The 576716-nt window shown below is 37.9% G+C and overlaps 3 protein-coding genes and 2 long non-coding RNA genes across 8 annotated transcripts; 2 read left to right on the top strand and 3 right to left on the bottom strand.

The window, feature by feature from the left end:
• Positions 1-15389: 15389 nt before the first annotated feature.
• SSTR1 (somatostatin receptor 1) lies at positions 15390-16983 on the bottom strand. The gene has a single exon (XM_042940627.1). It carries the CDS (start codon positions 16981-16983, stop codon positions 15808-15810), a length of 1176 nt encoding a protein of 391 aa, XP_042796561.1. The 3' UTR covers positions 15390-15807.
• A 259809-nt stretch (positions 16984-276792) lies between these two features.
• Positions 276793-280125, top strand: LOC122221305. Its single transcript, XR_006203151.1, has 3 exons — positions 276793-276861; positions 277365-277596; positions 279911-280125. It is a non-coding gene; the product is annotated as an uncharacterized LOC122221305 (long non-coding RNA).
• A 45682-nt stretch (positions 280126-325807) lies between these two features.
• Positions 325808-529167, bottom strand: TTC6 (tetratricopeptide repeat domain 6). Of its 4 annotated transcripts, none has more exons than XM_042943017.1 (32): positions 529044-529167; positions 516955-517904; positions 463469-463561; positions 457411-457614; positions 451335-451468; positions 446008-446202; positions 430678-430819; positions 414671-414775; positions 404546-404635; positions 402156-402230; positions 392636-393009; positions 386832-387291; positions 386360-386489; positions 385336-385508; positions 383481-383617; positions 379044-379213; positions 375933-376053; positions 374388-374538; positions 372607-372689; positions 368484-368560; positions 367893-368053; positions 358101-358235; positions 356697-356846; positions 355761-355901; positions 354325-354438; positions 351063-351182; positions 345617-345690; positions 338819-339029; positions 335872-336024; positions 334829-334999; positions 326983-327208; positions 325808-326530 (listed from the first exon to the last, which is right to left on the bottom strand). In XM_042943017.1, the coding sequence occupies exons 2-32, from the start codon at positions 517888-517890 to the stop codon at positions 326394-326396; spliced, it is 5643 nt and encodes a 1880-aa protein (XP_042798951.1). In that variant the 5' UTR covers positions 517891-517904; positions 529044-529167; the 3' UTR covers positions 325808-326393. The 4 variants fall into 4 exon arrangements, with proteins under 4 accessions (XP_042798951.1, XP_042798952.1, XP_042798953.1 ...); XM_042943018.1 differs by having other exon boundaries at positions 392636-392910; XM_042943019.1 differs by lacking the exons at positions 325808-326530; positions 326983-327208; positions 334829-334999; positions 335872-336024 and having other exon boundaries at positions 338943-339029; positions 345583-345690.
• A 15469-nt stretch (positions 529168-544636) lies between these two features.
• On the top strand, positions 544637-549288 carry FOXA1 (forkhead box A1). The gene is made up of 2 exons (XM_042943007.1): positions 544637-544881; positions 547142-549288. Exons 1-2 carry the CDS (start codon positions 544810-544812, stop codon positions 548495-548497), a joined length of 1428 nt encoding a protein of 475 aa, XP_042798941.1. The 5' UTR covers positions 544637-544809; the 3' UTR covers positions 548498-549288.
• An 11362-nt stretch (positions 549289-560650) lies between these two features.
• On the bottom strand, positions 560651-575540 carry LOC122222478. The gene is made up of 4 exons (XR_006203779.1): positions 575398-575540; positions 574056-574178; positions 569720-569851; positions 560651-561227 (listed from the first exon to the last, which is right to left on the bottom strand). It is a non-coding gene; the product is annotated as an uncharacterized LOC122222478 (long non-coding RNA).
• Between the last annotated feature and the right edge of the window lie 1176 nt (positions 575541-576716).

The raw sequence follows: 576716 nt of genomic DNA, 5'->3' as shown, positions 1-576716 counted from the left end.
ATTCCTTTCTTCTCTCAGTCCATTCCAATTGGCTTTTGCCCCTATTCCTCTGAAACAGTGCTACATTAAGTCAACAACCACCTACATTCTATCACATTTATCTTACTGGATTTCTCATGAGCATTTGGCACAAGTGACCACTTCCCTTTATAGAAACAATTTCCTCTCTTGATTTCCTCTTTCCTCACTGGCCACTTCTATCTTGATCATCCTTTTCTGCTCAATCTTCAGTTGGTTTCTGAAATGCATCATTTCCATATTAGGTCCTCAGCTGGGAATTCCCTTTCCCTCAGTCTTTCTAAAATAATATCCTACATGTCATTCAAGTCTCACCTTAAATAGCTCCCCCTTGGAAGGGCATTTTCTAGCAACTCAATTTTAGTTACCCAGAAAAAGTTTTTTATCTTCACTATAACTTTTAATATATTTATATGTATTTGTTTATTGTCTGTCTCACCCCATTAAAATACGAATTCCATGAAAGTAGGGAACACATCTGTCTTGTTCAAGGTTGTAAGCAATTAAAAATATTTCTTGTGTGAATTAGAAAATTAACATTGATTTGCACAGTGACAACTATTATTTTTTCAGTAACAATTGTACCTTCATTCCATTTCCATGTTTATCGAAACATTTGATGCCATAGAGATGAAAATTTCTCCCCCTATCCACAAAATAAGATTGGTTTTCTTTTAAACTCAAAGAAGGCCTAGAATTCAATAAAGTTTTAGAAACCACTGCATTTACTTTAATTTCTGTTTTCAAATACTAACCTAGGAACTTTAATACTAATCCCTTATAGGTCAAGACCCACTCTTAAAAAAAGAAAAGCTCAGGGGTGCTTGGGTGGCTCAGTGGGTTAAGCATCCAACTTCGGCTCAGGTCATGATCTCACCATTCGTGGGTTTTTGAGCCCCACATCGGGCTCTGTTCTGATAGCTCGGAGCCTGGAGCCTGCTTCAGATCCTATGTCTCTCTCTGTGCTCCTCCCCCACTCATACTCTCTCTCTTTCTCTTGAAAATAAATAATGTTGAAAAAAAAAGAAAGAAAAGCTCCTTCAAAGGCAGTGACAGTAGTTAATTTAAAAAAGTGGGGGGAGGGCTTCTAATCAAATCATAGACAAATATACCACAAGGATGGTTTTGTGTACCTCAGATTAAAATTTAAATAGTAAGATTTAAACTTAAATATATTAAAATTTATTTAAATACAATCCTAGATTATTTTCTATGGCATTGTTTCATACAAATACATCATTATTTGTTTTTTTTCAATAAGTTATGATAATACTTTATTTACAATTTTGATTATTTTTTAAATTCTGAATACTGAAGTGGAAAATAAATTCTGGAAACAGGAATCTCAAAAACTTGGGTAAAATTTTACTTTAGTAATTTTTCAACTAAAGAGTAAATCAACTAAAAAAAATCTGTCAATCATTAGTTACATAATTCATGAAATTTAGAGCACTTTTTTATGGTAACCTAAAGACTCATGTGCCTTTGTAAAAATGAGATTCTATAATTTGTTTCATAAATATAACAATACTAGGTGCTGCCAAATATCTCCCTTCAGTATGTAAAACAAATGTACATTTCTCAACCTCTTTTGATTTTCATGCCAAAAAAATTGTTGGCTGTGAGATTATTTGTTTATACTATGAAATTTATATTTGTATATAAATTTATACTATGAAATTTGTTTATACTATGAAATTTGGGGCAAATGAAATTTTACCCCAAAAACAAATACTGGGCTTTCCTGTCCAATATGAATGATGACTCACTCTGGATTCATAAAAAGGCAAATCCCAGGGAAAAGAAAAACACATTTTTAAGGAACTTTTTCTCATAACCTTTCAGTTGTGCAAAGTATTACTATCCAATGTTACTTGTCTAGGGACGTTAATCCACACATAAGGCATTACTCCAGTGAGGCAATAATATGAATATAATCTTTTCAAGTAAGATATTTTAAGAGTCCACAACTGCAAACTTGCTATATGAAATTTGTCATTTTTGTAAAAGAAATAAATCATTGGGGGGGTGGCAAATGATTGAAACAAAGAAATAGAACTAGGCTATTTACAGGGTTGTGTTATCACAAATCTTTTGTTTTAGAGAATATTTTTAGGGGGTTTTATCTTACTAGACAAACTATTAAAATATGTTTTCCAATTCAAAACTAACCTTCAACCTTCAAGTGGTGATCAAATATGACAGTAAATGGGAGTAAACAGGTGTGACTTTTGTTAAATAAATTATCCTCAGTACTAAAATTTTTCTTATATTTTACTGAAGACTATGAAAAAGAAATTAAATGAAATTGGCCTTTTTAAGCATTGGTTTTTTTCTTTCTCTAATACTTTTGACAAAAATTTTAAGTTTTCCTATTCCTAGAGAATTCTTTGCAAAACATGTTGTCTTTCGTATTATTGGCCAATGTTTATTTTTCTAGTTTTATGCCACTTATGGGAAACAGATGAAACACTACATTTATTTGAATTATTCTTGGATATTGAGCTACCATACTTTTATACCTAGGCTAAATACTGTTCTGATGTAGCAAATGTTAGACCCTACACTCTCCGTTTAGAGTCATATCTGTCATTTGACTTTTTTTTCCAAGTCATTAGTCCTCCATTTCATTCTTTTTATCATGGCCTTAAATATCCAGTGAGACCCTAGGATTCCTATGTTTGCTCATCTGAACGCTAATAACACACTCCTTTGAAGCTGCTTCGACTACCGCTGCACAGCAAGGAGGTCATAACAAGGGTGACGGAGATAATAGCAGTCAGTGTCATCCCCACCATCCCCACTGCTCACGGTCACCATTTCTTCAGACCTCGGCATAGTCTCCATTCCTTATAATGGCTAATGAACTAACATTTCCAAGAAACAAAGTCTGCTTTTGCTCAGTGATCTCAAAGCCCTTTGTAAATGTGACTTTTAAATTGCATATGCTAATCACAGGAGCTAAATAGAAAAAGATGCAGAGTAAGAGGTTAAGGTTAAGCATGTCATGGGGCCCCTGGGTGGCTCAGTTGGTTGGGCGACTGACTTCGGCTAGGGTCATGATCTCACAGATCATGAGTTTGACCCCCGCATCAGGCTCTGTGCTGAGAGCTCAGAGCCTGGAGCCTGCTTCTGATTCTGTGTCTCCCCCTCTCTCTACCCCTCCCCTGCTCATGCTCTGTGTCTCTCTGTCTCTCAATAATAAATAAACGTTAAAAATTTTTTTTAAAAAAAAGGTTAAGCATGTCATATACTCTTGTTTAATTTGAGCAATTGATGGAGCATGAACCAAGACCCCAAAGAGCAGGTAAGGATATAGAAAGGAAGTCTACAGACACTTATGTATGTACAAAGTCTGGTTCCCCTGAAGAGAAGGATCTGCAGGAAGAATATCAAAGAGGAAGAATATCAGAGTGAATATTTTCCATTGTTCTTGAAAATGATACCAGTAAAAGAGGGGTTGGCAACAACACCCTTGTACTTGGGAGATTTACAGAAGGCCTCTGCAGAGCTATTGGGGTTCCAGGCAATTCTGATGATGGTGTTGTGAAATTTGAAGGGCTGAAAAAGATGCCAGACTGAAGAAAAACAAAAACAAAAATGCCACCTCCACTACTGTAGACTAATCACACCCAAAATTCCTCCCTAGAAATGGAGTACTTTCCTTTGTGAAGTCTTTTGAATTTGTGGTGGAGGCTCCCCAAATACGAGTTAGTGAAACCATCTGTGGTAGCATCCTGTGGAAACCTTATTTCCAAATGATGCTTGGGCTTTATTTTCGAGAGTTCTTAAACTGGGCATTAGGAATCTATGTTTTTAAAAGACTTCCCAGATGTGTGTGATGTACAGCCGGGTTAGGGAACCATGTTCTTCTCTCTCATTGAAAAGCCAACACACTGGGGGCACCTGGGTGGCTCAGTGGGTTAAGCATCCAACTTCGGCTCAGGTCATGATCTCTCAGTCTATGAGTTCGAGCCCCACACCAAGCTCTGGCAACTCAGAGCCTGGAGCCTGCTTCAGATTCCGTGTCTCCTCTCTCTCTGTTCCTCCCCTACTCTCTCTCTCTCTCAGGAATAAACATTAAAGTTTAAAAAAAATTTTTTAAAAAGCCAACACACTTATGATTAAGGGATTCATAATTTAAGTCATTAATTGCTTGTACTTTAGAAAAATTAGTTGACATGTGAGAGTGAGATGCTCATGTGGGGAAGATTCCAGAAGATGGCAGGCAGAGAGAGAGAGAGAGATACTTAAGAGCTAAGCAATGGCCCCAATACCAAAATAAGTGATTTAAAAACTTTGCCTGGTCCTAATAAGTCCATCAATTTAAAGTAATGATATTTTGCTGAATGCTTAGAAAACTCATCGTGTGTCAAGTATTGTTTTAAATACTTTACAAATATTAATCGATTTAACCTTCATAACAACCCTATGATGTAGGTACTAGCATTTCCCCCACTTTATAGATGAGGAAATTAAAGCCAAGGTGAAGATATGAAGTCATTTACCTGAGGTCAGGGAGCTATTAAGTCACTGAGTTCCTCAGTTCCTGCTCCTAGCTACTGCGTACTGCTACCTTTCAGATAGTGGGCTAGGCACTGAGAAATCAAAAACAAATGGCCCTTAGGAAATTTTAGATTTGTGGAAAACAACTGGGAAATCGGGTTCCTGCCATCTGTGCTTCAGGAAGAAAGAGCATGCACTGGGTCTTCTCCAAGCAAATCCTGGTTGACCTTCCATCCTGCTCATTGCCGCTCACCATCTTTGCAAGAACCCATCACTTAGCTTGCCCTTCATCTCCTCTGTGTTTTTGTCAGAAAAATGATAAGAAAATTTGAAGATATACTCAATTTAGAGTGGAGTCAGTTTTATTTCATTTCGAAATGGAATGTAACTGGGTATTGGTCGTGATGATTCTAGAGATTCTCACTTGGGAGAAGATTTGCCACAGGAAAAGGATGAACTCTCGGGGGAATCAACGCAGTCATCAATTTCATTCTTACTGATCCATCCTTGGTTTGCAAATGAGACGAGAGATGCAGCTGCAGGTGAGACAGTACTCATTTCAAAGAAGTACTCGGCAGACCCCAGCTTTAAAGTGTCCACAGCTGTTTGAAGCTGTGCTTTGCATATTTACCTCTTTGTTTGGTCCGCTACTCCTTCTGCTCAGATTCAATGAGACAACTTACAAAAAGAATTTATAAGAAAATAAGTTGTTTTATAATTTTCTAATAACAGCTTTCAATCTGTGGGAAGATTTTTTTTTTTTTTAGTTTCTCATCTTAACTAGACTCTATTCACATAAATAATTCAGTGGATTCTATTTAATTATTATCCTGATAAATGATATGACCTGTTAACTGGGAAGAATGCCAGATTTTAAAAAATTAGTTTAATGCTTTTCAATTACTTTACACTATTGTTACAGCATAACACCTTACTAGCTTAAAGTAGAGAGGAAAGGGGCGCCTGGGTGGCTCAGTCGGTTAAGCGTCCAACTTCAGCTCAGGTTATGATCTCATTCATGGCTTATGAGTTTGAGCCCCGTGTTGGGCTCTGTGCTGACAGCTCAGAGCCTGGAGCCTGCTTTGGATTCTGTGTCCCCCCCGACCCTCTCTCTTCCACTCCCCGGCTCATGCTCTATCTCTCTCTCTCAAAAATAAATAAATGTTAAAAAAAATTTAAAGTAGGGAGGAAAAAAGATCTCAACTTGTTACTAATGTCCAAAACTGTTTACAGTAGTTTATAGTACTAAATTAATGTTACTCATCTAGAATTTTGCATTTATGAACTCCAGAGTTTTGTCCTATTCTGGCCATTAAAGTTGTAGTATTTAATGATTACTTTAATATTTCTTAATTATTTAATTTTTAATAATTGGAGCATATTTACTATATCTCCATAAGTGAAAAGAAAACCGTTTCTGCTTTTCAGTGTTCTTGAACTATTGCTATCTCCGATAGTTATGTTAATGAAAAGGATTATTAAAGTGTCTAAAATATACCAAAAGGACTTACATGTCACTTTGCTAACATTATGGAAAAGAAATTATTTTTAGTCTCATTTTTCAGTTAAGAAGCATGAGGCGTAAGTGGATAACTGGCCCATAGTGACATAGCCTGTGGTTTTCAAAGCCAGGATTCTTAACCAGGCATTCTGATTCCTGACATCACCTACTTAACCACTGTTACATCTCCCTCTTTAGAGGAAGAGCATGTATGGGGAGGCCTTAGATGTACTCAGTGGAGTTCTTGACACGGGTACATTTGGCTTAGAGATGAAACGTGTTTTTCATGGGCAATCGAATTGTCTCTGTGGAAAATACTATATAGCTTCTTTAGTATTTGCCAATAATCTATTTGATTATTCTCCTTTAGGTACAGGAGGTACCTAAAGTACTAGTACCTACTAGTACTAGGTACTAGTAGGATGGTACATTTTGACGTTTTGGTTTTGGTCACTGTGATTTGTAAAACTTGAGGCAATAGTCGAACTTTTCCCATTTCTATGTAGTTTATGGAATGGACTCTGTGTGTCATTTAAAAGCACTTTAGCTGATATGATAGAAGGACGATGGTTCTTGGAGTCAATAGGTTTGATTTTTAGTACTGATTCTTCCAACTACCAGTTTTAACATGCTGGACAATTTCTCTCTCTCTCTCTTTCTCTCTCTTTCTCTTTCTCTCTCTCCCTCCCTCCTTCCCCCTTCCCCCCTGCTTGTAAGAGAAATAAAGATTTCTTGTTCATGGGGATCTTGGGGAAGACCAAATAAGATGACATATAAAGCACTTAGCAAATGTGTCACTCACAAAGCGGGTACTGAATACATGTTACTTCTCTCTCCTTCCCTGCCGGCCCTGCTGCTGTATTTTAAACTCTGGTTACTGACAGTTTTATAAAACTGCTATGAAATCTGAGGGGAACTGAAACTGTCATTCTAATTCATGGGAGTTGGTTATCTTCACAATGGTCTCAGGCCCCGAATATGTGACACAAATGTTTTTGTGAGCCCCACTAAAACAGAAGGAAATTTGTCTGGATATTATTTTACTAATCATTCGTACCCATCTTGGCTGTGGTGCACTATCTTATTTCTATTACTCAAAGCTGTATTTAAAGCAAACTTCTCCCAAATTGCTGATGATAAAATGTAGCTTCGGAGCTGGCTCAACCAAGTCTTTGTACATTACTTCATGTTTCATTCATTTATGTTTCTAATCTCAATGCCATTTTCAGTATGTTTAACTGTAAGCTGTGTATAACATTAAAATGCCTCTATCACCTTATTTTAAAATATATATAAACAGTGTCATTCATCTTATAAAAATGTAGTAAGTTGATATTAATCTGCAATGATGTCTAATTATTCTCATTTTAAAGATGCAGAATCTGATGCACAGAGTGACTGATTCTCTTGAAGTCATTTGGAATCTATCAGTAATATCTGTGAGATGTTTTTGAATTTCCCAAATAAATAATATCACTATATTCTTTATCATAGAAAAAATATGTTATATAAATAGAAATATATTTTGCTCAACTTTCACATGTGCTTACATTTAAAGAAATGAAGTGGGGCACCTGGGTGGCTCAGTCAGTTAAGCGCCAGACTTCAGCTCAGGTCATGATCTCATGGTTTGTGGGTTCGAGCCCCATGTTGGGCTCTGTGCTGACAGCTCAGAGCCTAGAGCCTGCTTCAGATTCTGTGTCCCCCTCTCTCTCTGCCCCTCCCCTGCTTGCACTGTCTCTCTCTCTCTCTCAAAAATAAATAAACGTTAAAAAAATTTAAATAAAAAAGTAAAGAAATGAAGCAAAGTTTTGTATATTTAAAATTAATCTGACACCATCCACTTAATTATATGACTAGAAGTAGAAGCATTTTAAAACATGAATCCCTTTAATTTTCTTTCTCTTGCAGATATACCAATAATGATTAATAATAATAATATAATCTGTCACTTATTGAGATAACTGTATCAGTCTGTCTATCTCTTTGGTTCCTGGATCTGTGCTAGGCAGTTGTAGATGGTTCTTATTTAATTTAATTTTTGCCATATAACATACCTTTCATTATCTACTTTGGGTAATTGTATCTCACTTTTTTTTGGGGGGGGGGAATCCCATCCTGCTGTCCCTCCTACTTCTGGGTGGAGTTGACCCTCACAACTCCAAGAGTAGAGTAGAGAGCCCAGGTCCAGCCCAAAACATTCCCCAGACCCTGCTAGTGGGTTCATTGATAGATACTGTCAGTCTGAAATTTGATTTCACTTAAATTATAAGCTAATAAGTTAGTCTATTGCAATTTTATAGATGCTAGCAGAAAACACAAGATTTCTGGGTCAGAGACAAAGAATATTATTACTTTATGGTGCAGCCAGGAAGCAACATGATTTCCATGAGTTCCTTTTGCTTCTGATTCTCATGGAGCTGACTCTATATGAGCCCATCTGGATGATGTGCAGCAGTGGGTTTATGTTACAACTAAGGAACACTGATCTTGGGGAAACCACCACTTCATAGCAAGCAGTAATCAAGTCTTCCCTGTTCTTAAAAGAGACATTACTTGAATGCTCGAGATTCTTGCTACAAGCACGACCTTGAGAAATAACCCAGGAAAAAAGTGGTCAGAGCCTTTATTCTTGGCATACGCAACAAGATACATGGAGCATGAGAGACACATGGAGTGGTGCCTCCTGACAGATGAACTATGTCAAACAGTCCAGTTAGAATCCCTTTTTTTCTCTTTCCTTTGAAATTTGAACCTGGAAAAATATCACGTTTCAGTTTCTGCTGCTGTCTTGTAATTACAAAGGAATAGCTTATCTGAGAATGGAGTCAACGTGGCAAAAGTCGGAGATGAGAAAAGAAAATGAAAAAAAAAAAAAGGTCCACTGAGTTATGGATCAAGTAAACCATGAAGCCATATCTTCCTCAAGAATTTTCAATTATGTGAGATAATTAGGTTTTCATTCATTCACAACTAAAAGGGTTCTGATGGATTTGGCATTTGACACGTTGGGTCACCACAACACCCCTAAAAAGAAAGTATTATTATCTGACGTTATAAATGAGCAAAACACACACCATGAAGATTCACTCACACAGTATCACACAATTAATAATTAGCGCCACATTTGCTGATGGCAAACTCCATGCTTTTAACCCTTAAACCTTTAGTTCTCAAACTTTAGTGTACTTTAGAAACATTGAGATTCACCCCAGATCTAATGAATCAAAATCTCTACAGTGGAGATAGAGCAAAGAGAATATGCACATTTAAGTTCTTGGGTAATTCTGATGCAAGGCTCATGGACCACTTGTTAAGAAATATTTCCTTTAGACAAAGGTATGACTTCAAGGATACTGCTGCCTGATGTTCTGACACTATGTCCTTATTAAAAAGCCTTGCTTCTGGAAGATAACACTTGAAGTCTTGTCAGTGATATAAACTACAAATCAAAGGAAATCTTCTGAGAAGAGCTCTGTTGGGAGTAGATAAAGTAAGAGAAAAAGGCTTCTGAGCAGGGCAACGATGGTGGGAGATTGGGCCCTTAAAAGAGAAGGGGAGACAGAGTCATGAAATTCTATTTCACCCATTATTACCTAAGAAATTCCTTTTTGTTTAAGGTGTGTGTGTACATGCGTGCGTGTGTGTGTGTATATGTGTGTGTGTTTTAGGTTCAGATCCTACATAGAGTTTATATACGTATATATGTATAGAGAGACTAAGGAGTCTCTTGAAAAAAAAAACCATACAGACATCTGCTTGATTTGCTAGTTAGAGTGGCTCATTGGACATGAAGGAGAATGTTTAATTATTGACTTTGAATAGAGATTTTGCCACTGCTAATAATATTAGCTAGATTAATGAATTATTCGAGGGTTATAGAGACAGAAAGACACCGCGAGAGCTATTGTTCATCAATATTTAGATAGCCTTTCCCAGAATAGTCATGTAAACCACATGTGCCATTGTAAAATGTTTTCCTGCTTGCTTATCATGTCTTGGATTTTTTTCTCTCTCCCTATTTAAATGTAAATGGAGTATTAGTTGTCTTTTGATACAGGTATTATTATTGTGAAAGTCAGAACTGTTTTTGTAGGCGATATTCTACAGTGTTTCCACAACATACAGTCTTACAAGTGGGCTCTGATACATAGTAAGTCGTTTTTAATTTTAATTTTTAAAACTTTTAAAAATGTTTATTTTTGAGAGAGAGAGAGCACAAGCGGGGCAGGGGCAGAGAGAGGAGGATAGAGGATCCAAAGTGGGCTCCGTGCTAACAGCAGTAAGCCCAATGTGGGGCTCGATCTAAAAAACTGCAACATCATAACCTGAGCAGAAGTCAGATGCTCAACGGACTGAGCCACCCAGGTGTCCCTTTAATTTTTAAAGCTGGAAGTGCTTGAGATCTTCATCCCTAGCCGGGCTGGGCACGAAGGCAATGAGGAGGGCACAGAGTTGAACTCTACTGTGAGGATAGTATGATAGCTGATACCATTCCCCACCTCTCATTTTTTTAAAATACTTCTTGTCCTTTCAAAATTGAATACTTGAATCAATCTGGCTTAAAGAGATTTTTATTTTTAGAGTCTTAAGCTCACTATTGTTCCAAAGAATTTTAAGACCATTAGTCTCAGTCTTAAATGTGTGTAATATTTCCAACTATTGACTAATAAGATTAAGTTTCATATGTGTTTTGAAAATAATTAGGTTCATTATCAAAGTGAACTTTACCAAAGGGTTTTTATTTTAAATTATATCTCCTTTCTAGATGATGTTCCCCTCCACCCAACAGTTTGACAAGCAGGTATTTTGATAATTTTAGTTTGCACTGGTTGCTTGTGTTCATAGGCCTCCTCAACTTTATCATCATTGTAGAGACACATTCCTTTCCTTTATAGTTGAAATCAGAAACTGGACTATATCTGATCACCCTTAGTACAAATCCTTTCATGAGTACACTACCTAGAATGCTTTTCTCTAGATATTTAACAAAATAGTAAATGATCACTTACAACATTATCTCTGTGCCTGCCTTCCTCCAGGGAAACCATGTAACAATGTTGAACCTCTCTGCCTTCTTTTAAAACCAGCAAACTGAAATGTGCTGAATGAAAAGCAAGATTTCCATCTGAATATATGGAAGAGGTTCTCATTAGCTCAAAGGTGTATGGTGCAATGAGATAGCAGCATAGACTGCAATGCTTTATTTTTTTAAGCACACACCACTGTAACTATTATGTGAACATCTATCAATCATTTCAGTTTTGTGCCTAACCTCTCTGATGTGGTACATTGGAATATAGAAGGTAATGAGCAAGATTTACAAAGCTACCCCACTACCAAGGTGGTTTTTAGAAGATTGATATAAATATGATATCTCTAATATTGGTTTAAAATAAGTTGGAAATATATCACAGATTTTAAAAATGTATCTTCCATAATATTTTCCAGAAGAATGCCTTACCTTTCTTCTCAGGCCAAAATCATGCATACAGACAGCATTTGGTGCAATGATCAGGGTTAAATTACATGAGGCATGAAAGATTTTCAACATGATCCTGTTTTGGGATATTGTGTGAGAAAATGGCCTGAGGAATTCTCCTCTAGGACACAAACGTCACTAGTAAGAGAGATAATAGTTCATAGACATTAGAATGATACATCTTAACATATTTCATGAATCATGTTCAGGGGCCTGGGTGGCTCAGTCTGTCAAGCATCTGACCCTTGCTTTCAGCTCAGGTCATGATCTCACGGTTGGTGAGTTCAAGCCCTATGTCGGGCTCTATGCTGCCAGTAGGGAGCCTGCTTGGGATTCTTTCTCCGTCTCTCTTCCCCTCCCCATGTGTGCATCTCTGTCTCTCTCAAAATAAGTGAACTTAAAAAATAATAATAAAATAAATCATGTTTCATTGCAGTCTCTCATTCTGAGATGAGATTCATCACCTTAGGATAGGAGAGGGCTTGTCTTCAACTTGTAGGCAATGCAAAAAAAACCTTGGAAATCAGGTGAGGCAATGGGGGTAGTGGGTTGCACAGAGATTCACCAAATCCTTTCATCCTGCTTTAGCACATCAAGGGCTAAGACTAAAGGACTCCTCTCCTTTGTACTTTCTCTAGTGGAAAGGAGACGTGGGGTGAGTGGAACGGTTTTGAGAAGTGAGGTTGACAAAGGTAAGGAGAGATGCAAAAGGCCCAAGACAGAGCCACATAAAGAAGATCCCAGACAGGAGATCCAGAGGGTCACCAGTCCACAGCCACCCTAGATTCCCCTAGCCGCTGAGCCAAGAGGCTCACCATGGGGCTGCCTATGGCAGGGCGAGATCATTCCTTCTGTGCAGAGTCAAGGGTAGCCTCCCAGACCAGTGGGCTGGAGGAACACTGTGGAAGACTCTGAAAAGGTCACAGCCCACAGGAGCTGAGTGTGGCCCTCACTAAGCTGAGAGGTTGGATCATAAACTCCAGAAGCTGCAGATTTCAACAAACTATAGAAGGAATCATCTTGAGAGACAAACCACCTGTTTACAGAGGGCAAAGGGCAGAGAGGGCTCAGTTCAATTGGATGTTTGAATATTTATTTAATTTTTTTCTCCCAGCTAGCCAGTTGGAAGGGGCTTGGAATAATGTTCAGGTTAGTTAAAACCAAAATAACAAAATGTTTTCTCTGCATATCTAAGTTATGAGTTCAGTTTGCCACCTTGCTATAGCTTTTAAAAATAGTTTAAAAAGACAAAAGTCCAGCTATCCTTAGTCATACTGAGATCATGTATAGAACTATAAAGCCTAGAGTTACAGCATTTGTAGCTTTTTGACCAACCCCCCCCCCCCCCCCCACCACCACTCTCGCTCTGGAATCACTGCTATTGCCTGCTTGGGAAATATTGCTTTCCACTTATTTTGCTATGAAAAGAAAACTGCCCTGAAAAATAAAGTCTTTTAAAAATTTTCTCTAGTATCTTAAATTCTTCTAGGGATAGAAAGGCCATCGTCGAACTGAGGTCATAAGTGAGGGAAGACAGTAATTTAATCTGGCAAAGACTGAGGTATCATCTAGTTAGTTTGGCGACAAGAACAGACCATAAAGACTACAGGCCACTACACTGCTTCCTATTCATACTGACTCAAAGTTGCTTTTCCTCTTTCTCTGAACTAACAGACTTTTCTTTTTTAAAAAAAAAATAATAATTCAAAGTATAACCCCAATCTTGGTAAAATTCCCAAAGTAATCTGAAACCTTTCTTTTTAAAATCTAAGTGAAACATAAAGCGACCAAGCCCATGTAATGTGTTTTTGAGTAATCCCTTGAAACAGTAAAATTCAAATGGCAAAGTTAGACAACTTGCAACAACATAATACATTTGTTTATTTCATTAATATTACGATGGTAACATGTTAAGAGCACTGGATTTGTATCCTCTAAAGAGGATAATGATCAAGATTTAGCTTTGTAAATTTCATTGTTCTTAACCATTAAAAATCTATTTTCCAAAGTAGTAATAATATATATTATTAAGGGACAGAGCTAAACTTTATGATGTATAACCAAAAGCATATGTTTGTTCATTAGTTTAAACAAAACATTACAGACATTTTAACTCTTGGTTACTGCTTTCAGGAAAGCACAATGTTCTTGAAGCAAATATTACACAAAACATCTTTTTCTATAGTGGTTTCAACCATTGTGTATCATGTCCATGACAGCCCCAGATTTAGTATCACCCAATGGTTGTAATACACTCTGGCTTTCTTAAACAATCAGCCAACAAACATGTATTTAGTGCCTACTATGTACATGCCAGCATACTAAAGCAATACAGGAAATACAAAGAAGTGAAATTATTGGTCCTTGCCCTGCTCAGGCTTCCAATGTAGTTGGTAAGATTAAACACAGACACAAATTACTCTACTTTCAGTGTGTGAAAAAGAAGGGACAATGCTAACCAGAATGTATATTAGAATCACCTATGCTGGAACTTAGAAGAAGCAGGGACCTAACCAGGGACATTCTCAACACTGATTAAAATCTGTCTGAATCAGATTTCTCAGCTCCAGACCTGAGTGCTTGCTTGAACGCCCGCATCTGAAAGTGCTCCCGCAGCCTTGCATCTCTCACTGCTAGTGGCTGTATTTGGCAATTGTCTCGAGGACTCATGACGATGGAGCAAGATAAATATTCATAATATGTAAAAAGCAGAAATAAAGTCATACATAGGGTGATGTTGGAAGGAATTCCGGACATTCCACTCGGCATGGGAGGAGGCTAAGCCACGTTACCTATTTATTTATCATCATGATGATTATTATAAGACAAACAAGAGACTACATAAGAAAAGTATAACAGAATCTCCAAACTTCACTGAACATAAGCAAAAAGAAAAGAGGGCCCAACAAAGAAGACGGGTTTTGAGTGGGGCTTAGGGAGAGAGCTCCCCCCCCCCCCCCCCACTGTCACCTCCATCCCCACCCCCAGTGTCCTGAAGAAAAGGCCCCGGGTTAGGCAAGTAGAGAATAGCAAAGCAGAGACACATTTTCAAATACCACAAATAAATAAAGAAACAAACATGTTAATCAAGAAAATAACTTATTAGGCACCACTTGAAAGGCAGCAACCTTCAGGGGCCAGGCAGGCCGCACTCTTTAGCCTGCGGGCGGCAGCAACGCGGTCGGGATTGGCCAAGGCTCAGAAGGCGCCACGGAGGTCCTAGCCCCGGTGCCTGGTCTTCGACATAAACCGGGGCAGGAACCGAGTCTGTTGTTGCTCTTACATCTGCACCTCCAGAAGCTTAGGTGAGGGAGAAATCCTAGTGTAGCGGCAGCAGCCTCGACTCCCAGGCGGCCCCGCAGAAAGTGCGCCCTGACTCGCCCGGCCTAAGGCAGACCAGCAGTGTCCTGGGAGTGCCCAGCACTTGGTCTTTGAAATCAAAAGCGCCGGTTGTGAGCCGGAAAACAGGGTGGTTTCCGTTACAATCCCTTCCGTTACAATCCGCCAAACCCTGGAATCTTCTAAAAAACTCCTGGTCCTCAGTTCCTTTTTGCTCCAAGTGGGGTTTAGATGGGGACTACAAAATGCCCGGGGTTCGAAGCGCGGGACCGATTTTACTAAGCACCTGGCTCCGCCCTGGGTGGAGAGGGAGTGGCGAGGGGGTTCGGGCAAGGGCACAACCCCACCTGAAAGAAGAAAAAGACCTACTGCCTAGTTCATTCTCCAGTCCTACTTCCCGTCAAACGGGGATGCGCAAACGCAGAGCGGTGATTCTCTAGACTCCGCTAGGGGCGCCAGGCAGTCTCTGGCTAGCGGAGGGGCGCGGCGGGGCGGGGCTGAGGGCGAGCTGGGGACTCATCCCGTGGGAAACCCGTGGCGGTAACTGTGGCTCAGCTCAAACAAAAATAACGGCTGGCCGGGCTGAGGGTCAGGCAGAGTTGGCGACGTTTATGAGTTCATGATCTGCACCTGCAGGACGGGGCGGAAGGAAAGATCCAAGTTACAGAGTGGGGAGCATAGAGGGGCGCAGAAGTGCAAGCGCAGTGTAGGAAGGAGCGAAAGTAGCAGACAGAGGAGAAAGGGGCCCTTAAGCCTTCCCGATTTATAAGCAAAGTGCCCAGTTCCAACTTTGTCGCACGACTCTCCCAGGTCTCTCCACCCCACACGCACACAGTGTCTTAGCCCCACTTTGCCCCACCGCACCCAGACGCCGGGGATACTTTCACCTCTCGCACCCTGCCTCCCTTTCTCCTCCTCATCTTCCTCCTCCCGTGGCGCAGGGCCCTTGCGTGGCCAAGGCTCAGAGAGTCGTGATCCGAGACGTACAGGTGCCATTACGGAACACACCGCCTCCAGACTCCAGGTTCTCCGGCTGGAAGTCCTCCACGCTGTAAGCGCGACTCTTGAGGGCCGTGGCGTAGTAGTCGACAGGCTCCTCGGCGGCGTTGTCCATCCAGCTGAGGCACAGGATGCGCTGGAAAGAGCGCTTGAAGTTGTCCGAAAGGAAGCCATAGAGGATGGGATTGGCGCAGCTGTTGGCGTAGCCGAGGATGACCGACAGCTGGCTAACCGTGGCGTCGTCCTGCTCTGCAAACACGTTGACCAACTGCACTACATAGAAAGGCATCCAGCAGATGACAAACACCATCACCACCATCATCACCATCAGGGTGATCTTGCGCTCCGAGCGCTTGCGCTGCTGCCAGCCGGCCTTGAGGGCCACCATGCGCATTTTGGCGATGATGAGCACATAGCACAGGCAGATGGCCCCGACGGGCAGCAAGAAGCCCATGAGAAACGTGTACAACACGAAGCCCACTAGCCAGCGCTGAGCGGGCTCAGGCATGAGCATGTTGCAGGCCACCGTGCCATCACTGTTGGCCGCCGTGCGCGAAAAGACCACGATGGGCAGAATGACAAGCAGCGATAGCACCCACACGCCCAGATTCACCACCTTGGCCACGGTGGGCCGGCGGTAGCGTGCTGCCTTGATGGGGTGCACCACGGCCACGTACCGGTCCACGCTAAGGACAGTCAGACAGTAGATGCTGGTGAACATGTTGACTGCGTCCACGCTGAGCACGAGGCGGCAGAGCAGCGCGCCGAAGGGCCAGTGGCGAAGCAACGTGGAGGTGACCAGAAATGGCACACTGAGCATGAGCAGCTCATCGGCGATGGCCAGGTTCAGGATGTAGATGTTGGTGGCCGTCTTCATTTTGGCGTAGCGCAGGATCACGTAGATGACCATGGAGTTACCACACAGCCCCACCAGGCACACCACGGAGTAGATAAAAGAGATGAGGATGGCGCTGCCCTGGCCCTCGCTCAAGGTCCCGTTCTGGGACGCATTTCGCCCCGGCTCCTCCATGCCGCCCGCAGCGCCGGCCCCGGGGCCCCTGCTGCCGCCGCCTTCGCCGCAGCTGCCCGGGCTGGGGCTAGGAGAGGAAGGAGAGGAGGCAGTGCCATTGGGGAACATTTCAGCTAATTGGGGCTGCTGGGGCTGCTGGGGCTGCTGGGGCTGGAGCGCTCTCCTTGCGCCCCCGCCGCTTGCGCTCTCACTCGGCACCCTGCCCGCCTGCCCGCAGCTCACTGCTGCCAGGCACCTGGGGTAGCACGCAGCGGCTAAGGGGAGCTTGGCTCTGACCGGCGCCGGCGGGGCGCATTGCCTAGCGGCTGCTTGCGCGCACCCGCAAGCCCGCTCCCAGGCGCCTGGGCACACGCGAGCGTGGAGAGGGGAGACCGAGAGGCTGGAGCCCCGCGCCGCACAGCCATTAAGTGGCGCGGCTCTGGGCTGGTGAATGATTAATAGGCACCACCAGCGCGTCAGCAGCTACGAAAAGGGAGGGGTGATGGAGAAAAGAGGGAGGAAGGCGTTGTAGGTGGTTTACCACCCCTCGCCCATTTTTTTTTTTCTTTCCCAGTCCTGTGCTCAGATCAACTCGAGCAGCTGCTCCAGGGAGTCTCTTGCAATACCCTTTACCCATCCCTCAGCGGGGACTGGCGAGTTTCTCCTCCTGGAGGGGGGGTGGGAACCAAAAGTGTAGAATCTTTCCCACCCCGGCTCCTTTCCAATGAAGCAGACCCCAAGCACAGATGTCCAGAGTTCATCTCAGTTTCCCTGAGTTGCCGCCTGGTCCTGAGAGACCCCGCAACTCCATTCCCGTCCAATCGTCCGGGGCCCTAAACCCCCACCTCCCGCCCCCGCTAGCCCTACCCCTGAAGACCCGCCGCGGAAGCTCTCAGTCCCCCTTACCCAGGGCGCGCTACTTCCAGACCGACGCGTAGATGGCCCGTGCAAAGTGCCTGTGCGGTTTGGTAGCACGATGACGTTCTTCGCGCGGTCCAACTCCTTTCTTTGGGCGGGACCCCCGCACAGGCGCCCACGCAGATACTCTTAGAGTCACTGAAACTGACCCTGAGCGGTGTTAGGAGGAGGAAGCGCAAAAACCTTGCGTTAGGAGCTTCTGCGTTACAACACCGCAGGCTGCTCTTCGCAGGCGGGAGCGGTTTAGGGGCCTGAGTAAACCATTGCGAATCTCTTAATAAGCCTTGTGGTGCCCAGAGCCCCTTGCGTCTCCCAGACGAATATAGACTGCAGAAAGGAGGACGCGCGGCTGGGAGCTCGGAAGGAGCCTGAGGCTCCCTCCCGAACGTGCCCGGCGCGGTATTGGAAATCCATCTAGGTGTTCAGTGGGGAAAGATATGGCTGCGCCGCTTGGAAAGGCTCCGCCTGCGTCCCTGCTGTACTTTGTACCCAGGAGAGTTGGCGGGCCCCGGGGGAGGAGAGTGTAAAGGCCTGGGAGGGCAAGGATGCCAGCTCCTCTAAACCCACGCGGGGGCCGCTGTGCAGGTGACCCGACCTGTCACCAACTCCACAAACTGGCCGGAAGACCTTCGAGTCTTTCTGTGAACAGCTAGGATTTCAGCCTTTTTTGAGGCCCTGGACGTGTGACCCCGTTCTAATTCCGAAACTTTTAAGAGACAGAAATCGATGTAGGCATGCCTAAAGCGCCTTTGCCTCATTTAGGAACTGGATGGTTTCTGTGGAAGAGAATGAATGTTCAATTACCATGATTTTTAACTACCTTTCGGACTTCCCAGCATCCCTAGCCTAGGCTCCTTTTGGCCTTTCACTTGTTGCAGTCCAAGGAAGAACCACTCCTTCCAGCTCTCCTATCCCTTTTCAAAATCCCATCAAGTCTTTCTCCGAAACGCACCTGTTCCCAGGAAGACTGACCTGCAGCAGGTCTTTCAAACTTTAGCTTTGTCTCCAGTTTCTTGTTAGTTTCTCCTTCCTCCCAGCCACGGAGCAGCGGGTCTCAGTTTTCCCTCCCATCAGTACAGTTTACACTCAAGAGAGGCGACCTAAAACAGACTAAACTCCTCACTGAAGCTATTTGTACCAGACAGTTCAGAATGCAGAAATGGATGCAGAAACTGAAAGGAAAAAAAAAAAAAAAAAAAAAAAAAAAAAAAAGCATAATTCCTTTTGCCCCCTTCCTTTATCTGGGCAATCATTTGCATATATGTGTTTTAGTTCTCAAAACGAAATGCTCCTAAAAGGAAAGGAATAACTTCTGTAGTGTGTTGATTATAACAATCAAAGATAAATTATGGCAGACCCTCAGAGGAAGGTGTGCAATGAACACCGAATTATTAATAAGAAATGAGCTAGGAAGGAATTTCAAATTTTACAAGGCCCAAGCTATTTAACCTATTGCTTTATCTAAACAAATTACTTTTTACCTTTTACGAAAACAGGATGTGGAATTGAGGGTTAGTTGTGGTTTTTTTTCCTTAAAAAAATGCTGAACATATGGAGAAAAAAATAGTGTTCATCAAGTTTAAAAAAATGACTTTTTTCCCCCAGAAGAGCTTTTTACAAGCCAAGCCTCATAATGGTTTGGATGCCTCTTTGCCAATCACTGACTAAAGACACCTGGCTATTCTTTAGGGGGCTGACATTTCAACAGTCATCATTTAGATGCCTTGGCATTGATCATGGTTGCTCCAGGGGGAGAGGATGATGGGAGCCAGTAAAGCACAGCTCTGTTGTTCAGACTCTCATATGTTCACTTTGCCACTCACCTTAGGGAAATCTCCTCCCAATTTAGTGGTAGTCTCATATAGGAAAGAAGAAAACCTAAGACCTGACATGAACATGTTTTTTGTTTCTGAAGTGGTTTCTATGATGAATTGTTTATCCACAAAACAAACGGACAAGGAAATATCACTTACACCCACTAGAATGGCTTTAGTAATTTTTGAAAAGGGAAAAAAAACCCCACAAATGTTGGCGAGCATGTGGAGACATTGGAACTCTCATATGATGCAACAGCTTTAGAATGTTTCATGATTCCTCAAAAAGTTAAACACAGAATTGCTGTATGACCAGCTCTCCCGCCCCTAGGAATTTACCCCCCGAAATTGAAAATAGGTACTGAACAAAAACTGGTACAGTAGGTTCACAGTGACACTATTCATAATAGCCACAAAGTCAAACACGAATATCCATTAACTGATGAATGGATATACAAAGTGTGGTATATCCTCACAATAGATTATTCATCCATAGGAAGGAATGAAGTACCAATACATGAGCCCTGAAAACATTAGGCAAAGTGAGGGAAGCAAAACAGAAAAAGTCATGCATTGCATTATTCCATTTATCTGGGATGTCTGGAACAGGCAAATCCATAGAGACAAAATGGGTTAGAGGCTGGCAGGGGTTGAGGGGAGAAGGAATGGGGAATGGCCGCTTAATGGGTATGGGGTTTCTTTTTTGGGTTATGGAAATGTTCTGGAGTTAGATCGTGGTGGTGATTGTACAACATTGTGAATGTACTAAAAGCCACTGAATTGCACATTTTAAAAATGGTTAAAATTATGATTTTTATGTCATGTGAATTTTACTTCACTAAAAGGAGAGTGATTGAGATGGCTATGAGCCATGCGGTGTTATCAAGTCTTTTCAGTCACTTAATCCTTAACATTATATCTGTGAACTAATCCATGATAAATAAAAACAATCAAGCAAAAGACAGCATTTCTGGGCTAAACAACATGAGATGGGGTTGCAGCTGTTTTTAAATTATGTTAGGAACAGGAGCCCACTTAGGAATCTTTCTTCCTCTCAGACCTTAATTTAATGTCTCTTAATGAAACAGGAACACTAATGTAGGCATGGGATTGTTGTAATGTGTAAGGAACATGGCCTTTGAGAAGTCAGGACTCCATAATCTTCATGTCTTGTTTAAAAACTTTTTAGGGGTTTTGGGCACCTGGGTGGCTCAGTCGGTTAAGTGACTTACTCTTGATTTTGGCTCAGATCATGATCCCAGATCCAGGAGATCGAACCCCATATCAGACTCTGTGCTAATAGCTTGGAGCCTGCTTGGGATTCTCTCTCTCCCTCTCTCTCTGCCCCTACCCCAATCTCTCCCTCTCTTTCGTTCTCTCTCTCTCTCAAAATAAGTAAGTAGATAAACTTTAAAAAGTCCCTTTTTTAATTCACATATTTAAAGCCTGGAAAAGCTTAAGATAAGCTTGTTTCATCTGTGAGAGTTAATTCCTGCAGTCCTCCCTCCTTTGGTTACTATCTTTCCTATGCTTCTGAGATACAAACATTTCTAGATATGAGAGAAGAAAGATGATGGCCCACAAGAAGGGAAGAATGAAAAGTCCTAATTTAGGAAGTTGAAGATTCTTAGGTGAACTGATTTTCTTAGCCATCTCAATTCTTCTACAAGCCACACTCCCTTGTGCTCTCATGTCCCAGATGCACACTCGGATTGCTGTATTTATCACACTGTGCTGTGATTTCTTGGTGTACTTATCTGTCCTCCTTTCTAAATCTGTAAGCTTGCTGAGAACAGGGGCTGTATTTTACTTATCTTTATATGCCCAGCACCCAACACAGTACCTGGAAAATTGCCCAACACCTCCTTGTTTTATTTTTCTAAGGTACCCCATAGATAATATCTTCTTTTTGTTCTAACCCATAAGATGTAGATACAAAGAAATGAACTCTTGGCCTCTTGCAAGAGAAGCTTTGATCTCTGTGTAATATCATCTATAATAATTTCTTATACATTTAAATCATTCTGAACAATTTCAATTTGCATGTCCTATATCAACAATTATGCTGATGACTCCTTCATTGATCATTCTTGGTCTTAAATGTCTTGGCAGAGAAAGGGCTCTGGAAAATGGGTGGTACATACTTTAGTAGCTAATGATGGTTATTTAATAGTATCATGCAGTGTGAAAGCCATTATACGTGGAAGATTGTTTCTTTTTAATTGCAGTCCCGAGTCTCAATTGGTTTGGTGGAATAGTAATTATCAGGAGTTCAAACTCTGCTTCTGTCAAAATCATTACTAATGTGGTTTTTCTACCTGGAGCCTGTGGTGGTCCTCAAACGAGCTCCTCTAATCCGAGCTGGTGGTAAAGTGTCAGTTGGGGCCAGGGATTGAAGGGAACACTTTGTGGAGCGTCCTCTGCAGTGGCATCATCACAGTTGTGTTTACAAACACCTGTGTAGGCAGATGGGACCTACCTGGCTCTGAGGGACAAGTGTTACTCAGCAATATGGCCCACAGCAGAGGGATGTGTCACCTGAAGACCATCTGCCACCAAGCAGTTAACAGGATGACAGTCTGATAAGAAGGTCAACCAGAGTGCAAAGTGGCCGTGGGGCTAAGGAACAATCCCAGACCTCATTTTGCAGGGATGCCTCCCTGGCCTCACAGCAGCCCTGGTAGCCTGTGGTTCAGTTCATCACCAATCTCGGCAAACTCGCCATGGCCTGCTGGTTTTCCTATTGCTTCTTCTGTGAAACAGCAATGACCAAGTAACCTTTGTGCTTTCAAACAATACGCACAGGGCAACAACTCACATTTTCACCTAAGGATTCTCTACTACTACATATTACTTCTAAGAACAAGAATTCAGCACCTACAGGAAAATATTCATTATCATCAATGGATAAATAAAAATAGAACAAAAGCAGCTGCATGTTACTCATCTTACTTTGATTAGTCCTTAACAAAAATACATGTTTCTATAGTGTGGTGTCTGTTAAGGATTTCCAGACCAATTTAATTTCAAGCAATTTTATCAAAACATCTTTTGATGTTACTCATTTTACTAGAAACTACAAAACTGCTTTCAAAGTCACAAAACCATACTTTTGTTTCTTTTATTGATGTTTGATTTTAGGCAGAGCATTTTTTTTTTTATTTTTTACTTTCTATAATTTACATCCAAGTTAGTTAGCATATAGTGCAACAACGATTTCAGGAGTAGATTCCTTAAGTCCCTTACCCACTTAGCCCATCCCCCCTCCCACAACCCCTCCAGCAACCCTCTGTTTGTTCTCTATATTTAAGAGCCTCTTATGTTTTGTCCCTGTTTTTATATTATTTTTTAAGCAGAGCATTTAAACAGTCACAGCAAATCACCCATTTCTTGAGACAGGGCTACTCCTTAGGAGTGGGCTGTATGTGTCAATCAGTTTCACTAGCTAAGGAACAGCCCAAAACCAGCAAAAAGCTGGCTGTGGGAAGCAAGGAGAGCTTTGTAGAGGAAACCTATGAAGCTATCTTTTTTTTAAGATCTAAAAAGTAGATCTCTTTATTCAGAGAGAGAGAGAGAGAGAGAGAGAGAGAGAGAGGGAGAGCATGATCAGGGGAAGGACAGAGAGAGAGGGTGAGAGAGAATCCCAAGCAGGTTCCACCCTGTCAGCACAAAGCCTGACCTGGGGCTCAACACATGAACCATGAGATCATGATCTGAGTTGAAATCAAGAATCGGAAGCTTAGCCGACTGAGCCACCCAGGTGCCCCTAAAATATTTTGTTCTTAATCAAAAACAAAAAGGTATGTGATTAGAGAGTGATTTAAATCTATGTGGTTATCATAATGCCTGCCATCATGATACTGCCATTTTGTTCCCATTTTAAGTATGTTGAGGCAGGAGACTAGGCCCATGCTCTGTCAACCAAAATAGTGCTTTATTTAGATGACACAAAGCGACTTCCGTGACTGACCCTTTCTTCTTTTGCACACGTGTGGTGGAACTGCCAATAGTGGGTTTGTGGTGAATGCATCTGTGTCTTTGGTGGGAGGTAGAAGACAGTGTCTGTGAGCTATGGGCTCAGGAGGGAGGCTCAGAACCACTGGGATTGGCCCAGGAAGAGAATGACTAGATGGCCTGCTGACTTCCTCTTCCTGAGGGCAAGCTGTCTTCCCAACACCAGGCCCTGCCTTTGCTCTTCTTTCTCCATGCAACACGGGATGGGAATTTATTTTGTCCTTGAGGAAGCAGCAGCCTGTGTGACAGTCTGACTCTTCTTTCCTTGTCAGAGCAGGGAGGTCAGAAGATAGCACAGTCCAGGTAGGGCCACCTGGCCTAGAATAAGAAGTTACCATTCCTTGTAGACTGCCTGGGTGAACTGAAATTTTACTGCTTATCCAATTAGCCAAAACCTTGGTTTCTAATACTGTATCCTGAGGTTTAAAAAAAAATGTATAGAAGTGAAATTCAGACTACAGAAATGTGTTCACATTGTAAAAAGAGGTGCTAGCAACTCCACTGCTCTCAAGCCATCACCTACCTCCAGTCTATGTGGAAGACTAGAAAGAAAGACTGATAGAGACTGTTTCCTTAGGAAGAGTGCTGAATTTCATAGTTGTATTGACTACAGTCACTTTGTTGCCCCCACTTTTTAAAGGAACTGAAAATTAATATCATAATTCCACTATGTATGAATAATGCTATGTTTTTAATCCAAGCTGAATAATTTGTTCATTAACAAATGAACTCAACAAATTTGTTGAGCATCCACTGGGTGGCAGGCACTGTTCTAGACCCTGGAAATACAATGGCAAAGGTTAACTAGTTTCCTATAGACTTCTAGTGAGACGGAAGGAGAGAGTAAGCAAGTAGACACATGGGGAATGGAATTGTATTTGGTGACAAGTTCTAAGAAGAAAAGTTGGGATGAGGGGCCAGAGGTTGCTGGAGAGGCTGGGTGTATTTGACCTAGGTTAGACCAAAGGGGAAGGGAAGGAGATGCTGCATGAGCATCACCTTGGGTGATGAGGGGGTAAAGGAGCGCACAGCATTGGTGGCAGGGGGGTTGTTCCAGCAACACAAGTGAAGCAGTTCAGGCCCTTGGAGGAAGATGTGAGGAGTTGTGTGTTATGAAACTACAGTTGGACTGTATGACACCTGGGGCCCAAATTCACCAGTGAACAGTGAAAACTGGATGGGGCAAAGGAGGCATTAAATATATTTCTTGTATTTAATACAATAGAATAGTAAGTAAGCACTAAAAATGATGTCGCAGGTGAATTATTATTGACACAGAAAGATAGTCAAGGCATTGCTAAGTGTGACAAGCCTGTTTCAAAACCAGATGGTCCCAATAAACACACACACACACACACACACACACACACACACACACACACACACACACAATGAGCATATGTATCTGTAGGCCTGAAAGGATGGTTACTAAGATATTACAAAAGTGGTTATCACAAAGTAGTTGTGTTATGGATGTTTTCAGCTCCCTTTAATATGGAGAGATTTTCTAATTTTTCAGCCATGAGTATGTATTGCTTTTTAAATAAGATAAAAGTAATAAAAGCTTTTTCTTAATTTAAAAAAGGAAAAGACTCCAGGCCGTAAGTGTCTGCTCTATTTAATGGGGCATTCACTGATTTATTTCCTCCTTAATTATTTTTACTTTCAGAAAAACACTAATAAATTTATTCTAGAAATTAACATATTATAATGCAAATTAAATAGCAAATGAAATGTACCCAGCAGAAGGTGGTAGAAGGAACTGAAACAGGAGCTGGAGTAGTTTACCATCTTCTAGGCAACCTCTACAGCCCCATGGCCAAGTGGTCTCTTGAGTGTGCTTAGTTGGCTATGCCCGCCTCTTGGAATCCTATGATAATATGAATCTGCGATATGCTATTGACATCATATGAAATATGATAATATTTGTGAAAGCATGCTATAATTGCCTAATGTCAAACTCTTTGGTTTACATCACATACTTTCCATGTATTTAAATTTGAGCATGTAATTTGACCTGTCTGTGCCTCAGTTTCCTCTTTCATAAAGTGAAGATCATAGTGCATCTACCTAATATGGTTGTTAGAAGAATAAAATATGTTCAAAGTGTTTAGAACAGTGTCTGGCATGTAGTAAAAATTATGTAAGTATTTAGTGTTTATAAAATAACTTCTAAAGTATGGATTACAGTGTAACATTATTTTTTAATCAGGCAAAAAAACGTAAGAACTTCATTTTTGCCTCTTGCTCAAGAACAATTTAATCCAGTAGGTATAGCATTCACTTATTCAGCTTAAGAAATATTTACTGAGCAGTTGTCCTGTGCATATTACTTACTCTTTCATCTCCCCCGACCCCCGCCCCCCGCCACTGTCTATCTAGGCTTGTAATTCAGCACAGTGAACTATGTTCCACTCACAGGTTTTTAGGACATGTCACACAGTCAGCTAAAGTAATTCTAAAATGTTAATCACTTTGCTCAACATCATACCAAAGTGAATCCAGTCTATCCACATCATAAGAGTTTGAACGAACCGCTGTATTCGCTGACTCAAATAACCTAATTGAATGGTCCACAGGTCTGAGTTTGCTGTAAGTTTCCTTTTCGTCTCTGTTTCCAGTGAGACCCCCAAGTTTCCAGGTTAATAACTATAGTTTAAAAATGTGTTCACATTCTAAAAAGAGGTGCTAGCTACTCCACTGCTCTCAAGCCATCACCTACTTCCAGTCTATGTGGAAGACTAGAAAGAAAGATTGATAGAGACTATTTCCTTAGGAAGAGTTTTCAGAGTGTTGTGGATTTTCCCTCTCATGAAAGATGAAAACTGGCTTCTTACCCAGTCAATGAAGCCTGGGGCCTTCTATGAAATCACTTGGAGAGCTTGTCAGGTGTCCACTGGGGTTGGTAGGACTCAGAGATTGGTGCCTGATTCTTACTTGGAAAATTTAAAAGTAAGCAAGAGACCCACTGGTACTTCCTCGAATGATAAAAGAAAAAAAGCTACAGGAGGAAAAAGCTAGTTCCCACTGAATCCCCACTCTCCCACTCTCAGAGCCTGGAGCCTGCTTCGGATTCAATGTCTCCCGCTCTCTCTGCCCCTTCCCTGCTCATACTGTGTCTCTCTTTCTCTCAAAAATAAACATTAAAAATTTTTTTTAAAAAGAGAGAGAGAGCTTTCCTGTCCATTAAAGCTGTCCCCTCTCAATTGCAGGAGCCAAAGGCAGAGAAAAGAGTGAGGGAGAAGTGGATAAATAATAAATAATAAAGAATCTAATTGCTTTCCTCTTCCTCTCTGTAGGATGCAACCATGGGTCAGCCTGAAGTTAGTACAGGGACGAGGAATTTTAAATTGTTTGAGAAATTGAAGTTTCATTTTAGAAAGAATTGCTTTTTATAATGTCTGAAAATAAGACCTGATATTTGAAAGTGAACAAAAAAGTTATGGGATTCTGTGAACGAAGAATTTCCAATTAGCTTCTAACTGCACTATGAAAATGTTTGTATTTACTACCCTCATTTTGCAAATGAAGAAACCAAAGCACAGAGAGGTTAAATAACTAGCTCAAGTCACACAGCTAAAAAAGTCAGAGATCTCATTTGACTAGCAATCTGGCTGAGGGCCTATGCTCTTAACCACCATGCCACACTTGCTGTGGTCTTCTCTGTCACTGAACTACTCAATTAAAGGTTTTTTTATTTTTTTAATGTTTCAACAGTTTTTTCCCAGTTTTATTGAGAAGTAATTGGCATACATCACTGTATAAGTTTAGGGCATACAGTATGATGGTTCATTTACATATATTGTGAAATGATTGCCATAATGGGTTCAGCTAACATCCATATTCTCATGTAGATAAAATAAAGACAGAGGAAAGAAAAAAGGAAAAACATTTCTTGCTGAGATGAGAACTCTTAGGATCTACTCTCTTAACAGCTTTCCTATATTTCATCGGAAATGAAATAGCTACAGTCCCCATGTTGTACATTACATCCCTAGTCCTTATTTATCTTATAACTGGAAGCTTGTGCATTTTGACCACTTTCTTTCAATTCTCCCTCCTCTGACCCTCCACCTCTGGTAACCCCCAGTTTGATCTCTTTATCTAGGAGTTCAGTTTTTTTTTTTTAATCCCACATATAAATGAGATCATACAGTATTTGTCTTTCTCTGACTTTTTTCACTTAACATAATGCCTCCAAGATCCATCCATGTTGTAGCAAATGACAGAATTTGCTCGTTTATTTTTATGGCTGAATAATATTCCATTGTATGTATACTGCATCTTCCTTATCCATTCATCCATTCATGGACACTTAGGTTGTCTCCATGTTTTGGCTATTGTAAATAATGCCATGAACCTGGGGGTGTAGATAACTCTTTCAGTGTTTTCACTCCCTTTGGATATACTCCAGAATTCCTGGATCAGATTGTAGTTCTATTTTTAATTTTTGAGTGTCTTTCATATTGTTTTCCATTGTGGTTATAAAAACTGACAAACCCATCATTAATTCCTTTCTCACATCCATGCCAACATTTGTTAACTCTTGTCTTTTGATGGTGGCCATTCTAAAAATATGAGGCAATATCCTCATTGTGATTTGCATTTGCATTTTCCTATGACTAGTGATGTGGAGCATCTTTTCATGTACCTGTTGGCCTTCTGTATATCTTTTTTGGAGAAATGTCTATTCAGATACTTTACCCATTTTTAAACTGGATTATTATTATTATTAATTATTTTGCTATTGAGTGATATGAGCTCTTTATTTTGGATATTAACCCCTTATCACATATATGGTTTGCAAATATTTTTCCCATTCTATATATATTGTCTTCTAACTTTGTTGATGGTTTATTTTGCTGTATAAAAACTTTTTAGTTTGATGTAGTCCCACTTGTTTATTTTTTATTTTGTTGCTTGTGCTTGAAGTGTCATATCCAAAACTTCATTGCCAAGACTCATGTCAAGGAGCTTCATTCCTATGTTTTCTTTTAGGAGTTTCATGGTTTCAGGTCTTACATTTAAGTCTTTCATTCATTTTGAGCTAATTTTTGTGAGTGGTGCATGGTAGGGATCCAGTTTCATTCTTTTACATGTGAATAGCCAATTATTCCCTTTCTTTCCCCAAACTCTTATAGTTTTTGGACTAGAGATCTTTCACCTCCTTGGTTAAACTTATTCCTAAGTATTTCATTGTTTCTGATGCTATCGCAAATGGGATTAATTTCTTTATTTCTTTTTCAGAAAATGTGTTGTTAGTGGACAGTAACACTACTCATTTTTCTATGTTAATTTTGTATCTTGCAACTTTAGGGAATTCATTAATTATATAGAACAGATTTTTGGTTAAGTCTATAGGATTTTCTATACATAAAGTTAATCGTTTGCAAACAGAGTTTTATTTCACCCTAAAAAGGGTGATTTTGATGTCATGAAATTACATAAACAGAAAAATCTATCATTTTAGTGATTTATGTTTTTTCAATAAATCCAACAATTACTTCAGTTTTCTTCTTTACCTTTGTTACCTATAATCTAAAAGTATAATTTTGCCCTCAATTAGAAATTTAGAGTAATATGCTTTGAAAAAAATAGCCTTAATAAAGCATATTGTAAGGAGTTTAAGACTGATGAGCCATTGGTATATCTGTGCCAAAGAAAATGTATTTTTTATTAACTGCTAACCACCATTTGTCAGTTCTAAATACGTGATTGTCAGCATTGTAGGCAGCTAAGCATTCCTTCTGCATGACTATTTCTGTGTCGGTTTTTTTCTGCTTTATTCTTGTGTTCTTGCCATGCCTCACTTTTGCCCCGCCTCAGGCAAATGCATACCAAGCAGGTAGGTCAGCAGACTCACTAGACAGGGAAGGACTAAAGAGCTGCTTTGAAATTTGTACCAACTCCACAAAATTACAGCCAAAATGTATTCCCAGGAAAGGAAGAGGTGTTGCTGCTGAAACAAAATCAGTTAGAAAAAATAAATTTCCCTTCCCTAGGGCAAGTGCATACACATTTCAAGTGGTCTAGGGTCTTTGCACTTGGACCTTCATTGATTTGACTGACAGCAATAACAAAAATGAGAATATACAGATGCCAGATTCATTCAGATGGCGGCACATTATTTCCTAATGGAAATTTTATGTTTCTCTTCACTAAACAATTAAGTGGGAAATTAACATTTTTAGTCCATAAAAATGTCTTAACTCAGGAGAGGATAATCACATAACAAAAAAATGGTACAAGTCAATATTCACACTTGTGCGTGAGACTAGAGTAAATCAAAACAATTCTACATTAGAATTGAACTTTTTTTTGATGTTAACAGTTTAAGTAATTGCAATGTTTCCCCCTCTCAATTTAGAGATAAACAGATCTCATTTTCATACCCACAAAATTTTAGCATCTATTTATTTTCTTGGAAAATTCTATCCAATTCTATCTGTGAAAACACATGCTCTTCCAATCCACCAGGGGGAGATTTTGACATTGAAAACTTCAGCAGAGAAAGTTTTAGATTTGATATAGTTGTATTTCAGTTGATAGCTGAAACAACTTAAATTTTGAACTAAGCCTTGATGATAAGGTTTACATCTTGATAAAGCTATCCAAGATATTCCAGCTATATTAAAACCAGGACTGAGTGGCTAGGGAGAACTGATGAAATATTGCTCCGTCTTGTCAGAGAATACACGTGGTGACTGAGCATGTCTGGGGGGAGGGGAGTCGGGTGTGGATAGGATGAGACCTTGTGTCTCTAGATGGAGACTCAGATGACAGGATAATCTCAGACCATTGCCACTATGTACACTGTTGATGATTCCTGGTTTCTACTGATGTATAATGTCTTGATTTGGTTCCCTGTGGCAGGCTTTGAGACTTAGAATAACACTTCAATGCTCTGTAAGAATGATGAAAGAAGAAATAAAAATGTATATTAAGGATTTTTTTTGAGACAACTTGTTTTATTTGGGAAGACATGATATTACTGCAGAAATCTTTGGATAACCAACACCGCAGGCCTATCAAATCTCCTGTTTGTATCAAGCAGTAAGAACCTGATGCTATCAAAATTCCAGCAAATTTTTTAAAAGAGATAATCTCTAAAAAGGGTTCTATAATAGGATTTGAGATGCAATATCTTCCCCAAAGTTTGATTAACCACTACTCATATATGGAAGTATTCCTAATGCTCAGTTTAAATTTTTTTTTTCAACGTTTTTTATTTATTTTTGGGACAGAGAGAGACAGAGCATGAACGGGGGAGGAGCAGAGAGAGAGGGAGACACAGAATCGGAAACAGGCTCCAGGCTCCGAGCCATCAGCCCAGAGCCTGACGCGGGGCTCGAACTCACGGACCGCGAGATCGTGACCTGGCTGAAGTCGGACGCTTAACCGACTGCGCCACCCAGGCGCCCCCCTAATGCTCAGTTTAAAACCAGCCATTTTGTTGATTTTTCCCCCTAGAACTGAAAAAGGATAAAAAGGATAGATCACTGTGTTCGTCCTAGCACAGCCACTTGCCTTTTTGTCATCTTTAAACATGGTTTTCTGCATACAAATGACTCAGTCATTTCTGCCAATAAATGAACTTTCTCATACTTTCAAGTGAATATACATATACAGTATAATAAGCAAAGCATATCTTTTCAGATATTGTGTATTTTTTTCAGATCTGAACAAATGTTTTATCCCTTTAGTTCCCCAACTCAGTAGGCAACAGACTACTTGGTTCTTTCCTCAGTCCCGTGTGTGCCTGACTTTGTGGCTTTTATTTTGTAAGGCCTAAGCCCACAGAGATAATATGGCTTGAGAAAAAATATTTTTCCAGAGTAGAAAAATCTCCCTGGGCACAGGATGGGGTTAGGACAAGAAAGAGGTTTGTGGGCTTCAAGGATAGAGGGTATCTGGGCTTTGCTTCCTGGAAGGAACATGGCAAGACCTTGAAGTTAATGGGCACATACTGCAGCAGGGTGGCTTGAGTGTAGACCAGTGCACCCAGTTTCACCTAAGAGTTCTGTCCCTGAAACAAGGCGTGAAAGCTGGCTCATGAATAATTGAGCTATAGCCAATATAGACAAATGACCAATTCGAGAAGAGTCTCTAGATACTTCAGCACTGGGTGAGAAGTACCCTTGGAGTCTGGCACAAACCGGGAAGAAAGAAAGCACCAGGAGTGGCAGGGTGAGTTTGTCACCAATTTTGAAAAACCTGAAACATAAACATCAGCTTTTCCAAATAGCTCACTTCCCAGTCCTACCACAGATGTTCTTCAGGCATCAGAACCCCCAAACATCAACCGCTCATGACTTCAGTCTTCCCTATTCTGATTAGACCCAGGAGTCATCACTTCAGATGCTTGCCTGCAGTACTGTTGACTCCCCTGCTTCCCTCTTCACCTCCTGCAATTTGCCCAGCAAAATCTCAACCCCCAGCCAATCCCATCCATGTTCTCCAGCTCTACCCAAGCTGTTGAGTGGCAGCTAGAGAAATCTTACAACAGCATGGGATTGTTTCTACTAAAGATTGTTTTTCTTCTCAAATTGGACTCAGGTCCTTGCCCGACAAGCAACTGACCTGTCTTATGCAGTGCCCTTTCCTATTTCCCACAACTGCTGCTTCAAATCAGTGCAACTCTTTTTTAATTTTTTTTAACGTTTTTATTTATTTTTGAGACAGAGAGAGACAGAGCATGAATGGGGGAGGGGCAGAGAGAGAGGGAGACACAGAATCGGAAGCAGGCTCCAGGCTCTGAGCCATCAGCCCAGAGCCGGACGCGGGGCTCGAACTCACGGACCGTGAGATCGTGACCCGAGCTGAAGTCAGACGCTTAACCGACTGAGCCACCCAGGCGCCCCTGCAACTCTTTTTTAAATATACCACTTCATTCTATCTTTCCTTAAATCAGTGGTTGGATTTCTGATCTCACTTCATATAAAAAAATAGAGTTCATCCATGAGGTAGAAACTCCCTCACTTTGATTCGCTCTACTTCCAAAAGCTATTAACATCCAAGTTCATCTTTGCCTCCTTCCTTCTCTTCTTCGTGGAAAACATTCCTTTCCAAGGGAAATTGCCCACTTTGCTGTGGATCTCTTGCCTTCTAGCTCTCACAGGGAACTTTCTTCAAAAGTCATCCCTTTTCCCTCTTCTACAGTTGACTTTGCCTTTCTTTCTACCCTTTCTTCTTAGCATTAGCAAATACCTTGTCAGCTAATATTTATTGTGTTTATATATATGCCATGGTGCCAAGGATCTTATTTAATTTTAATAATTTTTGTTTAATTAAATTAGATATTATTTAATTTTCACAAGTGTATGAGGCCAGGATACTAATCCATTTAACATATGAAGAAACTGAGGCATAAAAAGATTCTGTAACTTGCCCAGCATCTTCCAGCTAGTAAATAACAGATCTCATTCAGTTGTCTTTGTTCCATTAGATGCAATACACAATCTCTCTCTCTCTCTCTCTCTCTCTCTCTCTCACACACACACACACACACACACACATACACACACAAATGTGTGTGCTTTTGTATTTTTCAAATTGTGTGTGTGTGTGTGTATGTGTGTGCTTTTTAAAACAGCTGTGCTTTTCACTTAAATAAAAAACTTCATTGACCCTCTGGAACCCTTTATTGATCACTGTCTCCTTTCTTCCGCTCAAAGCCAACCCTCTAGAAAGAAAAATCAACACTTGTTATCTCATTGTCTGTAATCAAACTTCTCTTGTTAAGGTCATCACTGTTCTCTTTTTCCTAACCGAATGAAAACATTTCTGACCTTACATTACATACTTTCCAATTGCATATGTTAGTGTTGGTATTCTTTCCCCAATGATTCCTCTACCTTTGTCTCCTGGACATTCTATTACCTAATTTTCCTTTTACCTCCTGTACACCACTTGAGTTGGTGTTTCCCAAGGTTCTACTCTCAACTGTCTTCTCACTCCACCCACTCTTCAAGAGCAGTCTCGTGCATTATCATAGCTGCAACTTTACCTCCAGGCTCATGACTCGCACATATGGATCCCTACTCCGGGTCTGTCCTAATTACCAGCTCCCTCCCAGACACCTTCACTTAGATGGTCTATGTGTACGTTTCAACATTTCAAAATTGCATCTCCACCCTCTCCTCAAATCTGCTTATTGCCTATAAATTTATTCAACTAAAATGTACTGATCAGTTAGTATATACCAGGAACTGTCCTAGGGTCACAGCAGTGAGCAAAAAAGATTAAAAAAAAAAAAAGAAATGTGCTTTATGTAATCTACATTCTAGTGGGAAGTGTGGTGTTTCTGTTTGTATCAGCCAAGATTTAACCAGGGCAATAGAACCTCTGTAAGTCTTATGGAGTAAGGAGTTTATTGTAGAAATAATACTTTTCACACACAGTGGTGGGAGAATCTGGGACTATAAGAGTCTGAGAGAGAGAGAGAGAGAGAGAGAGAGAGAGAGAGAGAGAGTTGGAGACAGTTGGAAAGATACAAAGCAGGCCTCCTGAAAACAGGTCCATGTAGATCCAGAGTAGATCTCTGGAAGATCTCTGTAAGAATTGGTGGATCACTGTAGGGACTGCTGTTGTTTCTTTTGTCCTTGCATCTAACCTCTAGGACCTTCAGAAGGTAATGGCTGCTTCTTTATTTCTGCCCATTTTACTCTAAGAATATAGAGCCACAGTCCCAGTTCAGTTAAATTCACATAGTCCCAAACCACCACACTCTCACAAATAACATGTAGCTAATTTTTCCATTGGTATTTTAAATCAACTGTGGAAATTTCTATCTTTTAATAACTGAGAAAGGAGAGAAGATGAAATACCCAGGATACACATTCCAAAGGAGGGTGTATTTTTCATATAAAGATGGAGGAATAACAGAGTAATGGTTAAGAGTGGCAATGGGATTCTTGAAAAAATGAGATGCTCTTGAGAGAGAAATTTGCAGTCCTCAGTGTGGAGCCTAGTTTTAGTTATGGCCAGAATAATGGGTTGAACCAAAATTGATGTTTGCCCAGAACTTCACAATATGACCTTATTTAGAAATAAAGTCTTTGCAGGGGCACCTGGGTGGCTCAGTTACTTAAGCATCCAACTCTTGATTTCAGCTCAGGTCATGATCTCACGGTTTGTGAGTTTGAGCCCCATGTTAGGTCCCACACGGCCAGTGCAGAGCCTGCTTTGGATTCTCTCTCTCCCTCTGTCTCTCTACCCCTCCCCCACCTCTCAAAATAAATAAATAAACTTACAAAAAAAAAAAAAAGAAATATAGTCTTTGCAGATGTAATGTGTTAAGGATCTCAAGAGGAAATCATCCTGGATTTAGTGTGGGTCCTAAACTCAATGACTGGTGTCCTCCTAAGAAGAGGTGAGGACAGAGAGAGATCCACAGTCTAGAAGGCCATGTGAAGACAGAGGCAAAAGTTTGAATGATGCTGCCACAAGCCAGAGAATACCAGGAGCCACCAAAAGTTGGAAGAGGCAAAGAAAGAGTCTCTTCTATAGGCTTTGGAGGCAGCATTGCCCCAAAATACCTCAATTTCAGACTTCTGGCCTCCAGAACTGTGAAAGAATACATTTCTGTATTTTTAAGCCACTAAGTCATAGTAACTTGTTATGGCAGCTCTAAAAAACTAGTAAAATAAGCATATTCTGCAAATGTATTGCATCTCTGTGAAGAGACTGAGATTCTTAGAAGCATTTCTTTGATTTTTAATATTTAGTGTAAAATATCTGCTTGTATTATTCTTAATAAATCCATTTTCTCCTTAGAGAAGATTGTGTTGTCAGTACTCACCACTCTGGTGATACAGAAGAAGAGGCAAGTGACTAGGAGACAGTGAAAAGGACTTGTCTGCAAAAGGCTGTTTAATTCTTTAAATCCCTGCCATGCTAATTAAATAATGTTAGACTATGAACTTAAAACCTACCTACTCTATCTTACTTATGCTGACATTTTCTTCCACTGTACCAAAATAACTCTACATTTTAAATTTGCTGATTGCATATGCTCTGTGTAGATTAGGCAAGAAATGCCACAGAGGAAAAACAAGCAGAAAAGGCCAGGCAAACTCAGTGTGTCACCTCTGGAAAAGCAATATTCCCCACCCTCATTTATTTCCTGGATTGTACCAGATGCGAGAGAGCCAGGCAAGGCACAGGAGTATGGAAAGAAAAGATGCTTTAAAAAACCATCTAGTCCAATCACCAAATGATTATTTGATCCTTTTTGCAACATCTCTGGAAATACATGTCTAACCCTGTGCCTCCCCAGTGACAGAGGGACTCATTACCTCCCAAAGTAGCCATTGCATTTTCTCCAGATGATTGAAAATCTGGTATTTTTGATAATTTCCAAGTTTTGCAATCTGGGGCTACTGAAAACCACATTCATCTTCCTAAATGACAGCACTTCTCACACTTGAACCCAGCTATCTTGTCCATTCCATGTCTTCTTCTCAGCCTTCAGGCTCCATTTTCTTTGACTGCCTTTCCCCCTTTCAGGTTCTTTTCCTCTGGTTGTGCTCTAGTTGGTAGGAGTAAGTGTTCTCTGAAAGTGAAAGCCACACCCTTATACTTTCTTGATTCCCCATAGTGACTCCATGTAGGATTTTGGCTTCCCCAACACCAGTAGGTTCCATCAGCACTCTCTCTTTTGTGCTCCAATAGCTTTAGTCTAGTATGGATCACATCGTGCTACAATGTATAAGTTTCTGCCCCACTGCCCAAATGGACCGTGATCTTACAGCAGGCAGAGGTGATGCCTTTTATCTTTGAACCCAAGTAAGAAACACATTCCTGGGCACATGGCAGGGTTAGGTTTAATAACTATTTCAAGTATAAGCAACAGAATGAATAGATCATAAAGATTTTCCTAGGAATGGTCTTTGACCACTGATATATCTTATGAAATGACTAAAATGTCAAAAAGAATTCAGAGTTATATAAAACCCAAACTTTGGCATGCTATGTGTTCAAAATACCTCAAAGAATTCAATAAAAATCATATTGTAGGAAATGGTCTTAAGTCTATGGAAAGATCAACTCAGTATGGGGAGATCTTGGATTGGACAGGGTTCTGGATTGGTGCAGATTGGAGTCTGAATTTTGTTTAGGATGGTGCTCCTCTAACAAAAGTCACACATTTATGAGTCAGGTAAAGTAATTAATTAGTTACCAGGCCAGATGGCAGTTATGAGGGGAAGGTGATCTGGAGCATGGGGGAGGTGGATGATCACACACAAATTGAAGGGTAGTGGGTAGTAGAAAGTGATTAGGAAATGTGGTTTTATTTGTTCTTTTTGAGGAACACGAGTCTTTCAACTTCTCTTGTTCCTATAATAAATAACAAAAGTTTTTATTTTATCAGTGGGAAACTCTCTGGACGAATACTAATCTAAAGTATCCCAGTTCTATGCCTTGGGTGACAAGGCATTCAAGGATTTATTGGATGTCAGAAGGACATAGTTCTCTAAAGTGAGGGCGTGTTGCCTAAACCAATGCATATTCTACCAGGGGAGAAAATGAATGAATTTGTAAAACATTTCATGGCTTGACAGGCATCTGATTTACCTCAGTACAAAAGAAGATTAAAACTGCTCTCAAAGGCAGATGTCAGCTTATTTGTTTGACTAACAGAATTATTCTAACCACTCATCTCTCTCATTACCACTGGAAAAATAAAAGAGTAGCTGGAAATGAAAACATAAAAGAATGTGAATAAAAGGCCAGAGTTAAATGGATACATCAGAACTTCTTTTGATGTTATAAATTTCCAGGCTTGAATTCTGTCAACAAGCACAGCACTTCAAAAGGTGAACCTTGCTGCTATTACACATAGCTAAAGAATATAAAACACTATTATGCAACCAAAGTATACAATATTTCAACCTGTTGGAAAAACCATTATAGAAAGAGAAAAGATTATCATTTCCCTAATTCTTCATCTAACAATAGTGTTAAATCCATTGCTACCTAGAACATGTATGTCTCCTACAATGGAGGTATGATCCTAGAGGATAATAGAACATTCAGTCTATTATTCAGTCTCTATCTAGAGTCATATGTTTGGTCTTCCCTCAGAACATGACTTAAGGATTAAAGAAATCATTTGTCAATAATTCTTTTTTGTTTTCTTATTTTAAACTGTTTTGGACATAGTTTTAACTCTCAAGAAGCAAGAAGTGAGCAGAAATAGGTAAGAACTATAACCGTTTTTCTATGAAAGAAAGTCATACACAATTTGAGACCAGGAACTCATATCAACTATTGCAGGATAAAGCACTACCATGATGGTACCTGGTTCAACCTGATTACTTCACTGAGGCTGATTTTACCTGCCAGACTATCTTGAGGCAGATTTATTAGATTTGACATATGACTCTTTTTTTTTTCTTAATGTTTATTTATTTATTTTTGAGAGAGAGAGAGAGAGAGAGAGAGAGAGAGAACAAGTGGGGGAGGGGCAGAGAGAGAGGAAGACACAGAATGTGAAGCAGGCTTCAGGCTCTGAGCTGTCAGTGCAGAGCCTGATGCAGGACTTGAACTCATGCAGGAAATGACTCTTAATGAAGCTCTTTGTATTATTGATTTTTATACACTAGAGATTGTGCATTCATAACATGATACAAAGTTCTTACAGCTAATATTATCCCACTTCAGGTAATATGCAGAGTACGAGTTCAATGGTCCACAGTTCTTTGTGCAGTCGTTACCATATATTTCACTTCTTCATACATTATAAACCTGACCAAATAAATATTTTTATTTTAATTTTAAGTAGTTAGTAATCTTTTAAAGGGATTAAGAGAAGACGGAGAGATAACCATTTATATTCATCCACATATTTACCATGTGCATTTCTTCTGCATTTCTTCTTCCTGATTCCTGATTCCATATGGTATCATTTCCCACTAGCCTTAGCATTTCTTATGGTGCAGGTGTGTGGAGTGAATGTTTGTTGTTTTCACTTGTCTGAAAATGTATTTATTTTACTCTCATTGTAAAGGACAAGAATGCTGGTTTCTTTCCCTTTCTCTCTCTCTCTTTCTTTCTTTCTTTCTTTCTTTCTCTTTCTTTCTTTCTTTTTCTTCCCCTTCCTTCCTTCCTTCCTTCCTTCCTTCCTTTCTTTCTTTTCCTTCCTTCCTTTCCTTCCTTCCTTCCTTTGTTTTTAAAAAATATCCTTCTATTTTCTTCTGACCTAATTGTTCTGATGAGAACTCAATCATGATTTATATCTTTGCTTGTCTGTATGTAATGTATATTTTTTCCTATGACTACTTTATAATAATCTCTTTATCAGCAATTTGATTATGGTATATCTGGGTATGGTTAGTTTCATGTTTATCCTGCTTGAAGTTTCCTAAGTTTTTAGGATGTTATTACCAAATTTAGGAAATTTTTGGTCATTATTCATTTATATTTTCTCTTCCATTAAGTTTATCCTTTCCTTCCGGGATTTCAGTTACACATTTGTTGTACTGCTTACTATTATCCACAGGTCCCTAAGTCTATGTTAATTTTCTTGCAAGTCTTCTTTCTCTATGTTTTTCATATTGGGTAATTTCTATTGATCTGTCTTCAAGTTTACTGACCTATTCTTTTTTTTTTTTTAAATGTTTATTTATTTTTGAAAGAGACAGAGACAGAATGCAAGTAGGTTAGAGGCAGAAAGAGAGGGAGACACAGAATCCGAAGCAGGCTTCAGGCTCTGAGCTGTCAGCACAGCTGTGAAATCTCACAAGCTGTGAGAACTCACAAGCTGTGAGATCATGACCTGAGCCAAAGTTGGACACTTAACCAACTGAGCCACCCAGGCACCCCAACCTGACCTATTCTTTATGGTCTCCAATTTGTTGTTAAGCCAACCCGGTGAATTTTTCATTTGAGACATATGCTTATAAGTTCTAGAAATTGAATTCTTTACAGGTTTCATTTCTCTGTTGATTTTTCTTGTTTATTCCTTATGCTTATTTTTCTTTTATGTCCTTGAACATTATTAAAGCTTTTTTAAATTTCTTGTCTGACAATTCCAATATCTGGGTCATTTGGGGATATGGGGATCTGTTTCTATTGACTTCATTTTTCTTTCTTTTTTAAAATTTTTTTAATGTTTATTTATTTTTGAGAGTGAGAGAGAGACAGAGCATGAGTGGGGGAGGAGCAGAGAGAGAGGGAGACACAGAATCCAAAGCAGGCTCCAGGCTCTGAGGTGTCAGCACAGAGCCCGACGTGGGCCCAGTATGAATCATGAACCATGATATCATGACCTGAGCTGAAGTTGGACGCTTAACTGACTGAGCCACCCAGGTGCCCCTGACTTCATTTTTCTTGATTTCAGTTCACATTTTCCTGCTGCTTCATCAATCTAGTAATTATTTTTGTTTTGTAGTTACTGGAATTTATGATCATTATTTTGTCTTTATTCTATTGTCTTCTTTGAAAGAGCATTAAAGTGTGTTATGTCAGAGAGTCAAATTATTGACAAATCCTTTTGCTTCTTTTGGGCGTGGTTTTATTTTATATTAGGGCTGGTCTATTTAGTTTTTTTCTCTTTTTTTTCATTAATCTTAGAGCATGTCCCTTACTCTAGAGTAGTCCTTATTCTGTGGAATTCCAACTAAATGACTGACATACCCAGTGAGGCTGGAATAACATTCAACTATCTCCTGGCATTTTAAGACCTTTTGCATCTCTGCTATGGGACAGCTGTGAGTCCCCTGCAGCTACTGTCCGTTAGGCCCTGTGGTATCTCTCCCTGTGCATGTGCAGCCAGACCCTCTGCCAATGACCTTCTGTGTAGATTTATGGAACACCACTCCATACAGAGCCTTCCTTTCCAGTACTCTATTCCTTGGTTTCCAGAAACTTTTGTAGTTTCAAACTTTAATACTGTCCCCACATTCAGTGAGACCACCAGCCTCTGCATGGGCTCCACCTCCCTGAGCTGTGCTCTGGAAAATGTCCCAGGAAGGAAGCCAGAAAAATATGATGCTCATCTTGTATTATTTGTTTTTGTCAATTATAGAAGTCCTGAGAGGACTTGTGTTTAATGCCTAAAAAATCATTGTCTCATATATTTTGTCCAGTTTTATAGTTTCTTGTGGCAGGAGGGAAAGTCTGGTATCATTTTATTTCATCATGGTATGAGGCAGAATTCTAATTTTCTTTTATGCATGAAGACATGGATGAGGCAAAACTGTCAAGTTCCAAAATATTGACTTTACACCATAGATTACTGGCAACATATTTTGTACATAATCATTTCGCTGTGAATATAAATAAAATGTTTTATGTTAAGTTGAACTGTAGTTCTTTGATACGACTACATTTTCTACTCCTAAGACCTCTAAAATCCTCTATTCTTCCTTGCTAGATATTCAGAGTGTGGTGTTGGGGCTAAAAAATACATTGATCTAATGAAAATAAATGTTATATAGGATTTAGTTAAAAGTGAAACCACATTATCATTATAACAGTTCTTAGGCTAAGTTTTTGTATCATCAACATTTATAAATGAAACATAAAAACTTAATAATTTAAGGAAAGTTCAGTCTGCCCTATGTCCCCATTATCCAACATATCTAATATAACACTTTCTTTCATGGACAGCAACATTTGTACGTAGCCCCATGAAAGTTGTTGAAGCTAGGACACTGCCATGAATAGATCATTCTTAAAATGAATAGTTTTGTTCATAAAGAAGGAGACCCAGGGGAAAGTCTTTCACTTATACAAACACATTTGTTTTCGAACTGAGATGAGCAGTGAGGTCATCATGTTTTTATGTAATCAGAAGACATGAAGCCTTGATAACATTTCCACCAATCTAGTCAGGAGTATTCCAATGAATATTTGAGTTTTATTGAAATTTTACTTTTATAAGCCTTGTAAGGGATGCTTTTGGAATGGTGTTTTGTCTTTATCATAACTTTATTTATTTATTTTTTTAACATTTTTATTTATTTTTGAGGGACAGAGAGTGAGCAGGAAGGTAACACAGAGAAAGAGAGACACAAAATCTGAAGCAGGCTCCAGGCTCTGAGCTGTCAGCACAGAGCCCAACGTGGGGCTTGAACCCATTAACTGGCAGATCATGACCTAAGCCAAAGTCAGATGCTTAACTGAGTGAGCCACCCAGAAGCCCCATGTCTTTATCGTAAGTTTATACCTAAGAGTTGAAGTCTGAATGGAAGAGAGCGAAGACTTATCAAGTCCTAGGGAGAAGAAACTGGCCCTGAAATCTGCTCATTGTAATTGTATTTTGAGTGGTTTTTTTTTATTTAAAAATCAAAGAACACAAGCAGAATTGTGCCCAGAGGTTTGCCAGTATGTTAAAAATTATGTATCTTAGTTACTCATATTTCTTCCTGAGACCAGGAAGTAATACCAAATAATCCTTTTCACCACTATCCCTTAATTTTTGTTCACTTTCCACTTATTTATGTATTTAATTAATTAATTTATTTATTTATTTATTATTACTATGTGAGTTAGGTATGGTTCATTTTGCTTTCTTTATGTTGGCTGTAAAAAGTGATAAAAATCTGCTGTTTGGGGACAGCTCTGCTTTTATAATTAACCTCATTTTCTGAAACATTTCCACTTAGGGGCAAAACTACAAGTTGAGTGATTTTTTTTTACTTCTCTAAAATGAGTTTCCTGCTAGTTAAGATCAATTCTCTGTCACACGCTTTTCCCTCTTCATCTTTTACTTATATTTTTAAGTGTTTGGGTAATTAGCCTGTTTTCTCCTGTAGCCTGTTGCCTACCATCTTTTTCTTTAATTTTTTTGCTCAAAAATATTCATTAAGCACCTACTAAAATCCAATCACTGTTCAAGGTACCTAGTAACAAAACAGATGTCAATGTCTTATCCTCATGGCGCTAATATTTTAGGAGAAAAAAAGCAAATAAAAAATGAATAAGAGAAGTGTATGGTATATCAGAAGGTGACAAATAATGTAGAGAAAAGAGGGATAGGGAGTGTAGAAATGTCAATTCACATAAGGGAGTCAGGTAAGCCATCCTTGACAAGGTGACCTGGAAGAAATGAGGGGCAAAGCCAAGCAGAGGTATGTAAAGAAGACTGTTGTTAGAAGTAGGAACTTAATGTATAAAGATCCTGGGATGGAACTCTGTTGTGTTCTAGGAAGAGCAGAGAGGCCATTGTATTTAGAGTGAAACGAACATGGAAGAAGGTAGTGTGTGAGGTTCCCCAGGGGGTAAGAAATGAGACAGATGGTGTAGGGCATTGTAAGTCATTCTAAGGGCTTTGGCTTTCATTCTGTGAGAGATAAGGAACCACTGGAAGGTTTTTGAAAAGAGAATTAACACAACATTTTAAAAGGGTCATTTTGACTGCTGTGTTGAAAACTATCTGGAAAAGAGAATGGGGCAGAGAGATGAGTTAGGAGGTCACTCTAGTAATCCAGGCAACCTATCATGGAGATTTGAACCAGAGTGGTAGGAGGGGGGGAGGCAAAAAAGTGGCCATGTTCTGGGTATGTTTTCAAAGTAGAGCTGAAAGCATTTGCTGACAAACTGGGAGTAGAGTACCAGAGAAAGAGAAGAGTTGGAATCATGTCAATGTCTTGTGCCCAAGAAATTAGAACAAGAGCCTGTATTAACTGAGATGGAAAAAAACACAGGTTACTGGTTGGAAGGAAGATCAGAAAATCTGTTTGGAATATGTTATTTTTGTGATGTTTGTTAGATACTCACACTGAGATGTCAGTGGGAATTGGATGCAGGGGTTGAATGTTTAGAGAAGAGAGGCAGGGGCTGGAGGTATAAATTTGGATGTCATCAGCATATGAATGGTATTTAAAGCTTTGAGTTTGAAGATCACCAAGGAAATGAGTAATGTTAAAAGTTAGAGATAAAGTGGAACCAGGAAAAGAAGCAGAAAAGGAACAGCCAGTGTTATAGGAGGAAAATCAGGAAAGTACAGGGTCTTGCAAGCCAAGTGAACCACGTTTCAAGGCAAATCAAGGATCAAAGAATATGAGGACTAAGAACTTACTCTGGTAAGTTACCTATGACCTTGACAAGATTATGTTCAGTGGAACGGTAGAGGCAAAAACCTGATTGATGTGGAAGGGGAGGAATTAAATTGGGGATACCAAGTTTGTACTAACATTTTTTTTCTTTTTTTTTCTTTTCTTGTTTTTTTTTTTCCCCTAGAGAAAGAGTGAATGTGAGCATGGGGAGAGGGGGAGAGAGAGAGAGAGAGAGGGGGAGAGAGAGAGAGAGATAGAGAGAGAGAGAGAATCTTAAGCAAGCTCCCTGCTTAGCTCAGTGAGGAGTCAGATGGCAGGGCTCAATCCCACGCCCCTGGGATCATGACCTGAGCCAAAATCAAGAGTCTGAGGCTCACAACTGAGCCACCCAGGTGCCCCAAAGAGGTGTTTCTTTGTTTTTCTTTTTGTCGTGTAAAATGGAGCAGAGAAATGGGGAGGTTGTGGAGAGAAAAGTTGAATCAGGAGAGGGTTATTTTTAAGATGGGGAAACTAGCTTGTTTGCATGCTGATGAGAATGATCCTAAGGAATGAAAAGACAGAATGTGGGATTGAGGAAGTAATTTTCTTGAATAAGTGGTAAGGGGATGCACAAAGTCTGGGCTTTAGCAAGGAGCATGACCAGTTCATCCACAGTAAAAGGAGGAAGAGTAAAAGTCTCAAGCATCGAATGAGGATAGGTGTGCAACAGTTTGTAGAAGTGCTCTTCTGAATGCTTCAGTTTTGTCAGGAAGTTGGTAATATGGCCTCCAGCTGAGAGCAAGGATGGAAAGAACTATTTGGAGTTTTATGAGAGAGGGGAAAGGTGAGAAAGTTCTCCAGGAAAGCAGAAAAACAAGTGCTATGAGGAAGTAGAGAATGGGTGCCAAATAGTGTGAAGAATTCCCTTGAGTTCAATCACGAGAACTTAAAACTACATTAATTTGTCTAATTGTGTGCTTTACACCAACTCCATTCAACTGTGTGAGTGATCATGGAGTGGGCAGGGAGATGGGTTTCACCAAGTTTCTGGTATAATCACAGAAGTAAAAACAAGGAACAGGCAATGGAGTTGAAGGGGTTTGGAAAGATGTGATTATAACCATTGACAATGGAATCCAAGTGTGGCAAAGGGCAATGGTCTTGAAAGAGGTGAAGGAGAATGAAAGGTAGTAGAGTCAGGAGTAAAGTCAGGAGATTGTCTACATTTTTGGCATTTCAGTAGATGTTTCCAGGTTGTTGATCATATGCTCACATGAGCATAGCTATGGCAATATGATCTGGTTTTACAAAAAAAAAAAAAAAATCCACACAAATGGCCAGGCATTCTGAGAATTTACTAAGCCTCAAACAACACTTGTGAAAAAAGAACTGGGTGTCAGACATTTGGAGTAAGTACAGAAGATGTGCAGATGAAAAGACAATTATTACTTAGAAGTAGTTTTAGTGTAGAAGAAATATAGGCATGTAAACAGAAGACTTCGATTATCATAGGACCTCATAGATATATTCAACTGCACAGCTCTGAACCATAATACAGATCTTTCTTGTAGCTCTTCTTACACCCAGGAGGTTCCCACTATGCTAAAGAGAAATATTAATAGAAATCCTCTATAAATATTGGTCCTTTTTCCCTCAAATGCTTCACCATTCCAGCTACATAGTTCTTCCTGGCTATGACAAGCTTTCCTTCCATTTTCCCTTGCTCAGTCCTTTCCTAACTGGAAGTGACTGTCCAGTTCTTTCTTATAATGTAGAAGAAATTGACTTAACTAATTAACCATCATAAAAGAAGATTATAATTGATGAGCTAAATTCCCAATGTAGGAGGTACACAGAATTAAAAGTAAGTACTATATTATATATAAATATAAATATAAATATAAATATAAATATAAATATAAATATAAATATAAATATACTGTTTATCTTCAAAGAAGTTATAATCTAGAAGAAAATATGACAAACACTTACTGCATCTACTAATATTTAATCATTTGCAGTATATCCATAGAATTTATATTACCAATAAAATAATAAAGCATTTTATAAGAAAAATTGTGGTCCTGCAATTTATCATAATCTATAGTTGTCATAATTGTTTTAGATCTTAATTTATTTCAAATGACTAACAGTGGAGAGGAATGTACCTAAGAAGTGAAAGTTTGTTAAGTGAATATTACAGACTGAAAATCCCCCTAAATCCTAGTATCAGTGAGGCAAAAACTCACATGCTGTTAACTATAGGGATTAAGAATGCTATTTTCTCTATATTGGAATGACATAGGCCACTGCTAAATTCTTTCCCTAAGACCCAGTCTTCAAGCCCTGCTCCTTATTCTGAGATCTTGAAAACGCTACGATTGTGCTCTAGGGAATAAATTAGTGCACTAAAAAAACCTAACGAACAGTTGTTGAGAAATAAAAACAACAACAAAAAACAATGCAGCAAATTAAACACAAATGGTATCTCGTAGATAAGAGAATATTTTGGAGCAATATCTAAAACTAATAAAAGTTTTATCACAATTCAAAGAAAGCATAACAAAGGAAATAAGAAAAGCCCATAAAATATTGTATAGACAGTGGTTTATGACCAACTCAATGAGTAGTTGAATTAAATATTCTTATTATCATCCCTCTACTCATCCAGTTCAGGTAAATTGAGGCTACATGTTTGCTACTTAAACATTTCATAGCAGTTACATCCTTTCACTACCAAGTTTTCAAACATTATTTGGTAGTACTAGGAAGAAAATGAATGCAATTAGCAATACTTTTCTTTTGAATAGAAGGGAAAAGTTGCTTGTGCATATAAAATATTTTTAAAACTTTGAATAGAAGAGATTGTTTGAGTCCCTCTTTCTCTTGTCATTTCCTAAAAGGTGCAAGATATGCTGCCATGTAGATTGTGGTAGAGACCAATATCTTTGTGTCTTGGTCTCACAGCTTTGTGGAAAAGATATGGGCCCAGAGGAAAGGGGATGAAACTGTCATGACAACTCACTGAGGGAACCCTGATGAGCCAAAATCTTTCCGTGCCTCAGTTTTTACATTTTTAAAAAGTTACTTGCTAAGCTCTGAATTTATGTTCTTTTTTAATAAACAAAGAATGCAAAAATTAATAAATAAATTTTCGTTCATATATTACAAGCCAGGATCTCAATTACATACCTTCAATCGTCCAAGAACAGATTTATTTGATTTTTCATGGTTCATCACTAAACTTCTTTGAGCCATTAACACATCATTTTATTTCTTATAAGGAATGAATCTTATAGAATGGAATCACAGAATTTTCATGCTTGAGAAAAATTTGCAGGTGGTTTTGTGCAACCCTTTTGTATTATATGGCAAGGTACTACTACTTAGAAAGAATAAGGGATACAATGAGGCTCTACAGCATTGGAAGAGTACAGACCCAGTGCACACCCCCTTTGTTACTTGTTAGCAGGATAACCTTGAACAAATTACCCTCTGAGTGTCTGTTTCCTCAACTATTGTTCTGAAGATGTCTGGCTCATGATTGACACTAAATGTGGTACCTATTTAAATTTATTATTACCTATTTTTACTATTTTAATGGTATTATTAGTGTACAATTTTTGTAAAAAATGTTCCTGTTTAATATTACTGATATGATCAAGAGACATAGTTAGCACCTTTACTGAACAGAAGGTATAAAATTATATCAGTGTGGGCTTTCTCTACATTTTACTACTTTTAAAAAACTGTTTATTTTTTATCATTTACTTCAGTTACTAAATACCTCATTCTTTAAAAATAAAACTAACTTTAGACACTGTTGCTAAACTTGGGAAGCTTAGTACTTTAGGAGAGAGCCAGGATTTTAACATATGAAGCACTTAGTAAATAATATTATGTGTATATATAAAAACATTATTTAGAAACAATAAATGATCAAATCTGGGATTGAATGGTAGTCACTGTAAAGTGACACTAAATACAAAAAAAGTTCAGAGAATGGAGAGGAGTGTGGGCTATATTTTTCAAGACCACATGAAAAAACAGGATTTCATTTATTCAGTAATTCACTTAACTAGTAACCTAGTTATAGGAAATATTAAAAATAATTGACTTAGAAGATTATATGTTTTCTTTGGAACATGGAAGTCAATTCAAGAAGGGCTGTCTAGTGGATAGACTGATATATAGATCTGTAATTCAGAAGAAGGAAGATCTATGTGGAAACTTACACCATATATTTTAACAGTCGAAGCTATGAAAGTCAATGAGTTCACCTAGGGAAAGTGGATAGAATAAGTCATCCAAGAAGTGGATTCCAAAGAACTCTACAATTTTAACTTAGTGGTAAGTTAACTGAGACAAGGATCTAAATATATTCAACAGCATTATCAAGAAAATTACAAAAAACTTTCCTGAAATGGGATAGGCAGAAGCAATATTTTAGATGAGTTGTAGAGTGAATGAGAGTAAGGAAGTAGAAATAGTAAATATGGGCGAATGTTTCCAAGAACTTACTGTGAATGGCAGAACAGATACTGCAGAGGATCTAACCATATTTAAATGCTGACAAGAAGGAACCGGTAGGGATAGAGAAAGTTCCCTAATTAGCACAGGAGCCAGAACATAGATAAAGGCAATAAGTTTGAAGTGTGGCTATGGATTAAAAATACGTTTGTCAGTGGAATGACAAACTTAGTCTCTTGTTAATGACTAATTTTGCACATGAAATTGGAAACAAAAAGTTATGGTAAAACTGAAAAGGAATTGGATATAGAAGATGGCAGCGTAGGAGGATGCTGGGCTCACTGCACGTCCTGCTGATCACTTAGATTCCACCTACACCTGCCTAAATAACCCAGAAAACCACCAGAAGACTAGCAGAATGGAGTCTCCGGAGCCAAGCACAGACGAGAGGCCCACAGAAGAGGGTAGGAAGGGCGGCGAGGCAGTGTGTGCTCCATGGACTGGCGGGAGGGAGCCAGGGCGGAGAGGCTGCCCGCCGGCCAAGCAGAGCCCCTGAGTCTGGCTTGCAAAAGCAGAGGGGCCGGACGGAGTGTGTTCCAACAGCAAGCAGGACTTAGCACCTGGGAGGTCATAAGTTAACAGCTCTGCTCGGAAAGCGGGAAGGCTGGAGGACAAAGGGAGGGAGAGTTGCTGAGCCCTGGACAACAGAGCGCAGCTTGGCGGGGAACAAAGGCGCTCGCCAGCGCCATCTCCCTCGCCCATCCCCCAGCCAAAATCCCAAAGGGAACCAGTTCCTGTCAGGGAACTTGCTCGCTCTGCGCAAACACCCAACGCTGTGCTTCTGCGGAGCACCCCTCCGGCAGCAGGTCTGACTCCCTCCCGCTGCCACAGGGCCCCTCCTGAAGTGGATCACCTAAGGAAAAGCGAGCTAAGCCTGCCCCTCCTGCCCCCGTGCACCTTGCCTACCCACCCCAGCTAATACGCCAGATCCCCAGCACCACAAGCCTGGCAGTGTGCAAGTAGCCCAGATGGGCCACACCACCTACAGTGAATCCCACCCCTAGGAGAGGGGAAGAGAAGGCACACACCAGTCTGACTGTGGCCCCAGCGGTGGGCTGGGGGCAGACATCAGGTCTGACTGCGGCCCCGCCCACCAACTCCAGTTATACACCACAGCACAGGGGAAGTGCCCTGCAGGTCCTCACCACTCCAGGGACTATCCAAAATGACCAAACGGAAGAATTCCCCTCAGAAGAATCTCCAGGAAATAACAACAGCTAATGAACTGATCAAAAAGGATTTAAATAATATAACAGAAAGGGACTTTAGAATAATAGTCATAAAATTAATCGCTGGGCTTGAAAACAGTAGAGAGGACAGCAGAGAATCTCTTGCTACAGAGATCAAGGGACTAAGGAACAGTCAGGAGGAGCTGAAAAACACTTTAAACGAGATGCAAAATAAAATGGAAACGACCACAGCTCGGCTTGAAGAGGCAGAGGAGAGAATAGGTGAACTAGAAGATAAAGTTATGGAAAAAGAGGAAGCTGAGAAAAAGAGAGATAAAAAAATCCAGGAGTATGAGGGGAAAATTAGAGAACTAAGTGATGCAGTAAAGAGAAATAATATATGCATAATTGGTATTCCAGAGGAGGAAGAGAGGGAAAGGTGCTGAAGGTGTAGTTGAAGAAATAATAGGAAATAATAGTAGGAAAAAGGCATTGAAATCCAAGAGGCACAGAGAACTCCCTTCAGACGTAACATGAAGCGATCTTCTGCATGACATATCATAGTGAAACTGGCAAAATACAAGGATAAAGAGAAAATTCTGAAAGCAGCAAGGGATAAACGTGCCCTAACATATAAAGGGAGACCTATAAGACTCGTGGCTGATCTCTCTTTTGAAACTTGGCAGGCCAGAAAGGATTGGCACGAGATCTTCAATGTGTTGAACAGAAAAAATATGCAGCCGAGAATCCTTTATCCAGCAAGTCTGTCATTTAGAATAGAAGGAGAGATAAAGGTCTTCCCAAACAAACAAAAACTGAAGGAATTCGTCACCACTAAACCAGTCCTACAAGAGATCCTAAGGGGGATCCTGTAAGACAAAGTACCAGAGACATCACCACAAGCATAAAACATACAGACATCACAATGACTCTAAACCCGTATCTTTCTATAATAACACTGAATGTAAATGGATTAAATGCGCCAACCAAAAGACATAGGGTATCAGAATGGATAAAAAAACAAGACCCATCTATTTGCTGTCTACAAGAGACTCATTTTAGACCTGAGGACACCTTTAGATTGAGAGTGAGGGGATGGAGAACTATCTATCATGCTACTGGAAGCCAAAAGAAAGCTGGAGTAGCCATACTTATATCAGACAAACTAGACTTTAAATTAAAGGCTGTAACAAGAGATGAAGAAGGGTATTATATAATAATTACAGGGTCTATCCATCAGGAAGAGCTAACAATTCTAAATGTCTGTGTGCCGAATACCAGAGCCCCCAAATATATAAAACAATTACTCATAAACATAAGCAACTTTATTGATAAGAATGTGGTAATTGCAGGGGACTTTAACACTCCACTTACAGAAATGGATAGATCATCTAGACACACGGTCAATAAAGAAACAAGGGCCCTGAATGATACATTGGATCAGATGGACTTGACAGATATATTTAGAACTCTGCATCCCAAAGCAACAGAATATACTTTCTTCTCGAGTACACATGGAACATTCTCCAAGATAGATCATATACTGGGTCACAAAACAGCCCCTCATAAGTATAAGAGAATTGAGATCATACCATGCATACTTTCAGACCACAATGCTATGAAGCTTGAAATCAACCATAGGAAAGAGTCTGGAAAACCTCCAAAAGCATGGAGGTTAAAGAACACCCTACTAAAAAATGAGTGGGTCAACCAGGCAATTAGAGAAGAAATTAAAAAATATATGGAAACAAATGAAAATGAAAATACAACAATCCAAACGCTCTGGGATGCAGCGAAGGCAGTCCTGAGAGGAAAATACATTGCAATCCAGGCCTCTCTCAAGAAACAAGAAAAATCCCATATACAAAATCTAACAGCACACCTAAAGGAAATAGAAGGAGAACAGCAAAGGCAGCTGAAACCCAGCAGAAGAAGAGAAATAATAAAGATCAGAGCAGAAATGAACAATATAGAATCTAAAAAAACTGTAGAGCAGATCAATGAAACCAAGAGTTGGTTTTTTGAAAAAATAAACAAAATTGATAAACCTCTAGCCAGGCTTCTCAAAAAGAAAAGAGAGATGACCCAAATAGATAAAATCATGAATGAAAATGGAATTATTACAACCAATCCCTCAGAGATACAAACAATTATCAGGGAATACTATGAAAAATTATATGCCAACAAATTGGACAACCTGGAAGAAATGGACAAATTCCTAAACACCCACACTCTTCCAAAACTCAATCAGGAGGAAATAGAAAGCTTGAACAGACCCATAACCAGCGAAGAAATTGAATTGGTTATCAAAAATCTCCCAACAAATAAGAGTCCAGGACCAGATGGCTTCCCAGGGGAGTTCTACCAGACGTTTAAAGCAGAGATAATACCTATCCTTCTCAAGCTATTCCAAGAAATAGAAAGGGAAGGAAAACTTTCAGACTCATTCTATGAAGCCAGTATTACTTTGATTCCTAAACCAGACAGAGACCCAGTAAAAAAAGAGAACTACAGGCCAATATCTCTGATGAATATGGATGCAAAAATTCTCAATAATATACCAGCAAATCGAATTCAACAGCATATAAAAAGAATTATTCACCATAATCAAGTGGGATTCATTCCTGGGATGCAGGACTGGTTCAACATTCGCAAATCAATCAACGTGATACATCACATTAATAAAAGAAAAGAGAAGAACCATATGATCCTGTCAATCGATGCAGAAAAGGCCTTTGACAAAATTCAGCACCCTTTCTTAATATAAACCCTTGAGAAAGTCGGGATAGAAGGAACATACTTAAACATCATTAAAGCCATTTATGAAAAGCCCACAGCTAACATCATCTTCAATGGGGAAAAACTGACAGCTTTTTCCCTGAGATCAGGAACATGACAGGGATGCCCACTCTCACCGCTGTTGTTTAACATAGTGTTGGAAGTGCTAGCATCAGCAATCAGACAACAAAAGGAAATCAAAGGCATCAAAATTGGCAAAGATGAAGTCAAGCTTTCACTTTTTGCAGATGACATGATACTATACATGGAAAACTCGATAGACTCCACCAGAAGTCTGCTAGAACTAATACATGAATTTAGCAAAGTTGCAGGATACAAAATCAATGTACAGAAATCAGTTGCATTCTTATACACTAACAATGAAGCAACAGAAAGACAAATAAAGAAACTGATCCCATTCACAATTGCACCAAGAAGCATAAAATACCTAGGAATAAATCTAACCAAAGATGTCAAAGATCTGTATGCTGAAAACTATAGAAAGCTTATGAAGGTAATTGAAGAAGATAGAAAGAAATGGAAAGACATTCCCTGCTCATGGATTGGAAGAATAAATATTGTCAAAATGTCAATACTACCCAAAGCTATCTATGCATTCAATGCAATCCCAATCAAAATTGCACCAGCATTCTTCTCGAAACTAGAACAAGCAATCCTAAAATTCATATGGAACCACAAAAGGCCCTGAATAGCCAAAGTAATTTTGAAGAAGAAGACCAAAGCAGGAGGCATCACAATCCAAGACTTTAGCCTCTACTACAAAGCTGTCATCATCAAGACAGGATGGTATTGGCACAAAAACAGACACATAGACCAATGGAATAGAATAGAAACCCCAGAACTAGACCCACAAACGTATGGCCAACTAATCTTTGACAAAGCAGGAAAGAACATCCAATGGAAAAAAAGACAGTCTCTTTAACAAATGGTGCTGGGAGAACTGGACAGCAACATGCAGAAGGTTGAATCTAGACCACTTTCTCACACCATTCACAAAAATAAACTCAAAATGGATAAAGGACCTGAATGTGAGACAGGAAACCATCAAAACCCTAGAGGAGAAAGCAGGAAAAGACCTCTCTGACCTCAGCCATAGCAATCTCTCACTCGACACATCCCCAAAGGCAAGGGAATTAAAAGCAAAAATGAATTACTGGGACCTTATGAAGATAAAAAGCTTCTGCACAGCAAAGGAAACAACCAACAAAACTAAAAGGCAACCAACGGAATGGGAAAAGATATTTGCAAATGACATATCGGACAAAGGGCTAGTATCCAAAATCTATAAAGAGCTCATCAAACTCCACACCCGAAAAACAAATAACCCAGTGAAGAAATGGGCAGAAAACATGAATAGACACTTGTCTAAAGAAGAAATCCAGATGGCCAACAGGCACATGAAAAGATGCTCAACGTCGCTCCTCATCAGGGAAATACAAATCAAAACCACACTCAGATATCACCTCACACCAGTCAGAGTGGCCAAAATGAACAAATCAGGAGACTATAGATGCTGGAGAGGATGTGGAGAAACGGGAAGCCTCTTGTACTGTTGGTGGGAATGCAAACTGGTGCAACCACTCTGGAAAACGGTGTGGAGGTTCCTCAGAAAATTAAAAATAGACCTCCCCTATGACCCAGCAACAGCACTGCTAAGAATTTACCCAAGGGATACAGGAGTACTGATGCATAGGGGCACTTGTACCCCAATGTTTATAGCAGCACTCTCAACAATAGCCAAATTATGGAAAGAGCCTAAATGTCCATCAACTGATGAATGGATAAAGAAATTGTGGTTTATATACACAATGGAGTACTACGTGGCAATGAGAAAGAACAAAATATGGCCCTTCGTAGCAACGTGGATGGAATTGGAGAGTGTGATGCTAAGTGAAATAAGCCATACAGAGAAAGACAGATATCATATGTTTTCACTCTTATGTGGATCCTGAGAAACTTAACAGAAACCCATGGGGGAGGGGAAGGAAAAAAAAAAAAAAGAGGTTAGAGTGGGAGAGAGCCAAAGCATAAGAGACTCTAAAAAACTGAGAACAAACTGAGGGTTGATGGGGGGTGGGAGGGAGGGGAGAGTGGGTGATGGGTATTGAGGAGGGCACCTTTTGGGATGAGCACTGGGTGTTGTATGGAAACCAATTTGACAATAAATTTCATATATTGAAAAAAAAACTGAAAAGGAATTGTGGGGCAGAAGCATGAGGAGGAAGTCAAAGTTTTATCACAGGTGTTTCAAGTTTAATCAAGCAGGAAACATAATTATGAAGAATTTAACACCAGCCAAATGCTGGAGACCATGAATCTGTGATGTGATCAAGCCACCTTCTTATATGACTTGTTTTCCAGATGTCATCTGCCTAGATATAAAAAAAAGAAAAGAAAAAAAAAGAAAAAGTGGAAATATAAATTGAATCAGAGTTATAGTATCCCTGGATGGAAGAACAGGGAATATGGGATTTGCAAGTGGTAACAACTAAAATATTAAAATTATGCATAATGAAGTCTTGGCTTTATTTTACAGAAAGAGGCAAATATGGCAGGGAATTAACCAATCTAGAGGAAAAGAAGAAGCAAAAAGACAAGAAGTCTCAGTGAGGACAAAGAATATGCGCTGTGTGGGTAAAAACATGAAGGAGTTGGATGACAGAGAAGGAGAGAGAAGGATGTAGGTGTTGAAGAGGTCAGAGTTGGAAGAGGTTTGGAACAGGTAATGTCTGTAGTTGTGGTTGTGGGTGACTGGGGTATAGTAACAGCAGAAATCATTGGCAAGGTTGTAGAGTGGTTCATCCCCATAGTCAGTCAAAGCACAGGGGAGTGACAAAAAGAGGAAGCCTTAGCCACCTGCAGGAGTCTTTAGTGATTGCTAATGAGTGGGTGTGTAAGCCCTTGAGCTAGATCTCAAAGGTGAAGTCTCCATTAAGCTGATCCTTAGGCAGATCAAGAAGGTAGAGGAAAATACTTCTTTTTTTTTTTGATGTTTATTTATTTTTGAGAGAACTTGAGTGGGGGTGGGGGAGGAGCAGAGAGAAAGGGGGACAGAGGAAGGATCCCAATTGGGCTCTGTGCTGACAGCAGACTGCCTGATGTGGGGCTCAAACTCACCACCCATGAGATCATGACCTGAGCTAAAGTCCACCAACTGAGCCACCCAGGTGCCCTAGAGGGAAACACTTCTAGGAATGAGAAATATCAAGGGGCACCAGGAGGGCTCAGTCAGTTGAGCATCCAACTTCGGCTCACGTCATAATCTCACAGCTCTTGAGTTCGAGCCCCACGTCGGGCTCTGTGCTGACAGCTCAGAGCCTAGAGCCTGCTTTGGATTCTGTGTCTCCCTCTCTCTCTGCCCCTCCCCTGCTCACATTCTACCTCTCTCAAAAATAAATAAACATTAAAAAAATTTTAAAAAAAAGAATGAGAAGTATCAAGAACATAGGCACCCTCACTAGAGGAGAAGTATGAGTAGAGAATAAAACTGACATCTCTTAAATTTGCCAACACTGGCTAGTTGTGAAACATCTTGCAGCAGAGAGCTGGAAATCTTGACTGAAACAGTCTGCATTATTGTGTACTGCATGTGTTTGTCCAGTATTAGTCCTATAATGACACAGATAAGAATTAACTTCATATCTGATCTTTTCACACAGTTTTTGGTTTTAAACTTTGACTTCAAATATTAAATTGAAATATTAAAATATTTTTTAAAAGAGGCAATGTGTCGTCACTGGTGAAATATGGTAATAGTACGTTCCCATTTTAATTTAATCACAGGATATATTTTCTTCTCTATAAATTATATACACTTCCTAACTTTATATATATGTGTTTAATTTAGCATTTGGATATGAATAAGAGACCACATGCTTTTAATTCTATTCAAAGAAATTGTAAACCAATTTCTTTCAGGTCAGGCTGATAGAGAGCAGATAAAATATATTTTCTTCTCAGTCATTCCTCTTACATTAAGAGAGGCTTTCATCTGTACAGGTTTCTCTTTTCTTTTTTGCTTTAAGTAAGCATTGCAAATGGCAATTTTTTGTTATTAGTTGCCTACTAAATTACGATCAATTTAGCAATTTGGAGGCCATTAGCAAATTTCAAAGGCCATTTTTCAAAGTGACAGAAATAATGTGCAACGTTGTACATGCTATAAGCATACTGCTGTATTTTCTATGTTCTCTATTTGTTCCCAATTTGTTTCTGATTCACTAACAAACATTCCTTTTTGTTCTTGTATATAGTTCTCATCCCTCTTTTTATTTCATATAATAAAACTTTCAGGTCACTAGAAATAGGTTCTTAAATTCAGAGAAATACTTTTTATCTGAGATTTAAAAACATGAAAGAAAGGGAAATGCCACACGAAGGCCCAGGAAAAAAAAGTGAGAATAAACATTAAGCAAATTTAAACTTGCCGTGACTCTTCATTAACGAGTGTTTTATATAATGAGCTAAAAATACCTGGCACTTTGGTCACCTTCAATCAGCAAACATAAAATATGTGAGATAATGAAATCACAAATCAGCCAGAGGGAAAGTCTGCTCAAACAAAGCACTCAAGCCCAGTCATTGTGGGCATTGTATGTGGATTGTTTTTTAAACATTGTCAAGTGTCCATAATGTGCGCGGAATCAAAAAGAACAAGAAAGGCATGATTCTGCCACTTGAAGTATGACAGTCTTAGTATGACAAAGTGTTACTTAAGGGTCGCATGAAAAATTGTGTTTTTGCCAACTGACTTATTTTAAGTCCACTTGGAAACTTACTATTATATTTGATTAAATACTGTGAAAAATACCTTGTTAAATAAAATCCTATTGTTACTTCACAGCCACTTACTGATGGGAAGGATATGGATTTTGGAGCTTAATTTAGGTTCACAATCCTGACTCTGCCCAGACTTAATAACTAATCTTGGGCATTTTACTTAACATCTGTGTGCCCATCTTGGTAAAACTGGGTTAATGGACCCTCCACAGGTTGTTGTTAAAGTTAAATGAGAAAACATATGTGTTCCTCGTAGACAGGAGATACACAATGGTTGTAATAACTTCCTTCTCTCCCAATAGGTCCCACCCTCTGTTCTATGCTAGTAATTATAGGGCATATATCTTAAAGTTTGGAAAAAAAATTCAAATCTCACACACATCAGAATTCCTTAGTGTAAATTTTGAGTAAAACCTAGAAACATAATACACGTGCATCAAATCAAGTAAGTCACTCATAATTTTTTTTTTTTTTTTTTGAGACAGAGAGAGATAAAGCATGAGCAGGGGAGGGGCAGAGAGAGAGGGAGACACAGAATCTGAAGCAGGCTCCAGGCTCTGAGCTGTCAGCACAGAGCCGGATGTGGGGCTCATACTCACAAAACTGTGAGATCATGACCTGAGCTGAAGTTGGACGCTTAACCAACTGAGCCACCCAGGCGCCCCAGTCACTCATAATTTTTAAGTAACGTGATTTTTCTTGTAAATTTACCTTCCAATTGATTTTGTATAATTGTATGATTCAAGACAATGAAGACTAAGTCAAACTGTCAACTATTATTTCAAAATCTCTCTTGGAAGTCTCTCTTTTTGGCTGGGACTGGCAGATTCTCATAGATACTATTGGCTAATGTATGTCCATTGATTGCTTTTGCATTGTAGACGACATGCGTTACTACCAAATCATTTTAATACCTCTTCATCTAAAGTGGACTCCTTATCAGATGCTCATATAATCACATCCACTCAATGTTACTCTATTTGAAACAATTTCAACATAAATAAATAATTATTTTTAAACATATAATTATAGAAAGAATTAAAATTAGATCTACTATGCATCTATAATGCAACAATATCAATCAAGGCATTCAACTGTTATTTCAAGCTTATATTCTTCCCATGACATCTCATTTCCTCAGAGAACATCTTAGAGACTGTCTGATTCAAATAGGCAGATTATGTCTGTTGGTCTCCTTTGGCATTATCAGGAATATAGGGGATCTAAGTTTCCAAGCAGAAGATTTGGAATCTGATAGAAGGCAAACAGAGAGATCAGAATCTCAGTGGCAGAAACATGCTCTTTTCCCCTACTGAAGAGAGACAGGATTTTCTCAAAATAGGGTCCACTGAATGCTGAATTCCAAAAGATACTTCATGAAAAAAAATTATGTAGTCAATTTGGAAACACATAATACCATATCCCCCTCTTGGAAATAATCAGCATATTGAATGCAAATAGACATATTGAAGGCTATGAGTAACTCTAGAGGAAGAAAAAACCTGTTAGCCTGAAAAGCTCACAATTCCCTGAACCCCTTACTCTCAGAAACACTTTTGCATGTAACTCATATTTTCTGCAGACAAAATAGACCAACTTACCTCTCACAAAATGAAAGGCTTGGTGCTTTCTGTTTCAAATTAACACAAACAAATTGTTTGTGTCATTTACCTCTTGATTGTATGGGTCTAATTAATTGAAACTTTCCAGATATTTTAGAATATGTTTTTGCTAGGTGTCTGTTACAAAAAAATGAGCAAGCATTTAAATAGTTCAGATTCCCCAAACCAAGAAAGTCTTCAGTTATTAGCCTACTTCAGGCAAAAGCTTGAAAAGGTCTTTTATCAAAGTGTCAGAATAAGAGCTATGGTCTGGTCTCTAATGCAGTGGTAGAAATTCTGTTTTTGCCGGAGAGACTGGTGTGGTCAGAGGCAAAAAAACTATCTCAGCACAGATCATGGTAATTATATGTCTTTTGGTTTAAATGTTGGAGCAACACTAAATTACTTGCCACAAACTTAATGAAAACATAACTAACGTCAGATAGTAGTTTCCATGAATGCAGCTGTTCTCCAATGATTTTAAACTCTGTTGCCTGGATTGTTCAACCTCCCTCATCTTCTTACCTAATCTCCCTTGTTTAGTTAACTCAGTGGAACAGAAGAGAGTGGTCAGCACAACATACATTTCCATTTTAACTTTGCTCCTGAAAGGGGATGACAAGCATAATATTCTGTCTACTGCTCAAGATGTCATGGCTTAGAGAAATGGCAGGGGCAATGCTTGGCCTGGTTGTAACTTCCATCTGATACCAACCTAAACAGAAAGAATTGATTGCTACAAAATCAGCCAATCTAACATCTTGGAGGAATTCACCATATATTCATTGGAAGGAAGCCAAATGCTTTTCATAGATCATTTTTCTGGAAAAGTCTTCATAAAGCCAGCATCCTGGGCAGCATAAAAGGCAGTCCCAGAACATGATTGTTAACATGTTCCTTTTTAAGGTGGAGGTAAATTATTTTTAAAAAATGAGAGTAATTTCTTTTTCCTCCTACACTAGTGGTACATCAAGGGTAAGCATCGGTCCATATTGGTTATAGGCACTAAAGGGGTGTATTGACTGTAATAAACTTAAAAATAATAAAGCCAACAAAAGGCTGGTCTGCTTTTATTATCACCATGCACCATCAATGCTAAGCACTGTCAGTGATAAAATATTATGCATTGAAAAAAATACTCTGTTGGCTTATATTCAAACAATTATTATAATTTATAATTATAGTTATAAGTGAGTTTACTAATATATCTGTAAAGTTCAAATTAACACATTTTTATTACTTATCATTTAATATAAGCTATATTGTACATGGAAGTTAATTCAGAAGGTTCCCAATTTTACTTTTCCTCCAATTATATTCCTCCTTTATAAATATATATATATCTGTAATTAACATTTCTTTCGTGGCCATTATATTATTATTATTATTATTATTATTATTATTATTATTATTATTTCCTTCATTTCATAATTATTACTGAGAATCATTTCACCATACAGAAGAGTGTTTGTTTAAAAGTGGTTATTCTCGGGGGCACCTAGGTGGCTCAGTCTGTTAAGCATCTGACTTCAGCTTAGCTCATGATCTCATGGTTCAAGGGTTCTCACCCTGCATAGGGCTCTGTGCTGACAGCTCAGAGCCTGAAGCCTGCTTCAGATTCTGTGTCTCCCTCTCTCTCTCTCTGCCCCTTTCCTGCCCATGCTCTGTCTCTCTCTTAGAAAATAAACATTAAATTTTTTTTTAATAAATAAAAATTAAAATAAACATGGTTATGCTTTGGTTGCCAAATATGCCACATATCTACTCTCCCATTTGGGTAGTTTCATTCATCAAAATGTCTTTTGAGAACATAGGAGTACGTACAGTGCTTCATCTATGATTCATACACCCAGTTTCTTCAGACTGTGTTTCATGGTTCATTCTTACGTTATGAAGAAATGACTCGTTTGTTTGAGTTGCATGTATTCTTCCTTGCAGGAAATTTGACTTTTAATGTGTTCTTGTTTACATCTTTGGTCTGAGACCTTTGTGATAGAGTTCAGGTGGAATTTTAAAGACTGTCAATGGAAGGACTTAGAAGAATATTTCTGGAATGCCAGATGATAGTGCCCCTCAGGTATGCCCCTGACAGAGTTGAAAATACAGGTCTCTCACAAGAACAGAGCTCACAAATAGAAAGCAAAGCTTCAAGAACTAAGACAATACCCAAGGCAGAAAAAGAAAGCTCCTTCAAGATCATCTAAAAGAGTAATGCTCAACTTTTATTGGTGAAAAACCACTGTGCTAGACATTGGTGAAAGTTTTAGGTCCTCTCCTCAGAACATCACTTATATCTGCACAAAGTATACACAAACCTTTACAACCTCTCATATGATACCTGGAGTTTCACAGACTCCATCTTTGTAGTCTGTATCCAGAAACTCTGGTCTAGCTCAGAAATGATGAAAATTACCCACAAAAGTGGAGTGACCCACCCAGCATTCTTGGAAAGGTTTTGTTGATTCCAATGTGCCTTGTACCATACTACTTAACGTTTGCTGAATAACAGGCTCATAAATAAATATCCATTAAGATGAGATTATGCAACACATTTTAAATATAAAAATAATTCACATGTTGCTAATAAATTAGTTGTCATGAATTTCTCTTAACATTTTGCATCCTGTTAACATATTTTGCATTATATAAAGCTTAAGACTGTGTGTAAGTGCTAGATATCTTTAAGCCACAATCTCTTCATCTCTTAATTAGGATATTGATTGCTGCTTAAGAGAATTATTTCAAATAATACAGCAGGTTCTCAATAAATAATAGCTGCTATTATGAGTTATTATTATCCGCATTATTAAGACTGGGAGAAATCTTAAAGGTCACACAGTCTTTTTCCAATAGGAAAACCAGGGGCAGTAACTTTTCCAGGAACGTGCAGCTAATTCATAACAGACTAATGATAAAGAACTCACAGTAATATGTGTAGGATCCTCAGCCTCCTCTTCTCCCCAAACCTTATTTCCACTCCACTTTAAGTTCCCAGGAAGAGAAATAATCCTTGCTTATATATGCATAAGGAATGCTTTCTCCCTTTCCTTGAATGTCTTATATTCTTTGATTTTTTTTTAATTTTGTTATTTTTTATAATGAGCTTACCTGATTGTATGTGTGTGCATCTTTCTATCATGTCCCTGTTTTTTTTTTTTTTTTTTTTAAAGATTCCCTAATCAATTACTGGTAAAAGATCCATAAGCACTAACTGAGTAAGTCCAGACCTCATATCCAAAACGAAGAGCTCAAGATAAATATGGAAGCCAAAACTTCTGTATACTACACTGGCTTAGGTAAACAAAGCTGACTTACTTTCTGCTTGGCCAGAAAAGTTAAAACAAAAAATAAAACAAATGAGGTGAAATCATCACCCTATTGTTGTGATGTGTGCACATCCTCTCCACCCCCTTGGGCCCCCAAGGATGGGGAGGATTTATCATTTTCCAGGAAATTGTGTTAGGAAAGCAACATCTCCTCTCCCTATCCCATCAACATTTTTGTTCAAGTAAAATTATGTTAATAACAACTTCCAGAATGGCCTGGAATGAGGAAAAACATCTCTAACATTTAGTCTCAGAAGCTGTGTATAGAAGCAGATTGGACTGAGGTCACCATCTTTGGATTGACCAATGGTCAAGATGGAAGAGATTGAGAGAAGTTCAGGAAGGATTGTCTAGGTGAGAGTTTCAGGGCCGTTCTGGCAGCAGTGAGAGGAATGAACCTTTTCTCTGCCAGCCCCCTCAGGGCATAGCTGCCCTTCTTGTAACCCCACCAGATAGTCAGGTGATGTGAGTGGATGTAGAATAAAGACCACCCAGCAGAGGCAGCAACCTTAGGATTGACAATTTGGAGAAAGCAAAAGTTAAGAAGACTCTTTTTTTATCTGCTGGAAAATACTTTTTTTTACCAAATGCTTTTATTTTATTCTCCTCCATAAATACTGTCGGCGCTTTTTCATTGAGGTATATACTTTCTTTGACATAACTCAAGAGCTGGGGCAGGGGGTGGACCTTCTGAACTCTCTAATGCTTTCCTCCAAGTAAAATATAAATGCCAGCTGTGCTTTCAAGTTTTTATGTTCTCACAGATGGGCTAAGATTTTTCTATGCTCTGTTAACACTTGAACACAAGTTCCTAGCTCGCTGGCTCATTGTTACTGAAATCAAATGAAATGAATAAATTGAAACCTATTATGAGTGCCTGATATTTAGTAAGTGTTCAATGTATATTTAGTGTATAAATGAATAAATGTAAGATACTCTGGACCAGATACCAAAATTTAAAACTACTGCTAGGAGAGTGATTTAATATTGCATTTTTCAAGTTATCTTTTTCTTTAAAGAGGTTCAGATAGAATGGGTAACACATATGCTTGCACACATGGCAAGATGTTTAAAAATCAAAATTGCACTCTTAAAATTTGTGATTTGTAAGTCCTATTAAGAGAAGAACCATAACAAGAAAATTAAAGAAAAACAAAAGTGTTACTTCTTGCCTTTGAACACCATACAAGCATTATTCCACTGTAGATATGATATTGTAACCCATCAAGTCATATCCTTGTGGATTAGTCCAGTTTTTCATAACAGTCTGGACATTTTAGAGAATGATATATCTTTTTTTTTTTTTTTTTACTTTTACCTAATCCAGCCTTACAGATTTATCCCTTATGTGTGTGTATTGATAATGTTTCAGCATTCCCGCACTGCAGGAGTGGGCACAGTGGACAGAGGCTGTATACTTCTTTCTCATATGATACTTTGCTGATCATCTTTTAAGTCCTATAGTCACACAAAGGCTGTTTAACTGGCTGGATGTTTGGTGCATAAAGCTTGGGGACCACTCCAATTTTCTATGCATAACTCTCTCCACTTTTCATTTTCAAATAGCTGAACAAAATGGTTTTGTGTAAAAAGCAATACTTTAATAATTCTTTCCTGATAATGATGATGGGGCCATTTAATTATTTTTTCCTGTTATAAAAAATTCCATCAAGATTTCAGCCTTCTATTTATCACCAGACAACCAGTTGACACTCATTGGTAATTTAAATTGCTCTTTATTAATTTTATGCATAATTAAAATTTCATTTGAAAGTACCAAATTATGAAGATGAAGAAAGTTGAAGCCAGACAAATTTGAAAGGGATAATAATTACACTACCATTTTCATCTGGAACACATTAGAAAACTAACTACCCTTTTTAAGGTTTCATTAAATCAAGCTATAAATGAAAAGTGAACAAAGCTGAAGAATAATCTACTGTAATAGTCAGTAGTGAGAAAAGAGGAAACCCCAGGAGAGGTTGCCAAATAATTTAGCTGTTTACATGCAAACACCCAGTGGAAAACAAATTGAACTTAAAGCAAATAGATTTAAAGCAAATCTTGCCCCATACTTCTTGGTGTCTTTGTAAATATGGTAATAACAATCAGAGAATTATTCTGTGCTTTTGTTATTTGTACTGCAATATGTAGATTCAATTAATGAATTTTAATATAAAATGGATTATGCAAAAAAGAGATCAATAAAAACTCAATTTTATAATAAAAATATTTACTAACTAACGTCTTTATTGACATTTAGCTTTGAGATAAAGAGTTGGTACAGTACAATTTTTATTGATCAATAATTAGAATAATTTCACTATTTTCGTTTGTGTGTATGGATAGCTCGTAAAAAGGTAAGCTTCATATACTCACACAGAAATATTAGACTTACTGAATCAGGTAATCAGTCTCTGGGAGAGAGTCAGACACTTTTGGAAGCTACATTAACATTTTAAGGTCACTAAGGGGTCATTAGAAAATTACATTAGGTTTTTATGTAGAAAGTTGAAAGGCAAAAGAATAGGTGAGTACCTGGCATTTAGGTAAGCTCATATCCTCAGCTACCTTCGTTTAAGTTGTTAGGAAGGACTTGCCCATTTGTTTTCCATTCTTATACACCAGTGAGAAATTGAAGAGTAATAACTAGCGTCTGACGCTAGTAATAACTAGCGTCGGCTCAGGTCATGATCTGACAGTTTAAGAGCGTGCTTGAGATTCTCTCTCTCCCTCTCCTTGCCCTTTCCCTGCTGTGTTTTCTCTCTCTCGAAATAAATAAATAAACATTTAAAAAGATTAAAATAAAAAGAACTAGCCCTCAAATCCATGATGGCGTTCATTAATCCTCCGAATTTATGCCTGCCCTTATTTTAAATTATACTGGCCTTCTTGTTCTCATATGTGTGGAATAAACTATTGATTTTCCAGACTTACATGAACTCTTTCAGGTCAACAAGGAGATGTTTCCCAAGCTAGAGTGATAATTTATTTAATGGTACTTTGTCTGCCTAAAAAGGTCAACATATATGATTTGTTATTGTTGTTTTTTCTCCCTTTAACAAAATCTGGCCTGAGACTGCTGTGGTTTGGTTCATACTAAAACAAGGAATAGTTGACCATTTGTTACTGTTAACAAGGAAATACTGAAATTAACATGGACATATTCTATTAAAATACATTTTAAAATGTGGGGAAGAAACAATGAGTCTGTGTCTGTGTAATCATAAATAAACTACAATGCTCAGGTCTTGTGTATGTAGTTCAAAATATCACTTGGCAATACCAAATAAAACCAAAACCAAATAATTTAATAATAAATTTACAGGCTATGTCTATAATTATCCAAAAAGTACAAAAAAATCACAGTGGTTGATGAGTATAGAAAAACAGGCCAAAAATTTAAAAAGCAGGAAAATCCCATCAAAATGTGTAACAGAGCTCTGAACGTATACTTTAAAAATTAATTTTAAAAAAATGCGTCTTACTAAAAGTAGTGGAAGAAAATAGAGATGAAGGAAATTGAAAAGGAAATACTCTTTTTCTGTACCTCTTGCGATTTTACAACTGTATCTAGGATCATAGAATTTGGACTGCTCAAATCACTGCAAGTGTTTAGACAATGAAACTAAAATAGAATAGAGGTAAGACCAGAAAACGTGTCTAAGTCAGTGGAGGGTCAATGACTAAGTTCCCTGGCTGGTATTCTTTCCACACTCCACTCCTTCCTTTCTTTGTCTCATCAGCCTGGCTGCGCTTTGTCTCAGTGAAACCTCTTAAAAAATAAGCACTGTCTACCATAAGGAATCCCAAACTGAGGTGGAGGAGTGCATAAAAGTTTAATAGATGGCTTTACCCACAGATCCAGATATTACTTTTTTTAACATTCAAGTGAATATATTTCTATAAGATTTTCCAGTTGATTCTCTTACTGTGAAAACATTGACTTTCATTGTTAGAAATAATTTTTCCCAATTTCCTTCTATATATGAAATGCTATTAAGCTTATTCATAAATGAGCTCATAAAAATGAGAGAAATGCACTGGAAAGCTAGAAGGAGAAGGAGAGAACAAGGACAAGTGCAGTGACATAGTTCTGTGCTACCCAGACCTAAAGTTCTACCCCAGTTGGGTAAGAGACAGCAGCCTTAGTGGATGCTGGCACACACACTTTGAATGACTTGGAATTCTACACAAATATATGGCTCTGGTGAGTCTTCTTTTTGTATGCATGACACTCCCTTAACTTTCCCCAGAATGAGGGATTTCTGTCCAGCTACCACATATGGACATAACTAAATTTATGATTATGGAGACTTTCATTGTAGAAAATAATTACCAAATTTTGCATGTATGTGTATAGTGTGTGTGTGTGTGTGTATGTGTGTGTGTGTGTGTGTGTGTGTGTGTGTGTGTGTGTGTGTGTAGGGTAGTCTAGGCAATGCTATTTCTTTAGGAGGAAATAATACTATTTCCAGATCAACTGGAAAATGGGCCCTTTGTGCCCCACACCCAGAACCTGAACCTCTAATGATGGCAATGAAATATGAAAAACACTTTGGAAATATTTCTAAAAATAATCAAGCAGTTTTGAGAAAAAAAAAAAAAAAACAAAACAAAACTAGAACCTATAGACATGAAAAATACAATCATTAAAATTAAAGACTGAGTGACAGATTAATAGAATAATAGACACACATAGAAAATTAGTAAGCTAGCAAAGACACCTGAAGAAATTACCCAGAATACATCACAGAAAGACAGAGATCAAAAATAAAAGATGTTTAGAGATATAGAGAACAGAGGGAAAAAATCTAATATATGTTTAATCACATTTTCTGAAAAAGAAGAGAGTGAAAGCAGAGACAATACTTGAGAACAGGTGAGTTTCCAGAAGTGATGAAAAATACCAATCCACAGTATCATTTTTCTATTACTGTGTAAATGATTTCCGCAAATTTAGAGGCTTGAGGCAAAACAAATTTGTTATCACACCGTTGCTATGGGTCAGGGATCTAGGCACAACTTAGTTGGGCCCTTTGCTCAGAGACTCATAAGGCTCCAAACAAGCTGCTGTCCAGAACTGGGATCTGATCTAAGGCTCAGGGTTCTCCTTCAGGCCTAGTGGTATTGGCACAATTTCTTTCCTTGCAGCTGCAGGAGTAATAAATAGTTGACCTTGAACAACACAAGTTTGAACTATGCAAGTCCACTTATATGCAGATTTTTATAGTAGAGTATACTGTACAGGGTAAAGTAGTACACTGTAAGTGTATTTTCTCTTCCTTATGATTTTCTTAACATTTTCTTTTCTCTAGGCTATTTTATAGTAAGAATACAGTATACAGTACATATATACATATATATGCTACCATCTCTGTGTTAATTGACCGTTTATGTCATCATTAAGGTTTTTGATCAACAGGAGGCTATTAGTAGTTAATTTTTAGGGAGTCAAAAATTAAATGCAGAGTTATTATATGCCCCTAACCCCCACATTATGAGTACGTAATGTACTTTTAATTCCTCAGGTCCTTGCTTCATGACCCTCCATTGGCAGTTCACATGTGCTTGTTTGCTTCTTCAAGGCCAACAGGAGAATCTTCCTCACTTTGAATCCTTCTTTCTGGGAAGATTTAGACTTCTTTTTAAAGGGCTCATCTGATTAAGTCAGGCCCACCTAGGATAATTTCTTTTTTGATTAGCTCAAAGTCAGTTGAGTAGAGGCTTTCATTACATTTTCAAAATCCTGTCATCTTTTCTATACAGCATAACCTCATTATGGGAGTGAAATTCCACCAGATTCATAAATCAACCAAGTGACTCTCATACCCAAGAGGAGAGGATTATACAAAGCACATCTATCATAGGACAGGAATCTTGAGGACCATCTTAGAATTCTGCCTACTACATGCAGATTGAAGAATCCAAATAAATCTCATGAGGGATAAATAAAAATGAATCTATACACATCAACAAGACTGAAAATCTTTAATGACAAAGGAAAGATCTTAAAAGTGGCCACAGAGAAAAGAGAAATTAACTTCAAAGAGGCAGCAGCTGGACCAAGAGTTGACTTCTCAACAATAGCAATGGAATCCAGAAAAGCATTATGATATAATTGATATGCTGAAATAAATCAGTGTCACTCTGTAATTATATGACCAGTGAAAATATATTTCAAAAATAAAAGTGAAATAAAAGCATTTTCAGACAAACAAAAACCAAGAACACCTCACCAGCAGAACCACACTAAAGGGAATTCTAAAGCAGAAGAAAGTCATGCCAGATGGAAAACTGAGATGCAAAAAGAATGATGAAAAACAAATTAGTAACTTAATAAATCTAAGTAAATATCAACCTTATAAAAATAATGTCTTTGAAGTAAAAAAATTAATCTACATTTGATAGCATAAAATTCATGGAACAAATGCTATAAACATGTTTTAAGGCTTAAGGAGGGTAAAAGTATTTATAACTCTTGCAGTTTGAGAAATTAATTTTGTGTGTTTTAAGTGTAAGGGTAAGCACCAAAATAATAATAATAATAATAATAATAATAATAACAATAATAATAATAATAATAATAATGTATAGTTTCTGAACTAGCAGAGGAAACAAAAAATGTTTATAAGTACTTATTCAGTCTAAAAAGAAAAGGGAGGCAAAAAACAAAAGCCACATTAAGTTATCAGGAAAAGTAAAGCAGAAAAGCAGACATTTTAAAAGCCAAATATGCTAGTAATATTATATTAAATATAAATGAACTGAATGCTCTCGCTAAAAGATAAATAGGGTTAAACTAAGTGGCAAAACAAAACCTAATTATATTTTATTTACAAAAGACATTTAAAAGCAGATAAAAAAGTTGAAAGTAAAAGAATGAAAAAGATGAATCAAGCCCATAATAATCAAAAGAAATTGTGTTGAATATTAATATGAGACAAAATATACTATTTGGCAAAAAAATTACTAGAAATAAAGAAGGTCACCTCATAATTATACAAGGATAAAAGTATGAGAAACATACTACTTTCAATTTGCATACATTTAATTATACATAAAAAATAATAGAAAATTTAAACGTATCTCTTCCAGGGAATGAAAAAGTGAGCAGACAAAAAATCAGCATAGATATATGATTTCAACAATATAATTAACAAGTATGACCTAATATGTTTGGAAAAATGCACTTGGGAATTATGAAACAGTTACACATTCTTTCCAAGTACATGAAGAGTATTTGGAAAACCAGCAATCACTTACTAGGCAAGAAAACCAGTTTTGAAAATTTTAAAGAATTAATCTTTTTCACCTCATTTTTGGACAAGAATGCAATTAAGCTAGAAATGAATACTAATAAAATGATCCAAAAAGGTCTATGGTTTTGAAAATGGAAAAACACACTTCTAATGACTCAGGTTCAAAGAAGTAATCACACAGAAATCACTTAGAAATGAAAAAGCACATAACATCTTTTGGAGTGAAACTAAAGCAGTACTTGGAAAGGTCTAGCTTTAGATATACATATTTGAAAAGAAAAAAAGAGCTGGAGAATAATTAGCTAATTATTTAAATAGTTCTCAAGAAGTCAGAAAAGGAATAGCAAAGTAAATCAAAATGCAGAAGGAAATTCATAACAAATAAAACAGCAGAAATTAATAGAAAAATAGCTACAAACCTAAAAGGACAAAGGTGAAAGCTGATTTTCTGAAAATGCTAATTAAGTTGACAAACCTCTAGGGAGACTAATTTTTTTTTTTAAAACAGCAGCTTAGGAAAAACAATATAAGAAATACAAAAATGTTATAACTATAGATGCTGTAAACCTTATGAGGAAAAGAGAAAGTTTCATGAATAATTTTATGTGAATAAATTTGAAAATTCAGATAAGAATAAATTTCAGAAAATGAAACTAAAATATTTGAAAACTAGAAAACCTGGTTGTTCCCTTAATGATTAGAGAGATTGAAACAGTAATTGAAATCTGCCCACAAAGAACTATAAGCCCATATAGTTTTCCTAGTGAGTTGTGATGCAATTCCAATCTCATAAACTTCCAGAGAAAAAAGAGAACACTCCCCAATTAATTTTATGAGGCAAGTATAATGTTGATATCAAATCCTGTTGAGGACAGCAAATGAAATGAAACTTGCAAGTTAATATCACTTATTAACATATTCAACCAACAAAATATAAAAATAATAATATATAACTTGGGTGTATCTAAATAATATAATTATATTTTAATATCATACAATCAAGTAATTATAACCTATGTTTATAGATTAAAGGAAGAAATTAACCTGATCCACCCCATAGATGCCAGAAAATTATAATTATTTATAGATCCTACAACTGTGTACACAGATGATAAAAAATAACCTAGGATAAATTATTAAAATTAATAGGTGAGTTTATCAAGGTTATTGGATACAAAGTCAATATATAAAAATCATTTGTTTTTCTAGATTCCAGAATCAAGTAGAAAGTAAAATTTGAATATAGCATACATACAAATATGAATAGGAGTTTATGTAAATGCAAGACCTCTACATAGAAAATGATGTTGCAAAAACTCACTGAGAAAAGTTAAAGGAGACCTAAAAAAATAGCCAAGAGGCTCTTGAGTAAAAGCAAAGTAGACTTGTTCTCCCACATCAAATCTTAGTATAAAACTATAGTATTTAAGTTTATATGCTTTTGGTGTAGGGTTGAAAAATAGACAAAAAAAAAAAGTGTTGAAAAAAGTGTTGAGACTAGAAATAGACTCACACATCTATGAACATTTGATGAATGAATGAGATGACATTGCCCACCAGTGGATAAATAATGGATTTTATCACATATTATTTTGGGACAATTGGTGATCCATTTGAGGTAGGGATGGGGGGAAGAAAATGGATCTTTACCACCTTCCCGCTGCCCTAAAGACACACATGGAGAAAAATCAGCTCTAGGTAGATTTAAAACCTAAAGTGAAAGTCAAAAACACAAAACTTTTAGAAGAAAATATAAGAGAAATTGTTAAAGACTTTGGGGTAAGAAATTTTAACAATCCACAAAATGCCCAAACTGTAGGCAAAAAATGGATTAATCAACCACATTAAAGAACTTCTGTTCATCAAAAGACATTGTTAAAAGAGTGAAAATACAAGACATAGAGTAGGAAGAAGACATTTTAAATTAATATAACTGACAAAAGTCAGAGTTCAATAGATAAATAAATTAAGGTATATTCACAGAATGAAACAGCAGTTCAAAGGAATGAACTGTAGCTACATGTACAACACAAACGAATTTCCAAAACAAAAAGTCAAGTCACGGAACAATGTATTCAACAAGTTTCAATTTACATGATGTTCACAAATAAGCAAAGCCAATTTGTGATAAAACTAGAAAACTGAAAAGAACTCAGGAGGATGTTTATTATAAATGGCATGATAGGGCAGATAAGGAGGGAATGTGTTTGGGAAGGAGCACACTTACAGTACTGACAAATACTCTATTTCTTACCCTGGATGTAGAACGTATGGGTGATCTCTACATACACAAATACACATATACAATTAAATGCACTTCTGTACATGGAAAAGGTAAGTCGATTTTATTCAACTTTAGAATTTCTCATTTTCTGCAGGTTTTGGAAAATAAGAAAGCAAACCATTTAATTGAAAGAAGGTAATCTGGAATTCTGGAGGAGGTGGTGTGAGACAAGACTCATACATAAATGACTTTGAATGATCTTTCTAACCAGTCCTTGTAAGTCTTTACAAATAACTCATTCGTAGTAATGCCTGGGTTTGTCCCACGGGGGTGTATTTTCTTAGTTACTTAACTAAGTTCAATTAATGTTACTCAATGGTGAGAGAGGTTATAAAATGTAAAACTTGAAGGAGTATTGAAAAGCTAAGACCAGAACCTAGTTTTCTTGGAATTTCTACCGTTTTTTTTTTTTTTTAAACATATGACAAATGTTTCCTTGGAATGATTTCTAGCTTGATGAGAGGGGGAGGGGAGAGACATTCATAATGCATGTATTCATGGGCTCCTTGAGGGCAAGGGAATATCTTTTTCATCTTTGTATCCATAGAATGCAGCAGAGTCTAATACTTTAAAGAAATAAATATGACCTTTGATAAATATATGTGTGCACAAGTATAAGAAAATCTCTGTGGGTCTATATTTATATACATACATACACACACAATGAAGTATACAAATATAATGTGTAACATTCTTTTGAGTGTTTAATATATGCCACTGACTGTGTTAAATGCTTTAGTTGTATTGATTCCTCTGGACAAAAGATGCTATAAGACAGGTACTATTATTATTGTCTTTCTACAAATGAGGAAACGGAAACAAACAAAATACAAATCTAGTCAGTTCACTCCAGAGCTGGGCTCTTGAGCACTACACTATACTATAATTACTTTAATGTCATAATAAAGGCTAAAATGTAATGCAATTCAACTTAATTCAATTCACCCAACTTTACTACACACCACTATTGGTCAAGTACTGTGTTTAGTTCCAAGAGACAAAAATAAACAGAGATAAGTATTTTCCTAGGACTGGCTACCATACATTCTTTTGGAAACTTGCTATCCCCCCCAATCCCCACACCAGCTTTAGCTCAGACCCCTGTCCCCTGTTCCCTAAGTCCCCTCTTCTGCTTAAAAATCTAAGCAGAACCCCAGCTCTCAAGTGCTGGGGGTATCAGGTGGGCCTTTGTGTTTCAGCTCTTACTTTATACCCATGTCTATGTACACTATACTTTCACCTAAATAATAATAATACAGTTCACTACATCTTAAGAAACAAAGCTCATGTTGCTTAAGACTGACTGTCCTCCCCAAAATATAAAGAACAATGATTTATTTTGCTTCTATCATTTGTTCATTGGGAAATATGTAATAATAAGTACCTCCCTTTTTCCAGATGCATTTGTTTTTTAAGTCTCTTGGGCAAAAAGAAATCTCTGGAAAGACTAAGAGCTGAGATATTCAGCAGAGCAGACTCAGACCCTGGGACCAAAACAAAGACCTGTTTACCAGACCCGGAGAACAAAATCAAATCCAAGATTAGCAAAAGGAAGTCGAGTCATAGACCCAGAGTATTCATTTCCTAGTGCTCTTGTAACAAATTACCATAAGTTTAGTAGATTCAAACAATACAGATTTATTATCTTATAATTCTGGAGATCAAATATTCTAAAATTAAGGAGTTGGCAGGGGTTCCTTTACTTCTGTACACAGTAGGGGAGAGTCTGTCTCATTGACCCTTCTCGCTTATGTTGCAGGGTTTTTTGTTTCTTTTTTACCTCAATACCCAGGTTTCGTTGTCTCCTCGCTTGGAAGAATGCAGAGGTAGACACAAAGTAAAACGAGCAGCAGGAAAAAGTTTATTAGACTATAAGATTAGAAAGTAAGAATAGTATGAAACTCTCTTTACAGAAAGGAGTCGTTTGAAAGTGAATGCCTGTGACAATAGGCAAGGGTTTTTGTTTTATAAGATTCTGGTCAGCTCCCCTTACCCTTCCCCCTCTTTCCTTTTCAGGTTCTATCCTTCCTGGCTGGTTAACTCTAGGTGCTGGGTTGCCCAAAGTCTCAACTCCTTTGTGTGAGGAGTCAGACTATGTCATATTGTCCCTCCTGTAACATAAGATTTTATGGTTTACTTTTTTTAGTTAGGTATTTTGATTGTCAAATTCCTGAGGGGAACCCAAGGGGGAGTAGGTGGTATCTGTTACATTCTTTTTTTAAATTTTTTTTTTAACATTTATTTATTTTTGAGACAGAGAGAGACAAAGCATGAACGGGGGAGGGTCAGAGAGAGGGAGACACAGAATCTGAAACAGGCTCCAGGCTCTGAGCTGTCGGCACAGAGTCCGAGGCGGGGCTCGAACTCACGGACCCTAAGATCACGACCTGAGCCGAAGTGGGCCGCTTAACCGACTGAGCCACCCAGGCGCCCCATCTGTTACATTCTTAAGAGGAATTCCACCAGCCTAAGGGGGTTTCCTGTGAAACCCAGCATTGTTCCAAAGTAAGTGTTTTCCCCCATCCTGGGGCCTCAGGTCATAACCTTTCCCACTCTGCCTACTGAATGCTATCTTTTCCTAGTATATTCATGTACAGACCCCTGTGAATACATTATACCCACCTGGATAAACCAGGATAATCTTCCCATCTCACAATCCTTAATCTCATCTACAATGTCCCTTTTGCCATGTAAAGTGACATATTCACAAGTTCTGGAGATCAAAATTTCGACATCTTTGGGCTAACTCTATCTGCCACACACAGATAGGTAGCTATGTCCCTGAAATCTGTCCCAACTAGTCCTAGGAATGAGTGTGGGCCTGAGCCAGCCTGCATGAGGGGTCAGAGAGCCTAGAGGGGGATGGGAGAGAGAAAAAAGAAGTAGGAGTTGGAGACCAAATAAAATTCAGGGAGTATAGCTGCAAATTCAGTGTTAAATTGCTTATAGTCTCCAGTTTACCAAAAAGAACTTATTTAACTTGCTAAATAAAATTATATGAAATCTTTTTCACCATCTAGTCAATATATACTGATATTCAGTTTGTGGTATAGCAGAAAAAAAATGGACTTTGGGATCATACAGACTTGGTTTGAGTCTCAGTTCTTATATTTCTACCTATCATCTTGAGTATTACATATACTCTGTCAATCTCCATTTTTTCATTTGCAAAATGGTGATAATTTCTACCTCGTAGGATTGTTCCAAGAATTAAATCTAATAATTATGTAAAGTGTTTACTTAGCACACTGCCTGGCATACAACAGGCATATAGTTTAGTTTCTCCCTTTCTTTCTTTGAAGCACATAAGCCTTTTTTTTTTTTTTTTGGCTTTCAGTTGCTATTTATTAAATAAATGAAGTAAAAGTCCATCACATACCACTAAAGACATCTCTTCAGCTTTAGAAGTATATAGATAGTATTTAAAATTGAAAATCAGTAAATTTTTGAAAGAAGTATTTCAGAATATTATCCATTAAAAAATTTAAACCAAAGAATTTAGCTTTCAAGTGTATTATAACCATGAGCTGATTCATGAAACAAATTAAAATATAAAAACCTGTGAACTGATGTTCTAAATACTAAATCTAGCAATCTAGTTTTCTTATTCACATAAATATTATTGTTTCTAATTTTAAACATATATATGATACTGGTTCACTTTTATAACAGGTTTTTGGTTCTTCAAAGAATCTCTTAAGAAATACATTGACAACTTCCCATAGTCCAGTTGTTTGACTTAGTGTAAATGTCTCCCATATTCTCAGGGGTCTGAGAGATCTGTTATTTCCAAAAGCCTTTTGTGTTATGCCCTTGCTTTAACAAACTGAAGGTCTCTCATAAAGAAAACGTATGTTCATGGTAAAGCTCTCAGCAACCTTCTTAAGATTTTATATCTTAAAGAAAAACCTTCTTAAAGATTTTAATCTCTAATATTGGCTCTAGCAACTTGACAACTGATGTTTTGAAAATAAAATTATAAAACCCAACGCAGTCAATAATGGACAGCTAACTTGAGTCTACTTTTGGTTCAGAATTCATAGTCATCAATGAATATTGTTGGAGAATATTAAAGCCTCTTACAGGGATCTACTGCTATTTATTGTAATATAAGTAATACCTGTCATGTCTTGGGCACTGCTGTTCAATCTACTGGATTTTGAATGGTATACTCTCTAAGCATCTGTATCCTCCTTCTTTGACTCTTCAAGGAGAGCACCAACATAATTCTCTATAAAATGGTCAGCGTTTGATATATCTGAATGAACTTTTGCTTTACTGAAATAAATATATCTCTGTTTTGCTTACTCAGATGGTAAGAGTATTGCTATATGTTAAAAATTGCTCCTTTGATTTGAGAAAATTAGCAATACAATTTTTTTTCACTAAATCCTTTTCCTGGATCATTAAAATTATCACATTTAGTTCAGTTGAGAGGCAAATAAGAGTCTTTGATGGAAAACCCCCACCCAGCATAATAGAAGATTACACAGCATATAAAAAATTCCCAAATGTTCCTTGTTGAGACAGATGGTAAAATGATGCAATGTAAGCGATACTGCATCCATTTGTAATATTTAAACATCTGAACAGTGATTGATGGAGCTTCTTTAGTAATCTAATAATTTTATCAAAACTCTTGTTCTTAAGTGTGGTTAAGAGTAGAGAGACACCTTATTCTACCATATGTTTGGGCCCCCTACATACTCAAAACCACCATATTCCAATACACCTTCTCCATTCTATATTGTTTTACTGCAAAATAAAATGAATGTCTCACAGCATGTGAATCCTAAGAAGAGTAATTTAGAACATCAAAATTTTCACTGGGCCCCAAAGCAGCCATTTGAGGTCTGCTCAAGTTTTGTGGTGGAGGTTGAATTCAATTGTTTGCCAAGACTATTTGAAAATGAATTTATACTGCCAGCTGCTGTCCAGCTTTTATTGCCAAATAAAATGCATTACCTTATTATAACTAAAAATTGACATAAATAACTTCTCCCTTTCTCCTGTAGCCTACCCAACAGTGAGGTACCAAAAAAGGAACAAGTGAAAACAAGAAATCAAAGGAAAAAAGAAGCTAAAGATCGTGATGCTGTGCAAAATTTGGGGTGCAGAAATAATAGCATGCAATTCAGAGAATCAGGCCAAATCCAACTTTTGCTTTTGCTGTGAAAAAATGATTCGTAATGGAGATTTTACTAATACAATATTGTCTCTTTTATTTATCTCTGTTTCATTTACATAGAAAATTAAATAAGTTAAAAAGCATAGCCCTCATAATGGCTACTCAGTGATCTGTAAAACCTTTGGGGAAGTTGGTCTGGTTCACCAAGGAAAGGTGAGTTAGCTTAAAAGAAGTCTTATGTGAGTTAGCTTTAAGATTTAAGAAGTCTGACTTCTTAATAGAAGTCTCATAAAAGAAAATTTATGTGCTTTTCTTTTTCTTTCTTTTTCTTTTTTTTTTCCATAGTCCAGTCTGGTCCTCAGTCTTGCAGGATGAGAAACTAAATTTTGTTTACACTAGTACTCAGAGGTGAACTGACAACAGTCAACCTTGCAAGATGATGATGTGAACCCAGAACACTTACATTTGGAAGACCAGCTTTTCTTTCTCCAGAACCAGAATTATATGGAAAATAAAATTATAATCATAATGTTAACTTCTTAGTTAATAATGATTAATAGCTGCTTCAGGGACAAAAATGTTCATTTAAAATGTTAATTCTCTCTCTCTTAGAGGAACATTTGAAGCCAATTAATTATTTGTATTAGTTAAGGTGCAAGTTACTATATTGTGTCACAAAACCTGTCAAAAAACCAGAAACAGCAAAAATTAAGACCAACTCAGTAAAATAGTACTTAGTAAGACTTTACTGTGCACAAAAGAATAGTTTGAGAATTGGGAGTCTTCCAAAGTTGAGGTGAAGTTCAGAGGCATGACATTATAAGATGGCTTAGAAAGTGAGATTGAGGAAGTTATTTAACCTTTACAATGATTGAGTTTACAATGTGGGTTTCCAGATGGCATGGAATTAGTTAAAAGTGATTATCATACACCATTTTAGGAAGATAACTTAAATTTAATTTTATGATTATCAGAGACATTTACAAGAAGTAACCAAAGTTTAGTTTCACTTATGTTCATGAAATCACCAGGGTTTAGTTTTGCTTACATGGCTTAAAGGGCTTTGTCTCCTTGATGGATTTTCAAGTCTTGATCTCCATTTTATTTTATTTTAACAGGCCCCAGAATACCATGGCTTTCACATAACAATCCAGGACAAACAGGCTACCCTGTTCCAGAAGGCCATCTAGGGACCCAAATTCTGCTGTGGTAGCATTCCATTATCCTTGGGGCTGCTTTCATTCACCTGGTTGGAGCTATCTCAAACCATCTACATCCTCCAGTCTCAGGCAAGGGGGTGAGAATAAGGATGTGGGGGAGGGGAAAGGAATACATTTTTATTTTAAAGCAGGCAGAAATTTCACACATTATTCTGCTTACATCCCTTTGCCCTGAAGGTTGTAAAATGACCACCTCTAGTTGCAAGAGGAGCTAGAAAATATACTCTTTAAGGAGGTGGCCATGTGTCCTGCTAAAACTCAGATATAGAACAGAGGTGAGGGTTCTGTTATTAAAAGAACAATTAGCATTCTCTGCCAGAGTATGGTATCTGAACAAAGCCAACTTAGTTGAATTAAATGCTTAGAAAGACTCAGACTATGATAGGCAATTCCAACTATAATAGGTAGAGTACTCAGTCTCCTTCTTCTTTCCTCAGACCTGTGATGCCTCCTTTGGCATGAAACGTGCATTATACAGAAACATCAACAATAATTGTACCTGCCTCTTGAGGTTATCATGGGGATTAATCCTTAGGTCTCAGATTTTCCTCTAGAAAATCTTCCAGGTAACTTCTCCTTCCATAGGTTCCTTATAGGACTTCACATACTTTTTCAATCATAATATCCATCGTGCCCCTTTAAAATTGCTTGCTTGTTTATCCACCTCTACCTTTAGACTATTAAGCCCTGTGAGAATAGGGATTTGTTTTTTCATTTACTCTTATACCCTAGCTCAGTGCTTGACACATTATATAGACTCAAGAATTAGTTAACTGACTGAGTCACTGACTGAATTACTACCCTGGCCCACTGAGGTGTTTGCAGGCCAGGGGAGGCACATTCCGGGACAGCCAGAGGCAGCAGGTGGGCCCTGAGACCTACATGAGAGAGAAGAGGATGCTGACAGGTTTTCAAACACATGCACTTCACAAACCTGATCACAAGCTCCGTGAATGTAGATAAGTCAAAATAAAGAAGAGTATCTTCGAACTGATTCAAATTAGGAAAAATTAGGAAATAGTTGAGCTTGGTAAGCAATCAAAGCTGATTTGCTTAGTTGACCCCAGTTCTTTTCCTGAGAAGAGAGTTAAGGGTAGCTTTATCCCTTCCCTCATCACGGAAGGAGATTCTGGCTCTTGGTGAACTCCACTACTATTCTAGGAAGAGCTTTGCAATCTTTTTCTTGTGTTTATGAATTATGCAAGACAAATCTTAGGATGGGCCTCCGAATGGCTGTGTGTCACTTTGGCACACTGGTTTTGCATCCTCAAGAAGGGAAAATATCACTGTGAACTGTATTCATAAATATTCAGGAGACACATTGCTGTGGAGCCTGGCTGGCATGGCTGTGGCTTGGCATATGGGCCGTCAGGTATAAAACAAGTGATAGGACACCTGTAGCGGGTATCACTGTGTTGTTCAGTATTTTAAAAAGTTCCTTGCCCCCCAGAGATCCTAGAGAGGTGAAAGCTCCCACAGACATAGTTTCCTACCCCCTTCTCCAAAATCAAACAGAACTCCAAGTTTTGAAGAGAAGAGAGCAGTTTTATCCCATCTTCTCAGGAACTTCCCGTGGGAAGAAATTAACAGGGAGGCAGATTTGGGGGAAACATATGGAGATTTTTACCACCCTCAGAGCTGTGTAAAATGAGAGTAAACTAAATGCCTTATAAATACTGAAATCTGTTTCACTTTCAGCCAAAGAGAAGGCATTAGAGCTTAGCTTTCAGCAGTGATTTGGGATGGAGGGGACGTGATGACCTCTCAGTTCTATTCTGATTATAAAATTCTATGATGTAACTTTTTCTTGATGACTCAGAGGAACATGATGAATATGAATGATTGTACTGTACAATGACGCGGTAAGGTATGCAGGGTCTGTGAAGGGAGTTCAGCGGCATTTTCCCATAATGCACTGCCCCAGGCCATGGTGCTTTTGTTCTTGGTTTGTATCCTTCTACCCCCAACCCTGTTACATCCTGAGGCTGGTTAGCTAATACACTGCACATGATGTCCTCATCTGAGCTGAACCCTTCCTAGACAAGAAGCAAATCTACTTTTGATACACAGGACACGGCTTTTGCTTAAGAATTCCATTCAGTCAATATTTGGCAATACTCAATAAATATTTAGTGAATGATGAGTGATTTCTTTGGAGAGAATGCTACCCTTTATTTACTACTGCCTAGAAAGAATCCCTGTCCCCTGCATTCGCCCAAAACTCACGCCACAAAGATTTCTCTTTTTTAAAAAATATTTATTTATTTATTTTGAGAGAGAGAATGAGCATGTGCAAGAGGGAGAGGGGCAGAGAGAGAGAGAGAGAGAGAGAGAGGGGAAGAGAGACGGCAGGCTCCATGCTGTCAGCGCAGAGCCAGACTCAGGGCTTGAACTCTGGAACTATGAAATCATGACCTGAGCTGAAATCAAGAGTTGGACGCTTAGCTGACTGAGCCACACAGGGGCCCCTGACAAACACTTATTGAGTATGTACTATCACCAAGGAATTGTAGGGTCTGTAGGGAATTTCACAATAAGTAATCATTGGTTTGCTTCTTTCAAGTCTTCCTCTTCTCCCCCTTTCCTGAATATGCTGCTAGTATCACAGAGATTTCTTGATCTTTTCTGAGGAAAACACCTGCGCTATATTCTTGATGTGGCTTGAAATTTCTACTGTTTCTTCTCTGTTTTCCAAATGCTTACGTATCAGTTAAACTCCCATTTAAATATCATGTCCTGTGTTAAGCCTTCCTCAGACATGATTAGCTACTTCTCTTACGCTCTCTTACAATTTTATACATACTTTTATTATATAACTTTAATATTTTATCATAATTACTTGATCTTATTTATTTTCCCAGTAAACTCTGAACTTTTTGAGGACAATGTATCTAAGTCCCCAGTGTAATGCCTGGCTTACCACAGGTGCTAGGTAGTAGGCACTGGTAGCTGGATGACTGACTGAGGCAAATTAATGGGTCCTCTTTGAGCAGAGAAAAGCACATGGCTTTAAGGCATTCATCTCAAGAGGCATTTTTGCCTACTTTCTCTTTCCCAATTTTGTTTTAGATCTAAAAATTTGATGTCTTAAATAATGGGTCATATCGTACTACAGTGAGGGTACCGGAGGCACACACACATACCCTCGAGCACTTCTATTGAATTTTAAATCTCTTCTGTTTTGACACATTTTGATAAAACTATCTATTACCACTTTAAGAATCAAATTTCTATGAGATAAATGTGTTGTAACAAAGCCAATTCTATTATTTTCTTTAAAATGACCATAGAATTGTACAAGGTACGGTCTACAGAGAACTTCATGCTCCAAATTTGAAAGAATATGCAACTATAGGAGAGATTCATCCACAGTGTAATAGGTTACTGGAGCCATTTATATGTGGACCACCATGTACACATGTAATCAGAGAGGCAGATACTGATTACTTCAGTATCAAGTCATGTTATCAAGTCACTTCAAATATTATGGCCAGAAGGCAGTTTCAGTCTCAGTTATTGAAAAACAGGTATGAGTTTAATTGTGTATACACCATTATAATGATAAAACAAAATATATAGAACATGAGCTTGAGGGCCAAACCTTAAAAATAATTAGTTCTACTAATGACATCTGCTTCTACATAATAAACGTGACTATGTGACTATCAGATGCAACCATTTTCCGGCCTTACTGATTCACTGCTGAGATCTTTTTGGAAACTTAAAGTATTGCTGGAAGTTCTCTCTCAGTGAGTAGGAGTCGCAGATAGAAATGGTTACTCACCATCATCCAGGCCATCCTGGCTCACGCCTGCATCACCCCTGCAGTTTTCCTGGGCCAAGAAAGTTCTGCCCTGTGGACCCTGTCTTAGTATTTGAGGATACCAGGGACTGAAAAGTGAGTCCATGTCACCTAGACTAATGGAAGAATTTTACAGGAAAACAAGTTTATGTAAGCTACCCATTCCTAACCATGGATTTGCAGCAACACAAGACATTCCCAGTTATGTCAGAGAATGGTTTTCAAAACAAAAATCATTAAAATTCAGTAGTTTTTTTTAAATTAAACTTTTAGATCATAATTTAGAAAAGGGAATAGTGGCTTTTTGGATAAGAACAATATAATTCTAAAGATATTTATTTAAACACCTGTACAACAACAATAAATGTTATATAAGAAAAAAATTTCTTACCAATTGGCCTTTAATAAATTTTTCTCATGGTGATTAACTTTTTTTCCACTTAGGAATAAACAACTAGTTATATATTGTTTCTTTGAGTAATCTCAAGTCATTTGAATTGAAAATATAATATATTTTATAGATTAAAGCTAGTCTTTAACTTTTTAATATGTAAAATGATTCATTAGAAAATTTATACATTGATTCATTGGAGCTCAAAATAAAATTTTCCCAAGTAATGTTTTACATTGGTTTGGCCCACAGGTCTACCCACAGAAAAGTTTTTAAAGTGTGGTATACATAAAATCCCACTAGGTTATATTAAGACATAAGTACTGGGGCACCTGGTGGGGGGGCTCGGTTAAGCATCTGACTCTTGATTTCAGCTCAGGTCATGATCTCACTCTTCCTGAAATTTCTTTTCATTTTGTGCCACAGCTGTGCTGATGCCTTCAGTAGGGGCTTAATCAGCCTATTGCATGATCAAGTGCTAAGCACTCACACCTAACAATGCGTTAGATAAAAATGAATTCTCGGTTGTACATTGGGATGCCTGGTGCATATCTACTTCACAGTGTGAGACAAGGTCTGTTCCAGACTGTGGCCTTGCACATTCCTGAAGGTTCAAGTTACTGGCTGTGTTCCACTGACCTGGAACAGGAGTACTACAGGGAGGGGATCCGAAAGGAGAAGAGAAGAAGCACTGTGGTGGGGGTAGACATTGGGCTGGAAGAATGACAAAGATGAGAGGGATAGGGTGAGATCATTTATTATACACAGAACACCCAGTACCTCCAATGTTCCTTGTTGAGTGTTTTCCGGATACGGCACTTCAGAGAGGTTTCGTCTTTTTTAATCTTTCCCAGTGTCCCTCCACTGTCCACCTCTCAAATCATGTATTTTCCTTGGCCACCAATAGGTAATAAGGTAAGGTAGAGAAGAAGGGACAGTAGATGGAGGAAAGAAGTGAATTGGGAGAAGTCAGACTGAAAGCAGAGTCTATAGCAGGAGGGAAAAGGAATGATTTATGATGATGGAAAATGAAGTTCCTGGATGAGAGAGAATAAGTGAAAGAAGCATGGGATCAAAGTTTATCTCTACGAGTACTGCTGGAGTAACACTCCCTCTACTCTGCAAGGATTAGAGACTAGAGGACCATATTCTCAACACCTAAATTCAGTGATGATCATGCAGGGTTGCATATCTGGGTGGGAGTTGAGGTCCTTTATCCTGGTCACACTAAACAAGAAGCTATGGAATATCTGTGGCAGAATTCATTCAATGGACTAATGATCAAGATACCTGACAGCTAGCCTCAGCCTTGCCCACTAACTATCTGATTTTGAATTAAGTGTCTGGTCTTCATTATCAGTGTATTGGAGGGTCGGACAAAACTGCACCATCTTGAAGAGCCCTTATCACTCTTCCACAAAGCAGGCTTCCTATTTCTGATGGAGCCAACATAGTTTTGCTGGATGATTAAGCAGTCCATAGGCAATGATTCCAAAATAGAGTGGAATGGAGTCCATTAAACAGTAAATCCTATTATGAGTCTTTGAAAGGAGGCAAAATCCTAACCTGTAACTGCAGAGCCACTGCAGATGTTAAATTGCCATTTTCCTATTTAATAATTTTTACATGTAAAGTCTTAACCCTATTCTAAAAATGAGGCAATATTATTCAAAAGGATTTAATCAAATAGTCATAATACTCCTAATTTTCACTAAACTAGTTTGGCAACTGCCTTATACCCATTCCAAAAAAAAAAAAAAAAAAAAAATCCCACTATGGAAATCACTGCATAACTCCAATATTATCAAAGTGACTTTTATCCATGAGAAGGTATATTCTAAAATCTTCCCTACAAACTCACCTTTTATGAATTACAAAACCCTTCTGAAATTTAAACCAAAATGAGACTCGAGAATGGCTTGCTTTTCTGGTGAAATATTATTTCTGTGTTTGATATGGAAGCTGCCATTAATGGAACATTTCTTTTGTATAGGTTCCATGCCAGCCAGAACCTAATGGACCTCGTGAGACAGGCAGGCATTATTTTTACTTCTATTTTATACATGAATATTTGAGTCACTTGTTATAAGTAAGTGACAGAGCTGGGATGTTATCCAAGTCCATGTGATTAAATACAATTATACAACAGAGGGAAGAAATGCTGGTCATTTTCTGTGGTGTAAGATTCTTTGATTCATTTCTTGGTTTGCTTACAGCAAATGAGCTTCTTAGCCCTCAGAATCTTGCAGCCTGACTCAGGGGACCTCAACATGTCCTCTACCTATGAATTTGAGATGTTGTTAAATGACTGGCATTCTTTAACTAATGTGCGCTCCTTAGTGATCTCTCTCTATTCTCTTACCTTTGAGGTACAGAGGTCAGTAAAACTTTTTCTGTCTTTTTCTGCCTTTTCAGAGAGGCTGTGAGAAATTGAGATCCCTTCATTCTTATAGAGCCATAGAAATCCCTGCCATTTGAGGCAGTTCCCACCAGAGTGGAAATCCATGTCTCTTTGGGCACTTCCGGTACACCCTTGATTCTTAGGGCAGGAAAGATCAGTCCGAAGCGCTCACTTTTGTTAGAATTACAAAACGTATGACCTGGTTTTGAGACCAATCTGTGTGACTGACTCCTGATATTGGCACGTTAGCACCCCAGAGGAGACTTCAAATTGGTGAAAATAAACCTGAGGGTAAACACAGCACAGAGACCTCTGGTGCTATCAATAGTCACACTTGAATAATGCCAGAACAGTTGATATATTGTACTTATAATGTTTAATTCAACATACCTAAGTAAACAGATATATAACTAAATTTTAACTCCTCAAATCTTTAGCTTTAGTTATCTTTAAAAATCTAAAAGTATGTTTGCTTATTTAGTGGTGAGACATATGAGTCACCACAGTACAAAATTAGTCATGACTGAAAGACTAGCTTTGAATAATTGTATTCATGACAAAAATAATGATATTACCATAATATAAATCTGCTCAGTAAAGGGCATGTACTCACATAATTTTATAGAGCAAAGAAATCAATGGTGCAGTAGCTGTTTCTCAGCTACTCCCTCAGAAGAGGGATATTATTTTTCTTAAATAACTTTAACATTAAAAGATCCATACCTAATGATAGCCTTTCACTTTTAATTTTGCTCCCAGAGAAAAATCTCTCAACATACATTATTTATTTTACCTTAGACATTCAGCCATATTTTTATTTAACATTAACTATGGTTAATACAAATAGCTGCTAAGCTCAAATTAATGTTAGTGCTTGATATGCTTTTCATCGTCTATGTTAAAGGCTCATACTAATCTTCAGCAAAATTTTGACATTTAGTCACATCATTCTTATTTGCAATGGGATCATGTAATAATGTAGAAGTTACTAATATTAACAGCTTTACCAATTCTCACAGTTTAATTAGAATACCATGGGAGGTACACAGGATATGAAAACACACTAAAGCATACGTACACAATGCTGTGATTTCGAAGTTAGAGAAACCTGTATGGGAATTCCTGTAGATATCACTAATTTGCTGCATGACCTCACGGACACTGGTAGTTGCTATAAAATATGAATCCTTGTCTTTACATCTCTAGAGCAAAAAGTAAGGTTGTCTCTCAGTGAGGTCACCACACATCCTTTTGCTTAAAATGTTTTTCATGACATGAATTTTAGGAGGACACTGTTCCTTCTTTATCAAGTCATTTTTTATTGGTCTTCTAACCTCTTTTTGAGTCCATTTTCTGTACCAACAGTACAGTAATACTGATGAAATACGAAAGAGATTATGCCTCTTTCCTGTTTGAAATCCATCCATCTGTCTATTCACCCACTTATCTATTTTTTCTTTACCATATTGTCTTAGGTCATTTCAAAGGTTTTGGTTTATAATTCAGCTGTCTAGTTTGATATTATTTAATATCTTATATGATTCAAAGGGTTGCACAAGTCATAAAATAAAAAGAGAATTAAAAATTAAAAAGACATTTTCCATTCTTTGTAATTTAAAGAAGAGTTGTATTGGATGATAAGGCCTGTACCTGCATTAATCATTTCATGCCATGTTCAAGTTTTTAGATTTAGATATAATTATCTAAAATTAAATAAACCCATGACTTCATCATAATTTTTAAAAAATTACAACAAGTCATTTCAAAATGGACCTCTTACACATCATGTACAAGTAATTCTGGTTTTATCATATTATAAAAAGTCCAAATATGATGAGATGTTCTCATAGTAATGCAGACATGGGCACAGATGCTTAATGTTTGTTAGCTTGTCCATGCATTTGTTTGTTACTACAAAAGGCTGAGCTGGATTCTCTAGTATGATCTTTATTCTGTCATTCCAGTATTGAGAGGTTTGCTCATATGCCCTAGACCTAAACTAAAGGAAGCCAGGACCCTGGATTGCCAAAATCGCTAAAAGGAAGCGTATGCTTTGGATTTCAATATATAATGCAATGCAAATTTAGAAAACCATACACTAGAAAATCTTTTGCACTCTGATATCATTAAACAACAACAACAACAACAACAACAACAACAACAACAACAACAAAACTAAGAGGTGAGCCTGGGTGGCTCAACTCTTGATTTAGGCTCAGGTCATGATCTCAGGGTCATGGGCTAGAGCCATGCTCAGTGCAGAGCCTGCTTAAGACTCTCTCACTCTCTCCCTCTGTCCCTCTCCCTGGCTAAAATAAATAAAATAATTAATTAATTTTAAAAAACTAAGAAAAAACCATTTTTAGAGTATAACTTACCTGAGCAGTCAGGTTCTCACACCCTCAGTGCATTTAACACATACATAAGAATTAGTTTATTCTCTTATCCTTTTCCAAAAGGAAGCTGTTTCCAAAAAGAAGCTATCTACTTTACTGTAAACTCCAACAAATATGCAGATTTTAAACAACCCAGTAAGTTTTACTTCAGAAAGTAACACAAGGCTCAGTGAGTTCTGGAGAAGGAACTGAAAGCATATTACCCGGAGTAAAGTTTAGTTTCCTCCTACCCTGCTGATATCAAGGGTGGGTCCAAGGCCCACTGCTGGGCATACTATGGAAGTTTGTCTCTCCTCTTTACTTGCTGTTCTTCCTTCCTCAATATTGCTACTCACAGCTCTTGCTTCAGAATCATGCTTGGATAGGATCACTTAGGTTCAGATGCGAACCACTCACCAAAGAGCTAAATTTCTTGATTTGTGAGAGATGTGCCCCTTAATTAGAGAACGGCAATCCTAAATCAAAAAAAGAGAGCTTTTCAAACATGGTAAGCTCTCAGAAACATCTGGAATCCTTGTGAAAAATACACATTCCTAAACCCTCTTTCCAGAAGATTCTGATTCAGCAGAACTCAGGTGGAGTCGAGAACTCAGGCAACTGAAAATTAAACAAACTCTGAAAACACTGACCTAAAGAATGACTTTTTAATTGCAGATTTCGGGCATCAATGAGTAAGTCAGAGTTTTGTTGTTTTTTTTTTTTTCTGACAAGGCTGTCATTAGGTTGTGGAGACGGTTTTAAAATCGTTTCCTCCAGGGAATCAGGAAGCTAGACTAGTGTGTTTTGCAATTTCAATACAAAATAATTACAAGTGATCATCTGGCTTTTAAAAGATCTGGCTTTCAGTTTCCTACTTTAGCCAGTTTTATAATTAACAAACAATAAATGGTGGACCTCTCACCAGAAGCTAGTAGTTTCTGCCCCTTAAAATTGAATGTAGCCAGGAGCATTAAAACAACGTCTATTTAAGATCTTTTTACATATGTTAGAAGCTAGCCCCTAGTGTTTCAGAAGACATTTAAAAAGGAACGTGGGCTGGAATTCGGCATCTTCGTTTTCAAAATGGAAAATAAGGATGGAAATAAAAGGATGATTATGGAAGCAAATTGAGTGTGACATGGAACAATGGAGAGTCTTGGGAAATAATGATTGGGAAAGATTATTACTAGAGAATTTTGGCTTATTTTTCCGTTCTGAAATTTGAGACACTGGATTTAACCTTTTTGTCAGGAACTGCAGGTGACAGAGTTACTCTCCCTTCAACATTCATCAAATATTAAATGAATTTGACCTTGTGTGAGACCCAGGGAGATGTGTATAAGAGGACTATTCCATTTTGCATTCATAGTTTCAGGAACTTTAAAGAAATAGGTGGTAAAGGAAATCCAAAAATGGAGTGTCATTATTTCTTTTGCTTACATATTCCAAGAAATTTAGAATTAGAAAATATGTTCCATTCAACTCTCCCATAAGAGAAATACCCTAGGACGATTGCATGGTTTTATTATTCATCATTGTTGTTGTTTTATGAGCATAAACTTCACTGTGGGAATAAAATAACATTCAGATTGTTCTTTATTTAAAAAATTTTTTTCAATGTTTATTTATTTTTGAAAGAGAGAGAGAGAGAGAGGGAGAATGAGCAGGGGAAGGGCAGAGAGAGAGGGAGACATAGAATCCTAAGCAGGCTCCAGGCTCTGAGCTGTCAGCACAGAGCCCTACATTGGGCTTGAACCCACAAACCGTGAGATCAAGACCTGAGCCAAAGTTGGATGCTTAACCGACTGAGCCACCCAGGTGTCCCACATTGTCTGTTCTTTATATAACCAAGACATATTAGCTCTGAACTGGTTGCCGATGAACTTTGTGGGCTTGGGCAAGTGGCCCCACCTCTCTAGATCATAGCTTTCTTGTCTAAAATAAAACAGTCAGATTATACAATTTTTAATGGCCTTTGTGGCTGTAACATGATGTACAGGAGTGTCTCAACCTGACTCCTGGTACAGTCAGGATGGTCAGCAGTAAGAGTTGTTTATAGAAGTTGTAGGAGGAAGAGTTTGTGCATCAGACACAAACGCACCATATTACCTGGCTGAGTCACATTTTACAACAGCTTTAGTAGGAATGGCAAACACTTCATAGCACTTTACTTACTTAGCTCATTTAAAACTCACAACAAAACTATAAAGTAGATGCTATTAATATTGCCATTTCCGTTTTATAGACAAAGACTTTGAAGCACAGAGTGGTTAAGTAACAAGCCCTGAGTCACCCAGCTAGTAACTGTCAGAGACAAGATTTGGATCCAGACTCCCGGTTTCCAGAGAGTTTGCACGCTTACCCACTATCCTGTATCACTTCTCTGCTAGATTGCATGAAGAACATGTTTAGATCTCATTGCTAACACTGCGTTGTGAATGTGCTGTGGTTGGGACTGGTTGAGACATTGATGTGGGATCAATAACTTTATTGAGAAGATAAACCAAGGTCTCTAATCTCATCTGAAGAAACAGAAGTGCAAAGTCTATTACAGTAAACCAAAATGACAGTTACACCAGGCACAGCCGCATTGCTGCCAAACAGCTGTCAGGGGCCCCGTCAAGGCTGTGCATAGTGAGGCATTGATCCCTACAACCAACTCTGATGATGCCTCCAATTTTGTAACTCTCCACAGGTCCTGAATAAACTGCTGCATTTGTAAAATCCACCAAGACCGTGAAAAATGCTGTCACTCTAACTATGTTATAAACCAAACACAGTATGCCTATGATTATTTTTTTACTTTTTTCAAAGGTTTAAGCTAAGTTATATAACAGCATTGACAGTGGTCAGCCTAGTGTTGGGCTCACGTTAATGGCATTCTTTTCATGTTTTACTATCAAATATATTTGATGTTAATTTTTGAATTGTGTGTGAATTGTGTGTGAACAATTGAATTAAATGTGTTTAATGCTAAGGGTATTTCTTTCTCTTGTATACAGTAATTTTTTATTAGGGATGATTGTTGAATTTTTACTAAATGCTTCTGTGGCAGTTACCAACATTGATATATCTTTTTCTTTATTATTTTGATATTAATATTTAATGGGCATTTCTATTATTGAGCCATACTTAACATTTCACAATAGACCATGTAGGGCTACTTTAAAATACACACTAAAGAGTATTATTACAATTTTGTAAATACAAAAAAAAATTAATTCTACCAAACAAAATTATACTAACCTATAAGACAGCAGAAACCAGTGAGGCAATTTTAGAATCATCTGCGAAAGGAATATCAGTGTATGCCCCTTTATTCTTCTAATCACTAACTATATCTAGATCCACAAACAAAATAAAATGAAGAGTTTCGCTCTTAGGAGACCTTAACTAATGGAACATCAGTTATGGAGATTACCTCTACATAGGAAGATTCAAGATGCGAGAAGGGACAGCTCATAACTATAAAGGCTTGCCCATCATTTTCAAAGAGAGGTTAGATTAAAGGGGAAAACTGAGTCCCCTCAGTTCAGCATTATGTTTTTTTGTGAGATTAATTCCTTTCTTAAAGAACCTTCTTTGCTCCTGGAAAATAGATGAAATACTGAAGCAGTTGGCTCTGGACAAGAATTGAATTCTTATCTTTTCTTTGTCTTTTATGGCTGCCAGAGCCTGGACACAGTAGGCAGCAGAATGTGGGTCCTTGCTTTCTTTATGGAAGATTAAGTGATTTTTAATGATTCATAAGTTGGAAAGCTTCCTCTGAGAACTCTAGACCTGGATGTAAGACAGAGTGTACCTCCTTTATAAAGAGAACAGTAGAGCATTCAGCTTGAAAATACAGGTTTAAGGGGCGCCTGGGTGGCTCAGTCGGTTGAGCGTCCGACTTCAGCTCAGGTCATGATCTCGCGGTCCGTGAGTTCGAGCCCCGCGTCGGGCTCTGGGCTGATGGCTCGGACCCTGGAGCCTGCTTCCGATTCTGTGTCTCCCTTTCTCTCTGCCCCTCCCTCGTTCATGCTCTGTCTCTCTCTGTCTCAAAAATAAATAAACGTTAAAAAAAAAATTAAAAAAAAAAAAAAAAGAAAATACAGGTTTAAGACTTGGAAGACTGGTTCTGCCACTGACCAGCTATGCAACTTTAAGTCACCTAACCTCTCAAAAGCCTCAGTTTCTTCATCCATAAAATGGAAATAATAACACATGCTCCCCAGAACAAAGTAAACAATGTAAAGTACTTCTCTCGGTGCCTACTACATAATGAAGTACTCAGTAAATGTTAGCTAAATACATATACATATTCACACAGTATGAAATATTTGCAAAGCTTTGGTAAACAACCAGAAATGCCTTGATGAGTTATCTTGTTCCGAGGACACAATCAGATAAGTGCCAGGAGACACAAGGTGGATTATAAAATCCAACTAATCCAGCTAATCCAGCCATGTTGGCTGAACCTAAAAGTTTCAAATCTAGAAGAATGACTCTTGTTATGAAAATATACCAAAGGGCATACCCTGCCCAATGAACCTTTACAGTACAAAGGTCTTCCCCATAGGAGGATCTGACTTCTTTCTGGCTTAGAAACTAATTAAAAATCTTTGCTAGGAGAAAGAGCACACACAAAGGGAGTGGAAAATATGCAAATATTCTGCCCCCACCAAAATTCAAAATTCTTATATTTAAAATTAAGAATTAATTATTGATCTAATTATTAATTGATGGAATTAAGTATTATCATCAAATTAAGTACTGATAACATTCAGTATTGATCAAAAATGATTCCAAAAATTAATTTCACTTAAGTATAATAGAATAAGAAGGCAGTCTGGTCTGTGATGAATACTATACTTGCAAGCAGTGGACTTTATTCTTAGTTTCACCTTTCTGAGTCTGTGGAACACTTCAGAGATACTTCTTAATCTAGTTGTGAGACCTCAGGAAAGTCATCTATTTCATTAGCCCTACGTTGTTTGCACCCGTGAGAACCAGGTAAGTGAGGCCGAAAGCTCCCTGGAAGGCTCTGGAATTCTCTGATTCCATGTTGTGCAGGGTGGCCGCACTGAGCAGCTCCAGCTGGGAAGTTCCTCTGAATTTGTGCAAGCCTGCGGACCAGACTCTAGGACAGCCAGAGTCTCAGGACATCAGCCAGCTCTGAGCCCTCCCTATCTGGCTGTGTTCCCCGCACCTTGGTTTGCTCACCCATAAAGGGAAGAGATGACCAAATTCCCTTCCAGGGCTCCTGTGAGTCTTTACAGTTCCATACTGATGGCTCAAAGCTCTTGCCTTAAAAAAATAGAAAAATGCAGTGAGGTTCCATTTGGAACTGCCAGATTAGAATTAAAATGAATATTAAGAACTAGCATCTGTGACTCTTTTCCTAATGGATGTATAACTGGGTTTAAAGTTTCTGGCACATTTAGACTGAGCACTAAGTCACCCGACCAGACCATCTGGCTATAGGAGAGTTATGCAAAGGACTGCTCCCCACCTGGGCACGGAGAGCATTTATATTAACATCCTGCTGGGCAGCCGCATGCATAAACAGAGACTATGACTGGTCCAAGGTCAAGAGCCAAAGAGATTTGAAAAACACTTGGATTGTGAGAACAACAGAATAAAACTTGTTTCCAGTGAAAATTACACTTACAAAGCAGCGAGGTTGAGGTAAAGAAAAGCTAAATGGCTGAAGGAGGAAGGTACATAGAGCAGACTTCAGTAAGAAAGCCTTTAGTGTGGATTTAAAAGCATAACTATGCTGATGATTTAACTGTCCTTTCAAAAATCCATCCCCCTTCAGAACTCTTAGTAAGAGATGACTTTGAAAATGTTCCTGATTCCTGATATGATCCTATGAACACTGCTGGTCACCAACACCTTAATTCTATTTTTTGCCAGTTGCCCTTTTGAAAATGTCTGTTTGCCTGAAAAATGTAACCCTTGATATATATTCCTCATATATTTGTGCTTCAGAGATAAGTCACACACTTAAGTTTGATTACTTTTCCTTAATTAAATACAGATTTCCATGGCTCCTAGGTGTCTGGACTAAATCTGATAAAGACAAGATTCTTGTTCCCTGTGCCAGGCTGAGAGCAGGGCAGTTTGGCATTGCTTTTTGGTAGGACATCAGTTGGAAGGTAGACTACACTACCACACACCCAGTCCATGCACAGTGAAGCCCCCCTTCTCCAGTTTCCTCCACTAGCTCACTGATTCCTTTAACCAGAAACAACTAAAAGTATGACTAAAATTCAGGTATCATTGGGAGAGAAGATGTGTTCAATGGAATTCAAAGGTTCAAAGGGCCAGAGAAGTAATCCTCTCTTCCATGCTTCATAGAAGAGATTTTAATCTTTCTTGGATATTTCTTTTTTTTTTTTTTTAACGTTTATTTATTTTTGAGACGGAGAGAGACAGAGCATGAACGGGGGAGGGGCAGAGAGAGAGGGAGACACAGAATCGGAAACAGGCTCCAGGCTCCGAGCCATCAGCCCAGAGCCTACTCGGGGCTCGAACTCACGAACCGCGAGATCGTGACCCGAGCTGAAGTTGGACGCTCAACCGACTGAGCCACCCAGACGCCCCGTTTCTTGGATATTTCTATATCATCTTGAAAAAGGCTCCTAACTTCCCAGAATACTAGAAACGTGTCAGATGGGCATTTGACTTTTTGATATTTCAGAGCCCATGAGGTAGGTGAGGGAACATGCCCTCTGCCACTATCTCAACTCATACACCTGCTGGGAACACAGATTCACATCAGCTTCTGGGCTGTGACTCAACCCACATGCAGCCTAACAGAACAGCTACTATTTATATGATCACCTGCTAATGTCAGGCATTGTTTTTAGCATTTCTCATACATTGTCTCATTTAATCTTTATAACATCTCTGCAAGGAAGGCATGAAGGAATACTTCCCATTTTAAAAAGGAAGAAAATGAAACTTTGTTTGTCTGGAATCTTCAAGAAGCAGATACCTGGTTGGGATTAAAACTGCAAGGATCTTGGGGCACCTAGGTGGCTCAGTCAGTTGAGCGTCCAGCTGGAGTTCAGGTCATGATCTCATGGTCCATGAGTTTGAGCCACGTTTCGGGCTTTGTGCTGCCGGCTCGGCGCCTGGAGCCTGCTTCAGATTCTGTGTCTCTTTCTCTCTCTGCACCTCTCCTGCTTACACTCTGTCTGTCTCTCTCTCAAAAATAAATAAATGTTAAAATTTTTTTTTTAAAAACTGCAAGGATCTTGTTAGGGAAGATGCCTGCATCAGAGGAAATAGGAGGAGAGCTGGGACATTGGAAGAGCCATCAGACCATGAGCCAAATCTGCCCTTGGGTGAAGGAGAGAGATAGAAAGCATCGCAGAGCATCAGGCAGTCCTTGAGCTAATGATGGTCACCCAGGGAGTTCCTGGACCAAGGTCACCAAGTTGTCCCTTGGCTCGCAGGGATGGGTCTGTGTTAGTAGCCCTGTGGTAGATTTTAGTGGCTAGGACTCTGAGTCCATCATTTTTCCTGAGGTGGTAGGTCTGCAAGGCTCTTTCTCATGACTACTCAACAGATTCAGCTTACTTTGCTCTGTGCTTTGGATCTCACAGCCAGGTAGTGACAAAGGAATAGTACTTGGCAGTCTAGGCTCTATGTCCACACATCCAGACATCCACACATGCTATAAGCCTAGAGGTGCCCCACACCAGACTTAGACCACTTCCATGTTCTTTGTCTCACTTCAGACTCTCCAGCCCTCAAAGGCCAGCCACGTGAGGCAGGAGAGAGCCCCTGCCAAAGGGTGCACTTTGCTACCCGGTGCACTGCTCTCCCACTGCTTCAATAATTTGTTGCTAAACAAACAAAGTCACCGGGGGGAATTGCTGCCAGTGGATAATGGCCTCCTGCTTTGCAATTAAGCGCTGACATTCAGCTTTGCCTCAACAGCCACAGTATATTGCTGCTTCCTGTCCCAATGTTCTCTCCCATGAGTGTTTACTGCTAATCAAATGTATTATCTTATATAGCAGATTTTGACATTCCTTTCCTTTTCAGCCTGGTGGTAAAGGTTTAGAGAACATAATCTTTAAGCTACCTGTTCTCTTTAGTTTGGCATTCGTGTGGCCCACAAAGAAACACAAATAGGTTTAAATATTAAAGCTTAAAAGCTCCAAAAGTTTATATTGATAATAAATGGGATTCAGTCAGTGGGAGTCAGTCACAAGACAATCTTTTCAAGTGGATAAGAAAGGGGAGAGTTGTGAAGGTCCTTTTAATGCCGTGCTGAGATTATTGCCTACTGACCACTTGACTCAGGTTCAAGTCCATAAACCTTGCCTGGGATATGACATTCTGTGGAGGGTGCTTCAGGATCTCTCCATCCAGACCTAACGGCACCTTTTGATTCTGCAATCACGTTTCAATTATTTTCTCAGAAAAGGGCACTTCGTGTACTACCTATATTTCACTGGTAGGTTCAGATCATTAAAATACTAGTTACCCAATAAGAATGGCTACTTTCTCAGCAGCCCAGAGGCTTAGAACCTTGCATTGTTCCAAGCTTCAGAAACCACACACCTGTTCCCCTGAGAAGGGAGAGTGAGTGGCACTTCCCATAGGTAAAAGCAGTGTTTGAAATGCCTGTGCAAGAACCCGGAGGATGAGTTTCTGAGGTCTCAGTTCCCTCAACTGTAACTTGAGGGCAGCACACTAGGTGATATCACAAACCTTTTAGACCATGACACCGTGATGACCAGACGGTCTTAAGAGCAACCATCAGGGACCTTCTATCTTCCTGCATTTCCCCACGTCTGCCTTCTTACTCTTAACAACAATCCTTCCTCAGTATTCCCCCCTTCTCCACTTGTTTTGGGTCCAGCCCCTGGCATCTGCTGCCCCCAGCCTACAATCACCCTTTTTCCTCCTCCATCTTCTCATTGCCTCCCTGTTTTCCTCTTTCTCACTTTTCTACCATGTAAACCAAATTTACCCCCACCCCAGCTTGCCCCAGAGATCCATTTTGCCATTGCTTTCTATCTTCTCTGCCAGAAGAAAACAAAACAAATTTGCTGAACAATTAAATGCAAACAAGTTTCAGAGAGTTAACAGGTTATTTTTAATTCACACTAAATTTTAAAAGACAAAGCAAATTCTTTTCTGAGCAAGAGGAAGTTTTTATCAAAATCTTTCTTTTTTATCAAGAAAAATTTGACCGAGAGCTAGATTTATTATTTCTTTTTCAAGAAGCAAAGAAGCAGAATTTCAGAATAGTAAAGTTGGTCTGCAGTTGGCCATTTAGCTGCTAAACAGAAAATCAAAGATTACACCTCGAGACTGGATGGCATCAAAAATACCCTAGTGTTTCCCAAAGCACAAGATCTCAGAGCTGAGGATGGAGCAGCAGTACCACCCTTAGGAGAATTGGGAAGAGGAAAAGCAATGGAGTTCATTCTCCATAGCACTCAATTTATTCATCACAAGAACTGCCATTTATTGTGAGATTATGTCCTCCCTGTGTTTTTGGCATTAAATTCACTTGCTTTAATGAAATAAGGTGACAGCATATGGTGGACAATACTGTCAAATGAATTTACCTGGAAAAGAAAAACTTCTCAATCTTAGTTTGATTCCCCAAATATACCTATTTTAATGTTCCATGAATCCCTGGAAACACTGGAGTAGAGTATGGTGAGAAATTTCCGCTGGCCTATGCAGCCAATAACCTGAGCTCCACCTGGGCTGTGCCTCTGCCTATCGACCTCAAGACACTTTTCTAGTCTATTAAATGGAGATTATAATACTTCCCAACGCTTTACAGGTAGGATGTTTTTATTCCACCTAAAGTTAAGCTTGTGTCAAACCCTATGGATGACAATGAAATTTGCAAGTTTGGAAGAAAATTGAAGCTGAGTAACATTTGGAGTCAAAGACTAAATAATTCAGATTTTAAATAATAATGTTGAGGGGCACCTGGGTGGCTCAGTCAGTTAAGCGTCCAACTTCACCTCAGGTCATGATCTCATAGTTCGTGGGTTCGAGCCCTGCATTGGGCTCTGTACTGACAGCTCAGAGCCTGGAGCCTACTTCAGATTCTGTGTCTCCCTTTCTATCTGCCCCTCCCCTGCTCATGCTCTGTCTCTGTCTGTCTGTCTGTCTCTCTCTCTCAAAAATAAAATAAAAACATAAAAAGATAATAATGTTGAAAACATTTATTGAGTTTATTTTATTGTCAAATATATATCCCATTTAATATATTTAGAAAACTTTCTGCTTATCTAATCATTTGATTGAGCTAAGTTTTTGTGAACTATATATATTTGAACTTGACTTTCAGTGTTAGATAAAATGTTGACCCTGATGGTATCCCTAAGTTGAAGGAAACATCTAATAATTCTAGAAATCAGAGTCAAACACAAACACACACACACACACACACACACACACACACACACAGATATGCTCACAAAGCTAGAGTATTTGGAATTGAAATGTCAAATAAAAGAAAAGCATAAGAAAAAAACAATTTTTAAGGAACTAGCCTATGATATAAAATAGCCCAATATAATATAAAGTAGCCCAATAAAAAGATTATTTTTCATGTACATGTAATAAAATAATACAGTGCTAAAAGAGAAAGGTCTAGTAATCTATACTTAACTGCTTAATCTCCTACCAGCAGAACAGTTAGATCTCATGTTAATATCGCACCTATTTTAACCAAGTCCATATTAAGAAACTAAGCTGGACTTCCTGCTTCCTGTTTACTTATTCTTTACTACATGGAAAGTGTGGCATCTAAGGATCACACCTTCCATTTGATTTCATCAAATTAATGAGTTTCTCTAGTAAAGAATTGAAGGATGTATTAAAATCTGAAAAAAAAAATACGCCTTGAGAAGAACCAAATGTAAACTCAGAGGAAGCTACAGTGCATACTCATCTGTAAAACCAGGAAAGAAAATATCTAAACAAAGGATGTCTATAAGCAGCCTAGGCCCTGAGATTTATAGTCCTAATGTGCTCTGTCGGGTGGAGTCAGCAACGTGTGCCAGCTCTGCCACTGTCAGACCTGGAGTCATTAAAGAATCAAAATGCTAACTGAAGCAAAAAGGAAGGAATTAATGTTGAAGGCAGTTTTTAAAGGCTCCAGCTGTTGTTATCACTACTGGAAAATTAACACTGCTGTCTTGGAAGTACCTTGATGGCTGAACTTAGCCCATGCACTGCGCAAAAAACAAAATTAAAAAAAAAAGTATTCAAAAAGGAAAAGCCCAAATTTGGCATTTTGCAAACATTTTATAAAGTAAAGGATGTACCAGCTTTGATCTTGTGATTTTTAACATTGGAAAAATAAAATAGTTCTGTTTCTGAAAATACTTTCTAGGTTTTCTTATATTAAGTTTCTCCCATAGGCCTTGTTTGGAAAATGGGAAATAAACTTGCTTTACTGTTTTTTTTTTTAGTGGTTGAGTTTTGTGTACTAACATGTTACTTCTCTTCCTATTATAAATCTGTTATAATAGTGGAAATGCCTGCTGTTCCAAAAATAACCATACTACTTTAAGCGCAAGAGTTGGGGTACAGAGAGAATGAAATTAGAAGCAGATTTAATTCCATATGTGCTTAGGTGGAAACACTATTAGTCTAAAGAAAAAGCTATGTCTTCACAACGGATAACATAGATAAAGTTTAGATCCTATGCTTCCCAATTGCCACAAAAGTCCTAATCAATCTCATGAAAGTCAATATTTTAGATGTTGCCAGAAATTTTCAACCTATTAAAGAAATATTCATAACCAAAAAGTGTCCTCTTAGGCCCATCAAAAAACTCTTAGGATCTGCATAGGAAGTTGCATATGGAAGGTTCTACATATACCACATCATGTAGTAGATTTCTCTGCTACCATTGCAAATAAATAGTTGTATCTGCTTTTTTGTTCTCATTGCTTAATACAGATTATGTGGTCCACAACTTCTTGAGAGAAAATTTTTTTTTTAACGTTTATTTATTTTTGAGACAGAGAGAGGCAGAACATGAACAGGGGAGGGGCAGACAGAGAGGGAGACACAGAATTGGAAGCAGGCTCCAGGCTCCGAGCTGTCAGCACAGAGCCCGACGCGGGGCCGGAACTCATTGACCGAGAGATCATGACCTGAGCCGAAGTCGGACGCTTAACTGACCGAGCCACCCAGGCGCCCCTGTGGTCCACAACTTCTAACTGAAAGCATAAAATGCCGTTATAATTTCTGTAGCTAGTTTCAATAGCTCACTAGTTGGTATTTTTATATATTCATGAAATTTGATTAATACAGGTAATGCTAACTGATGTAAATAAAAACAGTAAGGGCCAGAAAAACTCCTTTCAGCTTTAGAGTGGGAAAATTGCACAACGATGTTAACTACCTATCTTTTAGAAAGTCAAAGACACCCCAAATCTGTAGTTTCAAGGCTTTGGTGTACATCAGAATCTCTTGAGGAATTATTAAATCTATGAATGTCAGGAACCCATAGATGCTGATTCACATTTTGGATGGGGCTAGAATTCCAGCTTTTTTAAGCTTCGTAGGTGTTTCTGATACAAAGATTCTTTAACATTTTAGGCACTTCTCATACATTAAGAAAAACTGAGAAACACTGTTCTTAATAATAGGTAGTGACTTATGTTATGAATTTCTTTTAAGAAAACAAAGAAAAAACTCAAAATTGGAGTATTTTTTTCCTCAGGATCTGACAGTTTAGGGCTCACTATTATTTTTAAAAGCAAAACTTTTCTGGGGCACCTGGGTGGCTCAGTCGGTTGGGCGGCCGACTTCGGCTCAGGTCATGATCTCTCGGTCAGTGAGTTCCGGCCCTGCGTCGGGCTCTGTGCTGACAGCTCAGAGCCTGGGGCCTGTTTCAGATTCTGTGTCTCCCTCTCTCTGACCCTCCCCCATTCATGCTCTGTCTCTGTCTCAAAAATAAATAAACATTAAAAAAATTTAAAAAAAAAATAAAAGCAAAACTTTTCTTCCTCAAAAAATTTTCATAAAAGATCTACGTAATTCCAGTGTCTCTCTCTCTCTATGCCACAGTACCCAGGAATACATGGAGAAAGAAACTTTTCTACCCATCACAGTTTAATTAAAAATAGCTAAGAATAGGGGCGCCTGGGTGGCTCAGTCGGTTAAGCGTCCAACTTCGGCTCAGGTCACGATCTCGCAGTCCGTGAGTTCGAGCCCCGCGTCGGCTCTGGGCTGATGGCTCAGAGCCTGGAGCCTGCTTCCGATTCTGTGTCTCCCTCTCTCTCTCTGCCCCTCCCCCGTTCATGCTCTGTCCCCCAAATAAATAAACGTTAAAAAAAATTTTTTTTAAATAGCTAAGAATATCAAGGAGAAACTAAAGAGCAAGACAAACACATACCCACATAAAATTATACACTTAATTAAAATAAAAATCAAAGGGAAAATAAACCATTTCCTCTCTTAAGATTTATTCTTTTAAAAGTAGCAACAGCAATGGGCGCCTGGGTGTCTCACTCAGCCGGTTAAGCAACTGACTTAGGCTCAGGTCATGATCTGAAGGGTTTAGGAATTCAAACCATCACACTGGGGTCTGTGCTGACAGCGAGAAGCCTGCTTCTGATTCGCTGTCTCCTTCTCTCTGTCCCTCCCCTGTGTACCTTGCGCGCACTCTCTCTCCCAAAGATAAATAAATAAACAACAAAAAAATAAAAATAGTAACAGTGAGATTGCATGTGGGAGAAAAACAGACTTGGATTGAACTATAGAACAATACTGATTTCGTCCAATGGCATGGAATTCCAAGCCTTCTTAGGCAGTCTGTCTCTGTTCTCATTTCAGGCAAAGCTCTTTTTTGCCTTCCAGTTCAATGCTGGGTTGCTAAGAAAAGGTATGTGTGCTAATAGGCAGATCTTTCTACAGTTTCCTTTATACTTTTGCAGAAGTGGGCACTGTTGCAAACGTTTAATAGGATCTAATTTCATAGTGTATGCTACACAAACATTCTATTCTGTTTAATTAAGTCATCTCTAATCTATGGGTTAAGCTAATCAAGAGAACAGGAACCTGTCAAAGTATTAATGATTGAGATTAGTGGTACCCAAAGTTTTCCAACTGTGTTCTGTGCTACATGTACAATTTACTCTTCAATAAGGACCAGTTTCCTTTCCTTAAAAAAAAATCTCTCCTGGTGGCATTTTTTTTTTTTTTTTTTTTTACTTCTCAGCAACAGCTTTGTTCTCTTAAAATAACATGCAAGGAAAGTATAGATGTAAATGCATGAATTCAAAGGCAAATCTCATGAGAATATGTAAGTGCTCTGAAAATTGCATGCAACTAAAATAGGAGAGAAAAAAATAAGCTCTTCTTGATTTCTCTTTTCTTCAGCAACATTATTGTATACACATTAGAATGGGGGCTTTTGTATTTAAATTGACAACCTGGCATTTTAAGCCAAACCTGTGAAATATTGTCTTTCAGTGATGAAACCTCGCTCCTCATTGATAAAATGGTAGAATCTGAACAATGACTTGCCTTTTCAGTTGCTGTTGTGGAGCCCTTTTCTTCTGAGGAGCTCCAGGTGATTTTAAATCTGTATTTCACTCACTAAGCTACAGATGGTTTGTGTGTTTGTTTGTCTGGGTAAAATATAATAACACAAAATTTACCATTTTAACCATACAGTTCAATGGCATTAAGTACATTTACATTCTTGTGCAACCATCACCACCATCCATCTCCAGGACTTTATTTCCTCAAACTGAAATTCTATACCCATTAAACAATAATTCCCATTCTTCCCTCCCTGCAATGGCTGGCAACCACTATTGTGAGCCCTTTGATGGCAGACTCTCTCTCTCACTCTCTGTCTCTCTCTGTGTACACACACACACACACACACACACACACACACACACACCCCTACAGTCTAAACTGAAAAGGAAGTAAGACAGACAGACATTTAGAGTTTTGTTTGTATTTAAAGAATAATGTTTCCATAATAACAACCTGGAACAGCAGGGTGATATCTGTAAGTCAATTTTGTCTTTTTTCACCTTTTTCCTACCTCTATTTGCCTCTACCTCTTATAAATCCTATTTTAAAAAATAAGTCTGTGGTAGTTTTACATTATTACTTAAAAAAAATCTATTAAAAGGCTGCAATTTGGTTTTATAGTTTTTTCTTCTTTTTTTTTTTCCTGAGAGCTGATATTCTCAGAGACTTGGGATTTGTGTCAGCCATTTTGTTGCTACTGTTCCTAGTCTCCAGACTGGAAATGAAAATATATTGTATAAAGGTAGATAGTAGGAGGGCACCTGGGTGGCTTAGTCAGTTACGCATCTGACTCTTGATGTCAGCTCAGGTCATGATCTCACGGTTTGTGAGTCCAATCTCCTCATCAGGCTCTGTGCTGACATTGTGAAGCCTGCTTGGGATTCTCTCTCTCCCTCTCTCTGTCCCTCCCCTGCTCATGCTCCCCTCCCTTCTCCCTCTCCAAATAAAGAAATAAAACTTAAAAAAATTAAAAATAAATAAAATAAAGGTACATAGTATGGTAGTCCTGAACTTCAAAGTAATTGCTTTTAGTTGTCTTTTATAGATTTTTCCCTCCAATATACATGTAAACTAAGTAATTAAAAATTTTAAATGCAGAACTACTTCTAGGAGATCCTTACCACACTTCAAATAGTTTTCTGTTGATTAAAATAGAGGCCATTATTGAGCTATCTTTGGGGGGACTGTTGCCAACTATGCATATTTGCTGCTGGAAGGCCACATTCATGAAGAGCCTGCCATTGTCCATAATTTGACACTTGGAATTGAGTAAAATCCATTACTTATTTATAGTTCATGATATTTTAAAATCATTTTTGATGGCTGAGATTTCAAAAGCCATCTAAAACTAAAGCATATGTCCTTTTAAAATCCTGGCAATCTGTCATTTAATTCAGTGGCTTTTGGTTTTTAAAGCAAATAGCAAAAATGACTAAGATGATTTGAGAGTTTTCTATCGTATATCACATTGTTTTCTAACATTTAACAGACATGAGTTTACAAATATTTGGGGACGGTGTATAACTTTTCTTTTTCTTAGCTTGTGTAATTAAAGTATAGAACTGGTGGACAGTTTAATCATGTTCCTCCCCCCTCGCCCCCATCCCAGAATATCAAATTGAATGACTAAATTCTTTAGCACAGTGAACATTTGGTGTATTCAAGGTGTCTAGAAACCAAATTTTCATGAGACTGTATACAAGTTGATATGTGTTTTATAGGAAATCTGGGTACTATAGCTGGCTTTTTGACGAGATTACAGTCAATTCTCCCAACCTTAAAATCACGGGGAAACTTCAGGAAGATGCCTAATGGGAAACAGCTCTCAAATTCTCTAAATAGCCCACTATGAGAAGCATGAAGATGGGGTCTATGTCTAAACTGCTTTACCCAAACATAAGATTTAGTATAGTGTCTTGAGCCCTGTAAACACTAAAATCATGATATGATGGGCGTTCTTTACATCCTTTAACAAAATTCAATCCATCAAATGTATGAGTGTCTATTATATGTCAGGCAGATGCCCAGCACCAAGATAAGATGGATGGCATAGAGTCTGCTATCAAAGGGCTCATAATTTAGTGAAAGAGACAGGCTCAGAAATAAATTAACTACAAACATGTGTTATGTGCTCTAAGAGAAGGAGGTAGAAAGTGCTTCAGGTATCCTGCTAAAATAGCAATGGATTCTATCATTGCTATCAACATCATCATCATCACCACCACCAACACTATCCATGCTTTATATTTAAGAATAAAAATTATCTGAAATATTGTAAAATCAGAATACAATATTTTAGCTTTTCCAATACTTGTAAATGAAGATGTGCACGTATGTTCAACTACACCAGTGTGTGCACAACTTTATGTGGCACTGAGCACTCTGTCATGCACCTCTTGACTGATGTTGTTTACAGTGATATAGTTATGACAATTGTTGGTTAGTTTAGGTGACTAGAGAACCATTTAATACTGTAACTTCATGATAGTGAACATCATGTACTCAATGCACCATTTCACGGAATATTCATCCTGACAAACTAAAAACATTACGACTGTTCATTTCAGGTTTTCTCTACGAAAGTACTGTGGTAAATATTCACCAATCATCTCCAGATATTACATTTTTAGCAACTGAAGTTTAAAGTACAAGCAATTGCCCTGGAGGAAGTCTGATTACACTTTCACTCAATAATTTTTCAGAGTTCAATTTTGGATTCCTCATTATTTCACTTTTCTTTCAATTCAACCCCCTACCCCCAACAGCAAGCTGCTGCTATACCTCCAAGTCATAGAATTTGATTGGGGATCATTTCAGAGCCTGCCATTATCACTCAGAATTAACTTGGAAGCTTTTACAGTGGTGTGAAATAATATTTCAACTCTCTCCTTGTCACCCTCTATTATCGTGATTCTAACTACTGTAGAAAACGACATTTCTCAATTTGATCAGGGAAGAGAGAATGTAAAACTAGAGACAGATTAAGAGCCATGTAAGTAGATTTAAAACATCGTAAGTGGGTGGCATGCTAGTTAGCATTTATCAAACAGAGAATAGGTGCCAGGCACTGTGGGGAGGTTGTATATAGCACATATCATGCTTAAAAATCTTATGAGGTTAGAGTTTTTATCTATATTTTAATAGAAGATGAAAATTGAATCTCAGAAAGTCACTAAACTATTAAATAGCCAATACAGGATTCAAACCCAATGGGAATATTGAATGAATGACAAGTTCAAAATTGAGGGACATGGGATGTGACAGCATTAGATGTCTGGATCCAAATGTTGGAGGGTACAATGTTGCTTCTTCCCTTGGCCTGAGATTTACACCATCAGCTCCCCTGGTTCTCAGGCCTTTAGAGTTGGACTGGGATTATATCTCTAGCTTTTCCAGGTCACCAATTTATAAACAGCAGATTGTAGAACTTCTCAGGCTCTATAATCATATAAGCTTCTCACAATAAATCTCTCTCTCTCTCTCTCTCTCTCTCTATATATATATATATATATATATCAGATATATATATGTGCATGAATATATATGTCATATATGAAGATAGATAATAGATAGTAGATAGACAGATCCTATTGGCTCCCCATATCTATCTATCTATCTATCTATCTATCTATCTATCTATCATCTTATTAGTTCAATTTCTCTGGAGAGCACTAATACAACAACCTTGGTTATTCTTCTCTTTGAATTCCTGAGGCTGCTCATTTTTAAATGCTGATAATCTCTATCCTACAGTGTTGTGAAGATTAAATATATACAGTAGACTCTCAAATTTTACTTATTTAATTGTTCATTCACTCATGTTTGTGGTTAACAAACATTTATTAAGCACTAATTGTGTGTCAGGTGTTGTGCTCACCACCGCTAAAGGTACAACTATAAGCAAGTATGGGTCTGAACCACCTCGTTATTCCCATCACCACTGTAATTCTTTACCTAAACTCTTAAATGATTATCATCCCTTCTGAACTGGTTTTCCTGCCTTCCATAGCTTTACTTCCTGTCCACCATTTCCAACATTCCGATGGCAAAATGCCATCCATATTATTCCCTAGTTTAAACCCTTTAATGGGTCTCCATACCCACAAAATACAAATTTCTTGATGCAACATTTAAAATTCTCCACAGTCTCTCTCCAATCTCCTTTTCCAATTTTATTTCTTTACTATAATAAAATTGGGACTCCAGTTAAATTACACATGGCTTCTAAATATGTTCCAAGCTTTCTGGCCTCATACCTTATACAATTTTCTCTTCTTGGAATGTCCTCCCCTAGATTTGAATGCCCAAATCCTACCCATCTGTTACATGAAATAGTTCCTAATTTCTCCATCTCTAAATAATTTATTCCTCCCTAAACTATAACATCTCATCTATGTTTCTGTTCTATAGACATGTTTTTGCATGTCTCAATTTCTTTCTTGAACATGTTTCTTTTTTAATTAAACTTCTTATTTTGAGATAATTATAGATTCACACAGGTTTTAAGAAACAATGCAAAATGATTCTGCTGACTTTTTATGCAGTTTTCCCAATGGTAGCATCTTGTAAAACTATAGTGCGATATCACAAAAAGGATATTGACATTGATATACTCAAGATATAGAACATTTCCATTATTGCAAGGATCCTTCATGCTGCTCTTTAATAACCACATTCACTTCCCTCCTGCCCTCACCCCCTCCTTAACCCCTTGAAGCCAACTAATCTATTTTCCATTTCAACAATTTTGTCATTTCAGAAATGTAATCTTTTGTGATTGACTTTTTTGATTCAGTATAATTCTCTGGATATACAACATCCAGCTGTTGTATGTATCAATAGTTCATTCCTTTTTACTGCTGAATAATAGTCCCATGGTATGGATGCATCTTGATTTATTTAATCATTCACTCATTGAAGAATACCTGGGTTGTCTCCCATATTAGTTGGGACTAATATGAATAAAGCTTCTATAAACATTCATGCACAGGTTTTTGTATGACTCTAAACCATTTATTTAGGATAAATGTCCAGAATTGCAATTTCTGGGTTGTAAAATAGTTGGATGTTTAGCTTTTTCAGAAACTGCTACAATGTTTTCCATAGTGACAGTACCATTTTATATTCCTAGCAACAGGTATGAATGATCCAGGTTCTCTACATCCTCACCCGTATTTGTTGTTATTGTTATTTTTTATTTTGGCCATTCTGATAGGTGTGTAGTGATATCATCTTTACAATTTGCATTTCCCTAATGGCTAGTTATGTTGACCATATTTTCATGTGTTTACTTGCTTAAGTTTCTTGAGGAACTTGTAATTACAAACCTTGAGGAGATCAGCATATGTTTTATAATCCATGAAGTTCAATAGGTTGTTGCTTAATCCATAAATGAAATCTCAGAAAACCTTAAAAGGCTATAGGTGAAAAAATGAAGCATAAAGATTTTGGACTGTTTGCCAACTGGTCTGCCTAGTGGTAGAGTTAATAGATCTCAGTTCTTGTGTCTTAAGATCGATGTTCTTTCCTTACACCACCTGCTACTCCCTGTGTATGCTAAATCCAAAATATAGTTGACTATCTTTAATTTTCTTGACTCTCAGCAGCATCCCATGTGGTCAACCATGCACAGCTGCTTGAAAAACTCTTCCTTTGGCCTTTATGACACTATAGTCCCCAGGTTTTCTTCTTATCTCTCTGGTTACTCCTGTTTGTCTCTTTTATAGATGTATATTCTTCTCTACTGGGATTTCTTAAGGTGTGGTCATCAATCTCTTTGTCTTCCTTTTTCACAATTCCTTCTTAAGTGCTCTCATTCATACAATGACTGTGAGTACCTCTTGTTGACTAATATCTACACAGCTCCAGCCAGATCTCCCTATTGATATGTCCAACTCACTTCTTGACATCTCCATCAACATGTCTCAAAGGCATCTTAAACCCAATATGTCCAAAACTTAACTCATTTTCCCCAAGCCTAGTTCTCTTTCAATACTTCTGAAAGCAGTAAATGGAATCACCATCTGTGTTGCACTTAGGAAGAGAAGCCATCCTAGGATTTTAAGAAGCAGAAGGGGGATGTCATATTTAGATTTCAAAAAGATTATTCTAGCTTCAATGTGGCAAACAAATTGCAGAGGTAGCAAGGGTCTTTTTGAGTTTCACTAGTATATCATGCTCTAGACCCTACAGAGCATTTCTACTTATTTTTCTAACTGCCTAGCATACTCTTGTACTTCTCTTTACAGTAATTAACTCTGACTTTGTCTCCAGATCTTGACTTATTTTTCAATTTTTTGAGGAAAACCTGTTGACCTTTCTAAATCAAACCCTCTTATTATCACCCTGGCTGTGATTATAGCATTTGTTATAGTTATTATGTGGTTATCTGTTTAAGTTTTACCTTCAAAAAAAAGTCTACCTTCCATCAAAAGTGCTACCTGAGTTTGTTCATAAATGAGCACCTAGCAATATACACATAGAAAGTTATTCATGAATATTTGTTGGAAAAACTAAAAGATTAATAAGTGAATTCTGTGGAGAAACAGAGGCACACCGTAAGCTTCTAGAACATGTCCTGGGTCAATATATATTTCCACAATGAAAATGCAATATTTATTTGATGGTTGTAATGATTAAACAGATATACAGACAGATTCTAAATGGAAGAGAGATTCAGTATAGCTTCATTTATTTTATAGACCTCAGATTGTTTGTATGTTCCAGGCATTTCTGAGTAAGTGTAGTGCATGAAATATTAATGTATTTTTAAATATTTTCAAAATTGAAATTGAATTAAAGATAGTGTCTGTAATTTTGAACAAATATCGTCAACTTATCTTCAAAATATATCTCAAATTCAACCGCTTTTTCCTTTCTCTTGTGCCACTCTTTTAATCCAAGCCACTATTTACTCTTACCTGGACTTTCAATTGAATTTACTAATCATTCTGTTTTCATTTTTGTTCTTTTGCAAGTCTAGATCCCACTCAGCAGCTAGAGAGATCCCTTTAGAATATAGATAAGGTTTATGTTTTCCTGTCCTTAACTGAACAGTCATTTTCTGTGCGGCCATCTATTGCTGCATTATAGATCATCTTAAATTTAGAGGTATAAAATAACAACCATTTTATTACGTTCATGAATTTGTAGGTCAAGAAATTGTACATGGCACAATGAAGATTGTTCACCTCTGCTTTTCAGTAAGGCTCAGCTGGAGTCATTTGAATGGCTCAGGGTGGCTGGAATAAACTCTAGTAAAGCCATGTGTCTGAGGTTCTTCTCCATGTGATGTCTGCTGAGGCCGGATTGACCCAAATGATTTCCTCACTCATGTGTGGCAGCTAGGATGCAACGGACAGGACAACAGTGGCTGGCTACACATCTCCCTGTGTCTCTCTGCACAACTAGCTTGGACTTCTGCACAGCATGGTAGTCTCAGAGCTGTCAGACTCTTTTCATGGCAGCTGGTAGGTTTCAAGCTGTCTGGGCAGAAGCTACAAGGCTTCGCAATACCTGTCCATGTCCCAGAATATCACGTCTGCTACATTCTATGGGTTAAACAAGTCACCACAGCCAGCCCAGACCCAAAGGGAAGGGAATTAGACCGCCTCTCAATGGAAAGAATAGCAAATAATTTTTGACCATTTTTAATCGACCACATGTCTTGTATTACTCAGCATCATTACTTAGAGAGGCTGTTTGAGGCCCTCCACAACCAGTTTCCTACTTTTTGTTTAATCCCATCATCTTTTAATCTCTTTGTTATCCTCCTTTCTGTTCCTTACATAAATCAATTATGCTGTTAACTGGGGCCTTTTCATTTGCTCTTCTTCTGCCTTCTTTTCCCCTGTTCACACTCTGCTTCATTCAAGTGTCTGCATACATGTTGTCATCTTTAGAGAGGTCATTTCTGACCACTTTAGTCATACTCCATTCCCTTGCTCTTCTTTCTTCATTTTTCTGCATTGCACTTACATATTATATTATACTTACTTTTATGTATATTGTATGTCTCACTGTCTAGAATATCAGTTCCAGAAGCAGGAACATTTTCTTTTTTATCTCTACAGCTCCAGGGCTTAGAATTGTGCCTGGTACTTACCAGGTGCTCAACAAATACTTATCTCATGAAATAAATGAGTAACTCTTAAAACCATCTGGAACCTTGACTAATAAAATCCTACCTCCGTAAGAGTATATACTGAGATATCTTTCAGTTATTATAGATAGGTTGTATCTGAGACTATTAAGGAAGTAAGTAAAGCCTCCTCTCTAAAGAAGCCGACTTGAGCTGACACAGACTCAAAACTGGCCCTGAGAGAGAATACATGTTCTGATCCTTTACTTGGTTCACTGAGTGAATGTAAAATGCAGGCTAATTAAGACAAATGTAGAAGATAAAGAGTCGACACATTTTAGAAGGATTAGATATCCTAAGGCTGGATTACACATGATATTAACCAAGAAAGGGATATCATATGGCAGGAAAGCCACTAATGATATGAGCCATTCTTACAAAAGGCATGGCCATCAGAAGCAAGCTGGGTTATTATTACATTGAAGAGCATTCTTCAGAATGTGATTCCAAAATATAATTAGTGTGCTGATTTTTAGAATGATTTATAATTGTGACTCACCTTATTGGCTATTATTATTGCCTTTTAAAGAACTACTTATATAGACTAGTAATTATTTTGCGCAAGATCTGTGGTAAAGAAATTTGATTCACTTTCATTTATTATTTACTTCTTTGTAAACATTTCTATATTACAAAACCACCTCCAAAAGAATTATTGAGCAATAATTATTTGTGTCTTATATGTAACCCTGTATTAATATTGGGAAGGCAATATTCTGTTTCCACCCAGTTGGAAAAACCTTCTGTCATTAATCTGCATGATATATTTAGACCACATTGAGACTGACCAGTCAGGAAATTGTTTATATAAATTCTCTGGTCTCTTGCCTAAAGAAAGAGATCAAATTGATTATCTGTGTTTTGTATTACATTGCACTAGGGAGAGAGGTCTACCAAAAATATATAGGCTATTAAATTCTGGGGTTACTTGGCAATTGATGGTTTCTAATGCTGATAATATTAATAGAACAGATACATCCAAGTCATTGTACCATGGTTGGAATAAAATCGGAAAGCTTTCCACCACAAACCAATGTTTGCAAAATGTAGCCTTTGGATCATCTGCATCAGAATTAGCTGGAGTGCTTATTTAAAATGTCCAACCCAAATATACTGAATCAGAATTCCTGGAGATGTAACCCATGTATTTGCATTTTGATCACCCCCTGACACACACACATACCACCCAGACAATTAATTATGTACAATAACAGACACTTTAAATTATGCACTTTAAAAATCATTATTATATGCCAGTGTAACCGGGATGGGAAGTTATATTCAAATGATGAGAGTAAAGATGAGCTAAAAAGTCATTAATGTCTACCATCTCTTTTTTCATGAAAAATCTGACTATATTCCTGATCCAAGACCTAACAAAGGCCAGGGTGAGGGTCCCAGAGACAGGGAGAGAATAAGAAAATGGTAGAGTTTATGGCTCTCTGATATCTGGGAAGACAATGCCCCCAGCCAGTTTGCAAATCTATGACAAGGCAGGGGACAGCATCATGTGTAGGTTACAACTCTTGACTTTATAATCACGGTGATTTGAATTATCCTGATTTTGTCACTTGATGGCGGTTGAACTTTGTCTTTTGCACTTTCTAATCCATTTTCTATGCTGGAGTCAACTTGATACTTCTAAAATATAAATAGATAAAATTACTGTTCCTGCTTGTATAATCTTGATGTTTTCTCATTTCTCGTAAAATAAAAACTAAACTCTTTTCTGCATAACAGGACCTACTGCACGATCTGGTTCCTGTTTATTCTTTAATCCCATCCAAACCTTCTTCTCCCATAGCTCGCTATCTTCAGCTCAAACTAACCTATAGTTTATCCCTAGAAAATGCCACACTCTTTCCTGCCTTAGAAACATTACACATCCTATATCTTCTGCCTGAGATGCTCTGCTTTGACTCTCTGTGTAGAGAAGGATCAAATAATTTGGTCTGAAGTGTGGGGGTCTGAAGTGCACATGGGAATAGATAATTGGCTGGCCATCAGTCAACACTGACTGCTATGTCCTCAATTCCATTCACTCCAGACTTCTCTCTTTTCACCATTTTCCTTCTGACTTTAAGTATGACAGGAGCAGTGGAATAGAGGCATTTATCTCTTGCGCTTTTGTCCAAAATTTGTCAATTTACCATAAGGCCTTTCCATTCCCTCAGAATGTAAGCTTCATAGGGGCGCCTGCGTGGCTTAGTCGGTTAAGAACTGGCTTAGGTCATGATCTCGTGGTTCGTGAGTTCGAGCCCCGCATCAGGCTCTGTGCTGACAGCTCAGAGCCTGGATCCTGCTTCGGATTCTGTGCTTCCTTCTCTCTCTGCCCCTCTCCTGCTCATGCTCTGTCTCTCTCTGTCTCTCTCTCTCTCAAAAATAAGTAAACATTAAAAAAATTTTTTTAAACAGAATGTAAGCTTCACAACTCAAAGTCAGGAAAAGAGTCCCCTTTCTACTTTCGTGATTTCTGCTAACATTTTTTTTTAACATAAGGAAATAAGAACAGAGTGATCTGGATGCCTTAATAAACAGCGGAAGGGATCAAAAATTAAAGAAAAAAAAACAAAGGGGGGAATTCGTGAATATTCCATAAGCATTAGCTCTTCAAACACAACTAATGGCTTCAAACACAACTAATGATGAACTAGGAAATATGACACCATGAAAAATAGATTGCCTGCTATGTTGGACCATATTGAAAGAAATTGTACAACTCTGAAGAAAAGATTTAGAAATGGAATGAAGATATGTGCAAAAAAAATAAGCAAATAAAATATAAGGTAATTAGTAACTATAGCAATACAAAAGTTGTATAAGGCAAAATATTTCATTATAATGTACTATATAGCTCAGCCACGAACAATATTTATATAGTAATACTAATATAAACTCTGAATATCAATTAAGCAATAGTTGTGATATACATAAAGTGACAGGTTGGGAAGTACAGGTTATAGGAGGGAGAGGCAGAAAGCAATGAGGGAAGTCTAAATCTTCTGCAGATGACAGGAAATAATGTTTAAGATGACATAATCGACAGATGTTAACATATGCATGTTATTTTATATATATCACAACATATCAGGTGAATCTGCTGAACAAGTGAAATAAGCTTGGCCAGGTGACCAGGAACAGAGAGATGCAAAATACAAACTTCTGTTTTTCATAATAAGCTTTGCAATTGTTTAAACTACGTGCATGTATTCCTCAACAAAAACAAAAATTAATTTCAAAAGTATTTCAAATATGAACTGAGCCTGAGAGCCTGAGTTAGTGAATGTTTGGCTTCTTAATCCTTAAATCTCTTAAATCAGGTGTAAATATGTCCTTAAGATGAAATCCAAAATCAGAGGAAAGTATTACTTGGAAAATGAAAGCCTCCAAGAAGTTTACGCCACTCAGAGAAAGGCAGTGTAGACAGTTTAATGTATAATTCTTCCAAAACATGTGTATTTACCAAAAACCAATCATACTATAGAAACTGTTTTCTAATTTGCACTTCCTTTTCCTTCAACAGGTCTTACACATATTTTTAAATTAGTATTTATAGATTTATAGATTAACCACATTTTTAATGAATGTATAATATTTCATATTATGGGTACATATTAGATGTAAAATATTCTATTGTGCATAAAATACTACAGTGCATTAAATTTTATATATATATATCTATATCTATCTCTGTGCAATTTTAAGAGTGTTTCAGGAGCATACATTTTGAAAGTGCAAATACTGGTTCAAAAGATATGAATTTTACATTTTAATGATATTGCTAAATAGTTCTTCAAAAACATTGTTGCTTTGAGTAGTCCCACCAACATTAGATATGAATGCCGAATATACTTATAGTACTGACATTAGTTGAAAATTATGTGTATACAAAGAATTATTATACATGATGCTATGGATTCAACTGTGTCTCCCCAAAATTCATTTGTTGACACCCTAACCCTCAATGTGACTGTTTGGAGAGAGGGCATATGACAAGTTGATAAAGTTTAAATGAGGTCATAAGTGTGGATTCTGATCTGATAGGGCTGGTGCTCTTATAAGAAGAGAGACACCAGAGTTCTTTCTCTGCCAGGAGGACACAAAGAGAAGCTTCTATCCGCAAGCCAGGAAGAGAGCTCTCACCAGAAACTAACCCTGCTAGACCTTGACCTTGGACTTTCCAGACTCCAGAACTGTGAGAAAATAAATAGCTGATGTTTAAGCAATACTGTCTGTGATGTCTTGTTATGGCAATCTGAGCAGACTACAGATGGTACTTCATTTAAAACTCCTATCAATGCAGTGAGTTACCCCGATCTCTAATTTACAGATGATAAAGCCAAGGCATTAAGAACTTGCCCAGATCTCACAGTTTTTAAGTGGTGCTGCAGGGAGTAAAATGCAGTTTTTCTGACTTACAGTCAGGAGCTCCTTTTCACTACAGAAGAGGAGTCCTGTTTATTACAGTCCAGCTCACTTGTTAGCTTCTACTAAGGTAAACCTAATGAAACCATAAAATGATTGAGCTGGAAAAGTCTTCGGAGATTATCTATTCCAACAAAGGAAGTGAAGCCCTGAAAGATCAAGTGATTTTTGCCCAAGATCACACAGTTGGTTAATGGAAAAGCTGGGGCTGAAATTCAATTTGACTTCAGTTTAGTACTCTTCAATTTTGACACACTCATATTTCAGTTACTTTTTAAAAAATTGTACAAATTATTCCTTCCTGAGGCTAAGTCTATATAGCTTTATGCAGGTCACAAACTTTATCTTATAGAGGTTTCCCTTTAAAATCTCAATGGAATCTATTTTCTGATGCCCTTTGATAAAGCCATGTAGTATATAATGGCCAATGTTTGGTTTGTTTCAATCTTTTTTTTTTTTTAACATGATCAAGCCTAATTCTTTTATATATGACTCTATTATGGGACTTAGTTTGCTCAGGGACCGAAGGCTTCCACATCTCTTGTTTCTATGCTAATTAAGATGTTGGTTTCTTCAGTCTTTGGATATGTGCAACAGGAGATTAGAGTTGTGTCTGCTTCCTATATATCAGTGAGATGGATCACACTGCTGCCAGGAGACTTCCATTAGTGTCATAAATCTTAGGAATACTGTGCATCTTTCTGAGGATGAAGCCTGATACTCAGAAAGCAGTACAGTAATTTTCTGCTGACATATACCCCCACCTGGATAAAAAAGAAAGGTCTCTAGTGGGGAGTTACAGATTACTCTCAACATTAGCATAGTAAGAGATGCTTTTTGAAAATAATTATTCTTCCTCTACAAAGTGGTATAGATGTTTTTTAAATATTATTTTATGTTCATTTTCAAATTTGGTTTTGGCATTTAGTTTTACGGAATATCAGAGTTAAATTGAAAATGACAAAAGAAGAGAACCCTTTTTTCACCTCCCTGCAGCATAGCACATTCAGTAGCTTGGTGATTTCAAATATATATACTTATTAGAAATATTTATTTACTTATTTTTAGAGGGAGAGAGGGAATGTGAGCAGGGGAGGGGCAGAGAGAGAGGGAGAGAGAGAATCCCAAGCAGGGTCCTCACTGTCAGTGCAAAGCTCAACAGGGCTCGATCTCATGAACCATAAGATCATGACTTGAGCCAAGATCAAGAGTTGGATGCCCAATTGACTAAGCCACCCAGGTGCCCCTCAAATACATTTTTTTAAATAGCAAAAGGAATTAAACTCAATAAATAATGTGCTAAAATACATCATGTAAATTCATTATTTTTCAGTGAAACTGTCTATACAGTGGAATACATGATACAAAACTGTGGCATTGGTAAATGAACCAAAAGGTAGTATTTATTCACTGAATGTTGCCAAGACTTAGATGAACCTTTGCCTAGAAACAGCTTGAAGACATCTGGCTCATTTTTTTCTAGTGTCCAGAGTAGAAGTGCGGCTCTTAAAAATCATTTTACAATATCCTGAGTATTTACTCAATCAAGTACAAATTGTGCTTATTTTTTAGTGAAATAATCAAACACAATTATATAATTCCCAGTAACACTACCAACAGGAAGCTGATTATTAAAATATTTCATTATTCAAAATGCAATGTTTTTCTATACTCAGAAGAGAATACAACAGAACAGGAAAGGCAATAGCAAATAGGATAGTAGAGGGAAGAGAGATATGATAACCCTCCTTGCACATCAGAATCAATGGGGGGCTTTTACAAAGCACAGGTGCCCCTCAGTCCACCCCGAGATTCTGATTCATTTGGTCTGGACTGGGGCCAGGCACGAATCTCATGCTCAGCATGGGTCAAAACCACTATGATAAGAAAACGAACAAGCACATGTGAGAATATATGAGGTACCTCAGTGGCCTCGGGAGAATCACAGAGAACAGACATTCCTGTTATCTGAAAGTTGGCGTTGTAGGTACATGGTTTCCTACTCCCAAAACATATGTCCTTGGAGATTTGGAAAAGAAATAATTGGTTCTGCTGTCTGCTTGTTGTGTGAGCTCCTGCAAGTTACTTAATGTTTGGTGCCTCAATTTCCTCATCTGCAGAATGGGAATGATACCAGGTATTCATATTATGATGAAATGAGATAATCCACATAAAAGGTTTGGCTTTGTACCTGGTACACAGCAAATTCTCAGCACATGTTACCTGAAGGCTCCACTGGAAGAAAGTAATGAGATCATTTCTTTTCCTTTTAAGCACCTACTAGCAGAAGTATTTACAAAACAATAACAAAGACAATTCAACCAAACCACTCTATATATTTTGTAGGATAGGGAATGACAAGCAGGTAGAAGCGGTCATCTAGTAGCAACTGCACTCAGACTACAACAGGATCCTTCATGCAGGACAGCACCTCAGCTGCTAGAGTAAAAGGCGTGGAAGGTGCAAAACAGCCTAAGAAAAAGAGAAGCGGGGGGGGGGGGGGGGGGCCAAGATGCCAGAACAGCATGGAAGTTTTTTCTGTCTCGCGTCCATGAAATACAGCCAGACCAACACTAAACCATCCTACACACCTAGAAAATTGATTGGAGGATTAACACAACAATCTGCGCAACCTGAACCACAGAATTCAGCAGGTATGTGGTGGGAGACGTGAATTTGAGGAGCAAGAAGCCGCGAAACATAGGGAACCACTTTTGCGGGCGGAGAGAGGATGCAGACTGGGGAGGGAGGGAGCTTACGGGAAAAGCATCCCTCCCCAAAAGCAGCTAGAGAGAAAGTGGAAAATTGGAAACAGCCGCAGGGACTAAACTAAAAAGGGAGAAAGGAGAAAGGAGAGGGTTTAAATTCCATTAAGACTGTAAACAAGGGGAGCGCAAAGGCTGCAACTCCGCAGCTCCATACCTGGTGGTGCTCTGGTGGGAAGGGCGAATCCTGAGGAGCAGAGTGGGGTCCAGGAGGTTCTCAGGCCACCCGGGTAAAAGCGGTTCCACTTCTGGAAGGACATTTGGTACAGACTGTTGAAGCCACCTGGTCCCAGCAGACCCCAGAAGGCGGCCACATTTGCTGGTGCTGGAACAAAGTCATTAAGGGTGAAGCCTGGTGCCACATGTGTTTTCTGATTTTCCATAATCCCTGAAACGCTGCTGCTCCACTATCTCGCAAACTTTTTCTGGGGCGGGCTGGCACCTGGCCGCAGTCTTGGGGCACCGGCAGCAGCAGGGTCCAGCAAGCGTTCCTGGGTGCAGCCGACATTCGGCCATTGCCCATTCTGTCACTGCTCGGTGAGGGTCCAGCAAGCGTTCCTGGGTGCAGCCGACATTCGGCCATTGCTCATTCTGTCACTGCTCGGTGAGACCCTCCCGTAGAGGGGTGGAGCGGGTCAAAGCCGCAGTCCTTCGGAAGTAAGGGGCCGGGGAAAACAGCCGCATCTGAGACAAAACTCAGAAGAGAGGTATTGCCTGGGGCCTGGTCACGGACTGTGAAGAAGCAGTGGACGATATCTGAAGACAGAGGATGGGTGCGGATTGCTAATCTGGGAGAGCAGACTGGGTAGCTGGCTGCTGCCATTTTCCGCCGCTCCCGCGCATGCGCATATGCACTGACAAGCGCCGCAACACTCCACCCCAGTAGGCTAGCAACGCCATCTAGTGGAGAGCAGAGCTGATACACTGAGCTCCGCCCAACTGGGCCAACCTGGCTCTTCAAGAACACAACTCTCACCGCCGGCTTAATTTATGGACTATAAAGCGCTACATAGACTGACTTCTAGGGGAAAATGAAGCAATTTCAGTCCTACTTCAATCTGTTGGCAGGTTCATCTATTCAATTTTCTTTATTTTTTTTCTTTCTTATTTTCTTTTTTCTTTTTCTCTTTTAAAATTCTTTTGTTTTTCTTGAATACAGAAAGAAAAAATTCATTTTTATTTTCAATTTTTATTAAAAATATTTTTCTTTACATTTTATTACTATATTTTTTACTTTTGTGTAAATTTTTTCAAATTTTACTTTAATTCCATCATTTTTAGTCTACCTCAGTGTATTCACATTTTCAAATTTTCAAACAATTTCCTTTTTTTCTTTCTTTTTCTTTTCTTCTCTTTTTCTTTTTTTTTCTTTTCTTCTCTTTTTCATTTCTTTTCTTTCTCTTGAATACAAAAAGAGAAAAACTTCATTTTTACTTTCAATTTCTATTAAAAATATTTTTATTTAATTTTTATTACTATATTATTTGCTTTTATGTAAATTTTTTCAAATTCTATTCTACTTCCATCAATTTATTTTAGTCTACTACAGTGTATTCACATTTTCAAATTTTCAAATGATTTCTTTTTTTTCTTCTTTTCTTTTTTATCTTTTTTCTCTTTTTCATTTCCTTATTCTTAAATACAGAAAAAGAAAAAATTCATATTTATTTTTAGTTTTTATTAAGAATATTTTTCTTTAATTTTTTTCTTTAATTTTTCTTTAATATTTTTCTTTTAATTTTTCTTTCCACACCCAGACCAAAACACACCTAGCATTTAGCATCATCTATTAGATTTTTTGTGTGTGTGTGTTCTTAATTTTTAATTTTAATATTTTTTGCATTTTAATTTTTTTTAATTTCAATTTTTCTACCTCAGTAATTCCTTTTCTCCCTTCAAAATGACAAAATGAAGGAATTCACCCTAAAAGAAAGAGCACAAAGAAACACAAGCCAGGGATTTAACCAACACAGATACAAGCAAGATGTCTGAACCAGAATTTAGAATCATGATAATAAGAATACTAGCTGGAGTTGAAAATAGATTAGAATCCCTTTCTGCAGAGATAAAAGAAGTAAAATAGCCAGAATGAAATTAAAACTGCTATAACCGAGCTGCAATCACAGATGGATGCTGCAGCAGCAAGGATGGATGAGGCAGAACAGAAAATCAGCGATATAGAGGACAAACTTATAGAGAATAACGACGCAGAAAAAAAGAGAGAAATTAAGGCAAAAGAGCACGATTTAAGAATTAGAGAAATCAGTGACTCATTAAAAAGAAACAACATCAGAATCATAGGGGTATCAGAAGAGGAAGAGAGAGAAATAGGGGTAGAAGGGTTATGTGAGCAAATCATAGTGGAAAACTTTCCTAACCTAGGGAAAGACACAGACCTCAAAATCCAGGAAGCACAGAGGACCCCCATTAGATTCAACAAAAACCAACCATCAATAAGGCATATCATAGTCAGCTTCACAAAATACTCAGGCTAGGGGAGAATCATGAAGCAGCAAGGAAAAAAAAGTCCCTAACCTACAAGGGAAGACAGATCAGGTTTGCAGCAGACCTATCCACAGACTTGGCAGGCCAGAAAGCAGTGGCGGGATATATTCAGTGTGCTGAATCAGAAAAGTATGCAGACAAGAATTCTTTATCCAGCAAGTCTGTCATTCAAAATAGAAGGGAGATAAAAAGTTTACCAGACAAACAAAAATTAAAGGAGTTTGAGACCACTAAGCCAGCCCTGCAAGAAATTTTAAGGGGGACTCTTTGAGGGGAGAAAAGATGAAAAAATACATATATAAATAAATACCAAAAGCAACAAAGACTAGAAAGGACCAGGGAATACCACCAGAAACCCCAACTCTACAAGCATCATAATGGCAATAAAGTCATATCTTTCCATACTTACTCTAAACATCAATGGACTCAATGCTCCAATCAAAAAACATAGGGTAACAGCATGAATAAGAAAACAAGATCCATCTATGTGCTCTTTACAAGAGACACACTTTAGATCTAAAGACACCTTCAGATTGAAAGTAAGGGGATGGAGAACCATCTATCATGATAATGGTCAACAAAAGAAAGCCAGAGTAGCCATACTTATATCAGACAATCTAGACTTTAAAATAAAGACTGTATCAAGAGATGCAGAAGGAGTTTATACATAATCAAGGGGTCTATCCACCAAGAAGACCTAACAATTGTAAACATTTATGTGCCAAATGTGGGAGCACCCAAATATATACATCGATTAATCACAAACATAAGGAAACTCATCGATAGTAATACCATAAGAGTAGGAGACTTCAACACCCCATACACAGCAATGGACAGATCATCTAATCAAAAAATCAACAAGGAAACAATGGCTTTGAATGACACACTGGACCAGATGGACTTAACAGATAGATTCAGAACATTGCATCCGAAAGCAGCAGAAAATACATTCTTCTCCAGTGCACATGGAACATTCTCCAGAATAGACAATATACTGGGACACAAATAAGCCCTAAGTAAGTACAAAAACATCGATATCATACCATGCATATTTTCAGACCACAATGCTATGAAACTCGAAATCAACCACAAGAAAAAATTTGGAAAGGTAACAAATACTTGAAGACTGAAGAACATCCTACTAAAGAATGAATGGGCTAACCAAGCAGTTAAAGAGGAAATTAAAAAGTACATGGAAATCAATGAAAATGATAACATCACAACCCAAAATCTCTGGGGCACAGCAAAGGTGGTCATAAGAGGAAAGTATATAGCAATCCAGGTCTTCCTAAAGAAGGCAGAAAGATCTCAGATACACAACCTAACCTTACACCTTAAGGAGCTGAAAAAAGAACAGCAAATCTAACCCAAAGCCAGCAGAAGACAGGAAATAACAAAGATTAGAGCAGAAATTAATGCTATCAAAACCAAAAAAACACTAGAACAGATCAATGAAACCAGAAGCTTCTTCCTTGAAAGAATTAACAAAATTGATAAACCACTAGCCAGTTTGATCAAAAAGAAAAAGGAAAGGACCCAAATAAATAAAATGCAGAATGAAAGAGGAGAGATCACAACCAACACAGGAGAGATACAAAGAATAATAAGAGAATATTATGAGCAATTATATGCCAATAAGATGGGCAATCTGGAAGAAATGGACAAATTCATAGAAACATATACACTACCAAAACTGAAACAGGAAGAAATATAAATTTGAACAGACCCATAACCAGTAAGGAAATCGAATTAGTAATCAAAAATGTGCCAAAAAAACCAGAGTCCAGGGCCAGATGGCTTTCCAGGGGAATTCTACCAAACATTTAAGGAAGAGTTAACACCTATTCTCTTGAAACTGTTCCAAAAAATAGAAATGGAAGGAAAACTTCCAAACTCTTTCTGTGAAGCCAGCATTACCTTCATTCCAAAACCAGACAGAGACCCCACTAAAAAGGCGAACTATAGACCAATTTCCCTGATGAACATGGATGCAAAAATCCTCAACAAGATATCAGCCAACCAGATCCAACAATACATTAAGAAAATTATTCACCATGACCAAGTGGGATTTGTACCTGGGATGCAGGGCTTGTTCAATATCTGCAAAACAATGTACGTGATTCATCACATCAATAAAAGAAAGGACAAGAACCATATGATCCTCTCAATAGATGTAGAGCAAGCATTTGACAAAATACAGAATCCTTTCTTGATAAAAACCCTCAAGAAAGTAGGGATAGAAGGAGCATACCTCGAGACCATAAAAGCCATATATGAACAACCCAACACTAATTTCATCCTCAATGGGGAAAAACTGAGAGATTTCCCTCTAAGGTCAGGAACAAGACAGGGATGTCCACTCTCACCACTGGTATTCAACATAGTATTGGAAGTCTTAGCTTCTGCAAGCAGACAACACAAAGAAATAAAAGGCATCCAAATTGGCCAGGAGGAGGTCAAACTTTCACTCTTTGCAGATGACATGATACTCTATATGGAAAACCCAAAAGATTCCACAAAAAACTGCTAGAACTGATTTATGAATTCAGCAAATTGGCAGGATATAAAGTCAATGCACAGAAATTGGTTGCATTCCTATACACCAACAATGAAGTGACAGAAAGAGAAATCAAGGAATTGATCCCATTTACAGTTGCACAAAAAACCATAAAATACCTAGGAATAAATCTAACCAAAAAGGTGAAAAATCTATACGCTGAAAACTATAGAAAGCTTATGAAAGAAACTGAAGAAGACGCACACACAAAAAAAGGAAAAAGATCCATGCTCCTGGATAGAAAGAACAAATATTGTTAAAATGTCGATACTACCCAAAGCAATCTACATATTCAATGCAATCCCTATCAAAATAACACCAGTAATCTTCACAGAGCTAGAACAAATAATCCTAAAATTTGTATGGAACCAGAAAAGACCCCGAATAACCAAAGCAATCTTGAAAAAGAAAACCAAAGCAGGAGGCATCACAATCCCAGACTTCAAGCTATACTACAAAGCTGTAATCATCAAGACAGTATGGTACTGGCACAAGAACAGACACTCAGATCAATGGAACAGAAGAGAGAACCCAGAAATGGACCCACAAACGTATGGCCAACTAATCTTTGACAAAGCAGGAAAGAATACCCAATGGAATAAAGACAGTCTCTTCAGCAAGTGGTGCTGGGAAAACTGGACAGCGACATGCACAAGAATGAACCTGGGCCACTTTCTTACACCATACACAAAAATAAACTCAAAATGGATGAAAGACCTCAATGTAAGACAGGAAGCCATCAAAATCCTCAAGGAGAAAGCAGGGAAAAACCTCTTTGATCTTGGCTGCAGCAACTTCTTACTCAATATGTCTCTGCAGGCAAGGGAAACAAAAGCAAAAATGAACTACTGGGACCTCATCAAAATAAAAAGCTTCTGCACAGCAAAGGAAACAATCAGCAAAACTAAAAGGCAACCGGCAGAATGGGAGAAGATTTTTGCAAATGACATATCAGATAAAGGGTTAGTATCCAAAATCTATAAAGAATTTATCAAACTCAACACCCAAAAAACAGATAATCCAGTGAAGACATGGGCAAAAGACATGAATAGACACTTCTCCAAGGAAGACATCCAGATGGCCACTGACACATGAAAAAGTGCTCAACATCACTCATCATCAGGGAAATACAAATCAAAACCACAATGAGATACCACCTTACACCTGTCAGAAGGCTAACATGAACAACTCAGGCAACAACAGATGTTGGTGAGGATGCGGAGAAAGAGGAGCTCTTTTGCATTGTTGGCGGGAATGCAAGCTGGTGCAGCCACTCTGGAAAACAGTATGGAGGTTCCTCAAAAAACTAAAAATAGAACTACCCTATGACCCAGGAATTGCATTACTAGACATTTATCCAAAGGATACAGGTATGCTGTTTCATAGGGACACCTGCTCCCCAATGTTTATAGCAGCTCTATCAACAATAGCCAAAGTATGGAAAGAGCCCAAATTTCCATCGATGGATGAATGGATAAAGAAGATGTGGTGTATACACACACACACACACACACACACACACACACACACACACACACACAATGGAGTATTACTCGGCAATCAAAAAGAATGAAATCTTGCCATCAGCAACTACGTGGATGGAACTGGAGGGTATTATGCTAAGTGAAATTAGTCAGAGAAAGTCAAAAATCATATGACTTCACTCATATGAGGACTTTAAGAGACAAAACAGATGAACATAAGGGAAGGGAAACAAAAATAATATAAAAACAGGAAGGCGGACAAAAGAGAAGAGACTCATAAATATGGAGAACAAACTGAGGGTTGCTGGAGGGGTTGTAGGAGGGGGGGTGGGCTAAATGGGTAAGGGGCATTAAGGAATCTACTCCTGAAATCACTGTTGCACTATATGCTAACTACTTTGGATGTAAATTTTAGAAAAGAAAAAAGAAAATTAAAAAAAAGAAAAAGAGAAAGAGTAGCTGGTGCAAACGTGTGTGTGATATTGCTGTTGTTTCAATTGAAGAAATTTGATTATATATACAAGCTGATAGGAAAGAGCCAAAAGAGAGGCAGTGGGGAAACTGCAGGTGAGGGAGGAGTATTTGATGGAGCCATGACCTGGAAATGGCAGAAACTCATGTGGCAGGATCAGCGTCGAATGCAGTAGGGCACAGTCTCACTGCCATAGAAGGAAAGGGCATTAGGAAGTGTAAAGTGTATTCTGCAAGGCCGAATAGTGAGCTGAGCCAGTTCTCCCTTGTCAGTCCTTATTTTCCTTGTGAAATAACAGCTGAGGTCATCTGCAGAGGTTGGAGAGGGAGGAAGCCAGGAGGGGAGTGGAGAGTTTTCAATAACTTTAGGGATGTCCCAAGAGCTCCGAAGTATCCCTCACTGCAGTAAGTCATTTAGATGGTATTCTTGATTTGTCTTCTTGGCAGATTCTTGAAAATTTGTGGCCATTTTAGAGATAATTAGTTTTCCAAATAGATCCCGCTCTGGGAGAACCAATATTGCATTCTTTTAATGCAGGCTTTATAAATAACAATAAAACATTCTGCCATCTAACCATAAAGAAGAGACCCACATAAAGTCCTCCCTTCATTGAAAAGGGAGATGTTATCTTCTAAAACTGTGCTGCAAATATCATTCCCTCCAATACATTATGCGTTCCTACTAAATATCTGTCTTTTGGCAGGGGAAGCAGGGGTTAAAATTTGCAGTTTTAGAACCAACGTTTTTATTTCTATTTCTAAGCAATTAACCTTGTTTTTCTTTGAGGGGACAGACAAGATTTTTTTTTAATTTGAGAGAGAGAAAGAGAGAGAGAGTGCAAGCAGGGGAGGGGCAGAGAGATGGAGACAGAATCTGAAGCAGGCTGCAGGTTCTGAGCTGTCAGCACAGAGCCCAACGTGGGGCTAGAACTCAGGAGCAGTGAGATCATGACCTGAGCTGAAGTCAGATGCTTAACCAACTGAACCACCCAGGCACCCCAGATAAGATATTTTTAATAAAAAACACTACACAGCATACAGAAAAATATAAGCAAAAAATGTAGATATATATGCTAAAAGCCAACCACCTTTCTTATATTCCTGACTTGACCCTATGGAAAAAAAGTGTTCTACGTTGTCAGAACTATTGAAAAAAAGGTCAAAGAGCTGAGTAGAGATAATGAAAAGATGCATAAAAACAATTGAGAGAGATGAGGAAAGCACTTTGCCCATGGAATTTATGCTGAAGGCCATATGCAGGCCAGACCTGGAAATACGGTTGAAAGCTTAAAAGGTACAGAGATAAGGAAACCTAGCAAAGGCCATGAAACAGCTCTTCAGGGGTCTAATCACAAGTGCTGGAGAGGATTAGAGCCTCAACAAATATAGTGCTACTCTAGAGAAAGGCAAAAACAAAATGGAAGCATTTGCCTCCCAAAGGAATCAGAAACCCTCTTGATCTGGAAAAAAGAGAATTATAATGTAGAGAAAATAATACTTTTTTTTTAATTAATCAGTACTCAGTGTAGCTCTAATTGTCTGTTGCTATATTTTTTCTTCATGTCATTATAGAATTCATTTCATTAAAAATGTTTAAATTATATGAACCTTGGCCATGTAAATATGTAGAAGGTATACATACACACATGTATAGATGTTATCAATTCCTTCTCTTTTTTAATGTTTCATTCAAAGGATCTATAGGTAATAACCTATGGCAGATCAAATTATTGTTCAAAATTGCGGGCTGCCACTCCCTACAGGGAGATGGTATGTTCTTACTGCCCTGCTGTCAGGTTTGGCCATATGACCTGCTCTGTCAAGTGAAAAGTAAGCAGAAGTGATACGTGTCTGTGCAGAAAGAAGTTAACAGCAGGCCTGAGTCTGCTAGACTTAGAAAGACTCACATGCAAGGTTGGCCCTTGAATGGTACTGGGGAGCTTGGTATGGGGAAAGTTGCTGTCATTCTCTGGTAAGAATGACTCACTACATCTAAACTGTGCCAATGATGTGGCTTATGCTGAATACATGCTTTCCCTTGGGGAATCCAGGATTGTGGTACATGCTAGGCAGAGGGTGCCTGCATGACCATCCCCCAGTAAAAACCCTGGGTGCTGCATCTCTAATGAGCTTCCCTGGTAAATAGCACTGCACACGTGGTGTCACAATTTGATGCAGATGGAATTAAATGGACTCTGTGTGACTCCACTGGGAGGGGACTTTTGGAGACTTGCACCTGTTTCCTCCAGATTTTATCCCATGCACCTTTTCCTTTGCTGATGTTGCTTCAGAGCCTTTCTCAGTCGTAAATCAACACTCTGTGACCATGTGCCGTCAGACCTGTGAGTCCTTGTAGTGAATCGCCAAATCTAGGGCTATCTTGAGGATCCAAGACAGTGTTGCTTTTGCAAAGTCCTTAATGAGTTTTTCCTCTCTCATGACAAGTAACACTGCCCTAAGTAGAGGCTGCTCTGTCTTCTGGGTCTCAGAGTGAAGATGATATGACAAAGCCATAGCCAACCTGAAGCTGACTTACGTGAGCAAAAAAAACACAAAAAAACAAAAAAAAGCCCAAAAAACAACAACAACAAAAACAAACTAACAAACAAAACTCAGATATTATAAGCCTGTAAGATTTTGGAGTTTCCATCACCACAGCAAAGCCTAACCTTTTCTGACTGGTATATAATCCCAGTGATACTCTCGTATTATTTACCTTGACCATCCCCAAACCCCATGAAGTGTGGCAGCCAGGTGATGATATCTCTATGCTAGAAATTAGCTGGACCTCATATCTTCCCCCAATTCACATGACATTAGATACATAGATCTTTACTCACTGTGAAGCATAGTTCCGTGCTGTTGCCCATGCAAGAAGCAGAGGAATAGCAAATTAGTCACTGCAACTTAGAACACTCACAGTTACAATCTGAGGTTCTTATTAGTGATTACTGTGTTGTTTTTTTCCATCCACAGCATTTGAATAGGCATAGGTGTCTTTCTAAGTTTCTGGCTATCCATCAGTTTAATCTGTCCTGGCAGATAATAATTTCTTTGAGACAATCTCATCAGACCACAGAATTAGATATGATTCATGCCACATAGCCTATATTTGAAATCATACTGAATTTAACATAAACTTAAAATTTGGTAAAATCCAACTTATTAATTCTCTCTTACTGCATAATCATTTCTGTATTACTTCAAAATACACGGGCTTAGAACAGCAATAATATTTATTATCTCAAACAATTTCCGTCGGCCAGCAATTCTGGAATATCTTAGCTGAGGGTCCTGTCTCAGGACTTCTCATCAGTTTGCAATCAAGATTTGGACCAAGGCTGCAGTCACCTTCAGGCTTACTTAGAGCTGGAGAATCTGCTACATGGTTGCCAAGGTGATGCTGTCTGTTGCAAAGAGGCCTTGGCTCCTCATCACATGTTTTGCTGTTGGGCTGCTTGAGTATCCTCATGACATGACACCTGGCCTCCTCCATGGTAAAGGATCCAAAGAAAGCTCACATCCAAGGGGAGAGAAGTTAGACTCCAAGTTTTGAGGAGTATCGAAGAATCTGTGAACGTATTTTAAGTACACCACATCTATGTAGATAATTATTATTGCTGTTTATCAATATGCTCAGTTCTCCCTGACAGTGGGCACAGTGTAAACATTTGCATTTATTGGTCCTTAGGACAGGTGGGGCCATGTGGCTAGCTCCAGCCAATAAATAGTGAGTGGACTAGTCATTAAATACTTTTGGAAAATTGGCTATTTATATGGGAAAAGAAAAGAAGACATACCTACACGATGTCATTTGCAAAAATAAAACGCAGATGAATTAAAGAAGAAAAGAAGATTTACTCCTGAAATCATTATCGCACTGTATATTAACTAACTTGGATTTAAATAAAATGTTTAAAAATTAAAAAAAATAAATAAAAATAAAGCTCCTAAAAATAAAGAGGTAAAGAAGAAAAATGGCAATGTGAAAATTTTAAAAGTTCTAATAGTTTATCACATTGAGGAAGGTGAGAATTTCTTAAGACACAAAAAATATAAAGGTAACATTTCTCTTAACACGGCATAATCAACAAATTGAAAGGTAAGACACAAATTTGGAGAAGACATACACAACCCATGTAATCAGTAAAAAATCCAGAATATATACAGAAGTCAAAGGAAACCATAAGGAAAAGGATAATAAACCAGTGAAAAATAAATAAATAATGCATATGATAAGACAAGTCACAGAAGAAGAGAGGGATACTGCTCCATGTTACAGATAAACCAGGGAAATGCAAACTAAACTACAAAGAGATACCATTTCCTGTTTGTCAGATGGGCAAAAATGAATAAATCTGAGAGTACTAATTCTTAGCTGGATAGCAGTTGCTGCTGCAAATGCAGATTGGGATAAGTGCTATGGAGAACAGCAGAACAAGAGCCAATAAAATCAAAGATGTGAATAGTCTACGACCTAGAAATTCCACTTCTAATTCCACGTTCTTGACCTTGGAAAAGCACAAGGGCCATATGTAAACATGTGATGCATGTTGATCAAATCTCAAAAAATCAATAATGAGTGAAAAGGTAACTAGCAAAGAGACATGCATAATATCATTTCATTTATATAAATTTTAAAACATATAAAAAATGCCATACAGTGTTAGTGAATAAATACATATGCAGAAAAGGTAAGGAAACTTGTATGCATTTCAAGGTGGAAGTTTCTCCTGGTAAAAAGGATAAGACAAGTGACTGGGGAGTGGAAGAGAGATGGTTTGCTATATGAGGCATGCTTTTTCTATTCTCTTAAAAGAGATCTGAACGGATATAGCAAGATGTTACCATCTACTTAATACTGGTAGTGAATTCTTGTTATTGTTATTTTCCATATTTTTCAATGTGTTTGGAAAATATCAAAGTTGAAACCTAAAATTTCATTACAGGAAAACCACAGATTAGATTATCTCAATCTCTTATTATATAAAATCTATGATTCTAACAGGGAGAAGAGCAACCCCTAAATTATGATAAGTGATTCATAAGATCCTAGCCTACATTAGTGACACCTGTCAAATGGGTTCTGTATATGACACAGCAAAGCTGCAGTCCCTAAAGCAGGACTCACTGATGCCCATAGCCCAGGAAAATTCTCAGACCACCCAAAGTTCTGTCTCCTTACAATAAGATAATACCATTATATCAGTTCTGAAAAATTATCATTCCACTCATCTACCAGTATCCTCTTTTTTTTAATTATTTAAAAATGTTTATTTATTTTTGAGGTAAAGAGAGGCAGACCTCCAGCGGGGGAGGGAGGGAGACACGGAATCTGAAACAGGCTCCAGGCTCTGAGCTGTCAGCACAGAGCTGGACCCAGGGCTCGAACTCACAAACTGCGACATCATGACCTGAGCTGAAGTCAGACACTTAACCAACTGAACCACCCAGGCAACCCATCTATATGTATCTTCTTATAAGAACCAAAATGTTTGCACCTTACTGAATGTTTCTATGTTATCAAACCAGCAATAAAATAAAATGTCTTTTTCAAAAGAGGTATGTTTAAGGAATACCATTCCTTCTTTCCCACAAAACCAAGCCAATTACATTTGAATTTATTAGGAATAAAAATACATATAAATCTCTACCATCTCCTAATTTCCTAAAGAAGGTTTTGGAGAGAGTGGAAAATATGTGTATTATACTTTAACTATAACTATCACTTCCTGGACACAGCTGGATTACAAGGAGCTGTGAAATTGCTCAATTAAAAAAAAATTCAACAGTTCTAGTTTTGCTGACAAGAGAAAGGTCCAACTTTGTCTCTCAGGAAAGAATTTCTAACCACATTTTGGGCTGGATGGGACTGAATAGCATAGCTAAGCATCCAATCTCCCAGATGCTTATTCTGAATAAATCTCCAAACTTTGAAGGGATCGCCTGGGAGCTAATCTTTTCAGCTTTGAGCTTGAGTCAGCCAATAATAACAATAAAATAGAAAGTTGATCCATTTCCCAGTTTTTCTCTCCCTTATCATATAATACCAAGAGCAATACTAATTTAAGCTGCAGTGTTTTTTGCATTGAGTGTGATTGTGCATGTGTGAATAAGTGTGTGCATGTGTGTAAACATGTATACCTTCGTCCAAAAATGCATTCTTTATCAGAAGGCACAGAGGGCTCTCTCAGTAACAAAGGTTTGCAAGTCTCCTCAATAAGGACTGTGTTATGATCTGGGCCACAAAATAAAGGAATAAATTACTAAATTATCCTACTCATAAACTATCCATTACAATGAGCCCAAACTTCATGATTATTTTTTTAAATCACTTTCTTTTATTTGCTTGTCATTCACTTATTCAGTAGTAAATCAATAGTCACTGAGTACATAAACTGAGCAGATTCTATATTAGGTATTTCATAGTCAAGCCTATGGGATTATAAAGCAACATGTCATTTCCTGTTTTCCATATCAAGTAAACTGCAGGAAAATTAAGTCACAGATATCGTAGTGAGAGATATTATTTCGGTCATATATTTTCTGATCCCTGGAAAGGGTGATAACTCTCCATCACTGTAGTCAATGTTCAGCCAGTAACTCAGCAAAATTAGAGAGAATGTGACAACAAGAAGAAATCAAAATGATTTGTAAAGCAACAATTCATCACATTTTCAAGGAAAAGCACACAGTATCCTGAAATGAAAGCCATTAGAGGGAAAATGTATTTCATTAGCTTGGTTTTATAAGGATGGTTAGGTTATAAAACCAGTTTGCCTTGCTTTAATCCTTCTCCTCCACTCTGTTATATATCCTCATGTTATTACAGAAGTTTCATGATTGTCTTGGAATCTTTATGAGAAGGGGAAAAAATGTCCCCAAACATTTTCTGGAATATTGTTTGACAGACAGGATTATATTTGACACTTCACTTCCTCTCCCTCAGAAATTTCAACAGAAATCCAAACCTTCACTTACCTCATAAACACTTTATACAGTTATATACAGTGAGTGTGTAAATTCACATGCAGTACAGTTATACACGTCCATATGCAGTACAATATGATGGCATCAATTCTCAGACTGTCACCACACTCATGACGCAAACAGTGGAAGATTGAAAACTTATGTGTGTGTCTGGGTGAGTATGCACATATGTTAGCATGTGTGTATGCGTGCATGTATAGAGGGACAGAGAGAGAAAGAGAAATTGGAAAACTAAAAGAGAGGGAACAGTTTGAAATGAAATAAAATGACAACAATCCCTCATGGATTAGTATGTAACAAGTTAAATTTTATGGTAGAAATTGTGGGCTGAAAAGAAAACGAGTTGGAAATGACTACTTTTTAAATAAATGAATTGAACTGAGAAAGAATTGGTAGTGCTTCTTAACCAGGGGAATAGGTATAATACTACCAATAAAGTGATAACTCTATGAATAAAATGGCCAGGGAGGTGGTCTTGGCATGTGCTTTGGAATGACAGCACCACCAATGTTGTAGAATGTCTCACTGTGTTCTTCCCTTGGCCAAAGGTACTTTTCAGAGATAACCTAAAGGTATTTTATTTTATCTTATTTTCAGAGATACCTGAAGCCTATAAACTGCTACATTTTCTGACTCTAATATCAGAACACTGAAATAAAAAAACCCTAAATCTGCACATTGAAAGGGCATACATATCCTGGCGGAAAAACTATAGAATAATCAATACTATAACACAATTTGGTAAAACTATTAGCCTTTAAGTTTGAGAAAGCACTGCCATCCAGGCCAAAAATAAAGCTGCCAAAGGCTGAATATAAACAGGCTTGTTTTGTATTACTAATAAGAACTTTCATAATTCAGTTAGCAGGGGAAATATTATCTATGTGAATGTCTATTTCTGTATGTGTGGGAAATATCTAAAGAATAGGCACCATATTCTTTTAGTGGTGTTGTAGTAGTGATCTTTGAGGATCAGAAGTGACCTTGCAATTTTGTTTTTTCTTACTTGTTTTCTAGTTTCAGCAATGTATGTATTGCTTTGTAATAATAAAATGTTATTAAAATAAGAATAAAATCATAAAATCATAAAAAATAGATAAGAAGAAGACAGTGGAACACACTCTAAAAGGCAGGAAACAAGACACAGAAAATATGTAAATAAAATAGTTTGATTTTAATTTTTTAAATATTTATTTTTGAGAGAGACAGAGAGCAAGAGTGCGCACGCACACAAGTGGGGGAGGGGCAGAGAGAGAGAGAGGGAGACACAGAATCTGAAGCAGGCTCCAGGCTCTGAGCTGTCAGCACAGAGCCCGACAGGGGGCTCGAACCCATGAACCTGAGATCATGACCTAAGCCAAAATCAGATGCTCAACTGACTGAGCCACCCAGGTGCCCATAAAATAGGTTGATTTTAAATGCTACAGACATCCATGTATTTTGAGGGAAAAATGGAATTTAAAAATCAAAAAACAAGAAATAATTGGAGAAGCCATTTTAAAATGGATGACAGTAAATATTGAATCATTCTGAAAACAGATATAATAAATGCAGAAATAAATAAATTACAAATACAAAATATAATGATACCAGTATGTGAAGTAAAATATAAAGTTATAATTTAAATATTAAAATTTAGGAAGTGAGTTCCAGAAAATAGAGGAAAAAAGATTGATATTTTTTCATCTTTCATAGTATACAGTCAATAGTGTCTATATATGGGTGGTAAATAAAGTAATAGGGACTTTGGGATATTTAAATGTATAAATACATCCCCAGGAAAAACAAAACAATGAAAATATGGAGAAGCAAGGAAGGGTTGATAATATTCCAAATAATGTAGAAAATTATGATAATTATACCACTACTAATCAGAGTTTTTGAAATATAGCTAAAGCAATACTCAGTGGAAATTTATGCCATGTTATTCAAGAATGAGTACTGAAGATAAGGGAATAAAATGAAAAAAAATGAATACAGAATATAAAAATATCCTAAGAAAAGTATTTTAGTAAAAACTAAGGTAAAGGTAAAAATTATTTCTATGAAGTAAATAAAATAAGTAAATAAAATAATGAACAGAGACAAGAGGTGCTTCTAGGAAATGGAGAAAGCAACACAATAGATAAGCCATCAGCAAATCTGATAAAGAAAAAGGAAGAAAGCACAAATTTGCAAAATTAGAAATAATAAATGGGAGAATAATGGTTAGCAAAAATATTTTGTAACTTTTTTCATGTAAATTTGAATTATCTGGATGAAATAGATGTTTTAGAAAAAAATTACAAAAATTAATTCTAGAAAGCTAAAATCGAGCAATTACATTTAAGAGTGCTCGGATTCTGGTAAGAGTCTGATAAGAACTTGCCCTTTAATGAAAAAAGTCCAGAATGCTTTAAAAATTAAAAAGTTGAATATATCTGTAGATGGAACAGATAATTTCAGTGCCATTTGCATTGTTCCAGAACATAAAAAGTAAAAGAAATTCTCCAAGTAATTTTTCTTAAAGCCTCATAATATTGTCACCCAACCTTGACATAGATAGCCCACAAAAAGAACTACAGACCAATCTCATTTATAATAAATAACAATGAAAATATTCTAAATAAAACAGCAAATGCTCTTCAGTGGTACATTTAAAGATCAATAGATGATAAACAAGTAAGTAGGGTTAATTCACAAATATAAGCATGATTGATGGAAACCAATAAATATAATTCATCATAATAGGCAAAGCTAAAAATGATGTGTCAACTCTGTAGATAACAAAAAGTAGTATTTATAGCAAAATTCAAGTTTCTGACTGAATTTGGAATATACCTCTTAACAATTGGTATACATTTGATAACAGATATTTGTTAGAAGACTGTCAGTAAATATTCTTTGTGGTTAAACATCAACAGCTCACTAATTAAAGTCAAGAACAAGGTGATATTTTTCCTTAAATGTTTTATTCAGTATTGTCCTGAAAGCACCAATCAATTTAGTTACTTAAAAGAAAAAAATGAGTTTTAGAGGAAAGTAGTAACAAAATTATCTACAGATGATATAATTACGTATCTGAAAAATCCTAAAAAAAAAAAACAGAGGAAAGAAGGGAGGAAATCACAAAATATTTGTCAGTTAGCTATTACAAAATTGGTATTCTAAAAATCTAATCGCTTTCCTATACATAGGGAAGATCCTATGTACCAACACCAACACTTACTTGGATCCTAGTGATAAGCAACATGTAACACTTACTTGCATCCTAGTGATAAGCAAGAAATGAGGAAACCTCAAAATTTTCTTTTTAAAAAGTAATTAATTTATTTGGGGGGGGGGGGGGGAGGAACAGAGAGAGAGGGAAAGAGGATTCCAAGTCAGCTTGCACTGTCAGCACAGAGCCAGACACAGGGCTATTACTCAGGAAATGTGAGATCACGACCTGAGCCGAAATCAAGATGCTTAACCAACTGAGCCACCCAGGCGCCCCTCAAAATTTTCTTAAAGACATAAAAATATGAACTAATGGAAATTATATACCATATTCGGGGTTAAGAATATTCCACAGTAAACATTTTTGTTTCCTATAAATTAATCTAAATATTTGGTGTGATATCATTAAGAATAACAACATTTTCTGATAAAGAGACAAAATTTTAAAGTCTAATTACTGGAGAACTTTTTGCTAAGTGAAATAAATCAGACACAAAAGAAAAGTATTGCATGGCCTCACTTATATGTGGAATCTAAAAACACTGGTTCTGAGAAGCAGAGTACAAGGATGGTTACCAGAGACAAGGAGATGAAGGAAATGGGGAGATGCTGGTCAAAGTGCACAAAGTTGCAGTTGTACAGGATGAATAACTTCTAGAGATCGAATGTGCAGAATGGCCACTAGAGTTAAAGATACTGTATTAGAGGGGCACCTGGGTGGCTCAGTCAGTTAAGCATCTGACTTTGGCTCAAGTCATGATCTTGTGGTCTGTGGATTCAAGCCCTGCTTTGGGCTCTGGGCTGACAGCTGAGAGCCTGGAGCCTGCTTGGGATTCTGTGTCTCCCTCTCTCTCTGCCCCTCTCCTGCTCGCACTCTGTCTCTCTCTCTCTCTGAAAAAATAAATAAACATTAAATATTTTTTAAAAATACTGTATTAGATACCAGAAATGTGCTAAAAGAGTAGGTCTCAGGTGCTTTCACTACACACACACACACACACACACACACACACACACACACGGTAACCATGTGAAGGGATGGACATGCTAATTAGCTTGACTACAGTAATCATTTCACTGTGTGTATATATATATATATCATGTTTTCTATCTTACATTTATACAAGCTGTATTTTAAAATTAATTTAAATTTTTAAAAAAGTTCAACTGGAAAAAATAAATATGTGAGAATATCAAGAAAATTCTGAAATAAAATAGTAATGGGGGAGGGGGAGGAGGAAGGCCCAGGTAGCCAGACTATAGAGTGGTTACAAAAAGTCCAGTTATATGTGCAAGTAGATATGACAATTTACTGTATGCAAAAAGTGGAAATGGGAGACATTATCCAATAGATTTTGATGGGACCATCAGCTACTTAAACTAAGAATAAAGCTGAATTTTTCCTTCGCTCTTTGTATCAAAATAATTTCCAACTGAAGTAAACATCAAAGGGAAAATAATGAAATCACGCCCATAATAAAGAAATTATCCCAAAATTTCGAAATCCTGAAGTCGAACAACTTTTTAAATCGAGGCTAGAAAATCCAGAAACCGTTAGAGAACATGCTGGTAAATTACTCTTCATAAAAATTTAAAACTTGTGTGTGGTTAAAACCGAGTAGTGTAAACAAAGACAAAAGCCAAAAAACAAACTGGAGAATATTTGCAATATATTCAAAGGTAAAATGCTATTTTCCTTAAAATATAAAACTCTCCTAAAATCAATAAAGAAAAATACCCCAAATCCTCTTTAAAATATAGATTAATAGGCATTTCTCTCAAAAGTAAACACATATGGCTTACATGCAGATGGAAGGATGCCCAATCCCTCTCACAAATAAATGCAAATTAAAGCAAAATAAAGATAGTAATTTTTAGCTGCCAGATTGGCAATAGTTTGATAGTATACAGTCTTGGCAAGATTGTGAGGAAAAAGGCATTATCCACACTGGCAATGGGTGTACACATTGTCATAACTTCCTTAGAAGGCAATTTGATAGTATCTATAAAAACTAAAAATGTGTATATCTTCCAACTCAGAAATTTGATTTTGAGGAATTTATTCCACAGATAGACTTGCACGTGTGTGCAACTGTGAAGGTGCAAAAAATGTTTTTAAGCATGGTTTTGTGTGTGTGTGTGTGTGTGTGTGTATATATATATATATATATATATATATATATATATATATATCACTGAGAGCAACTTAAGTATCAACATAATTAGGATATTAAGTGAGCACGAGCTCTGAGGCTTTACTGCCTCATCTAATATCTGGATGGTTCTACCACTTATTAGCTCTGTGACCTTGAACAAATTCCTAAACAATCTGTGCCTCAGTTTCCTAACCTGTAAAGTGGTGCTAAAAGGAGTATCTATTTCATAGAGTTGTTAAGATTAAATGAGTTAACACATATAGAGTGCTTATGATACAGTATGTGTCATATGTTCATAAAAATATACATACATATACAATATATATGTACATATATACATGCATGGATACATACACAATTATGATATTTTAAAATTATTTTAAAACAGCATAAGTTCATTGTTGATAGGTAAAAATATCCAGGATATACTGTTACTCTCAAAAAATAAGATAAAGAACACAGTGGGTCCTATGTTCCCATATATGTCCAAAAAGATATGTGTTCACATAAAGCTTCAAAAGGATATGTGAGCATCTAAATGTATCACACGTTTCCTACAGGATGAATAAGAAAGTGCTGATGATTGTTGCCTATTGGGGAAAGGGCTCAAGATGTGAGTCAGAAGCAGATACAGATGTTCCCTGACTTATGATGGTTCAACTTATAATTTCTTGAAGAAGGGATATGCACTCAAACCATACTTTGAATTTTGATCTTTTTCCTGGTTAGTGATTTACAGTATGATATGCTGTCTTGGTGCAGGGCAGCGTCAGAAAGCCTCAACTCCCAGTCTGCCACACAATCACAGATAAATAATCCACACACCTATAACCATTCTGTTTTTCTTTTTTAGTACAGTATTCAATAAGTTAAATGAAATATTCAACATTTCATTATTTTAAAAAAGGCTTTGTGTTGGAGATTTTGACCAACTGTATGTAGGTCAGCATTAAGTGTTCTGAGCACATTTAAAGTAGGCTAGGCTAAGCTCTGCTGTTCAGTAGGCCAGGTATATTAAATGCATTTTTGACAGGATATTTTAAATTTATGATGAATTTATTGGGATGTAACTACATCACAAATCAAGATCTGTATTTTAGTGTATATTTTTGTATGGCTTGAAATTTTTAACTTGGGAATAGATTAATTTCATAAGTTACAAATATAGGTAGTTATATATTTTTTAACGAAACCAACCGCTAATCAAAGAAGTACCCACGTTAAACCATATAGGTCTCAGCATTGTTCAGGAATAATGTCACTGCACAATTTTCCTCTTCCACTTGCTCTATGGGATACCCTTCAATTACATTACCTATGATAATTCCAGAAAACAGAACAATTAGTGTCATGAAAACACTTTTGTGTTTTGTGATTACATTATTTAGCAGCTGCTATTTCCAAAAAAGTCTCAAGCATAAGAATAGAAAGTGGTGATTCCCCACCCAAGTCCTTAGCCCCCTCAAACAGATCCTGCAATTGCTTCCTGTACTCAATCCCAAATTACGGCTCAAGTGACTTGCCCTTCCTTGGCCTTTCATTGTTATATACAGTTAAAGGGCTGACTACTTACAAGTATCCTCTAAGTGAGCTATTAAAGTTTATGAGAAGTTGGAGCTATTTTAAATTATATTAATATTCTACAATTCCATTATCACTCAATTCTTTTCGACAGAAAAATGAAAATGAAAATGAATAGGATAGGATAGGATAGGCAGGCCATAGCACCTGTCTTCATTTCCTATTGCTGAGTAGGAAATGACCACAAACTTAAAACAATACATATTTATCATCTCACAGTTTCCATAGGTCAGGATTCTGGGCACAGCTTAACTGGGTCTTCTGATCAGGACCTCACAAGGCTGCAGTGAAGGTGTCTACTAAATTGTGTTCTCTTCTGGAGCTTGGGTTTCTTTTCCATACTCATTCAGGTTGTTGGGATTTCCTGCAGTTGTATGATTAAGGTCTTGCTAGCAGTTGGCTATAGACTGCTCTCAGATCCCAGAGGACACACTAGTTATTTGCCACAAGTTTGCCTACATTGACTGTCCCACAATATTCAGCTTACTTATTTTAGGCCAGTCAGAGAATCTCTCACTCTGAGCTGCGGAAAAGGAATTTTATGTAACATTGCATAATCACAGGAGTGATATCCCAGCACCTTTGCCATATAGTGTAAGCTAATCAGGGGAATTGCATCCTTTTGCCATATTCTACTGGCCAGAAGTAACCACAGGTGCACCCTGCATTCAAGGGGAAGGATTATACAAGAGCGTGACTCTCTGAAGTCATCTTAGTGTATGTCAGCCACAGCATCCCATCTGAGAAGTCAGTTGGGAATGTTTGAAAATTATTGCTAATTAAAGATGTTGTCAGGATAAATAAAATAAAATAAAATAAAATAAAATAAAATAAAATAAAATAAAATTAAATTAAAATAAAATAAAATAAAATAAAATAATGTGATATACTTATAGATGAGCACAATTCCAACATCTGCCAGAAGCTGCAATGTGGTGATGTTTATTAAAATACTACGTGGTAGTTCAGGAACAGTAAGTAAATATTTTTGTGAATAAAGAAAACTTGGATGACCATGTAATGAATACCATAAACTGTTTTAATTTTTGCCTTCTAACCTATGCCAGCAGGAACATTTTTAACAAACACAAACACACACAAAGGCCATGCTTCCAGAAATTATATTCTACTGCAACTCAAACATGACATTTGGATATAATCCCTCTGGGAAATTCTTGTTGTTGTTTTTTTAAATGTTATTCCTTCAAATGCCAACACTCAAGAAGATGGCAGTCACCTGTTCAGAGACAGGTTGGGAAGATAATATCCAGGGTACTTACAGGTTATGAGGTCTCCTTATCCCTTCCTCCTCTCCTTTCCAGTTATCTCTAGAGATGTCCTCTTCTCCAGTCACTGAATTTATCTGAGAGAGATTAGAATTATCAAATTCAACTGAGCCCTGAAAGATTTAATTAATCATCTTCTGGGAATAAGTATCAACTTTTGGTTAGAAGTTGGTTAAAAAAATAATAATTAAATTCACGGTCTGTAGGAAATTATTATAGGCTGGTTAATAAATTATATTTATTTATAAGTGTAATTTAAATATCAACATAGTTTACCCTTGAGAACTACAGAGGCTGAAACGGGCTTACGCATTTCAATAGAGATATGAAGGAAATACACATTGACTTCAGTGAATGAAAACTCTCCTATACTTGGCTTTTCTTCTTGTAAGTTTCAGAGGAAGGGGGTGTTTAAGGCCTCAGAACATCTAAGGTCAGAATATCCACCTGTACGAATGTGGGTCACTATTTGGTTATTTAGATCTATAACTTATACAAAAAAAGACTGCAATACTTACAAATGAAGTTGACATTTGAGTAAAACTCCAAGATAAAGCTAAGACATTAGCTGTACCCAATTATATTGAAATAATCCTTAAATAGAATTCAAGTGCTAGGATTGCCTATTCCTGGGTCTTAGGTAAATAAATGGAAGCACATAGCCTGCAAATTACTAGTAACAGTGAACTTTCTCCATAGATTCCTCCTCACATTGAGCTTTTTTTAAACCTGAGTTGAAAACTCAATTCTTTCCCATTAGCCTTTTGACCTTAAGCAGGTCACTTAACCTCTCTTGAGTCTCAGTTTACACATCTCTAAAATAGGGGTGATTGTACAACCTGGAAAGTTCCCTAAAGTTAGAGACATTGCATGCAACTGCTTTTAACATCATGTCTCATATGTAGTACGTGCTTGTTAAATGATAGCTATTGTTAATAACACTATATAGAAAAAACGGTTCAGTCAGAATCTTATATGGACAAGCTTCTGCTCGCTCATTAACAAAGTATATATAATCTTTGTGGGTTTTGGTGGGGGATGGGAGTTGAGTTTTGAAATACAAAATAATATAATGTTGATGGGTATGAACATTTTTCTCTATGTTAAAATTATCCTGCTCTTCTTTAAAGGCTACCTGCATCTTATGCAATTGAAAAGAACAAAGTTATATTCTAAAGTTTCTTTTTCATGACCACCACATACCAGAGTCCTAGAAGAAAGACACACACAGCCTTCTCTTCTATTACAGGTTACCAAATGACAGCAGTTTGATTTGGTGATTTCTCAATCCCAGTTTGAATAGTTTGAGTTCCTCTAAAGGCTTGCATATCTTGAGGTCTTTCTTCTTCTCCATGCTCAGGCTCATGCTCACTCATACTCTCTTTCTCCCAGTCCCTTCATCTCTCTGTCTCCCTCTCCCTCTCTCTCTCTTTCTCCTTCTCCCCCCAACCCCACTCTCTCTGTCTGGAGCTAAGTGGCATCAACTCCACACACCCATCTCCCTCAGCCCCTGTGGATTTGATCGTCTCATTATTGAAATACAGTGTCCTTTGTTCACATCTAAGGCAGATATTAACATTTTTATTGGAAACCAAAGTAATTCACTTACTCTGTGAGTTCTCCCCTGCTGTAAATGACACAAGAGACCCTCTTGCCAAGTGCAGTCATTTCAGAGGCTTTATTACTTTCAAGAAGAAAAGGGTCCAGGTTCAAATGAGGTTAACAGATTTGCTGAAGGGCATGATCCTACACACAAGAAAATCTTTCCCTTGCTAACATAACCCATTGTTGAACTCTGTGATCTCACTCCACAGAACAGCCTGTGACAAGGCATTCAGCACACTCACAGCAGCAAAACTTCAGATCTGAACTCCTGGTGCTTGGGAGCAACAGTTTCTGGGGACCAAACCAGAAAGTCCTCCACTGTATGCACAATGCCCAGGGCAATGACCAACACTGTACTTCGTTCAGCTGGATATTTTTTGAGCCTAGGAATAATCAGGGAAACCACATTCTGGGTCCATTGTCAAAATTAAAGGGCCCAAACACAGGGTATCTCCTAGATTCTGGGAGCAAACAAATCTCTGCATGACCCCCTGCCTTCTAGGAGCCTCTACAGAGTTTTCTTGGAGGTTTCCCTGCTCTATTGGTCAGAATTAAATAGCTGCAAAGACAACCTTAATATTATCACTAATTTAAGGGGTGTCATGTTTGGTGAAATTACTCCAGACATCTGGGAGACCCCTGAATATTAGGCCTTTCTCAGGGACCTACATTCCATACCATTTACGGTAATTTAAAACACTTCAAGAAACCTTTCTTATTTTTGTCAGTAGCTTCTCTGATCTAGTGAGAAGAGTCAACTGGAATTCAGAAGACCAGGTTTTAATATTGCCAGATCATTGCGTGGCTTTGAACTTTCCCTCTTCTAAAACTCAAGGCCTTCAATGGGTATCTAATGAGTATTAAGATGCCCAACCAGTCTACTTGAGTTTCACCATATGAATGAAATAAGGCCAGCCCCTTATAGCCATACCAGAGTTTCCTATCCTCTCTCTAAGCCCTACTCAGGATCCATAAGGCTCTTGAAAGCCAGAAGATCAGCTTATACCATCAGGTATACCTGTGTACCCTGGGCAGCACTAGCAGGGGTTCAGAGCCCCACCATATGGAAAGGGGGACCAGTGCCTGGCAAAGTTCTCAGCAGGTGCCTAATCAAAACGTGCCTGGTACTGGTAGTCCAGGAAAAACTTATGGAGAGAGAGAAGGTAGGGTCATGATCAGAAGAGTCTCCTCTTTCTCTTACCTTTCCACTATTCCTGCAGACAAATATAAACCAGCATCCTGGTCTTTGAAGTTACAAAGGCAAGACTTCCCAAGTAATTTCTTTTAAATGTGGGCTCTTGAACTCAGCTAAGGTGAATATACATATGGCTTTTCTATAAGATGGTGGGGTTATCCTAAAAATAAACATGAGGGATCCAGGAAAAAGAAGATTAGACTTCTCCTGAGGGAAATCTACCAGACACACAGAAGATGGAGGCATCAATATAAGAGTTCATTCTTTAGAGATGCTTACTTCTGGAATGAGACTAATCCTCATGAAAGAGTAGCCTTCGAGGGGAAACTACTTCCCTGGCAGCCTAAAGTAACTGTGGCTACTTTATGTGTTTGTTGGTTAATAAACACGTCAGAAAAGCCTACATCTCTTGTTCTAGTTCCTTTCATCAACAGAAGTGTAGATACAATGCCTGATGGGGCATTCTAACTTGGGTGGTCCCCAGAACTATACTCTTCATCTCCCCCATCCCATACCTTTTCCACCTCAACCCCGCAAACCCTATTGAATTCTTTATTAAGGTTATTGATCCCCAACATATACCCTGCTGCCCAAACCAGCACCTCCCCAACTGCTCAAATGAAAAATAAAATAAAATAAAAACAGGAGAAATCATTAACTTTTCCCTCAATCTCATGTTCCCAAATGCAACCAGTCATCAGATCCTGATGATCTGGACTCCAAGATATGTCTTGATTTCACATCCACTGCTCTTCAGCTCTGCTTGAACTACTTTAGTTAAAGCTACAGTCATTCCTGACTTTGTGGACTTGAATCTAAGCTGCCATGGTGTGTAAACTCTACTATTATATTTTTTGTCACTAGGAAGAAAATAAAAGATACCAGTTAATCTAGGACATGCCACTATTGGCAAGATGAACCCGTATTTCAGAGACAATAATATGTGAAAAGCATATGTCTTAAAATTAATGAAATACAGTAGTTTCAGCCCCTTACTAGCTCTCTCTGTATCTATTCCTGCCCAACTCCATTCACTTCACATTCTATCTGGAATGTTTTCTCAATAATAGGATCATGGTAATGGCTTCCTTATTGAAGACACTTCAAATTACTCTCCATACATTGGAGATAAAGTCCAATAGCATTCGTGAAATATACAAGGCTCCGCTGATTTCTCCAGCTCGTGATACTCTTCTTCTCTCACTTTAAGTTCCAGCCATGTAGGTCCTTCCAAATTCTGAAAACAAACAAACATAGTTCTGTCCAAATTTCATGTCTTTGTACATACTCTTCCCTCTGCTGCAATGACTTTCTCACCCTTAAACCCCCCACTCAAACTTCAGGTCTCAACTAGCTCAAATGTCATTTCCTCCAGAAGTTTCTCCTGACTTCCAGAACAGGTCTAGGTGTCTCCCCTGTGTTCCCAGAACACCCTATGCTTAACATACATCGCACCCCATGAAATGGCCTCTTTTTCAGTTTGTCTCTTCTTCCAGACAAGAGAGTCCTTGAGGTCAGAGATCAGGTCTTGTACACTAACACATCCCAAGCGTCTCACGGGGTGCCTGATACTTAAATATTTATGTAAAGTTGACAACACATCAGGAACCAATGAGAGGTCGTCAGGCAAACAATTATACCAGCCATAGGATTTTTGTTAAAAGAATTCACAGTTGGTGAGCTCTCTACTACCTGAATCAAATACCAAATCTCCATCACAAGTTTCTCATCAATGGATTAAATATGTTGTGAATTACAATCATATGCCCCACTAGAGTTAGCTGCTATGGTGTCTTTAGGGAGACCAGCTTCGAGTTGGAGAGAGAAATTAATGCAATTGGGAAGCAAGTTTGAAAACAAAAATAAGAAGAAAGCCATAAAGATAAATCTAGAAGTATCTATATGTAGCAGGTAAAGCTCAATGTTGGCACTCAAAAGAAAGAGAGATCAGGGCAAACTGGGAAAGTCACAGGATTCTTTGAGGGAATTAAATTTGAGTAATCTCTACAAGCTCTTCATGTGTATTATTTCATCCAAATCTTGCAGCTATACCCCCATGGTGGTATTGTCATTACCATTATCATAGAGAAGAGAAAATAAAAGCACAGAGAGGTTCAGGGTCTTGTTCACAATCATGCAAGTTGTAAATAGTGGTACCAGGAATCCAGTCAAGATTTTTTCAACCTGAAGTTCATGTTTCCTCTTGAACATTTTATTTGGGATGAGAACATCCAGCTTTTGAATCGTGGCACTATTCTAAGCCCCTACTTCAAAAGGGAGCATACTCAGAACTTTTGCTTCTACACATGTTAAGGTAACTGGAACAAGACTTTACCAAAAAACAAACAAAACAAAACGCCAGGAGAAAACTGGAAGAAATATGTCAAACAGCTGTTTTCAAACACTGGACATTAGGCAATGTGAGACTGATCCCTGAGAGAGGGAAAACAAATGATTTTTCTTGGTTTTCTACATGAAGTCATTTCTGAGCCACAGGATAGGGGATGGACCCACAGAACATGGTGGTCTCACTGAGTTGAGAAGAAAAATATTAAGGAATTGAGGGAGGCCGAAATGACTGGTATTTACAGGGAAAGTAGCAGAGAAATAACTCAGGAAGTTTTGATTCTGTTGCTGAATACTAAGCCATAAATGATGCTGGAAAAAAAACAAATGGTAAGCTTTAAGCTGAAGCAATTTTCATGTTTATGCCAAGCTGGAAGACATTCGAATTCCAACCAGCCAGAGTAGAGAGTCCTTACTGAACACTTGAAACATTCACTAGAGACCCAAGAAGGTTACTTATAGGTCTAAGCTAGACCCACTCTAGCAAAATGTAAAACAAAAAACCCTCAAAATAATCAAGCTGATTCCCAAGTAACTTAACTACCCGAAAGAAAATGTTTAACATTTTTAAAGAAAGAAAACGAAACGTGGCACTGAACATAAAATTTAAAATGTCTAGCATATAATAATAAATATAATAAATACTAAGAAACAAGAAAATGTCAACCGTTAGCAGGAGAAAATAAGTCACCTACTACAAACAGATACAGAGATAATAAAGATGTAAAATTAGAAGAGTAAGACCTTAAAAGATATAAGACAGATAGACTAAGACTTTAACAGATACATAGGCTTTGAAAGAAAATATGAACATAATGAGAGGGAAATGGAAAAAGACCCAAATGGAAATTGTAGAGATGAAAAATACAGTCATAAATGACAAACTCTCTGGATGGGATTAAAAAAGATTAACACCGCAGGAAAAAAAATCAGTGAACTTGATGACATAGCAATATATATTATATATTATCCAAAGTGAAGCTCAGAAAGCAAAGTGTCTGAAAATAAAAATGAACACGGACCTCAGTGGCAATACGAAGCAGTCTAAAATATGAGCCAATGAGTCCCAGAAGGGGAAGAAAGAGAAGTGAACATAAAAATATTTGAATAAACAAGGGTTTAAGTTTTCCAAACGTGATTAAAATTACAAATTGACAGACTTAATATTCTCTGTGAACTACATGGAGGGTAACACAAAGAGAACAACACTAGAATACCAACATCAAATTGATAATAAACAGTGATGAAGATAATATCCTTAAAGTATTCAGAAGGAAAAACACACACACACATTATATGTAGAAAACCAATAAATTGCTATAGACTTCCCATCACAAATAGTGCAAGCCATAAGACACTAGAAAAACATCTTCAGAGTTTCCAAAGTAAACATCTGGCAAAAAGGTCTTTGGAAAATAAAGATGAAATAAAGACATTTTCAGAGAGACAAAGGTTGAAAGGAATTTGTCACCAACAGACCAGATTGAAAAGAAAGGTAAAAGATTTCTCAGGCAGTGCATGCCAAGAAGTGATTAGAACGATTGGCCATGGAGTTAAGTCAAGTAAGGGAAGAAGCAATGTCATAGGGACAGGGTAAACGTGGATAGTCAATAGATTGGTTATTTAGATGGTGTCAAATGCTGAAACTGAGGCTCTAGAGGGAATGAGGTAAAAAAAAAAAAGGCTATCAAAAAATAGAATGTATGAAATTAATAATATTGAAGGACTGTAGGTAATTATGAGGTTCAAGGGAAGGACCAGGTGAGTGTAATGTCTGTTAAAAATGGCTGTTTTGAGGGGCGCCTGGGTGGCGCAGTCGGTTAAGCGTCCGACTTCAGCCAGGTCACGATCTAGCGGTCTGTGAGTTAGCCCCGCGTCAGGCTCTGGGCTGATGGCTCGGAGCCTGGAGCCTGTTTCCGATTCTGTGTCTCCCTCTCTCTCTGCCCCTCCCCCGTTCATGCTCTGTCTCTCTCTGTCCCAAAAATAAATTTAAAAAAACGTTGAAAAAAAAATAAAAAAAAAAATGGCTGTTTTGAGAAATGATACATAACAGAGATACAGCCACAAAGATGCAATTTTCGTCACCATGATAGAAAAGAGGGTCCCTACATCCTTTTTTGCCTGCAGGTACTTCTTTCTGGCTGTGGTCTCATACATGACTTTTACTTACTATCTCAGGCTCAAGAACAAGGGCTACCTAGGAGTTCTAACTTTATGGTAACTATTTTTAAGTGAGTAGTGTGTTTGATAAAGTAATATAAGAGCAGAATTATGTATCGCTTAACTGAAGAATGTGAAGATAAAGCAAATTCAGAGAGAGGGGGGACCAGACATGGAAGTAGCCTTTCAAAGCTCTTCAGGGGAAAATGCAGTTCCAATTAGACCCATAGGCTGTCACCCCAGCAAACCCTTGGCCAACCATTCAAACATCCTGTCACCAAGGACATGCTTGTCATTTTGACTAAGTGGTTCAGAGTGACTCCTCTTCAACTGTAGGTCACTGTGACTTTTTGTGTGATAAATTGATGGGTTGCTAACGTTGGCTGAAACGGGCAAATGCTGGCCTCCTGTACAGCACTGTGGACTGTTGCTGAAATTCTCCACTTTCAGAATAATATCCTTAGACTGCCTCAGGATTTTTGTATATATTTTTTCTAAGCTGAATAACAATACTATTCAGGAAGAATAATGAAATCAATGGCAGGATAAAAAGAAGGAAGAATGAAGCTACTTGAAAATATAACTAAGAATGGATTTCAAATTAATTGCTTTAATCCATTACTCAAAGATTATGGTTCTAATCCTTCTGAAAAAGATTTTTCTTTTAACCACCAGAGTAAACTGAAAACAATGACAGATGGGCCTCTTTTCATAGCCTATAATTAGTTCCTCCTAAAAGTGACCAAGCTAAATTTTATTCTTTATTCTAGAGATTGCTCATGTTTAGATCCCTCAGTGAATACTATATCTGTTCCAGTTTACCCTGATCTCTCTTTCTTTTGAGTGCCAACATTGAGCTTTACCTGCTACACATAGTTAGGTACTTCTAGATTTATCTTTATGGCTTTCTTCTAACTTTTGTTTTCAAACTTGCTTCCCAATTGCATTAATTTCTCTCTCCAACTCGAAGCTGGTCTCCCTAAGGACACCATAGCAGCTAACTCTAGTGGGGCATATGATTGTAATTCACAACATATTTAATCCATTGATGAGAAACTTGTGATGGAGATTTGGTATTTGATTCAGGTAGTAGAGAGCTCACCAACTGTGAATTCTTTTAACAAAAATCCTATGGCTGGTATAATTGTTTGCCTGACGACCTCTCATTGGTTCCTGATGTGTTGTCAACTTTACATAAATATTTAAGTATCAGGCACCCCGTGAGACGCTTGGGATGTGTTAGTGTACAAGACCTGATCTCTGACCTCAAGGACTCTCTTGTCTGGAAGAAGAGACAAACTGAAAAAGAGGCCATTTCATGGGGTCGATGTATGTTAAGCATAGGGTGTTCTGGGAACACAGGGGAGACACCTAGACCTGTTCTGGAAGTCAGGAGAAGCTTCTGGAGGAAATGACACTTGAGCCAGTTGAGACCTGAAGTTTGAGTAGGGGTTTAAAAGGTAAGAAGGTCACGGGGCACCTGGGTGGCTCAGTTGGTTAAGCTTCTGCCTTGGGCTCAGGTCATGATCTCATGGTTTGTGAGTTCGAGTCCCGCGTTGGGCTCTGTGCTGACAGCTCAGAGCCTGGAGCCCACTTCAAGTTTTTTCCCCTCTCTCTGCCCCTCCTCTGCCCCTGCTCTCTCTCTCTCCTTCTCTCTCTCTCAAAAATAAATAAATATTTTTTAAAAATGTGTTTTACTTTTTCCTATTTCTATGTAAAAGACAGAGTTTCCTAAAACTTGTTAATCAAACAACAGAAGTGTAAGTGAAGCAAATGCTAAGTGCATTCCTCTTTAGCTGATGTCTAAAAAGCATTATTATGAATCTATTTACCACGCTTTTCAAAGCAAAGTGGCTTTTAAACTCCATCTTTTTTTTAAAATTATCATAAAATCCTTCAAGAGTGGTGTCTCAAGAAAGAACTTGGGACGAGGATTCAGAAGACTTGAGTTCTAAGCACAGTTCTGTCTTTAAATAGTTATGATTTGGGTTAAGTCTCTTTACTAGGAGTTTCAGTTTCTTAGTTTTAAAATGAAGGTATGTTCATAGATAACTACTGAGTTCCTTCCAGGGACTAAATTCAATGACAGTCGTTCTATAGGTCCACAATTTACAACTGTAAAGCAAGTCACAAATAGAATTCTTTAAAAGTCAAACTCCAGGTGAAAGACCTCTGGATTCATTATGTCTTTAAGAATTCTGTGCCTTCTCTGTGTAATCAAAAGTGAGAGCAGCCTGAGGGATATAAAAGAACAATGCATCATCATTGCTATGATTAAATAGAGAAAGCCCCAGAGCTGGCTTGCTGCTGTATAAATCACAGATTAAAACTTTGTTGTGGACATTCATATTCCAAGAATAGTCTTCTCCCATAGGATGTTCCTGGGGATTATGGATCACCTCACATAGAAAAAGAGACGTGTCTGTTTTAGTTAACATTAGTTGTATCTGTCAGTTCCTAGCTGCCAGCAAGATAAGTACACTCAGCTATCTAAGCAAACAGATTGGAAGGACACTGGGGGCTCCCAAGGGAAGGTCTGGAGAGCAAGCAGAAACCCAAAGAGGCCCAAAGGTTGTGTAGCTTAGGCCAAAAGGACCTATGTCCTACAGAAAAAAATTTGGTCCTCGAGTCCCCTCTGTGACCAATTTAACCCCCAAATTTTCTTTTCACCTTGAAGCACTCACATAAAAACTCCAGGAGCAAGCGCCTCCCTACTTCTGGCTGAACTAAGGGTTTGGTTCCTCAGATTCGAGGCCAGAGGGGGAACTGAAGTCAGGGAACACCCACCCTTCCTAGACTATATACAATAGAAAAGTCCATGAAAGGGACATGTGGGCCTAACAAGTGTATGTTGGGGAAAGGGGGGAGAGAAATAAGTGCTCAATAGCAAAAACAGAAAAGGAAAAAGAAAAAGAAAAAGAAAAAAAAGCAGATCTCTATATATTGTTCAAAGTATTAATAAAGGAAAGTGAATTATATAGGCATATTTTTTTGTTTAATGGATTAGGTGGGAAGTAATAATCACAGAGTTAAAAGCCATTGTAAATGTTTTAACATGACCTGTGGGTTTTTTAGGTTTTAATTCCATAAGTAATACATGAATAAATTCTTTCACTAAAAATTCAAATGTTACTTAAATATAGAGTAAAGAATTTTAACATCCCTTTTATATTCCTCAGTCTAGCTTTTCCCCAAAGATAACCACCACCCTCCATTTGTTTTTACATTTTCTGGAACTTTTTCTATTCATTTACAAATCTATATAAAATAAAATATAATTTATATGCATGCACACATTTATATACATGCACAAATGTGAAATAATATATTGCATATGTAGGTATGCAACATGTTTTTTTCCACTTAAAATATATATTAAAGCCTTTTCCAGATAAATCCCCACAGGGCTACCCTATTTTTAACTGTTGCCTAGTATTAAATTGTCTGTTATATACCATTTTCAACTCTTTCTGTATTGGTAGATCTTTTAAATGCATTCCAAACTGTTAATTCACATGTTGTTTTAAAGCACTTGGCAGGATGTGTGTGTGTTCCTTCTCCCTAAAATGAACCATTATATGGGGCATGGGTTAAAACAATCCTGTATTTATCCAAGTAATAGTTAACATTTTTCTGAGTTATTTATCTCCTACAGGAAATGGAGGGGAGTGGGGAGACTCATTTTGAAATATGGCTACAGGCTGAACCAGTTAGGATGATCTTAGCTGCAAGTAAGGGATCCAACCAAAAAAAAAAAAGTGGATAAAACAATTAGAAAGCTTATTGCTTCACAACAATAAATTGAGAGGTAGAAGTTTTCAGGAGCAGAGCAATATCAACAGGGACCAGGCGTCTTCCATCTTTCTCAAATCCTTCCTCGGCATGTTGACTTTGTCTTTGTTCTACCATGGGAACGTGTCTGTGGTAGTTCTAAGGTTATCACCCTTGTGCCACATTTACAACAACTTAAAAAGCACAAGTCACTGCTTTATGTTCCTTTTGTAAGATTAAGGAAACATTTCCCAAAAAACTCTCAAATAAATTTTCATTTGTATTTAATTGACCAGGATTGTGTCACATGTGCACACTTGAACCCACCACTGGCAAAGGGAATAGAGCTACCACAACTGACTTAGATTAAAAGACATGGGCCATCCCACTCCTTGGCAGCTAAATAAGAGCTTTTGAAACATGGCCACCCAATACCTGAACAAGTACTGGGTTTCGTTAGCAAGGAAACAGTTGAGGTAGAGGAGAGGACTGTTCTGTAGGCAAACTATAACAATGCCCACAACACCAACAGACCACAAGGAAAATTCACAATGCACACAAGTGAAGGTCTTTGGAAAGCATAAGTCATTAGCATGCCAAGTAATTAACTTCTGTCCTGAATACCACAGTTGCAAAAGTTACAGGAAAGTGAGGAAAATGGGAGTCAAAGATCCAACTCAAACAACAGCCACAGACAAGGGCGCAGAAGTTCCTGTTTTTGCCTATCTCACCCTTTCTCGTTCCTTGTCTATCTCTCCCACCCCAAAACAGTTGTGAGATAGAATCCTGGAGGGTAAGAATACATGTTCCTTCAAAACAGCAGCTCAGACTAAGGGAAATAAGTCCACGTGTTTGCACATGTATACACGTGCTTGTATGCTCATGTATGTGTGTCTGCTTTTACATTACAAGTTAAATGAGTGATGGGTACTAAGGAAGGCATGTGTGATGAGCACTGGGTGTTGTATGTAAGTGATAAATCACTAAATCCTACACCTGAAACCAATACTACACTATATGTTAACTAACTGGAACTTAAATAAAAAACTTGGAAGGAAAAAAAAGAGAAAAAAGGAAAGCATTCAGAAAATAGAGGCAAACAAAAAGGAAGAATTTTAAATTATCGAAAACCCTCAGCCAGGAATAACCACTGTTGATACAGGATGATACCATTTTGTAGTCAAAAACTCCTTCTCACGTCAATGTTTATTCCACCAAAGAAAATTGATTCAAAACAGATTTTTACACTGCCGCAGTCCCAATTTTCAATAATATTTGTAAAATTCACTATTAAGAATGTTAAAAGGTCTCCTTTATCAAAACTTTGGGCAAATTTCATCACAATGCGATGGAAGCAATCAAGCAAAATAAAATGAAACACAAATGGTTCCTCTGTAAATAGCAGTCTTGGCAACGACAGTCCTCCAACACTGCTAGAAGCTTATTACGAAATGCACGATAATATAAGTTCTGACTCACCGAATTTTATCACCCCATCTATAAGGATATGAACCTTCCCCAAAGCAGCTGTATCTCTAACCCAGATGTTCTATTGGCGCTCTTGCTTCCTGGGCCTTTCTAGTATTGACTGGCACCTTCTCTCTACCCCGTTTTTATGCCAGCCCACTACCAACCCAGCAACAATGTGACATTAAGCAGGAATGATACCCAGCAGCACTGTTTGAAAATGGAAATGAGAGTCTTCATTAATTTAGAAAATCCAGGACTGCATATGAACATTTTCTGCAATAATTTCTCTCCCTGATTAAGTCAATAACTAAACTAGTACACAGAGCCATCTTATCCAGACCATTTGCTTTGATCGTTTCCCCTGGTTAAAAGCAAGCATTTGTTCCTCCACACTCAGGCTCTAGAAAGTAAAGAGGCAAGTTTAGATCAAGACAAGTAATGATCAGTCCTCAACAAAATCCAGAAGACAATTCCCTGTGTTTCAGTTGGGTGGCCCTAAGCGGCACATACATGCTAACAATGCTGTGGAAAGACAACAGACAATGCTGCAGAAAGAGGCTTTGGCCAAGTTACAACAATAGATGAAGTGCCATTGTATATGTTCTGTTGACTGCTGACATCTGTTCACAGACCGTGTCCTTGCCATAGCTATACTGTGAGGGAATTTATAATAAGAATATATAAACATGGTACCCTGAACTCAAAATATTCTATCTCCTGTTAAACACAACCTCCCGGATCATTTTGGCAATTAACAAAAAAGATATTTGGGGGTAAAGTTAGGAAAACTCGCTTTATTTAAGTCTTCAAAAGCTAAGTACTTTTTAAAATTCTGTCTGCCACAATCTATTGCCATAGTATTAAGACTAATAAGTGGCAATAAAGTCTAGTGTTGTTGATCATAAAAGCTTTTAAAATACAGCTTGAATAGTAATTATGCACATGTGTTTATGTATATGGAGGCTGCTCTTAGTGTCAGATTTGATATGTGATGTTATAGGGTTGCCTGTAATTCATACCTCACAGAAAGACAGGTCTTTTTATGTCAGAAACCAAATGCAAGATGGCCTGTTCTTAAACATCGACATGCTGCTTGACACTTGAATTTAAATTGTGTATTATTCTTCAGTGGTTTGACAACCTGATAATTTTTTGATAGAAATTTAAAGTAAATGGCATGTGGGTATATTTAGAGTGGCCTGTAGCTAGAGTCCAACTATCACAGATAGCATTCTGGCATTTTCTTGGAGAAGATATAATTTTCAAAAGGCAGGGGTCAGTGGTAGCAAGTCACTAAGAACTGCTCCAAGAAGTCACTGATTCCTGGAAGATATGACGGTGTCTTGACACCCTGGACATTTTCCCAGACTACTTGGCTAAAGCAAATAAAGCTCAGTTTGTGCCATTGCTTATGTGTTTCCTTCTTGATCACGGAAAATGGGAGCAAGGGAGGACAGTACTTTGGATTTTATTTTACAGGGGACACAGCAAGTCTATATTCACTCAGTCATCCAACAGATATCATTAGGCATTTACTATGTATGCAGTATTGTATTAGATGTTGAAGATAGAACAGTGAGGCGAAACCAATATTCCCTTGTGTTCCTCAAGCATAAATCTTAATGGGTAAGATTAACGTTAAGCGAATAATCATACAAATAAATATGAAATTGTCACTTTGATAAACACTGCCAGTGGAAAGTCCGTAGTATTATCAGGGCATAGAAGAAGTATATTTGGCATAACTAAGGAAGTAAGGGAAAGCTTCTCTGGAGAATAAATAGTTGAGATAAAGTACGAAAAATAAGTAGAAATTATTCCACGAAGAGGGAGGGAGATCATTCCACACCCTAGGAACAGTAGATGTGAAGGCCCCAAAGCAGGAGTACACATGCTTGGGGGACTGGCACATGATGGTGGCTGATGCAGAGAGAAGGAAGACAGGCTCTTGTAAGATGAGTCTCAAGAGGCAAGAAGAGACCCACCACCCAAGACCTTGTTTACCATATTAAAGGGTCATATATTCAGCCATATAGACAAAATTAGGGCAAACAAAACTTTCCAAAGGGGTAATGGATGCTTATAAAAGAAATTAAAGTCAACACATGGATTTACTAGTATTATGTGCAAGGAACAACGTTGGAGTCTGAAGAAGATGCCAAAGGGATACAACAATTCCTACCCATAGCACATAAGCAGCCCAAGTAAGAATAGGGAATATGTCCCATGTTATAAGAGAACATCCTCAAGTAATATAAAGGTTTACTGGAGGAAGAGATCATGCAAGATGATGATAGGGAATGGAATCTGGGCAAAATTTCATGGAAAAGGGCTAACAAACAGTGAATACAATTTCTACAAGTAGAAATGGAGGGTTGTGGGTTGGTACTATTGACAGAAATATCAAGGTGAGCAAAACCCAAACTCCAAAAGTGGATGATGCTGGTCACCTTTGAAACAGTAGAAACTTCAGTTAAGTTGTGATACAGGTTATGCATGGAGACGGTACAACACAGTAATGTCTTACGTTTAAATAACATTCTACACTTATATCAAAGTCTTTAACTTAACAATCTCAATAAATCTCCAAAACAATACTATGAGAGAGACAGGGAAATTTTAGCAATTATTTCCACTTTATTTAAATCTAGAAAGGCTAAATAATTTGTCCAAGAACACACAATTAGCAAGTGACTGACCCAGGATTAAAACACAGAAACTTTCCACTCTTTCACTGATTCACAAATTTCAGTCATTCATAATCCATCATTATTTTCTGCTTATCACTTTACTGTTATATGCCAATATCATTTGCCACCAATTTAAAGGTAACCATAAACATAAATACTTTTAAGAAGAAAACAATTTTAGATACTATAGTCTTTAAAAGAGCCTGAGACATAGATTAGCAAGTATTACAAAGGTGTTAAAAAACATGCTGGTAAGGATATGAAGAAATGGAAACATTTCAAATGCTCCTGGTGGGTGGGAATATAAATTGGAACAATCACATTGGAGAGCAATTAGGCAATATTTACTTATTATATCAATCAATCAATCAATAAACACACACATATACTGTAGACATAATACTATAAAGGGTATATATATTTATTTATTTATTCATAGGCATTATTTTGAATACAGAAATTCCACTTCTAGATATATACCCTAGAAGGGTAAGGATCAGTGAACTTTTTTCTGTAAAGGTCCAGATGATAAATATTAAACTTTGCAGGTCATACGTTCTCTAGAGCAACTACTCTTCTCTGCTGTGATCGTGTGAAAATAGCCATCAATCATATGTAAACAAATGCACATGGCTGAATTCCAACAAAACCTTATTTCTGGGCACTAAAATTTGAATTTCATATAATTTTACAGTTTGAATCATTTCCATAAAGCTTTTTTAAAATTATGAAACGTCAAACACACAAAGAAAAATATAAAAATATTCATATGAATACACATAACCACACCCAGATTTTTCATACTTACTGGGTTGGTGTTGTCAAAGGAGTAAACCTCTAGAAGAAGGTGGTGAATCCATTGTACAAAAAAAATAAAAATAAAACCTTAAAAGTATTTTCTATGGAAGCTTTCAAGAGCCAGTGTTTTTAGAAATGTCATTGACTTCTGGTATGCGTATGAAATATGTAAATAACTTTTATAATAAAATAGCTGGGAGGGTTAAAGAAAATAGCCAGCAAAGTTCCTTGAAAAGAGTAAATGCTATACAATAAATGAGTATAATTATTACTAAAAGGCAGTGACATTTTGAAATGTTCACCTTGACGTCAGTTGTTTAATATTTATGGAACTTACTGCCTTGTCTTTTGTCAAAACAAAACAGAATTTCCTTTTTCTCCTTTTATCTCCTCTATCACAATAGTGGAACTTCGGTGTCTGATGAAATTTCATTCATATTTTAATCATTTGGAAGTACCAACAGCTGAAACTTTTTAAAATATTCAATGTTGTTCATGCTTTATCCATAATTATATATGGCAAAGATGATAGTAAAAATATGTCTAACAAATATCAAGTGCTTACAATATGCCAACGACAGTGTGTTAAGTGCTTTAAAATATAATTTCCTATAATCCTTATTCAACCTTGTTATGTAGGTTTATCACTGTCCCTGTTTTTGCAGGTGGGGAGAGTGGAAACAGCTCAGTGTGACTTGCCCCAAAAATGTAAAGTTAGGACATGGGTTAGGTAGGCATTTGAAATGAGTCCTGTTAGTTCAGTAAGAGTCTTTGTCCTTAGTCACTCTGCAAGTACACTATCTCAAAAACGAAAAACATTTGTGAGTCAAATCCCATCGTATAAAGTAAGGCGACATCAAATTTTATTTTCACATTTCTCAAAATAAATTGGCCATTACTGGATTTTGGAAATCTTTTGGGTCATAAACGCTCTATTATAATATATTATATTGTAATAAGACCTAGGTATTTGCCACAATTCAATTTCACAGATCCAAGTGCACACTTGGAACGTTCACACGTTAAATTATACTATGCAGGAGGGCTAAGACAATTTGACACACTCCTGACTGCCATGCACTTGCTAGAACTTAAAATGAGATTCACATTAAGAAAACATTTCCTCCAAATATACATATCAGGAGAGCTAGGATTCCCCGAGTAAGGATCCTGTTGTTTCTGGTATTCACAGAACAACAACTGGGCAGTGTCTAACCACGTGCTATTCCTTGTCCAGCTCAGAAAGTGCCAGCAGTCTCTGTGAGAAGTTTGGCTGTCACCATTACATTACTAACAGGTCAATAGGTGTCAGGCTTACTCAGCACAATTCCATATGATTTAGACCAGCTAGTCCTGAGACTTTTTTTTTTTTTTACATGTTTATTTATTTTTGAGAGAGATACAGAGCGCAAGTGGGGAAAGGCAGAGAGAGAGGGAGATACAGAACCCGAAGGAGGTTCCAGTTTCTGATCTGTCAGCACAGAGCCCAACATGGGGCTCAAACTCAAGAACTGCAAGATCATGACCTGAGCTGAAGTTGGACGCTTAACTGACTGAGCCACCCAGGCGCTCCTAGTCCTGAGCTTTGACTACTGTTCTTGCTTCTCACCTGAGATATGACCCTGAAAGCTGTCTGGTCAGTGATCTAGTAAGAACAAATGGTCTACTGTTTAGTCAATATTTGGTGGTATTACAACCCTAAAAGCACAGTGAATTACAATAACATTTATTCTTTTACATGAAAGATGCAGGTCAGCTGCAGATGTGTTGATGACATAGGTAACCAGGTAGGATCTTACCTAGGCTGAGCTGGGTCCATTGGGCCAGCTCTGTGTGCCCATTCATCTTGGAATCCAGACTGAGGAAGCAGCCAGACATAGGACTTGGTGTTCTCACAGTGAAGGACAGATGGTCAAGGATAGATGGGGACAAATCACACAAGCTCATTAAAAGCTTCTGCTCAGACATGGCTTAACTAATCCACATGTATTCCACTAGCCAAAGCATGTCACAAGACCATGGCCAAAGTTGATGGGGCAGGGAAGGTATACTTCACCTATACAGAAGATACTGAGAAAATTGTGGCGAAGAGAAAGCATGCAAAAACTCTTTAGTGGGAGGAAGGTAACAACTGAGAACAATAGTTCAATTTACCACAGTAGGAAAAGTATCAAAGAAAAAGGATTGAGGATATATATACATACACACACAATATAGGCACATATATTTACATTCACATATAAAATATAGGTATTATAATATTCAACTTTTAACTATTAAAAATCAATTTTCTAAAATTATATCCATCAAATTTATAATACTTTGGAAGAAATCTCAGTGCCCCTTCATCTTAAATTTCCATATGGAGGGACTTCCAGTCTCTCTTAACCTTCTTGTTCCCTCCTTACAGGACAGGCAATAATAGGTACATCTAGAAATGTCTGGGAATTCATGACACAGATCATCTAGGCTCGCTCTTGTAGCAGCCCTGCTTAGTGGGAGAGGATGGTCTGGTGTATCCTTTTTCATGAGGAAAGAAGCCTGTCCCTATACAGCTGTGCCAGTGACTAGAGGGGTAGACTTTATCCAGAGAGAATCTAGCAAGCCTATTGTGACCCATACCTAGTTAGATCTTCAGCCCAGCTGTTATTAGTAATTCAAAGTCCATCTGTATGACTTCTACGTTCATTTCTCAGTTGGTTTCACCCTTAGGCAGGGAAGAAATGTGTTCTTTATTGGCTCCCCCTCAAAATTCTGATAATAATAATGATAATAATAATAATAAATCATTAAATACCTACAGCTTAAATATATGATCTCATTGAATTATCACAATAAGCCTGAAAATTGTTTACTTTATAGTTGAAGAAACCAAGCCTCAAAAGAGCTACATGATCCTCCCAAGGTCACACAGCTAATAAATTGGTAGACTGAATTTCAATGACAGGTTTATTGGAAGCCAACACATCTGAGCTCTCTTCTAGCCCAGACTGCTTCTGTGTGTGATAAGGGTGGAGAAGGAGAGCGGGAAAGGCATGATAACACAGAATGTCTAGGATGTCACGTATTTTTATTTTCTTGGTCTCTTTATCTTTCAGCAAATTGTACTGTTAATAATTTAGACACGTTTTACTGTAGAGCTTCATGTGAATTTCAGTAATTTATTCATATAGCTTAGATTTTGCTAGAAGACGATAGTAGGGTTTAATTCAAAGAAATTTTCATTAGTGCAAATTTTTACAAATGTATCTCTATTCTGATATGAAGATATCAGAGAGGAGTGCAGAGAGGGATAATGACCTCTCTGCAGACTTTTGTTCAAGATCTGGCTCTTACCAAGTTTTCTATAATGTTTAAGCTCTTCAGTGACTGACTATTTTCAAATTGTGGTAATTGGAGGTGTGAGTTCTAGCTATATAATTATACAACTCCTGGATTTAGCTAGTGTCACGGTAAGAAAATTTTCACCAGTGACAGATAATGGGATTTTTGTTCTTTATTTGATATTTTGATATTTACCTGATACTTTAGAAAGGATTTTTATGTATCTTTTTAGGCTTCCTGGTTTTAATTTTGATGACAATATGATATCATGTCTGTTTTCCTTTAAATCCTGAGATTAATAAAATGTATTCCCAGAGACTTCCCATTCACATAAGTGCTATTATCTCAAAATCTTGATACAGGGAAACACCACAAACCTCAATTCCTTCTGCTCTTTTCTCTGTGTTACTTGTCAAACCATTATTGGAAAAGAGCCTCTGACCTTTTTTTCTCCCACACAATTTCTAATAAAGATGCTGCCACACGGCTGTATCCTAGTAACTAGGTTTTACACTGAGAAAGACGATTAAGAAAGAGTCCAAGATAGGGCTGGTTTCGAACATCAGCAAAGGTAATTTGCTAGTCTTGCTCTCTTTTTCAATTTCCTTAATTTAGATGAATAACTCATCTAACCTTAATGTTCTTTCTGATAAAAATACTGTCCTATGGACCCAAATTAGCATATTTGCTTTTGATTACCTTGCAGAACTATTTGCTCTCTTTTCTGAAAAGCTCAATAATTCATATAAGGCTCAGAGGAATAAAATCACTATGTGTGGCTGAAAAATCCCAACTCCCCTGCTGGAGTTAAATGGCAGGCTTCAAAGAATTTCTTAAATAAATAATCAAGAGAGATTCTCCATCTTGCCTCTGAACTGCTGCATAAGCAGTTCCTTAGTTGTCTGACTTTGCAGAGACATGGAAAAGCAACAGTGTCGCAGGCAGATACTCAGACCAAGTAGCTCCCGTCTAACATCAAGAGCAGGTTAGAACTGCTCTATAGCGGGACTTCCTAAGTCAGGAGTCCTCAACTTACAACGCAGTAGCTTGCTTTTATACTCCCATATCAGGGCATGAAATTGGATGAGGGAAAAAAATGTACTCTTCCCAAGCAGATGTGAGGAAAAAAGAGGTAAGAATGTGCAGGCACCCCAGAGAAGAGCCCTCTGCTCTTGGAACTATCTGCTGGGCAGAAGAGGGAAGGCTTGGGAAGAGGTGTGCTTGTTGCTGTGTTATGAAATAACATTTTTGCTGTCCAGGTCACAGAGGAAACCAGGCACCTCGACACAACTGTTGCTTCCTCCCAGCCTGAGCTTGGTGGGCCTCTTTCACCTAGAGTCACAAAAGCTATATTCAGGCAGAATTCCGCTAGCTTTAGGTTGTGAATGCAAAAGCAGATCTCCAAAAACCACTTTTCTCTCCTATCTTCTGCCTCTACCTAATCTAGCAGCTTTCATGATGGCGACTCACTGAGCTGGCAGGCCTGTGGGTCAGATCTGACATGCAGTTGGATTCACTCCTCATGAGAATCACACTTCTCTGGAAGATTCTTTACTGTAATTTATCTAAAGAAATTTCTCAGAAATGTTAAGTCCTTTCTAGAGCTATACTTTTCAGGACTCTCATGGTGGTTGTTCTTCATCTTTCAGTGAAATCAGCCTAACCCACACTAACAGGACTAGGGATTCTGCATTGGCCAGTATTTCAGCTACTGTGGGGTTCCTTACCTAAATGCTTCAGGCATCTGCTTCTTTTCTTTCTTCCTTTACTGCAAAAGGGCTCCATATGTCTTGTTTTAGCACAGTATGCTTGCAGCCACAGCAGATTAAACAATGCCAATTGAGAACCATATGGCAAAATATGAAAATCCAAATCAAATTTATATCTCTCTAATGCAAGATTTCTTGAATTTTAGTTGTTCACATACCATCATTATGTCATATCTGCATTCCACCTGTAGTGTGAATTATTTAATATTTTTCATTAAGTTGACTCACATTTGTACTTCTGAAAATTAACTTCAAAGGAAGCTACCATAAGTGTAACATATCATTCACCATAAATGAAAAGTAAATATAAAATGAATACATAATCATTAGAATACAAAAATTGCCATCCCCCTGAAAATCATCTTGTAAACCAACAGTGGTTGCATACCATATTTTGAAAAATTCTGCTGTGCAGGCTTAAAATGTACAAATTTCTCTAGTAAACATTATTAATTCATTTAATTATTTACAAAACTCAGGTATAACCATTCTTACTTTAGATATGAGAAACAGGCACTGTCTCTAAAAAATAGAATTTTCATGTTGAAAGGAACTTGGACATTGCTTTTATTTGAGACTTGTGTTTTCTAAATTTTCACAGTTGATGTGTGACTTCTCCAGGATCATTTGTGGTCTAAGAGCCTAAAATTCCAGGCTTCAGATCTTTTAGAAAATTGCCTTTTAATTGGCTCCATGCATATCATAAAAAAATCTTTCTTGTGATTATCCACATTTTGATTGCACTAAAACTGTGCCAAAATCATATATTTGAAATAACTGATTATTTAACAATGAAAAGTTTCTCATAACATAAAAATTTTATTTGGTAAAGCAGGTGTTATTTTTCTTTTCCATTTGGTAGATATAAAAAATCAAGTATTTAAATAATTTGTCCCAAATCAAACATTTTTCTATAAAACTAGAAAGAAAAAATTTAAAAAATTTAAAAACTTGGGGCTCCTGGGTGGCTCAGTTGGTTAAGCATCTGACTTCGGCTCAGGTCATGATCTCACTGTTTGTGAGTTCAAGCCCCCCATTGGGCTCTCTGCTGTCAGCGCAGACCCTGCTTGGGATTCTCTGTCCCCTCTCTCTCTGTCTCTCTTGCTCTCCCTCTCAAAAATAAATAAAACATTTAAACATTTTTATAAGACTCAAGTGGGCTTTAAGATAAAACTTTATAAATTCCATTAGAAGACAGCACCATTAAGTGAAATTCTCCCTAGTAAAAATATATTAAAAATATATAAACAATTTAATTGGAATAAAATGCCTTAATGATTTCTTCACCAAATTAATGAAGAGGTAAATTGTAATCATCTAATGCTCATAATGAACCTAAAATTTCAGATAGATATTTAATCATGAGACAGCATTTACTCTATTTACTAGTCAAAAGAAATAAAAGATATCACATAGGCGTTCAACAAAAATATCCATAAGATAAGAAAAAAAAGACTGGCATTATTATTATGCCATTAAACATTACATTAATTCATGCTATACATAAATATGTTCTTAACAAATGCCCATGGCTTCTGTAAACCTAATTTTGTTTCCTTCCAAATATAAACATAATATGAAAATTTATAATTTTTAAGTGATAGAGAAGAATATCAAATAAGTATTTCTCCCTCCCCCCCTCCCCACCCTTCCTCTGCCCACTTATACTTTATATTTCAGTTCCCCAGAAGTAATCACTATTGAGTTCCTTATATACTCTTACCAAAAAATGTGTTGTTATTTGTATTCTTTGTTTTTAGACAAATAGGTTCTGAAAATACTTATATCAACACTATTCTGACTCACTTTTTCTTGATCCCCGATATGTTCTCATATCATATACCTATATTTTGCATTCTTTTAATGGTAAGCAGTGTTCCATTGAATGTATATGCAACCATTTATATCTGTAGTTGGTAATTTTTTTCTGCAAAGGTAAAATAGTAAATATTTCAGCTTTGTGAGTTATATGATCTTTTTCACAGCTACTCAACTCTGCTATAAATAATACATAATTTATGGGTGTGGCTGTATTCTAATAAAATTACAGAAACAGGTTGCAGACTGGATTTGGCCCACAGGTCATAGTTTACAAAATCTTGATTTATGTAGTCAGTCAGGTAATGGTGGAAATGGTTATTTCTTGCTTGTTGTTATTAAGAAAGCGCTGCTATGGAACTCTAAAATGCATACACACTTGCTTGGTCGAAGTAGAATGAATCCACTACTGGGTATTTAAAATATTGCCTTGGGAGCCTGGGTGGCTCAGTTGGTTAAGTGTCAGATTCTTGATATTGATTCAGGTCATGATCTCACAGTTTGACCCCATGTGGGGCTCTGTGCTGACCAAACCTACTTGGGATTCTCTGTCTCCCATTCTCTGTCCTTCCCCTCCTCTCAAAAGTAAATAAACATTTAAAAAATATTGCGTTAAAAGTAAGAAGACAATCCTGTATATTCTGGGCTTCTTTCCATTAAACCCATGTGGGTTGTCTATGGACAAATGGATGTTTTCTGTTTGGGCCCATTTATTTTTTGATCTGGCCCCTTTCCCACCCTCATAATGTCTAAGTGAAAAATCCAGAGACTCAAATCTATTATTGTATCTTTACCCTATGTCTCTTGTCTTGTGTTATCTAGAGATTAGTGACAGAGTGTTATCCTTCTGGGAGAGAATTGTCTAACACAAAGGTTACATGTAAATGGGAACACCTGGAGAAAACCTGAATGGAGAGTAAATGAAATGCCCGTCTTTTTCTTTTCTTTTCTTTTTCTATCTTTTCTTTCTTTCTTTCTTTCTTTTTTTCCCTAAAACTCTCCTTGGCTAGTTCAGCTTATCAGCAGAATAGTACCAGACAATATGAAGTTTCTGGCATTAGTTTTTGGCATTTAATTAAAGACCTCAAAGATACTTTCTATGAGCTACTTCAAAGGATAAAGTTACTGCTCTCAACAGCAGGGAATTTGGAAAAACATCAGAACATCAGATCGTGTGTTATCACAGAGGATAGTGGGCACATTTTCTTCCTCTTCCTTCAGTTCAATGTTTATACACTGTCTGGCAAGACACTTACAGGTAGAGTTAAGCAGGAGCCTCTGTTCCCTCCCCTCTACAAATGATCTCACAATCAGCCCATGCAGATTATATGAATTTTAACTCATTTTTCTTTCTTTATCGCTGAAGTCCCCTTGTGAAATATTATTACTAGCAATAGTATCTTCATTTCCTTTTTTAACTTGTGCTTAAAAAATAAAGTTCAGGAGGATGTCCAAGATGGCAGCGCAGGAAGATCCTGAACCCACCTCCTACCGTGGACACATCAAATCTACAGCTACTCATGAATCACTGCTTTCTGAAAACCAGATGAACTGCTCTCCACAACAAAGGACAAAAAGACCACATCAATCCAGGTAGCAGATGTAGAGCAGGTAGAGACTCAGCCTCACGAAAATAAAAACCCATTCCCTATGCACCAACACACAATAGGGAGGGATCTCACCAGACAGGCACTTCTGGAGAAGCAAAGTGTTGGTGCCTCACATCAGGCACTTTGGCCCCTGGGATCTGCACTGGAGAACCAAGCCCCCAGCGTGTTGGAAACTCAAAGGAGCAAATGTCCAGTGGTCCTGAAGTGCTATTGGAAACTGAGATTCCTCTCCTGGAGGAATCGCTTGTTGTCTCGCTGGCACCAAGACCCAGCCAGAAAACAGTAGACTGAAAAGCACCTAGATTGTATGTAAGAGAGATTCATTTGTTGATTTGGGAACATTGGCTGGAGGGGCAGAGGACAGCTGGGCATTGCCTGGAGTTGGAGGCACTAGCAGACACCACTGTTGCCCTTTCCACATAGCTTGTTAACCCAGGTGGGTGAGCTTGGGATGCACCCTCCTACCGCCTTGCTGGGCCAGGCAGGCATGAATTGTCATAGTACTTGTTAAGGCCAGAGAGTGCAAGTGGTTGCAAAACTCTTCCACCATCTGGCTGGGGCTGGCAAGTGTGAGAAGTCATGGCGTTCTCCTACTCCCAGCCCGAACCCAGAAGGCAGGCACAGAAGCTGCTCTCTCACTGCATTGCTGAAACCCAGCGGGCATAAGCAGTCAAGATATTTTCCCATTGCCTTTCTGAAGCCCACAAACATAGCCCACCCACTATACTCTCAAGTGGCCTTATTGAAGCCGGTGGGCACATACAATCCACACAGGGGACACCTGATTATCTTGCTATGGTGGCCAAGGGACCTGGAGTCCTAGAGCTCCCTGGGACTATAGCAGTCAGAAAGACAGTTGTTGGCAGGCCACTAGCCCCAGGGCACTGCACAGATAGCAGTCAGAAACACAACTTCAAGTTCCTGTGGAAAAGGCCTATTTACTTAGTCTGGAGCTTCAGCCTAAGGGACAGGCTTCAGGATGAGCTCCCAGAAAGTAACCAGGCAAACACCATCCTTGCACATAACCTTGGCCTTCCTACAGCTCAACAAGACTTCCCAGAGGGGGTTTATACATTCATGTAGAGCTCTGACTTTTGCAACCATCACCCAGAGGGCACCTCCAAATCTCCTGGTCTGGAGGCCAGCAGGGATAACAACTGGAGACCCACAGGATTATTTATATTTGCCTGCTTTTAAATTGTGTTTTAACTTTTATTTATTTTTGAGACAGAGAGAGACAGAGCATGAATGGGGGAGGGTCAGAGACAGAGGGAGACATAGAATCTGAAGCAGGCTCCAGACTCCGAGCCGTCAGCACAGAGCCCGACACGGGGCTCGAACTCACAAACTGTGAGATCATGCCCTGAGCTGAAGTCAGATGCCTAACCGACGGAGCCACCCAGGCGCCCCTATTTGCCTGCTTTTAAAGATGCTCCCTGAGGGTCTGGTTTCCAATCAGCCTGAAACTAGGTGATAAATGAAATTTCTCCCTTTGGGTCATTGACAGGTCTTGGCATACCCTTGACAATGAGGATATATCAAAAATAAGTCAGGTGGTTTAGACAATCACAAAGGTTCGAGAGACAACCGAAAGACTAGAACACAATTGAATGAGAAGGATCATCACCTACATAAGGCCACCGAGAGAAAGAGGGTGCTGTTTTGCCTAGTACATAGAAATAAACACAGAGAGTCAAACACAATGAGGCAACATAAATATGTTTCAAATGAAAGACCAAGGGACACCTGAGTGGCTCAGTTGGTTAAGCGTCCAACTTCAGCTCAGGTCATGATCTCACGGTTTGAGAGTTCGAGCCCCACGTCGGGCTCTGTGCTGACAGCTCAGAGCCTGAAGCCTGCTTCAGATTCTCTCTCTCTCTCTCTCTCTCTCTCTCTCTCTGCTCCTCCCCCACTCATGCTCTGTTTCTCTCTCTAAAATAAGTAAACATTAAAAAAAAGATTCAAGACCAAGATAAAACATCAGAAAAAGAACTTAATGATACAGAGATAAGTAATCTACCTTATGAGGAGTTCAAAGCGATGGTCACAAAGACACTAACTGAACACAGATTGACCAGACAAGGACACCACAAAAAAATAATATTACAGGCCAATATCCCTGATGAACATATATACAAGAATCCTCAACAAAATATTATCAAACTAAATACATCAATACATTAAAAGGATCATACACCCATAATTAAGTGGGATTTATTCCAGAGATTCAAAGACATTTAACATTCACAAATCAATCAACATGATATGCCACATTAACAAAATGAAAGATAAAAATCATACAATCATCTCAATAGATGCAGATAATAAATTTGACAAAATTCAACATCTATTTATCATAAAAATTCTCAACGAAGTGAGTGTAGAGGAAATGTACCTCAACATAATAAAGGCCATATATGACAAACCCACAGCTAACATCATACTCAATGGTGAGGAGCTGAAAGCTTTAAGAGCAGGAAAAAGATCAAGAAAAAGACTAGGATGCGTCCCATTCCTACTTTTATTTAACACCATACTGGAAGTCCTAGCCACAAAAATTAGGCAAGAATAAAAACCAAAAGGCATAAAAATTAGAAAGGAAGAAAGAAAGTTATTATTTGCAGATTATATGATGCTGTATATATAGGAAACCATAAAGACTCTACCAAAAAATTGTTAGAAAACTAATAAATGAATTCAGTAAATTTGCAGGATATAAAATTAGTATACAAAAATCTGTTGCATTTCTTTCCACTAATAACAAACTATCAGGGGAAAAAAAAATCAAGGAAATGATTCTATTTACAATTCCATCAAAAAGAATAAAAAAACCCAGGAATAAATTTAACAAAAAAGGTGAAAGCCTTGTACATTGAAAACCATGACACTGATAAAAGAAATTGAAGACGATACAATTAAATGGAAAGATATTTAGTGCTAATTGATTAAAAGAATTAAAATTGCTAAAATGTCCATACTCCCCAATGCAATCTATAGATTCAATGCAATCCCTACAGAAATTCCAATGACATTTTTCATGAACGAACACAAATAATTCTAAAATTTGTATGGAATCACAAAAGGCTCAAAATCATCGAAACAATCTTGACAAAGAAAAACAAAGCCAGGAATATCATGCTCTCTTATTCCAAACTATACTACAGAGCTATAGTAACCAAAACAGTGTGGTGTTGGTACAAAGACAGACACATAGATCAATGGAACAGAATAGAGAGCCCAGAAATAAACCCACGCATAAATGGTCAATTAATTTACAGTAAAGGAGGCAAGAATGTACAGTGAGGAAAGAACTGTATCTTCAATAAATGGTGTTGCGAAAACTAGACAGCTACCTGCAAAAGAATGAAACTAGATTGCTATCTTACATCATATGCAAAAATCAACTCAAAATGGATTAAAGACTTGAATCCATGACCCAAAACCATGAAATTTCTAGAACAAAACATAGGCAGTAAGCTTCTTGATATCTGTCTTAGCAATATTTTTCTCAGTTGAAATATAATTGACACACAATGTTATATTAATTTATGTTTACAACATATCAATTTGACAATTCTATACATTACTGAGTGTTCATCACAATAAGTATAATCACCATCTGTCACCATAGAGTATTACAATATTATTGTAATATATATGCTGTTACTTTTCATCTCCATACTTACTTATTTTATAACTGGAAGTTTGTATTTCTTAATCCTCTTTATCTACTTCACTCATCCCCTCACCCACCTCCCCTCTGGCAACCACCAGTTTGTTTTCTGTATTTAAGAGTTTGTTTGCTTTTTGTTCATCTATTTTGTTTTTTAGATTCCACGTATAAGTTAAATCATATTGTATTTGTCTTTCTCTGTCTGATTTATTTCATTTAGCACAATACCCTCTAGGTTTGTCTGTTGTTGCAAATGGTCAGATTTCATTCTTTTTTATGGCTGAGTAGTATTCCATGATTGTGTGTGTGTGTGTGTGTGTGTGTGTATATATATATATATATATATATATATATATATATATATATATATCACTAAGGAGGGGGTGGTAGGGGGCACTGAAATGTGTGATGTGGATTAGAAGTATAAACTTCCAGTTATAAAATAAATAAGCAATGATATAATGTATAGTGTGAGGAATATAGTCAATAATATTGTTGATTTTATTAATATAAGTCAATAATAGTGTGTCACCTTATAATTTTATAAGGTTAAAGATGGTGACTAGACATTATGGTGACCATTCCTCAATGTATGCAAATTTCAAATCACTATAGTGTACACCAAAACTAATATAATATTCTGTGTCAATTATACCCCAATAAATTAAATAAATAGATAACCAAAAAATAGATCAGTAAAGTCCTATGTCCTTGATTTACCATCATCCCACTAGACAATTAGGCTGAGGTTTTTGAATAAATATATTTATGCTTGAGATTGAGTTTATGACTGAATGTCTTACCTTTAGATGGTAACACTCACCACCTGAACTAGGTCCTGGACTAACAAAGGAGATATAAACACTTGAAGAATTACTGATATGGCAGTTAGTATTAATCTGGGTTTGAAATCTAACTTGACTGAAATCCAATCAGGCTCACTGCATGGTTGTCTCTTCTGTCATGAGCTAGCTTATCTTAACCAATGGTGCCTGGCACATCCCACCTCATAAAAAAGAAAAGGTTATATCCCTTTTAGTATTCATCCACTCTGAGCCCCACCCACTAATCTAAGGAATGTCTTTCTTTCTCTGTAGTGCCTCACCCCCTTTTCATAAAAAGTCCATGAAGCCCAAGGGTATTTATTCAAATTAAGAGTGTCAGTCCTCTTATTAGTGAGTCAGAGAAGAGGCATCAGAGAGTCTCATCAGTTCCCTGAAATGCATCATTCTTAATCATATTTGCTGCTGTTCCTGCCCAAAATTATGGAATCTGGTATTACTTTAGTGATCCAGGAATGAGCCTCACAGAAAATCTCACAGGTTTTCTGGTGGCAGTTTCTCAGACGAGAGCAAAAAAAGATGAAGTTTCTCTCTGGCCTCCCCACAACAAGTGTTATAAGAAACTGGAGAGAGTCTCCCTAGGAGATGAACCCTATATGTTAAAACCTTGCAATTATCACCCAAGAGAAATCAAGCAGATGTAGAAAAAGAAAAAGTGAACTATATCTGTCAGGTTAACATGAACAAAGGAAAGAGTGTATAACCTGGAATAGGACACCCTACTGAGCTTGCACGTCAAATTTTTCCAGCAGTACCTTCTGCTGAAAACCTGATGTGCAAATTCAGAAAATCACAAAAGGACTTTTTTTTATATAAATTTTTTAATGCTTATTTATTTTTGAGAGAGACAGACAGACAGACAGACCTCAAGTAAGGGAGGAGCAGAGAAAGAGGGAAACAGAGAATCCAAAGCAGGCTCCAAGACTCCGAGCAGTCAGTGCACAGCCCGATGCGGGGCTTGAACTCACAAAACATGAGATCATGACCTGAGCTGAAGTCAGATGCTTAACCAACTGAGCCACCCAGGCACCCCACAAAAGGATTTTTTCATAAGTCCCCATATTGATCCAAGAAATTAGTTTTGGGTATGGACTGGAAACATCTAGTTTGACAATGGATACACAAACACATACACATACACACACACAGAAATCAATGTTCATTATGTATAACTTTGCTCCACCCAAGTTGCCACAAAGCAGCTGACCCTGACATCACCTGGAACTAACTGACTGCAGGTGATGAAGCCATCCCTTCCAGTTGCTTTCCACATAGCCTTTCCACTGCCACAGAATAGAAACCTACAATCAAGCTGTTTAACAATAACCTATCACCCATCTCTTCCCCCAGCGACTTATAAAATGGGAACAGGAAATTAAAAGTCCAGAACAGTCAGAAGTCGGATCCTTACCTTACATCTACTTTACTAAATGGAACTACTCAAATTGTCTTCCCCAAACAAAAGGGCCTTCTCCAGAGTATCCTGAGCCCCTGCTCTCTAGAAAATTTTATGGCAGTATCTCTAACTAAATACATACATATTTTTTAAAGGTCCACATCTCCAGGCATCCCATTACACAGTGAAGTTGTGCAGATATTCAGCTGTCTATTTGAGCACATGTATTACGATAAATGCGTTAAACTAACAGAGCAGAAACTAAAATTTTCACTACTGAGTTGGTTCATCATTTATCCTGAGTCAACAGTACACAGCAAACAACTCTAAGATATTTATTTCTTTTGGAAATATCGAGTAAGTAAATATGAGCTTTTTGCTTCCTATGGAAAGTTTAACTAATGGATTTCTGAATTTTCTTCTGACCAGTAATCTCAGTAGTCACCAGGGCCTATTCCCCTCTTGCTCACTCTCATCGAGACCTTGAGTTCCTTTGACAGTATCTCTGACAAGGTACCCTCCAGTGAGAGTCTGGGCCATTTTATGCAGTCATGTTCAAAAGCTTTCCTTACCATGAGCCCAAATATGCCTCTTTTTGATATCTACATCTGTCCTTGTCCTCACTTTTGAGTTCACCCAAAATAAATCTAATCTCACCCATAGCCATTTGAATATTGATAGACAGCTACCAGGTTCTTCATAAGCTTTCCTTCCCCAGGTTGAATATCTCTGATTGTTTCAACTAATCATCTTATTGTATGGTTTCAAGTGACTTCATCATCCCTTTTCGCTCTTTACCACTGTTAAGATAAACTGAGGCATATTAAAAATGTTAAGAGTTTATTCAAGAAAAAATGACTTGGAATCAAGCAACACAAAACCAGGGGTGGTTAGGTAGAGGAGAACTCTACCAACATGAGGCAGGGAAAAGACTTATATAGAAACAGTGCAGAAGCAAAGAAAGGAAATTATTTGATTGGCTATAGCTTAAAGCCTAGTTGGCTGTTTGTGGCTGGTTGTCCTTAGCATTTTGATTTCATAACCTTAAGGTGCTTATTGGCTTAGATTTTGGTTTGCTTAAGTAGGCCACCATGGCATTAGAGCCACATCAATCTAATGGCCTCCTTGTTTAATTAATTTAACACTAGACACACTTCAAGAGAGCACAAACATCCTTAGTTGCAGGAACATTGCATCTAGGCTGTTCCATGTAGGTGATCATAATAATAATGTTAATGATAACAACAGTAATGTGCACCAACTCTATGCAAGGACAGCTCTGAGTGACCTTACTTGCCCTAACTCTCTTACTACCTCAATAATCCTAATGCAAGGTTGGATTCTCTCTCTTCTCACACTGTTTCCTATACAAACAGACTCGAAAGGATGGTCCGTCAAAAAAGTTGAAATTGCACAAATGCTGTGGAAAATTGCCTCCCAAAAAAGTGGGGGGAAGACACCATCATCTCATCCTTCTACCCATCTAAAGAGGAAAACAAAACCAGGATGTAATTATAAGGCACCATGAGAATTTCTATAATGTAACACTAGGAAGCAGCAGGAACATATAAAAGAAGACATCAATTACTGGTTAAGACTATGAGTCCACTCAGGGTGGCAATCATGCCGTCTCATGATTGGTGTCTAGTAAGTTTTCTAAAATTTAGTAAGTTCATAACATTTGCAAGAAATAGGAAGGAAAGAAGGGTAGGATACCTCATGACCATAAAATTTACCAGCATGCAAAGGATATGAACTATTTTGCGCAGTAAAAATTTGAATCCTCAAGATTTTAAACCTTGGCAGGATGATGGTGATGGAAACATTTGCAAAATAGCCTTAAAAAGTCAAATGACCTTTTTTCCCCTCATTTCTTTTATAACAAGTGACAATGTCCGGGCACTGGAATATTTCTACATCAATGCTTGATATTCAGGTTAATATATTTGAATGGTTACCGCATTTAAGAAGAATTTTTATTTTTAGATGAATAGTTGTAAATATACAACATGGATATGCGTTTACTTAATCTGCTGCTTTATCTAAAAGGTCATTAAAGTTCATGTGTAGCCTTAGCACTGACTGTTGCATTTGCTCTATGCAATCTCATTTTACAAGTTTCGAGTTAAATCTGTTGCTATGTCTTAGTTATTCCCATATTCTGTTCTCAAGAACAGAGGTGGAATGAACAGTAACATCTCTGACTTGTTGAGTTTCAGTCTTGGGTGTTCCAGAAAATTTTGAGTAGAGATATTTATGTCAGACTAGAGAAGGACCAGATGCATTCATGATATATAGTAAGATTAAAAAAAAAAACAGAGGAAAATAAAGGACAACAGAGATTAAAAATCTAAGTTCAAAATCTTCTCTACAACCTTTTGAACCCCAAGAGTCCTTTAAGATTCTATCTGTAAAAGAGAACACAAATACTGACAAAACCTGTCTTCTAAATCATTCATTACTTTTTTCTTTGAAATGCTGAAGAACATCCTTTCTTGATAACTGAACATTTTTGACAGAGCACGCACACAAAAGCATCTTCATGTGTGGACCAATGGCATCTACTTCCTGCAGCACTGAAGTTAGTCCATAGCTATACCCCTTCTCTATTCTTTATGTCTCGCTCCCATCAATGATTGAGCCTCTAGTTCGTGAAGCAAACAGAGACCACTGGGCATGAGCCCAATTCCGTTGAACAAATGCTTATTGCAGGCTTATCAACTGCAGCAGGATGTTGACTGTAGACAACTCAAAAACAGATAGGACAGAGTCCGTATTTTCAAGACCTTGCCTTCCAACCCTCATGGCTCCTTCCACCTACACATTTGTCCACATCCATACCCTTCTTTCCTCTTTCAGTCTGAGCTTACTTGAGAATAATCCTTCAGACAGAACTCTTAATTATATCCTTCCCTCCTTCTTCACATCCCTTGCTCATGACTCCATCTGATTTCACCTTATAAACCTCTTACTTTTTACTGGCTAGGGTCAAACGTGGGCAGAGGTACAGACGGAACAAGAATGACAGAATATTGACAAATGTTAAAGCTGTGTGATGAGTTCACAGAGGTTAATTATACCACTTGTTAATACATACCACTTGTATGTATTTGAAATTTTTCATTTTAAAAAGTTCAGAAACGAGATATATACCAACCAGAGAACTGGTTGGGCACTACAGACCTCTTTTTCTTTCAGTGACTCTGGTCATTTTTAACGTAAAGAAACAAATTTTTTTCCACATCTACCCTGCTTCCCTGTTGTACCTGACGCTAATTCTGTGTGTGAAAGAAAATCAGAGGGACCAGAGCAGCTAAATCAACACAGATATAATTATGTCTTGCCCTTGTGAAAAATCCCTTGTTGGCTCTTTGAGGAAAAAGTTTATACTCTTTAAGGTGGCATTTGTGACTTCAGAACTTCCCACCTTAGCTCACTTATTTTCAGCTTCATCTCACTCAGTATTTGCCCATATCTTTCAGTCTTGGCATGCCAACTACTTCCATGTCAGTGAATTTCCTATGAACTCTTACATCTTCTTGACCTTCTACCTACTAATCTCTTCTGCCTGCAGAGACATCCTCCAGGTCTCCTGGCCAGTTCTCATTCATCTTCATCACTGTACTGAAATACTACAGGATGTGCACTGTCTTGCCCATCCTCACACTCTGTCATACCTGTTACTCATATGCCTCCCCTACCAGATTGTGAGCAGCTTGGAGGTTGAGACTGTGACTTATTTACCTTTCTATTCTCAGCACCAGCCTAATGATTACAACTCGGTAGATGCTAACATTTTTGCTGAATTAATCAACCAATAAATATAAACAAATTGCTAAAGACATAGACATATGATATAGAAATATAAAGATAAATCATATCTGATAAAATTAAGAAACACCAGGACAATTTTCTGATGACTAACCTGAGTTTAAAAAAATTTCACAGAGCCTAGTAAGACACTATTTTTAAGGGATGTGGGGATGATTGAAACAGACCACGTCCCTGAGCTCACAGAGCTTACATTCTATTTAAAGTATACAGATAGTTAACAAATACAGAATATAGTGTCAAGTATAACATGATAAGTGTTATGAAAAAAAATGAAGACAAGATCAGGGTTGGCAGGGGTGATAGACTGGATAAGGAGGCGAGTATAAGATTCTCTGGGGAGGTAATGTTTGAATAGAAACCTGAATGAGGAGAAGTAATCAGCCAGTTGATAATCAGGAGGTAAATCAATCAGAACACAAGGACCCAATGGGGTTCCTGGGTGCCTTAGTCTGTTGAGCATCTGACTCTTGATTTAGGCTGAAGTCATGATCTCACAGTTCATGAGTTTGAGCCCCACATTGGGTCTGCACTGTTAGCACAGAGTCTGCTTGAGATTCTCTCTCTCCTTATCACTCTGCCCCTCCCCTACTCGTGCTTTCCTTGTCTCTCAAAATAAATAATTAAAAATAAAAAAAAGAAGAGAAAGAAGAAGAAGAGCACAAGGACCAAAAAGTGAAAAGGCACAGAATTGGGAATTTCAGGAACTAGGAATTCTTGTGCCAAAACCTGAAATTCTACCTCCAGAAAGATGTATCCTTCAGGGTCCTCTCGGGCTTTTCTTCTTCACTATTTTTCTATTAATAAGAAAACACTGCTAAGAGCAGTGATATTTTAAGTAAGGATTAATTAACAACCTGCAGAAAATAAAAAGGAGTAGGAGGGTGAAGTGAATTGCAGAGCACTTCCCTGAAAGGGAGGGACAGAGGGCACTAAGCCATGCCCGGGTCATTTGTACCTACATTGGTCCTAGATAGAGACGATGATGTATTGAGATAACCTGTGCACAAGTGATATGGGAAACAAAGTAGTATTGCTGCTTCCTGTCCCCCCAGTTGTGCCCACCCAGTCTCCTTTACCCACTTTGTCCAATTAGAAAGCATCCTCCAAATAGCACCAGGGTCAGTGACAGGAAGGACTGGTAAACTCTGAGATGCTATCAGTCACTCTAAAGAAAATAGAAGAATCAATTCTATTTGACTTTGAGCAAATGACCCTGCCATGGCAAGACAGAAAAATGTGGTCCTTGGGAGTCCAGGCAGCTATTGAGTTCATAGCAGTGACTTTGCCACTGATACCTCTTAGCAATGGCAGTAACTAACAGGACGGCAGGAATAAACCACTGACCCTGTGAAAGGAAAAAAAAAAACATTCTGCCCTTTCAGAAACGTGGAAAAATCAACAGAGCAGCAAGAGCCAGATAAAGAAGATGACAGCTCTATCCAACAATAGGGACGCCGTTCTATTACTTCTGTGTTCAGTCTGTCACTGCCGCTGCTGACAGTGCCTGGTCCAGCCTTGCCGCCCCCACTACCCTTAAAACTGGGCACTGGGTGGACTTTCAGATGCCCTGTCACTTCCAAAAACACATCATATTAAACTGTTGCAGAGCGGGGAATGGGAGGGCTTTGCGGAGGGTTTACAGAAGTCCAAAAACACAGAGATTTATATAGCAGGTGCCACTTCCTTAGAGGCCAATGATTCTGGAATGCCTCAAGAATAATAATGAGTTCATGCTGAAGCACCCATTCTTACATGACTGCTTGGAAGCAGAAGAAATCTATGCCAGCTAATGTTTCAGGCTAATTAAAAGCATGTTCACCTGCCTTATCCATATCATTCTACTCTGTCCTGCTCACCCAGGCCAGAGATGTAGTTTTCCTTTGATCCAGGCCCCATCTTCTCAGAATACATTTGCCTGCACACAGTTAATCTCTCTCTCAATCTCATTCTCTCTCTCTCTCTGCCCACCCCACCCCTCCCACTGACTGTCCCCATTATAGTGACTTCTACCTTGGGAAAGCTCAACAAAATACTAGCTCAGGGTGGTGATTCCTAGTTGTATAAAGATCCTTGATAATGACAGTGTGCATGGGAATTTCATTTTTTAATTTTTTTAAATTTATTTATTTTGAGAGAGAGCAGAGGAGGGCAGAGAGAGGGAGACAGAGAATCTCAAGCAGGATCCTCACTGTCAGCACAGAGCCCAATGTGGGGCTTGAATTAACAAAACATGACATCATGACCTGAACTGAAAGCAGGAGTCAGACACTTAACCAACTGAGCCATTCAGGGGATTTCAAACCCAAATGGTTTCCAGTGCGAGGAAATAGTAAACACAAGTGAAACAGGCCAGGTAAGAACTGTGACAAGCCAGGCGCTCACACCCCCTCGAAGCGCAGGGTTGCTACTCTGCACCAGCTGATGGCCACTGTGCAGCAACACAAGCTTAAAACTGCCAGATACCCCGTTTTACAAAAGAAGCAGGAAATAGCCTGTAACTGTTGACGACTAATTCAATTATCTAAAACTCTTTGGCCAGAGAAAACAAAACATATCTGTAGGCCCTCACCTTGCAACTTCTTACCACTCAAGCTCTAAGTGCTTGATTTGACACAGGACAAAGTTATTTTTACTTCCATTTCTCTATTAAAAAACAGGGATGGGGTCCCTGGGTAGCTCAGTTGGTTAAGTGTCAGACTTTAGCTCAGGTCACGTTCTCACAGTTCATGAGTTCGAGCCTCACTTCGGGCTCTACGCTGACAGCTCAGAGCCTGGAGCCTGCTTCAGATTCTTTGTCTCCCTCTCTCTGTCCCTCCCCACTTGCTCTTGCTATCACTGTCTGTCAAAAATAAAAAATAAACATTAAAAAAAATTTTTTTAAAGAAAAGAAGAGATAATTATAATACCTTCCTCATAAGATTGTTTGGAGGATTAAATATATGGCCACATGGTAAGAATTTGGACTATATGGCACCCAGTAAGCATTACTATTCAAAATCATATTTTCTACACATGTACCTGGATATATCTGAATGAAATACACAGTCCTATGCAAGTCCTAGGTCCCAAGTTTGATTGCATAATTTCAATAAAGAACCTCACCAGTTGGAAAAGAGGTATCTTCTCACTTTCACAATCTGCAGCTATGAAAACTGAGTCAGAAAGAAGTCAATTAGTTGTTCAGTTTCACACAGTCATCACAGGAACAAGGAGGCCTCCCATCACCTCAGCCTGAGTATCCCGTTCACTGGGATGACCTCTGCTGTTTACTTATGGTCATGCATTTTCCTTATGCTTCGCACTTTCGCCAGGTCAGAAAGACAAGTTTATAAAGGCGGCGAACAACCTCAACCTGTGAGGAAGAAGTCTTTAGTTGTGGGCAGACTATCCATTGGTATTCCGTTTATCTTTCAAGCTAATTTGCAGACCCTCACGTTGGGTGTCCTGCTCAGCATCACTTAAGGACACATTTTCAAATTGGATCTGGCAAAGTAAACATCCTTGAAAAATAGGAATCCATACTCCAGAGGCCGTTCTAAAGCATGAGTGTTCAGGCAGAGCTCCTTATTTCTCAGAGTGCGGTCCTGGGACAGCGGCAGCAGCATTACCTGGGATCCTACCAGAGACAAAGAGTCTTGGGCCTCAGCAAGGCCTGCTGAAATGGTATCTTCACTCCCATGAGATCTATAGGAACATTAAAGTTTGAGAAATACTGTTAACCAAGTTATCCCTATAACTTCCTGGACTTTGTGTGAGATCAGGGGAAGAGAAAGGAAAAAATGTTCATTTTCAAAATTATAGGGAAGGGTTTTACTGTTTAACAATCCACTGAAGGAACAAAAAATATCAAAAGCAAGTCCTCATCATCTGTTCAAGTATACACTTCTAAAGATTCCAAAATTTCCAAAGAAACATAAAAGTTTATCCCGGACTTGGGCCCAGTATGTTTTAAACTGAGACTCTGTCTGGGGTATTGACATCTGTCAGCCTGCCTGCTGGGACTGCTGCTTGGACCTTTCCCTCAAGGAGAGAAAGTGAGTGCATCACTTCACTAGTGTGGCAACAAAATCAGAGCAAGTTACTGAGTCCAGTTTGCCAGGAAATATCTTACCACTGACAGCCTTGCTCACTCCCAAGGGATGACAGAAGCAGGTAGGTAAGCCATACTTTTGCAAAAATGAGGAAAGGAAAGAATGAAAGCAGAGGGGATGAGAAAGAGAGAGATTGAGAGGAAAAAAAGAAGAAAGGAAATAAAATCATTGTCAGGATGTTTCTTGTTTCTCCCATTTCTGTCCTTCTCTCTTCTAGCAGATGAAAACTTGCTGCTTCTCTGAGCTATCCTGAGCTAGTCATAAGCAAGAGAGTCCTCCTGTCAATGAACCCCTTGGTGTAGGTCAGAAGGGACACATGGCTTTCTTTATGAGCTGGAAACCCACTTCACATGTAGGAAAATCTCCAAGTTTACTTCTCCCCAGTATTTAGACCCTGGGAAGGCAGACTCCATTCACTTAGTAAGGTATCTACCTCCTGCCTTATGTTCAAGCAAGGAAGGGGTTGGTGGTGGTCCATTCCCAGAGGATTCCCTACACTGTCCCAACAGCATGGCTGCCTATCAGTGAACATTCCCAACAGGCAATACAGCATGTGACTAGCCATTGGCACAGCCCAGTGGCTCTCGCTATAAGGAAAATGAGGTTATAAAATCAACTTACTATGTTTTAAAATTTTCCTCATATGTTCTGTTTTTGGAGATAAGATGTATTTTTGAAAAACAGTGCTTATGTGCATCCATACTCCCTGTTTGAAGAAATCTCTCAGAGAAGAATTTGTAAAAATGAGTACTAGTATCTCATCCAGTGGTGGTGCACCAGGCTACTGCCTGTTTTTTGTTTTGTTTTGTTTTGTTTTCTTAGTTGTTATTTTGACGTCCTAGCACTCAACAAGCAAATATTTTAAAATATCTTCAATGAGTGTAATACTCTGACAGATCACCAAAACCAAGTTGCTCATAATCCTTCTGGAAAGAAATAATTAATGAGTCATGTTAATTCTATGTTATTATATGATCAGTATAGGAGTGACTCTGTGTAAACTAGTTCAGTATGGAACCCATACAAATAATATTAAAAACTAAAAATATAACACATTCTGGCTGAGAGTCATTTTTCATTTAATAATTGAGCCTTCAAGCACATTTCCACAGAAGGCATTGTCCCTATACCATAAGTCATTTAAATTGAAGAAAAGATTTTGTCAGCTCAACAGAGCCCAGCATGGAGGAAAGCCAAGACTCTGTCTGAGAGTCAGAGAGCAGAATGTCAAGGTCTGCAGAGAACCTTGTTGTGCATGAACCATCATTTCATCCATCATTTTTTAAAGCAATTCTTTTAGATGATTTCCTATCTGAGCATGAGGAGGTGGGCCTTGTTCACAGATCCTCAAGAAGGAAGCACAAGAACAAGTGAGATCCCTCAGTTCTCCCCCTGACAGTTATTCCCTGTCTTGGCCCCTAGGGCTTCTCTTTGACACAGATCCCTGTTTTATCTCCAATGCTGAGAACTATGCTCAGCCCATTTTATTTTTTAATAAAAATATAAACGGATGTTTTGCCAAAGCAACCAATGTTGAGTAGAAGGCAAGGCTGTACCTCCAACCTCACGTAGCCTTTGTCTTATTTCTCCTGCTGGCCAAGACCCACGTTAAGTGTGGGAGTCACTGAAGATTGAGACAGACACTATCTCCACTCCCTAGCAAGACACTGGCTTGTAATCCAGTAAATAGCACTGCATTTAAAGCTGAGAAGCCAAAAATTTTCTAAGAGGAATGACTCCGCAAAGAGATAATATTATTATCAAATGCACTTCTTAAACCTTTCTAGCAAGTGGCACTTACTTGATGGTTTGGGAGGACCCTGAAAAAAAAAAACGTTCTTGGTCATCATTCTAAAATGTCACAACATTCCTTTCCAAGTGGAGCCTGTGTCAGCCATCTAGCAAATGACAGGAGTGCCAAGATCAGATTTCCTGGTAAGCCCTAAAACACTACACTGAAACAAGAAGCCCTGAGCCTTGTTTACTCAGTAGCTCTAGCAGCCACTCCAGCACCTGCCATGTAGGGTTGGCTGGGCAAGTTGACTGCTGGTGAGCAAATTAGGAAGAATTTTCCTAATTCTTGAATACATAAATAATTCATAAATGCCTAGACATGAAATTTTTAAATGCCTTAGACATAATATGGGAAGAAGACACAAATAAATAGAAAGACATTCCATGCTCATTGATTAGAAGGACAAATATTGTTAAAATGTCTATACTATCCAAAGCAATCTACACATTTAATGCAATCTCTACCAAAATACCAACAGCATTTTTCACAGGCCTAGTACAAACAATCCTAAAATTTATATGGAACCACAAAAGATCCCAAAGAAATAGCCAATGCAATTCTGAAAAAGAAAAGCAAAGCTGAAAGCATCACAATTCCAGACTTCAAGTTATATCACAAAGCTGTAGTAATCAAAACAATATGGCACTGGCACAAAACTAAGCACATAGATCAATGGAACAGAATAGGAAATACACAGAAAAAAATCCACAATTTTATGGTTAGTTAATCTTCAACAAAGCAGGAAAGAATATACAATGGGAAAAGGACAGTCTCTTCAATAAACAGTGTTAGGAAAACTGGACAGCTACATGCAAAAGAATGAAACCAGACCACTTTATTAAACCATATACAAAAATAAACTCAAAATGGATTAAAGACCTAAATATGAGACCTGAAACCATAAAAATATTAGAAGAGAGCACAGACAGAAATGTTTCTGACATCGGCTGTAGCAATATTTTTCTAGATATGTCTCCTGAGGCAAGGGAAATAAAAGTAAAAATAAATTACTGGGACTACATCAAAACAAAAAGCTGCACAATCAACAAAACTAAAAGGCAACCTATTGAATGGAAGAAGATATTTGTAAATGACATATCTGATAAAGGTTTTGTATCCAAAATATATAAAGAACTTACACAGCTCAACACCCCAAAAACAAATAATCCAATTAAAAGATGGGCAGAAGACATTTCTCCAAAGAAGACATTCAGGTTGTCATTAGGCACATGAAAAGATGCTCAACATCATTTGTCATCACGGAAATGCAAATCAAAATGACAACGGAACATCACCTCACACCTGTCAGAACAGTTAAAATAAAAAACACAAGAAACAATAAGTGATGGTGAGGATGTAGAGAAAAGGGAACACTCTTGCACTACTGGTGGGAGTGCAAACTGGTGCAGCCACTCTGGAAAACAGTATAGAGTGTCCTCAAAAATTTAAAAATAGAATTACTCTATGATTCAGTAATCACACTACTGAGTATTTACCCTCCCTAAAAAAAAAACTCCAAAAACACTAATTCAAAGGGATACATGCACTCCTCTGTTTACTGCAGCATTATTTACAATAGCCAAATTATGAAAGCAGCCCAAGTGTCCATCGATTGATGAATGGATAAAGAAGATGTGGCATATACACATAATGGAATATTGTTCAGCCATAGAAATAATGAAATCTTGCCATTTGCAACAACATGGATGGAGCTAGAGAGTATAAGGGTAACTGAAATAAGTCAGTTGGAGAAAGACAAATACCATGATTTCACTCATATGTGGAATTTAAGAAACAAAACAAACAAGCTAAGGGTAAAAAAGAAGAGAGAGAGAAACCAATAAACAGACTCTTAACTGTAGAGAACAAACTGATGGTTACCAGAGGGGAGGTGAGTAGGTGGATGGGTAAAACAGGGGATGGGGATTAAGGAGTGCATTTGTTGTGATGAGCACCAGGTGATGTAGAGAGTTGTTGAGTAAGTCTATTGTACAACCTGAAACTAATATAGCACTGTATGTTCAGTATACTGGAAAAAAATAAAAATTTAATAAGTAAATAGCAAAATAAATAGCAAAATTAGGCTATATTTGAGTATGTTTTAAAAGGAAGATGGTTTCAAATATGTTGACTAAGTAGAAATGCTAGAAATCTTTTTTATACAAATAAATTTTAGTAGCATTGTCCCCAAAAAAGTGTCTCCTAAATGCTTTTTATCTTATTTGTAACTATACAGTGTTCTTTGATTACAGTAAACATGACCCTTCACCCAACAAAGAAAATAATATAAGGGAAAGCTATAATTTAATATATGCATCAATACAAAAGATTTGTATTGGTACAAATCTTTAAGATTTGCAAAACGAAAAATATTGAGTTAAAGAATTTGAAGAACACATCCAAAAACTGAATTCAAGGATTCTTTTAAGTCCTATAAGAATTAATGATACATAAGAATATAGCAAAAATTATGTGAAGGTATGTATTATCATACAAACCTTTGAAGTCTTGATTTTTCTTTAAATTAAGTACTAAGCATAATTACTCACACTGAACTGGACTTAGCTTATGTTTCTTTTCTTTGGTTCTAAATGGAAATGAATGCTTCAGGAATCTTTTTTTTTTTTTTTTTTTCCCTGTTCCACCCTGGACCTAGTTCTCTGGTTCTCTTTGGGCCATGTTACTCCTGCAACCAAAAACAAAAACAAAAACAAAAACGTCAACATATTCTATAGAGCAAAGGGTTAAGTATCACAGATAGAACTAGTGGTTGTATTAATTTACTGGATGTAAAAAATATATACGTCTTTTGACAAGACGTTTAAGTGGAACCCAACCAGTGTGCCAAAAGGAGAAATATACTAGATTAACAAAACCATTATTAAGAAGAAAAGAGCAGTAGCGAATGATAGTCCTGACTCCCTCATTTCCAAGCAGAGAATTGGACCAAACATTCCAGTACAAGATCTGATTGACTAAGCCACTGAATTAAGGGAGATACTAATGTACTACAGTCACCCTATTGTGGAGTTTTCGCTCCCGTGACTTCAAGGGCAGATAAGTGCCCTGACATAAAGTTAAAATCTCTTAAACATAGCCACATCCTCCAACACATGACTCTGCTAGAAAAGTGCAACTTGAAACTCATCCAGTTATTCTTGATTTCCTGGATAACAATGATCATTTTTACTAATTTATCTGTGCCTTAGTTTCCTTAGCTATAAATGGAGGGTAATAACACTGATTACCCTACAGTGTTGTCGCAAAAATTAAATGTAAAGCTAATAGAAGTGGGCTGGGCATAGAAAGCATGACATGTATTTGCGATCATGGTGATAGTGATGTTGACAACAACGATGATTGCCTTCCTTACAGGAAAGTACTTTTCTAGCAGTGACATAGAGATAACATGCTGCTTTGTAATGCTAGACCATTGTGTAGATTGCATAACTGACCCCCTTGTCCCTGTGTCCACACCTTACTTACTCATTTTAGCCAGTGGAATGGGGTGTTGGAAGAGACATTGGGCCAGTTCCATGTCTAGGCTTTAAGAAGGCTTGCACGTTTTGTTTGCCCTCTTGCACCTCTAACACTGATACAAGGACATGTTGTTGGGAGTCTGCTGGGCCCAGGAGATTAAGAGATATATGAAGCAGACCAGAAGATCTGGAGTCCAAGCAGAGTGTCTAAGGTCTTCATTGTTATGTGCTCTTAGAGTTGTGTAGTTGTTTGTTATGGAAGAATAATTAATGCAGCTACACTCCATGTCATCCTGAAATTAACATGATAAGCCATGAACATAATATATAATAAAAACATGACTATAAATGCAAGGAAGTTTTGTTTAGCTGAAGGGGTATGTGTGAGAGTGTGTGTATGTGTGTAAACTTAGGGAATTGTTATTTTTATAAGTAAAAAGTGGTCAGATACAGCAATTCTATATGGTTCAACCTAAACATTCTGTAGTATGTACATTGTGATCACTATTTAAATTACATTCATTTATCACCTGTTATGTGAGTTCCCTAAAATCAAATAAGGTAAGGGTTTGCAAAGTGCCTGGCTCATAGTTGAGAGTCAATATATTTTTATTAAAACGCTTATTGAATAAGGACAGGAAAATCAAGAAACTCTTTATGTTTGCATCTTATTAGAAGAAATTCTCTAAGTGCTTCATACATTATTTTATTTACTTACATTTTAGCCACGACCAATTTTATGTATGATTTTTAGCAGTTCAATTTTTAGAAGCAAACTTCTATGGATAAAGGAAAACGGGCAGGTATTTTATGGATCTTGAGCAAGATATGCTAAATAGCAGGTAAACTTCCAGAGGAGTTCTGTTTCCAATGGGTACTAGAAATGTTACTCCTGGTTACAGCAAATTCAAGTACATAAATGTTTTGAGTATTGAGAGGAAAGGGCTTCCCCTTCTTCCAAAAGTAGGTCAAATAATACAAGACAGGCTTCTATATTGTCAAGATGTAGAATGAATAAAAGTATCAGTTTTCTTTTATCAAAATTATTTGCACCGTGTGGATATTCCCCAAATCAAAACTTTGCTAATAGTGGACAGCAACTCAGTGAATAGAACTACAGATTTCTGTTTCCATCAATATCTGAGATTGGCACTATTGTTCCATTATCTACAGCCAAGTTATGCCTGACAAATGCACTACAGGAGTATCTTGTTCCACTTCTCTGAACCATTTGTGCCACACTTTCATCACGTTGCTGCCTCATTCAAACCCGTCTGCGTATTTACTAAATCTTGGCGTCCTTTCATGTTGTTTAGCTTAAGCATCTCATCATGTTGTTTAGTTTAAATGGATAGTCTGAGGCTGAAATAAGTTGCTTACAAACATAGGCTGACTCTTCCATTTTTAGTTGCCATGAAGAGCCTTACTATTGTGAAATGAGCAACTGTTGTCATGCTGCTTTCTCTCACTGAGATAAAGTGCATCCATTTTAGTAACCATGGTTATTACCAAAATTGTACCAGTTTGAATTAGATGCATTTCGCCTTTGTCAAGAAAAAGGACTGATGAGCATTCACTCCCATGCTTGAATTTCATTTTTAACCCAACAATGCCAAATCTAAAAATACGTATTGATATACTTTTCATAATCTGTCACTTGCCTTCTCACCTTAAACCTAAAAAACAAATGGGTTCAAAATTCTGTGTCCTGATAAGGCAGGATTAACAACTGGAAACACACACACATGTGTTTATTTCACTCATGGTTCCATAGTAACAAACCACTTTTCTCCAAGCTCCTACATATCTGGGTACTCCTCATGCATGGTCGCCAACTTCCTGGGAAGTAAGTAGAAAAGAGTGGCAGACTAGAACATGTCTTTGAGATAAATAAGGTGCCATTCTCCCCAAATCAAGGTATGTAACTCTTCCTCCCCTTTGCACCCTGTCCCTCACTGCAGAAGTCAGGGGTCCTTCACCAACTGGCTACAACACAGCAGTGGCTCGGTGAGCTACCGTACTGTGTAGTTGTGGAGCCGACACAGCAACTATGCCAGTCCATGCCGCGGGCAACATCACAAGGAAGCAAAATATAGCAGATGAACAAAGAGGTAGAAGAGCTATATTTTTATTCTAAATAACTAAGAGATATCTTTTGTTTGCTATACCAGTTTCCAAATGTAGACACTAAAACTAAAATCTTTATCCACCTGATTCAAGGGTACCTTCCTTATTAGAATTTAAGTACAAGGCCTTAAATACATATAATCCTTTACTAATTTCAATCACTTTTACAAACCTGATCTTATCTGATCCTTGCAACAACCCTCAGTAGAAATTTCTGCAGATGGTTGGTGCATTTTATAAATAAAGCAGAGGTACCAACATCAAATATTTTCCAAGATCAGCTTCCTAACTCTCAAAGGAGTGTTTTTAAACTCTGCCAGCATTTCCCAAAATTGATTCTGTAGAAAAGCAATCATGTGAGATCCTCCATGAAAAGGGTGTTATATAACATATATTCGCATTGTAAAGACTTGAGAAATCCTTAAATAAATAAACCCTTTAAATGGCTTAACTCAAAAGTTCCTTAACTTATTATGCAAAATAAACAACAAACAAAAAACCATTTGTTGCTTAAAACGTATAATCATCTCCTGGAATTGCTTCATAGCTCATATTTATGAGCTCCTCATGGACAAAAACTATATTTTATTTATAGTGCATTTAGGTGCTATTATGGGTTGAATTGTGTCCACCCACCCCCAATTCGTATGTTGAAATCCTAACCCCCAAATACATCAGGATGTGACCTTTGGAAAGAGGGTCTTTGCACATGTAATCAGTTAAGATGAGGTCACACTGGAGTAGAATGGGCCCCTAATCCAATTGTGTCCTTATGAAAAGAAGAAATATAGACACAAACACGCACACAAGGAGAACACCATATGAAGAGGTGGGCAGAAATCGGGTGATGTAACAGAAGTCAAAGAACACCAAACATGGCCCACAAACCACCAGAAACTAGAAGAGATTCATGGGACAGATTCTCCTTCACAGTCCTCAGGAGGAATCGACACTGTTGACACCTGCATCTCGGACTTCTAGCCTCCAGAACTGTGAGACAAATAGATTTCTGTTGTTTTAAGCCTCCCAGTCTGTCGTACTTAGATACAGCAGCCCTGGGAAACTAATACAGGTGGCAAGTATAGGGTGTAGTCCTTTATTTCACATACTCACCTAATACTTCTGTTTCTCTTTAGTGCTATGAGAAGGGTGGAGGGCAACGTCCCCATTCTCATAGAGATTACATTCTGGTGAGGGAAATAGAAAATAAATAAATAAATGTAAAATAGAATTTTATCTCCATTTATAAGAGGAAATGAGGCTCAGAGAGACTTGCCCAAAATAAAGAGTGTTTTATCCATGAGCACAACAGAGAATCCCAGAAGGCCCATTCCCCTGAAGATATAACCATATGTCCTGCTGAGGCTCAAAGCACCATCTCCAAACTGTATGTAGCTAAGTAACATGAAATTCTCTTTCCTGGCACTTGCTTGCCAGAAAATGTGAGATCTTGGCAGAGGGTAAACACTGAATTAGAAGTCAGGGAACCTGGGCTGAGTTTCTGATTTGCTTTCTGTGAAATCCTGGATACATTAATTTATACATCTGAGTCTCAATGTTCTTATCTGCAAAATAATACTTACTCCACAGGATTATTATAAACAAGAAGAGGTGATAAAGAAAAACAATGGAATTTATTTACTTCCTCTGAATCTTGAGTTGGCCCAATCTCTAGACTTTTCTCACATAAATTTATAGTTTGTTTTGTTTGTTTCTGGTTTTGTTTTTGTTTTTATTTGGCTCTAGAAGCCTAATATATCTACTCAGAGGTTCTGGGCTTACAACCACATTTGGATGTCAAGGCAGGAAGTCGTCATTCTTTATGTTCCAAGAAATGTCTACTAATACCAACTATCTCTATGTTTCCACACCTCTCCCCACCGCACACACATGTAGACAGATAACTGGGGTTAACATGCCTTTTCTCTTGAGCATGACTCACAGTAGGGCTGACAGAAGGTTAGTGGTGTCTAAATAATAAGGGCCTCCACACACGTGTATATATATCCCTGATACCATCTGCTTTTCCCAACTGCTGCTGTTCCCAAATATAGCATTCATCAGCCACTCAGTTGTTCCCAGAAACCTCTCAATACACTCTCCACTTGGTGGCTATCCATTTATCTACTGATGGACACTTGGTTTGCTTCCCTATCTTGGCTAGACTGTGAGAGTTATTTAAGTACTTGAAGTAAAGTTTTGTCAAGATTCTTGTAAAGGAGTAATATTTTTAAATGTTTAGAACAGTTTTAATCTACAAGTCGTAAAAGAAATTGTACAACCTTTTTAAAAGTAACTGCTAGGGGCGCCTGGGTGGCTCAGTCGGTTAAGAGTCCGACTTCAGCTCAGGTCACGATCTCGCAGTCCGCGAGTTCGAGCCCCGCGTCGGGCTCTGGGCTGATGGCTCAGAGCCTGGAGCCTGCTTCCGATTCTGTGTCTCCCTCTCTTTCTGCCCCTCCCCCGTTCATGCTCTGTCTCTCTCTGTCTCAAAAATAAATAAAACGTTAAAAAAAAAATTAAAAAAAAAAAGTAACTGCTAAAATTTCCTAGATTTATATTTAGAATCATAATATTTTCAGTTACATTGAAACATTTAGGAAAAATTAGATTTTGATATTATTACTTTAATAAATCAAAGATTTATTTTAAAATCCAATGTAACCCCTGAATAATCTAATGTGCATAAAAGCTGCCATTAAGGACACCAGAAGAATCTGAATGTTTTATCATTTGTCATGATTCTTAGGTTACCCTACCAGCTACCAATTCTGATTATAGTAAACAGATTTCACACAAGACCCAATGATAATCAACCACTGAGTTAGCCCAGAAGCCATAGTGGGGAGTTGTTTGATTCATGTCTGTTCAGCTATACAGATGGGTATAGAAAGGTAGGACATACCGAAATTATAAGGAACTCTGGAGTCAGATGGCCTGGATTTGAAAGCCATTCTACCACACACTATAACCTGAGACTTCTAGCAAATTACTTAACCTCTTCGTATCCAGTTCCATCACCTATAAGATCTGTACTTAATTCAAAAGGTAGTTGTGAGGTTTACAACATGCAACAGACTTGATGTATTTTGCACAGCATCTGACACATAATTAAGGTTCAATAAATGTTGGCTGTTGTTTGCTCCTATTTATTATTATTGTCATTAGTAAAAAAAAAAAAAAGGTTTATGGATATCAATTTCACTTGGTTTAAATGATTGTCAAAATTTACTTTGAAGACTATTTGGAAGACTTCTAAATATACCTTTCTATGTTTTAATTGCTATGACTTTCCAGCATCCCCAGGGCTGATGATTTAGCCTGAGGAAAATACCTGGCTTAAAAAAAGAAAAGAAAAGAATAAAGGCATTTGGCATTAATCTCTGGTTTCAGATTTAAACCCTAAAGCCCTGAAGAGTTTCTTGTTTCAACGATTTGGGAGATTAGCAGTTAACAGACTAAAGTCTAGCTGGTTTTTGACATTTGTTTGAAGAGCAAAAACAGCTTTAATGGCTTAGCTGGGATTGTAGGTGAGCCTATCTCTTTAACAACTTGGCCCTTGAATGTGAAGACTAATATGGGTAATGAGAAGTATTTCTAATAGTTACGTTTGAACAGCATAATAACATTTCGTTTTTAGACTTGCTATAGGCCAGCACTGTTCTTCCTACATTAACTCTTTTAAGTATTGTTCAGAGCTACTGATTTAGAGGCACTAACTGTATTCATTTGTTAGTATTTTTCCCCTCAGCAAGTATTTCAAAAAATGCAGAGGCTAAATAAAATTCCACAAAGCATACTGGCCTGTATACGAGGCCAGTAAGAAAAAGAGTGCACGAAATGGTCAGCCTGATGATTATCAGAGGTTGACTGTAGCTAGTTAAGAGAATGGAGCTGAAAAACAGACCCTACTTTTATCAATAAGTTGCAAGATGCTAAAGTGGTCACCGTGACTGTGATCCAATTGGCCACAATGAGGCTGAACTCAGACATGCTCTTTCTATTTAGAAGAGCCATTTCTCATTTATTCTTTCCTCTGCCCTTTGGAAAAAGAGAGGGCTCGGGGGAATTTTTGTGTCAGGAAATAAAAAATGCTGTGAAGTTTTTCTAAAGATTGAAAGCATTTATTTAACTAACCTGTGGTTAACATATAGATAGATGGTCAAGCTGGATTATGAAGAAAGTGAGTGACCTCAAATGCTACAGTCATAAACTGTCACAGGTTCAGTGCCCCCTGGTGGAGTATGATGAAAGTCACCCTCCTTTTCCTCCTGTCCTTTAAAAAGTACCTAAGATCCTATGACACGCATGTTATGTATCCATTTCTCCCCTGGCTTCATCTTGTCTTTTTTACTTTCTTTTTCTCTTTAGTCAATTTTTGTTTATTTTTCTAAGTATACGTTTATTTTATCTTTTTGTAATTTTGTAAACAAACTTAATTCTTTCTAGACAAACAATATATCATAGTAAACAAGGCTAATGGTCAGCCTGTGGGGCACTGCCTAGGCTGCCTAGGATGTTTATGGCTAGCATCCATTCTCCCTGTTCCAATCTGCCAGTGACTGGGTCATACCAGCAGTTAAATATTTTTTGTACATATGTATGCTTGGACATAAAATCAACCTGTGCTTTTAAAACCCTTTGTTCTAGAGCGCCTGACAGGCTCAGTTAAGCATCTGACTTCAGCTCAGGTCATGATCTCATGGTTCATGAGTTAAAGCCCTGCATTGGGCTCTCTGCTGTCAGCACAAAGCCTGGAGCCTGCTTCAGATCCTCTGTCTCCCCCTCTCTCTGCCCCTCCCCCACTTATTTTCTCTGTCTGTCTGTCTCTCTCTCTCCGCCCCCCCTTTCTCAAAAATAAATAAACATTAAAAAAATAAAACCCTTTGTTCCTTAGGGTTCTCAAAGGCTAAAGAATTCTAAGGAAATTACCCGAAATTGAAAATAAATATCCCAACTATATTCATACATATCATACAAAGTATCTTTTTTTTTTGAGACAGAGAGAGAGAGAGAGAGAGAGAGAGAGAGAATCTTAAGCAGGCTCCATGCTCAGCATGGACACTGACATGGCCCTTAATCCTACGGACACTGGGATTATGACCAGAGCCAAAATCAAGAGTTGGATGCTCAAACAGCTGAGCCAACCATGTGCTCCCAAAGTACCCTTTTTTTTTTTTAATGACCTCTACTAACAGCCATGATTTTAGATACTCAACAAAGGAATGAAGATCATCAAGACTTTATTGTCACCTCCAAAAACTCTATAGTCACTCAAAGTCAGAAATGCTCAAAATAGGAATCTCTGAATCTCTGATATGACTATACCTCATGATTGCCCTCAGGCACAATCCCATCCAGGATCCATGGATGTGATTTGCCCATGCCTTTTAAAATGGATCTTCTCACTGATTATACCCATGGGGTTATAATACAATACCCACTGTCCCGGTCAGTGTTGATCTGAAGAAAACAGAAATTGTTTTCAAAAGAAAAGATTTTAAAAAATAGAGTGAGACTTGGGTGCTTACAAAATCACTGGTAGAGCTAGAGGAACAAGTTCTAAGTTGGGCTTTGGGGAATGGCTCCCATAAAACCACTTCAGAACTGACCTGCCAAGGGAACAGCTTCCTTTGCCACAATCAGCAAAAAAAAACAATCATGAAGCTGCCACTGGAAATTTTGTCTTCAGGAACACACTACCTTTTCTCTGCTCCAAGTTCTACCTCTTAACACCTACAAAGCTAAAGATTAGACACAAGAATTCAACTGTGGAAAAGCCCAATGTCTCCACTCTGTTTTCAAGAAGAAACAATAGTGGCAGTGGCGGGGGGGGGGGGGGGGGGGGGGAGGAAATGGGGTCTGTCATTGCATGCAAGGGCATTTGTTTGGCCAAAACTAATCACATTTGGACCTTTATCAAAGGAGTCCAGGAAATGAAAATTTTAGCATTCGAGTATAGTTTTACCAGGCAGGAAGGATATTAAAGAGCACTTTTCCAAATTCTATGTTGCAAATTACTTGTGAGTGATAAAATCAATTTATTTAATGGCTGTGAAATCAATTTAATTTTAATGAAATGTAACAGGCTAGAATATACCCTATATAGTAAAGAAGGATTTGTTTGCAATGCCATTTATTTTGGGGAGTGTGTGTGAGTGTGTGTGTATGGGGTTATGATGTAAAATGATTGTATGGTTTGTTGGCTCATAGGACTGGGGCCAAAAAGGTTTGATATTGATATGCAATACAAGGAAGGTAGAATACACTGTGAACACTAAGCACAATATCCAACATAAACTCTATGAATATGAATTTGTATATAAACTAACTGTGTTAGTTTTCTATGGCTGCTATAACACATTACCACAAATGCAGTGGCTTAAAACAAATTCATTAAGCTATAGTTCTGTAGTTAAGAAGTCCAAAGTAGGTGTCACTGGACTAAAATCAAATGTTAGCATGGCTGCATTCCTTTCTGGAGGCTCTAGAGGAGAATCCATTTCCTTCCCCTTTCCAGTTTCTAGATGCTCCCCACATTCCTTAGCGCATGGCCATCTTCTTCCATTTTCAAAGCCAGCAATATCAGGCCAACTTTATCCAGTTACTACCTCTCTGATTGTCTTATGCCTCCATCATCACCTTTTAGGAACCCCTGCAATTACACTGGGTTCACCTAGCTAATCCAGGATAATCTTCCTATTTTAAGGGCAGGTGATGAACAACCTTAATTCCATCTTCAACTTTAATTCCCCCTTGTCATGTAGCCTAACATATTCACAGATACCAGGGATTAGGATATAGACAACTTGAAGGGGAAGGGACATTATTCCTTGTACCACACCAACCAACTAAATTAAGGATCAGGGGAATGTCTATGTGTCCTATAAAATAGAGAGGAAAGATGTAACTGATCTCCCAATGCAGATCTCACTCCTTTCTGCTGCTCTCCGTGTCTAGTTAGGTGAGGAAAACGCAAGGCAATGAATAAAAATATATATAATTTCATTAGTCATTTACGATGCTCTCTGTCGTTTCCCTACTATGAATAATATAGCTAGTTACTTTTTGTCCCTCCTTCCCTCCCTCTCCCCTAGCATTCAATTTGAAATGCCATTTTACTTCATCTTAATATCAACAAGTTCTTCAGTGAGTTGACACTATATTTTATATATGTACCCTGTTCCTTTCCCACAATTTTCTAGAGTTGTGCCATATCTATGTTGCCAGAGTGTCACCATCATATACTATATTGCTTTCCCTTAATGTCATCATCTACTCTCAGTTGTACAAGAAAATGTATTTGATACTCACAGATCAGCTTTTTAGTTCATGCTCACCAGTCACTTTAATTGAGATTTCTCAGGAAAGATGTTGGAAACAATATCCCTTGAGTTCTTACTTGTTTATAAGAGTATCTATGGCATTTTATGCTTGACAGTTTGTTTGGCAGAATATAAAGCTCTTGGCTTACACATTTTTTTCCTCGAGTATAGTAAATGTTCCTATTATGGCATGAAGTATTGCTATAAAAAATGTTGTTTGGGGGCACCTGGGTGGCTCAGTCAGTTAAGGGTCTGACTCTTGATTTCCACTGAGGTCATGATGTCATGGTTGGTGAAATCAAGCCTCCTATCAGGCTCTGTGCTAACAGCACGGAACCTGCTTGGGATTCTCTCTCTGTTCCTCCCCTGCTTGTGCACACATTCTCTCTCTCTCAGAGTAAACAAATATTTAAAAATAAATAAATAAACTTCAAAACATGTTGTTTTAACTATGGCTTTTCCCCTCTCTAAGTGACCTCAAGAAGTATAAAAACTCAAAAAGTTTTGTTCTTACTCTTTTTAGTCCAATAGTTTTACTAGCATATGTTTCCATGTTAGTGATTCTAGGATACTTTTCTCATAAGCACAGTGTCATTTCAAGACTACTTTAATTCCATAAAACTATGCTTGAAACATGTTTTCTAGTATTTTTTGTCACATTGCTTTGCTTTGCTTTTGGAAACTTACATATATTGCATTTTTTGTCTACATTATGTATCTATAACTTTTTTCTGAAATCCTGTTTTGCTTTTCAAATGTTTCATCTTTTTGTTTTCCTCTTTTCCATTATCTATTTGTCTTAAAGTATTATCTGTGCTATTATCTGTAACTCCTTCTAATTTAGTCTTTAATTCTAAAAAGACTTTTTTCTTTTTTTTTCTAGTTAGTTTTTTCATTTGGTTAGTTTCTTTTCAAATTTTTCTTTTATCCAATTATCTCTGAGTTTTCCATTTCTAATTTATGCTGTTCTTTCTACTTTCTAAAAATATTTTAATTTCTTTCAGTTTGTTTGTTTTAGAAAGAGTAATGGTTTTATACATGATTGCCCATAAAAATGTTGTTCTGCTTAGTACTCCCTTTTTTCTCATAAAGAAACTGTATGGGATGTGACTAATGTCTTTTGCTGCTGCTCATGTTTAGGTGAGACAAGTTTGCCTGTCCTTTTAGGTGTCCCTTTGTGCTAGGTCATTGGGGTGGTAGAGTGACTTCCTTATCGTCACAATTTTAGGGCTTCCTTTTGCATTACTATTAAGAAATATTAACAAATATGGTTTCACTCTATACCCTTCATGGTCCCTTTTCCCCACTTTTGTCTGGACTTTTCTTTGCTCATGGAATCCCGGCCCTGCTCCATTTCGTTCCTACTTCTAATAGTAGGATCTTAGTGAAGGTCTTTTTTCTAGAAATGACATATTGATCTGTTAATTTTGAGAGTTCATAGGACCCAAAATGCTCCATCACCATCTAGTCATCCTACAGCTCTCTCTCCCTCACAAGAGCATTGGCACTTGCAAAACCCTCTCCCAATGTTTGCTGCTGTTATCAGAGAAGCCTGTTGAATTTCCCACACTAAAAGAGAACATGCTAATTTCTGGCTTCTCTGGCTCTCTCTTTGCCTGACCATGCAGTCTCCCACACAGTTGCTTATATAGCGTAGTTCTTGCTGCCATTATTGGTTTGCTGTTTGTATTTAGGAGTTCATGGAGTGTCTTGTTATTCATTTTTTGTAGAAGTTTCCATATTTTTTATTGTTGGTAGTAGTAGTGGTTTTTTAATCTACCTTTTTTTGCCAGTTTCTGAGGGGAATTTAGAGAGATTCAAAAGCTATGTTATCACCATTTGTCTTCTCTGTCATTATTTAAATAGCATGTGAAGGACTCAAAAATTCCCTTTTCCTTCACTGGTATCTTTTACAAGATCTCAGATTCCACATATCAAAACATATTCCAGAACCACAATGAGATACCATCTTCCACCATTAGATTGGCTATTATTTAAAGAGAAAAAAAACAAGAAAACAAAGAAAAACAGAAAACAGTAAGAATTGGCAACAATGTTGAGAAATTGGAATCTTCGTGCACCACTGGTGGGAAGGTAAAATAGTGCAGCAACTGTGGAAAATGGTACGGCGGTTACTCAAAAAAAATGAAAAAAGAATGATCATACAATCCAAAAATTTCACTTCTGGGAATTGAAAGCATCTTGTAAAGGTATTTGGAAACCCATGGTCATAGCAGTATTATTCATAATAACCTAAAGCAGAAGCAAGCCAAGTGTCCTGAATGGATAAACAAATCATGGTATACACATGCAATGGAATAATATTCATCCTTAAAAAGGAAGGGAGTTCTATCACATGCTACAGGATGGATGAACCTTGAGGACATTATGCTACATGAAATACACCAGTCACAAAAAGACAAATATTATTTTTTTTTAATTTTTTTTTAACATTTATTTATTTTTGAGACAGAGAGAGACAGAGCATGAATGGGGGAGGGGCAGAGAGAGAGGGAGACACAGAATGGGAAGCAGGCTCCAGGCTCTGAGCTGTCAGCTCGAGGGGCTCGAACTCACGGACCGTGAGATCGTGACCTGAGCTGAAGTCGGACGATTAACCGACTGAGCCACCCAGGCACCCCAAGACAAATATTACTTAATTCCACTTATATGAGGTACCTACATAGAGTTGTCAAATTGATAAAGACAAAAATGGTTATTGCCAGGGGCTGGAGGAAGGAAGAATGAGCAGTTGTTTGATGGGTATAGAATTTTAGATTCCCAAAATGAAAACAGTTCTGCAGATTGGTTGTACAACAATGTGAATGTACTTAACACTATTGCACTATATATTTAAATTAAGATGGTATTTTTTTTAATTAAAAAATTCTTTTAATGTTTATTTATTCTTGAGAGACAAAGCGTGAGTGGGGAAGGGTAAGAGAGAGGGAGACACAGAATCTGAAACATGCTCCAGGCTCTGAGCTGTCAGCACAGAGTGCGATGCGGGGCTGGAACTCCCTAACCATGAGCTCATCATCCGAGCCGAAGTCAGTTTTCTAACCAACTGAGCCACTCAGGCACCCAAGATGGTATTTTTTTTTAATGTTTATTTATTTATTTTGACAGAAAGAAAGAGAGAAGGGAGGGGTGGGGAGAGAGGGAGAGAGAGAATCCCAACCAGGCTCTGAGCTGTCAGTGCAGATCCCGACACAGTACTCTATCCCACAAACTGTGAGATCATGACCTGAGCCAAAATCAAGAGTCTGATGTTAACCGACTGACCCACCCAGGAGCCCCCAAGTGGTAAATTTTGTGTTCCATGTATTTTACAATTTTAAAAAATCATTTAAAATTTTTTTTGGTATCCCAGATATATATGTCCCCCAGTGTTCCCTCTGTCAGTGATCAGCATGTACATCTACCCAGTGCTCAGGCCAAGGAGGGGGTCTAGGAGTCACTCTCATCATCCCACTCTGTTATTCTGGATAGCTCCTGAACCTCCTCACTGCTCTCCATTCCCACTGCTTAAATCTTCATTCTCTTCCTTCTCTTATTCGTCTTCTTCCCACCAATGTACATAACAATCCAATCACCATAGTTCAGCCAGAGTATTCTAAAACAGAGAGTGGATCCCATTACTTCTTCAAGAAAGTTCAAATTCCTTAAACAGGCTTATGGACAGGGACTATGGAATCTCATCACTGGTGATCTCCCCAGCCACATTTCTTTCTTTTTTTTTTTTTAACGTTTATTTATTAATGAGAGACAGAGAGACACAGAGCGTGAGCAGGGGAGGGGTAGAGAGAGAGGAGACATAGGCTCTGAAGTAGGCTCCAGGCTCTGAGCTGTCAGCACAGAGCCTGATGCGGGGCTTGAACTCACAAACTGCAAGATCATGACCTGAACCGAAGTCGGTCACTTAACCAACTGAGCCACCCTGGTGCCCCTCCCCAGCCACATTTCTCACCACTCCACTCAACCTCACTTTTCATTATGGCCTAGTTGTACCACAGATACTTGAGACTGGTCTGGGTTCCAGGTGAATCAGGCACTCGTGGTTTTGAGAGATGTTCATACATCTCAAGGCCATTGCTCTTCTGCCCTCTTAACACAATTCAGCTATAATCTTCATTAAATGCTTTTTGATTTGTGCTGCAAAGACTTCAGCCATGATTCTCCAGACCTAGCAAGTACATTAATATCAAGAAAGAAGCTATAATGGAATTTTAACAATATAATTCCCCAGAACAACAGAACATATTTCAGTCTCTGAAACGTTCTTCTTTTTATAAAATGCAGTAATGAAAAGATAATTTGATCTTCCAGACATTCCAATCACATTTTCCATAACCTGTTTTCTCATGTTCTCTATTGGTCTTACTTTCTCTTCATATATTAGTAATAAAAAAAATAATAATCCCATCCCTCATGTTCAACTACACATTATTCTGACTCAGAAGTATTCTTTTGCAACTTTGTCTTATTTCCTTAGGTGTTGTATTTTTTTCCTTTTTCATCATCTTCCCATTAATCTCCAAGTCCTCCCCTTAATGCTGGTGCCTCAAGGTTAATGTGCATCACTGAACAAGGGAATTGGGCTTTTTGGCCTCTCTTGTCCCTCTCTTGCTTTTGGTTGAGGTGTTATACTTTGCTTTTTGAGAATATAAATAAAGAGAAAAAACATACCAAATAAATTAGGTAATTGCTTAAAATTGCTGAGCAAACAGAAGCTCCTGAAGTCAATGATAAGCTTCTAAACTCAGTGGATTTATATATAGCTGTTTTTTTTTTCAGATAGTACTCTTGTGGGAACTGATGGTTTACAGTCAAACCCTCTATGCTTCTCTCCCTAATTCCCCATTCTCAGAAACTTCATCCAAGCTCAAAACTTCAACCCTAAATTCCATCCTGCAAATTTACAACTTTTGTCATTGGGCCTGACATTTCACCCAAGACCCAGTATTTCCAACCATAGCTAAGGTGTTTCTATATGAGGTTCCTGTTGTTTCCATAATCATAGAATTTCCAAATTTTATTTCTTCCCCATCCAATGCCCCTACTTATTGTTTATAAACTTACCAGATACCTGGGTTCAAGTTACCTTACTAAGCACCTAGTATGTTCCTCTATGACATGTGCTGAGAACAGAGAAATGGAGTGTAATCCTCACCCCCAACATGTTTCCAATCCAGCCAGGAAGAGTGATGAATAAACTGGTGGTGGGGGGGGGGGGGGTCACAGTGGAAAGGGTCACACTGTAATCACAGTTTACTTCTCCTTCCCCTTAATCCCCGATATTCAACTTTTTGTCAAGTGCTGCTGTATTATAAATCAATGTCTATAAAATTCATCACTGACACCAGTCTTCTTTCCAACTTGAAATCTTGAAGTTGTGTTTCTAATATTCTTCTGTATTCAATCTGTCCTGAGTTCAACCTATGCTTCTTTGGTTTTGGGGTCACAGGGCTGCCAGCTCATCACCTCCTGTCTTGGGTACTCTCGCATTCTTCTTTCATTGCTTCCACTTCTTAAAACCTTTCAGGGTATTAGACTGTATTTCCCACAGTCCTACATTCCCTAAGCTATTCCCTCACACTGGAACCTACTGTGGGCTTGATCCTATCGCATTGGGGAAACTTCAAGGCCAACCACAGTTCACTCTAACTTAGCAAGCTCATCTCCCACTAATCTCCAAAACCTTACTCAAGTTCATTTTCAAATCTGCACCTTTAAAGTACCCTTACCCTGCCAGTTCCTGTGAATCTACTCAAATCCTGCCTGGATTTTAAGGACAAGCTGAGGTGTTACTTCTTTCCTGACAACTGTAATCAAACTTAATTCCTCCTTTTCTGACTGCACCCAGAGCTCTTCTCCAGATTCTCCAGATCATCCAAGACACTGGTTAGAAATGGTTCTGTCTCCTAGGTTGTAAAGATATAAAAGCCAATCAGTGGCCCTTTAACTTTTGTGTTGTATAAATTCAGTAAATTTTGGGTTTTCCAAATCGAGTTAAAAAAAGAAGAAAGAGAAACAGCTCAATCTTAAAAGGACAAACATTTTTTAACTCAAAGTATTTGAGAAAACATTAAGTACCTCCCACGTTACAAAGAGGATCAAGAACACACTGCCCTACCATGCTAACCCTCAGAAAAATTATTACAGTAATAATCTCAGCCTTCCCTTCCCATGGAAGGACCTCCTGAGCAGGATATAATAGGAAGTGTTCTGGACTAAGATCTGTGTTCTGGTGCCAGTTCTAACAGACGGAGTCAACATCAGAAGTTACTTCACCTCTATGCCTCATTTTCTTTGTGAAATAAGGAAATTGAACAAGATGATTCTCTGAGGTTCTTCCTAGTTCTCACATTTTTACATACATGGCACTATATACGTGGTGATTAATTAACCAGTGATTAATAAATAAGTCTGAAGTTGTTACTTGTTCTTGGGATAATTTTCTCTTAGCCAAGCTGACACTTTAAGCAAAACAAATGACTCTATAATATTTTCTCCAGCTCTTCTAGAGAAAGAATTTAGGAGAGGAAGAAGGAACAAATGCTGAATCCAACAGATAATTTCTTCTTCATAAGGTTGACATGTTTGCCTGTGATTCAAAGTTGTTTCTGGGTCCAACTGAAATAAATAATACTATTGGTTTAGTAAAGGCATTTTTGTGATTCTTTAAAAAAAAATTTTGAGAGTTTCTTGCCATGTCATGGAGGTTGTAGGAGCTCACTAATTACTGGTCCAATGACTAAGAGGTCAGGAAATTAGGGTGGGAAAATCTGAATAGAAATGTCACAGTCACTTTGCTTTTTTCAAACATAAGAAAAGGCCAGTGGAAGCAGGTGTTTGGCCTCCGAAGAGCAAGTTTCCAGAAAAGTGGTAACCCAAGGGCTGAGTAATACCTCTTGAAAAATGAAAGACTCAGTGACCCACAGGGGAGAAATCAGATCCAACATCCAAGCCTGAAGGTAAAGGGCAAGATGTTATGTATTTTACTGGAATGACAGGTACAGCTACTACCCAGAAAAGCCATCTTGTTGAATCAGATCTTCCTTTATCATCCCTTATGTTACAGGGGTGATAGCATGAGCATAAAACAAAGGAAACTGTGAGAGAATATTTTCAATCAAGAAGTACCCAGTGAAGCATGTAATTAAGTGGAAAACTGTCAGTGATTGCTTATTGTATCTGCACAGGACAGGACATTGGTTTAATGGCTTTATATAAATGGGAAAAGACAACTTGGTAATTGACTTAGTACAACAGTAGACAACGTAGAAAAGATACTTCTGAAGGCAATAGGGTACTGAGTACAATTTTAGGGGTGCTAAACGTTTAGGGGTACTGAACATTGAAAATTGTATGGAGTTGATCAGATATTATTCTTTAGCTAATATACACATTTTAGTCAACATTGATTTTCCAAAGTTTATAAACTTGCTGACCTAATCATAAGCAACTAAGTTCATCTCTTTCATTTATACCACAAAGCCATTTTTCCTTCATTCTAGAAAAGTTTGAATAAAGTTTCTCCAAACAGTCTTGCAACCCCAGATGCAATGTATTAACGGAGAACAGGGAATCAGGAAAGACCTTAAACCTCAGGCAAGTGTTTGTATTCATTCTCTCTTCATAAACAATATAATTGCCACTTTGCCCTACAAATTAAACCCCACTGTAACTTCAAAAGGCAATGTAAAATTTTTATGAAGTTCAGAATTTTGTTGCATCTAAGTCTATCTATAAATAGGTCATAGACCACAGTTTGGAAATACTTCATAATATACAAAAGCTTGGTGTGGTCTGAGGAATTGAAAGCTTTGGCTGCTCTGTAATGTCTCAAACTACAGAGAAGGAAAAGAAATGAATGCAGAGCCTAAAAGTAAGGATATCATAATGATATCATGTTAAAACTTTTCATTCCAACCTAAGAAGCTATAATCAAGCAGTGAAGGAGAATTGGGGAGAAACAGGAATAAGAGATGAAGATGAGCAAGGATTAGAGCTATGCAGCATGGGATCCCTGTCCTATCTCCCTCCCCCTCCTTCAAGACTTCAACTCCTGTTCTTTTACCCCATGCCAAAAATTAAATATTAGTTACATTGAGAATAGACTCATATATGATACAGACTGCTAATGAAGGGAATGTGGTAGGCTCTATTGCTTCACAATATGAACTCATTTTGTAGCAAACAAAAGCAGAGAACTAACCAACCAAAAAACAGAAAAGATCATGTAATATGGAAATAACACTTAAGGTGTTCTTCACCCCTCAATTTCACCACCTCAGTTTCTCCTGTATTTTTTTTTTAATTTGAGTAGAGTTGACACACAATGCTACATTAGTTTCAGGTGTACAATATAGTGATTCAGCTTCTCTATATGTTATGTTATACTCACTTTAAGTGTTCCTACCATCTGTCACTGCACAACATTATTACAATACCATTGACTATATTCCCTATGCTGTTGTGCCTTTTATTCCCATGTCTAATTCATTCCATAACTAGTGCTTTCTTCTATATCATCACAGTGTGATAAAGAGAAATGGTATTCATTCAACTAATGATGATGATGATGATGATGATGATGATGTGTGAAACACCTTGACTATTACAAAGATGAAGCCTGAGCTCCCCTAAAAGAATTTGTACCTTAATTTTTCAAATTAAGACTCCTTCCTAAAAATTGTGTTTTCTGGCTTCCTCATCACCTTCTCATTCTACTGTCACCTGTCTAAGCCCATCATTTTTGTGTCCATTCTAGTACTTTTCACTAGCTTTTTCAAACTTCTTACATCACAGGCTATCTTTAAGGGAATGCCTTTTCTAAAATTTGAACTACCATGTTTTTTTTGCAGTTTACTCACCAATCTAGAGTAGCAGAACCCAACTATTAATGAAATTCCATTTCCTTATTCCCATTGCATTCTGGACCATCTCTTCTTGAATATCCCAAAGGCACTGACTCCTCAAAATGTCTAAAAAGAAATTATTCTCCTGTTCCCTGTATTCTTTTCCCCTTCCCTACTCTCTTAGTTTTATTTCTTCCAGGGAAAACCCCAAGACAAGAATCCCAGCTCAAATAGTTTATTTGGATGGGGATGCAGGAAAACTATTCAAGGATTGGAGGAGTGAGACCAGGAAGGGAAGGCAGCCAAAAAGGCATAGTTGTCAAACAGGTTGCCACTGTGGGAACCCAGAGCTGTGTCCCACTTATGGAACTATGGGAGTAGAATATGAACTTCAGAGTAATACCACCTATGGTGCAAATGTGCCAAGGTATTTACCCAAAACTCCTGTCAAACAATGGTTAAGGGCTGTCACTAGGACATAATTCCCCAGTGTTCCCTTCTCCTTTGACCTTATCACCAGAGAAAGCCCTCAGGTACTGGAAGCACCTTTCAGCTAGAAAGCTATGTGCTGTACTTATGAGTGGGGCACCAGCAAGTTCTGTTGATCCTTTGTTCTGCATCTTGGCCACTGGCACAACGCCACCAGTGACCCTAGCTGGAAACCTTATATTCATCCATGATCTCTCCCTCTTCTTCACCCCTTACACTCACTGAGAAATGAAGTCTTGTTGATTTTACCCCATCTTTGTATTAACTTTGTTTGCCCTCCTCAATCCTTATTCTATTGCTTTATTTTGGTGTCTCTCCTAAAACGTTGTCATAAATGGCTTTCTATCTGGTCTTTGTCCTCCAGACCCTTCCTTTGAGCTGCCAGCAGAGTCATCCCTCCTTTCTACTACTCCTGGAGAGATAATAAGAGTAGTCACAGCCAACACGTACTAAGTGTTCTCTTCGTGCCAGGCACTGAACTAAGTAGGTTACATGCATTATCTCACATGATCCTCACAACAAACCTGTAAGGTAATGTTTTTTATTTCCATTCTACAGATGAGGTCACTGAGGCTTAGAGAAGTTAATGAAGTCAGAGCTAATAAGATCAGAGAAGGAATCCAAACCCAAGCAGTCTGACTCCAGAACTCGAGTGCTTGGCAACCATGCAATATCACCACTGTGCCCAGTCATCTGTTTAAAATGCAAATCCAGTTATCTCATTGCCCCAATTAAAAGCCCAACTCCCATCAGTGGTTTGCTAGCACTTTAATGACATGACGTCAAGCCATATACTGGCCTCATGTTCCCTTTCTGGCTTATCTTTATTCACCTGGGCTCACATATTAGCTCGTAAATTTAAGCCACAAGGAATAGGAAGCAGAGTTGACTAAAACGTGGGGCGCTTTGAGGAGAGCCGTATAAGATAAGCCGGTGTTCATATCACAGAGGCCTTCTATAAATCACTAGATCAAAGAAGCTATATATCTCTCCAAAAGGCATCCACCTGTCTCAGCCATCAACATTCCTGAAAAAGTGGTCAGGACTTTCAACCTCATGCGGTCAGGAATGGCCTGAGCCAGCTGGAAGGCTGACTCACCTACAAACCTGTGGACTGAACCCTTACAGTCACCAACAGGTACTGTTTGGCTCCCTGCTGTTCCCGTCACCTGCCTACCTGAACCCTACCCTTCTCTCCATGGCCATTCCAACTGTTTCTTGTTCTACTAGGTCTTTTCCTGCTGCCCACATTGCTCTTTCTCTGCTCTGAACTCAAAAAAGACTCAATGTCTGTCAACCAGCACTGCCTTGTATCTTATGAGGTCATTTCGTTTTCCCCTGAAAGTAGAGCATGAGTACATAAGGGAATAGAAGCATCTTATATTTAATTGAATGCCCTTTGGCACCTAGAATGTAAATGATTTGCAACAGAAAACTGAATGGATAAGTTAGATGGCCTATCAAGGTTCTTTCCCATCCTGTGTTATTTTAAATCTAATGTTCTCACAGTTTGAATATATGCTAACATGTAATAAACTACACATATCACTGAGGAAAGAATATTAAATTCTGAAGGTCACCTCAGGTCTAATTAATAATGAGCAATAGGCTATATTTCATATATGAAAGTGACCCACTATCAGTAGAGCAAACATTACGAGAGTTAAATATTCACAGGGCTAGCCGTTATCAGACTAAGTGGTGTTATGGTGGTTAATATTGCACAGGACAATTCTGTTATCCTTTTAACAGAATACTAATCATCTACCACACCCCTGTCAGCTTCCCTGATCCACCCCCCCTTTATGATTTTGCAGGTTAGTACTTTGGATAGAGACACAGTGAGGCCTATTTCCCCGACAGGATGTAAAAAATGCCAGTAGGTAAATAAGAAAATTCCATTTCACAGAAGAATTGATTTCCCGATGTTGAAAGCATGAGCAGATTGTTGCCATTTTGTTGTCTCTTCACACTGTTAATCCCTTCAAGTGAAGTGATTAAAACTTTCTCCCCTCAGCAGAGAGATGAAAGTGAAATCATATTTTCAGCATGGAGTCACTATTCTATCATTGAAGTGGGCAGGAGAATTATGTTCAATGGAGAGCATGTATTTGTGCTGTGAAACTTTATGCAGCACTGAGGTGGGAGAAATGAAAATTGACCCTCATTAAAATGATGATGCCAGCCTATGGCTGGAGATAGAAGGCAGCTCCCTACACAGGAGAGAACTTCACTGATGAGTGGGAAGAGGAAGCTCTCGGTGACCAACTCACAGTAGTACATTGCAGCATAATTAAACCAGCTCCAAGTTTCCTTGGTTTGAAATCAGTTTTAGGGAAAATGCTGTTTCAGTGAAGATAACTCTATTCCCCTGGGATGTTGCTGCTAATATAAAATCCATTATCAAAAGACACACTTAGCTAACCAGAATTGGTGATTCTTTTTCAAAGTATGGTTCTTAGAAACAGGATTTTATTTGTTTGTTTTGGCTTACTTATGGTAGTAATACTCTATTATTTCTAATTTTATGCTAATCGCTAATATGAATTTATACATGAAAGAGGTATTTTTTTATATTTAGTAACATAATTTAATAACAATAATCTTGGTCTCAAACTCCATATGATATTCTTGAAGATGGAGAAGTTAGTATAAGAAAAGTTAAAGAGGAGAAAGGCATAAGAATGTCACAAGTAGCTATTTTATAGGCTACTATCAAGCACAGACCGAAAAATTATTTTGAAAACCCCAAGATAGTCGCTAGTAAAATGCTGTATACTTTCCAAATAACTAGAAAGATTGAAGTAAATAAATAATATTTTATACAGAAATTCATTTGGAAAACTATTTAGAAATATTAAATGTTATACATTTAGAAATAAATTACATGCCGTGATCCAGCAACTTAATTTCTAGGAACCCAACTGAAAAAATAATCACTGATACATAATTGTTAGAAAAGATTGGGGGAATATCCATCCTTATGATGGACTATTGCACAACCTTACTATGAGGACCATGACAATGTGCTCCATACACCTGCAGCTACAAGAAATCTAATTGACCAATGGCCCACGTGCTGCTGCATTTTGAACTCCATTATTGAACGTGCACCAAGGCCACACTCTGTGAGGCCTACTCCCAGCTAATGACCAAGGGGACAAGGTACTAAGGCAGACCCACTCCTGGTCAGACTCGCATGGCTGTGTGATGGTTATTCCAGCTTCATCTGACTCCCTCCCTGTTTTTTCTCACATAGGAATTTCGAACAAAATGCTTGCAGGTTTAATCACATCTTGTCATCTGATCCTGTGCAGACCCAGACTGAGACACATTAAAAACATGTTTTGGGCCACCTGGGTGGCTCAGTTAGTTAAGTATCTGGCTTCGGCTCAGGTCATGATCTCACGGTTTGTGAGTTTGAGCCCCGAGTTGGGCTCAGTGCTGACAGCTCAAAGCCTGGAGCCTGCTTCTGATTGTGTGACTCTCTCTCTCTCTGCCCTCCCCCACTCATGCTCTGTCTCCATCTCTCTCAAAAGATAAATAAATGTTAAAATAAATTTTTTAAAAACATGTTTTGAAAAGATAATCTAACTTCATACTCTTAATTTTAAATTAAATGCTCATGAAGTATTACATTTCTAAAAAGCAAGATGCAAACTCTATGCCAAAAAGTAGCCAGATGTTGTGGAAAAATAAAAGAAAAAGACACATTCACATGAAGATAAGTGGGAAGATAATAGATAATAGAATGGATAGAAAGATACCAATGTTAAAAGTGACTCTCTTTGGGTAGTAATTTTATAGATGGTTTCAATTTTCTTTTATGTATATTTCTGAATATTATAAGTTATATAAGATGACTATTTTATTTTTAAATTAAAAAAATTAATGTTTATTTATTTTTGAAAGAGAGAGAGAGAGAGAGGAGGGGAGGGGAGAGGGAGACAGGATCTGAAGCAGGCTCTACACTGACCGCAGCTAGCTCAATGTGGGGCTTGAACTCATGAATTGTGAGACCATGACCTGAGCTGAAGTTAGACACTTAACCAACTGAGCCACCCAGGTGCCCCATTATTTTTAAATTTAAAGTACAAGCATCACAATTTTTTAAAGTGTAGATTTTATAGAAAAGTAAACAAAACACAATTTGGTTGCTATAGACTGAATGATTATACCCCCCCCCCCCAATTCATGTTGAAACCTAATCCTTAATGTGTTTGTATTTGCAGGTGAGACCTTTGGAGGGATTAGCTTATAAGGGAAGAGTCCTCATGAAGGAGATGAATGCCCTTATAAAAGAGACCCCAGAGTGCTCCCTAGTCCCTTCTGCCATGTGAGTATACAGGAAGAAGATGACCATCTATGAAACAGGAAGCAGACCCTCATAGACAATGACTTTGCCTTGATCTTGGAATTCCCTGTCTCCAGAACTGTGAGAAATGTAATTCTGCTGTTTAAGCCCCCCCACCCCAGTCTGTGGTATTTTTGTTATAACAAACCGAATGGACTAAGACATTGGCTAAGCATTAAAAATGGCTAAATTGAGGCATATGATGCTTTCCTAAAATAATTGAAGGTTTTTTTATTGTTTGGTTTATTTAAATTGGAAGTTCAAAGAGAAAGGTAGGCTCTTTGATTCCTCAGTACTTTGATGAATTTGAATATGTGCATTGGAATCATTGCCTTCTTGATATAAAGTACCTACTTCAAGTTAGTGAACAAAGTTAGATGCCACTGTTGGGAGAATCTCTAGAAAAGCAAAAAAAAAAAAAAAAAAAAAAAAAAGACATGGAAACCTTGCTCTTGATTTAATTTACAGCAAAATGGGGACTTCTACCAAGATTCTACTTCATTACGAGTTATATGGGTGACTTGTTTTCGAAAGCTTGGTGTGTGGAGAGAGACTGTGTGTGTATGTGATAGAGAGAGGTACTTTTGGGGGCGGGTTTGGAAAATATAATTTCATTCTCAAGCCAACTCTGATAGATGTAGTGACTACCTTTGTTGAAAAGGATGCTGAGGCAGCAGATGATTGAGCTGAGAAAAGTGGTGTTATCAATGAATCACGTCTGCCTAAGTGTGGAAGGGAAGGTATTTGTCATCTTTGGGGTGATGATAGGCAGTGTACCATTAGTCTAGTAGTTTTTCTGTCAATACATTATGTGACTTCAATGTGAAAACTGTATTTAAGTTCTGCCAGCCTATTATTGATTAAAAGCATTATGCTATTATGTTTTATTGGAAGTATATTGATTTTGAGGTTAGTCTGGAATACAGACCAATGTGGTTGAGGAGTTGATGATATAAAGTAGGAGATTATTGGTTGTAGCCCACACATAATCTCAGAATCATACACATTTAGATACTAATGAGCTATGTTTTGAAAATTGATCATCTTTAGGTGGAGGAGGGAAGTAGTTCATACACTATTCAATTTTAGTAAAAATTAGTTCTACATTTGCACACCACACTAAAATGTTAGTTGTAATATAAATTGTCAGGCTGCAGTTGTACCATCTGAATTTTTTAATATATGTCATGTTTTGTTTTGCTTCCTTTTAAATCAGACATGTTGATGTACTGTGACTTAAAAAGAGTACTACAACTTCCCAGGGAAACAGAATGAGTGTATTTTATATGTTATTTTTACTATACAGAATGTAATCTAGAAGTATTAGCATACACATCAGAGTCAAAACTGGATCTCCAGGATTTCTTAGTATAGAATATGGATTAGCTCATCAGAATCAGATGGGGGACTTCTTGATAATGTGGCTTCCTGGTCCCCGTGCTCTACCTTCTCAACCAAAATCACTGGGAGCTAGCCTCTAGAAATTTACACGTTAATAAGCATACCAAGTAAATCTCATACACACAAATTTGAGAACTGTTGATTATTACCAGGCACTCTCCTACTTTACCACCACCTCTATTACCCTCATCTAAAAACACCAACAGCACCTACATTATTCTCTATTCCAAACCTACTTCTCTAGATCAACTTCTGAGAAACATGTATACTTACTCCTAACCCTGAATATTAATAATTCTCCCTAGAGATGTTGTAATAGGCTCCAAAAAACTTGGAAAAATGTTGCTGGCAGATTTACTCAAAATTAAGGGTTTCTCTATTCTTGTGTTCTAAGTAAGATGACCTATATTCTTTTGGAAATTGAAGTATCTTTCACCATGATGTGAAAATAGGTTCAGAGGCATTTCAATTTTGATGGATAGGAATTATGACAGGTGTTTTTTATAAATCTGGTTTGAAAAGTAGTAGTAGCAGTTGGAGTAGGAGTATTAGTAGATAACAATTGCCTATACCAAATGCTTTCCCTATATTGAGCTCTGTGTGCTTTATATTCAAATATCCTTGGACTTGCATCATATATATCTGGGTTGGTAGTTGTATTTAGAACTTCTTGAGGCTTAAACCACTTCTTTCACATATTTTTCATAGTGCTGTACCTCAGGCAAAGCACTGTTCCTTCATATCTTGCCCCTCACTCTTACACCCAAGCAGCAAAATACAGATTTGAAGGAAGTCTGCCTCCTTGTGGAGTCTCAGCTGAAATATAATGCATTTTAAATGACACCATATCAGCAAATCCAAAGGAAGATCTCTAAAAAGAATGTGTCATTTAAGATGATTTATGGCGTTGATTATTCTTGGGTAAGGTAGGAAAACATATATAACAAGAAATGCCTACCTACTGCCGTTTCCATGGCAGCAGATACATCAGGCTTCTAGACTATGCCAAGACTCTGCTTTCCGTTGTAAACTCTGTGAATTTCCTACTAGTTACTACAGTGGGTTAAGTTTTGGTCCTTTGACACAGGAAAGATTTTATTTAAAGTTTTGAACATATATTAGCTCTGGTAAAAAGGTAGATGACTCCATGAAATATCCAAAAAAGCAGTCTCTAGGGTCTTTTGAAAGTGAAAACATGTGAGAAATCATTATGGTACCATTTGGCCTCTGAGGTTGTGAGTCTGTGAGCATTTCATTTCCTGGCTTCTGCATATTTTTTTCTATTTGGACAACACTAATGTCCTACATCACAGAAAGAAAAAAAAAGCTTTGTCCAGAAAACTGTCTTTTTAAAAATTTATATATTGTATTTATCAGGGGATCACAAAAAGTTTTGTTTTGTCTCATGATAAAATGCTTCTTTTGAAATACTTCTCTTTTTTTGCCTTTAAAATTGTGTCTGTGATGGGATGGCACAATATGAACATATTCTTTTAAATCAGGAAAACACCTCATTAATCCCATATTTATCTATAATACCTCTGGCAAACAGATTCTTAAATCCCTTGAGAAAAAGTGCTTGTTAAAATTTATGTGGAGTTTTCAGTCCAGAAGATAGAACTAGAGATGGAATCAGGGTGTAGAATGAGAACTGAGCCTGTGCTAAGGGCACAGACCTGGGAATCAGGAATTCTGTGTTCTGACTCTACCATTAACAAATTGTGGGATCCTAGGCAAAAGCATGGATCAAGCCAACCAAAATCCCTTCCAGTTCTCTGAGGGTGGGATGCTGCTGTAGAAACACACACTGCCAACTGGCAATATTTCAAAGTGCTGTCTCCATCCTCAGCCAAGCCCTCACTAATGTTCAGTAATATTATACTACCATAGAGAGGGGAAATATTTAAGAGTTAAGATTAAAACAGAAAGAAGGACAGATGGGTTATAAAAGTTAATAAGATGTCAAAGAGGAGCTTGGTTAGAGAACATGGCATTTGCTACTCTGATTCATGAAGCTCACAGTCTTTTGTTGCCATTGATCCTGAGGTCCATTGCATTCTTGGTGAGAGATCCAACATGAGGGGCTCCATGAATATGTGTCAGGTGGCTGGGCATTCCCTGGGACAGTACGGAAAATTAGGCCCTTTTCCTGAAGAGAGGAATCATTACTTCTTTAAGCTTTCCATAGAGGTTCATAACCCAAATTATATACCATATAAAGAAAGAAAGTGACACGTTATCCACAGTAGCCTGGAAGATGGTCTCTTCATCTTTGAATCTACAGTTCTATGCATGATCTATACCTTCCATCTGATATATACTCAAAAAGGGTTTCATGAGAGAACTGAATGGATTAATGAATGAAAGAACAAATGCACAAACCCCATTTGGGGATAAGTTGCTAGGCACCGAAAAACATCGTTCTTGCCTCAAGTAGCACAGCTAATCAGAAGCCTCAGCTCCTCAAATGAACTGTGATCTCTGCTTCCCCACAGCAATTTGTGAACAACATCCCCCTGCTTTCCTTTCTACTAGATACAGTGCTTCATATTATTGCCCATGAACAATTAACTTCAATGGAAAAATGAAATCCATCATAATATTCATTTTTCTAATGGAAAAGTTAGAAGCAATCTTCTCTGAAATAGAGATGCATGATAAAGGACTTACTGGAATAGAGTTGAAAAGGAGAGCACTATTCTTGGACTGCCATATTAGGGTTACAGGACTTACTAGGCAGAGACACTTGTCCATCAGGCCATAAGCCAAAACCCTTGGGTTTCAAGTCTGCACATTTATTTGAGAGGCCATTAAACTCTAACTACTTTGGCCCCTGCTCATAACCCAAAATAGAGGTGTCTTTGGTTTATTTGCTGTACTTGCTGTTCTTAGTCTGGTTCCATTCTAACAAGAAGCTATCTTTTTCATGCTCCCATTGTCGATGCTCTGTTAACCCAACTAGGCAGGTGCCACTAAAAGAGCTCTCAGAGCTGCCCTGGATATATGCCTGCTTCTCCGCATTCGTCAGAGTCTAGATGCATATTATACACAGGAAAGCCAAGGCCCTGCCTTCATCTTTCTACCTGCAGTCTAAAACTACTGTTGAAGTCCCATCCAGGAACCAGGGAAAGTTCCTGCTGATTCTGTGAAAATGTGTGGGAACTTGTGCTGCAGGATGGCTATGTAGAATCTGCAAAGCACTCCAACCTCTCTTGTGCAACTTCTCTGTATATATCAACTTTAAAAGTGTAAAGCTCTGTCTTCAAGAGCAGTTGGTTGTGCCCAGAAGATAAGCCTTGGCCAGGAGTGTTTTCTCACTTCAATGACCTGAAACAGACCTAAAGAATAAAGTTCAATTGTAGTCAAAAATCATAGATTCTAGCTATGGGACTCAAACCAGACTTTGATGGGTCTGATGAAGAGGCACGTTTGCTATCTCTGTGACATTCAGGGAATACTCCCTTTACACAGGCTATTGTATCTGGGCCAGGTATGTGTCTACTGACCCAAGCTCAGTTTAGTCTACTTTACCTTGCCTCAATCATTCTACAACTATCCATTGAGTACCTAGTCTATGCCTATATTCTGTTAGGCATCAAAAATAAAAGTCCCTACCCCAAGGATTTGACAGCTTAACAAGACAATGACATAATTATGGTAAAAAAAAAAAAAAGTCTATTACCATCAAGAGTATTCTATTAGTTAAAATTGTTCTTAAAATGATTGGCTATTGCCATTAGGCAAGAGAAATAAATGAGGCAAAAAATAGGAAGGCAAAATCATCGTTATTTGAAAATGATACGGTTACATAATCATAAACCCAAGAGAGACAGCCGAAAAACTATTAGACAGAATGAGATAATTCAGTCAAATCTCTGTTTTCAAAATTAATTTCCCCAAATCAATTGCTTTCCTATGTACAAATAAAAACTGTTAAGAAAATAAAATGAACAGATTAAGTAGTTAAAATAAATGTAAGAAACATGTTGGATCAATGAGAAAAGAACTTTAAAAATTTCTACCAAGCAATACAATGCAAGATAAATAAATAAAAAGAAATTTGTTTTTAGAGAGGCAAAATAATTATTATATAGACATCAATTATTTTTAAAGTAATTTATACTATGAATGCCTTACTATTTTTAAAATACCATGTTTCTTAGTAACTCACCAAGGTATGAAACATATAAATTGGTACTGAAACAAGAGTAATATGACAGATTAATGAAATAAATTTGAGTCCAGAAATATATCAAATATATTTTTAAATTTAGTATACAAAACAGAAAAGTATTTTTATCAGTGGAGAAAAGATAGACTTATCTAAAAAATGGCCCAGCATTTGGGCAAAAACAGGAAACGATGGATATCTCACTCCTCCCACCAAAGTAAATTCAAGATTTTTCAAAGATTTAATCAAGAAAAATCTGTAAAATTACTAGATAATAAAAGCAAAGAAAAGAAATTCTCATAGATGTCCATAGTGTAGTAGTATACATGTGCACATGTTGTCATGGGGAGCTGGATGTGAGGGGAGAAAGAGAGGGTAAAACATGGTAGAGATGTCATGCCCTACTAAGAAGCAACAGATTAGAGGTTAATAGAATAAAATAAACAGGTAATTTAAAAATGGACTTAAAGTTTCATTTCTTCACTGCATCCTTACAATAAGAAAAAGCTGAACAAACTGAAAACCAGTGACTTTTTTGGATTCATAAAAGAACTGAGTTTACAGGGCAAACAACTACTCCCAACACAAATTCAGAGTCACAGCCAAAATCTCCCCTACCTGGAGCAGAAGCCATTGGAGCTATAAACGTGTAGCAACACTTAAATGGTAATTTTAAGGAATTTGAAAATTCCCTTGTGTCTCTCCAGCATGGGGGAAAGAGGTATAAATCTTTATACACCCGGAGTCTTCTGTATAACAAAATCCTACTTTCCAGAAGAAAGAGCTTGTTTCAGAGCTCTGGGATTCCAGCCATAACTAATCTTCCTGTCTCATCTGAGGGAGGTAAGAAAGAGGGGACAAGGTATTGAAAACAAAAACAAAACCCCTTGTGAAGATCTCAAGCCATACACACAGACCCACTAAATATCACTATACCAATGAGTCTCCAGTATGATAACAGTGGATTACAGCTGAAAGAACTACAAGACACAGATTCTTTCTGAGAAGTACTTAGGGGAACCCAAGTCAAGAGGAGACAAGAAACAAGGGCACCAGAGGAATTAAAATGTTTGGCACCTTTAACAACAAAAAACACAGCTCAGCTCCCTATTGACATAAATCCTCACAGTATAAACCTGTTTCCCTCAGTTTCTATTATCCAATATAGCATGAATAGCTTCCAATAAAAAATTCCAAGGCATACCAAAAGGGGAGAAAAAAAATAGCCTGAGGAGACAAAGCAAGCATCAGAACCAGACTTTAATATGACACTGATCTCCCAAAGAAAATAGAAGCAAAAGGAATATTTCTTAATTCATTCTATGAGGCCAGCATTACTTTAATATGAAAAAGAAGATAAAGATATTACAAGAAACAAAAACTACACACCAATATGGATACAAAAATCTTCAACAAAACATTACCAAATTGAATCTGACAATGTATTAAAAGAACTCTACACCAAGACCAAGTAGTATTTATTCCAAGTGAGTAAGGTTGGTTCAACACTTGAAAATGAATCAATATAGGGGCACCTGGGTGACTCAGTCAGTTGAGTGTTGGACTTTGGTTCAGGTCACGGTGTTGCTGTTTGTGAGTTGGAGCCCCACATCAGGCTCGCTGCTGTGCTTGCTTTCGATCCTCTGTCTCCCTCTCTCTCTGCCCCTCCCCTGCTGGTGTTCCATCAAAAATAAATAAAACATTAAAAAATTTTTTTAAAGAAAATCAATCAATATAATCCACCAAATCAACACACTGCAGAAAGAAAATCATACAATCATGCCAACTGACACAGAAAATGCACTGACAAAATTCAATACCTATTAATGATTTTCAAAAAACATTCATCAAACTATGAATAAAAGAAAACTTCCTCAACTTGATAAGGTGTACAAAGAACATAAGTTAACCTAATATTTAATGATGAATTCAATACTGATCACATGCCTGCCCAAGACTAAGAATGAGGCAAGGATTTCTACCTCACCACTCCAATTCAATGTTGTACTGTAAGTACTAACCAGTGGAATAAAATAAGAGAAGAAAATCAAACATACACAGATTGAAGAGAAAGAAATAAAACTGTCTCTTTTCACAGATAATGAATTTTTTGTAGAAAATATAAAAGAGTGAGGGGCATCTGGGTGGCTCACTTGGTTAAGCTTCCAACTTCAGCTCAGGTCATGATCTCATAGTTTGTGAGTTCAAGCCCCACACCAGTCTCTGTGCTGACAGCTCAGAGCCTGGAGCCTGCTTCAGATTCTGTGTCTCCCTCTCTCTCTGCCCCTCCCCCATTCACTCGCACATATGCACATGCTCTCTCTCTCTCTCAAAAATAAATAAACATTTTTTAAAAACTTAAAAAATCTAAAAGAGTGAACAAAATTACTTCTGGGATTGATAAGCAAGTATAGAAAAGCCACAGGATTTGAAATTAATGTACAAAAGTCAAGTGCTTTCCTGTATGTATGCCAGCAATAATTAATTGAAATTTGAAATTAATAAGACAGTACCATTTACATTAGCATTGCCAACAATTAGATATTTAGGCTTAAATCTAACAAAATATGTGCACTACCTATATATAGACAACTATGAGCCAGTGATTTTAAACAATGAAAGATCTAAATAAATGAAGCAATCGATAATCCATGTTCATGAATTTGAAGATTCGGTGTTACTAAGAAGATGTCAATTCTTCCTAATGTAACCTAAAGATATAATGCAATTCCAACCAAAATTCCAGCAAGCTATTTTATAAATACCAAAAAACTGATTCTAAAGTTTATATGGAAATACAAAAGACCTAGAACAACCAACACAATACTGAAGAATAAGATAAATGTTGAAACATTAATATGACTCTATTTCAAGACACTATAAGGCTACAGTAATCAAAATAACATGATCTTGGCAAAAGGATAAATAGAACCATGGGACAGAATAAAGAGCTGAGACAAGACCCACACAATTACAGTCAATTGAACCTTGACATAGGAGTAAAAGATAACTTAATAGAAAAAGAATAGTCTTTTTAATAAGTGGTGCCAGAATAATTGGATGTACCCTGTGTAAAAAATAAATAAATAAATCTACATATGGATCTTACACTTTATACAAATTTTTTTTAATTTCAGTTATTTAACATACAATGTACTATTAGTTTCAGGAGTAGAATTCAGTGATATATCACTTACATATAACACCCAGTGCTCATCACAAGTGCCCTCCTTAATGCCCTTCATCCATTTAACCCATTGCCCCACCCACCTCCCCTCCAGCAACCCTCAATTTGATCTCTGCAGTTAAGAGTCTGTTTTATGGTTAGTTTCTCTTTCCACCCCACTCTGTTCATCCATTTTGTTTCTTAAATTCCACATATGAGTGAAATCACATGGTATTTGTCTTTCTCTTACTGACTTATTTTGCTTAGCATTATACACTGTAGATCCATCCATGCCATTGCAAATGGCAAGATTTCATTCTCTTTTGTGGCTGACACTTCACAAAAAATTAACTCAAAACATATAATAAACTTAATTGTAAAATGCAAAACTATAAAACTTTTTTTAAAGAGAGTGTTTTTTAAGTCTACTTATTTATTTTGAGAGAGAGAGAGAAAGCACAGTGGGGGAGGCACAGAGAAAGAGAGGGAATCCCAAGCAAGCTCCTCACCGTCAGCACAGAGCCCTGTGTGGGGCTCAGAACCTACAAAATGCAAGATCATGACCTGAGTGGAAGTCAGATGCTCAACTGACCCAGCCACCCAGGTGCCCCAAAACTATAAAACTTTTTGAAGAAAATAAGAGAAACTCTGTGCTATGTTAGGTTCAGTGATGAGTTTTTAAGCACATCAATAATATGATCCACAAAAGAAAAGTTGATAAGCTAGTCTTCATTAAAATTAAAAATTTGTTCCTCTGGGAAAGACACTCTTGGGAGAATGAAAAGACAGGCCACGGGCAAGGAGGAAATATTTGCAAAACACATATTTGATTAAGAACTTGTACCTAAATATAAAAAGAACTCCTAAAAGTCAACAACAAAAAGCAAACACCTCAATGGAAAAAAATGGACAAAAGATCTAAACAGACATCTCTCCAAAAAAGATACACAGATAGCAAACAGCGTATGAATGACTTTCAACATCATCTGCCATTAGGGAATTTTAAATTAAAACAGTAATGTCATACCACTAAACACCTATTAGAATGACTAAAACCAAAAACTGACAATATCAAAATCTGGACTAGGATGTTGAGCAACAGGATCTTTCATTCATTGTTGATAGGAATGCAAAATGGTACAGCCAGTTTGGAAGACAGTTTGGCAGTTTCTTACAAAACTAAATGCAGTCTTACCATACAATTCAACAACAGCACTTCTAGATATTTCCCCAACTGCTTTGAAAGCTTATGTCCATACAAAAACTGACATGAATGTTAACAGCAACTTTATTTATAATCAACAAAGCTTCAAGCAATCAAGATGCCTTCGATTAGAATAGATAAACAAACTGTAGTACACGCATAAAATGGAATGTTATTCCACAATGAAAAGAGCTATCAAAACACAAAAAGACATGAATGAATTTTAAATGCATACTGATAAGTGAAAAAAAGTCTGAAAAAAAAACTATACTGTATGATACCAATTATATGACAGCCTAAAGAAAGCAAAATTTTAGAAACAATAAAGAGATCAGTGGTTGCCAAAGATTTGTGGGGAGGGGTGATTGAATAGGTAAAGCACAGGGGATTATTTTTTAGGGTGGCAGAACTACTCTGTATTGATATTGTAATGGTAAATACAAGACATTAAATACACAAAGACAATAGAACTGTACAGCACAAAGAGCTGAATGTATGCACTTTTAAAAAAATCCATTTAGAAGGTCAATAGATCCCAACAGAGAATACAGGATGGGACAAAAGAATCTAAATATGTTACAAAAATATGAAACAACCTCACTGAATAAGGGGCTGACCTAAATAACTCTGGGAATGAATAGAGTCTGTAAGACTAAAAAACAATAGGAATTGTACACAAGCTCTGGTTGATGAAAAATTTTTTTCCCATTGGAGTATGAGTTAACAATTCTAAAAGCACTGTATATGTATACTGGAATTAAACATCTGGGTAAACGGATGGCAAATGGTGGAAGTGGGACTGAGAAATAAGCAAGAGAAGAAAGCTGGAATGATCCATGCAGTAATGCAGTAGAGTTGGAAACATCAGAATGAACACATTAAATCAACTGTATCATATATAGTTGGCTACCTATATATTTTTAGATAGGTGTATATACATAAGTTAAAATACACACATTTGACTCCTTGCTCTTTCAGTTGAGAGAGCCCAGTACCAAAGAGTATACCCAGCACCCAGAGCTTGGTTTTAAATAACATCCTTCAATAAAACAAACCAGGGCTCCTGGGAGAAATGGCTGATTCTAGGACTGAAGTAAGAAACATGCGAGATGAGCCGGGAGCATCTGTAGCATCAGAAAGATAAGGGGGTGTTTAAAAAAATCATGGAGGTAAGTCAAGGGATCTGGGAGCAATGAAGCCCACGATGGAACTCTGAGCAACAAAGCTGGAATAATTTGAGCAACAAAATTAATAAGGTAATATTGGTTAGGTTTATTCCTAGGTATCTTATGGTTTGTGGTGCAGTTGTAAGTGGGACTGACTCCTTGATTTCTCTTTCTGCTGCTTCATTATTAATGTGTAGAAATGCAACAAATTTCTGTACATTGATTTTGCATCCTACGACTTTACAGAACTCATGTACCAGTTGTAATAATTCTTGGGTGGAGTCTTTCGGGTTTTCTATATATAGTAGCATGTCATCTGCAAATAGTGGAAGTTTGACATTTTCCTTGATGATTTGGATGCCTTTTATTTCTTTGTGTTGTCTGATTGCTGAGGCTAAGACTTCCAGTACTATGTTACGTAACATTGGTGAGAGTGGACATCCCTGTCTTGCTCCTGACCTAGAGGAAGAGCATTCAAATTTTTCCCATTAAGAATAGTATTCTCTGTGGATTTTTCATATATGTCCTTTATGACATTAAGGTATGTGCCCTCTAATCCTACCTTGTTGAGGGTTTTTGTCATGAATGGATGTTGTACTTTGTCGAATGCTTTTTCTGCATCTATTGAAATGATCATATGGCTCCTATCCTTTCTTTTATTAATGTGGTGTATCACGTTGATTGATTTGCAAATATTGAACCGCCTTTGCAGGCCAGGAATAAATCCCACTTGATCGTGGTGAATGATTCTTTTAATGTTCTGTTGGATTTGATTTGCTAGTATTTTTTTTGTACCCATGTTCTTCAGGGATATTGGACTATAGTTCTCTTTTTTACTGGAGTCTTTGGTTTTGGCATCAGGGTAATGCTGGTCTCATAGAATGAATTTGGAAGTTTTCTTTCATTTATATTTTTTGGAATAGTTTGAAAAGAGTAAGTATTAACTCTTCTTTAAATGTTTGGTGGATGGGGAGCCTGGGTGGCTCAGTCAGTTGAGTATCTGACTTCGGCTCAGGTCAGGATCTCACAGTTTATGAGTTCAAGCCCCGCATCGGGCTCTGTGCTTACAGCTCAGAACCTGGACCCTGTTTCAGATCCTGTATCTCCCTCTCTCTGCCCCTCCTTCCCCGCTCATGCTCTGTCTCTCTCTGTCTCTCAAAAATGAGTAAACGTTAAAAAAATTTTTTTTAATGTTTGGTGCCATTCACATGTGAAACCACCTGGCCATTTTGTTTGTCAGGAGATTTTGGATTACTGATTCAATTTCTTTGCTGGTTATGGGTCTGTTCAAGTGTTCAATTTCTTCCTGTTTCAGTTCTGGTAGTTTATATGTTTCTAGGAATTTTTCCATTTCTCCCAGGTCGTCCAATTTGTCAGCATATAGTTTTTCATAATATTCTTGTAATTGCTTGTATTTCTGAGGTATTGAGTTATAACTAAAAATGTAAAATAAATACCAATGAGTACTCATGGATCTGTATTGATATAAGCAAGTAATTGAATAAATAAATAAGTTGGGGAAAACACAAATTTCCCTACCAGACAAATTCCAAATATTTTTGCAGATACTCGGCAAAGAAGTAGATTCTAACACCCCACCCATTGAGTGTGGACTGTGCATATTGATTTCCTTTCTTCCTGCTCCTCTCCACAGTATAGAGTATATGGAAAGGAGGAAAAAGAGTAACTTTAGAGTGGAGAACTCTGGATTTGCAAGCAAATTTCCAAAACTCATTTTAAAAAGCAACCCATAGGGCACCTGGGTGGCTCAGTTGGTTGAATGTCTGACTCTTGATTTTGATTCAGGTCATGATCTCACCGTTTCCTGGAATGAAGCCCCACTGACAGTGCAGAGCCTGCTTAGAATTCTCTCTCTCCCTTTCTCTTCACCCCTCCCCCTCTCATGCTCATACTCTCTCTGTCTCTCTCAAATAAACATTTTTAAAAATAAATAAAATAAAAAGCAACACCTGGTTATGATTTTTCCCAATATGCTTTTCCTGGATATAAAGATTATTTTCATGTCTTTTAAAAGTACAAAACATCTGTGCACTTCTAAAAATGTTTTTCAAATGAAAGAAACAAAATATGTAAAATATAGCAACCTCTCTCACTGCCCCCACATTCTCTTAATACCCAACCACGCCCACAGAACAGTTGTAAAACCTAAAAGAAATGATCAACACCATGTGTCTCTAGATTTACCACTGGGTAGAGAAGTAGAAGGACAAAATTAATTTGGTCAAGCAAGAAGTACAATAAGTATAAATTCCTTCTTTGCCTAAAAGAACACTTTCATTTTAATACTTATCCAACCATTATTTAAGGAAAAAATTAAATTAGATGTATTAGAGTCCATAAGCTTCTCTGTATAGAAAATATATAATCTATTCAGCATTTTATAAAATGAAAATCTTAATGGATTAAAATATTTAGAATTATATATTTATCTTGGGAAACAGAAATCCAAAATATGTTAGCAAATGTGTGTCACTGCTGTGCTTTTCCATTGTTAAATCAGTTATATTCTTAAAATGAAATTTCCCATGAATTTTTATGACTTCCTGTGGACAGACACACTGTTCAGTGTTGAAACTATTGCCCAGGTAGAATTTCAGTGCATTCTGTCTCTTTCCAGGGAATGATTCAAACTGAGCCAGAGCAAGACCCAAGCATAATAAAAGGAAAGATACTGAGAATTAGAAAGGGAGGTCAAGCAAATAATTTTATCTTTGATGTCCTGCATGTTCTGTTTTCATAGCTCTAACTTCCTCCCATTAATTGAGTCCAGTGCCTTCAGATTAAAATATAAAACCCATTCTTAGAAAAGGACAGTATTGCAATAATAATAATAATAATAGTTACTTTAGCTAGTAGTTCTTGAACACTTATATATGCCAAGTAATACTGTAAACTGATTTAAGCTAGCAACAGTCCTATGAGGTACAGATTTTTGTCATCACCATTTACATCTTGGGAATGAAGAAGCAGAAAGATTAAGTGACTGGACAAAGGTCATGCAGCTAGTGAATGAGAGAACCAGGATTTGAGCTTAGGTAGCCTAGCTCCGGAACTCATACTGCTGACCTGTCACTGCATACCTGTCAAGGCATTGTGGTCAGACAGACCCGAACTTGTCTTCTCATTCTGCCACTTTCTATTTGACTAGATAGATCTTCTCTCCCTCTGGCTCTTGAGTGAGTCCACTGCTGCTTACCTCTCAGGCTGTGATGGGAATTCATTGAGATCAGGTAGATCCCCTTCCACAGATCCAGGTCCATGGGAGGCATTTGATTACAGTTAGGCATTAGGGATGTGAAAGTGTTTAAGACAGGATCTCTGTCCTTGAGCTCACCTTTAAGAAGGAAGTATTCCATCACTTGGGACACATGGAATTGTCTCTATCTATTCTACAACTGCGTGCTCCATCACTCCAAGTGACCATTGCTTTGTTCTGTGACTTCTTCAGGAGGCGGGAAGCAGCTCTGGCTCATTGACTTCCAGGCTTGTTCTTCTGCCTCCTGCCAACTGCATGGTCAGTGACAACCTGCTAGTCTGGTGAAAATATATTATTATTATGCAGTGCTTTAGAAGACCAAAAGATACTGAACATAAACTGAATATAGAGACAGCAGGGCTTATCATCTCCAGCTTTTAAGTTTAATTGGTGTTACACGGTGTTAAAACAAAACAAAAAAAACAAGACAGGGGTGCCTGAGTGGCTCAGTCAGTTTAGCATCTGACTTTGGCTCAAGTCATGATCTCACGGTTTGTGGGTTCAAGTCCCGCATCAGGCGACAGCTCAGAGCCTAGAGCCTGCTTTGGATTCTGTGTCCCCCTCTCTCTCTGCTCCTCCCCCACTTGTGCTCTCTCTCTCTCAAAAATAAACATTAAAAAGTTAAAAACAAAAACACAAAGCAAGACAACAGGCCCTAAATGGAGTCACTTATGCTGAGCACCATATCACCAAAGACTTAATTACAGTTTTCGCCCTTCCAGAAATGGAATCTTAAACCAGCCAACCAGGAATTGCCTGATTAGCACTAGTTAGAGAATCTGCCTAATGGATCCCTGCAATTCCCTAAATGGCAGTATGCTTGCAATAACTTTTTTTTTTTTTTTTTTGCTTGGGATAACTTCCTTGTTCCCACTCCCTTCTGCCTATAAAAATCTTTTGTTTTCTAGAGCTCCTGTGAGGTCCTTTCTATCTGCTAGATTTGATGCTGCCTGGTTTGAATCAAATTTTACTCAAATAAGCTCTTAAAAAATTTTAGTATGGCTCAGTTTATCTTTTAACAACAGAAAAATTCATGATGCCACACAATGGGGAATCTATATCCAACAAAGACTCTCAAAGGATTTTAAAAGATCCCTCCCACCATTAGAAAAACTGAACACCAATTGGGACTGAGAGACAGCTGGCTCCCTTAAAAGAACACAAATATGGAACAGTCAGGATACAGAAGAGTTCAACATCAGGAAAACAAGAACCAGCATTGTGCAGAACATACTGAAGCAAATCAAATTTCCTATATAAGTTGTGATCACAAAAAGCAGTCATTCATCTTTGATATCCTATAGATGCTATTCAGAAAGCTAGCCTATTTATTAAGCCCAGTGTCTTCATACTAAAATATAAAACACACTCTTAGAGAAGAGCAGTATAGCAATAATACTAATGATTATTTAACTGATATTTATTAAATACTTGGTATGTGCCAGGCAATATTGTAAACTCATTTAAGTTGATAGCAGTCCTATAAGATAAGTATTAATATCATTCTCATTTTACATTTTAGGAATGGAGACACAGAGAGCTTTTGGGTGAGGCTGCAGTGATATGATATGATTTTATAAGGAAATCCAAGACTTTCAAAGTGAATCATTTGATGAACATTCATGTTTCTTTTGGCTGGATAGCATTGAAGAGAATAGAAACCTGTATTAAAGGATGGATACCAGGGAAGCAATAGTATCACACAGTTGGCAGGATTTTAGGAGGAAACAATGCAATGAAAAGGAGAAGACCCTGAAGCATTTGTGGTCTTGGACTCTTGGGCTGAAAGGAGGTTAAACAATAGCACCACTTCTCGTTCTAACAAATTAAAATTAGAAGATACAAATGCAAATGAAGGGCAGAGCAACAAATGCCACTTTGACAAAAAGACTAGGGCATGATTTAGGAAGGCTTATGCTGAACACAAAGTATAGAAATGTAGGGGGGCTAGTCTAGATGTCCAAACAGGATTGCGCATATTCATAACTTCTTACGTGGTGCAGATTTCTTGTTTCTTTTCTGAATAGGTCAAAATCAGTGTGAATAAATGTGAAATAATATAAAAAATATACATTGGTCTCTATCCCTGGCTCCTGACACTGAGCTCCTAAAACTTTTGTAATTTCTTAAGTATAGGAGCATCTGACACCAAGCTCCTAAATCCCTTGGCATTTCCTTGGTGATAGGAACATCTTTTATTCTAATGGTGGCTCTTCCCAGGTTCCTGGATGGAGGTTGATCACCAGAAAAACCAAGTTAAAAGGTTCAACTTTCAGCCCCACCTTCTCATTCTCCAGAAAGGGGAGATGGGCTAGAAATGGAGTTTATGATCAATCATGCCTACTAAATGATGTTTCTGTAAAAATGCCAGAGGTACAAGGTTTTGGAGAGATGTGTCTGGGTGAGCTCTTCTAGCAAATGGTAAAATCCCAAAAGAGGGTTGTGGGAATTTCTGATTTGTAGCCAAGTTGGGTGTAGGTAATCGGTAACCTGGGGACCTACTACTTGTGATTGGCGTCTGAAGTGGGGACAGTCTTGTGGGACTGAGCCCTTAACCCTGGGGTATGCACTAACTATAGTTAGTATCAGAATTGAATTAAATTGCAAGACACTCAGCTAATGTCAGAGAATTTGTCAGTGTGGAGAAAAAAACCCACACATCTAGAGTCAGAAATAGAGGCAGTATGAGTAGTAGAGAAACACAAGGAGTTTTTCTAGATAATAAACTAAATGTTAATGTTTAATGCGTCAACTTTGCTTCACCTGTCTCTCCCAACTCCAAGGAGGCGGGGAAGGAAACCCTGGAAAGAACAGGCTATGTAACAAGCCTCATGATGACTGCTTTACTCTTAGGAAGACTTGAGATTCAGATTCAAACAAAATAAATGCCCAACATTAACAATTGGTTAAATAAATTATGGTACATCTAAATAATAGAATGCTATAGAGCTATGATAATCATGTTAGGAAAATACATTTAATCAATGGAAAATCATCAGGATATAATGTTAAGTGAAAAAGAAATGTTGAAATCTATAGCGCGACACTGAGGATACAATAATAAATAATGAATAAAGCCAAAACCCTGCCTGAAGCGAGTTCAAATTCTATAATCACAAAAATATGAATATTATAGTCAATATTTGGGTATTGTCTGTCTAGGATCTTTTTGGAAACCAATCCTTCACACTGATTCCAATTTTTTTCAGTTCTTGATATTTATTGGTGGGACTGGTCCTGCCTCTACCCCTCTTCAGGCTTTGAGGTGGTCATATAACACAGCTGTAATCTAGTATCCAACATAGCAATAGCCAATCATAGCACTCAATCCTCTGGCTGGAGTGATTGCTATATGTTAAGCACATGACCTAAACAAGAACAATCAAAATCTTCACTGAGACTTTTGTCAGAGCCAACATCAGGGGATTTTTCTCCTTTTGCTAGAATTGTTAAGTTTGGGGGGGCTGTGGGGGGCTGGTCTCAGGCTACCCATGCTAATAACGCCCACTACTTGAAAATAACAAACTGAAAATTGGAAAGAGGAAATGTCTCTCTTTTTTTTTCTTAAATAACTTAAGGTCATTCTTAAATAACTTAAGGAAACAATGATGTTTCCTTCCACTGAGAAGGAAAAAATGTTCTAGCTAAAACAACGTATCATGGGAATCTCAGCTTGAGCCTAGGTTTGACAGCATATCTGATTGTAGGGTCAGTAGAGGCATCTATTTGCACACATTATTGCACAGCAGAAAACATCCTGCTAGACACAGAGGGGAAGAAACAAAAGGTGGAGAAAAAAGCATGGTGTTGTTCCCCAGGCCCCATATATTTGTGTTTGAGCCCTAAAAATGACAGATGTTGATAAAATGAGATGATTTTGTGAAACAATCTATTAGGCATGAGGGCCAAGCCCTTCTGCATGGGCGCCCCAGAAAGTAGCACAGCAGATGAGGCACGGAATGCAGGGCACTAAGACTCTGTCATGTGAGCAACTCAGGATATTCAGTCCATTCTGGTACCTCAAGGTTTTGCAGTTCAGGGAGGATCTGAAGACAGTGCACTTGGTATTTTATCAAGGAAGATAAAATCATCAAAGCAGCTGAAGCACTGTCATCTGAGTCATTTTGCGGGTGACCTTGGAGTGTGGAAGACATAATTGTTTGAGAAACCATAGGAGTCACTCTTGGTCATGCCCAAAATAACATGGTATGGTATCAAAGAGGACTCAGGCTCTTACATCAGCTGGAAAGAGCACAAGTTAGTGAATTTTAAGATAATTACAGTTGCCTGAAGTTTAGAATGATCATGTCTGGAAATTTTAAACTGTGTTTCAAAGGCTATACCAAAATGCTAACAATGGCTATTTTTGGATGATAGAATTATGAATGACTTATTTTCTTCTTTGACATTTTTTATTTCTTTTAAGTTTATTTATTTATTTTGAGAGAGAGACAGTGTGAGTAGGGGAGGGGCAGAGAGAGAGAGAGAGAGGGAGAGAGAGAATCCCAAGCAGGTTCCACATTGCCAGAGCAGAGCCCAATGTAGGGCTTGAATTCACGGTACCTCGAGAACATGACCTGAGCTGAAACTGAGAGTCGGATGCTTAACCAACTGAGCCACCCAGGCGCCCCCTTCTTTGACCTTTTTTAAATTCCCCCAAATGTTTTATAAATAAATTATACATTATAATTTGATCAACAAATAGACACAATGTTGTATATATATTTTTTTAAATTCTCAAACCTTCATATAGTTCCATTCAAATGCACCCAAGAACTGGTAAACTTTCTCCAGAAAAAATCTCACAACTTTGAGTTTAGAATAGAATGAAGAAAACTTAAGAAGTTGGCTACTCAAGAGTTGGAGGAAAATTCTTCCCAGAAAAATACACTTTTCTTCATTTATCACCAAAATCATTAGCAATATCAGCAAACATCATTTCAGAAAGTCATCTGAAGATCAAAGAAATAGGAATTAATTGTATTGAATTCATGGGGTTTTTTTAATTTTAGGTACATAAAATATAATTCATAAAGTTCATTTAGTGTGATGTCTATTGTTTGAATTACTGTAAATATGTGGCTATACATATGGATATAAATATAAGACATAAACATGTATAAAGTAGACACAGGCTTAGATTTAGGTATATATTTATCAGAGTTTTCAGAACCATACTTAAGACCCTTTCCTATATTCTCCAGCATATACTCTTTAGTTTCTCAACTCTCACTTATCCCATTCTAAAGGTTTTCAGAATCTTAATCCTAATTTTCATGGAGGAATTATTATAGTCCAGTCCCTAGACAATTTTCCATTTCATTTCCTTTTATGTTTGTTATGCATTCATAATATGCAGAGCAGTATGCAGAGTTCAGGAAGATTTAAAAGAAAGGATACAAATTTTATTTAGAACACCAAAGACTTACAGCCAGATAAATAGCTAAAAACAAAAACAAAAAACTATGAAATACACGGCTAATATATTTAGCAATTTAGATAATAAATGTAAGATAATTAGGTAACTTTCCTACTTTGAAAATCTGGAATTTTGGGGGGGTGTCTGGATGGCTCAGTCGGTTGGTTAAGTGTCTGACTTTGGCTCAGGTCATAATCTCATGATTCATGAGTTTTGAGACCCACATCGGGCTCTGTGCTGACAACTCAGAGTCTGGAGCCTGCTTCAGATTCTGTGTCTCTCTCTCTCTCTCTCTGCCCTTCTCCTGCCTTCTCTCTCTCTCTCTCTCTCTCTCTCTCTCAAAAATAAACAAATATTTAAAAAAGCATAGCTTTAAAAAAAAAGGAAAATGGGCAATTTTAAAATATATCAGCAAATGAGATTATATTAGAACTGCATTTGCAAATGAATTTTGTGGACCACACATTACATTTAAAATCATCTTTTATCTTATAGTTTAATATAAAATGAATTATTATTGCTTTCTGTATATATTAATTATATAAGATATATAACTATAGATTAATTCCATAACTCATAAGGAAAAGTAATCCCAATCAGTATCAATAGCCAAGCTTTTGTACAGTTTCTAAAAGATACTATATGTTTTTGAATTATATTACCCATAAATATTTATTTTTTAAAAATGGTATATGCCCAAAATGTGCCAGTCATCTCAAGTTCAAATGCATGTCAACGACAAATAAAGAAATGGATTTTAGATACATGCCTTCTACACAACGATCTTACTATAATCACAAGACAAAGACAAACCTGAACAACTATGTTTCCCAACTCTGGGTCACCAATCACACAGCAACCCTGTACAAGAGCCACATGAAAATTTTTATAGAGATGGTTAGTAATTATTTCCTAAAGGATAGAACAGAATGAGAAACATCCTCTAGTTTAATGTCTGGAGATACTATTTTCCCCTCTTCTCATCACTGACTGCTTATTTTGCGTCTCATTATCTAATTGACCATTTTCTCTGGTCTTTAATAAGATTCTACTCTGTTTCTGGCAAATCATTTGCACTAATAATCTCCGGCTCAAGTTCTCTCTATAGCATCACATGAATGATGACTTCTTGCTTTGCTAAGAGCTCATTTGCTGGACTGTAATTTTGGTTCAAGACGAATTAACATTTTGTGAAACAGATGGTGGATAATAATTCATCACACCTTGAAAGTTTCGATGCTATTGCTGCTGCTGGAATGAAAGCCAGGTTCATTAGACAGGTGTTCCATTGCCACTCGCTATTGTTCGAGGTGATATAAAACTTTTCTCTCCTACATGCTTTGAATTTTTTGCAAAATTTGCAATACCCAAAAGGCTCGCTGAGTGGGGAACAGCATGTTCTTGGAGGGTGAGTCTTTCTGTGTGAATATAAAAAAAATGCTATCCCTGGACACGTTCATCATTTCTTTGGTTAGAGAGAGAATTACATAATTTTTTCTAACTTTTCTATATATATTCTCTTTGCCAAATCAAATTCAAGGTTTAAAACTACATTTCTAAAGCAGCCATTTCTGAGTCAGCAACTAAAAATAAGGTTGAAAATATTATTTTTAAAAAGATCAACTAAATAGGCTTTCCCATTTAAGAAGATGTTTGCACATTCAAATCCTCAAAGGCATTACCCTGCCCTGCTTTACACAGACTCAGAGTATATGGAAATTTGACCTCAAAGCTACCTTTTGAAGATCTATTCTCTTGACCTTCCCAGGTACTATGCACACTTGCCCACATTGTGGACAAAGGCTGCACTACAGGTTCTCATGCAGGGATGTGTGTGGACAGGCAAATCCAGGAGGCAGGCGTCCTCCAGAATGATGCATAAAAAGTGACCGGTTATAAGGTTTCAGCATTATCACAGAAAGAAGAGAATACACATAATTTGATTTGTTTTTATCTGTAAAAATTCCTTCCCATTATGTTTTCGGAATTCAAAAATAAATATTAAGGGGGGGCTCACAGAGGTAAAAAGTAAACTCTAAAAATACAAGCAGTGCACTCAAGGACATATGCATGGACAGAATGCCTGGAGGAAGTCAAGGGGCATCTACGGTGAAAAGACAGGTATTTATCCTTCAACACCCCTCCTCCCTCAAGGAAAATCTATATTATCTCCCAGAGTTCTCCAATGGGATTGTGCCCCAGTTTCCCACAGTGTAAACTGATCAACAACTTGGCCTGTATTTGCTTCCCTCCCATGTCTGCCTCACGTCCCCACGCCTTTATTGGCACTTCCTTGGATCATTTTTCAAAGAAACCACTTGCACACAAATCTTCATCTCAGTGTCTGCTTCTGAGGTGATGCGCATGCTCATGTATCCCTCCAAGCTATAAACAACCCTATTTCTCCATTTTCTACTGTGGTAGGCCATAAAGAATAAGAAGCAGTAGACAATTCAGTCTGAGAATAGAAAAGAACTCTAGTCCTCTTGAAAAAGGCCTCTTATTGGAGATGGAGATCAACCCATATACACTATGTATTAGTTTGCTAAGGCTGCCCTAACAAATAACCACAAACGTGTTGGCTTAAAACAACAGAAATTTATTTTCCTCACAGTTCTGAACCCTCGATGTCCAAATTTAAGGTGTCAGCAGAGCAATGCTTCCTCTGAAGTTTCCAGGGTAGGATTCTTTCTTGTTTCTTCCTGGTTTCTGGTATGGCTGCTGGAAATCCTTGGCATTCCTTAGCCACTGGCTGCCATCACTCCAATGTAGGCCTCTGTTACCATGTGGTGTTCTTCCTTGTGTGTGTCCCTGTATCTTCACATGGCATTCTGGTAAGGATGCCAGTCATTGGATTTAGCCCCCACTCCATCCAGTACGACCTCATCTTAACTTGATTACATCTTGAATGACCCTATTTCCAAATGAGATCGTATTCACAGATACCCGGGGTATGGATCTGAACGTATCTTCTTGGAGACACAACTCAACCCACAACATGCTACATTTACCAGCTTGACAGAAAAATCAAATCACGTGATTTTCCCCACTCACTCATAAATACTAAATATATGATGATGGTGGTAATTTTAAAAATCTACTCTAACCAGGAATGTAGCTTCCTACTTCTGTCTGCTTCTGAGTTTTTTCTAGGCTAGTTATCGTCCATAGTATTTTCGCTCTGAGAATTCAGTGACTGTCTTGGATCTCTATTCCTCTTTCTCCTGAAAATAATAAGAGTAATTTTGACAAGACAGTACCTTCCCTAGATGAGGTGACAGCCAAAAGCAGCAGTTCATCAACCCCTCACAGTCCCTGACCTTAAATGAATCCTGTTTCAGTCGCTCTGAGAAAGAGACAGCCAGGAAGACACTGCTCTGTGACATTTCACCATCAGCCCCTTGCCTTGAGTGTGTCCCTTGTTAAAGGCAATCCCTCTCTCATCTTTATAAGCACACCTGGTTTCCAAGTGTTTCTAAATGCTTGCAGGTTCTTGAGTCATTCACGAACCAGTCATGGCATTTGAGCCATATAAATGTATCTTCAGCTTCTCTGATGCAATATCTCTTTTGATTACTTATGAAAGGCATTGGAAAGGAAAGGGAAGGCTACTTAACAACCAGAGAAAAATGCCCATCGCTAATTATCTTAAAGTTCCAAGATCTAGCATCCTGATTAACACAGGCCTGGAAGAAGCACAGAGTAAAACCAGACATTTATTCTTCAATTAGAGAGCAGAATAATGACTGCATTCCAGATATCCTAGGGAGCAACACTTCAACTCCATCACTCCTTGAGCAGAAAAAGAATTTAAAATGCAAACAAATGCCCATTTAGGGTCTGTGAACATAGCATCAAAATGCTCTACCATGGAAGGCACTCCGGACGTTTTCAGCTTTTATATCTTAATCAAATTAGTCTCCTGGCGAAGCGAAAACAAAAAGAGCCATTCGCAAAATTATATACACAGTGGTGTCTCAACTATTCAAAACTGATCACAACACTTTTAGAAGAAGACACGATAAATTACTAACTGTAGTAATCTTCAAGGATGTGATCATGAGGGTTTTATTATTTTCATTTCAATATTGTTATGTTTTCCAACTTTTCTGCAATGAGTATATATTATTTGTATTATAGCCTTAATGATTTAATATGTTTTGAATGCTTATAATGTACACAACACCATGCCAAGAAAACTGTGCATATTATCTCATTTAATTCTAACCAAATGGAATAAAAAAGAAAAAGAAAAAAAGAACCTAAATAGGAAATATTATCTCCGTAGGTAACTTGCCTAAGTTCACTTAGCTGTCTATGGCAGCGTCAGGAATCAAATGCAAGTCTACATAATTTCATTCTGTCCCACCGTGTGTTGTTTTCATAATCAGAGAAAAGGGGCTAGTCTAAAATTAGTATCCGAGTTAGTAAAAATAGTGGAATCAGCTTGTATAAAACAAGGATCCTAAAATGTGAATAAAAAATAATAATACACCTGGGAAGGTAAAAATCTGTAAAAATAATGTATCTCAGGCTTACTCAATGTCAATTACCGTTAAATAGTCTTTCAGTATGAAAATGCATATTACCACCTGCACATCTGATGTGGTACCTGGAAGTCAGTCAGTGACCTCCACTGACTGACCTCCACTTAATGATACTCTATGAGCTCAGTCAGTTTGCTTGTTCCTCCTGAGATTCCGTTCTCATTTGTTCATTCATCTATCTATTAATTCAACAAATATTTCCTCTGTGCCTAACAGTCCAGGCATTATGGTGACTCCTCATGAGTGCAGTCAATAAGAGAGGCATAATTTGTGTCCTTACAGAGAGGTTTCTCTCCTCCATCCTCGGTGCCTCACCTGTGACTAAAGATAATTCTTGCTTCAACTGGGGTTGTTGCTAGGATGGCATGAAACAAAGTGAAGCACCTGGCACAGCACTTGACATGTGGAAGGCACTCAATAAATTTTACTGCTGGTATAATCTCAGTTTTCCCAGCTATAAAATGGAATTTATCTTATCCCAGCTGGCTGGGTGTGAGAATATTGATCTGTAAAATCCTTTAGCGATTATATCTGCTCTAGTCCAGAAGACACCTTGATTTTTAAAAGACGCTTCAGAGAACAGGAGATCAAAGGACAAGATGAGAATTAAATATTGTATTCTAGGCTTGTAGTAGATTAAACTCCACTTACTTTGCCATATTTAAAACCCCCATGTAAAAACTTGTAATTCACTAGAAAAACTCTAAACATATTTATGTAGGCAAATTATTATGATCTTAGCATTCATGGTATAAGAAAGCTAAGGGGAAAGTTTGATAAGAACTATCAAGAAACTATCTTGATAAGAAAAGCAAGTTCTAACTTTTTAAAGGCTTTCAGATGGGATATCTTGAGACCTAGGTCAAAGTAAGAAGTATATTTCTTCACCAACCAGAAATATATTCATGTACGTGTGTCAAATGACATATACTTCCAGTAATGCTACAATGCACATTCAGTATCTTGCAAGCACAGCATTTGAAATATGTCAAGAGATTTACATAGATTTTCTCTAGTCCTCCAAACACACCTTCTAGTGAAGTTAGATCTCCTCCATCAGCAACTGAAGCTCAGAGATGTTAAGCAGTTTACCAAGTTATTCTGGGAAAAGTCAGTGCCTGAATGTGAACCCCCATTGTCTGACTTCACAACTTAACTTTTCCTGGTAACACCACATCCATGCTTCAGCAACAAGAAATTCATTACTTCCCATAGCAGCTCATCTCTTTTAAAAGCACTTTCAATTCACAGAGTTCCTTCCAACATTAAACTGAAATCTATTCCCTTCTGAACGTCACCACTACCTCTAGTTTCACCCTTCAGTTAAATCAGTTAATTTAATTCCTCTTCTGCATGAAAGCTCTTTAAATATTCAGAAACACCTTTTATTTCACCCCTTCTCCTTCTCTACCAAGTTTTCCTTTCTGATAAAAATTAAATAGCCCCATTTTTCCATTGCTGTTTAGATTACATTGTTTCGAGTCCCTACCCTCTCCCTACTCAGTTCCAACAATCATAGTGTCATTTGTTTATGTCACTTTTAAAATAGGATGTAAAGAACTAAAAACAATACCGCAGGCATAGTCTGAAGAGTAGAGTTGAAGTTCATTATTGCCCTCTTTGTCCCAGATATTGTACTTCTATTTATGTTGCTCAGTAGCAGGTTAGCTATTTTATTCCAGGTACTTCATGCTGCTGACTCACATAGTATTTGCTGTAATTATAATAAAGCTTCTAGGTCTTTTTCACATGTGCATCTATGAATCCACATTTTCAACATCCTATTGCCGTGCTTTGCCTACAAGACTTTTTTTCATGTTGACCTATGCTTCTTATATTGGGAAGGCTGAAATGATGGGTCAAGCCTTTTTTGATTTGTTACTGTCATTCAGTGGATTCCATCTCCTTCCCAGCTCTGTTTCATCATCAACTTGACCTCCCAAATCATTGAGTAAAAATACTGACCACACAGGGAAGAATGTAGGGTTTAAAATTCTTTTCCTCACCCAATATTCTTCTTTCTAGATTGTCATGAATTCACACATTAGCAGCTTGCAGACAGGGTCAATTTATCTACTTGGGGATTCACCTACTGGTACTAGTCTCCAGCCCATGCGTCCCTCCTAGATTTCTCCTCTAGAATCCTAGGAAAGATCAAGACATATTGCTGACATCCAGACACCCCGTGTCTACTATATTCCCTACACCCCCAGGATGATAACTTGGTACTTTGGGCTGTCTTCTGTTAGAGGATGTACAAAGCCATTGATTTTTTTTTTTGTTTGTTTTCTTTCTTTACCCTTAAGGAATCACTCCCACCAAATGCTTGTCTTGGTGCTGCTGAAGTTCTCCACTACTGCTTTCTAGATAAGGCTGGCTTCATGGGCATATTACCATAGGCAGAGCCTCTGACTCGGAGAAGCCTCCCACTGTACTTAATGCTCTCCTGTCACCATATTGAAATTTTTATCAGTTTTATTTACATATTAAACTTTCAATTAATCTAAATGTAGAATGACATTAAATAGCAAGTAAAAGAATATATACCACAAGTCAAGAAGATAGAGACTACAGAGGAAAGGAAAAAGTTTTGTATCTTGACATGTTTAACAGTATTCTTTTCCCGCTTTTTGAACAAGGGGCCCCACATTTCCATTTTCCACTGGGCCCACAAATAATATAGCTGGCCCTGTGTCCAGGGTAGATATTCAAAATATCTTGCCCAGTTGACCAGGTTCCTAACCAATCAGAAATCGGTGCTAATTGGTATGTAGAACTGCAGCATATCAGGTGAATATTGGCCTTGCTGCTTTCTCTTGAGTTGATGTAGTTTCCTGCAGGAGCATGTAACATTATGGAATCCTCTGAAATACAATGAACAACCTCAAACCTGTGCCATCAATTCTGCAACTTCTTCCCACACTTACCAATCTTCAAACTGCCACACTGCAGCAAACCATCCTTGTTCTGGACTTGGAAAGTCAAATAAAAATACAGTATTTCCAAACAAAATTTAAGGTGAAAGTTCGATTCAAAGCTTGTAAAAGTCGTGGAAATCATTAGCTGATTTACCATTTCCCATAAAGACCATACCAACGTCAGACTGCTGCATTTCCATTTCTTAACTTCATGCCTTGAAAGATTTTTGCTTGAAAATTTTGGAACACCAGATGCATTTCTAAAGAGGAGGGAGTAATGGTTATAAACGTATTCATATATCCTCTGATGAAAGCCATGGAGTATTGCCTTCCAAAGGCACTGATCACCATTGGTATTCTTGCTTATATAGATTTAGGGACGTTTAATTGAAAAGCAATTACAACAAGAAAGTTCTCTGATTCTTTGTCTTTCTGAAGTGAGGAAAAATTATTTTTTCCACTGCGTACTTCCAGCAGAGGTTGAGTATAACCTCAGTCTCCAGTGCACTTCCTCACTTACCATTAAGTTCTAACTCACTCCCTAACCCTGACTACCATCCTGGCCCTGCCCAGGTTTCATACTGTAATCACACAGAAAAGTCACATCATCACCTCTATGTGTGCCTCATCAGTGACTTTTCCTCAAACTAATATCCCTCTTCCTACAATCTCTCCCCTCTCTCTTCTTTAAGGTTTTGGTTCAAGTTCCATTTCCCTGTGACATTTTTCTCTTCTCTACTACAAAGTCTCTTGCATTACTGTTTTCAAACTTGCCACTTTAAAACCATTTATCTCGATGTCTTAGTAAGACCCAAGTTACCTGTTTCACCTTTAGACAGCATCCATAGTTCAGATGCAATGAAAGCTGGTTAGAAAATTTCTAGTCACAGGCTCCCGGGTGGCTCAGTCAGTTAAGCATCTGACTCTTGATTTCGGCTCAGGTCATGATCTCATGGTTCATGAGTTTGAGCCCCCGTGTTTGCATGGAGTTCTATGCTTCTCCCAAGCTGAGCTTGCTTGAGATTCTCTTCCACACACACGCTCCCCTCCCCTACTGATGCGCACTGTCTCTCTCAAAATAAATAAACTTTTAGAAAAAAAGAAAATTTCTAGTCATGTACATCTATGAAAGATTTAAATCTATTACGTGTGATAGAAAGAACATTGTCTCTGAGCTCAAATTCTGCATTTCCTACTTTCTAGTATGTGATCTTTGAAAATCCCTTTTCCTTTGTGAATGTGTATGTGGGAAGATAATGCCCACCTGGTAGGGGTGTTATAAGCGTGAAATTCTTTCTTCTATGCCAGTCAACTAGTACAATACTGGCACAGAGCAGGCACTTACTAAATAGTAGCTATCAATATCAGAAAGGACTCCACCACCACTTGCTTGATAATTCATCATTTCAACCCAGATCAGTACTAAAAATAGGTAGCATTTCTACCACCAATTTTTTATATATTTAATATTTAAATAGATATATAGATATGTAGTTTTTGATGCCTAGGAAGGTTGTTGAAGACAATAATTACTAGTGAAACAGAGAACAGGTTGGTGAGAACTAGAACAAAAACAATGGTCAGGAGATCAGGGCAGATGTGTAGGTGTGTTAAGCAAAGTCCAATATGTGGTAGTGTATCAAGAGTGACCTCGCTGGTTCATGGTCCTTATAGCAAGATAGATATAAAATAATCTACATTTCTTCTGGGGATTCCTTGAGGAATATCTTGACAGCCCTGTTCCTGTTGGCCAGACATTTTAAATCCCTACTGACCTGCATCAGGTTAAAAATTATAGGATACAGATGAGATTTATGTGACAGCTTCATACATCATTTTTCTCACCTCAGTGACCTTAGTCCCCGGAATGACATTTTTTGTAAAGTTCATCAACACTAAAGAATTTAACAGGTTTTCTTCATTTTGCTTATTTCTCCAAAATCCTGCTCTACAAACTTTTTGGCCTTTCAGCTACAGAAATTATATCTCAGGGATACATAAAAGTGTCAATGTTACCAGGCGGTCTGATGATGCATGTCCTACTTCTCGCTAGAGCAAAGGCGATAGGAGAAGGTATTGCCTTGAATCAAACACTGACACGGGGCCAAAAATCGCGGCCGGCAGTACATCCTCCAATGGAATTAGGTTACGAATGCGCAGAGAGTTGTGATGATGCATGCATGAAATGACACCACATGCCAGGAGAGCAAGCCGAGCTGTAAGATCAGAACGGAAGAACCTCTCAGAATTGTTCTCATGTCATCTAAATTGGAATTTTGAACTAAAATGCATTGCATAATGTTTGAGGCACTCAGGGGCAAGAATAAGAAAACATGCTGCTCCTTCGTTTGGCTAATTCCTATTAATCCTTCAGAGCTCAACTCAGCAATTCTCTTCTTCAAGAAGCTTCCTGTGGTCGCCACTGCATCCTTAACACCACCACCCACCACTGCCGTTGTTGCTTCCATCACCTGCAGCCACTGCCACCACTGCCACCATGGCAGCCCAGTCTACTTAGGTAACCCTGCCCTTGATTCTGATGAGGCAATAGCATACTCTGTTTAATGTCACTTGCTACTCTCTAGCCTTATTTTTGGGGGTCAGGACTTGCTTTTGTTCATCTTAACTCTCCAGTGCCTAATAAAGAGCCTACCTATGGTAAGAACTCAACAAATGTTTGCTGAATAGATGAAAAAACCTAAAAAAAAGAATTATGGTTCAGAAATGCTTGCAGTATGGAACGTCTTCTTTTTAACAAATTACAGCCAGATTCTCAGAGTACAGAAAGTACCTAGTAACTTCATTAATTCATTCCAGCCACTAAGGAACAGTAAAGAAGCGATTTACTGAATGACACTCTAGTGACCAGAAAGAGGTAATGTGGCTAATTCCAAAAGTAATTTTCCACACAGAGTTTACCCACAGGAAAAATATGGCTAAACACTTCTTAAGACCATAGGTTGGGGAGCAATAAATTAATTCAGCAGGCTATGTCTTTACAGACTCTTTGAGAAATCAGTAGGTAAGCTTGGGTTTTACCTGTTGTAAGCCAGTTTTGAAAATCTGTTTAAAAAAAAAAATCCCACTCTTCCATTACCTTATTTGTGACTTAGATGGATTTCTATATATGGACATTTATGCTGTAACATGGATTGTCAAATAGCTCACCCCCAATCACCCTTGAACAATAAGGGGGGGGGGGTGGAAATCTGAAGTTATTTTGTTCATTTCTAAAGGTTGTTTTTACCTCTGTAAGACTTGCACATATTTTAAAGATGATGGAAGGAAGAGTGTCAGAGAAATAGGAAGAGGAAAATGGAAAAGTTAAAAAAAAAATTTTTAATGTTTATTTATTTTCAAGAGAGAGAGGGGGAGAGAGAGAGAGAGAGAGAGAGAGAGAGAGAGAGAGAGAGAATGAATGAGCGGGGAAGGAACAGAGAGAGAGGGAGACACAAAATTCGAAGCAGGCTCCAGGCTCTAAGCTGTCAGCACAGAGCCTGATGTGGGGCTCAAACCCATGAACCGTGAGATCATGATCTGAGCTGAAGTCGGACTCTTAACCGACTGAGTCACCCAGGTGCCCTGGAAAAGTTTTAAAATATATAAATATAAATATATATATACATATATATATTTACAAAGCCAACATCACATCAGTCATTACTGCCAAAAAACAAGCATAACTTTGGAGTTCATACCTTTTAGTAATATGAAACTCACTTGCTCTACCTGGTTCTACTTCTGCCACTAACTATGTGACATTAAGGATGTGAATTTGATCTTCTGCTCCTTTTCCATAAGTTTGAGGGACTAGTATTGTTTACCCAAAGGTCCTTTAGTGCTCTATGATTTTATAAATTCATAAAAATAAGTACCAAGCATTCCATTATCTTATCTCTCTGCCTCTCTCAGTTAGAAAACCAAAGGTCCATGTAAAGGAGAAAAGCACTACAAATAAGCACCTTCCCAGGGATCGTGGAGGTTGTTTGGTTTTGTTGACTCACACTGTGAAAGAAAGGTTGCCTCATTCTGCTGCCAAGCTCAAGGAGAATTATAAGTACAATAACTATGTTTGAATTTTAAGTGCTTGATCAATCAAATCTCCCCAGGTTGATCTCATTCTAATAACTCAACACCTTACAACCAAAAGAATATAAGAAAGACAAACAGACAGACAGAGTTACATGGCTCTCCTGGCTGTATTGTCACATGTTCCTTGAGTCAGTGTGTTCCCAGAGAAGGGATAAATATAGTCCAGGAAATAAATAAGATATGTGCAATAATAAATAATAAAATATGTGCAAGTCTCACCTATCCATTTATTTACCATCCAGCATGCGATCAAGGAGGGAGAATCTAACCAATTCTCACTGCAGCCTTTTCCCCAAGTTAGAGAACAAACATATAGGAAGGTGAGGGGACATGGGGCAAAGAGGCAAACAAAGGATGATTCCACTTTTCTGTTAAGAATTATGTACAACATATCACCATAATTTTGTAAATATTTTTACTTTGTTTCTGCTTTTCTAATTAATGCTATTAGTAAGGTCTTTCTTTTAAAGTGCCAACCTATTTTAACAGGCAGATCCACTTGCCCTCACTGCACAGCCAAGACCAGCAGTGTATCCCAAAAGTCAGGAGCACATGAGGCAACTCAGGAAGCTGTGCTGAAGACCCGCAGATGGGAGGCAGTGAGCCAAGTCAGCACCAGCCCTGGGACTGACTGTCGTTTCTCACGTGGCGATCCCTTACAGATTTGCTCCTTCAAAGCTGATTTTCTGCAATATATTCAACAACCTAAAATTCCTAAATGTAGAACTTGTTATGCAGTCGGTTCACCCATTTAAAATTTTACCGGGGTGCCTGGATATCTCGGTGGGTTAAGCTTCAGACTTTGGCTCAGGTCATGATCTCACCACTCAGCTGGTGCATTCAAGCCCTGCAGGGGGTTCTGCGCTGACAGCTCAGAGCCTGGAGCCTGCTTCAGATTCTATGTCTCCCTCTTTTTCTGTCCCTCCCCCATTCATACTCTGTCTCTCCCTCATGCTCTAAAAAATGAATATTAAAAAATTTGGGTGTTGTATGGAAACCAATTTGTCAATAAATTATATTAAGAAATATTTTAAATAAACAATAACAAAATTTTATCAAAAGTGAAGTATGGAAATAGGAAAATACCCGAGATGTGAGACTTAATTAATTCTTCTATTGGCACATATATCAATCTCCATAATAATTTTTTGTAATGGGGAGAGGAGCCAAGATGGCGGAACAGCATGGAAGTTTTTTGTGTCACGTGTCCATGAAATACAGCCAGACCAACACTAAACCATCCTGCACACCTAGAAAACTGATTGGAGGATTAACACAACAAACGGCCAACCTGAACCACAGAATTCAGCAGGTATGTGACGCGAAGAAGTGAACTTGGGGAGTGAGAAGCTTCAGAGGGCAGGGAGGTGCTTTTGTGGGTGGAGAGAGGATGGAGATGGGGGGGGGAGAATACGGGAAAAGCGCCCCTCCCCAAAAGCAGCTGGAGAGAAAGTGGAAAATTGGAAATGGCCGCAGGAACTAAACTAAAAAGGGAGAAAGGAGAAAGGAGACGGTTTAAATTCCATTAAGACTGTAAACAAGGGGAGCGCAAAGGCTGCAACTCTGCAGCTCAATACCTGGCAGTGCTCCAGTGGGAAGGGCGAATCCTGAGGAGCAGAGTGGGGTCCGGGAGGTTCTCAGGCCACACGGGGAAAAGCGGTTCCACTGCTGGAAGGACATTTGGTAGAGTCTGTTGAAGCCACCTGGTCCCAGCAGACCCCAGAAAATGTCCACTTTCACTGGTGCTGGGGCAAGTTCATTAAAAGTGAAGCCTGGTGCCAGATGTGTGTTGTGATTTTCCATAATCTCTGAAAAGCTGCTGCTACACTCTCGTGAACTTTTTCTGGGGCAGGCTGGCACCTGGCTGCAGTCTCGGGGCACCAGCAGCAGCAGGGTAGAGCAGGCATTATTGGGTACAGCCGATATTCGACCATTACTCATTCGGCCATTGCTCAGTGAGACCCTCCCGCAGAGGGGCACAGCGGGTCAAAGCCTCAGTCCTTCGGAAGTAAGGGGCTGGGGAAAACAGCCACATCTGAGATAAAACTCGGGAGAGAGGTATTGCCTGGGGCCAGGTCATGGACAGTGAAGAAGCATGGAGTGGACGATATCTGAAGACAGAGGATGGGTGCACGATTGCTGATCAGGGAGTACAGAGTTCCTTCTGATACTAGAGACGGGGTAGCTGCATGACACCATTCTCACCACTCCCATGCATGTGCATACACACCTACAAGTGCCGCAAAAATCCACCCCAGTAGTCTAGCAGCGCCATCTTGTGGAGAGCAGAGCTGTTACACGGAGCCCCGCCCAACTGGCCCAACCTCTCGCTCTTCAAGAACACAAGTCTCACTGACTAGTTTATGGACTATAAAGCACTACATAGTCTGACTTCCAGGGGAAAATGAAGTAATTTCAGTCCTATTTCAATCTGTTAGGAGATCCATCTATTCAATTTTCTTTCTTTTTCTTTTCTTTTTTTTCTCTTTTACACTATTCTTTTTCTTGAATACAGAAAGAGAAAAAATTCATTTTTATTTTCAACTTTTATTAAAAACATTTTTCTTAAATTTTTTTACTATATTCTTTTCTGTAAACTTTTTCAAATCCTATTTACTTCCATCATTTTACTTTAGCCTACTACAGTGCATTCACTTTTTGAAATTTTCAAATGATTTCTTTTTTCTTTTTTCTCTTTTTCATTTTATTTTTCATGAATAAATAAATTCATATTTATTTTTAATTTTTATTAAAAATATTTGTCTTTAATATTTTCCCTTCTATATTCTGTACTTTTGTGTAAATTTTTTCAAATTCTATTTTACTCCTCTCATGGCATTACACACTTCAGTGTATTCATTTTTCAAATTCTCAAATGATTTCCTTCCCCCCCCCCCTTTTTTTTCTCTAATCTGTCAAATCACTTTCAACACCCAGACCAAAATACACCTAGGACATAGCATTATTTATTCGATTTGTGTGTGTGTGTGTGTGTGTGTGTGTTTAATTTTTTAATTTTAATTTTTTTAATTTTAATTTTCTACCTCAATAATTCCTTTTCTCCCTTCAAAATGACAAAATGAAGGAATTCACCCCAAAAGAAAGAGCACAAAGAAACGACAGCCAAGGATTTCACCAACACAGATACAAGCAAGGTGTCTGAACCAGAATTTAGAATCATGATAATAAGAATACTAGCTGGAGTTGAAAATAGATTAGAATCCCTTTCTGCAGAGATAAAAGAAATAAAAAATAGCCAGAATGAAATTAACAATGCTATAACTGAGCTGCAATCATGGATGGATGCCGCGGCGGCAAGGATGGATGAGACAGAACAGAGAATCAGCAATACAGAGGACAAACTTATGGAGAATAATGAAGCAGAAAAAAAAGAGGGAGATTAAGGCAAAAGAGCACGATTTAAGAATTCGAGAAATCAGTGACTCATTAAAATGAAACAGCATCAGAATCATAGGGGTCCCAGAAGAGAAAGAGAGAGAAATAGGGGTAGAAGGGTTATGTGAGCACATCATAGCAAAAAACTTTCCTAATCTGGGGAAAGACACAAACATCAAAATCCAGGAAGGACAGAGGACCCCATTAGATTCAACAAAAACCAACCATCAATAAGGTATATCATAGTCAAATTCACGAACTACTCAGGCTAGGAGAGAATCATGAAGCAGCAAGGGAAAAAAAGTCCCTAACCTACAAGGGAAGACAGATCAGGTTTGCAGCAGACCTATCCACAGAAACTTGAGGTCAGAAAGGAGTGGCGGGATATATTCAGTGTGTTGAATCAGAAAATATGCAGACAAGAATTCTTTATCCAGCAAGACTGTCATTCAAAATAGGAGAGATAAAAAGTTTCCAAGACAAACAAAAATTAAAGGAGTTTGTGACCACTAAGCCAGCCCTGCAAGAAATTTTAAGGGGAACTCTCTGAAGGCAGAAAAGATGAAAAAAAAAAAGACAAAAAGCAACAAAGACTAGGAAGGACTAGGGAACACCACCAGAAACTCGAACTTTACAAGAAACATAATGACAATAAATTCATATCTTTCCATACTCACTCTAAATATCAATGGACTCTATGCTCCAATCAAAAGACATAGGGTAAGAGAATGGATAAGAAAACAAGATCCATCTATGTGCTCTTTACAAGAGACCCACTTTAGACCCAAAGACACCTTCAGATTGAAAGTAAGGGGATGGAGAACCATCTATCATGCTAATGGTCAATAAAAGAAAGCCAGAGTAGCCATACTTATTTCTTTTTATAATTTTTTTCAATATATGAAGTTTATTGTCAAATTAGTTTCCATACAACACCCAGTGCTCATTCCAAAAGGTGCCCTCCTCAATACCCATCACCCACCCTCCCCTCCCTCCCACCCCCCATCAACCCTCAGTTTGTTCTCAGTTTTTAACAGTCTCTTATGCTTTGGCTCTCTTCCATTCTAACCTCTTTTTTTTTTTTTTCCTTCCCCTCCCCCATGGGTTTCTGTTAAGTTTCTCAGGATCCACATAAAAGTGAAACCATATGGTATCTGTCTTTCTCTGTATGGCTTATTTCACTTAGCATCACACTCTCCAGTTCCATCCATGTTGTTACAAAGGGCCATATTTCATTCTTTCTCATTGCCACGTAGTAGTCCATTGTGTATATAAACCACAATTTCTTTATCCATTCATCAGTTAATGGACATTTAGGCTCTTTCCATAATTTGGCTATTGTTGAGAGTGCTGCTATAAACATTTGGGTACAAGTGCCCCTATGCATCAGTACTCCTGTGTCCCTTGGGTAAATTCCTAGCAGTGCTATTGCTGGGTCATAGGGTAGGTCTATTTTTAATTTTTTGAGGAACCTCCACACTGTTTTCCAGAGTGGCTGCACCAATTTGCATTCCCACCAACAGTGCAAGAGAGTTCCCGTTTCTCCACATCCTCTCCAGCATCTATAGTCTCCTGATTTCTTCATTTTGGTCACTCTGACTGGCGTGAGGTAATATCTGAGTGTGGTTTTGATTTGTATTTCCCTGATGAGGAGCGACGTTGAACATCTTTTCATGTGCCTGTTGGCCATCCGGATGTCTTCTTTAGAGAAGTGTCTATTCATGTTTTCTGCCCATTTCTTCACTGGGTTATTTGTTTTTCAGGTGTGGAGTTTGGTGAGCTCTTAATAGACTTTGGATACTAGCTCTTTGTCCGATATGTCATTTGCAAATATCTTTTCCCATTCCGTTGGTTGCCTTTTAGTTTTGTTGGTTGTTTCCTTTGCTGTGCAGAAGCTTTTTATCTTCATAAGGTCCCAGTAATTCACTTTTGCTTTTAATTCCCTTGCCTTTGGGGATGTGTCAAGTAAGAGATTGCTACGGCTGAGGTCAGAGAGGTCTTTTCCTGCTTTCTCCTCTAGGGTTTTGATGGTTTCCTGTCTCACATACAGGTCCTTTATCCATTTTGAGTTTATTTTTGTGAATGGTGTAAGAAAGTGGTCTAGTTTCAATTTTCTGCATGTTGCTGTCCAGTTCTCCCAGCACCATTTGTTAAAGAGACTGTCTTTCTTCCATTGGATATGCTTTCCTGCTTTGTCAAAGATTAGTTGGCCATACGTTTGTGGGTCTAGTTCTGGGGTTTCTATTCTATTCCATTGGTCTGTGTGTCTGTTTTTGTGCCAATACCATGCTGTCTTGATGATTACAGCTTTGTAGTAGAGGCTAAAGTCTTGGATTGTGATGCCTCCTGCTTTGGTCTTCTTCTGCAAAATTACTTTGGATATTTGGGGCCTTTTGTGGTTCCATATGGATTTTAGGATTGCTTGTTCTAGTTTCGAGAAGAATGTTGGTGCAATTTTGATTGGGATTACATTGAATGTGTAGATAGATAGCTTTGGGTAGTATTGACATTTTGACAATATTTATTCTTACAATCCATGAGCATGGAATGTTTTTCCATTTCTTTCTATCTTCTTCAATTACCTTCATAAGCTTTCTATAGTTTTCAGCATACAGATCTTTTACATCTTTGGTTAGATTTATTCCTAGGTATTTTATGCTTCTTGCTTCAATTATGAATGGGATCAGTTTCTTTATTTGTCTTTCTGTTGCTTCATTATTAGTGTATAAGAATGCAACTGATTTCTGTACATTGATTTTGTATCCTGCAACTTTGCTAAATTCATGTATCAGTTCTAGCAGACTTCTGGTGGAGTCTATTGGATTTTCCATGTATAATATCATGCCATCTGCAAAAAGTGAAAGCTTGACTTCATCTTTGCCAATTTTGATGCCTTTGATTTCCTTTTGTTGTCTGATTGCTGATGCTAGCACTTCCAACACTATGTTAAACAACAGCGGTGAGAGTGGGCATCCCTGTCGTGTTCCTGATCTCAGGGAAAAAGCTCTCAGTTTTTCCCCATGGAGGATGATGTTAGCTGTGGGCTTTTCATAAATGGCTTTGATGATGTTTAAGTATGTTCCTTCTATCCCGACTTTCTCAAGGGTTTTTATTAAGAAAGTTTGCTGAATTTTGTCAAAGGCCTTTTCTGCATCGATTGACAGGATCATATGGTTCTTATCTTTTCTTTTATTAATGTGATGTCTCACGTTAATTGATTTGCGAATGTTGAACCAGCCCTGCATCCCAGGAATGAATCCCACTTGATCATGGTGAATAATTCTTTTTATATGCTGTTGAATTTGATTTGCTAGTATCTTATTTAGAATTTTTGCATCCATATTCATCAGGGATATTGGCCTGTAGTTCTCTTTTTACTGGGTCTCTGTCTGGTTTAGGAATCAAAGTAATACTGGCTTCATAGAATGAGTCTGGAAGTTTTCTTTCCCTTTCTATTTTTTGGAATATCGTGAGAAGGATAGGTATTATCTCTGCTTTACACGTCTGGTAGAACTCCCCTGGGAAGCCATCTGGTCCTGGACTCTTATTTGTTGGGAGATTTTTGATGACTGATTCAATTTCTTCGCTGGTTATGGGTCTGTTCAAGCTTTCTATTTCCTCCTGATTGAGTTTTGGAAGAGTGTGGGTGTTTAGGAATTTGTCCATTTCTTCCAGGTTGTCCAGTTTGTTGGCATATAATTTTTCATAGTATTCCCTGATAATTGCTTGTATCTCTGAGGGATTGGTTGTAATAATTCCATTTTCATTCATGATTTTATCTATTTGGGTCATCTCCCTTTTCTTTTTGAGAAGCCTGGCTAGAGGTTTATCCATTTTGTTCATTTTTTCAAAAAACCAACTCTTGGTTTCATTGATCTGCTCTACAGTTTTTTTAGATTCTATATTGTTTATTTCTGCTCTGATCTTTAGTATTTCTCTTCTTCTGCTGGGTTTGGGGTGTCTTTGCTGCTCTGCTTCTATTTCCTTTAGGTGTGATGTTAGATTTTGTATTTGGGATTTTTCTTGTTTCTTGAGGTAGGCCTGGATTGCAATGTATTTTCCTCTCAGGACTGCCTTCGCTGCACCCCAAAGCTTTTGGATTGTTGTATTTTCATTTTCATTTGTTTCCATATATTTTTTAATTTCTTCTCCAATTGCCTGGTTGACCCATTCATTCTTTACTAGGGTGTTGTTTAACCTCCATGCTTTTGGAGGTTTTCCAGACTCTTTCCTGTGGTTGATTTCAAGCTTCATAGCATTGTGGTCTGAAAGTACGCATGGTATGATCTCAATTCTTGTATACTTATGAAGGGCTGTTTTGTGACCCAGTATATGATCTATCTTGGAGAATGTTCCATGTGCACTCGAGAAGAAGGTATATTCTGTTGCTTTGGGATGCAGAGTTCTAAATATATCTGTCAAGTCCATCTGATCCAATGTATCATTCGGGGCTCTTGTTTCCTTATTGACCGTGAGTCTGGATGATCTATCCATTTCTGTAAGTGGAGTGTTAAAGTCCCCTGCAATTACCACATTCTTATCAATAAGGTTGCTTATGTTTGTGAGTAATTGTTTTATATATTTGGGGGCTTCCGTATTTGCTGCATAGACATTTATAATTGTTAGCTCTTCCTGATGGATAGACCCTGTGATTATTATATAATGTCCTTCTTCATCTCTTGTTACAGCCTTTAATTTAAAGTCTAGTTTGTCTGATATAAGTATGGCTACTCCAGCTTTCTTTTGACTTCCAGTGGCATGATAACTAGTTCTCCATCCCCTCACTCTCAATCTGAAGGTGTCCTCAGGTCTAAAATGAGTCTCTTGTAGACAGCAAATAGATGGGTCTTGTTTTTTTATCCATTCTGATATCCTATGTCTTTTGGTTGGCGCATTTAGTCCATTTACATTCAGTGTTATTATAGAAAGATATGGGTTTAGAGTCCTTGTGATGTCCGTAGGTTTCATGCTTGTAGCGATGTCTCCGTTACTTTGTCTCACAGGATCCCCCTTAGGATCTCTTGTAGGGCTGGTTTAGTGGTGACGAATTCCTTCAGTTTTTGTTTGTTTGGGAAGACCTTTATCTCTCCTTCTATTCTAAATGACAGACTTGCTGGATAAAGGATTCTCGGCTGCATATTTTTTTCTGTTCATCACATTGAAGATCTCCTGCCATTCCTTTCTGGCCTGCCAAGTTTCAATAGAGAGATCGGTCACGAGTCTTATAGGTCTCACTTTATATGTTAGAGCACGTTTATCCCTTGCTGCTTTCAGAATTTTCTCTGTATCCTTGTATTTTGCCAGTTTCACTATGATATGTCATGCAGAAGATCATTTCATGTTACGTCTGAAGGGAGTTCTCTGTGCCTCTTGGATTTCAATGCCTTTTTCCTACTATTATTTCCTATTATTTCTTCAACTACACCTTCAGCACCTTTCCCTCTCTTCCTCCTCTGGAATACCAATTATGCATATATTATTTCTCTTTAGTGCATCACTTAGTTCTCTGATTTTCCCCTCATACTCCTGGATTTTTTTGTCTCTCTTTTTCTCAGCTTCTTCTTTTTCCATAATTTTATCTTCTAGTTCACCTATTCTCTCCTCTGCCTCTTCAATCCGGGCCGTAGTTGTCTCCATTTTATTTTGCAACTCATTGACAGCATTTTTTAGCTCCCCCTGGCTGTTCCTTAGTCCCTTGATCTCTGTAGCAAGAGATCTTTATACTGTTTTCAAGCCCAACGATTAATTTTATGACTATTATTCTAAATTCTCTTTCTGTTATATTGTTTAAATCATTTTTGATCAGTTCGTTAGCTGTTGTTATTTCCTGGACGTTTTTCTGAGGGGAATTCTTCCATTTTGTCATTTTGTATAGTCCCTGGAGTGGTGTGGGACTGCTGGGCACTTCCCCTGTGCTGTCTTGAATAACTTGCATTGGTGGGCGGGGCCGCAGTCAGACCTGATGTCTGCCCCCAGCCCACCGCTGGGGCCACAGTCAGACTGGTGTGTGCCTTCTCTTCCCCTCTCCTAGGGGCAGGATTCACTGTGGGGTGGCGTGGCCCGTCTGGGCTACTTGCACACTGCCAGGCTTGTGGTGCTGGGGATATGGCGTAATAGCTGAGGTGGATCGGCAAGGTGCTGCACAGGGGCGGGAGGGGCAGGCTCAGCTCCTTTTCATTCAGAGATCCGCTTTGGGAGGGGCCCTGCGGCACCAAGAGGGAGTCACACCCGCCAGAGGGACAGATCCGCAGAAGCACAGCCTTGGGTGTTTGCGCGGTGCAACAAGTTCCCTGGCAGGAACTGGTTTCCTTTGGGATTTTGGCTGGGGGATGGGCGAGGGAGATGGCACTGGCGAGCACCTTTGTTCCCCGCCAAGCTGAGCTCTGTCGTCCAGGGCCCAACAACTCTCCCTCCCATTGTTCTCCAGCCCTCCCGTTCTCAGAGCACAGCTGTTAGCTTATAACCTTCCAGATGTCAAGTCCCACTTGCTGTCGGAACACACTCCGTCCGGCCCCTCCACTTTTGCAAGCCAGACTCGGGGGCTCTGCTTGGCTGGCGGGCCACCCCTCCACCCCGGCTCCCTCCTGCCGGTCCGTGTAGTGTGCACCGCCTCTCTGCCCTTCTTACCCTCTTCCATGGGCCTCTCGTCTGCGCTTGGCTCCGGAGACTCCATTCTGCTAGTCTTCTGGCAGTTTTCTGGGTTATTTAGGCAGGTGTAGGTGGAATCTAAGTGATCAGCAGGACCCGCAGTGAGCCCAGCATCCTCCTACGCCGCCATCTTCCCCAGCAGCTAGGCCAGAGTAGCCATACATAAGTCAGACAATCTAGACTTTAAAATAAAGACTGTATCAAAAGATGCTGAGGACTTTACATCATAATCAAAGGGTCTATCCACCAAGAAGACCTAACAATTGTAAACATTTATGTGCCAAAAGTGGAAGCACTCAAATGTATACATCGATTAATCACAAACATAAAGAAACTTATCGATAGTAATACCATAAGAGTAGGAGACTTCAACACCCCATTCACAGCAAAGGATATCATCTAATCAAAATATCAACAAGGAAACAATGGCTTTGAATGACACACTGGACCAGATGGACTTAACAGATAGATTCAGAACATTTCATCCGAAAGCAACAGAATATACATTCTTCTCCAGTCACATGGAACGTTCTCCAGAATAGACCATATACTGGGACACAAATCAGCCCTAAGCAAGTACAAAAAGATCGAGATCATACCGTGCATATTTTCAGACCACAATGCTATGAAACTCAAAATCAACCACAAGAAAAAATTTGGAAAGGTAACAAATACTTGAAGACTGAAGAACATCCTACTAAAGAATGAATGGGCTAACCAAGCAGTTAAAGAGGAAATTAAAAAGTATATGGGAACCAATGAAAATGACAACGCCACAACCCAAAACCTCTGGGACACAGCAAAGGCGGTCATAAGAGGAAAGTATATAGCAATCCAGGCCCTCCTAAAGAAGGAAGAAAGATCTCAGATACACAACCTAGCCTTATGCCTTAAGGAGCTGGAAAAAGAACAGCAAATAAAACCCACAACCAGCAGAACACACGAAATAATAAAGATTAGAGCAGAAATTAATGCTATTGAAACCAAAAAACACTAGAACAGATCAATGAAACCAGAAGCTGGTTCTTTGAAAGAATTTACAAAATTCTTTTAAACCATAGCCAGTTTGATCAAAAGCCATAAACCACTAGCCAGTTTGATCAAAAGAAAAAGGAAAGGACCCAAATAAATAAAATCCAGAATGAAAGAGGAGAGATCACAACCAACACAGCAGAAATACAAACAATAATAAGAGAATATGATGAGCAATTATATGTCAATAAGATGGGCAATCTGGAAGGAATGGACAAATTCCTAGAAACATGTACACTACCAAAACTGAAACAGGAAGAAATAGAAATTTGAACAGACCCATAACCAGTAAGGAAATCAAATTAGTAATCAAAAAATGTGCCAAAAAACAAGAGTCCCGGGCCAGACGGCTTTCCAGGGGAATTCTACCAAACATTCAAGGAAGAGTGAACACCTATTCTCTCGAAGCTATTCCAAAAAATAGAAATGGAAGGAAAACTTCCAAACTCTTTATATGAAGCTAGCATTACCTTGATTCCAAAACCAGAGACCCCGCTAAAAGGCAAGCTATAGACCAATTTCCCTGATGAACATGGATGCAAAGATCCTCAACAAGGTATTAGCCAACTGGATCCAACAATGCATTAAAATTTATTCACCATGACCAAGTAGGATTTATACCTGGGATGCAGGGCTGGTTCAATATCCACAAAACAATTAATGTGATTCATCACATCAATAAAAGAGAGGACAAGAATCATGTGATCCTCTCAATAGATGCAGAGAAAGCATCTATTTTTGACAAAATACAGCATCCTTTCTTGATAAAAACCCTCAAGAAAGTAGGGATAGAAGGAGCATACCTCGAGATCATAAAAGCCATATATCAACAACCAACGCTAATGTCATCCTCAATGGGGAAAAACTGAGAGCTTTCCCCCTAAGGTCAGGAACAAGACAGGGATGTCCACTCCCGCCACTGTTATTCAACATAGTATTGGAAGTCTTAGCCTCTGCAATTAGACAACACAAAGACATAAAAAGAATCCAAATCAGCCAGGAGGAGGTCAAACTTTCACTCTTCGCAGATGACATGATACTCTATATGGAAAACCCAAAAGATTCCAGCAAAAAATTGCTACAATTGATTCATGAATTCAGCAAAGTGGCAGGATATAAAATCAACGCACAGAAATAGGTTGCATTCCTATACACCAACAACGAAGCGACAGAAAGAGAAATCAAGGAATCGATCCCATTTACAGTTCCACAAAAAAAAAAACATAAAATACCTAGGAATAAATCTAACCCAAGAGGTGAAAAATCTATATGCTGAAAACTATAGAAAGCTTATGAAAGAAATTGAAGAAGACCCAAAACAATGGAAAAAGATTCCATGCTCCTGCATAGGAAGAACAAATATTGTTAAAATGTCGATACTACTCAAAGCAATCTACATATTCAATGCAATCCCTATCAAAGTAACACCAGCATTCTTCACAGAACTAGAACAAATAATCCTAAAATTTGTATGGAACCAGAAAAGACCCCGAATAGCCAAAGCAATCTTGAAAAAAGAAACCAAAGCAGGAGGCATCAGAATCCTGGACTTCAAACTGTAGTACAATGCTGTAATCATCAAGACAGTATGGTACTGGCACAAGAACAGACACTCAGATCAATGGAACAGAATAGAGAACCCAGATGTGGACCCACAAACTAATGGCCAACTTATCTTTGACAAAGCAGGAAAGAATATCCAATGGAATAAAGACAGTCTCTTCAGCAAATGATGCTGGGAAAACTGGACAACGATATGCAGAAGAATGGACCTGGATAACTTTCTTACACCACACACAAAAACAAACTAAAATGGATGAAAGACCTCAATGTAAGACAGGAAGCCATCAAAATCCTCAAGGAGAAAGCAGGCAAAAACCACTTTGATGTTGGCTGCAGCAACTTCTTACTCAACACGTCTCCGCAGGCAAGGGAAACAAAAGCAAACATGAACTACTGGGACCTCATCAAAATAAAAAGCTTCTGCACAGCAAAGGAAAAAATCAGCTAAACTAAAAGGCAACTGACAGAATGGGAGAAGATATTTTCAAATGACATATCAGATAAAGGGTTAGTATCCAAAATCTATAAAGAACTTCTCAAACTCACCACCCAAAAAACAAATAATCCAGTGAAGACATGGGCAAAAGACATGAAGAGACACTTTTTCAAGGAAGACATTCTGATGGCCAACCGACACATGAAAAAATGCTCATTCATCATCATTCATCATCAGGGAAATACAAATCAAAACCACGATGAGATACCACCTTACACCTGTCAGAATGGCTAACATTAACAACTCAGGCAGCAACAGATGTTGGCAAGGATGTGGAGAAAGAGGATCTCTTTTGCATTGTTGGTGGGAATGCAAGCTGGTGCAGCCACTGTGGAAAACAGTATGGAAGTTCCTCAAAAAAATAAAAATAGAACCACGCTTGGGGCGCCTGGGTGGCTCAGTCGGTTAAGAGTCCGACTTCAGCTCAGGTCACAATCTCGCAGTCCGTGAGTTCGAGCTCCGCATCAGGCTCTGGGCTGATGGCTCACAGCCTGGAGCCTGCTTCTGATTCTGTGTCTCCCTCTCTCTCTGCCCCTCCCCCATTCATGCTCTGTCTCTCTCTGTCTCAAAAATAAATAAACGTTAAAAAAAGTTTAAAAAAAAATAAAACCACCCTACGGCCCAGCAATTGCACTAGTAGCCATTTATCCAAGGGATACAGGTGTGCTATTTCAAAGGGACACATGCTCCCCAATGTTTATAGCAGCACTATCAACAATAGCCAAAGTATGGAAAGAGCCCAATGTGTGTATATATATATATATATATATATATATATATATATATATACACACACACCCAATGGAGTATTACTCAGCAATCAAAAAGAATGAAATCTTGCCATTTGCAACTACATGGATGGCACTGGAGGGTATTATGCTAAGTGAAATTAGTCATAGAAAGACAAAAATCGTATGACTTCACTCATATGAGGACTTTAAGAGACAAAACAGATGAACATAAGGGAAGGGAAACAAAAATATAAAAACAGGGAGGGGGACAAAACAGAAGAGACTCATAAATATGGAGAACAAGCTGAGGGTTGATGGAGAGGTTGTGGGATGGGGGAAGGGCTAAATGGGTAAGGGGCACTAAGGAATCTACTCCTGAAATCATTGTTGCACTATGTGCTAACTAATTTGGATGTAAATTTTAAAATAGAAAAAATAAAACAAGTTAAAATAAAAAAATAAATAAAAATAAAATAATTCTTTGTAATGGAAAAATATACATACATCCCTGAAAGTAATGGGACTTAAATTTTTTATTATCTCATAAGAGGGGGTATTTCTCATTCTAGTTCTCAAAATGAGCAAAGGATCCCTGAGGATCCTGCATGAAAATAATCCAGCAATAAACCAGTAGTGTTCTGTTATACCCCTTTCTGAATAAAAAACTAAAAAAGTCCTGATTTGTAGTATTTGCTGTAGTACTTCTACCATTGATAGCTAATTTAAAGCATCAATATTTTAACAAACAGTTTGCAAATACTTCATTATTTGAAAATCATCTCTGCAAGTCAGTGAAAGCTAATACAAGTCAGCTTCACCATACTAGTTACATAATTAAACACCCTAAATTCTTTACAGAAAGCAAGCCATTTGTTTAAATAACTTGAATAAGTCAATCAGACTTTCAGTTGTCTGAAATTATTTCAAATATTGTCAGACAATTTCTGGGGCGCCTGGGTGGCTCAATCAGTTGAGCAACTGGGGTCATGATCTCATGGTTTGTGGGTTCTGGCCCTTCATTGGGCTCTGTGCTGACAGTGCAGATCCTGCTTGTTATACTCTCTCTCTCTCTCTCTCTCTCTCTCTCTCTCTCTCTCTCTCCGCTCCCCATGCACTCTCTGTCTCTCTCAAAATAAATAAACTTTTTTAAAAATTTAAAAAAGGAAATTGCCAGGCAATTTCTTACTTCCAGATTGTCAAATACTGGTTTCCTGAAATCATCACCAAAACAACCCTCTAAAAGAGCAATGTTGAGTTTATTGCTTACTGCAGTGCAGGAGATCACTTCTTTGAAAGACTTTTCATAGAATTTCAGATGAAGGGGAGCAAAGATAGGCTATTGATACGGTTTTGGGGGTCTGAGTTAGACAGGTTTTTTTATACAGGTAGTCATAGAAGAACTGGATTAGGGTAGGTCAAGTTTTTGACATAATAGTTTAGGATTGGTGAACACAGAAAGATAAGGGTTTCAAAGTGAAACTTGAAGAATAAACAGTCATTTGATGTTACCTATCATCCTGAAAAGGAATTTATATTGGAATGAAGATAAACTGAGTAGTCTAGTGTTCAGATCAATAGATTTGGGGAATGTTCCTGAAACAAACAACAAAGTTATTTGCAACTTTATCTTCCTGGGCAAGAGTTTCCTAGAATCTTAAAAATCATGCTATTGAATTCAATCAAATAGGAAAATGATTTTAATGAACACAGCCAAATAATAAAGTTTGGTGTGGTTGTACCAGGTTTTGATTCCCAGAACCAAAGGTCCATGAACCTGGAGGCTTCTCTGCATTCAACAAGTGATTTTCCTGTCAAGGTTAGGAAGGGGCCATTGGTTCCCTCCAAAGTCATGGAGAGACGCACAGCTGATGAATACTTTGAAGACACCTACAGAGCCTGACAAGTATTCTGGAGCTCCAAAAGGTAAAAAGAACAGCAGAGTATAGGAAGATTAGGTATATGACAGGTTGGTACAGAGGATTTACAGGTAGTCCTTCCATAGATGTGTTTCAAAATATCTACCATTCTTTCTACTCTTTCTGATATAGACCAATCTCCTTTAAAATACAGATTATTTAGGGGCGCCTGGGTGGCTCACTCGGTTAAGCGTCCAACTTCAGCTCAGGTCATGATCTCGCAGTCTATGAGTTCGAGCTGTACTGACAGCTCAGAGCCTGGAGCCTGCTTCAGATTCTGTGCCTCCCTCTCTCTATGCTCCTCCCCTGCTCATGCTCTGTCTCTCTCTCTGCTTCAAAAATAAATTTGAAAACCATTAATAAATAAATAAATAAATAAATAAATAAATAAATAAAATGCAATACAGATTATTCAGCACAGAGTCTTATCTCTAATATTTTAGTGTGAATGAATCATTATTTTACTCATCCACCACTCAGTCAAAAATAAAGTGCCTATTATTAATTTTTAGACTCCAGTAAGCATGCAGCCACCAAGATGGACACAAATTTTTTGAATACCTCAACTAAGAAGGGAAAAGAGGGTATGCAGAATATTATTGTCATTGGTTACAGAATCTCCACTACTCGTGAACTTCCCATTTCAAAACCTTTTTATATGTATGAAAAAGGCAAAAGCATGTCAGCCTCACCTGCTTTTAAGCAGTGGTCCTATCCATTTGTTTCAGAATAGAATGTTACATTATTCATTAACCCACAGTTGCTTCCTTTTGATTTTCTTTTTGATCAATAGGTTTATCTATGAATATGAGTTTTTATGTACACTTTGCTCAAATTTTATTGTATAATTCTTTTTAATTTTATAAGATTATTATCAGAGACCATAACTTCTAAGATGTGTACTAAATCTTCACTTTTTTGAGTTTTTAAATACTTTCTTTATAGCCAAATACATAATCAACTTTTGTAATTATTCCATAGATGAAAAAGTATTTTCTCTGAAATAGGAATGCTATTAATTATTTTCTTTAATTCTCTGTGTCCTTAGTTCTAAAATAGGTGTATTGAAGTCTTCCACCAGTATGGTGTTTGGGTTATTTTCTACTTGAATTTCCAATAGTTTTACTTGCTACGTAAAAGTTTTTGGTAGCTTTATCTTCCACATAAATTGTGCTTTTTATCATAGAATTTTCCTATCTTTTTAAGTTTTTTTTAAATGTTTATTTATTTTTTGAGAGAGAGAGACAGAGAGTTAGTGGGGAAGGGGCAAAGACACAGAATCTGAAGCAGGCTCCAGGCTCTGAGCTGTCAGCACAGAGCCCAATGATGGGCTGGAACTCACGAACCGTGTGATTATGACCTGAGCCAAAGTCGGACGCTCAACTGACTGAGCTGCCCAGGCACCCCTAGAATTTTCTTATTTTTAGGTTTAGTGCCTTTAACATTAAATTCCACCTCTTTTGTTATTAATTTTCCAGTTCTCTCCTTTTTCTTGGCACTTGCCTGATTTTCTTTGTTTATTCTTTTATATTCAACACTTATTTTGTTTTAAGGATATTTCTTATAAGAACCATGTGACTAAGTTTTGGGTTTTAATCCAATCTGATAGTCTTTCTTTCAAGGCTAGAAATACAGTGCATTTGGGGTGCCTGGATGACTCAGTCGGTTAAGCTTCCGACTTTGGCTCAGGTCATGATCTCACAGTTTGTGAGTTCGAGCCCCCGCATCGAGCTCTGTGCTCAATTAAAAAAAAAGAAATACAGTGCATTTATATTTAGTAAAATGACAGATATTTTTATCTTATCTCTTCCAACTTTCTTTAAGCTTGTTAATAATTTTACATTGATGTTGCTTCCTGTTTCCATTTTTTTATGGTAAAATCTAATTACTACTCATTATACTTTTTCCTTGTTAATTTGAGATACCTTCCATTTACCTACTCTCATAATCAGATGCATTTGTCTCTACTGATATTTGAAATCTGATCCAAATGTTTTCCCCTCAAACGTATTCTCCAGATAAAAAGATAGTTTTAGACCACTTCCTGGGCCCTCCCCTTGCCCCTTGAGACATTTAGAATGTTTGTACTTTGTCCCCTCCGACTGAATTATTGCTTTTATTGAGATATTTTGTTACATTTTAGTACATTTTGTTCTAGACAATTATTCAAATTTTTCTTGTAGTAGGCTCCTCCCATTTCAGGATTCCTGGTTTAAGCTCTTAGATGTTTGCAGACAACCTATCCTTTTCTACTTAATGAATAATTTAAATTGATTCTCACTGTTTTCTCTCTTCATCTTCCCTTATTTTACTTTCAGTTATGGTTCATTTCTTGTTTGATTGGAGTCTTTCACCAAGTGATTTTCTGAGAAGGAACACATGGCAGGTAATATAGGCTTTTTAGATGAAATAAAACCTTGTTTATTAAAGGTGGCCATGTTGTACCTGATTAAATGAGATTTATTCTCAGATATGACACTACATGTATAGATTCAGTTACACAATCAATTTACCCAATATTATTTTGGTAAAAAAGAGGATAGATTTTTACTTGAACCTATGCAAAATAATTCTATTGTTATTAAAGTGCATTTAGTGTTGAATATGAAATAGAATTATTTCCGAATTCTGAGGGTCAATGAGAATCAGATACCGTTAAAATATTTATTTCAGCTAAGAAAAAGCAAAGTTTACTAAATTGAGAGCTAGTGACAGTTTACCAACAAAAGGAAAGAAATTCTTCATATATCCATTGAAAATGGAACATTAAAAATAATGTTAATGAGGGGTGCCTGAGTGGCTCAGTTGGTTAAGTGTCCAACTCGATTTTGGCTCAGGACATGATCTCCTGGTTCATGAGATCAAGCCTCAGGTGGGGCTCTGCACTGACAACAGGGAATCTGCTTGGGATTCATTCTCTCTCTCTCTCTCTCTCTCTCTCTCTCTCTCAAAATAAATAAATAAACATTTAAAAAATAATGTTCATTATTTCAAATAAATAATCACCATTTAACTTCCCTTATCAGTTTATTAAGTCCCATGTAATTCACTCTTGTTACAATGGATCTTGGACCACAGTCTGCTTTTATCATGTATATCTGCTTCAGGACTAGAAAGAGTCCTGGAATTCCTAACTCAGTCCATTGTAAACTCTAAAGTTGTCTAAGCCTTGAAAACTCAGAAGTATATATCCAACTGTCTATTCTTTAAAGTATCCACAGAGTACCTGGTACAATCTATCCCATGAGGCTCTGACACTGTTCTTCTTTGTTCTGAATATATTTTAGGAACCTGTAAGTTATAGAAAAGACTTCAGGTAAATATCTAAGGGAAACTGAAACTTGCTCAAATAATGAAGCTGAATGACTATGGTCAACTTATTACATTGACCAATTGTATCAGGATGGAGGGAAATAATATTCTTTAATGGGGTACAATACAAAACTCTTTCATAAGCGTTTGACCAATGTTTTCCTGAGAATAAAAATAATGATCCATCTCAAGCGTCTTCTCACAAAATGTACTATTTCTGAGAATTTTACATTAGTAATATTTTACCTATACAAACTTAACAAGGGAAAATTGAACATGTCTTCTGATTTGACAGTTACTCCCATGTAGTTCTTACAAGAGCATCAAACTAATTGTGAAATATGGAACATACCAAACACTCCTAATTATTTCTACCATTCTTCTTTATAAGGTAAAATCATAAATCTTTTTAATTTTTCAGGGCCCTCTGATATTTTCAAAAGTAGCTTTAGATGCAAAAGACATACTGATTTTATTTTTCTGATTTTGGGGTCTGAACTTGAGATGGCAAAATCAAGTGTTATTAGAAGGGATTTTTATCACTTAAGACAGCATCATGGATGCCGACAACTAGTACTGGGTTATCTATATAATCAAAGTATCAATTCATTAAACAAGGTAACACGATTGTAAGAAATTTTAACTCTTTCAGAAGTAATACAACTTTGTTCTTTATTTTTGCTTTTTAAAAAACAATCAGGACAGGGGCGCCTGGGTGGCTCAGTCGGTTAAGCATCCAACTTTGGCTCAGGTCATGATCTCGCAGTTTGTGAGTTCGAGCCCCGCATCAGGCTCTGTGCTGACAGCTCAGAGCCTAGAGCCTGCTTCGGATTTGTGTCTCCCTCTCTCTCTGCCCCTCCCCTGCTCATGCTCTGTCTCTCTCTGTCTCAAAAAAAATTTTTTTTAATTAAAAAAAAATTAATCAGGACATTATAAAAGTCAGTACAGAGCAGAGAAAATGAGATATGGAGTCTCTACCATGTGAACAGATTTCGCAGAGGGTGAAGAATAATATTTTACTATCCTTCATTAAAAGTTCTAAGACTAATTTATCATTTTAACAGAAAGAGCTAAATTCTAGTTTTTCATTAATATGATATTTGGCAGTAAAAACCTCACAAGCTCATTTTTGTACCTTGAATTATCATGAATAAATTCTTCAAAATAGGAAAAACTGCAAAAAATTTAATATATTTCATAGCTTCTTTTCAGACTTAGTTATTATAATTCAAGGCAAATAAAATTCTCTTTCCTTAAATTGTCTACAACTTGCTATACATACTCAGATTTTGTCCTTCACTATGCTTTTATATTCTGGAACAAACTAACATTTAACTTAGGATAAAATCATTCTTTTTTTCCTTGAAAAACAAAAATACACATACAGTTGTATTTCTCTCTCACTATGGCTTCTACTATAGTCTCAAGTACCCATATTAATTATAACTTCTAACTAAAATAACCCTGTTTTGCAGAGTAAACTAGAAGATAGAAAATTGAAAAATGTATCATACTTAAAGGTTTTATTAGTCTACAAAAATCATGAATACTGGTAACAAAATTTTCTCCAGCTATTTCTCCTTTACACCTTCATAAAGTGGCAAAAATAAAACATTAACATGAAGATCACAAAGGTATAGCCACTTTATAGTGTATCAAAATCAGATGCAAAAGTATGTGAACTTCAAATTATGCTTAGTAATCAATGTTTCGGTAACAATAATACTTCTAAACTGTGTATCAATTACCTTTGAATTAATGTAATTTTTAAATTCCAAGGTTTTAAGTTAACTACAGATCTTGGAAATGATATTTAAACTTACACACTACAAAAATAACTACTGCTATAAAAATGTCTTCAGAGCTATGAAGATAAATTTACATTTTTATAATCTTAGGCACTCTGTGTCTGTAATGTTAGTTTATTTGGTCAGTAAGTCAAAGTAGGAAGTTTAGGAACTTCATATTATTCACAATAAACTAGTCTCCTCATAAGAAGACATACCCAAATCATGCTATATATATAGTAACATGATTTGGGTATATATATATACACATATATATATATATATATATATATACACATATATACCCAATATATACTATATATGTGTGTGTGTGTATATATATATATATATATATATATATATATATATATATATATGCCCAATATATACTATATATATATGTGTGTGTGTGTGTATATAGTGTGTATATATATGTATATGTGTATATATATATATGGTGTGTATATATATGTATATGTGTGTATATATATATGGTATATATATATATGGTGTGTGTGTATATATATATATATATATATATATATATATATGTATATATGTGCTGTATTATAGTGAACACTGATAAATCAAAGAAAATTATTAAACCAGTCTAACTTGTCAAGAGTCACCTTCATTATGTGAAATTGGATTCTTAATGTGTTCCTGAGCTAGCAGTTTCTATAAAAAGGAGATTTTCCTCAAAATCCTAGTACATTTACAATAGTAAAAGGTTAGTTTCAAGGCCTAAAGTCCTTGTTTCATATTGGCCATGGTTCTCAAATCACTGAGAATTCCAAAGTACTTGTTTTTATGTAGATTATTTCTATTGCTATTCACCATATCAGTAATTAAAGCAGCAATTTTAAAAGTTCCAGATCAACATGAATAGCATTTTAAATTTTAAATGACTGTGTTTTTTTATATTTTTTCTAAAACCAAAAATTTGGAAGAGTGGAATTGTTTTATAGTTTAGAAAATATCTTTAATGCCTGGGTTAAAAGAATACAGCTGAATGCTCATACTTGCTTCTACATTCAATGTGTTGAGAAATGTTTGGTTGAAGCATATAAAGGAAATCTGGCCTTATACAGATTAGGAAAGAGAGTACCTCTCAGACCCCCTGAAGGGTCTTCCTCAGACTGCTCTTTGACAACCAGCAGCTTTACAGCAGTGTATCTCAGACATCATAAATGTTCCATCCTAATCTAGTACACACTTCATGTATAAAATCGAAATAAGTATTTCACAAAACAATACTTCCCTAAGGAAAACAAGATTCATTTTTTTCATTTCCTGTGAATTCTGGGAATATTGAATTTGTATTAGCACTTTATATATGTCTAAAATCCAATCAGAACAGAGTTGCTTTAATTTCATAAACATTCTAATCTAATTTATTAGTGCCCTGAAGAAGTAAGAAAATATTTCACATTCACCCACGAGAGGTAAAGGTTTTTTCTGAATCACAAACACACAAACACATCGCTTTTAGCTCAGTTGTATGACTTCAGCTGCAGATCAAAAGTAAACCCAGAAACACACTCACCAGTTTAGATCTGAAAAGCTGTTGCCCTTCCTAATGGCCACAAAATACTTTTCAATTGATTTGAGTTTACAAGTAAGTAAACAGAGAAAGATTAACAAATCAAATTTGGCATATCCACCCTTCAGAGACGAGATTTCCAACACACATTTCACAGAGATCACAAATGGTCAGATCATAAAATCAAATTCCCAGCCATAGCTGCCACCAATGGGAGATGATTTTATTGACCATGTAGGAACCAGAAAAAGCAAAACCACAAAATCAATACAGAGAGAGAAAGAAAAAGCAAAACAAAACAAAACTCGAGAAACAGAGCATCAGCAAAGTTAAACTTCTATTGCTGCTTGGCATTTATTCCTGGGGGCGGGGGGAGGGGGGTGCAAAGAAAAGACATGCGTGAGTGAGCATAAGCAGTTCATCAAGTGACTTCTCCAGCAAAGCAACTCTTTAGGTGAGTATACTTGGGCATTCCAGTGGATGATCTCCAAAACTGTTATAAGGATCATTTTCCAAATAGTAAAACCATGATTTTCCTGCAATATAATATGAATGCTTGTCCGTGATTTTTTAAAATTCATTAAATAATGAGAAAACCACTAAAATATGTTAAGGTTCAATGACAATTTGAGAAGGTAAGTATCTGCAGGAAATTTAATGAAGGAATGTTAAGGTAAAATTGCTGGGTAGATAAAAAAAAAACTGTTTAATGTCTTACAGTACCCTACACTATATCCTTTGGGGTGATCTGTTCCACCACACAGAAATTATTTTCTACCACACAAAAATCTTCATGTTAACCTCAGCCACTACAGCCTTGTAAAAGAGCTTGGTTAAGAGAAAGTCAAGTCCAACACTGCATGGAAAAAACACCCAACAATCTCTTCTACCTGGTTCAACTTTGGGACCATTTGTTTTTTCTAACAGACCACAAGAGTTTTTCCCACGCCACAGTGCATCCTTCTTCAGGCACCCTACTGGAATTTGGCGAGCCCCTTCAGTATGCAGATTTAGCTCCCTTTTTCCTGTTTCTCTTTTTCAAATCAGTGACATTTTGTGCTGTTACTTAATTTTCACCTCCATTTATTCAGTTCCTTTCTCCTTCTGGAACTCCTACAATACACATAATGGATCTTACGGAACCAACCTTATCTTTTCCCTAATGATCTCCATCTCTTGATATTATTTCATAAATCTCCATCTCGAAAGTGATCTTCTTCAGGTTGGCCACGGAATCTATTCATTGGAAAATCATGATTTCTATTTGTAGAAAGTCTTATTTGTGCTATACTTGGATCTCCTTAAATGCTCTGATATTTTTCTTGCTTAAGTTGTCTTCCGTCTCTCCCTACAACTCTATTTGGCTAAGCAAGTGCTCTATTTGCACTGACTACTCACCTGTCTGCTGCCAAGTCCCTTAGATCAGTTGTTATTTTGTTATTATAGCTGTTGTTGATTCATTGGAGCTCATCTGTGACAATCTCCTAGCCTACCCTGGAAAGAGCATGCTCATTCAGTTGATTCTTGACCTGTTGTGTGCTGGAATATCTGGCATATTTATACAAAGCTGATTTTGATCCCCCTTCTCCCACACTGGGCAGGGCATGCTGGACACAGACCTGTGGAAGCCAAGCTTTTCCCAAGAGCCTCTGCTTCCCCCTAGGAGTCTCTTAGTGTTGTTTCCCAAGTTCTTACTTAGCCCACAGACAGGAAAGGCCCCACTCATTCTCCTCACCTTGATTCCCACAGCTCAAGGCCTCATTTGGATCCAGCTACCCATCAACTCCACCAACCATGTGGCTGAGGAGAGGAAGTAGATTGGAGTTGGGAATAGAGGCAAAAGAAATAGGGTTTCACTCACCATCTTTCAGAACTCTTTACCATGTGTAACTTCAAATTCTTCTTCATTGATGTTGCCTGAACCTCCCTAAAACTGCTTCTTCTATTAGTCCGTGATATTGTGTGTGACAGTGGGGTGGTGGGGAGGAGGATGTGAGATTGGAGGCTGTTCTTAAAATCAACAGGAAGCATGTAAAAATTAAACTGTGGTTAACTAGGAAGGCTAAACTATGTCTTCATTTAGCTTGAAAGAAGCAAAGTGGTCATGTCTAGACTCCCTACATTGCCAAATCTGAGGATGGCCTCTCTACCAGTTGTTTATCATTCAATGAAGTTGTTTATCTAGGTTCTTTATACTTAAGAGCATAGGATATTTAAAGAATGGGTCAAGTCTAAAGCCATATTGAGCCAGGCCAGAGCTTTTGGTGAAATGTAGGAAAGATAAAATGTAGGCTTCCACAGAATGAAGAGATTGCTCTGAATTTGTTCTATTGGATTTCTTTCAAATTGCTTCTGTCTATATCATAATGGGAAGGTCTTCATTGTGGGAAGGCCTGGATACAGATGCCTTAGATCAGCACTTCTTCAGGCCTTGGAACAAACCCTTCTTCTCTCTGATTTTAGTACAGTCTTCCTTGAGTGTCTTTCCTTTCCTCTTTTCACCCACTGTGTGCTAAAATCCAGACAGCTGATATTAGTGTGTGAGCTTAGGGGACAACACCAATAAGGTCTTTTGGCTATTTTGTCATGGTTGTGTGGTTTTTATGTTTATTAAGGTTTATCTCAATCACTTAGGTCTGATTGCTGTGGATTAAAAACATCTTATGACATACTGTGGTACACCTCAACTCCCAAGGAAACTAGATTCAAGTTTGGAGTTAAACTTCCAGATATTTATAGGCTATCTGTACTTGAATTTCTCTTACATATCACCTTTGCGCTCTGATGCAGAGTTAAGAGATCACTAATGATGCTCTACTTAAGATAATGAGCCTAGCTTTGTAAAGGTGGAGAATGACATATACTTTAGGATTACATAAGGCAGCTCTAATAGCCCTAAAAAGATTTTGTGGCTCCATAAAGAAAAGACAAACTTGAAGCATTATCAATATGATTAGAACCTTGAAATGGGTTCAGAGACTTTCCTGCCTTGTTCTCATTTGATGTCCGCAATTATTCACAGATGAAGTAAGAAAACAAACCTGGCTGAATATTTGAACAGTACCTTGATTCTGTTTTTTTTTTTCCTTTATGAACAGAAAGCATTGCCTGCTTTTGCTTTGATTTGCAGCTTTAATATATTTTTGCTGTTTATAAAAATGAAAAAAACAAAGAAAGAATATAAAAGTGCTGTATGATCAGGGTGCCCGGGTGGCTCAGTCAGTTAAGCACCTGACTCTTGGTTTCCACTCAGGTCAAGATCTCATGGTTTCATGAGTTCGAGCCTCGTGTCAGGCTCTGCGCAGGCTCTCCCAACTCACACTGTCTCTGTCCCTCTTGAGATAATAACAACAACAAAAAGTCATCCATGATTTCAATAACTAGTTAACCTCTGTTAGCATTTGCAGAACTCACTTTTAGTCTTACATATACATATATCTAAAGAATTCAGTCATATTTATATATTCATTTCATTTAATTATTTGGGCAATGGAAAGCTAGTTTTTCATGAGTATGATCAAAATTTTTTGAAATCATTTGTGAACTTATATTATTTTCTAATTATAAAATTCAATAGTGATATAAATATTAATGTGATATGCTTTTACTTTCCAATCTTTGCCAGTAAACCCAAGAATGTGCACCTAAAGTATCATGGAGTTGTTTTTCATCTTGTCTTCTCTTTTAGTTTATTTCTGTATTTCATTTGAGGACCAATTTAAAACAATTACTTGGGCCTCATTCTACACCTGTGTCTGACATCAGCACCCACATCATGGTCCTTTAGGACAATCTGATTTTTATATCCTTGCAAGTAACTTGTTTATTTTGCTTGCTTGAAAAGTTTAAATTATTTTTATACTGGAAATTCATATTTTCACCAACATATACCTAGGATTCCTCAGCCTACAGTGTCAGATAATTTTTTTCCAATCCAGAAACTTTTCTTTATAGATCTTTGGTTATATACTTAATTACAGTTTTTACTCTTCTCATTTGGTCTCATTCTCAAGGGCACCAATTATTCATAGCTTCATATTCTATCTCCCAAATCTATCATTCTTTCTTATGATTTTCTTTTTTTCTCCATTGCATAAAAGATTCTGAATTAACTAAACCCAATACGGATTTTAATTCTGCAGTGGAGTTTTAATTTCTACAGCTTCTTTTCTTAACTATGGAAGTTCTCTTTTAATCTTTATCAAGTCCCCCTTCAGATACTCTTTCATAGTTTTTTTTTTGTCATTTAATAACTCAAAGCATGTGTATCCTAAACTTTCTTTTACTATTGATCATTCACACATTTTTTATAACAATATAAATATATTATCCTTACAGTTACATGGGTCAGAAGTCCGACTGGCGTCACAGGGCTAAAATCCAGATATCAGCAGGGCTGTGTGTCTCCTGGAGGTTCTAGGCAAGAATTTCCTCGCCCGTTTCCAGCTTCTAGATACTGTCTGCATTCCCTGATTCGTGGCTTTTCCCTTCAACTTCAAAGCCAGCAGTGAAGATCTTCAAACCTCTTTCACTGTTTCACTGATTCACCTACCTCCTTTCTCTGTTTTTTTTTTTTTAAATTTTGAGTATAGTTGACACACAATGTTACACTGGTTTCAGGTGTAAAACATAGTGATTCTACAAGCCTATGTGTTATGTTCACCACAAGCATATAGCTACCATCTGTCCCCATACATCGTTGTGACAGCATCATTGGCTATTCCTTATGCTGTGCCTTTTATTCATTCATAACTGGAAGTCTGTATCTCCCTCTCCCCCTCACCCATCTTGCCCAACCCCTCACCCTCCTCCCCTTTAGCAACCATCAGTTTGTTCTTCTTATTTATAGGTCTGATTCTGCTTTTTGCCTGTGTATTCATTTGTTGTTGTTTTAGATTCCACATACAAGAGAAATTATATGGTATTTGTCTTTCTCAGTCTGACTCAATTTCACTCAGCATAATACCCTCAAGATCCATCCATGTTGCCTCAGATGGTACAGTCTCATTCTTTTTATGGCTGTGTAATATTCCATTGTGTACATATACCACATCTTCTCTATACATTCCTCTACTGATGGATGCTTAGGTTGTATCTATATCTTGGCTGTTGTGAACAATGTTGCAACAAATGTAGGGGTGCATGTATCTTTTAGAATTAATGTTTTCATTTTCTTTGGGTAAATACCCAATAGTGAATTTATTAGATCATATAGTATTTCTATTTTTAATTTTTTGAGGAAACTCCATACTGTTTTCCACAGTGACTGTACCAGTTTGCCTTCTCACCAATAGCGTAGGATCCCTTTTTCTCTAAATACTCACCAACACTTGCTATTTCTTGTCCTTTTTTTTTTAGTCATTCTAACAGATGTAAGGTGATGCCTCAGTGTGGTTCTGACTTTCATTTCCCTGATGATTAGTGATGTTGAGAATCTTTTCATGTACCTGCTGACCATCTGTATGTGTTCTCTGGAAAAATGTCCATTCAGGTCCTCTGCCCATTTTTTTAATTGGACTGTTTGGGTGTATTTTCGGTGTTGAGCTGTAGAAGTTCTTTATATATTTTGTATATTAAGCCCTTATCAGATATATCCTTTGTAAGTATCTTCTCCAATTCACGAGGTTGTCTTTTTGTTTTGTTTATGGTTTGACACATTTTTAAATAGTACTTTGAAGTAGTGGGTCTTCTTATTCACATTATATAGAACTTTTCTAAAGGTTATTTAATGGTTTTTCCCCTTACTCATACATCTTGAAAGAGGAAAAATTTTAACCAGGTCTGGTGATTGCCAATCAACAGGGGCAGTTCTCCCTTTGTTCCCACTAGTGTTCCCAACTCTGACAGTGTCTTCTTCTCAGGCCTTCCTCTGAATGTGGGCGAGCACAGCCTCTACAGATGTTTATCTGAGAGATTCTATGAGACATGAAATCCTCTACATGTTCCTTGTGCCCTCTTCCAATCATTAACCCCACCCAAAGGTAATTACTTCCTTGACTTATATCATCACAGATTAGTTTCACCTATTTTTGAAATTTACATAAATGGAATTGCATAGTATGTGTTCTTTTATACCTAACCTCCTTTGCTCAAGATTTTGTTTTTAAGATTCATCCATGTTGTAACTAGTCAGAATATGTTCATTCCCACTGCTCAAGTACCATATTCCATTGTTTGAATATGCTACTATTTATTTACCCCAACTCCTAATGATACACATTTGAGTTATTTGTAGTTTGGAATTATAAATACGTTTTGGGCAGTACACATGTTAGCCATAAGTTTTCTGTACACATAGTTTTGACAGATTCCGTGAAGAGTTTTATAAGCAATGGGTGGATGTTTCAGTTGCTCCAAATCCTTTCTAACTTTTAGGATTGTCAGTTTATTTTTTATTTTATCTATATTTGGAGGCCTGCAGTGGTATTTCATTGTTTCATTTGCTTATTGACCATTTGAATATCCTCTTTTGTGAAATGGTTATTCAAGGACTTTCTATTTTGAGCCATCTTTTTCTTATCAATGTGTAGATGCCTTTTTATATATTATGGATATAGTTAATAGCCATATATATATATATATATATATATATGTATATATATATATATATACACACACACACACACACACACATATATGTATATATATATACACACACACACAATATATATACATATATTGTAAAATACCTTCTCCTACTCTGTGACTGACTTTTTACTCTCTTACTGGAGATTTAAAAAATATTTTATATTGAGTAATTTCAGTCCTTAAATGAATTGTAAGGGCACCTGGGTGGCTCAGGCAGTTAAGCATCCGACTTCATCTTAGGTCATGATCTCACAGTCTATGGGTTCAAGCCCTACATCAGGCTTACTGCTGTCAGCCTATCAGCACAGAGCCTGGAGCCTGCTTCTGGTTCTGTGTCTCCCTCTCTGCCTCTCCCCTGCTTGTGCTCTCGCTCACTCTCTGTCTCTCAAAGATAAGTAAACATTAAAAAAATTTTTTAAAGAGTTGCAAAAATAGAGAGTTCCTGTATACACTTCGTTCAGCATCCCCTAATGTTAACATTAACATTTGAATAGTTCAGTTATAGAAACCAGAGTTTTAACATTGATATAATACTATTAACTGATTACAGATCTTTAGTAGAAGTTTACCAATGGTCCCACTAATGTTCTTTTCTGCTCTAGGATAAATTGCAGAAACCAACATTTAGCTGTCATATCTCCTTAGTTTCCCCAAATCTGTGACAGTTCCTCAGTCTTCTTTGTCTTTCGTGACTTTGAAACTTTTGGAAGGGAATTTCGCCAGTTGTTGTGTTGAATTTCCCTCAATTCTGGTTTGTCTGATGTGTTCTGATGATTAGATTGAGGATACGCATTTTTGGCAAGAACACCACAGAAATGATGTTGTGTCTTCTCAGTGCATCACCTCAGGAGATATATAATGTTATGTCATCTTGATGACGTTAACTGATCATTTGGATAAGGGAGTGCTTGCCAGATTAATCTGTTATAAAGTTACTGTTTTCCACTTTATAATTAATAAGTATTTCCTGGAGAGAGGCTTTCAAATGATACAAATATCCTGCTCTTCATTACACTTTCACCCATTAATTTTAGCATCCATCAATCATTATTATCTGCAACAATTATTGCTTATTCCTATATCTGTCCAATTTTGTGTGTATACATATATATTACAAACCTTCAGTTCATATTAATATCTCTGTCCACAATTCCTTTAGCTTTCTCATATCAGTGTGTGGGACAGTTGTCTTCATGACTGGTCCTCTTGAAGCTCCCTCTCTAGGCAAACCGCTCTGCCATCCCCAGACTAGGGGAAGAACTTACACCATTCTGACACACCAGTTTAGACAGAACTCCAGTGATCCCTTTGCAAAATCCTGCCTGGAAAGTCCAGGAAATGTGGAAGTTGAAGAGGTTCCATCTCACACTCACTGTTGCTGCCTGGCATATTGGTACTCAACCAAAATTGAGGCACTGAAAACCCCAGAGTAATGGTTCATATACATCCTACAGATTTTCTCAAGGTCCTGAATGGAGACAAAGGAATAGCTTCAGCCACATTACAAAGCAACTGTGGTCCAGGACAGAAGGAAACTCCTAACTGTGACAGTTAAGAGACAATATACCATGTGGGCAGTTGTTTTTTCCTACTACTTCCTTGTTGGTGATACACAGATCAAGGTTCTTATTTGTCCATACAGCAGAGGCAATGTTGCCAAATCAGAATGTTGCCCAGAATGTTGCCAAATCAGAAAATCATTCTTTTTAATTTTTTAATGTTTATTTTTGAGAAAGAGAGACAGACAGACAGACAGACAGACAGAACGCGAGTAGGGGAGGGACAGAGAGAGAGGAAGACACAGAAACCGAAGCAGGCTTCGGGCTCTGAGCTGTCAGCACAGAGCCCAACGCAAGGATCGAACCCATAAACTGTGAGATCATGACCTGAGCTGAAGTCACATGCTTAACCAACTGAGCCACCCAGACACTCCAGATAATCATTTTTATGTTTCCATGACACTCCTCCTCCGCAATGGCACGTACTTTCATAAATATCTAACCATAAAGGTTAGGAGGTAAATCAAATATAACTAGTTGATCACCATCACACATTAGCAATCCTATGTATGTATTTCCCGAAACACATACAACATTTTTTAAAGGTCATTTTAGGTTATTTTTTAGAAACATCTTCATGGTGGTAGAGTATAAAAGGAGATGCAAATAATATCAAAAGCATGCATAAGTAGTTAAATTTTAGACTCTCCTGGGTAAATTCATCAAACAAAATATATAACTACTCCATTTTCTGTAAGTAGCCTCTTATAATTTTTTAAATTAAAATAGTAGCCAGTTCACTCAATACTGTAACACAGTTTAGAGGACAAGTGCCCATGAGCATGGGTAGTCAGCTCTTGAGCACTTGGGGACTCTCCGGATTCATAGAATCTCTGCTTACAGGGACAGTTTACCAACTTTTTTGGCTATGATGGAATAAGCCTTCTTCCATACAAGCAGCAAGATAGGAAGGCAAACAAGTTTACCAGTAATGATCACGAAGGCCAACACTGATAAGAAAAATTGTTGTTGATGAAGTTTGGTCTTCATCTCTTCCTGATGGGCTGAGTTGCTAAAGGATGAACTCAAACTTCTGTCTCCTTAATTTAACTTGGTAGACTTTCTATCCTCTCTTCTAAGCAGTTCCTCTCATTTTCATCATGAATATGGAGGACAGAGGAAAAGCATTTTCTAAATTAAATACCCACAGAGTATATTGTATGTATTTCTAGCTGTATTTTTATGCACAAAAGCATGACTAAAAATCACAAGGTTCTAAATAGAGATGCTAGGGCATTGATGAGCTGTTTACTTTCTCATGTCATCAATTATCATGGCCAATAAATCAATTGTACTGATTGGCTCCCTACAGCACCGTGTTGGATGTATTTCTTCATACATTGATACACTGCCATTTATCATTACTCTTTAATTAGCATTGTATGGCCACTTTCCAATGCCCAGTGAATTGGCAACGCTTCAAAAGTGAGCTAGAATCAAAATTTCCTGTATCTATTTTTCATTATTAATTCATTTACTTAACTAACATCGTTTCCATTTATTAACCTTTATTCTAAGCACCCTTCTAGGCTTTGTGGCAATTATATCTTAGTCCTTGCTTTCATGATAAGACAGAAATAGATATTATTCTAGCTAGTGTTTACAAAATGTTGTACCAGAAGCATGATAAGGTGGCATAGAGATGCAGGAGGAGGAATACATGATTCCATCTGAGATTGAGAAAGGTTCCATAGAGGACTTAACATCTGAGCTTATCTGTAAGAGGAAATCTGTAAGAAGTATTTGAACAGATGATATTGGGAAATGAAAGGATATTGGAAGATAAATGGAAGAGCACAGAAAAATATAAGAATATCAAAGAATGACAAATGGCCCAATTTGACTGAGGGGGGTATACTTAAAGACAAAAGATGTAATTTTGGAAATGTATGCTTGAGCTAAGTCAGGGAAAGCCTTGAGTGCCAGCCAAAAGGCTTGGATTTTGTCTTGCAATCTCTTCAACAAATAAAATCAACTTTCAAATTTTATTTACTTAAACAATTCTGACTGAAGATTTCCCATTTATTATACCTGCAATTAGTTCTTCTTTTCAAGAAAAAAATTGTTTTCAAAATGTACAGAGTTAATGTCCTACAATACCAATTGGATTTTTTAAATAAACTGAAATCTTGAATTTTCACGGAATCTTGTCTAACATTCTATGTTAGACAGCGACACCTAATGGTAATATGTTATTTTACAGCCGATTCTATGATCAGGAAGGACACCAAAAGGCCAAGAATGAAATTAGGAGAATCCTCCCAGCAGGAAGACTGCCCAGGACTACAGTCAGGGGTGTAATGAACTTAGGGCAGTGAGAAGAGATGCAGGGTGATTGGAAAGGGCTCAACATTTCCTGAATTACTAAGTTCCAACACAGCCCCAGTATCAGTCAGTAGTTGGGACACTCCATGACGGTGTTCCCTGAACCTGCCAGCTGATGACACGCGTAAAGCATTTTTGACCAAAGATAGTAAGAGAGTGAAAAATACACCTCTCTCTACTATTTGGTTCTTCCAGGTCCCCGGGTATTAATAAAAGCCTGCCAACAAGATAAACCCCAAGTGTCCAGAATCCGGCTGACACCACACACAACAGAAATTTCTAAGAACTGTCTTACATTCTGTTACTGGTGTCTTTCTGAAAAAAGATATAACACGGAAAAGTGTTATAAAATGCCTTCAGGGGCGCCTGGGTGGCGCAGTCGGTTAAGCGTCCGACTTCAGCCAGGTCACGATCTCGCGGTCTGTGAGTTCGAGCCCCGCGTCAGGCTCTGGGCTGATGGCTCGGAGCCTGGAGCCTGTTTCCGATTCTGTGTCTCCCTCTCTCTCTGCCCCTCCCCCGTTCATGCTCTGTCTCTCTCTGTCCCAAAAATAAATAAAAAACGTTGAAAAAAAATTAAAAAAATAAAATAAAATAAAAAAATAAAATAAAATGCCTTCAGTCCCCTGATGTCACTGTTGTACCACCTCCAGTTCAGAGGCCACTGCAGCATCTGCCTGTCAAATCTTCATGCTGGAGGGTCTTCTCTTCTATGTCATCCGGCAAACAGAGTGGGGAGTGCTCTCAGCTAGGATAAACTCCCCCAAGTACATGTGCATGAGTAATCCAACCTCCTAAAGAGGAAGAAAATGTCACACTCACACATGACAGTGATACCACACGAAGCACATGTTCTCTTGCCCACCCCTAACACTGGCAAACTCAGGAAGAAAATGATCCGTTGTTTAAATGAACAGGAACTTAGTCATCACTTAGTCTCTGCCTGTGTTTAGCATGAAGACCTGTCATCACTCTGGGACTCCAGGCTGCGAATCCCACGCATCCTGGACTGGGGGAGAAAAATAAAAGTTAATGCAAAACACCTAGGTTATTTTAGGTTTTCAGTTTGTCAACATCACAGCCTTCCACTCACATTTTCAAGCACGACAAAAAAAGAAACACAAAATAATCCTATTTGCTTATATGATTCTAATTGGGTACACTGTATTTCAGCTTTTAGCTCGAGTTTTATAATTTTAGCTCACACGACTTTGAATTATCTTTCTAATTAAGATACAAGTTTCTGAAAACAATCCATATCCCTAAATGACATTAATTTAATGCCATGTATTGAATATCTGTTCTGTGTCATCACAGAATTAGGTCCAAGGAAAAGGCTGACAAAAAACAAGCATACTTTGCTTCCCACATCAAGTGTTTGTTTTACTCTGCATTTTCATCCTAAGAAAATACTCTTATGCATACCACATTTACTAAAATGTCTTAGTTGACTTATGGTAGATTTCTATTACATAATGGCTAAGATATACTTCTAAATTTTTCAGTTCCTATTGTTGTCTATATTGTAATCTCTCAAGAACATATTAAAGGTGGGGAAACATCAGAGGAAAAAGATGTTCTAATATACCAGGACTATCCTAAGGTATGTGGCCTGAAAATGGACCGGCAAAAATGCAAATGGAAATTGTGTGCTGGGTCTGAAGGAATCTGATGATAGTGATCAGGGTCGATGGGCCCCAACTGCCTTTCCCAACCCCCAGAGGTAGGCAGCTAGTGTGGGTAGAAAGACCTGCTGTATCCCAAGGTGGTTCTGCCCACTAATGGCCCTGCACAGACAGGCCCCTTGGTGAGGTATGAAGACACTGCCAGTCAGGGTAAATTCTCCCAGGGAAGGAGCCTACCAGCTGCCCCACCACAGGTTCTTTCCAGCTGGTTGGAAGCCTGCCTCCTCCACAAGACATATCTTAAAGAGACTGCTCTCCTGCTTCCCTCACCTCTAGCAGAACAATGTTCCCATAGAGAATCACAGAAAGATAGTGATGTCTTTTGTTCACAAGTTTGTTAATTTCCTTTAGCATGAACCTCAAGCCCAATCTGTATTCTACTCTAAAACCACAGCTTGATAACATCCCTCATAAAATTAGATAATAAACAGCTACATGAAGTCCATACCACATCACTATCCTGCATCTACAAGAACTTTTCAACCTTTCTTGGCCACTTCGTAGTGCATACGCTTCTTACAAACAGCATATAGTATATTTTTTACACTCATTCTGAACTTTTCTGTCTTTCAACCAATGAATTTAGCCTATTCACATCTTACATGAAAGGAAATATGCACACTTTGCCCCTTTTGTCTGATTTTAGGTTTGCTGTTTATGATTATTATTGTGGATCCATCTGTCCACAGTGGCTTCCCAGATACACAATCAAGAGTAGCACCACCCAACAGAACATTCTATGATGACAGAAATGTTCTATATCTGTGCTACCCAATTCAGTAGTCCCTGCCACAAATAGCTATTGAACACCTGAAATGTAGTTAGTGCAGCTGAGAAACTGGAATTTTTATTTTATCTCATGACTGCAAATGGCCAGTAGCTACCCCATGAGATGGTGCAGCCTAGAAGCTTTGGTTAGGCTGGGGTGCTAGGTGAGGGTGGGTCCCCACTTGAGAGGCAGAGGCCTGGAGCATGGGCTGGGTGACTAAATCCAGTCTGCTTCGTTGGCAGCTCTGGAGCAGAGGAGGGTCTCCAGGTAGCAAAAAGGAGAAGAAAACTGCCATCTCAAGTAGGCTCAGGGTCAGTTTTCCAGATGTTCTCTCTGCAGACTCATGGCATCAAAAGCATTGAAATGTTCCATTTCCAGCACTCTGAAGATTTCCACAGCACCAGAAAACTCTCTCAGGCTTTGAGAAATCTCTAACTGTTCTCCTACTACAGATCCAGAGGAGCCAGACCCCTACCTGGTTGCACAATTGGCTTCCTGTTCTGGCTCCTGGCTCTATTCTAGAACCATGGCTCTCAAACTTCAGGAGAAAGTAGGATCAGGCAGTTCAACAGGAACAACACATAACAAGTGGACAGGCCAGCTCCTTTTCAAGAAGATCCACAGGCTTCTACTGGCTAGGCCCGAAAGAAGACACAAAAATCTATCATTTCACTCTAATCTTTGAGAAGACATGGGCCCTCCTCCATTTCTGTCATCATTCAGCTCTTTCCCCACAGGGGACTGGCAATCTCAAGGCTCTTTCAAGTTTCCTCCTTTAGTTGTTATAAACAACTATTCCAAGAGTCTCCCCCAACAAATTTTCTAAAAGTGTTGCATCTTTGCCCTGCGTACCTTCTAGCCAAATGACCAGAAAGTACTAAATGCTAGACCATCCTAGTCTGGGTCCCAGAAGCCTGTTCACTCAACATTGGATGAAACTTTCCTGAAATTTAGCTTTTCTTACATTACGTTTAAAGTAATCTTTCCCACTTTTAACTACAGAACCACAGGTAACCAAACTCTGCCCTCTGTGGCAGCTCCCCACCTGTCCTCCTCCTTTGTTTGATATATGCCCTGTTTATTACGAGCATTTTAAAACTACAAGGACACTAAAGATCTTCTAGTCTAGGTAATCTTACAGGTGAGGAAAAGAGTCACAGGAAGGACAGAGAGAAGGCATGCATGCTGTCACTCTCCCATCCTACACACATGGCAGAAATCACTAATCAGTCAAAGAAATCTCTGCTGAACCCGTACGTGACCTTAAAATCTTTCTCGACAGAATGTTCCAGGCAGCCTCTTCATATTTAATCACAAACATGATTGGCATCACACATTAAGCCCATTTGTGGATGCAGTGTTAAATGATGTCAAAGTAATTTGTGGCAAAACTGAAACCAAGACCTGAACCCATGTCCCCTGTTTCTGGGGCCACTGACCTTTCTACCACATCACAATGCTGTGGTTCTGTTCGAATGTCATGCTTTACATTTTCCCAGCAAATATTCCATTTGGGTTTTCCCAAACACGTCTAATCATGTTATGTCTTTTAGCCTTTTTTTTTTTGTTGTTTTCTTGAATAAGTAATAACATTTACAGGGTTTCAAACTCAAAGCAATATAAAGGTATACCCTGAGAGGGCATGGTCTCACCCCATCACCACTCCAGCCTTCCATTTTTATTAGTTCCTTGTTTATCCTTCCAGGATTTCTTTGTGCAAATACAAGCAAATTGAATATATATTCTCATTTTCTGCCCTGGTTATACACAAAAGGTAGCATATTATATACAATTTTAGCACCTTGCTTTTTTTAACTTAATATATTCTAGAAATGGATCTTCCTGGTTTTATTTTTAGCAGGTACATAATCATGTTACCTTTGACATTTAGACCATTCAAACAAGATCCAATCTGCAGTACATGTCTTCTTAAGCCCTGCTTTTGTTTCCTCTTGGATTTGATGTCTCTATTCAGGCAGTTAACAGCTAAGTGGCCCTTTCTGCATAAGTGTAAAGATCATTCATGATCCTCCTCAGAATGCAGGTGAAGGTTTTCTACCATCCATCACATAACATGGCCAACATTTTTATTTTAAAATAAACTTTATTAAAACCACCCCTCTTCTGAGAAATATTTTTTTTATCACAAAGGCACATATAAAGTATCATAGAGGCGTTGATAAAAGCTCAATATTCTGGAGTTGCCAAGTATAAACCTGGAGGCTTCAAAATTAATTTTAAGGACTGAGCCCTGGTTATTGGCCAACACACGGGTGCTCCTGCAACCTCTGTTTCACTACTAGAAAGCCAGGGACTGCTCTGGCTCCTGGGCCTTGGCAGAGCCCCTCTGGATCTGTGACTGCCCTGGAACTGACCCACTTAGACTGGGCTCTGATTAAATGGACCCCAAAGTGCTAGCCTACACTCTTCTGTCAATCGCCCTAAGTGAGCAGGCCTGATCCGTCAGAGGAGAGTGTGCAGTCTGGTCTGCGCAGCATCCTTGCACTTTCTGATCTTTATTACCTTCCATATAGGTACAAATCACCGGTGTGTTTTCCAGTTCCTTTCAATTGCCTGATAATAAAGAATGATCCCTCTCTCTCAGGAAGCCAACATTTCGATGGGAAAATAAATACTGAGGAAATTATACAAAGCAAAGGAACAGTCTGAAAGATACACATCCTCATTTCCTTCACAATACTTGCCTGGATGACAGATTTCATTCAAAAATTTGGAAAACCAATTTAGGCACAGTGTGAATGGAGACCATAGTAAAGACCTTGAAGCTTGGATTATTGATGCCAGAAAGGCCACTCCCTCCAAAAGGTGGGGACACTACATGGAGATTATTTCTGCCTTTTTCCTACCACTGATCCCCAGAGAGGGACAATCTGGAACTCCTGTAAGGCAGCATGTTGGCAATGTTTCTGTATTTGCATCCTGCAGGGCCCCAGGATGGGGCAGGGACCTGTAAGTCCACCTTATTGCTGGACAAGAATAGTAGCGTTGGGGCTCCTGGGTGGCTCAGTTGGTTAAGCGGCTGACTTCGGCTCAGGTCATTATCTCACGGTTCATGAGTTCTGAGTTCGAGCCCCACATCGAGCTCTGTGCTGACAGCTCAGAGCCTGGAGCCTGCTTCGGATTCTCTCTCCCTCTCTCTCTGCCCCTCCCCCCTTTCTCTCAAAAATAAACATTAAATTTTTTTTAAAAAAAAGAATATTAGCCTTAACAGCACTAATTAGTAATTTATTTCTTCCTCCTATTGCTGAACATTTAATGATCCAAATCTTGGGAGGGGGAAGAGTAGTCATTGTTCATTGCTGGACGATCCACCCTGACTTTAGAAGTTGCTGTTGTTTTTACATTACTCTCAAGTATTATCATTAAGTTGTGAGCAAAACCAATTTTCTTAATCATCCCCAATCTCCCCAACCCTTCTTCACTAGAATAATGTCATCAACAAGCTGTACAAATCGGGCATCTGAGATTTAGTTGAATTAGTAACACCTCAAAGATCATTTATAGCTGCAGCAATCAGCCACCATTTCATCTAATTAGAGAGCAAGATGATTTCCCTAAATCCTCACTAATATTTCGAGTTGACAAACAATGAAGCAATCCCAGTAAAGAGAATAAATGAGTTTCATAAAGCCACTGCTTTTTTTGCTCCCTCAATAACCTGACCACTAGGTCCCACGTGCAAACGTAAGTGTCGAGAACTGAATATGTAAGCATCTGTCACAACAGTCATTAGCCAAGAAACCTCCAAAGAAACCCCCTGAATCATCTGAAGCACTTAAACTCTAAGGTCACCATCTACCAGGAACATTGCTACTGCTTCTATGCGTAAATTCTCAAAACACTCAGGCACAGAGACGACTGTTGCTTGCTCCTGTATCATGAGAATACTTAATAAGTATTTACTAAAGCTAATTTCTGCCAATAACTTATGGCTCATTCCCCAAAGATGTTATTTCTCAAAGATGCTATGAAGCATTTGAAAAGAGTGGTCAATAAAATTTTATAGGGAAATGGTGACCTGACTAAGCCTGCTCTCGCTTAGTAAATGACAATGTTTTTCATCTGAGACAACATCTGTAGATATGTCTATTTCAAACATACATAAGGATATTAAAATAAACATAAAATTATGGACACAGTGTTGGTGAGTGTGCTCCATAGGAACAAGATGGGAACTAACATAGCAAATACATAGAAAAGGAGATGGAGAATGGAGACAAGAGTTGAATGAAGAGAGGGATGTGAATGGAAAGAAGACAAAAATGAAGAGAAAGGTTAAGGGAGAGAGAAACTGCTGAGGTCAGCTTGACAAATAGCATGTGACCACTTACTGCTCCACAAGGGGATCTGATAGGTCAGCCCTTGGGGTGATTGAGTGTCTTGTGAATGCACCTGGCTTTGTCCCAAAGCTCTTTATGCAGTGACTCTGGTAGGTCATAATACACCTCAGCTTACCTGGCAACATTCTGGAGGATAAAGGGAGAAGCTGTATTGAAGAAGCAGTAAGAAAAGGGGTGTGCAGTGGGATGCTGGAAAATTCTGGGTTTCCTCTCCCTAAACCGAAGGTCAGGCAGGGTCCCCTAACCTCTGTCCTCAGCAAAATTAAGTATGTCACCCAATCCTGCCATTTGCAACAAGAAGAACACAACAGGCAGAGTTTGCAAATTGGTTCCTGGAAACTTAAAAATGTCTAGTAATTTATTTTAAAGTTAACTCATTTTGAGGTGTGCAAGCTTACATTTCCTAGAAAGCTAGAACAACAACTAAACCCCTTGATTTTCTGAGGACCAATAATACAGCTTATTAAGGCAAATGTCAGCATAGCAAACAGGACCTGCCTATTGTTTTCTCTCTGTGTGTATGTGCAAATAGCACCCCAGCAGGGGTCTGAAGAGCTGTTTAGTTTTCAACAAACAAAGGTGATGGCTATGAAGTGGGTGGAGCCAGATCTGAGCTCTACCATATGGGACTCTTGGGTTCCACACATGTTCCCTGACCTCTAAACCACGCATCAGTCCATCCTTTGTACTCTGATTAATTACTGAACTATATTTTTCAAACTTCACAGATATTTGAGAAGTGCCAAGATGCTGAAGAGCAAGTCAGGGGGTCCTGCCTTCCTTCTGCTAGAGGGCTGCCTGCCTGTGTGAAGCCTTCTCTAACTTGGTGGAACCGAGGACCTATTTAATAGCTAACATTTATGAAAGACTTAACTATGTGCCACACAGTGTTCTGAACACTGCATGTGAATCAACTCGTTTAGCACAACTACTATGAGAAGTAGTTATCCCTTTTTACAGGTAAGGAAACTGACTCTTAGGCTGGTTAAGTGGCTGAAGGCCTCACCCTCACCACAAATGAGTGGGTGGTGTCTCAGTGTGAACTATGGCTCAGCCTGTGCTTCCCTCTGTGACATCCAGCCACCTTTTGCCTGACTTGCTCTCCTTTCTTAAATCTGCTGATATTTTTCTTTAACTTCATAGTCCCAAATGCTTGGTGAAAATATGTTTCATCATTGCAATTTTCTACTAAATTTGTACTTTTTCCCAAATGTTATTGTGTCTTTCCAGTATTTCATTCTGTTTTTTATTTAAAAAAAATTCTCATAGGGCAGGTTACAGGATCTCCCTCTTTCCTATCACAGCCTTTGCAAACAAACTTAACCCCAGAGATAACCAGGGTTGGAAGTTCGGGGAGGTGGTGTGCACCCTTCTATGTATTTGTTGTATTGTACCTAAGTACTATATATGGCCATTTATTTATTTAAGTGCCCACAAACAACCTTTTTAAAAATTTTATTTATTTATTTTAAGGGGGGAGGAGTGGAGAGAGAGGGACAGAGAGAATCCCAAGGAGGCCCCACAGTGTCAGCACAGAGCCCAATGCAGGGCTTGATCTAACGGACCATGAAATCATGACCTGTGCTGAAATCAAGAGTCGGACGCTTAACTGACTGAGCCACCCAGGCGCCCCACCACATTTTTAACATAAAAGGATTATACCCAAGACACGGTTCTGCAACTCATTATTTTCAGTAAACAATAGGTCTTGAAGCTCTTTTAATTCCTATGTGTATAGATATGTTTTTCTACTAAGAGATGCAAATAGTCAAATGTCAGCTTATCCGAGGGCATCCCTAGCTATCTGATATAAAATAGTGCCCCACTCACCTCTGTCATTCTCATCCCTTACTTTGCTTGATTTTCTTCTCAGCTTTTATTAAACCCAGATGTATATTGGTTTGTTTATTATCTATCTCCTTCCACTATGAGAATAGGACTTTGTGTTTACGGTTATATCCCCAACCCATAGTGTAGCGTTGGCACCTAGGAGGCACTCAAGACATAGTTTTTTAATTAATGCTGTGAGATTACTCTTCAAAAAGAGTATCAAATTACATAATCACAATAGTGTATGCATGCCCATTAGCCCACATACCTACTAACATTATATATTATGAGATCTTTTAATTTTTGTTAATCCAAGAGTTTATTTTAATCTACATTCCCAGGAACTTGAGTAAATTACCTGTTCAAATACTTTTTCCTTTAGTAATTGGATTTGATGTCTTTTTATTTATGTGTAGGAGCTCTTTATACATTGATCTTTTGTATCTTACATGCTGAAAGCATTTTGTCTTAATCCGTCCCTTGTGTGTTTCTGGGTGGCACAAAAAATTTGACTGGCTCCCCAAGAAGCTCTGCTCCTAGGTGGAGACCAGAAACTCTATGGACTTGACACCACCACAAATTGGCTTGTTCCAGATAACCTGGACCTTCCAGAACCATTCACTCAGTGTCTACCATTCACTGAGCCCTACCCTCAATAAGGAAGATTCCCCAGATTGTGCCTCCTCCAAGGCCTTGCCAAAGAGCACAGTGTTGAATTAGCTGCTGTCCAGCTCTCATCAAGTCAAGATAAAACATTTAAAGAATATGGTTGGAGGATACATTGCCCATCCAGGCCTTTATCTACTCTATCCAGCCTAATTATCTGAGAGCTGGATTCTTGGCCTCTGCTCTCTTAGAGTCACACTAGCTGACCTCCACTTATCCAGTTTGCTGATTAACAGATGTTCCCCATTCCCTCTGAAAATGCACTGAGGAAAGCACATGGCCAGCTGAATGCTCGCAGCTAGCAAATCTGGACATTTCCGTCTCCCCAGTTATTCGTTTGGGAATAACTTTGTTTTCTTGTGTTGCGAATAGTTGTGTTAACTTGTGCTGCGAAAAGTTGTGTTTTCTCTCAAATCTATTTATACTAGTTATTTTTGTTATTATAATTTACAATTTGGTTAGATATTATATAAAGTGATCAAGATGCGGATGAAAAGAGATCAGTTGTTTCTGTGAAAACTTAGTGGATTGCTTTCGATACGCTCAGTAAATTAGGTGCTAAAAATTGGTGTCACACTAGATTTATATTAGACAACTGTAAAAAATTGGGAAATTTCCAAAAATGTAGAAATTCAGAATCATTCCTCATTCAGGTTGCATTGTAAAGAAAAATCCCTGGCTCTACATCAAAAAACGGCTAAATGACTACACCTTTAGTTATAATAAAATGAATATCATATGCATCTTTCTGATTCCCTGCTTTTATACATTTCTCTAGTAGCTGACCTACTCAGACTGCACTCTGCAGATGGCAGCAGCAGCAACAGCAGAAGCTTACTAAAAATGCAGGACAGCAAGCCCACCCCAGACCTTCTGATTCAGGATCTGCATTGTAATAAGTTCCTCAGGTGATTGTATGCACACTGCAATCTGAAAAGCACCAATCTACAGAGTATTTTTCCTCTGGTTTTATAAGGGACATTAAAATGAATATGTGGAGTTAAAGAATTCTCTACATACAATTCAGTCCATGTCAAAAATTTCTTTTAAATTTGATGCTAAGAAAAGCTTTTAGAACTGACAGTTTCTTCCTTGCAGACCGTGATAATTATAAAATCAGTCTTACCTCCCTTTTTGCTTTGACCACAAGGAAGCTGATAAACAGAGCTTCTACTCGGCTGTGTCATTTGCTCTCATCTTCCTATTTTAATTTGTAATTCTTTTAGTGTAGCAGTTTCTATTATGTTTTATTATTTCATTGTAGATGTTTCTTCAAATTTATTTACTCTATGCTTTTCCTAGTATCATTTATGGAGAAAGTGGGAAGAGTAAGGAATAGACACTCCTCAGTCTAGCGCTGACGAATTGAATTTAATCTGATCTCTACCTACCTTCCCAACCTCAGCTCCTGTTCCCCACATACACAGACATCATATTCTAGCCGAACTCCTGACCCCTTTCCATTCGCCATTCTCATCCTTTTTTCTTGAACTCTCTTTGATCTTTCGAAGTTCAGTCCAGAATTTACACCTCCCTTTTTAAAGGTTTTCCCTGGTCATCCTGAAGCAGAGATTCTTTTCCCTCTAAACTCTAAAGGGCCCTCTGTTAGTGTTCCCCAATAGAAATTCACATTTAGCCAAATGTTGTGTCTATTTGCATATGCAGCTTACAAATGTACTTTAAGGGGAGGGAACACATATCCCTTGGGTACCCTGAAGTACCTACTACACAATAAATGTTATATCAATGAATGAATAAATAAATGTGTAGTAGAATGAATTAAGTACATATGATGAGAATTTCTTGTGGTTTAAATAAAAAAAAAAAAAAAGGTTTGACAAAGTAGCCAATCTTGTCAGTAAAATAACCCATTATTTTTATTTTCTACTTTACTCATCATCCAAAGGAACACATAACCCAGGATTTGGTTGGGCATCTGAAAAGTTTACTGAATATTTATAAGACAACAAGCATGAATGATGTGAATTTTAAGTCAAGCCAAGTGAGTGTTGAGATGGGCAATAGGGTGAGTCAGATGTCTGCATATAGAATTTGGACAAGTGATGGAAGATATATCCATTTTTCCCAAATCACACTGCTTACTTGCGACTTCTGGAACCATTTTTTTTAAATTTTTTTTAATGTTCATTTATTTATTGTTGAGAGAGAGAGAGAGAGAGAGAGACAGAGCACAAGCAGGGGAGGAGCAGAGAGAGAGGGAGACACAGAATCTGAAACAGGCTCCAGGCTCTGAGCTGTCAGCACAGAGCCCAATGAGGGGCTTGAACTCACAGACCATGAGATCATGACCTGAACCGAAGTCGGAGGCTTAACCGACTGAGCCACCCAGGCGCCCTGGAACCATTTCTAAAGATTCACAGGCCTTTAGCCAAGACTTTTAGGGCCAAAATTTCCCCCACAGACTATCTCACAAGGATCTGCAGCAGAATAAGGTAATGTTGATTTTGGTGGCTGAGAAGCAGAGCAACATAGCAACAGACACACAGTCTGGCACACAGCCAGGCAAGAAAAGGGGACATCTGTGTGCAAGCCAAAACGCCCCACTGACCTTGAGCTGAAGGGATGAGGCTCTGGCAAGGACCATTAAAAGGTTCAGACTCCCTAAGTAGAGAATAAACTATACATACAAGTACAGGGGTGTGGCCCAAGCCACAGTCACCAGTCTGGGGCACAGCAGTGATTAACTAAGTCAGATTTCTTAGGGGACATAGGGAATAATAAAGTTTATCAGTACTCTCTTCTATTGAGATCCGTACAATACTGTCTGACAGAAATATAATGCAGGCTACAAAAGTAATTTTAAAATTTCCAGTAGTCACTTTAAGAAGTTAAAAAGAAACAGATTAACCTAATTTTAATAATATGCTCAAAATAGTAATAAACTACATTTAACCCAATATACCTAAACTATTAGCATTTCAATATTTAATATGTCATGTATTTTTAAAATTATGAATACGATGTTACATCCCTTTTATATTATTAAGTCTTTGAAATCCACATCTCAGTTTGGGCTGGCCACATTTCAAGCACACAATAGGCACCTGTGGCTAGTGGTTACAATATTGGACAGTGCAGACTTTAGGTCCCAAAATACACAAGTGGTGAATGAAGCATCTATAAACAATGGGAGAAGTCCTGGCTTTGTGGACCAAGGCATCTATCTTGCATTGCTACTCTTTGGCTTCTTAGTTAGCTCTTGGCACTCGAAAGGCCATCTAACCTCTCTGAGGCTCTCCTCATCAGGAAAATGTTGATAAGTAACCTCTGCATTTCAAGTTTGTTGAAATGAATGTATGCAGAGTACCAGGTGTCATATAGCCCCCTGTAGGACACTCAGTAGTGACAATGTACTGATAACATATCAAGAAGGACTCTGATGTTAGCTGCAGTGAGAACAAGAGATAGAGCCTTTCATTTTTCCTGATTTAAAATCATAATAATAGAAGAGAGTGTCTCATCCTAATTTTTTCTAACTTTCAAGTATGTTGTTCCAATAGACTGTATACCTTTGATGAAAATACACAGATTGGAGGAATCCATATGTTGTTACATTATCATCTTCAAATCAAAGAGTCAAAACATTTTGAATGTCCCACGAGACAACAATTGGAGAAGTTGGAAAAGAAATACCTTTCACCAAGACATGTTTCACCTCATACCATTACTCACACAAAATGATTTCATAATCAAGAAATTTAAAAGAAAGTGCTATTGTCAGGTGGCTAAATAAAATACCCAAAAGCGTTCAGACTGCTTGGGACCCAAGTCACTACTGAACTTAACATCTCATGTGCTTAATTGTCCTTTTTTCTTTGGCCCTTTGTGGGTGTAGTTGGGGTCTTGGGAATCCAGTGCACATTTTTACTTGTTAAAAAGTAGTATTGGAAAATGTCTCAGAAGAAGGGGAAGTGAGTTTAGGCATTCAGGAAGTAGGAAGTATTCTAGAAGCGGAGAGTTGCTTTATGTAGATTTTAATGAAAAACAAAAAACAGATTGTCAAGAGACAAATTGTGAAGAGACAATTTTCCTGGCCTTAAGCAAAAGGAGAACAGAACCAATTTGGTAGATGGAAGTGGAGCTTGGACAATATAGGAATTTACTGTCCTCCAGAAAACTCTAAGGTCAAAATAATTACTAGAGAGCCTGGGGAAGAATATATGTTATGAAATAAAGACACAGGCTGCAGAAGGGCAATTTCTCAAATCACTGCCAAGGGGAAAAGGGAATAGTTTTCAAAGGCCAAACAGAGCAGGAAAGTAAGAATGTGAAACTAGAGGGGAGATACCAGAACATTTTCCTGGAAGGCAAGAATAATTAGAAAACAACAATAGTTTCTCCCTCCAGAACAGAAACATAACTTCTAGGATGCACCTATAAGAACCTGGGTCAAAATCACTGCAGGCCTTAGAGAGGTCAGATGTGAACTGTGGCTAACCGCTTTGATACATGTGAGAAAGAAGGGCTGGAGTACACTGGAGGCAGAGTGATACACGAAGTTGGAGGATACACAAAATCCTGTCTGGTAAAGCAAAGAGGAATCTCACTTATGAAGCCTTTTAGGACAGGATTCTTGTAGGCTTCCATTGTTCACTGGTAACTGTTAAATATCTGTTGCATTCCCTTCTCCAGCTCTCCACCCTTCAGCTTTTCTTTTTCTTTTCATGGTTGCCATTGACAACAGGTGAAGCACCAGTTCTTGCCTCCTAAGAATGAGGAAATTCTACAGACCCAACATATCAAATGGTTAGATTAAAAGATACTGCTGGGGAGAGGGTAGAGAAGACACCTTGGGAAAAATTTCTTCTATTTAGCAAAATTCAAAATAGTATTTCTGTAAGATTGATGATTTCATACCTGTGTTGTTTTTTTTTTCTCTAGGAAGTTTTGAACTGACACAAATTTTCCAAAAGACTTGTAAAATTTGTTAGCCATGCTTGGAACAAGTTTTACCACATGACTTCTTCAGGTCAAAAGCAGTAAAGTGTGGCTCCTACAAAGGAACTCCTATTCCCTCATGCTGTTTGGCACAGGACACCATATCGTGCCTCTGCAGCCCCACAGGATGAACCCAATATGAACTCTCCACATAGTCTCACTCTGCCATGTTTATAATCTACACTTACCACAGTGTCATGCCTTTCAAAATTGCCCTGGGTCTTTTTGGTAAGTTTTTATCTTTTGAAAAATCTGAAATCAGTAGAGGAATACACCACCTACACCGGTGACTTTTAAACCTATTCTTTGCCTTGACCCACAGTACAAAATGATTTTTATATCTAGACCCTACACACATATTTATAAACTACACAAAAATATTCACAAACTGAATCAACAGCATCATGAAACAACACTTTCTTAGCCCAATACACTCTGAAATTTCAATCCCAGCTCTATTTTATTAAAAAATAAATAAAACAAACTTACTATTGCCTACTCTGTTGATCACTGCCCGTTAGTGAGTCATATACTTGTTTGGAAACCACTGGTGCAAAGGTTGAGATTTTACTTCCAAAGTTGCAAGGTCTTCCACAGTCTGGTCCCATCTCCCTGTTTTATATGAGTTCCCACTCCTCCTAACACAGCTTTAAAAATAATATAATAGCTTCCTTTTATTGGGCACCTACATTATGACAGTTTCTGTACTAGAGACTATGTACATAATATCTAATACTAATAACCCTGTGATGAGAGTATGACTTCCCCTCAAATGACAAATGAAGAAACTGAGGCTCAGGGAAATTGATCAAGAGAGCACCTGAGCTAGAACTTGCACTAAAGTAGATGTAATCCCAGAAGCCCTTCTCCTTCCACTGGAACACAAAGGCCTGTAAGTGGATGTATCTCCCTACTGTCCCTCCACTCATTCTGCCTGGAGCCCACCCATGTTCATGCTGTTCCCCTGTCTAGAAAGCCCTTCCAGCTTCTGCTTCTGGCAGTTCACACCTGCATACTCATATTTCTAGACTCAGCTCAAACTCTGTTTTTTCTAAGAAACCATCCAAATGACATTTTACTCCCTTCTAATTCTGGTAGATAGTAAATCTCAGAGCTTAGAGCTCAAGCCCTGGAAACAGACTGCCCATTACAAATGCTAGTTCAACCACTTAGAGTCTGGTAATGGTATTAACCAACTGTGTCTCCATTTTGACTTCTGCAAATGGAGATAATTATTGCTCCCACCCTTTAGGATTGTTGGCAGGATAAATGAGTTAATAGACATAGAGTGAATAGTAAAGAAGCTGGTCCATAGTAGCTTCATCATAAATGCCATTATTATCCAGTGGTATCACAATGAGACTTCCTATCCCTTAATTATTTACTCAATATGTATGTATCTTACTTACCTGACTAGAATGTAGGCTCTTCTTGGGCAGGACTGCACCACAGGTATATTTATTGCTATATCCCAGAGTTACATAGCACTGGGTATGCCATATGCATTCAACAAGTCAGAATTGGGCATTTCAAAACTGGCCAATGCCAGATGAAGAACGTTTTTTTTTAGCAAAGGGACAGCCAGTGAGGAACTGCTAGCCTTCATATTTCTGAAGGTAAATACTGGTGACCTTTGGAGATAATTTTGCTTTGGGAAGCTCACCAGGATGGTTTTTAAGGACCGCACGTAGAAGTGCTCTTGGGAAAATCTGTGGTGCAGATGCCGCTGTGCTCTGTTTGGTGACTGAACAGAAATAAATTTCATAGATTATGTACTGAGACTGGGAGGTGCAAAAATTTACATCTCTTTATTTTTCCAAAAGCGATGTTATTTTAGCTCTTGAACCTTTGTTTCCACTTGATTAAGTTTACTTGGTCTCTTCAAATTTAAAGCTGCCATTCTAAATGTGATTCTCTTCCCCTCACTTTCTTTTCTCTTCCTCTTCACTAGAATAGTCTAACTGCCTAAGCCCAACTTGCTTAGGAGCCCCTTGCTCTGTCTTGGGGCAAGGACAGAACGAGAAAGAGGCCAATAAATTCTGGACGTTTTTGCACACCCAGGTTTTAATAACCTGTGAACATGGCTCTAAGAGGTCAGTGTGTTATATGGGCCTCTGCAGAAAATAGGACATTTTAAGTTCACTCAATATAGCCATTTCCTTTGCCCATGGTTTTCTTTTAACTTCACCCAGTTTGGTACATTCTGCAAACCCCTGCCCCCCACAATAAGCACCTTTCTATAAGGAAGTGATAGCTACAGCAAAGGGACAGACCTCCAGCCTGGCTGACTTTTGCCACCAGTCATATTGGAAACACTTTTTTTTTTTTTTTTTTTTTTTTTTGGTACACAGAAGCATGAAAGAGCAGACACACAAAAAAAAAATCACAAAGAGAAATCTCATAGGAAAAAGTATCAGGAACATCTAAAGAAAACCACATATTTTACTGTACTTATTAATTTTTCCAAGAAGTGATAGTGTGAAATCCCTTAGCTATCTGCCATACCGAAAACATTTCTGTTCCATTAAAAATGCCCTTATTGATTTTGAGAGCACCCAAACACTGGCCTCCCTTCTAGAATTTCAACTGTTCAACTGTTAAATGCTGATCCACAGAACATGGTTCTGCACTCTTGCTCCCATATTTGCTAGTCTGGTTCAAGGAAGATTGGTGGGTAAAAAGGAAATATGGACAGAAATGACAGCTCCCTGGAAAGCAGCATATTTTTTTTCCTAGAAAGTGACTTGAATAGGCTTCAGCTGAGGGATAAATCATCCTCAAACTCTGCCTGCTCCATTGATGGCTCAGGGAAAGTTCTAAAAGGGCCTAGACAGTCTCTTGTTGCTCAGAATTCTTGGGAGTTATGACCTGTCATCGTCTGATTTCACTCCAGAATCTCTCAGTGTGTTATATGGCAAGTGCTTATGTTAGCACTAGTAGAAATGTGTAAATCAGTATACAATCAGCCAGCTTTAAGATTTTACATCATTCTTTGAAATATTGGTAGCAGACTAAGATTGCAAAATCATATTCCTGGCTTCAACCCAAAGCAGTAGGTACTGGTGTGGTCAGACTAGTGCTAAATAAGTTTGGAGAAATTTATTTTAGGGACTACACACCTACTTTGGTTTTTGTTCTGAGACTGGTTCTCCCTGGCTTCTTGGGACATCTGTGAAGACCAGACTGCTCCCACCAGCCACAAGCTCAAGTGGCCGATCAGTTTGACCCATTGCAAACCAACTTAGCTGTCCATTGGGGCTTATGACAAAAATAGATGTTAAGTACTACATGTCAGTATTACTTATGAAAAATAGTTACATATGTTAAGAAATCTTAAATAATGTATTTCACTAATTAAGCAAGTTTTCAGTAATAACAATACAGAAAACTGGACAAAACTTAATGTCTTTCTGACTCACATGAACTTTATTTTGACTTCTCTTTCTCACAGTCTCTACAATATTATTTTATTTTTTATATATATAATTTGTTGCCAAGTTAACCAATCTACATAATTATTTTAAAAGTAAATTCCATTTCCAATAATAAATTGATGTTATCTTTCCTCTACCCTGTGGAAAGCTATAAAATCAGACATGCCTGCTAGTTAGTTTTCAGAGTTCCTAGGTAATCCACCTGTTCCTTCTAAAATAGTATGGAGTACTTCTTCCTGAAGTAAAATCTTTTTTTTAGCAAAATCATACTTTTTAGATTCTTCTTGTCAAAGCAGAGTTCTCCCTTTGAACTTCCCTTTCCAGTAATTATACCCAGGGATAAACTGGCACCAATGTCTCCTTTAAGCTTAGAGAAAACTACCCTTAACTTTTATACACCAGAGGCTTATTTTCACAGAATAAGCGCCATTTGATACAGAGTCAGAATACATTATGGGGACTATATCAAATTTATCCACTGAAGCTTTGGAGCAGGAGTTGGCTGGGGTGCGTGGGAGAGGACCTATTTCAGGGAGTTGATGAAATATAGGTAGCCACAATCTGTAGTACTGTGCTCATGGAAATGAGGAAGGAGGAGAACTGGGTGTCTTTTTCCATTTTACTGGGTGCGGTGGGATATAGTCTGTTCCCGAACCCCAGCCAAAGCAGTTTAGCTCTGTGGGAGAGGTCACCACATTGCAATGAGAGAAGGAGGGAAGGAAAGTGATGAGCCATTCCAAAGGCTCAGAGAACACACTTAAATCAAAGACAGGTACTCCCCCAAGCTGGTGTCATGGCCGAGAGATTCAGTTCAGCTTCAACCTGTATGAACAACAGCATGTTGGTGTGAATGATAAGTTCATTTCATGTCATTCTCGGGTGTTCAAATCTTCAGTGGCTCCCTTTGTTCTCATGACAAATCACCAAGAAGTTCCAAGTCCTATTGAACCTGCAGATTTAGCCCTGACATAGCTCACAGTCACTCTATCTTTGTGCTGCAGCCACAGTCACCTTCCTGGTGCTCCCCTCAACCCCTGCTCCTCTCAGGACCTCCTCTGACTAAAATGCCCACCCCACCCCCCAACCCTTCACCAGTTCCAATACCATTTAAGTGTCATTTTTACCTAGAAGCCAACCTGATCTTCCATCACCTTATACTTTCTCTTTAGGTACTTGTCACATTTGCTATTATATCATAAGTTGTTTAATAGCTGTCTTCTGCATTAGACTGGAAGATCAATGAAAGCAGAAACTAGATCTGCCCTCAATTCTCAGCATCTAAGAGACTGCCTAGGTCAGAGTGGGTGCTCAGTAAACCTTTGTTGAACAAATGTCTGGGAATGAATGAAGTTGTGTAGGAACACATGGAGGACACCTCAGTTAGCAACATGTTGCATTTCTAGTATTCCCTAAAGCCCCCAGATTAATGTTTCCTAAATACCCATTGTAATTATAGAGATTTTATAAATTATAAACAAAATAGATCCTTACGGAATAATTTTAGTTTATCTTCAAAGCCAAAACGTAGCACTTATATTAATAAATGTGGGAGGTAAAGACAAAAAATATGTAGAATGATTATAGTACTGTCCCACAATTCATGTGCTATGCCTTTCCACCATTTGCCTAATGGATTAGGTTAATTTTAATTTAGTGGATTTTTAAAATTTAGAATTCCATGTGTGCTACCTCTTTCTTTGCTATTGTAGGCAGCCATCCTGGCTGAAATGGAGCAGAAAAAAGCATCTAGGCCAGAATTCATCATTATCAAGTAACAGGACTGGAACAGGTGTCAGAGTGATCAGAAATAATTACCAAGTAGGTAAGATTGATCCTGATTTTTTCTCAAAGTGTAGTTGACTTTGATCAAGAGCAGTGCTTCACAAACTTTTATGTGTATATGAAAGGGAATCTAGTTAAACTGCAGAATCTGATTCAGTAAATGTGGAGGCCCAAGATTCTGCATTTCCAACAAGCTCCCAGGTAATGTCTACACTATTCATTCAATTCATGCAGCAAGCAAGGGCCTATAACAGATAGAAATGGTCACAGATTGGCACAGATCAGAGGGCACAATCATGCCCTGAAGCAAAGGATCTTCTTCACTGAGAGGTAGTGTCAAAAGTGCCAAAAGTAACATATTTTAGTGGCCCCTTAGGCCACAAGAAGGGTGAACAGCAAAGATCACCTGTCACCAGCAGAGGGAAGCAGAGGGCAGGGTAAATAGCACAGGACTCCCCAACAAGCCAAACACCCCAAGGGTAATTCCAATAAAGCTCAAAACAGAGCATAGATGACAGGTGAGTTGGAGATGCAGAACACTGAGAGAGTCAGCAGCATGGAGCAAGGTTCGCATGGATCAGAATACATTCACACTGTACTTTGTAGCAGTGGAAGGAACACCCATCACAGACTCAGGAGACCTAAGATTCAATTCAGGCAGAAGCTGAAATTAATGAGTAGTGTCTTTGGGTGGGTCACTCACTCACCATCAGCTGGATTCCCATATCAGTAAAACAAGAAGTGTGCAGGGTGGTATCTAACGGGGGGTTTCAACCTTCACATTCTGTGATTAGTGCTTCTTGTTCAGACTCTGAGAAACCTGGGAGGGTCCCTATCCTATAGACAAAGGATGTCAGAGGGAGGACAAAATCCACGAAGAGATAGCCAATCAGCAGGAGGCAAAGCCAAAGGGCACGTAGATGGGCAGTGAATAGGTTTGGTCTAAAAGCCAGGCCTCTGTTGAGGCTGTGGGATTGTTATTGTTGGGTTTTTTATTTGTTATCAAAGATTATGTATAAATTGGTTTAAAAAGACAAATAGAGGGGGGAGGAACCAAGATGGCGGAACAGCATGGAAGTTTTTTGTGTGTCTCACGTCCATGAAATACAGCCAGACCAACACTAAACCATCCTGCACACCTAGAAAACTGATTGGAGGATTAACACAACAAACGGCCAACCTGAACCACAGAATTCAGCAGGTATGCAGCGCGGAGAAGTGAACTTGGGGAGTGAGAAGCTTTGGAGGGCAGGGAGGTGCTTTTGTGGGTGAAGAGAGGATGGAGATGGGGGGAGAATATGGGAAAAGCACCCCTCCCCAAAAGCAGCTAGAGAGAAAGTGGAAAATTGGAAACGGCCGCAGGGACTAAACTAAAAAGGGAGAAAGGAGAAAGGAGACGGTTTAAATTCCATTAAGACTGTAAACAAGGGGAGCGCAAAGGCTGCAACTCTGCAGCTCAATACCTGGCAGTGCTCCAGTGGGAAGGGCGAATCCTGAGGAGCAGAGTGGGGTCCGGGAGGTTCTCAGGCCACACGGGGAAAAGCGGTTCCACTGCTGGAAGGACATTTGGTAGAGTCTGTTGAGGCCACCTGGTCCCAGCAGACCCCAGAAAATGGCCACATTCACTGGTGCTGGAACAAAGTCGTTAAGGGTGAAGCCTGGTGCCTGATGTGTGTTGTGATTTTCCGTAATCCCTGAAAAGCTGCTGCTACACTGTCTCCAAAACTTTTTCTGGGGCGCACTGGCACCTGGCCACAGTCTCGGTGCACCGGCAGCAGCAGGGTCCAGCAAGCGTTCCTGGGCGCAGCTGACATTCGGCCATTGTTCTTTCGGCCATTACTCATTCGGCCGTTGCTCGGTGAGACCCTCCCGCAGAGGGGTGGAGCAGGTCAAAGCCGCAGTCCTTCGGAAGTAAGGGATCGGGGAAAACAGCCGCATCTGAGACAACACTCGGGAGAGAGGTATTACTTGGGGCCTGGTCACAGAGAGTGAAAAGGCGGGGAGTGGATGAGAGCGGAAGACAGAGCATGGGTGCATGATTGCTGATCGGAGGGAACAGAGTCCTCATACTAGAGAGTGGGCAGCTGGGTGACGCCATTCTCACCGTTCTGGCGCATGCACATAAGCACCTACAGGTGCTGCAACACTCCACCCCAGTAGGCTAGCAGCGCCATCTAGTGGAGAACGGAGCTGTTACACTGAGCCCCGCCCAACTGGCCCAACCTCTCGCTCTTCAAGAACACAAGTCTCACCGCCTGCTTAGTTTATGGACTATAAAGCACTTCATAGTCTGATTTCTAGGGGAAAACAAAGTAATTTCAGTCCTATTTCAATCTGTTAGCAGGTCCATCTATGCAATTTTCTTTCTTTTTTTTTTCTCTTTTTCACTTTTCTTTTTCTTGAATACAGAAACAGAAAAAATTCATTTTTATTTTCAATTTTTACTAAAAATATTTTTCTTTAATTTTTTTACTATATTTTTTATTTTTGTGTAAACTTTTTCAAATTCTATTTTACTCCCATCATTTTATTTTAGTCTACTTCAGTGTATTCACTTTTCAAGTTTTCAGATGACTTACTTTTTTTTCTTTTTTCTTTTTTCTTTCTTTTATTTTTCTTGAATGCAGAAAGAGAAAAACTTCATTTTTACTTTCAATTTCTATTAAAATGTTTTTCTTTAATTTTTTACTATATTTTTTACTTTTATGTAATTTTTTTTCAAATTCTATTTTACTTCCATCATTTTATTTTAGTCTACTACAGTGTATTCACTTTTTCAAATTTTCAAATTATTTCCTTTTTTTTTCTTTTTTGTTCCTTTTCTTTTTATTGAATACAGAAAGAGAAAAAATTCACTTTCAATTTTTATTAAAAATATTAAAAAAATTTTTTTTCTACTTTCTACTATACTTTTTTTCTACTATACTAATTAAAAATATTAAAAAAATATAAATTTTTTCAAATTCTATTTTACTACCCTCATCTCATTTTAGTCACTTTGGTGTATTCATTTTTTCAAATTCTCAAATGATTTCTTCCCCTCCTCCCTTTTTTTTCTCTAACCTGTCAAACCACTTTCAACACCCAGACCAAAACACACTAGGCTCTAGCATCATTTATTCGATTTGTGTGTGTGTGTGTTTAATTTTTTAATTTTAATATTTTTATTTTAATTTTTTATTTTAATTTTTCTGCCTCAATAATTCCTTTTCTCCCTTCAAAATGACAAAATGAAGGAATTCGCCCCAAAAGAAAGAGCACAAAGAAATAACAGCCAGGGATTTAACTAACATAGATACAAACAAGATGTATGAACCAGAATTTAGAATCGTGATAAGAATACTAGCTGGAGTTGAAAATAGATTAGAATCCCATTCTGCAAGAAGTAAAAACTAGGCAGAATGAAATAAAAACTGCTATAACTGAGCTGCAATCACTGATGGATTCTGCAGCAGCAAGGATGGATGAGGCAGAACAGAGAATCAGCAATATAGAGGACAAACTTATAGAGAATAATGAAGCAGGAAAAAGAAAGGGAGATTAAGGCAAAAGAGCACAATTTAATAATTAGAGATATCAGTGACTCATTAAAAAGAAACAACATCAGAATCATAGGGGTCCCAGGAGAGGAAGAGAGAGAAATAGGGGTAGAAGGGTTATGTGAGCACATCATAGTGGAAAACTTTCCTAACCTGGGGAAAGACACAGACATCAAAATCCAGGATGGAGAACTATCTATCATAGACCATATACTGGGACACAAATCAGCCCTAAGTAAGTATAAAAAGATCGAGATCATACCGTGCATATTTTCAGACCACAACGCTATGAAACTCAAAATCAACCACAAGAAAAAATTTGGTAAAGGTAACAAAAACTTGAAGACTGAAGAACATCCTACTAAAGAATGAATGGTCTAACCAAGCAGTTAAAGAGGAAATTAAAAAGTATATGGGAGCCAATGAAAATGACAACACCACAACCCAAAACCTCTGGGACACAGCAAAGGAGGTCATAAGAGGAAAGTATATAGCAATCCAGGCCCTCCTAAAGAAGGAAGAAAGATCTCAGATACACAACCTAGCATTATGCCTTAAGGAGCTGGAAAAAGAACAGCAAATAAAACCCACAACCAGCAGAACACACGATATAATAAAGATTAGAACAGAAATTAATGCTATCGAAACCAAAAAAACACTAGAACAGATCAATGAAACCAGAAGCTGGTTCTTTGAAAGAATTTACAAAATTGATAAACCACTAGCCAGTTTAATCAAAAAGAAAAAGGAAAGGACCCAAATAAATAAAATCCAGAACGAAAGAGGAGAGATCACAACCAACACAGCAGAAATACAAACAATAATAAGAGAATATCGTGAGAAATTATATGCCAATAAGATGGGCAATCTGGAAGGAATGGACAAATTCCTAGAAACATATACACTACCAAAACTGAAACAGGAAGAAATGGAAAATTTGAACAGACCCATAACCAGTAAGGAAATCAAATTAGTAATCAAAAATGTGCCAAAAAACAAGAGTCCCGGGCCAGACGGCTTTCCAGGGGAATTCTACCAAACATTCAAGGAAGAGTTAACACCCATTCTCTTGAGGCTGTTCCAAAAAATAGAAATGGAAGGAAAACTTCCAAACTCTTTATATGAAGCAGCATTACCTTGATTCCAAAACCAGAGACCCCACTAAAAAGGCGAACTATAGACCAATTTCCCTGATGAACATGGATGCAAAAATCCTCAACAAGGTATTAGCCAACCGGATCCAACAATACATTAAAAAAATTATTCACCATGACCAAGCAGGATTTATACCTGGGATGCAGGGCTGGTTCAATATCCACAAAACAATTAATGTGATTCATCACATCAATAAAAGAAAGGACAAGAATCGTGTGATCCTCTCAATAGATACAGAGAAAGCATTTGACAAAATACAGCATCCTTTCTTGATAAAAACCCTCAAGAAAGTAGGGACAGAAGGAGCATACCTCGAGATCATAAAAGCCATATATCAACAACCCAACGCTAATATCATCCTCAATGGGGAAAAACTGAGAGCTTTCCCCCTAACGTCAAGAACAAGACAGGGATGTCCACTCCCGCCACTGTTATTCAACATAGTATTGGAAGTCTTAGCCTCTGCAATCAGACAACACAAAGACATAAAAAGAATCCAAATCAGCCAGGAGGAGGTCAAACTTTCACTCTTCGCAGATGACATGATACTCTATATGGAAAACCCAAAAGATTCCACCAAAAAACTGCTACAATTGATTCATGAATTCAGCAAAGTGGCAGGATATAAAATCAACGCACAGAAATCGGTTGCATTCCTATACACCAACAACGAAGCGACAGAAAGAGAAATCAAGGAATCGATCCCATTTACAGTTCCACAAAAAAACCATAAAATACCTAGGAATAAATCTAACCCAAGAGGTGAAAAATCTATATGCTGAAAACTATAGAAAGCTTATGAAAGAAATTGAAGAAGACCCAAAAAAACGGAAAAAGATTCCATGCTCCTGCATAGGAAGAACAAATATTGTTAAAATGTCGATACTACCCAAAGCAATCTACATATTCAACGCAATCCCTATCAAAGTAACACCAGCGTTCTTTACAGAGCTAGAACAAATAATCATAAAATTTGTATGGAACCAGAAAAGACCCCGAATAGCCAAAGCAATCTTGAAAAAAAAAAAAAAAACCAAAGCAGGAGGCATCACAATCCCGGACTTCAAGCTGTACTACAAGGCTGTAATCATCAAGACAGTATGGTACTGGCACAAGAACAGACACTCAGATCAATGGAACAGAATAGAGAACCCAGATGTGGACCCACAAACTAATGGCCAACTTATCTTTGACAAAGCAGGAAAGTATATCCAATGGAATAGAGACAGTCTCTTCAGCAAATGATGCTGGGAAAACTGGACAACGATATGCAGAAGAATGAACCTGGACAACTTTCTTACACCATACACAAAAACAAACTAAAATGGATGAAAAACCTAAATGTAAGACAGGAAGCCATCAAAATCCTCAAGGAGAAAGCAGGCAAAAACCACTTTGATGTTGGCTGCAGCAACTTCTTACTCAACACATCTCCGGAGGCAAGGGAAACAAAAGCAAAAATGAACTACTGGGACCTCATCAAAATAAAAAGCTTCTGCACAGCAAAGGAAATAATCAGCTAAACTAAAAGGCAACCGACAGAATGGGAGATTTTTGCAAATGACATATCAGATAAAGGGTTAGTATCCAAAATCTATAAAGAACTTCTCAAACTCACCACCCAAAAAACAAATAATCCAGTGAAGACATGGGCAAAAGACATGAAGAGACACTTTTCCAAAGAAGACATCCAGATGGCCAACCGACACATGAAAAACTGCTCAACATCACTCATCATCAGGGAAATACAAATCAAAACCATGATGAGATACCACCTTACACCTGTCACAATGGCTAACATGAACAACTCAGGCAGCAACAGATGTTGGCAAGGATGTGGAGAAAGAGGATCTCTTTTGCATTGTTGGTGGGAATGCAAGCTGGTGCAGCCACTCTGGAAAACAGTACAGAGGTTCCTCCAAAAACTAAAAATAGAACCACCCTACGACCCAGCAATTGCACTAGTAGCCATTTATCCACAGGATACAGGTATGCTGTTTCGAAGGGACACACGCACCCCAATGTTTATAGCAGAACTATCAACAATAGCCAAAGTATGGAAAGAGCCCAAATGTCCATCGATGGATGAATGGATGAAGAAGATGTGGTATATATATTCAATGGACTATTACTTAGCAATCAAAAAGAATGAAATCTTGCCATTTGCAACTATGTGGATGAAACTGGAGGGTATTATGCTAAGTGAAGTTAGAGAAAGACAAAAATCATATGACTTTACTCATATGAGGACTTTAAGAGATAAAACAGATGAACAAAGAGAAGGGAAGCAAAAATAATATAAAAACAGGGAGGAGGACAAAACAGAAGAGACTCATAAGTATGGAGAACAAACTGAGGGTTGATGGAGGGGTTGTGGGAGGGGGGATGGGCTAAATGGGTAAGGGGCATTAAGTAATCTACTCCTGAAATCATTGTTGCACTGTATACTAGCTAATTTGCGCGTAAATTTAAAAAAAATTAAAAATTAAAAAAAAAGAAAAATAGAACTAAAAGGCTTATAACGAAAATATTCTCTTGTCCCCCTTATCTTCCTCATCCTTTTCTCCAGAAGCAATGTCTTTTAATTATTTCAGTGTTTCTTCCCCTATTCGCCTCCATATTTCCAAATGATATGTATAATATAATCCTGGTACTTGACTTGGTGGCCTTTGACTTGTTAATCTGGTGGATCAGGGTATTAATTCAATCCCATCATCTCTTCCCCTTCATTATCCTCCAACTATAGCGTATCTTATTTTTTAGATCATATCTATGTTCACTGTTTCTATTATAACTATATGACAGTAATATAAATATTATTCAAGTGAACTATTATGTCAGGTAACATACTGTGATTATACTTAATCTGTTGTACAACTATCTGTTTTTCCTGGGATTAATTGTCCTATTTTTCTAATTTACTTCGTTTCCTTTGACCAGTTGACTAAACTCCCCACTCTCTCCAACATCTCTATAAAGTGTCTCATAGACAGTTTTCTACATTGGAGAATTATCAGATTATTCTATTTCACATTTTTTGTGTTGGATACTGTTTCCTGAATCCCATTCTTCCTCCCAGGTTTTTTCCCCTCATTTTAGTGGAGCATATCTTCCTGTAGCAATCAAGAACCCTTATGTCAATGCCTCTCTGGTCATTGTGGTTGTCTAAGGCACATTCTCTGGTAGCTTCCTCAGGAAGAATCAGAGGGCCAATGCCTCTTAAATTATGGTATGGTCATGACAGCAGTTCTCAGCTCTTATGAAGGTAAGTTTACCTGGATATAAATTCCTTAGATTACATTTTCTTTCCTTGAATATTTTAACTATCTTATTCATTGTTGTCTGGCGTAATACATTGTTCTTGAACAGTCTGATGAAAACCAATTTCCTTTCCCTAACACAGGAATTGTCTTTTAGCCTGGATACCCCAAGAATTTTTTTCTTTTGATCTTTCAAGCTCAATATGATTACTAGACTATGTATCAATGTTGGACTTTTTTTTTTTTATCAGTTTTCCCAAGTATTTTCTTTTTTAATCTGAGGCTTGAAGTCATCTTTTACCTCAGGAAAGTTTTCTTGAATTACAGATTTTAGGTTTTGTTGTACCCCATTTATTTAGCTTTCTTCTTTGAGGATTCCTATCATACATGTATTGGGTCTTTTTTACTTATCCTTATATCTGTCACTTTCTATCAAATCTTCTGTCTTCATTTTGATTGATTTTTAATTTTTTTTCCTTTTTCCTCTTCTGTTTCTCTAGAACAGCATCCATTGTGTTTGTTTTTATTTTCCTGCTAGTTTTGTCATTTCTGGAATTTTTCCTTTATTTTTAATTCTTTTGTAAGTTATGTTATTCCTCATTTAATGTTCCTTTTCTCCAATTATCTCACTTCTGAGTTTTTCTTATTCTGATTTATGTTGTTCTCTCATAATTTCTATCAGTGTTCTTTCAGCTTACTTTGAAATGTTGGTTTACAATTGTTATCTGCTCTGTGGGTATATTTTTCCAGAGTCTTGCATGAGTGAGGACGTCATTCTACTTCTTAGCCTCCTTTTTTGAATAGCTTTGCATTAATTCACTCACAACCTTTTTCAGCTGCTCATTTTTCAGACAGATGAATTTTGCTGTACTTTTAGGAAGTAGGGATGAGTTGGTAGCTTTCATAGCCTTAGAATTCCTTCTTCTGTTGTTTTAGAAGAGAAAAATGCACAGCCTTGAGATTTCTGAGATGTTCCTCCTCTGCTCCCCTCTCCCATTTTCATCAAGATTTCTCATTCTCATTTGCCAAATTATTTCTATTCTCGATTTTGACTCTACTCTTATTAGTTTCTCTTCAATGAAAAACTTTGCCTCTAATGCGAGCTTTGGGTTTTTAGTTTCTAGAGTTGGTAGAACGCAAACTACCTTAGACACTCTCCAATTAATTACAGTTTCCAGCTCAAATCACAGATGGAATTCAGACTCTAGATGAGAAGTCTAAACACTGGTCTTTCCACCACATCTCCCTGTAAATCAGAAAGGCATGGTGCTGGTTCCGCTCTTTATCCCGTTCTACTCCCAGTGTTTCTTGAGTATGTGTCACTTTAACAGGTGAAGTCTGAAAGGGAAAGTAACAAAAGCACAATTAATGAATCTCCATAAAGAACCTGACAGAGTGGGGTACCTGGGTAGCTCAGTCAGGTAAGCATCCTCAGCTCAGGTCATGATCTAACGGTTCATGAGATTAAGCCAGGCATCAGGGCTCTGCATTGACAATGCAGAGCCTGCTTGGGATTCTCTCTCTCCCTCTCTCTCTGCCAGCACTCTCTCTCTCTCTCTCTCTCTCTCTCTCAAAATCAATGTCTCAAAAATCAATAAATAAACATTAAAAAAAACTGACAGAGCAACTATTCACCTTGAGGTTTGAAATTCTCACTGGTGTTATTTCAAAATTTTGCAACTCATTGGATCCATGATTTTTGGTTTTCTATACTAGTTGTTCTGAGTACCTGAATTTGAGGTGATCTTAGGCTTATATAATCTGATTTTTAACCATTTGTAAATGATATAAAGAATAACAACAGCCACAGAGTTATTGAAATGGTAAGATGAGGTGATGTGGAAGTTGAAACATATGAAATTGCCTGTGATTTTACCTGATACGTAAAAAATTATTTATAAACTGTAAAACGATACAGTGTTGCCACCTATTTCAAAATGGATTTATGAAATATGTGAAAACCTATACTTTTGTTTAAATGCATTGTTTTCATCTTGCATGCTTTCCCCTTCTGTCTTTTCCCACCAGGATATAAGCTTTGTAAGAGCAAAGATTTTTCTCGAGTTTTGTTCACTACCTAGTACAGTGCCTGGCACATGGTGGGCACTCAAGAAATACTTGATGAATGAGCTAATCACTTTGTGCTAACTTTGCCTTAAATCATATTATGCAAAGGATAAAACAAATGGGCAAAAAGTTACATTATTATCAGGCTGCTGTTGAATCAGGACTGTGTAACACACTCTGCCAACCCATTTCCTTCGCCATTTTAGTTTGCTTTGCATTCTTGACTAAAAATAACACTGGCCCCCTGCTGTGGAGAGGGACTCCACAACACCCAGCGTGCCAGAAAAGGCTACTGCTGAAAATGTGGCAGCATTGGCTTCTTGCCTCCGTCCTCCTGTCCAAGATATAAAAAATTTGAAACAATGTGGAGAATAGCTGGGCAGAGAACAAGGCACAGCATTGTCCTTCTCTCACTGGTGTTTGGAGAAGTCTGGCAGTCTGTTTTTAAGTAAATAGACTTGCTTTAATGGAGCAATCTGTCAAAATAAGCTGGGCTGCTTAGAGGAGACGAGAAGGTGCTGCACCGCTTCTGTCTCCCCTGGGAGCTATTTATTTGCAGAGGATGACAAATGAGAGCGAGGCAGAAGCCTGCGGTAATGACACTCAAAGCAAGAAAAATAATAGCGTGTGGCTTAGGAGGGGCTCATCGTAACTCAATGTATAGACGGTTTTGTGTATTTAAATAGCTAGACTTTCCATCTGCATCTCAAACGCTCCAGAGAAGAAGCAGACAAATGCAGAACCGTCACCAGGTGGCTTCCAGTTAGTGGGTTTTGCAAGAGCAGGGGAGGTACAATGAACAGATTAATGGGAAGAAGCTTAGTCTCGGCCAGTTTTCTCCCTCTTTACTAATGGACGGGGGACAAAACCACCAATTTGCTTTTTCACAGCCCAGTACTTGACAAACCAGTAACATATTTACAATTGTGAGGTATATGCAGCCGGGGGCGGGGTGCAGAGGGGCGTGGGGGGAAAATTACCAAATGTTCACATGAAAACTCATATTTTGGACTTTACCCACAATATTCGCTGCTTGTACAATGACACAGTGAAAAGGCCAGGTGTAGGTTAACCCTTTTAGTTTGTGCCAGAACCTTGAATTCTTTGGAAAGAAGAAAAGGATTTTAATGTAAACTACAAATGCTTTAATCAAGTGGCTTTCTTCACATACCATGAAAGCATTTTGAAACATTCAAATAAAAAAAAAAGATTCCCTTATTTTCTGAAAATATAACCTCTTAAACACCAAAGACGCTGCCAGACCAAGTCCCATCAAGTAACAAGGCACAATAAGAAGCTTAAAAGGGGTACGGATTAAGTTACATTTGTATGAATAAGCTCGTTTTTGTTGTTCAGGTCTCAATCCTTAAATGATCCTATCTCGTGCATGGAAGGTGTCTCCTCATTAAATTATACATTTATATTCTCAGTGTGGGTCCTTATGGGACCCAAAATGTCCCCAGGGCTTACCAACCTTTGGAGAGAAATACCTACATCAATAGTTAGAATTCAAAGTTTGCTTGCCCATTGTCCCCACATGCAGGACACTCCCCTCACCCCAACCAGGTGGTGCTGATATGCCTAGGAACCGAGTGACATGAGCACATGCAAAGCCCGCACCTGCTCCCCACACATGAGCACAGCCACAGCCCTGCTGCAGGCACCTTCTGTGGTGGTGCCATTCTTGCCGTTATGGTGTCCACAGCCTCCCAGATCTGCCAAGCACACCAGCTGCCTAAAGGTGCACATCAGCTTCAGGCCTCACAGGTCAGTGCCATGCTGGCTCTCTAACAAAAAGGTGAGAGGGCCTCTCATTTCAGTGCCATGTCCCACTTTGCTTCTGGGGCCTCGAAACAGCCTGATATGGGCCCACGTCTCATGAAAATCTTTCGTGAAGGTATCGTCATCTGCTTCTGCCTTCTGCTTCTCTCTCTACCTCAGACTGAGACCCAGGCCTTGGGAATGGATAAACACCTCTCCTCCATCACTCAAAGAGGCACGGATGTCCCTGTGCAAATCAACTCCTTGAGGCCTTCCCTCCCATTTTACAGACTTTCCAAGATATATTTGACCCTTAACGTCCTGCTTCACCCTGTCTTTCACACCCAAGCACCAGGTCCCATAAATTTTTCCATTATAAATCTCCACCTTGACCCTTCCTTTCCTTCTCTTCTGCTACCATCTTCATTCAAGTTTTTATCTCTATGCCCCCGGTTTACCTCAAAAATTCACTAACTGGAATTCACTGCTCTTCTAATCCATGCTAAAAGCTGCTCCTAAAATAATAATCTGCAAATGCTGCCTTAAACACATAAACTCTCTGCTGTATTTTCTGACTTCAATTGGCCATACAAATCAAGTATGTTATAGTGGAGAGAATGCTAGCCTTGGAATCAATCACCCTGGGTTCAAATCAGAGCTCTGTGCTTGAATAATTTCCATAACTTTAATTGCTTCAAGCCTAAATTTCATCATCTGTAAAATGTGATATCAACATGTGCTTCATAGGTCTAAAGAAAAATTAAATAATGAACATGAAGTGTTTTTTAAATGTGAACTACAAATGTGAAGAATAATGTTCTAAAAATTCAGGTGTATCCCGTGGAACTAAAGTCCTCCATAAGTTGGCCACCACCCATTTTCCCAACCCTTTCTCTAATTGCTCCCATTTCCAGCCCTCTTTCCTGGACTCATCTATCTGTTTCTTGCCCTTCAAATGTGTCTTTCACTTCTGGATAATGCTAGTTGCTGTAACAGAGAAACAAAAATGTCATTGCCTTAATATGAGAGAAGTTTATTGCTTACTCACTTAAAATCCAAAACAGGTATTCCCACTGGGCATATGGTTCTCCTCCAAGTGATGATTCAGGGATTCAGGATCCTTCTCTCCATGGCTCTGCCATCTTTAACATGTCATTTCCAGGGTTGCTCCAAAAGGAAAGAAAACATGGAGAATCACACGTGGGAGATTACCATGGGTCAAGCCTGGAAGTGGTTCATATCAGAGCTGAGTCATAAAATGTGGTGCAATGGAATGTCCAATAAGAGGAGCACACAGATTTGGTAGACAGCTGGCTACTCTGTGCCATCACCTCAGACACACAACTAGAGAATATTTCCCAGAATGTATTCCCCAGGTGTATCTTTCAAAGACCAGTTTAGACCTCACTTCGTTCATGAAATCCTTTTAGAGTAACCTAGCAGATGACCTTATTCTCTAAACTCAAACTCCTGACACATATTGATTATACTATCTTTTGACTCATTAGCCTCCTTCTTGTTAAATCACAGAGTCGTTTATCAGATCTCTTTCTTCTCAAGCTCTCTGGGACATTTAAATCTCATAGCACCCTCCTTGATGAAACACCTCCCCCCCATTGATGTCCATGATTTTAGACCTTCTCCTGCTTCCTGTGAGCTCTGTTGCTGGTTCAGATCTCTTTTCCACTGAATAACTGTTAGAGTCTCCCAAGCCCGTATTCTTCTGGTGAAAGTGGCTGGGAGGTTTTGGTCAGGCCTCATACCTCAATGTCAAAGCCAGGCAGCATTGACTGGGGAAGAAGCTGACCCTGCCAAGAGATCTTCCAGTGTGTAAAGCCTCTTCAGCTGTTGAGTTGTATAATGTTAACAATTTAGACATAAAACATAATAGAGTAAAATTTATACTTGTTGGTGGCCAACGATCCAGAGTAAGAAGTGGGTAGTATTGGCTATAGAAATAGTAGTAATTAGGGGTGCCTGGGTGGCTCAGTCTTTTGGGCATCCGACTTCAGCTCAGGTCATGATCTCATGGCTGGTGGGTTCGAGCCCCACGTCGGGCTCTGTGCTGACAGCTCAGAGCCTGGAGCCTGCTTCAGATTTTGTATCTCCCTCTCTCTTTCTCTGCCCCTTCCCCACTCACACTCTGTCTCTCCGTCTCTTAAAAAATAAATAAACATTAAAAAAAAGTTTTTTAATGGTAGTAATTAAACATTTAAGGAAGTGAAGTTAGGAAGAGTAGAAGATGTAAAAAAAAATGTTTCTGTTCACGTTTTATAGTGTTCATTAGTCAGACAGTAAAGTTCTTATAATGTTTTCTCCCTATAGATGGCAACATACATACTATTCACTCTCGTCTGTTTTTCATTCCTTTGGAGGAACAAATGAGACTATGAGACAAAAATAAGAGTATGATTTGGAGATGGAAGAAAATTAAGAAATTGGATTCATCAGTAATTGCTTAGAGAAGTTTAAAATATGAAAACAAATTACCAGAATTCCAAAACCCACCTATAATTGTAAAATAGCCTCCAGTTCCCTCTCCTCTCCTTCTCCTGTGAAGTCAGGTGCCCAGACTGCACAGGGCAATTTGGAGACCCCTACTCTGAAATCTCTAGAGAAGTCCCAGAGGGTAGAGATCACTGCTCTCCCACCACTCCGTAGTATGTGGTGAAGGCTCCGAGTTCTCTGGGCAGAAGAGCTGGCTCAGCCCGTCCTTTTGAAGAGACACAAGCCTCACTTGTCGTTCTGCTCTTGACAGCATGGAACGGTGTAAACTAAAGGCTCCTTCACATTTATTCATGCAGCTCAGCTCCTGTCCTGTTGACGTTCCTGAGCAGATGTGCAAGTGCCCAAAGACAATTAAATTATGATTCATACACCAGGACGCCTGCTAAGGCAGGCTGCCTGGCCATGAGTGAAAACATATTTTAGCGGTAGCTGATCTTTCCCTTTGGTTGAGGACCAAGTCGGACTAGGCATGGCTTTGAAGTTATTTCTGTCTCGGTGGATTAGAGGTATCAAAAGCAGCAGCTCCACAAACGTTTTAACAAATATTTACAATTCTGCACTGAACAACCTCCACCGTACCTTAACCTTTACTGTCTTGTGAAATGCTTGCCAACCTTCCTGCCAAACTCACACGCTTGCCAGAGTAGGAGAGAGGGCAGCAGCTCTGAGGAAACGAAGTACAAGATGGTAAAGCATCCACTCCTTTCGCCATGGAGGAGTACAACCTCTGTTTATGCTGCCCTGCAGAGGAGGACTCCCTTCCCCAGGCTCCATCCAACTGGACGGGGGCGCTCCTCCACTCCTGAGTGATATTTTACCTTCTCGCTCAAGGTGTTGGAGGGAGAATTCGATATTCACCTTCGTGAAGTCATGGGAGGGCCCTGAAGCCAAAGTTTCCAAATGTGCCAAAGCGTGGCCACAGCCAGCACAGGAAGGACACAAAATAATACGTTAAACTCCAGAGAAGATGGTTAGGAAGCTCAGGACTCCGGGTTTTAGTCAGTTACAAGCTGCAACACTTTTCATAGTTTATAATAGGCCTCCCTCAGTGGAGGTTTTTAAATGAAACTGCTCATCACAGAATTCTTTAGTTGCTTCTAAAATGCTACAGGGATTAGTTAAATGGATGACTGATGTATTTTTTTCTTTTAATTTTTAAGACTCCTCACTGTGAGCACAAAGACCTCACAAAAATCGATGGAGAATAAAAAGATACAGGAAAGAAGCCAGCAGGCGGGATACCATATTGATGGTGGGAAAAGAACAGTGGTTCAGCCCCTGGCTTATGTCCATCCTGACTTCTCACAGGTCATTGGCACCTACCTGTGGAGTCAGTTAGGCTGAAGACGTTAAAGGAGGCTCACGGCATTGCTGAGGTGCCCCAAGTGGCTTTAGTCAGCAACTCCATCAGAGACCTCCATCAGCGAAGTTACCGAAGACAGAGCTTTAGAGAAGCAGATGGCAGCTGGGGACATAAGAGCCACTGAGGTTTGTTGGTATAGCCCCATGACATGGAACCCAGAGACCTCCAGAACTTACTGTGAGACCCTGAAGAGACCTAGAAGAGGCCCTGCAGCAGTGATAAAGTGATAAAGAGTGTGCTATACTGTTACAGGACCACCAGCTGTTACCTCTGGCTGGAGAAGCCCAGAAAACACAAATTAGAAGCATATAAATTCAGGGATGTCTGGGTGGCTCAAGTCAGTTAAGCATCTGACTTTGGCTCAGGTCATGATCTCGTGGTTCATGGGTTCAAGCCCCACATCAGGCTCTGTGCTGACAGCTTGGAGCCTGCTTCAGATTCTATGTCTCCTCTCTCTCTGTCTCTCCCTCTCTCTCCCTCTGTCTCTCTGCCCCTCCCCAACTTGTGCCCTCTCTCTCAAAAATAAATAAACATTAAAAATTTTTTTTGAAGATTCCTTAGAAAAGAGTGGCTTGATAAGATAGTTACTTTGAGAAAGTGTATCTTCAGTAGCTAAGAAAACTCCTGTATGCAGGACCAGGTTCTCAAACTTTATAGTCACTCCTATTACAATAATACTCAGTTGCATGAACTAGCAAGGAGATCATCAGGTTTTAATCCCCAACTATGTCTTCCTACTGCCCAGAATACTCCCAGGCTACCAAATTTTCTGTGTGCTCTGGAGAGAAAACTCATGTTAAAAAAAAAAAAAAAAAAAAAAACTATGCCAATTATAATTATGAAGGTCTGCCTGCAGGAGGGGGGCCAAAGCAGAACAGAGTAAATAGTTAATTATGATACATAATATGATTCTTACCCATGGTTCCAACAAGGGGCATAAGCTCTGGGAGGGTTTTCTGGATGCCCTACAATCTCTCCTCACCTCAAATGGATTGAGGGGACCTCTTTCGTCATAGCCCACAACCTCCAGGTACATATTCTTAATTTACTCAGATAACTTATAAAGTCATTCATGCACTATCCCATGCTTGAAAATATATTTTTCTACAGGGGTATTTTATTACATAAAAATAATAGTAATAGCACATAATAAAAATAATAGCACAATAGCACGTTGTGAGTCTTTATTTTTAGGCATTAAATATACAATAAACTCAACACGTTATTTCACACACTTTAAGAATATGAAATGGGAACAATGGTCATCACTCCGTAAAATCTAGCCAACACCTATGAGTTACACTCAAATGTGATAATCTTTATTTATAGAAAATGCTTCCACAATTCCTACAGCAGGTATAAATATTTGCTTTTAATTTCAGAATTGCTTTTTAGTTTAAAAAGCAATAAAATAAAATAAAATAAAAATAGGAACTTTAAATGTGAAGTTTTCTCTCTTTTAAGAATGTAGAAAATACATCATTATTAGCAAAATTAGAAAAAAATATATGAGCATAATAAAGAAAAACCCTTAATCCTGTAATCCCACCATTCAAAGACAATGGCTATTAATACAATATTGTATATATTCTTCTACAAGAGCATATATGCACATTAATATTGTAGTTATATACTGAACAATATATTATGAATATCCTATGGAAAATATTTAGCTGTGATATACAGTATTTGTTAATAGAGAAATAATATTTTATTGTATAAATATACCATAATTCATTTAACCTATATGCTTTTGTATGTTTGGATTATTTCCAGTTTTTCTATTTTAAAGGCATACCTTTTATGAGCATGCTGTCTAAATATTTGCTTACATTTGTAATGATTTCTTTAGAACAAATTTGTACGAGTCTAATTTCTGGGTCAAAGGATAGGCATATCTTAAAAGTTTTATGACTATGGATAACTCTTCCAGAAATTTTAGACCAATTTAATTTTCTTCCTGCAATTAATGAAAGTGTCCATTTTCTTGAACACTGGCTATTATGTTATTTATCTGATTTCTGTATTTTTGAATTATGTTCTTTGCCCATTTTAAAATGTGTATTTGAAAGTCTTCATTCTTATGCTTAATAACTTTTCATATTTATGTTGCAAACATATTTATTATGTTTCAGTTTACCATTTTTGTTCTGTTTTTGATATAGAGTAGTTTAAATTTGTACATGGTCAAATCTGTCCACCTTTTCCTTTTAAGATTTCTGAATTGTCAGGTTTAGAAAATCTAGCATGCTCAAGATTATATAATTAGTCATCAAAACTTTTCATACAATTCTTATGAATTTTTGACAGTTAAATTTCTTTAATCCATTTGGAATTTATTTTGACTATTTATTTATTTATTTATTTATTTAGAGGGAGAGAGAGCGAGCGAGCAGGGGAAGGGCAGAGAGAGAGGGAGAACGAGAATCCCAAGCAGACTCCATGCTGTGAGCGCAGAGCCGAAGAGGGGCTCAAACTCACGAACTATGAGATCATGATCTGAGCCGAAATCAAGAGTTGGATGCTTAACCAACTGAGCCACCCAGGCACACCATTTAGAACTTATTTGGGTACATGGTGGCAAAGTAGTGGTTTGTCAGTATGTGTTTTGCAAGTGGCTATCCCAACACTATTTGGTAAAACTTCCATTCCTCTTCACAAGTTTCCCCTTTTAATTACATACAAAATTTTCATAAATAAATGGGCAATTTAAGGATTCTCTATTTTTTTTAATCAGGATTCCATTCCTCAGCCAATACTATGCACCTCAGTTATTTAGCTTTATAATACCTTGTAATATCCAGTATGGTTTTGTTCAAATAGAAATTGAGCTAGTCTCATCTATTGATCATTTAATATTTTTCAATATGTTCTGAAATTTTTCAATCACTTAAAAAGGCACATAGAATAAAAAAATGAGCATCCATGTACCCATCATGCATCTTAAAGTTCTTTTGAATTTATTTATACCCTATGTATGTAAATATATACACTTGTTTAGCATTTTTAACTTTCAATTAAAATCATGCTTTGAATATCCTGTTCCTATTGTTTGTTGATGTTGTTCAATATCGTTTTTGTGAAGTTTCTGCTATATATATATATATATATATATATATATATATATATATGGCTCTAGCTTTCATTTTCATTGCTTCATAATATTCCATTGTATGAATATATCATTTAAATTTTCTATCCATTGCCTTGTAAATGAGGTTTTACGTGCTTTCTTTTGCTGTGAGCATTCTTGTTCCTGCTTCCATATATACATGTAGGAATTTCTTTAGGAGGTATACATACTTATGAGTAGAACTGCTAAGTTGTGGGATGCGTACCTCTTCAGTTTTATACTAGGTATGTCCTAACACTCTCCAGAGGCTGTATTTTTACTTTACTACCATTAGTATGTAAAAGTTTCCATTGTTGTACAGCTTTGCCAGAGTTCAGTGTTTTCAGTCTTTTAAATTTTCATTAATCTGATCAATTTATTCTTCCACGTGAAGTTTGGAATTGTGTTGTCAAGTTCTAAAAACCTAGCTCATTAAGACTTTTCAAAGACTTTGTAATTCATATAATTATTTGGAAAAAGTAGCCCTTTTATATATAATGTGAACTCTTCCCATCTCAGAATATGATTTTTCTTTCCAGTATTTCCTTTTGCCTCTTTCTAAAGTGTTGCACTTTTTCATAGTCATGAACATTGCTTAAGTTAATTTATATGCATTGCATATTTTATTGCTATTATGAATGAACTCTTTTTTAAAGTTGTTTTTTAAGTCAAAATTTATTTTATTCTTTTATTGACTTTGAATTTAAGTAGATTAGTGCCCCAAAAAGATGGAAAATATGTTAAGAACAAATAGCTGAGCACATCCATAGCATTATCTAAAATGTCAAATCAAAGGTCAGCTCTGAAATTAAATTTCAGTACCATTGTAAACATTGCTGGTCCCCTTCCTCTGATCTGCCCTACTCTCCAGAAGCTCTGTTTAAAAATAAATAAATAAATAAAAAGCCACATTCAATGGCTCCTCCTCCTAGCAGGCCCGTAACCTCGAGGTGATCTCGAATTCATCACATGAGAAAGTGAGCAGAGACTAAGCAATTCCTATGGGACCCCCTCCCTAGGACACTTTGCACCATCTTGCAACCCCCTTATCAAGTTTCACTAGCAGTTATAAAGACAGTGTTTAACCCTTAGCTGTTTGCTCAAGGACAACAGGGAAGGTAGGAGTACAAATGGGGGTGTCCTACCTCAGTGCTCCTCTCTACCTCTGTGAGAATCCACCTCTTCATCAACAGGAGTTATCAAGCTCCTTCTCTAGACCAAGGGCTGGGTCTAACGCTGTCAGAGTAAGGGAGACGATTTGAAAAGTGCCTAAGACATAGTTCTTGTCCTCAAGGAGCATACAGTTCAGCTGGAAAGAGGAGTCATGTGCACATAGAATTAGAGAACAATCCAGTACCTCTGAAGAGTCCCTCATTTTTCAATACTACTTTCAGCTGTATTTGGTGACAGAGATAGATGATGATAGATAGATAGATAGATAGATAGATAGATAGATAGATAGATAATATAAAATATTGGAGGTATGTTAGTTTCTGTGTTACTTTGTGAACTGGAACAGTGGAAAATACCACAGCTAGATAGAGGAACTAATTTAATGCTGCTGTGTCTCATGAGTGACAGCCAGGTACAAAGGATGCCATTGTTTCCCTGTGGGCTCTGAGTGTGTCCCACCTGCTATCACCACTCACTGGCCCTCCACCTGCGGGTTGTTCTGGACTATAGCACTTTCCTCCCCAAAGATGTTATGTTGAGTCCCCAGTTCTGTTAAGCAATCTCTGATGTGAAACAGTAAACTAACCTGTTTCTCAGAAGTCTGAAAGGAGTAGGAAAAAGTCCAGAACCCTGTGTACTTGGGATTAATTTTACTTGTTAAAAAAAAAAAAGTTCCTCCCTCTGGCCTATTGCCTTAGAATGACACTTGGAGTAACATCTAGTGAGAGAGAGATTAGTCTTGTCAATTGTCTTGCGTTATGGTGTACATCATTAAAGACCTAAATACAAAAGATATATACACAGTCTTGAAGCTTAAAAGTAAATTGCAAGCTATTTTGGTTCTTCAGAGGGAATTAATGGTATCACATTCCTTAATCTTTGTAGAGGATTTACAAAGTAGTTTCACAAATATGATCTCCTTTGATTCCCACAACAACCCAGTTGGGTAGGTTGAGCAGGTAATATTATTCCCATTAAATCCATGGATCTTCAGGCTAGAAGGGACTTGAAGACCTATCCTGCAGATAAGAAAATGAGGTCAGAGCAGCTGAGCCAGCACAACAAGCAGAGATGGGATGAGAAAATCTCATTCTGACAACCAGGCTCATTCCCTTTCTGTGACATCATGATCCCTCAACTATTCCAAGTAGGGAAAACTAAAAATGATCATTTAGTCGGTAGATGATCACAAGAGAAGGAAAGAGGACAATGTATTCAGGGGTTTCAAGTAGTAGAATGTTTCTGTTTTATGACCACATCAACTGAGACCCCACATTCAAGGTCATGGGAGTGGGGGACGGGTGGTGTATGTGCCAGTGTTACACCTGATGAAGCAGTGAAAAGCCCCACATTCAGCCTCTCCAACTCCAAGGGAACATTGGTTTCCAGTCAATGCATCCCTCCTGGCTTTCTCAGGGGATGCCTCGGTCTGGAATTTTAGAATTTCTGAGAAGGAAAGTCATTTCTAAAACTGACTGGGATGCATAGGGCACAAACTTTAGCACAAAATCTTGAAATTCCATTAGGACAAATTCCATCTACAACGAAATCAAACTGTGCAGTTTCCCCCCAGAATCAAAGCCATGGAATAGTTCTAAAGCGAGGACAACTTTCCAGCCCCTGCCTCACTGGACTAACCCTTGTGTTAGTCCACAGATGTACTGATAAGACTAGATAAGGTGACAACCAAGTTGGGAAGGGGAAGAAGGGCCATTTATTTTAGAAGGAGACCCCTATGTCTACCTTCACATGGGAGACACAAGGTGAGACAGGTTGCCCAAGGAGCATATCGCAACCCCCTTGCCCCTTGTGAGGCAGGGTAATGTGTGGCCGCCAAGCTAAGCTCTTTACTTGGCAAGCTACCAGGCATTTGGGACAGACAACTGGGTCACGATGCCCCTGTGACATCAACACTGTTCAGACACTGGAGCAAGTAAGACAGGAATTTGATCCAAAGATTGGTTTTGGACAACCACACTCAGACTGGAAGGCTGGGCCCCTGAAAAAGATCTGTCTCGCCAGCTGGCCAAAATAAATACGTGCAAAAAGAAAAGAAAAGGGGAGAAAAGCAGATTATGAAAAGTTTTTCCAGACATGCAATTCTAAACCGAAAGTCCAGATATGCACTTTAGAAAAAAAAAATGCCCTAGTCTTTTAAACTATTACATCTCTGGGAACAACCTTATTTTACTTTAAAATTACTTTAATTCAGAAAACTGACATAGAGCGAGTTCAAGAACTTATACGCCTTTATGTAGAAGCTTTATTATTCTGAACATTAAAGCACATTAATACAAGACTGAAATGCATGTCAGTTGATTATTACCAATATAAAACACGCATGACTACCTTCTATATCCTGGTAGTTAGCACTGACTTTTTGTTGTAAATTACTGAAATCCATGTTCACATTTTAAAATGTTTCTTCTTGAGGGGTCAAATTTTCCCCCAATATTGTTTACTTATTTCAATAAACATGCATCAAATACCTACTCTTTGCTGTGCAATTCATTACTGAATTCAAGACATCTTGGCTTTTATGTCGAGGACAAGAAGAGGAGAAAGAAAATGAAGTTCCCAAGGGGAAATAGTTTATGAGACTTGATTGTTCACAATGCTAATCTTCATGTAACTTAGAAAAGTGCATGTCAAATTTGGAAAGGTTTTAATACTCCCATTAAGAAGACATGGGCATAGTTTTGCTTCTGTTCATAATGAATACTGTCATCTTATTGTATTTGCAAATGGTAGCATGCATTGGTTGTTTTCGATCCCACAGTCTCAAATAAAGACAATATCAGTGAAACAAAATTATCCAGAATAATATAGTAATGATTATGTGCTAGAAGTTTAATAGCAGCAATATTAACTAGTAAGTAGACCATTGGAAAGTAAAGTCTTCAGTGATAGAGAAGTAATTCATCAAAATACTGTAATACTATGGAAAATGGAAAATATATTCTTATAATTAACTGCTGTATTCCCCTGTTCTAATACTCCGGGGCCTAAGAGAGCAGAATGTTTACAGCTGGTATTAGCATCCATATCCTAAATAGCTTTTTAATGACACTGTTCTTCTTTGGTTGAATTATGTCACATAAAACCTCCCAGAGGAATTAAAAAAAAAAAAACAAAAAACAGCACAGCAATGAATGAGACACATAAAGTTCCTAAACTCCTTCCAGGGCCTTGCTGATACCTTGCCCATTATTGAACCAGCATACGTTCAAGGCAGCCACTCTCACCTTTCTAATGAGCATCTTTTGGGAATCACAACTGTCATAAAAGAAAAGAGATCTTATTAACCAAGAAAGTCCATAGTCCATGTAAGCCTCACACATTAAATATTGCATAATCCATTCACTAGGGAGCAGTAAAGATCAATATTCTAAGTACGATAATCTCAGATAAGCTTAAATGAATGTTTTTATATTTGTATAATGATGGCACACTTTGAACCCTAAATTATGAGTGAACTTTTAATACAAAGCACATAAACACTATCCCTTATTTTTGACAATTTATTTAAAACTGTTAATTATGCCTTTGATGCCTGACCCATTTATACATGAGTTATACTATAAATGAAAGCCAAAGGGAAGATGCCTTTACTTGGGTACCACATAGCATAACTAATTTTCCATATCAAAGGACACTTATACTTTTTTGTGACAAATTGAGATCGGTTGTTGAGGGGCTCAGGAATATCAATCTTAATGTAACCTGCCCAGGTAACTGTTTATTACCAAATCTCTGTATGCAAATAGCTAAAAATACCTTGTTTTGAAAACTCACAAATCAAAGAAATGTGGATTATAGGGGGTGAATAAAACAAAGACTTTCAAAAACAAATCCATTCATGTTGTATTGATGCTGGATCTATAGGCTTCATAGGTTTACTTATGTCTTAATATCTGCTTACCCACATCAATCATGTCTGGCTTTGTGGTAAAGCTCAGATTCTTTACATTTCTTTAACAGTGTCTAGTACAATATGATACCCATATAATAAGAACCTTTGATGATGGTTACAAATCCCCAGTAAAACTCCCAGTTACCACAAGGGTATCTTACAAATAAAACATTTCTTAACAAACTTGTAGTCACCAGTAAAAAGGATTCTAGCACTGACTTGTCACTATGTTTAAGTACTCTTTCAGTCAGAAGGAAACTCTTCTGAGTAATGTAGTATTTCTCTAACTTGAATGCACAGAGATAGCACCAAGAGATTCTGATTCTGATTCTGATCCTGATTCTGATGACCCTGGGGTGAGGCTCAAGACTCTGAGTTTTTAACATGCTCCCAGGTGAGGCCAGTGCTGCTGGTCCAGGAACTACACTTTGTGTAGCCAAAACAGAATTATTTCTGGAAAACCAGTACAAAACCTCAGCACCCTATTGGAGCATTCCTTGGATTTTCATTTACCTAACTTCTCAGCAAAATTAAAGAACAACTATCATTGCTGTGAAGACTGATCCTTCGAGTGGAAAATATAAAGCATTAACAGTCTAGCTCTAATTTAAAGGAATTAAATATATCTTTGCCTCACTGAAATATTCACTCATTAATCAAACATGTGCTCGGCATTAATGAAGTGCCACTATCAGGCAAGGCAGAATAAAAAATGGTGCAAACCTTGTATTTAAGGAGTCTTCAGTATGGTAGGAAAAATGAAACATCTTCCCCAAACACAATTATCTACACCCCTACATAGAAAGGAATCAGTATCCTCAAACAAGTGGAAAGCTGGGGGGTGGGGAGGAGCCAAGGAGAGAAACAGAGTGAGCTCACCATTGTGTAAATCAAGATTACCTGAAGGGAGTGGGAGTCACCCTCTGAAGGATGAGCTGGGCTGAACATACAGAGATGTAGAGTGAGGAATGGTCCCACACAAAGGTACAGATAGAAATTTGGGTATTTTTGGTAATATTTTTATTTCTATAAACAAAATATTTAACATTTTAGAGCATGTTTTATTAGAGGTTTTTTTTTTCAGGACTTCAAAGATTAGACTAGAACTTAAAGCTCTAGTGTTCACAAAGTGGGGTTTCTGAACCAGCAGCATTAGCAAGTTTTTGGTCCCCACCAGGGACGTATTGAGTCAGAAACTCTGGACCAGCGCCTAGAATTCTAATGAAACAAGCTTTCCACAATAAAGTTGGAAAACTGCTGGGCTAGACCTTCTCTGCTTCAGTCTGGATAGGAATCTTTCAGGAGCTTATTGAAATGCAGAGTCCTCAGCTCCACTCTAGAGAATCAGATTTAGTATAGTTGAGGGAAGGCCTCAAATATGCATTTTTAATAAGCATTCTAGCCAATTCTGAGTGAGCCACAGGCTCCATTTTGAGAAACACTGAGTTAGAGTCTCAGTACAGGGTATAAAGGAAAGAAAAGAGGTGTGAAGAGAGTCAAGAAAAACAGGGAGAAAAGGAAGAAAAAGAAAATAAAACAGTTCTGTGTTTATCAATATGAAACCAGCCAGTAAGCAAAGGGTTTGATTCTGAATGCTCTGGAAAAAAAACAAAAAACAAAAAAACGAAAAAACAAAACTAGATCCAGAAAGCTGATACCTAAGTAACTCACACATTTCATAAAGTTTGATGGACAGTTCTGGGAGGATTTTTCAATAGCCATAAACAATTCCTCTTTTATAACAGAGGTCTCTGAGTAGGACTCCTCTTGACATTACAAGTGTAGAGAAATCACTCAAGTTCTTCCCTGCTTGATGCCCAGGATAAGCCATTGCTGTTTTTAAAAGACTGTCATTTATTGCTTGTGGGTCACAGGAGAGTTGAATGGCAGAAATTATTCTTAAAGCCTCATCCTGTTTAGAAAGCTAGGTCAGCATTAGCCGTTTTTTCTTAGAGAGACTGTTCTTTTTTTTTATAAACTTTAAGGGGTAGATCTCAGAGAGACTTAGTATCTAGAAAATAAAGTTCTAGTTCAGTAGAAGCCACAACCTATAGCATAGTGAGGTTAGTTACTAGGTTTTTAAGGTCGAATTGTACTTTCTAACCTTCTTCATTTTAAGATGAAACTGTATTGCCACTTTGGGTCTATATTATTCCAAACAGAAGACAGGACATGGAATTCCTGAAGTTCTCAAGGAACCATACAATTTCTGGGGTGTCAAGAGACAGTGTTTCCAGGGCACAGATCCCCCTGAGACTTGCAGACCGCTGACAGGCACTTCTCCGTATTAGATGTGGCCTCAGTGTCTGTCCTTCCTTAGGCCCCTTAGACTCAGGTAAAGAGGAAAGGCTTTGCAGTCAGATTGTTTGACCCCTTGGTTGATGTGTGACTTTAAGCAAATTACCTAATCTGCTTCTGCCTCAGTTTTCTCATCTATAAAATGCGATGTTAATTATAAGAACTTCATGGAGTGGTTGTAATAATTAAAGAGATAATACATATAGAGCATTTAGAAAAGGTCTTGACAGTTTGTAAGCACTTAAATGTTATTATTCTACATATTTTATATAGCTTAAAATGGATCTAAGGAGACATGAAGATAGCACTTAAGACATTAAATCAAAATATAGGTACCATGGAAAGTTCTTTGAGAACTGAATTATTCTACTCTAGTTAGTCATAAAGACTTTCAATCAGAATCCTAAAAAAAAAAACAAAAAAACAAAAAACAACTCAAAGAGAGGAGCTTCAGTCTTTTTTATCTGACTTTATTGGTATTTTCATTCCAAAGTATTCCTGAAACAGCATTTCTCAAAGTTATCAGGTTGCCTGGGTTTGTATTATGATTCTTTCCTTAAATGTGGGAACTTAACAATAGCCAAATCATGGAGAGAGCCTAAATGTCCATCCACTGATGAATGGATAAAGAAGATGTGGTTTATATATACAATGGAATACTACTTGGCAGTGAGAAAGAATGAAATCATGCCATTTGCAGCAACATGGATGGAACTGGAAGGTATTATGCTGAGTGAAATAAGTCAGTCAGAGGACAGATATCATATGTTTTCACTCATCTGTGGATCCTGAGAAACTTAACAGAAGACCATGGGGGAAGGGAGGGGGGAAAATAGATACAAACAGAGAGGGAGGGAGGCAAACCACAAGAGACTCATCAATACAGAGAATGAACTGAAGGTGGACAGGAGGGGGTGGGGAAGAGGGACAATGGGTGATGGGCATTGAGGAGGGCACTTGTTGGGATGAGCACTGGGTGTTGTATGTAAGCCAATTTGACAATAAATTATATTTAAAAAATGTGGGACCTTGATGGGCCACTTAATATCTCTGGACCCAAATTTCCTCATCTGTAAAATGGGCTCACGGGCACCCGCTGTGGAGGAAGCCTCAGGAACAACGTTGCTGTGTCGCTGTGGTGGTGGATGTTGCGACTATTTCATGGTCACCAGGAACAGAGAGTGAATGCTGACCCCTACAGATCTGTGGTATATCCCCAAGCAGCCTTTCAAAAGGGAGCAATGTCTCCAAAGTCTCGTGCTTTACTGTTAAGATTTCATGTGAATTTTTAAAGTTCTATTCCATAACGAAGCTGTATCTTTTTATGTGAAAATGCTTAAATTGCTTTCCAGTTAAATTACTTAAATTTCTCTCTCTTCTCTCCCTCTAACATTCCCCAAGTACAATAGATATTCACTGGCTACCCACTTATTCCCTGGTGTAAAGACATCCCAGGTTCAGAACCCTAGAGGAAAGTTCTATTCAAAACTCACATTTTCATAACCACATTGCAATGAGAAGTCTAGTGTATTAAGCTATTTTCTAGATTGCCAAGGATTTTCAGTTCTCCAACATTCTTCCCCCACCTTGACTACTTACTGTCAAAGATCCAATATAGTAAACATACGGCATAGGAATTGAAAGCGGGAGATGCAATACTAGAAGCCAGCATCCTGCGGAGATGAGAACGCGCTACAGAGCTATTATACAACTCATACATTATTCAGCATAAATTGCACCCAGAAAAATTGTGTTGAGATGTTTCCCACATTACAAAGGCACAGAGTTGTACTATAGAATTTGCAAATTTTCTGAACAGGGCTCCAAGACTTTAATAAAATCATTGTTATTTTTAAGGAAAGGAGATCTCGTCTCTAGTTTTTGTGTAATAAATCACCTTAACTTAGACACTAAAATTCTTACCTTGGTCTTCAAATTCAGAAGAGAAATTTGTTCCTAGCTTATAAAGCAAACATACCTAGGGGCGCCTGGGTGGCTGAGTTGGTTGAGTGTCTGGCTTCAGCTCAGGTCATGATCTCACAGCTCGTGAGTTTGAGCCCCGCATCAGGGTCTGTGCTGACAGCTCAGAGCCTGGAGCCTGCTTCAGATTCTGTATCTCCTTCTCTCTGCCCCTCCCCTTGCTCATGCTTTGTCTCTCTCTCTTTCTCTCAAAAATAAATAATTTAAAAAATTTAAAGCAAACATACCTAAATGGCAGTCTTCCAGTCTAATAAATTCTGAATATTTTAATTTATAACAAGCTTTAAAAAAATACTTACTACTGTGTAACAATCATAATGCCATAAATCATGAAGTTAAATTCTCAATTACTTTTTCTTTCTCCAAACAGAAGTCAAGCTAAGTTGATTCATAGATTTACAATGGTCTCCTATGGGAAATTTATAGAAAAAAGAAATATTTCATGCAGTGTAATTAGGGATCTATTCCTTTGGCCTTAGAACCACATAAATAAAAATAATACTTTAAAGTGTTTATATATATGTGTGCGTGTGTGTGTGTGTGTGTGTGTGTGTATACATATATATGCACAATAAATGGAATTGTCTAGCCTACTAACCAACTGAGGTAAGATTAAGGAGAATTTTACTTTTTTTTTTTTCTTTTTTATTTTCTTTTTTCTTTTTTATTTTTTAATATATGAAATTTACTCTCAAATTGGTTTCCATACAACACCCAGTGCTCATCCCAAAAGGTGCCCTCCTCAATACCCATCACCCACCCTGCCCTCCCTCCCACCCCCCATCAACCCTCAGTTTGTTCTCAGTTTTTAACAGTCTCTTATGCTTTGGCTCTCTCCCACTCTAACCTCTTTTTTTTTGTTGTTTTTTCCTTCCCCTCCCTCATGGGTTTCTGTTACGTTTCTCAGGATCCACATAAGAGTGAAACCATATGGTATCTGTCTTTCTCTGTATGGCTTATTTCACTTAGCATCACACTCTCCAGTTCCATCCACGTTGCTACAAAAGGCCAGATTTCATTTTTTCTCATTGCCACGTAGTATTCCATTGTGTATATAAACCACAATTTCTTTATCCATTCATCAGTTAATGGACATTTAGGCTCTTTCCATAATTTGGCTATTGTTGAGAGTGCTGCTATAAACATTGGGGTACAAGTGCCCCTATGCATCAGTACTCCTGTATCCCTTGGATAAATTCCTAGCAGTGCTATTGCTGGGTCATAGGGTAGGTCTATTTTTAATTTTTTGAGGAACCTCCACACTGCTTTCCAGAGCGGCTGCACCAATTTGCATTCCCACCAACAGTGCAAGAGGGTTCAAGGAGAATTTTTCTATCTGGAATGTAAATGATGCTTTTTCCACTTAGTGATTTATTGCTTGTAAGTGATGGTTATAAAATTACAAGTATCATCAGCATAAGCCACTAGTCAGTTAAGCTTCCTTTCTCTATTAAAATTTGTGTCATGAAGTTGATACAGATATGTTGAGGCAAAGTTTTCAGTGATTAATATTTTTTTTTCTTTTCATCGGGGGCTTGGAGATCTTTCTACCTGCAGAGAAGCAAGAGCTCTAAAGTAAAGCAAAATCACCACACAAGTACATGCAAACTAATACCTTATCCTTTTGCAAATAAATTAAAATTGTGGTGCTGGGAAGATAAAAGTCTTCAAACACAGGCTTAAACAGCAAAATTTTATATTTCTTTATAAATTTAAGTGACTACGATCGCCACACTATGTATTTTAGGGGAAAAAAAAATTTTAAGGCTGTTTTTTCAAAGAGATGGTCACAGTACAAACGTGGACTGAGAATTTTGTGGGCAGGAACTGCCTGAGCCAGTTGCACCTGCAAAGGAGGCCTGCCTGCCAGCTCTAGCTGAGTCCATTGTAGGCTCCCAGGGAAAAAGAGCAACATGCATCTTTCATAGTCTTTTCTCTTTTTTTTTAAGTTTAGTTATTTTGAGAGAGAGAGAGAGAGAGAGAGCACACAGTGAGCAAGTGGGGGAGAAGCAGAGAAAGAGAGAGAGAGAGAGGATCTCAAGCAGGCTCTGCATCATCAGCACAGAGCCCTATGCAGGGATCAAACTCACAAACCATAAGATCATGACCTGAGCAGAAATTAACAGTCTGACACTTAACCAGTTGAGCCACTCAGGTGCCCCAGCACAAACTTTCTGAAGGAAGGAAGGAAGTAACTAAAAATTTGTTATAGTCTCTTATTCACTATACTTAATTGGGTTTTAACTTAATTATGTCATAGCATCATCCAATTATAAAAATTACAATGATTAGCCTGAGATGTTGATACATTGTGATTTCATTTTGCCCTCATCACCTTGACACAGAGTTGTTTTTCAGCTGTTATTTTTATAGCAGGCTGACTTCATTCATCACATCTTGAGTTTTTCTAACTTCATTTTCTAAAGTTATTCATCTCATCTTGTGGTTTTCAGGGTGCTGTGTGTATATGTGTAAGTTAGGCATTGGAAAAGCTGTGGTTCTAAAGACCTCTCTACTCACAGGAAAGGTTAAATAAGAATAGCATTGATGTCATTGCTTTGCCTTTTGAAGATTCTGGGCTTGCCTAGAATCTCACAGCATGCTCACTTTATCATAGAAATGAATAGTAAAATGTAGCCATAGTGTGTTGGGTCATATTGTCCTGCAGGACATAATGTTCAGGCTTGTGTTTTGTTTAAGTAAGTTCATCAAATATTTATGAAGCACCTGCTGTGTGCCAGGAACTGTGATAAGCATTGGTGAGGTAGCAGTGAACAGGGTAGACCTAATCCTTGCCCTTGTAGAGTTTCTGAGTAGTGGGGAAGACAGTCATTAAACAAGGATGTATGGATATGAAGCATGTTCCAGAGAGTAGGTGATAGTGCTGTGGAAGGGTAGAGCACAAATATCTAAGCCACCCCCCTGTGTAGGGAAAAGGTCTCTTTCTGAAAATAAATTAGCCATGCAAAAGTAGGTGAGGAGAGGAACAGATGTTGGACATTGGGATCTCATCACAGATAGTCATAAAATGCCTCTTTTTCTTGGAGATCAATGATTCTAAGACATTGACTAACATTTTTTATGCTCTGCTGGAAAACTTCTGGGAGCAAGACCTTGTTATTACAAAATGCTCCGAATACAGACTAACACTATCAAAGCACACAATTATTGCTTCTGGTTCTGATCTGCCTGTCCAGGTACCAGTCAACTTCTGCTTTTTGTTCTTTCTCTTTCCCTCCCCATCTCAATGGGGATTATTTGTTTTCCCCTCTCTCACTCTGATTACTCTTTCAGATGCACTCCAGGCACTAATACTATACAGTGTTTCCCAAATTGTAATATGAGAAACATTGGCATAAGAAGAGATTCTTTTAGGTAGAACAAGGACAAACTTCTCATTATTTACACATTTATTTTTATAAATTCCTTATTTTAAGTAAATTCAATCGATATTAATAAGCCCACTAAAAGAAATATATAGAGTAAATAAAAATGAAACAAAGTTTGGGTAACATCATCATCCTAGAGGTACTCTAAATTGATTATTTAACCTTTTTGTACCTCATATTTTTCTTCTGTAAAGTGGGAATAACAAGACCTCCATAGGTTATAATGGTGAAATGAAAATGTCCTTAAGCCATAACTGAGTTTCTGATACATAGTAGGTCTTTAACAAATGACGATTTCCTTTTTCTTCCCTGTCTTACTGCCTACATACTGAACTTCTACTGCCATTCTTATCTGGATTTTATTTTGTTTTTAGGTTATTTTTTTTTTAACAGTTATTCATTTTTGAGAGACAGAGTGCAAGCAGAGAAGGGGAGAGAGAGGGACACAGCATCTGAAGCAGGCCCCAGGCTCCAAGCTGTCAGTACAGACCCCCAACACGGGGCTCGAACTCACAAACCGTGAGATCATGACCTGAGCTGAAGTCGGATGCTTAACCGACTGAGCCACCAGGTGCACCATCTGGCTTTTAATATTAAAGATAAAATACAAGGTATTGCCCATTGACTATATTTCAAATTAAAAGCTCAAGATAATCTTACTATTATCACACATTTATCTGAGGCTAGATTAGATATACACAGACACATTGACATGGATATAAATATATACATATATACACCAGTACAAAAGAAACATTAAAGACTGAAAATCCTTTTTCTGCACTAACGATCATTAGGCAGAAAGCTTTCATGTCATTACGATAAAGACTAATAGACTATGAATTAATCTTGTTTTATTTCTCTCTAGTGAAAAGGAGCAGAAAGAGCAGTGGCTTTTAGAGTAGAGTAAGCGTTGACTCTCAGCTCCACCACTTACTAGCTATGTATAACTCATCATATAACTCAATCTTCTTGAGTCCTGGTTTCCTCATCTAATGATACCTACTACCTCGCAAGACTGTTGACAAGGTAGAGACAAAGTATCTACGTTGCTTCAAGTAAGTGCTAAAAATCATGATTATTATAGTTATTATTTTCAACTTTGACCCACTTTGACCCAAGACCAAACTATACAAATACCTCATTGCAGAAAAGATGCTATTACTCTGACTCCATTCATGAGAAAAGAAAAGCTCTAAATTGTTTTTTTAAAAAAACTTTGAAACTATGTCAGTCAGAGTTCAGCTGTAGATAACAGAAGCCATTCTTGTAATTTTAAGAAGAAAGAGGTTTCATACAAAGAAATGCATGCTCACATCATTGTCAGAAGGTCCAGCAGGTTCTAGACTGAGCCATCAGAAGAGCAACACAAAAGTGGCCAAACTTGGGGAGTCTGCTCTGCCATAAAGAGAAATGTAGAAAATCAAGAAAAGGTCACAGAAGCTATTGGCTCCAGGAAAAATGTACAATTCATCCAGGGTCAGAAAGCCAGGGCCATGAGGGCTGGCTTCCGAATAAGGTTGCTAGATAAGATGCAGGACACCCATTTAAATTTGAATTTCAGATCAACAACAAAAAGATGTTTGGTGTAAGTGTGTCCCATACAATAGTCAGGACATACTTAGACTAAAAACTTTGTTGTTGATTTGAAATTCAAATGTAACTGGTTGTCATGTGTTCAACTAGGAGTCCTGAATTACCCCTTCTTTATCTGAAATTAAAATTCAACCAGGTGTCCTGTATCTTTATTTGCTAAATCTAGAGCTCTGCTCTAGGGCCACCCATAGCCGACTGTTTTAATATCAGCAGGAAGGTGTTTTGCATGATGCTGCCTCCATTTAGTCTCAAGAGATTGTATCAGATTGGCAGAAACTAAATCACATCGGGAACTCTGGCTGCAAGGACATTTGGGAGACATAATCTTAGCTTTTCAGTCTCGGTATTATGGCAGACATGCAGGAGGTACAATGGAGTGTATGACAAGCAAACAATTCACCACAATATCTACACAGAAATATTGACTTACTGCATTTGTAATTTGTTTTATTTTAACAGATATATCTTGAACATCTCTTATTTTTTAGTCAGTATAAGTATTAGGGATGCAGCACTAAAGAAAATAATAATAATAATAATAATAATAATAATAATAATAATAATATCCTTGTCCTCATAGAGCTTAGACTCTCATGGAGAAAAAAACAACAACAAAACCCTCCTGTAAATTACAAAAATGTGTAAAAAATTGAAAGTAAAGGCTACTTGTAGTCCTACCATTCTTCTTCCATCTTAATGTAACAACAACAACAACAACAAAAGGTAAAACAATCTCCTTATCCTTTTTTCCCTCCAATTTTACTTCCCAGGAATAATCATCAGTAAAAGTTGTGAGTGTATGTGCACGTGCACATGTATTGTGAATAAGTTAAACCTGATCACTAAGTCCCATGATGGTGGGAGATATAGGCTCCATTCATCTGCTGAAGAAGTCAACGTCACTCAAGCTAAAAAGAAAAAGACGGAATCCAGACATGTCCTTCCTCTTCCCTTGGGGTCCTTCATATATGATTTAGCTCTCATGGCTTTCTGGAAGGCACTTTCTCCCTTGGTCTCCATCCTGCCTCTATCCTGCTGTGTCTCCTTCACCTGCCTTTATCTTCAGAGCAGACAGACTCACTCGGAGTCAGAGTGGAGCACATACAGGACAGGGCAAACCTCTCTCTGCAGAGAACTGATCAATTTTCATAAGTCCAGTTTTCATCTGGTGATGACAAAATGTCCTCAGTTCATTAACATGAGGATGCCAGGAGATGAAAGGAATGAAGGGGTGGAACCTCTCTGTCAGTCTCCCCACCCCAGCCCCACCTTATACGCCACACAGAGTTAGGTCTTAACTCCTTCTTCTGGCTCCTTTATCTAGCACCAAAGATTTTTCATGTCTGACCACACGACCAGGTTTTCCTCCCACCATTTCCTCACAAAGACTCTGCTCCAGCCACTCTTCAAACATGCTTTGTTTTCCCACTTCTGTCCCTGTCCTGACATTCAGTCTGTATTGAGGGCCTAACAGTCCAACACCTCTGCCCATGCATGGGCACTTACCCCTGCTCAGGATCCAGCTTCAGTGCCTCTTCCTTGGTGATGCTGCCTTAGATTCATTCCTGCAGAAGCCAAACCTGAGACCAGGATTTGAGGGCCAGGGGGTTATTTAGGAGGAGGTTCCAGGAAGCTGGTGTCAGGAGGAGAGAGTGAGGCAAGGGTGAGGAAAGCCAACAAAGGGTATGCTATTGAGGAGGCTATATGGTGGGCAACTGGTGGAGGTGGGGGGAGAGTTTAAGCCGATTGGAGAAGTCAGGGAGAGGCGCCCACCTAACATCAAGGAGGCTGAAGTGTTTATCCTCCACCTTCCATCTGTCAATGCTGAAGGCTGCTCCTAGTGACATGAACCCCCTTCCAGTTCTGACCTGGCCTATGTGTGATCTGAGAGAAATGCCTCAGGTGGAAAGTGTAGGTGTGTGCAGTAGGACGCTGCCAGTGTGCACAGAAACTGGGTGCCGAGGGGATCTGGACAGGGGGACATGTGGCATTTTGACAAGTTAGACATGATTCCATTATGCTAGGATGGCCTTTGGTTTGTATCATTCCTGCTTCATGTTGTAAGTATTTGTGTGCAATCAGAAAAATATATATATTAAATGACTAATTGCCTTAGCCTGGGTTACCCCAGAAAGCAGATCCAGAGGCAAATGCTCCTGTGGTCTGACTCTATCAAAAAGTGCAAACCCAGAAAAGTAGGAGCAGTGACGAGAGGGAGTGAGGCAGGGAAGACAGAAGCGCCAATACGAGGTATGTTTTAAAGCTGGCTGCCACGAGCGTCCTCCAGGAGGCTGTATACACCACTGAGTGTCTCGAGACATGCCACCAAGAGAAGGAAGGGAGAACAATCTATCGACTAGTTCCTTTCTCCCAGCATCAGAGGTGTATTTGACAGGGACTCAGGCCCCTGCACATCCACGGTACAGCTGGGTGAGCACTGGCCGATCCCATGGCAATCCAACACCTCAGCACTAACAGAGATGTCCCAGGGCAGTGGGCGAAGCAGGAGGCAAGGGGCTCTCTGTGGGTGCAGGAGGTTGGTCTGAACTCATCGAGGGTCTGGGCTGTATGGGACAAAATATCTGGAGACAAATGAAGGCAAGAGATCCAAAGTGGTTTACTAAAATGTGTCTGGTTCACCAACTGAAACAATTCCCTAGGGATGACCCAATCCTCACATGAGCCCACATATCATGCCTAGAAGATTATCCTGAAATAGTGTGAAGCATCCAACCCCACAGTGGCTCACATATTAAAATCAACCTTCTATTGTGAAAATCTGGTACATCAAACTAAAAATAATAATAATAATAATAATAATAATAATAATAATAATAATAAAAACAAAACAAAAACCAGAAACTGAGTAGATGGAGGCATTCTTTCCAACATGCCTGATGTCTCTGAGGAGCTAGAGATGTACAAGAATGAAGTGAAGAAGAAAAACAAGTGACTGAAGCAAATGTGAATGAATCCTTGTTTTTATCAGGAAGGTAAAGGAAAGGGCTTCTCTGGTTCACTCAAGGATCCTTCAAGGACAATCTATACAGAATTTTTACCTGTTTTTTTATATTTTTTTTAATGTTTATTTTTGAGAAAGAGACAGAGTATGAGCAGGGAGAGACAGAGAGAGAGGGAGACACAGAATCTGAAGCAGACTCCAGGCTCTGAACTCTCAGCGCAGAGCCCGACGCAGGGCTTGAACTCATGAACCGCGAGATCATGACCTGAGCCGAAGTTGGACATTCAACTGACTGAGCCATCCAGGCACTCCCTTACCTGTTTTATTTATTCTCATTAACTTCTGTGAGCCGCTAATTATACGTGTATACAAATTTTTTCTATATGTTTATGAAATTTGAATTAAAGAGGCAAAACGAACTATATTAAAGAAACAGGAGGGCCAAAATTTTTATAGGTGCTGTCCTGGCAGGGAGATAACATGTAAAAGAGAAACATGTTTATCTGGTGGAATGATGTAAGTAGCAGGAAAAATACAGGCCTGTATAGACATTATTTAAAGGAAGAGAGAGGAAATGTACTCAATTTCTTTACAGCTATCAGCTCTGTATTTATTTTTTTTAATCTAGATACTGTTGAAAACATTATGAGTAGGTATTGATGAAAAGGTCAATGACCTTCTATAATCACGAAGTGTTATTTCAAAAGGAATTATTTTACTTTAAAAAATATCTTAGATGTTAATATTCCTTAAGAAACATTCTATTTATGTTTCCTCACCTTATGAGGAAATTCAGTTATTATTAGCTTTTCAAATATGCATAAAAATGATCTAGAAGCTTTATAATTAATATATAGTATAAATATATTGTTAAAATGCTTTAAAGGGTTATGTAGATAACAAAACATAATGTATACAATAATGAAGATAGTGCAACCTTTTAAACAAAGAAGTTTCGATTTCTGGAAGAAGAGCTGTGTAGACTCCTGCAGAAAACATGGTCGGTGTAATCACATCATTGGGGCATATTCTTGAAGATCAAGTGCTTGAATATAGTCAGCCACGGCTTCCTCAATCAGACCTATTCTACCACGAACTTCTGCTCTGCGATTATATATGAGAGCATCATCAGGCTTCAAAGACAGGGCTGTAAAAGAAAAAACATTTCAAGCTATGTTTTGTGCTAACATTAGAAAATAGGCTCCTTTTTTAAAAATAAAAAATTTATAAGAACTTTAGTGTTATTTATTTGAAAGCATTTTTCTTCAAATGTAAGTAATTATTTAGTAAGATTAAAAATATTAAATCTTTCTAAGGAAACTAACTTGGGGAACACTGTACAATGTCTTTCTTTGAAAGGCTGCCATTGTTTATGTATGGTTTCCCTAATAATTTTCTGTATCTCAGCTTACCCATGCTTTAAGCTGTTCCATAAAGGAATCAACATTGGTAGCATTAAAGATATAATATATAAAAACATTAATTCTTATGTAAGTTTACCTACACAAATAGACCTGATGACTTTCTCCTTTTGTTGTCAAAAACTAAGCATATCAACAACCCCTGTGATCTTAGCCAAAAATTACAAAACAAAAATACCTTTACTTAGGTCTCCCTCAGCTAGTTCATATTGCTTTAAACAACAGTAGAAGTGTGCTCTGTTAAAATATACTGCAGCCCAAAAGGGACAGCTTTCAACCACATATGCAAAATCTTCTTTTGCTTCTTTGTATTTCTTCAAAATTGTATTTGCAATAGCTCGATTCATGGCAGCACATTCATTTTCTGGATCAAACTTCAAAGCCTTTGAGAAGTAGTCACTGGCCTACAAAATGTGAAGATGATGGTAATTTGAATATATTTCAATTGGAAGCTATACAGTAACTTAAAGCACTTTTGCTCTTAAGTTAAAATAAGGACATTGGCATACCAAGGGGACAGAGGAAGCATTTCATCCCAAATAGGGATGATAAAGAGGTGCATTGTCTGTAGACAATGTAAAAAACAGTAATAAAAACAGCCAAAAGTCACTTTTGTTTTTGTTATCACCATGTGTTGGCAAATCTCGATAATGTCAGTGATAAAACACTACTCCTTGCTGAGGTGAAATGCTCTACTACCAACCCCTGAAATCCCACATCCCTGTACAGCACTAGAAGGGGGCAAAATATAAATTAGAAAAGAAGGTCACAACAAGATAAAATATGTTGGAAAATTAACATTTTTCATATAAAAGCAGAGTATCTAAGAGCTACAGAGGCAAATGAATTTTAAAAATAAGGTTCTAAACCATACCATTAAGGGATAAAAACTTAGTTATACTATGACAGTTGGGAAGAAGAAAGAGAGAGGAAAAAAATCAACTTGTCAAGAAGACCAAAGACTCTAGATTATTCTCTACTCATCATCAAGCTGAAAGGAACACTTCAAAGTGTGGTCTGTAGACTGGTTTTGAGGTCTTAGTTTGAGAATCATTTGCTACAGGTCTGTAAAGAGCTTAAGTACAGAAACTAAGAGTAAACTGTCAGTAACTTCTAAAGCATTTTGACGCAGCTATGACATAAACATATTTCTAGTAACTTGTTTATATTGTCTTAGCAACATATTGATCAATAATAAATTGGAAACTTTTAAAATAGTCCTTCACCACAACTCACTTCAGATGCTGATTAGACCCCCTACTACTCAAGATAGGAGTCTCTTCTCTAATTCCATGATGGATAAAAATTTGGATCCTACTTTAAAACTTACTTCACTTAAAGGAAAAGTCATTTTTAACAATACAGACTGTTCTCCGATTTTTTACCACTCAGTTTTTCCCAACACACCACAATCTTGCTTCTCTCTATCTCCCCCTATTTTGTGAGTTCTGCTCTTGCTGAGGCTGCAGATGTCCTCAAACCCAATGGACATTTTCTAGTTCTTTTCTTTCATGACATTTCTGTGGCATGGACACTTTTGATCTTTGCTTCCTTTGTAAAATTCCCTGTCCTTGAGACAGAATGTCTCCTTGGTTTTTCTCTTACCCCTCTAATGATTTTCTCTGTCTCCTTCACTGAACTATGTTTCTCTGTGTATTACAGGGATTCATGAGTGAAATGAAACACTGGTAGCATGGTGTCCAGGAGCCCAGACCATGGAACCAGATTTCTAGATTCAAATCCTGGCTCTACCACTTGTTGTCACCATGTCTTTGGATGAGTAACTAAAGCTCCTTTTGCCCCCAATTTTCTCATCTGTAAAATGGAAGTAACAAACAGAACTCTACTTCCAGTGCTCAATTAGTATTGTGAGGTTCATATGTAAAGTACTGAGAATGATATTCAAAACACCAATTATTTTCTATTCAATTATTACTGATAAACCATTTTTTTCCCCAGTGTCTACAAATGGAGAGATGACGTAGCCCTAAGGCAATTCTCTGTGAACTTTGCTACCTCTGATGACTTTTAAGAGGCAATTAGATCAAGATTGTGTAACCCATCTTGTTCCTGGATGGAACTATTCTATGTGGCAGATAAGTGCAGTTTAAGGATCTACTAAAATGGTGACAGAAATGACATCCTTCTCTGAAGAGCTTAAAGAGAATTCACTCCTGAACAGAAGGCTGGACTCAACAATCATCAGAAATGAGGCAAGGAAATGACTCTAAGCAGGGCCAAGACTTTCTTCAAAAAGTAATTCAGGCTTCATTTTAGTTAACCAGTAAATAATCAATAAAGCTCACACTATTCTACATCACAAAAGCATGACTTCAATCAAGTAGGAGCAAATGCTTACTTAAGCTACAATAAAATAATTCAGTAACACACAATAATGTACCTGTGAACAATATAACTTTCTATCATAGCTTCCAAAATATATTACTCAGAAAATAAAAGCCCATACATTTAATGAGGTTACTTGCAGTATAGGAGTAATAGTTATGAAGCAATTAAAGGTCAAAGACACCTACTGCAAAGATGGCCTTGATTTTTTAACAATTCATCTAATGCCATAATATCTGCAATTAAAAAGCAGATCTAGTTACTTTTTAAGTTACCCATACTTCATGATGTATGTACGTAGCTCATCCAAATGTGATTTAAAATGATTAAGTCACTAACTAATGATAAAAGAAGCCAAAACATATAATACACACACACACACACACACACACGTGTATATATATATATACATATATACACACATATATGTGTATACATATATATGCACATATATATTAAGTCTCTAGAGATTATTTGATCTGTTGAAGGATCCTTTTTCCTGCCCCTAAATCTTCCTTTCAGTATAGTTAGAAACAAAGTTTGAGGAGGTGGGGAGGAGGAAATAGAAGCCACTTTCTCCACAAAAAGGCTTCAAGCATACTAAAATAGCTGCATAATTACTGTCAAAGTCTGCTTAACTCTGGAGAGGGTGTGCTCTGTGAAGCCTAAGTATCCAGCATATCAGGAAAGAGGACAAAATACATTTTAAATGAAATATTCACTCAGCTAATGAGTCCCTAGTGCCAGGAAAACAGAGCCATACTTAAAAAAAAAAAAAATCAAGGATCAAATACACCTTAAATCTAACTAGTTTCATCCTAGTTATTAAAGGCAAGTTTAAAAGATTGGAATCTCCCTCCCGTGTGGATCTTAAACATTTATGGGAACAGAAAACTGACCTGGTCATTTTATTTATCTTTATCTCACTAACTAACTCCACAATGCAGGGAAACATTGCTAGGACCCAGACAGAGATGGTCTAAGATTGATGAAGTTTAAGGCAACTGACCTTGGCTTATCAACCTGGGAAACATTAGCCTCCCAGCTGTCCATTGAGGTCTGAGCTACAACAATCTCATTCACACCTCATAGAATTATATCTTCAATAATTCTCTGTCCCAGCATTTAGCTTCACTACTGAGGTCAATGAATCTCATCACAGGGCTTGGTGTCCAGGGTCATGATCTAACTTGGGAAAAAATAAGACCTAAATAAACCAAGGCAATGGCAGTAGAACAGAATGGAGGGCACATATCTGAGGGAAAAAAATCAAGAAGCAAAACTGACAGGATTAGATAACTGATGGATGAAAGAAGTTAGGAAGAGAAAGATACGGTTGATGCTGATGTCTCTACTCAGGTGACCTGATGGAAGATGACATCTTGAACTGAGAGAGGATCTATATGAAGAAGAGCTCGACAAGAGGTAGGGGATAGCGAGATCAACCCAGTTTGGGCTCTGATGTACTTGGAAAATATCCAGTTTTAGCAACTGGTGATATATATGAGTTAGGAGATCATGACCTGAGCTGAAATCAAAAATCGGATGCTTCCCTGACTGAGCCACCCTGCCACCCACTTCCACAACCCTTTTATTCAAGGCTCTGTCTCTGCTGCTGTGACAGTGTTCTTGCCAAAATCATCAGTGACTTCCTCCATCCTCCTCTTTCTTGACCTCTCCCAGCAGCATTTGCCACAGGACACTTTTCCCTTCTTAAAGCCCATTATTCTCGAGGTATTATCATAATCTCCTACTTTTCTTCTCATCATCCTAGCCGGGTGCTCCCTTCTCAGTCTACTTTCTGGTATCTCCTCTCTGCTTCGCTCTTAAACACTGGTGCTACCACAGGGCTCGCTCCTCAAACCCCTCTCTCCAGCTATACTACCTGCCCAGGCGATCTCATCTCATATAGTCCCACATATATGCTTATACTGATATAATGCTTATGTGAGACTGTACTAGATGTTTGTCACTACTAATATTTTTCTTGTTTATTTTCTATTTCTCCCTCCAGTAAAAAGTAAGCTACATCAGAAAAGAAGCCTTCCTGATCTTGCTCAGCTCTGTATCCTCAGGGTTATTATTAATGCCTCACACATGGCAGGTACATCATAAGTATACGGAGGTTGAAGGGATGAAGAGCTAGTGGAATCAGAAAATATTTGCTGAACTTTTCCAGCAAAATAAAGAGAAGAACGATAGCTTTTGGTATATAAAGATGCCCCACAGGTCATTTTATTCAGGGATACGGAGGCAGTCTTGGATGTCAGAGGAGAACACTGAGGCTATAGTTCTCAGAAAATACAAGCAATAAAAACAAGTTTTTAAAATGAGTACATCATCTTAGAAGGTAAGGGTTGTGGAAAGTTCTAAGAAACACAGAGCTTGTAGTGGAAGCCTTCCTAGACCAGGTAGGCTTAGAGAGGACATTTTGCAGTCTTTTGCCATAGCATCAAGGCAAGCAGAACTTAGAAAGTTACCATGGCCCATCACCCTGCTTCCCACAAGAGGCTCTGCTGTTAGTCCAGGAAAAAGATGTATCTTGTTCAAATGTGAGTTAACAGAGAAGCAATTTGCCTGCCTTCATTGTAAAAGCCAAGGATGAAAAGTAATAGCTCAATTTTTGGAAAGATTATAAAAACTCAGTAGAAAAAAAAAGTATTGTTACAATGTAGAGAAAAATTATAATGTAACATTTCAAAACGAACTAGAAAAAAATGCTAAGGGAGCAATTGTGTTTAAGAAAAAAATAAACAGGGGCGCCTGGGTGGCGCAGTCGGTTGGGCGTCCGACTTCAGCCAGGTCACGATCTCGCGGTCCGTGAGTTCGAGCCCCGCGTCAGGCTCTGGGCTGATGGCTCGGAGCCTGGAGCCTGTTTCCGATTCTGTGTCTCCCTCTCTCTCTGCCCCTCCCCCGTTCATGCTCTGTCTCTCTCTGTCCCAAAAATAAATAAAAAATGTTGAAAAATAAAAAAAATAAATAAATAAACAAATACTGAAGGATATCAGAAAAGACATGGCTAGGAAGGCATGACATAGAAATCAGATGAAAAAAAAAAAATTTAAAGTCCACGGGGGATAACAGAGATGTCAGAAAACACAGGAAATATTTAGAAGAGAAATGTGAGAAAAGCAAAGAAATGCAACAGAAATTAAGAAATTAAAAAACATAAGAAAAAATAATTGATATATAGAAGTCAGAGGGCATCTTATATATAATTGACATTCATTCCAATGAAGAGAATAATGAAACAAAAAAAGTTTTATACTGAATTCAACAAAACTCTTCTGAAATCTGCATCTTGAAAATGCACACTGCATACTTTGACTCCAAATCATCAACTCTGAGACGTACCTTGGTAGAACCTTTTACTTAAAAACAATAACAAACGAACAAAAAAACTTTGGTTGTCATGACAAAACGAAGTCACCAATAGAAGAACAAAAATCACGTTTGCATCAGGCTTTTTGACAACAACATATAACACCAGAAAATAGTGAAATACTTAAAACATTCAAGGAAAGAACAGTGAGTCAGGACCTTAAACCCAGACATGCTACCTTAAGTTGTAAAAGCTGCAGGCAAACAGCTATGAACATTAAAAAATTCAAGGAATATTGTTCTCATGAGCCCTTTCTCGGGACTCTGCTAGAGGACCAATTTCAGGCAACTAAGAAATTAGCAGTTGGGAGGGAAACTTTGGCAAAAAGCCTGGTAATGACAACTGAGTATGCTTAACTAGAGAACAGAGGCTAAAATCTGAAATAAGGGTAACAAAATAGTGTGCAAATATTAACCCCTCTGGCAGTGGAGGAATAACGAAACTCTCAACAAAATGGGAGAATAGAGAGACACAGTGGAAAACTGGCACAAGCTGATACCATAAGCTTGAACATATTTAAGAATAAAAATAGACACTTTTTTTAAAAAAAGAATACTATTAACTAAAATCAACTAATAGATGAGAGGGAGGATTAAAGGAAGAAGAGATTAAATGGTAATCTTGTTGTTCATAGTAGAGAAACTGGAGAAATAAGAAACTAAGAGTATAGAAATATGTTTATAAAGGTAATCACTAAAGCAAAACTGAAAACCTTCCTAAATATCAGAAAACGTTTCAAAAAATTAAATAAAGCAGACTACAGAATAAAATATTTTAAATGCAGCACACAAAAATATGACATAAAATAACAGAAGATCAAACATACTGACCATGGCAAAATGTAAATGGACTTAACCCATCTATGAAAAGCCACATATTTTCAAATTGCCATCTAAAGCAAAATCTAACTCTATGCTGTATAAAAGAGATGCAAACCTAAAATAAAGGATTCTAAACATTGAAAATAAGAGGAAGGGCAAAGGAATATCGGGCAAAAAGCAAACCAAATGAAATCAGAGGTCACAATCTTCATATCAGATAAAAGCAAATTTATTCCAAAGAGCTAAAAGAAACAGAAGGGCATTTGTAATGCACTCACAATGCATATGTAATGTGTATGACTATCTATACATAAAATAATAATGTAGCAGCAATATTTATAAAGCAGAAATTATAAGAGATGTAAAGAAAACTACAGAGGGCCACACTAATTTTAAGATACTTAAATAAACCTTTCTCGGTCCAACATGAACCAAATGAAAAACAAGTATGGATGTAGGCTAAATTAAAAACGTAATTTATAAGGTATATTTTATATGGATATTTTAAACTATATATCCTTATAGCATAAATTGTTTTTAGAAAAGGCCCCTGGAGTATTTAAGTTGCCATATACTAGACCACATTAAAACTCAATAAACTCTAAAATTAGAAAATATAAAAGTCCTTCTACCTAGACATTTTAACTGCCTTGTTAATTTATTATTCAGTCAAAGGGGAAATAAAATTTCAGGTGTAACATTTTAGGAAAACAAACAAACAAAAACATTGCAGACTGAAATACATAGGAAACTGCTAAAAGCAGTACTAGGGAAATGGCCTCACCTTGACAACTCACCACAATATAAAATAAAGGGTGACAATAGATGAATTGAACTTCTGACTCAAAGACAGACAAAGAACAAAGATAAACTGAAGATAAAGAACAAAAGAGAGAATATAAATAAAAAATTAAAGTTGAGTTTGAATTATGTAAATATCAGAATAATTTGAATTATGTAAATATCATCTAATAACCCAACATTTTCATTTCAGAGACTCTGAATTACAGTCCAAAAAGATTAAGATGTCATAAAACCACAACTAACATCTTTATCTCCTTACTCCCGGTCAAGTGCTCATGTGACTGAAGTTTAGGAAAGGTAGCAATTAAGACAAGTTAGATAATCACGTCATGAAAAAAGAGTCTCAGAGGAAGTCTGAGATTTGGCTAAGTGGAGTCAAAGAGAGGATTCCAGGACAGAAGCTGGCAACAATGGATAGCCAGGCAATGGCCCATGCTTGGGGAAGTCCAGAACAATGTTTACTGGACAAGTATCGAATGGTTGATGATAATGACAAGAATAAACCCATAGAGATGTAAACATTTAATAAATAATTACAAACATTCTTATGAAAGAGAACTTAAAAAAAAAGAGCTAATGAATGATTAGCCTGTTATGTAAGGTTGCATTTTGAAACTATATATAACAAAGCATTTAGTGTCTAAAAGGCAATGTTAAGGAAAACTCCTTACCTGGGAAAACTGCCTGTGGTGAAAATAGATATTTCCTGCATTGAAGTAAGCCAGTGAATACGTAGGATTTAGGGAAATTGCTGCTTGATAGTCTTTCATTGCATTCTGTTGTTGACCCATAAACTCGTGAATCACACCACGATTTGTTAAGAATTCTGCTGTAGTATTGATCTGCAATATAATAGTATGAGTATTTAGCATCTGGGAATAGTGTTTATCTCCAATTTCAAGTCTAAAAATGAATGTTATGAAATCTACTTGTGGGAAACTAGTAATTTTATAGTGCAGGTGAAACCCATTAGAGCAAATATTTTGAGAAACGACAGGGTATGAAGTTGATTCAAAGTCAACCCTTTGGTGATTTGGTTGCAATAAAACAAATAATCTTAGTGCTTTACTCAGTTCCTTTCCAAAAGATAGACACAGTGGTAGTGGGCGGGGGGGGGGGGGGCGAGGGGGATGTTATCTGTTTAGCTCTGTTAAGCTGGAGAAGAAATTAAATAGTTAATATGTTTATTTGTCCTAGGTAGCAGCCATTATCTTTCAGTTCTTTCCTTTTTCTCATCTCAAAGATTACAAAATCTGCCCATTTCTACAGAAACAGAATCCAAACTCCAGAAGAAAAGAGAAAGATTTTTCTGTCACTGTATACAAAACCTAAGATTTTTATTTGCCATTTCACTACAGAAGGATTTTGGAATTTATATTGTTCTTTCTTTAGTTCCTTTGAACCCAGAACCTTATTTTATTTTTTGCATTTATTTTTTATTACAAACTAATATTTATGTCCCATGAAACTATAAATTGCATTTACTGACAAGAGTCAACATTTGTCATGAGTTTGTATTTTGGATTTTAAATGTTATTTACGTTATAAAATTGACAAACCATGATAACTCTTTAGGATTCTTCTGGAAAAAGAAAACACACAAATATCATTTTCCCTATAAGTTACTTTAAAAAGTAACCAAGAAGTTACATAACCCTATTTATTAATGGTGCTAATTTATGCCAATGATAATATAATCTAAGTGCATTTTTACCTTTATGGCAGCATTAATGTCTTGAATTGCAGCAAAATTATCACCCATCTGAAGAGAGACCACAGCTCTTCCTTCATAGGCTAAGTAGCATTTTGGATCAACTTCTATGGCAACGGTAAAGTGATTCCAAGCTTTCTGGAATTTTCCTTGGGCCTAAAATAAGGTTTCATTTACATGAAGTTAGAAATTGTCTATAACATGACAAGTTAGAAATTGTCTATAATGTGACAAATGTTTATGGTTCTAACTTAATCAGTTAAAGCCTTTAGTAAGGGCCAATTTATATTGTGCTAAATCCAAGATATTAAAAAAAAAAAAAAAAGAAGTAGATTGTACTGTGAGTGCACTCAATTGACTAAATTACCTCTGAGTATTCATACTAACTTTTTAATTAATTAAAATAAATCTACTTGTCAGAGTCATCTCTTATGCCAATCTTGGAGAACACTAACGCTTCTGACAATCACCACCATGAGGTTTACTTGAGCTCCATACACACACAGGTAGGGATTGTATTTATTCCTTGGCATTGAATCTCCAGCTATACATAACATATACATAATGAAAATAACAAAATAAATGTGTTGAGAATAAACTAATAGCGTAAAACCTATTTTGACAGATTTTACCAGCATCTAGAATTTTAGAATCACTATACATATTTCATGGAAAAATGCATTCAAATCTACCAAGTATCTGTTCATACAAACCTTAGCACCAACTGGAAAATAAGAACAAAGGTTAGGAGAGGGGTGCTGTTAACTGAAAGATGTCCAAGTATTTCCAAGGGAAGACCAGCTAGCAACTAAATACCTCATCACCGTAAGGCAGTGAGCTGATAAATTCATGGAGGTCCAGAGTCTGTCCTTTATTCTCATAGGTTAAAAACCCACCTTGCCAGAAGCTGCCTCACATACACCAAACTGAGCCCAGTGGCTCTTACATAAAACTAATATTTTAACTATACACTGTTCTTTAACCAGCAAATCTTCTACCTCTGCACAAATTATGTGAAAATCAACACTGTCATGACAAATTCATTTGAGAAACAAGAACAAGAATATTAAGCTGCAGACAGCCTCACAATAGGATATCTGTCATCTGTTTCTGACATCTGTTTTGGCTAACTTCTATATCGCTAGTGCTAGGCACACAGTAGAGAAATCTGTCTTTGTTGAACAAATGGTTACTCTTTCCCCTGAGCAGAAATTGGATGAACCTCTGTAACTCTTCTAAGTCCTTCCTTTCCTGACTCAATCCTTCCTCATACTGATGTTTCTCAATCTTCTTTCAGGTTGATATATACAAAGTGAGATCTTCATAAACAAAACTCTGATGTCTCTGCTTTGGTTAATTATATTAGCATTTTTAACTGGCCTGAAAGGCCTTCACCTCCAGTCATTTTCCAATTCTCTAGCCTTGTCCTACAACACTCTCTTCTTCCCGTAACATTCCATCCACTTGGGCCCTCTGTTTTTTCACAAGACTTTCTAATGGGTTGTTCACTGTGTCTTAGCCCCAATTCTTAACTCTGACTGACTACTAGTCTTTCACACTCCCTTTAATTGTTAATTTCTCAAAAAGCCCTCCCTTACCCCTTCAACAAATCTAAGTTCACTTGTTATAAGTTGTCCTAAAACACATCTTTTTCCTTTGTTGCACTTATCATAAGTATAATTAAATAATTATTCACGATTGCTTGATACTCATCTCTCTAGTAGGCAGTAAACTCTAAAAGAAGAACCAAGTATATTTGGTTTACTGCATATCACTAGGCCTAGAGTAATTCTTATCCTATGTTAGGTGCTCAGTAAAATGCCTTTTGAATGCGATGCATGACAATGTTAACACATTTCATTGGATTGCAATCAGCTCTAGCAGCTTTGGAAGTCATCCTGTCTCTTCAAACTGACTTTGCAAATTTCTACTGTGATCCAATAATGGCTAATTTTATGTTTAAGTCTCAGAGAGCAATCTTATTTTCCTTGTTATAAGTTCTTGGGCACACTTCACTATAGCTGCCAATCTTAACAATCAACTCCAATGTTATTAATATTATTAGATCAGCCAAACTCATTTATTTTCAAATTAAAAAAAAATCAACTGTAATTGCAGATTATTAATAAGAATTTCTGCAAATTACAATATTTTGAACATATTTGTTGTCCATTATCTAAAATTTTGAATATTGAAAAAAGATTTTAAAAAAGAGAAGAAAATTTTAATTACTCAGTTCCTCTTCATGGAATATAAAGCACACTTAGCACTTTATTCCAAGGATGTCGCTACATATTTTATTAGTGCAAATAGGTTCGTGAGTGCATGGGTCAGGTCAGTGTGTTCCAGAAACCACTCAGAGACCTGTGTAGTGACACAGAGAGTAATACTTTCCCACCTTGCTGAAAGGACAAACACCTAGTCTCTTGCCTGCCCAGTAAGTTCTCACTCACTGCCATTTGGAAGATGACCTGAATCCCTGTACAGTGTTTATCTGACCCATTGTATGGCTAAAGTCAACTTCAAAACTCTCACCCATTGCTTATTCTCTCTAACTTTTCATTAATTCAACAGGACAATAGCTCTGGGGTCCAATACAGGTTAGTGAAACAAATGTTAGCCAGGTTTGTTATATGTGAAACCCATCAGGCAAATTTCAAAAGATGTAAGTGTGGGGGTAAGGTAAGGCAGGGCACAGGTGTTAAGGAACCTCAGGTTTGAAGGGTCATCACCTCACTATGCACCAGGCCCCTGGGTGTGGTCCCCAGGCAGCCTCCCTGTGACTAATAAACCCTCGCTTCTCACTGCTGCTCTAACCTTAAGGGAAAGGTAAAATGTACATAACCAAGGAAATAACATGTATCCTAATCACCAGTAAAGGGCCAAATATATTCTTCTCCTTTTTCCAAAAGGAATTTTTATGAACTAATATGTTATTATAGAATACTACCTGTAAATTATAGCCTAAACTAATTCTGGCTTTTGTGTATGTTGGATTAATGCGCAACACTTTAAGAAAGTCCTTCTGTGCTCGTTTGGTAGCTCCATCATGGCCGTATTCCATGTAAGAATTTCCCCGTCCAACATAAGCATCCAGAAAACATGGATCAATTTTAAGAGCCCAGGTGAAGAAATCAACAGCTTCTTCAAACTCCTTATTTCTGAAAATAAATGAAAATATTGATGCTTTCTGATGAATTTTCTAAGTGCTTTTCTGTATATAATTTACCCATGAAGATTTGCATTGACGCTTATAAAAAATTTTTTTCATTTTTATTATCCATCATAGGAAGTGAGTACATGAGTTCATATGACCTAAGGAAGACTGACAGGGTCTTTGAAGTTTTTGGTGAAAGGAAAAAGGCAGAATATGTTGGGATGATATTCTAAAGTTCTTTTTTCAGAACTATACAAGTATGAATGGTATTCCCGAACTTGTTTTTAACAGCTATCAGTGACCAGTACAGAAAAACATGCACTATTAATGATGAAAATACACTATTTAAATCAGATTAAAATAAATGTATTTATGTATTTCACATTTCATTATACAATGAAAGGAACCAAATTTTTATCACATGGCAGGCCTATATCAGATCTTCTATAAAGGGAAATGCTTTCTTTATGACACCAGGAAAGGAGAAAAGAAAAAAAAAGTGAAATGCGTTCAATTTATTAACTTGTGAACACATGTGAATAAATGATAACTCTATCTCTCGTCCCTAATTATTCTCTTGTGGTAGGATGAGAGCTAGTAAAATAATCAAATATTTGTTCGTGGGCAGATATAGTCACTTTTCCATCGTATATGCATATCTAATAATTATATTCAGTCTCTAGAATGAGGGAGCTAACACTGAGTAACTTCTTACCTACCACGTACTGTCCTAATTGCATTACCTATGCTATTTCACTTAATGCCTCCAACAATTCTTAAGCTAGTTATAATTTTCTACATTTTGTAGATGAAAAGAAAATGGCTCAGAAAAGTCTGTGCGCAGTAAATAGCATAGTGACGTTCAACAGTGTACAATATCTAGGATTCAGACTTGGGTAAACCATAACCTCAAACGTCACACTTTTTCATGTGGTCATCTCTGCTCACATTCTTTGCTTTAAATCTACCTGCTGTTGGTGCACAAGATCTGATATCTCAACAGTGTAGTCAGAAGAAAGCTCAGACCTAAACCTGAATGTGTAAATTAATATTAATTTTTCAAAATTGTTCTGAAGAGCAAATGAGCACGTGTGAAAACCACTGAGCAAAGAAACCCTCAATAAAGATGGCCATCTTTCTCCCAGCCTCTTCTTCATTACTTCTCAAAACGGTCTCAAAATTTAACAAGATGCACCACTACTTTACTAATTTTTCCTTCATAAAATACATGGAGCCCAGGGAAACTATTCTAGAGACTGTCATCTCCTAGATATTACTCAGGAATATCTCTTTATAGTGTTCCCCAAACTTCAGCCCCTCCTTTGTGACAGCTGCCCTATGTTCTACCTACGCTATCATTTACTGAACATTTTTCTTTAGGCCAAATCACTGTTTTTTACTTATCTCAATTTATTTTTTTTAATGTTTATTTTTGAGAGAGAGAGAGAGAGACAGCATGAGTGGGGTAGGGGCAGAGAGAGAGGAAGACACAATGTGAAGCAGGCTGTAGGCTCCGAGCTGTCAGCACAGAGCCTGACTCACAAACTCACAAACTCACTCAAACTCACAAACTGTGAGATCATGACCTGAGCCAAAGTCAGACGCTTAACCGACTGAGCCACCCAGGCACCCCTTAACTCAATTTATTTTAAAAGACAACTTAATTTCAATCCCATAAGTAGAAAATTAATATTTCATACCATAAATAGAAAGCAACTGTAAAAATAAATAGCTATTGGAGTTGGATACTATGGTCTGTAGAAAACTGAACCTGAGTTCTATTACAAAGTATTGGAAAGTTGTTAAGACTAGATTTTGGCTGAGACTTTCCCCTTGATGTATTCAAAAGGTTTGAGAAAGAATTCAGTTTGAGGCTGAAAAGCAATTCAGTTTCTCACAACGTGATTCAATATTGTTTAATGCCTAAGCCATGAAGAATAATTGTGGTACTTAGGATATTTGCTGCATGTTTTGGCAAACACTCCCCAAACATGGGGCATCAGGTGTTCTGTCAGAAGATCATACAAGAATCAACAGTGAAATACCAGGAAGCTAGCTAGTCCTTCCTTCTAGTATAGGCAGGCAAAAGTGAACATTCACATACATGAGTCAGTTGGTACCCACTGAGTTCTCTCTGTGGATTGTTACTAAGAAAACACAGGTTCACTTCCCTCAGTAGTTTACAGTGAAATTGTGCTTCTCTCCTGATTACTGGCACTATTGGAAAGGTAAAAGTTCACTGAATATAGGGTAACAATGCCTGAGGCTGCAGTCTCACTGCTTACAGGAATCATTCTAAAAGTGGATAATGCATTCTGTTTTCCTTTGTACCTCTCAATCCCCTTGACCTATTTTGCCCATTCCCCATCCCTGTCCTTTCTGGAAAACACCAATTTCTTTTCTGTAGTTAGGAGTCTGTTTCTGTTTTTGTTTGTTTGCTCATTTGTTTTGTTTTTTAACTTCCACATTTGTCATTCTCTGCCTGATCTATTCGACTTAGCATAATACCCTCTAGGTCCATCTATGTTGTTGCAAATGGCATTCTTTTTAATTTTTTTTTTTTCAACGTTTATTTTATTTTTTGGGACAGAGAGAGACAGAGCATGAACGGGGGAGGGACAGAGAGAGAGGGAGACACAGAATCGGAAACAGGCTCCAGGCTCTGAGCCATCAGCCCAGAGCCTGACGCGGGGCTCGAACTCACGGACCGTGAGATCGTGACCTGGCTGAAGTCGGACGCTTAACCGACTGCGCCACCCAGGCGCCCCAATGGCATTCTTTTTTATGGCTGAGTAATTCCAGTGTGTGTGTGTGTGTGTGTGTGTGTGTGTGTGTGTGTGTACCACATATTCTTTATCCATTCATCTATTGAAGGGCATTTGGGTTACCTCCATATCTTGGTTATTGTAAATATGCTTCAATAAACATAGGGCTGCACAGATCTTTTCAAATTAATGTTTTTGTTTTCTTTGGGTAAAGTAATGGAATCACTGGATCATATGGTATTTCTATTTTTAATTTTTTAAGGAAATTCCTTAATGTTTTCCACACTGGTTGCACCAATTTACATTCTAAACAGTGCACCATGAGGGTTCCCTTTTGTCCACATCCTCGCCAAGACTTGTTATTTCTTGTCTTTTTGGTACTAGCCATTCTGACTGGTGTGAGGTAATCTCTCATTGTGGTTTTGAGTTGCATGTCCCTGATGATAAGTGATGTTGAGCATCTTTTCATGTATCCTTTGGCATCTGTATGTTTTCTTTGGAAAAATATCTATGCAAGTTCCCTATTTTTGATCTAATTATTTGGGGGAGGGAGGGGTTGGCGTTGAGTTGTATAAATTCTTTATATATATTAGATATTAACCCCTTATCAGATATTTCTTTTGAGAGAGAGAGAGAGCATGAGCTGGGGAGGGGCAGAGAGAGAGAGAGAGAGAGAATCTCAAGCAGGCTCTGCACTGTCAGCACAGAGCCTAACATGGGGCTTGAACCCACAAACTGTGAGAGTATACCTGAACAGAAATCAAAAGTCAGATGCCTAACTAACTGAGCTACCCAGGTGTCCCTAAACTAACAAATTTTAAAAGAAAAAATGAGGCAATAAATCAAAGCTATTTTTCTATACCTATCTAGTTACCAGCCCTAAAGTTCAATGAGCACCTAGTCTATTCAGGCTAAGTAAATAATTATTAAAGCTTAAAGCTGGAAAGGAACTTTGAAAGACACCTCGCAAGTTCTTCAAAGCTGACAATGACTAAAAATTAAGTCCAGAGGAGGTGGACAGTGCCAAAACCAGAGACTTCCCAGAGACAGAAAAAGAAATGACACAGATACCACTATAGACATAGCAATTTCATTTTTCTGAAGATGTGAATATCACACAATATCCTAGATTGAAGCTCTTGTTAAATAATCACATGTAGTTAAACAATTGGGAAACAATAGTAAACAACTGGTAGAGTATCTATGTTATATCAGGATACATATTAATCAAGACATAAATTGTTAAGCATCAATTACAAATATATATATAAAAGTATATTAAATTAGTTTTTCTAAAATAAAATGTGCTTTTATAAATTTAAAAATAACGTGATCACTGGGGAAGATGCATGATTTTCATTACAATGTCCATAACTATGGACCATGTGCTGAGTGTGCAGGTGAGGCCACAGACACAAAGGTCCACTGCATTTTCAAATTAATCACATACGTGACCAGATGTGCACTACTGAGTTGTACAAATAAATCATAAATACCTCCCAAAACTAAAGAATGTGGTTTGCAGAGTCCAGGATTCAAAAACATTTTATGCAAATGTAAGAATAGGAAAATAAATGTGCCAGAGTAAAAAGTGGATAGGATATATAATTCTGAGTAAATCAGGCTTTCTCTCTGTGCCATTTTTTTTTTTAATCTGAAGGTGGCTTTCTCAAAGAGATCTAAAAATTAACTCTACCATAACACTCTTAGTGACCAAATTGGACAACAAGTAGGATATTCAGCCTAAGGAATGTTGTCTCCTAGCAACGACAAGAGTGAGAGCCAGAGATATACAAAGGCATACTTCAAAAGTCTGCAACCCCATGAGTTCAAAGATCAAAGTCCTAAAATTTAAAGATTTATTCCTTTTTCTTTTTTTTGAATTTTCCAAATGAAAAAACTTTTACTTTCCCTGCTAGAAGACATCAATAATGAATCTCAATACTTAGAAACCATGCTGCTATGGTAAAAGTATGTTATGGCATACCTTGAAAAGCAAAAATACGTTTCCTGAAATAAATACAACCAATCACTAAACATTCCTTATTGCCAAATTCAGTAAAACTGAAACCACATGGAATTGGGACTGTTGAGTTATCAGGGCTTTACTGTTGATTTAAATTCTACTTTTATTAAAGGACAATAGAGATTCCAGTCGGCTGATGAAAGTTGGGTTATTTGGAATTGCAAAGCAGTATCAGCTTAAGGAGGCTCTACCATATAGACTCAGTGATTACATTTCATAAAAGAGATTGGGGACTGACAGAGAGAGAACTTTACTGTCTCTAATAGTTGCTAAACATAGGAATGAGGTTAGGAAAGATTTTGGAGTCTTTTTTTTTAATTTTAAGAGAATACAATGACCTCAGACATTTTTGGTCTGCACTCACCCACCAAAACAAACACATCAGTCATCACTAGTCCATCTCTCTTTAAGAATGACAATTACCTAAAGAGATGGGTTATGCAAAGGTTGCTGGATTAACACAGACAGTGATGTGACTATGTTTTGCTGTCTATAGAAAAATAAATGCTTTTTAACTCAGTGATGCCTTTCACAAGTACCAGTTATTAGATTACTATATTTGTTAAAAAAAAAAAAAAGTCTTACTCTCACAGGGAAATGTAGCTGTACTACCTATGTCCTAAAGGGAAAAACAGAATGTTGATTTCCTAAATAATTCAAACTGTATTCTATTCTCTAAATTGGATATTTACACAGCTTAGTCTACATAATTTATGAATATCCTAATTTCCCTTCCAATTAATTGCTATTGTTTCATGAAAAATAATGCTGTAAACTATTACTTACTCAAATACATTTTATTCCACATTAAAATCTTCATGTGTGAACCTCTATGCTTTTAAAAGCAAAATGACCAGAAATTAATTTTTAGATGCTAAATGTATATGTAGAAACACTATAGTTAACAAAATATATCTACTCTAATACTATCTAAGTTTTTTTCAGTGTTTATTTATTTTTTAGAGAGAGAAAGACAGAGAGCGTGAGTGGGGTAGGGGCAGAGAGAGAGGGAAACACAGAATCTGAAACAGGCTCCAGGCTCCGAGCTGTTAGCTCAGAGCCCTATGGGGTCTCAAACTCACAAACCGTGAGATCATGACCTGAGCCGAAGTAAGACACTTAACTGAGTAAGCCACCCAGGTACCCCCAATACTATCTAAGTTATTAACTGATCACCATCTGTATTTTAGCCTATGTAACTGCTCTTTTCTCCCCTTCTATAACTTACTTATTTTTATAATATCCCCAGAAACAGGTAACAATGTTTTAGTAATATGGGGTTTTTTTTTGCAGATTTTATTGTATTTTGTGGATATTTACTGGTATTGTTGTAATTGGTTTTAGATTTAGAACTATGTTTTCTAAATGCAAAATATTCTTGAAAATGTATTACTTTTTGAAATCACCCTCTCTTCCAAGAAACATGCTTTTTAAAAGCTAGTTCCATTTTATGAACAAAATTAATTAATTTGATTTTATTTTTAGCTATTTCAAGCTATGCATGATTTTATTACTTGGTTATTACCAAGGTCCTGTCCTGGGGTGTAGCAGGTGGGTACCGCAATGCCATGATACAGGTATTTTCTTGCAGACTTGGCTAAATCACTTATTGGAAGGTAGAAGGGTGCTAATGACACATTCAGGTGTGCCCCCCACTACTTTATAGGGAGTCTTTGTGTCTCTCCCGATTTTTGTACTCTGTTACTTCCACAACATTTTCCTCTGTTTCTTCTATTCTATCATTACTATAAATTTGTTGGTCCTACCTGCTTTCGTGTCAACACACATTGCACTCCGTACCTGTGATGGCACATGGCAGTGGCTTGACAAAGGCTCACATTAGTCTTGCTTATCAGCGCAGCTTGTTTAAAATCCTGAAACAGTTTTACAGGGCTTTGTTAATTTTGCAACATGATCTTCTGTGCTTTCTTAAACTTCTTTCTAACTTTGATTCTACCATGAACATACTTAACACAAGCATTAAAAATATACATCTTCCTAAAACTTTTTTTTTCCTTTTAGTATCACAGCTAGTGAGAATCGATGGAGGAGAGGAAACCCATAACTGAAAACTCACTCGGAATCTTACGCTACTAGTCTCCACTGTCCTTGTGGTTTTGCCCTGATGTGTGTAAGGAGATATTTCATTTGCTTTCTTTTAATTGTTTTTTGTTTTTGTTTTTGTTTTCTGAGTGCACATCACCAGAAACATCCTCATCTAGATAGAAAGAGAAATTCACTTGGAGACAAGCTTTGGCAATACATGTCCATAAGACAAGCAGATACTTGGGCCCAGTTAAAGCATATAACTGGGCCTTTCATGTGGATTAGCTATGGCTACTCCTACCTTTGGAATCCACACTTCTGGGAAGGAGTGTATCATTTTGTCCAGGAATCCTAGAAGCCTCCTGAGAGGGAGCAATGTAAACTCTAACCCCACGATTTTGAGTTAGAGAAGTCAGCTAGGATAGACCTGAATGACCCTGGGGAAGAGGTTGTTAAGAGAATTAAAAGTGCTAAATCTGATGCTGTGGCCCTAACGTCCTCTAGTAGGTGCCGGAGATGGGCTAAGCTTAACAGATCGTCTCCCTGTCCTTCTCTGTTCCCCCTTTTCTATCTCCTTCCCATCTTTCTTCCACAAACCTTCCAGGGCTGTGCCAGAGGGAGGAAGCTGGCTGTCTTTTGAGGATAGAATGAGTTTTCTGCAAATACTGGGGTGAAAGATGGAGTAGTGGGGTCAAATGAGCATTCTGCGATCCTACTGGGGGAGGAAGGTATTAGTCACCGAGACCAACCCGCGAATGTGGACTCCCCACTTAGATTCCTGAAGTAAATTTTGATACCAAATGGAAATATTTGGGAGAAAATAAGAAAGTCATTGTCTAATCAAATATAATCTAATCAAATATGCTGGTAGCTAACTCCTCTAGAAGGATCATTTGGCTAAAATAGAGGCAAATTTGTAAGTGTGAGATTTGTTTAAATGTTCCTATTAATTTGAGGAGTTGTGGGGAGTGATCATAAACCTAAAAGGTTGAGAATACCAATTTCCGTTTTGTAATCAGATAAAATTTATAAATGTCAACCTGACTTTATATATATAACCATTATTACACTATATGGTAATTAGACATTAATGATCAGCAATAGACATAAATGATGACTGTTAGCATTACTCAAAATAAAGCTATCAGCATTTTTATTATTTTTCTCATCTGCATTAATCTTTTCTTTAATATGGAGATCATAAATAACAAACCACAACAACTCATTTTTCACAAAGCAAAGTCCCAACTCTCATTCCCTCCACTGATTCGAGTTTATTTGTAAAGACCTTCACCCACACTGTCTTGCTTTCTGTGTCAGAGGGTGGACTGGGACCTCATTCGTTCCTGTCTCTTCTGGATACCTGCTCCATCATAGTCCTGCTGTTTTCTGTATCTTTAATCTTTGTCTCACTGCCCCACCCTAACGTGCCTTCCCTCAATCCTCCCACTATCAAACTACGCATGCCCTGTCATTCTAGTTCTTGCCCTCGAAAGAACATCTCCTTGAAAGCATGGTCAACACCAATGGCTGCCATGTCTCCACATTCCCTCAACTTCTACTTGTTGTTTAATAAGGCCAATTTTAGGGGTGCCTGTGTGGCTTAGTTGGTTGAGTGTCCAACTTCAGCTCAGGTCATGATCTCATTGTTCGTGAGGTCGAGCCCCGTGTTGGGCTCTGTGCTGACAGCTCAGAGCCTGAAGCCTGCTTCAGATTCTGTGTCTCCCTCTCTCTCTGCCTTACTCTGCTCGTTCTCTGTCTCTCTCTCTTAAATATATATAATAAACATTAAAAAAATTAAGAAAAAAATAAGGCCAATTTTATTTTGTAATTTGTAAACTGCCTCTAAAGACATTTGTTGTTTATTTATTTTTAGTCTTATCAAAGCAACCCGTGTATACAGTGTATAGGGTCTAATAAAACTAAAAAGCTTACAGTGACCTTCTGTTCCCCCTCTCCTTACTTGATTCCCACTCCCCAGAGGCAATTCTTTTTACAACTTGCTGTTTTTTGTTTTGCTATTTACCTTCCAATTTCTAAATAACATGAGTATCCTATCAGGTTTAACTTCCACCAGAGGATAATACTTAGCTACCTTACACCATCGCTCCATGCACCTCACACCTCCTGCCACCATCCCATATACCTATGGCCATGTATTTGCTGGTTTCAGTCTCTGTTTTACTTCACTCAAGTGTAGGAACCTCGGCTACTCATTTATTTTTAAGTTTGAGGTATTAAAATCTTGAGTAGTAGTTTGGGGTGCCATGAACAACTCTTTTCCACTATCTTGAACTTTGTGGAATTATATATTTTTTATTCCTTTACTGTCTTCCTGGTAGGTTTTCAAGAGGACAAAGGGATAAACAAATGTTCTTAATCCAACCAGCTTAACTATTAACTTCCTAAACAATGCCAGTCTAAATGCTGCATTCTACTTCCTGGTCAACGTGTTCTTATGAAGGTCATACAACTTTCAATTAACTAATAAGTTTTCAGTACTCATCCTACTTAACCTCACTATTAATCAATTACTCCCACTAAAAAATTTTCCCTGGGCAGTTTTAAGACTGTTTCTCTTGCTTGTTTTATTTAGCCATCTTAATATTAAAAGTCATATACTTTCACTGGGTTTTTTTCAACTTGCATTTTTTAATTTAGTTTTTAAATTAATTTTTTTACTTTACATGAAGAAAAAACTTTTTTCTTGTTTTTACTTTTAATTAGTGGCTGCAGGGCATGCTTTTTTCCTAGACTTTTACCTATTTATATCATTTAAAGTATATTTCTTATAGCCAGAATATAGTTGGGGCTTTTTAAAAATTCCAATCTGATATTCTCATTATTTTAATTGGCACATTTTGCCCATTTCCATTTAATGTAATATCTGATATGATTAGATTCAGGTCTATGATTTTATTATTTGTTTTCTGCTGGTTTTCTCTGCTTTCTGTCCCTTTGTTTTCCCTTTCTAGACTTATTTTGATTTATTTTAAGTTTTTAAACATTGGATTTTAATTAATCTATGGTCTTTTTTGCTAAGGAGGCCACATTTGGGCAGAAACTGAAATGAAAGCAAGATAGGCACCACAGACAGATCAGTGGGAAGAGTGTTCGTGCTTGCTTAGGGAATAGCTTGTGTGAGGGCTCTGAGGCAGGAAGGGAGCCTGCCATTTCCAAGCAAAAGCAAAAGGCCAGAGTGGAGTGACTTGCGTGAAGAAAAGAAGAGCATTTGACCATGAAGGCAGATCAATGGGCAACAGTCAGACCATGTAGGGTCTTGGCTGGCCATAGTCAAGGATTCATATTTTATGCTCAATGTGATGGGAAGCCATTGGAAGGTTTTGAACAAAGGAATAACTTGATCTTCTTTATGTTTTTAAGAGGTCTCTCTGGCTGCTGTGTGAAGAACAGCATGTAGAGGAACAAGAGCAAAAGCAGAAAGGCAATTAAGAAGCTACTACAGGAGTCCAGGGAAGAGATGGCAAAGGCCTGAATTGGGAGGACAGCAGTGGCAAAAATGAGAAGTGATGAATTCAAAATATGCTTTGACAGTAGAGCTGATTGGACTTGCTCATGAGTTAGATGTGGGGTAAAGAAAGAGAAGGGTCCAGAATGATTCCCCTGAGACCATGAGGTCCTCAAGAACTGGAACTCTGGTCTTCCTGATTCCCAAGGCTTCAATGCCAATGCCAGTACCCTGCTTTTTCAGAGAGAACATAGGATTTGGAATCAAGGATATGTTCAAGAGAACATAGGATTTGGCAAGATCGGAGCTCAAATCTTGCCCCAGTACTTCTTAGTTGAAAGATTTTATTAAGTACTAAATAAATACGTACTTGTTAAATAACACGGGTCCTGTATTAAATTCTCCAGCAGCTGAGGTATTTTGCTCCCAACCCCTACTGTCCTCACTTGCTCCACCCCAACACTGGTGCCCAGAGTTCCAGAGCTTACTTGCCTACTCCAAAGAAGTGATGGAGCTCTACCTACCTGAGAGAATTCTGAATGGTGTATCTCAAAACCAAAACCTGAAGGAGTTCAAATCTTGAAACTGCATTTCATCACAGTATAAATTGCCTAGAATAAGGTTTCTCAGGCACTTCCTTAACAATAAGTAATTCTGGGGGGGGAGGGGGGCAGAATCTCAAAAGATGGCTCCCAGGCATAGGAAAATAATATAAGCCATGTCTGGAGGTGAAAAAATTAGGGACCACTCCACTCCATATTATTCTGTTGTGGTTCTTCAGACACACAAAAGCAAAACTGCCACTATTTAACTACAACCCTCAAATTGCTATTTAATTTTTGCCTCATATCAATTCCAAAATTAATTTAAAACAGAAAATACAAATAAGATAAAAATGATAATAGTGAATTTTGTTTAAATATAACTAATAATTATTTTTTTAATTTTTTAATGTTTATTTTTGAGAGGGAGAGACAGAGAGAGACAGAGAGCCAGACAGAGCACAAGCAGGGGAGGGGCAGAGAGGGAGGGAGACAGAGAACCCGAAGCAAGCTCTGAGCTGTCAGCACAGAGCTCGACGCAGGGCTGGAACTCATGAACCGCGAGATCATGACCTGAGCCGAAGTCGGAGGCTTAACCAACTGAGCCACCCTGGTGCCCCAATAATTAATTATTAAAATACATTTTAAACCACCTGTTTTTCTTCTGATACACTACAGATGCTATCTTCCATTGCAATTCTGAGTGCCTGTTTCCACTAAAAAGTCTATTCCCAGTAGCCTATTTTGAGCACCTATTTTCTGCCCTAAACAAAACAAACAGATTTATTTTGATATATTGTCAATGGGGAATGAGGAAAATTGTGAATGAGAAAGAATTATCACTGAGCAGCAAAATAAATCAATACGTCATTCTATTTGCCAAATAATTGAGTTTTGTGTGTAGCCAAAATATTCCCTGGGGGAAGGTGAGTGTTTTGATACTTCATCAAATCAGAAACATTTTTTTTTTTACATATTAGATGTTTCCCTGTAATCAAAGCAAAGTAAACATACACGATTTCTTGGCAAAGATTCTCTTATTCATTCAAAGTACTTCAATACAATTCTTGCTAAAGTTGTTATTGCTCATTAATATTGCCATTTGATACCAAAAGAAACTTGTTCACTAGTTTTCAGAACAGAACATGCAATATCAAGTAGTTCATTTTTGCAAGGAAACAAGGTTTACCTCCAATGCGAAAGTATACTGCTCTAACTCTACATAGATGAGTCCACGGTTAATGAAGGTGTTTAACATCACAGTTTCTCCAGCATCAAGAAGCAGCACAATGCCATAATCTGTTAATGCCTAAAAATAAAATAACCACTTACAACCTGGATTCAATTCTAGAGTCTCACTACACTGGCTATGAACAAATGTGTTTATGCCCAAACTAGGACCTCACATCAGTTCTTTAATATGACGTACATTTATGGCCAAAAATAGTCATTTAGATTTAAAGGGTCCCCTTAACTAAGTGTTATAGATACTGCTATGCTTTAATAAATGGTCCACACTCTGCTCGCTTTTCACATGTTATCTGTGAAACGCTTCTAAGCATTTTTATTGTGTATGGTTTGGTGGGGGGGCATGCAACACCCTCCCTCACCTCAGTAGTTTCACCAAATGACTGTTGACATGAAAGCAGAGCACTTGCTACCTTTTAAAATTTAATTTCTTTTTAGTGTTTTATTGTTTTCCTCACTGAAACCTAAGCTTTATGGAGGTAGAGCTTATCTATTTTGCTCACCATTGTAAAGCCAGTAACTAGTTCAGTGCCTGTACATAATAGAAATCAGATAAATTTTTGTTGAATAAATCATGAATCAATGTAAATAGATTTTAAAACACAACAAATAAGCACTCTTTTGATAAGCACTTTGATAAGCATATTTGTGTTCTGTAAGACATTATTCTAAACTAAGAATGATCAACTCATAGGACCTTTCTCCATTACTTTAATCTTTTTAAATTATATTATTCACTGACTAAGTATGTTTTTACTGGTCATCTACTCTATGCCAGGTACCAGGAATATGGCAAATTTGGGTTGGAACTAAATCTTTTAACTCATTTTCCTGCTGAATATTTTGTCCATATGGTTTCATCAGAAAAGGGCCAAAACTTACACACTTGTAGTACATACTAACTGAAAATGCAAATAATATTATTTTGCTATTTGCTCATTGGTCCTTCTCTAGTGTTTCATTACTAGGCACTCAAGTGTCTAAAAGAACTGTACAATTAAAGGTCCTATATGTTCATTGTGACATAATTATCAGTGGGCCTATGCCAGGGCTGTAAAAATAATTCATAATACTTATAAAACAAAAACAAAACTAGAATGTTAGCAATTTTCCTTTCACAGAATAACAGAATGTAAAATCTGTAAGACGCCTTAGAGATCCACTAAGCAACTGAATATGTGACACAAGAGGAAACAGAAGCTGGGAAATGAGATTTCATGAAGGTCAATGAGCAGGATTTGGATCGTGCCTCTGCTATTTTTACTTAGCTTTTCAGTCTTGGGAAAATTGCTTAACACTAAGCCTCAGTTTCTTCTTCTGCAAAACTGGGAGGTAATTTATCATATTGTTGTTGTAAAAGTCCACTTAAAAATATTTGACTTTAAAAAAAAAAAAAAATATTTGACTTTATGTTGGTAAAGGATTTAGCCCTGTGTTTGTTACCCAATAAGCCCTAAGTAAGTGGTAACTGTTACTTATATTAATACACGGTGGTAGAAAGCAGAATTCACCTTTTGTTAGTTTTTATGAAAGTATATCTTGGAAGAAAGCCTAAGTACATTTTCTACAGAAAGATACTTGGGTTTCTTCAGTCTAGTGATGGCAGGAATCACTGTTTCTCCCTGAGAAACAGGGAGGTAGACAAAAAGAGAGGAGGTGACACTGTTAAATGACATCCGGTCCACATGCTCGATGTCAGATGGTTTTACAAAGCCACCTAAAGACTGTTAACCAGAAGCAAACAAACCTGTGAATACCAATGCAGGTCTCTACTCTCTCTGGGATTTGGTTGTGTTTCTAACTTCTCCCTACTTTCATTTCCTCCTCTGTAAAATGACTCAATGGGATGAAATGTGTTGGGTACAGAGCAGCTCTAACATAACCAATATGTTATTATTCTAGTTAGGTCTCTAGGTAGTTTTACATTTTTCCCATTCATAGAACACTGACTTTGTTATATATCAGAGATAACAAAAATGGGAGTTCCCTGCCCCTACCCAGTCCATTGTTTGTGGCTTCAGAATTACCCAGAAAAGGCAGGAATGGGGGTGGGGAGGGAGTTGTCAAAGACACCTGCTATGCAGGTTTCTCTGATAAATGATCCTTTAATTAGCTCTTAGAATCTTAACAACTCCTTTGTTAAAAATTAGTTATTCATTTGTCAACATTTCTGGAGGAAACCTGACAGACTGGTTACCAGGAATTCTACAGTCCTTAGGTAGAAAAAATGGTTCTCAACTTTTTCCCTTCCATAGCAAATAAATTTCTAAATCTCCAAATGCTTTAAACAGATTTAACTGTCCAAATTTCAAGGAGATTGGAGGAGTGTATCCACACAGAACAGCAGGAATGTGATGTAGTTTTTTAAAGGAATGTTTCACTGGCTATGGAAGTAGAGAGAAAAAAAGGAAGACAAGCAGGCAACAGAGAAAGGGAAGCAAGAGGATGGGACAGAACACTAACAGACTGAGACCAGCTGGCCAGTGAGGAATCTCCACTGGAAAAGGACCAAACCTACAAGAGTAGGAAAGAGATGGGGAAGATTAGAAAATACAAAAGAGGCCTTGCACTGGTAGAAGGGGGATCATGACAAATTGAGAAAAATGGTTACTGTAGCCTTTAGTTACGGCTTCATAATAAATACACAGGCAATACTGGTCACTGGTCCCAGTCTTGGAAACCATCATTCAAAACTCCCTGCTGTGCCCGTGGTCTGAACAGTGTACAAAAAAAACCAAAAAACAAACCAAAAAACAAAAAACACCCTGACAAACTGTTCTGGCTAATGTTGAGATTTTAAAGCAACAATATTGCTAGTGATCACTGCTTAAAAATTCTGCAAGCAGTGTATCAGTAGAAACATTTACTCAAGTGAGAATTATGCAATAGATTTTAATTTATAAATGCCTTTAAATGCTTATATAAGCATTGTAAAAGTCATTTTCATTTGACATTGCAGAGATTGGTATAAAAATATTTGGTGAGGACCAACAAAAACACTAAATATTCTTTGAAATGGTTCTTTGGTTTCTCAAGTGTGTGTGTGTGTGCGTGTGCGTGTGTGTGTGTGTGTGTGTGTGTGTGTATTTCCATAGGAATTATTTTTCAAAATTGTAACAGAAATAAGAAGAACATGTTTTACACATACTTTAAATGTGTTTACAAATGCATTAACATGTTGTTTACTAAAATGGTCATCTTACCATTCGAAGCTCACTTATCTTGGTATAACATAAGGCTCTGTTATAAAATGCTATGTAACTGTTTTTGTCCATGTTGATAGCTGTAGTTAAATCTGTAATTGCTAGCTTATAAGTCTAAAAAGAAAAAAATAATTAGATAACAAGGGTTAATCATAATGGAATGAAATTTAATTGTAAAATAAGTTCTTGATTCTATCAGAATTTTTTGAACACTCATTCAACCATCCTGCGTATCATTTGAAATTAAGACAAGTAACCTAATTTTTCATAGAGTTAATTAAGAAGATCTTTTGATAGGAATTATTATAATAATGTTTCTCCTACCTTCAAATAAAATTCAATATACAAACAACTTTAACTTAGATAATTATTTTATTGCCAATATTGCTATAAAGCAAAAAGAAAATTATACTTCTTATTAGTAAAAGAGAAATAAGCCATATTCATCCAGCAAATATTCATCAGAGCTTGCTTCTGTCACTCTTACTGTTAGATCACATAATCGCCATGTTACCTACCCATGTTCTCCTTCACTTCCTCTTTGATGCTTTCCTGATACCTTAGATCACTCATTTCTATAGATAGTAATTTTCATGGAATTAACATGTAATACAAGGTCTTACCTTTGCTTTCAGGCATTATTTGCAAAGTATTTCATATGAAATAGTTACAAAGAAAGGTCAGAAAAGAAAAGTAGGGAGAAACAATGTATTCCATGAAGTATCAGATATCAATGGTACTGCTCACACCCTTTGATCCAGTAATTTCCACTTAAGAATCAATCATAAACTCAAGCAATGACTTTGTTTTCAGTGTAACAGTATGAAGATAGTAATATAGTAAAATAGTAAAATATTTAAAACAATCCAAATGTCCAACAATAAAGTGATTAAGAATAAAATATGGTAGAATATTATTCAGTTGTTAAAAATGGTACCCTCAACTATTGTGACAAGCAAGGCACAACAAATTTATAGGTAGCATAATCCCAATTTTGGATTTTATATATATATATGTGTATATATATATATATATATATATACATATATATATATACACATACATACATACATATATATATTCCCCCCCAGGGGAAAAAAGACTAAATGTAAATACACCAAAATGCCCTCTGGAATTTTCATTCGATGGTGGGGATAGTAGGTGATTTTATCTTTCCCTTTATTCCCCTGTGTACTTTCCAAATTCTATAATAAATATACACTATTTTCTTAATCAGATAAATAATAAGTGTTATTCAAAATACAAATGTCAAAAATAAATATCACTATTTTGTGAAAAAAGTATAAAGTGTCTTATGCAGTTCTGTCCTTTATACCTTGGCAGTTCTCCTCTCACAGAGAAAAAAAGGAAGCAAGTCATAACTTGGCACCAGAGCACTCTAAAATCTCAGTTAACAAGGCAGGAAACCGCCCTACCTTGTTGTAGTATTTCAGAACTCCTCTGTAGATATAGGCACGCACACTCTGAGGATAAATTTTGATGGCCTCATTACAATTCAAGATTGCTTTGGAGTATCTTCCTTTTAAACCATAGAAGGCTACTCGGCTTAGATACGCCTTTTCAGAGAAAGAGCAGAGGAAAGCAAGAATGGAAGTTTTAGTAAAAGCATCAATTCCCCCAAAATATGTAATAGTTTGAACAAATCCATGCCACCCAAAGATTATATAAAATATAGTCTTTTTTCCCACTCTCTTTTATTAGAAAATATTTCAAATATATAATAGAAAAAATAGTATAATGAACATCCATATGACTACCATCTTGATTCAATAATTATTATTTTGCAATATTTGTTGTATCTATTTTTTTCTGAATTATTTAAAAATAAGTTGTAGACATGATACTTCACCCCCGAGTTTTCCACTATGTAAACATTCTCTTACATAAGCACCCTATCATTATATATCTAACAAAATTAATAGTATTTCCTTAAAATCATCTAATATTTAGTCCATATTCAAATTTCATAGGCTTTTAAAATCAAGATGCAATCTTGTGTCATCTCTCCAGCCTCTTAAAAGGCAAGAATAAATGTGATAGCAAAGTAAGAAGTAAATGAAATTAATAACAGTATATAAAATTATAATTATTAATAGGTATAGTAAAATATTAACAATACTTATAAACATCACAATTCAGAAAGCACCTTTACATATAACATATCACTGTTGGAAATAACATCTTTAGTTCAAAGGGAAATACAGATATATGGATTATCAAAACACAGTTGGCTAAGAAGTAGGTATAAGTAACTGATTCTTGCTAACTAACAACAACAACGTATAAAGGCTTGAATAGTTTTAGCAAATTTAACACACTCTCCAAATCACTGAAATTGTTCATTTAAATACCTGATAATGTTTTGGATTGAGGGTAATTGCACGATTAAAATCCAGGACCGAGCTATCCATGTTAAGTTTTACTTTACAAAGACCACGTTGATAAAAGCCTTCTGCAAAATCAGGATTTGCTTTCACAGCTTTTGTAAAACAATCAAAAGCCTAGGAGAGTATATTGTTAAAAAGAAAATCATTTAGGGAGTAGAACAGATTAACTTAAAATGTTAATAAATTACATTGTATAACAATTGTTTAAAAGTTTTCACTTATTTTTGGTCATTTTAAATACATTTTCCAGTGAAATTCGTGGAGAAAACAAAAGTAATATAAACAAGTCAGGTTTATTACTATAATTTATAGGTTCCTTTACTCCCAAACTGATATCTATATAATCCATGTTGTTAGATACCAATACTTTTGGAGGTGTAATTTTAATTGTTATTCTTCATAATGTGTTTCTTCAAAGAAATCACAACCAGTACATTTATTTTCTATGAGGGCCCAAGAACCATAGCAGATACATAGTAATGACATTTCTGAACAATGGAACTCTAAAAATTTCCCCAATGTTGTAAAGCAAATGTTGGTTTGCTCTGGTTTTCCAAAAGGACTAAAAACACAGAAAGTATTTATAATTAATTTTATATTTATTGGAATTTCTTAATGGAACAACTCATCAAGTGCAACTCTTCTTCAAGTTTATGGAGATTCAAGTTTCAAACACCCCTAAATACAAAGACTGGAATGGTGTGTGTGTGTGTGTGTGTGTGTGTGTGTGTGTGTGCATCTGTGTCTATGCCTGTGTATAGGGAGATTCAGTTATGGAATATCTAACATTAGCCACTGTAAAATATCAATTGTATTACTTATTTGTCACATCATTGACAATTTTAAAATGGAGAATTATATAAATTAGCCAAATATTGGATCAATACATAATAACTGAGTCAACTGGCTTTCAATGAATCTGACCATCTTAATAACCAGTTTCAATCTGATATGAATTGTTCAGCTGTCAATAAAAGAAATTAGTATCCTACTCATGTTCTATTTATTCTATAGTATTACTCAGAAGCACTCAATTTAAAATGTTTACAATTTAATGAGTAAATTCATGTTAATGTGATGAAAATATTCTGCTATAACAATTTCTTACAGTTAGATTTATTGTTTTGGTGGGAAACACACATTAGTCTTTGGAATACTGTTGGCAAACCAACATCAAATAAAAGGTACTGAGTAAATAAAATGATATAGCAGGCATTGCAGGGTGCAGACTGATTGTATTAAGCCAACCTTTATAAGAAACTTTGGTCTAGTCAATCGCTGTATAGGTAGCCTTCAGAAATAGAACTGAATTCAAGAAATCAATTTCCAAAATCACAAAAAACCTATGCCCCTAAATACACAAAATACCATTTGTATGTTGCCTTCCTCCATGTAACAAAGGCCCAAGTTATACAGACAGTCTGCTGAAGCTGCTATGGCATTTGGTCCTTTATCAGAATGAGAAAAGATATCCAACGCCTTTTTAAACATTTTCATAGCTTCCTAGAATGATTAAAAAAAAAACATGGAAGGGAATGCTTTAACATTTATTTAACATGACAGCCTTAAACGTTAAAAAGAATGCTAAGCATGCAGCCCTACTCTCATTTCACAGTAGGCCACAGTAGGACACAGGCCTTGTCAGTGCACCACCAGCTGAGGACCCAAGCAGGGAGTCTGATGGCAGGGAATCCCAACAAGGTGTATCTCCTAAATCTGCTACTTAAGCAGACTTATAGATATGCACTTTTGATACTATAATTTCTAAATTATTAAGGCTATTTTCTTGTAGTATAAAATCAGCTTAAAGTTATAGACTAGTTTATGACCAGTTTTTCAGTAATTTTCCTGAAAGAAATACTGAACAGCTATTAAATAGTAAAAGATTTCCAATGATAATATCTGATGTGGTTTTAATCAAACTTTATTTTGTCCTACTGTGCTCTTTATAATTTTTTTAACGTTTATTATTTTTGAGACAGAGAGATAGAGCATGAACGGGGGAGGGTCAGAGAGAGGGAAACACAGAATCTGAAACAGGCTCCAGGCTCTGAGCTGTCAGCACAGAGCCCGACGCGAGGCTCGAACTCACAGACCGCGAGATCATGACCTGAGCCAAGGTCAGCCGCTTAACCGACTGAGCCACCCAGGTGCCCCTGTCCTACTGTGCTCTTAATGGAAATCCACTGGCACCAGAAAATAAACTAACATCAAAAATCACCCTCTTAGGGGCACCTGAGCGGCTCAGTCAGATAAGTGTCTGACTCTTGATTTCAGCTCAGGTCATGTTCTCATATTTCATGGGTTTGAACCCCACATCAGGCTCTGCACTGTCAGTACAGATTTTCTCTCTCTCTCTCTCTCTCTCTCTCTCTCTCTCTCTCTCTCTCTGTGTGTGTGTGTGTCTCTCCCCCACTCACTCTCTCCCTCACTCTCTCTCAGAATAAATACATAAATTTTAAAATAAATCACCCATTTAAACTAGTCAAAATAGTTGAAATTTGCTAATGAAAAAAAGTCAATTTTCTAGATAGAAATGACTTTTTTATAATTAGCTAACAGATATATTTATGGAAATATAAATATTTGTGACTCTTTAGACCATTTTCTTAATCATATTAAATTACTAAATAAACAACGAGATTTAGCTTGGATATGCTAAGTGTCCTTTGTGCTTCCACTTAGCATCTATTTCACATATAACTTCAACATCCATCTTTCCATCCTTATTCTCAGCACTTGACCTTGCCATAGAAAAAATACATCACCTTCTTTCTCCATTTTCCTCATTTTTACTTTTCAACACATCTATATCTTCTTCCATTTCCATTTTTTTCTCTCCTGACTTTGAATGGTTTCTATTCTTCTCCTTTTCAGAAGGAGAAATTCCTTCTGAAATTTCTAATTTTAATTCAGAAGGAATTAGATTCCTCAAGCTGTGTCCTTGACCCCTACTCCTTCTGCTCTGCCTGAACACAAGTTATTTCCTTCCTCTTCTGGGTCACTGCCCCTTCACTGTCTCTTTGAGTCCACAAAGTCTTCCATCCCATTTAAATTAAAGTAAATACATCTTCACTTCCTCCTGCTTCCTCTCATAGCTAGCTGATGTCCTACCTGTCTCTTCTTCACTTCTCTGAAAAGACTCCCGGGGAAGATCTAGAGGGGTACCCAAGTAAGGCATATTTATGTTCTAAAAATAATACTGCAGCTGTTATGTGGATAAAGCTTAGAAGAATGCAACAGTGTTGCTATCATTCTAGTAAAATAAAAATATGTTCTGGATTAAGATAAAGACCACAGAAATGGAGAAAGGAAGTAGAACTGAGAGATATTTAGAAAGAATCAAGAGAACATCACTATTGATTGGATAGAACAGGGCAATAAAAGGTAATTCCAGATTTCTATAGAGCAATAAGTGGAGGAGAGGAGGTTAAAGTAAACATAAGAGGGGTGCCTGGGTGGCTCAGTCAGTTGAGCATCTGACTTTGACTAAGGAAAGGATCTCATGGTTCATGAGTTTGAGCCCCGCATTGGGCTCTGTGCTGACAGCTCAGAGCGTGGAGCCTACTTCAGATTCTGTCTCCATCTCTCTCTGCCCCTCTCCCACTTGCACACAATCTTTCACTCTCCCTCCAATATAAATAATTTTTTTGTTTAATTTTTAAGAAAATGTCAGTATATTCCAAAAACAAATTCAATATCATAAAGGTGTCAATTCTCCCTAAAATTATCTAGAGATTGAATACAATTCAAAGAAAATTCTGAATTTTCACCTTTCCCATGCATGTGCATACATGCACACATGCACCACAACGATACACCCCAGTAAGCTAAGCAGCGCCATGCAGTGGAGAAAGGAGCCATTACACCAAGCCCAATCCAATTGCACCAACCAAGCTCAGGTCCTAGAGCACCACCATACGTCTTTCTGCCTGCTTAGTGTAGACTATAAAGTGCTTCATACTTTGACTTCTAGGGAAAATTGAATGTAATTTCAGATTTCATTCTGTTTGCTGGTCCATCTATTTGTTTTTTGATTTTTGTTTTTCTTTTCTTTTTCTTGGATACAAGGAGAAAATTTTATTTTCATTTTCTGTTTTCTTTTTATTTTTTAATTCTTTTTACCATATTTTAATTTTTTATAGACTTTTTATTCTATTTTACTTTCTTCATTTCATTTTATTCTATTTTATGGTATACATTTGTTTTAATTTTTAAACATTTTCTTTTTTTCTTCTTTTCTTTTCTTTCCCTTTTTGCTCTATTCTATCAAGCTTCTTTCAACAACCAAACCAAGACACACCTAGGATCCAGCTTCCTTTATTTGACTTTTTTGTGTTGTTTTTCAATTTTCAACTTAATGTTTTATTTATATTTTTTTCTTCCTCCAGAATGACAAAATGAAGAAATTCACCCCAAAGGGAAGAACAGGAAGAAATGACAGCCAGGGACTTTATCAACACAGACATAAGCAAGATGTCTGACCTAGAATTTAGAATCATGATAAGAATACTAGCTGGGGTTGAAAAAAGCATAGAATCCCTTTCTGCAGAAATAAGAGGTGAAATTCAGTGAGGATGAAATTAAAAATGCTATAACTGAGACACAATCTCAAATGGATGCCACGTGGTAAGGATGGATGAAGCACAGCAGTGAATCTGTGAAATAGAAGACAAAATTATGGAGAATAATCCCGAAAAAAGAGGGAAACTAAGGCAAAAGAGCATGATACAAGAATTAAAGAACTTAGTGACTTATTAAAAAGGAATAACATCCAAATCATAGGCATCCCAGAAGATGAAGAGAGAGAAAAAAGAGGAGAAGGTTTATGGTAGCAAATCATAGCAGAAAACTTTAATTTAATTTTAACTTTAATTTACAAATTTTAAGTTTAACTTTAAAATTTTAATTTTAATTTTTTCAACCTCATTAATTCCTTTTCTCCCTTCAAAATGATGAAACTAAGGAATTTACCCCAAAAGAAAGAGCATAAAGAAACAACAGCCCAGGGACTTAACCAACACAGATACAAGCAAGATGTCTGAACCAGAATTTAGAATCATGATAATAAGAATACTAGCTGGAGTTGAAAATAGATTAGAATCCCATTCTGCAAGAAGTAAAAACTAGGCAGAATGAAATAAAAACTGCTATAACTGAGCTGCAATCACAGATGGATTCTGCGGCGGCAAGGATGGATGAGGCAGAACAGAGAATCAGCAATATAGAGGACAAACTTATAGAGAATAATGAAGCAGGAAAAAAAAAAGGGAGATAAAGGCAAAAGATCACAATTTAATAATTAGAGATATCAGTGACTCATTAAAAAGAAACAACATCAGAATCATAGGGGTCCCAGAAGAGGAAGAGAGAGAAATAGGGGTAGAAGTATTGTGAACACGTCATAGTGGAAAACTTTCCTAACCTGGGGAAAGACACAGACATCAAAATCCAGGAAGCACAGAGGACCCCCATTAGATTCAACAAAAACCGACCATCAACAAGGCATATCATAGTCAAATTCACAAACTACTCAGGCAAGGAGAGAATCATGAAAGCAGCAAGGGAAAAAAAGTCCCTAACCAACAAGGGAAGACAGATTAGGTTTGCAGCAGACCTATCCACAGAAACTTGGCAGGCCAGAAAGGTGTGGCAGGATATATTCAGTGTGGTGAATCAGAAAAATATGCAGCCAAGAATTCTTTATCCAGCAAGACTGTCATTCAAAATAGAAGGAGAGATAAAAAGTTTCCCAGACAAACAAAAATGAAAGGAGTTTGTGACCACTAAGCCAGCCCTGCAAGAAATTTTAAGGGGGACTCTCTGAGGGTAGAAAAGATAAAACAAAACAAAAAAAGACCAAAAGTAATAGAGACTAGAAATGACCAGAGAACACCACTAGAAGAAACTCCAACTCTACAGGCAACACAGTGGCAGTAAATTCATATCTTTCGGTACTCACTCTAAATGTAAATGGACGAAACACTGAATGGATAAGAAAATAAGGTCCACCTATATGCTGTTAACAAGAGACCCATTTTAGACCTAAAGACACCTTCACATTGAAGGTAAGAGGATGGAGAACCATCTATCATGCTAATGGTCAACAAAAGAAAGCCAGAGTAGCCACACTTATATCAGACAATCTGGATTTTAAAATAAATATTGTAACAAGAGATGAAGAAGGGCATTTATCATAATTAAGGGGTCTATCCACCAAGAATATCTAACAATTGTAAACATTTATGCCAACGTGGAAAAACCCAATATAAATTAAACATAAAGAAACTCATTGATAACAATATCATAAAAGTAGGACCTTCAGCACCCCACTCACAGCAATGGACATATCATTTAAGCAGAAAATCAATAAGGAAACAATGGATTTCAATGACACACTGAACGAACGGACTTAATAGATATATTCAGAACATTACATTCTAAAGCAACATAATACACATTGTTCTTGAGTGCACATGGAACACTCTCCAGAATAGAACACATACTGGGACACAAATCAGCCCTCAACAAATACAAAAAGATCGAGATCATACCACGCATATTCTCAGACCACAATGCTATGAAACTTGAAATCAACCACAAGAAAAAATTTGAAAAGACAACGAATACTTGGAGATTAAAGAACACCCTAGTAAGGACTGAATGGGTTAGCCAATAATTTAAAGAAGACATTAAAAAGTACATGGAAACCAATGAAAATGATAACAGCCTAAAACCTCTGGGACGCAGCAAAGGCGGTCATAAGAGGGAGGTATATAGCAATGCAGGCCTTCCTAAAGAAGGAAGACAGGTTTCAGATATGCAATCTAACCTTACACTTTAAAGAGTTGGAAAAAGAACAGCAAATAAAACCCAAAACCAGCAGAAGACAGGAAATAATAAAGATTAGAATTCAATGCTGTCGAAAAAAAAAAAAAAAAAAAAAAAAAAAAAACAACAGTAGACTAGATCAATGAAATCAGGAGCTAGTTCTTTGAAAGAATTAACAAAATTGATAAATCCCTAGCCAGTTTGATTAAAAAGAAAAAATAAAGGACCCAAATAAATAAAATCAAGAATGAAAGAGGGGAGATCTCAACCAACACCCCAAAATGCAAACCATAATAAGAGAATATTATGAGCAACTATATGCCAGTAAGTTGGGCAATCTGGAAGAAATATACAAATTCCTAGAAACATATAAACTAGCAAAACTGAAACAAGAAGAAATAGGAAAGTTGAACAGACCCATAACCAGTAAATAACTGGAATTAGTAATCCAAAATCTCCCAAAAAACAAGAGGCCAGGGCTGGATGGCTTTCCAGGGGACTTTTACCAAATATTTAAAAAAGAGTTACCACCTATTCTTTTGAATCTGTTCCAAAAATTAGAAATGAAAGGAAAACTTCCAAACTCATTCTATGAAGCCAGCATTACCTTGATTACAACACCAGACAAAGACCCCACTAAAAAGGACAACTACCAACCAATTTCCCTGATGAATATGGATGCAAAAATTCTCAAAAAATATTAGCCAACCAGATCCAACAATACATTAAAAAAATTACTCACCATGATCAAGTGGGATTTATACCTGGGATGCAGGGCTGGTTCAATATCTGCAAATCAATCAATGTGACACATCACATTAATAAAAGAAAGGACAAGAATCACATGATCCTCTCAATAGATGCAGAGAAAGTATTTGACAAAATACAGCATCCTTTCTTGATAAAAACCATCAAGAAAGTAGAGACAGAAAGATCATACCTCAAGATCATAAAAGCCATATACAAAAGACCCACTGCTAATATCATCCTCAATGCATAAAAACTGAGATCTTTCCCCCTAAGGTCAGAAACACGACAGAGATATCCACTCTCACCACTGTTATTCAACACAGTACTGGAAGTCTTAGCCACAGCAATCAGACAACAAAAAGAAATGAAAGGCATCCAAATCAGGATGGAGGAAATCAAATTTTCACTCTTCACAGACATGATACTTTATATGGAAAACCCAGAAAGAGTCCACCATAAAACTGATAGAACTGATCCATGAATTCACCAAAGTCACAGGATATAAAATCAATGCTCTGCATTCAGTTACATTTCTATACACCAATAATGAAGCAGCAGAAACAGAAATCAAGGAATTTATCCCATTGGCAGTTGCACAAAAAAACCATAAAATACCTAGGAATAAACCTAACCAAAGAGGTGAAAAATCTAAACACTGAAAACTATAGAAAATTTATGAAATAAATTGAAGAAGGCACAAAAAAATGGAAAAATGTTCCATGTTCATAGATTAGAAGAGCAAATATTGCTAAAATGTTGATATTATCCAAAGCAATCTACATATTCAATGCAATCCCTATCAAAATAACACCAGCATTCTTGATAGACTTAGAACAAACAATCCTAAATTTTGTATGGAATCAGGAAAGACCCTGAAGAGCCAAAGCAATCCTGAAAAAGAAAACCAAAGCTGGAAGCATCACAATCCCGGACTTCAAGCTGTGTTACAAAGCTGTAATCATCAAAACAGTATGGTACTAGCACAAAAACAGACACATAGATCAATGGAACAGAATAGAGAACCCAGAAATGGACCCACAAACCTATGGCCAACTAATCTTTGACAAAGCAGGAAAGAATATCCAGTGGAATGAAGACTGTCTCTTTAGCAAATGGCAGTGGGAAAACTGGACAAGCCACAAGCAGAAGAATGAACCTGGACCACTTTCTTACACCATACACAAAAATAAACTCAAAATGGATTAAAGACCTAAATGTAAGATAGACACCAAAATCCTAGAGAAAAAAGCAGGTAAAAACCTCTTTGACCTCAGCCACAGCAACCTGTTACTCAACATGTCTCCAGAGACAAGGGAAATAAAAGCTAAAATAAATTAACTATTGGGACCTCATCAAGATAAAAAGTTTGTGCATGGCAACAGAAACAATCAGCCAAACCAAAAGGCAACTGACAGAATATGAGAAGATATTTGCAAATGACATATCCAAAATCTATAAAGAACTCAAACTCAACACCCAAAAAACAAATAATCCGTTGAAGAAACAGGCAAAAGACATGAATAGATACTTTTCCAAAGAAAACATCCAGATGGCTAACAGATACATGAAAACATACAACACATCACTTATCATCAGGGAAATACAAATCAAAACCACAATGAGATACCACCTCACACTTGTCAGAATGGCTAAAATTAACAACTCAGGCAATGGCAGATGTTGGTGAGGATGCAGAGAAAGAGGATCCTTTTGGACTGCTGGTGGGAATGTGAACTTGTGTAGCCACACTGGAAAACAGTATGGAGATTCCTCAAAAAATTAAAAATAGAACTACTCTATGACCCAGCAATTACACTACTAGGCATTTATCCACGGGATACAGGTGTGCTGTTTAGAAGGGACACATGCACCCAATATTTATAGCAGTGCTATCAACAATAGCCAAAGTAAGGAAATGTCCATCGATAGATGAATGGATAAAGATGTGGTGTACGTGTGTGTGTGTATACATATATATACACACACAATGGAGTATTACTCTTCAATCAAAAAGAATGAAATCTTGCCATTTCCAACTACATGGATGGAACTAGAGTGTATTATGCTAAGCGAAATTAGTTAATCAGAGGAAGACAAATATCATATGACTTCACTCATATGTGGAATTTAAGATACAAAACAGGTGAACATAAGGGAAGGGAAGCAAAAATAATATAAAAACAGGGAGAGGGACAAAACAAAAGAGACTCTTAAATATAGAGAACTGAGGGTTGCTGGAGAGGTAGTGGGAGGGGGGATGGGCAAGGGACATTAAGGAGGACACTTGGGATGAGCACTGGGTGTTATATGAAGGGGATGAATCACTGGATTCTACTCCTGAAATCATTATTGCACTACATGCTAACTAACGTGGATGTAAATTAAAATAAATAAATAATAAAATAAAATAAAATAAAATAGAAGAAGAATAAAGGCCCAAGAATAACCAGTAGTTTCCTAGAGAAGAATATGGTGTAGGGGCTAGCTTTACCAGATATCAATAATTACAATAAAACTAAAATAATTAAGAGATTGTACTATTGGGCTGGGGATAGAGAAACTGACCAAAAGACAAGAATAGACAGCCCCAAATCAGAGCCACATATGCATGAAAACTTATAATATGACAGCTGTACCACTTCAGATCTTTGGCTTGAGAGAACAGTCCAATAAATGACACTTGAACATTTGAATATCCATATAGGAAAAATTAAAATGTTACCACTATCTCATACTCAAAGAAATCAATTTAAGTTAGAGTAAGATCTTAAATAGAAAAAGCAAAACTTAAACTTTTAGAAGAAAATATGGAAGAATATCTGTATGACCTTGGGAGAGGGAAAAACTTCTTAAACAAGAATTGTTTAAAAGCCACAACAGTAAAACAAAAAAATAGATACATTCTACTATATTAAAATTAAGAACCTCTGTAAAACCAGCCACAAATTACAAGAAGATATGTGGCATGCATGACAACCAAGGATTGATATACAGAATTTATTTTTTAATGCCTAAAATCAATAAGAACAAGACAAACAAAAAATATGTGCAGGAAATTGAGAGAACATGAAATATGAGCAATTAACAAACATATAAGAAGATGCTCAATCTGTGCTCAGAGAAATGTGAATTAAGACCACAATGAGACATCAGTTTTTACCTAATAAATTGACAAAAACAAAGTCTGACAACCAATTACAGTAGAGGATAGACATCAACAGGAACATGCATACATGACAGGTAGGAGCATAAATTGGTACAGCCCTATGTAACAACATGCCATTTTCTTGGAAGTTAAATATTCACATTCTATACATACCAGCAATTCCATTCATAGGAATATATCCTGGAAAGCTACTCCACATGTTAACAGAAAACATGTAAAGGAATATTTATAGCAGCCCTAGTCTTAAGAGGAAAAATAAATAAAAAGAAATAACCCAGATGTTAATTAACACAAGAATCAATAAATAAATGTTATAATCTAGTTCTGCAAAAAAAAAGTATATAAGCTGTCATGCTGAGCACAATATAAAAATTCTATTAATAGGTTTAGTAAATAATACACAAGACTTTCACCTTGATTTTCTTGGCTTTCATTTGGGCTTTTGCTAATAGAGTATACATGGTGAGCTCAGGCCTGTTCAAAGTGATCCGATCCAAGACCTGAATGGCCTTGTCATGGTTTTCACAAAATGAATAAATGAGTGCTTGCTGTATAGGACTCAACTCAATGAGACCTAAAAGGAAAATAAAATTTATCAATTACCTTTGCCAAGTATCTAGGATTTAGAATATGATTATTTTAAGGAAGTCAAGCAATTCAATAATTTATCTTTGTAATATGAATAAATCAATGCAATACTAAAATCTATTTACTACCAACAAACAATAAGCTATTCCAATTACAAACAACAACAAAAACAAAAAAACTAAAATTATAACCCTGGAATCTCCCATAATAATCCCTCAGAAAATTCATTTCATCAATGAAGCATTTACTGGTTGATTTTGTACATGTGAAACTGAAAATTTAAATTTTCAAAATCATCTTTGATGAAGTACACCTTCCATGTTATTCCTACTTGCCTATTGAAAACAGTATAAACATTGTAGGAGATATTTATTTTAAAATTAAGACAATTGTAATTTTGCATTAATTATGTTTACCTTTGTTCATTTCTGCCACTTGATAAATAGTAAACTTTGCAAGATCATAACATTTCATCATAAGAAGATATTGTCCTCTGAAAAAAATAATACCTTTTAATTCTAAGTAGTTAAAAATAATTTTTCTAAAATAAAATTTCTTATAATCAGTTACTTAAAATTTTATAATTATAGTACCTTTATTCATACTTATATGTGTATAATAAAAACAATGTAAAAATTATAAACATTTTATATAGTCTAAATTGACCAATTAGCATACAGATGTGATGAGAAAACAATTTAGGAAAAGTGAAGCTGAAATAAAAATACTCAAATCTTTTTCCAATTATCTATATTTTAAATGTTATACTCTGACCCCACAGCTAACATCATACTCAGTGATGTAAAGCTAAAATTTTCTTCTTCTAAGATCAGAAGTAAGACAAGAATGCCCATTCTTCTTTTCAACATAAAAATCCAAGCCACAGCAATCAGACAAGAAAAAGAAATAAAACACATCTAAATTAGAAAGAAAGAAGTAAAACTCTTACTATTTGCAGATGACATGATACTATATAGAAAACCCAAAAGACTCCCCCCCCCAAAATTATGATAACTAATAAATGAATCCAGTAAAGTTGTACGATACAAAATTAATATACAAAAATCTGTTATATTCCTATACACTAATAATGAACTATCGGAAAGAAATTTTTTAATCCCATTTACAACTGCTTCAAAAAGAATGAAATTACTAAGAATAAATTTAGTCAAGGAGGTGAAAGATCTGTACTCTGAAACTTATAAGGCCTTGATAAAAGAAACAAGATGACACAAATAAATGGAAAGATATTCAGTGATTAAAGATGGAAAAACTAATATTATTAAAATGCCTATACTACCCAAAGGTATAATCCATATCAAAATACCAATGACTTTTTTTCATAAAACTAGAAGAAAAGTCCTAAAATTTGTATGAAAGCACAAAAGACCCCAAACAGCCAAAGCAATCTTGAGAAAGAAGAACAAAGCTGGAAGTATCATGCTCCTTGATTCCAAATTATACTAAAAAGCCATAGTCATCAAAACAGTATGGTACTGGCACAAAAACAGACAACAGACATATAGATGAATGGAAAAGAATATAAAGCTCAGAAATAAACCCACAATTGTGTGGTGTATCAATGTATGAAAAAGGAGGCAAGAATATACAATAGAGAAAAAACCATCTCTTCAATAAGTGGTATTGGGAAAACTAAACAGCTATATGCAAAAGAATGAAATTAGGGCACTTTCTCCCACCATACACAAAAATAAACTCAAAATGGATTAAAGACTTTACCTAATGTAAAACCTGAAACTATAAACTCCTATAAGAAAACATAAGCCAAAAACTCTTTATCATTTGTCTTAGCAATATTATTTTGGGTCTGTCTCCTCAGGCAACAATAGCAAGGAAACAACAGCAAAAATAAACAAATGGGATTACATTGAACTAAAAAGCTTTTCAACAGCAAAGGAAACCATTAACAAAATGAAAACTCAACCTATTGAATGGGAGAAGATAATTGCAAATGTTGTATCTGATAAGGGGTGTATATCCAAAACCTATAAAGAACTCCTACAACTCAACACACACACACACACACACACACACACACACACACACACAAAACAACAAACAAACAAAAACAAAACAAAACAAAAAACAAATTGTCTGGTTATAAATGGGCAGAGGGCCTAAATAGACATTTTTCCAAAGAAGATATGTGGATGGCCAATGGGTCCATGAAAGGTTGTTCAACATCACTAATCATCAGGGATATTCAAATCAAAACCACAATGAGATATTACCTTACACCTGTCAGAATGGCTATTATCAAAAAGACAAGAAATAACAAGTATTGATGAGGATGTGGAGAAAAGGGAACCCTTGTGCACTATTGATGGGAATGTAAATTGGTACAGCCACTATGGAAAACAGTATGGAAGTTCCTCAGAAAATTAAAAATAGAAACACCATATGATCCAGCAGTTCTACTTTTGAGATTTATCCAAAGAAAATGAAAACACTAATTCAAAATAATATATATACCACTATGTTCATTGTAGCATTATATAACATACTCAAGATATGGAAGCAATCTAAGTATCCATCAATAGATGAATAGGTAAAGAAGATGTGTATAAATATACAATGGATTATTACTCAGCCATTAAAAAATGAAATCCTGCTACTTGGGACAATATGGATGGACCAAGAGGATATTATGCTAAATTAAATAAGTCAGACTGGAAAAGATAATTGCCATATGATTTCACTTACATGTGGGATCCAAAAATCAAACGAACAAATAGCAAAAGCAGAAACAGACCCATAAATACAGAGAACAAACAGGTAGTTATCAGACAGGAGGGGGCAGAGGGATAGGCAAAATAGGTGCAGACAAATGGGTGGTACAGGCTTCCAGTTATGAAATGAATAAGTCATGGGGATGAAACAGCATAGAAAATATAGCCAATGGTATTATATGGTGACAGATGGTAGCTACAATTGTGGTAAGCATAGAAGAATGTATAAAGTTATTGAATCACTATGTTGCACATCTGAGGCAAAACGTATCGTTGTGTGTCAACAATATTTCAACTTAAAAAAAGATGTGGTATATGTGTGCAATGGAATATTCCTCAGCTGTAAAAAAAGTACAAAATCTTGCCATTTGTGACAACATGGATAAGACTAAAGATATTGTACTAAGTGAAATAAGTCAGAGAAAGACAAATACTATATGATTTCACTTACATGTAGACTCTAAAAACAAAATGAGGGGTGCCTGGGTGTCTCAGTCGACTAAGCTTCTGACTTTGGCTCAAGTCACGATTTCTCTCTGTGCTGAAAGCTCAGAGCCTGGAGCCTGCTTTGGATTCTGTGTCTCCCTCTGTCTCTGCCCCTCCCCAGCTCACGCTTTCTCTCTCTTCCTCTCAAAAATAAACATTTAACAAACAAACAATAAAAACTAAAATGAATGAGCAAACAAAACAAAAACACAGACTCATAAATACAGAGAACAAACTGGTCACCAGAGGGAAAGGGCTGGGTGGGGAGGGATGATATAGGTGAAGGAAATTAAGAAGTACAAATTTCCAGTTATAAAATCAGTAACTCACAGGGATAAAAAGTACATCATAGGTAATATAGTCAATGATATTATAATAACTTAATATGGTGATAGATGGTAATTAGGAATCATATATATAAAATTAGGAATCTTTACTGTGTACCTGCACTATTGTACACCTGAAGCTAAAATAATATTGTATGCCAGCCATATATTAACAAAAGTAAGTAAGTAAGTAAATAAATAAAATGCCAGTATAGTTAACATACAGTGTCATATTAGTCTCAGGTGTGCAATATAGTGATTCAACACTTCCATACAGTACTCAGAGCTCTTCAAGATAAGTATACTCTTTAATCCCCTTCACCTATTTCCCCCATCCTCCCACCCACCTCCCCTCTGGTTACCCTCTGTTCTCTATAGTTAAGAGTCTGTTTTTTGATTTGTCTCCTTTTTTCCCTTTGTTTGTTTCGTGTCTTCAATTCTACATATGACTGAAATCATATTCTAACTGGCTGGTTTATTTTGCTTTGCATTATACCCTCTAGATTCATCCATGTTATTGCAAACGGCAAGATTACATTCTTTTTTATGGATTAATAATATTCTACTGTGTATCTTCTTTATCCATTCACCCATCGATGGACACTTGGGCTGCTTCCACAGTTTGGCTATTGTAAATAATCCTGCAATAAACATAGAGATGCATATATCCTTTAAAATTAGTGTTTTTTTATTCTTTAGATGAAAACCTAGTAGTGGGATTACTGGATCATGGGGTAGTTTAAACAGTTGGGTTTGATGCAAGGATAGAGAAAAGGGTAAGATATCTGGTTATCTTATAAATAATCTTAAAATTTAACAAATACGATAGCTATATCTGACTTGCTAGTTGAAAGGTGGCCATTGCTGGGAAATTAAATGTAAAAAGAAGAGGACAGAAAGATCAAGACAGAAGTAAAGATCCCAACAGCTAGCTCATGTGCTTAGTTATGCCAAGAACTCCATTTCTATGTTCGTACCTTATTATATATAATTGGATTCCATCTGGCTGAAGGTGGATAGCACGAGATAACTCTCTTACTGCCTTTTTCAATTTATGCAACTGTTGAGTGATAAACAGAAACTTTGCTTATAATAATACTGATTTGTTTCCCTTCTGATGCTTCCCTCCCACCCTTCAATACAGAAATTTTGCAAGAACATCTCCTAATATACATGAGTTCTTTGGGGTTTTGTTTGTTTGTTGCTTTTAAGAATCATCAAACCAAATGGGATACAAAGAAGTTTTTTTTAAACTTTTTAAAAGGTTTTTAAAGTTAAAAAGTTTTTTTTAAAAACTTTTTACTAAGCCTGCCCTGGGTGTTCTACCTCCACCATCAGGAAAGGAAGGGCATTGCATGGGACTCGAGTCACATTGGCTCCTGAGATGTAGACAATGGAGAAGAGAGACTCTAGCTAACTCGCAGTAGACAAGCACTGTGAGCAAGAAATAAACCTTTGTTATTTTAACACAGTGATTTTAAGTGTTCGGGGTGGGGGGAGGGTTTGGTGCGTGTGTGTACGTGTTTAGCCACAGCACAAACTAGACTATCGTGGCTGAAACCAGTGTGACCAAAGAACTTGTAGAAGACGAGGGCAGAATGGTAATAAGGGGCCAATTCCTGTGGTTCTTAGAGGCCTTTGGCTTTTGCAGCATTCAGCTTTTATTCTGAGTGCAAAGGAAGCTATTAAAGGGTTCTGGGCAAAGTGAAATAATCTTATGTTTTAACATGATCACTATGGCGGCTATGTTGAAAATCCTTCCGAAGGGAGTAAAAAACAGAAGCAAGAAGACCAAGAGGTCCCTGCAGCAATCCTGATGAGGAATGACACGTCTTGGACAAGATGATTAGTGGTGGAGTGGTAGACAGGGATATCTATTTTGAAAGGCAGAAACAACAGCTAACAGTGGTTATCTCTGGAAAGTCAAATTTGGTTGGAATCAGGGAAGACTTTTGCTATTTATTGCATCTTTGACTTTGCAACACTAAAGATATGTCACATTTTTTAATTTAAATAACTTGTAAAATTTAAACAAAATCTTGGGGTGCCTGGGTGGCTCAGTTTAAGCGTCCGGCTTCGGCACAGGTCATCTCTCACAGCTCTTGAGTTTGAGCCCCACGTTGGACTCTGTGCTGACAGCTTAGAACCTGGAGCCTGTTTCAGATTCTGTGTCTCCCTCTCTCTCCCCCTCCCTTCTTCTTCTCTCTCTCTCTCTCTCTCTCGTTCTCTCTCTCTCTCAAAATAAATAAACATTAAAAAATATTTTTTAATTTAAACAAAATCTAAAGGTAAGTATGAATGAGTAGGATCCCATTATATACACAGATCCCATTCTACAAACCCACCTGCTCGCTCTCTCTCTCTCTCTCTCTCTCTCTCACACACACACACACACACACCCACTCAAAACCACTGTAAAATGTTAATAGTAGTTGTCTCTAGAGAATAAAATTATGGATTATTTTAACTTACTGTTATTTGCATACATATATTACATGAAATAAATATATATTGTTTTTGTAATAAGGAAAAACGTTTTTTTTAATGAAAGACAAAATTCACACTTCATAAGTAAAGGCTTTATACATAGGTAATTATAATTAATTATATCTACTTTATATTTATTGCTTGGACATGCATTAGCCTCTGTAATTAACTGAAAACAAATATATTAATATACTGAAATTACACTGAACAATAGATATCCAGAAAATTAAAGCATTTTTTTTAAAAATCAAGGTTTTCAAAACTTAAATACCTTATGATAGGTTTCTGCTCTACAAATATAGCTTTGAATATATAAAGGATCAAGTCTAATAGCCTCAGAAAAATGCCAAATGGCTTCAACGTAGTTATCCAAGTATAGCAGATGTATGAGGCCAATATTTACGTAAGCCAAAGTAACAGTTCTAAAAAAAAAAGTGAAAAAGCAAAATCTTGTTAGACATTTTAATTAATCCAAATGTTTTCCAATTTTGAGTGAACCTAGTGAAATACATACATCAATATATATCAGGATGTTTTATTAAATGTTTTACTAAAACAAAGTAAATCAGTTAACTATTCTCTTAAAAATTATAAGCACCTTTATAAAATCCTTAGTTGAGAATCAACATTTATAGAGTCTATGCTAGGAACAGAATTCCTGAACTCCCCGTTCCATCTTTACTCTTCCTTGACTTAATCTTGAGTTATCTTGAATTTCAAGCTTAGTTTTTCTCAATTTAAAAGTTTTCCCCTCAGGCTATGTTGTATTCGCCATGAGTAACAGAGAGAAACAGTAATATTCTCAGAGCCTGGGGTTACAAATCCTCTCCACGTACATATTAACCCAGCTTCTTTTCTTTATAAAATAAATGTATTTTTTCTCTCTTTGAATCAAAACATTTTCAATAGAGAATTGATCTTAGAAATTACTCTATTTGATGCCTCTATTTCAAAATGAGGAAACTACATACCCTACAGCCCAGCTTTGTTAGAAGCCTAGACCCTTTGCCTAAAAGACACCAAAGTTCTTACTGCCCATTTTTTGGCTTTTTTTGGAACTGAAACTCTTTTCTTTCTGGCTCAAAAATATCTAAAAAGGAACTACTTTGGCCATTATGGAGCCATTCTCCATGACTTTCCTAAGTCAAGTTTAAAGTTTACCTTAGATAAAAGTAAACAGTCTGCTGGTTGGCATGGAATTGGCATGTTGTTTTTATTTTTTTTGATGCCTTTCATTTTAACAAATGCTTCTTTGAAAAGAACAGAAATTAATTAATTCTGTGTTTTAGAGCTTAGATTTCTGTACACACTAAAAGTGTGTACAACTTTTAGTCTTTGTTTCTTCCTGAACCTACACTCTAATGGTATTGGTTTTTTCTTTTGCTTTACTATCCAAAATGAAGTCAGATTCTAAATAGTTTCCTACTATTGAGTCATATGTTGTGTGCATAGCAATATATCAAGCAGAATATTTTCTCATTATTGTAAAACTTGATAACATTTTTTCATGAACTTAATTTCAAGAAGCTCTGATCTGTTTATCCCCACACTGCTGTTAGTAACTTTATGTTGTTACCTATGAATTGGACTCATCTCAAAAGCATTCAATATCTAAAATTTGCAAAAGTATCTGAGGTAAACAGATGTTGGGAACCAGATCTTATCTTAGAAGTAGTATTCTAATTCTAGGATGCTTTTACAATTGTTATTTTATAAGGTTATTAATGATGAGGGGAAATGGCTTTTTCTTTCATTTTGTTTTTTTTCTTAACTTTATACAAAAGTGAATTCAGTAAGAATGAAAAGGAAAACATACCTTTCTAGAGAAATAACAGTTTCAAAGTCACAGATTGCCAGCAACCAAAGCTTTAGATCTGCATAGAGTATGCCCCGATGTAGAAAACAACCAAGATTCTCATAGCCATCATTTATGAGAGCTTAAAAATAACAACATACATCTTATTTGGGTTCTGAACAAAAATATCTGAGTTGTGTTTTAGTCTTTACCCTTCCCATTGCTTATTCTTACATTTGAACACTTTATAAAACATATCTATGATGAGCGCATTTATTTGGTAAGAAACAGTATTCACATAAAAATGTATTTGTCTATAAGTAACTATGTGGCTATCAAGGTTCACAAATTCATTAAAACTGGAGAAATCCTGATGGTAATCTAGGATAGTCCACTCACTTCACAGATGAAGAGATTAAGGTGCAAAGGGGCTTAACCACAGTCATGATTAAGTCAATGGCAAAGATGGAATCTAACCTCTGATTCACTTCAGTGGATTGCAGTCAGAAGGGCACCATTGCCCTTGATGGGCTGTTAATTATCAGGAAAGCATTGCTATTGGTCATAACACAGGCTCTGGTACAACTCCAGACACGCAGATGACAGAGATCAGACTGCTACACATAAACCAGGAAGAGCAGCTCAAAGAGACTACTCCAAGGTAAGCTGAACTTGGAGTTAAGGCAGGCAACTTGACTATGCATGTTCTAAACAACAGGAGTGTGGGGCAAAAAGAATCTTCTCAGTACTCCAGGTGTGTGTCTTTCATCTATAAGCAGTCCAGAGGTCATCTCATGTATCCCCACTTACTAATTTTCCCTTCACTTTCCCAAAAACAGGCTAGTGAATGGGAAAACATGGGTTTTCCACAACATTTGATCCATGTCTTCTAAGCTTCTCAGGCCCATTCTGGCTAAGAAGGGAAAGTTCTGCCAAAAATGTACATAGTGCTCACAGTCTGGGACAAAAATATTCACAGTGTTAGATTTGGGGAAGTATATTGAGTTTAAGCAATGATGACACAGATTAAATAAATAATCATGAAGGCAATCTGCTCCATTCACAGTATAATTGGCTAGCAAAGACAAAGTCAGCTGCACTTTTGGTGGTTGCTCTAGGAAAATTAAAAAATTCTACCTAAGGAAAAAATATTAGAATTACTTAACCTCTCTGTGCCTCTGTTTTCTTATCCGGGATGAAAATAATTCCTACCTCATAGCATTATTCTGAATATTAATTGAAACACTCTATACAAAGCATTTAGATTAGTGTTTGGCAATTAGTGAAATGCACAATAAATATTAGATATTATTATTAGCTTGGAAAAAATATCTTAAGGGTCCTTTTTGATTGTGGAAGATAAAACTCCTTAAGCTAGCCTATAGAAAAGAATTAAAGCCAAAATCAAGTTGGTCTGCTCTGAATAATTAAATAACAAAGACTTTGTCTTATTGTGATAGCCTAGAAAAGAGGGAGTGAGGAGCCCACAACTTGGAGAAGAGGGAAGTATGAAAAAGAGGCTTTTAGAGATTACCAAGAAAGGAGTTTGGCCAGATGGCAGATAGACAGAGCTGACAGAGAGAAATAAACTTCAAGAAAAATGGGTGTGCTTGACCTCCAAATTTAAATCGCTTTGGGGCACCTGGGTGGCTCTGTCAGTTGAGCATCAAACTTCGGCTCGGGTCATGATCTCATGGCTCATGAGTTCGAGCCCCACATGGGGCTCTGTGCTGACAGCTCAGAGCCTGGAGCCTGCTTCGGATTCTGTGCCTCTGTCTCTACCCCTTCCCCACTCATGCTCTGTCTCTCTCTGTCTCAAAACTAAATAAACATTAAATTTTTTTTTCTAAAGTTAAATCATTTCTGCTAACTTTATCCTTTGAATCCTAAAATATTCATTTTCTTAATGTTTATTTATTTTTGAGAGAGAGAGAGAGAGAGAGAGAGAGAGAGAGAGAGAAAGATCATGAGCAGGGAAGGGCAGAGAGAGAGGGAGACAACAGAATCTGAAGCAGGCTCCAGGCTCTGAACTATCCACAGAGCCCAAGGTGGGGCTCAAACTCAAGAACTGTGAGATCATGACCTGAGCCAAACTCCAATGCTTAACGTACTGAGTGACCCAAATGCCCCCAACCCCAAGACATTCATTAACAGTAATCACAAGAATTGTGTGGATATGCAAAAATGGAGAATCAACCAGAGAGCAGAAATTAGATGCAAAGATTACAAGAGAGTTAAACAAAATTTAACTTAGTCTTCCCTTCCAAAAATCCTTAGAAATAGAAGGGAGGGTACCAGATTCCTCTCAGCACATAGGATAGACTCTAGGTTATTTTATTTGAATATTCATGGCACAGGTGGCCTCAGAAGGCTATCATCTTATATTGCCTTCCTTCAGGAGCTGTGTAATTCTTTTTGTAAGAGTACAGTTGTCTCTTAGTCTCTAGATACTGATACTGCCTCATCTAGAATGATGGGATTGTAGTACTTTGCACCCAGGGGAACACTGTTGGTCTCTGGCTGGAATTATCCAATCACAATGAGCTAATTTATTCAGCTGGGACTGTTTACTGAGCACTTACTCTATGCACAGAATGGTGCAGGGCATATTTATATACCAAGAATACACTGATACAGGGTAAAGTGGAAATGACTACTGTTAGCTTTTGGCATCCTATTATTACTAAAGATTCTCAAAGTTCATTTTTAGTTTAAGGGTTTAAAAACTCAGAATTTGACTAATCAATGGGCTAGGCCTATGGAGTAGGACACAGCCCACTAGGAAAATTCACTGCTGTTTTATCAAGCTGACTAGAAAATAGACCTGGATTTCCAGAAATAACCTGAGAACTCAATATATAGAAAGAGATTTCTTTGATATGATATTCTCCCTTTGCCAAAGTTATACACATACATGTAAGTACAAACACACTCACATTCACTAAAAGGGCATACTAGGAACACTTAAACCATTGTAGCTTGTAAATATATGTGAATATATATACTATACAAACATATCTTAATATGTAACTACATAAAAATATACATATTATATTAATCATCCCATATTAGTATTCCACTCCATTAACTTCAAATCAAATTCCTATGTATGTGGAGTTGAAGGCAAAGTACCTGAAACACTGTAGTCCTGGAGCGCTCTAAAAGGGCTACTCTTTCTAAACAAGCAGGCTCTATAATACAGTGCTAACCAGTTATTAGGATCTAAGTGAATTGCCACAGAAAGATCTTGAGTTGCTTGCTTATAAAATTGCCGTTTAAAATATGCTCTTCCTCTGTATGTCCTAGAAAAAGAAAAAAATTCAATATGTATTGCAAAACACACATTTTCTCTTTTTTCCTTTAGAACTAATTTTGTATTTGAATAACAATTTCTGATTATTTCCACTTGCTCCCCAAAAAAGGTTAGCAATGATGTTAATAGCAAAAAGGATATGAACTTTTTATAAATAAATATACTTTATTTTATATATAATTATATGCTTATTAATAATATGCTAATTATATGCCTACTAATCTTATTACATTTCTTCTACTTATCAGAGAAATGTATCAATAAAATAAATATGAGTTTATTTGTTTTTATTACTTATTGAGTACCCAAAATGTTAGGCTTTAATTTATGTAAGATTGTTCTCTAGAAAAAACAAATAATCCATTTTGAAGGAAATGGGCCTCAGTGAGTGGAGTTGTTAGAAAATTTTTCTTTGGCACTGAAAATGCACCCAAATAAATAGGAGGCTGCTTCACATGGATGAAAGCTATTGCATCAATTGTGTGATTGGATTTTATCTCCATTAACTTCTGACTCCAATTTCAAAATTATCATTAACCTACATCAATTCCTGAAAATTCCATTTTCAATCATTTAGTAATGTAAAGCAAATCAGCTTTTAGAAATAAAATAAGGCAATTAAGGAAAAACAGGAGGAATAAGCTAATAGGTTATCTGCTGCAAAGAAGTTAACATAAATCTAGTTGGGGGGAGGGAGAGGGGATAAAGAGATATATAAGAAAGTTATATTATGAAATCAATGATAACTTGGGGAAAAGAGTGAAGCCAGTACATTGGCAGACTGGTAACAAAGATCTCTCAAAAGCACTAAGCATCCTGATACTCATGATATTTTATCTTTCACCTAAATGTTTATTGCCCCATCTTTAAGAAATATCTTATTTATTTTCTAATAAATATAAGAATTTTATATTTATTGTTAAGTATTTCTGATTGCTAAGAATACTCCTAGTGATTTTTCAGCATATTATATGACCCCAAACTTAAAATTTACAGGATAAACCTTTAGTAATATTTCTGTAGGATGCCATTAAGTCATGTCAACTCTTCAAACATACTGACTTTTATATCTTTTCCTTATTTTGTTTCCACTGCTTCATACTTCATACCCTCCTCAGCTCACACCTGTACTATTTTACTCCATTCCTAGTTCTAGAGTAATAAGATCTGATCGTCAGATAATAAAGATCTCTTTTCTCAAAAACTTTCAACAAACCCCTATTGGCAATGGAATGAGGTCAAATTCTTCAAAATGGCATATAAGGTCTTCCATAAGCTAGCATCATCTTACAATAGCTTTAATTAATCTTCTTGTTCTCCAACTAATTTGACGCTTTCCTGCAAGTAACACGCCTTTTACTCAAGAAGTAGACAACCAGAATAGAGCAATAACTAGGGCAGAATATTAAAAGACTTTCTAAAAAGATTGTCCTCCTTTCAAATGACTACAAGTTGGGATAATTTTAGGAGCAAGTTATCTCAAACTTTCAAAGGACAAAAATTATCTAATCCTAAAGGATATGTTCCTAAGAAAAGAAAACGATGGAAGGCTTAATTCCTTTTGAAAAAGAAGCCAAATACTGAAAATACAATCTGACTATGAAACTAGAGAACAATCTCACTACAAATGTAGATGAAAAATCTTCAAGAAAGTAAAAACAAAGAGAACTCAGTATAGTTTGATAATATTCCATCCAAAAATATATGAGGTCCAAGAGGCACTTATCTTTCAAAATTAGAAAAACTGTTAATATGAGATTCCTATAAGTAAATGAAAATTCCTATTATTACTAACAGTATTGTTAAGTTAAAGTCAATGCAATGATATAAAGTTGTGAGATTAGAACAGAGAAAAACTGGCAGAATAGGGAACTTCAAAACTTCATCCTTCCATAAAGGTAATGAACATGCTAACACCATCAGAATCAACTTTTTTAGAACTCTGGAATCAATATAATTAAAAACCTCACAACCACCATGAGAATGCTTTATACAGGAAAGAAATCTACACATCAGATGAAGCTCAGGATGCTAGGTAGGATAAATTCAAAGAGATCCACACAGAGACACCTTATGATTAACCTGGTGAAACAGAGACAAAAAACAAAAAAACAAAAAACAAAAACAAAAACAAACAAACAAAACTCTTGAAAGCAGGATGAGCGAAGTAACTTCTCCTTTACAGAGGATTTTCAATAAGACTAACAACTGATATCTCATCCAAAATCATGGAGGCTAGAAGGCAGTGGAATAGCACACAGGCATGCCTTGTTTCATTGCACTTCCCTTTATTGCATTTTGAAGATACATTTTTTATTTATTTTTTAATTTTCTTAATGCTTATTTATTTTTGAGAGAGAGAGACAGACAGACAGACAGAGTGTGCAGGGGGCAGGGGGAGCAGAGGGAGTGGGGAGGTGCAGAGAGAGTGGGAGACACAGAATCCAAAGCAGGCTCCAGGCTCTGAGCTGTCAGCAGAGTCCAATGCGGGGCTGGAACCCATGAACCATGAGATCATGACCTGTGCCAAAATCGGATGCTCAACCAACTGAGCAACCCAGACACCCATTTTTTTTAATTTTCTTAATGCTTATTTATTTTTGAGAGAGAGAGAGAGAGAGAGCGAAGATACTACATTTTTTACAAAGTAAAGGTTTGTGGCAACTGTGCATCAAGCAAGATTATTCACACATTTTTTCCAACAGCATTTACTCACTTCATGTCTCTGTGTCACATACTGGTAATCCTCACAACATTTCAAAGATTATTATTATATTTGTTATGGTGATCTATAATTAGTGCTCTTTGATGTTAGTTACTATTGTCATTGTCTTGGGGCTCCCTAAACCATGTCCATATCAGACAGCGAAGGTAATCAATAAATGTGTGTGTTCTGGCTGCTCTACCAACTGGCCATTCCCTTGTCTCTCTTCCTGTCCTCCAGCCTCCCTATTCCCTGAGACACAACAATATTGAAATGGGGCCAGTTAATAGCCCTACAGTGGCCCCTAAGCATTCAAATGAAAAGAAGAGTTGCATGTTTCTCACTTTAAATCAAAAGCTAGAAATAATTAAGCTTAGTGAGGAAGGCATGTTGGAAGCCAAGACAAGCTAAAAGCTAGAACTCTTGCACCAGTGAGCCAAGTTGTGAATACAAAGGAAAAGTTCTGGAAGGAAATTTAAAGTGCTACTCCAGTGAACACATGAGTTTGATAAGTGAGAGAGCCTTGTTGTTGACATGGACAAAGTTTTGGTGGTCTGGATAAGGATCAAACAAGCCACCACAGTCCCTTAAGCAGAAGCCTAATCCAGGGTAAGGCCCCAACTCTCTTCAATTCTATGAAAGCTGAGAGAGGTGAGGAAGCTTCAGAAGAAAAATCTGAAGCTAACAGAGGTAGGTTCCTGAGGTTTAAGGAAAAGAAGCCATCTCCATAACATCCAAGAGCAAGGTGAAGCAGCAAGTGCTAGACATAAAAAGAATACTACCACATGATTCTATTTATATAAAGTTAAAAAAAAGAAACAGGCAAAACTAAACTAAAAATATTTAAGGACACACACTTATGTGATGAAACTAAAAAGGACTACAAGGAAGTGATTAAAATGGACATCAGGATAGTGGTTGTTAATCTTCTAGGAAGGCAAAGGCACAAAGGGGTCTCTAGGGTGCTGGAAATGTTTCTTGACCTGGTAATAGTTACACAGGCATTTACATTGTGATAAGTCATTAAGTTGCACACTGGTACACTTTTCTGGATGCATCCCTTATTTTACTATAAAAAATTTCAATATTGAACAAATTGCGAGTAAAAAAATGATCAGGTACAACTACATACACATTTAAATCTCTTCAAAACAAAACTTAGATTAAAGGAAAAAGCAACAAAATGAGAACTTTTTATGCACAATAAGGTTGGAAAAAGCAAAGTTCATTATCAAACTTATAATAAGATATTACAGAAATCTATATAAACAGTTCTCTGTACTCAGTGAATAAAAAGGATATGAAAGAAAACTTAAAGAATAAAATATAGGTCAATATTTTCAAAATTGATAATGTATCTAGTATTTAGGAAATGTAAATGAAACAACTCTAAATTGTCATTTTATGCCTATTAAATTACCCACTACTGTTAGGACTGAAAATTGACTTCACTATTTTTAAAAAGCTGTCTGACATATTTCCAGCAATTTTCTTTCCTCAGAATGTATTTTAAAACAATAATTTCAAAAACCGCATCTAAAATAATTCCTACCTGGCTTGAGAATTTTGGGGATCTATATTTAATAAAGCTGTAAAATCTTGTATGGCTGAAATCCAGTTTTCATTTTCATAGTAAAACATCCCACGTTTCAATAATGCATCTGTTCTTTTGGGATCATAAAAAATGCACTACATGGGGTGTGGAGGGGAGGCAGAAAAACATAACACAATAATGAAAAAAGAATAAAACACAAGAAAAGTATATCATCTCATAGCAAATTAACTAGCTGACAACTACGTTTTTAACTTTATATTATATAAATGCAAACTAACTTAAGATGCCTAAACTTTCAAATTTGCATTTAAAGACCAGGTCTTCAGTAAGAACATTTATCAACAAATTCTAAAAAGGGGAGGAGGTTTACTGAGAGAGGGGGGAAAAAAAAACCCCAGCATATATCAGAACCAAAGCTTTTGCCCACCAAAATTTTTACTGATAAAATTTCAGAGGTGCAATGTTCAACTAAAGTGGGGTTGTATTAGATCATAGCATTTATCCCAATTAAAGATGATATATATTAGACTACATCAAGGCTGATTCAATCAAATCAAATATGTATTAATCTAGTCCCTAAAATGGTAAAAAGAAATTAATTGGTATTGGCCTGGTTTATTCATTTCACATTGACATGCAAGGCAAGAGTGAAAAGGCTACATCATTGTATATCAGTTGTAAACTCCTTGCCTATTGATTAGTGGGGGGCTGGAGGGGGGGAATGGGGAAGTGAAGCACAAAGACTACTGAGTATTTTTTAAAACAGTAGAAAAAGAAAAGAAAAGAAAATCCTAAAGATTTTGAAGCTTGTTTGGCCTCAAGTGGCTGCATTAGTCAATGCATGGAGGAAATGAACAGGAATAGATAATCTAATAATTTAATTATCTTAGAAGAGATTTTTGGTCACTTCTAGTTTGCAATCCTCTTGAAACAAAAGAATGTCAAGTATGAGGCTAACCATCATGAATTAAGAAAAAGGGTAGTTGGGAACACAGAAAGCTAAGTTATTTAAATAACTTCTAAATTCTCAATTGTATTAAGAAGTAGAATTTAGAGTTAAGTCAGGAGATCAAGGTTACAATTCTGCTGCAATTAGGGGACTATTTGGCTGACTCAAGCCTCAAAGTACAGTTCAGCTAAAAGTTCACTTCTTCAAGGGAATTCCCTGATATTTCCCAATATAAATATATAATTAAATATATATTTACCCCTCCATTATCTTTATTTCTTTCATAGCACTCATCATAAATTGTATGTATTTATGTACGTATTTATTTCTGTAATATGTCCTTTAACCTATAGGCTCCATGTAAGCAAGAAACAGGTCTGTTTCATTCACCAAAATTTATCCACTACATTATACAGTGATAAATATACAGTTGATAAATATTTGTGAATGAATGAATGAATGAATGAATGAGCCAGCAAGCACAGCTTCTTTAAGAGCAGATGGGTTCTCTGTAGAAGAGAATCAGCCATGTCTCAAGAGTTAAGAGGTGGAAAATAATTTGCTCTCTTGTCTAAAGGGAAGAAGCAATTTTCAAAGGTTTCTTTAAGCACTTTTCATGCTTCAGAAGAGCTAGTAAAGTCATGCCTCCCTCCCGGAGTTGTTTCAATGCACCCATACCCAACTCTTTGATGTAAATCCATTCATTCACTAATAATAAAAAAAATCATTGACATAGCATTAATATCAATTCTACTACTGAGTGCTCTAGGTCCTAACATATAATAAATTCGTTTTTATTGTATAATATATGTGAAAGACACTCAATGACTTGCTCTAATATTAGGAGGAGAACATCATGATCTAAAATACATAAATGTCAGCATTATATATGATAAAGCTTACCTTAGAAAAGTCATCGATGGCCAGAACTTTGTTTGCTATTTCATACATCTCACCCCTCCTGAAATATATATCAGCATCTGTGGGCTTGCACTTAATTGCCTGGGTATAGTTTAGAATTGCTAAAGTAATGTCTTTTCTTCCCCTGAAAATTTCTGCCTTTGACAAATATGCCTCTAAAGAAAATTAAAAAGGTAAAATTTAGTTTCACAGTCCTTTTATTAACTATGAAAATTTTAATCCCTTTCCCTCCAAAAACATAGAATAATGTTTCTATATTATACTTTCTTAACCATTAAGGGTTTTTTTTTTATCTATTTCAACAATGCAGAATTTGTTCTCAAATGCTGGTAAGTATCTATTTGTGGTTATAAGCATTTTCAATTTCAATTTTAAGTAACAAAAATGACCTTTTATCTTTTTGTATATCTGAAGTGTTTCATACTCTTTTAAAGTTTATAGTAAAACAAAAATTTATGGACTTTGGCAGAAATAGGCATAGATCGAAAAACATTTATTAAGCTCAAGTTATATTCTAGGGGTATGTTATTCACGCTGTGGATACAAAGATGAACAGGACATTTTCTCATTCTCAAAAAGTTCCATGTTTAGTCATTCAAGCTGGTTAGAGGACAGTACATAAAGGCAAATGTATAGATTTCATCCAACCAAGAAGTCTTAGAACACTAAAACTCTTCAGAGATTTGTGGTCAAGAAAAGATTTATCAATCACTTCTATAACTAAAATTTTAAGTTCATATCCTTCTTGTGCGATGACCATTAAGGAACCAATTTATTGTAATGTACACAAGGACATTAATGAACATTTAAAACCATGGTGAGTATTTTGAAAACACCATAGGATCATACAAGTCCCATATATACAATATCAAGAGTAAATTTAACTTTAAAGAGCAAGAATCATTTTTGGAGACTTATATCTATTAACTTCTATATCTTTACAACACCACTAAGTGACCAAAGCTTAGGTAAAGATATAAATAATATAACTGGACAGAAAACCCACCTGCATTATTTTTATTATATTTATTTACATAATTCAAATCATCCAAAGCTTCATTAATTTTGTCTTGGAAAAGATAAATAAAATGTCGGTGCCAATAGGCATTGAGGAACAATGGCTCCAAGAGTATAGCCTAGAAAATATATGTATAAATTCAATTAAATTTGGTTTATTGAAGGAAGATATCCCAACAAATGAATTTTTAAAATACTATTGATCCCAATGGCATTCTATGTGTATATTATAAAATGATACCTCCCAATCTGACAGACAAAATGTAGTGTTTTTCATATCAGTCATTTGAAAATGCCAATAATTATAATTTCATAATCCTACACTTATACCACAAAAATTCACTGTTCAAAATTCTAGTAGAAATTATTACATACATTCTTACATAGAGAGGACAATTATATAACAATATTAATATAAGTACAAATTGTTAACATTGTTATTTTGATTAAATAAAACTTACTTCCTGTAGATCTTTCAGGGCACTCTGCAACTTTCCCAGTTTCCTATAAATAGCTCCACGCCTACAATATGCAAATGCAGGATATTTTTTCCTATCATTTATTTCTTTAGTCAAGATCTCCACTTCGGATTCATAATATTTAGTAACTTCTGGAGAAAGACCAGACTTCAAAGAATCACTCAATTCTAGTTTTGGTGGTTCTTTCATTCTTTCAGACATGTCGTTATGGATAGATATTTTAACTCTTTTGTGTGTGGTTGTCTTCTGATGTTTGTGCTTAGAGAACATATCAAGAGCCCATGTTCGAGGGTTAGTATTTTCTGGAATTCCTCCCTTACTTTGGACAAATTCATCAAAATTTAAACACGAAGGTAGACTGGGACACTGAAATTTACGTTCATATAATGGAACTCTGAGTAAATATTTCTTCTGTCCAGGAAGGATTCCATGAGATGTTGATCTAGTTATTAAAAGAGTGATTTTTAAATGACAGAAATACAATTATTTTTATAACCAATAAATCAACTCAGTTTTACACAAAATTAGTTTCTCTATTATTAAAATAAAATTACATGCTATTTTCATTCAAACCAAGTTCTCCTGTTCATTCTTCAAAATTGTAACATATGAAGAATATGTAGAAACTCTATAGAATTTATGAAAGCAGAAGATTGTTATTAAAGATGTAGCTTTCTTAGAATACTGGAAATAAGGGGTCAATGTTCCTTTCAAGTTTAATTTATAACCCTGTCCCCAACCAGAGAAATTACAATGGGGAATTGAGGAGGTAAAACTTGATGTGAGGAAGGCAATGTCATCCAAGAGTTTGGAGAGGACATGAACTTTAGGAAATGGGAAGAAGAAAAGATTTAACTACACAGTATGCTACCAAATTAATATCCCAGACGCCACCCTTCTTTAGTAGACTATCAAATTAGAGAATACCTAATAGGCTTTCAAATGCTACATTTCTAGTATTTTCCTCCTCAAATTCTCCATTTTCTGAAGTTTTCATTCAGTAAAATTTAGCATATGATGGGTATTGTACCAGCCACACAAGTTAGAGTAAGTACATTCTATTGGAAGAAAAAATGTAAACCCCATCATTTCATAAATATTTACTGAGTTTATACTGTGAGAAAGACCTATTGCTAAACATTAGGAGAATTAAAAAGTCAGTATTCTTCTCTTCCCTTACATTGTGTCACTCTCCATTCCTCTCCACACTCTAGTGCAACCTGCCATATCTCTTTTGCCTAGAGTACAATCACTTCTTAATACCAGACTTCTACTCTTACTCTTTGTCTAATCTGTTCTCCACATGGAAGTCAGCATGCTTGCTTATTTTTTTCTTAACAAATGTAAATCAGATCATGTTACTCCCTCCAAGAGCTTCTCCTAATATCTAGAATGCAAATCAAGCTTTTCTTCATGGTCTACAAGACTCTACATGATGAGGCCCAGGCATATATCTCTGATAACACTACTCTCTCGCCTCTCAATTTTCCAGCCATATCATCTGAGAGCAAGCCTCAAGGCTGTTGCACTTTTCAGCACTTCTGAATGGCTGGCTCCTTCTCAATTCATATTTCCTATCAAATGTTACCTTAGAAAGGCCTTCTGTGCCAGATGCATTTTGTTTCTACCTCCATGTTCAACTCTACCCTTGTCTACTTTGCCCTCAGACCCGGGTGACTTAATCTGTTCAGACTATATTCATAAGATCCTTGTTCTCTGTCTTCTAATTGGGTATGTCCAATTAGAAACCCCAAAGAGGAAAGGAGGAGAGTGAAGTCAAGGTATTTATTCCTCTGACACCCTGCTAAAGGGTCGCTTCAAAATGGCTATGATCCTTGACCACGGATCACTAATTTTTTTTTTTTTTTTAAGGAAACCCTTTCTCCAAAATTCCTCTTCTAGGTTCTAGTAATCACTCTTACTTTTTGTCCTCTCAGACTTAGGGGCAGAAAATGCTCTATTATTTTTAGCCACAGCATACTACATTATCATTTGTGGTTTCTTATGCCCTGACATTTTTGTAAATTGTGCCTTTATTATATTTTCATAGAATTATCCTAAATTGAGAGTGCTGTTTAGTACTGGTACCCTGACTGATAAAATAATTGGTACCCGAGGTAGACTCAGGAAATACACACACAGAAGGATCCTAGGATAAACTTCTTCCCAGGATAAAATAGGACACAAATAATCCACGGTGTGTGGTGGCATCAAAGCTCCTCAAATTATCACTAGTGTTAGCAGGGGATGGTGTCCAGGTGGAAGGCAAAGTTGTAGGAGATCAAGTAGCTACCACTTAGTCACTAGGACAACAGTAATGGTTATAAAAATTGTGGAATCACTTTACTTCTTTCAGACCAAAAGAGAAGAACAGTACCTACTAAATGCCCAGATTCCCTAAACTTTGGATACCATGATAATGAAGCTACTGGAAAAGGAGTAGGAAACAAATACAGGATATGAACATTTGAGCAGGCACGAATGAGGCCAAGAAGTTTGAATCTCCAAATTTCACTTATCCTCCCTTGACAGAAGAGACTGCCTGAGGTACTGTCAGATTCTCCAGTCTGAGAGACTCAACCCTCTCCTGTATAAATATCTTTCAATGACTACACTGAGATATTGCTTCATATGTTACATAAAATCTGATTCAAGGACTCCTCAAAATCACTCATCTGGGATCTGCCGAGCCCTCTCATGGAGCTACAATGACTATTGTCCCTCAGTCTCTTACATACCTCCTCCATGGATGGGTGGTTGCTAGCCCTAGCCAGTGAAGCCTTGCTAGAACTTCCTGCCAGTCTCTGAGTGATTCTCAAACTTTAGCATTAGTCACCTGGAAGACTTGTTAAATGCAGATTTCTAGTGTAGATTTCTAGCTAGATTTGGTGGACAGAATTTTAACTCATGGAGATCAGTGGTAAGAACTAAAAGACTGCAGGTCCTCAGAAAGTGAAATATGTGGGCAGCCTGCTAAGGTGTTCTTTGATTTACATAAATGAAAAACCTTTAAGTCTTCTGTGCATAGGTGTAACCAGCTATAGGTGGGGTTTAAAACCTCTCATGCAGCTCTCTGATCTCAGCTAGTTCATATCTAAAACTTCTCACCTGACGGGAAGGCCAGGCCAGGTCCCTCTGAGGAAGGATCTGGCAATGTGGCCCAGGTGGATTTAATGAAATTTCCCCCAAATTTTACAAAGGTCTGGGAGAGAATAAACACCCAAACCTTCTGAGAATTATTAGATACTTAACCCTAAACTTATGTTGATATACAGATACCCATTGTGGATGCCACTGAAGTTCACAATCAAACTGGGGGATTCTGAAGGTCAAGTGATATAAAGAATCTTGGCCTGAAAACACCTAACAGAATCTAATGAGACATGGACCCATCCTGTAATTTCCCTAGTCCCAGAATGTGTAGTAAGAATGAATCAACTTGATAATTGTGTAAACTACACCATAAAGAAGATAATAGTAGTAAGGATCAAGTAGAAATCTTTGGAACTGCCTCCATTCCATCCCATACCACCACCCACCAAGATAGCACACCAAAAACAATACTAGGCCATCAGGGAAATTACAGACTAGTAGCACTAAGGAAAATATGTCACCTACTGTTTGGGGTAGGGGGAAAATAAATTCTGCCTCTCTTGGGGATGTAGTGGCAGCAAGACGGACAAAAAATCAGGACTGAGACTATAGATTCACTGTCAGGAGGTAGTGAAGTTTGGAAGTTTTGATAGTAGAAGTGGGGACCATGGTCAGTTATTCTAAAAAGAGACAGAAGGAGATGCATTTACAGGGATAAGAGGGCCAATAGCAAAAGGCCTGGTCTGAATCTCAGTTCACATCTTCTTGCTGCAACAGTAAGCTTCTGAAGAAGGTCTCTGCTAGTCCCTTACTGGCTGGTCCACCAATATTGGATTCAGAGATCAAAGCCGAGGGAAACTTCCAGAGAAATGGTGAAGCTACAAAGTTATTACAGACACATAGCATCCTGCCATGACCTAGATGAGGGGCTAGGCAACAGGGGTAACCTATAGTAAAGGGACTGGCAGAAAACACATGGGGCTGGGTTTTTAATCAACTCAAATGGACTTCGGCAGGAGTTACTTTCCACAGTCAAGCTTTGACTTGATATATGAGTACATACACTGTCTGCTTCTAACCATTTAAGGGAGCCAGCACGAATGAGTATAACTAAACAAGCTTAAAGGTCAGATATACAGTGGTTAAGAAGGATAATTCTGTGTTAACCAAGTTAAGATTCGTGAAAAAAGATCTCAAGCTATACAAATAAAATTATTTTTAAAGTTTCTCCATAAACTTGTTTTAAAATAACAATTATTTAATAGCTACACTTTTGTGCTAGTTTAAATTAAGATTTTTTAAAAAGAAGAAAGCTGTACTAATGTATTATCCTAGATAAATACTCCTATAGTTTGTTTTACTGCCTCCACCAAAAGGCTCATCCTATTACACCTGTTGGCAGTATATACAAATTTCAAATTCAGTTGTTAAAAGGCAAATAAATCTCTTTAAATGGTGAAACTTTATAATCAAAGTGATAAAGAATCAGTAAGAGGTAAAATACCCTACCAAAATAGTGTTTCATCTGCTTATATTCTTTATAGAGACAGAAGCCACTTAGGTATGGCCAGAATGGTGCAGATATTATCCTTTCTAGGATAGTAACGATTCATATGCTTTGAAATCAGCAAATGTATCAAAAATTTATAAGCAAATTTCTGTTTCTTATCAAAAATATTTGTCAACTTAGAAAAACCTATGTGAAGTCTTCTAAAGATGAGCTAACAAAACCAGTTCCACATATTTGCTGCCGGGAAAACTGAAGCATAAGTAGTGTGCAGAGAACTCGGGACTTGAATGGCATCCTCCACTAGGATTGGTCTCTCTTTCACTCTGTCACTCACATTGACAGTGATTGTTCCCAAGTCTTTTCAGGGACAATAAGTCACTACACCAAAATATCATGAACCCTTTTTCAGAACCACAAGACTTTATAACAATAAACAAAACAATATGACTCACTTCAACAGTAAAGTCTTTAGTTTTCAAAAGGGCATACACTTAATGAATTCCTTATCATCTGGGGTTATCTGAAGAGGAATAAAGCCCAGAGCTTTCTGCAAACTATTTTGCACAACACTTCAGTCTAAGAAAGTTACGTCCTGAACACTTAAAAAATGAGCATACCTGGAACTTCAGCTGTTGTTATCTCAGGTCCTTGCACATTTTAAACATGTTAGATACTATTACTTCCAAATAAGGAGAAAAATTATTTCTATGTGTTGATCCCTGAATAAGGGCTCACACAACATACAAAAAACAGTTTGTCTATCTAGATTTCTCAATCTACTCGTTACAATTTGAAAACAGTTAAATCTCAGCAACCTACTTCAACTTTTGAATGGGTGACACTTATTTGGAGCAGGCATTGCTTTTTGGTGTTAAATCGCTTCAGAAAAATAACTTAGTAGATTTTATTTCTTTCCATTGAAAGATTTCATCAAATCAAACTGACTTAGTTTTACTTCATGTCCTTAATCAGCCCCAACTTTAAATTATAGTTTAAAGCAGTCATACATTTGTACCATTAAATATTCATATATTTAAAAATAAGGGATTGTCCTTTAGTTAAGGATTTAGCATATTTTCAGTGCTGAATAAAATAATAACAACTTCAGTTAGTGAAATTATAAGACTAAGGCCAAAACTACAATACATTTCTTAAACTATAACAATTACTGATTAAATAAGACCTTGTAAGAACTTTTGGTGACTTGGATAATTCATCATACACGTTTGAGAGTTTACTGAGTTTCAATCTTTTCTTCCATTTCGTCTTCTTTTTCTTGGGATAAACAATGTAACTTATGCCAGCTTTTCTAGATGCTTCAATGAGAGAGAGAGACAGATCTCTCACATTGCTTCTGCTCTGGATGTGATCTAAGATAGTGTCTATATTTTCTTTCACAGGGATGGCTTCCTCAGTTTCACTTTGCTGAGTCATCCAGCGCTCCAGCTCCTTTGCTTTCTGAAATAGAATCTGTTTCATATTGCTTTGCATGTCATCCTTAATCTCTAATGGAGTTATGGTCTCCTCTTTCCTCAACTCCACTGCAGATTTTACTCTCTTAATTAGCAAGAAACAAAGATAAAACCATTTAAAATCAATTTAGTTGCTGTGTGTTTTAATTAATTCAGTTACAATTACTATTAACGTAGTTTGGTCACTTGTTGAAAATTTTTAAATCGTATTTTTGATGTTTTTCAAAGTCAACTTATAAAGTTAATAGTAGGTTAGTTAAAGCAAAGTACAATAATTTGGTAATGTGATATTTTGTTAGCTACATAAAAATAACACTATAAAGTATATATGCATTAACTGTGATTTTATATATTCTTAATTAAAAGAGAATGCTCTTTACATATTGAAATAAAGTACAAACTCTACTTTTACTTGTAATGCAAATAAAAAAAAATTGGTAGAATGGGTAAGAAATACTAAAATGACCTATCCTAAAAAATCAATTTGAGTCAATTTTCTTTTCTTTTCTCTTCTTTTTTTAGAGAATGTTCTTTTTTTAAGTTAATTTTATGTATTTTCGGACAGAGGGAGAGCTCCTGTGCATGAGTGGGGGAGGGGAAGAGAGAATAAGACAGGGAGAATCCCAAGCAGACTCTGTGCTGTCAGTGGGGAGCCCAACGTGGGGCTTGAACTGTGAAATCATGACCTGAGCTGAAATCAAGAGTCAGCTGATTAACTGACTGAGCCACCTAGGCACCTCAGTGAGTTAATTTTCAAAAACACTTTAACAACACTGAATTTCTATACAGAAGTATTCAAGTATTCTTTACAATAATTTCAAGTCAATATTTACAAGCTTAAGAAAAAGAATTGCAGCCTAATATTTACTTTATCTAATCATCAGAGAATCCACTTAACTTTTAATAATAATATCAATATTATAATATGCTAATAATTGTAAATAACTTGTAATAATTATGCATTAGTTCTTGAAACTCTAACAATAAACCTAATAAAAGACATTAACTCCAATTCTTTAATATAGAATTTCCAGTTTATTGAGCCATGGTCCATAAATTAACTGCATTTAAGTTTGCTAATAAATTTGTTATGCAAATGTTTTTCTTTATAGTGAAGTTAGGCCCAAATTCCAAACATAACAATTTCACACAAACTAGTTATATACTTTAAGATATACTAAAGTACAGTAGAGATATTGACACTCCATAACTTATCATACTTCCCCTATCTCAAGAAACCATATATAACTCACTATATAATTAGAATAGAGAATAGGGTAATACATAAACTACAGAATATGTGTATGTACAATACACACACACACACACACATATATATATATATCAAGAAAGATAGTCATGTGTATGTATGTGATATATACGTCAATAAAACACCTTCCTGAAAAAAAAGTGGAACATAAGATTTCCTGCTTGCTGACTAGATATGAATTACACAGAGAGGCTCCATGCATCTCTGTCGGACACTCAGGAAGGAATCCTGAGGAATCTATAACTATAAAGTAGAGCTAACAGAATGGGTTTGGGGCTTTTTCATACCCTTATTGAAATATTATAGATATATAACATATGTAAATTTGTTATACAAATTGTATTTGTATACAAAATAATGATATGATACATGCATATACTGTGAAATGATTACTACAGTAAGGTTAGTTAACAACTCCATCCTCTCACAAAATTACCATTGTTTTTGTGTGGCGATAACATTTAAGATCTACACTCTTAACAACTTTCAAATATATACAGTATTGTTAGTTATAGTCACCAGGCTGTACATTAGAACCCCAGAACTTACACATCTTATAACTGACTCTTGTACCCTCTGGCCAACATCTGTTCGATCCTCTTTTCTCCACCCCAGCCCCAGTATTTATTCTATGTTTCTGTAAGTTCAGCTTTTTTAGATTCCTCATATAAGTGAAAACAGACAGTATTTATCTTTCTCTGTCATGTAGCATAATATCCCAAGGTCCATCCATGTTGTCACAAACGGCAAAATTTCCTCATTTTTTGTAGTTGATATTCCATTATTTACATATTGTATGTACACACATACTACAAGAAAAGAAAACTGCTGGCTAATATCCCTGATTAGTATAAATGGAAAATTCTCAAGAAAATACTAGCAGACTGAATTCAACAGCACATTAAAAGGATTATACAACATGATCATGTGGGTTTTATCCATCAGATGCAAAGATGATTCAACATACACAAATCAATAAAAGTGACACATCACATTAACAGAATGAAAGATAAAGGCTATATATGATTGTTTCAATAGATGTAGATAAAGCATTTAACAAAATTCAACTTCTTTTCATGATAAAAACGCGCAACAGATTTGGTATGGAAGGAACACACCTCAACATAGTAAAGGCCATATACGACAAACCCACAGCTAATATCACGATCAATAGTAAAAGACTGAAAACTTTCCTGCTAAGATCAGGAACAAGACAAAGAGTACTCACTCTTGCCACTTTTGCCTAACATAGTACTGGACGTCTTAGCCAAAGAAATTAGGAAAGAAAAATAGGCATCCAAATTAGAGAGAAAGTAGTAAAACTGTCTCTGTTTGCAGATGACAGAATCACATACAGACAAAACTCTAAAGACTCTACCAAAAGACTGTCAGAACTAATTATTGAATTTGGTAAAACTGCAGGTTACAAAGTCTTCTTTTTTTAACGTTTATTTATTTTTGAGACAGAGAGAGACAGAGCATGAATGGGGGAGGGGCAGAGAGAGAGGGAGACACAGAATCTGAAGCAGGCTCCAGGCTCTGGGCTGATGGCCCAGAGCCTGACGCGGGGCTCGAACTCACGGACCATGAGATCGTGACCTGAGCTGAAGTCGGACGCTTAACTGACTGAGCCATCCAGGCGCCCCTGTAGGTTACAAAATCAATACACAGAAATCAGCTGCATTTCTGTGCACTAGCAATGAATTATCGGAAAAATAAATTTAAAAACTCCATTTACAATAGTATCAAAAATAATAAAAATACTTAGGAATAAATATATTCAAAGACGTGAAGGATTTGTATACTGAAAATTATAATACGATGATGAAAGAAATTGAAGAAGACACAAATAAGTGAAGGGTATCGCATAAACCAGAAAAACTAGTATTTTAAAACGTCCATACTACCAACGCCATTAATAGATTCAATATAATCCTTATCAAAATTCCAATGTCACTTTTCAAAGAAATAGAAAAAACAATCCTAAAATTCATATGGAACCAGAAAAGAACCTGAATAGTCAAAGCATTCCTGAAAAAGAACAAAGGTGGAGATTTCACAATTCCAGATTTCAAAATTCATTAAGAAACAATAGTAATCAAAACAGTATGGTACTGGCATAAAAACAAACACATAGACCAATGGAATAGAATCAAGAACCTAGAAAGATCCCATGCATATATAGTCAACTAATATTTGACAAAGAAGCCAAGAATACTCAATGAGGAACTGATAGTCTCTTCAATTGCTCTAAGAAAACTAGATATTCATATGCAAAAGAATGAAATTTCCTATCTCACACTACTCACAAAAATGAACTCTAAACAAATTAAAGATTTCAATTTAAATTCTTAAACTATAAAACTACTAGATGTAAACATAGGGAAAAGCTATTTGATATTGGCCTTGGTAATGCTTTTTTCAATATGATACCAAAAGTACAAGCAACAAAAGCAAAAATAAACAAGTAGTGGGACTACATCAAACTAGAAAGCTTCTGCACAGCAAAATAAACAATCAGTAAAATGAAAAGCCAAACTACAAAATGGGAAAAAATATCTGCAATCCATCTATCTGAAAAGGGGTCGATATCCAAAATATATAATAATCTCTTTTAACTCAATAGCAACAACAACAAAATCCAATTAAAAAATGGTCAGAGCAACCGAATAGAGATTTTTCCAAAGACATGCAAATGGCCAATGGGTTCATAAAAAGATGTTCAACGCCAGTAATCATCAGGGAAATGCAAGTCAAAACTACAATGAGATATCATCTCAAACCTGTTAGAATGGCTATTATAGGGAGGAGTTCCCACGAAGATGGCAATATACCAAGACCCTGAACTCACCTCCTCCACAGAACACACTAAATTACACCTATTTACACAACAATTCCTCCTGAAGAACTGAAGGCCAACTGAACAGCTTCTGAACAACCAAAGATAGAGAATGACAAAAAAGAACAGCAAGACAGACAAAGACATGGAGACAAAGGGAACTCCCACCCCTGATCCTGTACACGGCAGTGGAGAGGGATAGTTCTGAGGAACTGGGAACAGATTTGTCTTTCCTTAGGCACAGAAAAAAAAAGCCACAGTTTAACGTTTTTATTTACTTTTGAGAAAGAGAGAGAGCATGAACGGGGGAGGGTCAGAGAGAGAAGGAGACACAGAATCTGAAACAGGCTCCAGGCTCTGAGCGGTCAGCACAGAGCCAAACGCGGGGCTCGAACTCACAGACCGCGAGATCATGACCTGAGCTGAAGTCGGATGCTTAACCGACTGAGCCACCCAGGAGCCCCAAAAAAAGCCACAGTTTAAAAGAGCAACTAGTATATAAAAGAGACAACACTGGACCAAATGGAGGAGGAGCTTTGGGAAGCTCTCCAGGTCAGAGGAACTAGAGAATAACACAGCTTACAGTCCTTCTCCACCTTAAAAGCCTAGATAGAATCAGGGTCTGGATACCCTAACTGGTGGGTCCAGTCATCACAGCAAGCTTATGACCTCAATAAGCCCAGGGTCTGCAAGCCCATGCCAGCCCCCAGTGTGCCGGGGCACAGAAAAAAGAGCCAAGGTGTAAAAGGGAAGGAACTGCAGGAATGCTCCCTCCCCCTTCACCTTGAAAGCCTAGCCCAGAACAGGGTCCAGCCCAAGGTCAGCTTGCAAGCTTAGCCAATCCCAGGGACTGCAATCCCAAGGTCCACAAGCCCACACCAGTCCCTGTGGTACTAGAGCACAGAAAATAAACCAGAAATTTTCTTTGGTTGTTTTAGTTATTTTGTTTTTATTTTTCAATAATTGTTATTTTTATTGTTTTTTTATTTGTCTTGTTTTTATTTTTGCCCCTTTGGGTTTTTTTCTTTTTTTTAAAACATTTATTTATTTTTGAGAGACAAAGAGAGACAAAGCACGAGCAGGGGAGGGACAGAGAGAGAGGGAGACACAGAATCTGAAGCAGGCTCCAGGCTCAGCTGTCAGCACAGAGCCCCATGCAGGACTCAAAACAACGAACCTTGAACCTTGAGATCATGACCTGAGCCGAAGTTGGATGCTTAACCAGCTGAGCCACCCAGGTGCCCCATTTTGTTTTTTTTTTCTTTTCTTTTTTCTTCTTTTCCTTTCTTCCTTTTTTCCTTTCTTTTCTCTTTTCTTTTTTCCTTTTTTATTTTACTTTTATTTTATTATTATTTTCTTCTCTCTGTAAAAAGCCACGGTTTAAAAGAGCAACTGGCATTTACAGCCACAGCTCCAACCAGACAGCAAAAGTCGCCAAGCACACAGTCTGCACAGGGGACACCATATACAAGAGCGACCATTCCTTCAAGTTTAGGAGGAGTAGCTGTTCCACCTAGAAACAAATCCAGAAAGTCAAGAAAATGGGGAAACAGAAATATGCTCCAGAAGAAAGAACAAGAAAAAAACTCAGAAAAATAACTAAATGAAAAAGAGATAAGCAATATGCCTGATAAAGAATTTAAATTAATAATCATAAAGTACTCACTGGGATGGACCAAAGAGTGAAGAACTCAGTGAAACATTCAATAAAGAGATAGAAAATATATATATAAAAAAAAATAACCAATCAGGACTGAAGACTACAAGAACAGAAATAAAAAACATACTAGAGGGAATCAACAGTAGATGAGAGGATGTCGAAGAACGTCACAGTGACCTGGAAGGCAGGGTAATAAAAAGCACACAAGCTGAACAGTAAAATGAGAAAAGAATTTTTTAAAATGAGGATAGATTAAGGGATCTCTTGGATAACCTCAAGTGGGCAAACATTTGCATTATAGTGGTCCCAGAAGAAAAAGAGAAGGAGAAAAACATAGAAAACTTATTTAAAGAAATAATAACTGAAAAGTCCCCCAACCTAGGGAAAGAAATAGACTTCCAAGTCCAAGAAGCACAGAGTTCCAAACAAGATGAACCCAAGGAGGTCCATACCACAGCACATAATAATTAAAATGTCAAAGGTTAGGGGTGCCTGGGTGGCTCAGTCAGTTAAGCATCTGACTTTGGCTCAGGTCATGATCTCACAGTTCAAGAGTTCAAACCCCAGTCAGGCTCTGTCCTGACAGCTAAGAGCTTAGAGCCTTCTTCAGGTTCTGTGTCTCCCTCACTCTCTGCCCCTCTTCTGCTGTTCTCTTTCTCTCAAAAATAAATAAACATTAAAAAAAATTTTTAAATAATAATAAAATGTCAAAGGTTAGAGATAAAGAGAAGATAAAAGCAGCAAGAAGAAACAAAAAGTTTACCTGTAAGAAAAAAACCTATAAGGCTTTCAGGTGATTATTCAGCAGAAACTTTGCAGGTCTGAAGGGAGTAGCATAATATATTCAAAGTGCTGAAAGTAAAAACCTACAACCAAGAATACTCTACACCGACAAAGTTATCATTCAGATTTAAAGGAAAGATAAAGATTTTCCTAGACATACAAAAGATAAAGGAGTTTGTGACCACTAAACCATCCTTACAAGAAATGTTAAAGGGATTTAAGTGGAAAACAAATGGCCACAGTTAGACATAAGAAAATTATTAATAAAAAGATGTAAACTATGACAACATATGTATAAAATGTGGAGCAGGGAGTAAAAAGGGACAAGTGAAGGGGAAAAGAAAAAGAAAGCAATGTTTTTTCTTTTTTTTTTTTTAATGTGTTTGAACTTAAATGACCATCAAATTTATATAGACTACTATGTACTTTGGATGTTACATATGAACCCCATGGTAACTGCAAACCCAAAACCTATGATAGATACACAAAAAATAAAGAGGTAGAATGGCTATTATAAAAAAAGACAGGAGATATCGAGTGTTGGTAAAGCTATAGGGAAAAGGGAACCCTTGTCCACTATTGATAAGAATGTAAATTTGTTCAGCCACTAGGGAAACAGTATGGAGGTTGCTCAAAAAATTAAAAATAGAACTACCATATGATCCAATCCCACTTCTGGGCATATATCCAAAGGAAATGAAATCAGGACCTTGAAGAGCTATCTTCCTTATTCCTTACAGCATTAGTAACAATAGCCAAGATATAGAAACAACCTAGGGGCCCATCAATGGAATAATGGATAAGAAAATGTGATGTATATATATTTGCATATATATAATGGGATATTATTCAGCCATTAAAAAAGGAACTTCAGGATGCTGGGAAGGCTCAGTCAGCCTGCTTGGGATTCTTTCTCTCGCTCTCTCTCTGTCCCTCCCCCTCCCCCTCTCAAAATAAATAAATAAACTTAAAAAAAAAAAAGGGAAATTCTGCTATTTGCAACAACACGGATGGACCTTGAGGGCATTATGCTAAGTAAACTAAATAAATAAGTCAGACAGAGAAAGATAAATACTATATAATCTCACTTATACATGGAATCTTAAAAACAACAACTCATAGGTACAGAAAAGAGATTGCTGGTTGCCAGAGGCAAGGATTGGGTGATGGATGAAATGGGTGATGATGGTCAAAGGGTATAAAATTCCATTATAAAATAAATAAGTCCTGGGGATGTAATACAGCATAGTCACTGTGGTTAAAATACTGTATTGTATATTTACAAGCTGAAAATTTTTTTAAAAAAAATTGGGAGCACCTGGGTGGCTCAGTCAGTTGAGCATCTGACTTCAGCTCAGGTCATGATCTCACAGTTTGCGGATTCAAGCCCTGCATTGGGCTCTATGCAGACAGCTTAGAGCCTGGAGCCTGCTTTGGATTCTGTGTCTCCCTCTCTCTCTGCCCATCCCCTGCTTGCACTCTGTCTCCCTCTCTCTTTCTCAAAATAATAAATAAACATTAAAAAATGTTTAAGTTGCTAAGAGTAGATCTTAAAAGTTCTCATCACATGCAAAAAATGTATCACTGTGTTAACTAGACTTGATGTGGTGATCATTTTGTAATACATACTGTTATTGAATTACAATGCTATATACTTGAAACTAATATAATGTTATATGTCAATTATATGCCAATAAAGAAATCCTAAGGATAGTGTGATTGTACAGAGATATAAAACAGAGGAATCAAAAGGTCAGTAAGAAAAGAGAATGTCAGAAATGACATAGGAAGCAGGCTAATGTTATGCAAGTTAAAAGCAAGTTACAAGCAAGTAACATGGAGGGTCAAGAAAGATTTCTAAGATTTCAGACAGAAAAACAGAAGCTGAAGCTAGATGTCAATGCCACTGAGGGTAAGCACCAGCCACTCCAGGGGCACCGGGGTGGCTGAGTCAGGTAAGCATCCAATTCTTGGTTTTAGCTCAGGTCATGATCCCCCAGGTTGTGAGATCAAGCTCCGCCATGGGTTCTGCGTGGACAGCATGGAGCCTACTTGGGATTCTCGCTCTCCCTCTCTCTCTGCCCTCCCCCAATTGTGCTTTCTCTCTCTCTCAAAATAAATAAATGAACTAAAAAAAACAAAAAAAACAAAAACCCAGCCACTCCAAAAGGCCTGTGCATTCTTCGTGCAGAGGAAAGTACATTGCATTTAGTAAGAGGCGGTGTGGGTTTAACTTCTAGCTCTGCCATTTATCACTTTCTGACCTTTGTTTTTTTTCACACATAAAATAAGGATAATATCTGTCTCACCTTCCTTCTCTCGGGATATTGTGAAGCTTGAGACCAGACTGGACTAGTGTTCATGAAAATGCTTTAAAACTGTGAGCCCAGTGCAAATGTAGGTCAATATTATAATGGCTTGACTTATAATATATCAAGTAAAGTCAAATTATGAACATGAGATACTTCCAAAAGCTGTTGAAAACCTTAAATTGGCACCACCAACCACAATTTTACAGGGGCTACCAAATACGCACTCAAATCCAAACTTTTAATCAATTCTGAATGAATCAACTCACTATACTATTTCAGGAAAGCAAACAAAAAAAAGCATCAATAGTGATTATTACTAGAAATATAAGCATTTCTTTTGAATAATAAAAACCAAAAATGATCGTACCTTTAATTGAGGAAATGGTGTGCTGAAACATTTTTGGATACTTTCAAATGATGCAGATTTTTTTAGGAAAAGAAACTGAAATAACCAAATGACAAATATGCATTGACTATAGATACTATTTGGTAAAGTACAATATCATATGACAATTGACTATAAATGCTTAGGTAAATTAATTAAATGCAGAAATGCTAATTAAAATACACATTCTGACTGACTTTGAAGTCACTGATTTCACAGAGAGGAACAGAACTGAAAATCCATCAGTTAATTTAGAAAAGTGTATAAATAATGGAAACTCTTATTTTTTTAAATTCAACAATACAACAAATACTTACCAAAGCTTTCTGGTCGGTGCAAGGGGCACAAGTGTGTATAAATGTGCCGTAAATATGCTGAGCCATTGATCCCCTCGGCACTGAGGCTGCACTAGTAGGACCTGAAGCAGCTACTGTCCCCTGAACAGTCACCTCTTATCATGAGCAACCTCAACCTTTTACTCCACAGGAGCATACAAATATCATCACTTCCTTTGAGAGCTATTATACTGTAAGAGTTGGGAAATACTACTATACTAGATAGTGTAGAAAGTACAAAAAAAAAATGACATGTTCCATATCCTCAACCAATGTAATGGTAGAAACAGTAATCCAAAGAAGCTGTGGCCCTGACTTCAGATGGTATGAATGAATCTGGTGTAAAGAGAACACAAGATAGGCAGAGTCAGTTCTGAAGGGGACGGGACCTGGATACACTGGCGGGAAGAGGTAGTGCAGGGCTGGCCTGTGAGAGGTGGCAACATTCCCATAGACTGAGCTGGAGTTGAGAATATCCCAGGCCAAGGGAACACCCTAAACAAGCACAAAGAATGCAGCAGGGGCATGGGGGAGTCACCAAGGACTCTGGTGCAGGCAGAGTACTGGGTACATGCAGACCACATAAAAGCAGAAACATAATGGGAGGTAAGCTAGAAAATCTGGTTGAGGCCAGGTTATGAGCCTTAATGAAGCACTCTGACTTAATTTGTTAGGTGGAGTTACTCAGTTTGAGACATGAGTGACATAATCCTACTTGTTTTAAGAATATAGCAGGTGGAGCACCTGGGTGGCTCAGTCGGTCAAGTGTCCATCTTTAGCTCGGGTCATGATCTCACGGTTCATTGGTTCAAGTCCCGCTGTTGGGCTCTGTGCTGACAGCCTGCTACAGATTCTGTGTCTCCCTTTCTCTCTGCCTTTCCCCTGCTCATGCTCTGTATATCTCCCTCTCAAAAATAAATACACATGTAAAAATTAAAAAAAGAAAGAATAAAGTAGAAGGCAGTAGGAGGATGAAGAAGCAGCTACTAAAACTGGGAATAGCTGACAGGCAGGTATACATAATGCTACTAAAATAGTCTAGAAAGTGCACGTGGCACTCCAAACTAGAAGGTGACGTTCACTGGTTCAATTATTCTTTATGTGATGGTCACTGCTCTAGGTGATATGGATAAAAGAGTGAAGAAGAGTGCTATGACCCCAGGCTGGTGAGGAATAAAATGATCAAACATACATATGGACAAATATTTAGTAAGTGCTATAAGGAAAATAGCAAAAAAGTGATCTATATTAACATTATCCCCTCCAAAAAAAAAAAAAGTATTACCTAACTGTATGGGGGATAAAGGAGGAGTCATAGACATATCTTTAACCTAGTTAACTGACCAGAATAGGATTTGATTTGTCCCAAGGCACCAAGACTTTCCACTATGTGCCATTCAGCATCCCAAGATATCATCAAGGGGAGCAGAGGGCTGAAGGCACTAATGAAAGAAAAATAAAACTGTTTCTTGTTTGTCCCCCATAAAGTGCAGGACATTTATTAAACCAGGTATGTATAGTTTATACCTTTCTTCTTCTCTTAGTTTCTCTCAATCATTGTCTCTTTTCTATCCAATTATGTATATTATTTAATTAGTTTACTTGTATACACTACAGTGATAACAAAGCCATAAGCATGAGTCTAATCACCATTTAGAGAATTCAGTTTTACTGTTTCATGGCCATAACCAATGCCTCCATTTGGTCAAAACATTCACAAACATGTTTCTTTAATCATTTAAGACCTAGGCAAGAAGTGATAAATGAGTGTAAGACTGGAAATTTTCAAAGTTTTAAGAAAATTCATAGCAGACATTCTGCTATTGATCAGTAAATAACATCTTCTGAGTGTCACAAAGACAACACATTTGAAAAAGAAAGTGTGTCCTCAGCAAAGACACCAGTAATGAATGTTCTGAGGCATTTCCCAGACTAAGGAAGCACCAACAAATAATTTCCAGAACTACTAGAAATCATATCTGAGCTGCAGGCAGATAAAGCAACCAACCCACAATTTAAAATAAAAATCACACATACCCTAGAACTTCTGCTATGCCGATTTAAAGCGACACTTTCCTTGCTTTCAGATGAAAATTTCTCAATTAAAATTTTGCTTGCTTGAACACTCTGTTATAAAAAGATAACAGTTTTAAGTTATATAGTGGAGTACTTTAAAAAGCCTTTGATTACTGTTATGTCATAATACAATATTATTACCAAATGTATGGAAAAGGTAGAAGTACAGAAAACGTTTACCAGACATATTAGAAGTCCAGCTACAGCCATAATATTTGGCCAAAACCCACAATTCGGCTTCTGTGTTGGCCATTTGCCAAATAGATTCTTTTACTTTACTTCTGGCAGTACTAATCTCAGGAGCAATCAATGATACTGTGATCCCATAGGTTAGCATTGAATCTATTTAATATGCCAATATCAGAATTGTGAATAAGACATATTATTTGGATTTACTGTCAATGTATGACTATTCTCTGTCAGATATAAGTAAGCATTCTAAATTTTTATTGGAATGGAAAGCTCCTTAAATGCTTTACAATTCAAACTCTTTCCACCAACTAAGTTATATATGTATACTTATTGTTGTAAGGGTAAATTATTATTAAGTGTGTTATTCTTCTATATTATAATCAGTGATTTGGATATATAGAAACAACTAGAAGATCTAAGTTTGACAGCCTGGTGTAGTCATGATGAGTTAAATCATACTGCTACTTTGCTGAAATTTTTAGGTCTCAAACAACTAACATTTCAAAATCAAACGATATGTATTCAATAGGAAATTAAGCTTTTAAGAGTACCAGGAAATTATCACTGAGAATGGAACAGATATGGAGAAGGCTATGGGTAATTTAGGAATTACCAGCATTGATTTTTATTTATTTCTAGTGTATTTTTATAACACAGCTATAGCACAGTATAAGCTAAGAGAATTACTAAACATAGCAGAAGGCTACCTGGGGTCACCATTACTATTCAAAGACAAACTACGTGATATACAAGGAACTATTGGAACTATTGGAACTATTTTGTCATATGCTTACACAAAATATGATGGAATAACAGCTATTATATATTTAAGAAAATTCTTTTAACAATAACAAAAGACAAAAACCATAATACTGTATTTTACAGATATCAAAACAGCAAAACTTACTAATAATAAATGGTTGCTTTTTAAAAAGAGAACATGGTTCATATATTGGAAGCTGACAAGATATTGGCCAAACCAATGTGTCTTGAGAGAGCAAATATTGCTTATATGATACCTGATGTAACTCCAGAGGTTTTGCTCTACTCCAGAGGTATTGCTAAAACTTGTATGCATCCAATAATAGCTGGGATGCAGATAGAAATGGAAACAGTTTTGCTATCTGAAAAGTCAATTATGATTCTGCTTCTAATTATGGCAGGCTAGGTAATTCTGCTGAGGAAAACTAAGAAAGCTACTTGTAGTATGAAAAACACAATCTTCAAAGCATCAAAAAGCTAACATGATGATGAACAGATACTGGGCCAAAATCTAAGAAAAGGCAAGAACCTGGAAAAGTAAGCCCAGTATTCAAGATGCTTTTGTTATGATACTTGCCAAAGCAGCTGCAAGTCTGAGTTACAGATTGACGAATTCTTGGGGCAAGGGTGATAGAAATTGAAGCCCAGAACTTACCTAAGTGTTGGAACTTGATTTATTTATAGATTATTTATTTATTTATACACAAATGTAATACACTGTATAATATTGTACATATACAAAATATACAAGTATCCAAGGCTACAGGAGATGCTACATGCTCAGATTTAAAGTGAAAAGAAGCATGGGTGCCCGGTGGGCTCAGTCAGTAGAGAATGTGACTCTTGATCGCAGGGTCCTGAGTTCAAATCTCACATTGGGCATGGAGCCTACTAAAATAAAATAAAATAAAATAAAATAAAAGTTTTAAACCTCTTTTTTAAAAAAGAATGGTAGTAAGTAACTTTTGTGTAGACTTTCAGCCTCAGTTCCATCACAAGGGTGGTCAAAGAAATTCAAGCCTCAACTTTAGACTAAAACTATTTCTGAGGGCTAACTTCTGACAAGAAGTTTCTCTGGAGAAAAGAAATGGCATTGTTAGTCTCAAACGTTTCCTAAAAATAACGTTTTAAATACAATAATAAACATTTAAAGATAGGTACACAAAGAAATAAAACACTAGAACATAACAGATTTGGGAAAAAAATAAATATTCTAAAAAGAAAAACACAAAACCAAATTTAAAAATACAGTAAACAAGTTTAACAGTATCTCAGACACAACTGAAGAAAGAATTTATGAACTTGAACTATAAGATAGACCAGAAGGGAAATTACCTGGAATCCAGCATCAAGAGAAAAAAAAAAAAAAAAGAAGCTAATACGTATGATTAAAATCCCAGAAAATGAAAGAAAGAATGGCCAGAGGCAACATTTGAAGAAGTCATAACTAAAAATTCTCCATAATTGATGAAAGACATCAAAGTATGCATTCAAAAATCCCAGAGATTCCAAAGCATAAATAAAAAGAAATCTGCCGCTAGACACACCATATTGAAAATAGGAGGAAAAAAAGAGAAAAGTTTAAAAGTAGCCGCTTTGGGAGGAAGCAAGGAGTTGATCATCCTCAAAAAATTCACATTTAAGACCCATTTCTCAACAGCAACAGTGGATGCCAGAAAATAGTAGAACATCATTAGTGTACTAAAAGAATATATCTGCAAAATACATCATACCCAAGTATAATCTCTCTCAAGAATGAGCTAATATAAAGACATTTGAAACAAAGAAAAAACAAGATTTTCACCAACTATGGAACTCCCACTTGCCTTAAAGCAAATTCTAAAGGATATATTTTAGGCAAAAGGTAGAATGATGCCAGACAGAAAGATCTGAGATACTAGAGAGAGAAAAAAAAAAGAAAGGAAGAAAGAAAGAAAAGGAAAGAAAAGAAAGAAAAGAAAAAAGAAAAGAAGAGAGAGATAATTATATTTTATAAAATATTAATAACAGTGTTTTGAGGGTTTTAGAAGATAAATATCTAATAATATATCAAAGTAAAAACATACTAAGTCAAAAGGGGGTAAATGGAATTGAAAGGTTTTAAAGTCACTGAATTTTCCTGGAAGAGTATAAAGAGTATAAAGGTATTGATCAACATCAGATTTTGATAAGTTAAAGATGTCTGTCGAGGGAAATCACCATAAGAATAAGAAACAGTACACATACTTCCAAAATAGGGATGATAAAACACAATTTTTGAAATAGAAAAAGTAAAAATAAAACCAGAATATATTATATCCAGACCACTGACTTTTTAAAAAAAAATTAACAACAAAAAGATAAATTTAGGAAAAGGAATAAAAGAAGAAATAAAGGCAGAGTCAATAAAAAACACAAAGTATATGGTAGGATAAAACAAAAAATATCAGTAATCATAATATATATATAAACATGTTAAATACACCTTTAAAAAGTAGGGCACACAGACCTTTGTATCTAAATACCATTTCCCATTCAAAGGAACAAGGATTCTTTGAACAAAGGTCTGATTCCAGTTGCGATGTATGGAAAGTATCCTAGGCCATCTTTTTGTGTCAGAAAGTCCTCCTGGATCCTTTTTCTTCTAGTCATTGGTGTGAACAACCACCAGCACTGATTTGCTTTTGGACCACCTTTCTAACAGGTTACTCCATCATCACCAGTTGTAACCAGTCCTGGTTACAAACAAATCTTGCTACAATTCTTACTTCTGTTCCAACAATTCTGCCTACTCTCAATACCTTCTATTCACATTTTCTAAATACGAAGACAGAAAAATACATGCCCCTCCTTTATAAACACAGAGTTTGTGTTTGTACTCATTACAGTATATTGCAGTAATATTACATAGTATTCCTATTACCCCCCAGCTGTGTTAGTTCAGTTAGAAGCAGATACGACCAGTGGAAGACACAGAGAGAGGGAGCAGTAAGAAGCCTTCAGACCATGATGCAGTCTGACATCTGTGAAAGAGGAAGAGAGAGGAAGGAGTGAGTAGCAAGAGCCTCAGATCACAGAGCAGTTCTGAGACAGGCAGATGGAAAGTTCTGGAGCCAACGCTTCCTGTGAAAACAACCCTCCATCAAGCAGGAATGGGGTCAACACTAGCAAACCCCTTGTGTTCAGCCACTGGCTAGGAGCAGCCCACAGGAAAAATGGCCTTGGTGCAAATGCCCTGATAGATCTACAGGACAGCAGCTGGAGGCTGGCGGTCATGTATGCTTATGTCAATGGATTCTCTTGAAGGAGATGTAAGCATCACATTTTCATGGATGCCATGCCTATTTTTGCAAATTAATATTTACCAATATTTTACATTAAGGCAATCTTTTGTATCCTTTATGTTATGAACTTTCTTGTTTTAGCTCATCACATATTTCCCCCAAAAATATTATCTTCTGAAATAAATTAAAAGTTCAGACTACACTTAAGGAAATGCAAATATACACATCAATCTTCCAAGATTTAAATTATACATATACTTTGACCGGGAATTCCAAATAGAAAAATTTACAAAGATATATGTGCAAGTGTGGTTTGTAGGGAAGGGGTTGTCTTTGTTTTGGTTTTTGGTTTTTGTGTTTTGTTTTTGTTTTTGCTTTTGTTTTTTTGATGCAGCCTCAGCTGAGATCCTCACTCAAACAACATGACAGATCTTGAGCCAGAACCTTCCAGTTAGGCCAGAAACAGTGGATTCCAGACCCTCAGAAACTGTGTGAGATAGTAATAGTTTGTCGTTTTAAGCTGCTACATTTTGGGATAATTTGATCTGCAGCAATGGATAATTAATATGCCCTTCTAAACTGGGTTAGTAGCTATCAGCACCAGAAAGAGGTAAGGAAAAGGGTAAGGGAACAAATGGGAAAGGAGGGATACTTTTTTGAATGAAGACATAATTAGTACCTTTCTCTTTGGGTTCATAGGAAAGTCAAATGAAATAATACAGGAGAGGTGCCTGGCACAGTGTCTGGCTCATAGTAAATACTCAATAAATGAGAATCAACAGAAGCATGTTTTAAGCAAAATAATCAAGATGAAGAATATAGATTATGTGATTCCACACACGGAAAAACATTAATTTGCATATATTTGCATTACATAAATGAAAATGAACGTGTTTGAAAGGATACACACAATGTAGTTTATAATTGTTAACTTCAAAGAGAAGAGATCCAGGAAAGAACAGCATTCAAGGTGGGGAGTGACATTTTTGCCATACACAGCTGTATCATTTGACTTTTTTCTGCACGAAATTATTCACCCACTATCGTGCAAGTTCTTAAATAATTTTAATTGGCCTTGTTACTCAGAACAGCAAAAAACAATAATATTGCTAAAGGAAACAATGGTGGTTTAACAAAAAAAAACAAGATAGAAGATTTTTAAAAGACAGAAACCACAGAATAACAACAATAATAATACCAGTAAGACCGAATTAACCATGTGCTACTTACGTGGTTCGTCTGAAACAAAGCAAAAAATTTTAAAAATTTTAAAAAACAAGGATTAAAATGAAAATACTCCTGAATACAAACAGAAAAGAACACAGGGATGGCCATATTACAGTAGAATTCCAGCATTAAAAAAGCCAAAGTAGACCATTTAAAATTGATGAGACAGAATTCATAAGAAAGGTAAAACATTGCTAACTTCATAATAAAGATAAAACAGCTTCTAGTTGCAAAAAGTAAATAAGAACTACTGGTAACACATGAAGAAATAGATTAAAACAACTGCACTAAAAAATCCTCAAGAGTGTTTTTTAAATCAAGTAAAAGAAATATGCCACAGAAGAATGGACTAATATAACAATATAACAGCTATATCTATTGTTAACTGAGCACTGATTTTCATTAGGCAATATGCTACAACCTCTCATTAAATTCTCAGAACACCCACTTTACATACAAAAAAAAAACACAAAAAAACCCCAAAAAAACAAAAAAACAAAACGAGACTTGTAGAAACTAAAGATTATCCAGGAAGTGAGTGGGATTCAAATCCAAGATGGATTGGAAAGCCTGTGCTCTGCTTAGTGCTGCCACAAAATGGTCACAACTTAGAATACCATTGAATTAATAGACAATATTGGGATATGTAGGATACCACCAAGCAAATACCAATAAATTCCAAGACACTGATATTCTAAAGAATATATTTTATTGTGTTAATAAGGATAAAGAATAAAATTAAAATAATGCCAAGTCAGAACAGTTCTAAAAACCACTTTCCCACATAAATCATGTATCAAAAACATAATGAAAATGGCAATACAAATTATTTAGAAAATAAATGAACACACTATAAATAAAAATTTATGAAATAAGATCAAAGTCTTACATAGAAGAAAATTCATGAAGTACTTACATTACTTAAAAAGAAGAAAGATAAAGACATTCATTCAATTATAAATCAACACAAGAAATTAGAAAAATGCCCAAATAGAAATGTCAACCTTCTATAGAAAGCAGGAAGCCAACAACCAAAAAATTTTCAAAAATAGAAGTATATGAAGAATATACTTCTGAATATAAAAATTCAGAGCGGCAAATATTGAATTAATCTGGAAGTGTTTTCAGTCAAAGGTGATAGGTTAAACTTATTTTTCTGACTTACAGGCCAGAAAAATCTAACAGCTAGGGGATCCTATACTATAAACCTTGCTAAAAAAAAAAATTAAAGGTATGATTTGATACTGGTGTGAGTATAGTAATTTGAGAAGTAGAGACTAAAGCATTTGTAATTGAAAACAAATGAGAAAAGATAAAATAAACTCATTTTAAAAATATTTTTTATCAAGAAAAAATTCTCAAAAATATGATTAGGAATGGGAAAGAAAGTGATGCAACATTAGAAATAAAGATTAACCATTAGAAATGGTTAAGCATAGGGGTGCCTGGGTGGCTCAGTCGGTTGAGCAACCGACTTCGGCTCAGGTCATGATCTCACAGTCTGTGAGTTCAAGCCCCACATTGGGCTCTGTGCTGACAGCTCAGAGCCTGGAGCCTGCTTCCGATTCTGTGTCTCCTTCTCTCTCTGCCCCTCCCCTGCTCATGCTCTGTCTCTCTCTCTCTGTCAAAAATAAATAAACATTTTAAAAATTTAAAAAAAAAGAAAGAAAGAAACGGTTAAGCGTCCTACTTGATTTGGGCTCAGGTTATGATCTCACAGCCATGAGCTCTGTGCTGGGTGTGAAGCCTTCTTGGGATTCTCTGTCTCTTCCCCCTCTCTGCTCCCTCTCTCCTTGTGTCTCTCAAAATAAATAAACATTTAAAAAAAAAGAAATAAAGATTAACCCTGAAGAGACAGCATATTCATACGCCACATGTAATTTATACATCTCAATCAGATGGCTTTCTGTAAGAACGAAATGACTCAAGAAAAAATACTTATCATTGAACAACCCAAGAACAAGGAACCCTTGTGCACTATTAGAGTGTATGCAAACTGGTGCAATCACTATGGAAAACAGTATGGAGGTTTCTCAAAAAACTAAAAAGAGAGGCATGCCTGGCTGGCTCAGTTGGTATAGCAGAAAATGCTTGATCTTGGCATAGTGAGTTTGAGCCCCCAGTGGGTGTAGACATTACTTTTAAAAAATTGAAAACAGAATTACAATATGATCCAGTAATTCCACTACTGGACTTAAGAATATGAAAACACTAATTCAGAAAAATATATGAACCTCTATGTTTAGTGCAGGATTATCTACAATAGCCAATTTACAGAAAAAGCCCAAGTGCCCATTGACGGATGGATAAAGAAGAGGTGGTATATATATATATATATATATATATATATATATATATATACAATGGAATATTACACAGCCATAAAAAAGAACAAAATCTTGCCACTTGCAACAACAAGAATGGAGCTACAGAGCATAATGCTAAGTGAAATAAGTCAGTCAAAGAAAGACAAATACCATGTTCTTCCACTCATATGTACAATTTAAGAAATAAAACAAACAAAGGGAAAAAGAGAGAGAGAAACCAAGAAACAGACTCTTAGCTATAGAAAACAAACTGATGGTTACCAGAGGGGAGGTACGTGGGGGGATGGGTGAAATAGGTGATGGGGATTAAAGAGTACACTTATCATAATGAGCACTGGGTAATGTACAGAATTGTTGAATCACTATATTTTACACTTGAAACTAATAAAACCCTGTGTGTTAACTATACTGGAATTAAAATAAAAAATAAATTAAAATGAATTACAAAAAGTGAACAACCCAAAAATTAGAAGAGAAAAACTTCTCTGTTTTCAATGACTTAAGCACACATTTATTCCAATATTCTTTTATACATGTTTGTAAACACTTCCATCTTAATTAAGGAAGGTGTTACTTGAAAGCATATTATATTCAGTGTAGTTTCAATGAGATAATAAGCATAGGAATTTTCTTTTTTTTTTAAGTTTTTATTTAAATTCCAGTTAGTTAATATACAGTGTAATATTATAGAAAAGAAAAAAATTCTAATTGTCAAACAATTACTTTCCCAAATGGTTCAGATGTTTCCACTGAGTTCTTCCAAATTTTCTAGATTATTTTATGCTACATCAGTTTCAGAATATTTAAAAAAAAAAATGAAATCCTACCCAATTAACTTCATGAAGCAAGAATAAACCTGATAGGAGAATGCAACAAAGAAAAAAAGACATTCCATACATATTTCACCATGAGTATACATTAAAAATAAAGTATTGCCTTACAGAATTCAACATAATATTTAGGCATAATACACCTTAACCAAGTAATCTAAAACATGTAAAGATGTTTCAATATTAACATTCAGAATAGATCCAATATGAATGTGATTCCATCCCTGTCTTGGTTGCAGGGAAGCTAAGTGGTAAACTCATTATTCTATTTCATGCAACATCATATGTGGACAGAATTTTTTATTTAATTTTACCTCTATTACACAAGAAGGGTAATATACCCTTCTTATGCTCTCCCTATGATTTCTTCAATTTTTTGTTTTATCATGATCTGAGTTTTAGTAAGCTGCCCCAAATACCATGCAAATAAAATAATCCTAAGTACTATTAAAAATTTAAGCACAATAATGTTAATCACAGAATTGTTTTAAAAGGAAAAAAATAAAAAGAAAGGAGAAAAGGGGAGAAAAGTAGAAGAAAAGAAGGAAGATGAAGGATTTTTGAGAATGAAAGAAAATGGACCAAAAAACAGGTAGTAATTGTCTTGAGGGAGAAGAATAATAGTTGCATTGGGCTTTCTTCTCTTGACTTTTCTAATTTTTAAAATAATCAGTATAACATAATGTGAGAGCAAACAAACACTCTTTAAGGGAAGAAGAGAAGAGTCAGAACTGTATTGGGTGATATTAAATTAACTAAAAGTACACTTTAAAAAGTAAATGAAGGGGCGCCTGGGTGGCGCAGTCGGTTAAGCGTCCGACTTCAGCCAGGTCACGATCTCGCGGTCCGTGAGTTCGAGCCCCGCGTCAGGCTCTGGGCTGTTGGCTCGGAGCCTGGAGCCTGTTTCCGATTCTGTGTCTCCCTCTCTCTCTGCCCCTCCCCCGTTCATGCTCTGTCTCTCTCTGTCCCAAAAATAAATTAAAAAAAAAAAAAAAAAAAAAGTAAATGAAAATGACATGAAGATCTTTTAAACAACCCAAGTAGTTCTATATCTTGGAAACTTGGTCGAATAAAATATTTATTCAAAAAGAAAACAGAACAGGGACTCCTGAGTGGCTCAGTCAGTTAAGCCTCTGACTTCGGCTCAGGTCATCTCACGGTTTGAGAGTTTGAGCCCTGCATTGCACTGTCTGCTGTCAGCACAGAACCAGCTTCAGGTCTTCTGTCTCCCCCTCTCTCTGTCCCTCCCCAGCCTGTACTCTCTCAAAAATAAACATTTAAAAAAAAGCAGAATAATCTTATCGACTGGCTAGAGTGACATGGATAAGTACAACACTATAAGACCATCCAATCAGTCTTAATTATGGCAACAGTTGTCTGACAATTTACATAGCAACTGTCCAGTAAAATTTAATGTCATAATCAATTATACAATTTAATTATTAAACAACCAAAAAAAGAGAGAAAAGTCATTCAGTGTGTTACCTCATATTTTGGATATAGAATTTCCTTCATAACAGATACTGGAACAGAGAATTTGGGTGAAGTTGGATTCCAAAACAACTTCGTACATCCTGGATAAGCAGACACCTTTGGAAATAAAATGAAAGGTTATTAAAAACCAGCAAATGATCTCTAGTGTAAAGACCCAAACTTCTGTCAAATGTGTTCCTAGTTGCCCAGATAGTGAGTTGACTGGTTCCATAACCATTGAACATCTGGAAAGGCAACTTTTCACACCCACCAGATTAGCAGAAATGTAGAGTTGGCAATTCCAACAAATGTCAACGATGTGGGGAAACTAGTAGAACCACAATGGAGACAAACCAGCCATTTCTAGTAAAATAAAAAATGTATACTTCCCACTGTATACTCTAAGAAAATTCTTACCCATGTGCATGAAGAGACATGTACAGGGATGTTCATGCAGCATACGAAATAGCAAAAAAGACAACCCAATCTAAATGTCCATTAATAGAAAAACAAATTAATAAAATATGGCATATTCACATAACTAACACTATAAGGCCGTTCAAGCCCAAAAATTATAAACCACAAATGGATCTTAGGAGCACAGTATTGACAGCAAAATAAGCATCTTTTAGAAAGTGTCATTTACGTAAAAGTCTCTAGACCACACATAACTATAGTATTTATTATTTAGTGTCACATATATATCTAATAAAGTATAAAATCATGAACTAGAAAGACTGCAATTATAACAGTAACTGCTGTTGGGTTAGGAGGAAGAGAAATGAAATTAGAAAGAAGTGCAAAATGACTTATTATTTTTTTAATTTCTTTTATTTAAAAAAATCTGAAACACGTATGATAAAAAGTTAAAACAAATTCTTGATAAAGTGTCACCAGTTGTATGTTAGTTTGGTTTCTATATTTGTTTATTCAAACTTTTTCAAAATAAAACTGAATCAGGCATAGGTGAATTTTTAGGGAGGTGAAACTATCCTGCATGATACTGGAAATGTGGCTATATAACATGATGCATTTGTCAAAACCCACTAGACTTTAGAGCACAAACAGTGAACCTTTGTGTACAGAAATTTTAAAAAAATTATTTAGGGGGGAGCATGGGTGGCTCAGTCAATTAAGCACCTGACTCTTGATTTCAGCTCAGGTCATGATCTCATGGTTCGTGGGACTGAGCCCCAATTTGGGCTTTGTGCTAAGTGTAGAACCTGCTTAGGATTCTCTTTCTCTCTCTCTCTCTCAAAAAAAAGAAAAGGTAAGAAAAGAGGAAAGGAAAGGAAAGGAAAGGAAAGGAAAGGAAAGGAAAGGAAAAAGGAAAAGAAAAGAAAAAAAAAGAAAGAAAAGAAAAAAATAATTTAGGAAATCAAGGGGAATCCCAGGATGGAATGCAGAATATAACAAAAAAACAATCTAACTGTATTATAAATGTATGAAACAACCTCATGAAGGGGGTTGGGAAAAAAGTTGCTGACCTTAGTAACTTTGGAAATGAGTATATTTTATAAAAATAAAGACAAAATAAATTGTATATAACACTACTTTAGTTGATGAAGTTGTATCCGCCAGGAATATGGGATAATAATTCTAATATGTCTACACTGAAGTTGAACAGTTAAGTGAATAGATGGAAGATGGTAGCAGCCAGGGTTGTCACTGTTGGTTGGGAGTTTAAAGAAAAGCAAGGGAGGAGGTTAGAATGATCACGTAATAGATTCAAGTTGGAGACATCAGTATGACCCCATGTTTAGCTTAATTTAGACACAGGTTACATATAGACATATTTATAGGAGTTAGTACATATTTCCTTACTGTGTCAGCTAAGAAGGCCTGGAAGCAATAATGCCCCAGTAGCAACAAGCACACCTGATGTCTAGCTGTTGGTTTCTAATTACGTTCTGCAATAAAGGGAATTGGGGCTTCTTGTTGAAATGGCTGTTTCTTGGGGTGCCTGGGTGGCTTAACTGGTTAAGCATCTGACACTTGATTTTGGCTCAGGTCATGATATCGCAGTTTGTGAGATCGAGGCGTACACTGGGCTCTGCACAGATAGCACCAAGCCTGTTTGGGATTCTCTCTTTCCCTCTTTCTCTGCCTCTCCCTCTCTTGTGCTTTCTTGCTTTCTCACTTTCTCTCTCTCTCTCTCTCTCTCTCTCTCTCAAAGATAAATAAATAAACATTAAAAAAATGGCTGATTCTGTGGTCTGGGACAGGAAATATATAAGATGAGCCTTTTTAAAAAGTGTGGGGGCTTTTGGGTGGCTCAGTTGGTTGAGCGTCCGACTTTAGCTCAGGTCATGATCTCGCGGTCTGTGAGTTTGAGCCCCATGTCAGACTCTGTGCTGACAGCTCAGAGCCTGGGGCCTGCTTCAGATTCTGTGTCTCCCTCTCTCTCTGCCCCTCTCCCGTTCATGCTGTGTGTGTCTCTCTCTCTGTCAAAAAAAAAAATAAACACTAAAAACAAATGTTTTTAAGTGTTATAAAAAAAACCCCACGGTAATGGGGGATGGTGTTGAAGGGACATAGGAGCCAACTGAAGGAACTCTCAATAACCAATGCTCAAAATGTTTTAGCAAAATATTAATATTAATAATAATAATAAAGTAGTATTGGAGTATAACTCAAAGTGCAACATAAATATCCATGACTCATACTATATAAATAATTGAATGAATAAATAAATAAATGAGAAGAAAAGGCAAATCTGCACAAATACAAATTAATTTTTTTATTATACTCTGGCCTCCAGGAGATAGAGCACAACTCCACATTCGTAAAGTGTGAGCTGAACATAAGTGACTTCCTCCCAAAGAGTATGGTATGAAAATGGGGGAAAAAAACTATACAATGAAGAAACTTGACAAACACTACCTCAGATGATTAAGACTAACATCAACAGTCATAACACATGTTGATAATACGCACCTTTGATATGATGTAATCAAAATGGAGCTTTCCCTTGGTTGTCTTCCTTCCAAAATCACACCAGGCAAATCCCAATGGGGGGACATTCTACAAAATACCTGACTACTACTCCCCCAAAATCTTAGAAACTGTCACAGCCAAGAGCAAACTAACAAATATGACAACTAAATATATTGAGGTATCCTGGATGGGATCCTGGAACAGAAAATTAACATTACATAAAAACGAAAGAAGTCTGAATAAAATACGGGCCTTAGTTAATAACAATGTATAAATACTAGTTCATGGAACTGTAAGCTGTATTAGTTTGCGGATGCTGCCATAACAAATTACCACTGGTGGTTTAAAGTAACAGAAATGTGTTCTCTCACTGCTCTGGAGACTAGAAGTCCAAAATCAAGGTGTGGGTATTTTCCAGGCTCCCTTGGAAGGCTCTCGGGAAGAATCCTTCCTTGCCTCTTCCGAACTTCTGGTGGTTGCCATCAGTCCCGGGCATTTCTTAGCTTGCAGATACATCCTTCCAATCTCTACCTCTACCGTCAAATGGCCTTCCTGTGTGTCTGTGTGGTCAAAGGCATTTTCTTCTTATAACAACCCTGTCCTATTGGATTTAGGGCCCACCCTAAATCCAGAATTCACCCCAAGATTCTGAATTATATTTGCAAAGATCCTATTTCCAAATAAGGTCACATTCACAGGTATTGTGGGTTAGGCCTTGGACATATTTCTTTGGGGCCACTATTAACCCACTATTATCGTATTAATAATGGGGGAAACAGGATGTATAATATGTGGGAAACCTCCATACCGTCTTTGCAATTTTTCTGTACTCTGAAACAATTCTACAAAATAAAGTTTATTATAAATAAGTAATTAAATATTAAATCAAACAAAAAATTTATCTCAAAAAATAGTTGGAGGCATAAAAATTAATCAGACATTCGTGACAAAACCTTGAAGAAAATGTGGTAAGATTTTTAAAAATAATAGCTGTTTGAATGCATGGTATTATTGGCGATTATGTTTTCTTTAATGTTTCCATTGACTTTTAATAATACTTAATTGGACTATTCATTTTCCCAAACAAGATTTTTCACCAGAAAAATGACCTCAAACAATGTTAGAGCATTAACTTGCAAGCATCACTGTAGCATTGACTATGAAACCTTAATAGTGACATCTCCTAGAGGGTGGGTGTTACACAGACCTTTTAGAATAATATATAAAGACCCAAACACAGTACATAAAGATCCACAATTATAAGGTGACACTGAGTCTTGACCACTTTATTTCCAGTCAGATATACTTCAACTACTACATATACTTGATTGCATTTCCTATACCAACCGAGTAGAGAAAAGCAGATTTTGCAGGTGCCAGGTTAATTTGTCCACCATAGGAATTCAAAATTAAGTTTTATCTCACTCATCCTCGTTTTGCTGGGCACATTATGTCACTTTATGCTGTATAGACCTACAACCAGGAAGTCCTTGCTAAAAGATGAATAAAATCTTCCAAAATCATCTGACAACTCTTCTTCCAAAGATCAACTAGAAATTAAGAAGATTTCAGGCATTCAAATGATAGGATACATACAATACAGTAATTCCTTCTGTGTAGTAGATAGACTTCCAGCAGCTTAAGCATCCAGAATAAAATTATTCCCCTAGACGTAAGCAAGATATGACACTCAAAGAGGGAAGAGAGGAAAATCCATCACCAAGCAACAGCACTTTGCTATTAAGGAAAAGCACAGGTGCACCTTCAAGAGAGAATTTATCAAATTAAACTGGTAAAGAAACACTCATCATGGTAAACTGATTTCCCCTGCAATGCTCAGAACTTTCTAAGAGAAGAACTAGGAAAATAGTTAGAAATGACAGGGTTGGTGGCTGCTAGTACTCAACAGGAAGACAGGGATTGCACAGCAAAGTAAATTACTATTAAGCAACCAGGCTGATTTAGTGTAATAGCACCTGCACAGCCCCTGTGGTTACTATGTATATTACAACCCCATACAATAACTCCTGTTCACACTGAAGAGCCAAGGTCAGAATATTCTGTTCACTAAGGGAGAGAGACATGCAAATTAGTTCCCAGGGATGAGTCAAGCTTCAGAGAAGTGAAACATAAGGATGAGTGAGACTTCAAAATGTGGTCTGAGACTCTGAAGAGCTCAAGATCTTTTCGAGGGTCTTTTCAAGACCTTGTCAATACCTTTCCACACCTGAAAACTATTTCCTCAATAATATTAAGAGGCTACTTGCCTTTTTCTCTGTGTTGAAATTTGCACTTATGGTGCAAAACAAACAAACAAACAAAAAAAACATTGAGTAAAACTGATGGCACCTTACCATGAATCAAGGCAGCAGCACCTTAAAAATGCACACCAGAAGGCAGGAAAAATTGTTAAGAACACATCTTTATTTTGTAAGCACACATCAATGTGACTAAATGAGAATTACACATAAAGTGTTTCGGTGGCCGCAGAATGGTGGATTTGAGGAAAAACACGTGCTATTGTTAGAGTTGTGAACTGAACCTGCCACCATTTTCACTTTGACAAGACACATATCAAACTGGTCATTCAGACTTGGATATGTGGCAAGCATTTTCTTGAAACTAAATGAAGAAATCCTGTCATTTCAAATAAAACCACTTATAGTGTCTGTGCCAATGAAACAATTTAAGCATTTAGCCAAAATTAGAATTTTGGAAAATCTGTGCCCCTCACCATGAGCCTGTCAGGTTCCCAATGTAGAAGACGGCTGACCACACCAACTCCATCTTTGGCCCTGCACCTTGTCCATGCCCGTGCAACGACCTCCCTCAGTTTCACATGGCAGACCCCATGGAGGTTGATGTATACACTGACAGGAATGTGGGAGGGCTCATTCTGATCTTCCTTAAAGTGGTTCACAGAAGGCTCCGCTTTTGGTAACCAGTAGAGCTGACTGGTGCACAGATGCCACCTCTTTTGATAACTACCTTTTAACCTCACCAAAATGCCCCTCACTCTATAAAAGCTAAAGATTAGGGTCCAGATAGGACAGAGAATAGCTGCATAGTACCTGAGTAGTTTGTCTGTCCAATCCCCCTTGTCAATAAGTTACCCTGAATAAAACTATAAATGGTATGGAGTGGTTTGCTTCCTTTTTCAGTCATAAAGTGCCTTCTCAGTCTGGAGGATACTTTGCTGTCCCTCCTCCACCTTCTAACACAATGCTAAAACCCTTTTCTGATGATATTAAAAATACGGTATTTTGATATTATAGTGAAATGTATCAACTTTTGAAGATCTACATAACTTGATGAACAATATTTTCCAAATAACCAAGGTACAATGTTACAAAATAACAAATGGGTAAAAAAAAATACATTGCAAGTACAAAAAACCAATAGATTTTAATGAATCAAGGTATGAAAAAGTCATCGATATGGTTTCTGCTTTCATTCGCAACAAAAATTTTTAGCTGTAGGAATTATCATTTAATACATTCTCTTTCAGCTACACAAATTATCATTCAATATTAATAACTAAGTTTAATTGCTTTGTTGTGGTCTAACAATCACAATTTTTTATTGAACTTCTTTATTTTTGAGATAATTATAGATTCACATGCAGTTTTAAGAAATATTAAATAATGAGAGATCCCGTCTATACTAGTTTCCCTCAAAGGTAACATCTTGCAAGACTATAGTACAATATCACAAATATTAACATTAATACAGTCAAAATACAGAACATTTTCATTACCACAGGATCCCTCATGTTGTCCTTTTATAGACACACTCATCCCACCCCCCATGCTTAAACCCTAGATACCACTAATCTGTCTTCCATTCCTATAATTTTGTCACTTCAAGAATGTTATGTAAGGAAACCATAAGGTATGTAATCTTTTAAAAATGCTTTTTTTAGCAAAATTCTCTGAAGATTCATCCTCATAGTTGCATACATCAAGAGTTCATTCCTTTTTATTGCTGACTGGTAGTTGCATGTTAAAAAAAAAAAAAAGACTGCTGAAATGTTTTCCAGAGGGTTGAGAGGAGATTTTTTTAAATTAAGAATTCAATTTCCTCCATAAAGACTCCACCAAAAAAACTACTAGAATAAATGGATTCAGTAAAGTTGCATGATACAAAATTAACACCCAGAAATTGGTTGAGTTTCTATACATTAATAACAAAGTAGCAGAAAGAGATATTAAGAAAATAATTTCATTTACGATTGTATCAAAAATAATAAAATACTTACCTAGGAATAAACTTAACCAAGGAGGTGAAAGATACGTAGTCTGAAAACTATAAAACACTGATTAAAGATATTGAAGATGACACAAACAAAAAGATATTTCATGCTCATGGATTGGAAGAATTAATATCGTTAAAATGTCCATATTCCCCAAAGCAATAATTCAGTGCAATCCCTACCAAAATACCAACAGCATTTTTCACAGAACTTGAACAAATAATACTAAAATTTGTATGAAACCAGTAAAGAGCCTGAATAGCCAAAGCAATCTTGAGAAAAAAGAACAAAGCTGAAGTTGTCACAATTCCTGATTTCAAAACATACTACAAAGCTGGAGTACTCAAAACAGTATGACACATGGCTCAATAGAACAGAATAGAGAGTCCAGAAATAAACCCACACATACATAGCCAATTAATCTATGGCAAAGGAAGCAGGAATGTACAATGGAGGAAAGTCTCTTCAATAAATGATGCTGGGGAAAACTGGACCACTTTCTAACACCATACACAAAAATAAACTCAAAATGGAAAAAGATCTAAATGTAAGCCCTACAGTAATATTTTCCTAGATATGTCTCCTAAGACAAGGGAAATTAAAGCAAAATAAATTATTAGGGCTATATCAAAATAAAAAGCTTTTGCTCAGCAAAGGAAACCATCAACAAAATGAAAAGGCAGCCTACTGAATGGGAGAAAATATTTGCAAATTATATATTTGATAAGGGGCTAATACCAAAACATATAAAGAACTTATACAATTCAACACACACACAAAAAAAATCTAATTAAAAAAAATTGGGCAGAAGACGCACCTCGGTGGCTCAGTCCATTAAGCGACCAAATCATTATCTCGGCTCAGGTCATGATCTCACTGTTCATGAATTCAAGCCCCACATAAGGGTCTGCACTGACAGCATGGAACCTACTTAAGATTCTCTGTCTCCTTCTCTCTCTGCCCCTCCCTCACTTGTGCGCACTTGTGCACTCTCTCTCTCTCAAAATAAATAAACTTTAAAAAATACTTCAAAAAACTGGGCAGAAGACCTGAGTAGGCATTTTTCCAAAGAAGGCATACAGATGGCCAACAGATACATAAAAAGATGCTCAACATCACCACTCATTAGTGGAAATGAAAATCAAAATCACAAGATATCACCTTACACCTGTCAGAATGGCTAAAATAAAAAAGACTAAAAAATAACAAGTGTTGACGAGGATGTGGAGAGAAAGGAACCCTTTTGCACGGTTGGTGGAAATGTAAACAGGTGCAGCCACTGGAAAACTGTATGGAGGTTCCTCAAAAAATTAAAAATAGAAATTCCATATGATCCAATAATTCCGCTACTGGGTATTCATCTGAAGAAAATGAAACACAAATTTGAAAAGATGTGTGGTACCCCTATGGTTGTTGCAGCATTATTTACTTAGGAAGCAACCTAAGTGTCTATCAGTAGATGAATGGATAAGGAAGATGTAGTATGTAAACACACACACACACACACACACACACACACACACACACACAAACACACACACTGGAATATTACACAGCCATAGAAAAGGATAAGATGGTGCCATTTGTGACATGAATGAGCCTAGAGGGTATTATTCTAAGTGAAATAAGTCAGACCGAGAAAGACAAATACCATATGATTTCACTCACATGTGGAATATAAAAAATGAAATGCATAAACAAAAAGCAGAATCAGACCTATAAATATAGAGAACCAACTGATTGTTGCCAGAGGGAAGGAAGGTGGAGAATGGGCAAAAATGGGTGAAGTGTATTAGGAGATACAGCTTCTTATTATGGAGTGAATAAGTCATGGGAATGAAAAATACAGTGTAGGGAATACAGTCAATGATATTGGAACAGTGTTATATGGTGAGAGAAGGTAGATGCACTTGCAGCTATGCATATATATGTACTATGCATATAGCATAAAGGTTAGAGAAGCTGAACCACTATATTATATACCTGAAAGTAATGTAACATTGTATGTCAACTATACTCAAACAAAAACACATTTTTAATAATTCAATTTCCTTAATAGTTATAAGGCTATTCAAATTATCTACTTCATAATGAGTGAGCTGTGGCAGCTTTGTTTTCTGAGGAACTGCTCCATTTCATCTAAGTTGTCAAATTTATATGTGTAGAGTCACTCATAGTGAGTGACTTATTCTTTTCCCTTATTCTTTTGACATCTGAAAGATCTTTAGGGACATCTCGCATTTCATTTCTAATATCGGTTAACTTGTGTCCTTTCTTTTTTTTCTTGTCAGTCTTGTTACAGATCAATTTTATTGATCTTTTCAAAGAATTAGATTTTGTTGCATTGATTTTCTCTATATTTTCTGTTTTCAATTTTACTGATTTCTGCCCTTTATTATTCCTTCCCTTTGCTTACTTTTTATTTTGCTCCTCTTTTTTTTTTAGGTTTCTGAGGTAGAAGCTTAAATTATTTATTGAGGGGCACCTGAGTAGCTCAGTCACTTGAGCAGATGACTCTTGGTTTTGACTTGGTCATGATCTTGGGGTTCCCGGGTTCAAGCCCCACATAAGGTTCTCTGCTAACCATGTGGAGCCTGCTTGAGATTCTCTCTCCCCTTCTCTCTCTCTGTTCCTCACCTGCTCATGTATGCTTTCTCTCCATCTCCCTCTCAAAATAAACAAATAAAACTCAAAAATGTTTTAAAATTATTTATTGATACTTTGTCTTTTCTCTTTTTTTTAATTTTTTAAAATGTTTTTATTTATTTTTGCGACAGAGAGAGACAGACCATGAGCAGGGGAGGGGCAGAGAGAGAGGGAGACACAGAATCGGAAGCAGGCTCTAGGCTCTGAGCTGTCAGCACAGAGCCCGATGTGGGGCTCGAACCCGCAGACTGTGAGATCATGACCTGAGCTGAAGTCGGACGCTTAACCGACTCAGCCACACAGGCGCCCTGATACTTTGTCTTTTCTACGGTAAGCATTTAGTGCTATAAATTTCCCTTTCAGCAGTGCTTTAACTGTGTGCCACACATTCTGATATGTTATATGTTCATTGTAATTCTGTTCAATTGATTTTCTATATGGTTTTCTATCTGTTGAGACTTTATTGTTAAGCCACAGTTACTTATAACTTTATTGTTTAGCTTCTAAGTATTTGGATATTTTTCTGTTATCTTTGTTATTGATATCTAAGTTGATTCCATTATGGATTTGCTCTGTCTTGGTATATGACCTATGGGAACTTGAAAAAAATGTGTATTCTGTTTTTGTTGGGTGTAATCATATATAATTTCAACTAGATTCTATTGGTTAATGGAGTTTTTGAGTTCTTCTACATCCTTGCAGATTTTCTCTCCAAATGTTTTATTAATTACTTACAGAGGGATGTTGAACTCTCCAACTGTAAATGTGGAATATCCCATTTCTCATTCAGTTTTTGCTGCACATATTTTGTAGGTCTGTTCTTTGGTGCACATACTTCTTAAGACTGCCATGTCTTCCTGGTAGGTTGGCACTTTTATCACAGTATAATGCCCCTCTCTGTCTCTGATAACTTCCTTCGCTTGTAAGTCTACTTTTTCTGATATTAATGATATTAATAATAATATTAATAACCTGCTTTTCTTTGATTTATGTTTGCATGCTATACTTTTACCCTTTTGCTTTCAACCTTCCCATATCATCATAACTGAAGTCAGTTACTCGTAGACACTATATACTGAGTCATGTTCTTTTAATCTACTCTACAATCTCTGTCACATAATCGGTGTATTTAGACAATTTACATATAACTTATGGATATAGTCTGCCATTTCATTTTTTTGTTTTGTTTGCTCTATCTGGTATCCTTTGTTTTTCTGTTTCCTTTTTCCTGCCTTCCTATTGCCTGGATATAGTTTTAAATTCCACTTTTATTTATCTATGGTGTTTTTGAGTGTATCTCTTTCTATAGCTTTTTAGTTTTGTTCTAGGAATCACATTATGTAAAAATAACTTATCAAAGTCTACAAATGTCATCATTTTACCAGTTTGAGTAATATGAAACCTTGCCTCCCTTTTTGTCTCCTTACCCTTCCCCATTTATAATATATTTTAAACATTTCCTCTATATACATTTAATAACATAATTTTTGTTTCAACTGACAAACATAATTTAGAATACTCAAAAGGAGAAGGAAACTAATGCATTTACTCATATTTTTGCTTTAAATGTTTTTGTTCCTTCTAGATACTCCAAGATTCTTCTTTTCATCATTTTTTTCCTATTTAGAGAACTTCCTCTAGTCATTTTTTTAGGGCAAATCTGCCAGCAACAAATTCTCTGTTTCCTTTCGTCTGAAAATGTCTTGATTCCCTTTTATTCCCAAAGGATATTTTCTCCAGACACAGGACTGATTTCTGACTTCAATAGTTTCTGATGAGAAATCCACTGCCATTCAAATTGTTTTTCTCCTATAGGTAACATACTGTCTCTCTCTTGGTTCTTTCAAGGTTTTTTTCTATGTCATTACTTCTCATAAGTTTGAGTATTATGTGACTTAGTACAAATTTCTTTAGATTTTTCCTGCTTGGGGTTTGCTCAGGTTCCTAAATATGTTTGTATTTTTCCAAATTCAGAGTTTTTCAGCCATCATTTCTTCTTACACATTTTCAGCCACCTCTATCTCTTCTTTTTCTTCTCCTTGCAGGACTGCAACAACACAAATGTTAGATCTTTGGTAATATTCCCACAGGTCAAGGGACCTGTTCCCACAAGTCTATTTTTTTCAGTTTATTTCTCTTTGTTGTTCAGACTGGATAAATTCTATTGTTCTATCTTCAACTTCACTGATTCCTGTCTCTGCCACTTTACTTTTGAGCCCATCTACTATGCTTTTTATTTCAGTTATTATGCTTTTAATTCTAAAATGTTTTCTGTTTCTCCCCTCTATTTTCAATTTCTTTCCTAAAACTTCTATTTCCTTTCTCTTTATTTTTATAATTGAGATATAATTGACATATAACATTATATTATTCTCAGGTGTATAATATAATGATTCAATATTTGTATATGTTGCAAAATGATCACCACAATAAGTCAGGTTAACATTCATCACTATATATAGTTACAGAATTTCTTTTCTTATAAAAAGAAACTTTTAAGATCTACTCTCTCAGCAGCTTTCAAATATGCAATACAGTATAATTAACTATAGTCTTCATGCTGTACGTTACATCCCCATGACTTATTTATTTTAAAACTAGTAATTTGTAGCTTTTGATTGCCTTCACCCATTTCACCCACCTCCCCACCCCGCACCTCTGGCAACCACCAATCTGTTCTCTGTATCTATGAGCTTGGTTTTTAGGAGTTTGGCAGGGGGTTAGATTCTATATAGAAGCAAGATCATTTGTCTTTCTCGATATGGTTTATTTCACTTAGCAAAATGCCTTCAAGGTCCATCCACGTTGTCACAAATGGCAAGATTTCATTCTTTTTCATGGTTGAATACTCCTGTGTGTGTGATTGTGTGTGTGTGTGTGTGTGTGTGTGTGTGTGTGTGTGTGTGACATTTTCTTTATCCATTCATCCATCAGTGGACACTTACATTGTTTCCATGTTTTGGCTATTATAAATAGTGTTGCAAGAAACATGGGGGTTGCATGTATCTTTTCAACTTAGTGTTTTAATTTTCTTTGGACAAATGTCTAGAAGTGGGATTGTTGGATCATGTGGTAGTCCTATTTTTAATTTTTTAAGGAACCTGTTTTCCACAGTGGTTATACCTACTTACATTCCCACTAACAGAGTACAAGAATTCCCTATTCTCCACATCTTCATCAACACTTGTTATTTCTTGTCCTTTTGATAACAGCCACTCTAAAAGGTGTGAGGTGATATTTCATTGTGGTTTTGATTTTCATTTCCCTGGTGATTAGCGATCTTGAGCATCTTTTCACGTAACTGTAGGCCATCTGTATCTTTTCTGGAAAAATCTCTATTCAGATCCTCTGCTCATTTTTTAATTGGATTGTTTTTTTGCCTTTGAGTTGTATGAGTTCTTTATATATTTTGGATATTAACACCTTATCATATATATTATTTGCAAATATATTCTCCCAGTCTGTAAGCTGCCTTTTCATTTTGTTGATAGTTTCCTTTGCTTTGCAGAAGCTTTTTAGTTTGATATACTCTTACTTACTCACTTTTGCTTCTGGTGCCTTTGCTTTTGATGCTAAATCCAAGAATCATTGCCAAGACCAAAGTTAAGGAGCTTACCACCTATTTTCTTCGAGGAGTTTTATGGTTTCAGATTTTACACTCAAGTCATTAAACCATTTTTAGTTAAGTTTTGTGTATGGTATAAGATAGTGGTCCAGATAGTTCTTTTGCATGTGGCTGTCCAATTTTCTCAACATCATTTATTGAAGACATTGTCCTTTCCCCACTGTATATTCTTGGCTCCTTTGTCATAAATTAATTGACCATGTATGTGTAGATTTATTTCTAGGCTCTCTATTCTGCTCCATTGATCTATGTGTCTGTTTTTATGGAAACACCATATTGTTTTTTATTTTTGTTTTGTTTTATTTATTATTTTGAGAGAGAGAAAGAGAGAGAGTAGGGGAGAGACAGAGAAAGAGGGAGAAGGAGAGAGAGAGAATCACAAGCAGACTCCACACTGTCAGTGCAGAGCCCTATATGGGGCTCAAATTCATAAACCATGAGATCATGACCTGAGCTGAAGTCCAACGTTTAACCAACTAAGCCATGCAGGCACCCCATTACCATACTGTTTTGATTACTATAACTTTATAATATAGTTTGAAATCAGGAAGCATGCTGTCTCCAGCTTTGTTCTTTCTCAAGATTGCTTTGGCCATTCAGTATCTTTTGTGGTTCCATACATATTTCAGGACTGTTTATTCTATTTCTATGAAAAATGTTATTGACTCTTGATCTTATTTATTTACCCTTTCTGTTTTAGGTGACCCTCCACTGGGCTTCCTCTGATACCATCAAAGTGGGGAAGGGGAGGTGTGGTCATTACTGATACTTGGGGATAGAAGTCCAAGATCCCCATGTGGTTTCAACTGACAACAAGGAGGGGGATCTCTTTAACACTCTGCTAAGATTAAAGTCCCAGCTCCACATGCAGTCTTCTTTGATATGACCCTGGCAGGGGTGGAAGAGTGCCTCATTAACTCTTATCAAGAGTTAAGTTTCAATTTCCCAATAGGCTTTTGATGGTGGGGGGTAGGGCCACTGTTTTTCCTTTGGTGTTTAACTGGAATAGAGCAGTTACTGTCTAAAACTTTTCTGTCTTTCTGGGCTACCCCTTTCCTGGTTCTTTGGCTAAAGAGAGCAGGTTTTTGTTGAGGCTTTTTTTTCCTTTGCCTATCTTTGCTTCTATATTAACAGCTTTTTCAACTCCAAGTCTAGTATATATGAAGCAAAAAAGAAAACCCAAGGAACTAACTCACAGCCATGTCATTTCTTGCATGCCAACATTTCTAATTAATGTGCTTTGTTCTCCATTTTTCTTTTTTTTAATGTTTATTTTTGAGAGAGAGAGAGAGAGAGAGACTGTAAGTGAGGGAGTGAGAGTCAAGAGTTTTCTCCTCTTGACTCACATCTTGCCAAAAGTAGGCTCCAGGCTCCATGCTGTCAGCACTGACACGGGGCTCGATCTCATGAACCATAAGATAATGACCTGAGCAGAAGTCAGATGCTTAACTGACTGAACCCCCCGGGCGCCCCTGTTTTCCACTTTTCAAGACTCTTTTATGTTTGTAACATCCAGCATTTTTAATTGTACTTAGCAGGAAGAATAGGGAAGAGTAAAAATACTTTTTCTCCATCTTCCCCAGAAGTAAAAATCTTGCAACAACTTCCAAGAAACTACCACTTGTTAAGTTTTGGCATATTAACAAAGGAAAATATCCATTATTATGTTAAAAGTATGTTAAAGTAATATTTTCCAACTACCTATCTGTGTGAGACCAGAATTTTCCTCATATATTTCAACCAAAACAACCTACCACAAAATTGAATGCAGAAGCAGTCATGAGAATCCAGCCATCTTCCAGCAAGCTACACATTAAAGATTGCAAAACATGTAAGCCAACCCTAGTTTTCTCATTAAAATTTTGTTTTCAAAAATATAATTATTTTTCATAAAAATGCATTTTATGTTAACATATTACTTTATTAGTGTTATTTTTTTTAATGTTTATTCATTTTTGAGAGACAGAATGCAAGTGGGGGAGGAGCAGAGAAAGAAATACACAGAATCAGAAGCAGGCTCCAGGCTCTGAGCTGTCAGCACAGAGCTGACGTGGGGCTCAAACTCATGAACTGTGAGATCATGACCTGAGCCGAAGTCGGACAGTTAACCAACTGAGCCACCCAAGCGCCCTATTAGTGTTATTTTTAATAAATAAAAAATAAACATTTAGCATTTTCTCAGTTCTAATTCCCAACATTTGTTGTTTGTTTGTTTTTTGTTTTTTAAGTTTATTTATTTTTGAGAGAGAGAGAGTGAGCGAGCAAGGGAGGGGCATGGGAGGGGGCGGACACAGAGGATCCGAAGTGGGCTCTGCACTGACAGCCCAATGTGGGGCTGGAACTCATGAACTGTGGGATCATGGCCTGAGCTGAAGTTGGACACTGAACCGACTGAGCCACCCAGGTGCCCCAATTCCCAACAACTGTAAATATCAATAGATATAACCTACATAAATAATTATTGAGGTCCTCAAAAATTCTTAAGATTACAAAAAGGGTCCTGAAACCAAAAGGTTCAAGAGCTGTGAGGTAGAGAAAAGTATTAAGGTAAGCTCTTACTTCCTCTCCCAAGAGTTGTAGGTGTGGTTTCTGAGCACGCTGTCTAGTTCCTTGTGCCAAATCAGGTAGTATCACTGGTGGTGTTGGAAGGATGGCAACATATTCTTGATTATCACCCACAACAGGATTTCCTTGCAATATTCTACAGTATGATAAAAAACAATACATTGGTTTGTTAAGTCACTGATGAGACTCATTTCATACCTCTGCTGAAATAAACACACCGACATTTGATATCTGTAATAAGCAGAAATTGTGCAGAAGTCAGACAGTCTGAAATGGGAAATAATTCAAAATAATTTTTCTGTGGTTCTGCATACATTTCAATAGTAACCTTCATGATGGTTTTACTATATTAGAATAACAAATTCATCCTGTAAAAGTCTGATTACAAAAGAGGTAAAAAGGTCTCTACCTTCTAATGGCTAACCTGCTCCCCACTCAAAGCCCACAGGAAATGGTCTCATTTCTTAGAGTGAAGTAAAGTGTCAGCCCAAGAAGAACTGCCTTCTCACATTAAAGTTTTCTCCTCTTGACTCACATCTTGCCAAGATGAACAAAAAATCTTTGGCATTTATCTTCCTTTCTAGGCTACAAACTATATATATATATAAATTATATAAAATTATACAAAAAATATAAACAAAAATTATAACACAAAAAATTATAATATAAAAATTATAAACAAAAGTCTTAATTAAGCCAAAGACATAAGCTAAATGAAAATTTGAAGGCAAGATGTGTCATTAATGACTAATTTACGAACTGCTTTAAAATACATTAATTTTGTATTAAATTTGGTATTAATTTGTACTAATTTTTATAATTACTGTAAAAGAATTATAAAAGGAGTATAAAATGAGCCTGCACAGACTATAGCTATATCAATTTCACACGGAAGCCAGTGTTCCACTTTTTGATATACCCTTATGTGAATAGGCAATCACTTTATGAGTCATCAAATGTGAAGACTAAAAGTTCACAAACCACCCAACTCACTTTAGTTACTTAATAATACGCTGAAACCTTCATATTCTATCATACCAGCTCTTAAAAAAAAACAGGTCCACCCAAAGTTAGGCTCATGGAAATAGGGCTTGCCAAAGTAGAGTCATGGAGAAAAGCCTCCTATCCCAACTAGTCAAATATTTGAATTCAAAGAGAAGATAAAGTTCAACTGCCAATATGGTGAATATAGTAGACGGCCACTCAACACCCAATTATCCTCCTTCTAATGTGCTTTCCTGAACTACTGAGGATGAAGAAGTAAAAGTCTCTTGCAGCCAGTGTCCTAGATGTGAGTTAGGATCCACTAATGAGATGCACTCAGCATACAATTTGGAAAGCAGAAGGTTCTGATGTTTTTGTTAGCAAACAGTCATGGCAACATCGAGTTCTACTGTAGCAGTGTTTCAGTTAATAGTAGTCCTTTTGTAGGTTGCTTTTCTTTTTGGGGGGGGGGGGAGGGGCAGTGAGCAGCAAGCATATCAAACAGACATACTGTGGTTTCAGAGTCTAAAGCTGTAACAATAGAAGCCACCAGATCCCTGAATCACAGCTAGGGTGGTATGTTGCCAGTACTGGCTTCCAGATTTACTACCTTCCTGACTATGCTAGAAGCAGCAGCTTCCTTGGCAGCCATTTAAGCATGCTGTGTGTCATCTCTGGAAACCCTCCCTGCCTATAGCCCACTTTCCCAATCTTTCCATTGGTTTCATAAGTATCAAATTCTCATTACTAACTCCCTCTTTGCCTAAAATAGCTAAAAATATTTCTGTTTTCGTCAACTGAATCCTGAATGGTATGTATAGGAAAAACAAAGAACAGGGTGAAGTCTACTGGCTGCAATAGTGAGCCTAGAGACTACATATATCGAAGTCAGTAAAGTATTTCTGAGATCATGAAGGACAGGCATGACATAAGAAGCTACCTTGAGGCACTGCTGTATTTTTATCTAGCTCTAAGCCAAAACCAAGGTAGTAAGAGTAATTCCCAACTTACTGTCTTTTCACATTCCAAATGTGCACTAATGAAGCTGACACTGTGGTTGGTGGGAAGAAAAATGAAAGAAGTCATTGAGTGCATAGTGTTGGTAGACATGTATAGAGGACCTTAGTGAAAGGCTACCCAAGATTAGCAAGTGTTCCTACAGGACAAAGAGTAATCAATTACTTTGAAAATTTTCTCCAGACTTTCCCTTCTTCCTTCTTTATATCCAGAGAGAAGAGCTAATCCTTTCTAGAGTTCATTCTCCTGTTTGGAAAACACCATTTCGGATTGAAAATCTCTTCATACCCAATCTCTCCATCACTCCCAGCAGTAATCACTGGTTCTGCTCCTTCTTCCATGGTGTCTCTCCTGTCCACTGCATTTTCTCTCATCTGAGTCCTACGATATCATCTTTGCTGGTCCCTTACCTCTAGACCTTCCCTCCTCCAATTCATACTATATACCCTGCCAGAGATGTCATCACTCACCCCCTTTCCAAATACTTTAATGACTATATACACTGTATAAACCCAAGCTCCCAGGCTTTGCATTTAGGGTCCTCCACAGTCTGGATACCATCTACTTGCCAATCCTACTGCCCTCCCCTAACTCCTGGCCCAACCTACATTCACTATGTAGAAGGTGCCTGAGGTGCTGAGATTACTTAGGGACAATAGAGAAGAGAGGCAAACCAGATTACAATACAGTATGGCTATGAAAATAATGAAAAGAAGGCTTGCAGATTGCAGCTCCCTCATGAAACGTTTATAAATCCCCCTCTGCCCAGTAAAAATTCATTTTTGCTTCCCTAGTTTTTCTGCTGCATTCGATCGGATCTTTCATTGTAGAATATGCTATTTTTTATTCTATGTATTTTTTTCACAGTAGACATAGACTGGTTTGAAGAGAAAACTGATTCTTATTCATTTCCTATCTTCTGTGATGCAAATGTAGTACATACTGAATACATATTGTATTTTGGCTCAGCAAGAAAAGTCTCACAGCCTCTGTGAGTTCCCTGTCCCAGGCTCTATCCCAGGGAACTGAGAATCACAGGTCAGCATGATGTATTGCAGTGGTTCTCAAAGTGTGTTCCCTAACGCAGCATCATTAAAATCACATACAAACTTGCTAGAAAATGCAAATTCTTGGCTGCCCATTATACCTAATGAATCAGAATCTCAGGGTAGGACTCAGTCATCTGTTTTAACCAGCCCTGCAGATGATTCTGATATACACTGAAAACCAGTGATGTACTACAATCTTTCCTAAAACAGCCTGATTCTAAGAATATCCTGGGAGCTTGTCAAAACTATAGCTTCCCAGATACCTCCTCTAGAGATTCTAATTCACATGTGGGGTAGGTCACTTCTCCTTCCTAGGTCTCAGTTTCTCCATCTATCTATAGCAACAGTGATCAGGTCTTTCAGGGTCTAATGCTTAGAAATAATATATGTGAGAAATGTCACATTGTACATGTTCAATTATTAAGTAATTAGTAAGTGGCTGATATTCAATTATTATTGCTATTATCATTGAGGATATTAAATGAAGGAAACATGCCCACCTCTCTCAGAGTGAGTTAAGTTTCTTTACTTGTCCCCCATGGGCCAGAGATATAACATATATTTCTTATTGTAGGTTGCTATCAAAGAAGTTTAGAAAACATTTGCTCTAACCTGTGAACACTTTTTAAAAATCTCTGCATACATATTCTACGAGTCACATAAAAGAGAACATGAGCTCTATCCTATGAAGCATAAAGAAGGGTTCTCCCTCCAGCACTCTCCCCTCTTCTTGGATGTGACTCTAACAGAGAAGTTCCCCCGTCACATCTTTGCTTTCCCTTCCTTACTGAACTTAAAATCTTGCTTGTTGGGGTACAAAACCTGTTAAAGGCTTCACAGGATGATGCTCACAGTTGCTTTTATACAACTCAAAGAAGAGGTGTACAGGGATATTTTCAGAGTGCTCATGTGCAAAAGTTGTGTCACAAAAATACAGGCAATAGAGTATTATATTCCACACAACATTTTTATTTTTTTTTTATTTTTTTTTATTTTTTAATATATGAAATTTACTGTCAAATTGGTTTCCATACAACACCCAGTGCTCATCCCAAAAGGTGCCCTCCTCAATACCCATCACCCACCCTGCCCTCCCTCCCACCCCCCATCAACCCTCAGTTTGTTCTCAGTTTTTAACAGTCTCTTATGCTTTGGCTCTCTCCCACTCTAACCTCTTTTTTTTTTTTTTTTTTTCCTTCCCCTCCCCCATGGGTTTCTGTTATGTTTCTCAGGATCCACATAAGAGTGAAACCATATGGTATCTGTCTTTCTCTGTATGGCTTATTTCACTTAGCATCACACTCTCCAGTTCCATCCATGTTGCTACAAAAGGCCATATTTCATTTTTTCTCATTGCCACGTAGTATTCCATTGTGTATATAAACCACAATTTCTTTATCCATTCATCAGTTGATGGACATTTAGGCTCTTTCCATAATTTGGCTATTGTTGAGAGTGCCGCTATAAACATTGGGGTACAGGTGCCCCTATGCATCAGTACTCCTGTATCCCTTGGATAAATTCCTAGCAGTGCTATTGCTGGGTCATAGGGTAGGTCTATTTTTAATTTTCTGAGGAACCTCCACACTGCTTTCCAGAGCGGCTGCACCAATTTGCATTCCCACCAACAGTGCAAGAGGGTTCCTGTTTCTCCACATCCTCTCCAGCATCTATAGTCTCCTGATTTCTTCATTTTGGCCACTCTAACTGGCGTGAGGTGATATCTGAGTGTGGTTTTGATTTGTATTTCCCTGATAAGGAGCGACGTTGAACATCTTTTCATGTGCCTGTTGGCCATCCGGATGTCTTCTTTAGAGAAGTGTCTATTCATGTTTTCTGCCCATTTCTTCACTGGGTTATTTGTTTTTCGGGTGTGGAGTTTGATGAGCTCTTTATAGATTTTGGATACTAGCCCTTTGTCCGATGTGTCATTTGCAAATATCTTTTCCCATTCCGTTGGTTGCCTTTTAGTTTTGTTGGTTGTTTCCTTTGCTGTGCAGAAGCTTTTTATCTTCATAAGGTCCCAGTAATTCACTTTTGCTTTTAATTCCCTTGCCTTTGGGGATGTGCCGAGTAAGAGATTGCTACGGCTGAGGTCAGAGAGGTCTTTTCCTGCTTTCTCCTCTAAGGTTTTGATGGTTTCCTGTCTCACATTCAGGTCCTTTATCCATTTTGAGTTTATTTTTGTGAATGGTGTGAGAAAGTGGTCTAGTTTCAACCTTCTGCATGTTGTTGTCCAGTTCTCCCAGCACCATTTGTTAAAGAGACTGTCTTTTTTCCATTGGATGTTCTTTCCTGCTTTGTCAAAGATGAGTTGGCCATACGTTTGTGGGTCTAGTTCTGGGGTTTCTATTCTATTCCATTGGTCTATGTGTCTGTTTTTATGCCAATACCATGCTGACTTGATGATGACAGCTTTGTAGTAGAGGCTAAAGTCTGGGATTGTGATGCCTCCTGCTTTGGTCTTCTTCTTCAAAATTACTTTGGCTATTCGGGGCCTTTTGTGGTTCCATATGAATTTTAGGATTGCTTGTTCTAGTTTCGAGAAGAATGCTGGTGCAATTTTGATTGGGATTGCATTGAATGTGTAGATAGCTTTGGGTAGTATTGACATTTTGACAATATTTATTCTTCCAATCCATGAGCAGGGAATGTCTTTCCATTTCTTTATATCTTCTTCAATTACCTGCATAAGCTTTCTATAGTTTTCAGCATACAGATCTTTTACATCTTTGGTTAGATTTATTCCTAGGTATTTTATGCTTCTTGGTGCAATTGTGAATGGGATCAGTTTCTTCATTTGTCTTTCTGTTGCTTCATTGTTAGTGTATAAGAATGCAACTGATTTCTGCACATTGATTTTGTATCCTGCAACTTTGCTGAATTCATGTATCAGTTCTAGCAGACTTTTGGTGGAGTCTATCGGATTTTCCATGTATAATATCATGTCATCTGCAAAAAGCGAAAGCTTGACTTCATCTTTGCCAATTTTGATGCCTTTGATTTCCTTTTGTTGTCTGATTGCTGATGCTAGAACTTCCAGCACTATATTAAACAACAGCGGTGACAGTGGGCATCCCTGTCGTGTTCCTGATCTCAGGGAAAAAGCTCTCAGTTTTTCCCCGTTGAGGATGATGTTAGCTGTGGGCTTTTCATAAATGGCCTTTATGATCTTTAAGTATGTTCCTTCTATCCCGACTTTCTCAAGGGTTTTTATTAAGAAAGGGTGCTGGATTTTGTCAAAGGCCTTTTCTGCATCGATTGACAGGATCATATGGTTCTTCTCTTTTTTTTTGTTAATGTGATCCACACAACATTTTTAAAGTACTTGTCACAAGCCACTGAATTGATTTCACAACCCCATATTAGGTCACAATCTACAATTTAGAAAATAGTAACTTACAAAGAATGTTATTTGAAAAGCAAACTCCTAGATCTAGAAAAGACTTTAAGAGTTCATCTTCTTGAAGATTACAAATAATTTTCTTTACTATAGTCTTCAAAATATGTAGCAGAGGTAATGAACACTTTGAACACTTTTTAAAAATTGAGGGAACCATAATCTTAATAAAATGATAAATCTAAAGGAGAATAAGAGTATAACTATGTAGATTTTATTTTTTTATAAAATATGATTAGGGAAGTGGGGGATTTTATTTTTAATCATTGTAACTTCATTGTTACATGCAAACAGTGACATCTGGTGGAATGATATTGCTTTGCTTTAAAAAATTTCAGCTTTCACATATTGACAGTTATGAAATCAGCTAAATGTCCAAGTAATTCCTGTTTTTATATATCTATATAAAATAAAAAATACACTAATCTAATAGCTTATTAAACTTTTATAGTGCATAGTAAAATGACTTCTGTCATTCCAATCTGTATTTTTTAAATATGCTGAAGTCTTCCTTAGGTATAAGGGGTATTTGTTAAAAATGGATACAATGGAAATCTAACGGAGGTTACTATTGATTCTACTTCTAACAACTGTGATTTGGACTGCAAAATTTACCCTCAGTTTCCTCATCCATAAATATGAGAAGGTTAGGCTAAAAGAAGGATAAGATCCTCTTATGGCTCTAAAACATGTACTTTTGTGACATATGCCCATCTAGACCTCAGACAGGGATTAAGTCTTATGTGCTTTGGCATAATATCTTGGGTCACTGCCTGGAGTATGTACCAAGGAACAAGCTAAGTAAGGTATGCGGGTAGGGCCAGGATTAGATTTAACCACTGAGGAATGGAAGACAATGCAGGAGATGGGGAAGAGTGGGGGAAAGTCAGTTCCAGATACCCACGGTGGAAAGTAACATACAGCAGAAGATAAAACACAATATTCCAAATGTAGTTTGACAGACCACAGGTGGTGGTGCACTAGAAGTAGTATCAGAAAGTTCTAGCAAGGGATGATGGCTCATTCTGGTGGGGAGAAACCAGTAATGGGGAAAACAAAACCAGGCGGTATTCAGTGCAAGCTACAAGTAAATAAGTAATTAATATCAGGGAAGTCTACCATATTTAGCAAGGTCCCAGCCCTGGCCTAGTGCTCAGAAACAAGATTTCAGTTCTTAAGAGGGAATAAGCACTATAAGAACTTCCACCCCAATAGAAGCAGAAGCCCTGCTTCCAATACTGGGTCACAATGGATCAAATAACAAAACACAACGGTAAATAAAATATGCATATCTCAAATTATTCAACTAGAGCTCCTCAGATTCTTCCTAGCTTACATCAAAATTGGTTCTGAAAACAAGATGAGAACAAGTATCCAGAATGAAGCATGAAAAGAAAAAAACGAGAGGGTCTTCACAAGTTCACAAAACGGTGGAATATAATGGAAACCACATTTAGAATCAAAGAGATCTAGGTCTGAATCTTAGCTTTTACCAGCCCTATACACATGGACTAGTCACTTATACCTACTTTGAACTACATTTTCTTCACTTGGGAAGAAAATACATAATTTTCCATTTTCATATTCAAATATCAGCAAAATATTTAGAAGATTCAGATAAAATCTTTAAAATGCAAGTGCACTTTATATAGCTGATTTGTCAACTATAGGTAGTAGAGATAGTAAGTCAAAATAATTACCCATGTGGGGCGGGGAAAGGGAAAAAAAAAAATAATTACCCATGTGCCTGTATTTCAGTTTCAAAGTAAAAATCTTCAAAGGAATATAAATTACGAAAACAACACCCTTAATGTCATTTTTGTAAAATGTATATGTAAGTGCATGCACAGAAAAAAAAGGCCTGGCCTAGAATAATATTTTTAATTTTTTTTATGTTTATTTATTTTTAAGAGAGAGAGACAGTGCAAGTGGGGGGAAGGGCAGAGAGAACCAGGGAGACACAGAATCCAAAGCAGGCTCCAGGCTCTGAACGGTCAGCACAGAGCCCAACACAGGGCTTGAACTCATGAACCATGAGATCATGACCTGAGCCGAAGTCGGATCCTTAACTGACTGAGCCACCCAGGCGCCCCTAGAATAATCTTTATCATATAGAATAAACACTGGAAAAGGTCTGCTTCTGGTATAATAGTCTTAACAATCACAGAGAAAATGTGTAAAGGCAAAATTCTCATAACCGAATCTACCCCACCCCCAACACCTTTCAGGATTCTGAATGACTAAATTAGTAATATAAACCTGCATCTTCTGGTGCTCCTACTTAAGATCTAAACATAGTATTCTAGGGACACCTGGGTGGTTCAGTCAGTTAAGCATCCAATTCATGATCTCACAGTCATGGAATTCAGCATGGAACACAGAGCCTGCCTGGGATTTTCTCTCTCTCTCTCTCTCTCTCTCTCTCTCTCTCTCTCTCTCTCTCTTTTCTTTCTGCCCCTTCCCTGCTTGGGCTCATGCAAGCACTCTTTCTCTCTCAAAATAAATAAATAAATCTTTAAAAACTTTTAAACTCTATCTTTTTTTTAAAAAAAGCAATCCATTCCCAAACATGTTCTAGTGACATTATTTAAGGCAAAACTTAAAGTCCTAGAAGCATCCAGGAGGAGTAGAGAAGAAACAGATTACTTGCAAATAAAATAAAAACAGGCTGCTTTCAGATTTTTATCTCATAACATCAGATATCAGATGATACAAACAATAAATACATAGATATATGTCGGCAAATATGACAGATTATAGGAAACAGCAAAGAACTAAAACAAGAGAGAATATACAAAGATGACAAAAATAATACCCAGTATAACTGATAATGGCAATAAATGCATATGGGGTGATCCAACCTGTTATAAGAAAAAAATTGATTGGCTTAAAAAGTATTCTAGTCTATGCAATCTACAAGCAACACAACTACTAAAGATTAAAAATAAAAGGGCAAACATACACCATATAAATAAAGCAAAAAATAGGACAAAGTGTAGTTTTACTTTTTATGGAATTAGTGTACAATCTATAATGAAAACAAAAGGACTACAGTTAACAATTTCTTGAATTTTCTTCCACACATACACAAAAATGTGTATATAATCACCTATCTTTTAATTTACTTCTATCTCCTTTCAGTGCATGGAGCACTACCTCGTTCTTAGTCATGATTGCAATGCATCCCATCACTGGATGCACCATAAAAAAATATTCTATTGATAAGCACCTAAGTTATTTCCAGTTTTTAGTTATTATGACAATGAACATCCTTCTGCATGTATTTTAGTAAATTACAGTCATCAGCATATAGATGACATTTAAAGCCATGGTCTTGGATAAGATCACTTTGGTAAGTATGGGAGAAAAGAGGTGCCAGTATAAGTTTGGGCACCCCAATGTTTTGAAATCAAAAGATAAGAAGACACCAGCAAAGGAGACTTGAGAAGGTATAGCCAAGGAGACAGAAAGAGAACCAGAAAAGAGTATAGTCCCAAAGGTCAAGAAATTAAAGGGTTTTAAGGAAGAGTTAATGCAACTGTGCCAAATGCTACTAAAAAGTCAAAATGAGGACTGTGATATCTTACAGCAAATCTGATCATGTCCTTCTTCCTCAAAAAACTCTATCAATGGCTTCCCAATACACTGTGAATAAGAATCTCTTCCCCAAAGCCTCATATACATGCCCTCACACACCTACAGAGAATCTGTAAAATCCTACATGATCTGATTCATGCCTTCACTCAACCTCCACTGCATCACTGCTCCTCCCGTTCTCCAATGCTGGACTTCTTTCCAAATCTTAGATGAGTTCCAACTGTCCACAGCTGACTCTCAAACTTCAATATGCCTTCAAATCATCTGCTTTTTTAACAACTTCCCAAGTGATGTTGATTCACTCTCAGGTTGCAATTTAAGTATCAATTCCTCAAACCTCCCAAGATGATCAGGAAATCTTCCAGTTTCCACAGCACCCTGCACCTCTGCATATTAATTATCCCATTCACGATAAGTAATTTACCACCTTTCTTCTCTGCCAATCTCCATATTCCCTGAGGGCAGGGATTATTTCTCTTGTTAGCAGATGCTTCCCTAGGGCCTAACTCTATGCCTGCCACACAGTAGGTACACAAAAAATATATGCTGATTGATTTAAGTGATTAGTCAGGTCCATATTTCTTGACATGGAAAGATAATTACAACACAGTTAAAAAAAATCAGGTCACAAAACGTACACAGCATTATCCCAGTTTTGTTCTATCTTACTTATTTTCATACAGAAAAGTCTGGAATCATGTATTTAAGAATGTAAATAGTATTATCCCTGGATAGCAAGATTTTGAATAATTGTAGGGTTTTTTGCATTTTCTTGCATATTTTTCACATTTACTAAAGTATTGTCTTTTTATTGTTATTTTATAACAACAATAAATAAGAGGAATTATTTTGTTTAATTATTTTGAAAATAAACATTAAATTCTGACACTTAACCTTTGGTTTTCCAATTATTGCAGTTGCCACTATTTTAACATATGGAGCTAACAGTCTGTCCACATTTTTTCAAAATGCGATTAAGAATTTCTTTTGTAACGTGAAGCCAAGTGGAGAGTTAGGTCTGGGATCTATAGCCTAAGCACTGCTTCCCACCAGGAAGCTGGCTGTAAGGTGAACCTGACTTGAGAAGGTCAGCCAATGTTTGTAAGACAGCATTTTTTGCCAACTCTCTCTTTATTGATGCTGGATCAACAAAATACACAAGCAATTTTACATAGACAAGTCAGTAAAATAGGACATAAGTCCATAAATAGACTCAATAACACATTGGAATTTAAGGTATGAGAAGCTGCCATTTCAAAATAGTGAGGAAAGAGGATTTATTGACAATAATGATATTATGCAATTGACTAGTCACTTGGTGGGGGGAGGAATAATGCTTATTCTTCTCATCAAGTTAATTACAGATGGATCAAAGTAAGCTATAAAATGATAGAAGAAAATATGAGAAAATACATTTAAGTGTAAGTGTAGAAAAGCCGTTTCTAAGAATGAAACCAAGACTAGAACGCATAGAGAATGACTGCTAGTTTTTACTACATAAAAATTAAAACTTCTGGAGAGCATAAAACACCATAACAAAGGTAGAAAGCAAACAACAAAGTAAAAGAAAATGTCTACTATATATAACAAATAATTAAAATCTTTAATATAAAAAGATCACTTATAAACCAATAAGGAAGAGATGAATGATGACCCAACAGAATACGAATTGATAATTCTCAAAAGGAGAATAACCAAAAGACATCACCATCATTTAAAGTGAAAAAATATATACTAATAAAAAGATATGTTTCCTCATCAGATTAGAAAAAAAATGAAGCAGATTGACAATTAGTTATTTGATAAGGGTAAAAGGAAATGGACATGATAAGTTGTTGGTAGAGTATAAGTCTGAATAATTTTTCTGGAAAGAAGTCTGGCAATATGCATCAAAAATTTTAGAGCAAGGGGCATCTGGGTGGCTCAGGTGGTTAAGCATCTGACCAGCTCAAGTCATGATCTCATGGTTCACGAGTTCGAGCCCAGTGTCGGGCTCTGGGCTGACAGTGCGGAGCCTGCTTGGGCTCCTGTCTTGCTCTCTCTCTCTCTGCCCCACAGTGCGGAGCCTGCTTGGGATCCTGTCTTACTCTCTCTCTCTCTCTGCCCCTCCCCCACTTGCGCGGGCTCTCTCTCTCTCTCTCTCTCCCCCAAAAATAAACATTAAAAAAAATTTTTTAAGCAAAAAGTTTAATAACTAATTCCACACTTGAAATCTTCTTACATTGCAGCTTGGTTAAGTTGGTGAATAATATGAAAATATTTAAATGTTCACACACAACCCTGAGTGAAAAATCAGTCTATAGAATGCCGTACATGGTTTAAACACATGCACATACAGGAGATGTTAGAGGGCTATTCACCAAACTGTTAACTTAATCTAAGTGTTTAAACACTTTTAATGATTTACCTTATTTTAAAACACCAAATCTAAAATTCCATGCTAAGAATTCTAACTAAACAACTATAAACTTCTCTTTAAAATACAGAAACTTTAAAAGCAAAATTATAATTCACATGAAACATTTTTATAGTTCTCAACAAAATTACTGTTTAGCAAAATAAACATAAGTTTCAGCAATATATTGCTATTTTAAATAAACTTAAGTATGTACCTATCTAGTCCATTAAAATATTCTTGGTGTTTGCCACAAGTAACAATTACTATATGGAGAATTGGGAAAGCATTAAAATTATATAACCACAAATAGTGTTAGGCTTCATAGTTAACTGTTCATCTCACAGAAAAACCAAAAGCCACCAAATGAAAGGGTATTCATTTTGTGTTTACAATTACCTTTCTTGAGAACACTTATTAGTGCAGAAAAAATTATACATTTCTCTGAACTTGTAGGCTCAGCAGACAGATATATTTTGAAAAGGTTAAGCTATGTTTAGCAAGGTAATCCTCAAGAGATGGATGCCAGAGAATTAAATATTCAGTGCTTAAATTAACTTCTTATTTGGTACTTAGGAACAAATTGCCAAGAATTATCATCCTCAAATAGAACATTTATTGACTCTCTTGGAGAAAGCAAGATCTACTTGAAGAAAAAAAAATTTTAGAATTCGAAAGATCCCAGTATTTTTAACACTTTACATGACTACTAGAAGCTGTGACACCTCAAAATGATGCTTAGCTACAGTGCTAATGGAAATGACTCAAAACAGTGGGTTCATGACTACTAGATTATGGTTATACCTTTATTTTCCACTTTCAGCTTTAGGCTTTCCAAAGACTACACTGCAGAACTGTTATTTTCTACCAGAGAAACTGGAACAGTTTGGTAATTTCCAAAGTTTTTCACATATAATTTGTTTCAAAAATTTCAAAACACTTACCTGATAAAACTAAAAGACAGGTGTTTAAGATTTTGAGTAGCAAATAAATCTCTGAAAAACATTTTTGCCTAACTAGAAAATAAACATGAGAATGGCCCTCTTTTAGGAATTCAAATTGAATTTCATTGTGATTACTGAACACAGGGAAACCAGATGTTTATTTATTTTTAAAAGAGAGAGAGCATGAGCAGGGGAGGGGCAGAGAGAGAGGGAGACAGAGAATTTAAACCAGGCTCTGTGCTTGCTGTCAGCTTAAAACCAGACATGGGGCTGGAACTCATGAACCATGAGATCATGACCTGCGCAGAAGTCGGATGCTCAATGACTGAGCCACCCATGTGCCCTCAGATGATTTTAAAGCTTGAAAGAATGCAGTAAAAGTATTAACAATTATCACTAAAAGTCAAGTTTGAGGAAATGAGCTCAGAATACACCATGAAAAGAGTTGAGAAGTTACTAATAATTCTGTGATAGTTTGTGTAATTAAAATGGTCTTTTAAAATATTCTCACAGGTCTAAAATACTTAAAATATAATACTTAAAATGTCTCTATTTAAATTAACTTAATATTTAATGTTTTGAATATTCTTAAACATGTAGTAGGTGATTTTTCAGGATTCCTACCAGCTCTTATCAAAGGCAAGAGACTTAACAAATATGCATTCTCAATGGGCAGGTGATATCAATCCCAAAGGGGTGAATGTTGGTGCCTGGGGAGGGAGATGATGAAAGCTTACTCTTTTTATGTATATGGCATGTGCGTGTGTGCACACGCGCGCGCGCGCACACACACACACACACACACACACACACACACACACACATGACCATGAGATGCACAGTATATCCAGGGTATTAAAATGTAATGGGGAAAGGCAATTGGGAGAGAAAAAGTGAAAAAGCCTTCCTTAAATGGTTGATCATAAAAAATTTTGAGAAAAACTAAGCCACTTAGACACATCTGGATTCTTATCATTATCTAGAGATAAGATCTTTGGCAAGCAAACGGATATTATGGAGCCTAAGCTTCTTCAATAATAAAATGGAAATGATGACTGCTTACAGTTGAAGATTTAAAAAGGAAAGATGCAAAGTACATCACGCAGTACTAGGAATGTGGTTTCTGCTAAACACATGTGAGCTTCCTTCCCTTTTCTCCTCTCTTTTGAGGATGCTATAAATTACATCCTATCCGCAAAAGAACACTCAGATGCCAAAGGAAAATGAGACACACAGAGAAATGGAAGAAACTCCAGAGGCAATGACTTTTGAACATAATCCCTGGACTCAAGTATTCCCAATGATGGTGTGAAATCTAAAAGACTGACTTTGAATCCAAATCTATGATTTTCTTAACTGTGTAAGCCTGGAAGAGTTGCTTGATTTTTATGAACCTCAATTTTCACATCTGTACTCCACAGAGTTGTTATGAAGAACAAATAATATAATGTATGTGACTCTCTTTGGTAACTAGATGCCACTAAACTAAAGCTACCTTATCATGGGCCACGGTTCATGTTAATAATAGTAGGAAATGAAGACACTGTCCTAGACTGTGTACGTGCTGGGAAGGAATGGAAAAGGACAAAACCTGCTCCTCTCTAGTCTCTAAAAACAGAATCGTGTCATCAAAATCTAAACCTCAAAGGTAGAATTTGACAGTTTAAATCTACTTTAAATTTTTTTTTTCAACGTTTTTATTTATTTTTGGGACAGAGAGAGACAGAGCATGAACGGGGGAGGGGCAGAGAGAGAGGGAGACACAGAATCGGAAATAGGCTCCAGGCTCCGAGCCATCAGCCCAGAGCCTGACGCGGGGCTCGAACTCACGGACCGCGAGATCGTGACCTGGCTGAAGTCGGACGCTTAACCGACTGCGCCACCCAGGCACCCCTGTTTAAATCTACTTTAAAAGAAAATTACCAGTGGAACTCTTACCTGTCTCTGCACTCTTCATCTGTAGTGTGATCATCTAAGAAAGAGGTTCCCAATATCCCAAGCAAAGTACTGTGACCTTTCTTGTCAGCTGTATGGTACACTCGAGAAGCCAAGTGTAAGTTGACAGGCAGCTCCTGGGCTGGGACAGTGGTGCACAGATCATGGAGGGTAGAAGAGGAGTAGTCTTGAGGAATTCTGCAGCAAAGAAAAGAAAGGGGGCTTCTTTGATCATTTTGTGATCTTTTGATATAAAATACATTGACATTGACAGTTTAGGCTCTAAAAAGGGTGTCTAAATGTATAAGATTTAAAACTATAATAATGATTTATAATGAATTTAATATCACAACTGGGGACCCGATCTTCAAAGTTATATACCCAACTTTCTGCTGAAGATCTCAACCTATGGGACTTACAGATACCTCAGAAACATGTTTAAAAGCAAACTCATTACCATCCCACCCAAATGCCTTCTCTCCCGATTTCTGTAACTCCTTTGGTGACACCATATCCAGCCATCATGCATTACTTCTTTGCTACTCTGCTCAAATGCTAATGTCCCTGAAGAGGTAGAACAAGGTAGTACATTATCCATTAACTAGCATCAATAAACCCAAGTTTATGCAGCATCCCCCTTTCCACTATGCTAGAACTTGCCTCTCTCCTGCCTTTCCAAAGCAGAGAAGAAGGCATGAAGATCTTTCTTAATTTCCATTGTCACTTGCCACCCAATGAACAAACACTAATTGAGCAAGTACCACTACTACTCTATGCTAGGTGATTTACACACATTCTCTCCAACTCCCACAATGAACTTATATGGGAGGTATTATTATCCTTATATTAGAGCAGGCTTATTTTGGAGAGCTCATAAAATTAATGAGTAACTGCTAGGATCTAAACACAACGCTGCAGACTATAAGACAACTTTTTTCCTATTACTGCCTGTTAATGACCCCTGAGGTAGATGTAGCCCCTATCCAGTTCTACTCCATCCCCACCCCCCTACTAAAATTATACTCTTACATTAACTAAATGATGACCTTTTCATCAAATCAAACCAAATGAACTTTTTTTTTTAAATTTTTTTTTAATTTTTTTTTAACGTTTATTTATTTTTGAGACAGAGAGAGACAGAGCATGAATGGGGGAGGGTCAGAGAGAGAGGGAGACACAAAATCTGAAACAGGCTCCAGGCTCTGAGCTGTCAGCACAGAGCCCGACGCGGGGCTCGAACTCACGGACCGCAAGATCATGACCTGAGCCGAAGTCGGACGCTTAACCGACTGAGCCACCCAAGCGCCCCCCAAATGAACTTTAGATCATGTTCTCTATGATCTACAAGACACAGTTGACAATATCGATGACTCCTCCTGAAATGGCTCTTTCTTTGTGAGATTTTTAAAACCTGTGTTATCCCAGCTTTCCATCTACCTCCAAAATTCATCATAATTTGATTTAGTCATTCAATTTTCTTTCTCCATCTTCAAAACTGGGTATAGCTTCCAAGGTTGAACTCCTCTTTGAATATTGGAAAAGTAAGCTTCAGTGTTTCAACTATTTCCTCTTGTGCCAAGACCTCCCAAATTTCACCTCCGGTATCACTATCTTACCTAGATTCCTCATCCTTAAGATACAAAAGATTGAGCCATCTTTGAGTCCTCTTCCCTTCACCTGCACATCCTATGAAAGACTGAGCTTCTCTGCTTCCCAGGGCTGCTGCTTCTCCCTCTTCACTTCCAACACACTCCTGTCAAGGTCCTCATCACCTCAGCCTGCATTAGCAAGGGTGGATTGAGTACCACATCCTCTGTCTCTTCCTCTCTTCAATTCCTCCTGCAAAATTCTGCCACATTGGTCTCTAAATACTCCTTTGCCCAGCACAATGGCTCTCTGTTGCTTGCTGCGTTCATCTAATTTCCTCTCTAAGTTTCAAGGCTCTTAGCATGTGGCCCTACTTCTAACACAGTAGTTAGAGTCAGACTGCCTCTGTTGAAATCCTGTTTAAAATTATTACTAGGTCAGGGGTGCCTGAGTAGCTCATTCAGTTAAGCATCTGACTTCAGCTCAAGTCATGATTTCATGATTCATGAGTTTGAGCCCTGCATAGGGCTTGCTGCTGTCAGCACAGAGCCTGCTTTGGATCTTCTGTCCCACTCTCTCTCTGCCTCCCCCCTACTGCCTCTCTCTCTCTCTCTCTCTCTCTCTCTCTCTCTCTCTCTCTCAAAATAAATAAATAAACTTAAAAAAATAAAATAATCACTAGGTCGTACGCAAGTCTATTTATATTTTGGCAAATAGGAAATAACATTAGCACATCCTGGATAAAGTTACTTTAAGGAAGAAAGGAATGGAGAACAAACTGATGGCTACCAGAGGATAGGGGGTGGGGGATGGGCAAAATGGGTGAAGGGGAGTGAGATATATGGCTTCCAGTTATGGAATGAGTAAGTCACGGGAATAAATGGCACAACACGGGGAATATAGTCAAGAGTACTGTCATAGCGTTGTGTGGTGACAGATGGTAGCTATACTTGTAAACATAGTATAACGTATAGAATTGTTGAATCACTATGTTATATACCTGAAACTAATGTAACATTCTGTGTCAACCATACTTCAATAATAAGGACTGAATGCATTTAAAACAGTATCTCTCAGGGGCGCCTGGGTGGCTCGGTCAGTTGAGCCTCTCACTCCTGGTTTTGGCTGGGATCATGATCTCAGCGGTTTGTGAATTCAAGCATGGCCCACATCAGGCTCTGTGTTGACAGCACAAAGCCTGCTAGAGAGTCTCTCTCTGCCCCTCCCCCGCTCATGCTGTCTCTGTCTCTTTCAAAATATAAATAAATAAAATAAAACAGTATCTCTCACATGGCAGATATTAGCTATTATATCAGTCTCCAGGACAATTCACAGGGCCAACAATATCTGTCAGTTCCTTCAGTTGTGGATCAAATGCTGCCTTTTTGTCCGTGCTTACACATCCTTCGAACAAGGCCTCCAAGACAAACTTCTCTGCAAAATTTACTGTTTTTTTTTTAAATATCTCTTTTCATACATTGCCTTCTTCTTGTGCCACCCCTTCTGACCCTTTGTCTAATGGGTTGATGCCAATCTGTCCATCAACTGCTCCATGTGTTCTAGACGGTAGCATACATAGTATGAAGAAGAAAGACTTTAGGGTTGGCTGGGCCTGGATCAGAATCTCAGTTCTAACACTTGCAAGCTATAGCACTGGTCTCCCCGGAGGTCTTCTGTAAGATAAAAATTAAAACCCCTAACTAATGCCTTTGTAAATCGATAATAAGAAGTCCTGGCCTGTGGAACTCTCAAGAAATGCTTGTTTTATTTTTACTGCTGTTGTTATTAATTTGAACTGGACAGCACCTAACCCATTGCTAGGCACAATATGGACATTACTGAATCACTAATAGAGAACAGTTTATATCATTTCCAAAATAGCATAGGGCTCAACAAAAACAGGACATAAAACGTACACGTTTGAATAGGACAAAGCTGCAGGAGCAGGGGGGTGAAGAGAGGTAAAACCAAAGCATTTGGAAAAGCCTGAGACAAAGAGACCTAACTGGAGAAATGAACATGGGTGTCCAGAAAGCCAGGGATCCTGAGAAAGGATTGGGGGGAAAAAAAGGAGGGGAGAAAAAGGTGAGCTCTGATGTCAAGCTCATCCACATCATCGTTCTTTCTGGAACAGGTCCTGGCTAGTGGAATGTACTTGAGATTACATTACCAACTTTTTTTTTTTCCTTAAAAAGCATCACAACCAATCTGAATTCCTATGTTCCATCATACTCTAATAACAGATTTGTAAGTGAATCTCCCTAGGTTATTGAGCTAAATAACATCACGTTCCAAGAGATGGATGAATTCCCAAGAAAACAATTTAATGTGGGGGATAGTCACAGGTGAGAAAAGTTATGTAAAAAAAAGGTCTAAATAAAAAGGAGCAGCGAATAAAGGATTTTCAGAAACATTTTTCCAAAATTCCCTTTCATTATATAAATTTCTTAACTATCAGGTTTTCATTCTTCTGCATCTTATTCTTATTTCTCTCCAATGGAAATTTCTCATTTCAATTTTAATGAATTAACACAGTACTATATATTTCAAAAAGATCTACAAGTATTTTTGGCATGTTCAAGAAAGGCTGAATGTTTTTATAGCACACTCTCCTTAAACAGGACTATTTGTCATTCTTTGAAACACTAAGACATAAAAAAGAAAAGACTCTGACTCTGTGTGTGGCCACACTACTTTGCTTAATGCACTAAATGCAAGGTTTTTTAGGGAAAAAAATCAAGAAGTTTCTGCTTCATTGATAATCTGACAGTAACTATTTATTGAAGGTAAAATACTTGTTGTCTGCTGTCACTATTTGTTTTAATACATAATCTTGCTAACTAAATGAGCTTAAAGCAATGCAGATAAGCAATGGCATGTACAGGGTCACTTAAATGCCAATTTGACTCTTTCATAAACTTTGGAATTCTTTTCCCATGAGTCTACTCTCAGCTACTAAATTGTGAGTAATATCCATTTACAGAGTTTAGGCTGGCCATAAAAAGGTTGTCTTCCATGTCCAGCACACCTTTCAATGCCCTAAGCAACAACAAAAGCTAATAATTAAAGCTTTTTTGAGCCCTAATAAAGAGTTGAATGAAGAAGAGTCTAGAATAAACCAACCCATAAAAATCTAGTGGTAAAATAAGGAAAAAATCAGTTTCAGCAAGGTGATTGGCAAAAGATAAGCCCATAAATCTAACTTGCATTTATACATTATTATTCAAAATTGTGGTTGTATCCCTGTGTATTAAGAATTTCCATTAAAAATGAGGGGGGGGGGGAATAAAACATGATATAATGGTAGAGAAAAATAAGGTCATCTAAATTACCAAATTGGCCTATAAACATTTTATGTTGGGTTAAATTTTATTTCATTTTGCCATAACAAAATTAACCAATATAATAAGCAGTTAATACAAATTATGCATTACCGTGAGCAAAAATATCAGATCTGACATGTTAACATTTAATTTTCCTTTGTCTCAAAAAGAGCTATTTTTATTATAGTTATGTCATTGTTATGTCATTAAACTAAGTGCATTGGTCAAAAGCATTAATAGAAAGAAGTGTGAAGTATAGCATATATATCCTAACCATAATATCTGATACCAACTCTTCCTATGGGAAAGTTTAACTTAGATCTCATATATGAATTTCCTCAATATTTCTTCTTCCTTTAAAAATGCATGTTCAGTTATCAAAGCTACTGACAGTAAAAATTGTAAACATAAGGAAGTTACTTTTTTTTAGGTAGTTTTTGATCCTGTTGGGGTTTTGTACACCTTCCTTGTCTCTGTTGTGGAATTCCTAATTTACTTTTTTGTGTTTGCTTAGCTTCTTTTCCTCTGATTTGCAAAAATTCTGATGATTTCACCTTCAAGAAAATATAAAGTATGCTGTTAAGGAAAGTTGTAACATGAAAATTAGATCTTTCTCTCATATTTAATGGTTTATCTTATATTGAAGCTCCTAATTTTTATATATATTTTATAACAGAATATAAACCCTAAAGGTAAGTTGATACTTTCCTCTAAATCCTTGCCTAGGTTTTCACATATACACCTCAATAGCAATAAAAATACTAGTACCATATTTATCTGTAATATTTTATTTATTGCCTTAAAACTATTAAAGAAGAAATACAAGATATTTTTCCTCCATAAATCTTCTCTTCTTGATTGGTATTTTTTCTTTAAGATTTTATTTTTTTAAGTAATCTCTACACCCAATGTGGGGCTTGAACTGAAAACCCCGAGATCAAGAGTTGAACGCTCCACTGACTGAGCCAGACAGGTGCCCCTTGATTGATATTTTTAATAGAACTTGCCCTTAGTCTCTTTGAAAGTTTGGCATGACTGGTGGTTGCAACCACAAGCCAAAATGAATAACTGTTTTGAGCAATGTTTATCAATTTGTACTTATTATACTATTGTATTGTTTTCTATTTCTACTACTTGAGAAAAATCAAATGCATTTCTGTTTCTTAAATAATTGCCTTTTAATCATTATAGGTATTAGTAGTATTGTTTTTCTAGATTTCCTAGAAAATTTTCAGAATTCGTGATAATAGTTCATCTAAAAATATTTTTTCTCTGTTGGTTGCTTTGTTTGTTTGTTTGTTTTTAAGCTGGATTTAAGGAAGAAAGCAGAGAGAACTTCCTTAGGGAAAGCAGAAAGATATGGTTGAATAAGTAGAAGGAGGCCAAATAAAGAGAGGTTCTCCTAAATTAGGTCCAGGGTTTGGGCTCCCTGCAGTAAATAGGAGAGAGCTATTGCAATTTCATAGGTAAAGAAGTGATGATGAATAAGAAAAGCTCAGAGTACAGACCATTCCATCTCACTACCTAGTTAATGTTTGAATTTCCCTAAAGTTTCTCCATCTAATGGTCATCTATCCTGGCTTGAACACGATGAGGAAAAGAGGACTTGGATATATCCAAAGGCAGCCACTCTCTCTGAAACTCTCCCAGTTTGTTTGTTTGTTTGTTTGTTTGTTTGTTTGTTTGCTTGCTTGTTTGTTTGTTATACAGCCTAACAATTTTTACCCACCAGTCTCATTTCAAACCTCAGGAGCACACAGGTACAATCTAGCTCTTTCCATTTGATTGACAATCAAATATTTGAATACAGCTGACTCTCCTGGACCCATTTTCTCCCAGATAAACATCATCAGTCCCTTCAATTCTTCCTTACATGTTTCTGAAGTACTGTGCTTTTTCATCTTGAATGTTCTCTTCCAAATGGTCTCCAATTTGTCAGTGTCGCTCCTGGGATTGGATACCCAGATCCGAACACAACATTTGAGGTGTGATGTGATCAGATTAACCAGGAGAAAGGTGATCCTCTTTTATGGTATTCGTCAATCAGCACAAACTATGATTGCACTTACCTTCCTATCACAAACCTAAGTGATAGCCTAACATTCTGAGGTCTTTTTCACATTTGCTCTACATCACGTCACCTCATATCTATGCACTTAGCCTATGGACCCAAGGGCAGAACCATTCACACATTTATCCCAATTAAATTTCATCTGAGGTCTGGCCAACCAAATCTTACCAAACTCATTTGGATGTTATCTAAAAATCCAATCAGTAAATCTTCCATATTCTCATCCAAATTACTAGGAAATATGTTGAATTAGACCCAGCCCTGCTGCAGTCCACTAGGGACTCTTATGATGAGCTGTGCATCCTTTGCATAACGAATTACAAATCCATCTAGTAGTTCACCTGATTGCACTCTTGTCTACAAAACTGTCATTTGGAAGCTTACAAAAATGGATTGCTATAATCCAAAGGCTAATAACAATAACTAATGTTGATTGAGCATTGTTGTAGGCCAAGCTCTTCACCATGATAGCCTTGCATTGAACTCCAGGTCTAACACTTTTCTGATGTTCAGTCTAGTAATTCTAGAAAAAGAAATAAGGTTGATCTTCTGTAGCTTGTCCTTAGGAAACTCATGCTGGCTCCAAGTGATGGCTGTTTCCTCTTATAAGCAGTATACAGGGGCTCTTACAAGGTTGTTAAAATTCTTTTAACGAATCATTTAATCATTCCAGAGTTTTGTCCAAGATCAGTGCATACATACAGAAACCATAACCCTTATGCTTAAAAAAATAAAACTCAGATTTTCAGCTGCCAGTCTCCAGGCTTCTAGGTCCTCTCCTACTAACTACAGCACCTCCTCAAAGCTGCTGCTGACAGGGGTGCAACAGGCTTCAACCTATCTACCTGAGCTGACAGGCTCAGATATCGAAGTTAACTCTGAAAATCTTTAACCAATCTTGGGCTTCAAGTTTCTTTTATCACTTCTTTTTCTTTTCGTTCTAAACTAAAGATTATTCTCCTTGTCAGATTTAAGAGAAGCAAAGTACAAGTTTATCAGCTTCCTTTTCTCTATGTCATATTTCTGTTTATTTAAAACTTCAGCCTTTTCCCAAAAATAAATTAAGGTAGCTCTGTCACATGTTGTCATCACATTATTCATTCATAATGACAGGGCTATCCTTCCTTTTTTCTCTCTTTGCTCTTAAACTAATATGAAAAAAAATACTTTTTTTTTTTTATTCTTAGCATGATTCACAGGCCTAAACACATTCTGAATCTTAGGGTTTTTGATATAATTGTTACAGCCACATGCCACTTTTATGTTTATCTATGGATGTGTATTTCTTATTTCATCTTTTGTGTATTTTTAAAACTCTGAATGGAATAGATCACTCATAACTGTTTTCTGAGAACTGGAGGGATTTAGGGCATCCCACATCTCTTAAACTTTCTTCCATTTAGAATCTCAGGACAAGTGGTATCTACATTTTGTACAGACTTTTTACCCTTTTCCTTCCTAAAATGCTCAACAATCCTCTCACAAGCCCTTGTGTCAGTCATTTCTTCATAGTCACCATTATCTAATTTGTCTTTTTTATTTAATTTATCTAAGTCATGTTGGTCATGACTTAGAGCAGAGTCCTAATAACCTTTATTATACTAATGAGCTTCTAAGAATATAAGTGGCCAACAAGGTAAAGACTGATCAAATTCTGTTTTTTGTTTTTTGGGTTTTTTTTCCTGAATGAGACCTTCTGGCATTTTTCTGAGCAGTGCTCTTTTATCACACCTTTTGGGTAGTTCTATTTGCTATGTCAAAAGAGGTCTTCTTGTCCCCAAATCTGGCCTGGCTTGCTGGAGTATATTGTTCCTCATTCCTGTGCTAGAGATGCTAGAGACTAATTTTATGACCTCGAATGTGCAGAGTAAAGTTCATGGATTACAACTGATCTTGAAATGTTAATGCAAATAAATACAAGATACTTGGTGGGATGAGTCACAGGAATACTTCCAGTGCCATTTTCTATGGCATTTTTTATATGTCCCACACTATCCCAAAAACAATAATCCATAAAGGTCTTTTTTGGTCCTCTTTTCCTCCTCTTGAAACACTTCTGGTTCCAGTTTAGAGCTCTCTTAATCCATTCTCCAAGTCTTTCTTGTCCAACTATTTCTCCTAGTTTAATGAGGACACTCCATCCCTAGTCATTTTTGCAAGTGAGAGTCTGTTTTTGTACTTAACCAGACACCTGTTTATTGTTGTTATGAAAAACAGTGTTGCCAAGGGGTAAAGAGTAAAGGTTCCAGAATTAGACCATCTCAGTCCAAGCCCTGCCTTCATGACCTAACATGATATTTATACTTGGACAAGTTATTTATCTTCTTTATGACTCAGTTTTTTCAAATACAGTCTTGTTAAGAAATCAATTATTAGGAAAACATAAGATAACATATGTAAAACACTTAGCAAAGTGTTCAGCATGTGGTAAATACTCAATAAATTTAATTAACTTAGGGAAGGACTGCCTCTTTTGACCAAAAATAAATACATTTCCATAATTTCTTAATAATATTTAACAGCAGTCACAACAATCCAAAAGAATTAATGTGAAACTTTTCTAATGAGGGATTTGAATTGCTTCCAGGCCATGGTGGTTAAATTGCTATCCAGAAAGTCCATGTCATTTTTTAACACATTTAGTAGCTAATCATTTGCCTCTCATGCCCACATTTTATTTCCAAAGTCCCAATGTTCAGGTAGAAGTATAGATGAAAACACTACCTGTGCCCAACAGCCTAACACTTTTTCATTAAGATGCCATAGTCTTTAAAGATACTGTCGGAAAGGAAAGGAAAGGAAAGGAAAGGAAAGGAAAGGAAAGGAAAGGAAAGGAAAGGAGAGAAAAAAGAGAAAGGAAAAGAGTATCTAAGATCTCCACACCTAGAAGGTGTCAGCCTGAAACACAGGATTCACCTGGAGGAGTTAGCAATGAGTGGGTTCACTCAGCCTTGGCAGAATTCATTTCATACCCCAAGTGTAAGCTATAGAAAGATAGCATGACTTCTGATGAAGTCTGTAGCTCATCATAGGATAAGTCCTTTCTCTATAGCAATGGTGGATTTTCTCTGGTCAACTATTATTTGTGCACCTTCCTTATTACCCATTATTCCCAAAAGATCAATATGCTAGCAAGATGAACTTAAGAAAGTAGGGCTTGAGAAATGAAGGAAAAAAAAACAACAGGAGGAAACTGCACTAATCCAAACATAACGTCACCAGGACCCAGACTAGGTTGAGGGCAACTGGAAAAGACAAGGAAAAAAATTACAAGCAATGTTAGGAGGCAGGGTGTCTGGCTGGCTCATCTGGTAGAACATGCAACTCTTGATCTTGGGGCCATGAGTGTGAGCCCCAAATTGGGTGTAGAGATTACTTAAAAATAAAATCTTAAACAAATAATAATGTTAGGAGGTATCTAAGCCTTGGAGACTGATTATGGGTGAAAGCAAGGGAAGATTACAGATAAATCCAAGGTTTCAGAGTTGGGATTTGTGGCACAGGTTGAAGAATAGCCAGTTGAACTGGGGAAAACAGAGCAGGAACATGGTCTTCAGTGGGGAGAGGGGACCCAAAAGGAGAGGGAAGGTTATTACCCAAGAAGTAGTATCCATTTGAGTAAGTCAGAGAGCTATCCATGGTAATAATCAAGACAGTATTTTGTGGTTCAGAAAAAAAAAGTGGCTTTTTTAATCCTAATAATAATGTACCAATTTTTGGGGTCCCTGGGTGTCTCAGTCAATTAAGCATCCGACTCTTGATTTCGGCTCAGGTCATGATCTCACAGTTCATGGGTTTGAGCCCAGCATCAGGCTCTGCTCTGGCAGCACGGAGCCTGCTTGGGGTCTCTCTTTCCCTGTCTCTCTCTTCCCCTCCCCCACCTGCTCTCTCTCTCAGGATAACTAAACATTAAAAAAAATGTACCATTTTAAATAAACTCATTTAAGTCAAAAAGTAACTCAGATTAAAGAAAAGTAATAAGCAAATAGTAGTAAGGCAATACACAAACATGGTAAAAATTATTAAATTACACATATATAAAATGAATTTGGAAAGCATTCTCACAATAGGAAAAGACTCAGGGTTAGGATAAACCTATAAACAGGGCAAAGATGTAAAATATACAAAGTTCACCCAGTCCTGGTCCCTGGGCTATAGTTCCTGACTCCCTCAAGATGGTAATGGGAGGACTCTTGGTCAATTTCTGAAAGCCCTGAGGTTCCTTCACTCCTTAAATATGTGTCTTCTCTCTCCAGAGTTGTAATTAGGTTTGAGACTAAAAGTCTGCAAAACACAATTTGCATATTAGAGAGCACTTTTTTCAGGGGGAACCTACCTCCATGCCTTGGCCCTTACCCAGGCCATTTTTTCACATTTGCACATCCTCAACAATCGTAACTGTTTCCAACACAAATAATGTTTTACCTTTAAAGATTTGGCTGCTTTGGAATCACCTATGGGCTGTTCATCTTTCAAAAGTTTACTTGATTCATCTGCTGGTTGAACTTCCAGAGTTTCCTGAGATTTAAATACTATGCTTTCTGTTTCTGAGACTCCCCACTCCAATACATCCTCTTGTTCAAGCTGGAAAATACTTGATAAAGTTTCAGGAAGTTTCTCAAGCACATTCTGTAGGAAAACATAAATGTATGTTTAAGATCTTCTTATTGGTTCTTCCAAAGTTTTAAGTCACACAATATTTCTTTCTAACCATAAAATGATTATAAAAATGCATGATTGAAATTAAACAAAGATAGTAAGTTTCCTGTGAAGATTTAGAAATAGAAGCTCAAATTGAGTTAAAAATGTAAAGGCTACCGGGGCGCCTGGGTGGCGCAGTCGGTTAAGCGTCCGACTTCAGCCAGGTCACGATCTCGCGGTCCGTGAGTTCGAGCCCCGCGTCAGGCTCTGGGCTGATGGCTCGGAGCCTGGAGCCTGTTTCCGATTCTGTGTCTCCCTCTCTCTCTGCCCCTCCCCTGTTCATGCTCTGTCTCTCTCTGTCCCAAAAATAAAATAAAAAAAAAAAAAAAAAAAAAAAAATGTAAAGGCTACCAAATTATTTCCTCTGGCTCTTGTCTCAGAAAATACAACTACCCCCAGGTTATTATGCACCAATTCTAAGGAAATCATAAGACTTCAGTCTTACCCTGACTTCACCCCACACGCATACAGAATCAAGGCCCACAGAAACAACTGACCTCTGCCCAATCCGAGGTTCTCTGGTCCTAAGAAATGTGGTTCCTACTAGCCAGATGCTCCTCCAGAAGACTGATCTCAGGTCCTCAAAGAAGAGCTGACCCAGAGGTCTCAAGAAGACCACCCAGACATCCCAACTCTATCCCAAGCCCTAATGAAAAATTCTCACAAAATATCACTCTTAAAACTATTTTGTCTTCCTTAAAAATGTCTCAGTGGGGCGCCTGAGTGGCTCAGTTGGTTAAGCATCTGACTCTTGATTTCAGCTCAGGTCATGATCTCATAGTCATGAGATCAAGCCCCGCATCAGGCTCCATGCTGTGTGTAGAGCTTTCTTGGGATTCTCTCTCCCTCTCTCTCTGCCCCACTCCCACTCATGGTGTCTCTCTCTCTCACTCTCCCAAAAGAAAGAAATAAACATTAAAAAAAAAAGTCTCACTGACTTAATCTGTATCTCACCAAGTCTTATGGAAAATATCTTTATAGCCATATTTGGATATTAACCAATTTTAAACCAAGATTATTTGGGATTATGGAGTACTGGCAGTTAAAACTTCACTGCCTCAAATTAACAGATGATAAAACTAGTCTGACTTACCTAAAAATCTGAATTGTAGAGAATGACTTGAAAATGCAATTGTATCACTTTGTTCTTGATACATTCATTTGCTAATAAGTAAAATAAGAGGTAAAGCTGGCAAACAGTACCAAATACTACATAAATGTCTTTATTACGCCAAAAGGGATGGCTAAACCAAGAAATTTCCATTTATAAAATTAAACTTTAATCTGGAGCTCATATTTTTATAAAACTGCTTACTGGACACTACTATAATTTATTGTAACTAGATGGGACATTATTCAAATCCTATATCTGTCAATTAACAGATGTATGATTTTGGTCAAGTTAATTAACCCTTTTTAGTCTCATTTTCCTCACTGATTAAAAAAAAAGAGGTTAACAAAATCTTTTTCATAAAATGGCAGAATAGATACCCTAGAGGGACAGGTGCCATGGGCCCTATGCTGTCTACTTATGACAAACTCATTCGTTTCATGCACCACAGATTTGGCACTGTTTATCACTCTCTTTCTTTTGAATTTCTCTTCTACTGGCTTCAACACACACTCCCAGCATTCTGGTTTGGAGGACTAAACAGATGAAGGCACCACCCTCCAAAATAGAAAATGAGGAAGAAAAGTTTGAGGAGAGGCAAATGACCCTCTTTAGTACTCATCCCAGCCTTATTTCTCCACAAAATGTTTACTGGTCCTATCACTCTGTGCCCTGCCTCTATTTCAGAATGTATCATACTGTATTATAATTGTCTAGGTAATCATTATCACAGTTGTAATCATCAACATATAGAAGCATTATCTCATTTAAATTTAATCTTCCACCACAACTCCATGAAGTAGGAACTGTTTGTAACCCCATTTTGTGGATGAAGAAATGGAGACTTACAGAATTAAGTAACCTGCCCAAGGTCACACTGACAGTAAGTAGCAGTGCTCTGTTTGAACTTAGACAATCTGATTCCAACCTGTACTCTCTTACCCTCCTTCCCCTATACCCAACAGACTAGCACTTCTCAAAGTGTGTTCCACAGACTCCTGGCAATCTTTGAGCCCCTTTCAGATGATCTGCAGTGTTAAAACTATTTTCAAAATAATACTAAACCTTATTTGCTTTTTTCACTGTGTTGACATTTGCAGTGATGATGGAAAAGCAGTAGTAGGTAGAACAATGAACCAATACTTTTCTTTTTTTTTAATTTTTTTAATGTTTATTTATTTTTGAAGGAGAGAGAGAGAGAGAGAGACAGAGCATGAGCAGGGGACGGGCAGAGAGAGAGGGGGACAACAGAATCTGAAGCAGGCTCCAGGCTCTGAGCTGTCAGCACAGAGCACCACGTGGGGCTTGAACCCACAAACCCTGAGATCATGACCTGAGCCAAAGTCAACCAACTGAGCCACCCAGGCACCCCTGAACCAGTACTTTTCAAATTATTAACACATGAGATTACAAAAGTGTACAGGGGTAAAGAGCCATTCAAAGAGCAAGGCAGATCAATGGATTTTAATGTAAGGATATACAATAAGTTAATTTATCTTGTTTCAGGTTCCCCATTGCAACTCATCTTTAAGAAACTACCACTTGTACAGTTTGGATGTATTAATAGAGAATAGTATCCATAATTATGTTAAAAGGCTATTAAAATGTTACTCCCGTTTCAATCTGTATGAGACAAGACCTACTGAATATACTTCAACCAAAAGAACATACACAACAGATTGAATGCAGAAACAGATATGAGACTCTAGCTCTCTATTAAATCAGGTATTATAGAGATTTGCAAAGAAAAAAAAAAAAGTAAAACAATGCTACCATTCTTGCTAAATTATTTTTTGGATACAATTTTTTTCTTAATATGTTTTGTGTTCATATGTAATTGAACATAATAATTGTGTTATTATTTTAAATTAATGAATAAATATTTTATATTTTTCTCAGTTTTAATTTCAATTATGGTATATATTGGTTGAAATAATCCACATAAACAAAAACTCCTTTGGGTCCTTAAAATATTTTCTAAGAGTTTAAAGGCATCCTGAGAACAGAGAGTTTAAGTACATTAAAACTTTAAAGTCTGGGGCCCCTGGGTGGCTCAATCAGTTGAGCATCCAACTTCGGCTCAGGTCATGATCTCATGGTTCATGGGTTTGAGCCTCATGTCGGGCTCTGTGCTGACAGCTCAGAGTCTGGAGCCTGCTTCAGATTCTGTGTCTCCCTCTCTCTCTCTGTCTCCCCACTCTCCCACCCCCCACCTCTCAAAAATAAATAAACATTTTTAAAAAACCTTAAAATTTGAGGATTTCTTAAAAAGGAAATTGTGTCTGGGGCATCTGGGTGGCTCAGTCGGTTGAGTGTCTGACTTCAGCTCAGGTTTTTGATCTCATAGTTCGTGGGTTCAAGCCCCGCGTCAGGCTCTGTGCTGACAGCTCCAAGCCTGGACCTGCTTCAGATTCTGTGTCTCCCTTTCTCTCTGCCCCTCCTTCACTCGCACTCTGTCCCTCTCTCTCTGTCTCAAAAATAAAAAACATTAAAAAAAATTTGTTTTAAAAAGGAAATTGTGTCTTACCTATCTTTTATGTCTCAAGTACTTAGTGCACTGTATATCATCAGCAATTATTTGTAAACGAGTGAATGAATAAATAAAAGAAAATGATATCAGTTTCTTCCTCTGCTATGTATTTAGTCTCTATTTAGAATACTCATTGAACGGTATTGTACTTTGTCTCTTTATCTATTGGTCTACTCCATACAATGAGTTCTTCAAGGTCAAGAACTGTCTTTTCTATCTTTGTATTAACCATGTCTACAATAATATCTATCACATTGTAGAAAAGGAATAAATAAGTTCCTTGATTTTTTTATAATTATGTGAGGAAATCATTCTCCATGATGATTCAAAAACTATTATATTTAAAATGGTGGGTACTTAAAATAAGTTGTATCAAAGAACTGAGAGACCTTTGGCCTGTGGCACTGAGATGTTCACAAGTGAAGCTACATACTCTGAGGATGCCAGGCACAACTTAGAAAGAACAGACCCTCTTCAAATAAGAGCATGTTGCTCTATGCTCCCCCAGAAAAATGTCAGCTCAGGAATCTTCTAGAACTCCAAGGGACAAGTAGGATAGACAGGTAGAGTTCTGCTTTCTAGCAGAGTAGGCACCCCGAAAAATGTATCTAGAAAGATACCACAGAGGAGTCTTTTTACCATGACCAGGTATCAAATTAAAAGGTACTTACTTTATGTCAGGGTACCTGGGTAGCTCAGTTGGTTGAATATCTGACTCTTGATTTTGGCTCAGGTCATGATCTCACACTATGTGAGTTCAAGCTCTGTATCAAGTTCATGCTGAGTATGGAACCTGCTTGGGGTTCTCAATCTCTCTCTCTCTCTCTCTGCTCCTCTTGCTCTCGTTCTATCTCTTTCAAAATAAATAAACTTAAAAAAAAAAAGGTACTTTACCTATTAAAAAGCCAGTGGCCAGAAGAGGTCCAGTGATTGCTTATAAATGTCAAAGCTGAGAGAATGGTTCCCACAAAATTACAAGGAAATCAATATTTTTGTTTAAATCTTTATTTTAAATAGTCAAGATAATGTCTAAGCTAGGCACCTGATAATTGGCCTTTTTCATAGGTTCCTGAAAATGGTATCTTTTCCTATACTTTACATGAACATAATAAATGGTATTAAGTCACTTCATTTATTAATGAAGAACTTCTATTTTTCTGCACCTAACTAATCTTGTATTTTGAATTTACTATACCTATTAGAAGTTCAGACATCAGAGGTTTCAATATCTACCAGAGGGATCTAGGTGATCCCTAGAGGCAACTACCATAGATGTCAGTCTTAAGCCCAAAGCATATGTGGGAAAGCTTCAAAATTGATTTAGCCACATATTAGTGCCACACATCCTGGGTCCTGAGGTAGGAGATGAGAACACAAAGCAGAAAAAGGCATGGTCTCAACCCAGAAGCATTTCAAACTCTAGCAGTTTAACCAGTTGTGGAAAGTAATATCACTGGATCCATGGCTTTTGTGAAAAGATCCCATATATTTTCTAACCATGACATATTATCATAAAAATGAAGTGTGAAGTTTTATGTATGTGGATTCACATTTTCAGGAACTATAGAGCTTGCAATTTAACAATAGTTTACAAATTCTTTATAAAGGAAATGACCATCGTGCCATCATTTGTATTATGTAAATACAGATTTCTATACACATGGAGCTGCGCCCCATTCATAGGGAATATGTTCCAGATTGCTTTGAATCCTGTAAATATTTTGCCAATGATGGATGGAAAGGAAACTTTATTTCTGAAACAAACTTCTGTCATCAACAGTCCATATTTCTCCACAAAATTTTTCCCCCATCAACAATAGAAAAAATAAAATGATGCTTTCTTAGAAGCTAATAACTTTTAATTAACTCTCCAACTACTTTCTAGATCTAAATGCCTAGACTAGAGGAATTGTTAAAATCTTTCCCTTCTGAAAAGAGTTTTGGGCCTTATCTCCAAAGGTCTATGATAGGCAGCAACAGTGACCGAAAAGAGCCAAGACTCTCAAAGTGATATTGGATTAGGGATTTTTACAGTTAAACACACCTCTAAAATAAATTCTTTATTTAGATAAGCATTCTAGCAACAAGACACAGGCTACTACTTCAATATTGGCAGGGAGGATTCTTATTAAAGACTTTACCATTTGAGGTTCCTCAAAACTTATCTGTAATCCTTGCTCCGCTGGCACTTGAGATGGCTTGTGACCGTACTCTTTCCCCATTAAAGATGTATCCTTGAAGAAGAAAAAGAAAACAATTTAAATAATGACAGTTTTTAAAATCATTGAGCTATATTATTCAATGCAGCAAAATTCTACTCATTTAATCAGTGGGGAATAAATACAAGCTAATGAATACTATGCAGTAAATGAGAAATATAAAACAAAAGACACAATAAAAATATTTTGTCTATTATTCTGACTTCTCGGCTTTTTAAATTATTGGCATCTGTAGGTATATCATCAGATTTAATAAGACAATTGAGTAAAGGTAGAGATACTGTAAAACACGGCTATTAAATGGCTGCACAAGAAAGATAAAATCAAAACAAAAATTTAATCTAATCAAAAGCAAGAAGGAGTATGATTATACTTAAAATTTCAATAAGTATAACTGCTAGTATCATTTTTATCACTACTAATGCTAATTGCTATGATATAGTCTCTATTCAGCTGAAGTGGTAAGAAGACAGTCCACCACAACGTCTAACAATGAATAGTAATAAAGAGACCCAGCTCCTGCCCAAAGTGTAAAGTCACAGACCAGGTATCAACAGGCAAGTTATTTTGCTCCCCTTAACCTCAGTTTTATCCTCTTTAAAACAGGCATTTGACCATATGACTTTTGACACCCCCTTTCTCCTCCAGATTTTTAGTACATTCACTATAAACCTCAGAAGGGTCACACATCGGTAGTGGTGCTAAATCAGCTCTAGAGTAATGGCTTCTTAGGACTTTAATAACATTTTAAAATAATGCTGGAAAAGATGAAGCTGATCTTCAAGTAGCTTAATGGACTTTTAGAACAAACTCCATCACTTTTGAAAGGAAAACAACAAAATCTCATATTCTACAATGTAAAATGCACAGTATTCAGCACTCAATCAAATTTGACCAGTCTCATGGAGAAGCATGAATATGTGACACTTAAAAGAAGAAAAATTAGAAAAAGAGTCAGAAATGATAGATATGTTGGAATTAGTGGATAAGGATCTTGAAATTTCCAATATAAATATAAAATGCTCAAATATATAAGAGGAGCATAAGATATAAAAAAAAAAAAAAGAATTGGGCACCTGGGTGGCTCAGTCAATTAAGTATCTAACTCTTGGTTTTGGCTCAGGTCATGATCCCATGGCTCAAGAGGGAGTCCCATGTAGGGCTGTGTGCTGACAGTGTGGAGCCTGCTTGGGATTCTCTCTCTCCCTATTTCAGCCCCTCCCCCACTCTCTCTCTGCCCTTCCCATGCTCACTTGGTCTCTCAAAATAAATAAATAAGCTTTAAAAAAACAGAATCAAATGGAATGTCTAGATAAAACACATTATCTAAAATAAAAATTTCACTGAGTGGCATTAATAGCAGAGAAGACATTGCAGGAAGGTAATATTTGTTAACCTGAAGACATAGAAACAACACAAATGAATCACAGAGAGAAATAAAAACTGAAAGAAAATTAATACCCAGTCTAACATAATCTTTCATTAGAGTCCCAGAAAAGGGAGTGTGAAGGGAGCAGAAAATATTTGTACAGAAAAAAATGGCCAAAAGTTTCCAAATTTGATAACAACTATAAACCCTTGATGCAAAAATTTCCATGAATTTCAAGCAGAAACACACAAAGAATACTATGCCAAGCACATTATAGTCAAAATGAAGAAAACTAGTAATAAAGCAAAAAATCTCATCAGCATCCAGAGAAACATTAAGTACAAAGAAACAAATAATTAGTGGTAACAATTACCACAAACTAACATTGCAGGCTTCCTATCAGAATTATGCAGACTGGAAGACAATGAAGCAACATATTTAGAGTACCTGTACTGAAAGAAAACACTGTCTACATAATATTCTATAACCAGCAAAATTATCTTTCAAAACCAAAGGTGAAATACTTTTTCAGCAAACTAAAGGTGAAAGAATTCATTGCCATCAAACCTGCATTACAAGAAATGTTAAAGGAAATACTTTGAGCAGACGGAAAATGGTATCAGGTCAAACTTTGAATGCACACAATGGAAATAAGTAGTAGAATGATTTAAAATGTGTGTAAAATAAAAAGAGACATTTTTCTCTTTTAAAATTTTTTTAAATATAATGAATGGTTTAAATAAAATTAGTAATGTATTGTTTTATAACATATATAGATATGAAGTATGCATTAATGATAACACAATGATGGGAGAAGGGAAAAGAAGTATTCTTCTGTAAGTTTCTTATACCATATGTGAAACATTATATTATCTATAGGGATAATTTAAATATTCACATTGTAAAATCCATTAGCACCTACAATAAAACAATAAAACAAAGAGGTAAATAAACTAATTAAGTAGTACAAAATACCATAAAATGCTTTAAAAATAATTAAAAGAAGGCAGGTAAAGAGGAGGAAAAAAACAATAAACAAATGTGGCATATAGAAACCAAATAGCAAGATAGTAAACATAAACCCAACCATATCAATAATTCTATGTAAATGGTTCTAAATACTCCAGTTAAAAGACAAAGATTGTCACGGCAGAGAAAAAGAAGACCCTACTATATGATTGCTATAGGAAACCTACTTTAAGTATAAAGATATAAATAAGTTAAAAGTAAAAGGATTAAGGGGGTTATAACACACAAACATTAATCATAAGAAAACTGGAGTGGTTGTATTAATATCAGACAAAGTAGACGTCACTTCAAAACAAGAAATGTTAGCAAGAAAAAGAAGATAATTTCATAATAATACAAGAGTTAAGTTCCTCAGAAAATATGAAATTACGCACTAATGACAATGCTTCAAAGGACATTGAAAAAAACTAACAAAACTGAAAAGAGAACTAGAAAATTTCATTATTATATTTGGGAATTTCAAACCAACACTATCTGGCCCCTGAGATTTAGCTTTTTATAAATATACTAACTAAACAGGAAATGTAAAATGTGAAATCCTACAAAAATTTCTTTACAATATTTTAGGTTTATAAATGTAACATTAAAGTATAAAACCCTGACAATAATGAACACCAAATTCAGGATATCATTCACACCTGAGGAGGAAGAGAATTATTGGAATTGGAAACAGGTACAAAGGGGGCCTCTACTTTACTTGTAATTTCCTATTTATTTAAACAATCTGAAGTGAGTATGACAAAAAGAGTAAATTTTGAAAAATCTGGTGAGTACTTTTTCTACAATTGAAAATATTTTATAATAAAGAAATTTCTAAACACATTTCATGTAGGTAATGTAACAATGTCAAAGATGGATTAAAAATATCTTAATAAAGAAAACTAGGGATGCATGGGTGGCTCAGTCAGGTAAGCATCCAATTTCAGCTCAGGTCACAATCTTGTGGTTCACAAGTTTGACAGTTCTGTTCTCAGTCTTGGGCTGACAGCTCAGAGCCTGGAGCCTGCTTCAGATTCCGTGTCTCCCTCTCTCCCTGCCTCTCCCCTGCTCATGCATTCTCTCACAAAAAATAAAAATAAAAATAAATAAAAAATAAAAAAAGAGAAACCTATAGTTTACCTTACTTGTGAACATAAATGGGAAAAAAATCCCAATTAAAATATTTTCAAATGAAACTAATCATCATATTTAGAAACAATAAATCTTGACTAAGGAAATTCTTCCCAGAACTACATGGAAAATTCATTGCTAGTTCATAAGATTAACAGATTAACATGGAAATTCATATGATTAACTCAGTAACTGCTGAGGATGACCATCAATAAAATTCAACACCTATATCTGAGTAAAAAGTAACTAGAAACAAAAAAACTTAAACCTCACGGGAGATATTTGCAGATTCCTGCACCAAACATATTTCAAAATAAAACATTAGATAGATGAGGCCTAATGCAACAAGAAACACCACATGTATAAATAACATAGAGTAGAAGACCAAAAAGTTACTATTAGTAGATTATGTGACCATATATTTCATGGAAAAAAGAAAATTAACTGAAAAACTAGTAGGCCAAAGCATATCTAATAAATTCAATAAATAAAATTTCATACCAGCAATAACCACTTAAGATCCCATTTTTAAAATAAAAATAAGCAAATAATATAAGCAATAAAATGCATGAATCTCAAAAACATTACGCTTAGCAGAAAAAGCCAGGTTAAAATGGTATCAGAAAAGCCAAAAATAGCATCCATCTCCAAACCACCCAATAAAGTAAATATAAAGACAAAAATATATGAAAACTTAAAAGTATTTGTCAAATTAAAGTCCAATGCCTGGGCTTTTTCTTTTTTTTCTATGGGTCATACTTCCTTGTTTATTTGTATGCCTCATAATTGATTGTTGAAAGGCTTATAGCAACCCAGGGAGCACTTTTTAATGATGACTAATCACAGTAAGAACAGTGAGTATGTTTAGTGTTTTAACTTGCCCTATTCCCATAATCTGGGAATAAGCAGTAGTCTTGAAAAATAAAGATAACAATAAAATAAATATTTTAGTAACTCTCAGCCATAAGAATGTCTATCAGTTGTTTATGGTCAGTCTCAGCCTATCAATAGTGATGCTATTAACTGGAAATACCTGTGGGCAACTACCTGGGCTCATACTATTTGTGGTGAGCCCTCGGAGACATTTCCCCAACCACAGCAAATGTTGTGGCTGGATCAGCATGTGCTGTTCTTATTATCACTACAACACATACCCCAGCAACAACTACCAGGGAACTTTGAAAAGACAAGGTTTATCACTTATGAGTTCTAAAGGGTACATGGCATACCAAGGAGCACACAGTGAGTTTGTTAGGAGAGGGAGGGAGAGGAATGGGACATGGACCTGGGGTTCTGACTTTATTAGAGTTGAAGTGGGATGCCCAGGGTTTACCAGATTCACTATTTATTGGTGAATTTAAAACACAAGTGTGGGAATTAAAGCACAGGAAAGAAAACACAGGCAGGTAGTCAAAGGATTATCCAGGTCAACCAGAACTTTCCAAAAAAGGGAAACTTCATGGTTGGGGCAGCCTGGCTCTTTATCTAGTTGTGTAGTTGACACACATTCAAGATGGATGTCTTTTAAATGAATGCCTTAGCGATCAAAACCTGAATGTCAGGCACTTACATTACAATCAAAAAAGCTAATTGTCAGGTGCCTACACTACATTGATTTGCACACCTTAGGCTGTGCACATTCTCTGAAAAGACTAGAAGTCCTAAGTTTTCACCTCCGACTGACACTGAGGCTCTAGGCAAGCTGAAAGTTAGAACTAACTCAGGGTTGTAAATTGTCTGCCTGAGGACTGAGGTATGTCCCAACACACAAAAGAGCCCCTCCGAAAATCTGAGACACATTGGTTCCAGCCATTCAAGAAAATCTATATTCAATCATTACCTGACCACTAAGCTAATAAAACAGAGACTTCAGTGGCCACACACAACAGAGAATACAAACTTCACAAAGTTAGTTCAAGAAAGTCACTAATTTTTTTTAATTACAACAAGAAAAACAAGAACAACAATAGGAAATAGCACCATTAACAAACCCTGGGGGGAGAAGTAGGATCTTATTTCCACAATTATCACATTATATTATTTTAAATGTCCAGTTTATAACAACAACCAAAAACAAAAACAAAAACAAAAAACAAACAAACAAACAAAAAGAGACATGCAAAAAAAACAAGAAATTATGGCTCAACATAGGAAACAAGATATAGAAACCATCCTTTAGGAAGCTCAGACATTGGACCTATTACATAAACACTTCAAATCATCTTTTTAAATACATTAAAAAGCTAAGGAAACCTTGTCAAAGCAACTGAAGAAAAGTATAACAGTAATGTCTCAACAAATTGATAATACCACTAAAAAAGCAGAAGGAAAAAAAATTAAAAATAAAATAAAAAGACAAATAAACCACTAAAACTGACCCAAGAAAAAGCAGAAAAATTTATCAGACCTATAACAAATAGAGAGATTGAATCAGTAATCAAAAACCTTCCTACAAAGAAAAGTCCAGGACCAGATGGCTTCCCTGGTGAACTCTACCAAACATTTTTTTAATCTTTCTTTTTTCATTTAAATGTTAATTTATTTATTTTTGAGAGAGAGTGAGAGAGAACAAGTTGGGAAGGAGCAGAGAGAGAAAGAGAGCACAAGCCAGGGAGGGGCAGAGAGAGGAGACACAGGATCCAAAGCAGTCTCCAGACCAAGCTGTAAGCACAGAGCCCAATGCTGGGCTCAAATGGTGAGATCAGGACCTTAGCCAAAGTCAGGCACTTAACCTTAACCGACTGAGCCACCCAGGTACCCCTCTACCAAACATTTAAAGAAAAATTAACATCAATCCTTCTCAAACTTTTCCAAAATATAAAAGAGGAAGGAAAACTTTGTAACTAATTCTATAATTCTAATACCAAAACCAGATAAAGACACTGCAAGAAAAGAAAACTATAGACCATTTTCCTTATGAGTGTAGATGCAAAAATCCTGAATAAAGTACTAGCAAACTGAGCCAGGAGCAAACTATGATGACATGGTCAAGTGAGTTTTATCCTAAGAATTCAAGATGGTTAAGGGGCACCTGGGTGGCTCAGTCAGTTAAGCATCCAACTTAGGCTCAGGTCATGATCTCACAGTTCATGAGTTTGAGCCCTGGGTCAGGCTCTGTGCTGACAACTTAGAGCCTGGAACCTGCTTTGGATTCTGTGTCTCCTTCTCTGCAGCTCCCCCACTTGCTCTCTCTCTCTCTCTTTCTCTCTCTCTCTCTCTCAAAAATAAACATTAAAAAATTTTTTAAAAGAATTCAAGATGGTTAAATACATGAAAATCAATCAATATAAAATATCTCTTGAACAGAATGAAGGGAAAATGAATAGACATTTCTCCAAAGAAGACATGCAAATAGCCAAAAGCACTTGAAAAGATATTCAAAATCTTTAATCATTAGGAAAACACAAATCAAAATCACAATACCACTTCACACTCACCAGGATGGCTATAATAGAAAAAAAAGACAATAACATGAGTTGGTGAGAAAGTGCAGAAATTGAAACTTGTACATTGCTGGTGGGGACGCAAATGATGCAGTCACTGTGAAACAGTTTGATGGTTACCTAAAACTTAAACATAGAATTACCATATAATCTAGCATTTCTGCTTTTATGAATATTCCTAAAAGAATTGAAAGCAGGTATTCAAACAGACATCTGTACATCGATTTCATAGTAACACTATTCACAATAGCCAAAAGGTGGCAACAACCTGATATCCATCAACTGATGAATGGATGAAAAAATGTGGCACATACATACAAATGGAATATTATTCAGCCAAAAAATAAAAAATGAAGCACTGATGCATGCTATAGCATGGATGGGCCTCAAAAACAGTATGCTAATTGAAAGAAGCCAAACATAAAGGCCATACATATATTGTATGACAGCATTTATATGAAAAATCCAGACTAGATAAATCCATAGAGTCAAAAAGCCAACTAATGGTTGCCAGGCACTGAAAGCAAAGTGGGGACAGCAGTAGATGGGGGGGTGACTGCTTAATGTGTATGAGTTAACCTTTCAGGTGAGGAAATTGTTTGGGAACCAAATGGAGTTAATGAGTCTATATTGTGAATATACTAGGTTTCCATTGAATTGTTCACTTTAAGATGGGTTAATTTTATGTTATGTGAATTTCACTTCAATGTAAAAAGAAAAGTGATTAGTATGATAAGGACTTGGAGATATTCTCTGCTCATTTGACATTTTTACTAACAGTAAAATGTATACTTGATAGTTATAAGACATTGTCCTATGACAAAAGGACTTATTTTTGTTTGTATTATAATACATTCATAGAATATATTATAGAAAAATTCACATCTGACATTTAAAAAAGACCTGTAATGTAAAAAATAACCATTTATTGACAATAATTTTGCTAGTGTTAGATTAAATTCTAGCAACAGAGACACATAATGGATGTGTAAAGAGTAAAAAGCAGTAAAAAAAAAAATGCTTCCTCTAACCTTAGGAAATATATTAATTAGTAAGTCAAATTTAAAAAATAGTAAAATAGTTGCTTCACTTAATCTCAGGAAATTAATTAATTTATAAGTCAAAAAAAACATAATCATCTTCATGGCAGTCTCAAGTGAAAATTATATGGAAGGCAGTATGATAAGTTGGTTGAACATACATGCTCTGTGATCCAATTGCTTGGATTTAAATCTTGCCTCTGTTACTTTTGGGCAGACATGAACAAAGTACTTAATCTCTCTGGGTCTCAGTTTTATAAAATGGAGATAATAATAGAACATACCTTTCATGTTTATTATAAGGAATAAATGAGATTATACATGAATATAGAAAATATTCTGTACATAATAGCTATTATTATTCACATTAAAATAAAAACAAAATAAGGATGCCTACTGTCACCAAAATCATTTGACATTATACTTACAGATTCTAGATATGAAACATAAATAAAACACACAATTATAGGAAATGATTTAACCAAATTACTGTTTTTTGAAGAGGCTATCACTGTATGCCTAGAAAACTCAAAAGAATCTAATGCAAAAGTATTAGAAATGTTATTTAGCAGTTAAATCCATTAACAAAAACCAAATTTAGAAAATGAGAAAAGGGGGGAGCCTGGCTCACTCAGTGAAGCATGTGATTCTTGATTTCAGGGGTGTGCGTTCAAGCCCCACATTGGGCGTGGAGCCTACTTAAAAAAGAAAAAAGGAAAAAAGGAACAAAATCACAAAAGCAACAAAAATATAAACTATCAAAACAGTGCCTTAAGAGTGTGAGGAAAACTAAAAAACTTTATTGAAGATACAAAAGTTGACTTGAATCAGAAATCTTGGATTTGGGACTAAAAAAAAATTGAAAAATTTTAAGAGAAATACAATTACAGTAGTCCCTTCTTATCCACAGGGGATATGTTCCAACATGCCTGAAACCACAGATAGTACCAAACTCTATGTATACTGTGTTTTTTCCTATAAAGACATACCTATGATAAAGTTTAATTTATAAGTTAGGGACAGTAAGAGATTACTAATAATAACTAATAATAAATAGAACAATTATAACAATATACTACAATAAAAGTCAATGTGTATGTGGTTTCTCTCTCAAAATATCTTACCGTACTGTACTCACCCTTCTTGCGATGATATGGGATGACAAATGTCTATATGACAAGATGAAGTGAGGTGAACGACGGAGGCATTGTGACATAGCGTTAGGCTACTATTGACTTTCTGACAATATGTCAGGAGGAGGATCATCTGGTTCCAGACTGTGGTTGACTGTGGGTAACTGGACCCACAGAAAACAACACCATGGATAAGGGGGAGCTACATGTATTAATGCTATTTTGTCCACCTGGGTCAGAAACTATAATAACTAATATACTTCTACATTTTTCACATGGTCTGTCAGAGTTGAACAAATTTTTTTAACTTTTTTTTAAAGTTTATTTATTTTTGAGAGACAGAGACAGAACATGAGCAGGGGAGGGTCAGAGAGAGAGGGAGACACAGAATCAGAAGCAGGCTCCAGACTCTGAGCTATCAGCACAGAGCCTGACACTGGGCTGGAACCCACAAACTATGAGATCATGACCTGAACCGAAGTTGGATGTTTAATCAACTGAGCCACGCAGGCGTCCCTGAACAAATTTTTAAACACCTGAAAATTTATAAAGCTATGAGCAGCCCAGCTTCACAATCCTGGATACATTTTTCATGTGTTTCACAGAGCAGCTTCGACCTCTCGTGTCTACCTTAGAGTCCAGAATGTCAGAGCCGGAAGGAACTTGAAAGATCAGTGAAGTCTGAAGGAAGCGCAGATTTCAGCCACTGAAACCAGAGCTCGGAGCCCCAAAGTGTGCTGTGTAGTATTCAAAACAAACAGAGCCCACGGTCTTTCCCCTGAACCGCTTCTAGCCGCTGGACTAGCAACAGAAGCAGCAGTGTTCCTCTGGCCTGTTAGGCAGAACCTGTGTTCTTTTCAAATCCTCTTTAAAAGAAGAGAGGTGCTGAGAGCAACTTTCCCCCTACTCTTCCTCATGCAATCCAAGTTCTCCCCAGAGGAGGCTGGCTGCAAAGACATGGGCCAAAAGAATGTTTTTAACGGATACTCTTTTAAGATTTCGTCAGCACTTATTCAAGGTGCGCTATCTTTAAATAACTTACTACGAAGTTTAAGTTTCAGAAAGAAGGAAAGAAAAGACATTTTTATAGCCCTAAACTAATACTTGTCCACACAGGTTATTTTCTTGAGAAACAGCCCTGATTTGCATTGACTTTTTCTTGTTTCCCCGCAGGCAAAACCCTGCTGGCATTGGCCTGCAGAATCCTGCTTACGGGACCAAGAATGTGTCAGGGCTGCTTTGCAAACCTTCCCAACCACATTTGACTTTTTTTTTTTAATTAAACATTTTACATGATTGTTCTGGATGGCTGGATCATATATTCAGTAAACTGTCAGTTGTAAAAAAATATGATTAAAAAAACCAACTTGAATGGCTACCACATAAATTTAAATATCAAAATTGTTACAGACACTATCTATAACTAACTATGTATGGTATCTTTTCCACAAAGTCCTAACAGAATACAGTCCATGATTTCCACTTTTCATATTACTTTTCTGATAGGTGCCCTATCTCATAAAACTATAGAGTACTTTTAGAAAAAAATTATTGAAGCATTCATGAAAAGTTTGTTTAATCCAGGTCATCTAAAACAGATATAATCAGAAAAATATTTCCAGAATATTATCAAGTAATGCACTATCCCTTACTCCTTAACATTCATACCAGGGAAGGCAACACAAATCTAGGCTTTTCCTTTCAAAAACCTACAGATAAATATGAATGAATATGCCTGCTTCTAGGTTATGGTATCTACTATATCAGATATGATATTCCTCTGAATTAAGCAATAATTATTCAGTGATTTAGGACCAGCTATTGACCAACAGTGTGTTACAGTGCTTTAGGGCCAGGGATCCAAGAGAATTAGAAGGCAAGGTTCTTTTCCTCAAGAAGTTTACAATCTAATTAGGGAAATTAAAATAACAGACTAGAAATAATTTTTTTTAATACAAAGCAATGTACTCAAGCAACCTAATTATTATGTACAGGACCCAAGTTCAACAGGGATTCAGTTTATAGGCAGAGATGAGGATAAGAGTACAAATATCAGAATATGCACCAGTTCCAATTATGCCTCTGAAAAAAAAAAAAAAAACGGGCTGGGAGCAGAGGAAGAGGGAAGGGAGAACAGCGGTTCTCATTTCATATCTTAATATAAGACCACCTGATTAATTATATGCCTGTATCAATTCACGTTGAAAGTTTTTATACCTCTTTTATTTATTTAGCCAACAGGAATTTATAATTCTAAAACTTTCAAGACATAAACTGAAAAAGGATGAAAACATTTTTGTTATGGTTTCTCAGATGACATTAAATCTGAACATTTCTATCAGTTTTTGCTGTCCCTAAAATCAAATAACAAGTTCAATTTATTTTCTTAAATGTTTTCTATTATAAAATCATTCAAAAAATTTAAAACTTACTAAGTTAGCACACACCTAACCTATCCTAATATTCAGCAAAAACATTTGTAGTACCATTCCCAGGTCTTATTAACAAAAAGGCTCTGGGAGCTAGTGTCCAAGATGGTCCCTAGTGATTTCCACCTCCCAGCAGTTCCCTCCACAGTGAATAGGGCTAACTTGTGTAATCAATAATCAGTAAGATATAGCAGAAATGATAGTGTATAGCTATGTCGTAAAAGATACAGCAACTTCCACCTACTCTCTCTTAGATCACTCACCCTAGGAGAAACCAGCTGTCATGTTAACACTCAAGCAATCCTATGAAGAGGTCCACATGATAAGGAATTGAGGTCTCCTACAAATTTCCAGCACCAAATTGCCAGTCTTGGAATTGAAACCTTCCAGCCCCAATCAAGTCTTCAAATTATGGCAGCCCCCAACAAGATCTTGATGACATCCCATGAGAAACCTCAAGCCAGAATCATATACAGAAGTTGCCCCTGGATTTGTGACCCACAGACACTATATGAATTCATAAATGTCCATTACTTTAAGCTGCTAAGGTTTGGGGTGATCGGTTACAAAGAAATAAATAACTGAAAAAAACTCAAAAGGTAAAACTCTAGCTCTTCACATATGTCATGACATTTCCTAGAAAACCTATGATCTCAGAATCACATAACAATTATCATTTATTTAGGTAAGTGTGTGTTTTCTTCCTTATTACCTAGTCTCCATAATTTTTGTTAGCCTTTTTGTTTAAGAAAATCTATTAAAAACTGAAGTACTTTGTGCTAGATTATTAATCAAAACAAAAAGTGTGTGCATTAACAATATATACCAGGAGATACTTAATACACCCTTCTTTGTCCCACATAATTATTCCACATACATCACGAAATAGTATCATCTAACATTTCATTACATATATCAGCAACTTTAAAAGACACATCCCTTTCACCTCACACCTGTCAGAATGACTAAAATCTTGTGTTGTTACACAAGAAACAACAAGTGTTGACAAGGATGTGGAGAAAGGAGAACCCTTGTGAATGTTGGTGGAAATGCAAACTGGTGCAGCCACTTTGGAAAATAGTACGGAGGTTCTTCAAAGAGTTAAAAATAGAACTACCCTATGATCCAGCAATCTCACTTCTTGGTATTTGCCCAAAGAATACAAAAACACTAATTCAAAGGGATACCTGCACTCCTATGTTTAAAGCAGCATTATTTACAATAGCCAAGATATGGAAGCAGCCCAAGTGTCCATGATTGGTGAATGGATAAAGAAGAGCTGGTATGGATACATACAATGAACTATTATTCAGCCATTAAAAAGAGTGAAATCTTGCCATTTGCAATGACATGAATGGAGCTAGAGAGTATAATACTGAATTAAATAAGTCAGTCAGAAAAAGACAAATACCATATAACTTCACACATATGTGGAATTTAAGACACAAAACAAATGAGTAAAGGAAAAAATTGAGAGAGAAAGAAACCAAGAAGCAGACTCTTAATTATAGAGAACAATCTGATAGTTACCAGAGGGGAGGTGGGTGGGGGGATAGGTGAAGTAGGTGAGTGCACTTGTTGTGATGAGCACGGGGTGATGTATGGAAATGTTGTATCACTATATTGTACATCTGAAACTAAAATAACACAGTATGTTAACTAACTGGAATTAAAATAAAAATTTGGAAAAAGGACACATCCCATGAACCAAATGTTAACAGCATTTATGAAGGCTACCAAATCACAGAGAAATAAAGAGCTTACTAGAAGCAAAAGGTGTTATAAGCCCACACCAAGAAATGGTTCCTCGTCCTATTATTAAACAAAGCCAATGAAGGAAATTCTGTAAGTCCTATAACACAGATCTATAAATAATAATATCTACACTATGTTTATAATTTAGGCAGTTTATACATATACACTTTCCTTAGTTAAGATGAAAAATGAGGGGCGCCTGGGTGGCTCAGTCGGTTGAGCGGCCGACTTCAGCTCAGGTCATGATCTCGCGGCCTGTGAGTTTGAGCCCTGCGTCGGGCTCTGTGCTGACAGCTCAGAGCCTGGAGCCTGGTTCAGATTCTGTGTCTCCCTCTCTCTGACCCTCCCCCGTTCATGCTCTGTCTCTCTCTGTCTCAAAAATAAATAAACGTTAAAAAAAATTTTTTTTTTAAAAAAAGATGAAAAATGACTAATACCACCCATAAAGGAGCCTTCAGTTATCCCTTCTCCATACTAAATTCCAGCTCCTCCAATTTTTTCTTGTATGGATCTGGGAGTAGAAATGATAAATTTTCAGAAGGACCTATAAGAATGTTCTTGAAACCTCCTAATGTCACACATGATTTAATAACATAAATACTTCAATAATAAAATTCATGTCTCTAAGAGAGAGCATATTTTAATTTATACCATTCAACAAATATTTATTTAAAGAATGACTACTAAGTCCAGGGAATTATGCAGGGTGATGTGAGGGATAAAAAAATCACAAGATAAATAATCTTGCCTCCAGGTTGTTTATGATCTGATAGAACAGATTCAGCATTCATTTGATCCATCCTACTAAAAATAAAAAGACAAGTAAGACTCGATTCTGATCACTTAGGTATTCACAGCCTGGACAAACATATATATTGGTACATACATAAATAACAATAATACATGGCATAAAAGACACAGAAAGTAAATTTGTAACACAGAGTTGGAGTGAGGAGGGGGCAGATTAAATAGATTTAAAATAGAAGGCAGTATTTCCACAAAATAGGCATAAGAGAAAAGTAGGAGTTAAATGTGCCCAGTGGATACAAAGGGCATTTCATGTGGAGAAAGACTCCTTGGTCAAATTTTCAAGTCCTTTCTCCTCCCCCAGGGCAGGCACAAATATGCCACTTACTGCCAATAGGTAAGGTGAGGATGAAAGGTATCTTCATATTGGTCCCCTCACTCCCTATACCCAGTTCTACTTCCAAGGGATGGTGAGGAACCCTATGGTTTGCTTCTCTAAAATAGCTGTACTGACAGCCAGATTCCAATGTAAAGGGGGAAATCACTCTATTCATTTGGGTTTATATGAAGTTGTGAGAACTTGAACGACATTACCTATGACCTTAATTTCCCTCCTCCCACTTTGCTCATTTCTGAAGCAACAAAGTTTATCTCTGGGTAGAAGCAAACAGCTTATTCAAGTCATGAAGTGGTTTGATCACTGTTCTCAGTTGGAAGCATCAGAAACGGACCCTTTTTCATGTAGATGGTATTGAAAGGCTGGCAAGATCACAGAATCAGTGCGAAAGAAACCAAAGGAGTCACAAGATCAAGAAGCAGGAAACATCATAATAGTGTTATAGCAAGAATAGACTTGTCAGGCTTCCTCATGACACAATGGCTCAAAACAAATCCTTACCATTCCTTTCTTAAGCAGATATGGTATGTTCAGGAAGTTTTAAAAGTGTAGTGGATATGGGACACCTGGGTGGCTCAGTTGGTTAAGTGTCCAACTCTTGATTTTGGCTCAGGTCATGATCTCATGGTTGGTGAGTTCAAGTTGACAGCACAGAGCCTGCTTGAGATTCTCTCTCTCTCTCTCTCTCTCTCTCTCTCAATCTCAATCTCTCTCTCTGCCTCTCCCTCTCTCCCCTCTCAAAATAAATAAATAAACATTTTTTAAAAAGTGTAGTGGATGGCTGGTGTGTCAAATCACATTAACGGCTTCAATTCTTCACTTCTCACTCTACCTACACACTTTGCTATGTAACTTTTCAGTTTTTCCATCAAGAAGCAAAGTATATTTTCCTATGTCTTGACTCTTAATTCATCTATGTGATTTGCTTTGGCCAATAAAATGAGGCAGAAGTATTGTGTGCCAATTCTGAATTTAGGGCTCAAGAGTTCTTATATGTTGTTCTCTTGAGCTTCTGCTGTCCCTTTGTGCAGTCATTTTCACTGTTCAAACCAATGGTTCCAGGGTGAAAAAAACATGAAAGTGCCTGGTCTATATGTTGGTCCCAAAAGAGAGACACATGGAACTGAGCTGCCCTAGTTAAAGTCTCCAGCTGACCCAATGATACATGAACAAGCCAACTGACCCACAGACACATGTGCAAGCCCAGTGTAAATCAGCCGATTCCAGTAAATCTACAGATGTAAAAGCTATAGTAATATTGTCTTAAACCACTGGAGTCCAGGTTTTGTTACACAGCATTAGCTGACTGATACATCTGGTAAAGGCCATTAGATGGCAAGAGAAAAGTATGAGGTTAGTAAGGTCAAATCATGAAAAACTCTCTATTCTATACATATTTTGGAGTTGGACTCTACTCTGTGGTTAGTAGGGATTCAACCAAATTTTTAGTGAGAAAATAACATAATATAAGTGTCTGGTGAATAAACTTTAGTGGGGGTAAAAACTGGAAGTTCTTCCTGAAGACAATGAAAGGATCTAAGTGAAGCTGATGAGGGCTTAATTTAAGGCACAGTCAGGAGAAATAAGGAGAAAGTTTAAAAGAATATTCCTTATTAATTCTTATTCTCCATTCCTTAAGGCTATTATTACAGATCAAAAGAAAAGATTAATAAAAATAGCCCTCAAGTTTTTGAAATATCAGTTGTCCCATCTTGAGTCTAAATGGGATTCAGATATGTTTGGACACATCTGGCAAAGTCTAATGAGACAGACTTCCCAAAATCTCTTTTGCATGAATACGGAGTTACTTGGCAGGAAAACCCCAAAGAATGAAAGAGCTAGGCATGATGCACAGGACCTCATAAGAAAGCCTCAGTCTTCTGTGAGAGGTAACAATTCTGCCTCTCAGATTTGTCTTCCAATCCAGCCCAGTGGGACTAATGTCTGATGCATAGTAGGTATGTGATGGGGGCTAGATGGGTGCACCAGAAAATGAAGATGGGTGCTATAAGTAAACAATGAAAGAATAAACTAACTTAACACATCCCACCAAAAAACAGTCCTCCTCCTCCAACTCAGTCTTCTTGCCCTAACCAGGGCTGACTGATCCAGTAGACTCAGCCTGGGGACCATGACATTTTAAGGACCTATAAAGACATTTTCATTTTAGTTTCTTTGAAAATCAGAAGAAAAAAATAAGTTCAATAATGATGAGCATGTAATCATGAATCCAGCCTTTAATATTTTCTGTGGCATAAGCATCCCCAAAGGCAAAAGTACCTAGGGCCTACAAAAGTCATAACACAGCCTGGTGCCACCACAGTATAATTTTGGAACCTGTAGAGCCCTGAACCTGGAGACTACCAGGAAGTGGGGGGGGGGGGGGGGGAGTGTTGGTAATTGTCCTTCCCCTACCTCCCCCCTCAGAAGACAGGAGTAGTAAATCACAAGGCCAGAGGCAGACAGGGAATTTAGCAGATTGACAGCAAAGGAGTTTGGGGTATCTTTTCTTACTTCCTCTCCCCTTCTCTCCTAAGGGAGTCTCTGCCCCATGACAAGGCATCCCAGAGCCACCACCTGAGAGAAGCAAGAAATCTTACCAGTGGCTTGAGCAGGCACTCTACCTGCATTGCTTGAGAAAACTGTTGTGTGGTTATAGGCACTAGAGAATTATGACTATCGGAAATACTCTTTAAATCAGTGGTTTTCAACTTTTTAAAAGCAGGATTCTCTTACCAAACAAATTCATACTTAGAGCTTCAGCACATATAGTAGATAAACAGGGAATGTTGCAGTAAGGGAAGGGCTGCTGAAGAGTAGTGAGAATGCCAATGTCGTGCCCACTCCTTCCTTCTCCTCCCTCCACAGGACCTCAGGACTCTCTGGGACACTGGAAATCACTGCTCTTGCTAAGTTAATCATATAGATAGGCTCATCTAAAAACAAATTTATATTTAGAACTCATTTCATTTGTAAATTGCTTTGTAATCATATGTTCATTTAACTCTCATAGATTCAACTATATACATGGGGAGAAGGGGAAGAAAAAGAAAGTCATCTATTCAAATCAAGGCTTTGGTGGATGCATGAGATAACAATGACTCACAACTGCCTAGGTCAGTCTCTGTTCCTTGTTCAGTGTGGGAGTATGAGCATCTCACCTAAGGAATATGATTCTGGTCTTAAGGTGTTGTACAACCCCAAACATTAACCAGCCAGGTCATCTTGGGCTCAGCCTACCTCCCCTGGGCTTGCTTGGAGACCATTTAGTTGTGTCCCACAGGGTCCCTGTGCCTTAAAGATATTCAAGGTAATTCTGACTGTTCATTTTCAACTTATGTGATGATTTGGGAACCTGACCCTCTCATAAGATAAAGCTTCACATTAACCATGGCAACTCTTTGATTTTCAGATGGTCAAAAGTGACACAAATGCCACTGTTTTCTCAAACCTTTATCTATGTTAATACCATGATCATATCTGAAGTAATTGGCATAATGAATAAAGTAAAAACCCTTCAATTTGATAATGTAAGTTAGAGAATTAAGAATTTAAATTAATACTTGAGGGGAGCCTGGGTGGCTCAATGGGTTAAACATCTGACTTCGGCTCTGGTCATGACCTCACAGTTCATGGGTTTGAGCCCCATGTCAGGCTCTGTGCTGACAGCTCAGAGCCTGGAGCCTGATTCAGATTCTGTGTCTCCCTCTCTCTCTGTCCCTCCTTTGCTCACACTCTGTCTCTCTCTCTCAAAAATAAATAAAAAAACATTTAAAAAATTTAAAAAAGAACTGATTAACACTTGAAATTAACTTGTAAATCTTGGTAATTAATCATCATATAATTTATATTTCAAAGAAAAATAAACTCTGTGCCACACAACGATTACACCTTAGACTAATATCTAAATTTTACAGCAAAAACACAGCTATGATCTTGAAAACTGTTATGAGTTTCCATAACCATTCCATATTACATACATTTCAAAAGTGAAGATGAAATAAAGACTTTTTCAGAAATTTTATTTATCCAGAGCTTTTATAAAAACAGAAAGCCAAAACTAACCAAACCAAAATTACTCCCACCAGAGGCTTCACCACCTCACATGCACTTTCAATTAACAATGCCCAAGGTCCTCATGTTCTCCCTTTTACTCAGAAAAGAAAAGCACGAGTGGGACACCTGGGTGGCTTAGTCAGTTGAGTGTCCGACTCTTGATTTTGGCTCAGGTCATGATCCCATCAGGCTCTTTACTCACAGTGCTGAGCCTGCTTGGGATTCTCTCTCTCCCTCTCTCTCTTTCTCTCTGCCCTCTCTGTGCTCTCTCTCTCTGAAAACAAACTTTTAAAAAAAAAGGAAAACATGATCACATAAAATGACTGACACACTTCCACAACATAATATAAATCAAGAGTTGGCAAATGATGGCCTACCAACCAAATCTGGCCAGCCACCTGTTTTTGTTTGGCCCATGAACAAAGAATGGCTTTACATTTTCCAAAGATTTTTTAAAAATCAAAAGAATAATATTTATAACAAGTTAGAAGTATATAAAGTTCAAATTTTAGCATTCATTAATAATATTTTGGTTTTCATCAATAAATATTTGTGGAAATTTATCTTCTCTCATAATATTAAGTACCTACATACTGTCCTTGATTTTGCCTCTTGGCCGACAAAGCTTAAACTATTTACTATCTAATCCTTTACAGAAAAGTTTGGTAATCCTTCATGTAAATGACAGATAAGTAATAAGAAATCACCATCTTATGGGAAAAAATGCATTGCTAAAGAAGACCAAAGGAATGAATTTTTCACTCTGGAATTTCAGACAAAACAAATACTGCTAAGAGTTGGTACATATCACAAAAAGAAATCAAACTATTTCCTTATGTAGAGTTACATGGGTTACACTGATTTTATCGCCTCATTACATACCATATTGTCTGAAAAAAAAATAAATAAAGCAGGATCTCCTCTCAAAATTAAGTTCCTTAAAAGTTTAGGCCTAAAAATTCAGCAACCACTATACTTTATTCTTCCACTTAAAGTATTTTTATTAATGAAAATAATAGTTTACAAAATTAGTATCTCATGCATTAAATAATTTTCAATTCATGAAGCATACCAATAAACTTTGTATTTTTCTTTATAAATTGTTCAAATCATTCATACTGTAAAAATTTCCCAAATACACTAGGCCCTTTCTTGGCTCAGCAACCTTACTTATGCTTGATCTTCCATCAGGAATTCTCTTCCCAAATACCCTCCTGCTATAGTTTCCTCCAGGTAGCAGAGGTAGGTAAGATATTTGGAGTTTGTGTGAAAAAAGACAAGGTTCTTTTTTTTTTTAACCTAGATAGCTCCCAAACTTTCTAAACCTCTTGAAAACTATTTTTTATTAAAATGCCTCTCCTCCTTTAACATTCATTCAGAATTCATTGTCCCCATAACACGTTACTTGTATTTTCATTTTTCCCTTAGGCCATTCTATCCAGTTAGAATGTGATTTTAGAATCAACCACCTACTTCTTTATAGATTTCAAGAAGCTAGTTATCTTCTGGTATTCCTCATCTGGAATGGCACTGCCACGTGCAAATACCAGAAAAGAGGAGCCATCTTTGACACCTCTCCTCTCCCTCACCTCCCAAATCTAATTCATCACCAAATCCTTAAATTGCTGACCACATATTTCTGGAACCTCCACTATAGCCTCTTAACTACTGTAACCCATAGTAGTTAGCCAATCTAACTACTTCCTACTATAGCTATTCATTCTCCACAAAACAGTCAGGAAATCCTCTCAAATCAACTCTCATCGATACACACATATCCTGACATCCCTGACTAGTTCATCTACCCATAGCCCAAGCAATCATAACACTCCATGGCTTATAAAATAATATTAGAGTTTGAAGCCTGTATCTCCTGGTATAAGTAGATCATAAGTTATGATATGTATACAGCATCTGTTCAAAGATGTTTCATGACCGAATTAATGTTGGGCAATATCTTATTATTCTTGGCATTCTTCAGGTTGCCAACTACTTTAAAGAAATCCATTTTGGAAGTTCTATATTTAATCCTGTAATTTTAATAATATCTTTCAGAATTGCCTTCAGAGACAACTTGCCATCCACATAAGAAAATTTGTCTTTCTGCTTCCTTGCTACACCTGGATTTTTTTACCCAGAGTGGTTTTACTCCAAAAGTGTTCACTCCTTTCATTCAAAAGACATTGCTTTAAATGACATTTGGTTGTTTAAAAAAATCCAACCCATCCCTGAATGCTAGATAGTTGACAAAAGGTAAGCAAAAGAATGTACAATGGACTATGAATGTGAACAATTACCAACTGCTTACCGTGTGCCAGGCATTGAGTATTTTGCAAACATTATTTCACTTAGTTCTCACAACAAACCCATGTGATAATGGTTATTATTGTTCCAACTTTAGATTGGATTAAAAAAACAACAACATTAATTGAGTGAACAGTTAAAAATCTATTCTCCTCAAACTATTCCAAAAAATAGAAGAGGAAGGAAAGCTTTCCAATATACTCTATAAGGCTAATATCACCGTGATACCAAAACCAAAGACACTATAAAAAAAGAAAACTGTAAGTCAATATCTCTGATGAACACAGAAACAAAAATCCTCAACAAAATATTAGCAAACTAAATTCAACAATACATTAAGGCTCACTCATCACAATCAAGTGGGATTTATTCCAGGTACGCAAGGATGGTTCAACTTTTACAAATCAATCAACATGATACACCACATTAACAAAATGAAGGATATAAATCATATAATAATCTCAATAGTTACAGAAAAAGCATTTGACAAAATTCAGTATCTGTTCATACTAAAAACTCAACAAAGTAGGTTTACAGAGAACATACCTCAACATAATAAAGGTCATATATGAAAAACTCATAACTAACATCATATGCAATGGTGAAAAACTGAGAGCTTATCCCCTAACCTCAAGAGCAAAGATGTCTACCCTTACCACTTTCATTCAACATAGTATTGGAAGTCCTAGCCACAGCAATTAGACAAGAAAAATATAAAAGACATCCAAGTTGGTAAGGAAGAAGTTAAACTGTCACTATTTGCAGATGATATACTATACATAGAAAACCTTAAAAACTTCACCAAAAAACTATTAGAAGTAATGTATAAATTCAGTAAAGTTACAAGATACAAAATTAACACAGAGAAATCGGTTGCATTAGTATACACTAATAATGAAATAGCAGAAAGAGAAGTAAACATTCCATTTACAATTGCACCAAAAATAATAAAATATCCAAGAACACACTTAACCAAGGAGGTGAAAGGCATGTACTCTGAAAACACTGATGAAAAAACTGAAGACAACACAAACAAATAGAAAGATATTCCATGCTCATGAATTGGAAGAATATTGTTAAAATGTCTATAATTCCCTAAGAGATCAGATGCTGGGAAGGTGGTGGAGTAGGAGGACCCTAAGCTCACTTTGTCCCATGAATACAACTAGATAACATTCACATCAGCATAAATAACCCACAACAAACTCCACAACTAATGGTAGAGAACAGACCACATTGAAGAAGGTAGGAAGGGCAAAGATGCAGTTTGGGAGTGAAACAGACCATGGCTGCCCATAGTGGAGAGGGAGACAGTGGCATGGAGAAGGGTGAAAAACAGACTTTCACACCAGGGAGGCCACATGGGGAAGATGAATCCCCATAACATTTTGCTTTGAAAGCAAGAAAAGCCAAATTTCATGAGTTCTTACAATGAGTGGGACTTAAAGCCTGAAATTTTATAAATCAGCAGGCTCCACTCTAGAAGAGCCCCAAGGGCATTAGGAAGTGGAGTCCCCACCCTTAAAGACACAGCATGATGAAAGACCTTGCAGACACAACAAAGAACAAGCAGTTTGAAAAATGCTGGGGAAAAGACAGGAGGGAGAGTGATTCACTCATATCAGAGCATGGCCCTGAGAGTCAGGGATCACAGGGAGGCCCCTCCAGGAACACAGGAATTAGCATGCACCATTTCCCTCCTCCAACCCCCAACATAAACACACAGCCACCTGTGGGAGCTAGCCCAGTGTCAACACTCACTACCTAACTTGCTTGCACCAAGCCCTGCCCCCTGCACTTCAGGGAACCCAGCTTTCCTAGTCACACTTGCCTCAGTCCCAGCACTGTGGACCCCCTTCCCCAGAAGACCAGCGCAACACCCACCAGACCTGGTCTCCCCACCCATGTGATTTGCAGAATGTCAGTTCTGGCATTGGTAGTGGCAGCAGGTCTCATTTCCCAAGCAGACCACCTCGTTAAAATGTTCCCCACCTCTTCTGGGGACCAAACGCTACCCACAACAGGTAAAGAAAGCTTCTTCAGAAAATGGGACTGAAGAAAAAAGAGGCCAGGACTCAACAACAGGGCACACAAAACACACACAGGACACACTCTACGAAGTATCAGACCCTAAAAAACTGGGGTCACTGCACTGCAGGGCACTATAAGACCTCTTCTTCATAACACCATTACCATCAAGAACAAAAGATGTAACTTACTTTCCTAACACACAGAAATAGACACAGAGAGACAAAATGAGGAGACAGAAAAATATGTCCCAAATGAAAGAACAGGACCAAACCACAGCAAAAGTCCTAAGCAAAACAACACAAGTAATATGCTTGATAGAGAATTCAAAGTATTGATCATAAAGATACTCAATGGATTTGAGAAAAAAGTGGAGGACACCTTTAACAAAGAGATCAAAAAGAACCAATCAGAGATGAGGAACACAATAAATGAAATTAAAACTATACTTGATGGAATAAATAGCAGGCCAGATGAAACAAATCAATGGCTAGAAGATAGGTAAATTGAGAACAGTCTTAGGGAACTCAGTGACTCCATTAAGCATAATAACATTCGTATTATAGGGATCCTAGAAGACAGAGTAAAGGGGGCAGAAATTTTATTTGAGAAAATAAGAGCTGAAAACTTGCTTAATCTGGGGGAGAAAAACAGATATCCAGATCCAGGGGGCACAGAGATAGAGATCCCCCCCTCAAAAAATCAACCCAAGAAGGTCCACAACAAGACACATAGTAATTAAAATGACAAAAAGTAGGGATAAAGAAAAAAATTTAAAGCAGCAAGAGAAAAGAAGACAGTTACATACAAGAAAAACTCCATAAGGTTATCAGTGGATTTTTCAGAAGAAACTTTACAGTGGCATGATATATTCAAGGTGCTGAATGGGAAATATCTGCAGCCAAGAAATTCTACCCAACAAGGCTATCATTCAGACTAGGAGAGAGAAAGAGTTTCTCAGACAAGTAAAAACTAAGAGTTCATGACCACTAAACCATCCCTACAAGAAATATTAAAGGGGAACTCTTTGAGTGGAAAGGAAAGACTATAAGTGAGAGTAAGTATTTTTGTAAAATCAGTCAAGGGATTCATAAAATAAAAGGATGTAAAATATGACTCCCTAAAACATAGGGAGGAGAGGAGTAAAGAATGGGTTCAAACTTAAGTGACCGTCAAGTTAATGTTGACAGCTATACGCAGAAGATGTTATATACAAACCCAATGGTAACCACAAGTCAAAACCCAGTAAGAGGTATACAAAAAATAAAGACAAAGGAATCCAAGTATACCACTAAAAAAAGTCAACAAACCAAGAAAAACAGCAAGAGAAGGATCAGAGGTAAATTATAAAAACAACTACAAAGTAAATAACAAAATGGCAATAAGTATATATCTATCAATAATTACTTTGGTTTTTTTTAAGTTTATTTATTTATTTTGAAAGAGAGAGAGAGTGGGGGAGAGGCAGAGAGAGAGGGAGAGAGAATCCCAAGCTGACAGTGTGGAAACTTATTCGGGGCTCAATCCCACAAACCATGAGATCCTGATCTGAGCTGAAGTCAAGAGTCAGATGCTCAACTGACTGAGCCACCCAGGTGCCCCTATCAATAATTACTTTGAATATAAATGTATTTTAATCCCCAAAGCAATCTATAGATTTAATGCAATTCCTACCAAAATACCAACAGCATTTTTCACAGAACTAGAACAAGTAACACGAAAATCTGTATGCAACCACAAAAGACCCCAAATAGCCAAAGCAATCTTGAGAAAGAAGAACAAAGCTGAAGGCATCACAACTCCTGATTTCAAGATATACTACAAAGTTGGAGTAATCAAAACAGTATAGTACTGGCACAAAAAAAAAAAAAAAAAAAAAAAAAAGACACATAGCTCATTGGAGCAGAATAGAGAGCCCAGAAACGAGCCCACATTTATACGGTCAATTAATCTATGACAAAGGAGGAAGGAATATACAATGGGGAAAAGACAGTCTCTTTAATAAATGATGCTGGGAAAACTGGACAGCTAGCTACATGCAAAATAATGGAACTGGACCACTTTCTAACACCATACTCAAAAATAAACTCAAAATGACTAAAGACCTAAATGTGAGACCTGAGACCATAAAAATCCTAGGAGAGAACACAGCCAGTAATTTCTCTGACATCGGCCATAGCAACATTTTTCTAGATATGACTCCTAAGGCAAAGAAAACTAAAGCAAAAATAAACTATTGGGAATACATCAAAATAAAAAGCTTTTGCATAGCTAATGAAACCATAAACAAACAAAACAGGCAGTCTACTGAATTGGAGAAGACATTTGAAAATAATATATCTGATAAGGGGTTAATATCCAAAATATATAAAGAACTTATACAGCTAAACACCAAAAAAATCTAATTAAAAAATAAGCATGGCACAAAAACAGACACTCAGATCAACAGAACAAAGAACCCAGAAATGGACCCACAAACATATGGCCAACTAATCTTTGACAAGGCAGGAAAGAATATCCAATGGAATAAAGACAGTCTCTTCAGCAAGTGGTGCTGGGAAAACTGGACAGCGACATGCACAAGAATGAACCTGGACCACTTTCTTACACCAAAAACAAAAATAAACTCAAAATGGATGAAATACCTCAATGTAAGACAGGAAGCCATCAAAATCCTCGAGGAGAAAGCAGGCAAAAACCTCTTTGATCTTGGCTGCAGCAACTTCTTACTTAACACGTCTCCAGAGGCAAGGGAAACAAAAGCAAAAATGAACTACTGGGACCTCATCAAAACACAGTGAAGGAAATAATCAGCAAAACTAAAAGGCAACCAACAGAATGGGAGAAGATATTTGCAAACAACATATCACATAAAGGGTTAGTATCCAAAATCTATAAAGAACTTATCAAACTCAACACCCAAAAACTAATAATCCAGTGAAAAAATGGGCAAAAGACATGAACAGACACTTCTCCAAAGAAAACATCCAAATGGCCAACCGACACATGAAAAACTGCTCAACATCACTCATCATCAGGGAAATACAAATCAAAACCACAATGAGATGACACCTCACACCTGTCAGAATGGTTAACATTAACAACTCAAGCAACAACAGATGTTGGCAAGGATGCAGAGAAAGAGGATCTCTTTTGCACTGCTGGTGGGAATGCAAACTGGTACAGCCACTCTGGAAAACAGTATTAAGGTTCCTCAAAAAACTAAAAACAGAACTACCCTATGACCAAGCAATTGCACTACTAGGTATTTATCCAAGGGATACAGGTATGTTGTTTCAAGGGGCACATGCACCCCAGTGATTATAGCAGCACTATCAATAATAGCCAAAATATGGAAAGAGCCCAAATGTCCATCGATGAATGAATGGATAAAGAAGATGTGGTAAATATATACAATGGAGTATTACTTGGCAATCAAAAAGAATGAAATCTTGACATTTGCAACTACGTGTATGGAACTAGAGGACTTTAAGACACAGAACAGATGAACACAAGGGAAGGGAAGCAAAAATAATATAAAAACAGGGAGGGGGACAAAACATAAGAGACTCTTAAATATGGAGAATAAACAGAGGGTTACTAGAGGGGTTGTGGGAGGGGGGATGGCTAAATGGATAAGGGACATTAAGGAATCTACTCCTGAAATCATTGTTGCACTATATGCTAACTAATTTGAATGTAAATTTAAAAAAATACAATTTAAATTAAAAAAAAAGGCAGAAGACCTGAATCTACATTTCTCCGAAGAAGACATACAGATGGCAAACAGACACATGAAAAGATGTTCAACATCACTCATCATTAGGGAAATGAAAATCAAAACCACAATGAGACCTGACCCCTGTCAGAATGGCTAGAATAAAAAAGACAAGAAATAACAAATGTCAATAAAGATGTGGAGAAAAAGGAACCCCCATACACTGCTGGTAGGAATGTAAATTGGTACAGCTACTGTGGAAAACAGTATAGAGGTTTCTCAAAACACTAAAAATAGAAATACCAGTGGCACCTGGGAGGGCTCAGTCAGTTGAGCATCTGACTTGGGCTCAGGTCATGGATCTCACATTTCATGAGTTTGAGCCCTGTATTGGACTTGCTGCTGTCAGCACAGAGCCCTCTTTGTATCCTCTGCCCCCTTCTCTCTCTGCTCCTCCCCTACTGGAGTGCTCTCTCTCTCTCAAAATTGGATAAACATTTAAAAAAACATAGAAATACGAAATGATTCAGTAATACCATTACTATTTATCCAAAGAAAATGAGAACACAAGTGTGAAAAAATATATGCATCCTTATGTTTGTTGCAACATTATTTACAATAGCCAAGATATGAAAGCAACCCAAGTGTCCATAAACAGATGAATGGATAAGGAAGATGTGATATATATACATATATCCACATACAATGGAATATTACATGGTCATAAAAAAGGAGATCTTGCCATTTGCAACAACATGGATGGACCTAAAAGGTATTATGCTAAGTGAAATAAGTCAGACAGAGAAAGACAAATACCTTATGAGTTCACTTAATATGTGGAATCTAAAAAACCAAACCAAAGCAGAAACAGACCCATAAGTCCAGAGAACAATCTGAACAAACTGATGGCTGCCAGAGGAGAGGGGTATAGGGGATGGGGGAAATGGATGAGGGGAGTGGGAGATACAGGCTTCCAGTTATGGAGTAAGTAAGACATGGGAATAAAAGGCACAGCATGGGGAATACAGTCAATAGTACTGTAATAGTGTTGTGTGGTGACAGACGGTAGCTACAGTCACATAGCATATAGACCTGCTCAATCACTATGTTGTAAACTGAAAACTCACGTAACATTGTGTGTCACCTCTACTTCAATTAAAAAAAGAGAAAGAAACTGAAGTTCAGAGAAGTGAGTAAGAGTCTGAAGACAGGCAGCTTTCAGTTTTAGATTCCAAAGCAGAGTGATTTTGTAGCAAAGTTCTTTATGAATACCCATAAATGGAATATTGGGTGGTGGTAGTATGAGATTAATGTTTGTCTTTGCATTTCCTGAGAATCCATAATCTTATTTCATTATCTTTTGTTGATCCCTTTTCAAAGTATTTGGGGCCCTTCATGATGCTGAGTCATTCTGAATAAGCCTGGCAGGAATTGTCAAAAAATAACAACCTATGACAGGAATATCACATGCCTTCATTACAGATATAGCAAATAGTTCAAGGCAAAGGAAGGTTACTTCAAATTGACACAAAGGTAGTTCTGGAAGGAAAAATCCATCCTGGTTGGTTGTTCATAGTCTATAAATTCAAAATATCATGACTCATAAAAATTTCATGATAGCAAAGTAGCAATATAGAAATTAAAACAGGAGATTTTATTTTAAAACTTCTGGAAATATCTTAAAATACAGAAAGTTAAATGAAAATAGAATTTATATGATAAATTATCCATTCTATACTTAGATGTTTTTTTGTTTGTTTTCTAGTCTTTGCTCTTCTGGGTATCATTCAGTTTCTTTATTTAGATAAACATTATTTGTCAGTTTATGTTTTATCATAAATATTCACCTTTAACAGTATCAAAATTCAAGAGTGGTATTTGGCCATAGTTCTTGCTTTTCCAACCTTTATGTCAAAAACTCTAGGCCTGTTACACTAGACAAGAAGTGGTTTAACAGCTGGGGTGGTGGGCACAGTGGGTCAGTAGCTGTTGCTGTAACGCACACCTTAACAAGCAGACCAAACAACTCAGTCATAGTGTTCACAAACCTATCCACAGACTGAAATGAAATCATATACTTAGTATTTATTTAAAAGTTATTTAAGGAGTAAATTGATAAATGGTAAAGTATAATCTCCAGATTAGCGTTAATAGATTTCAGTCCACCATAAAATCTAGCATCATTCTCTGTGGATTGGAACACAAAATTTTTCAATGACTCAAGTACCTGACTTACCCATATTTCTGGGAGCACTATTATTCCAATTTAACTTTTGTCTAGGTACCAACCATCTTTTCAAAGAAAATTCTTATGTATCTTCTTTCAAAATAAATAAAACAGGAGAAAAATTATTTATCGCTGAGCTGCTTTACTCTCTGACAATTCTATCAGTTCCAACACTCATTTTCTTAAAATGATGTTCGTTATCTTCTCAATAAAAGGAGGATTTCTAAAAACTATCTGTAGAAAAAGTTATATTAAACAAGGTTTAACTATAAGACATTGTTTTATTTTTATTTTTTTAAATTTTTTTTAATGTTTATTTATTTTTGAGAGAAAGAGAGATAGAGGAGAGGGGCAGAGAAGGGGGGTGGTGGGGACACAGAATCTGAAGCAGGCTCCAGGCTCTGAGCTGTCAGCACAGCCAATGCAGGGCCCAAACTCAAGAACCCTGAGATCACAACTTAACCGACTGAGCCACCCAGGCACCCCAAGAAGACATTGTTTTAAATAAACATTTTTCTAACTAGGAATATATTAAAAGAAGTTTACTTTGGGCATGACCTGATAGACCATAAGAACCTATAAGTATATTCTATATGAGTTTTTTTTTTTCATTTTTTAATGCTTATTTAATTTTGAGAGAAAGTGCAAGCAGGGGAGGGGCAGAGAGAGAGAGAGACAGAATCTGAAGCAGGCTCCAGTCTCTGGACTGTCAGCATAGAGCCCCATGCGGGCCTTGAACCCACAAACCATGAGATCATGACCTGAGCCAAAGTCAGATGCTTAACTGACTGAGCCAACCAGACACCCTTTCTTTATTTTTTAAAAAATTTTTAGAGTTATTTATTATTATGTCTTACTATTATAATGCATACAGTAAGTTGCCAGTGTATATGTGTGTATGTGTGTGTGTACATATATATATACATATAACAACAGTAATAGTGATAAATTGACATGAGAATGTCTTGTAAATATTTTATTATTTTATCAAAAACTCTCTAGGAAATGTAACCACATTTTACAAAAATGAAAATGCCTCCCTAGGTCCCCTTCCATACAAACAAATAACTCTCTCTCCCACACCAGAGCAGAAGACAAAAGGGGCTGAAAGTAAAATATGTCAGCAGGAACGTTTACTTCGAATACAAAGGAAGAAGAAAAAAAATTGAAAAAATTCTCCTAGAAGAAAAGAGGAGACAATGAAGAAGAAAATAAGAGAGAAATATAAAAAATTAAGGAAATTACTCCAGAGGAGCAACATTCAAGTAACACAAAATCCAGAAAGAAAGATTTGAGAAAATAGAGGGGAAGATATTTTTTAAAAACTAATAAAAGGAGATTTCCCAGAACTAACTGAAATGAGTCACTAGAATTCAAAGGGCTACTGAGGGGCCACCACGAGTGATAAAAGAACCACATCATGGCACTGTGAAATTCCAGAAAACTTGGGGTGAAAAGCTTTTAGAGAGGGGAACAAAAAGTGACTGAAAAGGAACCAAAATGAGAACATCATTGGATTTCTTACCTGCAACTATGGACGTTAGAAGAAGATGAAACAGTGCTTCCAAAGTTCTGAATAAAATGATTTCCAACCCGGCATCCTGTGACCAGCCAAACTATTATTTTAAGTGAAATTAAAATAATAAAATTTTCAGAGGTGAGATCTTAAAAAAAAAAAAAAGTACCTCCCATGTATCCTTTTCTGATACTAAATCAAAAAAGAGGAAAATATAGGATGCAATCAATGGATAATGAAGGGAAATGTGAAGTCCACAGCTAAGTAGTGGCCCCGAGGGTTATTAATCCTGATTACACCAGGAAATCAAAGAGCTCCAAAAGGAATGTCTCAATAAAAGAAGATGAAGGGTGCCTGGCTCGCTCAGTTGGTAGAGCAGGTGACTCTTGATCTCAGGGTCATGAGTTCAAGCCCCATGTTGGGCATAGAGCCTACCTTAAAAAAAAAAAAAAAAGAGAGAGAGAGAGAGAGAGAGGAGATTATCTGATGTATGTAAACATAGTAAAAGGATATTTGTATCAAAGAGCTTAGGGATAAATTAGTAACGTATACATAGAAAACTAACAAAAAGAAAACCTTTTCAATCATCAACTCTACTAAGAAGCAGTTATTCCATAAAGGAAATTTTATTTGTGATGTCTTCCTAAATATAATATTGCAAATACCAAAAATTATGATTAACTCTATTGAGAAGATACAAAACTGTATGTACCATGATAAGGGGGGGTGGCGTAAGCGGTAGTAAAAGCACTTAACTGTCATGTTCCATAAAGGAAATCGATAAATGCTAATATGAAGAAAAATTAGAAATAGAAGCATTAAAATATGTTTAGAAATACAAAGATATATAGAAGGAGAAACAGTTAAAAGGTTGGATTGTAACGTTCTATGGGGATAGGAACGGGAGGTATGGAAAGGTTTGCAAAGGAACTACTGTTATAAGCCTAGGAACATATGACTTTCCAAACTATATTTAGGTATCACTTTGACAAAACTTAAGTTAAAAATGAAACAAAACAACAACAGCATTAAATCCATTTCTTCTTCTTCTATTTCTAATCTCTTTCTTTCCCCTCAATGCATAAACATCTTTTCAAAGAAAATCTTTATATAACTTCTTATAGATATAGTCCAATTTCTTTTTTTTCCATCACAGCCAATATTACTGCAAATTATTCCCAAATCAGGTCCTCACCATCACTCCTAAATCTTCTGCAATGGGTTGAGCTGAACCATATGAAATGGTTGCTTTGGCCATTTTTTACCTATATAAAGAGCCTTTCAAATGGTTGAACCTAATGGTTTACTGTCATCGCCACCACCAAATTCTGAGTCCCTCGCCTGAATATGTCTTGCTGTGTCATTTATGCCCTGCTCTCCTGCCTTAATTCATTCTTTGTTTCTTTCCGAAGTAAGGCTTCAGCCCCCTCACTCTTGCTTCCCACCAGTCTATGTTGGCACTGCTGTCAGAACAGCCTTTCCAAAACACTCATTGTATCATGTAACTCCCCTGCTTAAAATTCCTCAGTGCCCTCTCAATGCCATCAGAATCAAACCTCAACTCTTTCCCATGATCACAAGCTGACCTCTGCCCGCCTTCCTAGCTTACATCCCTCCAGTCTCTACATCCACCCTTGCTTGACACCCAACTTAATGCAGAATTTACCACAACTCGATACTTCAGTCATACTAAACAACTCACATGCAGAAATGTTCTTTTGATTTTTGTATATTTAAATATATCTGATTATACATCACTAATATTTGGTACTTCTAAGGCACTAGATAAATATACATGAAAGAAAAATTCAGTGTTTTCTTAAATGACCCCAAAATTAATCACAGATGAAAAATATATAAAGGTTCAATTTTTTCTAAGGGCCAAGTGAGTACTGAACAGGCTGATGATGACCAGGGGGAGGTGGGGTGGGGCTGGGTGAAACAGGTGAACGGGATCAAGAACACACGTAATCAAGACCAGCACTAAGTAGGGTCCAGAATTAACGAATCGCTATATTGTACACCTGAAACTAACGTAACACGTTAACTATGCTGGAATTAAAATAAAAATCTTAATAAGAAAAGACTGATGATGTTTTCTTAAATATCCAAATGCATAGTGACAGGGAACTAAGAACAACTTATAAACTGTATTAAATTGGGAAGACGGAGAAGAATGAAAGAAAGAAAAAAAGAGAGGGAAAGGAGAGGAGAGGAGTCTAGAAAAATAAGCGTCACTCCACTTTTACAATGTAACAACTATGTGAAGAAAATCTGTAAACATTACAATTAATCTATATGCAGAAAATTGTTCATTTTCCAAAAAGTGACAAAAGGAAGACTAATGGTTATCCTTAAAGAATATACGTACTAAGTATTAGTACTTCTATGTGTTTTCTGGTAAAAGAACAGCTCATTAAGTTTTAAAAGCTGCCCAACCAGTTCTCAAACTAGCACCCCATCCAACAAAAGTTTAATTAGGTTGGGAGTTTTGTTTAAATTGACAGCTGTGGTTCAAAAAGCCCCCAAGGTCAGGGTATAGTTTGCATCTTAAATAATCTAATTGCCCAAAGGTATTCTGTGGTTCTGTGGTGGTTATTTTTTGTTCTGATTCCTAACGAATCTAGGTAATAGCTCTGTGCTAGGAATATGGTTCGTTCAAATGCAAAATATTCTTACATTATCTCTGAATCAATAAAAAAGAAAAGAAAAAAAAGCAGTTATTCCTCACCTGTTCACCTTGCAGACATCCTGCAACTTTACGGATCTAGGATCTAGCCGAGCCCATAGGAAGCAGGATGTAAGCAAAAAAGGCCTTAGAGCAGGCAAAGGAGATGTCAGCAAAGGCCCACACAGAGGAAGCTCACACACTTTCCCATAGGAAAGCTTTTAAGGCCCTCCCTCAGAGGCTATTTACTCTCACTTTACAAACAATATTACCAAGCTTATTTATCTAGTTTCGAAGCCTAGGGCAGAATAGAAATAAGATATTAGGAAGAAAGCTGTGGGAGAGGGGCTCCTTACAACACACTGAAATACTGACTGCAAAACAGAGACAGCTGTCAGCGTAATGGGAAGGAGGAAACAAAAATTATAAAAAGAAAACAAAGAACTCGAAGCACAGCTGAATATAGGGTGTGGGGGCAAACACTTCACTCACCCAGTAAGACCTTGGGCATCACTGTATTATAGCACAGTGTAAGGAACCAACATCCAAAATGGTATCCCTTGTCCTCAAGAAAGGGATCGGTCAACTTAGCACCTGAGCTGGGTAATTGGAAGGCAAGCAGAACAAGTCACACCTGCTTTTACAAAAGGACAAAGCATAAGACTCTTAAAAACTGAGAACTGAGGATTGATGGGGGGTGGGAGGGAGGGGAGGGTGGGGGATGGGTATTGGGGAGGGCACCTTTTGGGATGAGCACTGGGTGTTGTATGGAAACCAATTTGACAATAAATTTCATATATTGAAAAAAACAAAAAAAAAAAAACAAAAGGACACAGTATAAAAGAATTTAGAGGGGCACCTGGGTGGCTCAGTAGGGTAAGCATCCATCTTTGGCTCAGGTCATGATCCCAGGGTTCAGTTCAGTTTGGTTCCTGGGTTCAAGCCCCACGTCAGGCTCAGATTCTGTGTCTCCCTCTCTCTCTGCCCCTCCCCTATCTGCGCTGTCTCTGTCTCTCAAAATAAACAAAACATCAAAAAAAATTAAAAGAATTTAGAAAATGTTTCTACTGAAAGAGTAAAAATTAAAAAGAGCATATCTGTCCTTAAGGGATTGAACACATAATTATTAAGAAAATGATTCATTTTCTAAGGAACTCTCATGATGGCAGTTATAATGTATTTAAAAACCTAGGTGAAATAACTATTGAGTATTTACCCAATGAAAACAAAAACAGTAATTTGAAAAGATGCATGTACCCCTATGTTTATTGCAGCATTATTTACAATAAGTCAAGATATGGAAGTAACCTAAGTGTCTATCAATGGACAAATGGATAAGGAAGATGTGGGGTGTGTGTGTGTGTGTGTGTGTGTGTGTGTGTGTACGTGTGTGTATATGATGGAATATGACACAGCAATAAAAAAAAAGATGAAATCTTGCCACTTGAGACAACATGATGGACCTAGAGAGTATTACGTTAAGTGAAATAAGTCAGACTGAGAAAGACAAATACCACATGATTTCACTCATAAGTGGAATCAAAACAAAACAAAATGATGAATAAACAAACACAAAGCAGAATCTGACCTATAAATATAGAAAAAAAAAACCTGATAGGTGCCAGAGGGGAGGAGGGGAGGGTGATGGGCAAAATGGATAAAGAGGAATGGGAGATACAGGTTTCCAGTTACAGAATGAGTAAATTGTGAAATAAAAGGCACATTGACTATATACAGAATACAGTCAATGGTATTGTAATAAGCATTGTATGATGACACATGATAGCTATACTTGTGGTAAACATAGCATAATACATAAAATCATCAAATCGCTATGTCGTATACTTAAAATTAATGTAACATTCTGTGTCAACTATACCCAAATAAAAATAAATCTAGGTGAAATATATATTGGGCTATAGAACCTAAACTCCGTATTTGTTTCAAATAACAAGTATATAATACCAAAGAACACAAGAGTAGTAGTTAGAGTATCTGGAGTTTGGTCTCTCTGCTCCACCACTAACTGTACGTGAGCTTGGCAAATCAGTTACTTTTCTGACACTATCTCCTCATCTGTCAAATGAAGGCTCTGGAGAGATAGTTTTGAAGTATCCACTGATGTTTCCCTTCAACCTACACCCCTAATATTCTCCCTTTGCTCAGTTTGGGCATTCTGAGCCCATGGCCTCAGGTAAAAAGTGCCATCCCAGAACATAAAATGATAAAACAAGAGTCTTTCTCTGGCTTTCAGGTTTCAAAAAGCCTAAGAATCTTTTGCAGCAAAAGAACACAGGACCATGACAGTTGATCTGGTAGAAAATAAGATGAGTTTATTTGAGTAATATACCCTCACTATGCAGCTAGAAATGAATTGAATCCCTGGGCCAGAGAAAGCTGGTGGGGAGGTGATAAAAACGTGGAGGCAGCTAGGTCCCTTTGATAGGATCTCATCCCCAGCTCCCCAGGGCTGAGCCCAAAGGAAACAACAGTGGAAAGTGTTAGTGGAAATGGAGAGAAAAAAAAAATATGGGACCATTTCCCATGAAGAATCCAGGATGCAGCAAGATCCCAGAGAAGAAACGGCCATGTGGGAGTGTTGAAGCAGATGGGGGATTATATAACCTTGCACAGTTTACCAGGCCCAAGCAAGTCTTGAGAACAGCAAAATGACTTCCGTATGCCCAAAAGTGGCAAACGCAGATGGGACAGCGGGGGGAACTGAAGGAGCCTTAGAGATGGGAACAGGAGGCAATTCAGCAGGGACCTGTGTTGACTGACAATGGAGGGGAGACCTGTTGAGCAAGTGGCATCGGTTGCCTGTCACCAGGAGTAGAAGTCCAAACACTTTCAACCATGCCTCCTGGTATTACAGACGCCAAGGAAAACAACACAGTCAAGCTCTGGATGGAGCAGTGTTACATAAAGAAGTCACAGAGCAAGATCAGCTTCAGCCGTGGCCATCCATCCATCCCGGCCAACAGGTCCCTCCTGACAGCCAGTGCAGGACCTTTGGCTTTCACACTCGCCTCCTGAGAAGCAGAACTAAGGGCCTCATCCCCTCACTAGAGGAGACAAATACAATACTGGGACTGGCCAGGTGCCATGTGACACACATACTGAGCAAAATAAAGAAGCACACATTGAGTCTGAAATAGGAAAACTGATTTCCACACAAGGCTACCAACGCAGCACAAGCTGTGAGGACTCTAACTCTTGGCAAAGAAGTGTTCTAAGGCCCATTCTTATGGGCTAAGTAGGGGTCAAAAGACTGCACGCACAAGACTTCATTTCCCAATAAGACCTAAATGGACCTCCAGACAGAAGTATGGATGTTTCAGCAGTGGTCAGCATGGCACGTGACCTTTGGGAACCCTGTAACTATCCCAGGAGTGGAGATGGGAATCCCCAAATCGCCTAAGACCAAATTTCTGTGGTCCTGATGGAATGGGAACTCCAAATAAAGACTAAATTGAGTTCTAGAGAAATAAACATATTTCTTCCACATCTGTGTTTGGAGACTGAAATTCAAAGCCACGACACACTGAGACTCCACAGCTATGAAATCAAAAGATTAAGCTACAGAATAAGCCGAAATAATCTGTGAATAACTTCATGCCAATAAATGTGGGAAAACTTGGATAAAAAGAATTATTGTCTAGAAACATGTGTCGCAAAATTGACCTAGGAGTGGAAAGGGGATTGAAAGTCTGAATAAATTAATAATCCTTAAAGAAACTGAGATAATTGTTTAAAAATCTCTCTTCATCCAAGATACCAGCCCAACAACATAACAGATGAAAATTACCAAACTTTCAAAGAACAAATACGAGTTTCTAGAAACTGTTTTTAGGGAACAGAAAAAGAAAGCATCCAATTTAAGTGGTTATTATAACCCTGATAGCAAAAATGGACACGCACATTACAAGAAAAAAAAAAAGTATACACCAATCTCACATACAAACACAAATGCAAAAACCCTAATAGAAATCCTCAATGTATAAAAACATACTGTAACATAACCAAAAACATTTCTCCCAGATTGAAGGGATAGTTCAGATGAATCCACATTATGACAACAGATTTAAGAAGCAGAAGATGTACTGAATGAAATTCAACACATTCATGATTTTAAAATTCTTAGCAAGCTGAAAAAGAAAGTGAATCTAATAAGGAAATCTATCAAAAAGCTAAGGTAAACATCCTACTTAGTGGTGAAATTAAGAACCAAGCCTTTCTTTTAGAGTCAGGAATAAAATAGGGATGCTCACTACCACCATTTTCATCCAACACAAATTTTATTAAGTAAGAAATTCTATAGGCAAACTATTGGAACAGATAGGAGGGTTCAGAGAGATTATGGGATAGTCAACACATTAAAACCAATAGGGTAATAAGCAATTAAAAATGTAAGTAGGAAAAATATCTTATTCACAAAAGCAATAAAATCTATAACACAGGTATATGTGTGTGTAGTTAAATATTATAACACTATGATGAAACCTTACAAGTTCTCATCTTACTTGACTTAGCAGGATTTGACACAGTTACCATATTCTTTTTTTTTAAACATTTATTTATTATTGAGAGACAGAGACAGAGTATGAGCATGGGAGGGACAGAGAGATGAGGAGACACAGAATCCAAAGCAGACTCTAGGCTCCGAGCTGTCAGCACAGAGCCCGATGCAGGGCTCAAACTCATAAACCTTGAGATCATGACCTGAGCCAAAGCTGGACGCTTAATCAACTGAGCCACCCAGAGGACCCCAGTTACCATATTCTTCTAGAAACATTTTCTTCACTTGGTTTCTGAGTCCTCATATACCTTCTCCTAGTTTTACATCTACACCTGGCTGTCCTTCCCAGTTTCTTTTGTTCATTATACCTCTTCTCTCTGCCTCTAAACAATGGTATACCCCCAAGCTCCTGGTCCTTAAGAGATTTATTCTCCTTTCCAGCTATACTTTTCCCCTTGTCATCTCTTTCAGCTTAATTAATTTTAAATACCATTTGGTCACTGATGATTTCCAATATTTCTAGCCCTAACCTCCCCACTGAACCCTAGATTTAAAACTAAATGCCTATTCAATATCTCCACTTGAAAGTGTATCAGGCATCTCAAACTTAATATGTCCAAAATGAACCCCACAACCTGGCTTACCTATGGTCTTCACTACCTCAGAAAAACCTATATTCTACATTAGCTACACCCATTAAAAAACCATGGAGTTATTCTTGATTTCCTTCCCTCTCTCTCTCTCTCTCTCTCTCTCTCTCTCTCTCTGTCCCTCTACACAAACACACACACACACACACACACACACACACACATTCAACCCATAAGCAACCTTCAAATTGTATGCTGAATCAGACTATTTCTCATCTCCTTATCACTATAGTTGGCCCAAGCCACGACCATCTCTCACCTGGATTATCGTAATAGGTGCCTAACTGGTCTTCCTTCTTTCCCCTATAATCAATTGTCCACACAGAAGGTAGATGATAATTTTAAAACAAGGTCAGATCATGTCACGCCTCTGCTCAAAACCCTCCAAAGTCCTCCCACATCACTAGGAGAGAAATCCAAAGTTTTTATCATGGCTTACAAAATGACACATCAGTAATAGTACTCCTCCCTAGGGAACATTTAGAAATTGCCTGGGGTGGGGGAAGGCCAGCATTTTGGGTTGTTATAATGGGAATGTGCTATAGGCATTTAGTCAACAAGAAAGGACAAGGCGTTGATTAGGCATCCAGCAGTTCCCAGGGCAGTCCCACAAAACAAAGAAATAACCCACATCAGCTTGAATGTCAAATGTCCTAAAAGGCTTTTATATCAGTAAAAAAACATTTTTACAAATGTCCGAGACCAGAATCTAACTCCATTTTACATTTAAACACAAAATATTCCCCCTCATTTATTTTCCAGGAAGGCAACTACCATGTAAACAGAGGGAAAACCACACTTCGTTTTCCTGGGAAATCCTTACTATTTTAGAATATCAGGTCAACTGTGCTATCAGCTTTTTCACCAAAAGCTGAAACACACCTGTTTCATTCTGCATTGGTAGCAGTTGCACGCAGACATGAACAGAGGATAAAAGAAATTCATTCCATTAGCTTAGAACCAAACATAATGAAGCAGACACATGTGAAACACAGGAATAATGACTATTTAATTAATAGAGGAAAAGTTTTAAATACATTATGGCTAATCTATATAATTTTTAAATCTTTTAACAAAATAATGATAAATTTGTCATTAAAATTACATATGAAAGTTATTTAGTTTTATTTTGCTCTCAAAGTGTTTACAGAGGCCTATTTCTCCACACCTTCTTAGATTACTCTTTTTTTCAGTAGTCTCATCATCTATCAAAAAAGATGGCTTCCAAGGTCTTTTTAAGTTCCAGAGACTGAATGTATCCTGACGTATGTTGAGATTCCAAGTTGGAAGATATGTGGGAGGGTTTTTTTGATACTTTTTCATTTTGTTCCATGTTGAAACAGGAATTTATTTGGACACTACACCTCTAGAGAGGCCTAGCTCACTTTCTCCGTTTCAAAAGTCCTTAATTGGTCTTCATTGGTCTTAGCACACATCACCATTTCACTTGTTATTTCCTATTTCTTTTTATCATGTACACAAAAGTCTAATCCGTTCTTATTTATACTGAGATGTATTCTAGTGCTACCTGCACTGTGTTTTCATTTTGTGGCCCCTGTTTTCATTTTCTCATCCCTGTTTTATTTATTTTTGAGAGACAGAGAGAGACAGCGTGAGCAGGGAAGGGGCAGAGAGAGAGAGAGAGAGAGAGAGACAGAATCAGAAGCAGGTTCCAGGCTCTGAGCTGTCAGCACAGAGCCTGATGCAGGGCTCAAATCCCTGAACCACGAGATCATGACCTAAGCCAAAGTCGAACACTTAACCAACTGAGCCACCCAGGCGCCGCATTTTCTGGTCCTTCTTTTTTTTTTTTTTAATTTTTTTTCTTTTACATTTAGTTATTTTTGAGAGACAGAGAGAGACAGAGTGTGAGCAGGGGAGGGACAGAGAGAGAGGGAGACACAGAATCAGAAGTAGGCTTCAGGCTCCGAGCTGTCAGCACAGAGCCTGATGCGGGGCTTGAACCCACAAACCGTGAGATCATGTCCTGAGCCGAAGTCGGACACTTAAGCGACTGAGCCACCCAGGAGCCCCTCTGGTCCTTCTTATACATTATAGCTGCATATATACCTACCAAGAACACATAGCAACTTCATCGTATATTCCAGTGAATTATGATTCAATTATAAATTACTCTCATTTATCCTTTATGTTACAAATAGGGCATTATGTTAATTTTTGACATTATGTGGGTTGGGAGATGATAATTATCTATGAATTTTATTTCAAGGTAGTAAAATGGGCAAAATATATGCAAAGTATATATAATAAGAATGGAGCACTGGGTCCGATAGTATTGAAAACCACTGTCCTAACTGACCGTGCTCTGGGCTCTCTCTCTGACTTTCTCTCCTACCAAACCTCCATTCAAAGCCCCACCACTTTGCTGTTCCTCAAACTCCATAAAAACATTCCTGCCTTGGAGATTTGCAATGTTTCTTCCCTCTGCTAGGAATGATCTTTCCCCTTACATGAACTGCATGGCTTGCTCCATTCTTTCAGACCTCTGCTGAAATGTCACATTCTCCCACCATCCTTTCCTGACCATCTGATTTAAATGTCTCTCCACATTTGGGCACCTGCGTGGCTCAGCTGGTTGAGCATCTGACTTTGGCTCTGGTCATGACATCAGGGTTTGCATGTTCAAGCCCCATATTGGGCTCTGTTGTCAATATGGAGCCTCCTTTGGATCCTCTGTCCCCCTCTCTCTCTGCTCCTCCCTCTCTTTCTCAAAAATAAACTTTAAAAAAATAAATATCTCTCCACACTATCAATGTCTATTCTATCCAGCATTTTTCTTTTTTATGTCATGTATTGCCACCTGAGATATTACTGATTTGTTTACTCTCTGCTTCCTTTCTCTAGCACGTAAACTCTAAGAAAGCGGGAACTTCATTTGTTCATTGCTATTTCAGTGTCTTGTATAGGCACCCCAAAAAACTGAGCAGATAGACAAATGACTTAACGGCCATACAGTGTGCTGATGTGAGCCTGGATCCAACAGGTAGGTTCCAGGACCCTCATTCCCACTTGAGACACTGCTGCCATGCTATTAAATGCTTAGGATATTTAACGTTCGTTGAATACTGCATTTGAAGAAAAATTTCCACAACTGAAAAGTATTGGAAAGCCACTGGCCTTTCAAATTCGCAAAGGTTCAGAAACACAATAATGTACAATGTTGGTGAGGCTGTAGGGAAACAGATCAGTGTTCACTACTGGTAGGAATACAGGTGGTTCAACTTCACTGAAAGGCAATGTGAAAGTATATATCAAAAACCTTTAAAAATGCAGTATTTTTTAAAATGTTTACTTATTTTGATAGGGAGACAGAGCACAAGCGGGAGAGGGGCAGAGAGAGAGGGAGACATATAATACCCAGCAGGCTCCACACTGTCAGCACTGAACCCTACATGGGCTTGAACCCACAAATCACGAGATCTTGACCTCAGCTGAGATCAAGAGTCAGACACTTAACCGACTGAGACACCCAGACACCCCTAAAAATCCAGTATATTTAACAAGTATTGTTTTATTTAAGAATATTTTCCTTTCACAGTATAGTAAGGTAAGTATTATAAACTCTAACCACAGGGATGAGAAAAGTCAGATGCCAATAATTTAAGAAACAAATAAATTATAAATCAAGAATCCCTATTGAGGTCATCAAACTGCAATCCCAAGACTTTCTCCACCATTTTTCATGATCAGTTAGTTCCCTTGATATGTTACCTAACTGCTTAAAGCTAAAAATTAGGTCACATATAAAACCTTTCAATTCTTAGTGCTAGTACAGTGTTAAACACTGCAGGTACTCATGCTCTCTGTTTAAAACTTTGCTAGAAAGGTAAAGTCTCCATAGAAGGCACATCATATATAGAGACTATGACAAAAACTGCCCTAGTGTCTCTTCTACCCTCTTCCATTGTAATAGTACATGAACCCAGTATAGTGACTTCATTTTTCATCCTTTTTTGTAGCTAGATGTGGTCATGTGGCTAAGCTCTGGCTATTGAAATATAAGCAGAAGTGGTGGGAAAATTCAGGCAAATGCTTTCTTATTTACACCTTCCTACTGGATGGAATGCAGATGTGATAGCTGAACCAGCCATATTGGACCTTGAGATGACCTTGGGAATGAGGATCACAGTCAGTGAAGCAGTAAGATGGTAGGTAGAATCCCTGAGTCTGCAGGGGCGCCTGGGTGGCTCAGTCGGTTGAGCGGCCGGCTACGGTTCAGGTCATGATCTCGCGGTCCGTGAGTTCAAGCCCCGAGTCAGGCTCTGTGCTGACAGCTCAGAGCCTGGAGCCTGTTTCGGATTCTGTGTCTCCCTCTCTCTGACCCTCCCCCATTCATGCTCTGTCTCTCTCTGTCTCAAAAATAAATAAACGTTAAAAATAAAAAAAAACGTTAAAAAAAATTAAAAAAAAAAAAGAATCCCTGACTCTGCAGAACACCATATCAGTCCTCTATTACCTTTTACGTGACATTTTACAAGAGAGAAATAAACTTTTACCTTATCTAAGTCACTCTTATTTTAGGTTTTCTGATTATCTGCACCCATTAGCTGCCCAGAACAAGTTCTATTAGGACTGCCACTTACTCCCATTTCCTTGTTACTTGATATTTGGCTAAACTGATTTGGCATTGTACTGGTGACAGCCTATATGAATTATGCATTCCATTTAGCATTTTCAAAGATTCCATTGTAAATGGATATTTAATAAGCCTTTTCGCTTAACCCTAAAGAGCAACAGAATAGAGTTATGCATATAAAGCCATAATTCCATGAACTGTTTAATAATCACTTTTCAAAGTAATAATTGATTGTCAAAGACTGTACATCCAGGCAGGTCTCAACAGCATAATGAAGTCAGAACAATGAAAAGTGTCTCAGCTGTCTCAATCTTTCATTTCTTCGGAACCTTATTTCAAATGATTAAGAGATGAAGAGCTTGAGACTGGAGATGTTCTTGAGGGGAAATTTGGCTGAAATGACGAGGTCTAGCTTTATTATAATCTTCTATTGTGTGTCTAATAAATTTGCAGTAAGCCAAGCAAAGAATGGGAATTTTATTTACTGCATTATCTGTGAGATCTACAGAGAAGATGACTTACCAGTTTAAAAGGTGTAGAAGGGGTGGAGGGTGCAGGGGATTTTACTTATTATGAAGACTGGTCAAATTTGATAACCAGTATGCCAATTAATAGTTAGCCACATGATCATGACAATCCTGCATCCTTTCTTAGATAATATCCAAAGCATTATCTTTTGGGAATTCCTGGTAAGGCCACTGACACACTTCATTCTCTCAAGTCGAGACTTCTCAACGAGACCCCAAACCACCACAGATAATAAAATTTCAAGTATGTAAAAGGTTTCCCCCCAAAATGGGGACTCAACCTAACTGGACTAAAAAGAGAAAGTGTTGTGGGTATTCTTTCACTTTGAGAATAGCTAAATGATTTAAAAATAAAATAAATAACCTAAAATAAAGCTAATAAGATGAAGAAGAAGTGGGTCAGTCTGTTACTCTGCCTTTAGTTGACATGAGAGATGACAGATAATGGAGATTTTATCATTTGTTCATATTAACACCAACTTAAGTTGGCAGAATCAGTGGTACTTGGCTGACTGTAACTGACTAGTGACTATATAATCAACTACTAGTGTCATCAATACCTGTAATTCATCCCACCTCCATCTTTTAATGTTATGACTCAGTGTGGATCTTAGGCACCCAACCTGAGTCCCATCTCACACCCGCCATCTCTACCATCACCACAGGGCTCTATGAGCAGCAAATCGTTGCTTCTTGGTCTAAAACTGCTGAGCTCAGAGGTCACCAGGATGGCCATCCCTGAATGGGAGAGTGATGGTCTTCCCACTAATGCAGTCATCACAGAAATCTGAGATGGGAAAAGTCACGGTGAAAAAAGATTCTGGATACCTGGGGTCTAAGTATTAAGATAGTGAAGGAAAAAAGGTAAGAGACGATGGGGGGAAAGAAAGAAAGTGCTATCAACATGATGTAATAAGAATGAAGACAATTCTAGTCTGGCTGTCAGAAGAGCTGAAGGGATCCAGTCTCCACTATGCTAATTAGATGCATGGCCTTGCAACAGTCACTTTCTCTCATTGGGTCTCAGTTTTGTTATGTAAAATACATAGTTAATTAGGTCATCTTCCAGCTCCAGGCACTATTCCAGTGAAAACTGAGAGTAAGGAAAAACTATGGAAAAATTTATCACCAAGACTCTAACAGTTCCTTTCCATATAATAAAAACACAAAGTAAAATATGTAAAAAAAAATTTATTAAATGAGACTATATTTAGTAATTTAGATGTTATATATATATTTTAGTTTCAATACAATAGACTAAAAATTTAACCTTTCTGTACTGTGCTTATAAAAACTCATAGAGATAAGAAATATGACAGATTTTGTCAAGTCATTCTTTTCCGCTATGGTGAGACCCGGATTCAGTGCATTTTGCAGTGGACTAGGGAAACCAGGTACCTGTAAAATAATATGCCCCCAAAATGAAATACATATTCAGTACAACTAGATAATGTGACGCACAGTCTATTAGGCTGCCTGGATTTGGGATGAGAGATGTTCAGACATGATTGTGGTTTGCTGGTTCTTGAGATTTTGATTTTACTGTCAAAACTGTTTATCTACCCATCCTTAAAATTCAATGTTTACCTATTATGCTTTAAAACAAGAATTGTAAAGAATACAGCTGCCTAGCTTCAGGCTGTTTACAGCTACAGAATAAGATACTTAAATCACAATCAAATACTATGCTTTTCAGTAATAAAAATAAATGGTTTCCATGTACAATAAGTCAACATGTAACCCAACTAGGATATTCCGGTATTTCAATTTGCTGTCAAGGCGGCCATATTACTCTAGGCCCTCAATTTCAAAAAACTGTTTTAAATTGTATAAACTCTCTCCTCTCACTTTACACAAAATAGATGAAAATCATGACTTGAAGATATCACAAAAATTACCCCTAAAGTGGACTAAAACTATACAATGTTAAGGTGGCAAATAGTGCTGGATTTTAAGTATGCAACATCTCAGATAATGCCCACTTCATCTCCTACGGAAAGAAAGTCTAAGCCCTTGGACCAGCCCTTTAAATTTTAAAGCATCTAAAAACGTCTAAATCAGGAAATCAAAATTTAAATTGCGCTATATGTTGAAATAACAATCCACAGAGGGGAAATGCTTTTATCATAAATATCCAAATAATTGTACCTGAAACAGTCAGAAAAGGCAATTATTTTGCCAACATGTTTCTTCACTTCTCCTCATAGTACTTAAACCCTGGTATATGTGAAAATGGATCAAGATTAAAATGCATTTGTCCTGTAGAGTTTAAATTGAGGTACGTTATCATACAAACAAGCAAAAGAAAAATTATTACTGTGCAGCATCTGTGCTAAGAATCAGAAAAAAAAACACATCTGAATTCTACACTAAATTAGCATTTCATTTTTCAAATAACTTAGTATTTCAATCTTGAAAGAAAATCCTCATGGAAAATAAACTGCATTTGTATCCAAAAGAATAACTTTATTCTGAAGGAACAACTTCCAACTCGGTTCAAAATCATTGCTACAATCAAACTGACTAAAGAAACAGTAATTTTCCTTCAAAAACTAATATAATATTTTCCATCTTCTAAAAATGAATGTAAATTAAATATATAAGTATTTGGTATTTGTTGAAAGCACCCAAATCTGAGAGATTTAAAACTTCACAGAGGTGTAAATCAAGAAATCATTATATCATTTGTATTAGCCTAAGCCCGTTCTGTCTATGAGGACAACAAAGTAGTGCACAAAGGGAATGTGTAAGAGAAAGATGTAATAAGTGTGTCTCTCATTGTGAATAGAAAAGATCTGTCCAAACTAGTCCCTCCCAATTGTATTATGTCATCCAAACAATATAAATGGTTTTTCTTGGCCCAGATCCAGGTAGGTTCCCTAATTTATACCTCCAATGAACAAAAATTTATTCTTAGGATAGGAAAAGTGAAATTTGAAAAGCAAAGAGCCAAGGAAATGTTTAAATATTATGAAATAATAAGCAGCTATTTAAAGGGAAAAAATAGAAGCTGTACATATTGAAATATGTCAAAAAGTAAGTTGCAGAATAATGTACACCATATGTTCTTATTTTTATGAAGAGAAAACCCTGTTTATGTGTGCATGTATGTGTGCACATTTGTACTAAAATATTAAGACAAGTGTAGAAGAATAAACAACAATAAGCATTGGTTACTATGGGGAGCTAAGGAGGACTTAGAAGAGAATATATTGTTTCCTTGTGTCTCTTCTTATAACTTATAAAAAGAAGCATATAGACTCTGATAACATTTCAGTTTTTATTTTGAGATAACTGTAGACTCATACTCACTTGTACCAAATAATACAGAAATATCCTTTGTACTCTTTACCCCTTTCCCCCAATGGTAATATGTGCAAAACTGTAACACAATATCACAACCAGAACACTGGCACTGCTACAGTCCATACAAACATTCCCATCACCACAAGGATTTCTCATGCTACCTTTCTAAAGCCACACTGACTTCTTCCCACCCTACCTCACCCTAAGCCTGTCCTTAACCCCTTGCAACCACAAATCTGTTCTCCATTCCTATAGTTTTGTCCTTCTAAGAATGTTGTATAAATGTAATTATACAGTCTCTAATGTTTAGAGATTGTTTCTTCTGGGTTGTTGTTGTTGTTGTTGTTTTTTTTGTGTGTGGTTTTTGTTTGTTTGTTGGGAAGTTTGTTATTGTTTCTGTTGTTGTTGCTGTTTTTCAGGGAGTTTGTTATTGTTGCTGTTGTTGCTGTTGCTTGCCTCAGCATAATTTTCTGGAGATCCATCCAAGTTGTTGTAAGTATCTTTCTTTTTATTGCTGATTAATATATCTATTTACCCCATGAAGGACATCTGGGTTCTTTCTAGTTTGGATTATTAAATAATAAAATCTGCTATGAACATTCATCTCAGGTTTTTGTTTGAATGTAAGTTTTCATTTCTGTGGATGAATGTACTGCTTTGCCTGTACCCCACAAATTTTCACATGTATTTTTAAACTTGGTTCAATGTCTTTTTTTCCCTGAGACTTCCTTATTGATCCATGGATTATTTGAAACTGCATTGTTGGGGCACCTGGGTGGCTCAGTTGGTTGAGGTCCAACTTTGGCTCAGGTCATGATCTTGCCCTTCATGAGTTTGAGCCCTGCATCCGGCTCTGTGCCAACAGCTCATAGCCTGGAGCTTGCTTCAGATTCTGTGTCTCCTTCTCTCTCTGTCCCTCCCCTGCTCACACTCTGTCTTTCTCTCCCTCTCAAAAATAAATAAACATTAACAAAAACTGCATTGTTTAGCTTCCAAGCGTTTGGAGATTTTCCTATTATCGTTCTGGTATTAATTGTTAGTTTTACTCCATTATGGTCAGAGAATAACACTCTGTATGATTTCAATTCTTTTAAGTTTATTGAAGTTCACTTCTATGGTCAAGATATGGTCTTAGTATATGTTCCATTGACAATTGACAAGAATATGAATTTTGTTATTGTTGGGTGAAGTGTTATATGAACATCAATTAGATTCTGAAAGTTGATGGTGTTGAGTTCTTCTCGGGGAATTTCTGTCTAATTTTTCTATTAGTTGTTAAAAGAGGGATGTTGAAGTCTTCAACTATAATTGTAGATTTTCCTATTTCTCCTTTCAGTTTTTATCTGTCTTTCAGCTCTGTTATTTGGTGCATACACATTGAGGATTGCTTTGTTTTCCTGGTGAATTGGCCCTTTTACCATATTGGAATCTCCTCTATGTCTCTGGTAATTTTCTCTGTTCTGAAGTCCACTTTATCTGAACTTAATAGAGCCACTCCTGATTTCTTTTAGTTAATGTTTGCATGATATGTTTTTTTCATCTTTTATTTTCAACCTGCCTATATCATTATATCAGAAGTAAGTCTCTTGTAGACAAAATATAGTTTGGCTATGTATTTAATTACTTGCCAATCTCTGTCTTTCAATTGGTGTATTTAATCCATTTATATTTAATGTAGTTATTAATATGTTAGAATTTGAAGCTATCAGTTTATTTTTTGTTTTCTTTTTTCTGTTTTTGTTTCTCTGTTTTTTACCAGCCTTCCTATGAGTTTACAGATTTTATAATTCTATTGTGATTTATCTATAGTGTTTTGAGTGAATCTGCTTGTATGGCTTTTTTAGTCACTATCCTAGGCATTATATTATATATACTTAACTTATATATACCAAGTCTACTGATATTGTCAATTAGAGTGAAGCATAGAAACTTTACCTCTTTTTATGTCTTTTTACCATCTCCTATTTATAATTGTCTTACATTAAATTAAATTTCCTCTACATACATTTAGAATCACATTAGACAGTGTAGAGCCTGTCTAATGTTTAGCATGAAATATCAAACAGAGGAGAAGGCAAGTCTGTTGTATTTAGCCACAGTTTTTGTTTATTGTGTTCTTCCCTCCTGGTGTCCTTTTTTCTAATCATTTCCTTTCTGTTTAGAGAACTTTTTTAGCCATTCTGTAGGGTAGGACAGCCAGTGACAAATTCTCTGAGAATGCCTTGATTTCCCCTTCAATTCCTGAAGAATAATTTCACTGGACATAGAATTCTGGGTACAAAATGCTTTGCTTTCAGCACTTGAAAAATATTGTGCCCATTCCTTCTGGCCTCCATGATTTCTAACAAGTAATCAATTGTCATTCAAGTTGTTTTCCTCTATAGGTAACACTTGTTTCTCTCTCACTGCTTTAAAGGTTTTGTTGGTTTTTTTAATTTTTTTTTTTTTGAAAGAGAGAGAGACAGACAGACAGACAGATCATGAGTCAGGGAGGGGCAGAGAGAGAGGGAGACACAGAATATGAAGCAGGCTCCAGGCTCCGAGCTGTCAGCGCAGAGCCCAACACGGGGCTCAAACTCACGGACAGCGAGATCAGGATCTGAGCCAAAGTTGGACACTCAACCAACTGAGCCACCCAGGTGCCCCTATTGTTTTTTTTCATTTTCAGAAGTTTGACAATTATATTTTGGTGTGGATCCTTTGGGTTTCTTTGGTTTGGGGGTTACTCAGCTTCCAGGACCTTGATGACATAAAGTTAGATCTTTTGTGATAGTCTCATAGGTCCTGAAGTTAGGTACACTTTCTTCTCAGTCTATTGTCTCTCTGTTGTTCAGATTGAGTAAGTTGATTGTTCCACCTTCAAATTCACTGATTCTTTCCTCTGTCCTCTCCATTCAGTTGTTTAGCTATCAACTGGGGCTTTATTTCAGTTATTGTGTTTCCAGTTCTAAAATTTTCCTTTGGTTCCTCTTTACATCTTTGATTTCTTTAATGAGACTTTCTATTTTTCCGTCAACTCTTTCTACTTTTTCATTTTTTCAAATGTGCTCATATTTACTCACTGAAGCCTTCTTTTTGAGGGCCACTTTATTCTAACATCTGTTATTTCAGTGCTGGCATCTGTTATCTTTTTTTCTTTCAAGTTAAGATATTCCTGGTTCTTAGTATGACAAGTGATTTTCTACTGAAACTTGGACATTTGGGTATGTGTTCTGAGACTCTGGATCTCATTTAAACTTCCTATTTTAGCTGGCTTCCTATGGCATTGCTCTAGTAGGTGTTGTTGGGGGAGGGCACAGGTTCCAACTTGGTCTCTGTTGACACCAGGGGTGCAGGCTTCCTTATTATTGCTGGGTGGGAGTAGGAGTTCTGGCTCCCACTAGGCCTCTGCTGATACCATTCTAGTTATAAGGGATAGGGGTATCTCATTACTGTTCCCCACATGGCCCCAGTGATACAGGGAAAGTGGAGAGGGCAGCCTCTTCACTGCAGAGCAGTGTTCAAAGTCCTGACTTTCCACTGACACCACCTCAGTGGGGAGAAAAGTTGGGGTAACTTGTTATAGCTTAGTGAGATTGAAAGGCCAGGATCCCCATTCGGCCTTGGCTGGTATAGGTGGGGATGGGTTCATAGGCTTTTTTTCTGCTGTTTCTGGCTAGAGGAGCACAGTTATTGTCTAAAAGTTATGTCTTTCTAGGCTGCCCCTTTCTTGATCCCTTGGCTAACGAGAGCTGGCTTTTGCTGGAGCTTTTACTGCATCCACTGGCATTCCTATTTTGCCAGCATCCTTATATCCAAGTCTGGAGGATATAAGGCAAAAAGAAAGCCCTAGAAAGCATCACTATGTGATTCCTCAGAACCTGAAGTTCCTAGCCAGTCTGTCTTCCTCTCTCCACCTTTTGGAGTATTCTCATGTTTGTCTTATGCCTAGTGCACTTAGTTGTACAGGAGAAATAGGAGAAAGTACATCTATTTCATCTTCCCTGAAGTGGAAGTAGGCATAGATTTTATGATATAACATTTGTGAGCTACACATAATTTGTTCATAAAAGATCTTGGAACATGAATTCTTTCTTACCTAGGTCACGTGAAGCCATTTTTCTTTGTGCTTTGTGGCAAAAAGCAACTATACATGAAAGAAGCAAGGATGGGCTGGCTCCTTCATTCTCAATTAATGTCCAGAAGGTAGTCTCTGAACTCCAGTCTCATATAATTAGAATGTATGTTGTGAGTGATTGATGCCTCAGTAAAACAAACACAGGGCCATATAACATTGCTATTCCTCCTACAATGGTATATACATACTGTTTAGGCCAGTGGTTCTCAACGTGGGAGGCATGGTGCCTTACTCTCCAGGGTCTCATTTGGCAATATATAGATACTATGACTATCATGACTTGGGCAGGGGATGGGGAAGGGAAGCAAAAGGATTGTGCTACTGGCATCTAGTGGGTAGAAGCCAGGGATAATCCTTAACAACCTACAATTCACAGAACAGCCACCCACAGCAAAGAATTATTTACTCCAAAATGTCACTAGTGCCAAGGATGAGAAAACTTGACAGCTAAGTTAACCTTCAGGTATTCTGTGCAACTTTTGGCCTATGTAATTGTGAAACTCTGAATGCTAGGTCTGGAATGGCCTTGCCCAAGCTCTAAACAGAGACAACACACTCTGCCAAGACTGTCTTTTCCTCTGGCTTTCCCTCTGAGAATTGCTGTGTGACTCCAAATTAAGATGTCTAAAGTGAAGAACCATATTCCTTGCTCATCCTCGAAAGTATGTTATTTACATAAATTACAAATGTTTAAAACAAATGTCCTTATTCTCATCTTATGAATTTTTAAAATCAGAATTTAGACATCACTTTTACATTTGCATTGTTATTACTATCCATCACCTACGTAACCAGCCACAGCCATTTCTCACCCTAATAAAACTTTTGAAAGCACTTTGATTCAAAATAATGCAAGGCTCTGTCTTCTGGAATTGTTTGCGTGGAAAGGCAAAACTTCAAAAGCAAGAATGAAATCGCCAAAGCACTAAAAAAATCACAAAAGCACTAAAAATCAATGTAATGGAAAGCAGGGATGAGACTGGGGCACTTGCTACTGGCTAAGTCCTATAATACAGTGTCAGCACCCCTTGCTCCTAAACTCTGATGCTCCAGGCCACTCTCCTACATTAAACAATTCAGGTAACTGAAAGCACCAAAAAAGGATACACAAGATAAATGGAATACCACAAAGAACAGAACTTACTGTCCCAGTATTCATTCGTCATTTGATACTCTTTCTTCTTATATTTTATTCCATTTGAACCCTTCAAAATGTACTCTATCTTATGGCCTGAAAGTAACTTTTCCCAACTGTACGGGACCTCTGAGCCAGTTTCTAATATGGGCCCCTCTTTATGTCAAGTACCTTGACTAATGTCACGGAGTTACTTCTTATGGGGGCAGACACTGAGAACTTATTTGTCTTTTATTAAGGTTCTCCAGTGCACATCCCTGATTCTTTTTTCTGTGAGACCCACACAAAACCCAATTAGAAATCCCCAAGCAGCTACGCTGATCTTGTTGAGTAACTGTGAGGAGATGTGGGTCTTAGTTGAAAACATTTGTCCTACTCTGCTGACAAATGTTAGGTCAAAGACGACACTGAGGACTCTTGTCCTTACATGTTTTTGTTCCCTAATAGGCTTTATGATCACATTCTTTAAATGACAGCCAGAGTGTATTTTGGTACTGAAACTATTTTAAAGACACAATGTGGCAGCAGTATTCTGTGTACAAATAACAGGTCTGGCACTGCAGCCAAGAACAGTAACGGAATCTTCTTCCCTCTTACAGTCATCCTCATTGCCATTCTCAAAAAAAAAAAAAAAAAAAAAAAGTCTCTTTTTTCTTTTTTTCCTCCCCTCCCCTCCACTCCCCCCCCCCTTTTCCCTCCCTCCCACCCCCCTCTGTCTTTCTGTGGGACTCAGATTCCCTTGTTATTATTTTTGCTTTGAATGTCTCTGCCAGAGTAAAGTCTATATAATGGACAAAATATCTTAACCTATGACCCTATTTGGCTTTGCTCCCTCCTGGGGACATATCACAATCAACAAACGGACAGTTCTGGCATGCTTCGAGTCCAGTGTCTGGGGTGTGACCACCTGGGGTAGAATCCCAGCTCTGCCATTCCTTAGTTTGGGACAACTGAGACAGTCCTTTAACATCACTAAAGCTAGGAAGCCTCTTATGTAAAATAGGGCTCTTATGGGGATCCACCTGATGAGGTTGTCAAGGCAAAATGCACACAAACTCTGTCTCCTTTTGCCTGGCACACAAGAATCACTAATAATCTCTTTAATTGGCTAGTAAATTTTTAAAAATATTTTGAGAGTGATTGTCACTAAAAAAAACAACACAGAACTCTTACTAATTCAACTTCTTAGTAGTAATGCATTGATGTGCTCTGGATAAACATTCACTGCTAATGCTAAGCCGTAACAGAAAAAGCCTGAGTTTTTCATATAAAACATCTGTTATTTCAATACTAAATAATCACAAAGACTTTGAAAGGTTACCAGTGATGTATTACTCAGGTCTACAGCTAATCTTTGAACTAATTTTTGAAATAGCCTCTCAATTTCTCCCACTGAAAAGACTGTACCCTCCCGCAATGAAATATTAAAAAATTCAAATTCGAAATTCAAAGCACTTGCATTAACACCCCAGTGTTTAGTCTAGCTTGTCTTGCTTATACCATACCACACGCACTTAAATCTATAATGAACGTCTCCTGAAGCAGCATTTACCCAGAAGAAATACTACCCTGCGGCTGGTTCACCTACTTCCATTTTCATGTCGTAGTGCTGGCCGAGGACACTCTGTATGAGCTCTTTGATGGTCCGGTCGGAGGCCAGCTGGGCCTCAGACTGCAGTGAGGCGATGACCTCCTCAATGCACGTCGGGATCACTCGCACCTGCTGCAGGGCCTCCAGCGAATGGCTGGGCGCGATCCTCTCCCGCTGGCTTTTGGACACTGGCCGCGCGCCTTCCCGCGGCAGGCTGACGGAGCCCTCGCCCAAGGACGGGGTGCGACTCCTGGCTCTCCACAGCAGGCTGCACGCCTCTGCGTCCTCCTCCTGGCTGGAAATGGAGCTGCCCTTCCTCGGCTTGGCCAAGAGGGCCTCTGCGAGCGGAGCGGTCTCCCGTTTCGCGTCGCCCTCTCGGGCCGGGTGCAGGACGGGCTTGGAGGCCGTGGGCCGCGGGCTCCTTGGACCCCGGCGCGGCCCGGGCCTCTCCCTGGGCGCGGGCGGCGGCATCAGGACCACCGGTCTGGACGTGCCGGCCCTGGAGGCGATGACCGGCGGCTTCTTCTGGGGCCGGTGCCGGAGGAACGCGGAGCTCCGCAAATAGAAGTCCTGGGGGCGAAACGGCCGGGTCTTCCCGGGAGTGGCCGCCTCGCTGGGGCCCCGGGGCCGCGCTGCGCCTCGGGGCGCCTGCTGTGGGAGGGCCGCAGCGGGGGTCGTAGGGCTTTTAGCTCGAAGGGTCCCTGATGGCTTTGGGGGTCCAGCGCAGGAAGCGCTGCCCTTCTCCCCAGGACGCGCAGGGCCGGGGACCTGGAGGCCCAATACTGGGCCTTCATCCACAGCAGGCTTGGAGGCCAACTTCTGCTTGAATCGGAGAAAGTCCTTTTTAGTTTCCTGGCGAATCTTCTCAAGCTCTTTAAAGATGTATGATTCTTCTTTGTATTTCAATCCAAAATGCTTTGAAATTGCAGACATCTTGACTATCTGTCCTGTGAAATAACAATATATTGTATCATATATATATGTATATAGTATGACCCTATTGTATGACCATATATATATGGTATATATATATATATATATATATATATATGGTATATATATATATATATATATATATATATATATATATATATATATAAAACAAAACTCACGTTGATATATGCAAGACCAGCTCAAAAACCCTCTCATGGTAGAATACTTGCTGTGCTCCAGAGGCACAAGTGGGCAGTATTAGTTTATATCATTTTAAATCCAACTATTGGCCTTTTCAAAGGAACCATGAAAAACCTTTAGAGCAGTTAACTTTTTTACAGTGGAATTTCTGAAATGCCTATTGGATTTATTTTAACAATTCTTTAGACTATAATATAATGTCCCAATTCCAGACAAGGGAGACAGGCATCTAAAGAAACCCTGCTAAGAAAGAATAGAGGTCATCAACTGAGGCATGGATCTAGCCCACAAACATATTTTTCAATTGCTCCAAGTTTTTCAAAATTATTAATTTGTACCAACAATTTTAAGTTGAGAGATTTTCATATGAAATTCCAGATTTGCAGTTTGGAGTGAAGGGGTGGGGGGTAGGGAATGAAGACTCTGGCAGCGCAAGGTCCAAATCCCTACTCCTGAGGAAAGATGGCAGTTTCCTCTTCCTTCTCCAACTAACTGGCCCTGAGTGTCTCCATCCCATACCCAGCCCATTTCCCTCAATATGTCTCCTGAACTACAGTGAACTGTATGAAGGAAGAGAGGTGATCAGCCACAAGGTAGGCTGTAGCAGGATCATGAGGCCTTGAATGCCAAGTGTTTGTACTTCTGTTGGCTACTGAAAACCATTCAAAAACTTTTAACAGAAAAGTGGCTTGATAGGATCTGCTGCTTGGGCAATATTGAGTGAGAGAAATAATAAAGGGAGAGAGGCAAATAAGAACCTGCACAGCTTGAGCATAAGGCCTGGCCTTGGTAGCTAGCAGCGTGAAAAGAGAGACATAACAAGGTAAAACTGATGGGATCTAGCCAATGAGAAGGAATGAATAGGAGCAATTAAAGATCCTTCCTAAAATAAGAACTTTGAATCATCTTGATGAAGTCTGGGTCATAGCCAAGTACACAATAAAGCTTCTGCTATTCAGTAACTTGTACACTTAAAGATGGTTAAGATGGTAAATTTTATGTGTATTTATTATCACAATTAAAAAAAAAAAAAACAACCCTGCTATTCAACAGGGCCAGTTCATGTATGATCATAAGTGGATTTTCAGATCCTGAGAGCTCTGAGGTCATTAACAAAAGCCAGGCTAACAAGAAGTGTAAACAGAAAAGGGCCCAACGACAGACTCTGGGGCACACGCATCTGTGGGAGGTGGGATGAGCAGGAGCAACAGAGAGGAAAATGGGGAGAACAAAGTTCACAGAAGCCAACAAGAGGAGAGTTTTAAGAAATAAGGGTAAAATACGAAATGATGAAATAATAATAATAATGAAAACAAAAGCAGAAAAAAATGAATTGAAAAAACTAATTTGTTTTAGTTAATTTGCCTAAGGCCAAGGCTCTTTGGGAAAAAAATACTAAAGCAGAAACATCTCTGGAATATCATCATGATTTGCAAATATGATTGTCTACCTGGAAGATCTAAACATCAAAGAACTATTTAGAATTACAATAGATTTCTGCAAGGCATTTAAACTTTTTTAAATTTTATACAAAACCCAATTAACTTCCTTTATACCAAAATGATCCATTCAAAAACATAGTGATAAAATTCCATTTGTGTTTTTTTTAAAGAGTATCTAGCAATGAACATAACAAGAAATGTGCTGAAACTGCATGAATACATTTTTAAATTTTTACTAAAGGGCACAGAAGAAAGATTCTACTAAATAGACAGTTACTGTCCCTTGGTGAAAAAATCAAATATTATAATTATATCAGATCTTCCCAAAATACTGTATTGGTTTAATGCCATCATAATCAAAATCTAAAAATTATATTTTTGAAATCTGAAAAATAATTCTGGGTTCATTTGAAATAACAAACAGGATAGACAGGCAAAGTTTTGAAAAAGAGAAATGAGGGAGCACTTTTCTAACAAGACAATTAAAACTTATACAGATATAAGAATTAAAACTGAAATACGACTGCTAGAATCATCAAGTAGACTGAGGAAAAGAATTAAAAACAGTAGGAGTTATAGTGTAAAGACAGCATTAAATTGTCAAGAAAAGAGTTATTCAGTGAACTGTGCTGAGGCAATTGGTTGATTATTGGGTGGGGGGGGGGGGGGGGGCGGGGATTATATCTCATTTTAAGCCACGTACCAAAATAAGATGGATTTAAGACTAAATGTAGAAAATATTTTCTTATTTTACTTTGCATTTCTTTTTTTTTAATGTTTTTATTTATTTATTTTTCAGAGAGAGAAAGCACAAGCAGGGAAGGGGCAGAGAGAGAGAGGGAGGGAGAGAGAGAGAGAGAGAGAGAGAGAGAGAGAGAGAGAGAGAGAGAAAGAGAGAGGAGGGAGACACAGACTCCACAGTAGGCTCCGGGCTCTGGGCTGTCAGCACAGAGCCCGACGCAGGGCTTGAACTCACAAACTGTGAGATCATGATCTGAGCCCAAGTTGGCCTCTTAACTGAGCCACCCAGGTGCCCCTGCATTTCTTTGCTTATCATCTTATCCACCTTCTTGATTGGGCTTACATTAATTCATAAAAACATTATCTTTATAATTAGATATCTTCATTTACCATGTATTATGGGCAATATGAACAAAACATCCTATCTAGCAAATATAGTCATGTTGCTTTTAATCTCTAATATCCGCTGTTGATTCTCAATCAGAAGACCCTGTTACATGGCAGAGGGCTCACCTCATCAACAGGCTTTCTTTCTCTACCCGTCTCCACCAATGCCTAGACCTCGAACAGTTCAGCTCTATCCATAACCAGATTTCACGTTAAAAAATGAAAATAGGGGCATCTGGGTGGCTCGGTCAATTAAGTGTCCAGCTCTTGATTTCAGCTCAGATCATGATCCCACAGTTTGTGAGATCCGCCCCACAGACCTGTCAGTGCGGAGCATGCTTGGGATTCTCCCTCTCTCTTTTTCTCTCAAAATAAATTAATAAACTTTTAAAATTTTTTAAAAGAAAGAAAAAGTGAAAATAATATGCTGTTGCCTCTTTCCTGTCCTATAGTATATGAATATTAGAAATGATTTCTAAAACCCTTAAGGAAGTTTCTCTTTTTAAAAAATGCTGCATAATCCTCCTCATAGTGTTTTGGCTATTATTGTTTGCACAGGTGGTAATATGCTCACACTGACACCATCTGCATTTCTTCCTACAAAAGACTGAAAGGCAGTAACTAGAAGAGAGCACAGAACAGAAGCACATTAATACCTGATGAGAATCTGACTTGACTCTCCCAATGCACTTCCCTTTTGTTTCTTAGTTCCTGTTTTGTATTCCCTTCCCAACTTCTCTCAGGCCCTTGGTTTACTATTGAAGTTTATCAAGTGTTCATTGTTTAACATTTCTCAGTACATTTCCTTGAATTCTTCATAGGAAAGTTGCTCTTCAAGTATAAAAATAAACCAATAGGATATAGAACTTCTAATTTGACAGTAACTTCTATTGTATTTTCAAGGTAGGTGGTATCGCAATGCTAAATGGGCCAGTCCATCAAAACTTGATGCCTTTCTTCTTCTCACCCACCCCTCAACATTACAAAATATGTGAAATAACTTTTAAACATCCAATCTCATGGGAAAATAACAGGTTCTCTTTTTCTTGGTAAGCAATTTATTGAAAGAAAGAGACTAGTTCTGGTTTGGAGATTCTCAAGGAAAAATAATGTAGCTGTCCCCAAAAACCAAAGTATTAATTTACATACGGTGCCAAGCCTGCTGCTCACAATCCAGGTTAAATTTACCTTACATTTTAAGATGGACAGAATGTGCTTGAAATCTTTGCAACCTGAGCGGTAATTTTACTCTCTGTTTCTTTCCCAATTATTGGAGCTCTGAGCCTTTTTCTTCTTCCTCTCCCAGGAGGTTCAGTGAGGGAGTCAGAAAGACCAAGAGCCAGCCTTTTTTCCTCAACCAAAGGTATGATCAGACATGAGAAAGCTCTCCAGCCAAAAATGGCTAAAGGCCCAAAGAGAGCTAACTAGTGAATTCTCTAGACTCTGGGACAGGTTGCTATCCAATTCTTGCAGGTATGGCAATTCCTCCGATCAGAACAGAAGATCCATACTCTGCTCTAGACTTCAAATAAGGTAGAAATAAACAGAGAAGACCACCAGATAACTTGGTTCTAAGCTACATGGAACCACCTCACACAGGGAAAGGAATCCTTCATATGTTAGACCTAGTTCATCAGATTATTATATTGAGAATAGAGCCAAAGCACCAGCTGCTTATGCGGAGCCTTGACCTCTTCTACATATGGTCATGGATACATCAGTGGGAGGAGTGACACATTAAGGACAAGATTTAGGTTCTCTTGGGTCCATGGCCAAATATTATCACAATTCACTTCCTAAATTTCATATCAATATCAACTTCCAATGCACAACATTAGAGTTCCAAAAGAAACATCTAAGTCCAAGGATAGTCTATCACATCTGGTAAAATCTTCACATTGCAAGGAAAATAAAAATATTCTGAAAACAATTATTTGATTTTGAAGTATCAGTGGTAGAAGTGAGATCTGTTTATGCATTGATTATAATTTATGAAAAAGCTTAATAGAAAATATACAATTATTGTAACAAATTTGCTAAGAAAATAAGATAATGGTATTTTTTCTATTTTTGAAACTTTCTATAATATTTGTTTTGCTGCCCTGAATCTTAATAATATCAATAATGGTAACTCACACTTATATTGTGCTGGTTAAAAATGATACAGGAAATAGAGACAAGCTCACAAAAAGCTTTTTTTCTAAACTATTCAGAAGCCTATAGAAATTTCAATGTCTCTAAAAAACTTACTCTACTGTTATAACTAGTACCTAGAATATGCCCATAACCTTTGTGATATACATATATACACACAAACATAAATACAGAACAGGCAATGGAGCAACAAAACATTCTCCCTGCCTTTTTCTTCTCCCATGTTCTGTCTTTCTTTCCTGAACTTCCTTCATCAAATTTGCTTAAATAGCCAAAATAGGAAAGCAAAAGAGTTGTATTATTATCATAATGCTTTTGACATATGAAATGTTGCATGGTCTCAATTTCAAAAGCAATTTATTGGAGTTCCACATCTACATCCACAGAAAATCCCCTACTAATAACAGAGTTGATAAACTCTGGGGAAAATATAAAAAACAAGTACCTGAGGATTCTTAGAAATAAACAAAAGTAGGACTGGGGAGCAGAGTAGAAATTTGTGGAAACACTGGCCTAGAGGTAAGTTTCCAAGTTTATTGTGGCCTTTCCCTAAATGCCATCCATCCTGTAAAATGGCATAGTGCAGGTGGCAAAAACTTTGATAGAAAGCCCTTCATCATTATGGCCAGAAGAATCAGAGAAAAGAGCCCTGGCAACAACCACCACTGAAGGGAAAGGGAAAAAAAATCCCAAAGGAGAGAAAGCCAGAGAAGGTAATCCCCTAATTCTGTGTCTAAACCCCATCCAAGTCTAGACTGACCTCTGAACTGTGCATATGTGGAACAAACTCAAAGCAACACAACAAAGGCTTAAAGAGCTGAAGTGAGATTTAGCTGAACTTAACTTCCAATCACAAAGAGTAAGATAGAGCTTACAGTGAGTGCAACCTGGTGAATTGCCTGCCAAATGAAAAACATCAACATTCTTCAAAGGCATAAAACAGAACCCAGAATCCACACAATAAAATATTAACAATATCCAGGATATAATTTAAAAAGTCCTCGGCATAAAAAGATCCAGGAAAATGTGACTCATTCTCAAGGGCACAGATGTTAGTCCAGAGATGACACAGAAGTTGAAATTATTAAATGAGGACTTTAAGGCAAATATTATAACTATGCTCAGTGAAGTAAAGGGAGGTATACTAAAGATGAATAAAAAGACAGAAAATCTTAGAAATGAAAATAAATAGAAATTTTATTTCTGAAAAATATAATTCTTTCAATAAAAATTTGGCTAACAAAATGGAGGTGTCAGTGAATTGCAAGATAAATCAACAGAAATTATCCAGCATTTAAAAGAGAAAGAAAAAAGCTGGGGGAAGTGTCATGGGGAACAGCCTTAGAGCCTTGTGAAGCAGTATCACCAGCTATAACATATAGGTAAGCAGTATCACAAAAGGAGAGGGGAAAATGGGATGGAAAAAATACCTAAAGAAATAATGTCTTGGGGCGCCTGCGTGACTTAGTCAGTTAAGCGTCCTACTTCAGCTCAGGTCATGATCTCCCAGTTTGTGACTTCCAGCCCCGTGTTGGACTCTGTGCTGACAGCTCAGAGCCTGGAGCCTGCTTCGGATTCTGTGTCTCCCTCTCTCTCTGCCCCTCCCCCACTTGTGCTCTGTCTCTCTCCCTCTCTGTCTATCTCAAAAATAAATAAAACATTTAAAACTGTAAAAAAGAAGAAGAAAAAGAAGAAGAAGAAATAATGTCTCAAATATGAAGAGATATATAAATTTATGGAATCATGAAACTCAGCACATTCCAAGCAAGATAGAACCAAAGAAAACCACATGTAAGCTACTGGAAATCAAAGACGAAGATAAAATACTGAGAGCCTACAGAGAAAAACATTGTTTATAGGGAAACAATTCAAATGACCATAAACTTCCCATCAAAAACCACTGAAACTGGGCACCTGGGTGGCTTAGTGGGTTGAACATCCATTTCTTGATATAAGCTCAGGTTATGATCCCAGGGTTGTGGATCCTCACTGAGCGTGGAGACTGCTTGGGATTCTCTCTCTCCCCCTGCCCTTCTCCCATGCTTGCTCTCTCCCTCTCTCTCTCTCTCTCACATATACATATGTGTATATATATATATATATACGTATATATATATACGTATACGTATATATATATACGTATATATATATATACGTATATATATATATAGATATAATTTTAAAAAATTTAAAGGCAAAAAACAAAGAAACCAAAATAGTGAAAAAAGATTTATAATGCTAAAACAAAACAAAGAACTGTCAACACCAGATTATATATCTAGCAAGCATATTATTTAAAAAATGAAGGCAAACTAGGGCACATGGGTGGCTCAGGCATCTGATTTTGGCTCAGGTCATATTCTCACAGTTTGTGAGTTCAAGCCCCGCATCAGGCTCTCTGGTGTCAGCACAGAGCCTGCTTCAGATCCTCTGTCTCCCTCTCTCTCTCTCTGCCCCTCCCCCACTCACTCTCTCTTTCTCAAAAATAAACATTTTTTTAAAAATGAAGGCAAATTGGGGCGCCTGGGTGGCTCAGTCGGTTAAGCGTCCGACTTCGGCTCAGGTCATGATCTCACGGTCCATGAGTTCGAGCCCCGCGTCGGGTTCTGTGCTGACAGCTCAGAGCCTGGAGCCTGTTTCAGATTCTGTGTCTCCCTCTCTCTCTGCCCCTCCCCTGCTCATGCTCTGTCTCTCTCTGTCTCAAAAATAAATAAATGTTAAAAAAATTTTTTTTTAAATAAAAAAAAAATGAAGGCAAATTGAAGACATAATCAGATACAAGAAAACTAAAAGAATTACTTACCAGCAGACTATAAGAAATGCTAAAGAAATTTCTTCAGACTGATGGGAAATTGTACAAGAGGAAAATCTGAATCTTCAGGACTGAATGAAGGTCAGAACTGGCAAATATCTGGGTAAGTTTAAAAGGCCATTTTTTTAGTCTTTTTTTTTATTTAATTGTATGAAAATCCCATGGTATTGTTGGGGGGTTTGTATCTAGATGTAAAACATATAACAAGAACCAAAAAGACTAGGATGGGGTAGGTAAGGTAACTATGTTTGTAAGGGTTCTGCATTTTATGTGAACTAGTTCAGTATTAACTCTAGACTGTTAAATGTTAAGAATGTATATTGTAATTCTTGGAGAAATAGTTTTTTAAAATAATGCAAAGAAATCTAATGAAAAAGTCAATAGTAAAATGGAATACAAAATATATTATTAAATCTTAGAAAATATTTTAGACTAAATAATAGTGAAAATACAACATCAAAATGTATCAGGGGCAGCTAAAGTAGTGATCAAAAGGAAAAGTACAGCTTAAATGCTTAAATCAAAAAGAAGAAAGGGGGGCGCCTGGGTGGCGCAGTCGGTTAAGCGTCCGACTTCAGCCAGGTCACGATCTCGCGGTCCGTGAGTTCGAGCCCCGCGTCGGGCTCTGGGCTGATGGCTCAGAGCCTGGAGCCTGTTTCCGATTCTGTGTCTCCCTCTCTCTGCCCCTCCCCCGTTCATGCTCTGTCTGTCTCTGTCCCAAAAATAAATAAAAAACGTTGAAAAAAAAATTTAAAAAAAAAAAAAAAAAAAGAAGAAAGGTCTAAAATTAATAACCTAAGGTCCTACATTTAGAATCTAGAAAAAGAGGAGTAAAGTATATCCAAAATAAACAGAAGAATATAAGTATAAGGACATAAATCAGAAAAATACTTGAGAAAATTAACAAAACCAAGAGCTGGTTCTTTAATAACATCAACAAAATTCTGAAAACCCCTACCTAAACGGTTTAAGAATACATGAGAGAGAACAAAATCACCAATATCAAGAATAGAAAAGGGCTTTTCACTACAGGTCCTAAAGATAATAAGAAAATATGATAAACAACTTTATATCAACAAATTCAACAACTTAGATAAAATAATCAAATCCTTGAAAATTTCAATTTACCAAAATTAGCATAAGAAACAGAAAATCTTAATATTACTATATGAAATAAACTTATTCATTACCAAAAATCTTACCACAAATAAACCTCCAGGCACAGATGGTTCTCTCAAACACTCAAGAAAGAAACAACAGAAATATTTTCAGAAAACAGAGGATGAAGGAACTTATTTTCTGAGACTTACATAACCTAATACCAAACCTCACAAAAGCATTTATTAAAAGGAAAGTTATGTCACCAATATCCCTCATGAATATAGACACAAAAATCTTTAATAAAATATTAGCACATCATACCAAAAAATATATTTTTAAGTATAATATATTCTGATCATATAGTTTATCCCAAGGTTGAAAAATTTAACATTTGGCAATCAATATAGTTCACAGTATTAACAGAAAATGGAAGAAAAGAAAATATATGATCATTTCAATAGGTAGAGGAAAATTATTTGACAAAATCCAATACTCATGCATGATAATAATAAAGAAATAACTCTGGGCAAATATACTTCATAGGGAACACCTTCTATCTGATTAAGAGAATTTACAAAAACCTTACAGCTTAACATTATATTTTTCCTTTCCTACCGAAATTGAAAAGTAGGCAATAGTGCCTCAACTCTGACCACATCTATTCAACATTATGCTGGAGGTCCTAGCCATTGCAATATGGCGAGGAAAAGAAATTAAAGGAATCGATTAGAAAGGAAAAACAGTTCCTATTTGCAGATGACGTGATTTTTAGGTCAAAAATCCCAAAGAATCTACAAAACGATTACTAGTACTAATGAGTGACTTATCAAGATTATAAAATATGTTAACATACAAAATCAACTGTATTTTAATATGCCAACATCAAACAATGGGAAAATAATTTCCAAAAAGACATAAAATACTTGAGAATTAATCTAACAAAAGATGCCCAAAATCTCTACACTGAACTTTACAAAACATTGCTAAGAGAAATTAAAGACCTACATAAAACTCCAAACCATGTTTGTTAACTAGAAGACTCAACATTGTTTAAACATCTATAGATGTAGATTCATCTATACATCTATAGATGTATAGATTCTATGCAATCTGAATCAAAATTCCAGCAGACCTTTTTTTATAGAATAGCAAGCTGATTCTAAAATGCATGTACAAATTCAAATAACTTTAAGTAGTTAAAATGATATTTAAAAAAACTGGAGGACCTACACTACCCAATCTCAAAACTTACTATAAAGTACAGTAATCAAGGCAAAGGTCCTAGTAAACCATCATGCTGCATAAAGGAAGCCAGACACAAAACAGTATATCTTGTATGCTTCCATTTATATAAAATTCTAGAAAATGCAACTTATTCTGTGGTGTCACATAGTAGACCAGTAGTTGGTTGGGTGATGTAGGTGCAGCTGAGAACAGGGGTGGATACCAAAGGGAGCAGAGGAATGAAAAGATTCAGTTATAAGGAATTTAAGTTCAAATTTGGAAAAAAAAAAAAAGGTTTGGTAATCTTGATTGCAGTAATTGTTTCAGAGGTTATACACATCTGTCAAACTGTGCACCTGTACACTACACTGCAATACATTATACTACTATCTGTACATTCTGTGCAGTTTAGGAAATATAAATTATACCTTTATAAAGCTGTAAATAGGAAAAACCAATTTACTGAACTCTTACATTTGAATGTTGAATAATTAAAAGAACTATTGAACTCCTTTAAACTCCTGCTGTGGCAGTCAGCATAGTTTCACTGTGGATCTGTGGCCTTAGATGCTAGATAATCCTTGCATTAAGCCTACAGTGTCCCACAGCCCACCAGAGTTTTTGGGTCACACTCAAGAAACAGCTTACTATTCCCAAATGAGACGCGTTGACATCAGTGGGGGGGTTCACCTAATGGTGCTTAAGGTTTGTCCAAAACAACCAGCCCTTGTCAAGGGACATAGGAAAGGTCAGGGCGTTGGAAATTAAATTCCTTCCACTGTGACCTTACTCCCTCCCCACAGTCCCTGATTCCTCCCTGTCTTCTGCCTTCCTCACTCCTTTTCCTTTCCCTACAGCCCGGCCGTCACTATCTTTCCCTTCCACCAGGTTTTCACCCTTCCCGACAGCACCCCAACCCTATTCCTGCCCCAATCCCTTCTTCTACACCAGCCTTATTTTCTACCCTGATATTCTCAGAGATTAGTTTGGATTAAAGAGGCGGAAGGGGACACGATAGCTCCGCCCAAAAATCACAGCCTCTACTTCCCAGAGTCCCAGAGTAAGTCACCCGAGCCCGGTCCACCTCTCACCGGCCGGTGAGGACGCCCCTGCTCCCCTGCAGGTGGCGAGAAGTTTGGCACTGCCGCGGTGTATCCAACCGGCCTTCCTGGGGCGGAGCGGCCGGGTGGGCTCCGATAGCCCCTACGGGAAGGGAGACCGCGCTCCGTTGCTCGGCAACAATCCGCGCGTCCTACTCCGCACCGCAGCCCAGGAGCAAGGAAGACTCTTGTGGATCCCTCCGCGCTACCCGTCCCAGCCCGCGCGTTTCTGCCTAGCAGAAGCAGCTGCAAGAGCGCCGTTGGGCTCGAAGACCTAACCCCACACTGAACGATCTTTGTTTTCCCGTGCGTGAAGTGGCTGGTCCCAAAGACCCCCTGGACTGGAGTTTCCCACATCGCCAGTTTTGCCCAATTTAACCAACTGCTTATTTGGCAGTCATGTACATTTAAACCAATAATGCTGAACCGGGAAACTTAAAACTTTTTTTTTTTTTTTTTTTTTTTTTTTTGCTATACTTTTAAACTGTATGCCTGCACTAAATGCCAATTAAGAGTACATTTCAGGGGTATTTCCCATGCCCTGCACCTAGAGCACAACTCATAAAAAGAATCTTGAAATCAAAGGCATGAGATTCAGAATTCTGGAGAGTTCCTACTAAAATCCTGGATTCAGCATATTCAGTTTCTGATGTCCAAGATAAGAAAGGTCATAAGCAGTAGTTGGCATTATCTATTAAAGTTGAATATATCCATACTCTATGGCCCAGCAATCCCACTCCCAATAGAAATGCGTGTGAACAGGCACCAAGAAACATGTACACTAATATTCATAGCAGTTTCATTCATAATAGCTTAAAACCGGTATGGATCCAAATGTCCATGAAAAGTAGTGCACATAAAAGGGTGCCTGGGTGGTTCAGCCAGTTAAGCCTCTGACTCTTGATTTCTGCTTAGGTCATGATCTCATGGTTGGTGAGATTGTGCCCTGTGCTGACGGTGCAGAGCCTGCTTGGGGTTTTCTCTCTCTCCCTCTCTCTCTCTCAAAATAAATAAATTCTTAAAAACTTTTTAAAAGTAGAGTGCTGGGGCGCCTGGGTGGCTCAGTTGGTTGAGCGGCCGGCTTCGGCTCAGGTCATGATCTCACGGTCAGTGAGTTCGAGCCCCGCTTCGGGCTCTGTGCTGACAGCTCAGAGCCTGCTTCCGATTCTGTGTCTCCCTCTCTCTCTGACCCTCCCCCGTTCATGCTCTGTCTCTCTCTGTCTCAAAAACAAATAAACGTTAAAAAAAAAAGTAGAGTGCATAAATTAATTGTGCTATATTCATAAAATGCAGTACTAAACATTAAGGGTGTGAACAACCTTCATGTGTGGGAAACAACATAGATCAATCTCTGTGAGCTAAGAGGCCAAACACAAGGAGTACACACTGTACAATTCCATCCATATAATATTTAAAAACCAAGACAGCAAAACTATAGTGCTGATGGATGCATGCTCAGCTGATGTGTTACAAAGAAATACAAAAAAAAGTAATAACCATAAAAGCCAAAATAGTAGTCAGCTTGGTAGTGAGGAAGGTGATGGTGTTTAGGCGGACACTTACAAGGAGGAGTCCTGAGGTGCTAGCACTGTTCTGTATTTTAACCTTGTTGATGGCTGCTGGAGTTTTCTCTGTGATAAACCACTATTTTCTGTTTTATTTATTTTCTTGTGTTATGTTTCACCATTGTTCAAAGGAGCCCAAAGAGAAACCAATTAAATGCCATCATTTGCTCAGTGCCTGGTACTTAATGGCCCTCAAACGTTTATTTTGTATTTCTCTACTTTCTACCAATGTCTATCCTTCCAAATACTCTGGCAACCAATAAATGAGATGAGGAAAGTGGCAGATAGAATCATCTGGAAGTCCTGTATGATATTGATGCTTCCCAGAAATTCAAGAGAAAAGAACGCTCTGCTGCACAATCCCCTGGTGCTGGGCCTTGGAGCAGCCCTGCTGTGGAGACAGGTGTGCTCAGCTATCGTCAGGCCTCCCTGAGGCAAGCCCCCACTAGAGGCACACAGAGCCAGGTAGGGACCCCAGCCTTGCTAACTGCGCCAGTTACTATGCTCCCCGAGTTTCTGCAACCTGCTCTGTCAAATGGAGATGATAATCTAACCTGGAAGGTTTGTTGCCTTACTCCCCAACATAAGGAATTCAAAATGGCTGCTGAGTGCCCACAGGATGAGAAGCATCCCACAGTAGATCTTTCTCTGTAGATCTCTGTAGATTTCTCTGTAGTCGCCTGAAGTTTCATTGCACCCACCACTGCCTTGTGGATACTTCTTGAGGGCAGCTTCACCCTAAGTGTACAAGTAACCTTGTTGTCTAAAGGACAATAAGAACATTATGTTTATGCTAATTAAGATAATAAGCAAATAACGAAAGTGCTTAGTGCAAATTGTTCTTGGTGCCATCCTGGATGCTGCATAAAAATAACATATAAGCCATGTTCCTAAAATGGAAAAAAATTTTAAATTAATGTAGCTCTGAAATGTGACTACCATATGGTCAGGAAGCAATTTAAATGAATGAATGGAAATAAATATTGTTCATTAATACTTTTTGTAATACAAAATGGTAGCTAACCATTCAGATATCCATGTTATAGGATAATACAATCCATGAGCTAGATGCTATTAGCTTCATTTTATAGATAAGGTACTGATGTTCAGAGAGATTAAGGATTTGCCTTGGGTCCCATAGCTAGTAATCAGTTCTGTGCTAGGAACTCTCTTCAAGGAAAGAAAGAAAGAAAGAAAGAAAGAAAGAAAGAAAGAAAGAAAGAAAGAAAGAAAGAAAAGAGAGAGGGAGGAAGGGAGGGAGGAAGGAAGAAAGAAAAGAGAGAGGGAGGAAGGAAGGAAGGAAGGAAGGAAGGAAGGGGAGAGGAGAGGGAGGGAGGAAGGGAGGAAAGAAGAATGGGGGAGGAGGGAGGAATGGAAAGAAAAAGGAAGAAGAGGAAGAGAAGGAATAATAGTTACTGATCTAAAGGCATTTCAAATTTATTGTTGATATTGTAATGCCTCCATATGAAAATGTTAATACTTTGGGTCCTATCTTCTAGAAAAGGGCATTAGACTCAAAGAGTAGCATAAAATTACTTAAACAATCATTGAAACACTATAATTTCAGGGGTGCCTGGGTGGCTCAGTCGGTTGAGCATTTGACTTCAGCTGAAGTCATGATTTCACGGTTCGTGAGTTCAAGCCCCACATCGGGCTCCATGCTGACAGCTCAGAGGCTGGAGCCTGCTTCAGATTCTGTGCTCTTCTTTCTCTCTCTGCCCCTTCTTACTTCTCTCTCTCTCTCTCTCAAAAATAAATAAACATTAAGGAAAGAAAAGAAAAAAAGAAACACTATGATTTCATCTAGTTTTTGTCACTCTCAAACCACCACCCTATCAGCCCTCTTGTCATCTACTTTCGGAGCCTCCTATTGGATTCACTGCATAGCAAGCAAAGGATGATCCAAAGATTCAGCTTCTATACTTCCAAAGTATCCTCACAGAATAAATTCCAAACAAAGTTCTCCAAAGATAATTCAAGTTCCCTCATAATTAGGGCCTGCCCAAAAGTCTTTTTGGAAAATGAATAATTAAAATTATATCTTGACTTTGTATTATGTATCAAAATAAATTCCAATTGGATGCAAGATTTTGTTATATGTAAGAATAACAGGTGTACATAAGACTTATAAGCATTAAACCCTAAAAGGTAAAAACTCTAATTAAAATATTGGTAGATTTTTTTAAAGCATCTATTCATTGAACATAAACAAAATTAGGGATGCCTGAGTGGCTCAGTTGATTAAGTGTCCAACTGTTGGTTTTGGCTCGGGTCATGATCTCATGGTCTGTGAGTTCCAGCCCCCCATCTGGCTCTGTACTGACAGTGCAGAGCCTGCTCGGGATTCTCTCTCTCCCTCTCTCTCTGTCCTTCCCCTGCTCATTCTCTCTTTCTCTCAAAATAAATAAATAAACTTTAAAATTTTTTAATAAAAAATAAAGATATTAAACAAAACTATAATGCAAATGAAAACCTAGTGAAAAACTCATTTATGACAATGGATCAATATTCTTCTTATGAGAAATAGAAAAGTACTCAAAATTTTAAACTGGCTAATAGAGGTGTGGAAAGGCAGTTCCTAAAAGAAGACATACTTATGGCTAATAGAAATATGAAAATACTCAACTTCGGTAGTAATTCAATAGTAATTTACATTCAGAAGTGTAAATCAAAATAACAGTATGCAGGGGCACCTGGGTGGCTCAGTCGGTTAAGCGTCCAACTTTGACTCAGGTCATGATCTCACGGTTTGTGAGTTCGAGCCCCATGTCGGGCTCTGTTCTGACAGCTCAGAGCCTGGAGCCTGCTTCAGATTCTGTGTTTCATTCTCTCTCTGCCCCTACTCCACTTGTGCTCTGTCTCTCTCTGTCTCTCAAAAATAAACAAATGTAAAAAAAATAAATAAATAACAGTATGCAATTTTTGCCAATCAAATTACCAGGTTAGTCATAGAGTTCCTGCATGGGACTGAGAGAATAGTATCACTCAGATTTCTGTTGCCATTTTGCTGGATGTCATTTGCTAGATGCCCATCATTCCTGAACCATTGCTCCCACATTGACCAAACCCAATCGGAAGCCCAAAGACAAGGAAAACTGCATGACATGTGCAGAAAACAAAGGCAGGGGATAGAGTAGAAGAGAGAGCTTGGGAGAAAAACAGAGAATAACCAACAAAGTCTATTACCCAAAGTTGCCTGTACTGCTTTAATCCACAGACACTAATGCAGTGAGACAGCTTTCCCTTGTCCTAAGGTCCTCCCTTGGCATTGCTTACCCCCAGCCTTCTCCTCACACCCTGCTCACCCTACTTTACCCTTGGTGATCTACTCAACATATGCTAGGCCTCCCTCCAGACCCTGAACTCTGCCATGATTCTGACATCTGAGCTTATGGAGTTCAGAAAGGGCCTGTGGGAAGTCAGCCACCACCCTTCCCTGTGGTGTCTCAAAAGTCTGGCGCCAGGCCTGATCTCAGGGTTTTTAAGGTAAGATAAAAATAGCAAGCACTGAGCAGAAAGAAAACTGTGAGTGAAACTATCCATTTGAAAAGAAACGATACAAATAACACTAATAAGCCTGGTCCAAAGCAGGTGTACCTGGCTGAGAATTAAGGATTTCTTTTGCTAGGACACAGTGGTTGGTATTTAGCATTCCAATTACCCTTTACACTTCCAAAGGGCTTTGCTTAGGTGTTCTTCAAGTATGGTAATGCACTAGAGAGTTTGCTGAGTTTGAGGTCAAAACCATTCCTTTTCTAAAGGTAGGTATGTAAGACTGTTGGATGTGCTTTGTAGCCTAAACATTGAGCTTAGAGAACCAATGCCTGGTTTATGCTTAGAAAAACTAACAGCTCTCCTTAAGGAAGCTGTAAAAACAGAAGCTGCATTTAGCCAGAAATTGCTCAAAGCCTGAGATTTCTGTGTACCAGCCCACTTCTGAATGCACCTCTCCCAGTACCAGGCCAAAAAACTTAATAAGCTTTGAAGATGTGCTATTTTTCTGTTCTTCGGTGAAGGAAATAATTTATTTTATCCACCTAGTTCTGATTACTAAATGAAACAGAATTCAAAAACTCATTAGAATCTTGTACACAGGACCTTCTTAACCCACCCAAGCCCTGTCTGAAATGTGGGTTGCTGTTCATATAAGCCCCAGGGATCCACCCCCCAAACTCCAGCTCTTCCAAGACCCCTGAGCAGGAGGAATGAATCAACTCCTGAATCTTCATTTCAGCAAATGGATCTATATCTGGTGAAAGTCTTTTGTGATTTGGTCTTTTCATATACAACACTGTTTTGTTCTTAATGAAGCCTTGGCACCCCGCTAGGTTTTCTTGCACATGCAAGGTAATATTCAGCATCTTTAATATTTGAAGGACCCATCATAAGCCCAGTGTGTTTGCTTCCTTTCAGGTGGACTCCCAGGAAGTCCCTTTTATTAAGAGTTATGTCAAATAATTCTAAAAGATATCAACAAAAGTTTCCTTACGGTAAAATTGTCTTGGGTTTTGAGGATTTTAGAAAATGTTCTAGGTGATACTCTTCCAAATGGGTCCTAAGTGGTTTCTTCTAACTCTGTCCTTGAGAGAGGAAGCGGAAAAGAGAGAAAGAAGGGTGTGTCCAAGGGACACAAAGGACAAAGGGTCCAAGGGAGAAAGAAGAAAGTGTCTGGGTGAATCAAAGTCCTGCTTTCTTACCTCCAAACTCCCCAAATTCAGGTGCTAAGGGTGGAATGGCCTCCCAAAAGCCCAACTCACTCCCTTCACCTCTCTGACAGGGACGCTTCCTGGGTCCAAGCCCCAGGTCTTGACTGAGCTTGCTATAGGCAGGTCTACCGTCTCAGAGACTCGGGAGAGTCACAGACTGGCTTCTGCAGCCTGACTTCTGCCATCCCTGACTCCCCAGAGAGCGTCCCGAAGGTCAGGTCTGGGAGATTTGAGAAAGGATTCTAGGCAGGGTCGCCATGGAACAAGAGACAAAGCCCGCCAAGGAAGTTCCCTCCCACTCTCCACCAACGGTAGCCAAGAGGGACCACAACATCCGGGGAGCTGGGCTGGTGACTACCAGCAAAAGACCTGTAGGAGGGAGGAGGGAGGGTGCCTAGATTGCAGGGCCGCATTACTTGCCACTACGTGTTCAGCATCCAGAGCCACCGCCAAGACTCCCAGAGCTCTGCAAAGGCTCTTTGTATTGTTACAATTTAGCACACCTACTCTGTGCTCAACTGGAATGAGGTAGGTACTACCCATTTTATATGCCCATTTAACAGTTGAGAAAACAGAGGCTCAGAGAGAGCAAGTCTCTGGCAGAGTACAGAATAGAATCCACATCTCATTCCAAATCCCCTGCTCTTAAACACAAACCCTACTGATCCCATCGGTCACACAAACAAGCTAAGCTGGAGCTTACTTAGGTGATGAGAGACAGTCTCAGAGACCAGCCCTGTCCAGAGGAGTGTGCACAGCACTGTACAGCCTCCTATCCAAGGAGGCTTTGCCTGGGCTTGGGAATTGGAAGACGCTGCTCTCTCTCCTGCCGGGAAGTGAAAAAGGGAGAGGCTTTTGCCCAAAAGTTACCATGAAACATAGACCACAAAACCAGAGCAAAAGGGAGGGACCTCTTCTTCCTAGCTTGTTCTCCCAGCGTCATCCGCCCCTCACCTAGAGGGACGCTTTGCTACTCCCAGAGCTAAGCAGCCCCCCACCCCCTTCACCAGAACGGTTCCCTTCCTGGGTTCACACCAGTACTGGTCCCATCATTGCCCCTCTCCCCGGGGGTGAGGGTGTGGGAGGCATCAGGCTTGACTGCTGTGCCAGCCACTCCAGGCTTCCTTCATACAATTGACGTCTGCCAGAACCCTCCTCAGTCCAAGCTACTCTTTTGGAAAAAGGGGAACCTGAGGCCGGAAGGATCTGACCGGGTTCCCCAGAAACTCAAGTTCGAATGGTTGGACCACAAATTCATGACTGGATCAGGGCCAATCTCCTGACAATGCACCGCTACCCACTCTGAGACCCGGTTCATATCTCCTCATATCCTCTCATCTCTTAGGATGATGGTCTGGTTTATTCCCATTCCAGCACCTGCAGGAGGTTTAGAAGCTTCTGCCCCAATGTAAACTGACCTTCAACCCGACCACTGTGCTTTATTTATTGAAACCACTTCTCTTGGCAGGGTGTGAGAGGAGGGTCATGAGGAGGTCAGAGGAGTCTAGAGATTCACAATAGAAGGTATTTTGGCAGGAGGAGACGAGTCGGGTGAGGAGAGTGGGATCTACGCCACAGACTTCATCATCGAAAGCGTTGAAAGAGAAACCTACTCCGGATCTGCTAGCTCCCTAAGTCTCCAAGGCCAGTGGGGCTCGACCTGACTTCTGAGCCCCTTTCCCAGTAGTCAGGAACCCGGGTCCGGTGGGGTGCGGCCATGGGAAGAAAGTGTGGTCTGAAAGGAGCTTGGGGCACAGATCCCAGGTAGCATCCCAGCCAGGGCTTAGCCCCACACCACCCAGCACGCGTTAGGGGAAGGGGGGCCGCACATCAAGGACTCCAGATGCAGCTGCGCTATCGCCTGCCAGGTAGTTTCCAGGTAGTGACAGGAGCCCAGAAAAGGAGGCAGATGGGCTTCCTCTCTCAAGGATTCCCACGCATGCTCTCATGGCAAATAAAACTTCAGGAGGAGAAGTTGACACGAGAGGCCTCCAGTTAATACCTTGCAACAACACAGCATATTTTGAGAGGTTTAGTGGACCTTTCAGAAAATCATGACATCACACAGAGAAAGCGTGTGGAATAAAATGCTTTGGATCCTAAAGACAGGGAGGCAATTCGGGTAAATGCTTGATAATTTCACTCACGCTGCCACCGCCAAGGCCCACAGAGTGCTAGGCACCCGGAAGGATCATGTCAGTCGCTCTCGACGCGCAGACCCCGCGGACCAAACCACCACCGCCTGCTCCCCAGGCGCCCTCCAGCGCCAGGGTGGGAACGCAGCGCGCCACACGCTTTTAGGCGGGCACACCGCCCCGGACTAAGAGAGAGCCCTGCTGCAAGGCTTTTCCTTCCCAGTGCATGGGCTCCGCTTCGTTTGCTTGCCAATTTAAACGTATTATTCAAACACGGACGTTTCCTTTACAGCCCTGAGAGAAACATTTTGCTTGATGGAAAGTTGATGGGGTTCTTTAACTTTTAATCAATATCTGCTATGGAAAGGCTCGGCTGCTGCCTTTTCACAACGAGGGAAAAGTGAAATGTTTGCCTTTGGTCGCACGTTGAACGCCCTGGATAGGCAAGCACGTGAGTGTGGGGGTGGGTGGTAGTGCCCATGCTGCTTAATTCCAGAAACCAATGAGGTGGGGGCATTCCAATTTGATCATGTCACCCTGACGATTTGGGTTAATATCAAGCATGGATGCCAGGATAAGAGCCACGCCCAGTTGGTCTGGAAGCCCAGGGATTCAGGGCTCTGAGACCCCTGCCTTTCTGCCAGAAGCATTTGTCCATCCATTTCACTGTAAGTCTGTCAGTCCATTTGTTAAATAACCATCCTCCCCACCCCCCGCCACCCTCCCCAGCTAAGAGGATTCCCTAAGGTCCTCTCTCAATTGGAGACTTTGGAGTTCAGTGGATAAGGTTTCTAGGCTCCAGCATCTTTTCTCACCAGATGCCAGCCTGGCCAGCATCTGGATTGGGGCAGTTAGTTTATTGATTGAGTCAACAAATCTTTATTGAAAGTCTACTATGCTCCAGGCTCTGCTTTGGCAGTGGGGACTGTGGACCCCACCCCCAGAGATCTTCTAGTCCAGGGGGGGAGATAAAAAAAAATGAAAATGACACAAATGGAATATGTTGTTCAGAATGATACAACCTTGGTAGGAATGTAGATTAAGATGAGGACCTAAGGAGAGCAGAGCTCAGCTGGTTGGGAAGGTCTGCAACGTCCTCACCACACATCCCTGGAAGCTAGGCTTGACTTACCACCACAGGTAAAGCCCAGTGCTGGCAGCCTCATTTCCTTACTTGGATCCATTTAAAGTAGACATCCAGGAGAGCTGCATTCAGGAAGTTGTCAAAGTTACTGCAAATCTTGCTGGTATCCCAGCAAAAGAGAAAGCTGACAAGGAGGCCTCTTCCCAGTGTTTCTGTTTAGAAACAAACTCACGACAAGGTGAGTTTTACTCTGTGGCCCATAGGACAAGGAAAAGCAACTTCAAACAAATGCACTGCTTTTGCTTCTTCTGATGTTACCTCTGGAATAGCTGCTGGAAGTCCAGAAGCAGCCACTCAACAATGTCTTTCAGTCGAATTTTAGTTTTAAATAATGAATGCAATCTTCCTCTAGCCATGCCAATAAATTAGTCTTTTTGTCAGTCCAATCCACAATTTTAAACTTGGGGGGGGGGGGTGGTGATGAGGAAGACCGTACAATGAAAAAAGCCTGGCTAGAATGCATTTTTACCTTTTTTTTTTTTTTTTTTGCCCCATGTGTAGGATATGATTTATATGATTGTTACAAAAGCATCTGTTAAAAAAAACTATGTAAATTTGAGGCCAATCACATTTGAATAGCCAAAGTTAAACCACCAGGGCCAAGTGAGGGGCCGTGGGAAAGCTCCTGGATATACGTGTGTGGGGGGGGGGGGGGTGTTGGGTGGGGGAGGATGGGTAGGTTGGGGGGTGGAGTTAAGGGACTGAGAAGCTAAATATTCCTCCACCTTAGGGAAGGATTTAGGTTTAAGCTGGCAGCCTCCAGGAGAGAGATAACATTCTAAAGTTTTCTGAGGCTCTTGGTCTCCCCCACTGGCTCCCCATTAGCGCCAGCTTCTGCCAGTGGGGTGGAGTCAATCCTCAGGCTTTCAGGCTCCCAGCTCTTACACACCTGGGGCAGCAGATGGGGCAAATGCCCGGATCTCAAAGCACTCCATCTAGTCCGTGGCACACAGTAGGGCCCCAACCACTCTCTTCCCTCTCTGCTGTCAGACCTAAACTTTGTCACATCACCCCTAATTTTCCAACTCAGTGTCTGAAGCATGCACTTCCCAGTCCTTCTAGGACCCCAACCCTAGCAGTTTTTAAGTAGCCAGAGGAAAGTATGGGCGGCACTGAGCAGAGACAGAGCGGAAGAGGTGCACAGGGGTGAGGAGAGGCTAGCTGGGACCGGGCACTTCCTCTCGCTGGAGGTGACGGTTGGTAACTTGGGGAACACAGCTGCCTAGAGATGCGCGACAGCCTGGGGACCCAGCCTGGGTGGGGGCGCCACGTCGGCTACTCGGGCGTCGAGGAAGGGAAGTTTCCAGTTCTCTGCAGGTACCGATAGGACGCTTACTCCTTCCTTCCAAGGCTAGGGATTGCCCAAGAGAGCAGGTAGCCCTTCCCAACCTTTCTCATTTGAATACATGAAAATGCTAGTTGATTTTGGCAAGGCGACGCTAGCTCTAGGCCAGAAGGACGGTTTTGTCGCCCGAGGGCAAGGCCGGGTAGGGAACAGCTCCGGCTCCGACATCCGGCTGCGGGCCAGCCAGGCCTGAGCCCCAGGCCGCTCAGAAACCCGGCGGCGGCTCCAGGAGCAGTAAGGGAAAGGACAAACCCCGAGATAAAGAATTGGGATTAAAATATTACACTAGAATTTTTTTTTTTTTTCAGTACAAACATTGGGCCAGGGCGCGGCCCGGAACCTGAGATTTCTCCGCCCGAAACTGCCAGACAAGGCTGGTAAGGTGGTCCCGGGGCCCCTACCTCCTTAGGGTCGGACGCCGTGGGAGTTGTGAATCAATTTTCTGATTAATAATGTAACGATCGAAGGAAAGGCAGAGGAAGGAAGATATGAGAAAACAAAGAAAAGTAAAGGAAAAGAAGAAAGGCCGTGAAAGAACGGGAGCTCGACGTTTCTCCTCTCCTGGCCCCCTGGGCGCAGTGCGCCCCGAAGTCTTGGGCTGCGGCGCCTCCCGAGTCGTGGGCTGGAGGCTGAAGGCCAGCGCTGGAGGCCGCTCTCTGCGGCGCCCGGGCCCCTTTCCCGGCTCGGACACACACCTCGGTTCGCGAAGGCCAGTCACACGCAAGTGCAAACAGTTTGCTTTCGGCGTCCCAGGCCACCCTCAGTCCTAAACGGACCCGAGTCCCAGTGCAGGTCTGCTTTGAACCACGTGAAAGACAGCTGGTCTCAGTTTCCTAGCCTCTGATTCTGCCCCGCAGGCGAAGGCTGTAAACTTCTAATCTGGGTGGCAGGTGGGGGTGTGCGGAGAAGGAGGTCGGACCACCCTGCACCGAGGGCTGCTGGGCCCACGTCGGTCAAGACCCGGCCAGAGCCCGCTGTGGGGAGGAAGGTCGGTGGAGATAGGGGACAGACTAGGGAGACCCCCAGAGGGAAGTCCTCGGGAGGCTCCACAGAGCACCACAGAGGCCCGCCGCCACTGCTCCCTGCGCACCCCGCAGTCTGGCTAAATGGGAAGGACCCCGGCGCAGCCACTGACAGAGGGCTGGGCCCAAGGCCTGAGGCGCGAGCCGTCTCTCGCCGTCGTCACCCCCTGCTTCTCCCAGCCCTGGTGAAGATCTGAGGAAGGAGATCCCAGCCAGGTAATACTGGGAAAGGGAAGCGAGGGTGGCCGAGTTTGGCGGGTGAATCTCGTACCGCCCGCCGCCACAGCCGGGACTGCGCTGGGAGCGGACCCCAAAGGCGCAGAAGGCGCATCTTTCGGGAAGGGCGGGGCGGCTTCCTCCGCCCCAGGCCACCTGGACGGTCGTCGCCCCACCTTCCGGACCGCTCCGGCTCACACCGACTGAGGAGCTTGCCTTCCCCTGGGCTGCACTTAGCTGGCGCACACCCATCCTAGCCGAGCGGGATCCGCCCGAGACGCCCCAGCAGCCGCCACGTGGCTGCCCTCGAGTCCACCCAGCCTCCCGAGGAAAGCACAGCACAGCCTCCTGCAAAGCGTAAAGACAGGGCCTATTTGGGAGACGAGGTTTTGTGACGAGTAGACTACAGCAACCAGGCATGGCACCTGGCTACCTACCGGCCAGCAATCCTGAGACTGCAGCTTTATTTTGTTTGTTTGTTGTTTATTTTCTAAATCAAAGACCCGGCATGGCCCTGATGATTCGCTTTTAAAACTCTGGGAAATGACTGGCTGGCATCTGAGTACCCTAGAACTTCACTTCCTAAATTTGTTAGGTGTGTTGGAATATCGCCACTGAGATGAAGAAAGGCTGGGAGCTAACCCAGCCGCCTTCTTGGCCTCAGGCAGTCAGCCCTTGAACTAAAATCTCAGGCTAAGGGAGGAGTGCGGAGTTCCAGACTCCCCTGGCTCTGCTCTCCGGGGGCGCCTGCAGGAGGATTCAGCGCCCCCCACCCTCCCCGCCCCTCCTCGCCCCTCTCCTCCCAACATAACAGGAGCTGCTGTGAGCCGGGTAATTCCTCCAGCGGCGACCCAGGAACTCTAAAGATGGATCAGTGCTCTACAGTTGTCAGAGCCCACTCTTCACCACCAGTCTTGGGCTTTGAAGAAGCCCTGTAAAAACTTTGCTTTGGACATCCCGCTATAGGCTTTTTTTCCTCGACTTTTTTTTTTTTTCTTTTTAAAGATGAGCTCTGGTAGGTTTAGAAAGTGGGCTAAAAGAGGAAGAATATTTGATTTTTTAATTGACCCCCCCCCCATAAAACAACAGCGCCCCACCCCCACTTCTTAAAGCACCAGCTTTTTGTGTACCAAAGCTATTACTAGGTTGTTACTACCCATAGAAAATACCCTAGTCATGCTCGATTTTGTTGAAGAGCCAAGAGGGCGTTGGAGGATCACTGTGGGAAGGAACAAGGAAGCTCCATTAGCACTGAAAGTCCACCCCCCCCCCCCCCACACACACACACACCCATCAGGCCCAGGAAGCTAAGCATCCGTGTACTTTACAAATGAAACCAAGGTCCTGCTGCTGATGAGAACTTTGCACAAAGGAATTAGTTTCTGGCGGTGGCTCTGAGAAGGCTGTGCAGATCCACACATTTACAGATACATTTACACAAACTGATGGTGGCACTTGCAGCCACAGGGGCAGGCTGCAGTTGGAGAAGGCGCCTGCTCTGAGCTCCAGGTGGATTTAATTTCACTCTCATTCCATTCCTTACAATGTGACACCCCCCCTTTTGTTAAAAAAGGAATTGTAATCCGATGCTTTTATCTTTTTTATTTCCTTAACTGCACATCTTCACCCTCTCGTGCTCCCCTGCTGATTTAAGAGATTTGTTTGGTTCAAGGATTTAACGTAATTCTGTTGCCAGATTTCAAGGAAGAAAGATTTGAAAGAACAAAGTACAAGGGGAGAAAGGTATCTGAAAGACAAGTTAAAACACATTTCTTAATATGAGATTAATAACATGGTTAAAACTTTGCCAAAGAAGAATATTTTGCAGATTCTTAAGTCATTTTAGAAAGATTTAATTTTGTCGTCACTTCAAGAAAACTAGTGGGTTCTACCTAGGGTACAGAACACACATGATCACCCCACACACTTAGAAACAGACATGATCACACTCAGTAAGAAGCTCACACATACGCACAGTCATATACTCAGAAATACACGCACCATCCCACAGCCTATCACCAACTCAGTGCTTATCAGTTGGTCGTTCTCCCCAGGACTTGTGGGCAATCCACTATCCAGGACCTTATAGGACCAAGAGGCTTTGCTTGGGGGAAAACTTCCCGCCAATGTCCAAGACCCATTAGGAACCACGCAAGCGCCCAGGGCGCTAGCCTGGCCCCTCTGGGTCTGGGATGGGACCAGGGACCGCCGCACGCCATCCCTGGCTTCAAGCCTGGCACCTCTCTTACGGAGCGGATGCATTCCGGCACCTCGGTTCATGCTCTCCCAGTTAACGCGCGCATTTAGGGAGATGTCCCCTCCCCCTGACCTTTCCCTATCAGAAACCAGACGGTCGCCTCAGCTCAGTCCCCGGGGTTTGCAGAAGGGGGGCAGGAGGAGGAGGAGCTGGGCAGAGGAGGACGGCCCGACTCGGATGCGCCTGCCCTATCACACAGACATCTGTTCTCAGTTTCTTCCTCTTTATGATCGCTACAGATGACAAGGGAAGTAGAGCGGACCGAAGCGGAAAAAAAAAAAAAAAGTTATGTCATAAAGATATAAAACGGTGCTGTGACTCACCTGCTCTTAGCCGCAGGTACGGGTTTCGTGGCAGCGTCTCCACTCTGCTAGCCAGGAGCCCAGATAGGCCTAACGTCACTCGGCTAGGTTGACTCAGATGGCCGAGTTTCTAGTGGAGGGGCAAAAGTGGGGCTTTCTCCTTTTGCAAGTCTGAAATCAGGGGTAGGGGTTGGTCTGTATTCTCCAGTCTCCCAGGGTTGAACTTTGGGTCAGTAATCAGGACGGTGGGGGCTGGAAGCGGGCAGAAGAGCAAGAGGGGCTCGGGACGGGGCTGCAGCCGGCGGCCCCTGGAAGGCGGTGGGTCCCCCTGGGGAGGGACCCTGGGGTCATTTAGCTGGCACTGCCCTGCGAGCCGGGGCTCCAACGCCACCGCCCCCAGCCTTTCTCCGGCTGCGCGGGTCCTATCCAGAACCCTCGTTAGCCTGCCCGGCCCCGCCTATTTTTCTTTTTTCCTCTTTCAAAGGGGGTTACCCCCCCCCCCCCAACCCCATTTCCCTCTTTCCCCAGCCTCCGGGCTTAAACCAATTACGCTGCTTTGCAAACAAAGTGAGGGCCGGGTTTGAGGGAGGGGGCTCGGCGGGCGGGGGCGCAGGGGGCGCGCAGTGGCAGCGCCGCTGGGCGGGAGGCGCGGCGGCTGGACTGGCGGGCGGTCGCCTCGCAGGTGCACCTCGGGCTTTGTAGGTGCGAGCGTCTTTGTGCGGCGGACAAATGGGGAGAGGACGAGGAGGTGGGCACTCGAGCGACGTAAGATCCACATCAGCTCAACTGCACTCGTCTCGCAGAGGCCACCCGCTCACTTCCCGCGGAGGCGCTCCCGGGCGCCGCGCTCCGCGGCCGCCGCCTGCCCCCGCCCGCCGCGCCGCCTCCGCCGCGCACGCCGCGCCCCGCAGCGCCTGGCTTCCTCCTTGCTAGGGTGGCGTTGGGCTGGCGCGGGCGTTCGGGTGACTGCAGCTGCTCGGCTCTCCGCCCCCCGCCCTGCGCCGCGCGGCTGCCCCGTCGCTTCGCACAGGGCTGGATGGTTGCATCGGGCAGGGTGGCTCCAGGATGTTAGGGACTGTGAAGATGGAAGGGCATGAGAGCAGCGACTGGAACAGCTACTACGCGGACACACAGGAGGTGAGAGGCGGGCGGCAGGCGGGACGCTCCCGAAGCCGGTGCGGGGGGACGTCCGGCAGGGTGGGCGGCTGGCGGGCTGTGGGCGCCTTCTCCGTGCCATCGCTGCCTGCCCACCCCCAGATGTGATCCCGACCAGGCCTTGGTCGGGCCTTGGAGCCGGATCCGCTGCCCCGCGAGGGAGGCTGGATCTCGGCGCTTGGAGCGGGCCAGAAGGTTTTAGGAAACTGTGGGCTTTTAAAGCACCCTCTCTGGAAAGCACTTGCCTCTTTGCGGAGAGCGAGAGCCGGAACCAGGCCCGGGGTGCCACGGGTTGGCGGGCGGGCGCCGGCACGAGTTGGAGGTAACTTTAGGAAAGACAGAGCTTGTCTGCAGGGCGACCTCTTCCACCCATGGTTGAATTCGAAGATGTCTTCAGATGAAAGCGCGCCGCCGTTAAGTTGAGCGTCTTAATAATGAAACGATTCCGAAATTTTATGAAACTTCTTTAAAAGCCCTGTTTGGGGAGAAGTGTGCTCATTCTACCGTAGAACCGCTGGGTGGCGCTGGTGCGAACTGACTTTTCCTCCAGCACGGCGAACCGGGAACCTGTTTCTCTTCATTGTCCCCTTGGTGGCACGTTCATGTGGTTTATTTTACAATGTGCACAAAGGGATTGTGAGGCAAACCAGGTACAGGCAGGACCACCATCTACTAGAAATATTTCCCTGGAAACAGCTGGCGATTAACCCCCAAAAGTTCACCATTGTTAAAAACACTTAATGATATTGCCTTGGAATAATCTTGGGGAGAAGAAAAGAAAAACAAAAAAAAAAAACGAAAGTAAAAAATACTTCAAGACATGGACAGAAAAATGTAGAATCAGGAAATATTTTTATGGTAATTGTTTTATTTAGATTTGTATATTTATATATTTACAAACTTAGCTTGAGTTTATTTGCATACCATAGCAGAGTGTTAAATCTGTACAGATTTTATGTTTTCAAATGGAATTGTATTTGCTGATGAAAAAATTTATATTATTTTTATTAAATTATCAGAAGTTCTTATGTTTCTGACTGTATACTTTTAACATATATAGTGCATTCCCAAATTGCTGTTGATAAGGGTTTTCTCCTACTGTTGGCTTAAAAATGAGCTCAGAATTCTTCCTCGGGTTTAATTCAATGCACTCATCTTGACCCACTAGTCAATGAAGTCCCCTATGGAAAGAGCTTCCTTATAGGTTAAAGCTGAGAATTGGGAAATAGAATAGCATTAAGAGAAAGTAAGTCGACTTTGATTTAGAAATTTACAGTGAGATTTTAAAGCCAGTTTTTGAAATGATCCGCAGCAACATAACAGTATGTGAAACAAAATAGATTATACCAACAAACTGTGTCACCAAAATTTTTAAATGTTATGGGGCTGAAAATAGATAACGAAATTGATGCAAGTTTTTGAATCTTAAAGAGATGTACATGTGAAGTCATGCTAAAGTTAAGTGTAGTGCATTGATATCATTAATCACCCCTCCCTGCCCCTTCTCTTCTTGTAGATCTATTTTTAATTTTTCTCCAAACTTATTTAACTTGAGTTTCTTTCCCTTTTAATACTACAGTTGCTACAAGTAGATGGGAAACACTACTCGTAAATATTATAACAAAGTCACCATTTGGGGAAAAAAATGCTAAGGGTGTATAAAGCCAGTTGTTGAGAAATGGATGGGTCATACGGCCATGAATGATTAGTCCTATCAGGGGGAGTTTAATTAACAGCCACCCCGTACAACAGAGTGCTACGCGGTCAGCTCAGGCTTAGGCAAGATACGCACAGAGCTGGTGTTTCTGTTGCACATCCCCAGGCTGCACCGCCTTTTTTCTCTAGTTTGGTTAAAACTCCTTTTAACCAAAAGGGCTTTGCTGAGGCCGGCCTGGGGTGGAGACTGGGATACCAACTGGCGTGGATGGGGTAGGCGATGGAGGGACCCCAGAAGCCGGCCCCTGGGCCTGGCATGAAAGGCGATTACACATCTTCCTGGGGACATATTTTCTGTGAGCGCTTCTCTTTCATGCCTGCCGCGATAGGATTTTTCCCCTGCCGCGCAAGACATTTTTTTGCTCTTTCTAGGGAGGGCGCCTGACGGTTTGCCCCGGGTGGGGGGTCCTATGCTTTGCAGAAATGCTCTCTGCAAATCTCCGGGTTTGCCCCGGGAGGATCGGCCGTCCGCGCCCACCACTAACTCCGCCCTTTGGGGCCTCTTCACTTGCTATCTCTGCTCCAGGCCTACTCCTCGGTCCCCGTCAGCAACATGAACTCGGGCCTGGGCTCTATGAACTCCATGAACACCTACATGACCATGAACACCATGACCACCAGCGGCAACATGACCCCAGCTTCGTTCAACATGTCCTACGCAAACCCGGGCCTGGGCGCCGGCCTGAGTCCGGGCGCGGTGGCTGGCATGCCAGGAGGCTCCGCGGGCGCCATGAACAGCATGACGGCTGCGGGCGTGACGGCCATGGGGACAACGCTGAGCCCCGGCGGCATGGGCGCCATGGGCGCGCAGCCCGCGACCTCCATGAACGGCCTGAGCCCCTACGCCGCTGCCATGAACCCGTGCATGAGCCCCATGGCGTACGCGCCGTCCAACCTGGGCCGCAGCCGAGCGAGTGGCGGCGGCGACGCCAAGACTTTCAAGCGCAGCTACCCGCACGCCAAGCCGCCCTACTCGTACATCTCGCTCATCACCATGGCCATCCAGCAGGCGCCCAGCAAGATGCTCACGCTAAGCGAGATCTACCAGTGGATCATGGACCTCTTCCCTTATTACCGGCAGAACCAGCAACGTTGGCAGAACTCCATCCGGCACTCGCTGTCCTTCAACGACTGCTTCGTCAAAGTGGCGCGATCCCCGGACAAGCCAGGCAAAGGCTCCTACTGGACGCTGCACCCGGACTCCGGCAACATGTTTGAGAACGGTTGTTACTTGCGCCGACAGAAGCGCTTCAAGTGTGAGAAGCAGCCAGGGGCCGGGGGCGGAAGCGGGAGCGGAGGTGGCGGCGGCGGCGGCGGCGGCGCCAAGGGCGGCCCGGAGAGCCGCAAGGACCCCTCGAGCGCCGCCAACCCCAGTGCCAATTCTCCCCTTCATCGGGGCGTGCACGGTAAGGCGGGCCAGCTAGAGGGCGCGCCGGCCCCCGGGCCGGCTGCCAGCCCCCAGACTCTGGACCACAGCGGGGCGACAGCGACAGGGGGCGCCTCGGAGTTGAAGACTCCAGCCTCCTCGGCGGCGCCCCCGATCAGCTCTGGGCCAGGGGCACTGGTTTCTGTGCCTCCCTCCCACCCGGCGCATGGCCTGGCACCCCATGAGTCCCAGCTGCACCTGAAAGGGGACCCCCACTACTCCTTCAACCACCCCTTTTCCATCAACAACCTCATGTCCTCCTCGGAGCAGCAGCACAAGCTGGACTTCAAGGCGTACGAGCAGGCACTACAGTACTCGCCCTATGGCGCTGCGTTGCCCGCCAGCCTGCCGCTCGGCAGCGCCTCGGTGGCCACCAGGAGCCCCATCGAGCCCTCAGCCCTGGAGCCAGCGTACTACCAAGGTGTGTATTCCAGACCCGTCCTAAACACTTCCTAGCTCCCTGGGACTGGGGGTTTGTCTGGCATGGCCATGCTGGTAGCAAGAGAGAGAGACACACAGAGAGAAAATCAACAGCAAACCAAACCACACATATCGAGCCGACAACAGCATAATAAAATCCCAACTATTTTTCTTTTTTTTGTGTGTGTGTGCACAATCTTTTCCCCAGTGCAAAGGACTGTTACTTTGTTATTGTATTCAAAATGCCTTGTGTATATTATTACAAAGAAAACCCATCCCAAACCAACAAAAAATTTTTTCCTGCCAAGTTTAACGATCCACAAATGTATATATAAAATCTTCCTATTTCCTTATTCCTGTCCCTTCCCTCTTTCCCCTCCAGACACATTCCAGTCTGTGCAGGGTTTATTTAAAAAAAAAAGAAGAAAGATGGTCAAACTTGTAAAATATTTGTTTGTGCTTCCCCCCTTCCACCACCTGACCTCTCCACAAGTTTACAGGTCTATGGCAATACTCTTAACCATAAGAACTGAAAGAGTGAAGAAACAAGTAGACACTAGGGACTATTAAAAGTATTTGAAGGACAATACTGCTGTTATGCAGCAAAACATAAACTGATTATAAACATCAGAGCCATTTATTATTCAGCTTACATTTCTGATACATTCAGATATGGAATACATATATATTATGTACGAACTTATTTATGCACATGTTCAGATATGTAGACATCCTCCATATATTTGCATAACATATAGAAGTAATACGTAGGTGTTATACATGCTACATTTTCAAGAGTTGCCTGACCAAGAAGTTACAAAGACACCCCTCTCCCTTGTCCTCTCTACCCACATATAGCCCTGGGAATCAATTCCTCAAGAATTGCAATCCTCAATAACTCTGCTCCTTGCTTTGCAGAGTGCCATTGTCATGCCATTCTGAGGTCACAGAACATGTATAAAATTAGCTTCTCTGTATCTATACCATTTAAATAATATTTTTTTCCAGGAAAAAGGGAATATTACAATGTTGGAGGAGAGATAAGTTATAGGGAGTGGTATTTCAAAATTTGGTCCAAGATCCCAAAATCCAATTGATTGTGGCCATTTTAATTATTGCCATCATGTGCTTGTTTCATTCAGTGTTAATGCACTTTTCACAGCTGGACATGGTGTTAGTATAGCCAGACGGGTTTCATTCTTCTTTGCTTTCTCAATGTTAATTTATTGCATGGTTTATTCCTTTTTTTTTTCTTTATAGTTGAAATTACTTTAAATGATGGTTAAAATTACAAATTAAAAATGTTAATTTTATCAATGTGATTGTAATTAAAATATTTTGATTTAAATAACAAAAATGATAAATTTTAAGCCGTGGAATATGTTCTTGATCATTTGCAGTTAAGGACTTTAAATAAATCAAATGTTAACAAAAAAAAGTATTTCTGTTATTTTCCTTAATTAAGTCCAAAATAGGAATTATGATTATTGTATTTTGCAAAGTCCGGCACTGAATATAAATGGCAAAAAAGAAAATGATCTAAAACAAAATTGTTTTGTTTATGTTTATTACATGAACTTGAGGCTAGTAAAAAGCAGTTACAGTAATTCAATAAAAGTGGGTAGATAAATTGATGTGATATCCCAAGAATTGAGATTTTTAAGATTGTTTATTCCCGGTAATGTTTACTTCAGTTTTTGAGATGAGCTTAAGCCTTCTATGTTTCCTTTGAGCCTGTCCACAATGAAATCAAATTCATTAATATAACTATAGTGCCCCCTTCCTCAATGTATAATTTTCCTTTATCTGAGAAGTATTCTAGGAGAATAAAATATCATATGTGGCTGATAAAATTAAGTTGTCCACAACAAAGAATCCTGAACTCTCTCTCTCTCTTTTTTTTTTCCATTAAAAGAGAAACAAAACTCAACCATCATGGTTGCTTTGGAGGGGGTGAAGGGGAGGCAAGTTAATTCACTCCTGCAGGGGAAGCTTTGTGCCATCAGGACATTTCAGGGTAGCTGCTATTTTGTATTTTGTGAAGATACTTCTAAAAATACGGTTTCTAAAAATATCATTCCTGAGAACTTAAAGCTGATTTGTTAGCCTTCTAAGAAGCTTTTAAATGCAACTTCACACCCCTACAGTTGCTTGAGATCACAAAATCATTAATCTCCTTTGATAGTAGGCTCACTTTCCAGTCCACCTATTTCTTTGTAAGTCTTGTTCGGATTGACATCAACAATAACAACACCAGCCCAAGCAGAGGCTAGCCTGCCTGAGCCCCTGTGTATGAACTCCATCCTCGCCAAGGCTTGAACTTGGACAGCCTTTACTTTGATCGCCCCACTCCACACTGCGGACAAGATAAAAAGAGCTGTGTGAGTCCCTTAATTATCGCGTAATTGCCTCCCCAGATGAGAGAAGGGGTGGCGTGTAGCACTTGAGAAAAATCCAGAAATCCAAGCCCTCCCCCCCCCCCACACACTTCAGCTAATGAAAGGAGGAGAGAGAAATAACTGGTTTGAATAATTTCAAAACCTAATTTAGAGGCCTCTAGGGAGGACATTAAAGTCCCAAAGAGAGGAAAAAGCTTTCAATCTCAATAGTTACTTATATTTATATAGCAGGTAAACAAAAGTTGGTAAATTCGAAGTCCAAATGTGATATGAGGGCGTGAGTTTGGGCCTAGGAATTTTACCAGCCGCACTGAATCTAAATCGTCTACCCCTCGGTGATGTTCCCTTCCTCTCTTTAACAAATTAGCAATATCAATGTTTTGCTTCACCCTCTGGGCTTAAGTCGGCCTTAGCTCTCTGTAACTTGGCAAAGACTTTTTCTAGGCTTGCGGGGGGCGAGGCGCCGTGGGCTGACCATAGAGGCTACTTTGGAAATCTGCCTGAGAAGCTAGCACGGTGGATCTCGGGGAGCTGGTCTCGTGGGGTTCCCAGGCGATTTTCCGCCACCTCTGGGCAGTAAACCGCCCCCTCCCCCCTCCCCGGGCACCTTGCGCGCGCTCTGCAACGTCTGGCCGAGGTGATCTGCGCCCCGCGCGTTAGGTTGTGCGCCGTTTAGGGCAAAGGCAGCCGGTTGCCGGGGAAGAGGGACAGAGCAGGCCCGCAAGCATCTCGGGGTGACAAGTGCAGTTAGTTCTTCATTGTTTGGGCATTTTCCCCTCCTAGCGAATAAATCTTCTGTTGAGCCCGAGACCTAAAAGTCAACAAAGAAGGCCAGGCGTCGCTTTACCGCTACTGTGGCCCAACGCCCGCGTTGCCGCGGCTGCTCCCGCTGCGTAATCCCTTCCTCGGAAACCCGGACACACAAACGCCGGAACGCCCGGGGCTGGGGCGCCGCGCCCCAGGGCCAGGAGGAAAACATCTGTGGTTCCGAGGGAGTGCTGGGACCCTCCTCGAGCGCGGCACCTTCTCGTGACCCCCACCCGCCCCCCCTTTTCGTCGTCGAGTTTCTGTATTTCTTCACCTCGGACACTCCCGTAGATGAGGGCCGGAAAGGGGATGCTGACCGCTCAGCCGCGGGCCACCGGGCTCGCTTTATTTAGGAATTTCCCTCGTGGTGGGGGAGGGGTCTCCGGATGGGGCGGGAGGGAGTGAGAAGAAAAAAAAACCAAAAAACAAAACCCTTCCTACAGACCCTAGAGCAAAGCTGCCGAGGCCCTCCGATGCAGTGACGACGCCACCACTGAGCACTTTTGGAAAAAAACAAAACTGTTTTGGGAGTGAGTGGAGTCCAGGGGAAGAGAACTTTACATGTAACTTTCACCTGGTTCTGGGACTGACGCATTTTTTAAATTGCTATAAAGAGAAGAAGACAACTAAACACAGATAGGGAAGAAGAAAAGCTCACCAGAAACTACACAACTTAGAAGTGTTCCCAAGTAGAAGGCAGCTCGGTCTGTTTCTACATGATGGCTATTACAGTGTGTACGTCACAAATAAAATGTAATTTCCATTGTCCCTTCTTGAACTCTTCATAGCAGAATAAGCTGGTGAGAATTATTAAGGGAGGAGGGATTAAACAAACAATCCTATTAAAGTTCTTAACTTCTGTTTTCATTTTCTGAAGCCTAGAATACTCAACTGATTTCACTGAAAGCATACAAAAAAACATTGTTTTTCTCAGGAGTCTAACAGATTTGAATGATCTACAGCTTAAGAGTTCCTGGAGTGATAAAATGTAAAAATTTTGTTTTGGCACTTTGAAAAATTGATCTCAGTTCCACAAAAATGCTTATTCAGTTTCTTTGCAAAAACTTCTGCGATCAATTCAAATTCCTTTCAATGCAGACCAAAGTAGGAGACCTGTAGCCCAAATTAATTAACCTTTCCTTAAGATCAATTGGTTTTCTGTTGATTTAGCAGTAATAATGTAGAACATTTAGCTATAATGTATTTTAATGTGATACTTCAATATGTCAAGAGGAAATACTCATTGAAAAGATAAAATTGCTTAAATTATTTAATAGATGTTTAATAAATTTGTAGAAATATTTTATTTTCAAAAATTAACTCTTAATCGCTTATTTGAATTGTAGTAAAATGTGTTTTGCAACTAAATGGAGTTAAGATAATGTCTAATTAGTTCGAGATAATTATGTGCAAAAAGTTGACTATTTGTAAACTACCTTGGACAAAATAGGTCAATAAATTATGCAGAGATTTAGAAATAAGATTTTCTCAAATACAAAGAATCATTAACATCAATAGAAACTCATGAGAGTAAGAGTGTAATAAAATGAAACAAGTTGGAAGATTCTACAACCTTTTATGTAGAAACAGAATCTATTTGGGGAGATATAAGGTGTGTTGTTTTTTACAGCAGCCATTTCTGCAAGTTTTATTTTCTACCACTGGTCCTATTTGGTGTATCCAAATAACATTTAACAGATTACTTTAAATGTTCTGGGTTTTTTTCTTCCAAATAGTTACATTTAGGGCCATAATGGTTTCATTGGTGTCTCTCTTTTAGCTCCCAGTCTAGCTGGGTTCACTGAACTTTGGACCCTGCAGACTGCAACCCTCGCCACCCCCGACTCCAGCCATCATTCTGGCAAGCAGTATGGAGTTGGAGAATACCCATGCATTTCAATTTTAACGTGTACAATGCATACATTTTCTTACTATAAACATTTTTTAAAAACCTGACAAGAGGGAAATCCTCACTTGCTACCCTTCTCTAACTTCTTCATTTCTCCAGTTCTGTCAGCTATGACTACAGAGCAAAAAAAGCAGAGCTCATGGTAAGCACAAGCTCTCCTCTGTAGCCCAAGAAAGTGAGAAGCCACCTTCTTTCTAGATGCCACTTCTATATGTTCCACTCAATGTAAAGTATAAAAGCAGAATATTCTCCCTCAAAATCTGGGAAGGAAAAGGCTTAAATGAAATAGGTGCTTGGGGACCTCCAAATCCAGGTGGGATGCTGGTCAAGTCCCATCAAGATCAAGTTCAGAGCGGCCAGTACTAAGGCAGGCCTGACTCCCAGTTCTAAGTGTGAGGTTTCCCTTGGTTGACTTTATATTTCTCTCCTCAAGATTACATCACGGTCTTTTTGAAAAAAAATCCCTGAAACCCAGAAAAACAACCTGGAAATACCCCCCAAAGGACTACTTCGAAATAGGGAACAATGCATTCAACCGGAAATCTCTTTAGTTTCTTTCCTCTCTCCCATGAAATTTTAGTTACTCCTTTGCTTGTCTAATCATGTCCTAGGTCAGTTGTTGTTGTTTTTTCCCTTTCTTTCACACCAAAGAGCTGGTATTTTAAAACACAACCAATATAATGAGAACTGTAAGGGGTTTCGTGGTGGTTTGTTTCGTTTATATATTTAACTTTAAGGACCCATTATGCACGAGGGAGGTAGGAGGCTCCCATTTAGTGCTACACTCTTAGAGAGCTGGTTTTCTTTGCGCGATCCAGTTGACCGATGCATTTTTGGAACGTTCCCCTAGCTCTGGGTCCCACCTGGGAGCCTTGCGCTTCTTCACTCCCATAGCCCAGCCACAACCGCCTAACCCAACGTCTGCTTAGCCGGAGCGCCAACTCCCGCCGCGTCTTTCACCGCTTTTGCCTGGGTGGAGGCCGATTCATCAGCTCAAACTGCAACGAGCCGTGTTGCGGCGCAGGGCAACGTCCAGGTTTCCTCACCTCTCCCCGGAGTCACACTGCCTTCTGCCGACACGCGCTTCCTTTGTGTTATGCCTGGCTAATATATTAATGGGGCGGATAACCCGGATCCTTTGTGGGGGGTAGCGGGGGGAGGGGTGGAGACCGGGAAGGGAACGGAACAGCTCCAGTCGCTGACCCTTGGGCCGGAGTTCAGAGGAGGGAGGTTTGGCGGAGGGGGGCGCGGGATGCGAATGGAGGTGAGGAAAGTTCACGTTAAGGGCACTGAAAGTAAACTTAATTAACTTCGTGCAACAAGTTTTTGGAAAAGGTGGTCTGGTGCTAATGTCCTGTGCTGGGTTCAGAATTGCGAGGCGGGACGCCGCGCACGCTGGAGAAACCGCCCGGCTGGCTGAGCGGGCCGCGCGCCTGCTGCTGGGTGTCCGCCTGCCCTCCCGTGGTCCCCTCACCCCCGCCGGGAGCCCGGTCGCGCTGCGCGGTGCCGAGTCACAGGCGCAGAATCTTAACTGCGTGTGGCACGGCTGGCCCTCTCGGAGGGGAACGCCTTCGCAGACTCATCGAGCTCTAGCTAAGCCGGATACCTTAGTTGCTCGGTTCTGATGGTTGAAAACCAGGCTCGCTGCGCTCCCGAGACCCTTGCCGTCCCCACCCTCACCTAAAAAGGGCCGGCCTCCCGGTCAGAGGTCTTCACTGATCACCCATAGATGATGGGACCCCCGCGTCACGCCACGAAGTGGGCGCGAGAAACGGAGACCTTGCGGCCCCGGGGGGACGCGGCTTCTGGGTGCGGGCCTTGTCCCTGCCTCCCAGGCTGCTGGCGCGGTGGGGCCCCCTCCCCGCCAGGCCTGCCGCCCCGCCCGCCAGACGGTGCCCGGGCGCCCCGAGACATATGCTGCCCGCAGGCCGCGCGGCCCGACGTGGTGCTCATTGCCGAGGCGGTTCTCAGCCCATCAAAAGCCCAGGCTTTCTTCAGCCGTATGGGCCGCGAGGTGAACAACAATGGCCGGGCCCCTTCACTTCAAAAGCGGCGATCAGGGGAAAGGCTCCCCCACAGAATTTTTTTTTTTTTTTTCTCCTCCACAGCCTTTCATTCCTAGTTTAAAAAAAAAAAAAAAAAAAAAAAAGGCATCAGCAACTCCAGGGCCCGGGCGAGCCTAATGCCCTTTGATGGGGATTGAATTCATTATCTCCAATAACACAATTGTGCTTGGCCAACGAAAAGAGCAAAGCAGGGCTCTATCCAGCCCGAGGGGCCCGGCCGGGCGGGGCGGGCGGGCGAAGCGCGCTCCTGGGACCAGCTCCGAGGCGCGGACTCCGCCGGCCCGGCCCGGGCTCGGGCTGCCCCAGGGCGCGGGCCCGCCCCGAGGCTGCAGGACGGGCGGCGCCGCCCGAGGAGACTGCGCCGGGAGGGGGCGGGGCGGCACTCTCGTTTGATTTATTTTTCGTGTCTCCCTTTGCAGTCATTCCCCGAGGGCCGCCTCGAGGGCTGGGTGTTTATTCTCCTTCCTCCGCGACTCCGGTTGCAGAGCCGTCCCTGGCGCCCGAGGCGTGCAGGCCTGAAAGGCCGCCAGGCGCCCCCGGCCGAGCGCAAAGGGCTCCCGGCATCCCGGCCGCGCCGCCCAGTCCCGGTGCCCGTGGTTCGGAGCCAGCTTTACTTTTAACCTAGCACCGATAAACGGGGATTACAATCGCCCCTGCTCTGGAGTCATTTTCTGCTGATGCTCTCCACACCCGCTTTCACGCCAGCCACCCGCACTGATCGCACAACGGCGCCTCGGCGGTCTTGGCCGAGGCCGGGGCACCGCGTCCCGCATCCGGGCGCAGGGTCCCGGTGCCGGTGCCGGGGGTGCTGCACCACCCTATTTGCTTCCGGCTGCGTGGACACTGCGCCCGGGACCGCGACTTGGACGTCAGCGCCTCCTCCCGGGTTCCACTGGCATGCTTGCCCTTTCAGACACCTCTAGCCTCTGCTTCTCTGCTATCCTGAGTGAACGGAGGTGAAAACAGACTAAAACAGGCAGTATCACGTGCCTTGACCCAGGGTGTGTGTGTGTGTGTGTGTGTGTGTGTGTGTGTGTGTGTGTGTGACACAGAGCAGTGAGAGGCAGAGACAGCGGGAAATTCCCTAAGAATCATGATCCAAGAAGACCTCTATAGTTTAGTGTCTAAAATACGACTTTCAGTCATCATTACTGGGTATTCTTCCTACACAATCCTGTTTGCCCCCCTCACCATTACTGAGGAAGGTATGTATTGCAGTTTTATGTCAGTCAGATAAAGAATAATAAAACTTAAAGTGGTTTGGGTTTTTTGTTTTGCAACAACACTTATGGAACGTTGGTAGGAACCATGGATTAGGATTAGTAGTTCCTTGCCAATTTGTCATGAGTATGCCAATCTTCAAGTGATGGATTCCTTGCCTTTCTCTTCAGGGAATTAGACACACACACACACACACACACACACACACACACCCTACAGTATACATGTGCTGGCTCTAATATATAGAGTGTACACATACAATTAAATATCTGATTTAGGGGAGCATCTATGAGACCTTGGCATCTACAAAACTGTCCCCAAAGCATGAAATCAATAAAGTGATCTGCTGATTTGAGTAAAGCAAGAAAAGCATTTCAGATTAATATTTTCAGCTAGGTATTATTCTCATCAGGAGATACAGGAATTTATTTAATTAATTATTTCCCTTCATCATTTATTTATTTGTAACATTTACAAATTTAGCCCTAGAACTCTGACCACTCCAATTTTTAGGTCTAGGCACTTGGAGTAAGGAGAGGAGAGAAAAAAATCCAGTATGATAGGTAAGATTAAAAAGAAGGCTTCAGTTCTTTCTTCCTTCCTTTTTTACCTTTTCTTTTTGTCTTATAGAACAGCATCCTGAATATAACTTATGTTAAAACATATATTTGCTTTTGTGAAATCTTTTTCATTTACATCAAAAAGGGTGTAAAACATTTACCTTGCAGGTATTCTGAGAAGTCCATGGGCAGTGCTATTCTTTAGATAAGTTATTAAACTCCCAATACTTATCTCAAGTTATCAAAGAATACGTGACTTCTCTTCTGGACCCTTACCCCAGCTTTTGTTAATCTATTAAAGAATAGGTTTGAATTTTGGTGACCAGTATATTTCCAGCGTGGTGTTACTTTAGTCACCTTAAAAAGATCTCTTTTGTAACATCAATGGGAGGCTTAATCTTTGTCCTTAATTGTGACACGTTATTCCACATGTGATAGATTGTTGTGCATCCTTCACGTGTTTCAAAATATTGTGGAACTAAGGGCATTTACACAGGGTAAAGAAGGCAGTGGTTTAGATCTTACAGATTAACAACTTGAATAAGACTTTAACATAATATGTATGGCCAGAATAAGTTCTATCTAGATAGAGGTATCTGGGAATTAACTTTTATGATATTTTGAGTACTTCAGAGTAACTACATTGCAGACCCAGTCTAAGAACCATTCTCTGAATAAAAGTTTTAATTCTGACATATATCCACCAGACCCCACAAGCTACAGGACAGTCCTGTGGTTTATCACATAAACAATTTGTCTGGTGCCAGAGCACACATGAGGGATTATGTGACTTCAAGTAAGCAGGGCACCATAGGATGGATGAATTACTAAACACAATATACCATGATTTTCATGTGGATGTCTTTGGCTCTGAAACAAAATTAGGAGGGAAGGAAATGTAAAACATTTCAGTAGAAATGATAATTCTGTATCATCTAAAGTGCAAACCCTAAGTACACTTAGTCTTGAGATTCACTGAATCATGGGGCCATAGAATATGGTGATGGAAAAGACTTATTTTTTGTGTTTTCTAGTCCACTCACTTGCAAGATTATTCCCCTCAGAGTTATTCCAGGCCAGGTCCAGAATAGATTTAAATGTCAAGAATTGAAGGACTCCCATTTTTTTTTTTTTTTTTATCAGTGTAATGGAGAAGCACTATACCCATTGCAAAACATTTTGCCAATGGAATATTTTCTCTGATATTTAGGTAAAATGGACTTACATTTTAAGTATACCTCTTTGAGGATACATTTTTATTAGCTCTAAAACCTGTTTCAGATACCTGAATGCCTGCCTCTATGTATTTAGCTGATCTATACACCTTTACTTCCTTTAATTCTCACCTAAGATTGATCCAAATAAAGTGCCCCAGCTGCGAAAACACCTTTAGGGTGTATAAGCCTTTGATTTTTTACTCTTAATACTGAGAAGGGGATAATAAAGTTAAACCTCAATAATTCATTTGAATTACATCAGGCAATTACAAACAGGAGACTGGGTCCATTTGTGAGATGCCATCCAATACTAGGTCATGCAGCTTCTTCACATTTTGAGTATGACTGTGATAAGAAGTCAAAGGACTTCAACCTCTTAAAATGTGGTAAGTCCTTAAATTATAAGAATAGAATCTAGAAACCAACCCCAAGACTGTTCCTTGTACTAGAGAGTTTAGAGTATTTGTGAACTTGTGTGTGGCCCACAGATTTGCATGTGGCCTGTCAGGAATACATTATGTCAGGGTTTTATATAGTAAAAAGACTGAGGAAGTTCATTATAAAACTTCTAAAAAGAAGTTAAATTTCTAAATTTCAATTCCAGGGATGCCAGAGTCTGGAGCTTCAAAGTTATATTATGATTTGGAATCTCGGATTCATCTGGACTCCCATGGCTCTGAAGGGCTCACTTCACATACAGTGACCACTGGACCATGCTATGTTGAGGATCAACACTCCAGACCACACCCGTCTCTTAAGTTACAACATCTCTACTGAGTTAGGCAATTAGAAAGGAAATGCTTACTGAAGCTGACAAATAATTCACTTTGGAAGTGTAACCACAGTAAGAGGAGACTGTGTTACGTAGAGAGAACAAATGACAAATGAGCGCATTCCACTCACCTATCTTATCTTATAAAACACAATAGGTGAAAGGGAAAATTGGAATTGTAATCAAGATGAAAGTTGTAAGGCTTCTGATGATTCAAAGAGTAACATTAAGAAGTTGTTTAATAATATTATAGTCTATAAATGCACTGACTACAAGATTGTAAAGATACCAGATTCTCTCAAGTTAGGTTCTGTGATGGGCAAGTTCCACCAGATTTTTGTTTCATTATGGTACAGTAAGTGATAGCACTGGGTTTTATTTAAGTCTCTGTATAAAAAGTGCTACTTTAAAAATGTTCAAAGAGCCTTCTTACATAAAGTGAGGTCTGCAATGTTTCAGAGTATTTCAAAGTCTTACGGTCACTTACAATTGTTACCAGTTGATACAAATACCAGTTGTTTGTGGAATAACCTGAGATCTTAATACGCACAAATTAACTTTAAAACAGAGTGAAACATAGTCCTTTTTATCTTCAGCATCAGAAAGAGTGGTGTAGTAGCCAGTCTTAAGCCTGAAAAAAAAAAAAGGGTAGAACATAGTGAGATCCTTCTTGACTCTACTCAAGATCCCTAAAACTGGATTTATCATGAGGGGTAATAAGCAGTAATTACTATGCTGTGACCCCCCTCTCCCATTTAAAAAAAAATTTTTTTTCAACTCGGGGGGTAAACTTGTTTTGAAGAGAAACAAGAAAATAGAGATTGGCAGAGAAATATAAGGCATGAAATGATGAGGGAAAGGGAGTGAGGGAGAGATGCCATACCAGAAAAAGTAGATGGTACTGGGTCTTCCATAGCCTCCCAGACCAAGGGATTGGGGCAGTGAGAGATGGGATGGAGGCAAATTAATGGCTGGACAGAGCTAGACAGAGTGTGCTGGGGAAGGGCCAGGCGTGAAAAGATTTGGTGTCGTCATAGCAACCGGCTCAGCCCTGCTCCCCCTGAAGCCCATTCAGCTCTGAGCTGCCGGAACACGTTTTTAATTAAAGCGTATAAAAGTTGTTTTGTAAGGACTTCTCCTCATCCGATAGATTTCAAAATGGTTAATCAGGCTTCATCTCCTTTTGATGCTCACAAGAGCATGTGCTACTGCGCGCACAAAAACTGCCGCCGCCACCGCCGCCGGGTGAGTTATCTCTCAATCACAGCTAATACCAGGAAGGAGCAGGCCAGCTAGTTATTTAGATACACATACGCAGAATTCAGCGGAAAGCAGGGAGTCCATTTCTGTGACTGCGAGTGGAGACCTTAATTTGCTTTGCTCTAGATACTATGGAATTGAGCCTTCTGGATGGCTATTGTCTCTGGTTGATGTTCTCTTTAGCTTTTGAAAACAGCAAGATTTCTTCCCTCCTCCGGGCGATACAGTATTCAAAAGCCAAAATAAAACTTACAAATGTGTAAAGTAATATTTAATCTAGAAAGTTTGTTTGTACCACTCTTATGTAAAAATATGGCGACGATCCCCCCTACCCCAACCCCGGCTTTTGAGAAGAGAAGGGCTCTTGCTTCTAATCCTCCATAAATTAATAATATACAGCAACAGTTGTATTTTCTTCTTTAATAAAAGAGATGACTTAATAGAAACCAGTATCTTTTGTTGATTTACTAAACAACTTCTTAGCAGATGACTTAAACCTCCTCCAGACTTTTGCATCTCCCTTTCTCCTGTTGATGATCTTAGTTTCTAACTTCCCTGAAAAAGAAAAAGAGAAAAAGCCCATTTTACCTGTCATCCATTCCTTCATCTACCCTGTACCCCAACTCAACATGTCTATTTCTGTACCAGTATGTTCTCTTCTACTAGTCCAGGATGTCAAGGAGTCCTGAAGTTCTTGTCTCAGACCCTTCTCTTGTTTTTTTGTTTTTGTTTTTGTTTTTTACTGCTTTACTACCATCTCCACTGTTGCTGTTTCCAATGGTTCCTTCTCCTCAGCTTCAAACATGTAATGGTTATCTCTATTTTCGTGGGAAAATTTGATTTCACAAAATTTTTCGGTTCATATTATCTTGCTCTTTTCACTGCCAAAATTTTCAAATGAGTGGTCTTCACCCACAGTATCTATTTCTCCATAGCCCTGCAATTTGATCTGTGGCCCCTTGTCTTGAAACAAACAAACAAACAAACAAACAAACACCCAAAAACCTTCTGCCCTGAAGAGCATCAGTGACACCTTGATTCAATGATGTTTTTACTTCATTCCCCCACACCCAGAGTCTCAAACAGTTCTGAATATTCTTAGCCATAGTGACCACGCTCCCACCAAGGACCTCCTGGCACTAGCCTTTCCTCACTCTCCACTTCCCCAGGACTGCTTCTCTATCTCTATAAATATCTTTGTGTCTGTTCCAGCTTCCACTGTAGTTTCCCAAGGCTAAGTCCATTGATCTGAGAGACAAAAACAACCCCTAACATTTGGAAAATGGCTTGACGCTCCCAGCTAGGCTATGGTGTTTTTAGGAGTTGGCCTGGCATTCACAGGTAGGCCTAGGTATTCTCCTGTGAAACAAAAACTATTTTTACTAAACACCAACTTTAGACAAGGACACTCTAATGATAGGAGAGACAAAAAGACCACTTTGTAATTTTGTCCCAGTACAGATAAAAATAAAGTCACTGCAAACCACAAAGGTAGCAAACAATCCTCATGCTTGCTAATACTAGTAACTGTTGCTTCTTTACAAATGATAGCTTTAGCTTTGTTCTAGTCTTCCCTCTTTCTAAATAAGATTTCTTGAGATACCCAATGACAGAATTACCCTTACATCCTGACAGTAGCCAATTCAAAGTCGTACTTTCTTGAGTCTTCCCCCAAAATATCTATCATGAGCCCCAATCTTATAAGTTACTGAAATGCCATGCCATCCCCTATCGTGTGTGGTCTTGTTTGCAAACAAGTAATAAAGCCAGTTTGTTCAATCATACTATGTTCCTGATGGTCTTTGGCTAGAGGACATTGATAGGCCCTTTGTTCCTTTGTCTTATGGCTTGTGCTATCATGTATGAAGCTAAAAGTCCATTCCTGTCCTCCAACAAAATCCCCATCTTATTTCTATACCTCTCTACAAGTATTCAATAAATTTAAATTAGAGCAACACATTTCTTCCTGTAACAAGGCATGCCTCCTGACTTCCATATTTTTCTCATTCTCTTTGCTACTAAGGCTTGAAAAGTCATAGTCATCACTGACTCATTATTGCCCTCTTATTGCCCGTCCACCTAAAATTAGTCTGCCGTATCAATACACCCACTATCCCAATCTTTCCTTCTTTGACATCCCAAAGGTCACAATTTTAGTCCATACTACTGTGCACTATCTGTTAAAATAGCCTCCAGAATCTCGTTGTCCAAGTCTTGTTTGTACACTATTCCTAGCCTAATATTTCTGAGCAATAGCTTTAAGTGAACAAAAATAAATCGTAACCTCTTGAAGCCAGAGCTTTCACAGAAGTAAAATTAGGAATTACATAAGAATAAATAGCATGATTTTCTCCCCTTAAAAAAGATAAATGTCATTGTTGCATACATGGAGTAGGGAAAGCAAGAATGCCTTGGATTACTATTTTAAAGACAGAGTGTGTGAGCGGGGGGAAGGGGCAAAGGGAGAGTGAGAGAGAGGAAAAGGGAGGGGGGGAGAGAGAGAGAGAGAGAGCGAGAGAGAGAGAAAGTGAATATTAAGCAGGCTCCACACTGAGTGGACCGTGTGAGGCTTGGTCCCACAACCCTGGGATCGTGACCTGAGACGAAATCAAGACTTGGGCACTCAACCAACCTAGCCACCCAGGTGCTTCTACAAGACTCTGTTTCATGTGTTGGGATCTATTTAAGAAATATCAAGAAAGTGAGGTACATTTAGAAGATTCTGGGTTAGAGAAGTACTGGACCACATCTTGCAAAGGACGGTTTAAATTGGGGATGTTTGGCTACGGAATAAAACATTTCTGTTACATTGGAGGGTACTATAATATTTCAAGCATATGTGAGAGAAATTAGAATTATTTGTGTGTGATTGTAGAGGGAAGAATTAGGGTCAGGAGGTTGAAATTCAAGAAGATAGATTACTGCTCAATATAACAAAATATTATTTTGAGAGAGAGAGAGAGAGGAGAGAGAGAAGGAGAGAGAGAGAGAATGTAGGCTCCACACTGCAAGTGTGGAACCTGATGCAGGGCTCGAACCCACAAACTGTGAGATCATAACCTGAGCCAAAACCAAGAGTTGGATATTTAAGTGACTGGGTCACCCAGGCACCCCAAAGGATTTCTTTTAGTTGAGCTTTGCTTATGATATTCTCTCATTTATTTTCCCCTGGGCATTTAATTCTAGGTTGTTGATTTTTTACTTTCAGCACTTTGAAGTTTTATTTTTTAAATTTATTTCATTTTTTTTCATTGTATTCTATTTTCTATTATTCTGAGAAGTTAACAATCTTATTGTTACTATTTTTTTTTAATTTTTTTTAACGTTTATTTATTTTTGAGACAGAGAGAGACAGAGCATGAACGGGGGAGGGTCAGAGAGAGAGGGAGACACAGAATCTGAAACAGGCTCCAAGCTCTGAGCAGTCAGCACAGAGCCTGACGCGGGGCTTGAACTCACATACCGCGAGATCGTGACCTGAGCCGAAGTCGGACGCTTAACCGACTGAGCCACCCAGGCGACCCTTATTGTTACTATTTTTAAATTAATATGTCTTTTTATTCTTCTCTTATCAAAGTTTGAGAATTCCAACATCTGGGTCATCTCTGGGTCTGATTCTATTGACTATTTTATCTTTTCACATGGTTCTCTTGGTGTCTTTTCCAATGTGTCTTTTGTTTTTTTTTTCTTTTTTGTAAATTAAATGTCAAATATGATATATAAAAGAGCAATTTAAACTTAGGTACATGCCCAAAATGGGAATATCTCTTTTGTCAGGCCATTAGTGTGGGCATTGGAGTGAATTTAGTAAGCACTTGAGGTAACTTGGGTTTGTGATTGCTATAGTTATCTTTAGTGTACCACAGATTTAAAGTTTTTCCAGGGACGGGCTGGATTGCCACAACTTGTATTCAATGTGAGGCCTAGAGAGCTGGAAGTGTTTTTTTCTTTCTTTTTTTCTTTTCTTTTCTTTTCTTTTCTTTTCTTTTCTTTTCTTTTCTTTTCTTTTCTTTCCTCTTTCCTTCCTTCCTTCCTTCCTTCCTTCCTTCCTTCCTTCCTCCCTTCCTTCCTTTTTTCTTTCTTTCTTTTCTCAGTTTCTCTGTTCCACCCTCAGATTTCAGCAGGCTATCAATGCCTGCAGCATAGACAGAGTCTATTTCTATATTTTTATTCCCCCCAGAAGTACATGGCTATTACCTGCTATTAGATGCAAGGCTCACAGTGGGTCAGGGAGGGTTACTCAGCTCTCCAGCTCCCATCTTGTCTTAGGCAGGCCCCAGACATCTCCTCCAGTGGCAGGCAGCCTCCCATTCAGTGCAGGGTCTAGAGCACAGGCAAATTCCCCGTCCTTCCTCCAAATTCCATCTTGTATTGGTGACTATCTTAGGCGTATGTGAATTTGGGAAGATCACCTTGATATAGTTGAAGCTGTTCTATTTACAATGTATCTTTACTCCTACGGAATAGCTTTCCCTAGGTCTGACCCCAAAGCTGAGTCTCTGCTCTTTGGTGAGAATTGCACTCCAATTTTTGTCTCCCCAGCATCATGGAACTGACAAAGTCTCTTCTTAGTTCTTTATCTTTTTAGTAGAGTATTTTGTCCAAGTTTTATAGTTATTCTTGGTGAGTGAATAATCAGATTTTAGCAACTCTGTTATAGTTGGAAGCAGAAGACTTTTCCTTATTATATTCTAAACCCTAGTCGCTGACCATCAAATCTTGGTAATTCTTGCATTCAAGCCTCACATTCAGTCTCTTACCCATATTTTAGGAACTGGCATATGTTTGAAGTCATGTTATGCTAGCATTAATTTTTCTGTATTTGGTTAATTAGTCAATAAAGATAATTTGATTATATATTGTAATTCTAGCAGAGTTGAGTATCTTGGCACTATTTATTATATTTGTTCTACTTAAAGGGCAGAAAACCACAGATTAACACCATCATGAAAAGCAAAACTTTACATTTAAAATACAGATCAGTGTATGGGATTCATATTGAATATTACACTATTTGGATTAGGTAATGTCTTTAGCAGAGGACTCTTATAGAGAAGGATAAATAAAATTTGTTTCAATTACTTTAGTGATTGAACAATATATAGAAAATATAGTGACACACAAATCTAGGTTAATTTTTAAAAACTTCCTTAAAAACAGGTTTTAAGCTGTGTTAAAGATAGCTGGAGTGATACAGTAAGTAAACTATGCTGATGAGAGTGAAGAGGTAGAATGTTCTAGAAGTGAAGCGCATTTTAAACTAAGATTGTTGCCAAATAGCAAGAAGATGGAAGATTAGGGAAGAAATGGAAGTGTGTTAGTATTAAACAGTTTTTGTAATGGCTACAGAAAGAGGAAAGATTTGAAAAGAAATACAATCTGAGTTTAAATTCAAAGCTAACTTATGTAGGATAGGTCAAAAGAAGGAAACTGGAGTTGAACGACCCTTTTAAGAAGGAAGTTGTAGCATGGTCACCATACCATAAGTGAGGTTGTCATGGAGGTAAAGTGGAGGGACTTGATTAATATTACAACTCTTGGCATCTTTCAGTGGAATATATGGAGCTGAAGATAGGGAAGAGTTTAAGAGAACAAATACAAGGAAGCCAAATACCATCTTGTTAAGTGCCATAAGACAGTTAAACTGAGGAAGTGACAAACTGTATTCTTGCAGACAATGATAGGAGAGAACTTCATGGCAGGGAGGATAAAAGATTTGAGTGCTATCTTTGTTTCACTGAATTTCAGGGGATGGACCTCCATTTGAGATTAATTTATTCATTAATTAATGAAATCAACACACTTATTGTACAATTACTAGTGGAAAGCATTGTAATAGATACTTCCAGAGCTATATTAGATGATTCTTGATCTTAAAGGATTTAGCGTGATAGGAGTGGTGAGATAAAATAGTTACTCAACTGTGGGAAAAAAAAGTAGAAAATGGTCATTTTGGTTTCTGGCATATAGTAGGTACTCAGTAAAGTTTTGCTGAATAAATGAATGGCATAGAGACACATAAAAAACTGAGATGGAGAATAAAAGTAATATTGGGGAGGCATCACAACCCCAGACTTCAAACTATACTACAAAGCTGTAATCATCAAGACAGTATGGTACTGGCACAAGAACAGACACTCAGATCAATGGAACAGAATAGAGAACCCAGATATGGACCCACAAACGTATGGCCAACTAATCTTTGACAAAGCAGGAAAGAATATCCAATGGAATAAAGACAGTCTCTTCAGCAAGTGGTGCTGGGAAAACTGGTCAGCGACATGCAGAAGAATGAACCTGGACAACTTTCTTACACCATACACAAAAACAAACTAAAATGGATGAAAGACCTAAATGTAAGTCAGGAAGCCATCAAAATCCTGGAGGAGAAAGCAGGCAAAAACCTCTTTGATCTTGGCTGCAGCAACTTCTTACTCAACACATCTCTGGAGGCAAGGGAAACAAAAGCAAAAATGAACTACTGGGACCTCATCAAAATAAAAAGCTTCTGCAAGCAAAGGAAACCATCAGCTAAACTAAAAGGCAACCGACAGAATGGGAGAAGATATTTGCAAATGACATATCAGATAAAGGGTTAGTATCCAAAATCTATAAAGAACTTATCAAACTCAACACCCAAAAAACAAATAATTCAGTGAAGAAATGGGCCATGTCTTCATGAATAGACACATCTCCAAAGAAGACATCCAGATGGCCGACACATGAAAAAGTGCTCAACATCACTCATCATCAGGGAAATACAAATCAAAACCACAATGAGATACCACCTTACACCTGTCAGAATGGCTAACATGAACAACTCAGGCAGCAACAGATGTTGCCAAGGATGCGGAGAAAGAGGATCTCTTTTGCATTGTTGGTGGGAATGCAAACTGGTGCAGCCACTCTGGAAAACAGTATGGAGGTTCCTCAAAAAACTAAAAATAGAACTACCCTACGAACCAGCAATTGCACTACTAGGCATTTATCCAAGGGATACAGGTGTGCTGTTTCAAAGGGACACATGCACCCCCATGTTTATAGCAGCACTATCAACAATAGCCAAAGTATGGAAAGAGCCCAAAAATGTCCATCGATGGATGAATGGATATATATATAATATATATATATACATACATACACACACACACACACACACACACACACACACACACACAGAATGGAGTATTACTCGGCAATCAAAAAGAATGAAATCTTGCCATTTGCAACTACGTGGATGGAACTGGAGGGTATTATGCTAAGTGAAATTAGTCAGAGAAAGACAAAAATCATATGACTTCACTCATATGAGGACTTTAAGAGACAAAACAGATGAACATAAGGGAAGGGAAACAAAAATAACATAAAAACAGGGAGGGGGACAAAACAGAAGAGACTCATAAATATGGAGAACAAACTGAGTGTTGCTGGAGGGGGTGTGGGAGGGGGGATGGGCTAAATGGGTAAGGGGCATTAAGGAATCTACTCCTGAAATCATTGTTGCACTATATGCTAACTAATTTGGATGTAAAATTTAAAAAATAAAAGAGAAAAAAAAGTATTATTGGGAAGATCAAAAAAGGAATTTATAGGGAATATGACAAGTGAGTAAGACCATAAATGTCAGACAGGATTTAGACATGAGATTGGAGGGAGGGGGCATTTCCAGGTGGGGGTTAACAGTGTCAGGAAATGGAAGCCAGACAGTTTAGGGTGTATACAGGGGAAGGTGAAGTTGAAGTATGAAAGAGGAGGGTACAGGAAGATAAAGCTGAGAAGGTGTCTGGAACAAAAGTCTGGAGGGCCTTGAATGCTCTAAGAAATTTGGAAGTGTATTCAGTAAGTAATACTTAGCATCAGAAAGATGCTAGTATAGTATAGATACTATATCTATATTACTATGTATATATACTATAGATATACTATACTATATCTATATATTATTATATATATATACACACTATATTATATATATATATACATATATATATATACTATAATATATACTATTACTATAGTAATATAGTATACTATATTACTATCTATAATAGTATAGATACTAAACTATTTGGATCACGTGAGGATATATGGTTAGAGGCACAAAGAGAAATTATGAGAAAGATGGAAGAAGACAGGGAGGAAAGAGAAAGTTTCATCCAGGTATACTTGGCAACTGAGACTGTGAAGGTCCAGAATAGAAAGGGGGAAGAGAAGAATTGGGGATCAAAGACACTGACAATGAAAGGTGTAGCTCTGATCCTCTGTCAAGTGATAAGGCTCTTGCTGGAAGGTTCATGTTACTGAGCTTGTACAAATGGAATATGATTTATTCACTAACACGCAGAAAAAAATCTATTACTAGCAACAGCACTTAATTGTGTTGTGCAATATGTAAATTCTTTATTAAATCTATTCAGAGGCAGCAAGTAAGGAGAGTTAGAAGGCAGTTTCCTGGGAAAAGCAGTCTACACTCACTGTCTCCATTTCTATATGTTTCCTTCACTTCTAATTGCAATTTGGATTTTGTATCTTATTAGAGTAGAAATTGCTCTGGTTAAAATCACCATGCACTCCTTAATTACTAGTCCCAGTGGCACTTAACCCAAACACCATCTCCTCTGGGAAGCCTTCCTTAATCTCATCAGCAAGGCAAGATGCCTTCTCACCTGTTTTGCTAAAGTATTCTGAGCCTGCCTCTATTATGGTATCTCCCACACTGTATTATAGTCATTTACTGCTACATCATTCCCTCTGGACTGTGATTTCCAGTCAACTTCGTATCCTTAGCACTTGGGATGGTGTTGTCTGGATTACTGATAAATACAAACAATAAAACCCTCTCTAGTATCTCTTTCAATCCTCTCATTAGGATATACTTTTAGAAGAATACTGAAGACTTCCAGATATAACTGGCATAGAAACATTTCTTCTGAGAACATTACTTCCGCCTTCACTTGTACTGTAACTTATCTGTTGTCATTAAATGATTAATATATTAATAAGGCTTAGAGGTTTTACAATTGATTCTCTTATCCCCTAACCCTCACCTGTGGCTACAGTCTGTTATCCATACTTCTTGTGGCTCTGTCATATTGTGCTTTCTTTAGGTAAGTAGTATTTTGAATTAAATACTTGTAAGTGTCTTCTATGTTCCATATGTTCTAGTTAGTGTTGGAGTTCTGAAGGTAAATAAAAATTAATAAAAATAAATAATTTCCATGGAATTTATGGTATTTTTAAATTATTTCTAAGTTCATCTAACAAAGTCTTGTCTAGTAATACAGTTCATGGTCAGTAAGGATGCTTCAATTTGTATTTTATTTTATTTTATTCTAGAGAGAGAGAAGACCGCACAAGAGGGCGAGAAGGTCAGAGGAAGAGAGAATCATAAGCAGGCTACATGCTCAATGTGGGGCCTGACTTGTGGCACGACTCTAGGATCATGACCTGAGCTGAAGTCAAGAGTTGGAAGCTCAACCCACTGAGTCTGTGTATGTGTCCATTTTAAAATTGTGTTCTTTTAATAAATAAAAATCTAAGTTTATATTCAAATTTAGTTTGTGATTTTTCCTTAGTGTAACATAAGTCAATGAAGGAAAATCATTTGGATAATTACAAGTTTGTTGGTAGATGTTATTAAATGAAAGAAACTAAGCCTTCACACACACAGTATTTTTTAAATGTCAACTTAAATATTGTTTTTTGGAAATAGTTTCCTTGATGTTTATAAATACGTAGTCTGTTATGATGAGGGTAGCTGCACTGAAGGCTTTGCTTTTGCTTTTATGTTGGAAAATTGGGCCATCTATGGACTGAGATGCAGTGAAAGCATTACAAAGATTTTGCAAACAGACTGAAGGAAATCAGAGGTCTTGAAAATTGGTCTTTCAAATATACCTCATCATCATTCTTAATGTAAACCTTTCTTCTAATTGTTTTTAACTTCTAATCAAGTAGAAACTATGCCTACATGACAATGCCAGTAAGAGAATCTTAGAGAGGATTTTTAGGAAATAAATCTTTTAGGGAATAAAATATTCTTTAAAATTCACCATTTGCTAAAACAACGTATGTGAGTATAAACTGGCTATACGTTTAATTTTAAAGATCAGAATTAACATGTTACATAAAATCACTTATCCTTAAAAGCAAAGCACAACTGTTTGCCACAATTATTTTAATACACTTCTCTACTGAGATAAATTTTCAACTCAGGAAAGCAAGATTTGGAACGAGAAGAGTTAAAAAACACGAAGCAACAGTAACCCCATTTAGATAAGGGATAGATGGGTGGAGCAGGGGAACAATACACTAAAGTGCTTTTCTTTCACAGATCTTGGTTCAAATTAAGGTTAAATTCCAAAGGAGGATGTGTTTTCCCCATATGGAGTCTTAAAGGACATGCCTTTGTTTCCAACTTCCCAGAGAAGATATATGTTAACACAAACAAAGTATTTCATAATAAATTTAACTTTTATAGAGTGACTAATGCCCTGTGAAGATAAGGTAGACTCTCAGTCACCTGTGTTTAATCCAGGCTGAAGAAATTATGCCAAGGGCACACTGACAAAAACTTGATTCCTTTGGAGAGGATGGCAGTAACTTGGTGGGGAGCAGAAAGGGTCTTGATTTTTAAAAGTCTCATTGGAATGACTCTCCCTTCCTCACTGTGAACACAGTTTAGCATTTATGTACTTTGGAAGGACAAAGAGGTGAGGTAAGCCTGCCAAAATCTGAACCTGTGTTTCTGGGAACCTGTTAGTAGGTCAACTGTTACAAATAGAAGAGAAACTGCAAAGGAGCGGTGGGTGCTAGAAACTTGGCAGTTGGACTACATATAGCTTTATTAAAGCCTGCGTACTGTTCCTTCCAGATCTCAAGGGAGGCGCTGTGAAGTTTAAACTGCCACAATGGATCACTATTATTCAATCAAATCAAGCTTTGATGGGGAGTGGGGGTGGGAGGCAGATCAGCATAGAAAGAAACAACTCTTTCCTACTAGAAATATTTACAGTTAAAAGAAAATGATATCTTTAAAAATGTACTTGTTAATAATAATTTATTAATCCATCTCTTCCTGTTAAGAAAGACAAATTCATTACGTAAATATTTTTCTTTCCTTTTCCCTCTCTTTTATCTTGATATTATTCTTTATTAACTAGTTGCTTAATTCTTAAATCCTTATTCTTACAAAATGTCTCTGAATTTGTGACTAGGTAATTTACCCACTGACCCCATATAGCCCTCTTCCATGTGCAAATTCTATTGACTTCAACTGAAGAGGTAAACATTGGTCCTGAGGCATGTGAAGGGATTCCTTTTTGGGAAAGGGAAACAAAAATGTATTCGCGTCAATCATATCAGACATATCTAACTACACAGGACATGAGGTTTAATTTATTTTTTATATTTATGAATTCATCATTGATGAAAGGCTTATGAAGTCTATTTAACATTTAAATAAAACAGGATAGCATTCTCCCTTCTTCCTCCACTCAGTGAAAAAGGAGACACGGACATAGAAAGAACTTGATTTTAAGTTGCTTTATGATAAGTTTTGAAACATATCTTTACCTTATCGATCTTCAGGTCACTAATATTGATTTTAGGCAAAATTGATTTTCATCATTTATTCCAATCTACTTATTTCTTGCCCAATTTCCTTCTTGTGCTCTGAATTTAAAACAAAAAACCCCAAAATATGTAATATAAAAAAACCCCCCCACAACACTTCTTTTCTCTTTTTGTGTTAGCCAGTGGCTAAGAGAAGAAAACTTTTCTGACCCTACACTGCTAGACAAGAGTAATGGAATGAGATTTCTCTTCTCAGGATATGTAACCTCAAGTCCAATTTCAGAAATCAATTAACTATTCAGAGAGGAACACCACAAGGGGGCAGGTGAATCCAGGGTAGGTCCTAGGTGAGAGGGTCTTAGTATTGGGAATTCTGGTCAAAGGAGGGGAAAAATGAAATGAAAATTAGAAACAACTCTAAAAATAATATTTCTTCATGAACATAAGCATTTAGATCTGGACCATCCAAGTGAAATCTTATTTAGAATATATCCAAAGACATTAATTACAATATACCAAGGAAATAAATGAAAGAGATCAAATCAGTGTAGTAATACACTGAAAGTGATTCCTGTATTTACAAAGGTCAACAGCATGGTTTTACAAGAAAAGAAAGACAGTAGCTGAGAAGAAACCCAAAATTTACTATAGAGCAATTAGAGTATGCATCGAAAATAAACTTCAACTAGATAGATGAAGTATCAAATAATTAAAGAGATATATGAGAAGTTAATTTTGCTTCAAAGAGATTTTAATAACCAACAATTTTATAACAGAACATAAACTTTGAATAATAGAGCTATAACATTTTTTCTCCCTACACAAAAACTGAGAAATTAATTTCAGGCACTTCAGGAAAGATAAATGCTGCTTAAAAAGATTATTTAAAGAGTCTGCTTTGACTTTCATTGGAAATTAAACTTAGTCTACCAATAGGAGGCAAAAATGAATATTAAAACATTAGTTCTTCTAAACAAATATTTTAAAATTGACACCAGACATCCTCTGTGAGATTATCAGAGACAGCATCTTCAATGGCCAACATATATACATACCTACTATGCAAAGTAGCCAGGACTAATTCTATTTGGTAAAGCTGGAAATTATCACTGGCCTCCCTTTTATACCTCACTAAGGAAATGCAGTTCATTATTTGATGTGGGTAGATAATATGTTATTTATCTTTTACCGATCAACAAAATGAAATGCAGAGACAATTATAGAATAATATGTAGTATAATATAGCATAGTATAATATGTAGCATGATGGCATAGCACAATATATAATAAAATATCTAAGTTTTGTCTCTTACTACTAGTTTTTATTTAGTTTCTAATACTAAGTAGAATCTTTAAAATGAGCATTTAAGTGTCTTATTTATGATCAGATTAACTTATTTAGGACTCTGCAACAGTTTTCTATAGTAATAATGTAAAGGTCACTTCTAGTATAGATTTATTGATTGAGGAGGTCATCTTCTAATAGATTTTAGGGAAAGCTAGGTTTTAGAACTTGGGGCACCAAGTTGAGTAATCTTTCTGTTATACTATGATGTATTTTGGTTTCATTATACCACAGGATTTAGTATTATAGAACAGTAATCAGACATTTAAGCCTATTTTTAAAGCAAAGCTCTGAACTCAAATGTAAGTGCTCATTCTTCTATCACCTTAACAAAGTCTATTTTTCTCAAATTCACTCATTCTTCTCTTAGTGTGTATATGTGTATATAAATACACACATATACATAAAATATACTCATGCACATAAACTCATACACACATACGTGTATATATATATATACATACATGATGCAATCCATCGGTGGAATTTTAGGTTAGTTTTTCTCCTCTTTCCAGTCTGTTATTTAGCTTTCTCTTCCTTGTCTTTCTTTATTCCAAGTAATCCAGAGTCCTCATAGGCTTTGTCACCTAAAGGACATGGAGACAGCTTCTGCAATGCTTGAAATAATAATGCTTTGATTTGTCAATGTGAAAAGTTGGATGGCTTTTAAAAGCTGACCAGTCCAGGGCTATTTGCACATAGTAGACATTCGATAAATATTTGTTGATTTGATTTATTCTAGGGTAAAGAACTGGGTAACAACCCTTTTTTCCTTCACTCATGTACAATGGTTAAGCCTGTGTACAAATGCATTTATGAGTAAATATTAATGGTCATGGTCATTAAAGATGTTTTAGAGAGAGAAAAAAAATCTAGGTCTTTAGGCTTTAAGAAATAGCAGTGATTGGGGGTATGTGTAATAGAATACTCTAAGTAGTTATCAAAAAATAGATGACAGAAACAATAAAATGGGGTCCAACTAAAGAACATTCTGATAAATTATCTGGAAACAAAGTGGATTACCCTATAGTGTTTGAATCAATCACATGTTGAGGGTCTAAATTTTTTATTCCACATACTAAGGCAATGGGCATTTTAATGAAAACTTCGGGATAATATTTTGGTTATAAAATTTAGTGAGCACATACAAGCCACATAATATTTCGTTTGGTATGTTCTTCCTTGTGATAGTCACAAAAGTGTTTATGTATGTTGTATTGACAGTTGAGAGGCCTTGAACATACAAAATGAATATTACTCCTATATTTTGAGTAATGTATAACTTTTAAAGAGTTAAACTCTATACTCCCCTCATTTAGAAGAGCATAATTGATTTATTTCCTTTTCTGGTCACTAACAGTAAAAACTGTTTCTGGGCTTACAACATGTTAAATTTTGGCTCAACGCAAATTTACAACAGCAAGGTTTATGATAAAATCTGTCAAAACATTAACCATGATGGCACAACTTTCAGCTTTTAACAGACAGATAGGAAAGCGGGAACTTAAGAGTGGATACACATTCGTATTTGAAAATGCTTGTTTAGGTCACATTAAAAAAGTTATTCAATTCCGTTGTTCTCATTTTACCCAAATGTGAAAGTTCTATACGATGACTATGTGTTTTAATTAACTGGCTTCAAAGAGATGGGAGATCCTCGGATTAAAGACACAATTCTAAGTAAAAAATTACTAGCTAAAAGAACTTCAGATGTTCAAGACAAAAGCTAAAAATTTACAGCATTTTCTGTTTCTTGTCTGATGAATTTCAAGAAAAGTTAACTCTTAAACATAGGTAAAGTCTAACCTTTTTGCTTTAAGACAAAGATGATTCATTTAGCCATGTGCCAACATTTGAGCACTATTCATGAAGATAATTTTAATTTTTCAACATGGTAAACAATGTTGGCAGTTTTGGTTTACTGTTGCTTGATGAGTAAAGGGCTGTAGTTCCTAGAAAATTACAAACAAAATACTGTTATTGAAAGTGAATCACTCTCCTGGCAACCAGAGTAACTAAGATAGGTAACTTTGTGTGTGAGGTACATACTATAAGCAATTTCAGAGGACACACTTTCTGAAAATGTAATTTGGTTAGACAGCCAGGGTGAATTTATGAGAAAAAACTTCTTTAAGGAACTTAAAGATTTTCAGTGTGTTAATGTCATTCATAGTCATACAAGTAAATGTAGTGAATATTCTATGCTTGAGTGTTTCAAAAAGGCTTTGATATAACTGACCTATTTATTGGAAAATGATATGTATTTTTTAAGCTTTAGGATCTTCATTAAACAAGTTACATAATGAAAACTGGTGGAAAAGAGAGAGAAAATTAGTTGCTAGATATTAATTTTTGAAGCTGCCACTTGATGGGAAATGTTCATGCACAATTTATTTGTTCTCACATATCTTAAAATATGGCTTAGAACTAAAAGAATAATACGTAACTAGAAAGTAAAATAACAAGAAAATTTATCAAAATAATCAGAATTTAGGAAATTTTACTTTTTGGAAATGAAGAATCAATGAATTTGAAATCATGATTTAAAGTACATCGCAGCAATATCAAAAGACATCCAAACACACATTGGTTTATACATTGCTTGCATTCTCTCTCTTTGATTTTTGATACCCTTGATTCCAGAAAGCAATTTAGTTATTAGCGTTGTTCAATAAAGAGTTAAATGGCCTATTTTGGGGTCTGGAAATTTTGTTTAAACTTTCCAAGACAATGGAACCATGTCTTCACTTTATCATAGAGTGAGATTTCAACTTTACAGGGACCAACATTTGACAGTTACACAAGAAATTCTGCTTAAAAAACCAAACCTAATCAAAATCAAACAAACAACACAAAAGACCGAAACTCTTCACTTTAAACTTATTATGGTTAAAAGTTAAAGTCTTCAGATGAGCACGTTTCACCTGATAATATGCCAAGTGCTAAATAATTTGACATGCTAATGTATTTTAACACCACTGTTTTGGGAAATGACACTCAAATCTTCATCTTTTATTAAAAGACACATCACACAAATGTTTATAAAATAATACAGTTGGAAGATTTAGTTTTTGTCATTAACAAGAATGACTATTTACCAAGTATTTTACCTGTGCAGAGAAATA

This window comes from Panthera leo, chromosome B3, assembly GCF_018350215.1.
Source record: "Panthera leo isolate Ple1 chromosome B3, P.leo_Ple1_pat1.1, whole genome shotgun sequence".
Lineage (NCBI taxonomy): Eukaryota > Metazoa > Chordata > Mammalia > Carnivora > Felidae > Panthera > Panthera leo.
The sequence above is the reverse complement of the archived record's forward strand: the minus strand, read 5'-3'. Positions and strand labels throughout refer to the sequence as shown.

Bases quoted from the DNA above. Each gene is read 5' to 3' on its own strand.
- SSTR1 (XM_042940627.1), bottom strand. From the start codon at position 16,983: ATGTTCCCCAATGGCACTGCCTCCTCTCCTTCCTCTCCTAGCCCCAGC.
- TTC6 (XM_042943017.1), bottom strand. From the start codon at position 517,890: ATGTCTGCAATTTCAAAGCATTTTGGATTGAAATACAAAGAAGAATCA. The intron at 446,203-451,334 runs GTAACTTCCTTA...TCTTTGCTGCAG, and splicing joins CAAAAACTACCTAAAAAAAA to AATTCCTCAAGACTACTCCT. The intron at 355,902-356,696 runs GTATTTAAATGA...TTCTCTGAAAAG, and splicing joins TCAATCCAAAACATTATCAG to GCGTATCTAAGCCGAGTAGC.
- FOXA1 (XM_042943007.1), top strand. From the start codon at position 544,810: ATGTTAGGGACTGTGAAGATGGAAGGGCATGAGAGCAGCGACTGGAAC. The intron at 544,882-547,141 runs GTGAGAGGCGGG...TCTCTGCTCCAG, and splicing joins ACTACGCGGACACACAGGAG to GCCTACTCCTCGGTCCCCGT.